Source organism: Mustela erminea, chromosome 1 (genome assembly GCF_009829155.1).
Source record: "Mustela erminea isolate mMusErm1 chromosome 1, mMusErm1.Pri, whole genome shotgun sequence".
NCBI classification, from domain to species: domain Eukaryota; kingdom Metazoa; phylum Chordata; class Mammalia; order Carnivora; family Mustelidae; genus Mustela; species Mustela erminea.
The window spans coordinates 219,263,485-219,733,734 of record NC_045614.1 but is presented as its reverse complement, the minus strand read 5'-3'; the positions used below and the strand labels follow the sequence as shown (position 1 = coordinate 219,733,734).

Genomic DNA, 470,250 nt, shown 5'->3' with positions numbered 1-470,250 from the left:
TGGCCCTTGCAGAGGAGCTGCGCCCCGCGCCCCCGCGGCCACAGAGAAGAATCACGAAGGGAGCGGTGGGCAGAGCCAAGAGTGGACACGACACACGTCTGCCCCGAGGGGCCTGGCGGTGCCGGGTTGTGGGGCTGCTGCGTCTCCAGCGCAGCTCCGGGAGCCCTCGGGAGGCAGCGAGCACCTGCTGGGGGAGGGGACGCTTTCTGCCCCAGACGAAGTCGGGACGGGCTGCTCTGCGACACGCATGCAAACCCCAGTGTCCCCAGACCCCACAGGCCGGCCCAGCCAGAACCTGCCACATCCTGGCCTCGGCAGCCCCGTCTCCACCATGCTTTGCCCTCGGTTCCCTGCACCAGCGGAGGCTCTGCCAACCCTGGAAGAAGTAAGAGAACAGGCGGCAGGAGCGGGCCCCCGGTCCCTCTGGGATGCCCCCATCCGGGTTCTGCTCGTCCTCCAACCAGCCTGCAGCACCCCTGAGCCCCAGAGCCCTTTGCTCCGGATCTGCATGGGCCGCCCCTGCCCCCCAGACATCCTGGAGCCTCAGCAGGGTGCTGTCACCCACGGGGGACACATGGGCTCGGAGCCTGTGAGCAGCAGTGGCTTCCAGCTCGGCGACGTTCTTTTCTGTTGGGAGGACATTGTCCGTGAGGTCATTCCCTACGGTCGCTGTGACCGGTTACACAGCCTGGAGACCTTAAAACAACAGCAGTTCATTCTCCCACCGTCCGGAGGCCAGAAGTCTGAGGTCCAGGTGTGGCTCCGGGGGAGGGTCCCTGGTCCCCTCCAGCCCCGAGGGCAGCGGCTACAGCCCCCCGACCTCAGCCACTGCCCTCACCTGGCTGTCTCACTGCACAGCTTCTCATTTCCCCACAGTCCAGGGTGCCTCGTTTTACCTTGATCACAGCTGCAAGACCCTGTTTCCAAATAAGGTCACAGTCCCAGGCTCCAGGGGCCCAACCTCTTCATATGTTCGGGGAGCACGACTGAGACCGCCACACCTGTACCTGATTTTCATCCTTTACTATTTTACCTTTCGGTGTCGTATTTTTAGTATTTCACTAGGAATTTTTCACACCTAGCTGGGCTGTTTAGCCAATGTGAGCGTTTCTATTGCTTCGAGAATGACTGAATTCGTCCATTCCGTAAGTGTAGTGAGTGAACAACGCTGTGCGTTTAACCCGCTTCCTGCGCGAGTCATCACTAACACAGCTTCCTCTTTCTGTCTCATTGGACAATTTGAAACATCACGTTTTCTTCCTCGTCTGCTGTTAGATTGGCCCAGTTTCCTTCAGTTCCGTCTTCTCATCCGACCATTCAGAACATTCGCACCGATTTCCTTCTCGTGCTTAGTCTTAAGACGTGTGACAGGAACACCTTCTACTCCCTGACACCCTAAGCTCCTTTGGCGTGTCTGTGCCTCTTCGCAACAAAAGACGAATCCGGGCTGTTCCGACTTCCATTAGAGCCACATAATCCTTACCGATTTTGTCAAGAGTTTTCGCTCCAAAAGGAATTCTTACATTTTAATTTTATTTATTTATTTTGTATTTTCGAGTGAGAGAGCACGAGCGTGTACACTGGACGGGCAGAGGGAGAGAATCCCCAGCAGGCTCCACACCCAGCACAGAGCCCCCTTGGGGGTCGACCCCATGACCCTGAGGTCATGATCAGGAGTCGGAAGCTTAGCCGATGGAGCCCCCAGGCACCCCCAAGAGGAACGTGAGAGGGCTTTACAGTTTACAGATGAGGTTGCTCGCATGGCTTTGCTTTGATTTGCGCCATGTTTCCCTCTCCTGCTTGTTCCATAGTCTCCCGGTCTCACCCCAGGGATATTGCTCTCCGTATTTTCCTCAGGACTTAAATACGCGTTTTGTGGTCGTTTTCTCTGCATCCTTGGGATTGTTCCTCTGTTTGCTCGGTGCTGAAGGCAGAAGATGCAGTTCCAGAATATACGACCTTGCACGTGGTTATTTAGAGCTGAAGGCATTTGAAAACAGCAGATACCAAGACTCCAGGCGATTCTAACCAAAATCCCGTCATGGTTCTTTGGAACCCCGGGAGCCTGATTGCAAGGCTCAGCCTCTGGGTGAGAGACCCCCAACCTGGGATAGGCAGCCCCACCTCTTCGGAAGCCAGACAGCTTGAGGAGAGGTGACCTAGGGCACAGGTGGTATGTTAGGGTGATGGAACAGAGAGGGTAGGCTCTCGTGACGGAATAAAACAATTACTGGGAAAAAAAATGTTTAGCCAATGTGAGAGTTTGTGAGTCTGTAGTTCTCAGTACAGTCTGGTCCCGGCGAGCCGCAAAGAGCCTGGAAGCAGATGTGAGTGCGTGTGGACACAGATGTCTCACAAAGGAGTCCCCAAACACCATGAGCTGGACCAGTCCCCGATGGGATAGGCCTGATGTGTCAGGTCCCAGATGGAAAATGGAGGAGAAAATATCAGAGGACTCAGATAAGACCCCTTGGTAAGAAAGGAGTTTCTCAAACAAGACTCAAAAATTCACAAGCCATGAAGAGATGGAGAAATTGGACTCGTTGGTATAATCATCAGAAGATGCTGGAAATTTCCCAGAGCAAGTTGGGAACTGGGGACCAGAGGGGCAGCTCACTCAGCTAACAAACAGTCAGTCTCCGACATACCTAAGGAGCTCCAGAAAGTCACGTGAAAGACGATCTGACAGAAAACGGCAGCCGCCATGAACACGTGCTTCACTCGAGGAAACAAGGTGGGTATTCTAACGTAACGAGAGAGAACGTATTCGGAGTCAGGAAGGTGCGGAATAAACCACGGTAGGCATTTTACACCCGCCAGAGAAGGGATATTAAAAACTTACCTAATCCCCGGGACCATGACCCACAGGTGATGGGAGTCGAGTTCTGCGCAGCCACGGTGGAGACGACCAGGCACGATGCCGTTGACGCCGCAGGCTCCCTCCCTCGGCGGACGTCCTCCAGCGTGTCCCCGCGGCCCCTCGGCCGGCTGCAGGTGCACCACGGCTTCCCTCGGGCAGCCAGGCAGGGCCTGCGGCCACCGGGTCTTCATTCCTAGTGTGCGGGGCCGGTCCAAACGTTCGTGTTTTCTGTGGAAGACAAACGCTGTGCCGTGCGCCAGGAGCCTCCCGAGGAACGTTTGTGTCTTTACAATAGCGAGAACCTACAGAAAAAGGAAAAAACCCTGACTCTGTCTGCCCGGGTGCAGATGCGGGGGCCGCTCCCTGGGACGCATCTGGCTGTGAAAGCCGGTGGCTGCCGTGTCAGCCCACACACGACGCCGCACGGAGACGCTGGTCACAGAGAACGCAGTACAACTCTACCTGTCAACAGGTAAAGCACGAAGAACTAAGCATGGGTGCCTGCGCGCGGGGTAAACCGTGAAGGGCGAGCAGTAAAACGATGGCCACCGAGGCGCAGGGCGGGTCCTCGGTGCCTCACCCTGGGGGAGTACATGGGGGGGCTCTCCCTGAACACCCGAGACCGTGCAGACGTTTGTTTTGTGTTCGAACAGCTTTGTGGAGATGGAGTTCACATGTCATGACGTTGACCCATTTAAAATGCACAGTTCCGCTGTTCTGTCTATTCACAGCTGTGCAGCAATCTGATTCTGGAAGGGTCCATCCTTCCCCAAAAGAAACCCGCTATTCACTGGCAGTCGTCCCCACGGCATGTCCCACTCTGACAGCCACTACTGCCTGTTAGACTCCAGGAGCCGCCCGCTCAAACACTCAGACAGTCGCGTGCCCCCAGTATGTGTGGCCGTTTGTGGCCGGCTTCCTTCACTACCCCTCTCTAGGGTCAGATAACACCCCATCGTGTGACAGGACATGTCTCGCTTAGGGCTTAGCCCTTGGTGGGCATTTGGGTTGTCTTTGCTCTTCGGCCGTCACGAGCACGTGTGTGGGAGGCTTTACACGGACATGTTTTCACTTCACTTGGACAGGCGCGAGTGGAATTACGAGGTCTTCTGGAAACCTCGGTTAAGCTTTTGAGACGCTCTAGAACCTTCTTCCCCCCGGGCTGCACCACTTTACATTCCCACCAACCAATAAAGGCCCATTTCTCTCCACACTCTCCAACTCCTGCTACCGTCTGTCGTTTGACCAGAGCTGTCTGGTGGCTGTCAAGGGTGTTCCGCTGTGGTCTTGATTTGTGTTTCCCCAGGGACTGATGATGGTCACTGTCTCTTCTTGTGCTTATTGGCCACTTATTTATCTTCCTTGGAGAAATGTGTATTCAAATTATTTGCCATTTTTAAAACTGTGTTGTCTTTTTATTACTGAGTTGTAACCATTCATTACGCGTTCCGGATACAAATCCCTGATCTTATATTCGATCAGCAAATATTTTCTCCTAGCCGACGGGGACTTTTGACACTTTCTCAGTGGTGTTCTTTGAAGCACAAAGGCTTAATTTTGTTTAAATCCAAGTTATTGATTTTTTTCTTTTATAACATGTTTTTGTGTCATATCTAAGAAATCATTGCCTGATCCAACGTCACATGAATTTCCTCTTGTGTTTTCTGTTACGGGTTTTCATCTTCGTTCTCACATTCAGCTCCACTATTTACTTTGAGTTGATTTTTGTGTTTGGTGGGAACAGGGATCCAAGTCGTTCTGTAGCCGGGAGTGTCTGGTCAAGCAGCGCGGTCGGCGGAGAGCCTCTCCTCCCGCCCATTTAGTTGTCTTGGCAGCTTTGCTGAAGGTCACCTGACGGTGAGTGCAAGGGGTTATTTTTGGGCTGTCAGACTTGCTGCACTGATCAGTGTGTCTGTCCTCACCCCAGCGTCCCGTCACTGCAGCTTCACAGACTTCGGGAATCAAGACGTGATCTAGCGGCTTCTGCTTGGGTTTAGTTTGCTCCTGTCTTTATAAATTGTTAGAGTGTCAGGGGGTCAGGGTATCAGTTTGAGATCTTCCTTCTTTTTGGAAAATATAAGTATTAGAGCTATACATTTCCTTGTAAGTTCTGCTTTTATTTTGCATATTGTGTTTTCATTTTCATCCATCTCGAAGTACTTTTTACTTTTTCCTGGTGGTTTCTTCTCTGACCTGTTGATTGTTTAGGAGTGTGTTGCTTATTAGTTTCTACATATTTCTGAATTTCCCCCCAATTTTTTCTGTTGCTGACTTCTAATTTGATTCCATTGTGATCAGAAAACATGCTTTATATGACTTCAATCCCTTTAAATTTATTGAGGTTGGTTTTATGGCCAAGCATGTGATCTATCCTGGAGAAGGTTCCACACACACCTGAGAAGAATGCATTCATCCTACTCCTTGGTGAGGCTCTATGACGTCTGTTAGGTACAGCTGGTCTGTATTGTTGTTCAAGTTTTCGTTTATACCCTAGTTGATTTCCTACCTAGGGTTTCTATCTTTATTGAAAGTGTGAAACTGAAGTCTCCCGCCATTATTGTTGAATTGTCTGTTTCTCTCTTAATTCTTTCAGTTTACGTTGATGTATTTTGGGGCCCTGTTATTGTTGCATATATGTTCATGACTGTTAGATCGTCCTGATACATTGGCCTTTTTATCAACATACAGTGTCCCTCTTTATTTCTAGTAACTTCCTGGTTTAAACCTTTATACTGTACTATATTAGCATAGCCATTCCAGCTCCCTTATATTTGCTATTTGCATGATAAACTTTTTTCAGACTTTCATGTTTTAATTTCAACTATTTGTATCTTGGAAGATAACGTGTATCTCCCATCGTGAGCGTCTGTTTGGATCTTGTGTTTTATCCAGTTTGGTCATCTCTGCCTTTGTATTACATTGTTTAATCCATCCACATTTAATGTTATTACTGATATGGTTGAATTTTTGCCTGCCAGTTTGCTTTCAGTTTTTCATGTCTCATGTATTTTTTGGTTTTCTTTTCCTACTTACTGTATTTTTTTATTGTTGCCTGGCTATCTTCCATTGCACCATTTACATTTATTTAATGATTTCTACTATATGAATGGTTTTCTTAGTGGTTGTTCTGGGGCTTACAATATTCATCTTAATTTATATTCTATTCCAGTTTTATATTAATTTCAGTAAGATACAGAAACTTTATTCCTAGAAAACTATTTCTTCTTCCTTAACATTAAAAACCCATTACATTGTTTCAATTATCGATGTATATAATGTATCATTTAGAGAAACAAAGAGAAGAAAGGAAGCAAATATATTTTTTAATTAAAGCAATTGTTTATTATTGTTCATCTCTTCATTTGCCCTGTGTGCCTGAGGTATCATCTGGTGTCATTTCTGTCCCAAGAGCTTCGTCCCCAGTCCGCTCCTTTGTGCCCCCCGTTGTCAGACAAAACACGTACAATATGTCACAGGCCCAACAGTACAAGTTTATAGATATTTTATACAATTGATTTTTAAGCCAGTTAGGAGGAGAAAGGGGGAAGGTGTGCGTAACTGTACTGTTTTTATAATTATGTAAACACTTACTTTTACTGGTACTCTTTGTTTTTTGTCTGCATGAATTTGAATCACATGCTTTTAGTTCAAAGAAATTCATTTAGCATTTCTTATACAGCAGGTCAATGAGCAACAACCTTTCTCAGTTTTTTTTACTTGCAAATGTTATTATGTGTTCATTTCTGAATGATAGTTTCACTGGATACAAGATTCTTGATCGACAGTTTTTTACTTTGGGTACCTTGAACATGCCATTCGGCTGCCCTCTGACCGCCATGGCTTCGGATGAAGTCAGCCCTTGATACTATTGGGATTTCCTCGTGCAGCACAAGTCGTTTTTCTCTTCCAGTTTTCATGATTTTCTCTTTATTTTCGGACCTCAGTATTTTACTATAATGTGTAACTCTTGGTTCATCCTATTAGGAGTTTGTTGAGTTTCTTATTACGCAGATTATTCTTTTCCATCAAGTTTAGGATGTTTCAGGCATTATTTCTTTGAATCTTTTTTCTGCTCCTTCTCTCGTCTTCTCTGCTCATTAGCACACACTCGTGCATTGGACGGTGTTTCACGTTTCCCTGAGGCTCTCCTCATTCTCTCCTTTAATTTTTCTTTCATTTCCTCAAGTGAAATCATCTCTGTTAGATTCTCTTTAAGTTCAAAAATTATTTTCTTCTGCCAGCTCAAATCTACTGTTGAGTCCCTCTAGTGAATTTCCCATTTCAGTTATTATAGTTTTCAACTCCAGAATGTTCATTTGTTTTTTAAATAATTTCTATTTCTTTATATTCCCTAGTTGATGAGTCAGGGCTATTATATCTTCCTATACTTCTATAAACATAGGTTCCTTTAGTTCTTTGAACGTAGTTACAATATTTGCTTCCAGACCTTCATCTGCTAAATTCAACATCCGGCTCCTCCGAGATAGTTTCTGCTATCTAGTTCTCTCCCTGTGGATAGGTCACATTTTTCTGTTTCTGAAAATGTCTTCAAATTTTTTATTGAAATTGGGACATGTCAGTCAATATACTGTAGTCACTCTGGGTACTGGTCCCACCCCCTCATGCAGCTGGTCTGTTAGTGACATGGTTAACTCAGGGTGCAGTCTCCACTTCAATACTCAGAACTCTCCGCTTGTTTTCTCATTGAGCCTGGCTTCCCAGAAGTTACTGTGTGTCAGCGTGGCTTCACGGTCAGCCAGGATTCCTCAGAAGTTGCGGAAGCCCCTGAGCCAGCTAGGTTTAACCCCTTATTATTGGATCTGTGTTGGCCTGAAGGCTGCTCTCACAGGTTTTGCCCCATGTTCAGCCAGAGACCAATAGCTCAGCAGGTCTCTTTGGCTGCTCCTAGGAGTACACAGGCTGAAGCATACTCACAGTGCTACGGACGACCAGGAGTGACCACACTTTACTCAGGGCCTCCTGATTGTCTCTTTCCTTGATTTTCCTGTGAAACCTCTGGCTGGTCTGTCTCTCAGTATTATGCTCAGCCATTATCTTCCATGAATTTCTAGCAATTGTTCTGTTTTTGTTTTGTTTTGTTTTTTTGGAATGACCTCGGACATAAATTTCTCCCCAGGTTGACTAAATCAAGTCAAGCTCCTCGGGCAGGGCCAGAGTGTTACCAATGTCTGCAGCTTGCTCTGACCCCTGGCCCCAGAAGAACTTCTGTGCTTTGCAGTGGAAACTGGGGGGAAGAGACTCAGTCTTTACCCTAGGATTCTCCCTATAGAGCAGGGGCTATTAGTGTGGGGGGGACTGGTACCCCCACCCACACATTACAGTTCCTCCCATAACATTTGGTGGGGAAGCAGGACCACCCAGTGTTCTCTGACTGCCATGCTGGCTTTTCCACCATGGGATCTGGGGTGATGGGCATTGCTGTTGACCATCTGAGCCACAGAATCTATCCTGCACAACCCGGAGCTGGCTGGTTTTATCCCTAGCTCAAATGGCCTCGATTGCTTGTATTGAACTTCCACAGATTTTGTGAAATAAATGCTTTTAAATTTGTCTTCTCGGCCCTTTGATGAATCTCCAAAGACTTGACGTGATTGCCTTTGCTAGTTCTGATGATGATGCACTTCTTGCGGACAGTTTTGCTGAGCTCTGCACACTCCCATTTCAGGAGTCCCCTCCACCAGTTTACATTTTTTTTTACATTATTATTTTTTTAATAATTTTTAAATTTTTATTAATGTATAATGTATTATTTAGTCCCAGGGTTACAGGCCTGTGAATCGCCAGGTTTAAACACTTCACAGCAATCACCATAGTTATTATTTTTTTTTATGGAGGCATGATGCTCCGTGTTATATATGGACCACACCTTCTTTATCCATTCATCTGCTGAAGGGCATCTTGATTCTTTCCACAGTTTGGCGACTGTGGCCATTGCTGCTATGAATATTGGGGTACAGATGGCCCTTCTTTTCAGTATGTGTGTATCTTTTTAAAAATTATTTATTTATTTTTTAAATTTCTTTTCAGTGTTCCAGAGTTTATTCTGTATGCACCACACCCAGTGCTCCATGCAGTACATGATCTCCCTAATACCCACCACCAGGCTCACCCGACCTCCCACTCCCCACCCCTCCAAAACCCTCAGTTCCTCAGAGTCCACAGTCTCTCATGGTTCATCTTCCCTCTGATTTCCCCCAACTCCCTTCTCCTCTCCATCTCCCCATGTCCTCCATGTTATTCCTTATGCTTCACAAATAAGCGAAACCATAAGATAATTGACTCTCTGATTGACGAATTTCACTCAGCATAATCTCTTCCAGTCCCGTCCATGTTGCTACAAAAGTTGGGTATTCGTCCTTTCTGATGGAGGCATCATACTCCATAGTGTATATGGACCACACCTTCCTTATCCATTCGTTCGTTGAAGGGCATCTCGGTTCTTTCCACAGTTTGGCAACTGTGGCCATTGCTGCTAGAAACATTGGGGGTACAGATGGCCCTTCTTTTCACTCCATCTGTATCTTTGGGGGTAAATACCCAGGAGTGCAATTGCAGAGTCATAGGGAAGCTCTATTTTTAATTTCTTGAGAAATTTCCACACTGTTCTCCAAAGAGGCTGCACCAACTTGCATTCCCACCAACAGTGTAAGAGGGTCCCCCTTTCTCCACATCCCCTCCAACACATGTTGTTTCCTGTCTTGTTAATTTTGGCCATTCTAACTGGTGCAAGGTGGTATCTCAATGTGGTTTTGATTTGAATCTCCCTGATGGCTAGTGATGATGAACACCTTTTCATGTGTCTGATAGCCATTTGTATGTCTTCATTGGAGAAGTGTCTGTTCATGTCTTCTGCCCATTTTTTGACATGATTATCTGTTTTGTGTGTGTTGAGTTTCAGGAGTTCTTTATAGATCCTGGATATCAGCCTTTTGTCTGTACTGTCATTTGCAAATATCTTCTCCCATTCCGTGGGTTGCCTCTTTGTTTTGTTGACTATTTCCTTTGCTGTGTGGAAGCTTTTAATCTTGATGAATTCCCAAAAATTCATTTTCCCTTTTGTTTCCTTTCCCTCTGGAGACATGTCTTGAAAGAAGTTGCTGTAGCCGATGTGAAGAGGTTACTGCCTATGTTCTCCTCTAGGATTCTGATGGATTCCTGCCTCACGTTGAGGTCTTTTAACCATTTCGAGTTTATCTTTGTGTAGGGTGTAAGAGAATGGTCGAGTTTCATTCTTCTACATATAGCTGTCCAGTTTTCCCAGCACCATTTATTGAAGAGAGTGTCTTTTTTCCACTGGATATTTTTTCCTGCTTTGTCGAAGATTAGTTGACCATAGAGTTGAGGGTCCATATCTGGGCTCTCTACTCTGTTCCACTGGTCTATGTGTCTGTTTCTGTACCACTACCATGGTGTCTTGGTGATCCTAGCTTTGTAGTAAAGGTTGAAATCAGGCAACGTGATGCCCCCAGTTTTGTTTTTCTTTTCAATATTTCCTTAGCAATTCAGGATCTCTTCTGATTCAGATGACATGACACTTTATATGGAAAACCCAAAAGACTCCACCCCCAAACTACTAGAATTCATATAGCAATTCAGTAATGTGACAGGATACAAAATCAATGTACAGAAATCAGTTGCTTTTTTATACACTAACAATGAAAATACAGAAAGGGAAATTAAAGAACCGATTCCATTTACTATAGCACCGAGAACCATAAGATACCTGGGAATAAACCTAACCAAAGGTGTAAAGGATCTGTACTCGAGGAACTAGAGAACACTCATGAAAGAAATCGAAGAAGACACAAAAAGATGGAAGACCAGTCCATGCTCATGTATCAGAAGAATAAACATCGTTAAAATGTCTGTACTGTCTAGAGCAATCTATACTTTCAGTGCTATCTCGATCAAAATCCACCAGCATTTTTCAAAGAGCTGGAGCAAACAATCTTAAATTTTTATGGAATCAGAAGTTTACATATTTTTAAAGGGAAAAAAACTTTGGAATTTATTTTTTTTTAAAAACTATTTGAATTTTAAAATGAATGTATACTGCTTAGACAGTAAAGAAGAAGCAGTCTTCTCTCAGTGTTAGGACGTGTGGTGCTAAAGGACTCGATGCCATGTGGCTGGTTCCCACAGCCGACACTACTTCCCACTCCGGCCCCATCTATTTTGAGACTAGCAACATTTCCCCCATAAGTTTTGGCCTCCAACTTGCTGTATTTTCTTGGGGTTTCTTTGTGCCAGAAGTTGGGTCTTTCTAACACCCTCCTCCCTGGGCGGACTTGAGGTCAGGCTGACATGTCTCTACACTGTGAGATGGTGGTGGTAGGTGTGTTTTCTGCCGTGTGGTTGGTGACGGGACACGAGGCCCCCTCCAGGAGGCACCCCTGCCTTTCTGGGGTTCTATGGAGGCACACAATGTGTCCTCGGCCTCCAGGGCAGGGAGGGCTGGGGCTCCTGGGCCTGGAGCAGTCTGTCTCTCTGGCTGCATGTGCAGATGTGCCTGACGGTCTCCAGATGTTCCCCTTCCCTCCCTCTAGTAGGACAAAGGCAACTCCAGGCTGCCAGTGCACAGGGCCTGCCTGGCTAGAGCTGCCTGGAAATAGGCATCAGCCCATCTGGGCGAAGCCGCGGGCAGGGTTGGGAAGAAGACAGTGCTGCGGAGGAAGGTCAGACTCAGGCTGTGCGGAACCCAGTCCAGCAGCCCCTTGGCCTGCGGGAACCTGCCGGCCCGAGGCTCCCATCAGGGAACAGTCCGCCCCCCCGCCGCCCGCTCTGTCTGCTCTGATCTGTCCCCAGTGCACGCTTGCATTTCAGCTCCCCGTCCTCACCGTGGCATTTCAGACCTTAAGTTTGTCTGCAGATCTGAAACACAACCCGGGAGCCTGCGGGTCCGGGCACCGCCCGTCTGGGTCAGCTCACAGATTCCCATTGTGAGCTTGTGCAGCTGAAAGCGGGGCGGCTGGGGTCTTACCAAGTTCTCAAAGTCAGAACCAAATTTACACTGGGGCCGGGTCTCATTTTGAATAGTCCTCAGGGCACAAACGGAAGCAAAGCCCAGGAACGCTTGTGATAAAGGAGTCCACGTGATCCGGGGATTAGAGAACTTGCGAGAGCCTGGGTCCACGAGCGCGGCAGGTTGGCCCGAGACTCCCAGCAGCGTTTCCACAGAAGTGATGCGGCGCGCGCAGCCAGGACCGGGCGGAAACCAGCCGGCGGAACCCCGTGGCCCCGCGCTGTCCCCAGGGTCGCTGAGGCTCTCTTCCTCTCCTGGTGTGATGTCCTGCGGGGGGGTGGGCTGCACGGGCGGGACCCTGAAGCGGAGAACACTTCCAGGGACGGAGGGAACCTGTGTCTACCTACCCATTCTCCTTCATGCCTCCCCTGGTCACCAGCGTTGGGGGGTCGGGTCCCCATCCTCCTCCTGGCTTTCCTGTCTTGTTGGGGGCCTTTCTGCCCCCTGGTGCTGGTCACAAGTCTTTGGGGGGAATTCTGGTCGTTTTCTGGGGTCTAGAAACTTTGGGCAGCCCCATAGGGCTATTGCTTGTCCTTGTAGACCAAGCCCCCCAATGGTCCCCAAGGTGGCCGTTGGAGGAACTGAGTGGAGTGACCGGGCCTGTGGGTTTTGGCTGTTGACCCCAGCACTCTCGTCCAGGTGAGGCAGCTCTCCGGCCAGCCCGGACCACCCCTCCCTATCTGCTGTCTCTGATGTGGTAGACACGTACGACTGGGGACTGGGCAAGACAAGGTCCTGGCACGTGGGAGCTTCTCCAGGCTTCCGGGGCAGCCCCAGAGGACACTTCCAGGCAGGAGGTGGCCTGGGAAATGTGGCCAGAGATGCTCTGCCGAGGGAGTTCGTGGGCAGAAGGGGCTGGAACACCACACAGAAGCTGGGCCTGGGCATCGGGCTTGGTGAGGGGCCGCCAGCATAACCCTGGCGGCGGCCCCCTGATCGGGCTGAGCCGGAGCCCACACCCAGGGCACTGGCTGAGGACACTGCTCCCAAGGCGCCAGGTCACTGTCTGAGGCCCCCAGTGCTCTTGATATCAAAGGCCATCTGTCCGGGGTCCAAGCGTCCCCGGTGGGAGCTGGCCCTGCAGAAGGTCTGCAAAACAGGCCGGGTTCCTCAGGGTTCCGCAGCGCGCATGTGTGTGTCTCGAGAGGGGTTCACACGCACTGCGCCTGCAGGGGTGCAGTGCTCTGAAGCCTTGTGGCACCTGTGTCCCCACCGGTCCCCATGGGACTGATGCCACTCAGGGTCTGTCCTCCGTGTGAGGGGAAAGCAGGGCTCCTGCCTGTAATCTACATCAGGCTCTCCGGGCCGTAGGAAATCGGGCAGGAGCCGCCAGTCCAGAGGCCTCAAGGGCCCTCGTGTGTGTCAGACTGGGCACCCCCTCATGTGTGGGGGGATCAGAGCCAAGAGGCGGGGGCACCGTGGGCGGTGTGGCAGAGCGTGGCGGCCATTCCCGGAGGCAGCAGGACCGCAGCCTTGGCCTGACTCATGGGGATTGTGGCCAGAATCCTGCCCCAGAACCTCACCCCCCCCGCCCACCCCAGATTTCCCACCAGAACCCCCACGCTGGGCCTTGTCACAAGCCGTCGGGCAGCTCGGCCAGGCCTGGGCACCCTGCCCACCCACCCTGGGCTGAGCACCCCCAAACCTTGGCGCCAGCCCCACCCGCCCATTGCTGTTTGGGAAGAGAAGAAACAGATTTTCCTCTGACATTCTGGTCTCCTTCCCTGGCGCTCAGGCAGCGCTTGCTGGGCGGGGCGTTTCCGGAGTCGGACTTGGGCCAGAGCCCAGCTGCGCCCCCGAGCTCTCTGCTGGGCGGGGTGCTGGCTGAGGTTCACGGTTTCCTCCAGGAACCTTCTCCCGGATGATGGGAAAACCCCGTCTGGACAGTCCCAGGGGCCACTGTGGCCTGTGAGGACTCCTGGCCTCTGACCACTGAGCTGGGCGCCAGCCCCTTCGCGCCAACATGTCTCACTCCGTCCACGGCGAGACCCAGGTGGTGTGGGGCCAGACCTTGTTGCCCCGGATGGGCACTTTCGGGGGGAGCTCCTTGTGGGGCCCAGCACATCTCAGGCCCCATGTCTGAGGAGCACATGGAGCTCCGTGGGTGGCCCGGGCTGGCAGTAAGAACACTCAGATACCCACGTCTGTCTTCACATAACAATTCCAGTTTCCACGAACAGGCCCTGCCACGCCTGTGGCCCGTGGACGAGGGCGTTCCGAAGCTGTCCCGGGTGCCGCCTGCTGAGTGCACACCCGAGCACGCTGGCTCCCTGTGGCCTCCGACCCTCCCCCCAGCTGGTCAGACCCTCGAGGGCCACAGAGGCGACAGCGTCAGCTCCTCCTCTGCGGGGGGAGCGCTGGGACCCGCCGGCCAGGCCTCTGCTTCTGTCAGTGAGCTTGTCCCAGGCCGGCCACCTCGCGACACAGCAGGCCGTCCAGAGGGACGGGACCTTGAGGGTCTGAGGGGCCTACCTGTGGAGGGGCTCTTGCTCCCTGGGAGTGGACAAGTGTTTCCAGGTCGTGTGTGGCCGCTGGGCCAGGCAGAGTTTGGGAGGGTTGAGGAAAGTCAGAGCAATCCTCGTCCCCTGAGGGACGGGGCTGTGGGAAGGCCTCTGGCTGCAGCCGGACTTGGTAAATCTGTACCCTGGGGAGGGCGTGGCTGGCCCAGGGACACCCGGCAGAGCGGCTGCTTCCCAGTCCACAGAGGGAGCACGGACTGTGGGTGGGGCCTGCAGACCTCCTGTGCCACTGGGGAAACTTCCTGCTGGGGCTATGCCCCCCACAGCAGTGGGCTTGGAACTCTCTGCCTTAAAATCCAGCACTTCAGTCATTTAAATTGTGACCAGCTTGAAAATCGCAGCATCTTTGGACCTCAAGAAGCATGTGCCCTAACGATGGTCACCAGGACTTTCGTAAACCGTGGAGGGCACCGGTCTGTCCTGAGCCCCAGCACTTGTGATCCCCAGAGCTGTGTGGCTAACTGTGCTCAGGTTCTTGCTAAAGATACTCAAGGACACACGGACAGCCGCCTCCAGGATCACGTAGTGCTGTGGGGGAAGGGCTAATCCCCGGAGCACTGAGCTTGTGCTTCTCACTGGGGTGTTTCCAGAAGGGGAGCCTGGCTTGAGACCTGCTCCGGCAGCTGCCCTGTCCTCCCTTCCGGCGACCTGGGGCGGAGTCGCCGTCAACCCCGCCCCACACAACCGAGGGTGTGGAGAAGGAGCGGGCATGGTTGGGAAGGGGCTGCGGGCCTGAAGACGGAGCGTGGAGGGTGAGGAGGTGTCCATGGCAGCCAGACCCTCCTGCCCCGGCCCGCGTCCTGAGCCGGGGTCCTGCTCCTCGGCCCCTCCCAGCCCCCAGTTTACTCAGCGAGGGGTCCTCTGGGCAAAGGGAACTGTACCTGCCCGATGCCCGGCGCCCAGGAGGTATGAGAATAGACACAATAAAGGGACCGTTCGTCCTAAAGACTTGGGGCCGGAGTCTGGCCTCCCTCCAGCCACGTAAGCCGTGACAGCCGTGGCCCCGTGTCCTCAGCTGCCGGCCACAGAAGGACATGCCGACAAAGTGGGAGGAAAAGTGGCCATTCCGTCGTGCGTGGGGGATTGTCCGGGCTGGGCTGCCACTTATGGTTCCTCAGCGAAGACTCACAGAATCCACGCCCGAAGCTGGGGGTGGCAGGTGGGGGCCAGCTACGGCCAGGGGAGACAGCGGGCCCAAGCTCAGACACGAAGGGGAAGTCCTCGTTCCCAGGCAGGGAGCTAATCCAGCATCCTTCCTGGTGGCTTCTCTCGCTCGGCCCCGCCAGCCAAGGGACGTACTTGTCACGTGGGGCCGGGGATCCCACCACCAAAAGGAGACAGTGAAGAGCAGTAAGCTGGTGGAGTAGGGGGACCCCAGGCTTGCTTGCTCCCTGGGACATAGCTGTCATCCTAAACACCCAAGGAAGCCATCTGGGGACTGAGAGAACCGACTGCACAACTAGGGGCAGAGAAGTGGCCGCCTGTGGCAGGTAGGACCTGCAGAGTTGATGTAGGAGCTGTGGGTGCTGCAGAAGGAGGCGAGCCTGATCCCGGAGAGCGCGAGAGAATGACCGAGAGCGCTCGAGTGAGAGGCAGAGTGAAGCGACAGAGAGGACGGCCCGAGAAAGCCTCTCCCCCAGCGAAGGGAGGGAAAAACGGAACAAGACGAAACCAGAGAGGGACACAAACCCTAAGAGACTCTTCATCTCGGGAAACAGACTGCGGGCTGCTGGGGCGGGGGCAGGTGGCTGGGGGTGGACTCTGGGGAGGCACGTGCCACGGTGAGCGCTGTGACCTGTGTGAGACTGCGGACCACAGACCTGTAGCCCCGACACAAATAATACCTCACACGTTAATTTAAAAAAAGAGAGAAGAGGGCGCCTGGGTGGCTCAGTGGGTTAAGCCGCTGCCTTCGGCTCAGGTCATGATCTCAGGGTCCTGGGATCGAGTCCCGCATCGGGTTCTCTGCTCAGCAGGGAGCCTGCTTCCTCCTCTCTCTCTCTCTGCCTGCCTCTCTGCCTACTTGTGATCTCTCTCTGTCAAATAAAATAATAAAAAAGAGAGGAGGACAAAAACCACTGACTGGGAAAAGGAGAGGGTCGGCCACCGCGAGTGTTTCTAAGCACTGGACTGCCGAGTCTGAGGTTTTGGAGGTCCGTACCACCACTGGGGGTGTGTCTGGGAGGCCTAGGGGTGCTCCTGTGGGGAAGGCGGGTAGAGACCGGAAGTGGGCAGTGTGGTCCGAGGAACACCTGGGTCGCATGGTGGAGAAACTGTGGAGTGCATTTGGGAGAGGTGGCACGGCCTCTCCGGGGACAAAACAGGTGGCAGGCAACAACATGCTGCCCTGTCCATTAGCACAGGAACAAACACCTGCTGAAGACAGTAAACCTTGGTGCTGGCTTTTTGCTGTGCTTTACCGTAAACTCTGTGCCCTGTGCAGTCATGTGAAGGCTTTTCTGGGACAAACTAGCCCTGGCCACAGTGCAGTAAGACCCTGCCCCGGAGGATCCGTGCAGGTCTGTGCTGTGCTAAAACTTCAAAATTCGGAGTTCTGAAACCCAGCTGTGCGCCTGAGATAAAGCACGTGATTGCTGTGCCATCCGGCAGGCGACAGCCCGGACGCAGACAGGGTGAGGGCAGGGAGCTGACAGAAGCTGGGGACACAAGATGGAGACTGTTTGCTCTTCTGTGAGGGCTTCCTGAAGAGCGGAAGGTGCAAACTCCCCACTCTGGGGGTGTGACTGGGGCAACGCCATCTCCACACCCCACCCCACCCCAATTAGCACAGGCTGACTTCAGGGAACAACACAGTGCCCCCCACCCCCGTGGAGGCCAGAGCAGCTTCCACCAAGCCCCGACCCCCTGCAGTCTGCGGGTGCATCCCCACTAGGGCCAGCCCCCTGAGAATCAGCACAGCAGGCCCCGCCCCCAGAAGACCAGCACAAACCCCTTACAGGCACCACATCTACTGAACATAGACGGCTGCAAAGCTTCGGCTCTCGGGGAGATAGGATCTAGCTTCTTTTAACAAATGGACCAAAACATACCCAGGTAAAACTTGCCACCCACTGACACACTGGACAAGGTCCAAACAATCCCCACTGCAGGCAAGAAGAAACTCCAGGGAGGAATGGCTTGAGGGAAGGAGTAGCCAAAACAAAATATCCGGGTGCACACACTGAAACATCTCCTGAGGCACCAGGCCCTAATCTGGGGATAGGACTTCTTCTTGATAGAGCCATTACTCTCAGGAGCAGGAATATAACAGGGTTTCCTAACAATCTCACACACACACACACACACCCCAGTAACCCAGACAAAAGGACAAAATGGAGGAATTCACCCCAAAAGAAAGAACAGGAAGAAGTAACGCCAGGGGTTTAGTCATCCTGTATCTTACCACACAGATGTAAGTAAGATGTCTGAACCAGAATTTAAAACAATGATGATAAGGATACTAACTGGGCCCGAGAAAAGCAGAGAAGACACTAGAGAATCCCTCACTGCAGAGATAAAGGAACTAAAAACGAGTCACACACAAAAAATGCTATAACGGAGATGCAAAACTGACTGGATGCCATGATAATGAGGATAGGCAAAGCAGAGAAATGACTTAGTGATATGAGAGATAAAATTATGGAAACTAATGAAGATGGAAAGAAGAGAGAAATGTATTGGATCACAAAAGGAGACTTAGGGAACTCAGGGACTCCATAAAGTGTAATAACATTCATATCATAGGAGTCCTAGAAAAAGAAGAACGGGACAGAAGGTTTATTTGAGCACATTTTAGCTGAAAACTTTCCTAATCTGGGGATGGAACCAGACATCAAAATCCAAGAGGTGCAGAGAACTCCCACCAAAATCAACAAAAGTTCGCCAACACCAAGACATATCAGAGTCAAATTCTCAAAATACACCGACAAGGACAGAATCCTGAAAATAGCAAAGTAAAAACCCTTCCTCCAAGGGGACATGATCAGGTTGACAGCAGACCTGTCCGCAGAAACTTCCCAAGCCGGAAGCATGTGGCAGGAAGTACTGAACACGCGGAATGGGAAATATATGCAGCCAAGAACACTTTACGCAGCAAGGCTGTCATTCAGGATAGAAGGAGAGAGAAGGAGTGTCCCAGACAAACAAAAGCTAAAGGAGTTCATGACAACTAAACCAGCCCTGCAGGAAATATTAAAGGGGATCCTTTACGTGGGAAAGAAAGACCAAAAACAACAAAGACTAGAAAGAACAGAGAACGTCACCAGAAGCACCAACTGTACAGGTAACCCAGTGGCACTAAATTCATATCCATCAATGGTCACTCTGAATGTAAACGGACTAACTCCTCCAATCAAAAGACAGAGGGTGTCAGAATAGATTACAAAAAATAAACCCAAATCGCATCTCTATGCTGCCTACGAGAGGCTCATTTTAGACCTAAAGACACCTGCAGGTTGACGTGAGGGGACGGAAAACCATCTATCATGCTAACGGATGCCGAAAGAAAGCTGGAGCAGCCATCCTTCCATCAGACAAAGTAGATTTTAACCAAAAAATGTAACAGGAGATGAAGGAGATGTAACAGGAAATGTAACAGGAGATATATATATTTTTTATTAAAAAAAAATTTTTTTTCTCTCTTCTTTATAATTTTTTATTTTTTATAAACATATATTTTTATCCCCAGGGGTACCGGTCTGTGAATCACCAAGTGCAGCCACTCTGGAAAATAGCATGGAGGTTCCTCAAAATGTTGAAAATAGAACTGCCCTATGACCCAGCAATTGCACTACTGGGTATTTACCCTAAAGATACAAACGTAGTGATCCAAAGGGGCACGTGCACCCGAATGTTTATAGCAGCAATGTCCACAATAGCCAAACTATGGAAGGAACCTAGATGTCCATCCACAGATGAATGGATCAAGAAGATGTGGTATATATACACAATAAACAAAATTTTTTAATAAACATATAATGTATTTTTATTCCCAGGGGTACAGGTCTGTGAATCACCAGGTTTACACACTTCACAGCACTCACCATAGCACACACCCTCCTCAATGTCCATAATCCCACCCCCTTCTCCCAACCCCCCTCCCCCCAGCAACCCTCAGTTTGTTTTGTGAGATTAAGAGTCTCTTATGGTTTGTCTCCCTCCCAATCCCGTCTTGTTTCATTGATTCTTCTCCTACCCACTTAAGCCCCCATGTTGCATCACCACTTCCTCATATCAGGGAGATCATATGATAGTTGTCTTTCTCCAGCTGACTTATTTCACTAAGCATGATAAGAAGGGTACTATGTTTTAATTGAGCAGTTTATCCATCAATAAGATCTAACAATTGTGAATATTTACGGCCCCAACTTGGGAGCACCCAAATATATAAATCAATTAATAATAAACAAAAAAGAATTCATTGACAATAACACAACAATGGTAGGAGACTTTAACACCCAACTTAGAGCATGGACAGATGATCTAAGCAGAAGATCAGCAAGGAAACAAGGGCTTTGAATGATACGCCAGACCAGATGGACTTAACAGAATACTCCGAACATTCCATCCTAAAGCAGCAGAGACACATTCTTTTGAAGTGCACACGGAATGTTCTCCAGAACAGGTCACACACTGGGTCACAAATCAGCTCTCAACAAGTACAAAAAAAGCTGAGATCATACCATGCGTATCCGCATACCACCATGCTATGAAACTTGAAGTCAACCACAAGAAAAAATTTGGAAAAACCACAAAAATGGAGGCTAAAGAACATCTTGGTGAATGGGTCAACCAGGAAATTAAAGAGGAAATTTTAAAAATACAAGGAAACAAATGAAAATGAAAACACAATAGTCCAAAACCTTCGGGATGCAGCCAAGGTGGTCCGGAGGGGGACGTATATTGCAATACGAATCTACCTCAAGAAACAAGAAAAGCCTCAAATACACAACCTAACTTCACACCTAAAGGACAGGAAAAGAAAGAGCAAATAAAGCCTAAAGCCGGCAGAAGAAGGGAAATAATAAAGATTAGAGTGGAAATAAACAATATAGAAACAAACCAAAAGCCTCAGTAAAACATACCAACAAAACCAAGAGTTGATTCTTTGAAAGAATTAATAAAATGGATAAAATCCTAGTCAGACTTAATAAAAAAGTAAAGAAAAGGGACCCAAATAAATAAAATCATGAATGAAAGAGGAGAGATTATAACCAACACCACAGAAATAAAATTATCAGTGAATATTATGAAAAATTATATACCAACAAACTGAGCATTCTGGAAGAAATGGTTAAATTCCTAGAAACTTACAAACTACTAAGCTGAAACAGGAAGAAACAGAAAATTTGAAGAGACCTGTAACCAGCAAAGAAATTCAAACAGTAATCAAAACTCTCCCAACAAATAAAAGTCCAGGGCCAGATGGCTTCCCGGGGGAATTCTATCAGACATTTAAAGAAGAGTTTATACTTATACTTCTTAAACTGTTCCAAAAATTAGAAAAGAAAGGAAAACCTCCCAACTCGTTCTACAAGGCAGCCAGCGTCACCTTGATCCCCAACCAGACAAAGACTCCACTAAAATAGAGAATTACAGGTTAGGATCCCTGATGAATATGGATGCAGAATTTTTCAACAAGATACTAGCAAATTGAATCCAATAGTACATTAACAGAATTACTCACCACAATCAAGCGGAACTGATTCCTGAGCTGCAGCGTGGTTCAATATTTGCAAATCAATCAATGTGATACACGACTTAATTAAAAAAAGGACAAGAATCATGATCCTCTCAGTAGATGAAGAAAACACAGTTGACAAAATACAGAACCTTTTCTTGATAAAAATCCTCAATGAAGTAGGGATAGAAGGAACAGATCTCAGCATCATAAAGACTGTATCGAAAGGCCCACAACTACTATCATCCTCAATAAGAAACAACCGAGGGCTTTTCCTCTATGGTCAGGAACAAGAGAGAGATGTCCACGCTCACCATTACTGTTTAACATAGAACGGGAAGGTTTAGCCTCAGAATCAAACAACAACAACAACAAATAAGAAGTATTCAAACTGGCAAGGAAGAAGTCAAACTTCCACTATTTGCAGACAACGTGATACTCCATGTAGAAAACCCAAAAGAATTCCACCAAGAAATTTCTAGAACTGACACATGAATTCAGAAGTCATAGGATATAAAATCAACATACAGGAATTCATTGCATTTCTATACACCAATAAAGAGGCAGGAATCGATCGCATTTACAATTACATCAAAAAACAGCAAGATAGCTAGGAATAAACCTAACCAAAGAGGCAAAAGACCTAGTATTCTGACACTACAGAATATTTATGAAAGAAATTGAGGAAGACACAAAGAAATGGGAAAACATTCCATGCTCATGGATTGGAAGAACAAATACTGTTAAAATATCGATACTACCCAAAACAATCTATATATACGTTTAAGGCAATCACTACCAAAATAAACCCAGCATTTTCACAGAGCTGGAACAAACAACCCTGACATTTGTGTGGAACCACAAAAGACCCTGAATAGCCAAAGCAACCCTGAAAAAAAACAAAGCAAAGCTGGAGGCATGACAACTCTGGACGTCAAGCTCTATTTCAAAGCTGCAGTCATCAGGACAATGTGGTACCGGCACAAGAACAGACACAGAGATCAACAGAACAGAAGAGCAAACACAAATGAACTCACGACTATACGCTCAACTCATCTTTGACAAAGCAGCAAAGAGTGTCCAATGGAAGAAGCACAGTCTCTCCAACAAATGGTGTTGAGACCACGGGACAGCCACATGCAGGAGAATGAAACGGGACCATTTCCTCACACCACACACAGAAATAAACTCAAAATGGATGAAAGACCTAAATGTGGTAAGATTAGGCTCCAGAACAGCAAAGTACCAGGTAACAGCAGCAACGCCCACGACACAGGGGCGGCAAGTAAGAAGGAGCGCAGAGAGGTGAAGTGACGGACTCTGACGCCCTCTCGGTCCAAGACAGACGACGCAGAGACACAACTTCTAGTCAGCCCTGACGAGCCACTTCAAGCAACAGAACCTTTGTGTACTTAGGGTAATGGAGTCTTCAGATCTTTAGTATAAACTGTTTGGTCTGAGAATTCCTTACCCCGAGAAAAGGGCCCGACAGACCAGGGCAGCTTGAGTCGGCAGGACAGACAGCTGGAGAGGACAGAGCTGAAGGGAGGGGCCTTGGGCCGCACGGGTCCCGCTCCCGGGTCTGACAGCGCGAGCGTAAGGACGGTACTCACGGGAAAGGGAAGGACCGTCTGCAAGGACTAGAGGGGTGGGGAGCCCAGTGGCCCCGCAGAAAAGACGAACTTGAAGGCGCCTCTGAAAACTGTCAAAATGAAACACTCCGAGAAAAAAGAGTTAACAGTAGAAAGGCCAGCAGGGAGCTGGGGACATCTCCGGTCGTCCCACAGACGTGTGGAGGAGACCCCGAGAGAGAGGAGGGCGTGGGGTGGGAGCAGAAAATGTATCTCAAGAAATAATGGCTGAACACCCCCCAATTTATTTATTTATTTATTTATTTATTTATTTATTTATTTATTTTTAAGATTTTATTTATTTGAGGGAGAGAGAGAGCACATGTGTGCACAAAGCAGTGAGGGGGCACAGAGCGAGAAGCCAACTCCCCGCTGGGCGCGGAGCCCGTCCCAGGACCCCGGGATCATGACCTGAGCTGAAAGCACATGCTTCACGGACTGAGCCCCCCAGGTGCCCTGAAACGCCCCCAGTATCGTGGAACTGAGAACCCCTGCAGGGCCCCAAGCACAAGCCACATAAGAAAACCACACCAGGGCACGCTGTCCCAAGATGCTCCGACCCAGCCGTACAGATACTGCCCTGACGCAGCCCGTAAAGGAAAGGGCGCGTCACACTCAGACCAAGACAAGGCCGGCTGCGGGTTTCCTGCTGGAAACGAGGCGCGCGACCGGGCCGTGGAGGGACATCACGCGTCGAACAGGCTAAACCCAGACGAACCTGTCAAACCACCGCGAACCCAGCAGGAATCCTCTCAGAACCGGACCGTGTGCAGGCCCGTTCAACATCGGGTGTCTGAAGGAACCTCCGGAGCGGCCTGTGCAACGAGCAGTGCTCGAGGCGGCCAAGGACGTCCTGTGAGCAGGACAATGGTGCCGGGCAGGAGTCGGAGTCTGGACACAGAAACGAAATGCACCATGAATGCTAGCGATGTGAGTGGGGAAATAAGATTTTTTCTTATGTCATCTCTTTTAAAAACATAAGAATGAGCTTTCACACAAAAACGATGACACTGTACCGTGGAGTCTATGACCTGTGCCTATGTGAGATGTGTGACACAGCATTAAGGCCAGGATCGGGGAGAAGACAGCGCGTGCCCAAGGCTCTCGAAATCCCTGCGGAGGGTCACTCGAAGGTGGGCTGTGGGAAGTTTATAAACCTGAGTTCAAAAGTAACAAAATAAAGGGTGATGGCTAAGAAGCCAACACAGGAGATACAGGGGAATCATAAAAATCTTAAGTGAGTCCAGAAAAAGTCAGAAAATGAAGGAAAAAGGAAGAAAGAATATGGGGGACTGATAGAAACAGCTATGTGACAGATTTAAATCTAAATACATTAATAATCACATCGAATGTAAATTGCCCCAGTATCCCAAGGAAAGACTATCAGGTTGTATTAAGAAATCCAGACCTGGGGCGCCTGGGTGGCTCAGAGGTTAAGCCTCTGCCCTCAGCTCAGGTCATGATTGCAGGGTCCTGGGATTGAGTCCCGCATCGGGTTCTCTGCTGGGCAGGGCTCCTGCTTCCCGCTCTCTCTCTGCTGCCTCTCTGCCTACTTGTGATCTCTCTCTCTCTGTCAAATAAATGAATAAAGTCTCTTAAGAATTAAAAAAAAAGAAATCCAGACCTACAAGAAATTAATTTTAAATATAAAATAAAAACAGCTTAAGAGTAAAAGGATGAGAAAGATACACTTGGACTAGCTAATAGGATGAAGAAGATACGTTAGATTAGCTAATGCTGATCTAAAGAAACCGGGGGTGGCTGTGTTAGCATCGGGCAAAGCAGAAAATGCAGACAGAAGGGCCTCTAGAGATAAAGAAGGCCACTTCATAATAACAAGGCGCCCAACGGATCTGGACAGCATAACAATACTAAACACTTATGCACCCAACAACAGAGTTTCAAAACAAACAGAGCTAAAGCGAATAGAACTTCAAGGGAGACCGACAAGTCCGCACCACACTGAATTGCACCGACTGTAAGAGACAAGATTAACACACACAAGTCCATTTTTCCTATACACTGGGAATAAGCTGCACCGCAAGCTAATGTTAAAGCCTGTAAAGCAGTACAGAAAGCTTGGCACACTTCCGGATGAGTCTGACGGGAGAGCTGTAAGCTGTGCCTTGAGAACAGGCACCACGACACACTAAATGGACACAGCTGGGGAGAGGCCCTGGCTCTCGGGTCCAACGGCTCCATTCTGTTAAGCTGTCATTGACCTTCAAATTAATCAACAAGTTCCACACCAACGCAACCAAAACCCCAGCAGACTTCTTGTGTGGAAAATCAGCAACTGATTCTACAATTCGTATGGAAGTGCAAAAGAACCTAGAATAGTCAAAACAACGTTGAAAAGAAAAACAGGGTTGAGGACTAGCACTGCCTGATGTCAGGGCCGGAGCGATCGGGACTGCATGGAACCAGCACAGAGATAAACGCACGGATCCGTGGAACACAACAGAGCCCAGAAATAGACACGCACAGACTCGGAGGACTGGGTTTTGAAAAAGGGGGAAGGCAGATCACTGGGGAATTAACAAAACTTCTAGAAGAAAATACACAAAAGATCATGTGATCTCGGGTTAGTCAGCGATTCCTGAGCTGTGACACCACTGAGTGTGGCCGTGAAGAACAAACTGCATCAAGACGAAACACGTGCTCTGTGCAAGGGACGTCCCCGCAAGACTGAAAAGACGAGCCGCAGCCTAGAAGGACTTACTCGTGGAGCACACGTCTGATCGAGGACTCACGCAGAACATGTCTGAGTGTCCTCAAAACTTCATAATCTAAAAAACCACATTGAAAAATTGGCAAAAGTTTTGAGTACACACTTCAGAAAGAAGGTAGAGATGCCCCTTGAGCCCCAGGAAGGATGCACGGCGAGCTGCGCCCCGGGACGGCTGAAGTGAGCAAGACTGAGCAGTGCCGCATGCTGCTGAGCACGGGGCGTACCTGGCCGTCGGCGCCGTGCAGGCACTGGAGAATGCAGCAGCCCCGGGTCGCCTGCGGGGCCCAGAGGGTTAAAGCCTCTGCCTTCGGCTCAGGTCATGATCCCAGAGTCCTGGGATCGAGTCTCTGCTCCGCGGGGAGCCTGCTTCCCTCTCTCTCCCTGCCTGCCTCTGCCTGCTTGTGATCTCTGTCAAATAAATTAAAAAAAAAGAAAAGAAGGAAAAGAATGCAGCAGCCACTTTGGGAAGCAGTGTAGACACGTCTTAAAAAGTTCAACAGACGCCTGTCACTCCACTCCCAGCTGTTTTACCCGAGACACACGAGAGCAGGAGCCCTCACGGAGACCAGTGCGGGATGCTCAGGTGCCCGCCCCACCAACACCTCCTCGCTGGGGGTTGGGGCCGCTCCCTGGGCTCAGCTCCTCACAGTGCTGGGGGCAACCCCTGGGGTTGTGACACGCCCGGCACCCAGGCGGCCTCTTCCTGACTCCTGGCGGGGGTCCTGCATGGAGTCTCTGCGGGGCTCCCCTCGTCCCCCCTGGGCACTGCCTCTCTGGCCCAGACTATGCTCCCGTCACGGACCTCAGGGCCCCTGTCTCCTGTCACCCCAGGGAGTCCCGGCTGAGCCCTCATCCCCGGCCACTGCCGCAGACCTGCCGCTCACGACGGCGAGTCGCCTCCCCAGAGCTCAGACCGGGAGCCGTCCGGCCTGCCGGGCCCCTCTCTTCCACAGCCCACTCTGACCTGCCGGCCATCCTTCAATCTTCAAGATGCTTCTGGAACACGGTGTTCCCTGGCCCGAGCCCTACCTTCCGCTGGTCCCTGCAGCCTCCTGTCCCCAGCGGGCCTCACGGGCTCCACTCCCGGCTCCCCGCGCTTCTGTCTCTCCCTGCACAAGCTGCAGCTGCCCCTCGGCCAGCTCTTCTCCGCCAGAACGCGCCCCTCGGGGCCACGCCTTGTCTGAGAGCCACGGCACTTCTGACGCCCTCCACGCTGCGGCCTTCTCCTGCTTCCGTGGCTCCTTTTGTTTCTAAGATACTTATTCAACCCGTCCACTGGCCGTCCACAGCTCCTGTGCCCGGAGGAAGGCCTGGGTCCACTGCGGCCCCACCAGCTCCGGCCCTGAGCACAGCCCCTCGGCCACGCGGCCTGGGCACACACAGCAGACAGGAAGGGCCTCGGTCCTTGTTTGCCGTGAGCGAGTGTGGGGGCCATCCACGGGGGGGCCTGTGTCCCGCCCCCGCCAAGAGCTTCAGGGTCCAGAAGAGGCACACGAGGCTTTCCAGTCAAGCACAGGTGGGCAGAGCTGCCCGTTGCGAGCGAGCGGGGCAGGCAGCCGTGCAGGGACCGGGCCGTGCCCACACTCCCGCCGGTCAGCGGCTCGGCCAGCGTGCGGGGCCGGCCTCCAGCACATAGCGGCGGTGGGGGGAGAGGTGCGTTCTACGAATCAGAAGCAGGATCTCCCTTATTGTCATTTTAGGAAGTTCTGCAAGAGCAACACTAGAGTGACCTTGCAAGTCAGACATTTAATCAGGGTGGGGAGGGGACGAGACGGTGACCCGTGATCAGCCGGTGCGTGTGTGCGTGTGTGTGCGTGTGCGCGTGTGTGCGTGCAGCGGAGCCAGCGGCGCTGGGGGGCACAGACAGGAGCAGGGCCAGTGAGGGCAGCACACAACGTTTATTGAACTCCAACATGGTGCAGAGGTGCTACCTGGCCAGCCCCCCGGGAGATGCCTGGGGGTCCCCGTGTGCGTCTCCGCACGTGACAGACAATTCAGCGCAGTCCGGACTCCAGCACCCCCGCCTCGCCTGCACCCAGCCCAGGACCCTGTCTTCCACTCTCCCTCCCCTGCCCGATGCAGGCCTGCGTGGCTGGGGCCGAGGGGGCACAGGCCTGCGGGGGCGGGCGGAGTCGGAGGGGTGCTGAGTGGGACGGAACCGCTCAAAGCAGCCACGTTCTAGACGGTCTAGGACAGACGGCTTGTGGGCGGTGCTGTCAAAACGCCAAACTAATTCTTCAACAGGTACACGGACACTAAGGGGCAGTATTTCTAAAACGTCACAGATGGGAGCGCCCCAGAGCGTTTAAAAGAACTAACACGGCATGCCGATGCACGAACACACGAGCATAAAGTAAGCGCGAGAGAGGGACCGGGGACCGAGCCTGAGCGGACGGGTCTCAGACAGATCTGCTCTGTCGCTGTGTGTATGTCTGTGGCACAGGTAACCTCCGTTAATAAAGAAAACCTCTATTTGTATCTGCGACGGACGGCGGGCGGGCGGTCTGTACAGCGTGTGCAGCGGTGCAGGTCAGGGTCCCCGGAGCAGAGCGTCGGGCGGGATTAGAGCGCGCCCATCCCAGTGACCTCAGATGTCAGCCTGGAGAGAACAAGGCAGAGGGGAGACAGGTGACGATGAGCTCGTAAAACAGGACGGGAAGCGAACGGCTCGCTGTGTGCGTCCTCACGGCCCCCGCCCCCGCCCCCGTCTTGCGGGTCAGAAGTGGTGGCCGGGAGCTGGAGACCGAGGCGGGACGGAGGGAGGGGCTCACTGGGACCACGCTGGAGCATCTGTCTTCCCTGTCACCACGCCAGGGTGTGTCACTAACCGCCTGGACAAGCTTCGGCCACCATGATCCTCCCCGAGCTGAGTGTGTGCCGAGTCCTGGGGAGGCCCCCAAGGGAGGACAGCGGCTCTGGGAGGGGCGCCGGCATCACGCTGCCCATGGTACGCAGTGGGGGCCGCAGTGGGGGCCGCCTCTCCTGTCCACCCGGCCTCCCCAGACCCCGGCCTGATGTTCTGAGTTAAAAAGCAGGGTCTGGCCCCGGGCGTGGTCACTCTGTTCTCTGGCATGCCGCTGGGCTGGGAAGCTGACCTCCCCGCCCCTGGTGTCCCCTCTGACCCTCCCACATGCCCAGATTCGCGGCTCGGCGGGGGCTGGGAGCTGGCCGTGTCTTTACAGCCACGGGGCGTGTGCGAGAACAGAGCAGTGATGTGCTCTCCGAGACTCTGTAACCCAATTACCCCAAGCGTGTGGCTGACCTCAGGCCGTGTAGCCCCCCTCTCGCCCCCAACCGAGACTGCAGGGTGAATGGTCAGGTGTGCGCGTGCAGAACGGGGGTAGGGCCCCAAGTCTGTGTGGAGACTGTCTCCGCCACATCCCACCCCCAAGCCCAGGTGGGAGAGAGAAGCCACCAGAGAGGACCGGGCACAGTCTGGGCTCCCGTGATGGCGAGCCCGTCCCTCTGAGCGTCGTGTCCAGCCAGCGACACGTTGGACGCGACACGCTGGACGCGACACGCTGGACAGGGCCCTGTGCACGCTCACCTGGCATTGATGAGGTACTGGGCAAGGCTGATGTTGGCTGGGGTCCCCGTGATGGTGATCTGGCGCTCGGATGACCCTTCTGTGGCATTGGCAATTTTGATCTGAGCTCCAGACATCTGTCGGATTTCATTGATTTTGGTCCCTTGGCGTCCAATTATGCAGCCTATTAGCTGGAAAAAAGGACGGAGGACTTCCTCAGAGAAGAGCCCCCACCCCGAGCTGAGTGTGCAGAGTCCTGGGAGGCCCCCGAGGGAGGGCAGCCCAGGCGTGGTGCCCACCACACTCCCCCCTCCCCCTCCCAGCAGGATGAGGACCGGCCCCCACCCCCCAGGAGGCAGGGCACCAGGTAGCTTTCCCGCTGGGGCTGAGGCTGCGGATGCCCGGGCTCTGCCTGCCGTAGCGAGTCCAGACAGGTCCCAAAGGGGAGAGGCACCTGCCGCGTCACCTCCCCTGCTGTGCTTTGGGGACCCGGGAGCCAGGGAGCATGCAGGCGTCGGCACTGGGGCCCTCTTGGCGGTGTCCTTGGGGTGGAGGAATGTTTGTCTGAAGCCAGAGTTTAAAGGTTTTTGCTGCCTGAAACCCATCTTCTGATGAACTTGGTGCAATTCTGAGGACACACGCTCCCTGTGCTTCCCACGGTGTGAACTCTGGCCACCCTAGGCCATCTGAAGGAACAGGCGGGTCACCAAGAGTCAAGCAGCCAGAAGGGTAAGAGCCAGGGCTCCCTGGGACAAGAAGCAGCCACACACGGGGCTGGACTGCAGCCCGAGTTCTAGACCGGCTCTCTGGGGCAGCCCACCTTGCTGTGTGGGGGCAGCTAGGGCCTGAGAGAAGCCTCCACAGAGGCGGCAGCTGGCACCTCTCCATGTTCCCTGGGGGCAGAACCGAGTCCCTGCCTGAGCTGGGGCCGCTGAGGTCAGCTCCGAGAGCAGTCATGGAGCAGGGGTGGGGCCAGTGCAGCAGCGTCCAAGTCTGCCTCCGGGACCTGGGGGGGAAGCCGCCTGGCCGGGAGCGTCAGCTGTGCTAGAAGCCCGCTTCTGTCCACGCGTCCGAGGGTTAGAGGGAGCCTGGAGCCAGGCGCAGGGTAGCCAGCAGGAAGGAAGCCCATTTACAAACACAGATGCCCCTGGACCTATGCAGTGACAACAGCTCTTGTCCCTGAGGTGACCTCCAGCTTCTCAGCTCTGCCCTCCTTCCCTGGGTGAGGTCAGCGGCCTCACTAGACCGTCAGAGTCTCTGCAGATGTTCAGAAAGCCTCCACCCGAGGACCGCACGGCTCCCCCCACCTCCTGCCTCGCCCCGAGGTCTGTGAGGGAGCAGCCACTCTCCCCGGCCTGGAGCCTCGACTCGTCCTTCTCTGGCAGCAGAGACGCCGCGAGGGCTGCCTTCCGACCCCGCCAGGAGAGGCAGGGGCCTGCTGGGCTCGTGGGCCGCGTGGGGGCGGCAGCACTGGCCCCTGACGGAGGGTCCCCAGAAGATGCTGGCACTCAAGAGGATCCGCACACTTCCTTGACCTCCAGCAGCCTAACCTCCCTTCCAGAAGCTTCCCCCTCCAGTGCAAGTGCTGTTTGCCGAGCCTCCTGCAGAACGGGCTTGCTTCCTCCTCTAGGAAGCCACCTGAGGAAGCCGTCTCCCCTGGCACGGGGGCCCCGCATCCTCAGATATCTTGCCCTTTCCATTTCCTGGCTGAAAACGTAGTCGTGTCCAGCCTTCTCTTCCTCCCTGGGGCCTCATCCCCGAGGGGCCCTGCGCTGCCCCCCAGCCGGCCTGGGGCTCCTGATGCCGCTCAAACTCCTTACTCATGTGTGGAACGCGACCCTCTTCCAGAAAGAGCTGAGGCGGAGTGGGCGCTAGTGACACCAACCCCGGCCGAGCCCCCGCTCTCCTGCTCGCCCCTCGACCCACACCCAGCTCTCTCCTCTTACCCAGCGGGCTGCCACAGGGAGCCCCGAGGGAAGCCACGGAGACACTTTCAAGCACCGTGGTTCCTCTTTGCGGCACCCCAGGCTCTGTGGGGACACACCTGTCCTCTCTCTCATCCTAGAGTCACCTGTATGAGACCTTAGATCTCTGGGTGAATCTGGGGTTGGGACCAGAGACAGGGCCCAAGTGTGGGGTGACCACAGGCACAGGGCCTGCGAGGACCCCACTGTGACATCAGCCACAGAACCCAAGGCCAGATGCCGCCAGCAGCAGGTCCCACACGGTTGGCGGCTGTGCCCCGGCCTGGGTCCCCATGCTACGGAGCCTACATATGGTGGCGCTTACCACGCGCCTCTGCCCGCTGGAAGGTCCTGCTGTGGTGGTGGGGAGACCCCCCCGGCCTCCCTGGGGGGCCGGGGGGAGCGCAGGAAAGCCCCCCAGCAGTGGTGTCACCAAATCCTCCTCCCAAGAAGGGGGCCTCTTTCTGAGGGACTCCCCGGGAGGGCACGCTGCCCGCTCTCTGAGCCTCAGCCCCTTCCTCTTGCTTTCTGGGCGCCGGTCCCTTCGGGCAGGGAGCCTGGGACAGAAGCCCGCCCGTCGTGAGCGGAGCGGCCTCCGTCAGGGCCCGGCATGAGCGGAGCGGCCTCCGTCAGGGCCCGGCGTGAGCGGAGCGGCCTCCGTCAGGGCCCGGCGTGAGCGGAGCAGCCTCCGTCAGGGCCCGGCGTGAGCGGAGCGGCCTCCGTCAGGGCCCGGCGTGAGCGGAGCGGCCTCCGTCAGGGCCCGGCGTGAGCAGAGTGGCTTCCGTCAAGGCGCAGAGGAGAAGCCCCGTGCGCGCAGCGAGTTCCCTGCCTCTACCCCGTGGGTGACGCCTCGGGGGGCTGCTGCGACCAAGCTGGTCAAGGACCATCTCGCGGGACGGCAGGGTCGGGGCTCCCTTGAGCGGACCCCCACTCCCGGAGACACAGGAGCGCGTCACCTGCAGCCGGACGTCAGGGTCCCGAGGAGGGCGGTGGGGGAGGTGCCTCCCTCGGTCCTACGCCTCGCTCCTCTCCCGGCCTGCTGCCCGTCCCTGTCCACACGCAGGATAGGCCAACCCCTGACGCCACAGCTCTGCATTTCTCGTAGGGCTTCCTGCCTGGCTGGTGCCAGGGGCAAAGCAGAGAAGGACCTGGAAGGCCTCGGCTCCATGGCAGAAAAGGCAACTGACACGTGAGCCGAGAAGGCCAGTCCCCCAAGCAGCCGCCTTCCTGTGCGAGCCCTACCTGAGCCGCTGCCCCTCAAGGACACGTGGCCCACACCCCCCCGGTGTCTGGGTTTCAGATCAGAGTCCGCGTCCTCAGGATCATCAGGGTCAGAGGACAGCAGGTAGGGCTGAGCGTGTGTCGGGGGGTGGTTCATGAGGCCACTTTGTCAGCGGAGCCCTGCGCAGGGACAGGCCGAGGCACCGGCTACGGGTGTCCTGCTGCAGCAGACCCTCAGAGCGCTCCTGGCCCACGTGCTCCTCAGGCCCAGCCCCGAAGTCCCCTCGGCTCCTTTCCTGTCTGGTCTCTGGGGAGCGTGACGTCGTGTGCCTTTCTGTGGCCGCTGGACCCAGCCGGGGGAAGGGAGGGAGTGGTCCGGGTGGTCGGGGCTGGCCGGGGTGCGGGGATACTCACATCGTTGGGAATGGTGAGCTCGTGAGTGCTGGCCGGGGGGCTGGCGTCCAGACCTGGGCACACCAAGGGGACAAGGTCAGGCCGACAGCAGGCTGCTCCCGACGTGCCCACCCCCACGGCCTCCCACAGTCCCCATGGGCGGGGCACACACGTCCTGGCGGCCCAGGCCCTGTGAGCTCTCAGTCCCAAATGCAACCTACGTCTGGAGGCCCAGCTTCTCTCAGAACAAGGACAAAGAGCCTTAGCAACGGTGACTTTCACGTTTTCATCTTGGACACATGCTGGTTTCACTCCTGCACCACAGTGTGATGTCGGGATGCCCTTCACAGACCTCTGGGGGCCCCCATGTTGGCCAAGTGTGTGCCCTATGGCCCCCTATGTACCCCTAGTACAGATGCCCCTCCACTCCGTCTGTGCCGGCAGAGCCACGGGTCCCGCACGGCAACCCCACGGCCCTGCCCCGCAGCCCCGCAGTCCTGCACTGCCAGTCCTGCCCCGCAGCCCCACAGCCCCGCACCTTAGCATGGCAGCCCTGCAAGCCCCGCAGCACAGCCTGTACCACAGCCTCGCTGCCCTGCCCTGAAGCCTCGCAGCCCTGCTCTGCAGCCCGGCAGTCCTGTACCACAGCCCCACACCGCAGCCCTGATGCCCTGTCCTGCAGCCCTGCCCCACAGCCCTGCAGTCCTGCCCCGCGACCCTGCAGCCCCACAGCCCCACGCTGCCAGCCCCGCAGCCCCACGCCTGCTCTCCTGCCCCGACAGCCCCACGGATTCAACAGTCAACCAGTAAGCCACCAGGCCCAGTAGAGACGGTGCGCTTCTGTGCAGAAAGGGCAGACATGGACCTAATGGATCCCCAGGCCCCCAGTTTTTATCGTGACACTCTCAGCTTGGGGCCTAGTAAATCAGAGACAGCTTCTCACAGGACGAGGTCTACTCCGGCTCCCGAAACAGGACAGCAGAGTGTGCAGGGGCTGCGAGAGGACCAGCGGGCTCCCCTGCCCTCAGCACTCCCGTCTCCTCATCCAGAGGCATCTCGAGCACCAGGTCCGGGCACAGCCGACACCCCGTGGCCCCGGCAGGCCCCGCAGAACCGCCATCGCAGCCCGGCTCACACCGTCGGAGTACCCCGGAGCCAGCGCCCTCTCTTTGCCTCCCTCCGGTGCCTGCCTCTGCCCCTGCCCCTCGGTCCACGCTCCACAGGCCCCAAGAAGCCTAAGGAAACGCAAGTCGGATGCCTTCGAGGCTGCGGCTGCTGCTTCCGCCGGCGCCCACCCTGCCTCCTTCTGCTCCCGCCATGGGCCCCCCTGCCCACCCCACCCCTCCCGTCTTCCTGCTTCCTCCTCCACGGCACTTGTGTCCCCAACACCAGGCGCACTGCGGTCATCAGGCTCTGCCCCGAAAGACCGCAGGGGCCCTCCGCGCTGGGGGGGCCGCTGGCAAGTGCTGAATGAACCAACTCACCGGGAACCCTCATTCCCTTCTGCGCAGCTAAATCTAGTTTCTGTTCTTTATCTTCTTCTCAATACAGTTATCTGACTGTCCAACCGTCCAGCCACATCCCATAAACAGTGACCTGCGAAATGTCCTCTAGGAGATCTGCCCAGTCCGGGGGGAGCCCGACAGGAACGCCCGCCCGGCCTGCTCGGGGAAGGACAGAGAGCCCAGAGTCCTGTCCGCTCACCTTGGCGGACTCTGGCCCAGGGGAGGAAAGGGTCAGACTTCCTGTCAGGAGGGCACGGGAATAAACCGCTGGTTCGCAGACTCGCCCGCGCACAGCCGGCCTTCCTGTCTGGGGGCCTCGTGCCCAGTGAGCCTCCCTCGTGAGATGCGGACGCCGCCCGCGCTGGGACAGGGGTCAAGCCTCGCCCCCCAGCCCGACCTGCTTTGCGAATGTTGGTGACATCGCCCCTGGTCACCACACCTCCTACTCCCCCAGCGGCTGTGTGGGGACATGCGTGTGTGTGCTCTCCCTGTGGGTCCCATGGGGCCTCGGGGCGGGAGGTCATCCCAGGGACGCCTTAAAGCGGCCACATGCACACACGTCCCACAATCCTTGAGGCCTGCAGGCGGTGCTGGGGGAGCTGGGTCAGGGCCGGTGGGCGGCTGGGGGAGTGGGGGTTCCGTGTCCTGGGCAAGCCAGGCCCCTAGGTCCCCAGCTGTCCCTGGGAGACGGTCGCTGGGTGGGAAGTCACGGATGAACTCTGGCGGGCTCACAGGCATGTGTAAGGGTTGATACCCGTTTCCATCATCAAGTCTGTCCTACATGTTTTTCTCTGATTTTCATTCATTAAATTCTGCATTCACTGCATTGAGGGCTGCACTGAGACGGAACCCACTGGGGTGCGGGCAGCATCAGGGCCGGCATCTCGGCACAGGGCCCACCGCTAGGATCTGGGGCCAACACCTGGAGGGGTGACAGCCAGCGCCTGCTTGGGAGCTCTGACCCCAAGGGGTATGGGAGAGCAGGCGGCGCCCCCCCCGAGGGAACCGACTCTGCCCTGTCACAAGGCTCCAGCAGGGTCACTGCCCCCCCCGCCCCCCTGCCCCCACCGGGCCACGGGGTCAGCCTACCGGAGCCTGCCCTGCGACAGCCCAGGGGATGTTAGCGCAACCAGATGGGAGTGGACAAATCCGGCCGAGGGTGCTCTGCTCCCTGACCGTGTGCATCTCCCACGAAATACACTTCCACAAAGCAGGGTCAGGTCCGTTCTGCACCGCGGCCGCCCGCCCACACACACGCTGCACCGCCACCCTGGGGCCCTCCTGACGGGCAGCTGCGCTCTGAGCGCCTTCTGAGCCGGGGACCTGTCACTGCCTCCCGGAAGCAGCAGCCGGGGCGGACCCACGGGCCATGTGCCCTGATGGTGCTGAGGCGCTCGCTGTCCCCACGGCAGCCGCGACCAGGCCTCCTGGCCCCTCCCCCCGCGAGGTCAGCGACCCCGAGCCCGGGTGGGTCAGGTGCCCGCCTTCTGGGCCTGCCCTCTCTCCGTCTAGGGTGCTTGTGTTTTACCTGACGACTGGCCCATCAGATTTTGAGCTTCTTCGGAGGAGTGTAAAGGCAGCTTTTCTCCTGGAGAGCAAAGAAGAAACAGATTTAATGTTTTGCCCTCAAGGAGATAAGCAAGCTCACTTCAACTAGGGAAGCTCAAGATCTGACTGGCGCACGCGCAGCAGACCAGCGCGCCCGGGGTGCGGTCACCTGCACGGCGGCCGAGGCCACACCCTGCCCTCACCAGGGAGGAAGGGACATCTGGCTGGCCAGACGTGGCTGAGTGAAGGCCCACCCCCACCCTTGTGCCAAGTGGGTGCCGACAGGGACGGTGCCCTGGGCTGGGGGCTGGCTCATCTCGGCTCTCCCTGGGGCGGGGCTGGGTGCCGGCCTGGGCAGGTGTCGCTCCAGGGCTGTGCACTGGCCTCCCACAGGAGGGCACCCCCGGCTGCCTGTCTGGGCTCTTGCTCCTGGACAGAGCAGGCTTCAGGGCTGGCCAAAGGGATGTGTTCTGCACAAGGGCTCCCAGAATGCCTGGGTGCAGCGGACAGCAGGCAAGGACCCTCGAGGGCACAGATGTCCCTTCACCAGGCCCTCGCGAGGTGACGAGCCTACCGCAGGACACACACAGACAGACCTCCCGCCCGGCCCCTGCGACGTGCCCCCTGCTGCGCATCTACACTGCAGCCTTGGCACCCGCAGCTACAACTGTACCTGCTCCGCTCGCCGCCCTGAGAAACGACCGTTCAGAAAGAGTCCCCGGGTGGGAAGAGAGGAGTCAGAGAGGGCAGCTGGGTACGTACCGGGGAAAGCGGGGTTGGTCTGTCCGAGGGGAGGAAAGGGGGTTTGCTGCATGGCCAGCTGGTGGAGCTTGGTCAACTGCTGGGGTAGGAGGGACACGAGAGCTAAGAAGATTATTGTCATCGGGCACCAGTCACACCAAATTAAAAAGGCAGTAACAGGACGTTGCACAAATAGAGGGGCCATGCGGACACATGGCAGACGCACAGCGCAAGGACTTGGCCTGGGAAACCAATGGGCCACGGGGTGGGAGCACCCAGTTCCTTTCCTCTCCTCGGCTCCCCGGCAGCTCACCCAGGCCTGGCGGCAGCAATCCCCAGACCACATGTAGGCGAGGGAGGCCTGCGGAGGCCACTGGGCCCCTTGGCTCTGTGGGGAGGGTCTGAGAGCCACAGAACAGGACCTGCCGGGCCCCGAGGGGCTTCGAGGTCATGCTGTCCTTACAGAATGCACGTGCCTTGTGCCAACGGCCTCTTCTGCACATCTGGCCCCACCCCAGCCCTGGCTAGGCCTGGACCTCGCCCTGAGCCGGCCCTGCCTCCCCTGCAAGGCCTCCCCAAGCTGACCTTCCAGGATCACAGAATGCAGTGCCAGAAGGTTCTGTGGGGGGCAGGTGAGCACCTCTAGGAGGCTGTAAGGGTCTCTAAATGGGCCGCTCTGTCCCTTTGCCCCCCACCTACTGGGCTTTCTTCAGCTGTTTTTATCTGGGCCCCCCCCCTTCTCTCTCTCTCTGTCTGTCTCTTTTTTAAATCAGGCTCCACACCCAGCCCAAGCCTGACGCGGGCCTTGAACTCACGACCCTGAGATCATGACCTGAGCTGAGATCACAAGTCAGACGCTCAACTGACTAAGCCGCCCAGGGTGTCCCATCTGGGCCTCAGTTCTTAGGTCAAAAACCCCAAAGAAGGTAAAGGTAAATGTGGTGAGTCCTGGCCGTATTTTGGGAACCGAAGGCTGAGTGCTGGACACTCGGCGGGATGCCCTCAGGCCTCGCTCACCCGCAGGGTCCGCACCGCAGTCTGGGAAATGTGTCCGCTCCTAACCTCCTCCTGACAGCAGGCCCGGCCCAAACCTGTCCCAGCGCTGCTCCTCCGGGGCCGGCCCCAGAGCCCCGCCGGGGTCAGTGGGCGGGGCACTCAGGGAGGAGCTGGTGTCCCCAGAGAGGGAGGCGGCGCTCCTGCCTGAGGACACACACCGCGACACTCAGAAGCCTTCACAGATGCCCCTCAGAGCGAGAGAGGAGTGGGTCGCTGAGGGCCGTCAGCAACGTAGCGCCACGCAAACACCAGACCCCCTTCTAGCGTGAGGAGGACGCGGCCGCCGTGTCGGTCATGCCGCATGGGTGCGGCCGTGGGCACAGGGGCCACAGTGGGTCGCGCCGCTCGGTCCAGCTCCTGTTGTTCCCGCAGAGTGAGGTGCGTGGACCCCGGCTGCCGCTGGGAGCCAAGCCGCGACCACCTGTGGCCTCCTGGTCAGGCCCTCGAGGTGAAGCTTTCGCCGTGTGAGCCCCTGGGACGTGAGAAAGGCCGCTGCTGCAGAACTGACCACCCTGGTCTTTCCTGGCCGGCTCCTGTGACACAGCTGTCACAGTGTCTGCTTTTGTACCTCCCTTGCCGGACAGAGCGACTGCCTCCAAGTGCAGACTTCTCCCTGTCTTCTGGGGTGCCCCTGACCTGCGGCACTCAGGGTGGGCCTGCTGGGAGCACCGGCCACCCTGACTCGGGGAGGCCCCTCTGGGTGCATCCGAGCGGAGGTCAGATTCAGCTGAGAGTCACTGGTGCGGTGCTGCGGGTCAGGTTTGCACCCAAGGCTGGGGGCTGACCCGGCCCGTGTCAGGTCTGCCCGGGACCTAACATCACTGAGCACAGTGTGACCTGAGCGGCCACTCGTCGAGGAACCCTGAGGAGGCTGTCAGAAGAGCATACCCAGCAAACACCGTCATGGGGACACGACACCCGCTGAAGTCACAGGGAGGAAAGGTAACACATGGTCTGCGCCTGCTGTGCCCCAGCAAGATGACCCTGCAGGGAAGGGACCTGGAGGGCCAGAGACCCCGCTGCGTGGCCTAGCGAAGGCTCCTCTTTAGGCGACAAGTAGGAAAGATGGCAAGTACCCAACAGCATCCTGGGGCTCAAGGAACGAGCAGAGGGGGCACTGCTGGGGGGCCGGACGCACACACTGGCCCCAGGAAGCTACATCTAGCAGGCACAGGTCGCACAGGTCACCTGGCAGGGGCGTGCTCTGAACCCACCTTCGGGCGGAGTTAGAACGGGGCTAAGATGACAAGGCGGTAACGACGAGTTCCTGGGACCGGGCGGAGACCCCGCTTCTGGAGAAGCATGCGGGAGCCTGAAGCAGAGGCCAGGCGAGTCGGGCCCAGGGCTGCCCGGCTGTGGGGGGCGGGGCACGCCGGGTGCTCTGACAGTCGCCCGGATTTCCACGAGAGGCAGCGCTCACACTGGGATGTGGTCTGGAGCATGACTAGCCCCGAAGGGTCCCGGCCCTCGGGCCCGGGGACAGGCCGGTGGGGAGCCTTCGGGTGTCCCTAGGGCTGCGAGGTCGGCTGGCCTGGCCGCTCGGTGCTCCTGTCCCGCCACCTCTCTGGGCAGGTGCTTGGACTCCTCCCTCGGGCAGGCTCTGCTCCCGTCCGTCTCAGGTCCCCACGAGTGCCCAGCTGTGTGTTGGTCAGGACCGCGGGGGACCGCAGGGGAGGGTGGGGCCCTGGCGGCGGAACCGGCCTGGGTTAGCTCCGGCACTGAGCCGCTTGGCGGAGCGGGGCTCGTCTGGTCTCCGCTGCCCCCGTGCTGATCTGCAGGGTGGGGGCATCAGGCGAGCCAGCGGCCGGCCACGCAGTGCTGTCCACCTCCTCTGGGGAGCACCACCACCGTGAACCACGGGGGCTTCCCCCCACCCACCTGTCCGGTGCTCCCGGGCAGGTAAGCAGGGGGTGTGTCCGGTGGGCCTCACGCGCACACGGAGGAAGCCACTGGAGGCTGGAGCACTTGGTGGGGAGCCTCCGCCCGCTGGCAGCTCGGCAGTCCCGGCCCTAAGCTCCGGCTGCGTCTCCCGAAGAAACGGCCCCCAGCGGCGACTCTCCCTCCCTCCGTGTCAAGGGACGTCTGGGGGACTGGCTGGGCGCACGTGCGGCCCGGATAAACGCCGGTCCAGGGAGCGGGAGGGCGGAGAGGCGGGTGCATGGCGGAGGTCACGGGCCTCCCTCTCGTCGTGGTTCTGTCCCGAAGCAGTCAGCACGCCACCTCCTTGGGCTGCCATTTCTGTATTTTTTAAGGAAGGAGCAGAAAAAGTGCCAAGGGGACTCCTACTTTTTGAGATGTGTTTGCCATTAAAAATGCGGACTCCCAGTACTCCCACGTGTCTCCACGTCGCTGGGAGGGAGGGAGGGACGGGCGGCGAGGGACAGGGCCTGAGGCGGACAGCTCTCCGCCCCTCGCCGCCTCCGCCGGATGCTGGATTGGAGCAGGAAACAGATCCGCGATGCGGGCGGAGGCTGAGGCTCACTGGGCTGTCACGAGACGGGCGCGCCGTGCCCCCGCCGCTCGCTGTCCGGAGCGGACCCCCGGCGTGTTTGGGCCGCGTTCATGTCTCTCCTGTGACATGCTCGTGTCCGTGCCGGTCTTCCGCCGGGTGACCCTGGCTTACTCTCAGACCCCTTCCGTAGACCAGGTCTCAGTCCCGCTTCGTTTGCCGGGAGGATCTTCCTCCTACTCTCCTCTGCTGTCCTTTTAGAAGGATGATTTTTAAATTTTAATGTAGACAAATTCACTTGTATTTTCTTCAGTTTGTGCTCACGTTTTGGTTACGGAACCCTTCCCTGACTTGAGAACAGAAAGATCTGTTTTCTTCAACGTCCTGTTTTCCTCTCTTGTGTTGAAATTCTTGGCACGTAAGAAGCGTTCAGGTCAATGTCCCCACGTGGATGACCACGGCCGCCTGTCCTCGCCCCCGCCATCCACACCGGCGGCCGCCTGGCCAGCAGACCCCTGGCTCCCTGAGCAGCACACTGGCCCAGGGTCGCTCCCGGCGCCCACCCCCTCTATCTCCAGCGGTGTGGCCCTACAGCTCGTCCCCGCGTCCGCCAGGACGGCTCTCCCAACTGTCTATCCTTTTCATTGATATCTTTATTATTATTTTTTTATTTTTATTTTTAAAAAGATTTTATTTATTTATTTGACACAGAGAGAGAGAGAGAGATCACAAGCAGGCAGAGAGGCAGGCAGAGAGAGGGAGAAGCAGGCTCCCCGCTGAACAGGGAGCCCGATGCGGGGCTTGATCCCAGGACCCTGAGATCCTGACCCGAGCTGAAGGCAGAGGCTTTAGCCCACTGAGCCCCCCAGGCGCCCGTATTCTTTTCATTGATACCTTGATGATCCTTGGGCTTTGCTCTTCCACATAAATTTTAAACAGCATGTTAACCCCCTGGTAGGATTTTGACTGGAATTGTATTACATTTGTACCTTGATTTAGGAAGAACTGGCATTTTAAAGACATGTCATGTTCCTACCCATGAAACTGGTATTCCTCCCCACCCTTTTTTTGCTTTTTGGTCTTCTCTAACTTTCAATAAAGACAATTTCTTTAAAAAGTCATTTTTAAATTATTGATTTCAACTTAATTGCTTTTGGTGAGAGAGTACAGCCCACAGGATTCCAATTTTTGACGGACGGTGAGTTCTCTTGACGGTGTAACGAGGGACCCTGCTGTGTAGATGTCTCTGGGCCTGACTTCCATGTGGGGTGGAACGGTGTCCAAGCTCCGTCACAGCAGTCGGGGCAGGCTCTCTACTTGTCGTCAGATTTTAACCTTTTTGATTTGTTGATTTTTTTCTTTATATGTATCTGAAGGTATGTTTTAGGTGCAGACAAGTTTTGAACTTGCATCTTCTGGTGAACTGAGCCTTTATTGATACGTAAATGACTAAATGTAGAATTTGCCTTAAAGTCTTGCTTTCCGGCCCAGCCGGTGCGCGTGTTGGTGTGGAGGGTCTCCCGCATGAGTCTCTTCCCAGGAGAGACTCTCCTTCAGTGCCGCTGGGTCTCTGTTCTTTAGAAGCGTCTCTGGGGGAAACAATGCTAGATTTTTTCCATTTTGTTCGTTATTTGTTTATTTTTCATCGTTTTTCTTTTTTAAAGTCTGATAGTCTTATTTTTTAACTGGAAGGTTACTTTTACTTTGATCGTAATTACAAACATAGGGACTAATTTCTGCCATTTTATTTTATCTTGTACGTCTAAGTGTGCTGACTTTCTAAGGTTTCTTTCGTGGTTTTCACACTTTTTCTTCTTTTGTACAGACCCTCCCCCCCTCTCCCTTCAGCACCGGGGTGGAAGTCACGTGAGTAAATTTTTCTGGGTGGAAGTCACAGAAGTCAAATCTTCCCTGTCCGCGGTCACTTTGACATTTTAACGCGTTCATCTTAAGTCTAACCTCCGTACCTCTGCCTCTTCCGGGGTGACACGGTGACCGGCAGAAAGTCCCAATGCCCTTGGTCCGCCCGAAGCACACGTCCGCTGTCTCGGTCCGTCTGTTCTGTTCTGTTAACGCCACGAGTTAGGCGGCCTTGATGCAGGCGCGCAGACAACGGCTGCTTTTGTTCACCTGAATGTTTACGTCCTAACGCGGTCACAACCACCACTATTTCTTGGCCCGTTCTTATGTGAATGAAACAAGTCCCTCTTTCCCGCATCTCTAGTCTTCCCTCCGCGGTCACCGTCCTCCCGAAGGGCCAGGCCTGTGGGTCATGGCTGTGAGTCTGAAAATGCTTGCATTTCGGTCCTTGGAAGATGCTCGTCAGACAGAAGCCGGGCTGACAACTACTCCGCCGCGCCACGACCTCTGGCTTCCGGGGGGGCTGCTGAGATGCCCCACGCTCGCGCTTGCTCCTTGGGAGCATTCCCTTTCTGACTACTTCGGAGTTTTGCTTTAGGTCTTGAAGTCATGCGGTTTTAGATACGTATAAAGTGCATTTCTTTTTGCCTATCTTGTTTGGGAATTCTTGGGATTCCTGAACGTGGGGCTTGGTTTCTTTTATTAATTCAGAGAAATTCTCAGTGCTTATCTCCGACAATCTTCCCTCCCTCCGTGTGGTGACCTCTTCTTGGGGCTTCGATGGGAAGAATGCAGACTCTGCCTCGAGGAGGCAGGCTGCGGGGAGGTCAGCAGGCGGCTAATGGCTCCGCAGGACAGGGGGCTGACAGAGTGCCCCTGGGGTGGGGATGATCTAAGGCGAGCTGGCCTCCTGCCTTTCCCACTGGGGACTTCGGGGGTCCGGTGTGTGGGTCCCTCTCCACGTATCCGAGCTACAGGGTCCTGAGGAAGGAGCAGGGCCGAGGTGAGGCCCAGCAGCAGGCGGCCTGGGGGCGCAGGCTATGCTCCCCACCGTTTCCACTGTGAGGTGCCAGGAGCAGCCTCTGCGCCATCCCCACGGGGCTCCAGAGGTGACTGGCGGTCATCAGTGCAGTTCCTGCACCCCCAGGGACATGTGAGTGGACAACTAGGACCTGAGGTGCCTCTTCCCACTGATGTCTTCTACTTCTGTCGTGACTCCCGTGGCACTGTCTCCCGCTACGGACTCTGAAGAGCACGCTTCCTGGAGCTCCGGGTCACTGGGCGTCGCCGCCAGAAGCCAGTGGCTCTTCGGCTCGGGTGGTGCGCTTCTCAAGTGGCCCCATCCTTGTGTGTAACTGACCACTACCCCGCAGTCAGCACCAGGCGCAGGTGAACGGGCCACCTCTAACAGCGGCTTAGCTTCTGTTTGCTTTTGCTGCCCCTTAGATGTCCCTTCAATGAGGGCGCGCTATGGAGGAGTGATCTGGACCCTCTGAAGACCAGCAAAGAAGAATCGCACATGGGAGCGGTCTGAGACCGACGCGTCCCTGCCGTGTGGTCACGTGAAGTAAGTGAAGAGACACAGCCACTGGGTGGGCAGGAGGACGGGGAGGTTCCCACATCCGAGTCCCTCTTGCGTCCGAAGCCACGCAGACCTGGGCAGGCTGTGTGGAGGTCAGCGGCAGCAGCCCCTGGCTCTGGAGTCCGGCCAGGCCTGGGCCCACCCTCCGCACACCTGGTGTCCTGGTGCCTCTCCTGGTAGGTCCAGGAGGATTCGGGCTAAATAGGTGAGCGGCAGGCAGGACCCTGCAGGGAGCCGGCAAGTCTCCGGGTAGGGTGACCGGAACGCGCTCGTCAACACCAGGCCCAGAGAAACACGTACAGTCTAGCTCTGTATAAAGTCACACTCAGCGCTAACGAACGTGTTTTCTCACAGTCTGCAACTCGGGTCACAGGCCGCTGGAGAGTCCTGTGCTGTGCGTCAGCCACCGTGGCTCAAGCACTTAAACAGCATTCAGTGTATTACAGATAAAGCAGGGCTTCCTACCATTATCCTATCTGCGTTCTGCGAACAAAGCCTTTAAAATCCCTACTGAGTAACACTGAACTCAAGTAAAAGCTGCCTTCCCAGCCGCCTTCACCGACGTCACCAGACAGCGGCTTTATTTTTGTTTGGGACATCAGTAAGATTGTCCAGTCTTCAACGTCTCGAGCCTGCAAGCCACACGCTTCTCAGGGCTCTTGCTACTGAGTCCCAGCAGCTGCCTGGCCCTGGGGGCCAGTCCACACAGCAGAGGGTCCCGCACAGAGAGCCGTTTCCTGACAGTCGACTATCTCGAGTCTCTACCACGTGTAATGAGGCAATTACGCAACAGGGATTATTAATCAGTTTAACCAACCTGAGAAAAAACCCTGCAAAACAATCCGCTTTTAAGAGATTCTGAGAAAATCACAAGAATGACACAACAGCCAAGTAATACAGAAACCAGTCAGCCAGACCGAACGCCTCAGCCTCCGGCAGGTGCACATGCCCACGACCCTGGGAACTGCAGGCCAGAGACGCCTCTCTGTCAGCTCAGAGGCCGCATGAAACCCCAGGCCATCGTCGTTGGGTCTGTGGCTCCCGCCTCAATCTCAGAGCTGTTCTCTGGGGTCAACTGCCCTTTCCCAAGGGCCACACCCCTGTTTTCTGAGTTCCTGAGCTTTCAAAAAGCCAACGAGCCGGGTTTTCCAGTCCGTTCTTGTGCACGTGCCTGCACGTCCAGCGGCACAAGACCATCGGGCCCCGTGTCAGACGAGGCCTGTGCCACCCCAGGGATTAGGCCTGTGACCCACTTGGTTTCTGCTCTGATTTCCCAGCACCCCCACTCAGGGCCGTCTGTGAGGAGCCGTGGAGCCCATCAGAGCACCCGACCCACCCCCACGGGCGCTTCCACTCTGCACGGCATTCCTGTGCTAGGGACGGGCCACCCCTTCTCCCAGGCTCTAACATCTGCACCCCCTCATGGGTGCAGTGGGTGGTCGCCCAGATGACGAGGGACGGGGCATCACCCACCTGGAGCTCCGGGGCCTGCCCCTGCCTGCTGTGGGGGGTCTTAGGACCAACCCCCACTGCTCCCTCCTTCTCTCGGGCAATGCTGTCAGCCTTCCTACGCTACGAGACTTCAAACAGGTTTTAAAGCTGCTGAGGGTTCTTTTGAGAAGGCTGAGTGGGTTCACACCTTCCCCACCTCCCCCACTCCCGGGGTCTCTAAGAAACACAGAGGGCAGAGCACCCCTGGTAACACGGAATGGGACGTGGGGGTCACTAGCAGAGGCCAGGCTTTGACACGTGTTCTCAGGGGGGATGTCGAGGTGGCTGTGGGCTCGGCTGGGCGGGCAGGGGACGCGCGTGAGCAGGCGGGCAGAACGCGTGTCACCGCACCAACCGGCTGAACTCAGACAGCTGTGCCCCTGCCCGGCTTCTACCCAGCAAGGAGTTAGGGCCCTCGCAGCGTGTTCTGGGCAGGAGGAGGACAGCTTCAGGAGTGGGGGTGGCCACGGGCAGACATGGGGACTAGAGATTTAGCATTAAGGTAGTCCCCCCTGGGACCACTGAACGTGGACTCGGGGTTGTTCCGGGGCAGGGAGAGCCTCCCGCTTAGCCGACTCTGCCCCTGCGGGTTTCTTCCAGAGGAGCAGCCTTGGCCATACCCCTGCTCTCTCTGAGGGGCTCCCCGCGACGGCAGCAAGCTCTTACTCAGACTCGCTTCGCTCTGGAAAGCCTCTGCCTGCTCGCCTGTACGTCTCACTGCCCACGTCTGCGCCCACCTAGTCAGCACGCAGGGGTTCCCAGAAGATTCGAGCACCGGTCAGCCTGGCGGCCGTCCCAGATGCGCGTCTCGGGTCACGGAGAACGCAGACGGGAAACGCTTTCTCGGGGGAGGCCGTGAAGCTCGGCAAGTCTCCGGGTAGAGAAAACAGGCTTCTCCCGGCGGACGCCAGGTGCGCCGCGGCCGCTAGAAGCAGCACGGGGTGACCGCTGGCTCGGCCCCCTGCCCTGACCTGGTCCCTCCCCTCCTCTCTCCCTCCCTTCGAGACCAGCTCCTGCAGGCCTCCGGCCCCTGGCGCACGTCGAGATCCCTGTGGAGGGCCGGCCCTGGATCGCGCCTGCTGCCCTGTAGTTGCCACACACTGTCCCCTCAGTTCCTGGGCCCCTGCACGGTGCATTTTCGGGTGTCCCCATCCTCAACTCTGACACGGTACTCAAACGGTGACGCGCTCGGGGATGGCTGAGTAGCCCGATGGCGGAGCGCGCGGCTTCCACACCGCAGGGAAAACCAAGGTCCCTCCCGTTGGCTTCTGACCTCGGGTGGGAAGGCCTGGGGGCGCCACGAGTGTTGCGCGGCTCTGCAAAGTGCAGCCTTACCGGACGTTCAAACATGCTCTCCGGCATCTCTTAGAGCACCTGTCTGAGAGCATGTCGCCTGACTTGCCAGGCGGGCGGAGGGCACCCCGCGGTCCCTGCCCGCTGGGGCGAGTGCCCGGCAAAGCAGCCCTGCGGCCGCCGCCTGAGGCCCTGTGCGCGGAGGGAAGCCCCAGAGCGCAGCGGCAGTGAGAGCAATTTGACGTCAGGCCAAGTCCTCCACACGCGCAGAATTAGTGCTCAGAGGTTAAAGGTTACTCAAGGTCATATGGATACGACACAGGTCAGGAACATCGAGAGAACGGTATTAATATTATTGTGTAATATTAATATTAGTAGCGAGTAACAGCAGCATGCAGGGGAGGGGCAACGAGAAGAGAAGGTGGGGAGGCAGAGTGGAGACTCACATCTGGGTGGGGGATGGCGTACTGTCCCTGGATCGTGTAGGCCTAGAAACAGAGAGACACCGTCAGCTCGGGAAGCGGCCAGCCATGCTGTGCCCACCGGTGGCCCTCCCCCGGGGACGAGGGCTTTCTCGGGACTGTGACTTCCTAGGAACAGGCCCAAGGCCCCATGGTCAGAGCGCATCCCCGCCTTCCCCAGCAGCCTAGGGCACTGGGAGGTGCAGAGAGGGGGGTCTTGGCGCCGAGCCTCACTGGCGCCCACAGGGGTGGCCGGGGCCACCACCAGACGCAGGAGCCTGGGGAGCCACAGCCCAGGCACGGACAGCCACAGGCTGGGCGGTCAGCGGGGAGGGCGAGAAGGCTCCCCGCTCCCCGGGGTTCTTAAAAGAAAACCCCAGTAAAGGATGGAATCCTGTTAGAGAAGAATTGTTAAGCTTTTGAAACTTCCATCGGCTTTCAGAGTAAACACTTTTACAAAGTATTTATCCTAAGAAAAGCGAACCAAACAACCTTTCTGAAGGCAGATTAAGAAATGCACCAAATCAGTCACAAGCGGGACTAACCTGTCTTGTGACCTCAGAGGGCCACACAGCCATTCTCACAGGGGGCTGCACGCGCTCGGCCCCACTCCCTGGGGGCCAGCGTGGGTCCCTGAGGCTTCAGCTTCAAGAGAGATTCTGACCAGCCACGGCACGAGTGTGGACCCGTGCCCCCACCCCGCTCCTGCTTCAACAGTCCACCGGCTAGGGTGTTCCCAGAAACGTCATGGCCAAAGACAAACGAACCACAAAGTGTCAAGGGAGAGCAAAGACCGAGGACTTGTCAGGCCTCACGTGCTACGACGTGGAACTTGCCACGCCCGCCCTGGGCTGCGGCATTGGAGGCCCCCGGCGGGAAGGCCCAGGTGCGGAGGGACGTGGCTTCCTGCCCCTGGCCATGTGGGTCCTCGTGCACATGCTGAGTGGACCCGTGATGCCCACCTGTGTCCGCACGTGTGCACCCACAGAGGGAGACCCCAGGTCAGTCCGAGTGCCACTCCCACGGACTCCACACTGAGGGGCGGCCTCCGAGTTTCCGTCCAACCACGGCTTTTGAATCTGCCCAGAGTTTTGGTCATAAACAACCCAACCTGGGAGTTGAAGGTCAGCCAAGCCCTGGAGAGCGACCACGGGAGGCAAAGCCCCAGTCTGGGTCGGGGTCTGCCAACGGCGTTCCAGGAGAAGTAAAGGGATCTTATCAGATGCAGCAGGTGGCTAAGGGGACCGTCCCTCCCCCTGGACTTCTGTCCACGGAGCAGCCAGGCCTCGCCGTCAAGGTCTGTAGAGATGCCACGGGGCAGGTGCCCAGTGGGTCACCATGTGTACCAGGCCCCGGGACACAGGCTGCGCCCACCGGGCCAGGCAGGTCTATGGAGGTCGGGGCCGGCTCCCCGCGTGGCCCCACACGCCCGAGTGAACCCCACACGCTACCCAGCGGTGCGGCTCCTCCTCCCAGGCATTTTGGACTTCTCTCTTCCTCCGAGGGAATTCTTAATTCTCCCTGAAGCGCATGGGCAGTTTGCCAGGCCCTCCGGACAGCGGGAACAGCCGGACGGACAGAGTTCCGTCTGGAGGAGACCGTCACCCTCTGTGAGTGGCCTGAGGTGCACGGCTGGTGCTTCCTGGCGGGCCCACAGCGAGGGGCGTCTCCGGAGGTCAGTTGGGGAGGGGGCGCTGGCCATGACCCTTAGGCCTGGGCTCTGCGGCAGGTGGGGGTCTGGGCTCCGAGGGCCCCATGGCTGCACTACATCTGTCACAGCCCATTGCTGAGCATGTGGGGTGGCTCCTCTGTCCCACATAAGCAGGAAGAGCCAGGGGGGAGGCCAGAACATCCCCGGGACACGCGTGCAGGGCCTACAGCGAGGATGACATGGGAGGGCCGGGGCTCTGCTGGGCTTGACCTGTGGAGCGTCCCGGGCTCCCGTGTGTCCCTGTGCCTCCCTTTGGAATAAAGACCTGCGCTCCACCACACGGTGTCACTGCGGGTTTGTGCACATGTCAGGGGAAAGGACACAGGGCTCTGAACAAGGGCCCCTGACTGCCTCTGGCCTGGCCTTCCGACCTGTGAAATGGGGGTGCGCACACATCTTGGGGCTGCCGTAGGAGGGCACAGGGACATGAAGGGTCCAGACAAAGGGCAGGGCTGCTGGGAGACTGCAGGGCTGAGGAGGGCGGGGAGGGGCCCGCAGCGGATGCTGGCAGAAGCCGGGCACCGTGGACACCGGCCTGCCCAGAACCACGCAGGCCCCGTGGGGCTCTCCTGGGGGAAGCCGCCCACACCCCGGTCTTGGAAACGCAGGCCCCAGCCCCTCATCTAACGTGTGCAGCCAGTCTGGAGGATCTGATAAGATTCCTTTAACTTGGGGATACATTTTTACTTGCTGCCTTGTTAATGATAAAATCATGAGCACTCTGGCCTGACCTGGGTCACCTCTGGGAATTCTCCCGTCTTCACTCTCCCTCGAACAAAGACACACGTCACCGCCAACTGGACACAGAGCTCCTCCAGGCACCGCTGGCCGGCCGTCTTCCCGGGCCCTCTGGCCATGCTGTTGTGACCCCAGGGGGTGTGGCAGGGGGCGGGTCCTTGGGGAAAGTGGGTCCAGCTCCTCTCTTGGTCCTCTCTAGGCCCGACTAATGAACTGCTGGCCTCAGACACAAATGTCTCGGCAACCCCTGGGCTCCCAGACCCCTTGCGGGCAGGGGACAAAGATCAGTGGCTCCGGCCACAACAGGTGTGCAAAGCAGGTGCTCCTGGGCCAGCCGGTGCGCGAGGGCCGCTGCTGTGGCCGGGAAGGCTCCGGCTGGCTGGCCGCTTTCCCTTCCCTTGCTGCCAGAAACTTCCCTCGGGAAGGTCAGGGACCCTGTTCGTGCGGCTCCAGTTGCTTCAACGTGGAGGCCCGGGTCACCCGTAACACTCCCGGCCCCTCTGCTCGGCTTCTTAAGGACACTCAGGAGCTCAACTGGGGCGAGCGCCGCCTGGGCAGAACCGGGGTCCTTCGTGCCAGGCCGGGGAGAAGACGCTTCCCGGGCCCAGCGTCTGTGGGACGCCTGCCGTGGCCGTCTGTGTGCCCAACCCTGCCTCTGCCCCGCAGCGGCAGCGGGCTGGGAGAGCTCTGTGTCCCGCGTGGGTGGGTGGGAGACGTGCACGGGACGGGGGAGAAAACCTGAGTGCACTAACGGGCAGCGGCGGGGGCTGCAGTAAGAGGCTGAGGTTGGCAGTGGAGGCCGCGAGCGGGTCGGCTCTTACCTGACCACCTGCAAAAATGACAGGGGTGGAGGCGGGCTTTGGGCGGTAGGGGATGGTGGCACCTTTCGGTGGGGACTAGGAAAAGGGACAGGAGAGGGAGAGAGAGCATTAGAGCAGCTTTGCAGCGCCAGGACCTGACGATGGGGGCGCCTCCTTCCCGAGCCCGCCCCCTGCGCCCCCCCGCCCCGCCCGGTCCCCCAGGCTGCAGCAGCCCCGAGGGGGAGGACACCCCACAGCAGGAGGGCCGCCGCTCTGCTCCGTGTAGCCACCGTCCTAAATACGTCCCCACGTGGCGCCACCGTCTCCCGACAAGCGAGAATGGAGGACAAGACCCCACCCGGGCGCAGACGGCGGACCTGTCGTTCTGCACTCGGCTCAGCCTGGCTGTTGTCCCTGAGGACACCTCCCTCCCTCTCCCCCAAGCTCAGGGTAAAGCCGGGCTCTATGGGTAGCTTGGCCTTGGGGGCCTCACGCCCAGTGCCCCACAGGCTTCGCAGGGCCAGGCCTTGATGCTCAGTGGGCATCGTCCCAGGACAGTTAGAAACACGTGATCTCACTAGTAACAAAAGGAAACAACTTTTTTAAAAAAGCTTAGAGTCCAAATTCAATATTTTATAGTCGGATGAGCTTTGCTATAATTTCCTTTGCTTATTCTGTGTCCCCAAGCATAGGAATTTTATCTCGGGATGAATGATATTCTCATGTCCCAGAAGTCTGCCAGATTCTGACAGAGTTGACCGAACTCCTAGGTCAGAGGCAATCAGGGTCCTCCGGTGTCCGGCCAGGTGGCAGTCTTTCCTGGGAGCAAAGGCCAGGGGCTGAGTCTGGGTCAGCAACACCACCGGCCAGAAGCAGAGGATGGGACCAGGGCAGCCTGTCCCTGCTGGGAGTTCTCAAGACCACGGCCCACCCAGGCCTAGCCCACACCCTGGGCTATTGGGTAAGATGTCACAGTGTCCCCACCTGAAAGACACAGAGCAACATGGGGCTCAGCACTCGGGTGGTAGGTTCAACTCTGCAGTCCAAGCTATGCTGCGTGATCCTGGGCACCCTGTGTGACCTTGACTACACTGTATGACCCCGAACACAAGGTTTGACCTTGACATGCTGCCTTTGAGTGTGCTATGCGACCTTGGTCACTCTGTTCGGTTTTGGCCATGCTGTATGACCTCAGGGGTGCCGTGTGACCTTGGGCAGTCTGAAGAGTGACGGCCATGCTGCAGGACCATGGGTGCGCTGTGTGATGACCCTGGGCAGGCTCTATGACCTTGGGAACACTGTGCGACCTTGTTATAAAGCAGGAAGGGCTGCTGAGGGGCCTGTGAGTTGACCCCGGTCTGGGTCCCAGGGTAGGCCGGTCTTCAGTGTTTCTGCTACTTACGACCAAATGCCTCCAGAACCGTCTCTGTGTGGCCAGGGGTCACTGCGGCCTCAGACGAGACTCAGGTTGTGGTGGCAGAACCCTGACTAAACTGAGCCACTGCAGCAGAGAACTCAGTCCAGGTGTGCCCCGTCCGGGCCAGGCCCCTCACTAGGTGCTGCCCTCGGCCCCGCGGCCCATGGCGCCCGCCAGCCCAGTGCCATGAGCGTGTGATTCTGGCGCTCGCTGACGTCCTCTGACAGGAGAGGCCCGTGAGCACTGTGACCTGCTGCCCCTGGCGCACAGTGCACTCTGCTGGGCGGGCTCTGCGGTGACAGCTGTGCTCTCCACAGCCCCATGGACGTGCCCCTACCCGAGGGCAGCCTCTCAGAGGCCATTTCGAGGCTGTGGGGCCACCCTAGAGCAGAAGCCCCTCATCTTTGCTGCACTTGTCCCGCTGGTCCTCACTTAAAAACGGGCCCGACTCTTTCGAGGTGCAGTGACACCACCTTCTGCACCGAGGCAGCTGCTCCCCGACCTCTGAGAGCTCCGCGGCCCCAGCTCGAGGGAGGCGCCGCCTCGGCCTTGTGTCTGCCATTCGTAGCCGCCACGAGTCCTTGCTGCCCAGTCAAGTCTCACGTGGGCCCCAGCCAGCGCACGCCCTGGGGCACAGGCACCGCAGCCCATGCACGGCCTCTGGCCTGTCTCTGTGGGTGCGTTGGGCCACGGATGTGGTGCTGGCACCACCCCTGGGTAGGAGTCCCGAGGAGACTGAGTCTGGTTCTAACCCTTGCTCGTGGACACGGGAGGCTGCCTCCCTCCCGGAACCGTTGCGTGACCCTGCGCTGACGTGGTCGCTGCCGCTCAAGATGCGGGTGTTTTCTCACCACCTCGGGCACCTGCCGGTGCAAGCGAGCGCACGGCCCACTCACCGATGCGTGCCCGATGGCGCCTCCGAGGTCCCAGCCGCAGGGGCCGGAAGGGAACCCCAACCGGCACAACGGTCACGTGGCCAGTGGCTGGGGACCACTGGGATACCAGCATTTAGAAAAACACTTCGATTTCACAGAATGATATACTTGGGAAAATTAAACTATACGAGCATTTTTTAAAGAGCTGGATGTGGGTTTGAAGAACAAACAAAGGACAAAAGCGGGGGGAGCCCACAGACACTCCCCGGGGCAGAGCCTCCCCCGCGGCAGCCGCAGGACGGCCCTAGGTCCCCTTGCCACTAGCCATAGTTGGGATTTAACTCTCGGGTTTTTCCCCCGAAGCGACTTCGAGAGAGGCTTCTGTCTTGCTCAGCTGTATCCTCTCCGCTTCTCCTTGGCTTCCACCCCTTATTTGTTCTTCTGTCTTTACAACTTGGGCATTTTCCTGCTCTTTCCTCTTTCGTGCTGCGAGCGCGGGCGAGCGTGGGCCTCCTGCTACCCTCCTCCGTGGGTCCTGCCCACAGCGTGTCCGGCGCAGACTTGAGCCGAGGGTAAGGCGACCCTTTACTGAATGCAGACTAAGGAGTCCCTCCGACTGTGTCCTGACACACCCCTTTCCCCGGCCCCCAGGCTGAGATGATGGACATGCCCAAGACGGCAGGCATGTCGGGTCGCTCGGGTTGCTCCGAGCCTGGCTGCGGTCTCGGGTCACACTCCTGACCCCCGGCCCCCACACGGCCCTGACTGTGTGAATTCTCAGGGCCCCAGCCACGTGCCACAGCCAACACGAAGAAGCCTTGGCCGAAGCAGCCACGGCCGGTGCGGCACGAGGGGCAGGCTGGTGGCGAGCCCCGGATGCCCAGACTGTACCTCCAGCATGACCACACAGATCTGCCTGACGCACTGGATGATGGCGTCGGGGGTCCCCGAGATGGTCACTGCCCGCTCTGTGGAGTTGGGCAGCATGTCCCCGGCCACCTGGACCTGGGCACCTGTGGACTGCAGAAACAAGACATTGGAAGGGGAACGGCAGGGTGGGGGGCTGGTGGTGGCGGCCGGTGCTGCAGCAGTGCCCCGGGTGCTCAGGAGGACGTCATGTTGAGGGCACAGTGCACAGATGCCCACACCAGGGGCACGACGCCCGCCTGCAACCTCGGCCCTCTGTTCCTTCCCTGGGGGCTCAGGGCAGAGCTAGTGTGCCTTAGCCCGTGGCCTGGCACGGCCTGGCACAGGGACAGGACACTGGACAAGAGGTGTCTGAACCTGCAAGTGGCTTCTGCAGAGACGGAGACAGAAATGGAGTCACTTTTTTCCAACATGTGGAACTTCATCTCCCTGTGGAGCTGAGGGCACAGACAGAGACAGATTCTAGAGGGGCCTAAGCTCTGCGGCTGTCTTCCCTTGACGGAATCATGACAGGGTGGCTATCCTCCTTCTGGAAGGGGCAAGGACTCAGCCTTTCTTTGAACAAAGGAGCATGAACATAAAGTCTGCACCTCACCCAGCCCTGCTGGTCCGCTCGGCCCGGCGGTCCTTGGAGACACCTGCCGGGGGGCGGGGACCACCGCCTCCATGGCCTAGAGCCACATGACTGGGTGGCAAGGTGCTGCCTACCCCGCCCCGCTGCCTGAGGCTGTGAGTGGTCTGTGCACGTTCCAGGGGCTCCCACAGCCCACCCTTTGCTTTTAGATGGCTCCGCTGCCGGAAGCTCCACACTAGCAGGGCCTGCAGTGCTGGCCTCCCCAGGGCAGGCTGAGCGTCCCGGGGTGGGCCTTACCCACCCAGTGGTGGGGCGCCAGCAGCCAGAGAAGGTTACCTCCCTGATCTCCTTGATCTTGGAGCCGCCTTTGCCGATCAGGGACCCACACTGGCTGGCGGGGACCACCAGCCTCAGCGTCACCGGGGGCTTGCTGGTGGCAGGGCTGTTGCTCATAGAGTTAATGATGTCCTGGGGAGGGAGAGAGACATATGGGTGGGCCTGCCAGGCACACACCAGTGAGTGCAAAGGCCAGGCGCAGTGAGAAAGCATCTATCTGGATGGGCCCCAAAGACTGGTGGGCTAGGCTCCCGCCCCCAGCAGCCCACGGGCAGTGGGGGTTGGGGGAGGACACGAACGGGAACTCGGCCGTTCTGAATGCATCTCTAAGTAACTTCTGGCGACTTGAACAACATTGGAAACATGTGGGAACTTTGATGTAAGTCGCTGGCAGAGCACAGAGACGTGCCGCAGACCCGGGAGCGCATGTGTGTTTCCACGCGCTGGCAGCAGAGTCCCCAGGCCCAGCCTGCAGCTGAGCTCGTGTGCCAGGGCAGGAGCCGTGGGGGTGGCTGGGGCTCAAGCTCGGCCCTGGGCCTTGGACTCGCGAGCACAGTGGCTGGCCTGTCGCCAGGTGGCCGGCGGCCCAGGGAGCCCCCGGCAGTGGAGAAGAGAAATCTTTGCAGCCAAGCAGGGCATCCCTGGTGGGCCGGGCTGTGCCCATGTCCTGACACAGGGGACAAGGGGCTGGAGCACCAGGAGGCCGTGTCCTCCCCTCCCCCAGCACACAGGGTCTGGGGCGCATCTTACCTCCTCAAACTTGTAGGCGATCATGGCAAAGGCCTTGAAGATGGCGTCCGTGGGGCCTGTGATGGTCACGATTCTTTCCGGGCAGTTTCCCTCAGAGATGTTGATCCTGGCGCCGCTCTGGAAGGAGGCATCCCCGGGCCAGGGTCAGCGTCACCGCAGTACCGGGCTGGGTTCTCCACGGTACATGGTGAGGCCTCTGCCCTGTGCCTTCCTTCAGGGTGTGGAGAGCCACACACTGTGCCCCCGGCAATGCCCCGAAACAGAGGCCCAGATGCGGGGGGTGCAGGTCAGAGGGGAGGGGCCGCCGCCGCCGGGAGGTGATCAGGGCAGGGCATGACTCCTGGCCTCCCGCCTCCCGCCTGCCCACAAACGGACGCCACTGGGCCCGGCCGCCTCACCTCTTCACGCATCTTTTTCACAGTTTCTCCTTTCTGGAATAAAGAGTCAGACACAGGGTGAGGCGTCACTCCGGACTTCGCCAGAGGCAGGCAGGGGCAATGGCGTGGCACACAGGGGCTGGGGGCACTGCCTCGCGCTCGGTGCCTGAGGCCAGCGAGCAGCAGCTCAAAGTGGGGGGGGGGGTGGCAGGGAGCAGAGCCCGGCGCGCTGCGGCTCCCTGGGCCCCCAGCGCCGGCGGGTGAGGGTCCTTCAGAGGAGGCAGAGGAGGCAGCTGGGTGCCGGCCCGCACGGCTCCTGTCTACGCTGGTTCACGTATCCCTCATCTTCATCACCCGAAAGCAGGGCCAGGCCGGGGGCAGGGAGGGGGACGCCCCGAGGTTCTCGTGGGAAGACCTGGACATGGAGTGTGGCGGGGCCCCCTGGACGCCAGGGGCCTGGAGACGGTGGGCTGCCAGCCCTGGTAGGTGGTGCCGCGCCCCAGCCTCTGCCATAGGCTCTCGACTCCCTGAGACTCCCAGTTCCGTGCTCACTTCCCCATGGAGCGCTCCTTTATTTTGGAAGGGAGCTCGGGGAGACTCACCACCAGCCACTGGCCAGAGGGGACACTGCTCTGGAGAAGGCCAGGGAATCACACTCGCTGGGCCCTCACCGGGGAAGGAGGACAGGCCGTAGGGCCGCGGGGCAGTGGGGGGTGGGGCGGCCCTGGTGACCGGCAGGGGCCTTGCTGGGGCGGGGCTGCGGGGTTCCACTGGAATCCTTGGTGCACCCCACTGTGTGGCCTGCAACTCTGCACAGGCCTGGTGGCCCCGTCACCTCCTCGGAGGCCCGAGCAAAGGCAGAGTTCACTCAGTAGTTACCTTCCCGATGATGCTTCCAACTTCCTGTGGGAACAGAATCACAGAAAGATGACGTCATGGCGCAGAAGGAGAGATGGCCTGCGACAGACACCATGAGACCCATCTGTGCCGGCTCCAAGGAACGGGGTCAGGACCGTCAGGAGGGAGCGTGGTCAGGCCACCTGTGCCAGGGTCCTGAGTCTGGGGGCTCCTGGGTGCCTGTCTGACCCCGCTTCCCAGGCCCTGCCTCTGACGGAGCATCGGATGAGCACGAACGGGATGAGAGTCATCGGAACAAACAGCAGCGGGGTCCACAGAGATGTGCGGGCGCGGGCAGGTGACTGAGCGCGGAGGTCTGGTGACAAGGGCTTCCCCGCAGCGTCCGCAGGCCCCAGCAGTGCGAACAGCAGGGGAAGAGCACGGACGCCCTGAAACCTGGGCCCCTGATGGGGAGCGCCTACGACCTTCCCACCGACAGGGAGGAAACACCAGGGAAGCTGCTCGAGGCAGGGCAGGGACTTTCAGGGTGAAACGCAAGGGGAGAGCAGGGTCCCTCCAGGCTGAAGACCAGCAGAGGCGCGTCTGGCACGTGGAGGGCTGGCCGCCGCCCCCGGCACGCGGGACCTGTGGTGAAGGGCAGGCTGAGACGGGGCCTGAGGCGAGGGGCTGGGGCGCGCTGGTGTCGGTATTCTGACATGGAAGGGGCACGGCGCCCCTGTTGGTAGGACATACACGTGCGGGGGCTCGGTGGCGGGGTGGCAGGCGGCAGCCAGTCTCGAAGGGCTCCCGGGGAAGTGTAACTCGGAGCGGGCTGCTCTGCCGGCTGGAGACCGTGCGGGTTTACAGAGCAGGCGCCGGCGACGGGCACATCCTCCCTGGCTTCCCGGCCGGCCTCACACAGAGGCCTTGGGCTCCGTACCTTTCCATGCATCAGCAGACGGATGGTCAGGGTCACGTTCAGGCCGCCTTCGGAGACCTTCGACTCCATCCTTCTCCCAATATGCAGCTGGGGGTAGTGGCTTAAGGTGCCGAGGGCGCCGTGAGGAAGGACAGACGGAGCCCAGATAGCGTCACCTGGAAAGGGAAGGCATAGCTGCTGCCGGCTGAGGACACGGTCAACGCCAACACAGGTCAGGGGCGTCTTGGCCTGCAAGGACCTTCGGCCACTGGGGTGTGGGTAGGCGTGCGGGAGTCCGGAAGAGCGTGCTGCCTTCACTCTTGCTGCTGGTGAGACACCAAGGCTCTGGGAGGCAAAGGCTCCTGGGAAGGCAGCCCAGTCAGCAAGAAGGCGTAGCCCTGGGACATGCCCTGGTGTCACCTACTGGGCCTTGGGGCATGTGGCAGCGGGACGCGTGGGTTTGGGGAAAACCCGGCAGGAACTAACTAATCGTGTGAGCCCAAGCACGTCATTCAAACACTCTGGTCTCAGCTTCCACCTCTGTGTGGGGAGAAACCGGAGAGGGAAAGGGCTCAAGCGAGTTGTGGGCTCCTGGCATGTGGCTAGAGCGTCTGCTCCGCTTTCATGTTAGTTCGTGTTAGTTCTGTGCATTTCCACCCTCTGGCTACGGCTCCCTTCGCCCTTAGAAACCCAGGACGCTATAGCTATTGGTGCTGTCTGCGTGTTTAGAGTTAAGGTCCCCTGGTGACCCCATTTCTAGAGTGGATCTAGTACCTACTAACTGAACTGCCGAATCACTGGGCACCCCCTTTATGAAGTCTTTCCGGAAGATGCCTTGCACACCCGTACTGCTGGTCTACATTTACTGTACAGTTCCTGTGGACAGTGGGTCCAGCACTCAGCCCACCAAGCAAAATTAAGGCTTCCCTTTATGATTTACAGGCCAAGCACAACGACAGAGAGTTAGACCCACCAGACCCATGGGAAGAGGGACTGGACTGTCCTGACTGGAGTCCCTTCTGGGGAGGGTCCAGGTTCTCCTCCCGGCTGGGTCCCGAGGGACAGGTCCCCCACCACAGTGTACAGGGCGGCCCCCAAGACAGGCCCCCGTGAGGATCAGAAGTGGAGGTCAGGTGGGACCAGGGCTCAGGGTGCGGCAAGGGGAGACGGAGGACCAGGCGAGGCTCAGAACACATGGGGGGCCCGGATGGAGAGGTCTGCAGAACCGGAGTCTCCGGGAGGCCCCGATGGGGGAGGCTCCGTGGGGGCACCAGACCTGACTCCAGGCCTGGGAAGGCATGTTTCACTCTGCAGGCAACACGGGTCAGGGGTGGGCTGTTTGGGTGGCCATCCTGGGAGTGCCAGCGGTCAGGGCAGCAAATGGGAGCTGGAGAACCACCTGCCGGGCGCGTGGGAATGTCTCAGGGCGCAGGGAAGCTCCTGGGTGCCGGGGTCCACAAGGGTCAGAGAGGAGGGGGAATGGGGGGGTGGGACACGGGGCATGAGTGACCCCCATGGGAGCAGGGAGTGGCCAGTCCTGGAGGGGGTGGGTAGGCCATGGGGCAGTGGTCACAGGGTCTGACAGGAGGGTGCTGCCGGGGGGACAGGGAGGGAAGGAGGTCTGGCTGGGGGCGATTCCACATGACCTGGGGCCCTGGGGTTCCCAAGGGGGGAAACCCGGTGGATCCCACGGAGCAAAGAGCGCCACAGGCCTCCCGTACCTGCACACACCCGCCCACGGGCACACCTGAAAGGTAGTGGGCGGCCTGGCCACGAAAGAAGGAGAGCTCCCCGGCCACTCGGCTAGCGCGCCCCACATACGGCCCCACAGCAGTGAAACCTGTGTGTGCCCCTGCCTGGGGCTCAGGACACCAGCCCTTCGATGGGACCTGTAAAGATGGAGGCTCCATCCACACACACGAGAGAGCACAAGTTAAAAACGCAAGATTCTGCTTTAACCTTCTAGGTTTTGGGGGGCAAAACTCCATCTTCTTCCTCATCAAAATATTCCTGCTGAGAAATATGCTTCAGGGAGAATCCGCACACGAAGCCCAGAGACCGCCCATTCTCACTCTCTGTTGGTGGTGGAGGGCGCGCACAGACGGCAGCTGCGGACGCGTTTCTGCACCAACAGACACGCGCACGTGACAACGTTCCCCACGGACCGTCAGCGGCTCAGACTAGTGGTCCTTGTTATGGATCAGACGATGCATCCGAAGAGCCAGGATTCTGACAGGAAGCTCTGAGACCTGGCAAAGGCAAGTTTTGAAAACCACCCTTGCATATTACCGTGGTCTCTCTCCACCGGCCAGCATGGGAGCCACCGGCCACCCGTGGCTATTCATACTGGAAAGAAGACACTTGCCAGCCGCGCCGAGACTTGAACAAGTGTCCCCATGTGGCTGGTGGCTGAGCAGGGATGAGCACAGCAGAGAGCCCTGGTCCCGGGCGCCGTCCTGCGCGACAGTGCGGGCCGTGTGACCACGCCAGCAGGTTTGGCCGGAAGAGGGCACTCTGGACTGGAAGCCTGGGCAGGAGAGGAGACATTGGAGCCCAAGGGATTGGTGTGGCACGGAGTTCACCGCGTTCCCTCCTGCACAGACACCCGGCGGCAAGTGGAGGTCCCAGCACCAGCGGAGCGGACTGGGCGCTGGGCACGCTGGGATGCCAGGCCTCCTGTTTAATTAGAAACATCTCCTCCTGTGGGGGCAGCAGGGCCCCGCGGCTGCGGTTACGTCAGTGTTTCCAGCCACAGCGGAGAAAGTGGGTCAGCGAGTGCAAGGGAGCTTCAGGGTCCAGGCTGTCGGCCGCCATCAGTCACACAGGCCAGCGAACTGCCACAGAGGCCGGCCTTCATCACGCGGCCGAGGGTGAGTAGCACAGTGCCCTCTGTAGACTGCTGGGGACAAGGAGTGGCCCTGCGTGGTGGTGAAGGTCACCTGCGACTCAGTGCCCTTGACCTTGAAGAACCTACCCTGTGGCAGCCACCGAGGGGCACCGGGCTATGGGCTCCCCCGGGAGCACAATCTCAGGAGCATGTGGTCCGTCCTCTGGGCTCTGGGACAGGTGTTCCTCGGGGGCGACCCCCAAGAGTATCGGGGCTTACTCCCACCTTGGACCCACCCCTGCAGCAGAGCCCAGAAGCAGCACTTGGGGTCACATGCACCCAGAGCCAAGCTGATGGGACGTGGTCAGAAAAAAATCTCTGTGACTCACTCCTCCCCACACTTGGTGCTCCAGAAGGCAGATCTCCCGCGCCAGCAAGGACCCCACCTCCCGTTCTCCGAAGTGCTGGGAACTGAACATATTTGTAACTTGCCCTGTGGGAGGGAGAGGAGACACAGGCACGGTCCCCTGCAGGGCCTGAGGCAGCCCGCCGCATGGCCCTGTGCCGACACCGTCCACAAATGTGCCTCGGCTGGAACGCAGCCTGCGCCCAACCGCCACAGCCGCCGCGAGCAACCGCAGCACTTCCGACCCCGACAGCCCTCCCGGCCGCCTGTCCGTCCGTCCATCTCTGCAATCCGGACTTCCAGCTTCAGGCCCAAACCCGGGGGTGCAGAGGCTCCCCTCTGTGGCCCCCAGCACCTTCGTCAGCAAACCCCAATTCACGGATGCAGAGTTAATTAGTTCTTCTCTAGTTTCTTACTTCTTTTGTTCTATAAAACCCTCAACATATGGCTTTATTGCTTCTCACTAATTCTGATTATCTGTCCTCTTTCTGACTCATTTCAAAACACCAACAAATTTTTATTTCTCTTTTGGTTCATGGGATACTATGTAGTGTGTAGCGTGTTACTGAATTTTCGGACACTTGGAGGTTTTCTGGATCTCTTTCTCCTGCTGGTTCTCTGATGGTTAGAGAACGTAGCTGGCGACATCTCAGGGGCGTCCCATGTCCGGAGGTGCGCCTGCGACCACACTGTGGTCGGTCCCGGTAAGCGCGTGCTCCGTGCTGGGGTGGAGGCTCTCACGGCCCGGATGGTACCAGTGTTGGTCCTCTGCGGTCCCGTCGGGTCCCCAGGGCGCCAGGAGGGCCTGTGGCCTGCGCTGCAAGGTCTGTCATCAGCACGCGACCACCGCGCTGTTGCCTCCGGCCGAGGGACAACGGACTCCCTCGTCACCGCGAGACCGGCCTCACGGCTGGCTGCGGCCTCAGCGCGTGACCCGGCTTTCTTCGGACGGTGCTGGTGTGGCGTATCTCCTTCCGGCTTCTACCTTGAACCTGTCTTTAGATTTCGAGTGAGTTTCCTGTCGGCAGCACAGGCTGAACCTCGCCTGTTTATCTCGTTCACGATCTCTGCCCTTCCACTGGGGGGTTCCGACCTTTGACGGCGACGGCGGACGCGGTGGAGCTGGGATCTGTCGTGCTCCTGCTTGTTTCTTACTTACCGTCTGGTCTTCAGTCCCCGTTCCTGTCGGTTTCTCCTCTGCCACCCTTCGCGTGAACCGCACACCTTTCAGGATTTCACTCTACCTCCTTCGTCCGTTTACCAGTTATGACCTCGTTTGTTACCTTGGGGCTCCGCACACACCCTGAACCCGTCACCGTACGGTGTGAGTGGTCTGTCACTCAGCGCCGTGGGGGAGCACCTGACATGGCGCTAACCGTGCCTCTGTTTCCCCTCTTGGCCTCTGCACCGTGGCGCCCTTTTGTTCTCCTGAGTTATGAACCAACAGTCTTATTTCTGACGTAGACAATCATCCTCTAGAGGGATGTCGCGGACCAGAAAACACGTCTCTTCGTACCCACGGGACGCTCACCCCGCCGTGTGCAGGCAGCGTCCTGATCGCTCTCCGATTTCTTCTACCTGAAGAGCTTCCCGGAATAATGTCTGCACGACAAGTCTGCTGGTGATGGAGGCTGTTCCCGTGGGTCTGACAGGTCTGCTCACCTCAGCGATGGACGAGTCTCACCTGGCACAGAACTCCAGGTCAGCAGGGCTCTCTTTGGGTCCCCGAGAGACGTGTTCCCGGACCCCTCGCCCCTGCTGCTGCCCTCTGACCCCTCGCCAGTGTTGCTGCCCCCTGACCTCCTGCCTCTGCTGTTGCCCTCTGACCTCTTGCTGCTGCTGCTGCCCTCTGACCTCTTGCTGCTGCCCTCTGGCCTCCTGCCTCTGCGGCTGCCCCCTGCCCCCTCACCCACGCTACGGGCAGGGAGAAGCCTGCTGCGTTCTCCTGTTCTGAACCGTGTCCTTTCCCACAGCACGTGTAAAGGATTTTCTCTTAATCCATGGCTTTGAACCACTTACTCAGCCTGTGCTTTGTTGCAGTTTCCTCAGGACACTTTGTGCTCATTGAGCTTCTTAGATTTGTGGCCTTGGAAAATCGAGGCCGTTGTTTCTCAAACGCACTTTTTACCCTGCACCTCCCCCACTCCCAGGGCCCCCAAACCCCGTCTGTTCGCTGCCGGAAGTTAGCCGAGCGCCCCGAGGCTCGTTCACGTTCTCCTGCCTCTTGTCTTCTCATTTCATAGCTTCTGTTTCCATCCTGAAGTTTAAAACCTTCCGCTCTGCGACTCCCAAGCTCTGCTAATCCCACCCAATGGACTTTTCCCCTGAGACTCGCGTTTTCACTCTAGAAACTCCGTCTCGGTCTTGGTCATGTCTTCCATGTCCCCATTGAAGAAACCAGATCCTTCACTTCCTGAACACGCGGTTTACGGTTCTGAGACTGATTTCAAGGTCCACACCCTGCAGGTGCACCGTCGTCACTTCTGAGTCTAGGCCCAGGAGGTGCCAGCGAGCAGGGCGAGCACGGGCCCCTGCTGACCCCGGCAAGTCTTTCTCTCTGCGGCTCCTACGGCGGATGCTCCTCGGCCTCAGTCAGACCTGGTTGCCCGGGACGTGGATGTGTGGCCTCCTAGGAGCCCGTGGACAGAGCCCGTGGACAGAGCCCCTCTTGCGGCCCAGCTGCCCCATCTGTCCTGTGGGGGGCACAGGGCTGGGGTACGAGGCCCTGCGCGGGTCAGCTGGGTCCGTAAGGCGACAGTGCAGGTCTGAACCGCCCCCCGCCACACAGCGTCCCAGTGCGTGGGAGACGGCTGCATCTCCGGCGGCTCCGCGCGGCCCGGCTGCTGGGCGGTCACAGGTCGTCCGGCAGTGCGGCGGGAAGCCGGAGACCAGCAGTAAGGGAAGGCGCAGGGTGAGGCCGGGCTGTGGGAACAAGAACGGGAGGGAGAGGCCTTGATGCGCAGAGGACGCCTGAGAACGAGGCCACTGCAAAGGTCCCTGACATATGTCTTGGGGACAGAGAGTTGCCGCCCACAACGTCCTGAGGAAGGGCTCTGGCTATCCTGGCGTGGGTCACCGGTTGAGGCCTGACGGGCCAGGTCCCGTGGCCAGACTGCGCGGAAACTGCCGCTCTGCATGGAGCGTTTCCAGGGCAAGTGGGCGCTGTGGTTGGAGCCGGGCTCCCTCCTGGGCAGGGCGTCAGCAGCCTTCCCACGTGCATTTGCTTGTAAGAGCGCCCCACTTCACAGGTCTCTGCCCCCGTGCCAGGCCGGAGGGGACCTGGGGCACGAAGGGGAGCACCGGGAGGTGTAACCCTCCTCGTCTGGGCCGCGTCTCCGGGGCTCACCTGCTCTCCCTCCCAAGGCCGAGCGGCAGGTGCGGCCGTATATCTGCAGCTGTGCTCAGAGCACCGCCCCATGCGCTCTGGGGGAGCCTGGCACCCGGACTGCTCTTGGTTGTGAGGCCAGTGGCAGAGTGCCAGGCCTCTCGGTACCAACACAGGGTCTGGGCTGGGGATGGAGAAGGCGGCGGCCAGGGGCACTGGGAGGTCAGAGGGAGGGGCTGCCATGACACTGGGTGAGCAGACGGGGTCCCTGCTGGGGCTACTGGGCAGGTCCGTGCTAACAATCAGGTTTTCTGCTGCTCAGATCCCGCGAAGCCAGTCTGAAGCTGGAGGGGCCCTCTGAGTTGAGCTTGCGGGAAGCCAGACGCTCAGATCCCCACATTCATATCTGGGCCACATCTTTGCAAGGGAGGCATCAGGAGGGAGGTGGAGGGGAAAGTCCTAACAATGCCAAGTGCACCCCAGCTCTGTGTCACTTGCTGACTTCTCGCTAGTCAAAGGAAACACATGCAGAAGGTGCTGGTGTCTGTCCGGCAGCCCCAGGCAGCCCAGGGGGGCTTGCCCTGGACAAGCAGCCCCTCTCTGCCCTCAGCCACCTTCAGGGCCTCTGAGCTTCCCTGCCAGCTCTCTCTCCATCTCCAAAGATGCAGCAGACCCAGGAAGGAACATTCAGGAAGCCAGAGTCCGTTGTTATGCACACGTGATAGCCATCACGGGCAGATTCTGTGCACACAGAAGATGCAATCTTTTGAGTTTCACTTTAAATTCAGGACGGCTTCGAGAAGTCAGCTTCCATGGGGGACCTGTACAGACAGCAGAGACGGCACTCAGGAGGGCTGGCAGACAGGTGACATGACACAGGACGCCAGAGGCCCAGTCAGCACAGGGGGATGCTGCTGCGGAGCAAGTATCTGTGGTGAGAGCTGCCCAAGAATGCTCGCCGCGGGCCCCTGGAGACCAGCTCTGTGCAGCCGCATAGCCTGCCTGCTGCTGTCCGCGTGGACTATGCTGGAAGCCAGCAGCTGCGTGGGCACTGCTGATGAGCAAGGATGGCCTCCCCATGTGGGGAGCTCTAGCCTGATGGCCCCCAGAGCCCTCCTCTGGTTGGACCTACCCTCGGTGGTTGGCATCTCTTGATGCCTTGACTTCCCCTTTCAACTGGGAGGTGTGGGTACCACATGGCCCCACTTTATAGATGGAAGGACTGACGCTTTACACAGTAAAAGAGGTGCCCAAGGGCCTGCGGGAAGCAGGGCCCAGCCAGCCCACCCCAGCGTCTGTGTTCCGAACTGTGGCGTCTAACGGTGCAGCAGGACTTCCGTGCCAGCAGGACGGAGCAGAGGCGCCTTCCCCGGGAGACGGGGAGACCTCCAGGTGTCGCATTCAAAGGAAACACAGGAAGATGCTGAATGTTGAGAGGAACAGGCAGACTAGCACACCAGTGGTCCGCGGGGTGATGTGGTGGAGAAACGTCACTGCACTTAAAAGAGGAAAACAATTTGATGACAGTGGACTTCCTTAGAAGCCTCAGTTCAGACGGAAGTGGAACAATAGCTTTAAGTGGTTCAAAGGAAAGAAATGTCAACCTGGAACAACATGCCTGTGAAAATGTCCCTCAGGAATGAAGGAGAAATTGAGATATCGTAAGAGGAAGGAAAACGAAGCGTTAGTTGTCTAGAGTGACTCCACAAGAGTGGTTCTAAGTTGTCCACAGGATGACTCCACAAGAGCGGTTCTAAAGGAGGTTCTCCACGTGGAAATGAAATGGTACAGAAGGAACTTCGAAATACCAAGAAGGAAGGAAGAACACAGCAACAAAGACATTAATACATTCAACAGGCTTTCATTCTCCTCCTGGGTTTTCTAGATCATGTTTAATGGTTGAAGCAAAGATTCTAGTACTGCCTGACGTGATTCTAACAGTATGCTGAGGGAATATTTACAAAAATTACATTATGCATGGGGGAGGGCAAGGAATCATAAAGGGAGTTAAAGTCTCTACTTTCTAAAGTCTCTACTTTGTCTCACACTGGTAAAATGTCAACACTAGTTGAATTCCTAAATTGTACATATAATATCTATAGTAATATGTAACAGGCTACACAAGAGGTATACTCAAAAACACTATCAATAAACCAAAATAGAAATTTTTTTAAACATTTTATTTATTTATTTGACAGAGATCACAAGTAGGCAGAAAAGCAGGCAGAGGGAGAGGAGGAAGCAGGCTCCTCGCTGAGCAGAGAGCCCGATGCGAGGCTCAATCCCAGGAACCCAGGATCATGACCTGAGCCAAAGGCAGAGGCTTTAACCCACTGAGCCACCCAGGCATCCCCCAAAATAGAATTCTAAAAAAATATTCATTAACCCACTGGATGGCAGGAAGAACACAAAAAACGGAACAAACAGGAAAAAAATAAAATGGCAAATTTAAGCCTTAACATCCCAATAATTATACTAAATGTAAATAGTCTAAATTCACCAATTAAAAAACAGACAATGGCAGAGCAGATTAAGAAACGTGACTCAACCGTATGCTGTCTACAAGAAACTCACTTCCAATAGAACAATATAAGTATATTGAAAAAAAATCATAGAAAAAAATGTATCATGCAACTATTAACCAAAAGAAATCAGGAGTGGTTATATTAATATCAGATAATAAGAAGTACTGGTGAGGATGTGGAGAAAAAGGAACCCTTGTGCACTGCTGGTGGGAATGCAAACTGGGGCAGCCACTGTGGAAAACAGTATGGAGGTTCCTCAAAAATTAAAAATAGAAATATCATATGATCCAATAATTCTTCTAGGTATTTATCCAAAGAAAATGAAAACACCAATCCAAAGACATATATGCACCTCCCACCATTCACGGCAGCACTGTTTACAATAACCAAGAGGTAGAAGCAGCGCAAGCATCCCCCAATGGATAAATGGACAAAAAAATGCAGTTTACATACACCATGGGCTATTACTCAGCAATAAGAAAGAATGAAAGCTTGTCATCTGTGACAATATACATGGACCTTCAGAGTATTATGCTAAGTGAAATAAATCGGAGGAAAACAAATGTTGTATGATTTCTCATATATGTGGAATCTAAAAAACAAAACGAATAAAACAATACAGAAATAAATTCATACATACAGGAAACAAACTGTTGGTTACCAGAGAGGGGAGAGGTTGGTGGGGGGACCCAAGCAGGTAAAGGGGATTAAGAGGTACCTTCTTCCAGTTATAAAATGAGTAAGTCATGGGGATGCAAAGTATAGCACAGGGACTGTGCTCAGCAGTATGTAATAACAGCACGGTGACAGACAGCAATTAGACGTATCATGGGGATAATCTTGTAATATACAAAAATATGAAGTCTAAAAAAATTAAACCTATTAATCTAATTAAATATTAAAGCTATTACATATACCTGAATCTAATAAGATATTGTATATAAATTATACTCCAATTAAAAAATAGACTTCAAAGCATTGAAAATTATCAGATACAGATAGGGACATTGTATAATGGTAAGAGGATCAACCGATGAGGAAGCAATAGCAATCCTAAATGTGTATGAATCAAACAAGAGGTCTGTGAAATCTGTGAAGCAAAAACTGATAAAAGTGAAAGGAAAAATACACATATCCACAATGATGCTGAAGATTTCAATACTGTATCTCAACAACTGAAAGAATCAGGCATAAAACCAGCAGGGATATGGAAGAACTCACACCAGCATCAATCAATAGGACCTAGCAGCCAACAGTTATCGAATGTTACATCTGGCAACAGAAGAATACACGTTCTTTTCAAGCACCCAGAGAATATATGCTAACAACCGTCTCCTTCACCATCAAACAAACCTCAGTGTTTAAAATGATCAAAATCATACAGCATGTTTTCTGATCACAACTGAATCAAACTAGAAATTAGTAACAGAAAGATAACAGGAAAATCTCCAAGCACTTGGAAACTAAAACAACACACATCCAAACAATCCTTGGGAGAAAGAGGAAATCTCCAGGCTTATTTAAAAAAAACACACTGACCTGAATGAAAATGAAAAGAAAAATACAACATACCAAAAACTGAAGCAGTGCCTACAGGAAAGTATAGTACAAAATACATACACCAGAAAAAAGAAAGTCTCAAATCAGTAATCTAAGTTCTAATTTTAAGACTTTAGAAAAGAAGAACAAAATAAATACAAGCAAACAGAAGGAGGGACATAAGAACAATCACTGAAATTAGCAACGGGGGCGCCTAGGTGGCTCCGTCAGTTATGGAGCCCGATACAGGCCTCCACTCTGGGCGTGGAGCCTGCTGAAGAGTCTCTCCTCTCCTTCTGCCCCTACTCCCCATCTCTAAAAATACATAAATGAATGAATGAATAAATAAATAAATAAAATGGAGTTAGAAACAGAAAAACTAGAGAAAATCAAATAAGATCAAGATCTGATTCCTTGAAAAGATCCATAAGATTGACAAGGTAATACAAAGACTGACAAAGAAAACAGGTCAGACACAATTTAATGTGGGGAATGACACGGCGCTATCACAAAGAGCCTTGCAGGGATGCTAAGAACAACTCTACACAAATGAACTGACATAGACAACCCGACTATTTCCGCAAAAAACAAACTACCCCAACTCATCCAATATGAAATAGATAATTTGAATAGCCTTCTATTAGTATTACGGAAACTCAAAATTTTAAAAAATCAAAAAAGAAAAAAATCTCCAGACCCAGATGGTTTCAATGGAGAATTCTACCAACAGTTTTAAGAAGAATTAACACCAATTCCACATACTCTCCTTCAGAAAATAGAAGAAAAAAAGAAACACTTTGTAATTCATTTTATGAAGCTAGTATAACTTAAAACAAAAATCAAAGTGTTCGAAAGAAAAAAAAAAAACAACTGTGCCCTTAAGAATATAGGTGTAAAAATCCTTTTAAAATGTTAGTAAATAGAATTTAGCAAAATACAAGAATTATAAACTATGACTATTCTTCTAGCGATGCAAGGCTGGTTTACTCTTTGAAAATCAATTAATGTAAGCAATTACATTAACAGACTAAGGAAGAATGTTGCACGATCATGTCAATGCATGCAGAACAGCATCTGACGAAAGTCAACACCCATTCATGACAAAAACTCTCAAGGAAAAAGCAGGAGTGGAAGGGAACTTCCTCAACTTGATAAAGAGCTTTACAACAGCCCCCCACCCCCAATCTAACATCACACTCAGGGCTGAACCCTGTTCCCGCTGAAGATAAGGAACAAGACAAGGACATCTCCTCTCCCCACCGTGATTCAATGTGACGTTGGAGCTCTAGCCAGTACGACACGGCAGGAAACGAGATAATAGGTACCCTGATGAAAGAAACAAAACTGTCCCTCCTTGCAGATGACATGAAATACTTAGGTATAAACCTAACAAAACATGTATAGCACTTACATGATAAAGCCACAAAGTGTTTATGAAAGAAATAAAAAATCTAAATAAATGGGGAGATATACCATGTTCATGAACTGTGATTTATCACAGTAAAAAAAATGTCAACTCTCCAAGTTGATACACAGTTTTAACATAATTCCTATCAAAATCTAGCAATAAATTTACTGATATAGATAAGATTATTGCAAAATTTATATGAAAAAGCAAAGGAACTAGAATAGCTAAAACAAATTTGAAAAAGAAAGAAAAAGTCAAAGGAATCAGCCTCCCCAATTTTAAGACTCACTACACAGCTACTGTAATCAAGACTGTGTGGTACTGGCAGAGGGAGAGACACACAGATCAATGGAACAGAACCCAGAGAACCCAGAAATAGACCCACATAAATATGCCCAAATGATTTTTGCCAAAGACGTGAATGCTGTTCAATGCAGGAAAGATGACATTTTCAACAAATGGTGCCGGGCAATCGGACATCCATGGGCAAAGATATAACTTTGACTTAAATCTCCTATCTTATATAAAAATTAACTCAAAATGGATTATCAACTTACATAAAATGTAAAACTATAAAATTTCTGGGGGGAAAAAAGGAAATAAATTCTAAAGATCCAGAACAAGGCAGAATTCTTGGATTGATACTAAAAGCACATTGTTCAAAAGGAAAAACTGGTAAATCAAATGTTTTAGGAGTAAAAAACCTTGCTTTGCAAAACATCATGTTTAGAGGATGAAAAGATAAGCCACAGACTGGAAGAAAGTATTTACAAACCACATTTCTGACAAAGAGCTAATTTCTAGAACATATAAAGAATGATCAGACTCAACAGTAAAAAACTGAACAATCCAATTAGCAAACGGGCAACAAATATGGTTATTACACCAAAGAGATATATATATATATATATATAGATGGCAAATGAGCCCCTGAGACAGTGCCGGACGCCGTCACCCCTCAGGGAGACGCGCCTCAGGCCACATGCGGCTCCAGCACACACCCGTGAGGACGGCTATGAGGGAAAACCGCGGCCACCCCACACACTGGCAAGGATGCGCAGAAGCGGGTCCCACACTAGGCTGGCGGGAACCTAGCAGGTGCAGCCGCCCCGGAGAACAGTCTCGCGGTGTCTTAAAAACGAAACATGCGCATTCATTCAGAGAAACGAAAATCTCCGCCCTCAGAAAAACCTGTATGTGATTTTCCCAGCAGCTTTCTTTGTTTTAACTGCCCCAAACTAGAAGCACCTTCAACCAGCGACTGCTTAACCAGTCACAGGGACAGGGGACGTGTACAGCTGTGACCGGGAAAGAAGTCCTCGGCCAGAAAGCAGAAGAGGGGACGATGCACTCGGCAGCCCGGATGAACCCCCAGAGAATCGGGCTGAGGGGAGTCAGCCAATCCCCCAAGGTCACACACTGTGTGATTCCCTTACGCAACAGTCTGGACACGACGGTTGCAGGAGCAGAGAACAGACTGTCCGTCTCCAGGGTGGAGGACGGGGTAGGAACAGGAGGGCGACACCTGTGGCTCTGGGGGGGCAGCCTGGGGATACGTGGGGGGGGCTGCGAGGTTCTGCATCAGCACCGACATCCTGGCCCTGGGGAAACTGAGGAAAGGGGGCACGGAATCCCTCTGTGTGAGTCCTTACAACGGCGCGTGAATCAAGTTACCGCAAATACAGAATTTAATTAAAAGAAAAAAAAGCAGCTGCTTTGACCTGAGACCGTACCAGGCAACGCTCAATTCACAGAAGAGAAAGCGAGCCGATATTCCCTCCGATAATTCCAACAGAAGACCTATGCGGACACTGGGAGGAGATCGGACTCATGAAAGGCGTCCAACAGCAACAACTCAGCGGCTCCCTTTGGCGGAAAGTCCTTGGACCGAGTCCCTGGCTTCGATGCTGAGTGAGAGCAGCCCCTCATTCCTTCACCGCGTCCCCGCTCACGCCCTCACCTACACACTCGCACACCCACCCACACACCTACTCACTCTCACAACACATCCGTCCACACACTCACACCCACACACCCACCACTCACGGACACACACGTACCCGTTTACTTGTGTACACCTGCCCTCACACGCGCACACATGCGGCCCGTCCCCCGGTGCCCGCCTCACCAGCTGGGTGGTCCTGGGCAAGCAGGCGATACGGCAGACACACCTCTTGAGAACCTCTAAGGTCAACTCGGCCTTGGCTGTGCTGGGAGACGGGGCCTGGCCAGCGGGTGTCGTGTGCCGTCCCCTTCCACAGAGCTTAGGGACCCTGGGTGTGGATGGCGTGTTTGGGGGCCCAGGGAATGTACCCATGACTCTGAGAACGCCACATGGTGTCTATCTCTTTGCCCCGGTCTGTGGTGGTGATGCAACTGTCCCCCCAGATATCACAGAAAGGAAGAGGGACCCCCAGCCCTCCCCATAACGGTGGAGCCCAAGGCCTCCCGAGCAGGGCCCGTCCCACGTGCCATGGGAGGCAGAGACTCTGCACTGGTTCCCCCAGGGCAGGGAGAGGACACTGGTCCTGGACACAGTGAGCAGAGGACACGGCCTCCTGACGGTCACGTTGTGGTCACCGGCTGGCCGCTTCACTGGGCTATGTGGAGGGTATGGCTCCCCACACATCACCAGTGACCTTCCAGAACCTCAAATCAGGCCGCCATCTCTTTCCTGAAACTCGCGGGCATCTTCCCGTCACCCGTGTCATTCCGCCCGGGCTCCTTCCCTCCCACAGCGCTGCCGCAAGGGCTCTGCTGCCAGACCCTCGGCCCCGCTGCCTGCTTTCCCGGGACAGGCCGAGTGTGCCCGCTGCCGGGGCCTTCCGCCGAGGGTGCTCCCAGCCAGTCCTCTGCGTGCACCCGGTCTCTCCTGGGCTCTGTCTTCCCCGACCGGCTGGAGGCTGTCACCCTGTGGCCAGGGGATGCTTTACCCTCTTCACTCAACACGGAGCCCCCAGTTCCTAGCAGCATCCCAGGCCTCCGAGAGGGCAGCGTGAATTCAGCAGCTACTCAAAGTTCGGGTGAACACGAACACTGCGCCCTGAGCCCTGAGCGCAGGTCCGTCTCCGTGGTCCCACAGGACATTCTGAAACCAGAATTCCATGATTTCCAAGCGTGGACACTCACGAAACATCCAACGTCCTCGCAGGCCCTCCCTCTTCACTCGTTCACGTGGTCACCGAGGGCCTGCTGTGGGCCAGGCGGTGAAGGGCGTGGGGGTGTCGGGGGACCCGTCCCCTGTCTGTCCCCTCAGCCCAGGCTCCCCCCGATCTGTAAGCCTGCAGCTCCCGCTGGAGGGTGGAGGCGACACTCGGAAAGGAACAGGTCTCGTTAAGGCTAACGGAAGCATGCAGAGACGCCCCGGAGGAGCCCACCCTGGGAGACAGAACGAACAAGCGCCTCCCCGCTTCCGAGTTCCTGGAGCTCGGGGCCGCCCTGCCCTTCTCCGGGGTCAGCCCGCCTGCAAGCTCTTCCCTCCTGCTCGCTTTTTCTCATTCGTGCTCTTTTCTTCTCGTTTCTGAAGGCGGGACCTTACTGTCTGGAGATCTTCCTCGCGTGGGCAGTTCAGGCTACAGATCTCTCTGGAGGTCCTCACCTACTTGTGTCCGACGAGTTCTGATAAATACAAATATTTCTTTCAGATCAAGATATTTTGCAACTTCCCTGGGCACTCCCTTACCGACCAGCACATTACTGAGAGGTTGTATGTTTTGATTTTTAAGTATTTGGAAGAATTCTAGTTACCTTTGGTTACTGAATACTAGTTTTTTTCTGCTCTGCTCAGAAAATACAGGACTTCAGTTGTTTTAAACTTGTTAGTCCTTTATGTTTTCCACAGAATATGGTCCCCCTTGCGAACGTCTGCGTGCACATGGAGATGTGTGGCCTCCGGCTGCTGGGGGGGCGGTATCCTGTCCGGGCCACCGAGACCCAGCTGACTGGGCCAGCTCGTTGTCTCTGCCCGCGCTGACGTTCCGTCCGTCCGCCTGTCCCGCCGTGCCCGACAGGGTGGACTCGGAGTCTCCAAGTCTCACTACAGCTCTGTCTCTGCGCCTTTCCATTCTGTCAGTCTTGGTTTTGAGTCCTGGGGGCCCTGTTACTCAGCACACACACACACTGGGCTGGTAGGCCGCTGGGGAGTGGGTCATTGTACGCTGACACGATGTCTTCCTTACCCCTGGTGACGCTCCTTGTCCTGAGCCCACCTGGCCTGGCACTACTGTCGCCTCTCCAGCGGCCTTCTGATTAGCGCTCACGTGACACGACTTCTGTCCTTGCCGGTGCAGTCCGTGTGTCTGTCGACTGCACGAAGGTTCCACTGCCCTTTTAGGACATTCTGATCATCTCTCACTTTCATTTGATCTGTTTACACAGTCCTTTTGCAGACCGAGTAACTGTCAATCTGATGTAGAGACGCGTGTGTGCGATCCCGAAGTGATCTTGGATCCATGGTGGCCGCAAGAACGGCACGAGGTTTCTGTGCGTCCCTCCAACACTTCCACGTGCTGCCACTGCACTGCGCTGCCACAACAGCCGCCCCGGGAAGGTGCTGTGAGCCGTACGCAGCTGTCGGGGGGGGGGGGGGGCACGCACACGCACACGCCCAGGCCTGTGAGACCTTCCCTCACGCGGGTTTCTCGGACCACTCCCAAAGCAGGAGCCCCGGAGCCCCGGTGCTCTCCGCAACCCCAGGCAGCCACTACCGTCTGTCATTCCAAGAGCTCTGTACGAATCAGCCCAGCCAGGCCCTTCGCCGAGGACGTCTGCACTGCTTCTGGGTTTGGTCGATCACAGATCAGGCAGCTGGAACCACAGTGCTCACGCGTCCGTGTGGCCGTCCAGAAGTGTGACTGCTGGATGGCGCGTGCGGTGTCCGACGACCCCGATAGGAAACGGACACGCCGTTGGCCCCTGCCCGCCGGCAGACAGCCCCGCCGCCCTGTGTTCTCGCCTGAACCTGGGCCGGGGGCGTTTTCACTCGAGCCGCTTTCACTGGCAGTCGTGGTACCTCGCTGGGGTTTCGCCTGCTGCCCCTCGAAGCTTCATGGGCTCACTTCCCATCCACTCACCCTGTTTGGAAACGTGCCCGCGTCCCCTGGCATTTTGCGTCCGGACAGCTCGCTTTGCTGCCGTGAGTCTGAAGTGCTCCCCGTACCGTGGCGACTCACACGCTTTGCTGGAACGTGTTTTACACAGATTTCCTCTGAGCTCCTGATTTGTCTGCTCGCATCTCGACAGTCATTCACAAAGCAAACGGCTTTAACTGTGACAAAGGTCAATTGCTGAATTTTATCTTTTACGGATGTGACTCTTTCTCCTATATTTTCTCCTAAAGAGTAGTTTCACGTTTTGCATTCAGATCTTTGCCATTTTGAGCTAACTGTTGCATAAGCTATGATATTTAAGTCGAGGGGTTTTTGTTTTTTTTTGTTTGTTTTGGGTTCGTTTTAGTGTTTACATAGACATATCCAATAGCTTCAATGCCATTTCTTGAGAAGACTACCCTTTGTGTACGAAAGTGCTTTATTATCATTGCTCACACCCATGAGGGCGCACCCTGGTCCTTGGTGAGTTCCATCTACGGATGCGCCTATCTGCCCATCACCTCCACATCTTTTTTGTTTTTTGAAGATTTTTTTTTTAATTTGACAGAGAGAGACACAGCGAGAGAGGGGACACGAGCAGGGGGAGTGGGAGAGGGAGAAGCAGGCTCTCCGCGGAGCAGGGAGCCTTGTGGGGCTCGATCCCAGGACCCTGGGATCATGACCTGAGCCGAAGGCAGAGGCTTAGCAATGGAGCCCCCAGGTGCCCACCACCTGCACATCTTGATTACTATACGGTTACCGCGTCCTAAAGTCACTCCAACTTGACTGTTCTTCAAAGTAGTCTTGGGTTAACTAGTTCCTTTTTGTTTTCACAGAACATCATCTTGTTTCTATCTATAAACACTCCCACTGGGACTTTGACAGGAACAGCATAAACCTACAGACCTGTCTGGGAGACATCAACGTCTTCGTCATGGCAGTGCCCCGACGTGGGAACACGACGTCTCTGACTTGCTCCTCCTTGATTCTCTCACCGACACTCGGTAGTTTTCAGCATACAGAGTCCCGTGCATACCTTGTCAGACCCGGAGCAAGCATCGAACTTTTTGGAGCTCCCGTAAACGGTACTGGGTCTGGCGTCTGCAGAACAGTACTGACTTTGCTATGCCGACCTTTCATTCCTAAACAGGTGAACCTGCTTAGTGGTTCCAGGAGCTTCTTGTGGACCTAATGGAATTTTCGACGCAGGCAATCATGTCATCTGCAAACAGAAGACAGGTTTATTTCTTCCTTCCCAGTCCGTCTGCCTGTCATTTCTGTTTCCCGCCTGAGCTGGCTAAAGCTGGCAGCACATGCCGGACAGAGCCGCGAGAGCAGACACCCTTGTTTTGCTAACGATGTGGGGAAGCATTAGTCTCTCACCATTGAGCGTAATAATGTTAGTTGGAAGGCATACTTTATTCCATTTTTTAAAAAAAGATTTTACTCATTTATCTGGAAGACAGACTGTGCAGGAGCGGGGCGACGGGCAGGGCGGGAAGGAGCGGGACAAGCAGACCGCGCTGGCAGGGAGCGTGGGACCCCTCGTGGGGCTCAGTCACGCGACCCCAAGACCATCACCTGAGCTGGAACCAAGAGTCGGACACTTAACTGACTCAGCCACCCAAGCACTCGTAGCGGAACTGGCAAAATCTGTTCATAATCAGTGCTGCCGAGAGAAATTCTGGTAAACTTTTAATCATTTTTTTCTGGAAAGAATATTCAAATCAATAGAATTCTAGTAAAATAAATACTGTCAGGGGCGCCTGGGGGGCTCAGTGGGTTAAGCCTCTGCCTTCGGCTCAGGTCACGGTCCCAGGGTCCTGGGATTAAGCCCCACATCGGGCTCCCTGCTCGGCAGGGAGCCTGCTTCCCCCCCCACCCCTACCCCCACTCGTGCACACTCACACACTCTCCGATTCAAACAAATACATAAAGTCTGAAATACGGTGCTAACGAAACGCACAGCTGTGACAGCAGCAGGGTAGGGACGAGACCCGTGTCCTGCGCTTTTACTCCGCAGACCCACCCTGGGCCCACGCTGGGGGGGGCCGTTCCCACCTCTTTTACGAGAAAAGCAGGTACACGACAGTGAAGGACAAGCTGGTCCCGGAGCCCACGTGCCCGACCACTAGACAGTTTTCATGCTGGGCAAACAGAGAAGCCCCGCCGGGTGCTTGAGGCGCCAAGGGAGGAGTGCGGCAGTCGGCAGCGGCACGCGCCGGCCCGAGCGAGGCTGGTCCCTTCAGGGAGAGGAAGCGGCTGCGGGCATACAGTAGCAGGAGTTGTGCCTCTGTCCGTGGGGCTCACGACAGCAGCCAGGCTCGCTCGGCGCACTCCCCCCGCGCCCTCCCAACCCGTGGCCTCTTACCCAGGAAGGGAGCAGCACCGGGCCGGGCCGGCACACCTCCAGCTGAGCCCACGGGGCCGCAGGGACGCCAGGCCAGCCGCCAGCCCTGCTGTGGCCCCGTTAGCGGTGCTCTGTCTGGGGCTCCACCCAGGGCCTCAGCTGTCTGGGGGCAGGACACCATGGAAGGGACCTCGAGGCACGAGCGCAGGCTTGATTTATCGTGTTTAACAGCTCAGTGCCCTGTTAGGCTGCGGGAGGCCAGGACAGCAGAAACCGACAGAGCCTATTAGCCACTTCGTGCTCCTCGAGAGGCTCACCATGCAGTGGACGGCCTCGAGGCCAGAGGGGCGGGGGCACCCCAGGAATGTCATGCTCTTGCCAGTCACAGTCAGCGTTCTGCATCCGAAGACGGTCAGCGCTTACGCAACCCCGAATCGGTGAGCATTCCACGCGGCCCGCAGGCTCATCACTCAGGTGTCCAGGTGGACACACGGGATGGAGCTGAGGAGTCTGCGCACCCGCCCCCTTGCTCTGGAGGCCACCGCGTGTTGGCCTCACGTCTAGGACGCTGCAAAGCTTCTCTCGCGCGCATGCTGTGTGGGTTTCATCCAGGGCTGTCGAGGTCTCTCAGGCTTCCCTTTGGGCCCAGAGTACAGCCGACCTTGGGGTGCAGCTCTTACAAACGCTCCAGTCATTTCAAGGGCGCCCCTCAAGATTTAGAACCTCTTTGCTGTGGGGACAGGGCAGGACTCCTGAGACCCGTGTCTGGTGCTGTCTCTGGCACCCCCACCCATCCTGCAGTGACAAGACCCGTGCGACCTTGACCCTCCCCGAGGCCAACGGTGACAGAGCCCTGGCTTCTGTGTGTCCAGTGCCCGTGCTCAGTCTGCACGCTTTACCTTCCCATAGACCCTGGGGCCACAGCGGGAGGGCCACCCCAGCAGCGACACGCAACCGGACACTGCATTCTCCCCAGGTGCTGGGCAGGTGCAGGAGGGCGGCACAGTCCTCGAGGAGCTCTCGGCTCGGAGAAGAAGCCGGCCTGCGGACGGGGACAGCCGCCAACCCAAAAGATTGAAAATCAACACTCGATCCGCACCTCACCCTCTAGATAAATGCTGCGGATTGCTTAGAGATCCCAAAGTTCCTCTTCTGGAGGGAAGGGAGGGACAGCTTCTTACGGCCTCAGGGTCCAGGAGATGTGAGCGGGGCAGAGGCTGGGGAACGGCCCTGGGCTCCTGCTGCAGTAGGCCAGCAGGGGACGTCCCCCCTTCCTGCCCTGGCCTGGTCAGGGACACCACCCAGCCGGTCTCTGGCAGACGTCTGAGACCACAGGGAGAAGCAGGCCTGGACACATCAGGCCCAGAGAGCCCAGGAGAAAGACAGAGACACACACGGACCACCCACCTGAGAGGCCTGTGGACACGCATTCTGTAGGTGCCAGTCAAGGAACAGCACCCCCTTCCTGATGTCCTGGGACTCGGCCACCGGACAGCAGCGAGGACAGAGCTGTGCTTCCCGACACCACCCACTCCCCGTCCACTCTCAGGATGGCGACGTGATGCCGGCACCTGGCCCGACTGCTGAGGTACGGTAGTGATGTGGCGACGCGATGCCGGCACCTGGCCCGACTGCTGAGGTACGGTAGTGATGTGGCGACGCGATGCCGGCACCTGGCCCGACTGCTGAGGTACGGTAGTGATGTGGCGACGCGATGCCGGCACCTGACCCGACTGCTGAGGTACGGTAGTGATGTGGCGTCCCACCCGGCTCATCGCAAGGAGCCGGCGGGAGCACAGCGCAGCGGTGGAGACGGCCCGGGCCGGTTGGGGGGCTTTGGGGGCAGAGGATGCTGCAGCGCGATGATCCAGGCACCGGGGTTAGTAACTGGCCTTGTGACCTGCGCGCACACGGCACAGCTGCCTGCGTTACCCCATGGTGGGTCTGCATGTCCCGAACTTCAGAGCCCCTGGAGGTAGGCAGGCCTCCTCCAGCATGTGCCCAGTGACACCGCAAGAGGCCGGCAAGGTGGAGCCGCCACACCCTGAAGGGCACACGAGGCCCAGAATAACCTACGAATAACTAAGAAGGCGTGGGTGAGTGTAACATGGTGGTACCAGCAAAAGCTAGAAAATGAATTTTAAAAAGATACCATTTACAGGAACATAAAAGTACCAGGATACATCCAAACAAAGGCGTGTGAAAACTCTATGGAGAAGTCTGTAAAATGTTATCATCAGAAATTAAAGACGACCCAACAGACTCAACATGGAATAAGTAAGATGTTCACTCTCCCCAGGTTGATTCGCAGACTCAGTTCTACAGACAAGCTGGTGTCACAATGAAGGTGAAAAATTCATCAGGCCAAGAGCAGCCAAGACTTTCCCTAAGAAAGAGAACGAAGTGACGAGTCCTACTCCGAGGAAGTCTGCCCGTGAGGTGGGGGCACAGGAGGTGACAGGCAGGCCGTCAGGACACGACAGAGTCTGGGCACACAGACACTCGGGGAGCAGAGCGTGGGCCCCAACACGCACACCCGCTCCACTGCCCTCGCGAGGGGATACGAGACCGGAGCCGCACCCCGCAATAAACTCGGGGCTGTGGTCGTCTCCGAGACGAGCGCACAAGACACCGCCCACACGAGCGGGGAGGAGGACCGGGCTGCGGACACGGACAGCTCCGCCAGGGCTGACAGGATGTTGGAGTCATGGTTTGCTGACCGACCAGAGAGGGCAGCGGCCCCCGTGGGGCAGAAGATCTGTGCAGCTCGTGTGCTCACGCGGGGCTCCGTTCGGAAGTCACATCCGTGCTACTCACGGAAATGTGGGCACAGCGCAGGTGGCTAGCAAGCGCGCCCGACGGCCGCCGGTGTCCTCCGTGGTGCGCAAAGTGCGACCGCAGTCACCGTGGGACGGGGGCCCGGCAGACCCTCCCACACAACCCAGACCCCGCTTCCCAGAGCCGGTGAGCACGAGGCCGCTGGAGGCTGAGCCCCTGTCCCCACAACTCCGCTGGCCCACCCGGGAGGGGCTCCGCGTGCCTCTGACGAGCTAGAAATTCTCGTATTCTGACCAAGTATTAACAAGCAGGGCAGCGACACAAGACGACCAACACGATACCCGAGCGAGGGCTACTCTTGGAGAGTGCGTACTTAGCAGAAGGAATTCCGTTCCCGACGTACAATCCGAGGAGGCGGCGCACAACCGCGCAAACAGGAACGAGCGATGCCTAACGCTGACCCAGGCTCTCCCGGGGGCAGGCCCGTCCCCCCAGCCCCGCAGGGAAGACTCTGCAGCTCACGGCTGGGGTGGGCGAGACAGAGCCTGGGGCGCCCAGCCCTCGAAAGACCACCGACAAAGCCCCCAGCCGGTGTGACAAGGAGAAGCAGAGCCGAAACACCTCCGGGAAAGATCATGTATCCCCCCAAACCCACGTCTGTGTCCTCGTGACCATTTTTGACTGGGGAGAAGGCAGGACATGGAGCTCCTAATTCCAGCTTTTATTATAATAAAGTGGTAAGTCAGACCGAGGAAACCGTGAGAACCTGGGAAGAACATTAGGTAAATACAACAGAGGCCGGGGGAGCCAGGGACCCCCTCCTCTGCCAGGTCTGAGGCTCTGTGGACGGAAGCCAGTAGTGCACCTCGCCGTCCCCCACAGCATCCCGGGGGGAGGGGAGGTCACCGTGTGGCCTTGGAGGGCCCCTCGGGGTTGTCCCTCTTCCTTCTGAGCCAGTTAGGGTCAGCCCTCGCTCGGTCCAAAGCCCTGCTCCGGGGCGCAGGGGTGAGGCAGAATGGCTGGCAGGGAGGGCGCGGGAAGCATCCACAGAGGGCACAGGAACAAACCCCAGAGGAGGTGTTCGGAGCCCCCTCTGCAGCCTGGGCTCTCACGCCCCACGGAGAGAAGGATCTTTGTCGCTGAGGGGGGCAAGCCCACCGCCCAGCCCAGGGTGGGGCACCCGCTCTGCCAAGAGCCATCCAGAGCCCCTTTCCTCAGTAGGTGTCTTCGTGGGGTGCACCGGTGAAGGGTTCCCTTATCGTGAGGGCCGGCTGCTCATTCCGAAGAGGACTAGGGAGCTCGCAGGCTCGGAGACGGGAGAGCCCCGCAAACAGAATCACCAACCCTATGGCGCACAGACGGGACCCGGAGGCCAGCGGCCGCGAGCGGCTTGCCCTCGCTCACAGGTGTGCAGCAGAAGGGCCCGGGGCCCGGAGGAGCAGCCTCGTCACCTCAGGGCCCAGAACTGTGCAGCCAGATGACAGCCGTCCCCGGACCAGCCGGTCCTCGTGCAGCTGCCCGTGCAACAGGCAGCGAGTCTGTGGGGCCCGAGTGGGCCCACACTCCCCCGCGCTAGCCCTGAGGCCCCTGAGGCCCCGCCGGCCGGCCTCCCGGACACACGGACCGACGCTGTTAGAGAATTCACCCAACAGCACAGGCAAAATCACACATCACTCTTGACTATGTGGAAAAGTAAGCTGTTGTTAGTGGAGTACGTCATTTCGTTCAATGTCTGAGTATTTTTTTAAAGATTTAAAAAAAGCTTATTAATGAGAGAGAGAGAGAGAGAGAAAGAGAGAGGAAGACGAGCACAAGCAGGGGGAGCGGCAGAGGGAGAGGGAGAAGTGGGCTCCCCGCGGAGCAGGGAGGCCGAGCGGACTGGATCCCAGGACCCTGAGACCATGACCTGAGCTTAAGCGACTGAACCACCCGGGTGCCCCGTCAATGTCTTATATTTTAATAATAACACAGTTATAACACGACAAGTGACATCTGCTAAAAACAGAATAATTCTGAAAAAAGAAGTGACGCCACTAAAGGCACAAAGACCCTTCCCACATGAAGGGCAGAAACACCGGTGGGGGAGGGGAGACAACACCGTCCACAGGGACAGCACGGGTCAGCGCAGGGGCACAGGAAGGGACAGCGCCGGAAGGACGGCGGCGGCGCAGGGACCCCGGGCGCCGGGAGCAGACGAGCCCCGTGGGATGAAGGGACCACAGCACGGCACTAAACGTTAAACAAGAGTAGCTTTGGGGAAAAAGCAAGGCAACTTAGAGAAAAAACGAAAAAGACAAAAAATTCAAGTTTAAAGTATGACTAAAACCTACAGGAAGCCAGACTGAAATCCTGTGCACAGCGTGACTCGGACCCTGAACCTGGCACCGCTGACCTGGGGGCATCTTCGATGATGCGGGGGGCACATGCGGCGGGCAGCCTAGGACGTAGGGGGCAGGCTGGGCGGGGCACACGTGCTCCCACCGTGGTCTGGCCACCGGAGCCCCCAGCCTGTGTCCCCCGCCAGGTGAGCTGCCTGCCCAGGAGGGCCCCTGAGTGTCCCGGGGAGCCTGGAGGGCAGGCAGGGGATGGGTCAGAAGACAGCGGGGGGCAGGGGTGGACCTGCCCACACGGGCTCTCTGCGGAGCCGAGGAGTATTACCTGGAAACGTGTCCCACACGGCGGGAGCCAACCAAGGGTCACGCCAGAGGGAGCCTGAGCAGGGCCCGACCACTGGGGTGGTCCCTCCCTCTGCCAGACTCACCCCCGGGGACCGAGGGGGGAGTTGAAATGCCCCTTGGGCACCTGAATGGTTGTGGCCTGGTGCGGGAGCCGGGTGCAGCCTCAGCAGGGGCCGGGAGGCCACAACCTCCCCGAGCCCGTGACCTCACCGACCTCCCCGAGCCCGTGACCTCACCGACCTCCCCGAGCCCGTGACCTCACTGACCATGGGTGCCCCTCCCCCGAGCTGACGCTGCTGATGAGCGTTGATCCCCGGGCTTCAATCCCTAATGGCCCCTTAATCCTGCAAACCTGCAGCCGGCCGCGGCTTTGACTTCGTGCCCCAGGCTTGGTTTGCTTTGATCTCAGGGTGTGCCGGGGAACGACGCGGACACCGACACCTCCGACCTACTTGCCAACGCGCAAAGGCAGGTGTGTGAATCCGTGCACAGCTGCGCCTCTGGAGCAGCCAGAGCGGGCTGTCCAGTCGCGGGCTTGTGTCACAGGCCTTTGTTCAGCGGGGACTCTGCTGCCGAGAGCCTGACATTTGGTGGCGGGGAGGGCCTGAGCCGGCCCACACGGCCGACCCGGCCCACACGGGCCCCTCGCAGGACATGCGGCCCCGGGCTTCCCTCCCGCTCTGCCGCGGTCTCTGCACACCTGGGGGTCACAGGACGGGGAGGGGCGGGAGGAGAGGGCGCTGGCGTTGCCCAGGGACCAGGCGGCTGCTCCCGAGGCAGTGCCGTGGACACAGCAGGGGCAGGTCGGCAGGAACGCCTCCCGGCCCTGCGCCCTCCGTCCTCCACCCCAGCCCGAGGGAGAGCTCAGAAAGTCAAAGACACACGACTCCCGGTCACTAGGGCCAGCGGCTTTTTAACGATTTGATTCTAACAGCAGCGGACTCCCTTTCAAAACCAGTAAAAAGAACAAAACACGAAGGCAAGGAAATGCCAGCAGAGCTGGGCCAGCCGAGGTGTGAGGGGCGCGACAGAGCAGGCCCCAGGGGCTCTGCGGCCAGAGGAACAGAGCCCGCCTGCACGCCCCGGCCCCCGAGGGGGAGCGGCTCCCGTGCGACCCTTTCCTGAGCATCTGCGGACACACACTGCCTCTTCGGTTTGCATAAATATCACACTGCGTGTGCTCTGGGACTGGATTCTAGCACGCGGGCGTAATTCCCGGGCATCTGAAAATGCACTCACCCATCTGATGGCCAGTCACGACATGGAACATTCCAGACCTGGGGAGAGGCGCCTCCGCCCTGTCCTACAGCCCCAGTGGCCCACCCCGCACGGCTGGCCGCTGTCCCCACGGTGCCTTCCACTGTTCTTCAACCTGATACAATCCCCACACTCTCGTGTCCAGCTTCCTGCACTCAGAGCCGTGCTCCCGAGAGCCGCCTGTGCTGCTGGGAGCGACAGTCGGGTTCTCTCCGGGACTCCCGCCGCGAACGTGGGCGCCCACACTGGCCCCTCTCCAGTTTGGGGCTGAGGAACAAAGTCAGTGTGTCACGCGCACATCTGTGTGGAGACGTGGGACCTGCCGGGAGCCTGGCCATCATCACCCGATGGGTCTCCGTGCGGGACGACCCACTCGCTTCCCATCCACACAGAGCCCACCGTCCTGACAGCTGGCACCGTGGGGACACCGCGCACACGTCTGTGGGGAGACGGACTCCAGGAGGGAAAGCCGCGGGGTCTGTCCGCACAGACGCCTGCTGGGCCTGGCCAGCCCAGACCTCACTGCCCTCCAGGTGGGCCTCCCCCAGACGCAGCGGTCCCGGGCACTCGGTGGGCCCGGTCTGCCTTTCCTAAGACCCGCAGGGTCATTTCTCCGCGCCTGTGGCTCCCATCCTGGGCGGTCACCTTTCCCGAGCCGCCACTGTCCCCTGGCCGCCGGGAGGAGCAGGCATGGGAGCACGGTCCCTCCGCGGGCGCCAATCGGGGTGTGCACTGTGCTGAGGGTGCCCTTGCCTGGAAAGGACTGTTCTGGAAAACCCGACATACATGTTCTACGGATCTTCTATAGTTACCGTTAGCTTGTTACTCGGGTTGGGTGGGTGAAGCCTGAACTCGGCCTCTCTTGCACAGACAGCTAACGAACCCAGCAGCGCGCACCAACAGCCTCTCCATTCCTATGGACTCAAATGCCACTGTCATTAAGGCAAACCGAGCCCACCTCCCCACGGCTCTGGCCCCACCTCGAACCCCTCATTTCCTGCACCCCGCAGTGCTCCACACACACAGACACACAGCGTTTTCTTTTCCCCTCCTGGGTTCTTCTGGGGGTTTCCCTGCCCCTCCACAAGTTAGTGTGGGGGCTGCCTGCTCGGGGAGGGGCCCCCGGCAGGGAGAGGGTGTGCACAGCCGGCTGAGCCGCTGGCGGTCCTCTGTCTCTCTGGGGCTCATCCCCGCCCCCAGCCAGCCCCCCTGGAGATGCTGGACACGACAGGCAGGACAGGCTGTAAGACGCCAGCACGGTCAGGACTGACCTGCACACCGTATAAAACACGAAACCACACCAAGGGGCTCCCCACAGGTGGGTCTGGTGCCCATCAGACCTCTGTGCTCTGGAGCCCGACACGTGCTCAGAGAGGATGTGCCCCCGACCACACACTCACGGCACTGGTCATGCATGACCACCGTCCACACTCACTCCGGTGAGATCGGCACCAAGGGCTCCCACACCGTTGTGGACGTCAGCATCACCGGAGGGTTTGGCAAATCACGACCGGGCTCGCCCAGGGTTCTGACAGAGGGCCGGGGGCAGCGGAGAACCTGCCTCTCCTGGAGAATTCTCAGCTGATGGCGATGGCGGTCTAGGACCCTCTCCGAGAAGCGCGATTCAGTAAAATCATGCCGCCGGTGCTCGGGGAGAAGGCAAGCCGGTGCTCCCCACCAGGCTCCCCACACACACCAGTTCTGCCCAAGGACGGCCCTGCTGGCCTGCTGGCCCCCCAGTGCCCCAACCTCTGAAGCCCCCACCTCAGCCAGAACGAAGACGTGCTTTCAGAGGTTCCAGCTATGGGATGTGCGGGACCCCAAATCTTCCTGAGGCTTCCTTGCTTTTTGGTGGTGGGTGTCCGCCTTCCTAGGCAGAGCGGGAGCCGCAAAGAGACGGCCCGTGGCCTGGGCGAACCAAGCATGGCAGGCCGGCCAGGCCCAATGCCAGAGCAGCCCTTTTGGTTTCCAGGTGAGTGAAGGCCAAAGCACGGACCCCCCCACCCGCCGTGTGTTCTCTTCCCGGGTCGGCAGGAAAGAGAAGGCACGTACAGTGCGGGACCGTGCGGGCGAGTTCGGAGCACCGCACCTCGGACTCTGTTAGGACACTCTTCCGAGCAGTACAAAGGGACACAGCCATTGCCTCTGCATTGCTCTGTCTATGTTATTTCTGGGGGAAAAGAACTACCTGCTCCTCCAGTACGTAAGGGAAAATAACACCCATAACACTTGCTAGAAGGTCGGTTTGATTTCCAGAGACAACAGCGCTCATTCCCCCCAATGGCAATAAGCTGTGGGGGGGGGGGCCAGCTCTGACTCTATAATTTCACACGAACACACATGCCCGTCGCACTCACACGTCTCCGTCTTGCTCGCACCCACCCGAGATGACTGTGTGCACACGTTACCCTCGTCTGGGGGCTGCGCGCCAGGCAAGGCAGGAAAATCGAGCTGTTCAGCACAGCCCTGGAGTGCGTGCGGCTTTCTGCAGGCAAAAGAGAAGGTTTGTAACCACAAACAGTAACAACTTTGGAATTTTCTGCCCCATCTTAATGAAAACACAGAAAAAACATGAGGCTCCTCTTCTGCCCGCCACAGGGAAAACACTGTAAAATGGGCAAGAGGCTTTTAGAAACACCGCTCCGAGGCTGCGGGGCAGGGAGGTGTGGGTCACCGTCCCGCGAAGGGAAGTCATGTGGCTACTCCGGTACAGCTGCTGTCCTACACCGAAAACACCGAGCCCGGGCGATCCACATGTGTTCACACTGACTGCTGTGAATGTAGCCACGGGCCCAGGTTTCCTAGAAAGCGACCTAAAACACAAATTTTAAATATTTTCATCTCAGGAAGGCAAACGCTTTTCTTCTGTAGAACATCCTCAAATCAAATACCGCTGTGACTTCGCTCCCGGAGGACTACTGCGGAGCATCTCCCTGGCACACGAGACAGGAGAGCCTCTTTGTCTGACACGGCACGCGCGGCACCCATCGCACAGACATGGCAGACACTGCACGGCCCACGCGTGACCTGCCGAAACAGGTCCGTCAGAAGGATCCTGAGCACACGGTATCTTACTTCATTTACAGGACAGCCAAGTACACACAGAAATACACAAATAACTAAATGAATGTTTGTTGTTTATAAGCCACAGAACTCATGTTCGTTTTACAAACACAATTAAATACACCTTCCGTGTCTCCCAGGTCATGAAGGAGTCACACTTGCCGGCCGTCCCATACATAAGAGAACCACAGTGTTTCCCAGTAGAAGGGGCAGGCGGCAACAGTGCGCGTTCTCTGTGCACAGTGTGCGTGTGTGAACCTGGCTCTGACCGGGGGCTCCGCGGTGCTTTTGTACGAACGGATGCCAGGAGCTCACCTGTCCGGCACAGAGGCTGGTGCTCGCACACAAAGGCACTGGCCACACAGAGAGCACAGGGCCCAGACCTTGGGGTGGCCGGCACGTCGTAGGGGAGCCTCATCCCCACCCCTCCCCATGTCAGCAACGGACGCTCACTTTTCTACACACAAGCGCTTTAACATGAGCACAGTAATGGTTAACCCAATCCCCAAAAAGGAGCCACAGTATTAAGACGGAACCGAACATGAGGCTCTTCCTCTGCCTGTCACAGCGAAAGCACCGGGGCTGCCTCGGCAGGCACCGCCGGCTGCTCCCGAGGACCCGCGCACGCCCCGCTCCTCGACACCCGGCCTGTCTCCTGGCCGGAGCGGCCGCCCCCGGCCCCCCTTACCTCAGAACAAAGCAGCTCTGGGAGGTCGGGAAGGGCCGGCTGGATGCGGCTATCAGACAGATGGTCACCCTCCTTGTCTAGAGAAGATGAAATGCTAGAGGAGAGAAATCAGAGTGGGTTTTGTCCTAACCAAAGGAGGCTACAAATCCCATTGGCCTCAGGTTGGAAACCTCGTGACATGGGACCGGGCACATGTGACCTACTTTTCGCCCAGCTCCCCTCATTCCGTTGGAGGGGTGCACCCGGCGCGGATGTGCTGTCATTTCAATGACTCCTTCCCCGAACAGGGGCCAGCGCACACATCGGCATGCCTGCGGGCCACGGCCGCCGCGCTGGGCCCACGGAAGGGAAGGCGTGGGTGGGCCCCACCGACGGAAAGGCGGCTCCTAGGGCCGGAGCAGTTGCCGCTGCTGTCAGCCGTCTGCCAGGGTCGGGCCTCGCACAAAGCGGGTCCTGCTGACGCACTCGGTCCCAGAACTGCAGGATGGGGTGCCTGAAGCAGCACCAATCGCAAATTCTGTCCTTTCCCCATTTTGTCTTTGTGAGTGTGCGTATGCGTGTGTGTGTGTGTGTGATCCAGCGCGGCTCGGTCCAGGCCTAGAAGCAAGCTGCATGCTTAAGCCTAGAAACGCGCGAGCGCCGTGTGTCCTTGAGAGCCGCCCTGACGCAGGGCTCTGGTGCGGGCATCGCCGACAGGAGGCCAGACGTGGGCCCGCGAGACGTGCTGGGGAGGCACCTCTGTCACTGGGCAGGAGACAGTCGCCCTCGGTCCGCCTTCTACTGAGCACCGGAGCTCACCAGCTCACATGAAGTCGGACGCAGACAAACGGTAAGACCCGTGACAGCAGAGGGAAAAACCTGGACGGAGGGGGGGTTGCCGGCTGTGAGGACAGGCTCCAAACCAACGAGGGACACAGGAAGTGGAGGCCCGCGGGCCCGCCCGCCCGAAGTCAGCCTGCTTGTTTGCCGCAGGACGGCAACTGAAACAGCACAAGCACCGGATGCTCATTGCAGAAAAAACAGAAAATGCACGTAATAAATGCACAAAATAACCCGTAATGTCACTGCTCAGAAAAGATCGCCAGCGAGAGTGCGCTGTCTGGAGCCCATCTGGTCAGGCTTTTGTCTAGGAGGTGTGAGTCATTATATTTTCTTAATAAAAATAGGACCAAACCTTCCACATTTGTCCTGTTTTTCTCATTAAACATTATGGATGAAATATTTTTCTACATACTTAAATCTACACGACAATGATCACATTCCTCATGGTATTTTTTATTATTCTTATTATACGTAAAATTTTATGCATTTTTATGTAGAAAAATGTAACCAATCTGGAATGCTGGTATTTCCAGGTTTTTGAGCTGTTATATATTTTTTAAAGATTTTATTTATTTGAGAGAGAGAGAGCAGGAGCTGAGGAGGGGGAGCAGCAGACGGGGGGGAAGCAGGCTCCCCGCTGAGCAGGGAGCCCGATGCAGGACTCGATCCCAGGACCCTGAGACCCGACCTGAGCCGAAGGCAGACGCTTGACTGACTAAGCCAGCCAGGCACCTTGAACAACCGGTTCTATCAAAGAACGTTTCCGCAGCCCACCTTGGTGGACCTCTCCCTGCCCCTCTCTGGCTCTGCCGGAACACGTTATTTACAGATGTTCTTCCTGGGTGGAAGGAAGCTCGGCCAGTGACACTGCGTGCTCGAAGCTCGGCCAGTGACGCTGCGGTGACGGAGGCCGTTCCCTGCACTCCACATGGCGGGGCAGCTCTGTCCTCAGTGCCCGACTGCGCCGAGTCCCGGGGACATCAGCTGCTCGGGGCCAAGCAAGGAGCTGCTGCAAGCCGGCCTGAAGCCAGCCCTGCCATGTGTCCGGCCCCGCCGGCTACTCCCCACCTCGCAGCGGGTCTCTGTGGAGGACCCATCCTCACTCCGGGGCAGTCGAGGGAAGGAGCGGCCGAGTCACACACCGCTTGCTCCCAGTCCTAAAGCTCAGGCCACGGAAACCTGGCTCTCACCCACCAGGCGGCCAACAGTGCCAAGTGCCACTGAGGGCCGTGTCTGGCCAGCGCAGGCCTCGGCCCTCGACAGGCAGGTCTGGTGCAAGGTAAGCAAGTGGTGAGAGCCAGGCCAGAGTCCGGGGGTTTCCACAAGCAGATGTACTGCCTCGGGGCACGCCGGCCTGTTGGGTGCAGGGGGGAAGCAGAGAGAGCCCGGACGGACGGGAAGAGGAACAAAGGAGGGACCGGAAGGACCAGAGTCACCAGCCAAACAGAAGTGGCCGAGGCTGTGGGGGCCCCAGGAGAGAAGGAGGGTGCAGCCCGGAGGTCCAGAGAAACCAACGGATGGGGGCACCTTGGGTGCTGGGGGCAGCAGGGGAGATCTGAGGGTGTGACCTTGGGCCGTTTCGGGGTAGAGGGAGCACAGCAAATAGGGTGGGGGACCCTCACTGGGAGCACCACACCACCCAGGGGTTGGCCAGCTGGGGGCATTCGGGCTGCAGGGTCATTGGGACATGTTGGGCTCAGTGGCCGGTCACTTCCTGGATGGCTGTGGGCTTCCTGCTCTTATGTCCACCCACTGCTCCGCAGCCCGGTCCCGTGGCTGAGACTGGGTCAGATGCCCAGACCACTGAGCGCGTGGGCACCTGGCGAATGGAGTCAGGCAGAGGGCAGGCTGAGGAGTAATGCAGGGCCCCCAGCATGCGTCCACCTGGGCTGGAAAAGGGGCAGAAAGCCCTGTGTGGGGTCCCCTCGGCTCCCAGGTCCGGTGAGCCGCAGCCGGCCTGAGCTCCGGAGGTACCTGAAGAACCCGGTCAGCCTGGGCTCTGGTTTGCATAGCTGGGCGCACTCCGGACCACAGCCTGGGACAGGTCAGTCACGACAGAGGACCCTTCCCGTTCGGCTCCCATCCAGATCCAGCAGAGTTCAAGGCCACCGTGACCAGTGACTGACATTCAGCCCAAACAGACCCACCTGGGGCTGACGCGGATTTGGTCCTCCGTGGGAAGAACGAGAAAGGGCAAACAGGCCGCAGGCTCGGGGAACTGGGTCGGGCGCCGCAGGGCTAGAGCGCCGGGCTGCGGCTCACAAAGGAACAAGCCCAGACAGAGACCCCCGGGGGGCAGAAGAGCAGCTGCTCCTGAGAAAAAGGGGAACCTCTGGGAAGGCAGTCCTGCGATGCTCAGTGTTTCTCTGCCGGCCACGCGCGGGCACGCTACCTCCGAAGCGGTGCTTGTGCGGCGAGTCTGGATTAGTAAATATGCGGCTTAAACGTCCTCAACGGCCAGCGCCGTGTCTCCACGTGAGCAAAACACCCTCAAACGTGTCCTCGAGGCCTGAGCAAAGCCTATGTGACGTGAAGACACAGGAGAATAAGGTACAGCCGGGCTGGGGACGACCAAGGCATGTGCACCGTGGAAGGTGCTCGAGCCCCAACGTGCGGCCAGGGAAAGTGGGTTCTGCTGGCCCAGAACCTGTAAGGCCCCGCAGAGAGTCTGGACCTCGGGGTCCTGGAGTGCACAGAGGCACGGAACACACACACTCTGTGCAAACCACCCCCACTCCGGCACACGTGCTGCTGTACGCATGCACAAACACACGCCGGTCACACGTGAGCCGAAACCACGTGCACACACGCTCCCACATCCGTATGTGGCGCTCCTTCCCGGCACAGCCACACACGGCACCACAGCCCTGCGCACGCGTAAGGACCGTCGGTGGGGCTGGGCCAGCAGGAGCTCAGCACAGGCCTGCGTGAGGCTGGTGCCTATTCACGGGGCACCCAGTCAACAAGGGGACAACAGACGTAGCTCTTCAGTGCCCCCCGCCCCGGCCCCAGCATCCCATAGAAAATGGTGGGAGGCAGGAGGGGTAAAAGCACGGAGTACTTAGGGGACACAGTTCTAAGGGTTCCCGTCCTCCTCCAGCATTCAAGGGAAAGGCCATGGAAACCATTCTGTCGCCACCCCAGAGCCAGCCAGGAGCTGTTAGTTCAGAGTAACAGTCGTGAAATTCCATATTAACCCAAATGCATTGCGGGTTTTCCACTCTCGCGGGACGCGTAACCATGCTGTCCCTACGTGGTCACACGCGGGGTCTGCCGCCTTTCTTTGTTCAACTTCCCGGCACTGCTCCCCAGGGACACCAAGTCACAGACAGAAGAGGGTCAAATGCATATCGCGTCGGCTCCCCGTCCTCAGGCTGACTTTGACTTTGTTACCTGCGTTCCTGGCAAACAGACAAGCAAACAGAGGGTCCTTCATGGTCACTCACCTTCCCCCATAAGCAGGCTCGAGGGATCAGAGCAGATCCATAGACAGCAACTGGTCGGACTCACTGAGACCTAGAGCATCTCAGCTGGGACCGGTGACTGACAGTCGACTCCGTCCGGAGCTCACCTACCTGAAACAGAACACAGGGTGCGTGAGTGAGCACGTCCACGCCTCGTCCCTCGGGACGGAGCTCCCACACAACTGTCCCCGGCATTCAACAGGAGCAGACAGGCCTTCAGCATTCACGTAAGGCACGGGCGGGAGATGGAGACGACGTGCCAGTGGGAACGCGCCCTGGGCATCCGGCTTCGATGTCCCGAGTGAGGCGGCTCACGGCACGAGGAAGCTTCCGCTTCACAAGCGCGGACCCGAGAGAAGAGCTTCGGCAGAACCGATCAACTTTTGAGAAGGAGAACGAACAGCCGACCTTGTGCGGCCGTATCCGGTCCCGCTCTCTTCCTCTCCTTCCCCGCACTGATTTCAGAAGAGCCGCCACGGGTTCCACACGAACCCAGACGCGGTCGTGCACTCGCGCAGGACGCGTGCCGTGCTGTGTAACCCACCCCGCCTGGTCCCGGCGCACGCGCGTCCGGGCAGACCTGCCTCCCGTGCTGCCGGCTGTTTTTCTAGCGACTGTCGGTTTCCCCTGGGTCTAAGTGTCCTGACTCTTTACTTTCCAAATTCACTTTGGGTGCCCAAACTGGAAATTTAATCCCCAGTCGCAAGTACCTTCACTATCCTTGATGCTGTGTTACAGTTCCATTCCGGAAGTGTACCTTTATGACCTTCCGGTAAATTATCGTGACAGACACCTTCAAAGGCTTATTTACGACAGCACCCAACACTTGCTTGGGTCATAGCACCAAAAATCATTAGAGACCTATGTCCAATGTCTTTGCTTTTCTCCGAGTCAGTCAGGTAACCACGTTTGTCCATAAACCACAGCACTGACTGACTTTGCTCCAAGCTGCAATGTCTTATCCAGGTACCACGCTGCGGTTCAAAGTGAAACTAACTGGAGAAAACCAAATTCGAGGAAATCCCATGAAAGGTGCTGTGAAGTAAGACCCGTCTTTCGCACGGACGCCCAGTGCGGGACGAGTCGTACACGAACACAGTAAGAGGTTCAATGTGTTACTGACTAGAGGACAAGAGAGGCCAGATCTGTTGAGTTAGGTCTTAAGGTCGGTCAGTGGGAATTCATCAGAAAGCACTGGAAGTATTTCAAAGAGGGACGCCATGAAGATTCAATGGGAAGGAATCGTCTTTGGTGCTGGGAGAAATGGACATCCAGACGCAAACAACGAGCCTTACAATACGTATGAGCATTAAGTCAAAATGGACCAAAGACTAGACTTACGAGCTTACAGAAAACATGAGGAAAAATCTTTTTGACGCTGGATTTGGCAATGAGGGTCTTGTGGCTACACCACCAAAAAAGCATAGGCCACAACAGCAAAACACACGCAAAGTAGACTTCATCAAAGTTAAGACCTTCTGTACTTCGAAGGACACTACCAGGAGAGAGAATTCAACCTGCAGAATAGGAGAAAACACTTGCAAATCATGTATCTGAGATGGCCACAGAGAGAACTCCTGCAACTCAACAGTCATTTTTTTTAAATGTGCCAAGGATCTGAATATGTGTTTCTCTAAGGAAGATGGACAAATGGCCCAAGCACATGAAAAAGATGCTCAACACCATTAGTCATTAGAAAAATGCACACGGAAACCACAATGAGATGACACTGGGCACCCGGTCGACGGCGATAGTAACAATAACAGCAGCAACAGGACGACAGTGAGGAGGAGGAGGAGGAAGAAAAACAGAAAATCGCAAGTGTCAGCCACGATCTGGAGGAACCGGAGCCTTCGTACACGCTGGCGTGGCCTCTCCGAACGGTCTCGCAGTGTGTCACGAAGCTGAACGTGGAGTCACCGACGACCTCGTGACCCACGCCTACGGGTCCACACGTGACGCTGAAACGTACGTTCACAGGAAGATTCGCGCATGAACGCTCACGGCAGCCGTCGCCACAGCAGCCGCAGAGTGGAAACAGCCCACATGCTGTCCCTTATGACGGGACAGACACGACGTGGTCTGTGCACGCAGCGGAGTGTCACTCAGCCGCGCGAGAAGGCAGCGGCCTTCAAATGCCACACGGACGAAGCTGGCAAACACGGATGCCGAGCGAGAGCGGCCACACGCAGGAAGCCACACGCAGCACGACCCCACGTAGAAGAGACGCCCGGCGAGGCGAATCACAGACAGGAAGTCGACGGCTGCTCCCGGCGCTGGGGAAAGGGGACCGGGGCAGGCGATGGGACTAGCACTGGGCATGGGGCTTCCTTTCGGACGATGAAACGCTCTAGTCTGAAGTTAGTGGTGACGGCTGCACACCTTTGTGACTCCACTAGAAACTGCTAAAACGTATGCTCTGAGAGTGTGGAGTTTGTGGTATATGAATTCACTCAATTTAAAAAAAACAAAGGCAGGAGCGCCTGGGTGGCTCAGTCGGTAAAGCACCTGCCTTCAGCTCAGGTCATGGTCCTGGGGTCCGGAGATCGAGCCCCGGTCGGGCTCCTTCCTCGGCAGGGAACCCGCTTCCCCTTTCCCTCTCCTTCTGCCCCTCCCCCAGCTCGTGCAGTCTCTCGCTTCCTCTCAAATAAAGAAATAAATAAGATTAAACAAACAAGCAAAGGTAATCAATACTCAGAAGTTAAAAGAACAAAGTAATGAAAGACCCCTCCCACGAAACACGCGGAACGCACGTGTGGTCACCGCCCCCTTACAGAAGGGGCGCCTACATCACACGCAACAGAAAGGCACAAACTCACAAGGACTCGACGGTCAGGAGAAGAGAGACCAACCAACACGGCGGTCAGCACAGTACCGGAGTCTGGAAAGTGGATGAAAACGCGGTTACTAATTTGGCAAAGCCAGGAAAGCTGAACCCAAGCCTCTGAGGGGAGAGGCCCCCCGCACAGCAGCCGATTCTTGCAAGTCTTCCAGAATGGCTGCACAGGGAGGGGCCGGAGGCAGGTGAGGAAAAACGGGGTAGTAACTAGAGTTTTCTGTAAGGCGTTCGGCCCCAGAAATCCTCTGGCTCTTTTCTTCCACGGATAACAGGAGGCTTCGCCTCTGCAAAGGGTGACTCATTCCGGATACAGACTCAGTGGCGGGCGGTTCTGAAGACAGCGAAATGCCAAAATGAACACGGAGCGCAACACCGGAGAAAACTAACGGAGCTAAGACCTGCCCCTCCCCCGAGAGGCTCTCCGGGTCCTAGCGGGCAGGGTTATGAGCTCAGTAAGCTACCTAACACGGCAACAGTGGAGGCCGCGGTCTCGGTCTCCGACAACAACCTGATAAAACCGGAGATCAACGAACTTCAACCAAAGGATATTCCGTTTGCAGTTCAGATCGTCTTAGAAGCACCTAAAGGAAACTAGTTTACTTGATAATCACAGGCAGCCCTGCTGTGTCACTAAACCGGCAGGAAACACAGTGAGACTGAAATCTTCCAAGCGGCGGGACAAAAGCAGCCGTCCACGCAGTGACCCGCTTCTTCCGGCACCCGCAGCTTTCGGAGCCGGGGACGCCAAGCACCGCGTGGTTAGACGTGAGACCTGAGGACAGTCCCAGGGAGGCCACACGCTGCTGTTCCCTCTGCAAACACAGCCGGTGTCAGGAGGGAGACGGAGATGAGGTGAGGACGCGACTCCTTTCCTCACCCCCACGGCCCCCCTCGCTGCGCGACCCACTTAGCAACAACAGGAGCAAAGGTTCCAACGTCTTGCTGAGCCGCCCGCCACAACGAATCAGCTTCACCGGATGAGTCCCCGGGGACATCACTGCCCCTTCTGGCACAGGCCAGACAAAAGCCCATTCAGCTGCGAACTACACCCCCACGCACTCACACTCACACACGTGTGCATGGGGCAAACGCAGCTCGTGCCGCTCGCCGAGCTCAGCAAAGGGCTGGGGCTCCACCAGATGGTTTGAAACGTCAGACACGGGGAGGCACAGCGCCCCCCCACCGGCCTTCGCCGGGCTTCCTCCACGCTCTCCTCTGGCCAGAAGCCCGGGTGCGGAGAGGCTGATGAGGAAGCCGGAGGCTGTGGGCCCAGAGGTGGGTGTGGAGGACAGAGCAGGAGCCGCCTCGGGAGGCTGCTCAGGCTCTGCAAGAACGGGGCAGGTGGGTCTGTGGACGGCAGGGCTGGGCGGGCTCTGAGACAAAGAGGCACACCAGACACCGGGGACAAATCCTGATAGTTTCACACAAGCCGTCTGGCTCTGGCGCGGCAGCAGACTGAAGGTGAAGAGGTACAGCAGAAAAGCCGGCGGGAACCGAGGAGGCTAACCCGTAAGCCAGCCCAGAGCTAACGGGACTGTCCAAGGGCGGTGAAGAAGAACCCGGAGCCTAGGAGGGCCCATCCCTGGGGATTCAGTCTTACGAGGGAACCCAGGCCAGACCAGCAAACTGTCCCTCTAGTGGGAGACGCCCACACACGCGCAGGAACAGCCCATGCAGTGCAGCGCGAGCGCAGTAAAGACGCGGAACACACGACCGGCACCGCAGACGCGGCAGCGTGTGTCTGTGAAACTCTGCGGCGGACGCCTGGAGGTACACGCTGCCCTAAAGCCCTCGGAGGACAAACGAAAGACGGCAGAGCCCTAACTCACAGAGCAAGTGCCAACCGCTGCTGAACACATGAAACCAACACACTGCGCTCCCCGCCCACCGGGCAATTAAACTAGAAATCATTAGCAAAGGGTAACTTTCTAATCCCCCTGAACAAAACATTTTAAAAAAGCTTCTGGGGGCGTCTGGGTGGCACAGTTGGTGAAATGTCCAACTCTGGATTTAGGCTCAGGTCATGATCTCAGGTAGTGAGCCCCGCATGGGGCTGTGTGCTCGGTGTGGACCTGCTTAAGATTCTCCCTCTCCCTCTGCCCCTCTCCACCCTGCCAGTGTGCTCACACACACGTTCTCTCTCAACAACAACAATAATAATAATAATCAGAAGCTTCTAAGTAAGAAATGGACGGAATGACAATGCAATTAGAAAATAACCAGACCAATAAACTTGCAACCCGCCAAACTTTGTGGCAAGCAGCTACAGCACAATTTACAGAAGAATTTAGTCTTAGGAGCCTGTATTAGGAATAAAGGAAGGCCAAAAATTAGTGAGTAAAAGATGCAACTTAAGGATTGAGAAAATAGCCGAAAGTGCCTACAGAAAGTAGAGAGAAGGTAATAATAAAGAGCAGATCAAAAGGAAAGCCATGAGCCAACCGAGAAAACGCACCCATATAAAATTTAGTTCCTCAGAAAGGTCTAGAAATACACAAGCCTCTGATGACACTCACAGAGGAAGATAACCAAGAAGGTACAGGCGTGGTGGGGGCTACAAGGAAGACCGGAGCCTCTGGTTGTGGACACGGCAAGCAGACAGTCCCCCCACTGGACAGCGCGCTGGGCGTCAAACCCGAAACAAACAAGGGGGAACGGGGAAGCCACGAGGAGAAGGCCGACCGGCGAGGCGCCCGGGATTCGAACCGCACAGCAGGGAGACCCCACTTTGCTCCGCTTCACCTCGTTTCCGTCCTATACATTCCCGAGTGGTCCCTGGGACTGGTCACACTAAAAGTGCTGCAGGACACAGGAAAGCAAGCGTCAGCAAAAGTCTGCTCTCTCTCTAGGCCAAGGGCTGGGAGCAGGACACCGAGGCAGCCAGACGGCTTCTCACAGCGCCTGCGCTCCCGCAGCCCGCGCCACCGGAGACGCACACACACCCCTACCGGCCCCCATCGCAGCCTAGGCTCCCACCCCTACCTGGCAGCACCAAGGCACCCCCCAGCCCGGGTATCAGGGAGACGGAGGGAGGGACCTGGACTCCGACCCCAGCTGGCTGTGAACAAGGTGCCCCGGCCTGGGACCGGCGGACGCCCACTGAGGTAGGAGATGGACAGCAGGCACAGAATACCACACCACCGTGACCAACCTTGCCAGGATACAAACGAAAACCACTTATCGGGCCAAAAACTAGGAAAATCTCAACACGAACAAGGGAAGAAAATCAACAAATGCCGAATGCTGAGATGTGAGCCCTCGGACAAGCCTCTTAAAGCAGCTGTCGAAAGAAGGCTTCACCGAGTATTTAGGAATAAGCTAAAAGCATGTCTCTGAAAACTCACAGAGAAAAGGAAGCTATGAAGAACCATCAACAGCCAAAGAGCAATGAAATCATCAGCCTCAATACCCCATAGCCATTACAGAAAGTGAATTTGTAATAAAAAGCTCTAAAAAAGAGATCTCCAGGCCCAGATGGTTTCACCAGAGAATTTCAATACCCAAAGATGAACAGCAGCCCTGACCATCTTTCAGAGGAACGAGATGGAGAATCCCTCAACTCATGTTGTAAGGCCAACACCAGAGCAATTTGCCTTAGGAACACAGGCACAAATAACCCAAAACAGTTTTTTAGCTGGCAAACTAATCCCGCAATGTATAGAAGATGTACACACCAGGACCAAGCAGGATGTATCCGGGTACGTAAAGCGGGCTCCATACTGAAAAAATCCATCTAGATAATCTACCGTATCTATAAACCAAAGCATAAAAACCAAGCAATCATATAAAATAATGCATAAAAAGCATTTAATAAAATTCAACACTTACTCATGATAAAAAAAAAAAATACCAGTGAATTCAGGACACAGGAAAGCTACCCCAACGTGATAAACAGCGTCTATGAAGCGTACAGCTAACGTCATAGCTAACGGTGACAACATCACACCTAACCGTGCCAGCTGAAGGCTTTATCCCACAGCTGGGAACAAGGCAAGTCCATCCACAGTCACCATTCTTAGGACACCAGAAGTTCCAGCCACTGTCATAGGCAAGAAAAATAAACCAGAGACATACAGACTAAAAATGAAGAAATAAAACTATCTCTATGTGAAGATGACGATTTTCTACCTAGAAAATCCCCCAAAATCTACAAAACAAAACTCCTAACCCTGATAAGTGAGTTCAGAAAGCAGAATGTAAGAATAATACACAAAAATTAACTGCATTTCTAGATGCTAACAGGGAACACACATAAACCAAAATTTAAAACATAATAGCATTTAAAATCACTCAAAATAAAACGGAATACTTATATACTTAACATATGCAAGATTGTATGCTGAAAACTGTGAAATGTTGATAAAATAAATTTTAAAAACTAAATAAATGGAAAGACCTATCCATGGATTGGAAAACTCAACATAGTAAAAATATCAATTCTCTTCAAACTGATCTAAAGGTTCAGTGCAATTCCTATAAAAATCGTAGCAATGTAGGGATGCCTTGGTGCTCAGTCTGTTAAGCATCTGACTCTCGATCTCAGCTCAGGTCTGGATCTCAGGGTCGTGAGTTCAAGCCCTGCACTGGGCTCCACACTGCACACGGAGCCCACTTAGGAAATAAAAATTAAAAAAAAAAAAAATCCCAGGAACCCTTTTTGTAGACATAAATAAACTTATTCTCAAATCTACATGGAAACAGGCCCTAGAGTAGCTCTGAAAATCTCGGGGGGAGAAAAAAAGTATAAGTCTTACTTTGTAACTCCAGTTTTCAAGACAGTATGAACCAACAGAATAGAACAGAGAACCTAGAAAGAAACCGACCCAAATATGCCCAACTGATTTTTGACAAGGTGGGAAAAAAATTCAATGGAGGAAATGTAGTCTTTTCAACAAATAGTTTTGGGACAATAGGTTAGGCAATAAAACTTGATCTAGGTCTCACACCTTACACAAACATTGACTCAAAATGGGACACAGACTTTAGATATAAAAACAAGAAACTAAAACTTTTAGAAAAAAAGCACAGGAGAAATATCTTCAGAATCCAGGGTAAGCAGAGTTCTTAGACTTAATGCAGAAGGTATAATCGGTGAATGGAAAAATCAGTAGATTGGACTTAATAAAAATTAAAAAGCTTTCACTATGCAAAAATCCCCTGAGAATGAAAAGACAAGCTATAAACAGGGAGAAAATATTTGCAAACCACACCTCTAACAGAAGGCTAGCATACAAAATATATAAAGCATACTCAAAGCTGAACAATAAAATTTTTTAAAAAATCAATTAGCAAACAGCAATCCTGGGGCACCTGGGTGCCTCAGTCAGTTAAGCGTCTAACCCCTGACTTCAGCTCAGGTCAGGTCCTGGGATTGTCTCGTGTCGGGCTCTGCACTCAGCGGAGGGTCTACCTGAGCCTTCTTGCTCCCTCGCCTTCTGCCCCTCCCCCGCTCTCTCTCTCAAACAAATAAATCAATCTTTATGGAACGCCTGGGTGGCTCAGTCTGCCTTAAGCATCTGCCTTCAGCTCAGGTCATGATCCCAAGATCCTGGGATCGAGTCTCACGCTGGGCTCCCTGCTGCGCGGGGAAGCCTGCTTCTCCTCCTGCCTGCCACTCCCCCTGCTTGTGCTCGCGCTCTCTCTCTCTCACCAGTACTCTCTCTGACAAATAAATAAGTAAAAGCTTTAAAAAAATCAAATAATCTTAAAAAAAAGAAAGAAAATGGCAATAGAAGTCTACCAAAGAAGTATGAAAAGTCTCAAACAATGTAGTCTTGCACATAAAGGAGTTATAAAAAGAACAACAAATAAAACAAAACCAGCAGAAGGAAGGAAATAGTTAAGATTAGAGCAGAAGTAAATGATATAGAAGCTAAAAATATAGAAAAACAGATCAATGAAACCAAGAGCTAGTTCTCTGGAAAAAAACAAGAAAGTTGATAAACCTCGGGTCAGACATACCAAGAAAAAGAGAATAGGCTCAAATAAATAAACTCACAAATGAGAGAGGAGAAGTAACAACAGACAGCACAGAAATACCAACAACCACAGCAGAATATCATGAAAGACTATGTGCCAACAAAGTGACAACTTGGAAGAAAAAGATAAATTCCTAGAAACATACCATCTACCAAAACTGAAAGAGGAAGGAATAGAAAATTTGAACAGATCAATAACCGGCAAAGAAACTGAATCAATAATCAAAAATCTCCAGGCAAACAGAAGTCCAGGACCAGACGGTCTCCCAGGGGAACTCTACCGGACATTTAAGGAGTTAATACCTATTCTTCTCAAACTATTCCAAAAAGCAGAAAAGGAAGGAAAACTTCCAAATTCATTCTATGAGGCCAGAATTACGCTGATTCCAAAACCAGACAAAGACTCCACTGAAAAAGAAAACCACAAGCCAATATCCCTGATGAACATGGATGCAAAGTTCCCAACAAGATGGGAACAAATCGAATCCAACAGTTCACTGAAAAAGTCATTCACTGCAATCAAGCAGGATTTTTAAAAAGATGCTATTATTTTCGAGAGAGAGGGAGAGAGCATGCGAACATGAGTGGGGGTAGGGGTGAGGGACAAGCCGACTCCTCACTGAGCAGGGAGCCCGAGGTGGGGCTCGATCCCAGGACGCTGAGATCATGACCTGAGCCAGAGGCAGACACTTCACAACTGAGCCACCCAGGTGCCCCTCAAGTGGGATTTATTCCTGTGTTGCAAGCGTGGCTCCATATTCACAAATCAATCAGTGTGACACACCGCATCAACCCGAGAAAGGGTAAGGACCATATGGTCATCTCAAATGACACAGAAAAAGCATTTGACAAAGTACAACATCCATTCAGGATAAAAGCCCTCCACAAAGCAGGGATAGAGGGACCATACCTCAACATAATAAAGGCCATATATGAAAAGCCCACAGCAAATGTCATGCTCAATGGTAAAAAAAAAAACTGAGACCCTTTCCCCTAAGGTCAGGAATACGACAGGGATGTCCACTCTCACCGCTGTTACTCAACACAGTGCTGGAAGTCCTAGCAACAGCAATCAGACAACAAAAAGAAACAAAAGGCATCCAAATCAGTAAGGAAGGAGTAAAAAACTTCCACTATTTGCAGATGACATGATACTCTATACAGAAAACCCAAAAGACTCCACCGAAACACTGCTAGAACTGACAAACAGATTCAGTAAAGCTGCAGGATACAAAATCAACATAAGGAAACCTACTGCGTTTCTATGTATCAGTAATGAAGCGGCAGAGAGAAATGAAGCAACCGGTCCCATTTACAATTGCATCAAAAACAAGACACCTAGGAATAACCCTAACCAAAGAGGTGAGAGCCCTATACTCTGAAAACTAAAATGCTGATGAAAGAAACTGAAGACGACACAAAGAAAGGCAAAGACATTCCATGTTCATGGATTGGAAGGACAAACAACATTAACATGTCTGTACTGTCCAGAGCAATCTCCATATTGAAAGCAATCCCTATCAAAATACAAAGAGCAGTTTTCACAGAACGAGAACAAACATCCCTGAAATTTGTATGAAACCACAAAAGACCCTGAAAAACCAAAGTAATCTTAAAAAAGAAAAGCAACAGATATCACAATTCTGGATTTCAAGTTATATTACGAAGCTGTAATAATCAAAACAGTATGGTATTGGCACAAAAACAGACACACTGATCAACAGAACAGAAGAGAAAACCCGCAATAATCTTTGACCAAGCAGGAAGGAATATTCAGCGGGAAAAGGACGGTCTCTTCAACAATGGTATTGAGAAAACAGGACAGCCACATGCAGAAGAACGGAAGTGGACGACTCTCTTGTGCCGCACACAACAAGTAAAATCAAATGGATTAAAGACCTAAATGTGAGATCTGAAACCATAAAAATCCTAGAAAAGAACATAGGCAGTAGCTTCTCTGGTATCAGCTGTAACATTCTTCTAGTTCTGTCTCCTGAAACAAGAGAAATAAAAGCAAAAATGAACTACTGGGGCTTCATCAAGATTAAAGGCTTCTGCACAGCAAAGGGAACAGTCAACAAAACTAAAAGGCAACCTACAGAACAGGAGGAGATATTCGCAAATGACATATTCAATAAAAGGTTAGTATCCAAAATCTATAAAGAACTGATACAACTCAACCCCCCAAAACAAGTAAGTTAATTAAAACATGGCGTAAGACATGAACACTTTACCAAAGAAGACATACAAACGGCCGACAGACTTATGAAAAGATGCTCCATGTCACTCGGCATCAGGGAAACGCAAATCAAACCACAGTGAGATCCCACCCCACACCGGTCAGAACGGCTCCAATCAACAACACGAGAAACAACAGATGCTGGCGAGGATGCGGAGAAAGGGGAACTCTAGTATTGGTGGGAACGCAAGCTGAGGCACCCACTCTGGAAAACAGCGTGCAGGTCCTCAGAAAGTTGAGAATAGAGCTGTCCTACGACCCAGCAACCGCACTACTGGGTATTTACCCTAAAGATATAAAAATTCTGATCTGAAGGGGACATGCATCCGGATGTTTACTGCAGCATTATTCACAACAGCCAAGATACGGAAACAGCCCAAATGCCCATCAGCTGAAGAACGGATAGAGACGATGCGGTACCTCCACACCACTATGGGGTACCACTCAGCCATAAACAGAATGACATCTCGCTGTTTACAATGACACGGACGGAGCGGGAGAGGATTATGCTGCGTGAAGTAAGTCAGTCTGAAAACGACAAACACCATATGATCTCACTGGTATCTGGAATTTAAGGAACAAAATAAACAAGCAAAGGGGAACAAATAGAGAGACAAAGCAAGAAACAGACTCTTCACTACACAGAACAAACTGATGGTCACCAGAGGTGAGGTAAGTGGGGGGATGGGGGAAACAGGTGATGAGATCTAAAAAAAAACCAATTAAAATTGAGAAAAAAGGGGCACCTAAGTGGGTTGGTCGGCTAAGCGTGTGCCTTTGGCTCAGGTCATGATCTCAGGGTCCTGGGATCAAGCCCCGCGTCAGGCTCCTTGTTCAGTGGGGAGCCTGCTTCTCCCTCTGCCTGCCTCTCCCCCAGCTTGTGCGCGCTCCCTCTCTCTGACAAATACTTATTAAAAAAGAAAAGAAAAGAAAATGAGAAAAAGTCATGAACAGACATTTCCCCAAAGAAAACCTAGGAAAGGGAAGGAAGCCCGTGAAGACACTGTTCAATATGATTAGCCATCGCGGATGCAAACCCAGACGGCGGGGACGGACCAGCGAACAGCTCTGGAGACTGGCGGTGACACCGAGTCCCAGCAAGGACGGGCAGACCGCACAGCTCCCGCACGTCGCGGTGCGAACGTAAACGGCACGGCCACTCTGGGAAAACCGCTTAATGTAAAATTAAACGTTTCCTTGCTCGAGAACCCAGCAATTGTACTTTTGATCATTTACGCCAGAGAAATAAAAGCCTGTGGACACGGAAGCCTGGCCCGGGAGAGCTCCGGTACAAGAGGCAAAGAGGAAGCGCAGGGCCGCTGGGCGGGCAGGGGCGGGACCGGCTCAGCCCACGAGGCGCCCAGCGCGGCACAGACGGCAGCGGCAGCGAGCTGCGGGTGGTGGCGACGACCCGGACGGAGTGCGGGAGGAAGGCCGCCGACTGTGTGACTCCATTCCCAGTGCACTTCTGAGATGACGTAGCTCTGAAGACTGAGGGGGAGTTACTGGCTCGCGGAGGGGAGGCGGGAGTGCGTGGCCGGAGGACTCCAGGCCTCGCAAGGCAGTTCCCTGCAGTGACGAGGGCGGCGGTCCCAAAACTTAGACGGTGGCGGTGGTGGTGCACATCCAGGTGGGGCAGCGAACCACGTAGACTCCGACTGCTCTGACCACTGTCACTGCCGCTGCCGCGCTTCCCTGTGCGGCTGTCACTGCCACCACCACAGCGCCACGGCCGCGGGGCTACGGCCTCTGCTCTTGCTGCTGCCATTACCACTGCTGCTGTCGCCGCCGCCACCACTGCTACGGCTGCTCCTACCACCACTGCCTCTGTCGCCGCTAGCACCACCACCGCCACCACCACTGCTGCTGTCGCCGCTAGCACCACCACTGCCACGACCAGGGCTTCCACTCTTGCTACCATACGACCGGTTCCACTGGTCCTGCTCCGGCTCCGGCTCCTGTCCCGGTGGCTACTCTCACTACCCTGCTACCAGCAGTGTTAGAACTCACTGCTGCCGCCCCTGCTATCACTCCTCGTCCTACCACACACACACACACACACACACACACATACACGCACACAATTACAGGTAAAAATTGGTAAAACTGGAATGAAGTTTGAAGTCTGATTGGCAGCGCTGCACCATAGTATTTTCTGGGTTTTCGTGCTGTACTAAAGTCACATAAGATGTTTCCACTGCAAGAAGCTGCGTAAATGTTACAGGAGACGCTGTACTGTTCTCACTACCTCCTATGAATCTGTGGCTCTTTTGGAATAAAAGTTAAAAATAACGTTACAGCAGAGCTGAAAGAAGGCACAGAGAAATTCTGGTAAGCACAAAGCTACAAAAGCCAGTCTCACATTAACAGGGCTGTGCAGGACTGGAGAGATATATGCGCCGAGGGCTGAGCCGCAGGAGATGGGCCGCGACGTCCCGCACAACGAACCAGATGGGAAGGCGAGATGAGACACACACACCCGCGTGCGGGCCGCTGACCTACATCCGCTCGGGCTCCGAGGAGAAGGGAGGGGCTGGCGCAGAGGCTCCTGTGCGGGACAGAGCTGGAGAAAGACCTGGAATCCGCTGACTCAGGCCCCCGACCCACCGCAGCAAGACTGGCGGAGGAGCCCACGCTAGATGCGTCATAACAGAATCTCCAGAAAACCAAGACAAAGACGAGATCTTAGAAGCAGACAGAAGTAAACGAGACTGTTTTCAAAGGGGCGGGGGCGAGACGGAAGGCTTCGTCCTCAGCAGACCGCGGGCGCCGGAACAGGAGTCGAGCTGCGGGCGCTGGGAGCCGCTGGCTCCTGCGTGTGGCCGCGCCCGGCGGACGAGGGTGGATGGAGGTATTTCCGACGGTCAGAACCTGGGGACCCTCTTCCCCAGCGCGCCCACTCCAGTGAGGTTACGGTGGGTGATGCTCGGGCAGAAGAAAATGGCCGCAGAAAGAACCCTGGATTTGCAGGAGGAAACACAGGACAATAAAATGTAAAACTACGAGTAAAAGGAAACAAATACCAACCATATAGGACAATAGTGGTGACTTGTTACTTCTTCCGTAATTAGAAATCTCTTGGGACTTAAATATATAAAAAAATTCACTGTGCTGGTCAAGGAAAGGGTAGCTTTTTCTTTCCTTTTAATTTTCAAAATTCCTTAAAAGTCCCCAGATACAGCGACAGGATTAACGAAGAAAAGCCCCTGCGACCTCTTCAGTGCAGAGCTCAAGGGATCCCTCAAACCCGAAGAACAGGGGCAGGTGGGGGCGACACGCGGCGGCCGGTCCCAGTGAGTTGCCGAATGCACGCGCTTGGGGGAAACGGCAAGTGGGGAACAGCCCTTTGCGCCACCAAAGTCAGAACCCCCCCAAGTACTGACATCCCCACCGAGAAACAGGGCCTCACACTAAGTGGGAAACTGGTGAATATTCTGACGGCAGACGGAGAAGCCCCGGGAAGTTTGTGCTGAACCCAAGTCCCCCTGTTCTGGGAAAGTGAGAAAAAAAATAAAAAGAAAAGAGAAACGGAGGCAGAAAGGAGGCAGGGAGGGAATGCAGGAAGCAGGAGGACAAGGAGCCCTTGGGGAGCTCGTAGGGACTTAGACCATGCTGAAGGAAGCTTGAAAACATACCACAGTGTTCGCTTCGGGAGAGACTGGAGAGAGAAGCATCGGAGAGAAAACAAACCACGGAAGCTACTGGAACACAGGAGGCTTCAGAGAAGGGAGCGGGGCGGGGAGGAGGGCGGCCTCCGGGCGTACTGCTGAGCCCCGCAGGGACCACGGCGGAGGGTACGGCACGGCCGTGGTGGGGGGGCGTGGGGAGCACCGTCCCTCTCCGACGGCAGACGGAAGTCCTCCTGGAGCGGCAGTGACGCTCCCCAACAGGAAGGCCTGCGCGGGGGCCACGTAAACACTACCTCATGGCAACAGTAAAGGAGAAAGCCTTTGGCCCCTCAGGCTAGGGAAGGGATTCTGGCCCATTCCCAATTCCTTTTCAGGAACCTCTGCCCTAAGGGTCCAGAAAAACCCCTATTTAAAAACAAGAGGCAAGGAATCATGATCAAATCCCATAAAATGTTACCAAAAAGAGGTGAAAATAAAATAAATAACACTGTAAGGGAGAATAAAAATGTGCCAGAAAACTACGAACCCAAGGCAAATTATAGCCTAATTAATATGTGACACTGAACTAAAATTTGAGAAAATAATCAACATTTTAGAAGAACATAATTTAGAATAGAATTAGAACATCTCAAAGTGACACGGCAAGAAAACAGGAGGAGATAAAAAGGTGGCCGCTGACGCTCAGGAATAAACGAGAATGTTCTTCCAAAGCGGGGAGCGGAAGGAGCACAGGAGCCAGAGACAGCACCGAAGGCCAGGAAGGAGCGTCGAGGACAGAAACACGGCAAGAAGATAACGAGACAGACGCACAGAAAGACTGGGGAGGACCCGACAGACAGCGCGCGGGCGAGAGAGCACCACGGCTCCCGTGCGTCCAGCTGCGACCCGCCGCCCCCTCACGCACACGCGCACACTCTGGAGACACCTCCTGAAACACAGCAGGGCCTGACTCCGCACGGTGACCGGGCGCCCTGCGGTCCCGAGAAGTCGAGCCTGAGCAGTGAGCAGACAGACTTCAGGAAAACGATGAGACGTTAGAGATGAAGTCTTCGGGGCGTCCAGAGCGAAAGGCCCCATGCGCTCATAATGAAAAGAACAGCAGAGAGAGGCCAGACTTCTCAACAGCCACGCAGGAGCTACGGAACCTTCTAGGACACCAAAGTGAGACGCCACGTAGCTCAAGTCCACGGGCGCTGCAAGGCTACGGATAAGAAGACAGGACACAGGGAGCGTGTGGCCGGCCCACCGCGGAGACCCTGACGGAGAGTCGGCCTCGGCCAACCGCGAAGGCGGCGGAGAAACTGTCACAAGCTACGGGGACAAGCGTCGGATATATTCGCTCTAGAATCATGACTGACTGACGCGCTTCCCGGGGACACCAGTGTACGACGCACCGAGATAAAGAAGGAACCACCAGGAAAGTGGACGAGGAGGAGGTAAAGCCCAGGCGGGAGTAACCAGGCGGCGGGCGAAGCAGACGATGGGGGTGGGGGGACAGAGCGGCTTCCAGCCCCCTGGGATGCTCCTGTGATACCCCCCGAGAGCCCATCAGCAGACACAACAGAAGAGAAAAGAGGGGTTTCTGCACATGACACAGACAGGTACTAGTATAAAGCCAAAAAACATAAATCTTCCCAAGAATCAAAGGAAATAGGAACAAAAAGGAAGTGTTTACTAAGTCAAGGAATTCATTTATACACACACATATATATATTTATATTTTCAAAAAAATAATGGAAAGTTATAAAGAATCAAAAGCTACTTACGCGGGAAGGGAGGGAGCGGGTTTGAAAGAGGGTGATCCGAGACTTTCTGAACAGACGGTGATAGATCCCTACTTTAGAATCATGGAAATGTCTACATAATCAAAATAAGAATTTTTTTAAATCCCTGAAATTAAAAAAAAATCTAAGTATACACAAAGTTGGTGATATAACTGCACAGGATTGTGGCAACTACCCTGAAAACACGGGAACGTGGCTGGGTATTCTCAGGGACGCAGACATGCAGGGAAATGTCCTAACCTTGAGTAGTTATTCGTTGGCACCAATAATGTTCCAAACCCATTATATGTACCTTTAGGGTAAAACATGTAAGTAATAATGCTAACAAGACAAAAGAGAAACAAGTCCAAAACTTTTAAATTTTAAGTTAAAACCCTGTAATCCTGCATTTGGTTTAGAACGACTTCTGTGAACTCACAATTTCCCCTTCTTTCCCCCTTAACTCTCTCCGCTGAACTATGAAAAAGAGAGGACACTCCACTGCAATCAGCACGCGTAGTGCCTAGACTGGGGCCTCCGAACACTTCGGTGGATCCCAGGAAGCCGGGAAAGCGAGCCCGAGAGGTGAGGTGGGAACGTGTCACACACCAGAGTCGAGGAAACCGTCAGGACTAGCGTGGCTACGTCCACACAGAAGCCAGCCACATACAGAGCGATGTGAGTAGAGTGTCATAGTCGCAAGAGAACAACTGTACTATAGATAGAAAACCCATAAATCCGTAACAACGCTTTAAAAAGAAAGAAAGAATAGCAGGGAGAGAGACAAAGCTCACTGGATGATGAAAAAAATACAAAGAAATAAATGTTTATCCCGCCTTTCTGGCAGGAACTGTATTTTAGGTAACCGCATAGCCCAGTGAGGAGGAAGTTACTCCATACGGAATAATCCCAATGCACACGCGAGAAAAGGCTTACACAACTGTCAGGTCACTGTTCTTCAGCCCCTGCGGAAGAGCGGACCTAGGCGGCGGTGGTAAGCGGACACTAAAAACCCCGGGTGCACGGAGGGTGGTAAGCCCGGGACAGCCAGGATCTGACGGACAGCCGACGTGCCCACAGCCCGGGCGCCCATCTCCGGGGCCCGCACGCAGCCCTGCCACACACAGCTCCAATGTCCGCTTGTCCGGAAAACACGACTCAGGTGAACAGGCCAGGTTCCAGGAAATGGGGGGGGGGGGGAATATGCTGAATGACCTTGCAAGGAAGCAACCAGGACGTGGGACAACCACACAGCCACCAGCAGGGAGAAGGCCAGGGGAAGGTGCTCGTGTGACACGGTCACAGCACAGCACTGACGGCCGGGCCCGCCACGCGCGCCCGGGATTTCAACACGACGTCACAGGGCAGCCCAGATCCAAGGGAAGGGAACACCGACCCCAGGGGGAGGGCAGTGAGAGTCATGGCACAGGAGAAGCACAGGGGCTTGTGCACGAAGGCCACACCACTGGGACAGTCCCCGTTGGGAGGGAGGGTGGGCAGAGCTGGAAGATGCCAGACAACCAGGCAGGACCGTGAAGGTCGCCCTCGGCTGGGAACGGACGGATGCAGAGTGGTGACCTGGGCACAGCGACGCTTTTCAAGGTCACTCTGGTTCCTGGGAGGCTGTGGTTGTTCCCATGACCGAGGCAGGCAGGATGGAGGCCGACTCAGAGGGTCGGTGTTGGGTCAGAGGACAAGGGGGGAGGAGGTATCAGGAGCGACTCCGCGGCTGCATGTGACGGCATCTCCCCGGAGGGTGGCCAGCGCGAGCCCGCCGGGTGGAAGGACGCCGCTCCTGGGGCAGTGGTGGCCACGGCAGGACAGAGGAAGAGGCCGCTGCGGGCAGCACGGCAGCACTGCCCTGCCCTGCCCTGCCTTGCTCCTCTCAGGAACTCCTGCCAGCATCTGAACGAGCAGACAGCTTTTTGTCTAATGAGGTCACTGTGCCTGCGGCCGAGGCTCTGTCTGTCACCCTGCTGTCCCTTTCCCATTGGACTGAAGTGCAAGGCCATCAGCTGGGGCCCATCCTCCCAGGGCTGCCCAGGACACTGGCTCCCCACGCACAGTCCCCCGCTGGGCAGCTGGGCCCAGGCCTACCGTCTAGGAGATAGTCACACACAGAGCCCGGAGCCCAAGTCCACTTCTCTGGCCTTGTTGGCAGCTGACACCATCCAGCCCAGCCAGAGCGGCCACAGGGGAACGTTGTTGCCCTGTCCGGTCCGGTCTGCCCGAGCTGGAGTTCAGGACCCGCTAGAGAGGCTGCTCACAGCCCCTGGTCTTTGTGGCTCCTGCGTCTGTCACCCACGAAGCCTGGCACAGTGCAGTGTGGCCAGACAGAGGGCCACCACATCCATAAGGTGCTCAGTGTCCTGTCTTTTTGGACTTGAGCCCAGTGACAGCGTCCTCCCCTCTGGTTTCTCAGATGCACATGGAATGAAAGAGCTTCTCCAAGGTTCTCCTGGTCAGCAAGGGCCTGGCACCAGGACATGGAGGACACAGCCGGACACACCAGGACCCCCAGCCCAGAGTAAGAGGTCCACGGCTGGGCCTTCAAGGCTTCCCTGTCTCGGGGCCCATGGCTTCCGGCCTCCTCAATCAGAGCCTCTGTGGGGGGACCAGGGGCAAGGGGGCTGTAATGGTCACCAACCACAAGAGCCAAGGACATGGGTCTGCCTCTGCACAGAGCGTGCTGACGGTCCTGCCTCCCTCTGCTTGTCTGATCACGTCCTGCTCGGCTGGGCCTTCTCTGTACGTGGGCTTTCCCCCGGTGACCAGACAACGTCTGTCTGACGCGTGCTCACTGGTCCACATCGTCTGAATTTGTTTTCAACATTTAAAAATCAGATTTCATATTCAAATCTCATTTTATGACTTGAAACGGGAGCAAGGACTCGAGCCCCAGGAGCGGCGACCCTGCATCTACTGGCCAGGGAAGCTGCAAGGGCTCCCATCCCACCGAGGCGATTTTCCGCTCATGGACAGTGGCCAGCCTCTCCTAGGTCACTGAGCCATGCTCTGTACAGCCCTCTGTCTCTACGTGTCACATCCACACTGAAGGCCACACACGCCGGGCTGTGGTTGTAAATCCTTGTGAATCCTGGAGAGACAGACTCTGCTCCTGTAAGGGGGGGCACCTCCCTCTCCCCTGGCTTATCTAGCAACTCAGGGCACTGGAGACCTGATGGTCTGCTTGAAAAAGCTGCCAGAGGCCAAAGTGAAAAGTAAAAACAAACAAAGTACTAATCTTGGTACCATTTTTGTTAAACTCAGTCTGCCCACTAGATTCTCATCCTGTCCCTAAAGCACTCGATGGCACCAAGGAAGCCACAGAGAGCTGGAGCGCCACGGCTCTCCTTGGGCTGTGACACGTGCCAGGGGTGCAGGCAGGGGTCTCCGTAAGGCTGAGGTGGTTAACCCCCTGGAACCCCAGTGTGTCCAGCTGGTATAAGAAGTTGTCACTCACGGTGAAAAACGGACTCTCTTGAGAAAATTCTGCTTTGACTTCCACGTTACCAAGAAGCAGACCTTCAGTGGCTGACCCACAGTCCGTCTCCATAGAAAATTCTCTTACTTGCCTTAAATTAATTTTGTAAGCTGGAAAAACCAGGTAAGTTAAATTTCCTAGTCAGTTCTGCCGAACACTGAAATGAAACATGACAGCAGAATGTTTCCAGCCTTCCCTTCTCCAAAAACATCTAAACGCACACCCCTCTCTCCCCTGAAGAGCAGGGCAGGTGGCACCCGGAGAGCTCGCCAGCCTCACGGGCCATGAGCCACACAACAGTTTAACAAGAGCCAAGAGCCCCAGAGGGCTGTGTGCACTCCGGAAAGGCAGCGCTGGGGCCTTCCCCAGGCTCTTCTAGCGGTGATGGGGATGTCTGGGGTTTGCTTTGCAGGGACGAGAACGAGCGTCACGTGCTAGTGCACCGGGACTGTGGCACACGCTCCAAGACCCTGCGGGACCCGCCCAAACACGAGGGTGCCGTGCTGGGGGACGGACCCTGCAGGAGGGCGGGCTCTGACAGTAGGGCCCATGGGACGAGAGATTTGTCAGAGCAGCAAGCCTCAGCATCACCTGGACAGACTTCGTGGGTGGGGGGTCCCTCTGTTCAGGGCTGGAGAGCAGTGCTCAGGGGCAGGAAGGCCTTTCTGTGAAGCTTCGAGGCTGGGACGGGGGTTGGGGCGGGAGGACCTCACTCCCAGAAGGTCGCCGGGAGGGGGACAAATCAGACCGGGGATACTAGCTGAGAAAACCAGCCACTCGTTAGTGGGCTTCTGGACGGCAGCAGGGAGGGGTGGCTTCGCAGCCGAGAAGGCACGGAGCCACTCATTTCCCTACAACAGTGCCGGAGCAGATGGTGACCACGCTGTCATTCCCTTCCCTTCCAGAAAAGGCCGGTCACGGAACACCGCAGCGTCTTAATGTCAGCTGATAAGTTACCGTGACGCCACACTCCCATGTCGTTAATTATCTTGTTTTATCATAAATACGATTTACGTAACTGTCAAAAGACAAGGACTTAATTACACAGGCAGGGGAGGAGCACATGGGCACCATGGTGCAGCTCCTGCCCCGTCCTCCCCACGCTGGCCCCGACTGACGGGCCCGGGCCTGCACCCACTTCCTCACAAACCCTTCCCCTGGCTGTGCTGTCTCCAAGGGCACCTGCTGCAGACGCCGTCCTCTCACCCCACACTTGGCGCGACCTTGGTGCTGTGAGCGACCTCGAAGCAGAGGGAGGAGGCTGCCTGGTGCTGCTGCGGAGGCCGTGGTAAAGCTGAGTGTTCCAGAACGTTCGAGGAGAGGAGGTACCCGGACTCTGCGTAAGCGCGGGGCTCTGCTGGGGCAGCCCGATGAGCGGGCCTTGCTCTGGGCATGGCTGGTGGGCCCAGGCCCGCAACGTCCCCGCAGCCCGCTTTACACAGATGCTAGGAGGCTGTGGGTAGCGGGGATGGGCTGTCTGTCCCCACCGGAGAGATGATCTGAATTGGGGAGACGTGGATCACAGCTGGGCTCCGTGCACGTGCACGCCCGGAAACAGCCTGGGGATACGGAAGTCCCAGAGCTCTGGATGGTGCCTGGGGGCTGGAGCCACCCCTCCCCCAACCTGCCGAGAGGAGCCTGCCTCTGGGAGCACAGGGGACCCGGCGCTGCCGGCAGACAGCACAGACAAGCACCCAGAGGCAAGGCTGCAAAGCTCCTGCAAGACCCACCTGAAGCCACAGCTGCGGAGCCTTGACTCAACCCCCGACCTAACCGTGCTTCCCACGCCACGGACCGGTCTTCTCCGCTGGCGCTCGGGCCCAAAACATGGTTTCCTGCCACATCCCAAGACACGGCTCGGCTACCACGTCCCCACGTCCCAACAGCTCTCCTCTGGGCCCCCAGCAGCCTTGCAGCCCAGCCCCACGGCAGGCAGCACGAGGAGGCCTCTTCTCCGCTCACTCGTCCCGCACCTCCAAATGCCCCCACTGCCCACGGTCACTCCCAGCCCGGGGAAAGGCATGAAGCGTGCGTTCTGGATGGATGAGAATGCAAGGAGATGCGGAATCACAGCACGAGCCCTGGGGCACCCCGATGGCACGGTGAGGCCCACACCACGCCCCGGCAGGCCACGGCAGCCATGCGGCCGAGGAGCAGCAAACCTCCAGACCCTCTCCTCAGGGCCCACCTGACAGGCCCTGGGACCCTGGGACCCAGGCAGGGGAGGAGCACCCAAGGGGTGTCCTGACCCAGGTCTTGGGCAGGGGGTGGAAGCTGTAGAAAGGTTGAGCCACTTCTTCCGACACCCGGAGGAAAGGCCAGAGTCAAGCAGGGCTCCCGATGGTCAGCAGCCTCCCCAGAGTAACACCCGAAACGCCCCGCCCTGTCCCAGTGTCGGCAAGAGACGCGTGCAGATGTCTTCCAGCCGACAGCCCCAGGCAGCCGCAGGATCCGCTCGGAGTCGGCGGGCCGGCCGCAAACCCAGTTCAGGGGCAGGGGAGGAAGGACGGAGGACGGACCACGAGCAGCTCAAGGACAGGGTCTGCTCTGCACTACGCTGACAGCAGGCCTGCCGGTCAGAAGGCCCGCGTGGGCTCCGCGAAGCCTCCGTCCCCGCCGCAGAGTACTTCCTACCCCACCGTGGCGTGCTTGGCCATGCGCCCGCTCTACCCAGCCAAAGGTGAGCAAAGGTGGCACGTGGCACTTCTCTGTTCCAGTGACACACATCCTAATGGTGCTTCTTTTGCACCGGGAAAGGAAGGGAGTAAACTGTCGTTGCGAGCAGAGTGGCAAACCGGCGGCTGCATTATCTGTCACTCCCACCCCCGAGAGAGGACTGCGCGGGCCAAGCCCAGAGGTCAGGCCTGGCCGTGTAGCGTGTCCTGCGGGAAGCAGTCTGGCGGGCCCGCGCACAGCTCTCCTGCTCTCCTGCTCTCCGCTGGCGAGTCGGCAAAGGGTTAAGGTAGAGGCGGGGAGGGGCAGGGGCTCCTGACTAGGCTCTGAAACCATTCCTGGCTGCTGAGAACGAGAGATAAGCGAAGACCAGAGCACCCGGCCCCATGCCAGGGAGTGTACTTCTCCGGCGGCTACGCTGTAATCACCGAAAACGAGCAGACCTCAAAGCAGTCAAGCACTCGGGTTATCGACGGTCCCTGCTCAAACCAAGGCGGCGCCGGGATCTCGAGGCCACAAGCTTCCTGCCCCCGTTTTCAGTAAGAAACGCGGGGTGGCCTCCGTTGGGGCCCCTCTCACTCCCTTCCTGCCCGCCCGCACCTTCACTTAATGCGCTGTCACGTCACCTCACCCTCTCGTGTCCATGAGACAAGAACCCTGCGATCCCACAACACGCTTATGTGACAACATTCCCAAGAGGCCGCACCACTAGCCTGGGAAGGGGTGACGTCAACACAGAAAGGGTCACATTGACCTAAATGCCTGAAAATAAACTGCATTTCCAAGCCTCCGGGATCTGCGAATCCACTGCTGCTGCAGCTCAGCCACGGCCCCGAAGGGTCCCCACTGCGCTTCTCTGCGCCTCCCAGACCAGCAGTGGGGCCAACGCAAGCCTGGGCCCAGCCTCCCTACCCGCCTGCTCAAATCGCTTCCTCTTCTGTGTTGGTATGAATCTGGTCATTTCCTTCATACCTTTCATTTTAAACTTTCTGGGCTGTTTATTTAAAGTGTCCCATAAAGAGCATGCATTAGACTTCAACACGTTGAGATATAATTGATGCACATGAAATCGTACATATTTATATAATTTGAGGATTTTTTTTTTAAAGATTTTATTTATTTATTTGACAGACAGATCACAGGCAGGCAGAGAGAGAGGAGGAAGCAGGCTCCCTGCTGAGCAGAGAGCCCGATTCGGGGCTCGATCCCAGGACCCTGGGATCATGATCCGAGCTGAAGGCAGAGACTTTATTTAACCCACTGAGCCACCCAGGAGCCCCTATACGATTTGAGTTTTTAAATTGTGTTTATTGTATTTTTCAGTTCTAAAATTTCAATTTCGCACCTCACCAGAGAAGACACACAGATGGCCAATCAGTAAAGCTGCCCCACGTCCCAGGTCGCCTGGGAGATGACGCTCAAACAGCGGCGACACGCTGCACCCCTCCGAGAGCGGCCACGGTCTGGCGAGGAAGGGAGCCCCCGGAGCGCCCGTCACGGCTGCGGGGAAAGCAGGTGGTGCCGCCACCTCGGAAGGAGGTTTGGTGGTTTCTCCCAAGACGAAACCTGCTCTTCCCACCGACCCGGCGATCGCACTCCCTGAGGTCCCCCCACGGCGACGGGAACACACGCCCCCACGGAAACCCGCACATGAGGGCGGCGGCAGCTCCGTGCGTAACTGCCAACCCCTGGAAGCCACCCAGGGGCCCTCCAGCGGGTGGACGGACACGGGAACTGTCCCTCCAGCCGTGGGAGGGTGTTCAGCACGAAGAGGACATGAGCCATCCCACCATGAGGGGACGCGGGGGGCCGTGAGTGTGTGTCAGAGTGACAGGAGCCGGTCTGAGACGGCTGCGGCCCGTGTGATCCCAGCGACAGGACTCTGTGGCGAAGGCACCGTTGTGGGGCCGGTGACAGGCCGTGTTGCGGGGGCAGAGGGAGGAGGGACGAATGGGCGGAGCACGGCAGACGGGGAGGGCAGAGGACTCTGTGAGACCCCGCAGCGGTGGATGCCCGTCCCTACGCAGCCGTCCCTACGCACAGAACGCCCGCCCCGAGAGGGACCCTCCCGTGAACGACGGACTCTGGGGGATGACGACGTGTCCGTGTGGGCTCACTCATGGGACCAGACGCACGACTCGGGTGCGGGATGCGGACAGTGGGGGAGGCTGTGCCCGTGTGGGGACAGCGGCTGTATGGGAAATCTCTGTATTTTCCTGTGAATTTTACTGTGAATCTAAAAGTGCTCTGAAAAAACTGACTCTTAATAAAAATAACCCTCAATTTTGGATCTTTCTTACACTTCTATTTCTTTGCTGAAAATTTCTAGTTTTTCATTTGTTTCAATTTTTGTAAGTGCCCATAAAGCATTTTTGCAAAGCTTCTTTAAAAGCCTTGTCAGGTCATTTTGCCATCGGTGTCACTCGGTGTTGGTGTCTGTTGCCCGTACGCATTCCGTTAGAGACCTGCCCGGTCTGTAGTGTGTGGGGTGGTTTTCAGATGAAATCCGGACGCTCTGATACTCTGTTGTGAAACTCTGGATTTCACCTAAATCTTGTGTTTGCTCTGAACTCCCTCAGACGCCATTCCATCAAGGAAAGGGTGGGGTGCTGCCTTGCTGGTTCCCCACTTGGCCTCCACTGATACCCAGGTGGCCCCACTACTTCTGGGCAGGTAGGGGAGTGTGGGGCCCACACTGACATGGCACCGGGGTTCTCAAAGAGCCCAGATCCATGTAAGTCCGGGATCTGCCCCCAGCCTCTCTGACAGCAGCACGGTGAGGGCTAGGGTGCGCTCTTACAGTCTGGCAAGGGTAGAGGCCCTGTTTTGGGGGCGTATCTGGCCCGAGTAGAATGCTTCTTATCTAAAGACCTTTATCTGGCCAAGCTGGTTTGCTCAGAGAGCGCGGGGGTTTATTTGGATTTTGTGTTTGTTTTGATCTTGGTCTGCACAGGACCACGGGGGTTTTAGGTTTCAGACGTGTCCCAGACCAGTCAAGACCGTACGAGGTGACAGGAAACCCCAGGGGCGCACCACCACTGCGTCCCGCGCTTCTGCTGTCGTCCGGCTGCTCTGCCTTTGCCTCTCCACCTTTTGGAGTGTTTGATGCCTGTTTTATACAGTAAGGCCCAGGGCTCTGGCTGCGCTCAGCAACTCGGTCCTCCAGGAGGAAGTCTGCTGATCGGCCTTCTGTCCCTACAGGTCAGTTCGCACTTGCAGGACGTCACAGAAACGAGACCTCAGCGTGTGGACCTGCGCACGTGAGACGTGTCCCTCTGCGGCGGTGTGGACCTGCGCACGCAGAGTGTCCCTCTGCCGGCGGACTTGCCTCATTTTCATTCTCCCTCTTTCATTAGATACTTTGTTTCAAGGCGATTTGAGAACAAGTGTATCTTTTTTTTTTTTTAAGATTATTTATTTATTTGACAGAGATCACAAGTAGGCAGAGAGGCGGGCAGAGAGAGGAGGAAGCAGGCTCCCCGCGGAGCAAAGCCCCCGACGTGGGGCTCGATCCCAGGATCCCTGACCTGAGCTGAAGGCAGAGGCTTTAACCCACTGAGCCACCCAGGCACCCCGGAACAAGTGTATCTCAATGCTAGTCGCTACAAGAAGGAAAAAACACACTCGAATCTACTTCCCTGCCAAGGTTAGACCGCAGCCTCCTCCGTGTGACGTGACAGATTCCACACACGACCCCATGTCCCACACCGACGCCCCTTCTGCTAGAACGGCCCCACTGCAGTGCCTGATGGAGGCTGGGGGCTGCCCCGACACCCCTACCCCGGCTGCTTCAGCGGAGGCGCCTCAGGTGAAGGTGGCTGGCGGTCCAAGCGCCCCTTCTCCCGGCCCCTACCCTCTCGGACTCCGTCTGGAACCCTACCAGAAAGAAAGGCAGACGTAAGGAATGGTCTGCACAAGCCCCGGGAAGTCAGAGCGGGCAGCCCTCCTCCCTCATGGACCCCCAATCCTAGGGTCACCGGACTGCAGTCTCGTGGGGGCAGACCAGTCACCCTCCTTGCCCCTTCCAGAAGCCCCCGGCCCAGGACTGGCTGAGTGCTCAGGGCCTCAGGCCCTCCACAAGCACACCAGCAGGGGAGTGAGGGTCAGTTCTCCTCCACTGCCTCCCCCATGACAGACCTGGGCCTGTCATCCACCGGGTCCACAAGAGCCTCTGAAACAGAGGAGCAGCCGTGCTCCAAAACAGCCGGCGTTCCACTGAACACGGCCACAACACATCCGAGTCCAGACTCCGCAGCGACCTGTCCTGCTTCCACTAGGGAGTCACTGGGCTATGCAGACTTCAGGGAGACCCACCAAAACCACATTGGTGAGAGCCCTGAGCATGGCCCTGGCGTTGGATCTATAAAAGCTGCCGGTGATGTACTGTGCAGCCCAAAAGGGGGGACGGTGGCTGCTCTCAGGGCCACAGGACTGAGGACGGCTGCCTGGTCTCAGGGACACTTTCAGGCCCCAGAGATGCCTTCTCTTCAGCTGCCCACCTGTGAAATGCGGGGCTTGGAGGTTGGCAAGCACTTCCCCAGGAGAAGCATATTCTGTTCCAATAAGATTTTGCTAAGGCCCCAAACACTCAGAGCTTTACCACTGGGGACAGTCTGCTCCCTTTCGATGGCCCCTAAGTCCCGCACCATCTTCTTGAGGCACCCCCTACATGCCCAGGGTCATCTGTGTCCTTGCAAAAGCACCAGTTTGGACAGAAGAGAAGGCCTTGGCACACGTGAACTGTCGAAGCAGCAGCCCCACCTGGGTGGGCAGCCCCCGACGCCCCAGAAAACCCCGCCACCCACGCCGGCTGCGGAGACGAAGCCTAGGCTGGCAGGCGAGGGCTCCCTGCTCGCCCGTGGAAGCCGGGTCCCGCCGCACAACCCCCAGCCCCCGGCGATGCCTCGCTGCACATAAGCAAACCTGATTCGAAGAATCTGATCACGGGGCATGTGGAACAGGACATGACGTGCCCCTCCGCTTCCATGACTGAGCTGAAGAACTCTGGATGTGGCTTAGTGCCCTCAGATGCTCTCAGAGAACTCGAAGACTGTGGAGGAAAAAAAAGGAAACGAGAGATCCAAAAAGCACAGCAAGAACCTGAGAGTTTTGAAACTCCAGATGCTCTGTAAACAGATTCGCAGCTAGATCCGTGCTCCCTGGAAATGTCTGAAGTATGTGAGAGAAACAATGAGGGACGTGGGACTGGGGAAAGCTGGAGTGAGGCTTGGCAAATCATCTCCCCCCGAACAGTGACAAAACTAGACAAAAATGTCAAAAAATAACCACTGTAGGGTGCTAGAAACTAACCAAAGGCATATAAACAACGGAGACGCATTTCTTCCAGAAAACCTACAGCTCCTTGGACCCAGTGGCCCAGGGACCCTTTCTGCCATGCATGCCGAGTGCAACCACTGGCCTGGCCTGGGTGGGGACAAGCTTGTCCACGCCAGCCCAGTCCCCAGGAATTCAGTCTTAAAAAGAAAAACAAGAACACTGAGCAGAGAGCTCACACTGTCGAGGAGACAGATGTCACAATTTTTCAAGTCAGCAGAAAACTTAAAAGTGTGCAATTGAGTCCCCTCTACCAGACACTCCGACACAGCTCCCCGGCACAGGCAGACAGCACCAGTGACCCTGGGCCTCAAGCAGCCGTGTTGACCTCTTCTCGTGCATGTGCGTAAACGTGCGTGTGTGCGTGGGTGTGCGCACATGACGGAGACGTAACTCAGTACACGAAACCCGTGGAGAGGCCAGATGCGGAGAGTGCTCCCTGCTGAGCCGTGGCTGTTCACAGACGAGACCCCTAGGAGCGGGGACTAATCCCATCACCTCTTGTCACAGAGCATGTAGGTGGTGGGTCGCCAGAAAGGTGGTTCTTTTTGGTGAAAACGCTATTTCGGTGTGTCAGCAGTAATCCAACAGAAGAAAAATACAAAATAAAACAGGGTTTTCAAGGAGTACGTGCCCATGCATTTGGCTTTTACTCCATCCACTCCTAAGCCCACGGACCACACTTGGGGCCTCTGCGGCCTGGCCCCAGCTGGGGGCTCGAGGGCTCACTTCGTCATGTCAGTTCTGAGCAGGGCTTTGCCTTACAGCGACAGGAGCTAGAATGGGCGTCTGGCTTTGCCTCGAGCCTAACACCATCCTGTCAGCCCCCCTCATGCACCGGATATGTGGGGGCAGAGGTCAGTCAGTGGGGAGTAAATTCAAACTTGAAATGCCAAAAAGTATATAGCTCTGACCTTCAAAGAACGAACAGAGAAAACCACGTACACATTCGGGCCGGCCAGGAACAAGAGCCTGGTGGACTCTCGTGAGAAAAACCCGCGCTGGGACACGGAAGCACAGGGTGAGGAAGAGCCCGAGCCCGCGGGGCTGGGGGTCTAGAGGCGCCGCCGCCGCCACTCCTGGGAGGCGGTCATCACACTCCCCCTTGCCCAGGGGCGGCTGCGGGGCTGCCCGCTGCTTTGCGCAAGTCTGGCAGATCACAGGGCAGAGGCGTCAGGCACTGCGGGTGCGGCAGGTGAAGAGCAGGGAGCGCCCTCTACAAGGGGCTGCCAGAGGGGCCTGCGCTGCAGGAGGACGGCCGCCCCCCCGCCAGGGCCTCTGTGAAGACACCCGCCGCGGTCCCAGCCCCGAGCCCAGCCGGACTGCCGCGGGGCCTCACGAAGCGGTGCGGTGGTCGCTTCCTAAGGAGGCAACATTTGAGAGACTGCGGCTCCGTGCTCCGGGCACAGTGGCGCAGTGAGACCAGTGGAAGCAGTCAAAGCCGTGCACACGCGGCGCAAGAGAGGGACACGGCAGCTGAGACGCCGAGACCCTTTAACAACGGTGCCGGCACAGTGACTTTAAGACCAACGGGTAAACCATTAGAGACCGACTCTAATCTCACACGCAAAAGCAATACAGATTCTAGCAGAAATTCAGAGTTTTTATGTCCATCCCTAAGTGTGGCCGCACACAGTGACACCCTCCCAAGAGGACAGTGTGGGAGGGAGCAGGGAAGCCTGACACACACCACCTTGGCCAGTGGCTCAAGGTCAGCGTGGCCAGAGTGTGCGAGCTGATGTGCCGGCCAGGGCGCTTCACATCTGCGGTCGTCCTGGAAGCAACTCGCCCCCCAGTCTCGCTCATCCTGAGACAGACACCGGGAAATCCCGACAGAGGCGCAGTCTACAAACCCGACCCTGTCCCTGAGACAGACACCGGGAAATCCCGACAGAGGCGCAGTCTACAAACCCGACCCTGTCCCTGAGACAGACACCGGGAAATCCCGACAGAGGCGCAGTCTACAAACCCGACCCTGTCCCTGAGACAGACACCGGGAAATCCCGACAGAGGCGCAGTCTACAAACCCGACCCTGTCCCTGAGACAGACACCGGGAAATCCCGACAGAGGCGCAGTCTACAAACCCGACCCTGTCCCTGAGACAGACACCGGGAAATCCCGACAGAGGCGCAGTCTACAAACCCGACCCTGTCCCTGAGACAGACACCGGGAAATCCCGACAGAGGCGCAGTCTACAAACCCGACCCTGTCCCTGAGACAGACACCGGGAAATCCCGACAGAGGCGCAGTCTACAAAACCGACCCTGTCCCTGAGACAGACACCGGGAAATCCCGACAGAGGCGCAGTCTACAAACCCGACCCTGTCCCTGAGACAGACACCGGGAAATCCCGACAGAGGCGCAGTCTACAAAACCTGACCCTGTCCCTGAGACAGACACCGGGAAATCCCGACAGAGGCGCAGTCTACAAACCCGACCCTGTCCCTGAGACAGACACCGGGAAATCCCGACAGAGGCGCAGTCTACAAACCCGACCCTGTCCCTGAGACAGACACCGGGAAATCCCGACAGAGGCGCAGTCTACAAAACCTGACCCTGTCCCTGAGACAGACACCGGGAAATCCCGACAGAGGCGCAGTCTGCAAACCCGACCCTGTCCCTGAGACAGACACCGGGAAATCCCGACAGAGGCGCAGTCTACAAAACCTGACCCTGTCCTCCTTCAAACTGCCAGGTCAAAGCCAAGGACAGTCTAAGAAACTGCCCGTGAAGACCCTACAGAGACTGGGACTAAATGCAGTACGGGGTCTGGACGGAGGAAGGACGTTCGGCAAAAACGGAAGGTCTGCAAGCAGACTTCAGTTGATGAGAACATCGCTTGGTTCATTAATTGTAGCCAACGGACCACGCCAACAGCTGTTAGTAACAGGGTGGGAGATCTCTGTGCTGGCATTTAAATTTTTCTGTAAACCTAAAAAGGTTTGGAAGCCTATTTTTAAAATATATTTTCAACAAAATGTAAGGGCCAATAACCTGAGGAAACATTTGCAACGCAGACTCCAGGAAAGAAATGGAAAGGCCTTTCGCTTGCGGAAACACCGCCTGTGGCAGGAACGCGCCAACCTGCAGCGGGGCCGGGCAGGGCCGCCTGGCGCACAGGACTCGGGCGCGGAGCGGCTGCGTGCCAGCAGGACCTGAGAGGCCATCTCCTCGGAGCACCAGAGTCCCGCAGGCTGCAATGCCTCCCTGGGGCGTCAGTGTCCGTCCTGAAGCCCACGTCCCTACGCTCGGGCTTCTCACCAGCTTTCGCACTTCCTCCCGGTGTGGCTGTTCGGGTGGATTATGCATTTTACCTCTTACTCTTCTGAGAAACAGCATCCCTCACTATTGTGCCTTGTTAGGTGGGGACGTGGGGACTTCGTGAGTGCAAACCTCTCCCACAGCCCTCCGGTCCGCACACAGCCTCTCCTTGGCCCATGTGGGGGACACCGCACTCCGGCAGCAAGGCCTGGGCGTATGGAGGGCAGGGGCCTGGGGCTGCCCCCTCTTGCTGCAGGTGCACCGCACGCTCAGCAGACAGAGGATGGCAGCGGTGAGGAAGGGCTTCTTTGGTGCCCTTCCTGGGCCTTCCTGATGCCCTTCCAGGGAGGGAGGGGCCCAAGTGCCGCCAGTCTTGCCACAGCAGGGACATGGGGGGCGAGCTCCTGGACGTGACACCGAAGGCAGGCTCATTGGCAGGTTGGGCACTCGGCATGGCCACAGCCCGATCAGCCTGGCGAGAGGAACCTGTGCCTGTCTGCAGGTCACGCGGTCCTCAAGCCCGCTGGGCATGGAGTGGGGAGCAGCGAAGGCTGACCGCCATCCATAGCAGAGGTCAACGGCCTGCCTCAGGACGGAAAGGCCCTCTGACCAGCATTCACGTGGACCATCCCCAGGGGATGTCACACGTACCTCATCAATCTCCTGGTCACTAATTTTCTGACTGTTGTTTCCACGACCTGATCTCCTAGCCCATGAGTCGGCCTATCTCCTGGGTCACTGTCAATTCGGGCCACTCTTTCTGAATACGTATTGACTGCACATCAATGACTCGGGTGAGGACCTGTTCAGGGCACGACTTCTCAGGGAGAATGTCCAGCCCATGCCGACAAACAGACGGGGATGTCATGTGATACACCGTGACCATCCTACTCTTGTGTCGTGGGTTCACATCCCGGGGCCTGGCACTGAGGGGGCTGCCCTTTGAGTGGCAGCTTCATGAGACCTCCCAGGCCCCCACTTCCAGTAGCCCTGAGCCCCACCTCTTGTTTCGGTCAGCCCGAATGCACGGCGATGGAAGCTCAAGGTCCCAGAGTGGGCCAGACACGAGGAGGGCCCACGCCGGCTGTGGCTCGCTCCTCCCCAAGCTCCTACGCACACTGTGCCTGCGCCTGTACGGGCCCCTGTGCCCATGCCAGCTCACCAGTACATTCGAAAGATAATCACGGCTGCCCGGCTTCTGGCTGGACGAGAAGAGGGTCTGGACGAGAGCTCTTTTTTCGGGACTGGTTCCATGGATGCTTTGCCCACGAAGTCAGGAAGTACCTGGTTAGTAAGGGACTGCCTTCAAGGTTTTTCTCATACGGGACAAAACTCCAGCCGTCCGGACCCCCATGAGACTGACGCCAAAGGCGCTGAAGCGGTCCGCTTGCCCCCAATCACAGTCCTCTGATTGAGCCTCTAGACTGGGGGTCATAAAGGACCTTTAAGGCTCGTGACATGCATCACTCTATGGAAAGGACTGTCCACACTACAGAAGAGAACCCCACGAAAGAGAGCCGTCACGGAAGTCTGGGAGGACTACACTAGTGAAGATGCCAGTGTCGTTCCAGAAAATCCGTGAAAAGCACGGAGCCTGAAACTCAAATTCCTACTGGAGGACACTGTGTCCAGACGTGCATGACTTGGGATCTCTGACAGAGACGATCAGGGAAGAAACCCAAGTGAGGTGTGGACACAGCAAAAAAAGGTGAGGGGTGAAGGGTTTCAAGATCTGGGTCTGGAGCTAAGAGACACCAGCCCAGAGGGATGACAGAAGGCGACCTGATGCTGAGGAGAGTTCCCGGACCAGCGCCGACGACACGAAGACGTGCGCAGAAGCCACCAGGCCAGGAAACATACTGGCTGGCGACAATGACAATCTGCCAGGCAGGTTCCATTACTCAACACTGCTTTGGACTTCTCTTACGACATGACACTCCTAGGACACGGGCACTGGGACTAGTGCGAACAGCAGAAGAGAGACTGGTGCCATATAGAGACATTCTTAGAGGAACGAAACAGCAGAAAAGTCGGAAACGACACCGTATTTGCATAAAGTTACACTGAGTGTGCGGCGTGTACCACCTCCCTTCCAGGTCCCCCTGCCCCAAGACAGCAGGACCCTCTGTCCCTCTCCTCCTCAGCCTGTCACCACGAGCACAACCAGGGTGAGGCCTTGCACGAGGCCCCACTTCTGCCTACTGGCTGGTGACTGACCTCATGCTGTACAGGTCGCAACCTACCTGCTGCATGTCTGTGAGCGTCCTCGTGCGCAAACCTGTCCCTGGGACGCCAGGGAATGTCTGTGATGCTTCCATCACCGTCACCAATCCCCTGAACACCCACCCAGCAGGACGTCGTGGGCAAGACTCATGGAAGGGGACGGCCTATGCCCTACACAGGCAGGACGCGAGTCCTATCTAGCATAAAATTAACAATGCGTTGGTTTTCTTACTGTTAGATAACTTCTTTTATAACTTGCTTTCAAAGAATTCCATGAAGGTGCAGTGCGCCGCTCTCTCCAATTGGAGAAATGCCTATCAGTCGATCATTACAGGTAAGCAGTTGTTTAAAAAATATAACAGTATTTCCAGTACTGCCTTACGGATATGGCTGTAACACTGTACGCCGTGGACATTTTACAGTGCTCTCTCATCGTCTAGGCTAGGCTTCTGCGCTGCAAACTACTGATCACAGGAGGCTAATATAAAGCAATCACAATGCTGATTACACCTGCAAACACACCAGCAAACACCCATGAATATATTTGTACATGACCTTTCAGATTTGGTGTCTAGTGTTCGTGCTGCACAAAACATCTAGAGTTTTGTATCATGTAAAACAATCCTGACGTAGGTATTGACAGCCAACTCATCTTGTAAACAGTCGGCATAAACTTACGGTATTGATAAATACAGTACAGTACTCTAAGTGTATGTTTTCTTCCTGATGATTTCTTAATACCGTTTCCGTTTCCCTGCATTACCTCACCATAAGAACACAGTAGACAACACACAATTAGTGTGAATCGACATCGGTAAGGCTTCCAGTCAAAAGAAGGCTGTTAGTAGGTAAACCTACATGTGTATTTTTGACTCTGTGTGTGTGTGTTTGGGGGGGTGCTAACCCCGAGTGTTCAAGGGTCAGCTGTACTTTCCATCCGGGGATTTTTTTAAAAATTTTTTTGTTATTATATTCAATGAGCCGACACACATCATTAGTTTTTGGTGTAGGGTTCAACGACTCATTAGTTGCACATAACGCCCAGTGCTCATCACCACCCACGCCCACCTCCATACCCATCTCCGGCTACCTCATCTTCCCATCCCCCTCGTTTCTGTCAGTCTCCGTTCGGTGCCTGGAGTGCAGAGGCTCTCATGGTTTTTCTTCCTCTCTGACTTCTTCCCATTCAGTTTCCCCCCCTTTCCCCCATGATCCTACACGCTATTCCTTATGTTCCATATATGAATGAAGCCGTATGATAATTGTCTGTCTCTGCCTGATCTATATCCCTTAGCATAATCCCTTCTAGTTCATCCATGTCGATGCAGACGGTGGGTATTCATCCTTTCTGATGGCTGAGCAATATTCCATTGTATATATGGACCACATCTTCCTTATCCATTCATCCGCTGAAGGGCATCTTGGCTCTTTCCAGTTTGGCTATTGTGGCCATTGCTGCTATGAACATTGGGGTACAGATGCCCCATCTTTTCACTGCATCTGTATCTTTGGGGTAAAAACCCAGTAGTGCAATTGCAGGGTCATAGGGAAGTTCTATTTTTAATTTCTTAAGGAATCTCCACACTGTTTTCCAGAGTGGCTGCACCAACTTACATTCCGACCAACAGTGCAGGAGGGTTCCCCTTTCTCCGCATCCTCTCCGACAGACGTTGTTTCCTGTCTTGGTAATTCTGGCCATTCTAACTGGGGTGAGGTGGTTTCTCAATGTGGTTTTGATTTGAATTTCCCTGATGGCCAGTGATGTTGAACATTTTTTCATGTGTCTGATAGCCATTTGTATGTCTTCATTGGAGAAGTGTCTGTTCATGTCTTCTGCCCATTTATTGACTGGGTTGTTTGTTTTTTGGGTGTTGAGATTTAGAAGTTCTTTATGGATCTTGGATCCAGTCCTTTATCCATAATGTCATTTGCAAAGATCTTCTCCCATCCCATGGGTTGTCTCTTTGTTTTGTTGCCTGTTTCCTTTATTGTGCTGAAGCTTTTTATCTTGATGAAATCTGAAAAGTTCATTTCTGCTTTTGTTTCCCTTGCCTTTGGAGATGTGTCTTAAAAGAAGTCACTGTGGTCAATGCCAATGTTCTCCTCTAGGATTTTGATGAATTCCTGCCTCACATTGAGGTCTCTCATCCATTTTGAGTTTATCTTTGTGTGCGGTGTCAATTGTAAATATCTGTGCCCCCAACATGGGAGCAGCCAACTACATAAACCAACTATGAACCAAAATAAGGAATCATATTGATAATTAGTGGGAGACTTCAACACTCCACTCACAGCAATAAATAGACAGGGCATCTAAGCAGAAGATCAACAAAGAAACAAGAGCTTTCAATGACACACTGGACCAGATGGACTTTGTAGATACACACAGAACATTCCATCCTAAAACAACAGAAAACATTCTTTTTTTTTTTTTTTTAAGAAAACATTCTTCTTGAGTGCACATGGAACTTTCTCCAGAACAGACCATACAGTGGGTCACATATCAGGTCTCAACTGATACCAAAAGACTGAGAATACTTCCTGCATATTTTTAGACCACAGTGCACTGAAACTGGAGCTTAACCACAAGGAAAATCCGGAAGGGAATTTGCTAAAGCATGAATGGGTCCACCAGGAGATTAAAGAGGAACTTAAATAGTTCATGCAAACCCATGAATATGAACACATGTAGGTTCAGAACCTATGCAATACTGCAAAGGCGGTCCTTAGATGGACGGACACAGCCATCCGTGCCTCTCTCAAAAAATTAGAAAGATCCGAAACGCACAAGCTGACCTAAAGGATCTGGTGAAAGAACAGCAAATAAAGCCTAAACCAAGCAGAAGAAAGAAATAAGAAGGATGAGAGTAGAAACCCATCTGGTATGTTGAGAGCAGTTCAGTGGAAGGAGCGGGCCTCGCGGAGCCACATCCTCACCACGGGGTGGCAGCAGAGCTTCATGGTCCCAGCGCAGAGCCTCGGAGAACCGGCTCCAGACCCTCAAAGACTGTGCAGCTGGGACCCACCCAGCCCCAGCCCATTAGTGTGGTTCAAGGTTAACCGGCACGGAGCCAGGCCCTCCCACTTGCCGCTGGTTTTCACGTGTGTTCAGGCTGCAGGGGCGGAGTGCAGTGGGAGCCGGGAAGACTGCACCACCCACAGAACTGAACAGCTGCCACCAGTGCAGAGCACAGACTGGCCAGGCTCTGATTCATGCCTGCAAGGTCACCAAGAGTCCTGGAAGGACATGGTGTCTCTCCGTCCTGATGACCAGCCACGCATGGCCAAGTGGTGTCCTGTCTGCAATACGAGGGTCCTCAGAGCCCCCACGGCTCTCCCGGAGAAGCCGTGGAGGGAGGCACAGGCCGTGTGTGCCCGAGTCTTAGGGCTGGGGCTCACCCCCCGCCCCTCGGCAGGCAGCTCGCTCAGTGCGGCTCTTCACCTGCAGACCGCAGCTCACTCGGACGGGGAGCACTCCTGCCCAGAGGAATCCACAGCTTCTCGACTCCTGTCAGAAAACAAAGTCCCCCGTGTCCCAAGTCTCACCTGAGTTGCCAGGAGCCTCCTGGGCCTGGAGACAGAAGTCCAGGCCAGCCTGAAGGGCACCCCTGAGCCAGGGCAGCAGAGGACAGTGTGGGGAACATGGTGTGGCTGCTGGCTTGTGTCCTGGGGAAAGGGCACGGCTCGGCCTCTGAGCACTGTTGGGGACGGCCTAGAGCAGCGGCCACAAAGAGGACAGGCCGCCTTCCAAGGAAGCACAGGGGCCTTTGTTGGCAGGAAGCAGCACCTGGGACCAGCGCAGCAAGAGCAGTTCCAGCGCTGTGAGCAGGGCCTGGATGCTCCAAGAGCCAAACGTCAATGGGTCGGGCATGCAGAACGGCGCGGTTGGTGGTGGGTGTCCTGCCAGCGTTTCCCGAGGGCCCTTCGTGGAGGCAATGAGGAATGAACTGGAAGCAGCAGAGCTCAGTGCGGTGTTTTCGTCAGCCTGGCTGTTGGGGGAGATGCAACTGTGGGACAGCAAAGGCCAATGGCCACATGTGGCCAGTGAGGCTGGATGGAGGCAGAACTACGCAATGTGTAGCAATGCCAGGGCTCAGGGAGGCGCGCTGACCCCCAGTGCTCTAAGGCCACCATAAGTGGATTAGGGTGTCCCCAGGATGGAGGTGGCCTGGCCTTGGGCACGCTAAAGATAACCTGTGAGCTGGAAGGACATCGACATCACCCAGTTTCAAGGACGATCAGGATGGCTGGCCCAGGCTCTAGGTCCAAGCCACTTGCACGGCAGAGCCCACGATGATGGCAGAACCTGTCACAGCCTGTGGCACGGGACAGGCATTCGCCCGAGCCCAATGGACACAGTCACAGGGTGGTGGTGAGAGAGAGCCCCCAGGCCTTCCTGGGGCTGCTGGAAACCAGCCCTGAGCTCTCCCCAATTCCAGGCAATGCAAACACTACCACAGACCCTTAGCTCACCTGGCCCTCGTGTGTTTCAGGGGTCCCTGTGCCTGCACATGTAACTAGGGGACGTCAACGTCATCCCTGAAAGCGTAACTGGGTGAGATACTTAGCAGCTGCCAGAACGCCGCCTGTGGTGCCCCGATCTTGGACACTGAAGTAGAAACGGCCAAGTATAACTCCTGGGAACCTCACCACCAGGCTGGGGCAGCGTGCAGGAAAAGCCACAGTCAGAGCCATCATGACACTTTGGGCTATGGGGTCGCAGGGACCTAGACCCCAGAGCCCCACTTTCCACTCTCCACCATGAAACGAGGCAGACTGGCCGATGACAGTGCACTGCTGTGGTCCCAGCCAAGTGGCGGCTCCAGTGGCCCTGCTGTGGGGTCTTTGCACTTGTCTCAGCAACTCGCCTGGGACACACCTACCTCGGTCCCGTCAGGACAGAGGTAGACGTCAGTCAGCCTTCTGGGGAGGACAGGAGAAGCAATCTCTGGGGGCTGCTGTTAAGTCCGCTCAGGGGACCATATTCCCTCGTCGGGATCCCTGGCCACGTGCTAGCGCAGCACAGACATCGTGCTGGACCACTTCGTGGCTGGCGTTTCCTAAGTGGACATGGCGAACAGACAACAGCAAGCTGGCCGGGTGCTCTGGGAGCCCCATGGGGGCAGACAAGGTAGAAGGTCACTACACGAGGTGTCAGCACCGTGTGTAAAAGGGGCAGCTGGCATGCCAGGACAGCTCCTCTAGCTGAAGGATGCACACTGTTGTGCCCCACGAGCGCGCAGAGAAGGGCAGGCCTCATGGGGCGCCTGTATGGTTTTGGCCGGTCACTTCGGCGGCCCTTGGGAGAACAGCTCCAACCATCACGGGCGTCCCGGAGGCTACATGTGGGGCACTCTGCAGCCTGACCTATGGCCACATGCCCCGAAGGAGGCCCGGCCGCTGGAGGAACCTGGGGCAGATGAGCTGGCTGTGCGGAAGCCCCGGCAGCACAGCGACACGGAGGGGACGGCTCGGGTGCCGGAGCAAGGCCGTGCCTCCTGCGACGGAAGCTGCCGCTCTCCGAAGAGACTCCTGCTCTTCTCCTGGGACTGAAGTGGGCAGGTGACCGCGAACAGCTCCCTGCAGGCATCCCCGCCCCCGTGACCGGAGGCCCATCCCACTTGGCCCCGGTTGGGGGTAGGGGCAAGGGCTCGAACAAGCTGCATGGACAGGTGGCCCAGAACCCACGTCACCCTGAACTGGACTAATGTCTCTGCTTCAAATCCCACGCCAGGACGCTACGACAGCTCCGAACGGCCTGGCATCCAGAGGGGAAGCCAGCGGCGGAGCCAGCTTGTGGGGGGAGGGGAAGACCCCGCAGGAAGACAGGATTCTGACACCAGTTGCGGAGCAGGGCTTCCCACACCAAGCAGCCCTCCAACCCCGGCGGGGCTCCCGCATTCTACTCATTTCTGACACTGTCTACCTGGGCTCAGGGTCTCATCCCACAGGCCAGGGGCTCAATACCACTGTCCCCTGTGCTTCTGACCAACCAGCTCTCAGCTGCCGTTCCCACGGCCCCAGCCTCCAGTTCAGTATGAGCTAGAGCAGCTCTCAGGCCTCAGAGAAACATCTCACTCACTAGATCCCAGCTTCTTAGAGGACGGACGGACTCAGGAACAGCTGGATGCGGACGTGCAGCCCCAGGTGTGGGGGAGGGGGAGGAGCCTCCGTGTCCAGAGGCCACTCCCCCCACACCTCCACGTCTTCCCCAACCCAGTCCTTGGGGTTTTTAGGGAGGCGCCATGATGGATGGATGAACTCACTGGCCATGGGCGATTCATTCAACTTCCAACTCCTCTCCCTTCCCGGGAGCTCAGGGAAGCTCCAGGGAAAGTTCCAGTTTCCGCTCATGCGGTTGGTCCCCCTGGCCACCAGCTCCCAAGCTTAGGTGCTTTCCAAAAGTCATCTCTCTAACGTAACCAAAGACACCTTTATGCTCTTCTCACTCAGGACCTTCCAAAGTTAAAACCCTTGGTATTCTGGGCTAGGAATAGGGACGAGACCGATTATACATTTCTTACCATAAATCACAATGTTCCGGAAGCCCCTGTGTGGGGAGAAGGGCCCTGATGTACAGGCAGATAGCGCGGGCGGTAGCAAAGGGCTGAGCTTGCTGGCCGGGTACCCACATGGTGAGCCTGGAGAGGGCCCGGAGGGACGAGGAGCACTGCGGACCTCCAGGAGCAGATGCTGGTCCTGCGGGCTCTGGGGCCCCTCCAGGCAGGCTCCCGGGTCAGGGCCTGGCCAGCTGGGACTCTCACTAGGGCAGGTCTTCCCCTCGGCTTCAATCGCAGCCCCCTCTTCATGCAGCAGGGTGCCCTAAGAAATGGATTTTAACTTCCTTTTACCAGGGGTGTGGATGAGGCTTCCATGTCACAACTGCGGAGGGAGCCACCTGCACATGCTTGACTCCGCGTAGCACGCCAACCCCCTATCCGGCTACTGCGTCTGTTCTGTCTCAGCCGTCAGCGGTGTGGAGGCCCCATGGCCGCATCACACGGCAGCTTCCCCGCGAGGCACAGTCCACCTCTGCAGAGCCTCCCTTGGGTGTCCGCCTCACCACACAGCCACACAGTCCCCAGGTCCCTGGGGAGGTCCCCAGCCACCCTGAAGGGTCCCCAGTGCTCCCCACCATGGCACACCTCTACACCTAAATGCTCCCAGGACACCTGGTTGGGGACAATTTCTTCTAAATAGCATGTGCTTTTCCAGCTTCTCCGAGCTGCAGAGCCCTTTCTCCGGACGTAGCCTTGGCAAACGCTCCGTACGGGAAGCAGTGTGGGTGCGCTGCCCTGGCAGACGCCGGACCACCTCGGGGGCCTGCCACACGTTCTGGAAAGCACCCGGCGAGAGGTCAGAGGCCCCGCCCCGGCTCGGCCAACTGCGCCCCCCCGGAGCAGCCCTGTCTCATGTGGAAAACGGGTGGGACCCCACTCCGCCACCGGCGGTCTTCAGGGAGGGCCCGTGAGGAACGGGAGGAACAGGGGCTCTGAAACGAGCAAGGGAGCACGTGCTTCCCTCGTCCCCAGCTCATCCACAGACACTCCCCATCGGTTCAGTGAGGGAACGAAACACGATTATCGTGAACTGCTTGTTGTCTGTCTTCTTCCCACTAACAACATTCAAATAAACTCTACTTACTAAAACCCTTTTGTGAAAATGGTTTCCCTGAAGATGTCAGCAAAACAGGCCGTCCAGCCGGAGCCCAGCGGCACTGGCAGGGAGGGTGTGCCCCAACACCCCTCGGCCTTAGGGCCTGGGGAGCCACACAAAGGGGACACGTGGCCGGAGGCCCTGTTCACCCATCCACGGGCTGAGTGCCTTTCCTTCGGTGAGCTGGGGGTCCGGCGCCAGAGCTCGAGGCAGGGCGCTGTGACAGGACCGCAGTCTAGACAAGCAGGAGAGCGGGCTGCAGGGCCCCTCCCAAGGACCGCCGGTCCCCCCACACCCACAGGCCGCGGAAAGGCCCCTTTGGCATCATCCCCTCTCCCGACTTGGCTCTTCGAGGCTCATCAGGCTCGGGAAGCCTGGGAGGTTCGGCTCTCGCCCCTGGACAACAGCCAGCAGGCACAAGGGTCCTGTGCGGGCCCCCGCCCAGGGTGCTGTGACTTCGCTGGGGCACGCCTCTGCTCCCTCCCCAGCCACGACACCCTCCCTGCTCCCAACTCCTCAGATCCAGTCACACTCGGAAGACCTCTTGTCTGTCTCTATCTTCACTTTAAAAATAGTTTTTCTCACTGCAGTCCCTGAAGGCACACAGCCCTTCGAAGCCCGGTGTGACGGCCGGTGTGTACCTGTTCCTCGTGCACAGGGGGACGGGGCACGCCGGTGGTGTGAATCCCAACAGACCTGCTCTCTCTTAGGTCCTGTCAGAAGAAAATGACTTCAGTACACGTGACATGCTTCATGAGGGAGAAGCAGTCACATTCGACTGCCCTGGGACATCACACAGGCCAGGAAAGCCCTGGGACTGTCACCCAGACCTTCCACGATGGTGTTGGTCCTTGACTCCCGGCCCAGGCTGAAGACACACCCACGCGCTGACACGGCGTGCCTCATCCGGACTGGAGAACGCACAGAGGTGGGAACAGAAGCCCTGTCCCCCGGCTCACAGGACAGAAACTCTTCCAGACATGACCTCCTAGCAGAGGCGTTCCCATCCTCCACCCCCAGCACATGCAGGGGCACGTGAGGTCTTGACCTTTAACCCAGCAGGGCTGGCGGAGACCACTGCCCCGCAGGCCTCACTCCCCTAGGCTCCATGTGGTCTGTCGCACCCCTGCCCTGCTGCCATGTGCTCAGAATGGACCGGCTGTGTCCTGCAGCCGCGCTGAGCTGGGAGGCAGACACGTCCCTGTCACCCAGGCTGCAGGAGGCAAGCATCTATCAAGCAGACCCCGAATGAATGAGCATCCAACGACACGAGATTTGAAGGTGGTCAGAGGGCACGGCTGAGCCGCCGCCTGGACGTGCGGGGGCGCAGAGCGCCACACAGACCTCCGCCCCAATCCAACCCCAGCTTGCCTGAGCAAGTCCTACGAGACTTGAGGCCAGCCCTAACTCATGGGGATGCACACTCTCCAGCCCTCTGGGAGGTCAGGTGCCGAGGGCCCATGGGGCCAAACGCAGCACAACCTGCTTTCCCTCCAAAGACAGATGCTATTCCCCCAGCACAGGCGCCGTGTGCACCCAGCCGCTCGGTGCAGGGCCCCGGAGCCCCTTCCAGCCAGCAGCACGTGCCCTCCGCCCACCTGCCCTCCCACGGATGGCAGGCCAACGATTCTGCACAGAACACGAAGAACAACTTCCCAAAGTCATGCGAGTATCCAACAGCAGGCAAGCCCCTTGAAGAAGGGACCTACCCTCAGCAAAGTCCCCAGGTTTTGTGGCTTTCAGCCTAAGGGCAGCTTACACTCCAGGAGGAAGTCCTCAACCTCACTGGCTTGAGGGACCAAGGACAACAGCAGCTGGCAAGTGAGAGGAAATCCTGGAAAGGAGAGACCCAAGGGAGAAAGCCCCAAGTTCTGTATATGCTCTGCCCAAATATGGGGGGCAGGGGCGACTGCACGTGTGCAAGGCTACGGGGGTCCTGGACTGCACGTGTGCAAGGTTAAATGGGTTCCAGCTGCGGCCACCACAGGAGGCAGGGTTCACAATGTGATGCCCACAAGGGAACTGCCTGGGTAAAAAGAAACCCCCTCCCACTGTTAGGCGAAAGGCGACTGCTGTGGACTGAACAGAACCCCCACCCCCCACGGTTCAAATGCTGGAGCCCTAACACCCACGGTGACGGCGTTTAGAGATGGGGCCTCGAAGGAGATGAAGGTTAAATGAGGTCATAAGGTGGGGTGCGGATCTGACGGGATCAGCGTTCCTGGAGGAGGAAACACTAGAGAGCCCACTGTCCCTGCGCCGGCCCTCCTGGCCCTCTGTCTCACTGCCTCCGTGTCTCTCCCCACAGGAACGCACCGAGGAAAAGCCGTGTGAGGACCCAGGGAGAACACAGACGTCTGTGAGTCAGGAGGGGCGGCCTCACCGAAAGCCAACTGTGCTGACGCCTTCATCCCGGACGTCCGGCCTCCAGAGCAGCGCGGGGGACGCCGGCTGCCGGTTCAGCCGCCCGGGCCGCAGGGCTTTGTTAGGAGGCCCAGTGGCCAGAAACAGTGATGGAACCCAGAGGCCTTACACAGAACGTCCAAACGTTCAGGAAACTAACCAAGATTTTTCAGCAAACAAAGAAACGGGGAAGAAAGAGAACTGACAGATATTGACTCCAAAGTGGCCGCGTGTTGGAATAAACAGGTTTCGGAAAAGCTGTTATACCTAAGTTAAGGAGGGTGAAGAAAACGTTCATAGGAGGAATAAAAATAGAACAAAACTCAATAAAGAAACAGAATTTTTACAAGAACCCTATTAGCTTTCCATGGCGACTGTAAGGACTCGCCAGAGGCTGAGGACGAGCCTCCAAGCCGCAGAAGCAGAGCTCATCTCTCGCAGCCCCAAGTCCAGTGACGGCTCCCGGGCCACAGCAAGGTGGCGGCAGGCACACTCTTGGGAGGGCACAGGGAGCACCTGTCCCTTTCCTCTTCAGCCTCGGGCGGCTGCGCCACACCGTTTGCACACGGCCTGCTCTGCGTGTGAGCCAACCTGCCTCTGCCTCCCTCTACAAGGACGACTGCGTGTGCGGCCCGCAGGGAGCACGACTGCCACCCTCCCGCGGGGTGGGGATGGCTCCGCACAGCACCTGCCTGCCCCGCAGTCACAGTCAGCGTCGGTGGAACAGAGCGGGGACCTGATCAGCCGCGACCCAGCAGCGATCCCAGCAGCGACAGGGCAGGTTTCTGGGGTTTCTGGGGGTGGAGCAGGAGCCAAACAGCAAGGAGCGGGGGGTGGGGGGAAGAGGGGCGGGGGTGGCAGAGGCAAGTGAAGCGGGGCTGTCCTGTGCTTGGCCTCGTCCAGGCCAGAGGTGCTCCGAGCGGAGCTGCACGCCAGCCCCACCTCGACCATGGGGCCAGGCTCTCATGCCGTGATGTCCCAGGTGCAGGAGACACGCCACCAAAAGCTCATCAGACCCAAACCAGGAAAGTCTCCATTCGAACAAGGAAAGATAATCTACAATGAATCGTGGAACACGACATCAAAAACTCAGCGTGTACTGTATGTCGGCTAACTGAACATAGTAAAAAGACCCGATAATCCGCAGAGGCTAGCACTGAAACAACACAGACGCTGGGGTGGCCGGCAGGGATTTTAAAGCAGCCACAGTGAAAACGCTTCATGAGCAATGTGCAGTGCTCAACACAAATGGGGAGGGAAAAAAAAAAGATCTCAGCAAAGAAACAGAAGGTAAAAAGAAGAACCAGATGGGAAATGTAGACTCTACAAAGGAGAGGGTAAAGTGATCTGAATGGAGAGACGGTCTCTCCTATTTACTTAAACTACTAAATACTGACAGCACATGACGGTAAGACCATGTTAACGTGTACAGCATAATACCTAAAGAAGCCACTTAAAAATCTGTACAAAGACACTGAAAAACAGTATAAATAAATCAAATGGAATTCTAACGAAATGGTTGAGTAACCCAAAAGGAGGGAAGAGGAGTAAACAGAAAGCAAAACCAGAGAACAAACATACTACAAAAAATAAAATGACAGCTTTAAGTACTAACAAAGCAAACATACCACATTATGATATAAATGGTCTAAATGCACCAATTAATAGAGATTGGCAGAATGGAGTAAAGAAAAAATATGTCCCAACTACATGCCATCTAAGGTAAACATTAATAATAATAAAAAAAATTAGGAATGGCTACATTAATACCAGATGCAGCAGACTTCTGAGCACAGAAAATAATAAGCAAAGAGAAAGATGGGAAATAAATATAAAAAATAAAATAATGATTTTTAAAAAGTCTCTCCATCAAAAAGCAATCTTAAATTTATGTGGGCCAAACAAAGACACAAAATTCATGAAGCAAAAACTGATATAGTTAGTGGGGAAACAGACAAATCCAAAGTTATATTTGGAGACTTTTTAACAGTCCTCTCTCAACAATGGTAGAGCAGGTAAACAGAAAATCACCAGCAACCTAGAAGAATTTACCACCATCCATCCAAGTGCAGGGTCTGACATTCGCAGCACTCCAGTGGACAAGAGTGGAGCACACCTTCTTTATAAGCAGGGAATATTCTCCCAGGTAGACTATGTCCTGGGTCATGAAATTAATCTCAATAAATTTATAAAAATTAAAATCACATAGAATGCATTCTCTGATTACAATTAAGCTAGAAATCAATAAAAATAAAAATAGGAATGTCTTTAAACAATAGAAATTTTAACAACACACTTGTGAGTAATTCATGAGCCAAAGAGGAAACTTCAAGTGAAGTTTGAAATATACACCAAAATGAATGAAAATGAAAGTAACAGTGTATCTAAATGTGCGGCATGCAGCGAAAGGAGCAGGGACAAGGAAATTCTCGGACTAAATGCTTAAATTAGAAAGGACAAATGGCCTCAAATCTGTACACTAAGATCCCACCTTCAGAAACTAGAGAAAGAGAATCCCCCAAATCAGAGAAGGGTTGAAAGAATAACTGTAAGAGCAGAAATCAGTGGAATCAGAAACAGAAAAATAATAGAGAAAATAAATGAAACAAAAAGCTCATTCTTTAAAAAGCTCAATGAAACTGACAAAAAGGAGAAAAGACACAAATCACCAATATTAAAAACGCCACCAGGGCTGTCCCTGCCGATCCCACAGTATTAAAGGGATGGTAAGGGAACACTGCAAACCACTCTGCACTATAAACTAGACAAGTCAGGTGAAACACAGCAGTTCCTTGAAAACTACAAACTACCCTAAGTCACTCACTATGAAATAGATTATTTGGGTTACCCTATATTATTAAAGAAATTGAACGTGGCTTAAAAACCTCCTGAGAAAGGAATCTTCAGATCTAGCAAATCTACTGGAGAATCCCAATTTTGTTAATGTTTAACAAAATTAATGCTAATTCTACACAATCTGTTCCAGACAAAAGAAGACAAGGGAACTCCATCTAGCTCAATTCAAGAGGCTAATATTACCCTAACAACAAACTCAGAGACAGAACACAAAAAGAGAACTATAGGCCAATATGCTTCGTGAACATGGATGTAAAAATTTGCAAAATACAAGTGAATGTAATCCTGTGATACTTAAATATAAATACACACTGTGACCAGGCAGGATTTATAGCAGGGATGCAAAACTGTTTCAATATTCAAAAATCAATCAATGTAATCTATTACATTGACAGATTAAGAAAAACAATCACGATTATAACAATTCATGTATAAGAAACATTTGACAAAATTCAACACCCATTCATGATTTAAAAAAAAAAACAACAAAAAAAAAACCTCTCAGCAAACTGGAAATAGAGAACTTCAACTTAATGAAGAGCATCTACAAAACACTTACAAATAACCTCATACTTGACGGCGGACGACTCAATGGCTTCCCCTTGCCCCATGATGAGGGGCAAGGCAAGATGTCCAATACAGCAATGTAACCCCAGCCAACGCAATAAGGCAAGAAAAGGAAATAAAAGGCATAAGATTGGAAAAGAAAAATCAAACCACCCCTATTTAAAGATGACAGAATAGTCTATAGAGAAAATCCCAAGGCATCTACACAAAGTCTCCTAGAACCACTAAGTGTTTTATAAATGTCACAGGATACAAGATCCACATATAAAAGTCAGTTGTATTTCTATGGACAAGAAATGAACACATGGAAACAAAGTAAAAATACAACACCAGTTACAATCACTTAAAAAACGAAATACTTTGATGTAAACCTAACAAACATATACAGTACTTATCTGCTGAAATCTACAAACACTGATGAAACAAGTCAAATACCTAAACAATGTAGGGACACATCATGATCAAGGAATGGAAGAGTCAACACAGTAAAGATGTCCCTCTTCCCCCAATAGATAGTAAGTTGAATGCATTTTGTACTAAAATCCCAAAAATATTTTTTAGATATAGATAAGACAATTCCTACACATATATGGAAACTCAAGGAAACTAGAATAGGCAAAACAATTTTAAAAAAACAAAGTAGAAGAAATCACATTGATTTTAAGATTTACTATATAGCTGTTGTCGTTTGGACAGTATGAAACTCTAGAGGGATAAGCACACAGATCAATGGGACAGAAGAACAGAGAACCCAGAGATAGACCCAATAACAGTCAACAGATTTTTGACAAAGGTGCAAAAACAGCAGCACCGGGGTGGCTCAGTCAGTTAAGTGTCTGCCTTTGACTCAGGTCATGATCTCAGGGTCCTGGGATCGAGCCCCGAGAGGGGCTCCCTGCTGAGAAGACAGTCTGCTTCTCCCTCTGCCCCTCCCCACCGCTCATGCATGCTCTTCTCTGGCTCACGCTCTCTCTCTCAAATAATAAATACAATCTTTTTTTTTAAAAAAAAGGTGCAAACCAATGAGATGTTGTCTTTTCAACAAGTGATGGTAAAGGAACTGGACATTCATCAGCAAATAAGCAAATAAACCTAGAACTATACCTTGCTGGTGAGCCGCAATGGACTCGGGAAAACAAAGGAGAAACGCTTCAGGACCCAGGGCCTGGTGAAGAATTACTAGACGCGATACTGAGCTCCAGCCAACAGCCAGCATCAGCCACAGCCATGGAAAGGGTGGTGTTGACTGTCTCCCACTCGAGGCTTCAGAGAGCAACCATGTGAGTGGAGAACTGGCCAAGCAATGAGACACATTACTTGGTGCTTTAAATCGCTGACTTTGGGGTGATTTTTTACATAGCAGTAGGTAACTGGCACGGTTCCTTTTCTCCTTCAGTGGCTCTCTCTGACGCATGGGGTCACATCAGACCCCCAGCCAGGCTCTGTGCCACCTGCTCCTGCCTATCTTCTCCGTCACCTGTTTTCCGGAATCCTACTCATCTACCTCTCTGAACCCCAGCCCGCTCCCCACGCCTAGTCGGAATCTCTGCTTCTGACATTTGATACGAGAGATCGCGGACCTGCTCCCATACACACACACATCACAGTTTCCAGCTCCCGCCTCTTCCGCACCCCTGCCCTTTTCCCCTCGCTGCTTCCCCAGGCCCCGCTGACAATGGGCTTGATGGCACTGGGCCGCTGGAATGCTGGCGGGCAGGAGGAGAGCAGAGGCTTGAGCGCACTCCTGGGTGTGAGATCTCCCTCGTGCTTCAGCTGGCACCCCAAGGAGAACACGCCTCAGGCAGACGCTGGTATAGGAGAACGGGGCTTAGAGCGTGGCCGAGCCAGCCTGCACAGGCATGACTTCCTGCTGGCCGCCACGGCCACCGCGAGGGTGTCTGACCGATACACTCTCCGTAAGTTACTGCCTCAGCTTCAAGATCTTTCAAACACAGCTGGAATCCCACCACCTCCGTAGAGCCATCCGTATTTTTCAAGCCATAAAAGCGTTTTTCCTCCTCTGAATTATCATGGCCGAGCTGAATTATCATTAAATGAGCTGCTCCTTTGGCACGTCTCCTTGGGAACACTTGAAGGGGGCGGTGCAGATAAGTGAGTTTCCAGCTTGAAAGGACGAGCCGTGAAACACTTGTGATCACGGCAAACAGTCCTGCTCTGTGCCAGGCACTGTGCTAAGGGCTCCACGCAGGCTCCTTCTTCGAATGAGGAGCTGCTGTCAGCATCTGAAACTGAACCGAGAGATGAGGCAACTTGTCTTAAGGTCAAGTGGCCGCCCCACGCCAGCCGGAGCCGCAGAGCCGGCAAGCACGTGGGGAGGTGCGTGCAGACTGCCTGGCTTTCACTCGCTGCTTCCTCCACGCATCCTGGAGCTTGGCCGCCGCCCACCCCTCCCACCTCCCCCCACCCCCCCCACCCCCCCACCCCTCTCCCAGCCGAGCACCTGTGGCTCCGCCTTCCCCACCTGCGTTTCAGAAGAGGACAGAAAGCCCCCACGTCCGTCCCCCAGACACCCCCGGCCCGTGATCAATCCTCCGTCAGGTGTCGTGTTTGTCTTCCGTCCAGGCATCTGGATGAAGTGACCAACCAGAACTTGGAAGGAGAGGAGAGGCTGCGGTTAACAATGGAGGAAAAACCCCAAATTCCGTGATTCAATCTGCCTTAACAGAAATTCCTCAGAGGAAGCAAGTATGAATCAGAAGCGGTAATGACAGAAAGTCAAACAAGGATGGCTCTTTCAGGCTGATGGATGCGAGGCCGGATGTATTCGAGACAAAGGAAAATTAACATAACACTGCTAACACAACAAGTCACTCCGTTCCTAGTAATGTGACAGGATCTTCCAAGTGTGCCGGGGCACTGTCTTGAGTTCAGCTTGGTGTCACCTCATGCTTCCTTTTCTCTTCCGGGATCTGTGAGTCTGGACTACTCGCCACTTCACCCTCCAGCTGTCTACAGAATAACACGGGGCAGGGCAGGACCCCAGGTAGTAGGGCGCCCTCCTGAACCTCCCACCTGGGAGGTGTGACTTGTTGGGGACAGTGGGGCCTTACTGGGCAGAGCACATGGACCCCAAGCGTTCCTGCCCAGGCAGCACGCCCTGAGTTCCATCCCCTGCAGGACAGAGGCATGCGGCACCCCCTCAGCCCGGCCCACACGGAAGGCAAAGACCAGACCCGAACCAAGGGGCCAGTCTGCGTGCCATGAAATTTAGATATCATGCTCTTTGATCAATGAGTTCTTCAGTACACATTTATGAGACTGACGTGCTGCCCACTGCGCTAAGAGGGCCGTTTCAGTATACATTTAATCTAGAGACAGTTTTCGTAACCACCATGCAATTCTCCTGTAACTAAATCAAGAAAAGTCCTTCAATGTCATCTAACACCCGGACGCCATTCAAGCTTCCAATCGCCTCAAAGGCATCTTCTTACAATTGCTCTGTTTAACCATAATCCAAATAAACGTGACAGAGTGCCTTTTGTCTAAGATTGTTCTGTAACTGCCCTCTCTTTCTACATGCACTTTATCTGTTGAACCCACAAGTCATCTGTCCTAGAATCTTCCAAATTCTGCATCTGGCCGACATGTCCTCTAGCCTTGAGCGCTGTAAAAGGGCAGCCAGTTCCAGACGCTTGCTTGGGCCACGGGCTCCAGCCCCCCCGCCGGCTGACGCTGTGGCCTTCCCGCAGTGTCCGACCACCGGCAGAGCCGACCGCAGACTGTCCTCCCTCCCGCGCGTGATGCCTCCGTCGCGAACTTCCCTGTGAAGCTTTTCAGCTCACAGGGCAGCAGGCACTGATTCACTATAGATTCTGTATGTCATCAGGGATCCCAAAACGGTGATCTTCTACTTCTGTACTTCTCTCTGTGACAATGAGCTTCTACAGGTAAGACCTTCAGCTCATCCATGGTTGGACACACGGTCTGCCATGCAGTCTCCGAAGCAAAGGACAGGCGCAGGCTGGGTTTCTCACGGCTGAGTACCGATGGTCGATACACAAAGTCGGTTCATCCCACTGACTCCAGACAAGAAGACTTCCCGCTGCTCTTGATCCTCAGATGCGTTCGGACTCGGGGATTGTTAGGGATCTGCCGTCTCTCACGCAGGGACATACGTAGGTAGTACCTGCTCCTTTTCCCGTTCAAAATGTCACATCTCCGGCGCCCAGAGCCTGTCGAGGTGGACCGTGTCTGACTTTGGAACTATCTCCTTAGTCCTGACAGCTTCCTCACTTGTAGTCAAAACCAGAGGTTACAGCTCATCTTGCACACTTCCTTGAGTGTATAAGAAACCGTTTCTCCAAGAAACCTACCCTTTCGGTATTATAAAATAGTACAGAGCAACCACAATCAGGGTGTTTACAACTACTGTTTTGTGGCTGCTCCTAGAACTTTTCCCATGAGCCGTGCTAGAGTATGGGTTACAAAGTAAATCCTATGGTCCGCCCAGAGAAAGGGGAGAATATTCAGCGCTAGAAAGAAATGAGCGTCACGCCGTGAGAAGACACGGAGGGCCTTGAACGCAGTGAGTGACAGAAGCCAAGCGGAAAAGGCTGCATACGACAGTATGGTAGCCCGTAAGCAGCTCTAATAATGTGGGAAGACAGAAATCACACTGAGTGTATCTGTGGCCACAACAGAACTAAACTAAAAATCAGTAACAAAAACGTATCCCGAGCTCTCCAAATATCTGAAAATGAACAAATTCTACAAAACTTAGAGGTCAAAGGAAATATTTGGTAATTAAATTTGGTAATCAAATATTTTGATAATTAACCAATGAGGAAACCACCTGTCAGAATCTGTGAGGGGCAGCCACAGCCGGAGCTTAGAGAGAAATACGTCATAGTAAGAAAAAAGAAAAGTCTACAGAATCAGTGATATAAGCTCCTACCTTAAGAATCTAGAAAAAGTAGCGTAAATTAAGTCCAAATTAAGTAGAAGGCAGGTGCGGCAGGCAGAGTACCCCAACCCTGGTCCCTGGCACCTGTGGACATGTGGCCTGGCAGGGCAAAGGGCTCTGCGGACACGATAAAGGTCAGCCAGGAGATGGGGGAGGCCACCAGGGTCCTCCGGGTGGGGGCACGCTGACCACGTGCGCTCTGCCAGATAGAGAGCCTTCTCAGCGTGAAGCAGAGAGAAAGTGATGGGGAAAGGCTTGGAGAAGGACAGTGCTGAGGCGGGCAACAGAGGAAAGGACCATGAGTGGGGATGAGAAGCCTCTGGAGACTGGAAGAGCAAGGAAATGGGCCTTCCCAGATCCTCCAGAAAGGCATGCAGGCGCTTGACCACCTAACTGCAGCCCAGGGACACGCTGCTGGGATTCTGCCCCACAGAACCGCGAGACGGTAACTCCGTGTTCTTTGCAGCCACCAAGTTGCCAGTAACAGTTCAGGGCAGCGACAGGAAGCCAGTACAGCTGGAAATAATAAACACACGGGAGTCGAGGAAAACAGAGACAAACAATAAGGAAAAGTGAAATAAAGTTAGTGACCTGTAAATATATAAACAAATGGAAAAGCCACAGACGAAGAGAAAAAGACAGCAAACACCTGAATGAACGAACACGACAGATCCTCCAGGTGTCGAAATGGCGGTGGGACTGTTATGGGGAACGAGCTCGGGCCGACACATACACCAGCTGAGACGAACCGGGCCCATTTGGAGCCACAACGCTAGGAAGGGGACAAACCCTGTGGGTGCTGAAAAGATGGAGTCCGTTGTCAAACGCCTTCCCATCAAGGAGGCGCCAGGCCCTGGGAAATGCCAGCATACGTATTCCTAGCAATCGCACACACGTGCCTCCAAAAAGCAGAGCATGAGGAGGTCATTCCAAAGTCACTGTACAAGGCAAGCTCAACTCCGATTTTTAAGTCTGACAAAGATAAAAACAAAAATTAGAGCCCCCTCTTGTGACTATAGGTATAAAATGTCTCATAAAAATATTAGCAAAAAAAAAAAATTTTAAATTAAAATTTAAAAAAATTGAAGCATCAAGGCCAAGGAGGGCTTACACCAGGAATAGTTTAACGTTCCCAAAATATATCAAGTAATTTACCAAGTTAACAGGGTAAAGGCAGAAAATGATCATTTCAATTAATGCAGGAAAAATCATTTGAGAACTTTCCATACCATGCTTGATAAAAATCTTCAACAAACACGTCTTTTTCTATTAGGCTGAAAACCTTGTTTTCTGACGACATCAGTCTGATCACCGACTCGCCTGATCCTTCAGTGTGCACACGGGTCAGGACCCTCAGGGTTGGGTCACAAACAGGGAAACCACAGAGAGAGCTGGGTGACGAACGTAGGCCGGTCACCGTCAGGAAGGCGGACACTGGAGGTGAGCCCCGCATTCGCCCTGCTCGCGCCTGATTCCAGAATCAGGGTGTCCTCCAGGCTGGCGTGCAGAGACTGTATTTAGGGGCTGCTGAGTCAGCTCTGGAGAAGGAACCCTAAAAATCTGTGTGAAATATTCCCCCTGTCTTTGGCGGATCCTTCACTGAGTCTGCATGAAGTGAGACGCTGGGACTCGGGAAACGCACCAGGAGGCACGGGGCACGTGGCCGGTGCAGGGGGAGCCAGTGTGGGCAGCCGGAGCAGAGACCCCAGCCAATAAGCAGCCCGTGCTTTCTGCTGAAGCCACACGAGGTGACGGGGAGGGAGGGCGACGGCCTGGGACTCAGGTGGACGGAAACAGATCTGTCCTAGCAGAACGTGAGCCGTGGACGGAAACAGGTCTGTCCTAGCAGAACGTGAGCCGTGGACGGAAACAGGTCTGTCCTAGCAGAACGTGAGCCCTGAGAGGGCCCAGGTGACCCACTTGCCCTTTCTGTCCCCACCAGAGCACAGGGGACCCATGGAGAGCCCTGCAGTGCTTCCCAGCCCCTCCTCAGGACGCCCAGGGCCGCTGAGAACTCCCCGCCGGGCCGAAGAGCAGCAGTGGGAGGCCGGGCTCCGGAGACAAAGCAGCAGTGGGGGCACGTGTGGAGGGGGGTCAGTCAGATCAGCAGAGATCTCAAAGTGGCTGTGACAATGACAATGATGTGACAGAAAGCGGAGAAATGGGAGACAAAATGAACATGAGCTATCTCAGTGAAGAATGAAAATTTAAAGAAAAAACACATCTAAAACTGAAAATTTCCAAAATATGAAAGAAGAAACTCAATGGACACAGCAGAAGCCCGGGTTAGTGACCTCGAAGGGCGGTCAACAGAGAAGGTCCGAATGGAGCACAGACAGCGAAAACGGCTAGGAACGCAGGAAACCCCAGACGGGGCAGACCGGAAGGACTTGCCCAAACAGAAAGGCCAGCGTGAGAGCAAGGGTGGCCATATTATTACCAGTTGTCTGTGGAGCCGTATGACAGAGCGGCATGGCCGTGGGGATAGCCACTTGCCATGATTGATTTGTCCCATTTGCTTGCAATACCAACTTGACATTTATATATTTAAACTAATTGATTTCCATATATTTTCAACAGTTAGGACTTGCTTTCTCATTGTTTTCTTGATTTAAGTGTTTATTACCCCAAATCTTTACATGACTCTGTCAAATTATATAAAATTTATATAAAATTTTTCCCATTTCTGGGGCTCCTGGTGGCTCTGTTGATTAGGTGAAGGACTCTTGATTTCAGCTTAGGTCATGATCTCAGGGTCTTGGGATCGAGCCCAGCATGGGGCTCCAAGCTCAGCGTGGAGTCTGCTTCTCCCTCTCCCTCTGCTCCTTTGCCTGCTCGCTCGCTCGCTCTCATAAAAATAAAATCTTTAAAAAAAAAAAAAAAAGAGTTCTTGGGGCACCTGGGTGGCTCAGTGAGTTAAAGCCTCTGCCTTCGGCTCAGGTCATGATCTCAGGGTCCTGGGATCGAGCCCCACATCGGGCTCTCTGCTCAGCGAGGAGCCTGCTTCCCTCTCTCTCTACCTGCCTCTGCCTACTTGTGATCTCTGTCAAATAAATAAATAAAATCTTAAAAAAAAAAAAAAAAAGAATTCTTCCCATTTTGGTCCCCCTTTGGTTCCTTCCTTCTAATATAAATAACACGAGTAATAGACAACTAGTTTCTGGTGTATTCTTCCATTGTTTCTTTTAGAAAATACAGGTGAGTCTGCTAGGCACATACGCATTTGTCTATGTAGAAGTCCACCTTTTTATACCGTAAGCCGCCGGCCCCGTGCTCGTCTCTTTTTTACTTACTGTTCTAGAGATCACGCTAAATCAGAACACAGAAATACCCGTCTCTTTTCTACAGCCGCACATCCTCCCCGGTACGAATTCACCGCAACTGCTTCAGCCACGGTGGACAGATGGGTCACTTCCCATCGCTCTTGCTGACAGAACACCACCATGAACGCCCCTGTGCGCACCTCCTTTCTGATTTTTTGCCACTGATGCTCTGAGACCGAGTCCTAGAAACAGGACTGCTGGGTCAAATGACGTTTTTCGAGACGGTGACAAACCCCTCCGTAAATACGGTCTCCGCTTGGGCTGCTGCAGTGCAACGGCACAGCCTGCGGGGCCTAAACGACAGACAGTTCCTCCTGGTCCTGGCGGCCGGCCGAGGTCCAGGCGTGGGCAAGGCTGGCTCCTCCCGAGGCCTCGCTCCTGCGGGCTGGCGGAGTCTTCTGCTGTGTCGTCACACGGCCCTCCCTCTGCGCATCCACGGCTGGTGTGTGTCTAAATCCCCTCCTCTTGAAGGACGCAAGTCACATTGGATTAGGGGCCCCACTGGCCTCATCTTAACCTAAGCACCTCATTAATGACGATCTCGCAACAAGGCCACACTCGGAGGTGGGTGGGGATGCTTGGGCTTCAACATGAGGCTGGGAGGCAGCGCTCAGCCTAGAACTGCACGCGTCTCTGCAGCCGCAGCGATGCTCCGGACCGCCGGGCCCCTCGCACCATCCGAGTAGCCCAACCTTCATTTATGTGTGTCATCCTGAAGTGTCAGAGTTGTTTCAGTTTCTAGATCAATCTCAGAACCTCTGCTCTGAAACTGGAGAGTTTGAGGATTCCCGTTTATCATCAGTACTTATATAATTAATCTCACTTGCTACATTTTCTTAAGTCATTTCAGTTTTCTTAGTTACTGTTTTGGTTCACGGGAAACATATTTTCACGCATATCCGGAGTGCCCCGCTGAGACAGGTCCTGAACATTTTGTTTTTCTTCTTCCGTAAGTTGGAAGATACTCTCTCTTTCTAACTTTTACTTCTAATAGGACCTAAATTTGACACAGGATCTTTTTGCCCTTATCATCAAGAATCAGAAAAAAAAAAAAAAAAAAAGATAATTTTATCATGTGTGTCCATTGGTCAGCTAGCACTCACTGCTTTAACTAAGCCTGTGAGTCTGGACAATTTAATTGCCATAGTGACGACTTTGTGACTAACAGTAGCCGTAGGACCTGCTCGTCTGAGAGCCAGAAAGACCTAGCGGGGCCCCAAACCACCCCCAGAAGCTGGTATCTCAGGAGAGGGTGCCACGTCAGTCCCAAGCCTCCCCCAAGCCTCACTCGGCCACACAGGCCAGCCCAGGCCACAAGCCAGCCTCCCCGCGCAGCCCACACTCCTCAGCGTGGCAGTGGCCGCTGCTGGGCTGGGATGTGGGATGATGGAGGGGACTACAGGAGCACGGCAGGACCTTGACCTTAAGTAGCTCACGGTAAGGCCTGGCTGTAGCATGGACGAGCCCTGAGCACAGGTCTTGGTGGCACGGGGCTCGGCGGGGCAATGGCAGAGAGTGAGTCTGGTGAACACAGTTCTTAGGACCCTACAGACAGCCACCAGATGGGCCTGACTCTACAGGGGACAGCAAGGGTGGCAGAGAGAGGATGAGCCATGTCCCTCAGGGCTACCTGGGGCCAGGCTGAGCTGGGAGCTCTCACTGCCGCAGCTACACCCAGTTTCTGGCCCCCAGAAGCCCCATTTCTGGAGGGTGCCACAAGCGTGAGGAGGTCCCCAGATGGCACCCTGGCGGCAGGTTCCCCACAAAAACTGGCCACACGTCCTCTCAGGCTCAGCGCCCGGCTGGCTGGCTGTGCCCAGGGGACAATGCCTATGGACTGTCCTCCCAGGGGAAGGAGACCACACAGCTTGGGGAGCCGCCCCCTGGAGCTCGAAGTCCTGAGACGGCCGAACGTTCTCCCTGGAGTCCTCACTTGACATCTTCTGGCTGCCACGTGACGAGGCCTGCGGCTGTCACCCCACTCCCTGGAAGCGGACTGTCCACTTGCGAGCCCGCCACGTGCCCCATGCACACCTGACGGTGAAGGCCGTGCGGTCTGGGAGCAGAGCTCGCTCGGAGCCACGGCCGCCGTGGAAGGCAGGCAGGACAGCGAGTGGCCGGCCACGTTCTCATCTTTTAGCCTGTCCTCAGATGAAATCGAGAAGAGCTCCGTAAGCAGATGTGTGAAGCTGGCAGCAAGGGCACGTTATGCGCTGGTCCCACGGCTGCTCCTGCTCCCGCTCGTGCCGTCGGGATTCACCACGTAGACAGAGGCATCTCTGAATCTCTACAGGGGCACCCGTTTGTGTGCGTCTCCTGCGCTCACACGCCTGCTTTTTCTCTTGTGTGTTCTGAGCAGCGGGGCCGCGGGTCGCCGGGATGTGGCACCGTCAGGCTCCCTGGTCACTGCCAGGCTGCCATCCCAGGTGGAGGCCGGGTCTGTCCCCCACGCTGTGTCCGGGGCCCAGCACTGCCAGTGAAGCCCCGCCCTCCCGATTCCCCCTGGCTCGGGGGCTAAGGAAGGCCGGCCCCTCTCAAGCGCCGACGGGCCAGGCACAGTTCCACTTGGCAGCTCGGCGGCCTTCCCGATCGGTGGCCTTGCCTGTGCCATCTGCGGCAGGCCGAGCCTCTGGGGATGGGGCAGTGCTCGTGGGACGCGGAAGACCATGCACCAGTGGTGGATGCGGTGAGGGGAGGCGGGGCAGGTGGGAAAGGGCGAGAGGCTAGTGACTCTCAGGGTCGGGAGGACGAGCGTAGGCCCCGGGATCAGGCTCCTGTGGGGTGTCCAAGGAGACACCGAGGGAGGCCAGATGGCCAGATCTGGATTGGATCTGGGAAGAGAGTCTCCCGTGGAACCATGGAGCCCACGTGAAGAGCCGGGAGAGCAAGCAGGACGACCACACTTCGAGGCACTGCAGTACCTAACGCAGGCAACAAAAGGAACCTACGTCAAGTCAGGAAGGAAGGTTCCCGGAGGCTGGGAGAGCCAGGGCAGGCAGGACAACAGCACGGGACGAGGTCTTCCAAAAGGGACACGAGAGCAGCCAAAACGGACTGACTTTAAAGATGAGCCAGTTGTGCGTGAGCGGCGGCCCACGGCTCCGGGCTGGGAGAGGCGGCCGTGCGGCCTTGGGGGGCTGACGCCCTAACACAAGCCGGGCACAACACAAGGCTATCGTTCGACGCCATTCTAAAAATTCGGGCCATGCAGTTGGCGAATTAGAGGTACCTGGAAACAGCAGATACTTGAAAAGAAAGGGTATTTAAGTTATTATTGGTGATCACGTAATTCTGTACCGAATGCGCCCCAAGCTACGAGGGCCACCAGGACACAGTTTACTATGATGGCAGGACACAAGCTAAAGAGGCACAAGTGAGACCTACGAGATGTCCGTGACGCGGACATCAGAGACCTACAGCAGGACGTCCGCAACGACCAAGGGTGGCCTGAAGAGGGGCTGTGGAAGATCTGCACCAGGCAGACGCCCAAGTCCGACCGGATGCCCAGGATGGAATACGAGCAGGGACCCGCCAGCCACCTCCCTGCACGGGAGCCCCCGCCCCCCGCCCAGCGCAAGTGTGCAACTTCAAGGGAGGCCGGCCACGTGCGGATGCGGATGCTCATCCGGGAGTGCAGACACGCGAAGCAAACCAGAGTTTTCGAGAAAGACAGTTGGACGAGTCATAACACGGCTTTTTTGTAGGAAAAGACAAACGCCACTGAGGAGTACGTCAGAGCCCTCGGGACGGGCGCGAGGACATGCGTAAGCTGCCAGCAGAGGGGCACGTCTCATCCGTACAGAAATCCCGAGTACCTGCAGAACGGCCCTTGGACGAGTGGCTAGTCCCTTAAAAACAAAGCGCGACACGACAAAGCAGCTGCTGCTCTCGGCGTCCCGGCAACCCGTCGTGGCCAGCCCCACAGAGGCTCGTGGGGCGCCGGGCCACGTCTGCACCCCACTTCCCAACTTCACCGGGCACCGCTTCTCTTCGCTGAAGAAGTCACCGTGGCTCAGGGCTGAGAGCAGCGGCCCTGAGTGCGCAGGCAGAGCTGTCAACACAGAGAAACCGGTTCTCGAGAGAGAAAGGCTCCCAGGGGCAGGAGGCCGCCTGCTCCATCGCCCAGAGCCGGGGCCCTCCTCCAGGCTCACTCGGGCTGCGGCTCGGTGTGGTCCGTGTGGCTGTACGAGGGACAGGTCCCTCTCCGGCTGTCGGGTGGGGGCCGCTCTCGACTCCCGGACGCCACTGCACTTCCTGGTGCAGGACCACAACAGAAAACCTCCCCCATCTCGAACCTTCTCATGCTTCCAATCTGTCTTCCTCTAGCTCCGACTTCCAGATCCAGACTGAAAGGGCTCATGTCATTAGGTCAGGCCCACCTAAACCGGCTTCCTTCTGATTCACTCAAAGTCAACTGATGAGAAGCCTTAGTTAGATCTACAAAATCCCTTTGCCAGGCAACGTAACAACCAGGGGGCAATGTCCCATGTCCCACCCCCTTTAAAGGAAGAAGTTAAGCAAGGTTTGCATACCAGTGAAAATTTGGGGAGCCATCCTGGAATTCTGCCCACCAGTCACTGCCTGACTTTTGTTAGGTTCTCCGGTAAGAGGTCTGGAGATAGATCCGCAGGCAGATGGGTGGGCAGGCCTGCCTCCTCCGGCTCCTCAGTGGGGCAGTAGGAGGTGGGAGCTGGGGCGGGGGCAGCTCCTTTTCTACGAGGCAAGTGGAGCGAAGCAGACTTTCCAGGAGGACGCGGACCTGGGTATGGTGGCGTCTGCACCAGCACTGAGGCTTCCAGAGGTGGGGGGGCTCTCAGACCCCAAGAGGACATTCCCCTGGGGTGTGGACACTCCCCAGCCTGTGATCCTGGTCCCTGGCGGGGGGCGGGGGTTGCTGCTCCGCAGAGAACCCTCAACTCCATGGCCTGGGCTAATCCCAATGACTCAGCTGCTCTCAGATTCAGCTCCTCATTCTAAATAGGGACAGAAAATACCCACCTTTCAGCGTTACAGAAAGTACCCTGTAATTTGCAAAGTGCTATATACAAATGAAGAATTTTCAGCCTTATTTTCCCGGGATAATTCTAGAGCAAGAAGAAGAGATAAGAGAACAGAACGGAGCACAGTGTGGAAGGCACTGGCTGTATTATTTCTCCCAGCAGGAGTCCTGGGAGATAGTGCCCAGGTCCAAGCAAGGCCAGGGTTTGCTGACTGCTGCTGGGCTGGGAAGAAAGGCCGCCTTGTGTTACGCGCTCTGGGGGACAGTTTCTCTGACCGCTCCCCAGCGCACAGGGCCAGGAGCACGCTGGAAGGGGCTGGTCCTTCCAGCCATGCCCCACCACGGAGATGCCACCAGACCAGCTTTCGTCACCTCTGCACCGTTTTCTGCTCTGATGCCCCCAGGGTGCCCTTACTAGAGGGCCCCACCTCGCTGCGGGGCACCTGAAGCAGCAGGAGGACAAGGAGCCAGCTCCGCACCTCAGTGGGCCGGGGAGCCTGACCACGGCGTCCTCTCAAGGCCCCGCTCTAGGGGAATGACCCGTACTCTTGGCTGCTCCTGCCCCTCCCCTTTCTCCCAAGAACTCTTCTCCGATCCCCCAGCGACCGCTTCAGTCCTACGCAAGGAAGCCTTCGGGGCTCCTAGAGCCTCTCCTGCGTCGCACAGTTCCCTCCGCTCTCTCCTCCGTCCCGGCCAGGCCCCCCGTTGCTGGCTCCGAACCAGGCACACGGAGCAGGGCTGTGTGGCTGCTGTGCGGCTCCCAGCTCCACAGCTTCCTGTCCTCAGCTCGCGTGTGCGTCCGAACTTCTTGGGCAAGGGTGACGTGAGAGCACCTCACTGCCTGCACCCCCAGGCACCTCCCTGACCTCCCCGCGGGGCCTCCCCTCACACCTCTCCTCGGGCCTCCCCTCGGGCCTCCCCTCAGGACCTCCCTTCACGGCCTCCCCTCAGGGCCTCCCCTCATGGTCTCACTTTGGGCCTCACCGCAGGGTCTCCCCTTAAGACCCCGCTGGCCGGCACCCCACAGGTCACGGGAGATCGCTTCACGTGGGTGCTCGCACACCGTCCTGCTGTCCCCGCGGCATCCTCTGACCTTGCGCGGCTGGCACAGGCCGAGCGCCCGCCATGCCAGCGGCGGGCACAGGCAGGGATGGGCCCTCCGTGGCACACAGCGCCCAGAATCCTTCCAGAGAAAGCTACGTCAAAAGCAGGCAACGCGCACGAAGCCTCCGAGCAGAGCGGGGCAAGGGCAGTCTGCCGCAGGGAGTCGTGGTTCTGGAGCGACGGGGTCAACCGAGTGACCAGACCAGCGACAAGCCAGCTGCGACCGTCTCCGCGGTGACCCGAGGGGAGAAAAGCACACGCAGTGAGGGCGCAGAAAGTGGAATCTGTCTGTACCCTGACTGGCCTCACCCCTTCCCATGGCCCCCTGGCCCCTTCCCAGGGACAGGCCCCCGCAGCCCGTGCTGTGGGCATGCAGGAGCCGGGTGAGGCCAGGCCAGCGGCCCTGGGCAGCACTGAGGGACCACCCGAGGCTGGACGTCAACAGACGCATGTGTCCACCAGAGGCCTCCGGCAGCCGTTAGATCCGGGTGGAGAGTCCTGCAGGGCGGGCGTGACAAAGAGACAAGGGGTAAGGAAGGCAGTGCTGTGGCGGGGCTGGGAGAACCTCCAGGGCCAGGCTCAGGCCAGTGGGCGCGGCGACAAGAATGCGCTGGTCACTAGTCGGCGGCTTCTGCGTTCAGCTGCCTCATCTCCCAGGAGGACACCGGGGTGGGGCCGGAGGGAAAGTTAGTTGTCAGGCCCAAGGGCCCGGAGAGGGAGACGGAGAGGGAGACGGTGGGGAGGGCAGATGGCAGATGGCCAGCGTGGCCTTAAAGAAGGGACTCCTTCCAGGGCAGTGGCCTGGAGGCACGCCCACATGGGGGGCGCGGGGCCGCCAGGGAGGTCGGCAGGCAGCGTAGGTAGGCGCTGGCTGTGTGGGTGCGGTAGAGGCCTGGCGCCGAGGGGACCCAAGGTCACCGCCAAGCACACATCTCCAGAAGCACCCGTGTCGCTGAGCCAGGCCAGACTCAGAGTACCTCGTGAGCACAAACCGTGCACATAACCCTGCTCCGTGGCCAGCTGCGGCGACCGTCCCTGAGGTGTTGCAGGCCGCACGTTTCCTCTGTCGCCAGGGCCTCTATCTGCAAAAGGAGACGGCATCCCCACTCCCCAGGGACCTGGTCCAAGGTCGCTGCCAGGATGTGGTCCACTGGGTTCGGGGTCCCCAGGCTAGCTCCTGTGTCCCGCTCTTAGTGGCCGTGAGCGGTGGCCCATGCAGGGACGGGCTCTGCTCGGACACAGAGAGCTCCGGACGGGAAGCAGCTGTGTGCCCAGTGCCCACGCTGGCCCGGGCTTAGCCGGAGCCCAGTTCTCTGTGCCCTTTGCCCTCGGCCTCCCAGCCACGCAGCCGCTTCCACCAGCTGGCTCCGGGTGTGTGCGCCGGACGTCCGCGACAACCGCACAGAATCATTCGGTTTTACACGTGACGGTGGAGAAGGGTGACCTCGGCCACTGTGAGGAGCTGCACACGCAGCCAGACCTTCCGCCAGACACCGACCCGGGGCCTCGCGGCTCAGAAACCCGGACGCGACTGCAGGAGGCTGCCCGTCCTCTTCTGGTTCCGTGTGTGTCACTCTGTCCTGAGGCGCTCGTTTGTTCTCACTGACAGTCCACCTGGAAGGAAGTACTGGGAAACCAAGACAAGAGAAAGTCTGGCTCCAGCATCCGGACGCCGCACGGGGCCGCAGCTCCCTGGCAGACCCCTGCCCGGCACAGCCCGGCCTGTCCTGCTGCCAGAGTCTGGGAGCGCTGGCCGGAGAAGGGCCGTCCCGGTCTCCAGTGAAGAACTGACTGCACTTCTCTGACAACCTTTTATCAATCTGAAACTTCAAGAAGTCTCAGAAACTACCCCAGGAACTTCCATGCATCGCTTGTCGCTGCCGCTGCTCCCACTGTGGCCCGCGTGTCCTCCTCCTCCTCCTCCAGCCAGGCCGTCGGGAGCGGCGGGCCGCCACCTTCCTGGGCTGGGAGCACTCGAGTGTGTATTTCCTACGAACAGGGACAGCCAGAGAACCACGGCACGAAGCCGGCAACCCGAGCATCTGACACCGATGCCATGCTCCCAGCCACTCCCCGACCACCCGCTCCCCGGGCCCGGCCACCAGACACACTCTCGCTTCATTTATTAAGCCCATGTTTTTTAACACTTCATAAAAATAACAGAAGAGGGCATTCTAGAGCTGTGAAGTTAGAAATGCTATTATAAACCATGCCTCCCTTCTCAGAAGGTCAGGAAAATGAACTTCATGTGCAGTCAAATCCCACAACGCGTGTTTTTAAAGATAAAAGAAAATAAGGAACAAAATCACTTCCTTGCTAACAATAAACATACGTCACAGACACACTAAGAAAAAAAAATCTGATATCTTTAAAGTGATTAAAAGATGAAAAATTGGTCAGAATTAGAAAAACTCAGAAATTAGGTCATAGAATTCACGGAAAGATTCAGGAATAAAAATCACTTCAAGAAACTAAGATGAAATTAGACGGCCCACAAGACTAAATAAGCAACACAGAAAAATAGAAGAAAACTTGTTAAAACAAAAAGGAAAACCAAGTGCAGCCAGGGGAAGGCAGCAGGGGCAGCCGGCGGGGCGGTCGCTGCGCAGCGCGCTCCTCGGCAAGCAAGCGGCGCTCGGATCACCGGGCGCACAGCCCATTTCCTCCGCTGACATTTTATTCACGGTACGCGCAGCTGTCCCCAGAAGGCAGAGCTACCGGCGGGATTTTAAGATCACCTGCACAATCTGCTGATCTCATAAAGTGGCTAGGGGAACTCTGATGTTTTCTGTGCCGTAAAACAATTTACAGACCTTAAAAATAAATTTCCGGGCACCTGGGTGGCTCAGTTGGTTAAGCAACTGCCTTCGGCTCAGGTCATGATCCTGGAGTCCCAGGATCAAGTCCCACATCAGGCCCTCTGCTCAGCAGGGGGACGGCTTCTCCCTCTGCCTCACCCCTTTCATGCTCTCTCTCTCTCTCTCTCTCAAATAAATAAAATCTTTTAAAAAAAATAATAAATAAAATAAATTTCCTTTAGGATGCATTAGGGTGTGTAGGACCGCTCTAGTGGCACGGGAGTGGGATCCCCGAGCCCCACTTTGGTCACTTCCATAGTGACAGGATATGCTGACTTATCACATCATACTGAGGCCCTTTCATTAATTAACAGTTTCTCTAGAAGATCATTCCTACTATCTAGATTTTCTAGTTTCTCTGCACGGAGTTTCTTCAAACAGCAGTCTCTGAGAGTTCTACCACCTTCCGCAAAGGCACTGACATCTACTTTCTGGTTGAAGTTTTGCCTTTTTCCCCCTTGAGAAGTGCTAACAGTTAGTTCCACTGTTCCATGGTCTTCTTCCAGAATTTACTGCACCAAGGAGCAAGTTTCCTTGTTCGGCCGTTGTCATCTCTACCTTCACTTGCACTTATTTCTCCGCTTTGGTCACAGCTATTTGCTAATTCCGTCTCCAGGCTGCCTGCTTTCTTTGAAACGGTTTGGCTTCCTGACGCCTTCTCCAGAGACCGGCCGGCGGCACCCTTCACGTTTTGACACGTGTTGTCGTCTCCTCTTCCGTGCTTTGAAAACAGTTTATGCCTTACTTAAAAGCGTCCCAACTCTCCAGGCACATAATGAAGTCTGGGTTATTTCTGGTTCTCATCTTGTGGGGTATTCCCCAGTTTTATTGTACTTCGTGATTTCTCCTGCTGAAAAATAAGACTTTCTTCAAAACCCAATTCACGCTAAGTCTACTTGTGAATGGCCCGGTGTGTCGACAGCCAGGAAGGGAAGGAATCGGGGAGGCAGGGCATCCTGCGCGGTGAGAGCCGAGTCTGTGAAGGGCGCGGCGCCAATCCTTCGGAACTCTGGGCATTTCTCTGTCTTCTCGACTTCTCGGTTCAAGTTTCCGAGCTCTGGGAAGTCTTTCCTTCATAAATTTTATTCTTGGAAGTTTTTCCTTCATAAATTCTACAGCTATGCACTTATATACATAAAAGTTCACCAGTGTATCTTCTCAGAGGATTGAGCTTACTAAATGAAGTCTCTTTGTCCCATCTAGTGTGTTTTGTCTTTTTCTTGAACACAGGCTGCAGCTTTGCGCAGCGGCAGTACCGTAGCCAATGAGGTTCATCCGCGGTGCGATTATTGCTAATTGAAAACAAGGTTGCCAGGCCTGCTTTCCGGTGATTAGCATTTGCTTAGTACCCTTCCCATTAATAGCTTTTCTGTTCCTGTGTCACTGTCATTGTCTTCTATAAGACAATCTGAGTTTTGCCCTTTAATAGAGAAATTTAACATATATTTGAACTAATCCCTACATAATGTCTTACCTTACATACCTTCTATGACTTCTGTTTCTAATTTTTTCCCTTCTATTCTACTCTTGGTGACTTAATCAGGTTTTCTTTGTTCCAGAGTTCTTTCTTGACAAGATTTGCAGGTGTCCAATCTGTGCCTTGACAGGTGGCCGCCAGCACATCGTGCGCTGGCCTCAATGTCCATTTATGTCACCACGGGTTCAGGAAGAGCCTGCACACTCCCTGAAAGACTTAGGATTTAGGAAATGTGTGCTTTTCTCCTACTTATCACCATAAAACTACATACACACGAGATTATTTTCAACTATTTAATTTGCATAGCAATATGCATCAAAAATTATTTAGAGGTAGCTACACGACACACTGGATTAACATCGTTCTAGACGGTTGTCTCTTTCTCACTTTGTCAGTCTTAGGGGTAAGTCTGGTAACCTCTGAGTCCTTGACTACTTGAAAGTACCCTTCCTCTGTCTTTCTATTTGAATCTAGTCTGGTTATCACTAGAATTCCAGGTTGAGGATCATTGTTCCTAAGTACGTTGAAGATATCGATCGAATTAATTCTAGGCTACAAACTGATCGCTGAGACTCTCAATGCCAGTTGAAAACCAGACCTTGGCTCCTCCTGCTCACAACTTTTGGGAGTTCTCTATTTGGCGGGATTTGGGAATTTGACCCGAATGTCTCCTGGTGGCGTGGTTTCTCACTTCTCCTGCTCAACATTTACCATCTGATGCATTCTGGGCTCGGAGAAGTGTTCTTTTCCCATTACCCTTCCTCAGCTTTCTGTCTCTCCTTCTCAGACTTCTAGGAGACAGAAAATGGAGCTTCTCCAACTCACTTCGGTCTCACCACACACTCACCCACCCCGCTGCTCGGTCCTTGAAGTATTCACTCCTCAGCAGCTCAGGCTCCTCCAGATCTTTGTTCCAGAATAGCTCTCAGGCCTCTAGATCTGCAGTTCAGAATAGCTCTCGGTACCCAAGGATCTGTGTTCTAGGATAGCTCTGGCTCCTTCAGGTCTGCATTCTGGAATAATCCTTGGCTTATCTGTCCAATCACCCATTCTTGCTTTGTTTCGGTCTGTTCTGTGATTCGAGCCATCCCAATGATTCTACTTTGACTTTCCCAAATCTTTGGTGGCTGCTTTCCAAAGAGCAATGTCTTCCTTCAGGAGTCGTCTTCTCTTCGTGCCATGGACTCTTCCCTTGTGCATCGTGTTTTGCTGTGTTTGCTGCCTTTACTGCTGGTTCTCAGATGCATGACAGCTCTGGGCGATGCCCACAGTTCCGCTTTTAACAGGCTTGGTTTGCCCGTCATGGACACTAGCTCTGTTCAGTCTGGTGGGCCTCTGCTGCCGAAGGGCTGGGACCTGGAGCCGCACATGCTCGCGTCTTGTTCTCTGCAGTAGCTCCCCGCCGCTCTCTGGAGTTGGTGGCCGGCTGGGACGCGTCACCGGACTGCCCTGGCCCAGAGCAGACACTTGCAGTGGGGGTCGGACGCTCCCCTCCCTGACCTTGCTGCACACTCTGCAGGGCGGGAGGGGCTGCCTGGCCCTGCTTCTCTGAGACTCCTGGGCTCCACGGGCCCTGAGACAAGCGTCTGCATTCTCACTCTTCTCTGCATCAGGCCTTTCCACGTGTCTTCGGGGACGTCTGAGTGCGTAAGCATTGCCTGTTTCTACCTCTGAATAACCAAGCAGAACCCCGGACCCTTGGACTGCAGTTAACCTGGTTTCATCTCATGTCATGAATTTCTGTGCTTCTGTTATCTTAAAATCTCTGCCTCTTCGGGGATTCGGACAGGGTGACAGCAGCCATATATTCTCAGGTAACCATCCTGTTCCAATCTGCATAAGAACGATCTGGGCGCTGATTTACACGGTCATCCCCCCCCCCCCCCCCCCGCCGCCGCCGCCAAGAGAAACCCCTACTTAGGTTTTCTTCTCATAGCCAGCCGACCAGCTACCCAAAGTCTAGAAAGACCTTTGTAACGATCTGGTGGGAAAATGACTCTCAGCAGCTCTGACCTGGAGCCCTCTGCGTGGCCCCCTCTGCTTCCCAGCCTGGCCGCAGGGGCAGTGGTCCTCCGAGGTGCAGGTTGAATGGGCCTGGGGACAGGGAGGTGATGACGAGCAGGACCCACCCCTCAATGCTGGGAGCCAGGCCGGGCTGTGACTGACGGGCGGCCCTACCCGGGCCGCTGGGGTCCGAGGCAGAGCTCACGAGCAGATGAGGCCGGAGATGAAGCACGTTCTCACTTTCAGGAGCGGAGCCTAACCGCGCAGTTGCTTTGTGTTTACTTAAAAGTTACCCTGCAATTTCCCTGTTGTCTGTAATTACCCCGTGTCACTACACAACACTTGCCGTGTAGTTAAAGGGTTGGCAGTTACCATAGAAACAAGTACTGTTCGCTAACTGGAAAAAGTAGTTGTATTTTTAAACAATTTCTTGGTTGTGTTCTACTTTGGTGGAGATTAATTCACAACTGCCACCAGCTTCGAAGAAAGTCAGCCATGCCACCTGCTGTTTCCGCCACCCCGGCTCCTCCCTCTGGACTCTGGCCTCCCCTTTCCTGCGTCCCACCCGCGTGGTCACCAGCACCGGCTCCTCGCACTCAGCGGCTCCTCTGTCCTCCTGGCTTTCTTGCCCTGCCCTGGCAAAAGCCACAACGCTGTGAAGCGTAACTTTGGCAGAGCAGCCGCAACTCTCCCAGAGCAGCCGCAAGTCCCTGGAGGACAACACAGACAGCTCCAGCTCGCACCCCAGACCACACGCAGGGCGCACAGCGTCCTCGCCGCCCCCTTCCCTGGTCTGGCCGTGCTGCCCGATCTCCCAACTCTCCCGCGCGGAGCTGAAGTTGAACCGCGCGCAGTACCTTCTCTTGTATGTCAGACGCGAGTAACCCCGGCGGTTCACGGGACGGGGCTTTTCTCCCGGAGCCCTTCGTCTTCCAACCTCCCGAGGCTGCCTGCCCTCCCTCTGCCCCAGAGGCCCACCGCCCTGCCCTCCACAGCTCTGAGGGGGCTCGGCTGCACAGAAAGCCCCCGCTTCTCCCGCTGCCGGCCACAGCTCTTCCGGGCCCCTCTCCCAAAGTGCTCTCCAAACGACCCTTGCCGCTCCTCGTCGCCCCTGCCCATCGGCACCCACTGTGACACATGTCCCCCTGCCCATCAACCACGTGCAAGCCGCCCGGGACCTGCGTGAGTCCCAGGCCTCCCGCCCGATGGCGGCCGAAGGCAGGGGTGGCACGCGGCTGTCCCCTCGGTCCCTCGGCTCCCCCGCAGTCCAGCTCAGCCAGTCGTGAGCAGGGTGCCCGGACCCTGTCCTTGACCCTGTTCCCTCCTGGCCCTCCCTCGTGGAGTGCAGCCTGCATGGCCTCTACCCAGGTCCACACCTCCAGCCACCCTCCCCCAGCTCAAGGCTAGCCTGGCCCCTCCGTGCTCACTGGTCACCCAAATGTGGACGGAGCTTCCGGAACCTGCCGCAGAGCCAGCACTCAGGACCGCTCCTTTCCGGCTTTCACTATCCTTCCGGGCTGGCCTCACACCTCGCGGTCACCCCTGCCCACCCCCATCACCTGTCACTTCCCTCCACACCAGAAGGTCCCCTGGCCCTACCTGCCACACATCCCCCACTGCCTCCGCGCACCACCTCCCTGGGCTCGGGCAGTAGCCCCTCCGAACACGCCCCTGCTTTCCACCCTGGGTCCCCTGAGCCTCTCTCCTCCACCCAGAAGCCAGAATGACCCTGCAGGACCCTAACTGCACTCAGGTCTGTCCCCGCCCACTCAGAGCAAAGGCTCTTATGGTGGCTCAGACCAGCCATCTTAACACCTGCCCCTGCTCGGCACCGCCACGCGGCCCCCGGCTGTTTCCTCGCTCCTTCACTCACCCTCACAGCTTGGCCGAAGGGTCACCTTCTCAATGAGGCCAACTCCGGTGCCCCTTCTGGTCACCAATAACCCCAACTGTGCACAGCTGTGCTCGCATATACAATAGCGTCCGACTGGGTGCACGCATGTCCACGTGAAAACCCTCGATCACACACGTGCACGTGCACACACTAACCCCAACCTCTCACACCTGTGTGTGCAAACACGACCCCCCACTGTGCACACCTGCATACGCACATGCACACTGCTGTCCGTCCTGGCACACGCGTGCCCACACAGGGGAACTCTCAACCGCACCCACGTGTAGGCACCAGCACACTCACGACGCACCCGCTCACGCCCGCTCTCTCTCCCCCTTCATCCGCAGAGCTCGTCACCTTCGGACTTGTCCGCCGTGTGGTCCACCTGTGATGGCTCCCCGGGGAGTGTCCGCTGCGGATCTGACCCCGTACGGACCGGGGCCCGGCACACGGGCGCACGTGTCCTACTGCTGAGTGACTGCTGACTCGGACAGCAATTCAGCTCCCCCGCCTCATCCAGTCAGTCCCAACCCCTTCGACCTCTCGCTGCCATCACTCTGTGTCCGACCTGAAGACAACGGAGTGTGGCCGGTGACAGCGTACGTGCTCTCTGCAGACAAGGAGCGATAGTCACCACGCGTGTGGACGGCATGACCGGAGGGACAAGCGGTCTCCCTACAAGGCAGCCTGTTCGGGGAAGGGGACAGACGGAGAAGCCCGGCGGCGGCTGAGAGGCCAGAACACGAGCAGGGGGAGCTCGTCCCCGTCAGGAGGCCCTCTCCGTCCGCCCGCGGCCAAGTGCGGTTAAGGGGAATCAGGGTGCAATTCAAGGTTAGGAACCTCAGAAGAAACGGTCAAGCAAAGGGAGCAACCAGACGTGAGGACGAGGCCCGCGTCCGAGTGAGAGGAGGGAGGGTCAAGATCTGGGCTGAGGCGGGTCAACCAACAGGCACTGAGGTCGGGCGCAGGCAGGGCACAGGTGGGCAAAGCAGGCCGGGAGAGGCAGGGGTCACAGGTGAGTCATCGTCTGGAACAGGACGGGGCCGGGCAGGCAGGTCACCAGCAGGGGCAGAGGAGAGAGTACCTGGGAATGTCTCCTTCTCCCGGCCTGCGGACGCCTGTCCTGCCGGCCCACCTGCTTCCCCGAGGGCGAGGACACTGTCCAGCATCTACCAAAGAGCAAGGGAAAAGCGTCACGTTACCAGACAACTCAGGAAGGCCAACATTACGGCATGCCCCCACATCCTGCTCGACCCCAAATCCGCATCCTTCTCACATGTGGGGTTCGCAGGCACCTTGTCCACTTGGAATTCGGTTTGTGTCCATCAGTAATTCAGTAGAGCTGCTCCCTGAGGAGACATCACATGCCCCTAACTGTGCCCCCCAGCAAGGGAACCCCCACCCCTTCCCAACTCAGCTCCAGTCGACATAGGGACCTTCACCCTTTACTTGCAGTGAACGCACCTGAGCTACATGTCAAAGCTTCGAGTTTTGTGTGGCTTTTGACTGCGAGTACACCGTCGGATGGTGCACAAAGCCCCGCACGTAAACCTGGGGACACCGAGGTGCTCTGTGTGCTGCGAGCCCAGCCCAGCGTCACTGTCCGCTGCAACAGAGTGGAGCGGCGGAGAAGGCCCGCTCGTGCACCGCATTACCAGCATAGCAGGTCTTCCCCGTGGCTCCGGCTCTGTGGCCGGTGGCGCCAGCCCCCCACCTGCTGGGGGGTGGCCTGGGTCTCAGAGGCTCCTCAGTGGGATCCAGGCAGCAGGAAACCACTTCCAGAAAAGTCAGATAAAATTTCAAGAGCCAGTCATTTTCCTAACTATACCTAACGAACAATGTTCCAGAAATAACATGCCGAGCCTGGTGCCCAAAACCAAATGACTGGATGACCAAAGCAGGCAGTCTTTAAAAGGACAGGAAACCAACACCTGCTCAAGCACTTCCGCGTTTGCTCCGCTACACCTGCTGTCTAGCCTGGGAGGCAGGGAGTGACGTCACCATTTTTACAGAGGGCGGGTCAGGCTCAGAGAGGGAAAGTGGTCGCCAGGGGCGCGCGCCTAACGATTCTCACTGGGAAAATCCAGAGCCGAGCTCCGGGAATCCACCCGGGAGACTGCTGGCCTCTCTGGGTCCTGTGTGCTGTCGCGGGGGAAGCGGGAGGTGTAATTCCTTTAGAGGTACGGGTAAATTTAGGATGCGCTGCTATTTGCAGCATTTTAATGACTGTGATTCTGTGTCCCTCCCGTGGAGGGGCAGCAATGTTGCCAGAACTCTCCCTACTCAGCTGTGCTCTCCAAAGTGGGGGGCGGGTCACCTCGACTCACAGTTCCGGCTCTTAAACTTCTAAGCCTTTTGCGGATACCACGAGTTTGGAACAGGCCTGGCAGTACAGGTACGTTTTTCCATTAACAATAATAACTATCAAAACTCTTTTTGGTCTTGGGTGGTCTTCCTAACTCTTCAAAGCTATAGGTATTTAAATATAAAGAGTAAAAAGCAAACAAATAATGAAAAATAAGCCTCCTGCTATTTTTGAGCTCACAGTCCCTGTTAACATTTCTTGGTGGGCTCACCCAGAAACTCTCTGTGCGTGAGGAAAACGCACACACTTTCTTCTACACCTGGTTATTCTTGACATCAATACGTCTCGGAATTTTTTTTGAATCACCATGTTCAGGGGTCTCTCGGCATGAGAACAGAACGTAACCAAAATCAGGTCCGTACAGGACTCTGCAAACTGCACCCCGTGAAATTCATGGGTGCTCTGTCTCTACACAGTGTTTCTGTGAGTCAAACATTTGATCTTCGACAAATTGAGAAGTAAAAATAGTCCCTTGTCAGTTTAACTGTGTAAGACTGTAACTGGGAGCATTTCAGTGAGGCTGAGCTCTTTTTTATGTTTACTGAACTCTGTGTGTGCCCAAGACTCCCTCAGGGCCTTTGTCCATCAAGCAGAACTGGTGAGTCACCAAAGACGCCGCAGAGCCACCAGATTTACGCCTTGCTCTGCCGCCCGGAGAGAGCTGTTATCTAGCTATTTTTAGTTTCTTACTCACAGTGCCTGGCAATGTTCCTAAGTCCCTAGGGACTGGTTATCTGGTCTCAGAGGGCACGGTGTGCACGGACGGTGCCCTGCCCCCCCCACGGCGCTCCCGGTCAAGGTTCGCGCCCCTCCAGCGCCGCTCTCCTCACTTGCTGGCCCCCTGCGCATCTGGGGGTCGCTACCAGTCTCCGTCGGTCCTTTTACCCTCTGATCCGCGGCACACTCTGGAGTCTGGCTCTGCCACCACGAGCATCTTTCAGCAAGGGCTTGTGAGAATCGCTTTCCCGAAGTCCTCACGTGTGTGAAAATGTGTTATTGAGAAATTTCGTTCTTTCCTCGAGATTTTGTCTACTTTGCTACACTTTTATCTAGCATGAAAATTTCTGTGGAAACATCTGAGGTCAGCCCTTATATCTTCTTTATAAATGAGGTAGATATAAATAGAAAAATGGGTAAAAACTGAGAAAAGCACTTCACAAAGAAGAGATCCAAACGACCAATAAGCACATGAAAAGCTGCTCGGTCTCATCAGTCATCAAAGATCTGCAAACGAAAACCGAAAGCACACGTAAGTCTGCACTCAGCAGACTGTCTGAGATACGAGTCTGGCAATACCTCGCCAAGAGGCAAGGCCGAGAGCCACGGGTGCTGGGCGCAGGCTAGCGCTTTGTTCCCAAGCCCTTCGGCCTTACAGGAAAAGATTATCTGCTAAGTGTCATGGAAAATTCTGATGTATTCAGTCCCAACAAAAGATACCCAAACAACTTTCACAGGTAGGAGAATCCATCAAGCAAACAGTGCAAACAAACCCAAAAGTAACAACCCGAAGAGGGTAAGCGCCGCGGGCATCTGCACAACACACGACGAGGGGCCGGCCGGGTGCCGGCTGCAGGAGATCCGCCAGGAGGTCACTCTTTGGAGGGCATGTTCTTGTTCCTGCACCATTTCTTCACCAATTTATGGGCCTTTGAGAGGCTCGGGGCTGTGCGCGGAGTGCATTTACGAACAGTAACAGCTCAGCAAACACCATTAGGACAAAATGACAGCTCAGCGGGAGCATCTTTTAGGACACATGGCGGCAGCCGCACAGCGGAACCAAGTGCAATGGGCAACGCCAGCTCCGCGGCCTCTCATGAGATGTGCGCGCAACCCGTAGGGCGTTCGTCCAGACACTCTGCGCAGTGACAGGACTTCCGCGATTTCTGTGGAATGTGGTGGGAAACATGACCGAGAAATTGCTAATAAATCACATCGACATTCACGATGAAAATACAAATTAAATCCACGGTGAGACCCCTCTTGGTAATGACTCATCATACCACCCACATATTTTCTTTGGTAAAGTGGATATTCAAATCTTTAGGTCATTTGTAATTATGTCGTCTGTCTCCTTAGTAGTACATTTTAGGAGTTCCTCATACATTTTGAATACTTTAGATCTGCAAATGTTTTCTCTTGCTCTATACCTTTTCTTTCCTTTCTCTTAACAACGTCTTTTGGAGAGCAGAAAATTTTGAACATTTTAAAATTTAATTTAAAGAAGTGCAATTTATAAATTTCCTCATCTTAAGGGTAATGCTTCTTATGTCATAATTAAGAAAACTTTGCCTAATACAAGGTTACCATAGAATATTTCATGCTTTCCTCTTGATGTCTGGTAATTTTGAGGATGTCTGGTAATTTTGAGTTTTCGAAGTAGATTTCTGATTTACTTTAATTTTATATATAATGGGGAATATGAATCAAAGGTGGTCTTTTTTTTTTCTTTTTTGCATCTGAATGTACAATTATTCCGGTATCATTTTTTTTTCTTTAAAGATTATTTATTTATTTATTTGACAGACAGTCAAATCACAAGATCACAAGTAAGCAGAGAGGCAGGCAGAGAGAGAGGGGGGAAGCGGGCTCTCCGCCGAGCAGAGAGCCCGACGTGGGGCTCGAGCCCAGGACCTGAGATCACGACCTGAACCAAGGGCAGGGGCCCAACCCACTGAGCCACTCAGGTGCCCCTCCAGCACCATTTTTGACAAAACGATCCCTTTCCCACTAAATTGCCTGGCGCTGTTGTTGAAAATTAACTGACCACATGTGGCACGTCTACTTCTGGACTGTCCACGCTGACCCACTCACCTACTGGCCTGTCTGAACACCTACACCGCACCACACTTACTACGGCTCACAGTAACTCATGAAATCAAACAGCGCCAGTTGTCAAGTTTCTACCAAAACCCCTGCTGGAATTCTGACTGGGAGTCCCTTGAACCCATGGGTAAATCTGAGGAGAATTAACCTCTTGAACATACTGAGTCTCTGAACCATGAGCACGGTTTACTCTCCATTCGTTTATGTCTTCCATAATGCCTCTCAGTTTTGCTACCGAAAATAATGTTTTTTCAATTTCTAACTATTCGTGGCTAGTACAGGGAAATGCAATAGAGTTTTTAGCTGGTATCCGGTAACCTTACTAAACTCACCTACTCGAGCTTCCTTTTTCGGATCCCACAGGACACTCCACACACACAAACGTGTGGACTGAGAACACAGTTTCGCTTCTCCCTTTGCAGTTCCAGTGCCTTTAATTCCTATGAGGCTGACAGAACTTCCCAGAAAAGACTGAACAGAAGAGGTGAGAGCATGTCTCCCCGGCTTCTTCCAGGTTGTAGGGGGATACGTTCAGTTCTTTACCATCACTGTGATGTCAGCCGTGCGTTTCTCCTGGAGGAGAAGCCCAGCTCCAGGGAGGAGCTCCCTTCTAGGCTTCGCATCCTGAAAGGTTTTACCTGGAGCAAGTGTTAGACTTTGTCAGCTGCTTTTACTGCCCACATGGAGAGGACACTGTGTGTTGTGGTCAGTCTGCTTACATGGTAAATTACACTGAGTAATTTTAGAATGTACAAGATACTTTGCATTCCTGGGATAAATCCCAATTATTTTTTCTATATTTTGTATTCGATTTTCTAAAACCTTGCTAAGTTTCCATTTATGTTCATAAGGGATATTTGTCTACTGTTTTCTTTCCTTCTGATGTTGTTGTCTGGTTTTTTTATTTGGGTCATGTTGACCTTATAAGCTGAGTTAGGAAGTATTGCCTCCTTTTACATTTCCTGGGAGAGTTTATAGAGAATTGGCATTATTTCTTCTTTAAATAGTTGGTAAAATTCAGTAGTAAAGCCCTTTGGGCCTGGAGGTTTTTCCTAGATAAGAAAAGAAGGTTCCCAATATAAATTCAATTTCTGAACATCTATAGGTGTGTATACATTTCATCTAAGCTATTGATCGGCATCAGGCTGAACAAAGATCCATCTTTTTTTCCTATATCTGGCTAAAGGTTTATCAATTTTATTAATTTTCTTAAAGAACCACTGTTTGCTTTTACCCACGTCCTCCATTGCTCTTTCGAGTCTGTACGTCACTGATTCCCACTATTTCCCCTACTCTGTTTGCTTCAACTTATTTTCTTTTTCTGGTTCCTTAAGGTAAAAACTGAAAGTCAGTGGTTTGAGACATTTCTTCTTGCAAATAAATGTTCGATGCTGTGAGTTTTCCTTGAGGTGATTCTTTGGCTGCACTGCAACTATTCTGGTACTGTGCTTTCATTTTCGTTCACTCAAAATAGTCCTATTTCTGTTTCACTTCTTCTTGAGCCATGGGTTATTTGAAAGTGCATCATTAAGTCTGCAGGTCTTTGAGGATTTTCCAGATACGTTTCTCTGAGTGATTTCTAATCTAGGTCCACTGTGGTCAGAGAGCGGCCGCGCTGTGATCTGAACTCTGCCGTGGTAAACGCTCCGTGCTCTTGCGTGTGACCAAACCCTGTTGACCAGCCCTCCGCCCCATGCTCCACCCCTCGCACAGCTGCTCCCGGACGAGAGGTCCGGAGGGAGGGGGCACCGGATACTCAGCGAGGCACACCTCTGCGACAGACCACAGCAGGTCCACGAGGCATCTCGGGGGTGAGTGACTGCCACTGGTGTTCTCTCCTGGGTCAGAAGCAGAAACTCACTGGGGTGTCCTAAAGGGATGTGAGGGAAAATAGGATCTCCTCCATAAAAGTTACACTTCCAGAGAAAATATAAAGAACCAGGTCATTTTTGCACAGGTAGAAGGCCTGACTGCTCCAGTCCCTGGGGTCTGCACCTGCCTTGATTAGCTAATATTTGGAAGCTAAGGGTAATGTTAAGAGGAAAGTCTCCTCCCTAGCCTAAGGAGTTCAAGCCAAGCAGGAAGCTAAATGAATGGGAGGGAAGGAAATTCTGGGGCAGAGCAGCCCAGTCTCTATTGGGTCGTTATGCCCATTCGATGTATTAAACATAATGACCTCTCTCTCACATTGAATGACTGTTCTATTTTTTCCTCAAATATGAAACCAAACCCAAAAATATTTCATCAGAGGAAATCAATATAGTGAACTTAACTGAACTGTCATCTAAAATATTTCATATAATCACATGACCCAAGAATTGAAGGGGGACCTAGGTTCACCCCACGCTGCACTACCCCATATCACTTGTGACACTGGGCCATCCACAAAGCCCCTCAACCTCAGCCAGCAGCATGCCACCTCACGCCTCTCCTGACTGACCTTTGAAATCTTTCCAGTATCTTCTAGCCTGAGCCCACTCTGGATCCCTTTGTTCCTACCCCAGTCCCAGTCCTGCGGCACGTTGCCCCTCCCACTCCCCACCCACACTCTGCGGGGCTTGAGCCTCACGGACCGATGACACACGTTCACGTAACTCGTCTGAGGGTCTCTCCCTCTCCTCGCTGCTCGCTCCGAGACGCTGCATTCACGACTGGGGCGGGGCTGATGGCCACACTCTTCCCTCCGCATGCCCCCTTCCTTCCGGACAACATGCTGCTCTCCAAGGGCTCAAACTGCCACCGGCTTCCAGCCACCGTCTACACCACACTGCTAATGAAGCTTAACGTTAACCGAAATCTCCATGTCCTTACTGGACGCCCACCGTGTGCTTCAAAGAGAAGTTGAGTAAATACACCAACCACATCGTCTGTGGAACCCTGTGTGGGGTATCAGCCCATTGCCTCTGCTTCAAGATACACCATCTATTGGACAAGAACATGGGAAGAACTTCATGGTACAGAACCCGAAGCCTGGCCCAAGGCAACGAGAGGGGCCGCGCTCTGGGGAAGGTGCACTTCTGTCCGTGACAGTGGACAGGCTTCCCGGGCTGAGTCAGAAGGAAGAACAAACACTTCAAGCCAACGGGAGGGCTCAGAAAGGCCGGCTGCTGGCCCGAGCGCACCTGTTTCTCTTTCCTTCTCCCAAATTTCCAACAAGTAGAGCAAAGAAATCGTGAGAACAAACCACGCATGGCCGCAAACACAGAGGCCCCTCTGCGGCTCCCACAGGACAGTGTGGACGGCGGGAGTCCTGAGGCCCCCCTGAAGCCCCTGCAGAGAGGAAGTGGGGCGGGAGCGCGGACGTGGCACACGGCTGGCTGGCAGAGAAGGCTGGCCCCAGCCAGGCAGGGTGCCACGTAGGAACCAGAGGCCACAGAGCTTCCTCTCAATACACAAAGGGATGCTGGTTCCCACAGAGACGTGAGGCCCAGCCCGACTAAAGCGTAACTGGCTCGAAGTCCGAGGACCCCAGAAAGGATCCAGCTGAGGGACGTGGGGGCGTCGCAGAAGATGTGCGCGCACGCCGGAGCACAGGCAGGACAGAAGTGACTTCTTCAAGGGGTAGCAAACAGAGAGAAAGAAACACAGAAGCAGGAAACTGTCCTGCCACATAAAGAAAACACAAAAACACGGCAGGCAAGGAGGCCTTGCTCAGAAATATGTACGAGAGAAACGTGAGCGAGTTTCATCAGTCGCTTTCAGAGACAGGGAGGAAGATCAAAACTCACAGAACGAGATATTAAGGAATGACAGGACAACAGTCTCCAAGAAAAGGAGTCACAATAGAATTTGGAACAGCTTCAGAGGAATAAAGTCCAGACGAACTATAGAACACTGCAGGGCTCTGGGAGCCAAGGGAGAGCCTGGGACGGGGAAGGGGGCCAGGCAGCCTGCCCTCCACTGGGCGCCAGCGTCCCTGGTCTTTCAAGAAGTCACTAAACCATCACATGATGAGAATGCACCAGCTGCCTGAGTAGGTGGCAAGTCCACGCAGAGGCTCCCACGGCAAGACCTGCCACCAGCCCTTCTCACAGGGACTGGGGGCCCTGGGCAGGCCGGTCAGAGCCCACACATACCCACACCCTCTGACCGCGGCCTGCGCAGGCACCAGAACTTCGGTTCCGGCTCTGAGAGGGCGCCTCCCAGACTGAGGAGTAGATTCTACAACCCACTGAGCAGTTTAAACACTCTTCCACTAGGTTCAAATCCCAGAATGACCGTGGGAGCACAAGGGGAAAAGGTGGCAGTGGCACCTGTGGTCCCCACACCTGGTGGGCCCGGCAGCTCCGCAGGCTGTAGCTGGTGCCCAGAGAGTGTGGGGGACAATGAGGAGGCAGAGGCGGAGGCTGGGCCCACAGCTCACATCTCCCAAGCCAGGAATGCTGCTACTGCTAACGCCCACTCTGAATTTCTGGAACAGAGCTGTCGTCACACGGGTGCTCTGGCCAGTCAGAGGAGCTGCTGGGACCCCACAGAGGGGAGGCAACAAGGGCACGGGCAGGACATGACGGGTGCACGGGTGCACGGGTGCGTACCTGGTTCTCCCCAGGCCTCTGCTGGCTCTTGGTTCCTCTGCTGGATAGTGGAAGGACAGTCTCCAGGAGGCAGAACCATCAACTTCTCATGCAATGTACACATCAAACAGTGTTCTGAGGAGTCTTCAATGTTTCTTTTGCTAAACAAATTTAAATCTCCACAACTTACCAAAAAAAGTCATAGAGATACACTAAATCTAGTTGAATTGCCAGAAAACGATCACACAGGAGTGTGATAATAATATACTGGGAATTTGAATAAATCTCCCTTCAAATGCATCTGCTTTGCAGCCCCTAAGAAACCACGATCACATCCCACAGTCTGATGCTAAGTAACAAGAATTCTGCTAATGATTCTCACCGTGTAATTGGAGTGCCTTCGGCAATTTACTGTAAGTAAAAGCAAAGTCAATAACAATATTCTAAAAGTGAGCCCCTCCAATGGCGGAAATCTTCACCCTGAGAGGTTTGTGCCGAGGAGCCCGAGGGCGGCGCTGAAGGGGGAGACAGCGAAGGCTGCTGGAACCCTGGCCAGGGCCAGGGCAGGCCACACACAGAAGGTCCCCACGGCCCAGGGGTCTCCCCCTAAGAAAGTGAGAAGACAGTCCTGCCAGGGCGCGTGTCAGAGAGCAGCCCGGAGAACAGAAGTGGGCGCAGCCCGGCGGGTGCGGAGGCTGGCGTGGCTCTGGCCGCTGGGGGCGCGGCACAGGCTGAAAGCTCCAGGCCGGCTCTCAAACCCTCCAACAAAACCGCGACTGCCAGAGGCCCCCCAGCCTCCCAAGCGCCAGTGCTGTGCCGCTGTCCGGCCCGCAGCTCCTGAAAAGCCCGGCGCGCGCCCGTCCTCTCCGAGCCCGTTGCTGCCCCTTGGCACTGCTCCAGCCGCGGGAGGCCCGGCCCGGGTGGCGAGTCGGCCCGGCGATGGCCTCCCGCTAGGCGAGCCCAGACCCGCCTCCGTCACCGGAGCGCACCCCTCGGGCCCCCCCCCCCGCGTCAGGCCCTTCATTTATTCAGATGGGGACAAAGGAGAAGCCCCGCGGGAGGCAGGGAGGTGCAGCTGCGGGGCCGGGTCCTCAGTGAGGAACCACCGTGCGACCCAGCAACGCCTCTCCTAGGGACGGACCCCAAAGAAGCGGGGGCTAGCGTTCAAACAAGAGGTTGTGTGTGCATGTCCACAGCAGCGCTGTTCCCGTGGCCAGAAGGTCGAGGAGCCCTCACGGCCGTCAGCAGAGGAACGGACAATCAAAATGTGGTCCACCCAGACGGCTGAGCAGCCTCTGATCAGAGAAAGGAACGGAACCTGCTCCACGCCACACTGTGGAAACAACCCAAACACAAGCTGAGCGAGAGAAGCCGGACACGAGGCCACACACCGCACGACTCCATTAGGTATGCAATGTCCAGAGCAGGCCAAGTCTGGAGACAGCAGACCGAGACTGGTGGTCCGGGGCTGGCGGCGGGGCCAGGCAGGGGACAGCCTCCCAGGGACGGGTCTCCTGGAGCGCCGATGGCGCTTCGAGACCAGACGGCGAGGTGGCCGTGCAGCACTGTGAATGCGCTCCATGCCCCCCAACGCCACCGAGCTGTGCACTTGTAAACGGCTGCTTTTGGGTTATGTGAATTTGACCTCAGTAAAAAGAGGGGAAGTGGCCACCTTGGGGCTGCTGTCAGGATCCAAAGGGAGTGTTATGTTGCTGTGTGCGTGTGCGCGTGTCTGGACGGGTGGACAGACATGATGGGTACAGAGGGAGGGAGGTAGACCGTGTCGGACACGCGGCTTTTGTTTTGTTGTTCTTATTAATTACGCGTTGGCCTTCCCGTTGGGTTTAAAACAAAACAACGAACAAGCTGTTAAGAATCTGCAGGTTAGCGAGGATGCGGCCCAGACAGCAAGAAGCCTCTCCGGCCGCGCGGAGCCCTGGCAACACACCCTGCCCAGGCTGACGAGAAGTCAGCCTCCCCTCCCGCCTGCTCAATGGCCAACAAGTGACCGGGACATCCGTCTGCATCTGCTGGGCCTGGACTGCGACAGGTCAGACCTCAGGCTGCTCGGGCTGCCACAGCGAAACAGCACGGGTGAGCAGCTTAAAGGACAGCCGCGGACTTCCCGCCACTCCGGAGGCCAAGGGCTTGCGGCCAGAGTGCCCGTGGCGTCAGCGGCAGGTCTGCAGACCGCCAGCTTCTCACTGTGCCCTCACGCGGGGGGACGAGAGGGCACTGGGGTCTCCCGCTCCTCCTGCAAGGCCGAACCCTCAGGACCTCACGTAAGCGTGATTTTCTCTTTAACGGCCCCTCCTCCAGATACAGTCACAGGGCAGGGGAGGGCTTTGACATGAACTTGAGGTGTGGGCTGGGGTGTGTGCGTGTGTAGAATTTGGTCCATAGCACCGGGTCTCTGTGAAGAAGGTGAAAAGAGCTTCCGTCGTGGTGCGCCACATGAACCACGCAGGCGTGTCTATCAACAACTCCGGGTCTGGCCTCGGGATGCTTGCAGGGACAGCTAGTGGCTCTCCCGGTGTGCTCACCCCCAGCACGGCCGTGAGGCCCAGCCACGTCGGTGTTAGATGAGAACAAGGGGCAGATCCTCATCCCGGTACCACGGCAGCTCCGAGCTTGAAAGGCGGAAGCCCCGCACCCAGCACCGCCCGGCACCAGCGCCCACTCCTCCGCGGCCGCGTCTCCGGGAGGCACTAAGCATCCTTCAGCAGGCGCGCTGGACTGAGCGGAACCTGAGCTCCCCATTCTCAGTGACAGGAAGGAACAGAATTGCCGGCCCTTGTTCGGTGGGAATTATTCACTTCTTACATTTCCTCTGACTCTGTGGGGGTCCTACCTGGTCACTGTGGAGAAGGTCAGTGGTCCCCATGGAAACCCCACAATGCAAGGCTGAAGCTGTGCCTGGGTGGGAAGCAAGGAGCACCCCTGCCCCCCGGGACCAGCCTGGAGGTAGATGCCCCAACAGCTCTGGGGCAGCAGGCAACTGAGGAGTTGCACCAAGACACCGTCCGTGAACCAGGGCCTCGTCAGCGGCCCCAGGTCTGACCGGCCCGTTCTGCTCCAGCCGGCGCAGTGTGGCTATGGTTCTTCAGTGCATTTGCTGGCTTGGCTTAACCTGAGCTCCTTCCTACTTCTCTGTGTTGTCCTCCTATTTTTCAGTTGCTGTTGTCACCAACTTCTTCATGGCAGAAACATAATTTTTCTACAACAAAAAATTCTGATCACGTCATTACCTGCTTTCAACCAGCCCAGAGCTTGCCTTAGCCTGAGGCAGCGCTGGTGCTGCTGGAAAGGCCTTCTGGGCCCCAGCCTGGCTCCCAGTGCCCCTAGAGTAGTCTCCACGACAGGTAAATAGCCGGCCCACACGGGCACCAGCTCACACTGCTCTACCTGGAACAGGCACCCCGCCCTCCACCACCCTAACAGCTGCCACTTCCACATGGACGGCTCTGCTCCAAGCAGGACCCGGCACCGAGTGCCGTCTGGAGCCCAGCAAAGTAAGCTGGCATCAGACTTAGGCTGAAAAATGGCACAATCACTGAGACAGGCACAGGCTGCCCCAAGGGCACCAGAGATCTCCAGGGCCAGGGCTGTGCTGGGTCAGGGCTGGGGTCGGGGGGAGCATGAGAGAAGTGTGTGCGTGCATGCGTGTGTGCAGGTACACGCACGACTGAGCTGTCCCGGGGACAGACAGGCATCTCCACACTGGCTCCTGTCTTACTTCTCCTACAGACACCAAGCACACACACTTCCAGTTGGCATCTGGAAACCTGTCTGTGTCTCCACTGCTTATCAACTTGCTAAGTCACAAGAAGTTGCACATTAAGTATTTCTCTGATCTCCCAGCAGATGACAAGAGACTGTTCCCTGAATCCTCCCGCCAGCCCCCATGCCGAAAAGACTCCCTCTGTGAGAAGCGTTCTCCTGGCACTGGGAGGAGGCCCACAGGGCAAGGTCACCCAGGATATCTGTGGAGAAGCTGGGATCCAAACTGAGGAACTGGCCCAAGGTTAATCAGTAACCAGAAGGGGACTAACAGCAGCTGCACTGACCTGATCAGCACTGCCCTGCAGATTCTCAACATTCACCTTGACCAACAATCTGGGCACAGCCCCCAGCGCTCGGCTGGTCTTGTGCTGCAGGGCACACAGGCAGGCTGACGGAGCCCCAGGATGCTTCCAGGGAAACAGTGCTGGCAGAGCTGGGGCAGAGAAGGCACCGGGGGGACCTGACCCCATAAGCCCCCATGATCCATACCTGAGGTTGCACCCTTTGAACCAAGCCAGGCCCAAGGAGGCTCAGGAGAGACGCACATGTTCCTTCGGGAGGTGTTCCTGTGAGGACAGTGGCCTGGTGCGGGAGGGCAGGAGCTGCACCAGAGGTGCCCTGTGGACCGGGTTCTGTGTGAGGCATCTTCCGAGCCGCCTGGTTACTCCAGCAGGCCGACAGCGCTCAGCACAAGCCCGTGTGGGAGCCACGCGCAGAGAGGGCCCACGCGCCTCCAGCTCCTCCCCACACTGCCGGCACACGAGGCTGCCACCCTCCAGAGCAGGTCACCCCCAGGAGGGACTCAAGGCCACTCTCAAACAGCCAGGCAGGCCACGACGCGGGAGAAGACCCTAGCCTAGCCCAAGTCCTTGGCCTCGCTGGGAAGCTGCCACAGCAGGTCAGCACTGGGCTTGCTGGGTCTACCCTGGACCGGGCTCTCCTGGCAGCTCCCTGTGTCTGAGTGCATGTTCCCTATGGGCACGAGGTCCTCCAGGCAGGGGAGGCTGCACCGCCCCGTGCCTCCACCACCAGCCCATCGGTGCAGCTCCAAGCCTCTGAGGCCCTGTTTCCGGCAACGGGGCCAAACTCCCATACCTCCTCCCTTCCTGGAGCGCAGCAGCTCTGGCGCGGCCCCATCCAGCTCCCAGGAAGCTCACATCTGCCTCCGCACTTGGGATTATCACTTAGCAAACACAGAACGATGACACCACTCTCCCTCGCCAGAGCGTGGCAAACAGAAACTAGCATGTTAAACTCACTTTTGCGTTCTGTGATTTCGTTTAAATTAAAAGCACGAAAACACCTTTAAGGCGTCTGGCTCCAAGGCCTCCCTCCCCCACCCTGTGCCTGTGCTCTCCCAGAAAACTCTCAGGGCTTGTCCTCGGCCAGAGCACGTCCACAACTGTTAGAAGATGTTCCGCGAGTCCCCTGCCCCCCTCCCCCAGAGCTGGGCTTCTGAGAGGGGCTTCATGACAGCAGCAAAATGGGCTAAAATACCCACCACCTGGTACCCCAGGTGGTGGGTATTATAGAGGGCACGGATTGCATGGAGCACTGGGTGTGGTGAAAAAATAATGAATACTGTTATGCTGAAAATAAATAAATTTAATTAAAAAACAAACAAACAAACAAACAAACAAAAACAGTGGTAACAGGTGGCAGATGGTAACTGGACCTATCATGGTGAATATTTTCTAATGCGGGACAAAATGTCCAATCACTATGTTGTATGCCTGAAACTAATATAATACTATATGCCACTTTACCTCAATAAATTAAAAAAAGACTGTAAAAAAGGTACAACTTTAAATACCATATTTAGAAAACTGTATCAAATATTTATTTCTACATAATGGTTAGAATATTAACAGGTTCTGATACATATACATATATATATATAAAATATTTATTAGCCATTAATATGTTTTATTATTTTCATCATTTCTCACCAGTGAACAAAAATGGAAACTAAAGTAATGAGGCATTAAGGATATGTAAGCATATAATGAGTTTTATTTCAATATATTATAAAATTTTACTAGTTATATTGCCATAGACAAATTATATAACCCCTGTGTGCCACAATTTCATCTTCAAGGGATAATGTAAGAATCAACTACACTGATTTGTGATAATTAAATAATAAAATATTTGTAAACTTTTCAAAAAAAAAAAAAAGGGCTAAAAAAGTCACAACAAGGTCAGAACAGCCGACACCCCACCCACGGGCGGGACCTGGTGGACAGCCAGCCGCCCTCCGGCCTGCCACACAACCGGATTCGCTCACGCTCACGGCTGTCTCTAGAACAGAGACACTTATCTCAATAAGAAAAAGGGGGGAGGAAGCTTATCAGCTCGAGTTTCACACGCCCAATAATAAAGCTATTTTTTCACAGTTACCGCAATAACGAAAGCCATTACATAATCCGAAGCTAAACTAGCTGGTTGTTTAATGCAGACCACAGCAAGTCTACCCACTCGCTAGCAAATCCGGAGTACCGTAGGACCAGACCAAAATGCACCAGCGACCGGACTGAGACTGCCAGGAGCACAAGAAACGGGTGGAAAGAATGACCGTCCTGGAAGGAGGCACGGGGAATGAGAAGGTAGTTGTGTCAGATAGATGTGTCCTGGGTACGCAGAGCTAGTTCCCCACAGCAGACCGCGTAAGCAAATCCCACGCCCACGGTCAAGCAGTGAGATAGGGGGTTTTAAGGTCCTTGGGTTGCTTCGGTGGGTGTGAGCATGTCAGACTTCGGTAAGTTAGGAACTCACATATGTGATTATTTCTAGGGTAAAAAACCCCCTATCTCCACTCCCTCCCCACTGGCGTGACATGTGTTTTAGTTGCACTCTGTTGTTAACCTTGGGAGACACTTGCTACACAGCTTTAAACATTTAATGTGTGTTTGGATTATCTCACATGCATACAACTTTCCCTGTTTTTAATTTCTTAAATCTCAGACCTTCCATATGAGACAACTTTCTTTCCTTCTAAAATAGATTCTTTAGAAATGCTTTTAAGAAACACCTATAGGTATCCAGTTATCCCAGCCTTTGTTTATATGAAAATGTGTTTATTTTACCCTTGTTTCTAAAACATTCATTAAGTGTAGAATACTGGATGATTTCTTTCCTCCCCCCACATGAAGATCTAACCACCCTCCTGTCTCTGTCGGTACAGTTAAAGTCGTCTAATGGCCTTCATGTTTTTCCTCTGAACAGTGTCTTTTTCTCTCCGACGGATCTTCTGTCTTTAGGGTCCCGGAGGCTCATCATGCTGTGTTTAGACGTGAGATCTCCCCGTTTCCCCGACCGGTAGCTGTTAGGGCTCCTGAAACTGTAGAGTGGCGGCTCTCACCAATTCCAGAAAACGGCTAGTCACTACCTCTTCAAATATTAACTCAACCCTATTCCTATTGCCTTTTTTTCTGGAATACCGGTGAATTCTGCTATGTCTTATCAGTCTCTGTCCAGGGCTCCTTTCCTCTCTTTCACTGTTTAGATCTCCTTCTGTCGTCGAGCTGCACTCTGGATAACTGCTAGAGATTACAGTGAAAGCCACGGAGTATGGTGAATATGAGAAAGAAGTAACAAGAAGTGTAGGGTAAGAAAGTCTGATATGATGTAACTGGGGTTTTTGAAGAAGAGTAAAATGTGGCAGAGGTAATATCTGATGAGATGAATAACATAAATTGTTGAAGAGAGTTGTTCCAGTCGAAGGACTGAGATATCAAACAGTAACTTGGATCCACACAAAGAAATGAAGAGTCTTACAATTACAGAAATTGAATTCATGGTTTAAAACTCCCCAAGAAACTCCATGCTCAAATGGCTTTAATGGAAAATTCTAATAAATAATTAAGAAAGAATGTCAATCCCACACACACACCCTGAAAAGAAAAAAAAGGAGCAAACACTTCCTCACTCACTTTACGAGATCAAAATTACCTTAAGAGCAAAACCACATAAAACATTCAAGGAAAAAACAAACAAAAAATACAGACAGAATTCCTCACGAATACACAAGCAGAAGTCCTGGACAAATCCCCTTTCTATAATGCATTATTATGTGTAACTAAGCAGAACTTAGCCCAGCAATGTTAGTTCAACATTCAAAATTCAACCAATGTAATTTAACCATTTTTATAGATTAAAAATTTAAAAAAACATTTTTTCAATAGATGTAGAAAAGCATTTGACAAAGTTCAAATGCATTCATGATTAAAAAAAAAAAAAAAACCCTCAGCAAATTCCTTAACCTGATAAAGGCATCAGAAAAATCTACAGCTCTCATTACACTTACTGGTGAGAAACTGAATGCTTTCCTCCCAGGATCAGAAACAAGGCAAGGGTATCCAATCTTCCCACCTCTACCCAACATCATACTGGAAACACTAAATGCAATAACAGAAGTAAAAGAAATGAAGAGCATATCGGCTGGAATTTAAAAAAAGAAAAAGAGCTAATAAATTCAGTGAAGTTACAAGATACAAGATCAATATAGAAGTATCAGTTTTATCTATATACACTACCAAAAAATTCAAAATGAAATTAAGAAAATAATTACATTTACACTAGTATGGGAAATAATAATAAAAATGCTTCAGAGGAAGTTTAACAAAAATTCTATATGTACTGTGAAAATTACAAAACACTGAAAGAAATTACGGAAGACCCAAATAAATATAAAGACAGCCCCTGTTCCTGGACTGAAAGACTTCATATTGTCAACATATTTTTAACAAGGCAATCATTGCCAAATTTCTATCTGCCCTCTTTTTTAGAAATGGGCAAGCTGAACCTAAAATTCATACAGAATTGCAAAAAAAAAATTGTCAAACAATCTTGAAAAAGAAGAACAAAGTTGAATGACTCACACTTGCCAATTTCAAAAAACCCTACTACAAATCTATAGGATTCAAGACCGTGTGGTACCAGCAAAAGGATATACATATAGATGATAGATTAGAATTGAGAGTTCAGAAATAAACCCATACATCAATGGCCAAATGAGTCTTGACTGGGATGCTAAGACCATGCAATGAAGAAAAAACAGAATTTTTTTTCAACAAATGGTGCAGAGACCGGTGGCTATCCATACGCAAGTGAAGGAATTTGGAGCCTGGATTCACACTCTGTACAAGAACTAACTCAAAAAGGATCAGAGATCTAAATGTATGAGCTAAAATTATAAAAACTCTTAGAAGAAAACAGAGGGGAAAGCTTCATGACATTGGATTTCACAACAGCTCTTAAAGACAAATAACTGAAGAAAAAACAGATCAACTGGAGTTCATATAAACTGAAAACTTCAGTTTGTCAAATCACAATACCAAGAAATCTGCAAAGACAATACAAATAATGGGAGGAAATTTGTCTCGGTTAGATACCTAAGGGCTTAGTGTTCAGCATACAGGAAGATTCCTCACAACTCAACAATAAAAATAAACCCAATTAAAAAGCAGACAAAGAATTTGAATGGACATTCCTCCAAGAAGATATGCAAGTGGCCAATACAAAAGAGCTGCTTCACATCATTAGTCATTAGAGAATGTGATCAACACAATGAGATGCCGCTTCCCACCCACCAGAACAGCTCTAAAAAAAAAAATCAGAAAAGAGCAAGTGATAAAATTTTTTTTTAATTTTTATTTATTTTTTAAAAATCTCTTTTCAGTGTTCCAGAATTCATTGTTTATGCACCACACCCAGTGCTCCATACAGTATGTGCCCTCCACAATACCCACCACCAGGCTCACCCAACCTCCCTCTCCCCTCCCCTCCAAAACCCTCAGTGATAGCAATTTAAGCACCCAGGGATGCCTGGTGGCTCAGTCAGTTAACCTGAGCCTTCAGCTCAGGTCATGATCCCAGGTTCCTGGGATCGAGTCCTGCATCGAGCTCCTTGCTCAGCAGGGAGCCTGCTTCTCTCTCTGCCTCTGTCTGCCTCTCTGCCTGCTTGTGTTCTCTCTCTTTCTCCCTCTCTCTGGGAGATAATAAGCAAAATCTAAAAAAAAAAAAAAAAAAAAATTTAAGTACCCAAACATTGCTGATAGGAATGTAAAATGGTGTATCCACTCTGGAAAACAGTTTGGCCATTTCCTCAAAAAAGTTAAACAGAGAGTCACCATAGGATCCCCACAATTCCACTCCTAGGTATAAACCCAATGTAAATCAAAACACATATCCATACCAAAAAATTATACATGAATATTCATAACAGCCAAGAAGTGGAAATATCCTAAATGTCCATCATTGATAAACAACACGTGGCATACCCACAATGGAATATTATTTAGCCACAAAAAAGGAGTCCAATACTGACACATGCTACAATGTAGATGGACCTTTAGAATATTATGCTAAGTGGAAGAAGTCAGACATTAAAAACAATATATTCTATGATTCTGTTAATAGGAAATATCCAGAACAGGCAAGTCCAAAGAGAAGAAAATAGATTACTGACTGCCAGGGGTGGGCAGAGGGAGGAATAGGGAGCCATGGGCTCATGGGTATGGGATTTTCTATAAGTGTGATAAAAGTCTTCTGGAATTAGATAGTGGCAATAATTACACAAGTAGTGAACATCGGGTCATGATCTCAGGGTCCTGGGATCGAGTCTCGCATCGGGCTCTCTGCTCTGCGGGGAGCCTGCTTCCCTCTCTCTCTCTCTGCCTGCCTCTCTGTCTACTTGTGATCTCTCTCTGTCAAATAAATAAATAAAATCTTTAAAAAAAAAAAAACCACTGAATTTTACAACTTAAAATGGTGTACATTATATGAATTTTATCTCAATAAAAACAAAATGTGCCAATTCCCCCCAAATTGGTGTACATAGATTCAACACAATTGCAGTCAAAATCCCAGAAGTCCTTTTCACAGAAATTGACAAGCTGATTCTAAAATATATAGAAAGACAAAGGACTCAGAATAGGAAAACAATTTTCAAAAAGAAGACCAACACTGAAGAAACCATCCTAGGGCTCCTCCAAACTATCTAGGGTTTCTCCAAAGCTTCAAGTAGCCAAAATACTGCAGTTCTGGCAAAAGGGGAGGCAGACAGAGCAATGGCACAGAATAGAGTCCAGAAATAGATGCACCATATGTGGCCAACTTATGAAGTAGCAGAGATAATCAATGGAGAAAATAATAGCCTTTTAACAAACAAGGCTGGAAGAACGTACATACCCAGGGGGAAGAAACTGCACCCAAATCCTGCACCACATTGAAAAAAAGGAAAGCTCCAAATGGATCTGAGGGGAGAAAAATGGAGTAGAAGACAAGATGTAAAACCTAAGGACTCCACAATTTTCAGGAAATTTTTACAGCTTTGGGGAAGGTGTAAAATTCTTAGCCAGGACACAGAGCACAAACCACAGAAGAAGAAAAATGACAAATTTTACTTTATCCGTATTAAATATTTCTGCTTTTGAAAAACACGGTTAAGAAAATAAACACTGAAGCCACATGCTGGATTTGGAAAACAAGTATCTAATAAATAACTGGTATCCAGATGATGTAACAAACCCTTACAACTCAATGGTTCAAAAATTTTAATGGACAAAATATTTGAACAGACACTTCACCAGAGAAGACATACAGATGGCAAATGAACATGAGAAAAATATTTGATATCATTACTCATCAGGAAAATCCAAATAAAGACTATAAGATGCCACTAGACACCGACTAGGAGGATAAAACTGTAGGAACTGACATCAAGTGGGGCCACTATTACAAGAGCAACAGGTGCTCTTACCTGTCGCTTAAAGCAACACAAAGCGCAGCAGTAACTTGGGGAAACGGCTGGGTAGGTTTTTAGAAAGTCAAACGTACACATCCCGTGACTTAGAACAGCCCACTCATGGGTACTTACCGATGAAAAGTGAGGACGAACATCCATCCAAAGACCTGCATGGGAAAGCTTACAGCAAGTTTATTCATAATGTCTGGAACTGTTAGTCTCCAAATTTCCACCAGTCAGTGGATGGCCAAACACACTGCGGTACATTCACTACTTATGACCCGACAACAGAATGGATCCAGCTAAGTGAAAAAACCCAGACTCCAAAAGCTCCATACTGTGCTTCTGGCTCTATGACTGTCTGAAGAAGGAAACTGCAGTTGCAACGAACAGGTCAGTGGTCAGTGTCTGGGGCTTGAGGTAAAGGAAGAAGAAGAGGGAAGGAGGAATTGGGGACGCTGACTGTCCTCTAGCATGATGACGCTGACAGTTAGTATCTGAATGTATTCGTCAAAACTCACAAAACTGTGTCTCCAAAAAGTGTGAATCCCTAAAACTGTATCTAAAAAGAGTGAATTCCATACTATACAAATTAAATCTCAAATAAACTTGATGAGGAAAAAAGAAAGCATGCAAGCAGGATAAACAGAGAGAAATCTACACTTGGATATATAACGGTGAAACTGGAAAACATCGAAGACAGACACCTTAAAAATAACCAGAGTTTAAAATATTCCTTAAAATGATAATCGTTTAGATCGAGAGATGGTCTCTCAACAGCATGGAAACCAAAGACGGCCATGCAGAGTCCTCACATGGCCTCGCCAGAGTCTTCCATCAAGACTTTTAAGAAGCATCTTTCTTAAAGACTTCAAAGGACAAAGTGAAAGATAATTCTAAAGTTACTTTGAAACACTTCTCCTTTGCCTTCCGCTAAGTGGGGAGTATTACTGACTGCCGTGTCACAGAGTTTTCAGCCACTCCACTAAATTCTACAGTAGGACACATTGGCAATTCCATGTACAACTTTACAGGACAGCAAAAGACACAAGGTGCCACGCCAAATTCATGAAGATTTTCAAGCTGTATCAAGAAAAAAGGTGGAAACTTTAAAAAACATGCTGCTGAAAACTTGAGATAATTTCTAGGGGTCATAAATAGAAACACTGGCAGATTTTGGTAGATTAAGCAAACCTATGCGAAACAATCACAGAGAAAAAAATTAGTCAGTGAAAAATTAATCCCCAAAACCAGAAATCAAAACAAAACAAAACAAAAAAACCCAAAATGCCACTGGCAAAGACGCAACAAGTCAGTCAACATGCTAGATTTCCAAAATACAACTTAAACATTTTCTTGATTTTCGCACATTAACTTTTTACTAAACACTTCACGTACGGCTCTGAGACCCTTCTCACTGTTACAGCACTGTGCATGTGTCTAACAAGGCAAAGACATGTCGCTCTTCCTGAGCTCACAAACGTAGCTCCTTCTAAAAGAAGTAGATGCCACATGCCCATTTTTCACATTAAAGTGGATTTTCATTTTTGAAAGCAATCTTGGGTAAAACAACTTTAGAATTACTTAATACTTTCCAAACATTCAAAATAAAGCATAGAATTGGGGCGCCTGGGTGGCTCAGTGGGTTAAAGCCTCTGCCTTTAGTTAAGGTCATGAGCCCGGAGTCCTGGGATCAGGCCCTTGCATCGGGCTCTCTGCTCAGCGGGAAGCCTGCTTCCTCCTCTCTCTGTCTGCCTCTCTGCCTAGTTGTGTTCTCTTTCAAATAAATAAATAAAATCTTTAAAAAATAATAAAATAAAGCATAGAGTAAAAGGAAAATAAAGATGTTTTCAGTTAAAATTTGTTCTCTGTGAACACTCTCACCGTGATGCATTTTAGAGGCAGCAATCTCTCAGGTACAAGAAGACATGAAGAATGAAGTGGTAGGATGGGAGTAAATCGGAAAGGGCAACGAAGAGTATAAATTAGTAAGTAAGGCTGCATGGCTTAAAATACATTTGAGTCAGGAGAGGATAATCTATGAGATAAAGTATCGTAAGAGTCTTATATTGGTAGAAATGTGACTAAGGACACTAACTTTAGTCATAGATAATCAAGTATACATACAAGACAAATAAGAAAATAAGAGGAAGTAAAATTATGTAGTGAAGAAGAAAATTTAATGAAGAAAAAAAATTTAAAAATGTTGAAGAGAAAAAACAGATGTAAGAATGTTGAGCCAAACAGAAAGCCCAAAATAAGATTATAGTTAGAAGTCCAAATACATAAGTAATTAAAGTAAATGAAAGTAAACAAAATGTTCCCATCTTTAAAAGACAAAGACTGTCTGAGAGGAAAAAAAAATCCATTAGATGCCATTTTGGAGGATGCATCTAAAACATACAGATATAGCAAGCCTGAAAGACATACACACTGGGCAAATAAGTACCTCAGACTTAAAATTTACTTTAAGGCAAAAAAAAAAAAAAAAAAAAAAAGCATTATCAGAGTTTTTATAGACCACATTACATAAAGATAAGAAGATTTAATGTATTAGTAAGGTATTCCAGACTTACATGCACCCAAAAACAAAGTCTCAACATTGATACAAAGCAGAAATGAACAGAAACACATGAAAATAGGTAAATCCACAACTGCATTGGCAGATGCAAACACGTCTATATCAGTGGTTGATACATCAGTTAAAAATATCTATAAGCACAGGAAAGAGTCAAAAAGCATTCCCACTCTTCATCTAAGGCACAGACAGAAAGCTTATACTCCAAGCCAGCAGAACGCGTTTTACTGAAACACAGAACATTCATGTCGCTGGACCACAGAGGAGCCACCCTCCAAACACGTCAAAGACCATGAACATTGAGGCCACCTTGCTGACAATGCACCGAATAAAGAAATTAAAATATTTTAAAATACCGTCCACACATATTAAGTGTATATTTTTAGCATAATACATATACGTCTAAACTGTGCTTGAGACTGAGAAACACTTCGAAGTAGCTTACATGGCAAAAAAAGAAATTGGGGCACTTGGTGGCTCGGTCCGTTCGGCATTCAGCTCTGGATTTTGAGTCCGATTGCGGTCTCGGTGCTGTCTGCAGCCCCACATCATGCTCAGTGCTCAGCGAGGAGTCTGCTTGAGGATTCTGTCTCTCCCTCTCCCTCTGTCCCTACTTCCGCCCTCTCTCTCTAAAATAAATATTTAAATCTTTTTTAAAAATCATAGTGGAAACAGATAACACTTATAAGGATAATAAAAGTACTATATATCTAAATTTGAGCACTGCGATAAGCTGTACTTAAAAGGAAATTTTTTTTTAATTTTATTTAATTACACAATCTCTGTGCCCAACATGGGGCTCAAGCTCTTGACCTTGATCAACAGTCGGATGGATGTTCTACCGACTGAGCCAGCCAGGTGCCCCTAAAACAAAATGTTTAACTTTAAATACTTATTTATATGAAAAGAAAGGTGAGTGAGCAAACATCTAATAGAAGTTAGAAGAAAATAAAACAAAACAGCAAATGAATCCCAGAAAGCAAAAGGAAGGAAGGAAGAACAGGAATCAGTGACACAGAAAACTAAATATCCTGGAGACGCCTGGGTGGCTCAGTCAGGTCGGCTTCAGCTCGGGTCATGATCCCAGGGTCCTGGGATTGAGCCCCACATCAAGGTCCTTGCTCAGCAGGGAGCCTGCTTCTCCCTCCGTCGCTCCCCCTGCTTGTGTAGACGCTCTCTCTCTGTCTCTGACAAATAAATAAATACAATCTTTTAAAAAAAAATCAACATATTGAAATTTTAATTTAAAATTTAATAGAAATTAACTACAGAAGTACGAGGATAAAACGTGAATGACTCTCGTGTTCACCTGACTGCAGGAGAGGCTCTTCCACTATGACTAAAGAATCTCATGTAGAAAAACAAAAGATGGACAAATGTGACGATAAAAAATAAAAATCTTTGACATGACAGGGGCGCCTGGGTGGCTCAGTGGGTTAAGCCGCTGCCTTCGGCTCAGGTCATGATCTCGGGGTCCTGGGATCGAGCCCCGCATCCTGCTCTCTGCTCAGCGGGGAGCCTGCTTCCCCTCTCTCTGCCTGCCTCTCTGCCTGCTTGTGATCTCTGTCTCTCTCTGTCAAATAAATAAATAAATCTTTAAAAATTAAAAAAAAAAAATCTTTGACATGACAATACCTTGAGAAAATATTTATGACAAATAATAAATGGAAGAAAATACATTCAGCATGTATCACAGAAAAATGAAAGAATATCCCCAATGTACAAAAAAAATTTTTAAACTGAGAGGAAAAAAGGCCCCCCAAATCTTAAAGAAAAACAAGAAAACACATGAAATGTCTTTAAACCTATGAAAAGATGTTCCACTTCCCTCAAAGGAAGAGAAATGCCGATTAAAACCGCATGGACTGCTGTGGCTCTCCTACCACTCTGGCAGAAATTCACTCACTCAACAGCCCACTCTGTGTCGTGAGGAGCCCGGGCGATGCGCGGATGTGAGGAATCGCGACATTCGCCCCCAGAACTAAGGAAACACGGTCTGTAAAGAAAGGAGAGAAGGAAGGAAGGAAAGAAGGGAAGGTTAGGGTTAGGGATGGAGGGAAGGGGAGGCGACGGGGAAGGGAATGTCAGGTCGTGACAGGAGGACCCTCGGAATGGGGCTCACGCTCGCACCAGCCCAGAGAGCGCCCCTGCCCTTCCGGCCCTGTGCCGAGAGAAGGAGCCACTGACGACCCCGAAGGCCCTCAGGAGAGCTGCAGCACCTGCACTCTGAGCGCAGACTCCCAGCCTCAAGGAGGGAGAGAAATTTCTTTGATTTCTGAACCAGCAGTCAGTGGTTCTCCTTATGGCAGCCCGAGCAGACCAGGACGGGACTGGGACGGAGGGGAAGGATGGGGCACCCCTTGGGGACCAGCAGTCTGCCTGGCGGGTTCCTGCTAGCCAGGGACCATGTGAGCCCCCAAATCACTGATGACTGTGAAGAACTATGGACTAGATCCGTGATTGAATAAAAAACCAGAACTCCATAAAACCAAACGGCTAGTCCGTAGGTACGCAAGCCGAGAGGAGCAGACGGCCCGGAGCTAAGAGGCGCGCACGGAGGTGCCGGACGCGCGTCGATTTGCAGCCATCACGGGGAGGCCCGGTCTCGGCAGAAATCATCGGCACACACACATCCAGGAGAAATCGTTCCGAAGGGCACTGTGCGGCCTGTTCTTAAAGCAAACTGCCTGCCCTCCCCGCCCCCCGCCGACGGCTTATCAGTTGCAAGGGGGTAAAGACGTAACAATACCGGCTGGGACAGACGGGCAAGTCCGCGACCGAGCGAAGAGCTTTACATCCCCAAAGAGGAGACGGACACTCTGCGTCTGTCCAGACACGAAGCCTGAGAGGCTTGGCCGACCTCAACATGGAGGCTCACGACGGAATCTCACGGAGAAGGACGGACGATCAGACAAGCCCATAAGGAAGAAACCACTTTTTGAAATGGGTCTTGCTCTTCATGAAGTCAATGTCATAAAAGTGACAGGGATGTTGCAAAAATGTTCCAGGTTAGAGACCAGGGACTCCCAGCAACAAGCACACATCTGCCCCAGACTGGGCCGTGGCCTTGCACAGGGAAACAGTCTGGAAGATGTGGTCGCTGCGCCACGGGAGGGCCGAGAGCGAGCGTGGGGAGACGGTCCCGCGCTCAGGGCGCGGTGCCTCTCCCCTGGGCACACAGACCCTCCCGCTCCGGCTCCCCGGCCTAGGCAGGCTTCAGTCTTCAAACCTTGCCTCTTTCCCAGCTCCTTCTCAAGGGCTAAACACATGCAAACTGTTCCTGTGAAAAAACAAACAGCTCTGCCCTGGACGCTCGTTTTCAGTCACACAGGAAGCGGCCGCCCCGCCCTCCGGCACCTCAGGCCGCCCGTGCGGAGCGGAGTCTCCCTTTCAGCGCCCCACGGACACGTCACCGTCGGAAGTCATCTCACTGCACTGCCCTCCCTCCTCCACCTGCGGAAAGGAAACCGCATTTGGTGGCGATGCGGTGTCCCCTGGGCTCCATGCAAACGGGCACTCTCCAGAGCCGCTCGTGGAAATGGAAACAGCCCGGTCTCCTGAAAGGTGGGGCCGCCGCGACTACTCGGAACCTGAACTTCTTATAACCGACTGGTAAGCAGTGAGGGATGAAGAGAAGGTTCAGGAACAGGGGCTGCGAGACGGGGCCCTGCGGTCTGGAGCGGACTCCCGGTTCCTCACTCATAAAACAGGCTAATCAAAGGCCTCGGAGCATTACAGGGATTGAGTGAGGGGCTTCCCACCCCCACCGGCAACAAAGCGATTCTTAGAGGAACCGTCTTCTCATAGGCTCAAGCACACAGTACAGGAAAGACACCAATGCCCTCGCCCTCTTGCAGAACCTCCCATTCCTGCCGCCGCTCTGCTCCTGCTCTGAGACCAAGTGCGAACAGGTAAGGAGACAGAGAAGCAGCGCAGACAAGGACAGTGACCTAGCCAAGGTCACCGGGTGATTTGGGAGAGGAGCTGGAAGCAGAAGGCAGTCGCTGGATGCCCAGGCAGGCCGACGCCCCCAGCCCCGGTGGGCTTTTACCAGACAGTTCTCCTCCCGTGACTTCCGCCCCTGTTCTGCCAAACTGATACAAGGGGTGATGAGGACGGCTCACTGCCATGCTCGGGTAGCAGCTGTTCCCCAGCTGCCGCCAGCCCCAGGGGATCTGGCCCGAGGCCCAGGCTCTGCAAAGACAGTGCACGTGGATGCAGCCCTGATAAGAGGCTCCTAAGCGGCCTGGGGGGAGGCAGATGAGTGGGTAGAACCAAGCACGTGTACTCAGTTACAGGGTGAACCAAGCCGGGGGTTACAGACTTATGCCCTGAAAGAGCACGAGAGTCAGAGCGCTTAGCAGGGGTAAGGCCCACCCTGAAAGCCTCTTGCCAGCTCCGGGTCACGGGAATGTATCACTGGTCACCCGTCACATCCAAAGACAAGTGGCCTCCAGGACACAAATAGGAAGAGTGCCCTGCGTCGAATGGTGTAACTTGTGCATACCACTGGCATTCCAGAGGAAGAACCGAGGCTTGAAATAAGCAGAAAGTAGAAGCACCCTTGGCCCCTGTGACCACACTGACACTCCCCAGGGTAGGAAACGTCAGGCCACCCTTACCAGAGCAGGAGGTAGTGCATTGCTCGCCACGCGGCCTGGTACAGAACAGCAGTAAAGGTCCCAGGTCTGTACGGAACGGAAGTAATCTTTATAAAGGAAGCGTCCGGAAAGGCTAGCTCCCATTTGTCTAAATGCACACCTAGAGGTGACTTGTCCTCCAACCCCGACACGCCATCCGCGGTCACCACGGAGCAGTGGTAACACGCTCCAGATCCATCACTGTCCCTGCATGCGGGGCCGCCAGACAGCCTGGCAACGTGGCAAAGAGGGAGGAATGAATGAGTCATCTTGTGACAAACGATCGGCCCCTTCCTGCCAGGCTGCAATGCATCTGAACCTCAGGAGGACAGCACTCTCCAACATCCCCACGAGAAGAAAAAGGCAAAGAATAAAAACCACTCAAGTGAATCAGAAAGGAAAGCCAAGCGGGGAATATAAGCAGATAAACAGATGCCTTAAGGTCTTTGGGGGCCCAGCGGGGCAGCGAGTGCATCATCGTGGCACAGGGCTCCCCGAGAGCCCTTCAGCAAGGTGTCCCATGCCCACCTTAAATAAAGAGCAGAAAGAGAAGCTGGCTGGAGGCCTCCACAGCCACAGGCACTGGCCCATCACTCATCTGTCTCCGGAAGGCTGGGAAGCAGCCTTTCCCAAGGAGCCGCCCACTTCACGGCACTGTCCCTCTCCTCTGCTCCTGAAGCACACGTTTCCATGAGAAATGGGGCCCCTCCCTGTCCCCACCCTGCATGCACTGGGACCCTAGCACGGGCGGTGGGCCTATGGGCAGCGCCCTCTCTGTGGGTGTGGGAAACACCACCAAATCTAGCCCCCTCCTAGACCTAACAGCACACGGTCTACACATGCACCTTTTAAACATGTAGACCCTCTGCTAGGAACCCCTAGCTCTAGTACGGGTGACCCCAGGCTGCCACTCAGTCTCATCCTTGCCAGTGGCTGACGGCTGGCTGGCTGCTCCCCCAAACCCCTTCTCCTTCCTGTATAATCACAGCTGTGGCAGAACACAGGGCTGCCTGAGAGGGGGACCTGCTCCCTAGGAGTAGGTCCCGCCACACTGTACTGCTAGCAGACAGGGATCCTGCGCACCGTGATGCAGCTCAGCCCAATCTGGCCTTCAGACCCTGAAAGGGTGGTTGTTGCCCTTCACTGTGCCCTTTTCCTTCCCTCGAGAACACACCAGACACATGTGCGTTCATTTCAGCTGGAGGTCCTGACGACACAAGGAGGTGCGACGCCCGCAGAATGGCAGGCTGCCTGGAGCCCGGGGCCAGGATGACCTCTGGGACAGAAGGGTTCCTGGAGCCCAACCCAACCAATGACCACCACACAGAGAGATAAATCTGACCACACCCGTTTCATCTTCCCTGATGCAGCCCCGAGGACACAACTGTTGCTCTGGGCACATGCACCAGCACATGGGTCTCTCAGCCCCACAACCGCCCCCCCAGCTCTGACCGAGGATCCCCAAAGCCCCTGGGGTATTTCTCTGTATGGTCCAACATAGAAATTAAAGTCCTCCCAAATTCTAGGCCCTCTTCTCACGACACGCTGTTTCCACCTCCCTAACCCCTCAGTGTCACTCTCCCACCTTTTCTGTGTGCTCCAACCACACCCCTGTAACTTGCCACGTGTCCCTCTGTGTACGGCCCCGGCCCCACGACCGCCGGCCCTGGTCAAGCACTGGTCATCACTCCTACACGACAACCATGGCCCCACAGGCTTCTCTGTCCCCTGTGTCCACCCTCACTGACTCAGGCCACACTCTAAGTACAAAGCTTTAAAAGTAGAAACTTTTATGCAGCAAAGGAAACAGTCCACAAAACAAAGAGGCAACCCTTTGGGAGAAGATACTCACAAATGACAATACAGACAAAGGGCTGATATCCAAGATCTATAAAGAACTCCTCAAAAAACAGATAATCGTGTCAAAAAATGGGCAGAAGACATGAACAGACACTTCTCCAATGAAGACATACAAATGGCTATCAGACACATGAAAAAATGCTCATCATCACTAGCCATCAGGGAGATTCAAATCAAAACCACAGAGATATATCTTATACTAGTTAGAATGGCCAAAATTAGCAAGACAGGAAACAACATGTGCTGGAGAGGATGCGGAGAAAGGGGGACCCTCTTACACTGTTGGTGGGAATGCAAGTTGGTGCAGCCACTCTGGAAAACAGTGTGGAGATTCCTTAAGAAATTAAAAACAGAGCCTCCCTATGACCCTGCAATTGCACTACTGGATATTTGCCCCAAAGATACAGATGCAGTGAAAAGAAAGGCCATATGCACCCCAATGTTCATAGTGGCAATGGCCACGGTCGCCAAACTGTGGAAGGAGCTAAGATGCCCTTCAATGGAAGAATAGATAAGGAAGATGTGGTCCATATACACTATGGAGTATGATGCCTCCATCAGAAAGGATGAATCCCCAACTTTTGTAGCAACATGGACGGGACTGGAGGAGATGATACGGAGTGAAATAAGTCAAGCAGAGAGAGTCAATCATATGGTTTCACTTACTTGTGGAGCATAAGGAATAACACGGAGGACATGGGGAGATGGAGAGGAGAAGTGAGCTGGGGGAAATCATAGGGGGAGACGAGCCACGAAAGACTGTGGACTCTGAGAAAAAAAACTGAGGGTTTTGGAGGGGAGGGGGATGGGGTTGAGTGCGTGGGTACCAAGGAGGGCATAGATTGCACGCAGCACTGGGTGTGGTGCATCAACAGTGAATCTTGGAACACTGAAAAAATAAAATAAAATTTAAAAAAAAAAACAGTAAAAAAATTAATTAATTAAATAGAAGTAGAAAGTTAACAACAGAAGTACAGTGGGAGAAATCATGTACAAAATGTTAGAACCAAGCACGGAAATGACAAGCATCTGAATGATTCCAGGTCACATCAAAACCAGTGGGGCGGAGTTCAAAGTGTCTTGAAAGAAATCTGAGTGCCGAGATGCAGTCATTAGAAAACAAGGTAAACATACGGAAACAGCATTTGAGAAACTAGAAAGATAAGAGCATAACCCTAAAGAAAAAGGAAACATGCATTAAATTTAGAAATTAAATTGCAAACAAAATTATAAATGATCAGTATAACTGAAAGCTATTAAAAATTAAACATAGCTAAATAAGAAATGAAGACAAGTTTGACAAATCTGACTGAAACACTGAACCTAGGCTTGGAAACAAAGAGAAGGCAGCAAGAGACCCAGAGAAGACCAAGACCACAGGGACCTGGCACGAACACGCACAGCCCTGGGGCCTGAGAGCGCCGCGGCGGCTGCTTCTCCAGGAAGAAACCCGCACACACGAGAGCAAGGGGATCGCCTCCAAAACGGGCTCTGGGCTTAGAGGCCTTGATAGAGCCGTGTATCGACTATCAGACCAAAAATATTGGCTTTTTTAAGTAGAAAATAGAAAATTTCGTTATTTAAATTAAGGATAGAGAAATAGGGGATGTTTCTCAAGTCATGTTATGGGGGCAGGCCATCATTTACATGGGACCCCCAAAAACTGAAAATTAGAAAAAAGGAAACTTCTAGAGCAGTGTCATCCTAGTGTGAGCCCTACTCCTAACCTTTATGGTAACTCAGGTCCATGCTAACCCCAATCCCAGGACCAACCTAAACTCCAGACCTAACCCTACCACTAACCCTTATCGTAGCCCAAATAAAATTCTGTGAGGGTATTACAAATAAAAAAGTATTAGCAAGTATCAGTATGATCTACCAGGATTTATCCCAAGAATCAATACTTTTAAGTTTTGTCAATGGAATTCTCTACAGTAAGAGATGAAAGGAGAAAATCATGGGATTATCTTAACAGCAGCAATGAACACATTCAGTAAAAGGCAACTTTCACTTTTGACTGTGAGAAACTACTTGATAGAAGAGCCAGAGGAGGGAACTCCTGTAACCTGAAGAACAGGGCTCAGACAGCCACATGACCATGCTTCCTAGGGAAAGCACTCGGATCAAGTCAGGATGAAATAAAAAAAATTCAGCAGAATTTACAGTTAAATTTACACCTATTATAGCTGAAAGTGCTTTAACACATGGCCATGTCCAAATAATGAATACTGATAGTAGCCTGCACACTATTAAATATTAGAGAAGTGGAATGAGAAATATCTCAATTACCATAACCAGATAACAAAAATAAGTTGGAAAAGGGCTCAAAAGAGAAAATCCACAGTAAGAAAGTTACACACAGCAACTGAAGGCTACGAACAAATGGGAAAATAGATTATCTTCCTACGTTAGAAAGTGAATAGCGGTAAAAAAGCAACTATTTTCAATTCAAATTATAGCTTTGATCTATCTAAAAATAAATCCCAATATGACACATTTTTTAACTTAAAAATCATTCTAAAGTTCATCTAGAAAGTGAGTAGCCAAGAATAGCCAAAATATTTTTTAATAATGGGACTACTAGATAAATATACCATGAAACTAGAATTAAAACAGTTGTACCACCACAAGAACAGATTAGAGAACGCAAAAATAAACACTAATGCATACGATATTTTCATATGAGATCAATTTGTGGGACAAAAGTAGCAGCACAAATCATTGGGAAAATGAAGTATTTCTCAATAAGTAGTATTTTCAATACTCATAAGAAAAGAATAACTTCTATGTTCACCTAGTAACATACAGCAAATTAAATCCCAAGCGGATTACACAAGTCAGTGCAAATAAATAAAAGCAGAGAAGAAAACTGAAGTCACTACCCACGTTTAAGAACGGGAAGGGGTTTTCCAAATTTAAGACTGCCCCCACTCGCCACGGCCAAGGGAACGGCGAATGTCCCGGTGGGGGAAGCCCCGCAGGACGCCCCCACGAGGGCAAGGATACTTTGGAAGGAGGCCGGCCGCGCAGAGATGGGAGCAGCCTCGCGCCTTGAGCTTCCATGGCTCCCACGGACACGGTGCTGGTGCGATCCGGCCATTAGGCCGCAGCCAGCCCTCCCACGGACGCCTCTCGGACTGTGCATCTCCTGTGACCCGAGGTCCAGCGTGGATGAACACTGCCATCCTCAAGAAGAGGGAAAGCGGATCGTGCCCAGGGCTGCTCACCCAACTACGGCTGACATCAGTGAGAGACGCAAATCAGACCCACACACGTTAAACAAAAAGGGGCTGACATAAGAAAATTATACCCAGAGTTGACTCATTCCCTAAACCACACAGGCCCACTGAGACGTGAATTTTTCCCGATACGTACCATACAGTGCTGTGAATGTATTTTTTATGATCTCTTAGGGTTTTCTTCGTAATATTTTCTTCTCTCTAGCTTACTTTACCATAAGAAAACAGTATACAACATACAAGTATGCGTGAACCAACTGTATACGTAGAACTAACTGTTTACGTAGGAGCAGGGCTTCTGGTCAGCAGAGGGTTGGGTTTAGGACGAGTCAAAAGTCACACGTGGATTTCCGACTGTGTGGGAAGGAGGTCAGCAACCTGAACCCCATGTGTTCAAGGGCCAACCGCACCCACATAGTGCAAACCGTACAAACTTATTTTAAAAACATGTTTTCAAAGCAGGTAACGTGGACATGTTGCGTGCCGGTCAGCTGAAAGCAGGGCCCAGATGTACCCTCATCCCTGAGGTAGAACCAGAGGGAAGAGACCAAACGTGTGCCGCAGTATGCGGGCCCCAAGGCCTGCAGCACCCCCCCACCCCCGCAGGGCCCTCGGAGCGCTGGAGGAGGGTTAGGAGGGAAGGCTCACACACTGGGGGAGCGGCGGGGGGAGGGGACACACATGGACATGCGCGCGCAGGATGGCACAGGGTCTGGGAGCCTGGGAAAGAACACACCACAAGCAGGGGTCGCTCTGCGGAAGCTGCAGAGCTCAAGGTCCCCGACGAGAAAGGTTTTTTCCTGGATTCAGGGAAGCAGAGGCCTCACAAGCTGGCGAGTGGTGAGGATGAAGCCCCCTGGGAGGACCAGATGGCCACTTGATGGAGCTGGGCCCAGGCGGGAGCAGAGATCGGGGGCGGGGAGGCAGGTCTCCTAATTTTTTTGGTAAAACCGTATTTGCTATATAACCTTCTAATTTTTACTTTTAACGAAATTATAAACATACATAGTTTTAAGAGTCAAAGAACTCCACAAAGCTTGCCGTGAACGGTGCCCCTGCCCTCCCTGCGCCTCCGTCCTGGGTCCTATACCACGCCCCACCCGCCATCTTCCTCTCTGGGCTCCTCCCCGCTTTGGTATTTCTCTCCTCTGGACCATCACTAACTTCCTACTAGGACAGGGAGGACCCCCCACCCATGTGCTCTCCTCCTCCGGAGGCTCTGGAGCCCTTGCGCACCCCTCTTGCTGGCCCCTTCTAGTACACGGCGGGCGCTTCCCGGGGTGAGCGAGGGCCTCGTCTGCCTCTGAGTTTTCTGTGTACTCATGGCTAATTTGCCTCCCAACTCCCAGCTCCTGGCCAACTGCAGGCCAAGGATGAATCACCTCCTGATGACTCCAGCACAGCAGGAAACAGCCCAGGAGCCCTTGCTTCTTGCTCTGGCCTCAGAATGGCCGCTCCCCTCACAGGCATCCGAAAGCCATCCCCAGTTCCCAGGGTGTTCAGGGGGCCAACAGGGTAGAGGCCGCGTTCACACTGCTCTGTAACCCACGGGAGTGCAGCCCCATCTTCCCTGCAGAACAGCAGTCCCACCCCCACGCCCTCCCCCGCTGCCCGGGTGCCTAGTTCACCCTCCGGAGAGGAAGCTCGTCAGGCTAGGTGGGGGGGGAGGGCTGAGAACCCGGTGGCTTTCTAAACGGGCTTTCCACGAAGTACCTATTTCGGCCCCACCTCTACTGCCCCCTCATCCTCAGAGGTTCCCGGCAATGGCATTCCTGAGACTTGGGGGTCTGTCTGCAGTGCGGTCCATCTGCGTTCCCGACCCCCCAGCAAAAGCGTGTGCACGCCTCCCCATTTTCCGTGCTCAGATCTGCTATGTCCCTCTGTTTGTCCATCTGCTTTCTGAACTCCCAAACTCTGTCACCTCCTCTCCAGCTCTTGGAGGCCTCTTCCTTGTAAAAATATCTCACCTGTCATTTTAGTGGGATCATAAGAAGCAGCAGAGGTCGCTGTGAATTCAATCTGCCATTTTGGCTGAAAATCAAGGGAGGCGTTTTTTTCATTTTCAGAGGGGAGTTATCGAGTCATCTTGGATGCTAACAGAAGTGGCCTGCCAGGGAGAAGGAACTGCGGCGCAGAGGAGAGGTCCTCAATGGGGCAGGAGCAAGGTCCTGAGCAGCCCCAGGGCCAGGGAGACCCAGGGGGGTAAGGGGGCGGAAGGGCGGAGGGGCAGAGGGACAGGAGAGCCAGATGGCAGCACTCGGGATGGGAAAGTGAGGCGCCTCTTTTCTCCTTGAGCAAGGAGGCCCGGCCAATAGCTAAGACTGAGATCTAATTAGATTAGGGCTGGGAAGAAGGACGTCCAGACGTACAAGAACTGCCTCGGATCCAAGCAAACCTACTAGGGAACCGGCTGGATGGGCTCAGAGGCCCTGTACGGGGGGGCTCCCAGGCAACACACCCGAGACAGGAAGGAACCAGAGTCACCACCGAGAAGGCCCAGCAGGGAACGAGGGCCCTGACAGAGGAGTCCCAGTCCTCCCGGCTGTACTCATTACCAGTGAGACTCAAAGTTCTTTTTCATATTTGCCAAATCTTCCAATTCTGCAGTGAGAATTATTATCTGGAGGCAATGCAGAAAAACACCCTATAAAAATCAAATAACCAAGTCAGTAAGTATTACAGAAAAACAAAAGACCTCAAAGTAAACGAAAATTTCAATAGTTTTGTTAGCACCGTCTCTTAACGTCCTGCTCTTAGTGGTTGGAGTGGTCGCAGGCCAGGGGCTGAGATGCACAGGGCGGGGGCTCTGCAGCTAAGCAGCCGTGGAGCCGTGGCCCTGCGGCGAGTCTGTGGGATTGCAGGGCTCCCGGCTACGTCCAAACAGAGCCATCACGCAGAAGCAGCTTCACTCCGGACTGATGCCCTTCCCCTCACTCTAAGGAAGTGTGGGAGGCTCTCAGAGATGTGCAAATGGAAAACCAAGTCCTCCCAAAGCTGCCACGTCCCCTGGGGAACAGCGTCTACCACTCCGCTCCAGCCCAGCTCGTCAGGAAGCCCACAGGACGGCGCTGCAGGACTCAGCTAAGATTAGAATTAGCCTTTTCTGCTCCAACCAGCTCGGTACTCCCGGCAGCTCCCGCCTCACCTGCAGGAGAGGCCACGGGTGCCCTCTAAAAAGCTCACTGCCTTGACTCACTGCCTTAGCCTCCGGTAATTCCCAGGACCTGCGCTGCAGCCCTCCGGAATCACAGTCCCGACAGACGGCCTGCCGTGCTCGTCCCGGCCTCTCAGCCCGGCTGCCCGGAGCCTCCTCTCCTCGCGGGGACCCTGAGGTCCTGTGCACACGAGATGGGGCGTCACTTGGGGCCAGCCCACCCTGCCCAAGCATGTTTGCTTATTTCCAGAACCGTCGGCCAGGATTCCCCATCTGCCAGGAGGAGAAACTTGGACAACACCAGATCTAGGGGGGAAGGAGGCCCAGTACATACAAGGTGTTGTTTGTATGCCTGAATTCCAGAGGCCCTCCCCTCGGGACGTCTGTGAGAATTAGATCCAGACTTGCACAATTACAGAGTTGGTCCCAAGCCAGTGGGGATTTGGATGTCCTCTAAGAAGCACGTAGTATAACAGCTTTAGTTTAACAGCCCAGCACTGGGAGAAAAAAGACAACTGAGCTCCCTGCTCCCACACTTGGGCCCTGCAGAGTGAGAACCGGCCTCTGCAGGATCCTCCAGGCCCCTGATGGGCGCCCTGCTGCTCTCTGACCTCATCTCCCCCGCCCCCATACTCCGGGAGCACTCCGGGCACATGGGTCCCCTTGGCCTGGAGCCCTCCCCCATACTCCGGGAGCACTCCGGGCACATGGGTCCCCTTGGCCTGGAGCCCTCTGGGCTCCAGCGCCCCGCGGCCTGCTCCCGCACCTCCTTCAAGGCTCTGCTCAAAAGGCCCTTGTCCGGGTGGGCACAGCCGCACCGCAGCCGGCGCTCCCGCAGCCCGGATCCTCCTTTCCCTCCTCCACAGCACGCTCGCCCAGCTGACAACTGACAACTGTGATGGTTTACTTAGTGCATTTATCTTTTGTAAGCCCCACATGGGCCTGAGCCAAAGGACAGGCACTTGGTAAATATTTGTAAATGAATGAAAGAACAAACAAGGCCTTTGTTCAAGCAATTTGTTCTTAAGAACTTTCCTCTTCTAAGATCAGTCAGAACTCCGGTTACCCTCCAACCCTAGATACCTAGTGTTCCCGGACTGTTCCCCGACTCCTCACCACCGCCGCAGTCTCTCCTGAGGGGGCTTCTCATTAAGTCGTGGCCCCTGCTGCAGGCTACAGGCGCCGGAAGCTGCGTGGGCCACGGCCGGAGCGCTCTCTGACCAGCGCCAGCTGAGCTCGGGACTCCGGGCTGGCTCCTCGGGGCTGCCATCAAGACCACCGGGGAGGGCAGACACTGAATTCAGAGCCCCCATCTCATCAACGCGGCAGCTCCTGCTTATCCTACCATCGTGAAGGGACTCGGGCTTGTGGAGTCAGAGGCCTGGGCTCGGGCTCGTGGGGTCAGAGGCCCGGGCTCAATCCCTGGTCTCACCATGGATGACAAAGCGGTATCCTGTCGCTGAGCCTTGGAAAGTGGACATAACAGCAACAGCCACCTCCCAGGGCGCCGTGAGGCTGGAGTGAGGGATTAGACAGCTCGAATCCGGAGCGGCCCTGCCGGCACTGAGCGAGCACCTCACGAACACTAGCTGCGATCATGACCTCATAGTATTCCATGCAAGGCTGCTGAAAATCAAGTTTCCCGCTGAAAACTTTTAGAAAACAACATTTACAAACTTTAGAAAAAGACATCTTAAAGACTTAAAAGGAATCATTTCAAGGTAGTTTTGCAAAGCTGGAGTCAAGGCCACAAAGAGGTGTCCACACAGCCGGGACTCACCACCACGGCCACAGCATAGAGCTGTCACCGCTGGCTGTGCCGCACTGGCGAGGCGTGGGTGGGACGAACGCGCGTGTCCGGCAGCGCACCCTGACACCGGCCCTCAGGCCCCCTCTGGACACTCTGGTCATGTTAAGTGGGAGAAAAATGTTTAACAGAAAAGGAGAAAATGGCTTCTTTTTAAATCTTGGTTCTGTAAAATTCAGAAAGAAATCATGCAAATCACTGACACTGTTGGTGCTCTCAGGCCTGTGACAGGTCCCTCATGTGATGTGAAACCAGGCCACAAGGAGAGGAAGCAAGAAACATGGCTTCAAATGCAAGCAAGATTTTAAAAATCAACTGACGTAGAAAGAACCACTCGATTTAAAGACATAACCTCTATAAAGGCATTATAAGAAGCACTACTTACATGGAACCATGTGAAGATATCTCTCTCTGTAGATAACCCTGTAAATGGATTAAAAAAATAATTATAATTGGAAATCATAGATAGAAAATAACCCAAAGAATAATATTATCACCTTAGATGATAAATTTTATCAAACCAAAGGAATTTATTAAAACAATGTACTCAAAAATCAGTTATATAGGACATCAAAGGCAGTTTCCCAGAGGGGGGAAAATCCATAGAAGAGGTTAGATTCTAGACTGAGTTCAGAACTTAAGATATAGATACATGTTTAGGGCCCCAGACTCCCCTAAAACCTGACCCAGAGTCGTAAAGCTGATGGAAAGTGTTGGGAAAGTACAGATTCTTAATTCCCTGGGCCTGTGGGGAGCAGTAAGGAGGGTGGGTGGGACCCCTAAGTACTATGTGGTCTCAGGTCCAAGTCTGAACAGTGCTTCACGTAGACAGGACGAGGCACCCTGCCTTTGCAAAGGCTTAATGTGCAAGTAAATGGCACTGCCAGAGGCTCCTACAGGCAGCCCAAGGCCTGTATACAGTGATGCCTAAAGACCAGAGGAAGATTAGAAACCCCTAACAGGACGTCCATCTACTTCCAGCCAAGACAGAAAACAGACCAGACTGACAGTGAAAACCAAGACAAAGACACAAGACAGGGTTCAGAGACACAGAACAACGGTCCCCGAGGGAAGGAGACAAATGTGATGCATCCTGACCGCCGGCTTACGGCTGAGGGGGAGTTTTCTGGCTATAGTGCAGGAAGGAGGAACCTAGCAAACCCGGGGGGAGTCCCAAGATGGGGAAGCAGCTGAAATTCAGGGATGCGAGCAGCTAGAATTAGCAGGGTAGAGCACCCAAGAGGAGGGAGCTGCAGAGAGAAACGTTCCAGAGACCTCAGGGTGAACCAACCTGAGGCTTTAGCTAGACACCGATCAGCACGTGCGGGTGAGCGGTCTACTGAGGACAAGGAAGGAGCCCGCAGAAAGAGTGGGCAAACAGCAGCTATGGCTCCCACAGCTCCAGGAGTAGTTCAGACTTCCACCAACCAGATGAGGAAACCCCGCCACACAGGCCACTGGCCAAGGACTTGGAAGAGCTCCACCCAGCAGGAGGGCCATCTTACCACTAGATCAAGCCGGTGTACTAAACCAGGTACTGCCTAACAACATTCAACAACACAGCACCCAGGGATCTAAACTTTCCAAGTAACGTAAATGCATTCCTCCAAAAAAGTTTAAAATATTTGAAAGAATACAGACCCCAACAATGCAAAATATACAATGTCTTTCATCCATTCAAAAATTGCCAGGCATTCAAAGAAGCGTGAAAGTATATCTCCTAATGAGAATAGTTGATCAATAAGAAATACAAGGAAATAATTAGTACACAAGGTCCTTAAAACAGCTATTATAAAGATAGAGGGAAAACACAAAAAGATACTCAAAAAGATAGAGGGAAAACACAACATGCTAAGGAGGGACATGAAAAACATTTTAAAAAGCCCAAGTCAAACACCCAAAATGGAAAATATACTTGAGGGGATTAACATCACATTAGACACTACACAAGGAAAGATTAATCAATGTGCAGACAAAACACCTGAGCAACAGAAACAATCTCAAATGAAAGGTAAAAGAAGACACTCCCCACAAAAAATGCAGAAATATAATTGGAAATCTCTCTCTCTCTCTCTCTCAGACACAGACACACACACACACACACACACACACACACACAGATCATGTAAGTATAATGTAATTGAAGACCCAGAGAGGGAGGACAGGATGGGACAAAATATATATTTCAAAAAATAATGACAAAAAAATTTTGAAATTTGATGAAAATTATGAACTTCAAAATTCAAGAAGGTAAACAATCCCCAAAGAGAAGAAAACCTGAAGGAAATTAAACCGAGGCACACCATAATCAGTTTACCTAAAGAGATAATCTTAAAAACAGCCAGACAAAAAAGAAACATTATGTACAGAAGGATGAAGACATGATGGACAGAGGAGTTCTCAGGAACAATGCAAGCTAGAAAGCAGCAGACTGAGATCTCTAAAGAAATGAAGGATAAAACTGTCAACCTGAAAAACCATACATAATGAAAATAACTTTCAAATACAAAGGCAAAATGAAGACCTTTTCCCAACAAACAAAAGCTAAAATAATTCATCACCAACACACTTGAACAACAAATAATATTAAACTAAGTCTATCACACAAAAGGAAATCCTGATCTACAAAAAGAAATGAAAAGTACTGGAAACAAAATTCATGTATAAATACAAATGCCTTTTTCTTAATTTTAAGATTGTTTTAAAAGATAGCAGACTATTTAAAGCAAAAATAATAACAATGTAGGATGGGGTTAATAAATACAGAAGTAAATGGCTTGGCAATAACAACATAAAGGCCAAGAGAAGTGAGATGGAAGTATACTGCTGTTAGGTTTTATACTCTTAAGTGGATGAGTCTAATATTACTTGAAGACAGATGGTGATAAGCATATATGCAATGGATTGCAAGCAAACTCTTAAAGAGATTTCACTAATAAGTTAGTAAAGGTGCTAGAATTGGTCATAAAAAGTACTCAGTCTGGGATGCCTGGGTGGCTCAGTTGGTTGAGTATATGCCTTCAGCTCAGGTCATGATGCTAGGGCCCTGGGACTGAGTCCTTCATCAGGCTCCTTGCTCTGCAGGGAGCCTGCTTCCCCTCTGCCTGCCACTCCCCCAGCTTGTGTACTCTCTCTCTGTGTGTGTCTCTGTGACAAGTAAACAAATAAAATCTTTTAAAACTATAAGAAGTACTCAGTCCATTATAAAGCAGAAAAAAAAGGACTAGTAACAAATGGAATAAATAAAAAACAATAGCAAAATGATAGGTTTAAACATAATCGTATCAATAATAACATTAAATATAAATGTTAACACCCTAATTAAAATGAAGAGATCTGGGGCTCCTGGGTGGCTCAGTGAGTTAAAGCCTCTGCCTTCAGCTCAGGTCGGTGACTGAGCCCCGCATTGGGCTCTGCTCAGCAGGGAGCCTGCTTCCTCCTCTCTCTCTCTGCCTGCTTCTCTGCCTACTAATAAAATGAAGAGATCTTAAGAGTGGATAAAAAAAAAAAAAAACCAGAAGCCCACTATATGCTATTTATAAGAAACCCATTTTAAATACAAATACAAAAATAGGTTGAAAGGAAAAGATTGGAAAAGATGTACCCTACTAGCCCTAACCAAAAGAAAGATTAAATGGCTATATTAACATCAGAAAAAGTAGGTCTCAGAACAAAGCAAAGAATACTATCAGAAGTAAGAAGGGCATTACATAATTAAAGAGTCAAACAACTAAAGATAAAATCAATAAAGGATATATGAGACTCTAACAACACTATCAACCAACGTGACCTAATTGACATTTACAGAACACTCAACACAATAACACAATACACATTATTTTAAGTGATCATGGAATATTTTCAAAGACCATATTCTGAGCCATTTTTAGAAGTCTTAATAACCTTAAGAGATTGACATTAGATGCAGTATGTTCCCTGACCACCACGGAATTCAATTAGAAATCAGTAACAGAAAAATAGTACACTTGTAAGTAACACATGAGTCAAAGAAGAAATCAGAGTGTAAACTAGAAAGCATTTTTACCGGAATAAAAATGAAAACACAACATACCAAAATGTGTGGAATGCAGCAAAAGCAGTACTATGAGGAAAATTTATAGCACTAAAATGCCTAGATTAGGAAAAAAGAAAGTTCTTAAATCAACAGCCTAAGCTTCTACTATACAAAATTAGAAGAAAAAGAGAGCATATTAAGTCCAAAGTAGGTAGAAGAAGAAAAAAAAATTAAGAATAGAAAAATACATGAGCTGAAAGGCAATTAATAAAAAAATACAGAATCATTAAATCATCATGTTGTATATTTGAAACGAACATAACACTGTGTGTCAACTATATTTCAATTAAAAATAATGACATACAAAATTAATGAAATCAAAAATTGGTTCTTTGAAATCAATAATATTGATAAACATCTGGCCATTCTCACCAGGAAAAAAAGGGAAAAGACACAGATTAATAGTCTCAATAATGATAAGCAGAATTCTACTACTGATCCAAAGGCCACTAAAAAGATAATTAAGTCGAAACCACCTTGTGGAACCATTTCACGCCTACTAGGATAACACGCATTGGTGAGGACATGGAGAAACAGGCATCTTGACATGTCACGGGTGTGGGTATAAAGCTGTGCAGCCTCTATGGAAGAGGGTGCGAATTCCTCAGAAAGGTAAACAGAATCACCGTGACTCAGCAATTTCACTTCGAGTTACACATCCAAAAGAACTGAAACCAGGGCATCGAACAGATACTTATTCATGGCCTCATTATTGTACAATAGCCAAACTATGGAAACAACTCAAGAGTCCATGAATGGATGAACTGGTAAACAAACTGTAATGGAATATTCTGCAGCCATTAAAAAAAGGAAGTACTGATCCAAACCACAACTCAGAAGAACCTTGAGAACATGACATTAAATGAAAGAAGCTGGACACAAACAGTCATATACTATGTGATTCCACTTGTATCGAACACCCAGAATAGGTCGATCCAAAGAGAAAGCAGATTCAATCAACAAGACAGAATGTAATAAGGGAATGGTAGGATCTATTGCACGGAAGTAAATGTAATAACATATAGATGGAACAAATGCTTAGAGAACCACGCTATCCAAACTCACTCAAGAAAGTTATAAATAACCCTGTATGTATTCAAGAAATTAAATTCAAGTTAAAAACCTTCTCACCAAAAAATGATGGTTTCAGTAGTGAATTCTACCAAATATTCAAGGAAAAAATAAGACAAGTTCCTTACGAACTCATCCTGAAAACTTAATATAAGAGAACACTTCCCAACTCATTCAATGAAGCAAGTATATTAACTTGATATCAAAACCAGAAAATTACACTAAAACCAAAAAACTACCAATCTTCCTCATTAATATAGTTGCAAAATTTCTTAAATTTCAGTATATCGAACCATGTAATATTAAAAAAATACATTATGACAAAGGGTATTTCAACCCAGAAATGCAATTGGCTTAATATTTTTTAAAAAATCAATGTAAGTGAGTTATATGGATGGGCTGTATAAACAGACTCATAAAGGAAAACTATACGATTGTCTCCATAGACGCAGAAAAAGCATTTGCCAAAATTCAGTATCACTCATGAAAACTTTGTAAACCCAGACTGTAACAGCATTTTTTGCGCCTGACAAAGGGGCACCAGCAGAACACACAGCTAAGATCATACACAAGGGTGAGAGGCTGACACATACCCTCAAGACCACGGACAAAGCCAAGGATGTCCCCTCTGTGCCCTTCTATTCAACAAGATGTCAACTGCACCACGGTAATCTATCAATTCAGTCAAATCTCAGTCAAAATTAGCATAGGCTATGTGGATTCTAAAATGTGTATGGAAATACGAAGGAGATAAAACAGCCTGACCACCTTTGAGATAGGGAACAAAGTGGGAGAACTTATACTCCTTATTTCAAGATTTATTATAAAGCTACAGTGATAAAGACACATTGATCAAAGGTACAGGATGGTCCAGAAATAGTCTACACTATGTGAACCACATTTTTAATTTTCTGTGTTCTTATGCTTTGACACGTGGGCCTTGCTGACCCCGGAGGGACAGTCCTCCTACAGTTAGCCAGTTCCAGATAGGATAAACAACACACCCCGGGAGCAAACCAACGCACCCCTACCACCTCCTCAATGGGTCTCTCTCTTTGGGCCACCATGTCCTGCCCTAAGCAGGGCAGGGTGACAGAGGCGGCAGCCCCTATGCCCTAGGGCCTGCAGTCGTTGTTCTAACTAGCCACACATAAGCCTGCAGACCCTGCCTGCCTTCCCCGCTCCTTCCACAGAAACCATGGTGACGCTCTTGCCACATTTCCCCCTCACGGACTCTGCCTCCTCATGGACCCTGGGGCTTCCTCGTGGGGCCCTGGGAGGCCTGCGTCCTGTTTCTGGGGACCTGTGAGCATAAACGTCCTCCTCCAGGACAGTCGTCATTTCCGTGCTGGACTTTCTTACCACTCCTGATTCACATAAATCCCAGGTACCCTTGAAAACACACACACATAGGTGGCCAAATGATTCCAAGGTCATTGAATGGGGAGAGGATACAGTATTTAACAACAGATGTTGAAACAATTAGACACCATATTAAAAAAGGAACTTGTTATTTTCTTCCCATTCCCTGTAAAATTATTCAAGATAGAGCACAGACTAAAATCCAATAGCTAAAACTGCAAGACTTCTGAAAAAAAGAACAAGAGGAAATCTTACAGACCTCTGGTTTCACAAGGAATTCTTAAGTGATACAAAAGACATGATGTATAAAAGGAAAAAAATGGGTAAGTTGGATCAAAATGTATAACTTCTAATCCAATGACACTGCCATAAAAATGAGTGAAGCGGCAGAGCAGGAGAGCAGTGCCCCATAAAGGACTGTCCAGAACACACGGAACTCTCAAAATTTAATAAGAAAACAAAAAATGTAATTTTTTAAATGGGCTAAATATTTAATCAGATGCTTCGCGCAAGTCAGCGTACGGCGGCACAGGCGCACAGGGAAAGACGGTCGGGCAGGCAGAGGGAAGCAGGCCATGCAGACCAGCCAGCACCGTGCACGGTGTGCGGGTCACGTGGGGACGCTCTCCAAATCCTGAACACCATGGGAGAAGAAATTTTAAAGAGACAAACCTCCAAGGTGGAGACCTAAACGTCAAAAATGGCTGCAGTGTCTGTGGGACAGGGACAGGCAGCCCTGGCCGGATCAAGTGCTCTGGGCAGCTTGCAGAGCCCTGGCCGGAGAAAGCGCAGGCCCCGGGGCTGGGGGAAGGGGTAGGCACCTCCAATGCCCCCAAACATGCAGTGAGGGCCTGGGGCCAGAGTACCACCTCCCTCAGGCCTCCAGGCTCCAGTTCCTGGGGCCGGACTGGGGGAAGTCTGCTCCTCTCTCCAGACTACCCTCCCGTCTCCAGATGAACCCCTCCAGGCCACAGCCATAAATACCGTCTGCACCGGACTCCCTACATCCAGCTCCCTGCCCTGCCCTGTCCCAGAGCTTCTGCATCAATGCGCCACCTGACCGGCGACTGGCATGTCTAGAGCTAAAGTCCAAGACCAACCCCTGCCGATCCCAAGTTCACGGCACCTCAGGTGCTCAGCCCCCACGGAGTCACTCCAGTCCTCTCTGGCCAGCCTCCCTGAGCTGTCCTCCAGCAAGGCCATCAGCTCTGCCTTAGCACAGCAGCCCCCATGCCCACCACCTACCCTCCCGCAGGCTGCAGCCTCCCAACCAAGCCCGCCTCAGCGCAGCCGGAGTGAGCTTCAGAGACCCCGTGGTGCGGAGGAGGAACTGTGGGACCACGTGCTGGGAAGGCCGACAGGCGCCCTACTCTCCAAAGCACACCTTCTCCCACCCTGTGCCCGCTGCCCCGCCCCCAATGCTGCTCTCCCGCCACCCAGCCGTGTGTAAGCTGTCATGCCGCCAGCCTGACCACCACCTCCTCTGAAAGGCTTCCTGGGCCACCTGGCAGGTGCTCCCCGACTCCATGCCAGTCCTCCTGCTCTGACCCACCTGCCAGGCCCCACTGCCTTTTTAACTTACTTCTCTTACTTAACTCTTGTCTCCACCCCCACCAGCAGTGAGCCCCATGGTGGCAGGGACCGAGCTCTGGGAAGAGAATTTGGTGGGAGGCAGGCCCCCTGTGCACATCGGGCAGACGGGTGCACGTGTGAAGAGACATGAGGACAGACAGCCAGCGCACCAAGCGGGGGCCTGCACGCAGGTTGCGGCTCCCCGCCCTGAGCAAGGGGCGAGGCTCGGCAGGATGACAGGCAGAACTGCACGTGCGCCGGGAGGCTCAGCACACGCACCCCTCTACGTCTGTCGGTATCTTCTTTTTTGGAAGAACAGAATAAAATGACACTTACTGGTTGGGGGAGGGGGGGTCAAGAGATCTTGACCCTCCCATGAGAGCCCTCCAAGTCCAAACCCAACCAGCGCGGGTCCAACAGACGCTGTCGCTTGCTCAGACTCCAGGGCTCTGCAGCGCTCGCACGGCCCAGGCGAACACCGCTGCCAACCATGCCTGGGCCACAGGAGCCGCAGCCCAGAGCACAGGCTTCCCCTTCCGCCCTGGCTGGAACATGACGCCACAGCATCGCAAATGTAAGCACACACAACCACAGCAGAATTTTAGCATTCGAAACACATTTCTAAATCACTGGCTAGAAATGAGGCAAAGTAAACAAGCAAAATCCGGTACCTTTTGTGAATTTAGCATAGATGCCAATAATAATAATGTTCTAATCTGAGCTATTTCTAATTTTTCTTTATTTTTTATTTATTTGACAGAGAACACAAGCAGGCAGAGAGGCAGGCGGAGAGAGAGGGAAGCAGGCTCCCCGCTGAGCAGAGAGCCCGAGGCGGGACTCGATCCCAGGACCCTGAGATCATAACCCGAGCCGAAGGCAGAGGCTTAACCCACTGAGCCCCCCCACCCCCGCTGCCCCTCCCATTTGTAGTTTTCCTACTGCTAGGTGCAGAGGAATTTTATAGAATCTTAGTATTCCAACCAGAGTATCTACCAAAAATAGAAGTCCTCCCTTCCTGAAGGTGGCTCTCCCCCATGGCCTCCTCAGCCCAGAGCAGCCTCCATGTTCCAACAGCCTGAACTCACGGCCGACAACTCAGGGAAGGTGTTCTTCTGGAACCCACTGAGGCACCAGCCCAACCCAAGGGCCCCCTGCCATTTGCCTTTTCTCTCACCCACAGCCACCCCCACAAACCCACGTACCTGTTACCCGTGTCACCCTCACACTCACACGGACACTGCTGATACTTTACATCAGAGGCTTAATACTCATGTTACAGAATGGCCCAGCCCATGGCTACGAAGACGGGCAAGTCCTTGCTGTCCCCCTCACTGGGATGCCACACGCTCCCCTCTCCTTCCAACATGGAGTTGGCTTCTGGGGCTCCCCCGTCAGAGGAGGATGAGTGAACAGAGACTAGCAGAACAGGGGCGGTGGCCATGGACCACCACGTAGAATGTTTTTAGGCCACCACTTCCAAAGGACACTTCATGGTGACCTGGGGTAGTGCTGGTGGGTCTGCAGCAGGACGCTCTTGAAAATGCAGCTCCCAGAAGGCGGCTCAGAGGTTCTGTCTCCGCTCGATGGAGCTCACACTGACAGATCTCAACAGAGGAGGATGGGCAAATACCACTTGTTTAGCCACAGACCACGGCAAAGATCTGACTTCGGGAGGAAGATACACTTGACTCCAAATGTCTCCAGACTGGGCGACAGAGTACCTCATCAACCCTCTGCCTGCCGCAGAGTGAGCTTCAAGTTCTGCAGTGCCAACAAGAGCCGGGGCAACTAGGTTTACGAGAGCTTCGGCAGGGCGGGGAGGGGGAGAGCACGGGCAAGGATGGTTCGGCTTCCTTCCCATCACAGAATCCACCAAGGCAATTACCCTTTCTAAGTAATTATACTCTTAGTGATGGTCTCAGGAGAAGAGAGAAGGAGGGAGCCGGGGGGCTGGGCTCCTTTACTCCTCCACCTCAAAAAATAGCATCTGGGGGTCAACGGTGGTGACATGGTCAACAAGGCCGAGGAGCACAGACCCTGAGAGCCCCAAGGGCCTGCCTCGCTCCCTGGCCCAGGACAGTAGGGCCTCTCATCCGGCCACGCACCAGTGACTATGCGCTTCCACCGCTTAGTAGCTCCAGCGTGTGCCCACCTCGGGGGGGGGGGGCACATTCTTCGTTTCATGTTCCCATTTAGTAGATCAGACGCCAAGTGTATGAAGACAGATATGTACATCCATGTTTCAACACCATATTATGCTGATGAACTTCATTCACTATGAACTTGAAATCACATATAAAAGGATTTTTGTTCCAATCTCAGTTAGTACCTGGGCTTAATAAATTAAAATTTTAAGCTCTATTATTTTTACCTCCTAGGCTTTCTGAGTGGGTCACTCTCGTTACCAGAATCAGACACAGGAGATCTGTGTGGGCTCTCATCAGGTACTGAAGTTGCCTCAAATACATCACTAGACTTTCTGGACAACTCCCCCAATACAAGGATTTCAATCAGTGACAGAGGGTTTGCTCTGCACACCGGGCCCCAGAATGCCTGACGAGAGAGCCTGCCACACATGGGTGTCCCACCACAGGCACAGATTCTATCTTTATAACAAGTGTGCATCCTGTGACAACAAAACACATGCCTGCTTTTTATACAGAAACTTTGGAAAGTGCAGAAAAGTGCAAGAAATATATTTAAAAGCACCTGCAACTCCCAGATGAAAACATCGACAGCAGTAAACTTCTATTTTCTTCTAGAAGTTTTTCATAACATTTACCTATGTATTTTTTTTATTTTTTTAAGGATTTATTTATTTATTTGAGGGAGAGAGAGAGCTTGCACATGCACAAGTGGGAGGGGCAGAGGAAGAGGGAGGAAGAATCTCAAGCAGGTTCCATGCTAAGCACAGAGCCCAATACAAAGCTCGATCCCATGACTCTGAGACCCTCAGGACCTAAGCTGAAATGAAGAGTGGGACATTTAACCGAATGCCCCAGGTGCTCCCTATATATCTTTTAAACAAAATGAAATAATTATATGTGCTTTCAGAACAATGTAATATATCTGTGTCTGTAATATCTGTAGAAAACGTCCGTAACAGCTTATTTCTAGGCTTTTAATAATACTTATTAATACCCGAAGAAATCTGTCCATAGAAACAAAACGTATCTACTATTTGAAATCACACTGCTCTTATGCTTAGGAAATGCTTCTGAAAAAAAAAAAAAAAAAAGGAAGAAAGAAAGAAAATGTTTCTGCTTATCAGAGTACAGACTAATTTTCATATAATTCTTCTCTAATTACAAAAACAAATATTATTTCTCCTATAATTATAATAAAAGTGGTATTTGTTCATTTAGGAAAATTTAGAAAATTCAAAAATGTGTGAACATAGATACCAGCAGTGGTTCCAGATCTCAAAAACAAACACCATAAGCCTTTGGCTGTAGCTCCTTGAGGCTTTCAAAATATACACATACACACACCTATAGACACACACACACAAACGCCACTATTTCATGTCATATATACTGTTTTTATGTGTATTTTGAGTTCATATGCTGGGCGCAATTTTTCATGCCATGAGTCATTCCTATAAACACGAATCGCTGCCTAATACTCCCTGCATTGTAGAGAAGCAGTCACTGATTCACTAAATCCTTTATTATTGGGCCCTCAGGCTACTTCCACTTGTTAATTATTTAAATTAATGCTACAATGAATATTCCCTATGATTGTTTCCTAAAGATGAATTCTTGAGAGCAGAATTTTCAGCCAAAGTGCCTAAGAATTTCAGAGCCCTTGACACGCAAGGATGAAGAGCCCCCAGGCCCCCTCTGTCCACCACTCTCTGAGACACCAAGTGACATGTGACAGCCTGGTCTCTGTGATTCTGTGCCAAAACTCTGTATCATAAGCTTCCCCCAAATATATGCTAATAAGGCGGTCGAATAATAATCGTGTGCATTTATCTGTTAGCACTGCATGGCAGCATCTTTCCATGCTTGTTGGTATCTCTGCTCCTTCCATAAACCGCCTACTCAAAATCCAGCAACAAAGTCACCGGACGCGAATCAATCAAACACAGGAGGATAAAAAAGGAGGGATGCACGTCAATTTCTGGTCAAAGGCTCAGCAAACTTAAGTACGTAGGTTGTAGAAAAGAAGAAATTCAGGTGTTTTCTATATCAGATTGTAAAAACTTAATGGACCTAATAATAGCCGAATTGAATTGGGAGACAATCATTGTGAACTCAGAGCCCAGACAGGTCTGTCTTCAGCTCGCTCATGAAAAGTGGAACCCTGGAGCCAAGATTTTAGCCTCTAACACGACTTTCCAACAAAAACAGACTAACAAACAAACAAAAACAAAGCTCTTGGCCAAGCAGCCGTTTCCATGACTGGGGGCAGAAGGCAGAGGGCCTACAATACAGAGGTGAGCCCAGAAAGCAAGTCCCCCCCACATCAGGGGCGGCCCTGGGCAGCAACAGGGGCTCCAGCCAGGCTGGAGCGTCCCTGCAAGAGAGAATTATTATTAGATTCTAATCTGAGACAGGAGCTCAGGGTGAACTCAAGGTCTAAATCATCTTAGACAAGTGACCAAGTCACCTAGTCTTCCGACGACTGGTCCCACCCACGGTCTGCAACTCTAGGGCCGTGCTGCGGGAGGCTCCCTGCCCTCTCAGAGCGGCGCGGGTAAGCTTCTGGGGAACCGCCGTCACCCTGGAGGGGCACGATGATGCAGAAATTGATTAAAACTACAGCACATGCATATTCTGAGGTTTACATATAGTAATAAATTTTGTAATCTTTTTATCTCTGCATGTTTTTTTTAACTGCTAATATATTTAAAAGAATTTCTAACCCTGCTTAAATTATTCTTCACATTATATGTTATATATTTAACATATTAAGTCTTAAAGAACAAATCACATCAAGTGTCTCTCTTCAAGCACAAAGCCTCCTATGTGTGAAAGCCCCTCACTATTTTCGCTCCAGCTTATCTCTTCGGTCAGGAGGCCCTCTCCACCAGCCCTTAGCTACCACGTGCCCCACCTTCACTTACCGGCCTCTGAATCTGGTATGTGGGGATTGTGTTCCACAGAAGTTTTGAAATCTGGAATTCTTAGAGTTTCCAGGTTCGGCATCCTGCCGCGAGAAGTCACACCCGACCTTTCTGCGGGGGTTCCTCGGCGGTCTGCCTTTCACGTTCCCAGTGATGACCCCTGGAGCCACCCTGAAAATGGTAGGGGGGTCCTCCCCTTTGCTGTGAACACCCGCAGCTGTGGGCGACTAACCCGACACCCACTGCAAAGCACCCCCATCTCCCGTGGCCTCCGCTCACGTGGCTGACAACATGTCCTCTGAGCTAAGTCGCCCGAGCTCAGGGTGAGAAGCCGTGAACAGCTACTTGGACACAAGTGAGCACGGCCCCCAGACGGGACTTGCTCCGGGAGTTCAGGCGGCGGGTTTAATACCAGCCTGGAATTCGCTCCCACACGAATCCCCCGAATCCCCCTCTTCACGAGTGAGGCGCTACTTCTCCACTTCGTTCTGCGCGGCTGTTTGTCTCTTTCAGCAGCAATACCAACTGCTTTGATTTCTTCAGCTTTACAGGAAGTTGATTTCAAACAGGATAGCAGGAATGCACTATTTTCTCTTCCAAAACTTGCCGTCTAGTCTTATACATTTTCTTTCCTTGTGACATTTAGAAGTGGTTAGCCAATTTCTATAAAATACCCTGTTGCAATCACATTCATTTTTTGATCATAAAACATGGTAGGTAGACGGCATGACTGCCAGCAGACTAACGACCGCCGGCAACTCGCTTCTCCCTAAACATAATGAGGACAATGACCACATTTTCACAATTAACTCTTTAAGGACTCTGGAAATTCACCAAAGCCCTGCAGCAATCCAAGGTTTATTTAATTATGCAAGAAAGTCCACTAGATTTGGGTGAGAGCAGGAGCTTTTCAGGGCTTCCCCCAGGCCTCCTCCTTACTCCTCCGGAAGCCCAGCCCAGAAGCCGAATCCCCGCGAAGGGCAGGGCTGGCCAGGCAGGAGCTCCTTCAAAGCTGTCAACACTTAAACCTTCAAAAATGAAGAAAGATCCCAACTCAGTAACCTCAACTTCCACCAAGAAACTGGAAAAGCAAGAAAACTAAACCAAAGGTAAGCAGAAGGAAATAACAAGCCCTAGAGCAAAACTGAGTGAGATCCAGAACGGAAAAACAAACCAAAAACCAGTTCTTTGTTTTTGTTGTTGTTTTAAAGGTTTCCTATTTATTTATTTTCGAGAGAGGGGGTGAGAGAGAGCGCTAGAGGGGGAAGGGGAAGAGGGAGAGGGAGAAGCAGGCTCCCCGCTGAGCAGGGAGCCCGATGCAGGACTCCATCCCAGGACCCTGAGATCATGACCTGAGCCGAAGGCAGATGCTTAACCAACGGAGCCACCCAGGTGCTCCAAATGTGGGTTCTTTGAAAAGATCAACGAAATCGACATGTCTTCATCCAGACTGACTCAGAAACACAGAAAATGACTTAATTACTACAATTAGGAATGAAAGAAATGTTACTGCCCAATTTATGAAATAAAGAGGATTACGAGGAAACACTAGGAACAATTATATCAACAAATTAGATTAAGTAGATGAAGTAAACAATTTCCGGGACGTAAACACAAACTACTGAAACTGACTCAAGAATAAACAGAAAATCTGAGTGTAGATGCTGATTCAGATGATATAGGATAGATGCTCTACATGTTTCCATGGAAGAGAATTAAGAATCCACAAATAAACCCCTGCATTTCGTCAATGGTCTTCACTAAGAATGCCAAGACAACCAGCAAAGAAAGGCTGTGTGTCAACAAATGCTGCTGGGACAGGCCGACCCCCATGTGCAAAAGCACAAATTCAGATCCCTGCCTCACACCACACACAAAACTTAATTCAAAGTAGATCAAAGACCTAAATGCAAGAGCTAAATCTATAAAGCTCTTCGAATAAAGGGGAAATCATGACCCTTGGTTAGGCAATAGTTTCTCACACGTCACATGAAAAGTACAAGTGACAAAACAAAAAAATAAATAAATGGGACTTTATTAAAATTACAAAATTTTGCGCACCAACACTTTCAAAAAAGTAAAAAAACAACCAATAGAATGGGAGAAAATTTCTGCAAATCTGATAAGGGAACAGTATCCAGGATATATGAAGAATCCTTACAACTCACCAATAAAAAGACAAGTCAATCTATTAAACCAATGACCAAAGGATTTGAATACAACTTTTTCCCCAGGGAATGTATATAAACAGCCAATAAGCACGTGGACAAATTCTAAACATCATTAGTCATCAGGGAAGTGAAAATCAGAATCACGGTGAGACAGCATCTCACACACACTAGAACGGCTATAATCAAAAAGCCTGACAAGTGTTAGTGAGGATGGGCAAATTCTGGGGCTCTCACACATGCTGGGGGGAATATAACATTAGACAGCCACTTTGGAAAACACTGGTGGTTTCTTAAGAAAGTGAAACATATTATTACCATGTGACCCAGCAATTCAATTCCTCTATACCCATGAGAATGGAAAAGACACATCTACACAAAAACTAGCATACGAATGTTCCTAACAGCATTACTCATAGCAGCTAGAAAATGGAAAAACCCAAGTGGTCTTCAGTGGATAAAGGGATAAAAACATGTTGTATTTCCATACAATGGAATAGTATTCAGCCATAAAGAGGAATAGAGTGAATAGAGTACTAATACACGCTAAAACATCGATGAAACTTGAAAACGTTAAGCAAAGTGGAAGAAGCCAGATGCAAAATGCCACATACTGTATGATTCCATGTACCTGAAATATCCACAGTGGGTAAATTGACAGAAACCAAAGATAAATTAATGGTATTCAGGGACTGGGGGAAGGGGAGAACGGGGAGTAATGCAAATGGGTACACGGTAACTTTTTAGGTCGCAGAAAAATGTTCTGAAATTAGGTAGTGGTGATAATTGCAAAGCTCTGTCACTACACCAAAAATATACCAAACCATTCAATTATAAACTCTAAGGGGGTGTTAATTATATCTCAAATCAAAAATAAATAAATAGAATAGGAATCTATGTATCTACCATGAAAAATAAAGAGTAGTCAATATTGTTTTATTTGCTTCAGAACTCTATCAAAAATGCACAGAGATAGGGCGCCTGGGTGGCTCAGTGGGTTAAGCCTCTGCCTTCAGCTCAGGTCATGATCTCAGGGTCCTGGGATCGAGTCCCGCATCGGGCTCTCTGCTCAGCAGGGAGCCTGCTTCCTCCGCCCCTCTGCCTACCTGTCTGCCTACTTGTGATCTCTCTCTGTCAAATAAATAAATAAAATCTTTCCAAAAAAAAATCAGAAACTCAATATTAAAAAAAAAAAAATGCACACAGATAGCACTAAAGCCCTAGACACAACTGACAACCCCTCCTTCCCTATAGGTTGGTAATGACAAAATCTAAACCATCTTTACTTAATTCAGGAGTTTGTTCGTTTACTGGTTATGTAAATGCCCAAAAACAGATTCCATAATGTACCCCTACTGGCTAACTTGGCTTTTTACAGTCAACACTGTTACTGAGATTTATGCATCTTGATACACATAGGATCTAATTCATTCATTTTAATGCTGAGTAATTTGTGACTGTGTGAATAAAACAGATGCCTGGATCTCCTCACTGAGGCCAATGAGGTGGTTTCTACTATTTAACTATTACAAACACAGAAGGCCCATTTCCTTGGCACCCGCCAGCAGCTCCTAGAGCAAATACCTGCAAATGGCATTGGTGGGTCATACTATGTGCACATTTTCCACTTACTTATATAAAAAAATTCGTCTCCAACGAGTTCCCCATCAGTACTTCCAAGAGCAAGTGTAAGAGTTTCCCCACAACCTCCCGACATGTATTAACTGACTTCATGATTGCCAATTTGATGAATATGAAAGGATCTCTCATTGTCTTAATCCATAGATGATGGATTAATAGCAAAATCAGTTTCCACACAGGTTCATAAAATCCTTCCTGGTGTCTTCATTTTGAATCGTGTTTTTTACAGCCTTTATCCATTGTAGGCTTATTCCTTCTAGATCTCTAATCCTTTTCATGTTACGTGACTTTCAAATGCCTGTAGTCTCTCTTTTAATTCTATAAAAAAATCTACCACACAGATGATTTTTCTTTATAATATCGTCAAACAAACCAGTCTTTTTCCTTACAGTTAGTACTTTTTGTGCCTGGTTTAAGAAATTCATCCGCACCCGGATGTCACAGAAAGGCTTCCATCTTCTCATCTACAAGTGTTAGTTTTGCTTTTCACACTCAGGATTTCATTCCATCTAGAATTCTGTCTCATATAGGAAGCATTTGGTAGGGATCTAATTTTATCTTTACCATAGGGTAGAAGATTACCCCAGCAATATTGACTAAGAGGTCTATCCCCTCCCCCATTGACTTACAATATAACCTCTAGTATTATACATTCCCATGTGTGAGTATGTGGGGGGGGGGGTGTGGCGGTGTGTAGGGTGTGTGGGATGTGAGGGACATGGGGGGACATGGGGGTGTAGCTAGGTGGTGGTTGGCTGTGGGGGTGTGATATGGGGAGTGGGGTGTGGAGGGTGTGAGTGTGGTGGATATAGGTGGGTGGGCATGGGTGTGGAGGAGTGGGAGCTGTTTGTGGGGTATGGGTGTGGGAGATACGGGATGTGTGGTGTAAGTAGCGGGTATTAGGGCATGTGAGAGAGTGTGGGTATAGAGGGGGCGCTGTGAGTGCAGGAGGCACGGGGGTATAGATAGGTGTGGGGGGTGTGGGGGGTGTGGGGGGTGTGGGGGGTGTGGGGGGGTGTGGGGGTGGGAGGATGCAGAGGTATGTGTGGGAGGGTGTGCATTCCCTAACTCTGCTGCGCGGACATATCTGTCTGTTCCTGGGCCAACAACACAAATCCTAAATACTACTTCTTTATAATAAGCTTTGGCTCTGAAAAGGCAAGTCTCCCAGTGGTTTTTGTTTGTTTGTTTGTTTGTTTTTTGGTTCCATACTCTTTCACCTATATTTTAGGATCAGCTCTTCAGAACCAATGAGAGGCCATCTTTAATGCTAAGAGCTTACATCATTAACAAGATATAACTAACAGTGCTAACTCATGTCCTCTCTTTTTAGTTTTTGGTCAATCTTACCACAAGTTTAGAAAATGTTGTTTTTTATTTACAAAGAAATAGCTTTTTATTTTATTACTTCTATTTTTCTTTGTTTCCCACTTCACAAATTTCTGTTCTTACCTTTACCATTTCCTTCCTTATACTTTCTTTTGCTCTCTTCACTTCATAACTTGGACACTTATTTGACCAATTTTGAGCCTTTGTTTCAAACAGGTAACTCCAAGGACGTCACTTCCCCCCAAGCATGGCCACGCTCTATAAACCTTAATTTTACATAGTTATAATCAGTTAATTCTAGAAAATCCCACTGTGACCTCCTCTTTAATTGGAATGATTTTTGGAGTTTTTTTAAATGTCAGATACATGCTTTCCTTCTCCATGCTTCTGTGATTGATTTCTGGCTTAACTCCACTGGGTCAGAGGATAGGGTCTGAAAGAACTTGAGATCTACTTTATGACCAAATGCAAGGTCAGATTTAAATGTTTCATGTGCCTAAAGAGAATATGTATTCCCCAATTGGTTACTTCTTTTTTACATGACCAAGAACCACAGCCTGTTCAAATCTTCTATACTTTTATGTATGTGTTTGTATCTGACCTATCAATTCCTGAGAAAGGGACATTAAAATAGCCCACACGATGGCAGAATTATCAATTCCTCCTTGTAAATCAGCCAAATTTTCTATACATTCTGAGGTTCAGTTCTTGCGTACATACATATGCATATTGCAAATACATATATACATTCAGAATTATCTCATCTTTACGATTGTTTTCTTTTATCACCATACAGAAACAGTTTACCTTACGAAGCTTTCATGGCCTCACGCGTCCCTCTGATCCTGACAGAGCTGCGCCAGTTCCGCGGGTGGTAACTGCCCCGTATATTTACTTCACAGACACGGTCAAACTCTCTCCCAGATAATGTCATCAGAAGCATTTGAGTGGATTTTGTCTTGTATTGTTTAAATCCAATCTTAAGACCTGATGTTCTCACCAGCTCACTGGGTGCCCGGAATCACACCACTTCCTGGAGGACCGAATGTAGGGTCTGAGATAAGCAGAAATGAGGGAGGCTGCGAGACTTCTGGCTGAGAGCCACAGTGGAAAGCTCAGGAGCTCAGTGTCGGATGGGGAAGTCTGAAATGCTTTTTTGCCTTGCGAGTGGGGATGTCAAACAGGTGACAAGACACCTGAGTCCGGAGGTGACAGGGACAGGTCCAGGGAGGGAGCCGCGAGAACAGAGAAAGGGCGCGACCCCTGAAGCCGTGAGGGGCGTGGAGATGCAAGTGGCCACGCTGCAGTGAGCAGAGACACACAGGCAGAGACAGCCAGTCCGCTCGGCAAGAAAGCAAAGGAGCAGAAACATAAACCAGTGACATCCCCCAGCCCCTACACCGAGGCAAAATGTAAATGCGACCAGAGTGTGAGCAAGGGGCGCTGTGCGCGTCTCACGCGCCGCTGCCCTGGCAAGAGCCCCCTCCTGAGCCAAGCCAACAAGGAGAATACCCACCACAGGCAGACAGGGAAAAAAAACCCCAAACAGAAATCAGGGGCAGGGCCATGCGAGCCGGGCAGGCACACCCTTTCGGAAGGTTTTGGGAGAAGACATGGAGCAGATAAAGAGCCCGATGCCGAGGAAAGCAACGTGCACGTGACAAAATGGGCACACGCGCGTTTGTGTGCACAGGAGAACAGCTGGGTTGAGCTGGCGACAAGTTTTTCTGTTGACCAGGTCAAGCAGGAGTCATGCGGCTGCAGGCTTTTCCTGTCCTTGTGGGCATCATCGTCTCCAAGGGCCACCTCTGAGAGCCCCCAAGCTAGGACAATGCAGACCCTCACCCCCAGAGGACCTCCTTGGAGATGGCCAGGTGGGTGGCATGCTGAGAAGGGCCCCGCCAGTATGGGGCTCCCGGCACTCATCGGGCAGCTGGGCCCTCCAGAGAAGGCACAGTACAGGGAGGGAACAAGGTGCAGCACAGACTCGAGGGGCCCCTGCTGTTAGGAACAGGAGATGTGGGCCCTAATAGTCACAACGCCAGGTAGACCAGCAGTCTCCCTCCACCTGGCAAAGGTAACAGCGAGCTATACTGTTCAGGAAGACACGTGCATCCTCCTGGGTAGATAAGGGACGTGCATGGAGAGACAGCATGTGGCAGGACTGGCTAGGCAGGGTCTGCAGAGGGACAGACCTGAACGGATGGAAAACCAGAACGAGGTCAGGGTCTCAGCCCAGCTGGGCTGGAACAGAAGCTAAAGCGAAGGGAGGAGCGGGAAGTCGCTAGAGAGGCAGGTTGAGGGCCAATGCCGGAAAACCAGAGCACGCGCTCTAAGGGGCTTGCTTGCTCGGGTTTTACCAGGAAAATAACAGAATGCCAAGGAAAACTTGAGAGCCATGCTGGCATATGGAAATCTGGAACTGTATTACTTTTGGAGTAATCTCCTGAAGTCTAGATAATACATTAATCCCCAAGCTTCCATGTGCCGCTGGGCGCCGATGCGCGGCTCTCCTGGAGAAAGCAGCAACACCGCAGGGTCAAGGGCACGCAGGCAACCTTGGCTAACAACGGATCCTCAGAGTCTGCACACAAACGTGGGTCTGGAAAACAGCTCAGGTTAATAAGAGGCTACACAAACGAGACCAATGCGTGCACTGTAGATGGAAGACTTGCACACAGATCACTTGGAAAAGAGAAAGTTTCCTTCAAGTGTACAGAGGAGTCAGTCTTCAAAACTGACTCACCAAATGAAAACACAGCAAAATTGCAAATTTGGGGATTTAAGGAACCGCAAATTAAAACCAGATACCAGAGAACCTGCCGGTTCTATCGGTGGAGCATCTGACTCTTGATTTTGGCTCAGGTCATGATCTCCGGGTCATGGGATCAAGTCCCCCGTCGGGCTCTCTGCTCAGCAGGGAGTCTGCTTTCCTCTCTCTCTGCCTACTTGTGACCGCTCTCTCTCTCTCTCTCTGTCAAATAAATAAATAAATAAAATCTTAAAAAAAAAAAAACAAAAAACTATACACATGACCCAGCAATTGTGCTTCCCAGTATTTGCCCAAATGAACCGAAACTTTATGTCCAAACAAAAACCTGCACATGAATCTTTAGGGCAGCTTTATTCATAACTGCCCAAAACTGGGAGAAACGAAGACACCTTTCAAGAGGGGAATGGTCAACAAACCGTGGCACATTCTTACAATGGAATGTTATTCAGCAATAAAAAGAAATGCCCTATCAAGCCACACTAACACACACGCATGCACACACACACGCGTGCGCGCGCACACACACGGAGAAACAAATCTTAAACACAAATTGCTAAGTGACAGAAGCCAGTCTGAAAAAGCTACAAAGAATGTGACTCTAACTATATGACATTCTGGATAATGCAAAACTGCAGAGACGTAAAACTGATCGGTGGTTATCTGGGCCTTGGGCAAGTGGCTGAATAGGCAGAGCCCAGGGGATCTTCAGGGCGGTGAAACCGTTCTGTAGGACACAGTGATGGGGACTGTAAGACAGTAAGGATCTGTCAAAAGCCATGAAACTTTATAGCACATAAAGTAAACCACAATGTACGCAATTTTTTAAAAAGCCATTTAGGATGTCGGGGGAATCCCAGGATGGAATGCAGAATGCAATGGAGGAATCTAACTGTATTACAGATGTAGGAAACTAGCACCTGAAGGGAGTGGGGAGTAAGGTGCCGACCGTGCCACTCTGCCGCAGAGCGCAGTCCGTGGACGCCACAGGGACGGATGCCAAGGACTGCACTCCAACTCCCGGGGGAGCCAGTTAAGTCCGCTGCTGCTGTCCCCGGACACGGGAGCCGAGCTCCTGCGCAGACAGCAGACGGGGGAGCACATCTCTCCTCCGCTGTGATGGCTACTTGTACCATTCTCCAAGAAAAGGGACCAGGTCCTGGTTCTAGGGCTGGGGCAGAATATCCACATGGTGAGCCTGGAGTGTCTCAAGTGCCAGAGAGAAAAGAGGTGCTTACAAAACAAAACAAAGCAAAACAAATGTGACACAATGATGGGGCCTCCTGGAGGGACCCAAGAGCCAACGGAAAAGCCTCCCAACGGCCTAAGCGGAGACATCTGAGCAACAGAGGAAATAAAGCAGCACAAGACTATAAACCAAAGTCTAAGATGAACATCCACGATCCGTACTGATATGAGCGGATGACTGCAAACAAGCAAATGGGAGAGAGACGAGTCTCCTGAGCAAGTAGTTCTAAATCATTTCTGGAGCTCCTCCACACTCAGGGAGGGGAGCACACGTCCCCACTGCTCAAGCGAGCCCCACGCACAGCACTCTCTCCCGGAGAAGATCGTGTGGGCCAGGGGAAAGGGCAGGTGTGGACTGGACAGCTGACACACACGCCACAGCCAGGTGGTCAGCACCATGTCATCAGCGACCAGTCAGGCAATAGCCTGACTGTTTTTTTTATATATTTTTAAACACACACACACACACACTATGTATGTAACATAGGTATACATACATACATGCATACATACATACACTAAACACACACACACACTATGTATGTAACATAGGTATACATACATACACGCATACATACATACACTAAACACACACACACACTATGCATGTAACATAGGTATACATACATACACGCATACACACACACACACATATACTGATATGTGATGGAAATGCCCTCACCTCTGTGGTCTTCCTCCCAAACACTTACACTCCCAGGAAAATCCTCAGGACAACATCAGATACATTTCAACAGAGGAACACTGGAACATTCTACAGAATCCCTCAAGTAGCCCTCAAAACTGTCAAGGTCATCAAAAACAAGGGAAGTTTGATAGACTGTCATAGCCAAAAAGAGCCTAAAGAGAAATGACAACTGCATGTTACATGTTCTGGATGGGACTCTAGGGCAGAACAACGACATCGGAGAAAAAGTCAAGAAATCTAAAGTATGGGGTGCCTGGGTGGCTCAGTGGGTTAAAGCCTCTGCCTTCGGCTAAGGTCACGATCCCAGAGTCCTGGGATCGAGTCCCTGCATCGGGCTCTCTGCTCAGCAGGGAGCCTGCTTCCTCCTCTCTCTCTGCCTATTTCTCTGCCTGCTTGTGATCTCTGTCTGTCAAATAAATAAATTAATTTAAAAAAAAAAGAAACCTAAAGTATGAACTTCCATTAATAGTAATATATCAGTATTGGTCCATTAATTATGATGAACATACTGTACAATATTAAGCTGGCTGCAGGCTATACAGAGACTCTTTGTATTATCTTTATAATAATTCTGCAAATCTAAAACTCTTCTAAAATATGAAGCTTATTTCTTAAGAAAACCAGTAATTGAAGACAAAAGACCAAGGTCACCAAGTTTCTGTTAGTGTGCTCGTAGCAGCAAATCAGCAACTTTCTCACAGCACTGTCAGACTCTGAGATTGTCCAGTCGCTTCCAACACTGGTATTGCAGGGTCACAGAGAAGGTGTTTCTGCTCAGAGGTCCAACTTTATAGGAAATGCTTGAGATCTTATCATTTGGGGAGGACATAACTTGTAGTGTATCTAAGACAGCAAGCGACTTCTCTGATCTGCTTAGTTGTCACAGGCGCAGAACAGGGCCAGTTCTGCCTCTATAGTAGTTCTAAATCTCCCCCTGCGTATTCAGCATTGGACACTGAATATTCTAGAAGACAAAGCTTTCCACTCTGGACACGCTGAAACTCAGCAGCAGGTGTATATTCTTCGGCGGCGCCCTTTCCTGAGCACGGCCCCCGGGCTCGGCGTCGTGTGTACACTGCTGCTCTCCCGCACCAACTCACAAGACAAGGACTGTCACCTCCACTCTCCAGATGTGGACACTGAGGCCCAGCAGCTTCACAGCCAGAAAGCAGCAGAGGCCATCTTTGAACCCCCACCCCCCAGGCACCAAAGCGGGGGGCTGGCTTCCCCTTCCACGCCGCGCTCTGCTGCAGGCCCCGTGGCCTCTGCACACAGCCAGGTTTACAGCCAAAGGGGCCTGCCAGCAAGGGCCTCGCCCGGCTGCGAGCAGAGCTCTCTCGTCGAGCAGACGTTTCTGTGAACAGTGCAAATGCTCCTGAGGGAACAGAGGGTTCTTCCTACGTGGAGAAGGATCAGGAGTCATGCTGAATCTGTGCCCTTGAAACAGAGCCAGGGTCTAAAAGCTTTTACAGAACCACATGCATCACAATCATCAATATGCCATTAGATCCTGGACATTAATTCCCTAAAAGTATTTCTGAACCTTTGAAAAGATTAACCCTTTCCTATATTAAATTCCCCCCCACACACAGAAGCTAGAGTTGCTGGCTTTTCTTTTTTGACTCAAATGAGACACTGATTTTATTTTTCTATTTTCATTAAGATCACTTAGATAAAACTACATTCTGCAAGTGATCATTTTCCCTTTACTTACCAAATATTAGGAAAATCCCCATTCAGTTTCCAAAAGTTCTACAGTTCTCAAACCTGAAGCAGGAAAACAGCTTCTCGATCAACACGGGGTTTGTTGTGCAGGGTTCCAAAAGTCTCCCAGGAGCAACCGGAGGGGACTTTCAGAAGTCACCTGACCTAACTGCCTCAGGCATTCTCTCACTGCCACCTCCTCCCACAAAGTGGCCCTAGCCTCTGCGGAAACCCCCTCTGGTGTGGAGCTCCATCCCAGCCCTCACAGGAACAGAGCTGGGATCCTAAGTACACTCCTTCCACACACAACCACCATGACTGTTCCTCACCAGTGAAGCAGGGCCAGGCTCAGCCCTCAGAGAAGCCAGGCTGAACCCTGACACATTCACCGGGGTGAGCCTCCAGACCTCTGTCTCTCTGTCTTCCTCACCTAGGGGCAGCCGGCTTCCCAGGGCTGCCTGAGCAGTCACAGGCAGCAGGTGGGAGTGTGCAGCACTGCGGCCTGGCAGACGGTTCAGTGTGTCATTCCTCTGACACGGCACCTGTCTGCACAAGCCAGTGACAACCCACTCTCTGATCCCCGTCTAGGAGCCCAACAGGCAGGCAGCCCAGGGTGAAGCAGGATGATCGCCTCCATCATTTGGATTCCCATGCTCCTACTAATACAGCTACAATTGCCAACTGCCCTCTGGAATCTATCTAATTATGCCTCACAGGAGGATCATATGCAATGGCCCAGAGCCTCTAAAAATGAGGCCAGAAGAGCTCACTGGGAATGCAGAGTCACCGGCCTCAAACCTACTGGATCAAAATCTGCATTTTTTTAAAAAGATTGTATTTATTTACTTGAGAGAGAGAGAGAAGAGCAAGGATGAGTGGCAGAGGCACAGGGAGAAGCAGGCTCTCCGGTGAGCAGGGAGCCTGATGCGCGGCTTGATGCTGGGACTCCGGAATCATGACCTGAGCCAAAGGCAGATGCTTCACCAACTGAGCCACCCAGGCACCCCACAATCTGCATTTTAGAATCCCATGTGCCTCACGTGCACATGGAAGTTTGAGAAACACTGGCCTAGATACCTAGAGATGAAAAAGTATTTCAATTTCAAGGTTTCTATGAGGGAATATTTCGGAGCAAAGAGCGCGCTTTCTTTCCCACTCCTGCTATTAATAACACGCATGCACATTCAGTCAGCAGGAAGGTAAACAGACTGGTTTCAGGGGCCTAGAAATAAAAGTTGTAAAAAAAGAAAAAAAGCAAGTGTGCTGACAAGTCTCATGACCGTGAGCTTTTCTGTCATCTTTTACCAACCTCCCTCTAAGGACTTTTTCCTCTATTAGATCAAAGTTTGCAGAAGTAAATATTGTGGGTTTTTTTTTTTTTTTAAATAAACACCCAATTCCTAGTTGTAAGTCCCGCTGGGAACTGGAACAGTATGAAATTGAAGAAGAAAGAGAGGAGGAATTTAGGGGTGTTTTCTGACATCTTCCAAAAGCCGGTGAGCTCACCCCTGTGTTCAGGGTGACCAGCCCTGCCTCCCTCCTCTGGGCTACAACTTCACCTAAGCAGCTAAAAGGCCAGCCCATGCCATTTGGGGTTTGTGCTGATTGAACCAGTACTTGCTGATTAAACCAAAACTTCCTCATTCTAGAGCACTGACTGTGTAGGGGAGGGGGCTGGGGGAATAGAGCAGGAACCAGCTGGAGGGGTAAGGGGATTGGGGGCAGAAGGGAAAAGCCCACAGCAGGGGCAAGAGCGAGCTCTATTCTCATGCCGGCGTGCTGGACTCTGGCTACTACGAAACCGGCCCATCGGGCGCCCAGGCAGCACACAGCAGAAGGCACGAGCGGTCTCCTAGCTAAGCCAAGGCCCGACTTTGTCACACCACAAAGGCCCCCCAGGTGACCGTCCTGCGCGGTCAGGGTGGAGAAGCAGGGACTGTCCCCCAGGTGACCGTCCTGCGCGGTCAGGGTGGAGAAGCAGGGACTGTCCCCCAAGTGACCGTCCTGCGCGGTCAGGGTGGAGAAGCGCGGAGCAACGGTCCCGCAGTAGCGAGGTGAACTCTGTGAAACGCAGTGCTGCCAACAGGACAGCGCAAGCGGCTGTCTGCACAGCGTCCGGGAATGGTGGGTGAGTCTTCAAGGCGGCAGACGGTATGCACGCAGACAAAAGCAGTGGCGGGTCCCAACACCAGAACATTCTCTGTGCCTCCGCCACTCCTAAGTGGACCAAATTAGTGAAGCTAAGGCCAAGGCGACATTTCTCTGCCCGCTTGGCTCACCCAGGGGTCAGTGAGCCACAGCCTGCCCCCGGCTTGCGTCCCACCTATGAGAGAAGAACGGTTTTATGGTTTTCAAAGGGTGACTGGGGAGAAGAAGAACATAGCCCACACAGCTACACTATTTACTCCGCAGGCCTTTACAGAAAACACTTCCAGACTCCTGGCTCGTGGCAACCAGGGTGCCCAGGTGTCCCCAGCGCAGGTCCACACCGGCAGGCACTTCCTCTGCCAACCACACAGCTGGGAAAGCTCTGACATGCCCTGAACGCGTGAAACCAGGTGGAAACTTGTGCTCAGTCATCCTGAGAATCTAATAAAAAACACGGCCACTGCCTGCCACGCTCCCGAAGGAGCGCTGAGACATCTCTGTCCATGCACACAGGGGGACCGTGCAGCAGAGTGAGCTCAGGACGGGCCACATGAGCGTCCCACGCACCTTGCCTGCTATGGCCCGGGCTGGTCTCTCAGCCACCGGGCCCCCCAGTCTGACTCCTGCAGTGCCCGGTCTAACTGCACCACTCAAGCAAAGCACCACAGTGCCCACAGCCCTTGCACAGGTAAGACTCCAGTCGAAGACAGTCCGGGAACTTAGTGCCAGCAGCGGCGTCCCTGCTCGTCCCCACGGCTAACCATGGCCCCTGGCTGACAGCAGAAAGGACAGCAGGAAGCAAAGGCCAGAGCCACGCCTCACAGACGGCAACAGCCGGTGCTACCGACACGTGCAGGCAGAGGCCTCCCCCTGGGGCCAGAGCACCCCTCACACCCGTCCCAGGCGCCCCGCTGCCAGACTACACCGTCAGCTCCCCGAAGCCCGCAAAGGAGGCACGCTCCCCCAGGACGGCTTCGGGGAGGCCGAGGAAAGAGTGTCACCAGACTCCCGGGAACCGCGGGCCGGTGGTATCTGGTTATCCCCGCCATCAACGGTCGTGATATATTCAGCAGATGGAGCTCTGTGTCGTCTACCTGCACTGTATCACATCCCTCTGTAGGTCATTTGGCTCACAAAATTGATTTAGGAGAGATTATTCAATTCCATTTTACATTTCCATGTTTGGGAACCCTGCCAGCAGCAACTTCTGTTCTTCCAGAGGTCAGGAAGCTATGGACAAGGCAATCTCCCGCTGCTGTAAATGGAACTCCATATCCCCTTTATGAATTTCCTGTCAATCTTCAAATTACTTCAAATACGATTGCCCTTCATTCAGACAGTGTTTTATGTCTCCATGTCTACCTTCTTCCCATATCTGATGACGGCCTCGGCTGCAGACCGCGCTCCCTGGGAGCCGCTCCGGGCGCCTCTGTCAGAAGAGCTGTGGGCGGACGGGGACAGGAGGGGCCCTGCAGCCGCCAGCTGGGAGCGCGCTGGCCGAGCACGGCCACCGGGAGCGAGCTCGCACCAAGCACCGCCACACGCCCTTATTCTTGCAGTGGGAACACAGGACCGCCACCCTCGCTGTCTCTGCTTGCTCCGGTCCGCTTTGCCTGCCCTTCTCCCAGCCACCAGCCACTCCACTGTGCCCCAGTCCTGCCGCCAGTGTCCTCTCAAGTGTTCCCCACATCTGACACGTGTCACTTCACCAGCCACCTGATGAGCTGCTCTTCTCATTTACTCTTGGGTCTTCCCCTTGACCTCTTGGCACCAGACCTCCCCACCTCAGTCCCAGGTCCCTGTCCCTCCTGCTAACCCTATCCACCCGTCTAATGCTGTTCCAAGCCCCAGCCCACGGGAAATGGCCTGCTCGGACCTCCAGTATGACACGCCCAAACAGGATCTTCTAGACTCCCACCCTTCCCAACCCGAGGCCCTCAATGGTTTCTTCATTCCTGACCACCCAATGCCACCTTGCCAGCATCCTTCTCGGGTCACACATCAGCATTTGTGAGCAAGCCCTGGGAGCTCCACCCTCGGCTGTACGGCTGTATCCGGCGTCCGACCCTTCACAGCCCACCGCTCTGCTGCGCACCACCGTCACCCTTTCCCACGCCAACGGGCTGAGCTCCTGGTGCGCTGCTTCTGCCCTCACACCCTGAAAGAGCAGTGGAGTCGTCCTGTTAGAACCCAAATCCATTCACGTCACCATTCTGCCCAAAACCCTACAAAGGCTGCCTGCCTTTTTTCCACAGAGTGGAAGCCAGGTTCTCCCCCGGCCTCCAAAGCCCACCAAGATCTGCTCACCCCCCTGCCCCACTGCCCTCAGCTCCCAGCCACCATCTCCCCACCCCTCTCTGCTCCGCCACCCGCGCTCTCCTGCCATCCCTGGCATCTGCAGCTACCTTCCTGCCTCTTGGGCATTCTTCCCCAGATACCCACCCCTGAACTCCCTTGCCTGCCCCAAGTCTGTCCTCAGATGTCCCCAGCTCAAGAAGAGCAGCCTGGCCCTCTCAAGTCCAGCTCTCCCAATCTCCCCCATCCTGCCCTGTCCTCTGTCCCAGCACACTCCTTTACTATGCATCCCCTGTACACGTCTCCCCGACAGGGCGTTAGGCTCCTGGGGGCAGTGGTTTCGATCCGATCTGCGCACTGACAGTGTCCAAGCACCTAGAACAGGGCCCGGCACGTGAAAGGTACTCCATAGACTTGAATTTAAAAAATGTAAGTTTCCTAGAAACCAAAGTAAAAGGGGGAGTAAAAGGAGTTTCCGTTTTGACTATGCATTTGGTGTGTGAGGAAGAGCAGGGACGCCGGTGTGGTTAAAGGAAGTCAGCTGGGGCAAGCGGCAGGAAGCCAGCCCTGGAGCCTGCGGAGATCAGATCAGGAGAAGCTCGGTACCACTTTGCCTTGTGCTATGAGAGGCACAGGAAGAAAGACTCTGGAGAGTTTGGGACAGAGGGAAGGCAGGATCTAACCTATATTTTTTTAATTAAACTTTTGATTTTGAGTTAACTGTAGATTTGCATGCAGTTGTAGAAATAATCCAGAGATAATCCGTATACCCTTACCCCAGATCCCCCAATGGTGACATCTTACAAAGTTATAGAACATAATCACAACCAAGATACTGACATTGATGCAGTGAAGACGTACAGCACCTCCATCCCCACAAGGATCCCTCGTGGTTCTCGTTTATAGGAACAACCTCCCACCCCCATCTCGTGCTGAAGCCCTGGCAACCACTACTCTGTCCTCCATTTCTATAATTTTCCTATTTCAAGAATATTAAATAAATGGAATCACACAGTATGCAACCTTTTAGGGTTGGCTTTTTTCAGTCACCCCAGTTCTCTGGAGATTCACCCAGGTTGTCCCATGGGTACAGTTCAGTCCTTTTTACTGCTGAGGAGCATTTCATGGAATGGATGTGCCACAGTTTGTTTAACTGTTCACCCACTGAAGAACATATGGGTTGTTTCCAGATTTTGGCTTTCAAATAAACCTACTGTGAACATTTGTGAATAGCTTTTGTGTGAACATAGTTTTCATTTCTCTGGGATAAATGCCCAGGAGCTTTTATTGCTGGATTGTGTGGTAGTTACAAGTTTAATTTTATAAGAAACTGCCAAACTGTTTCCAGTTTGTTTCCCAGAGTGCCTGTACCATTTTACATCCTCACCAGCCATGTGCGAGATCCAGTTCCTCCATATCCCATAATCTGCTATCGGCACTACTTGTTTCACCATAGCCACTCTGATGTGTGTGTCATAACATCTCATTGTGCTTTTAATTCGTACTTCTTGAATGGTTCACGATATTGGGCATCTTTTCACATGCTTATCTGCCATCTGTATCTCCTCTTTGGTGAAATTTCATCTTCATGTCTTTTGTGCAGCTTCTAGTTGAATTGTTTGTTTTTACTGTTGAGTTTTGATACTTCTTTATATATTCCATTATCAGTCTTCTCTCGGATATGTGATTGGCAAGTATTTCTCCTAGTTTGTAGCTTGTCTTCTCATCCTCCTTTTTCTATTGCAGAGAAAAAGTTTTTAATTTTCATGAAATCCAATTTATTACTTCTCTTAAAGATGATGTTTGGTGCCAAGTCTAAGTACTCTTTGCCCAACTTTGCCCTAAAATAAAAACATTTGTTCTATTTTCTCTAAGTTTTATGTTTTTATATTTGAGTTTGTGATACATTTTAAGTTAATTTTTATAGAAGGTGTGAGACTTAGATTAAATTTCCTTCTTTTGTCTATGGATGTTTGATTGCTCCAGCACTATTTGTTGGAAAAGCTATTCTTTCTCCCTTGAATTGTTTTTGCAATTCTCAAAATCATTTGAGAAGATAACTTCGCAAAAGTCATATTGGGCTTTCGTCAATATGGGCATATTGATGTGATTCTCTATACTATTTTCTACACTAGGTTCCCCGTACTGCTTCAGTGCTCATGGGGTCTATCTTTCTGTCAAGACCACAAAATTTGATTATGGTGGCTATAAAATCTGGAAATTAGGCAGACTGATCTCTCCCCCTTTATTCTTCCTTTTCAAAACTGTTTTAGCTACTCTAATTCCTTTATTTTCCATATGTATTTTATAATCAACTTGTGTATATCTATAAAAACTTTTGCTGTGATTTTAATAGAGCTTACATTAAACCTGTATAACAATTTGGAAGAATTGTCATCTTTACTATGTTGAATTTCCCGATCCATGAACATGGTATGTCTCTCCACTTATTTAAATACATCTATTTTTATTTCTTTCATTAGGGTTTTGTATTTTACAGTATAAAAGTTCCATAAATGTTTTGTTACAGTTCTACCTAGGTGTTTATTTTCAGGAACTATAATTTTGGTGTCCACATATTCATTAATAATAACATGCAAAAATAAAGCGGATTTTTGTGTGTTTATTTTGTATTAGTCTTCTCTAGTGAGCTAAACTCACTTATTAATTCTAGTTTGTTTTGTTTTTGCTTTGTAAATTCCTTGGGATTTCCTACATAATCATGCCATCTGCAAACAGGAACAGTTTTGTTTCATCCTTTCTAATCTGTAAGCCTTTAGTTTTTTTGTGTTTTCTTAACTGCACAGTCTAGAACTCCCAGCACCATATGAAACAAGAGCAGGCATTCTTGTCCTGTTACTCATCTTAGGCAGAGATCATTCAGTCTTTCATTTTAAGAATGATGTTAGCTGTAGATTTTTGTAGATGTTATTTATCAAGTTGAGTAACTCTTCTATTCCTGGTTTTCTGAGTCTTTATACGATGTTGGATTTTGTCAAATACTTCATTAAATTGAGTGATACAATCATCTACTTTTTCTTCTTTAGCCTGTTAATATAGTATATTACACTGACTTTCAAATATTAAGGCTAACTTGCATCCTTGACATTATATAATTCTTCGTATATATTGCTGAATTCTGTTTGCAAACATTTTGCTAAGGACTTTTGCATCTATATTCATAAAAGATATTGGTCTTTTTTTTAATTTCTTTTTTCTGGTTTTAATATCCAGGCAATAATAATTTTATAAGATGAATTGATAAGTGTTCTCTTCTATCTTGTGAAAAATAAAATAATCGTGTCATCAAACTCCCAGAAGAAGATGAAAGAACTGGAGTAAAGCAGTTATTGTCTAAAAGTTTTCTGTTTTGCTAGGGTTGTCTCTTTCCTGGTCCTTTGGCTAAAGGAAGCACACTTCTACTGCATTTTTTGTTTTTGTTTTTGTTTTCTGCACCCATTGGTATTTATGGGTTACCACCTTCTCAAATTTGAGGATAAGATGTTTAAGATAAAAAGAACACTCAGAGAATTCACTGTTATGTCATTCCTTATGTCCTGAGGCCCCTAGCTGGTCTTTCTTCTCATCATCAGAGTCTGCATTTGTTTTATATATAATGTCCAAGATCTTTAGTTTTACTTAGTGGTAGAAATAGGGGAAAGCACATCAACTCCATTCTCCCAGAAAGGGAAGTAATCTACATTTCTAGAAAGAGCACTCTGGCCACTATGGGGATAATCACCTGTAACTAGGCAAAAACTGAAGCAAAAAGAGACCTGTTAAAAGGCTAATGAAATTATCTAGGTGAAAGATAAAAGTGACTTGGGTTCAGACTGTTAGCAGTTGAAGTGGTAGGAAGTAATTAAATCCTGAATATATTGTGAAGAAAGTGCAGAGTACATTTGCAGATATATTAGACATGGGGCATGAGAGAAAGCAAGGAGTTAAAGATAATGCCCAGGGTTTTAGCCTGACAAGTGGAAGAATGGAGTTGCTACCAAGAGGTATAGAGAAAGCTGAGGAAGGAGTAAGGTAGGGGGAAAAAACGATGATTGGGTTGTTTTCCAAATATGAAGAAAGAATTGTCCATGATACGGCCAAATAGCAGTGTTAGGTAGGTAGATGAATAGGAGTCTGGAGTTTAGAGGCTGGGGTTCAGGCTGGAAAGATATACTTAAAGTCTAGAGGTGGTATTTAAAGCCATGAAACTAGGTGGGATCACTAAGGGAATGAGTTAGAAAGAGGAGAGTAAACTCTGGGCTCTCCCATGAGGACTGAGATATGGGAAGGAGCCAGCAAAAACATATTGAGAAGAAGCAGAGAGCTAAAAGAAAAGTTAGGATAGAAGGTGTCCTAGAAGCCAAATAAAGAAGTGTTTTTAAGGAGAAAGGAGTGAAAACCTGGATTCATATGCTGCTGAAAAGTCCGGTAAGAAGAAGAATGAGACTTGACCATTAGATTTGGCAAAGTCAAAGTTGTCTTTGGTGATTCTAACAAAGCTGTTTTTGTGAAGTAACAGCAAAAAATCCAGGTGCAGTGGGTTCAGGAAAGAACAGGGAGGAATTAGAGACAATAAATGTAGACCTGAGACTTAGGTGAGTCACTAACTTCAACTATAATTGAGGATAATGATGCCTTTTCTTCCCTAAATGTATCTCTACTTAGGATTAGATACAGCAAAATAAGGAGATCTAGAAAACAGGACTTGTAGGGAGAGACATAAACATCGTAAGTACACAGGATTTTAACAGGAGATCATAGACAAATATTTAGAATACCACAGTGGAATGGCAATTCTATAATGGATGGGAATCAGGACAGAATTCTCAAGGAGGTGATACTAAATCTTAAAGAGGGATACCATGAGAGTCAACAGAGTTCTTTACATGAAAGCTTTTTGAAAATAAGTTCCTGCAGAAGTATGTGTAATTAAGAGATAAGAATTAATGAAACTTAGGCAGTTTGGATGGTGTCATTTGCAGGGAAAGACTTAAGTTTAACTTAAAAGAGAAACAGAGAATCGCTGAGTTCAGTGAACATACAATGCCCTTTAAACCAAAAGAATATGGGTGGGCAGTACTGTAGTTTAATTTTTTCATCCTTAACATTTATAAACAATCTTACATGAGGTTAAGTGCATGTCAAGCTATAAAATAAAAACAAAAGTCAATCCCCAACTGAAAAAATAAAAAAATTAAAAAACCCACACCAACATATCTTCCTCCCACTCTGACATGATTAGTTCTTGGCTTAAACATTTTGAGTACTGCAAACCATTATCTTAACATTACAATCAAAGACCAAATGATATACTTTTCCTTAAAAATAAAAGGAAGTGACATAAACCAGTCACAAAAAGAAAAATCCTATATAATTCCATTTATATGAAGTACCTAGAGTAGATGCATTCATAGAGACAGAAAGTAGGATGGTCATTTCCTTGTGTTGGGAGTGAGGGAAAAATGGGCAGTTATTATTTAATGGGTACAGAGTTTCAGTTTTGCAAGAGGAAATTCTAGAGATGGGTGGTGGTCATGGTTGCACAGCTCTGTGAATACACTTTATGTCACTGAACTTTACACTTGAAAACAGTTAAGATAGTAAATTCTGTTGTGTGTATTTTACAATTTCAAGAATTTTTTTTTTTTTAAATTTTTTTAAAGGAAAGAGACCTTTGCTTCTGCCCATAATGAAGTAACCAGGGTAGGACTTACCCTCTGGCTGTGAAAAACCAAACTGGGGGGAAAATAAAATACATATGAAACAACTGATTTCAGACAACAGTCTGCAAAAAAAAAAAAAAAAAAAAAAAAAAAACCTGTCAAAAGCCTTATAACTGCCTTGAATTTCTCAGTTAAAGCACTTTCCAGACTGCATGGCAAGGGCGGGGGTGGGGGGAGGGAGCCCAAGCAGAACATCACAGCATACTGAGTTGATGAAACATATCAGAGTTCAGAGAGGCTGAGGCAGTTGGAGATTATGAAGAGGAGATATGCATAAGGCTCTGAAGAGAAGAGCAACTCAAAAAAAGAGCTCCAAAAATCTGCTTGGGGTCCCCTTCATCTGTTGTCAAATTCTAAGCGACACATGGAAGTCAATGCAGTGAGGGAAAATTGACCAGAGAATTATAAGCTAAACAATCGTCATTGCTCAACAAAGCATTGGGAGACATAGTTTTGACCTGTCTGAGCTGGGAGCCCCAGCTGAACCACCACAGTAATAAACAGAGACAGCAGAAGGGCTGCACCTCAACAGTGGGGCTAAATTAGCTTTAGAGTAAAAGATACGGTCAGCCCAAAAAACTTAAAATTATTATTTTTTTAAGATTTTATTTATTTATTTGACAGAGAGAAATCAAGTAGATGGAGAGGCAGGCAGAGAGAGAGGGAAGCAGGCTCTCTGCTGAGCAGAGAGCCTGATGCGGGACTCGATCCCAGGACTCTGAGATCACGACCTGAGCCGAAGGCAGCGGCTTAACCCACTGAGCCACCCAGGCGCCCCAAAAAACTTAAAATTAAACCGTAAAAAATATCAGGCTGATCTACAAGTAACCTATCTGCCTGAAAGAACAAAGTCCAACACTCTTGTAAAAAATGTCAAAATCCAGACACTTACTGTAATATTTATGATGTGTACCATCCAATTAAAGTTACTGAATCTACAAGAAAACAAAAAAGCATATAAACAAAAATGGCAACCAAAAACAAGGAAAGAACAGTCAAGAGGAACAGATTGTGAAAGGCAGATATAATGTGAACTATCTAAACAAGGATTTTAAGACAACTATTTTACCTATGTACAAATATTGAAAAGGCAACATGAACATAGTAGGAGATAAACAGAAGATTTAAAAAAGAACCAGATGGAACTTATATATAATATATATATATTATATATATGTCAGAAGTGAAAATTTTAATAAATGAGATCAACAGCTGACAAAATATGCAGAAGAAAAGATACTGGACAACACAGAAATAGAAAATACCCAGTGACAACCAAAAAGAAAAAAGGGCTAGGAAAAAAAATCCCCAGTTATCTGTGGGACAGTATCAAGTAGTGTAACATAACCAGAGGTTCCAGAAGTGAAGAGGAAGGGACACAGAAAAAATATTTGCAATGTCATGAAATACCAGATAATATTCCAATTTTGAAAAAAAACCACCAGACCTGCAGATTGATAAAGCTTAACGAAATTTAAGAAAGAAAAACACGATGAAAACCATACTGAGATATCAAAGAGTAGGAGAAATTTAAGTAAAGAGGAGGAAATATAAGAATTAGCACAGATGTCTTATCAGAAATTATACAGTCACACCAAAATTTTTTTAGTGCTGAAAAAAAAAGACTGTTAATCTAAAATTTCACTTCCAAAAAACATATTCTTCCAAATTAAGGAGAAATAAAGTCATTGCCTGATAAACAAAAGCTAAAGGAATGTGACACCAACAAACTTAAGCAACAAGAGATGTTCAAAGAATTTCTTCAGAAGGAATTAAAATGATACCAGATAATTAACGATCAAAAAAATAATAAAAAAACAAAAACAAAAATTAAAACAGATAGGAACTGTCAGTGATGGAGATAAGAGGGAATATGAAAAAATACAGAACTAATAGAAAAGAAAGAGGAACAAAGAACAGAATTTTTTAATAGCAAGAAAGTAGATTTAAACCCAACCATACCAATAATTACAATAAATGTAAATGGTCAAAACATTCCTGTTAAAAGGCAAAGACAGGGTAAAAAACATGACCTAACAATATGTCTTCTATAATAAAAAGCACTTTAAAGATAAAGACATAAATTGGGGTGCCTGGGTGGTTAAGCTGGTTGAGCACCTCACTTTTGATTTCAAATCAGGTCATGATCTCAGGGTCATGGGATTGAGCGCCACATTGGGCTGTGCACAGTGTAGAGACTGCTTTTCCCTCTCATTCTGCTCTCTCTCTAAAATAAATAATTATTTAAATATTTTTAAAAAACTAAGGACATAAATATGGTAAAAGAAAAAGAATAGAAAAAGATATACCATACAAACACCAACCAGAGATGAAGGACATCTTTTATAGATAAAAATGTCACTCTATTAAGACACACCAATTCTACATATGGATGCACACAATAATTAACAAATTAAAAGTATAAATAAAACAACACATCTCTCTGTATTATATAAAGCAAGTTGATATGAAATTAATAAGCAAATATAAGACTTACTACCACCAATCAATTGTCCTAGCTGAAACTCTTAGAACACCACAGCCAGTAACTAAAGAATACAAACTAATCTTAAGTGAACAAGAAAACATTTAAAATAATAGAAAGTATATTTCTTGACTACAAAAAAATTAAATTAGAAATCAGCAAGAAGAGTACACAGAAAAACCCTAAAATATTTGTAAATAAAATGCCACATTTTTAAAAGACCATGGAAACAAAGAAATTAAAAGGAATTTTAGAAAATATTTTAAACTGACTGAAAATAAACATACAAGAAAGTAAAAATGTAGCATCTTCATAAATTTCCAGTGGAAATGTAAAATGATACAGTCAGTCTAGAAAACTGTTTGGCACTTCTAATTAGACTTGCAACCATTACAGGCAACCATCACATGACCCAGAAGTTGTACTCAGGGGCATTTGTCCCGCAAAATGAAATTTTATATACACACACACATGCACGTGTGTGCACACACACACACCTGCACAGGAGTGTTCATAGCAGCTTTACTCTTACTAGCAATACCGTAAACAATCCAAATGCCCTTCAATGAGTAAGTGGTCAAACAAACTCTGGTACATGCATACAATGTAATACTACTTAGTAGTATAAGGGAAAAAAACTACTGATGCCTGCAACAATCTGGAAATACTTCAAGAACATTATATTTGGGTGGGGGAGGGGGCTAATCCCCAAAGGCTGCATATTATGTGATTCCACTTATATAACATTCTCAAAATGACAAAACGATACAAATGGAGAACAGATTAGTATTTTCCAAGGGTTGGGTTCAGGGGGCAGGATGGAGAATGAACGTGAATACAAAGAGGAAGTACAGGGAGTTCTTTTTAGTGAGGAAACAATTTTGTGTCTTAACTGTGGCGGTACCTACCCAAATCAGGGTATAAGACTTCATAAAACTGTACACACACATGCACACACACACAGACACACACAGAAATACACAGGTTAAAAATACAATGAAAGTTGAATAATGCCTGTGGTCTAGTTAACAGTATATATCAATGTCAATATATCAATATATCAATGCCAATTCCCTGAATTTGATATTGTACTACAGTTATATAAGATATTGCTTCTGGGGGGAAGTGTATAAAGGATACACAGGATTCTTCATATTATTTTTGCAACTTCCTATGACTCTATAATTATTTTGAAATAAAAGTTTTAAAAATATGCAAGATATAGTTAAAGCAGTGCTTAGAGGAAACTTTATAGGTCTAAATACTAATATCAGATGAGAAAAAAATCCACAATCAATTTACCTTCTGCCTAAATAAGCTAGAAAAATAACAGCAAAGTATATCGAAAGTAAGTATAAGGAAGAAAATAATAAAGTTAAGAAAAAAAATCAATAAAAGGAAAACAGACAAAAAAATAAAATCAATAAAAGCAAAATCTATATATTTGAAAAAGTCAATATAATTAACTGCTAGCTAGATGTATCAAGAGGAAAAATACATATAACAAATTTCAGTAGTGAAAGAGGAGACATCATTACAGATCTTACAATAATGAAAAGAATAATAATACAATATAAAAAGGAACTTTGTCACTGAACTTGATAACCTAGAAAAAAATCAATACCTTACAAAACATGAAATGCTAAAACTGACTCAGGACACAAAAATCTGAAAAGGTTCAAAAAGCTAAATTCTTTTTTTTTTTTTTAATATTTCAAGTTTTCATTCAAACTCTAGTTAGTTATTCTTTTTTTTTTTAAGATTTTTTTTTAATTCATTTGTCAGAGAGAGAGAGAGAACACAGGCAGACAGAGTGGCAGGCAGAGGCAGAGGGAGAAGCAGGCTCCCAGCCAAGCAAGGAGCCTGATGCAGGACTCCATCCCAGGATGCTGGTATCATGACCTAAACCAAAGGCAGATGCTTAACTGACTAAGCCACCCAGGAGTCCCTCTAGTTAGTTATTCTTAATTAAAAATCTTCTCACAAAGAAAACTTAAAGTCTGGATAAATTCTATCAAAAATTTAAGAAACAAATAACACAATCCAACATAAACTCTTTCAGAAAATAGAGGTAGAAATACTGTCCAATACATTTAACAAGATCAGCTTTATCCTATCACAAAACCAGGCAAAGATAACACAAGTAAAGAAAACTGAACAATTTCCTTCTTGATCACAGATGTAAAAGTCCTTTTAAAAGTACTAGCAAATCAAATTCAGAAAGACAGATGGATAAATACATACACACAAACATATAATTTTAAAAATCCATCAGGACCAAGTGGGGTCCAACCTAGGAATGAAAGTTTGTTTTAACATCCAAAATTCACCAAATGCAATTTAAAATATTAACAGAACAAAGGAAAAATAACCTATGATTATTTCAATAAATATAGAAAAAGCATTTGACAAAATTCAACACTCATATAAAAACATTAAAAATTTAGGAAAGAAGAGGGAAGTGAATTTCCTCAAGCTGTCCAAGTGATCTATAAAAAACCTACAGTTAACATTATAATTAATGGTGAATGACTAAACACTTCACCCCAAAGTTAAAGAACAAGACAAGAAGATTCATTCTCACCACTGCTATTCAATTTTGTACTGGAGGTCCTAGATAATAAGGTGGGAAAAAAATAAATAAAAGGTATACATAGTGGAAATCAGTAAGTAAAACTATCTTTACTTGCAGATGACAAGATCATAGGGGAAAAGGTTTTAAAACTAATAAGTGACTTTACCTAAAGTAAGGATAAAAGTTTGATATATAAGCAAGAAACAACAACAACAAAAAAAAAAAAACAATAACTATGCATTAGCTAACAATTAGAAATGAAAATCTCTTGGGGTGCCAGGGTTGCTCACTTGGCTATGTGACTGACTCTTGATTTCAGCTCAGGTCATGACCTCAGGGTCATGAGATCTATCCCAGCACTAGCTCCACACACAGTGGGGAGCCTGCTTGAGATTCTCTCTCCCTCTCTCCTTGCCCCTCCCCCTGCTAAAGTGCGCACACTCTCTCTCCCTCGAATAAATTACAAATAAATATTTAAAACAAAATAAAATGAAAATCTTCTATAACTACCATTTATAATAGCATCCAAAACCACTAAACATTTGAGAAGATAAATTTAAGAAAATACGTGCAAGATTTGTATACTGGAAGAAAACTTCAAGATACTGCCCCAAAAAATTAAAAACATATTAATGAAAGGAGAGATTATGGGGCACCTGGGTGGCACAGTTGGTTAAGCTTCCAACTCTTGGTTTCAGCTGAGGCCATGGTCTCAGGGTCATGAGATCAGCCCCGCCTCCCGCTCCACACTCAGCACAGAGTCTGCTTGAGTTTCTCTCTTCCTCTCCCTCTGCCCCTCCCCCATCCTCTCTCCCTTTCTCTCTAAAATAAATAAATAAATATTTAAAAAATAAAAGGAGAGATTATAATTTGAATTGGTCGGCACATTGACTGTTGTTTAGGTGCAATTCTCTTTGAATTGATAAAAAGGTAAAAAGCAATCTCAATTAAAATCCTAGCAAATTTTTAGAAGTTGAGAGCCTGATTCTTAAAAAAAAAAAAAAAAAAAAAAAATTGAATGCAAAACTAGGATAGTCACAACTATGTGGAAAAAGAACAAAGTTGGAGGACTTAATTTACCTGATTTTAAATAACCAGTAATCAGTACAATGTGATATTATTAACATAAGAATGGGCTTATAGGTGGAACAGAATAGGGTCTAAAAATAGACTCAAGCACGTATGATCAACTGATTTTGATAAAGTTGCCAAGGCATTTCAACAGGGAAAGGAAAGAATTTCCAATAAACTACATCAGAAGAACTAGGTAGTCACATGAAAAAAAGAAAAATGAACCTGGATTCTTAATGAACACCATACACTACAATTAACTGAAATATAAAAGCAAATCCATAGAAGTTCTAGAATAAAACAAAGGAGAAAATCTTTCTGACCTTGGGGTAAACTAGGATTTCTTTGATACATTAGGAAAAAAAAAAAAAAAAAGCAACATACCAATCAAAGGAGGAAAATGGTCATTTATGTTCCACCAAAACTTTAAAATTCTCCTATTTGAAAGATACCTGTTACAAAATGAAAAGACAAGTAATAGAACAACAAAAAAAATACTTCTCAAACACATGTCTGAAAAAAAGTCTAGTGTTCAGAATATACAAAGAACATTTGTACTCAATAATAAGGAAACAACAGCCCAGTTTAAAAAAATAGCAAAATATTTCAACGGACACATCCCAGAAGACATACAAACCAGCTAAAGGAGCATATGAAAAAGAGGCCTGACATCATCAGTCCTCAGGAAAATAAAAACTAAAATCCACAATGAAATACAATATACATCTAACAGAATGGCTAAAATAAAATGAAAATGACAACTGTAGATACAAACAGCAGTAAACTGAAACTGTCATATATGGCTAGAGGGAGTGTAAAAATCACTCGAGAACTTCAGAAAACAGTTTGGCAGATCCTTATAAAACCACTTGCTATAGTACAGACCATAAGACTACCTAGCTTAGCTATTTACCTAAGAGAAATGAAAACATATTACCACAGAGGAGACATGTACACAAGTGTTCATAGCAGTTTTACTGATAACGGGCAAAGCTAGAAACAATCCAAATGTCCATCAACAGGCAAGTAAGCCAACATACCATACAGCAGAATACCAGTCAACAATAAAACAAACAAAACACACTCACACAACACGGATTCAGCACAAAAGCAGAGATGTTGAAAGAAAGAAGCCAAACAAAAAAAGAAGCCAGTGCACACAATACAACTCCGTGAGCCTTTGGAGTGATGTTCTATACTATACCTTGACTGTGGTGGAAGTTACACTGCAGTATACATACATAAAAATTAATTAATCTGTACACTTAAAATAGATGCACTTGACTGTAACAAAGAGGGGAGGGGATTCTGCCTTCAAGTAGAATCCTGTGAGTCAGAGCAGGGCAGCACTATCAATGGAACAAACATTATTTTTTAAAGGATAAACTGCAAAAACTATTATTTCTAAAACCATCAGAACAATGAAGACTATATGAATTAAAATTCTACACAAGGAAGAGTCCTTCTAGGTAAGCAAAAAATAAGCAACTAATTTTGAACATTGGCTAAGAATCAGGTTTGGTCTAAGCTAAGGGATTCTATAGGAGAAAAGAAAAACCAGCAGAACTTCTTTGCAGTCACAGGGGCTTCAATAGGCGGAAATTAAGGGTCCCAAAAGACAAGGCCTGTTCCCCTAACCAAACAACGCTGAGTTCTGGGACTGTGCAAAAGATGAAGAGACTGGGCAGCAAGATGGACTGACATCTCTTCCCATGTCTCCAGGTGTTAGAAGACAGAGTCACATGAAAGGAAAAGGACCTTCAACAGTCCCTAACCCATCCATCCCTCAAGTTTTGCCAGATTTGACACCACTCAGCGTATGGCAGAGCTCAAAATCTTAAGCTGGTTGAAACTTCAGGACTGAAGAGAATAGGGACTTGTATCTAAATCAAGAATCCAGGGGGGCGCCTGGGTGGCTCAGTGGGTTGGGCTGCTGCCTTCGGCTCAGGTCATGATCTCAGGGTCCTGGGATCGAGTCCCGCATCAGGCTCTCTGCTCGGCAGGGAGCCTGCTTCCTCCTCTCTCTCTCTCTGCCTGCCTCTCTGCCTACTTGTGATCTCTGTCAAATAAATACATAAAAAATCTTTAAAAGAAAAAAAGAATCCAGGAAGGCCACTCTCGAGATCAGGGACAGACTACATGCTTCTAAACAAAGACCTTTGATTCTACCTCAAAGGAGCTTAAAACAAAAAAAGAGCAAAGTAAACCCAAAGTAAGTTGAAGGAAATAAATAATAAAGAGCACAAATCAATAAAATTTAAAATAGACTTGGAAAAAAATCAACCAAGCTGAAAATCGGTTCTTTGAAAAGATCAACAAAATGTTTAAATGTATAATAAACTCAAGGCTAGAACGATCAAGATAAAAAAAAAAAATAAAGAGAACATAAATCATCAATGTCAAGAATGAAAAACTTATCTCTAGAGGTCCTATAAACAATAAAAGAATATCCTGAACAACTTTAGCCAACAAATGTAACAACCTGGAAAAACTGGTAAAATTCCTTGAAAGACAACAACAGAAGTTCATTCAAGAAGCAACAGATAGCTTACATAGGCTCAGACCTATTATATAAATTAAAATTTCTAGTTAAAAACACTAAGCTCCAACACAGGTGAATTCTACCAAACATTTAAGGGAAAAAAAAAATACTGATTCTACACAAACTCTTCTATAAAACAGAAGAGAGAACACTGCACACATTTTATGAGATAATATTATCTTGATACCAATACCAGATGAAGATGTTATAAGGAAACAAATCTACAGACCAATATCCCTCATGTAACTAGACACCAAAATCCTTAAAATATTCTCAAATCAAACCCAGAAATATTTCAAAAGGATAAAACATCACAACTAAGTGAGGTTTAGTCCAAGAATGCAAGGTTAGTTCAACATTCTTGATGTTACTGAATGTTAGCTGAATGTTGCATAAACATAGTAGTTCACAAACAATCTCCTGTATATGGATACCCAGAAGAGGAGGCAAAAGGTGAGGCCGACCACTCCAAACTGCTAGGTGGTAGGGAGCTGATTTAGGAGGCCTGTCTTGGGCAGCCATAAGACGGGTATATCTCCACACCCACCTACCAGTTAAAGGTTTAGATTGAGGCCTTAACTGGATTCAGTCACGTACTCAATCCAGATGGACTCTGGATTGGACTCGGAGTACAGCTGTCCTTGGAATAGCTCCCACAGTGGGAACAAAGAGGGAGAGCACACATTCCAAGGACGGGGTGGGAGTGAGGAGTCTTGGGTTGATTGCCCAGGGCAAGCTCAAGGCTCAACACATGGTTGTGTCCTCTTGATTACCTCCTGCAAAATAAAAGAATAAAGAATAAAAACCAAATGATTCTCTCAATAGATGGAGAAAAACATTTAACAAAATTTAGCAACCACTGATGGTACGAATTCTCAGATAGGAACACACAAATTTTCTCACCTGATGAAAGCACTGACAAAAAACAAACAGCCAGCTTCAGACTTAAAGGTGAAATAGGGAATACTTGCCTCCTAAGACTAGCAGATAGGCAAGGCTGTCCACTCTTACCATGGCTATTCAACACTGTGTAAAAACCCACAACATGGAAGAATCTCAAAACTATCACATTAATGAAAGGGGCCAGAAAGAAAAAGAGTACACAGTACGTGGTTACATAATGCACAATACAAACTATCTAAAATGACAAAAAGTATGTCTGTGTTTTCCTGGGACCTACAGGCAGAGCAAGGGACGGACTGTAAAGGATCACAAGGATCTCTTGGGGGTGATGAAAATGCTCTCTCATGTTTGTTATACACCACCGTCAAAACTCTCCAATTATACACTTTAAAGGGATGGAGTTTATTTTATGTAACTCATTCTTCAATAAACTTGGTAAGAAAAAAGATCAATATGTTTAAAAACAGGAAGTGGTGAACAAATGGATGAAAAGATGAAGAATTTCAACAATCTTGGAATCTACAGAAAAATAATAAAATGGACATTCTATAATTGGAGACCACAATATCTGCAAGTAAGACTTTATTTTATGTCTTAAAAGTAAAGCAGCAAGAACTGAAGACCCAGTTAGAGAAACTCGGACAAATCCAATAGAAAATATCCAAACTTTCAGAAATACGGATCTGAAACTGAGGTTCAGGCAGAAAAAATATAAAAAAGAATGAAAACGACTGTACAGAGTATAAAAAATATGTAGGACAGGATCAGAAAGTATCACAAACGTGTAATAAGAAAGACAAGGCAAAAAACATGGCAATAGCAGCATTTGAATGAATAATGTTGGAGAATTTTCTAAACCTGATTAAAGACTCTACACAATTCAAAAAGTTCCACGAACCCCAAACAGGATAAAGACAAAACCCAAGCACATGCACATATATGCATGCACATGCACAGGCACAAAGACAGAAAATCTTAAAATCGCGCAAAGAGAAAAGCACATTACTTTTTAGGAACAACAATGAAACAAAAGGCTACTTTCTCAGCAAGCACTATAAAAGCCAGAAGACATAAAGAACATAGTGAAAATGCTGATATATTTAGAATGTTGAAAAAAAAAAAAAAACAACTGTCAACCTAGAATCTATACCCAGTGAAGATATTTTTCAAAAATAAAGGCACAAAAATAATGTGTTCTCAGACAAAGGTCAAGAGAATTTGCTGCACTATAAGAATACTTCCATGAAGTTCTCCAGGCTGAAAGAAAATTTCCCAAATACAAGCAGAGAACTACTGGAAAGAATAAAGAAGACCATAAAGGATAAATATATGGACAAATACTTCACAATACTGACTGCTTAAAACAGAAATGATACCATGTTGATCTATAACACACATAGAAAAAGTATATATATGACCAGCTCAGAGTAGTCTATAATAAGTCATGATGTAATTGAAATCTCTTGAGTAACTACTACTAAAAAGATAACACAAGAATGAATAAAAAGAATTTGAGATTAAAACAATAGAATAGGGGCGCCTGGATGGCTCAGTGGGTTAGGCCTCTGCCTTCGGCTCAGGTCATGATCCCAGGGTCCTGGGATCGAGCCCCGCATCAGACAGTCTGCTCAGCAGGAAGCCTGCTTTTTCCCTCTCTCTCTGCTTGCCTCTCTGCCTACTTGTGATGTCTCTCTCTCTCTCTCTCCCTCTCTGTCAAATAAATAAATAAAATCTTTAAAAAAAAAATAATAGAATAAAAAATACTTGATTAGGTCAAATAAAGGCAAGGAATGGGAAATAAAGGAACAAAGAATATGTAGGACAAAAAGATAACAAACAGCAAGATGACAGAATTAAACCCAACATTTCAAAACTACTATAAATTGTTTTGTTTTTTTTAAAGACAGCTAATCACAAACGGGCCAGAGACCTGAGCAGGCACTTCAGGGAAGACCTCCAAATGGACAACAGCATTATTTATATAACGCTGTCATAATGATAATGATGGCACTCAACTCTGTCAACCGTGATGCTGTGATTTATAATAAGATGCATCTATATTGATAGATATCCTAGGTCTCCATGGTATTCCTGGTGCCGAGACTAAAATCCTAAATTTTCTGAAATGCAGGCATTGAGGGTACCTTCTGTTCTATTGATGAGAGTACTTCTGAAAAACACCTGCATCACCTAAGGAAAGGGCTGACCACCAGGGGACCAATTATGTGATTAGAAAATAGGATGTTTCAACCCCACCCCCAGATCTCCTAGGAGGAAAGAGGAGCTAGAGGTTGAATTCAATCACCAATGGCCAATGATTTAGCCAACTGTGCCGTGTAGTAAAGCCTACATCAAACCCCAAAGGACAGACGTTAGAGAGCTTCCAGGTTGGTGAATGTCCGATGCACAGATGAGTACGTCCAGTAAGCACGGCAGTCCTGAGCTCCTCCCGCATTGGACGCTCCTCCTCCTACCTTGTCCTATGCGTCTCTTCTACCTGGCTACTCGTCTAGACCCTTTCTAATATCCTTTATAATAAACGCGAGTACATGTAAGTAAATGTTTCTGAGTCCTCTGACCCATTCTAGCAAACTAATGGTGGGGGTGGGGGATCCTCCAATTTCTAGCCAGTCAGTCAGAAGCACAATTAACAACCTGGACCTTTGACTGGCACCAAAAGTGATGGGGGGCACTGGGCAGTCTTGTGGGACTGAGCCCTAAGCTCAGTATCCCCAGCTAGATGGTGTAAGAATTGGATTGTATTGAATTGTAAGACACCCAGCTGCCGTCAGAGAATTGCTTGGTGGTATGGGAAAAACCCATGTTATCCGTGATCAGGAAAATGCAGATAAAAACCACAATGAGGGGGCGCCTGGGTGGCTCAGAGGGTTAAAGCCTCTGCCTTCGGCTCAAGTCATGATCCCAGGGTCCTGGGATCGAGCCCCACATCAGGCTCTCTGCTCAGCAGGGAGCCTGCTTCCTCCTCTCTCTCTCTCTGCCTGCCGCTCTGCCTACTTGTGATCTCTCTCTGTTGAATAAATAAATAAAATCTTAAAACACACACACACACACACACACACAATGAGATGTCATCACACAACCTGCATTAAAAAATGTGAGAAAGACAGAAACCAGCAAGAGCTGACAAGGATGTGGAGAAACTGAATTCTCACTCATCATGGTTAGATGCAAACTTTGAAAAACTATCTGGCTTTTATCTACTAAACACAAATGTACCTGTGATGCAGCGGGTCGAGTCCACTTCTGGGTAAATACGCAACAGAAATGTGTGACATGTCAGCCAAAAGACTATGAGGACAGTCAGAGAAGCTTTAGCCTTTTCTTGAGTTTTTATTTTCATTCCAGTTCCTTAGCGTACAGTGTTCCAGTAGTTTCCGGTGTACAGAGAAGCTGTATTCTTTTATTTTTTTTTTTAAAGATTTTATTTATTTATTTGACAGAGAGAAATCTCAAGTAGTTGGAGAGGCAGGCAGAGAGAGAGAGAGGAGGAAGCAGGCTCCCTGCCAAGCAGGGAGCCCCATGTGGGACTCGATCCCAGGACCCTGAGATCATGACCTGAGCCGAAGGCAGCGGCTTAACCCACTGAGCCACCCAGGCGCCCTGAGAAGCTGTATTCTTAATAGCCCCAAATGCCCACAGAGCTGGTGTGGCTGGACATACAGGCACTTGTGGTACACGCGGGCACTGGAAGACCACACGGCCATTAGAGAAAAAGTCCTCTACACATCTTTATAAACTTCTGCTCTGGCACAAACTTATTGAGAATACTCCCAATTGTTTGTTGTTGTTTTTCTGGTTTTGGTTTTTTGGGTTTTTTTGTTTTGTTTTTTTTTTACTTTTAAACACTTTTAAACAGCCCTTTTTAAAAGGGCTTGTTTCCCTACTTACAGGGTCTTGTTAGTGAGGCAGAGACGGAATATGTAGCCACAGCTCATTTTTCCATCAGATGTGTACTAGCAACTTCTGCAAACTACATACAGAGGGCCCTTCCTCCATCCGTGGCAGCAGAGGAGGCAGAGGCCGGACACCACCCAGGCTCAGATGTCCTACGCACCAGGCACCAGGCACCGGCCTTCCCCACACGCTGTTCTCCAGGTGTCTTAGTGTCTCATCTCACCTGGGCCTCAGAAGGTAAGCCCTAGAAATGTGGAAGACAGCTTTTTCCTTTGTACTCACCAGAAAACAGAAGTCCCTAAGTGGACTATAAGAAACAGCGCAGAGGACCCCAGGGGAAGGGAGGGAAAACTGAACGGGAAGTCATCAGACAGGGAGACAAACATGAGACACCCTTAACTCTAGGAGACAAACAGGTTGCTGGTGGGGAAGGGGGTGCGGAGATGGGGAAACAGGGGGACGGGCATTAAGAAGGGGCCCGGGATGTGACGAGCACCGGGTGTTGTATGCCACCGATGAATTACTGAACACTATGTCTGAAACTCATGTACTTTATGTTGGCTAACTGAATTTAAATAAAAACAAGAAACGAAAATAGAAGTCTACTGTATAAGACTGATGATTCACAGATCTGTACCCCTGAAGCGAATAATACATTATATGTTAATTAATTTTAAAAATTGAAAAAAAGAACAGAAGTCTAGGCAACAAAAGGACAGTCGCTGTCTACTTCACACCTGCTGTGCATTGGCTGGAGAGGGTGCTTTAGGGCAACAGGCTTGAACACTGGACCATGAGTAACAAGAAAAGCCCACAGTGACTCCAACCCCCAGAAAATACAAACAGGCCCATCAGGTGACCCACGTCCGAATACCACAGGCCCTAACTAACCAATCAGCCACTTAACAACCAAGCACAGTTACCAAAAAAGGGACGATTCCCTCCATTCCCATATGGCCTCACCTTCACCCCGTAAGCACAGCCCCACCCACCACCTCCAGGCAATTTGCTGTGGCATCCTGGCCACTGCGGCATGGTGGTGTATTCAGTAAACCTCTATCTACTTCGTTCTGCCTCAGGTCGATTATTTCACTGCCCCCAGAGCTGGCTTCCACCCGACTGAGTCACCGCACATGTGGGGGAACTCCGTGAGATCAGCAGAAACACCACACCCGCCCCATCGTAGGGCCTCCAAGCTCAGGCTGAAACTGCCATCCTCTGGACGGCCTTCTTCCATCCCTCTCTCCCCACCACTCCGAAGCTCCACATCCTTCCTTCGCTCTCCTCTGAGGACCTGTAATTGACACTTCATGGCACGGAGGAGATGCGTGTCTGTTTACTGTCCACTCCCACAGCGGATTATATGCTCCTTGGGGGTGGGGGCCATTTCTCACCCATATTTATGTCCTCAGCAGCCACCCAGATCCAGCTTTTCAATAAACCATTTGCTGAATTCCTAGCATCACATCTCGGAACCTCACCTGGGAAAGTTTTCTGAAGGACAAAGGGTTCAGGGCTCACTTGATGAAAGCAAGGGTCAGCATGGGACACAGGACACGAAAGCACAATCTTTGTAAGGGCTCCGGTCTGTGGCAGTGACAGTATTAATTCCAGTGGAGCTCTTGGCCTGGAGAGTGGGAGCCAAAAGGCTGATTAGCTCACTGCTGAAATGCTGGCAGGCATGCTGGTTCTTGGCCCGGCCCCAAAAGAAAGTGATGTGAACATTACACGCCATTAAGCTGACTCAGAGAACAAATGACTAAGTTTCCGATAATCAAGGAGAAGATTTTAGCTGGGCCATTCTTCATTCTGATGCAACCTGAGTTTAATGCATCGTGAGGAATGATTCCGGCCCAGCCCAAAGGAAGTATCTTTGATGTGGCGTGTGTTCTCAGCCAGTCTTGCTCATGGCAGGGGCGGGGTGAGGAGCATTTTACTGCCTTTCTAATGTTCTACCAGCCATTCAGAATCCTCAGTGAGCAATCCTCTTCAATACCAGGCTATAAAGTAGGTGATTCTGTTTATAGGAGCTGTGCTATTTAAAGACCAGCTAGCTCATTAACGTCACCTGCCAGAGCCCTAAGCTTTAGGTAGCAACTCAAACAAGGCCCACAAATGGAGGAATATCTTCACACACCAAGGCAATGAAAGACCTTAGAGGGTAGAGATCCCCTAACCACACTCCTGAGGGCATCAGAAAATAAGTTGCCAGACAGGAGAGACCAGGGCTCTCCCAAATGACCCAAAGGCTAACAGCAATCCCATGTCACTGTCCGCAACTGCACTATCCCTTCATTCTGGAGACCGTGCGCGGTGGAACCGGATGGCAGTTGATGACAGCACTGAGACCGCCAGCCAAAATTCAATATGCCCTTCCTCCACCCACCCCAGCAGAGACCTAGCCGCACAGCCCTCCTCGTGTTGGTCTCTGACAACAGCCTCACCAACACCCAGTTTCCAGTAAGAAGCACAGGCATTCAAAGAGTCCAAAGGCACGCACAGCTTGCCATGGTGGGGACAAGAAGCCAGGTCCCTGACTTCATTTCTACCCCCAAAGAACGGGGTTGAGAGTGGGGGCGGGGGGGAGGACACAGGATCCACTCACAACAATGACAGTGCTGCCCTGCAGGCACTTCTGCTCTGAGACAAGATACCTAAAGCAGGTGACCTGGAAGGAGCAGTAATCACTACCAGTGTGGCCAATAACGCCCAGAGGCCCTGCAAATTCCTGTCTTTAGAAAGAGTCAATCATGTTTAACAGATTCTAAGTAATAAATCAGAAACTTAATCTTATGGTTTAAATTTTTTCTACTGATGGTCTAGAAACTGAAAGGATATGTAGTTAATCAGAATTCCCTACTCCCCACTTCCCATTAGAAGCAGCTTTACTGTTCTTCCCATAAAGAGCCCGAGTTCCCCCGCAGGGAGAGGCACTGAGACAGAGCAGGGAAGAGCGCACGGCACCCCCAACCCCAGGCACATGGGCCCTGTGTCCCTACACTTCCACAGGGGCAATCCCTTGTACACCTAGCTCTCCCAGCCAGTGACCTTCCCGGCACCTAGAAATAAGCTTCACAACGTTTGTTTCTCCACTGGCACCCAGTAAATTGAGTGTGCAGGCCGACAAAGCTCTGCTTACTGACACCAGGCCAAGAAGGTACATTTCTTTCCAGAAGCTCAGGTTAACCTGCCCTCCTTCTTAGCCAGCCCCCCTTCTGGCACAGGGCCCTTCTGCACAGCTGCCCTGTCCCCTCTGCCTTCTATCTTCGTAGGCAGATCTCAGTTAAGATCTTGCCCTACCAACCTTTTCTCCCTCATCAATTCCTGAAAACACAAACAAACAAACAAACAAACAAACACCTTAGGAACTGAAAAACTATTGACACTACCTCTGACCTGAGGCTTCTTAGCACCTAGCAGAGGTCCAGACCCCCTAACAACAGCAGGACTTAATAAATGTTGCTGACTCACAGAACCGTCCAGGTTAAAATCTCCCATTACAGAGCAGAACCTCCTATAGGGCTTATGTCTTGAAAATCCAATTCCAATGCCAATTTCTAAAATTATTTACAACATTAAATTTGAAATGAATCCTTCAGACAATTTGCTTCCAAAGTCAGCTTTTCTATTGAGCCTACTGTCCTATTAACTTTTACCTAAAAACAAATAAACAACTCACAAACAAAAAAACCAAAAAACCAAAAACAACTCAGTCTCTCCCTTACTCAGCATTCGGGGACAGCTAAATATCTCGTGAAAATTCTGAGTTCTCACCAAACCTCCTGTGTCAGTACTCAAGCACCACAATATCCTATGACACTAACCAGTCATTCTCAAACTTTGTGGACTCAGAACCCCTCTCCTTTCCTCAAATTATTTTTTAAGTGGGTTCTATCTGTTTTGATATTTACAGTACATGAAACGAACACAGAGAGATTTCAAAATTACTTATTCAGTAATTCATTTACAATGAATAATAAACCCATTACATAATGACAAAAATAACATTTTTTTTATAAAAATAACTGTATTTTCCAAAACAAAAATAAATTAGTGAGAAGAATTTCTGGAACTCTTTAATGTCAAGATTAATAGAAGACAGCTGGATTTTCCTATCTGTTTCTGCATTCAATCTGTTATGATACATTGTTTCGGTTAAAGTATGTAAAGAATACCTATCCTCACACAGACGTGTGGCTGGAAACAGGAGGAGCATTTTATAAGTTTATCAGATTACTGTGGACATTTTTCTTTGATAGAACATCAAAACCTGACAAGTGGTCATTTCTTAAAGGTTAGCTGCAATGTGAAATCTGAAACCCTATCAATAAACTTTTAGGACTATATTATATTAAAACCCATTATCTATCAACCCTGTGCCTTGAACAGATAGTTTGCCCATATATAATTGTTTTAACACCATGTTTTCATCATTTGGAAAATACCGGTCCACTGGGTTATGCAGATCTCCCAAATATTAACACATTTAAAAATATAAAGTCAAAAAAATCACATTAGTTAATACCAACCACTGAGTTCATCCAGAAACATCTTCAAGTATCAGGAAGCTATCAAGGCCACCATGGCAGACACAAATTTTCCAAAATTCCAATTTTTGATGGAAAACTCAAATTTTATCAGTTGCAACAAATACAAGTATCTCCTTGGAAGGAACAGGCTCACTTGGTTCAATTTTCAGACACTGTCTGCCAAAAGCATAATTCGGAATAACCACAGTTTGTCAGTTATTCCTTAATGTAAAAACAGTGCTCCGTGAGAAGAGCTAGTTCGTCTGGGATCCGGAATGTGCACTAGTGCTCCTCCTCAGAACAATCATCTTAATTCCATCTGTAGACGTACCTCATGCACTTCCAATTCTGTCTCGCAGAATGTTAAAAAGACGTGCTCAAGATTTAATAAAATAATTCTTCCTGCTTCATCAAGGACAATGTTAAATGACGCTGGCTTTTTAGATGGCGAGTGGCGACGGTAAAGGACACCAGGACAATTAGTGGAGTTTGCAGCCCTGCCCTGATGGGGCTCGGATGCTGGCGATGGTACCCGCTATTGCTCTGTGTCATCAGCTCAAATGTCAACGCAAGGAGAAAGGAAATGATGGCTCAGGACCCCGAGTCAAACAGTTTTGACTCCACCAACCCCCGCCTCAAAGAGCTTCAGAGTGTCCTAAGGCCCACAGAACGCAGATCTCAGGGGCATCCTGGAGTGCTCCAGAGCTGAGAACAGAGCTGGAGTCCCAGGTCTGTCTTCAGGGGCAAAGCAATGTGCCTGCCACAGCTGAGCTTGACCATTATGGGGCACCCAGAGTGCCATGACTACTCATTGGAGAGTCCTGCCCTCTCAGGGTGAAATCTAAGCCTCTGTTCAGCAGGGACTGTGACTCCCTCACAGCTCGTATACTGCCTAGTGGGCGCCGCGGCCGAGCCGGGGCCTGTCAGCGGGGGAACGCCCACCTGAATCAGACAGGCCCAAGGGAGCCCCTCAGCCCCAGCATCAGAGAGGAGAGAGGTGGGGGGAATTCTGAGGCACCACAGTGCCTGCCCACTGAACTGACCGCACATCCTACTCCTCCCAGGCACTTACTTCTGAGCCTAAAGGAGGGGGGCCTGAGAGCCAGGCCAGCCTCAGCAAATCCAGTAAAGCCTGAAAGCATAGAGCCTGAAAGTAAAGCATAGAGCCCAACTTCAACCGTGGTCTGCTGTTAACAGGGGAGAATCTCTTGCGACCTTGCCACAGAGTACCGGGCAGCAGGGACACTCTCCCAAGTCCAGGGCATCACTGTTGGCCTAGGAGAAACTGTGCCCAGAAACACAATGCTGCCAAGAGGAGGAGAAATAAATGATGGGTACCGTGTGGGGCATGTCCAAGAGCAAGAGGCCCCTGGGGATCCACCTGTGTCAGGGGAAGGGGGGAATGCCGTATGGGGGCTGGAGCCCAGGTTTGGGAGCTTCAGGAAGTAGCGTGGGGAGGTGGGCAAAACAAGGTCACAGATGGTCACATGGACCCTCATTCCTGGGCCCCAAGAAGAAAAGAGCCTATTACACACCTTCTCTCAATATCAGCCTCCATGCTAACCCATATGGATAACACACACATTTGAAAAGACCATTAAACTGAAACTTTCAGATTCCTAAGTGGACCTAGAGAAATGTGGCTACCTCAAGATTAATAATAAGTAAAACGATCTGCTTCATTATTATCTGTGTAATTAACGAGGCAATAAAGTCTAGAAAATGCAGCAACAGTTTAATCAAAGGAGTTATGAAAGACATTGGTAAGAAACATGGTTCTGTTATAAAATCTCCTATTTTTTTTAATATTCTATGTTTAAAATTCCATGAAAACTCGAACAAGTCTGGGACACTATATACAATTTACCCTTTCTGTGAACAACATAGGTTTGAATTGCGCAGGTCCACTTATAAACAATTTTTCTCTACAAATACAGTACAGTGCGGTAAATGTATTTTCTCTTCCTTATGATTTTTTTCCTTACTACTTTCTTAATCTTATAATTTTCTTTCCTCTACCTTACTGTAAGAATGCAATATATAATACATATAACACACAAAGTATGTGTTAGTCAACTGCTCTTTTGGGATGCCTAGGTGTCTCAGTCAGTTAAGCCTCTGCCTTTTGCTCAAGTCATAATACCAGGGTGCTGGGATCGAGTCCCATATTGGGCTCTTTGTCGGTAGGGAGCCTGCTTCTCTCTCTGCCTCTGCCCCTCTCCCTGCTTGTGTATTCTCTCCCACTCTGATAAATAAATAAATAAAATCTTTAAAAAAAAAAAAAAAGGAAACATTGACTGCTATGTCATTGGTCAGGCTGAGCTATTAACAGTTAAGTTTTGGGGGAGTCAAGAGATATACACAGATTGTCGATGCTAAGGAGGTCAGTCAGCACCCCTAACTGAATTGTATTATAGATGATTCTTAGCCATGTCACACTACAGATAACTATAAACTGCACTCTCGATGAAGTACTGCCCCTTTGGACTGTTTCTTAATCACTTAAGGATAATTATGAAGTGTCCTGAACTCTCTGAAAAAACACCCAACTCAGTAAAAATTGCACAGCAACATGCTCACTGACCCTCTTCTCCTGCAATGCTGTAAGTTTTCAAGGTTGGCTCGGGTACGTTGTATTAGGAGCACTTGGCCTCAAAGGATGAACTTAGTGTGCTACATAAATTATTAACCCCACCAAAGTACTTCAGGATGAAATAATAATGCCTCATTCACCCAGAGAGTTTTACGACTAAATGTGTCTGCGTGTCAATCACCTCACTTCACTTCCACAATGGCCCCGAGAGAAATACATAGGCCAGGTCCTCACATCTCCCCTCTTTCAAAGCAAACACAGACTCAGAGCAAGGGAAGGACCCCAGAGCCCCGCTACCCCAGGGCAAAGAACAGTGCCCTTGTGAGTCTTCCACATCATTGCAACTTGGACTCAAAATCATTTCTTCATCGACTTTATTCACTTTACTTATAGCCCACCTATCCCAAAAAACATTGAAGTGTCTTATTTCTCCTTCTTGGAAGAAATCAGAAAAATTGATTTTCCAACATGAATACAGTGAAATGCAGCAAAGCTGGACTACCACACTATGCCCTTGTGATGATGTCGGCCTAGAAATCTGCCAAAAGTGAATGGCTTCATTTCCAAGTGGTCGAGAAACAGAGAAAGAGAAAGGGCTCAAATAATTCCCAAATGAAGCGTTTAGATCACAAATATTCCTCTTTTAATAATCTATCATTAAATATAGATTTCAACATAAATGAATTAAGACCGCAATGGGTTCTCCTAAGAGGGGTGATGCCGTAATAGGAACCACTGTCAGGCAGCTGGTAATGAGGACGCTGTGTCTCCTGTATCACAAAGTGTTTCCTATGATCACCTGAAAGCAGATCACAGCTCAGGGAGAAGAAAAAAGAGGGTGCCAGGAGTTGGAGTGACTGTTACCCATTTTGCGGGTAACATAATGTCATAATGTCACACTGGAGAAAGAGATGACCTTAGGCAAAAACTGGCCAACCTCAGAGAGACAGGAAAGCATCTAGAGACAGTCCAGAAACATGGGGTCACCTAGTGAGAAAAGCCACCCTTTCTGTACCCCAAGTGTAAGATAAAAGGTAAAAAATGTTCTGAAAAGCAAAGGCCCACAAAGACTCCTCAGGTAAGAGAGGGCTCCGCTGGATACACAGATCAGATTACAGGGCTTCTTTCTCACCCACAGCCATGCCTTCAAGATAAACCTAAGTAGAGAGACACGGGTACAAGAAAGCAGACCTATGAAGTGGGCTGGGGGATCAAGACCAGGACGGAATTCTGGATGTAGTTATTAACACACGGGACTTCAGAAAAACAGAATAGAATTTGGGGAGAATTGTACTGCCAAAGAGAAATGAGCCTAAATATAGTCAATGACTTGTCAAACCTCGGATCTCCAAACTTCCACAAGCAGAAAGCAAGCTATGATATCTGTGCAGCCCCCCAACTCCGAAGTTAGACAGTCTCTCCAAGGCCTGAGGCAGATGTGTCCAAGGAGGACAAAGGACAAAGACAAGCCTCCCAGGGGCAGGGCAAGGAGTCCTGAAGGACAACAGCCAGAAGTTCTTCCTGCCACACTCCCAGAGCAGAGGTGAGTGCATCAGACACAGGCAGTAGTGTGACCACGATGAATCATGACAAGACCCTGCTGTCACCACATCAGAACACAGAGCAGGAATCTTGTCCAAGCCAAATACACCAGGCATGGCCCTCTCCTGGCTAATGAGTGACAGCTGCTTCCTTACCAATCACAGCATTATCCTCATCCAAGCCCAACCTCCCTAGATAAGATTCACTGAGATACTCATAAAATGGTCCCACTTACTGACCTTTCTTGGACCTTCCCCCAAATCACTCAGCCAAAGCTCAAATTCTATAACAGGTTCTTTCTAGCACTCTCTTACCTCAAAGCCCCATGGTTCCCAGCGGTGTGTAGTCCCAACCTGCTCCATCACAGGTGCAAGGTGAGTTCTTGGTGGCCATGGGTCACCAGTCATTGACAAACATTTTCTTTTTCTTTTTCTTTTTTTTTAAGATTTTATTTGTTTATTTATTTAAGATAGAGAGCAAGAAAGAGAGGTACAAGTTGCAGGGAGGAGCAGAGAGGGAGAAGTGGGCTCCCTGCTCAGCAGGAAGCCCAATGCAGGACTTGATCCTAGGACCCTGAGATCACAGCCTGAGCCAAAAGCAGATACTTAACTAACTGACCCGTCCTGTGACAGACACTTTCACAATACTGCCCCACAGGATGTCATTCTCGCTCTGGACTCAGGACGAATGTTTATCTGCAGTTCCCCACCCCTTCCAGAATGGAAGGTTGTTTTAATTGCGCTTGTCCCAGCTCAGCTCCACACCGTACAGTGTAAGCACCAGATACGCTGTGTGTTAGTTCAGTCACCAAACCTCACGAGTCACATCTGGACTTGACTGTCTCCCTGGGAGAGTGCGTAATGATTACAAAAGTAGGATGTGCCTGGGTATGTTTGTGGCCAAGGAGAAGATGGAGCCAGAATGACTGTCCACCAAACAGCTTCCAACCAGGGACTAATCTTGCCAATCTCCCATGTGCATTTAGGTGGGGCCACGAGACCAGATCTTACCAGTGGGATATACACAGCTGTGATACATGCCATGTCCAGGCCAACATGAGTAAGACGTATGTGTGTCTCCTCATGTAGTACGCCCCACCTGCCAACTGGACAAAAGGAAGTTCAGGCCATAGAGGACGCTACCAGCCTAGCAGATGGCAGAACCAGAACTACATGGGGCCAGACCCAAATCATCATGCAGAGGAAGTGGTCACTGATAACGAACATCCACAGTGGGCTGTTACTTTAAAGGGAAGTAAATTTTCTGTGCAAATTCCCAACATTTGGGAGATGCTGAAATTACCTGAAGTAATCCAGAAATTGGAGGCTAGAGGCACAGAGTGAAAGCTTGAATTGAACTCCCAGACACCAGCCCTCAACATTTTAGAACCACAAAGATCTAAACCCTAAGGGTAAGATGTCCTGAAAAGCAAACAGCCATCCCAAGAACCGCAGTCTGCTCCAAGGTTGGCCTTAGAATTAAGATGGCTCCTTTAAGACTGAAGAAGCCTAGAGGTAACAAGTCAAAAGCTCTCCAAAAATGATACAGTCATCCTAGGTCTAAAATTATCCCTCAAAATAACTCTGCAAATACAATGTCTAGCACACACAAAGAAATAAGACACCACAAGTAAGAAACAGAAGAAATCACAAAGGGGAAAAAAAAACCAAAAAATAAAAAACAAGTTCACAAAGACATGAGAAGTTAGAATTACCCAATATAGACTATTAAAAAAACTGCACCCGCAATAACACAAAACAAACAACCCCTTTAAGAATGGACAAAAGACGTGAAAAGACATTTCTCTAAAATTAATATATGAAATGGACAATAAGTACATACAGAGAGATGCTCAACATTACTAATCCTAAGGGAAATGTTAATCCAAACGATAATGAGTGTCACTTCATACCCACTAGGACGGCTAGTATCAAAGAAACAGAAATTAGCAAGTGCTGACAAGGATATAGAGAAACTTGGTTCCTTGTGCACTGCTGAGGGAAAGTAAAATGGTGCTGCTACCGTCGACACCACCATGGTGGTTCCTCGAAAAATTAAACATAGAATTACCATATCATCCAGCAATTTCACTTCTGGGTATTTCTCTAAAGACTTAAAAATAGAGTCTCGAAGAGATATTTGTATACCCATATTTATAGCAGCATTATTTCAAAATGGCTAAAGCATGGAAGGAACCCAACTGTCTACTGACAGCTAAATAAATAAGAAAATTGTGGTATACACATAAATACACTTGAAAAAGGAAGAAATTCTAACATATGCTGGCATGTATGAACCTTGATGACATTATACTAAGTGAAATAAGCCAGTCACAAAGAAGACAAATATTACATGATTTCACTTATATGAGGTACTCAGTTAAAACCACTGGGACAGAAAGTAGAATGGCGGGTGCTAAGGACTAAGACTAGGGGAGGAGAGAATGGGGAGTTAGTGTTTAACAGGAATAGAATCCCAGTTTTACAAGAAGAAAAGAGTTACAGAGATAGATGGTGGTGAAGGTTGCACAACATTATGAATGTATAAAATACCACTGCCACTAAACAGTACACTAAATCCTTAAAAATGGTTAAGATGTTAAATATATTTTACTACAATTAAAAAATCGGAAAAAACAAACAAGTAAAAAACCTGACACTTACTATGGCCAAAAATGGAAATGAGAGCTAAGAAGCTATAAAAAGTAATATAGTTTCAAATTTGTTAAAGAAAATCTAGAACTAAAAAGTAAAAAAATCCTGAATGGGTATTTAAGCAGAGTAGGTGCTACTGAAGGGAGAACCAATGAACTGGAAACTGGGTCAGAAGAAAATACTCAAACTAAAGCACGGAGAGATCAAAATCTGGGAAACACAAGAGAGGGCCTGAGAATGTATCGTAAAAAGTCTAATACACATTTAATTAGAGTCCTAGCAGGAAAGAAGTGAGAAGATGAGGCAGAAACAATGATCTGAAGATAATGACAGTGAATTTTCCAGACTTATGAAAGAACTCATACCACAGATACAAGAAGCCAACATGCCATAGGCAGGGAGACATGGAACTCAGGGAAGCTACAGACACTTAAGATCTGTAAGAAAATCCTCAAAAAGCAATGGGAAATACAGAGATTACCTGCAGAGGCACAGCAGTTATAATGACTACTGACACCTGAACAGAAAAAGCAAAAGCCAGACACTGGGAAGATAACTCCACCATGTTGGAAGAAAATAACGCCGGCATGAAATTCAACATACAGTGATGAGTCTTTTAAGAAGAAAGGTGGGAGGGTGACGTCAGTGGAAGTAGTAAAGTAAGGAACTCCAAAAATCCCCTCTTCCATAAAAGCAATGAAAAAATAGCAAAATCGTCAGATTCAAATTTGTCAGAAATCTGAGAATTTAACCAAAGGCGTACAGCAATCTGGGGAGCATTTGTTTAAGGAAAACAGTTGAACCTCCGTAAGAACAGCACATTTATAGTGGTTTAACTTTCCCTCTTCTCATTTTCCCCCAATGCTACCTCAGTGCTACAGATTGCAATGATAGTGAAAACCAGCAGTCTGGCAGTCACAGAAAGGGACAGAACAGGATTAGAACTCTTTGAAAGCCTTCTTCCCAGAGAACTGTCATTATTTGACATGGCTAATAAGTTCCACTTGCAAGGATGTCTTTATTTGACCCGAATCAAAGTAAGTCCAGTGCGAAAAGCATTCTCCTCAGAGGTGTATGTTAAAACAATTAGAATCAATTGTTCCATTTTGTAACTACCTGAGACAGTAGACAATAGGTGGGACAAATAATACATTAACCCAAAGCCTGGAAAATGAGAAGCCTATGGAGAATTTAAGAACTCCCAACATATTACTGGAAGTCCAGAAGGTCACATGTACATTTAGAAGTGTGCACATACTCAAGACTGCGTGAATGCCCAGGAAATAGTTGAGACAGCTGAACGCACACACTGGGCTGACTTTGAGGCTCTGTACTAGCGGGAATAAAAGACCCAGGAAGAGCTGTAAACCGCCCGACTAAATGTTGAAGCATACCCCAAAATACACCCACACAGCTCCTGGGGAAAGTCTAGACTTACTGATTCCTGGCATTTAAGGCAATCTGTGTCCAGTCCTTAGCTGAGCACAAATGAGTGGAGATTACGTGTCACAGAATACAGACTTCGCAGAGTTAGTTCAAGAAAGTCACTAAACAAAACACAAAAAACTACTACGACAAGCAAAAGCACCAAAAATTCCAGGGAGAAAGGAGAATCAAATTTTCAGAGTTGCTACATATATTATTTAAAATGTTTAGTTTTTGACAAATTATTATGAGACACACAAGACAGAGAGAGAGAAACAGACATACATACAGAGAGAGAGAGAGAGGCAATATGGCCCATACTCAGGGAAAAAGCAATCAGCAGAAACTACCCCTAAGGATGCCCTAACATTGGCCCTACAAGAGAAAGAATGTTCAAAAAAACTAAAGGAAACCACATCTAAAAGATTAAGTGTGACAACGGTGTCTCATCAAGCACAGACTACTGATAGAGAATACAAAAAGGAGCTGAATAAAAATTCTAGAACTAAAAAGTACAGTTACGGAAATGACAAATTCACTGGGAATATTACACAGCATATTTGAGCAGTCAAAAACAAACCGGAGAACTTGAAGATAGGTCAAATGAAATTTTCCAGCCTAAGGAACAGAAAGTAAAAACTGGGAAGAAAAATGAACAGAGCACATATTGAGCCCAATCTCTCTCCCCTATTATACAAGCCATTGTATAAAGTGAGTAAGTCTTCCTTACCAAAAGGAGAAAAGAACAGAGCCTCAGAGGCCTGTGGACACCATCAAGCACGCCAACGTATGCAGGATGAACATCTCAAAAGGAGATAAAAAGAGAAAAAGGAGTACAAGTTTCGGAAGGAGGAAAGAGAGAGAAGGGGATGTATTTGAAGAGATAATAGCTAAAAACTTCCCAGATTTGGGGGGGGGGGGGGCCCAACATTACACATCCAAGAAACTCAATGAACCCTTAAGGATAAACTCCAAGATAACCATACTAGACACATCATAATCAAGCTATTGGAACACAGAGACAAAAAGAGAACCTTGAGAGCAGCAAGAAAAGCAACTCATCATTTGAGACTCCTCAATAAGTAATAGCCGATTTCTCATCAGAAACCTGGGCAACTAGAAGGTTATGGGATTACATATTCAAAATTATAAAAGACAAAGACTGCCGAACAAGAATTCTACATCCAGCAAAATTACCCTTCAAAAGCAAAGGAGAAATTAAGACATCTTCAGACAACAAAAACTGACAGAGTAAGTTTCTAGAAAACCTGCCCTACAAGAAATACTAAATGGGCTCCAGGCTAATAAATATGACAGGAAGCTAGATAGTACCTCAAATCCAGGTGAAGAAATAAAGAGCACAAGTAAAGCTAAATACAGAAGTAAATAGAAAAGACAGCATAAATATAGTATTTCTAAGTTTTTTCTCCTATTTCAAACAGAAGATAATTACACAAGGCAATAATTATAAATCAGTGTTGATATGTACAGAATGTATGAAGATGTACTTTGTATGACAGCATAAAGTGAGAAGGAATGAAGATATACAGAAGCAAAGTTTTGATGTACCATTGATAGTAAATCAGTATGAATCTAAATTATTACAAGTTGTTAATAGCAAGAAGTCCCATGTAACCTCAAAGAAAATAACTAAGAAAAAAGTAGCAAAATAAATAAAAAATTGAAAGTGCACACTAAAAAATATCTATTTAATAGAAAAGAAAGCAGTAATGAAGGACAGAAAACAAGAGACATGACATATAGGAAAAAAATAGCGAAAAGGCAGGAGTAAGTCCTACCTTATCAGAACTGCGTTAAGTGTCAAAGGATTAAACATTCCAATTTAGGAGCACCAGGGTGGCTCAGGTGGCTTTTGAAGTCATTAAGCGTCTGCCCTCAGCTCAGCTCATGATCCCAGGGTCCTGGGATCAAGCCCCACATCAGGCTCTTACTCAGCAGAAAGCCTGCTTCTCCCTCTCCCACTCCCCCTGCTTGTGTTCCCTCTCTCATTGTCTCTCTCTCTGTCAAATAAATAAAATCTTTTTTAAAAAAATTCCAATTTAAAGGCAGAAATCGTGTTGATGGGCTTTTTTAAGTTTTTATTTGAATTCCAGTTAGTTAACGTATAGTGTAATACTAGCTTCAGGTGTACAATGTAGTGATTCAACACCTCCATGCAACACCTGGAGTTCATCACAAAAAATGCCTTCCTTGAGCCCTATCACCTATTTCTCCCATTCCTCCACCCCTCTCCCCTCTGTTCACCATCAGTTTATTCTCTATAGTTAACAGTCTATTTCTTGGTTTGCCTCTCTTTTTTTTTTGTCCCTTTGTTCATTTGTTTTGTTTATTAAATTTCACATATGAGTGAAATCATATAGTATTTGTCCTTTTTTTTTTTAAGATTTTATTTATTTATTTGACAGACAGAGATCACAAGTAGGCAGAGAGGCAGGCAGGTGGGGGGGGAGGAAGCAGGCTCCCTGCTGAGCAGAGAGCCCGACGCGGAGCTCGATCCCAGGACCCCAGGACCATGACTGGAGCCGAAGGCAGAGGCTTTAACCCACTGAACCACCCAGGTGCCCCAGTATTTGTCCTTCTTGACTGAATTATTTCACTTAGCATAATACTCTCTAGCTCCAACCATATTGCTACAAATGCAAGACGTCTTTTTTTCTTGTTGTTATTTATGTTTTTTTTTAAGATTTTATTTATTTGACAAAGAGAGCGAGCACAAGTAGGGGGAGTGGGAGAGGAAGAAGTAGGCTCCCCACTAAGCAGGAAGCCTGAAGTGGGACTTGATCCTAGGACCCTGAGACCATGACCTGAGTCAAGGGCAGAAGTTTAACCGTCTGAGCCACCCAGGCACCCCAATGTCATTTTTTATGGCTGAGTAATATTCCATTATACATATATATCATGTCTTCTTTATCCATTCATCAGTCAGTGAACAGTTGGGATGTTTCCATACATTGTTTATTATGCTACTTAAAACAAACAAAAACGTGATCCAGTTATACATAAGCAATATATAAGCGACACTCTTAAATTCAAAGACAAAAAAAAATTAAAAGTGAAAGTACAAAAACAAATATACTATCTAAACAGTAAACAAAAAAGAGCTGGAGTGACTATACCAACATCAGACAAAATCATCTTTAAGACAAAAATGGTTACCAGAGACAGAGGACATTTTTTAATGACAAAAGGGTCGATTCGTCAAGAAGCATAACAATTATGGGCGCCTGGGTGGCTCAGTGGGTTAAGCCGCTGCCTTCGGCTCAGGTCATGATCTCAGAGTCCTGGGATCGAGTCCCGCATCGGGCTCTCTGCTCAGCAGGGAGCCTGCTTCCTCCTATCTCTCTCTGCCTGCCTCTCTGCCTACTTGTGATCTGTCTGTCAAATAAATAAATAAAATCTTTAAAAAAAAAAAGAAGTATAACAATTATATACACGTTTCTAAAAACTGAGTCTCATGGGCGCCTGGGTGGCTCACTCGGTAAAACATCTGCCTCTGGCTCAGGTCGTGATTCCAGGGTCCTGGGATCAAGGCCCACATCAGACTCCCTGCTCAGTGAGGAGCCTGCTTCTCCCTTTCCCTCTACTGCTCCCCCTGCGTGTACTCTCTCGCTCTCAATCAAATAAACAAATAAAATCTTTAAATAAATAAATAAATACTGAGCCCCAGAATGTATGCAACAAAAAATTAACAGAAACCAAAGGAGAATTAGACAATTCACAATAATAGTTGGAGACTTCAATATCCCATTTTCAATACAGGATGGAACAACAGGACAACAAAGGAAAGAGATTTTAATAGCACTATAAAACACTTAGATCTAAGAGATATTTATAGGGTACTCCAGTCCAAAACCAGAAAATACATTATTTTAAAATACACATGGAGTTTTAATCAAGGACAGATCAGATGTTTAATCACATCAAAATTTAAAAGAATTGAAATCTGTCTAAGTATGTTGTCTGACAGCAAGGAAAAGAAATCAGAAGCCAACAGTAGAAACTTAAAAAATTCATAAATTTGTGGAAATTAAATAACATACTTCTAAATAAGGAATCAAAGAAGAAATCACAAGGGAAATGGGAAATACATTGAGTTGACTGAAAATTAAAACACAACATATCAAAACTTTTAAGAGGCAGTAAAAGCAGTGATTAGAGGACTGTATAGCCACGAACACCTATGTTAAAAAGGAACAACTATCTCAAACCCATAACCTAACCTTCTGCCTTAAGGAATCAGAAAGAGTAAACTAGGGGTGCCTGGGTGGCTCAGTGGGTTAAAGCCTCTGCCTTCGGCTCAGGTCATGATCCCAGGGTCCTGGGATCAAGCCCTGCATTGGGCTATCTGCTCTGCAGACAGCCTGCTTCCTCCTCTCTCTCTGCCTGCCTCTCTGCCTACTTGTGATCTCTGTCAAATAAGTAAATAAAATCTTTAAAAAAAAAAAAAAAGAAAGAAAGAAAGAAAGTAAACTAAACCCAAAGCAAACAGAAGAAAGGAAAAAACAGATTAGAACAAAAAGAAATGAAATAGAAAATACAAAGCAATGGAGAAAAAACAATGAAACCAAAAGACAATTCTTCGAAAAGATCAATGAAACTGACAAATCTTTATCTGAACTAAGAAAGAGAAGACTTCATAAAAATCAGAAATGAAACTACCAACCTTACAGAAATAAAGATGGATTATAAAGAAATATAAATAATTATTTACTATCAAATTAGATAACTTAGGTGAAATGGATAAATTCCTAAAAGACACAAACTATCAAACTGTTTCAACAAGAAACAGAAAATCTGAATAAACCTAAACAAGCAGACATTGAGTTAGTTATTGGAAACTTCCCATAAGGAAAAGTGTAGAATCAGATGGTTTCACCAGTGAACATTTAAGGAGATTAACCCCAATCCCTCAAGGACTCTTCCAAAAAATAGAAAAGAACACTTCTCAATTCACTCTATAAGGCTAGTATTACCCTGATATCAAAACCAAAGATATCACAAGAGAAAAAAAAAAAAACAGACCAAAATGCCCTAAGAATACAAATGCCCTCTTTGGAAAAATGTCTATTCATGTCTTCTGCTCATTTTTTAATTAGATTATTCAACTTTGGGTGTTAAGTTTTTTAAGTTCTTCCTATATCTTGGATAGTTGCCCTTTATCAGATATGTCATTTGCAAGTATCTTCTTCCATGCCATGGATTGCATTTTAGTTTTGGTGACTGTTTCCATCACTGCGCGGAAGCTCTTTATTTTGCAGAGTCCCCATAGCTTATTTTTGCTTCTATTTCCCTTGCCTTAGACACATTCCTAGAAAGAAGTTGTCACAGCCGATTTAAGAGACATTACTGCTTGTGCTCTTTTCCAGGACTTTTATGGTTTCAGGTCTCACATTTAGATCTTTAACCCATCTTGAATTTATTTTTGTGTTTCGTGTAAGGAAGTGGTCCAGTTTCATTCTTTTGCCTATTGCTGTCCAGTTCTCCCAACACCATTTGCTGAAGAAACTCTTTCCCATTGTATATTCTTTCCTGCCTTGTCAAAGATTAATTTGACCATATAATCGTGGGTTCATTTCTGGGGTTTCTATTCTGTTCCACTGATCTATGTACGTGTCTATTTTTGTGTCAATACCATACTGCTTTAATTAGGACAGTCTTGTAATATAACTGAGTACAGAACTGGGATGCCTCCAGCTTTGCTCTTATTCAAGACTGCTTTGGCTATTCAGAGTCTTCGGAGGTTCTATACAAATTTTAGCATTGTTTGTTCTATCTCTGTAAAAATGCTGTTGGTATTCCAATAGGGACTGCATTAAGGCGTAAACTGCTTTGGGTAAAGAAAACATACAGACAGCCAACAAACACATGAAAAAATGATCAACATCACTCCTCATCCAAACTATATTGAAATGTCACCTCACACCTGCCAGAATAGGTAAGATCAACCACACAAGAAACTACAGCTGTTGGCAAGATGTGGAGAAAGGGGAATCCCTTGTACTGTTGACGATAAGGCAAACATGCAGCCACTGTGGAAAGCAGTATGATGGAGGCTCCTCAAAGAAATTCAAATAGAACTACCCTATGATCCAGCAACAGCACTACTAGTATTTACCCAAAGAATAAAAAAATACTAATTCAAAGGGATACATGCACCCAATGTTTATAGCAGCATTATATACATAGACAAATTATTGAAACAGCTCAAGTGGCCATTGACTAATGATGCATAAAGAAGATGTGGTAGATTTACAATGGAATATCGAGTATGTACATTGAGTACAATGGAATACGAGCCATAAAAAGAATGAAATTTTGCCATTTGCAATGACACGGATAGAGCTAAAGAGTATAATACAAAGCAAAATAAGTCAGAGAAAAATACAATATAACTTCACTCACGTGGAATTTAAAAAACAAAGCAAATGACCAAAGGGACACAAAAAGAGAGAGAGAGGCAAACCAAGAAAAGACTCTTTGCTATAGAGAACAGACTGATGGTGACCAGAGGGAGGTGGGTGGGTGATGGAGGTTAGGAGTGCACTTGCAGTGATGACTACCAGGTGAGGCACTGAAGTAATCAACCACCACACAGTACACCTAAAACTATTATTATACTGTTGTTAAGTAACTGGAATGTAACTAAAAATTTTTTAAAAGAATACAAATGCAAAAATCCTCAACAAAATAATGACAAACTGAATCCAGCAGTATATAAAACGGATGACCCACCTTGACCAACTGGAATTTATCCAAGAAATGCAAGGTTGGTTCAACATACAAACATCAATTGGTATAATGCATAACAGTAAGAAAATGAAGCACAAAAAAGACATTATCATCTCAACAGAAGCAGAAAAAGCATCTGACAAAACCACATTTTTATGATAAAAGCACTCATTAGAATAAAAATAGAAGGGACCCTCCCCAAACTGACAAAGGACATCTCAAAAACCCACAGCTGACAACATACTTAATGGTGAAATACTGAAAACTTTTCCCCCCATGATCAGGACCAAGATTAGGATGATCACCCTTCCCAGAACAATGCAACACTGTAACACAGGTTCTAATCAAGACAATTACAAAAGAAACAGAAATGAAAGGCAACCATATTAGAAATATGAAGAAGGAAAATTATCTATTTATGCAGTTTATATGATCTCATGCATAGAAACTCCTCAGGAATCCACTAAAAACCTATTATAGCTAATAAATTCCATACTCCTGGACTGGAAGACTTGTATCATTAAGATGGCAACACTCTCGGGGCACCTGGGTGGCTCAGTGGGTTAAATAAAGCCTCTGCTTTCAGCTCAGGTCATGATCCCAGAGTCCTGGGATCAAGCCCCGCGTCGGGCTCTCTGCTCGCCAGGGAGCCTGCTTCCCCCCTTGCCTCACTGCCTGCCTCTCTGCCTGCTTGTGATCTCTGTCTGTCAAATAAATAAAATCTTAAAAAAAAAAAAAAAGATGGCAACACTCTCAAATTGATCTACATAGTCAATGCAATCCCTATCAAAATTCTAGCTGTCTTTCAGGGATGATAATCCTAAAAATCATAAGCTGGAGGACTCACACTTCCCAATTTCAAGATTCACAATTCAGCAGGAAGACAAACAATCCAATAAAAAAAAACGGTCAAAAGATCTGAATAGACATTTCTCCAAAGACGACATGCAAATAGCCAGTAAGCACATAAAGAGGGGAGCAACAGCAGCTGCTATTAAGGAAATGCTAATACCACAATGAGATACCACTTCACATCCACTAGAATGGTTATAATAAAAAAACTGGAAAATGACAAGTGTGGGTGAAGGTACGAAGAAATTGGGACCCTCATACATTGTTGGTGAGAATGTAAAAAGGTGCAACATCTTTGGAAAACAGTTTGGCAGTTACTCAAAATGTTAAACATACAGTTATTATATGACCCCGAAATTCCACTCCTAAGTATATACACAAAAGAACTGAAAATATGTATGTACATAAACTTATATATGACTTTTCATAGCACATTATTCATAATAGCCAAAAAAGTAGAAACAATCCAAATGTCCACCTACTGATGAATGGAGAACTAAAATGTGATATCTACACAATGTGATACCATTCAGCCATGAAAATGAAGTGCTGATACACAACAGAAGAGGGATGAACCCTGATAATATTGCACTAAGTAAAAGAATCCAGACATTTAAGGCCACATTTTTATGATTCCATTTATATGAAATGTCCCTAATAGGCAAATCCTTAGAGACAGAAAGAAGATTAATGGTTGCCAGGGACTGGGACTGGGACAGGGAGGAATGGGGAGTTACTGTTAATAGGTATGAGGTTTCTTTTTAAGGTAATGAAAATATTCTGGAATTAGAGAGCAATAATTGTTACACGATCTTGTAAATAAACCAAATCCAATGAATCAGAAACTTTAAAAGGGTGAATTTTATGGCATGCAAATTATATCTCCCCCCCAAAAATTAAGTAAATTTAAAGAATTTTTAAAATAAAAGTGAAAACAAAATAGTTCTAGAAAAAAAAAATAGGGAGTATCTACTACCAGCTGATCTGCAATAAATAAATTTCGAAAGAAGGCTCGTTCTTCAGGCAGAAGGGAAAGGTCAGAAATGTCAGAGAGCAATGAGAAGCAAAAAATGGACAAAGTTGTGAATAAATGTAAATGAACACTAATGGTACATTAAATAACAACACTGTTAATATTAATATTTCATTTAGTTTTAAAAAAGCTTATAGAATTGAAGTACACAATAATAAACACAATAAAGCTGGACAGGGGAATGGAGTTCAAGTATTCTATGACACTAGGCTCTCTGCATGCTCCAGAAGGCAGGCATAACTGCATTATCTGGGTAAGTTAATAACACATTATCTAATTTACATGGTAACCATGAAAGTAAAGAAAAATAAACTGTAACCTCCAACACAGTGAAGAGAGAAGAAAAGTAGAATGATTTTTAAAAATCATAATACTGTTTTAAAATAAGAGAGAAAAATAAACACAGAACACGTGGGATAAGAAAAATAAATAAGAGTATAGAATTAAATAGATTACTAATTATACTCAACATAAATGAGTTCAATGTTAGAAGACAAAAATTATCAGACTAAATGAAAAACAATCTAATTGATTATTTTGCAAGATACATACCTAAAGTTTAAGAAAACAGTAAGGTTCAAAGTAAAATGATAAAAAACAAAGATATCATGCAACTATGAGCCTAAAGCAATCTGTAATGGCTATCTTTGCACTGGTATATGACACCATAGGCAAAGATTCATTACTAGAGATAAAGAAAACCACTGTTAATAACTAAAGTCTCAGTTCTTCAAGAAGACATAACAATTTTATATTCTCATGACCTAATAGCATGGACTCAAAATATATACATAAAAATTGGCAGAACTTCAAAGAGAAATAAGACAAATCTATAATCATAATGAAATTGGGTAATTATCTCAGTAACTGATGTAACAACCAGACCCAAAAATACTAAGAAAACAGAGAGGTGACAAGTATGTTTTAAGTTAGCTGAATGGAATGTATACAACACTGAACCTAATTCTTTTCAAGCACACAGGAATGTGTGAGAAAACTTGTAGTCCATATTCTGGGCCATAAAGCACATCAGCAAATTTCAAAGAATTATGAAGAGCAAGATTTGGGGGCAACACAACTGTGCTGGAAAAGAGTAAGAAAATACGCATATGTTTGAAAAATTTTAATGTTCTTCTAAATTTAAATTTACATTTAAACATTTAAATTTAAAAAAATTTAAATGTTCTTCTAAATGACCTATAAATTTTAAAAATCTTACTGGAAATTAGAAAATATAACTGCCTTAGTCTCCTTGGGCTACTATACCAAAATACCATAGACTGAGGGGCTTAACCAACGGACATTTATTTCTCACAGCTCCAGGGGCTGGGAAGTCTGAGATCAGAATGCCAGCATGGCAGAGCTCTGGTCAGGGCCTCTTCCTGGCTTGCGAACAGCTGTCTTCCCGCTGCATCCCCACGTGGCAAGGAGAAAGAGAAAAAGAGCAAGTTCTCTGGTCTTGTCTAATAAGGTACTAATCCTATCACACTCATGACCTCATCTAAACCTAATTATCTCCCAAAAGCTCCATCTCCAATACCATCATCCTGGGGGCTAGGGCTTCAACATACGAATTTGAGAGGGGCACAATTCAGTGTACAGTATATACTAAACAACAAGGAAAATACCTCAAATCAAATTCTGTATAATGCAGCAAAAGCATTATTTTATAAGGAAATGTATCACCTTAAATACACATATTAGTAGGAGGAAAAAGCTGCAAATTAATAAACCAAGTACTCATCTCAAATTGAAGACAAAACAGCTACGGAATAGGAAAATTATGTGGCAGTCTCATTCAGTGACCTGGATGCAAAAATCTCAAGCAAAATTAGTCACTGAAATCTAATTGATATATTCTAAGAATAAGCTAATATGTTATGTTTATACAGTGGTCATCTTTGGGTGACAGAATTATATATTTTTATTTTGGAAATTATTTCACAAATTTTCTAGATACTCTATTCTTTATTTCACAAATTTTCTAGATACTCTATGAATCAGGAAAAATATTTTTAAATTAGTAATTTTTTGATCTCTCATACTTATGAAGTCAACTAGTTCATAAATGGCAAGAAGTAGCTCAGAAAAGCCATTTCATCTGAGTAATCACAAGACTACAAGACCTTGTGTGTCTCAGTGTCTCTATTCAGCTGAGAACAAAGAAGAAGGGTGGACAGGAGTAGAAGTGGATTCACAAAGACAGGGATGTGGTAAGAGCGATTCGTAGGCTTTTTGCCCAGGCACTAAGGGAGCGATCTCATACACAAATGTGTCTATAAATAGAATCCATACTGCACTTCAATGAATAATTTAAAAGCACTTTGCAAACAGGGTTAAAAAAATAGGAACCTAAATGCTCAAAAATCAATAGTTCTGTCCTATCCCAACCTGGTGAGTTACACAAACAGATGTTTGAGCTTTATATCATTTTTTAAGAACAGTGGAAGCTGGGGGACGCCTGGGTGGCTCAGTCAGTTAAACATCCTACTGCTCTTGGTTTTGGCTCAGATTGTGATCTCAGGGCTGTGAGACTGAGCCCTGCACTGGGCTCTGCGATCACCATTGAGTCGGCTTGAGCTTCTCTCCCTCTCCCTCTTCCCCTCCCCACACTTGCACAATCTCTCTGAAATAGACTAAATAAAGACAATCTTTAAAAAAAAAAAAAAAGAAAGAAAGAAAAGAAACATTGGAACCTGGATGGTTAAGTATCAAAAGGTTTAACAACATCTACAAGCTCTGACCTATTAATTCTGCCTTTAGAAACTTACTCTTCATAAGTTATCAGTGACACACACAATGATTTTAGTATAGGTTATTGATTATTGATCAAAGCATTATTTATGATGATAAATATTTTAAAGCAGCATAAGTGTCTAGCTGTCAGGGAAGTGGTTCAGTCAACTGGGACACCCACTATAAAGTACGCAAACATTTAAAATAGTATTTTCAGGAGCACCTGGGTGGCTCAGTTGTTAAGCGTCTGCCTTTGGCTCAGGTCATGATCCCAGCGTCCTGACATCAAGCCCCACATGGGGCTCCCCGCTCGGCAGGGAGCCTGCTTCTCTCGTTCCCTCTGCCTGTTGCTCCCCCTATTTGTACTCTGTGTCAAATAAAGAATCTTTAAATAAAATAAAATCATATTTTAAAAGAATATGATATGACACAAGAAGTTCTCACTATGTAGTACAAAGAAAGCTGTTCACAAAACATTACGGAATGAATCCCAACTTAGGATATGCATATTACACCACATACAAAGGTAGAAAACCACAATGGCTATTCTTTTTTTTTTTTTAAGATTTTATTTATTTATCAGAGAGAGAGGGGGAGAGAGCGAGCACAGGCAGACAGAATGGCAGGCAGAGGCAGAGGGAGAAGCAGGCTTCCCGCCGAGCAAGGAGCCCGATGTGGGACTCGATCCCAGGACGCTGGGATCATGACCTGAGCCGAAGGCAGCTGCCCAACCAATTGAGCCACCCAGGCGTCCCCACAATGGCTATTCCTGTATGTATTGTTGTATGTATGTACTGTTGAATGTATTCTTGTATATAAGATTATGAATGTTTATTTTGTCTTTATACTCCTTGCTTGCTTCAATTTTTCTACACAAAACATTTGTGTCACTTTTAAAAATAGGAAAAACACTTTAAAAACTGATTATGTCAACTAGATTAAAATATCCTTCATCAGTGCAAATCTACTTCTACTGAGGGTAAATTGGAGGTCAGTAAAGAACTGATACATTCGTTTTCTATAACTATGTAATAAACTATCAGAAACTGAGCAACTTAAAATTTACATTTATTATCTCACGGATTCTGTGAATTAAAAGTCTGAGCAGGCTTACCTAGGTTCCCTGCCTAGGGTCTCACAAGGCTGCAGTCATGGTGCTGGCCAGGCTATGTTCTCATCAGAAGACTCAGCTGGGGAAGAATTCACTCCTAAGCTCCACTGGGTTATTGGCAGAGGTTGTTTCCTTGCCGTATAACCGAGGGCCCCTGCTTCTTACTGGCTATCCCTGAAGGTCACCCTCGGCTTCTAGAAATCACCTGAGGTTCTTGCCATGTGGGCTTCCCCCACATAGCTGCTTACGCAAGCCAGCAAAGAGAGCCTCTAAATGAGTTTCTAACAAAACGAAATTTCATATTAATGTAACATAATCAAGGAAGTGACACCCTATTACTTTTGCCCTATTCTATTGGTTAGAACAAGTCCTACTTCAATAGGAAAAGATTATACAAAGGTGTGAATCACGGGGATCATGGTGAGGCCATCTTCATACCGTCTGTCCACTATATCCGTCTCCCAAGGCAGAGCCCAGGCAAAGGAGGGAAACATGTGCTTGGATCTGAAGGTTCTTCTGATCCACTGACTACCCATAAACAAAACTGAACCCTGCTCTCTCTGCACCCTGGGCAGAACAGGACTGTAAGATGTGAAGGGAGAGTCCGCCACGAGCCAGAGCTAACACAGAGGATTTAAGCAGGGAGGTGGGAACTGTGCCCGCCTTGAAGGACAGTTAAGACTTAGATCCCCAGAAAGGAATAAGAAAAGGAGGCTTTTTCTTTATAATAAGGAAAGGTAGAGAGACAGGAGGTGGGTTCTGAGGAGAGTAAGGAGGATGGTTGGTTCGGAACAAGTATAAACCAACACACTGTTAGTTTCACGTTGTAGTCAGTCCCCTGAGGACCAACATACCTGCAGACCTTGCACACCTGTAAGTCTACAAACAAGACCTACAGAGGAACACGGGCTGAGTTTTGGCTAACTAGGCAGAACTGACATCAACCTCCATAGTTTGGTAAATATTACTACTATTTGTCCGAGCTTCTGGGACATGAAGGCTCCACCTCCCTGCTCCGTTTGAAACTGAGTATGGCTGGGATGACTCCTCCTGGCCAACAAAATGTGAGAAGAACGGAACTGCAACCCTTCAAAAGTGTAACTGCAGTGCTCGCTTCAGCAGCACATATACTAAGTGTAACTGCAGGTGTAAGAAACTCCATGTTCCAAAAGGGTCCAGATCCAGAGCATTTAAGAATCAATTTTGCCAAACTTCCAAGAACAAAAATCCCTCCCTTTCAGAAGCCAATACAGGGAAGACGAAGCATCACCATGATGCCACATTGGAATAAGGGCAATACAAGAAAAGATTATTAGTCAATACTTCTCATGAAAATATATGCCAAAACCGTAAATGAAATATTACCATATTGGATCCAATAATAATTTTTAAAATAGTCTGTCATGACAAAGTACAGTTTATCCCAAGAAATCAATGATGGTTTAAAATTAAAAATTAAAATATTTCATTTCAGTCACAATTTATTTTATTCAAAGATTTTATTTATTTATTTGACAGAGAGAGAGAGAGAGAGGGAGAACACAAGCAGGGGTAGCAGCAGCAGAGGGAGAGAGAGAAGTAGGCTCCCAGCTGAGCAGGGAATCCAATGCAGGGGCCAATCCCAGGACCCCGGAATCATAACCTGAGCCGAAGGCAGACGCTTAATTGTCGAGCCACCCAGGCGCCCCCTCAGTCATAATTTAGAGAAAAAAACATAAAATCATCTAAATAGGTAAAGAAAATCACTTGTTAACATTCAAACTCTATTAATGTTTTTTTTTAAATCTTTTACCGAACTATTAGCAGAGGAGACAGACCATCTTTAACCTAATGAAAGGAATCTACCAAAAAACAATAGCAAACTTCGTATTTAAGGCTCTAAAAGTATTACCTTCAAAGTGTAAAACAGTATTAGCATAGCCTTATCAAAATTTCTATGCAACTTTGTCTAGTGTCCAAACAGAAATAAGACAAATAATAAATAGGCTTAAAGGCTAGGAAGGAAGAAATGAAATTATCATTATTTACATGGAGAAATCAGAAACAGATCCACATATCTGTAAAGTTTTGTGTTTCAAAGGAAGCACTGCAGATCACTGGGGTAAGGATGGTATTCAATAAATAGTGATAAAGCCGGTACAATGGGTTATGCATTTGGAAAAGTTCTAAAATTGTATCTCTACCTCACACCTCACACAAAAATAAGTCCCAAGTAGAATATAAAAAACAAATATCCAATTTTTTAAAGATGAGGATATCCTATAACCTTGGGGTAACAAAGAATTTCTTAAATAAAACTCAATAACCACAAACCATAAAGAAAAGATTGATAAATCCAACTGCATTAAATGAAATATCGGGGGCACCTGGGTGGCTCAGTGGGTTAAAGCCTCTGCCTTCGGCTCGGGTCATGATCCCAGGATCCTGGGATCAAGCCCCGCATCTGGCTCTCTGCTCAGCGGGGAGCCTGCTTCTTCCTCTCTCTCTGCCTGCCTCTCTGCCTACTTGTGATCTCTCTCTGTCAAATAAATAAATAAAATCTTTAAAATGAAACATCGGTTCGTCAAAACAGCATTTTTAAACGGCTAAAAAAAAAGAGGGCACAAATAGAATCCAGAATATATAAATGACTTCTAAAAAGCTATAAAAAGGACAACCCAGGTAACAAATGGACAAACAATACATGAAAACAATTTACAGAAGAGGAAACCCATGTGGCCACTAAATGGATAAAAAAATCTTCACACTTACTAGTAAGTAACCTAAGTTGACTAATAACAATTAAAACATCTGAAGATACAAGAGACTAGAGAGGCTGTGAAGAAACAAACCCTTGGAAAACACTTTGACAACAGCTCTGAGGCTGGAATTGGCCCATTCTACGAGCCCCGCAATCGCACTGGTGCATGCAGACCTGAGAGTGCCCAGCACAGAAGAAAGGTGAGCCAGTGGGAAGCGGCAGTAAGCAACGGCAGAGACTAAACAGGCTGCGAGGTTAAAGACTTCAGGTGAGAGTTAGGCCGGTAAGAGTATCAAAGGCCAGTCTTGCCAGGAGATGAAACTATGAGAACCATGATCACCTGAGGCCACCTCCCCCGCAACAGCAGCTAAATCATTTTGTGTTCTACTGCCTATCTGATCAGGTTATTTCCTCTTCAAACTTTGCAAGCTAAAACTTTTGAGAGCAGCCCCAATTTGTATCAGGTTCCCATGGCTGCTCTAACAGACATCCACAAATTTACTGGCTTAACACAATAGAAATTAATTATCTTTCAGTCCTGGAGATCAGAATTCAGACACAAGGTCTTACTGGGCTAAAATCAAGGTGTAGACAAGGCTGTGTTCCCTTCCAGAGGCTCTGGTGAGTATCCATTTTCTCACCTTTTCCTGCTTCTAGAGGCTGCCCACATTCCTTGGCTTGTAACCCCTCCCATCTTCTAAGCCAACAGTGACAGGTGCTCTTCCTCATTTCCCATCACTCTGACACTAGCTCTTCAGCCTCCCTCTTCCATATTTAAGGACCATCATGATGACTTTGGGCCCACCCAGGAAAATCCAGAATCTTGTTTTAAAATCAGCTGATTAGCAACTTTCATCCCAACTACTACCTTAAACTCTCTTTGCCCATTGAACATAACATATTCACAGGTTCTGGGGATTTAGGATGTGGACAGCTTTGGGAGGCCATTTTTCTGCCTGCCACACCATCTCCAGTTGACTCTCCCCCACACCTCCTGCGTTCTAACACTTTCACAATGCCCTCCACACCCTCACCAACACAAACTCTGTTCTCCAGTCACATCAACCCTCTGGTCTTTCTGTAACTAATTTTACACCCATCCATGCCCAAGTACAATTACAATTCACCCTTCAGGTCTCAACCCAAGGCCACCTCCTCTCTGGAGCCTTTCCTGAGTCCCAGCCTAAATGAATTACCTCGCTTCAACAAACCAACGCAACTTTCTGTGTATCCCAATTGCAGCACTTAGTGTGGCCCCCTGTAACCATCACTTCACAAGTCCTTTTGTCAGTCCAAAGTGGAGTCCTCCCATGAAAAATACTGTGTCTCCTTCCCCCGTGAGTTTTCAAATCATAGCACAGGGCCAGGCAAAGAGTGGGCACTCAGAGAGTATTTCTGAAGCTTGGAGGAGGCAGAAAGAAGCTGCCCGGGGTTTCCCTCAACAAAACAGGTTAGTCTTTCACAGAATAATAGGAGATAAGTGTACAGCTGGTGGGGCCAAAGAATTAGCTCAGATGCCCAAAGCCAAACACCTTACAAATCACTGCTCAGTTTGATGCACAATTTACAATTACATGGAAGAGTCGCGGTACCCATTATTTCTTATTACTAACCTGTGGGCCAATTCTAAAAGAACAAATAAAATTAACCTCAAGAGAATAAGGAATTTGTCTAAAGTGACTTACTAAGATGTCCTCAAAATTAAAGAAAAGAGAATAGATGGTGCTGCAACATGGCCAGAATGCCTGGCGACTGACAGCGGCCCAACAGCCCCGCCACGCACACAGAGGGTTCCAGGCCTCTCTGGGAAAGCTGGAAAGCACCCCATGCGTGAGGGGCACTACAACTGACCTTGTTGATGGAAAAACAAACCGCCTCTATGAACAAATATGTGTATATATGACAACAGAGGGTACATTTTTAAGAGGGCGGTGGTTAAGAAACAGGACCGCACTTGATTTCAGTGGTTTGGGGCTTGATGTCCGCACTCCAGCACGAAGATTCCCACACGCTGCGAAGACTAAGTAGCCGGAAAGGGAATGTGGAGTCGACACCGTTGGCCACGTGACAAAAGGAGACAGCACGCGGCTTGAGATTTTAAAAGATATGCTTCCGTTCAGACTCTCAGAACCTCCCGGTTCGACTGTTCGACTTTTGTTTTAATGTGTAAATTTTGAAAATGATTTTATTTTTTTATTTGAAATTCCATTAGTCAACGCACATTTGTTACCTGGGTTGTCCTTTTCATAGCTTTTTAGGAGTCACTTCTATATTCCCTCGGATGCGTTCAGCAACTCGCCAGCCCCGCATAACACGCAGAGCTCACCCCGCACGCGGACGTGGGCCCACACCGCGTCCCGCCGGCCAGGGAACTTGAGGAACGGCCGGAGGACGCGTTCAGCACCACGGACAGGGCGGACGCGGCCGGCCGGAGTCGCGGCCACTAGGACCCTGAGCTCCGGGGAGCCCGGCTGCCTCCCGGTGCCCCGTTTTCGTGCCAGTGCCTCGGATGGGACTGACTCCAACACACAGAAGGTATTTTTCCGTGTTTTGGCCCAAAGGACCAGCCTTCGCTAAAGGGATGTACGATTCCCGTTTACCAAGATCTGCTTCGGTGATCGCGGCCACAGTGGAGCCCCGAGGTCTCCGGGAACAGGAATGCCTTCGCCAGGGACGCGTGGCCGCCAGCCCGGGAACGGGCCCCACGGCCGGGAATGAAACCTTCCAACCGAAGCACAGCACCCAGCCTTGAACGCGAAGCTGTTTCGCGGACCTCCCAAGACCGCGGGCCCGCCGCCGCCCCCACAACAGGAAAAAGACAACTTTAACCGTCTGGCAAAATGAGCGCACGCGTCGACACTTTCACATAATCACCTACAACCTGTGACCCCAACGGTGTCTATTTCCCCAGCCCTGAGTATCGGTAAAGGCGTGCGGGAAAGCGGCACCCTGAGGTCCCGCAGCACCAGGGAGCAGCACTGGCCACAGCGGCACCGGCCACAAGCCCGAGCCCCACACGGCGCCGGCGCGTCCCGCTCCAAGGCCCGCTCCTCCGCCTCCCGCCAGGCTTCGCCGGAACCGGGCGGCACCGAGCACCGGCTGAGGAAGCGGCGAAGCCCCGCGCGTCCTGGAGCGCCTGCGGGGCCCGTGCGGCGTCCCCGCACAAGCGACAGCCCACAGCGCGGGCCACAGCGGCGCCGGAGGACGTCCGCGGCAGGGGGCTCCGGCGGGTGTCCGAGTGCGGGGCGCGGCCCGCCGCCAGCGGCTCGGCTCCGGCGCGCCGCCCCGCCCCCCGCCCCCCGCGCCACGGTCGCGCGAACAGACTCTTTGGCCCAAAACGCGCGTCTCTGAGACGAGGGAAGGAGACGCGCTGTTCGGGGCAAGAAGGCCGGGGGTCCCCTCCGCCGGGACGACCGCACGCGCTTCCCCGGCCCGACCCGAGGAGCAGCACTCCGCCCCGAAGGCCCGGGGCCCCGACGGACGGCGACGGCCCGCGCCACGGGGCAGCCCGCACTGCGGGGTCCGCCTCCGTCCCGCCTGCGGGGCTCCGGCCCAGCCGCCCTCCGCCCCCGGCAGGGTCGCGCGCGGTCCCCACGCACGCAGCGCGCCGCGACCCGATGTCCACGCCGCCTCGAGGACAGGCGGGAAGGGGAGGCCGACCCGAGCCGCGGAGGACGGGGCTCCGCTGACGCCCGGCTCGAGACGCGACGGACACACTTCAGAGCGCGACGACGGCGCGAGAGGGGACCCCACGGCCGTCGCGGGGCGGGGGCGGGGGCGGGGCGGGGCCGGACCCTCGCGGGGGCGGGGCGGGACCCTCGCGGGGGCGGCGGGCGAGAGCTCGGCCCGCACACGTGCACGCAGGGCCCGGAGGTCGCCGCCCCGCCCGCCCCGCCCGCCCCGCCCGCCCCGCCCCTGCGCCGCGGAGGCTCCCCCACCCCCCCCGCCGGCGCGACCCCGACCCCCACCCGGCAGGTGTCCGCCGACCAGCGCGACCCGCGCCCCCTCCGCTCCCCGCAGCGCCGCCCGCGCCGCCAACTTCGGAGCTGCGGGTCGGGGACGGCGCCCGCCGGCTGACCGCGAGCCCGCGCGGCCCGGGGGCGGAGGGCGGCCGGGACCCGGGCTCGCCCCCCGCCGGCCCCGCGACCCCGCCCCGCGGCCGCCGCCAACTTGCCGCGGCCCCAGCGGGTCTCCCGGGCCCTCGCGCTCGGCCGGCGCCACACGGGCGCCCCCCGCTCCGGAGCCCCGCGGGCAAAGTTAGCGGCCGCCGCCCGCCCCGGCCCGCGCCCTCGCTCGGGCGCCCGCTGCGACCCCCGGCCCTGCCCCCGACCCCGACCCCGGGCCCCGACCCCGGCGCGACCCCCCGGACCCGGGCCAGGACCCCCGCCCCCGGCCCCGCGGGCGACCGCTCACCTGTCCGCGGATGAGGGCGTACCCGCCGGCGGGCCGGGCCGCGGCCCGGGGTGGGGCCGGGCTGGGGGGAGGGAGAGCGGGTGGCGACGGGGCGGTCGCGGCGGCGGCGGGGCCCGAGGCGACCGAGTCTGAGGCGACTGAGGCGGCGGTAGCTGCTCCTCGCGCTCCAGCCAGGGCGCTGCGCGCGGCGCGGGCCCGCCCCCGCTGCGCTGCTGACCAATCCCACGCCGCCCGCCGCCGCTGGCCCCGCCTCCCGCCCAAGGACTGGGCCTCGCGAAAGCGGGCGCGGCGGGCCAATCGAACGGAGGAACGGCGACGGATGAGGCCAATCGGAGCCCGAGAAGCTCTCTGGAAAGAAACCAATTAGCGTCGCGGGGAGGTGGGGGGCGGTGCTGAGGCGGGGCCAATGGTGATGGGGGCGTGGCGGAGGTTAGGGCGGGGTCTTGGGTGTGAGAGTCACTGGTCGTGGGCGGGGCCACGAGCTTGTCACAGGGCAGGGGCGGTGCCAGGCTTGAGGGGAGCCCAAGGTGGGGCGGAGCCATAAGTGAAAGGGGCGGGGTCTCCGGTGAAAGGCTCATGGGGGCGGGGCCAGCGGGCGGGCCCCAGAACTGGGGCGAGACCACAAATGGGGTACGGCAAGAGGCGGGCAAGAGGCTGGCGAGTAGCCGGAGGCGTGGCCTGGGGCGCTCCGTGATTCGTGGAGGCGAGGCGGGACCACTATGGGGCGGGGAGGGGACGGGTCTCTGGCTAAGGGCGTGGCCTGGGGCGGTTTCTGGGCGTGGCAGAGGCGAGCCCAGGGGTGGGACGGGGATGTGGAGGGGAGAAGGGTAGGTCCCTGGAGCGTGGGGGGTGTGGTCTGGGCGGGGACTGTGAGGCTGGGGGCGGGGACAAAGGTGGGAGTGGGAAGGGCGGGTCCCTAGAGGGAAAGGGGTGGGGCGTTGGCCTGGGCGCGTCCGGGGGCTGAGGAAAGGGGGGCGGGGAGGGGAGGCGGGGAGGGGAGAGGGAAGGTGGGCGCGGTAACTTGCTGTGGGCGTGGCCTGTGGCGCGCACGGGTCACTAGCCCCGGGAACGGCCTGGTTGGTCTCGGGCGTGGGACCCGCCCAGTAGACCCGGACCGGGGCCTGCACCCTCCGCGGCCGGCGCCCTCCCCTTCCTCGCCCCGCAGGTCATAGCAGTTCGCGTAGCGGGCAGTCTCCGCGCCAGCGAGCCCCCTCCGGAGACCCCGCCCCTCTCGGGCGGCCGGCCCAGCCCAGGTCACCCCGCGGGGGGCGCGCCCGCCCAGCATCCGTCCCGGCTCCTCAGCAGGTGCCCCGGCTTTCCTGCCCGCCGCGGAAGCCGCGTGCTAGTCTGTGGGTCCGGACGCCCGGGAGCCGCTGACCTGTGCGCCAACGTTCGCAGGTGCTTGGGTCAACACACCTGCCCGCAGGTGACCCAGGAAGGTGACCAAGACCGCCTGAAGAGCTCCTGGGCTGTCCTCAGGGGACACAAGGCCTTGCCTATTTCCGTTTTATTATCCTTTCTTCCATACCTCCTGGCCTTCCTTGGGCTTTGTTTGTATTTAGGGTCACTTTGGAGCGACTGAACCCTGTGTCTCTTCTGTACATTTGGGGCCTATTCTTAGCAAAATCGTTTCTTCCAGTGCGGCATCACACGGCACCAGACGGGTCACAGACAGCACGGTGACCTCCGACGGCCAGGAGTGACCCATGAGGCAGCCAGGCCTTCAGGGGTCCCGGGACTCCATACCCCGCACACCCTCTGGAAGCCACGGGAGGGAACTCGGCCTCGCTCAGCCTTCATCGGCCTCCTTAGCACCAGGAGGAGTCAGCTGGCTGCCAGGGCAGACACTGGGATGGGCCTGGGAATGCAGCTGGGACACTGGGCGCCCCTATTGGTACTGTTTGCCCCTAGGCCAGGGCAAGAGGCATTCCTCCGGCTTCTCCTCTGTGAACCCTACTCCTTCATGGGCCACTGGAAGCCTACCCAGATATGACCGCTTCTTTTTGTAGGATCTTCACTCCAGTACACAATGGACCCCTCAGGCATTCAGAGACAGGCAAGGCTCGGTGACACTCAGACACAGGGCAACAGTCCATGCAGGCATGGGGGGGGGGCGGTCAGGAAGATCTGTGCCTCATTTGTCTTCCCATGTCACTTGTGTATTCTAAGTCAGCCTTTTAAAAAGAAAGGGCCCCGACTTCAAGTTGAGGGACTGTGGGTGGGGTCCACCTAGAAGCGCAGTAGCACTGGGGACAGCAAGAATACAACCAGCATCTGGGTCATGAGCCCTTCCAAAGAAGGGGGTCAGAGAGGCAAGGGCCACCCCAGCAGTGTGGACAGCTGCTGTCACTTGGAGCGGAGAGACATGCTTAACCATGTGCTCCAGGAGGACAGCTCTGTGGGTAGGAAAGTGGATGCAGAGGGGCAGAGGGGAGGTCCTGGCTGGGTCTCACGTTGGTGGAGTTGGGGGGGGGGGGTGGAGCACGGTGCTGGGAAGTGAGCAAGAGCATCCCGCAGGACGTGCACCCAGAGACCAGGGCTGCAAGGACTTATCACATCCTGACTACGCAGCCCTAGCTGGTCCCCTCACCTTGACTCTGTGGGCAGAGACCCAGGGTCCCCGCTCCCAAGGCCAGAGTGTGCAGTGGTGGGGGGAGCACAGGCAGAGCGCCCCAGTCCGCCCCCGAGATTACAGGCTGCCAGCCTCCCACTTCCCCAGCCTCTCCAGGGGCTCTCGTCCCCTCAGCTGCCTGCCTTGCCTCCTGAAAGACACAGTTAGTCATTAGGGAATTAATGATAGTGTTTTCGGGACAGCATGTTGGACCCTAACAACTTTCAATCATTTCCAGTTCCTGCCGGCCCTAGGAGGAAGAAAGCAGCCCCTCTCGAGCCCCGCCCTTGACGCGCGAGACAATCCACGGCTGCCGGCGAGTTGTCATGTGTCGGCAGGTCTCTGAGAGCCAAACAGCAGAGCCCCGCAGCTGGGCCGGCCGGAGCCGACCTGCGCCCCCGCCGGCTCCGAAACAGGACCTGCCGGCCCACGCTGTGTGCCCTGCACTCCCCCCTCTGTGCATGCGCCGCTCACCACCCTCCCAGCCGCTGTCACCGCGGCCCTTCCCGGGAGAAGTGCACCCAGGGGCCCGCATTTATAAATAACCCCATGGTGTCTTGTTGGGAGATGCAGGGAGCAGGGAGACAAGGAGCCTTGTAATTACCATCTGCTGCAATGATGTCAGATCAAGCCCTGGGAAGCCTCCGAGGGCCCGGCCCTCCTGACTGTCACACGCATCCCCACCAGCAGAGAGTCGGGGCTGGCCTCGCTATCGCCGGCCGGAGCATGGCGGGTGGGGGCTAACAGGGCTGGGAACCCGAGCTGCGCAGAAAGCAGCGGCCCAGTGGCCGACTGTGTCCGGGTCTTGCGGGTGTGACCACACGTGGCACCCGGCAGCCGCAGCTACAGAGGCCCCTCCCCTGCTCGGGGGAGAGAGGTCTGTAGCCCTGGACCTGGGTCTGGTGTGGAGGGTGGGGCGTCTGCGGGCCTTCAGGGAGACTAGGCCTCCACCCCGAGCCTGCGTTCTGCAAAGAGAACTCACATTGTCATCTCAGCCACCCCTTGCGCTCAGCCTAAAACACAAGGTCGCAGTTTACCTGGTGACAGGTCGGCAGCCTAGAGAACCAGCGGTGTTGCTAAAACCCCCTTCACGAAACGCTGAGGCAGGCCCACCCCCCTGGGGGCACCCCAGGGCTGCCCCTGCCTTGTCAGAAAGCACGGTCCCAGGGACGCGGGGTTGGGTCAGCTGAGCTCGGAGATTCTGTGACAGCCACAGCGATGGAATGAAAACTGGAAAGCAAGTAAACCAGTCCAGGCAGCAGCTGCCCCGGCCAGGGAAGTAGGCCCACAGCTGCAGATGTAGGTTCCTCCCCTGTGACGCGGGGTCACCTGGCTCTGCACCTGGCCTTTCCCACCTGGTCGCTGAAGCACCTGATGGCTATTTCACGAGGCGAGGCAATCACAGGGCTCCTCTTGTGTCCGCTTGCTGAAGGAGCCGCTCCTGACGGGTCACTGGCCACGTCCTTGGCCCGTGACTGGGGGTGAGGGTGGGAGGAGGTGGGGTTGCACCGGCGTGGAGGCAAAGCTTTAGCCAGCCAGGCTTCGGAGGGGCCCCGCCTGGATGAGGGTGACGCTGGGAACGTGTTCCAGGAGAGGCGAGCCTGCATGGAGCGTCCCAGACAGACGGGTGGGAAGGAGAGAGAGAGAGACAAGCACGTTAACAGGGCCGCAGCCCGCTGGGACTCACCGACGCTCTCTCCTTTGGGGCTGGCAACCTGACCCGCACTCCACAGCTGCCCTGGGTCGGAGCCTCTCCGGGAACCCCAAGCTGCCCCGCTGCAGCGTTCCCCTGAGGCTGGGTCACCTTCCAGCCGGGCACACCCTGACAACAGCCAGCAGACTGCCCTGTGGGGATGAGGGGCTGGGGCAGAGCAAACCCTGTTCTTATGGTGGACACAGAACGTCATCCCCGTGCTGGGAAGTTGGGCTCAGCCCGCGTGGCAGCCATGGCTCTGTGCCCGAAGGTTAAACAGGCTGGGGGTGAGCAGGAGCCCTGCTTCCACCTGCCAGAACACCAGCTTTCCTGGGGGGCTCCCTGCTTTTAGCCTGTAACAAGCATGGTTGTACCCCATGGCCTGCTGGTGGATGGGGGCCCGGGATTCGTGCAGAGTGTGTTATCACCCCGGGGGACTGGAGTCGGTGGCCTATGTCCTCTCGGCCCTTCTCATGAAACAGCAAGTGAGTCACCCGCCCTTGATCGCCTCTCCCAGTTCAGACCGCAGGCTCCGGGGCCGATGCACCACTGCCAGCAGCAGGGAGAGAGAGCCGGGGCCCGAGCCAGAGCGGGGGACAGGGCCCGAGCCAGAGATCCAGAGCCAGAGAGACAGAGAGAGGCCGACAGAGAGAGATGGGAAGGGAGGGCCAGAGGGGCGGATGGCGGTGAGACAGAGGAGAGACAAGGACTGGAGGGAGACAGAGAGAGAGACAGGCTGCTCCTTGCATGGGCTCCTGGCTGGGTCTCTGGACCCAGGCCCCCCACCACAGCCAGCAGAGCACTGCACACGTACACCTTTTCATCTGCAAGGTCTCTAGTGCTTTCTGTGAGGAAGAGAGGTATGGCCTTCCTTCTCTCACGGGAGCGCGTGAGCCCTTCTACTTCAGGAAGACTTCTCCCAGTGAGAGTGGCAGCAGAAATCCCACATCTTCCCACGGTGCCTCCGCAGAAGGCTCTAGAGTGAGAACTGTCTGTGTTCCACGGACGCCCCACCTTCCCGCCCTGCACACCCACTCGGCCAGCAGGAAGAGGCTGGAAGGGTGAAGCAGAGCTTCCGAAGCCCTGAGCTGAAGGGGGAGCCCCTGGGCCGCGTGGCTGGCTGCCGGGGTGCTGTGGGCACCTGGCTTTGCCATGTGGGCCGAACTCTCCTCAGTGGACTTCAGCAGAGGCTGTGTTTCAGTGAGGGTCATGGGCAAGTTTCCTGTTGACATAAATAACCTTGGATTAACGGTAGTGGAGACGGATTTGCACACGTAGGACGTTCATGCAGTGGCACGTGTGGGAGGGCAGGCGCGGCCCAGCCCTTCTCAGACCTCATCTCCTTAGGACCCAGGTTCTCTTGGGGCTTCCTCCGTGGCACCCTTGGGCAACCGCAGGGTCTTTCTGCTTCAGTGGTCGAGTCCGCTGCTGGCAAAGACCTCTGTTGAGAACCTTAAGGGGAAATTCAAGAATGTACGCGTTGAGAATCCATTAAAATGTAAATTGTGGGGCTCTCTGAGGGCTGTCTGTGGCCCCTCTCCAATGACCCCTTCCACCTCGGGGCAGCCTCCCCCCACCACATGCTACCGTGGGCAGCCGGGGAGCTGAGGAGTTTGCAGACCCAGGAGCAAAGGCAGCAAAGCACATGGTCAAGCTCTGGGCGCAGCACCTGCCACGCACACACCCCGTGCCAAGATGGGGAGCCGGGGGCCTTACACTAGCAGGAGCACCTCAGGGTGTTATACATGCAGCTTCCTTCCTTCCCAGACCCGACGTCCAGACCGGCCCGAGGTCAGTCCCTCTTGTGTGACACGCTTGGCGACCCAGCTCCCTCAGAGACAGATGGTCCCTCCCCCGCATCTCTGTTGCCAGTTCCTGCTCAGCCACCGAGGGTGGAGGGGGAGGCGTCTCTGCTCAGACCTTCCCATGTCCAGTGCCAGCCGCTGCCCAGGACAGGGGCAAGTCCAAGAGGATGGCTGCAGCGCTGCCTCGCCCCCCAGCACCAGCGGTGCCAATGGCACCTTCCCTCACCCACAGAGCCACAGAGCCAGCCCCGTCCGTCTTTGTCCGGAAGGCCCTAGAAGGAGCCGGTTACACTTGCCGCGCTGCTGGGAACCTTGTATCAAGGGCTTGCGAACTGCTCAGAGCCGGGCTGGAGAGACGGTGGGTCTCGGTGGCAGAGACTGTGCAGGGACGGGGGCCAGGCGTGCGAAGTGTTGTCAGCGTCATTCTCTGTCCCTCGGCCCTGGAATGCGGAGCCGCCAGGATGCCGCGCTGAGCTTGAGAGGGGGCCGCGCCACGGCACAGAACCGCGTGGAGAAGCTGCAGGCCCACCCCGTTGTCCGCCCTGGGCTGTCGGACCGGCCGAGTCCCACAGCGGCCGAACCTCCCCACACGCGAACTAAAAGGGCTCGGTTGCACGCAGAATACGACAAACTCAAGTGCGAGACAAACCGCCACCGTGGGTAACGCCAGCGGGCCCCCTGCTTCACGCCGTGACTTTTTGTAGGGAGGACGTGGAGGCGGCCGTCTGCGTGGACGGGAGGGTTGGCAGTGTGTTCGCAAAGCGCCTTACGCTGCTGCCCGGGGCCGCTGAGCTGAGGGAAGACGTGCGCAGCCCCCACAAACCAGACACACAGGCACACACACGCGCATGCACACACGTGTGCACGTATACAGACATGCATGATATATACAAAACCACACGTGCACACATCCACACATCTACATGCCGTGCACACACAGAGACATACGCATACACATGAGTGTACATGTGCACACAGACATGCACAATACACACCACATGTGACCACACGTGCACACGTATGCACACGTGTGTGCACGATTACACAGCGATGCATGGCATGCACAAAACACATGTGCACACAACCACACACAGAGAGACATACACACATATGTGTGCACATATGCACATGGACGTGCACAATGCATACAAACACGTGATCACATGTGCACATGCATATACACATGTGTGCACGTATACACAGACATGCACAATGCATACAAAACCACACGTGCACACACAACCACGCACACACATGGTGCAGACACGTATACACACACAGCACATGCGCTCACATGACTGCACATGCACATGTAGGCACACGCAGCACACACGTTTGCACATATATGCACACGCACACACACACTCACACACACACACACACTCTGAAGACAGTGGCCCAAACTAAAAGCAGATGGCTGTCCTCACAGCCCCTGTCCACATGGGGAAAGCATCAGGGTGGGTAGAAGCCGTAGGAGGCTCTGCCTCTTCAGGAGGACAGTGTTGGGAGCAAGAGGTCCCCCCCCACCCTCCACCGAGCAGGGCAGAGCTCCATGACAATCAGTCCCTGGGGCCAGGACGGGGCAAGAGGGACCCTGACACTTCATTAACCGCCAGCCTCCACCGGAATCGTCCCTACGTGGGACACAGTAAGAGACCTCAGGCGAGTGGGGCGCTCATCCCCACCACGTGACCTGGGCCAGTGCTGCCGCCTCCGCTCCAGACCCCTGAAGGCAGGAGGCGGGCAGGAGCAGGCACGCCCGCAGGACCGGACTGCCCGGGGTGCCACATGCCCGGGGGACCTGAGTATCTTCCCAGCAGGCTGAGGACGAGCGTGGATGGAAGGCGTCGGTCAAGAGCTGTGGGGCAGACCAGGGACCTCCAAGCCCTTCCACCTTGGAAGAAGAGAAAGCTATTTGTCCCCACAGAAACTGGTAGATCCTTCAGCACGGGCTTGCCTCCCCTGTCCTCCAGCACCCCGGGCCCAGAGAGCCCCTGATCCGTGCGCATGCTGTCTGGGGAAGGTAAAGACGGCTGTGAGTTCTTTGAAAAGGTGACATCCATGCTTCTTGTCCTCAAAACTAGGCGGTCGCTTTGACCACCGGAACAGACAGAGGGGATGCTGTGTTTGTCTCTGGGGCCAGACCTCCAGCGGCTGCCAGGTCTTCTCTCGTGGAATGCTGGCTCTCGGGGAGGCCAGCCAACACGTAGGAAGTCCGGCCACCGCGGACGGCCCTGTGGCGAGGAGCCCCAAGCTAGCCCTGTGTGGGGGCCGAGCAGAGAAGGCCGCGTCCGCAGCCCCAGCTCACAGCCGTTCCGGCCCAGGCACAGGGCTCAGCTGGTGCCAGCCTCAGCCGCCACATGCTGGCAACCCCAGGAAGGCTGCACTGGACTCGCTACCCCCTACCCGCAACGGTGAGACCATTACCAATCATGGTTTGGAGCCGCTACTTTTTTTTTTTTTTTTAAAGATTTTATTTATTTATTTGACAGACAGAGATCACAAGCAGGCAGAGAGAGGAGGAATCAGGTTCCGCATGGAGCAGAGCCAAATGCGGGGCTCCATCCCAGGACCCTGGGATCATGACCTGAGCCAAAGGCAGAGGCATTTAACTCACTGAGCCACCCAGGTGCCCCGGAGCCGCTACATTTTGAAGTGGTGTGTTGTGCTGTACGAGATGATGCAGACAGGACTCCACACCACGTTGTTTTATACCAAGAGACCTGCTTCTTATGAAGAAGATGTTAACACCAGCGTGTGCTCCCGGGCTCTCGGCTGTTACCCTGACCCCGTCACCCAGAGGCGGCGACCTGTAAGAGTGGTGGGAATGCGTGTTAATGTCTGAGCTGAGGTGCCCACCTTGGGCCAGACCCTGCAGGACTCGATCTCTGTCCCTGGGACGCAGGGTCTGTGCTGATGTGAGGGTCTGTGAGCGGCCCTGGGCCCCCAGTACCTTGAATACAAGCTCCAGGAACCACAGAACAGAGCAGGTGTGCCCGGTCGCCGGTGTCCCCGAGAGCCCGCGTGTGATCAGTGCTTCCTGTCGCTGCGGACGCCGGCTCTGTGGGGTGGGGCATCCCGGTTCCCTGGCTGGGGGAATGTTTCTGCCACACTGGAAGCCACCACTGCATTCGGCCCCTTGAGGCTGCCCAGGCCTGTGGCAGAGCACGTAGGGAGCCGATGTACTGTACTGCTGGGTAATCAGCCCCAAATCCACGAAGGGCTAGGCTTGCTGAGTCTCGCTGGGAATAGGAGGGAGACGTCTGGCACTGGCATGTTCACTGGGACACTTTGGTGTCCATGCCAATTGACAAACTCTAAGGGGACAGTTGCAGCAACCGTGGCCCATCGGAGGCAAGGCAGCCATGGGACAAACCAACCAGAAGAGCCAAGCTTTGGGTGGATGGCAGCTAGACAGCACCGTGAAGGATGCTGGCACTGCCCTCTCGGGAATGAAGTCGGGGCATCCGTCCTCGGGCGGAACGTGCCCAGGTGCCTCGGGACGGACACCCCCGTGGGTCTTATCAGGTTGCCCGGCTGGCAACACCTGCCCCACCCCACAGCCACCACAGATGCTGCGAGTCCGCTGGGGTGGCCGTTTCCAGGGCTGCATGCCGTGAGCAGATACCCGCAGAGCCTTTCCTCAAGGTCACGAGAAAGGCCTCTTGCTGGCTTCCTTGGGGCTCTGTCTTGGCCTCTGAAGGATGAGATGCCCGAGTTATGTCATCTTTTCTGCACACGCAAACCTGCAAGTGTGAGCTTAAGGACCTGCATGGGTGATCGGACCCGTGAGCCCAGGACCGGGCAGGTCGGTGCTGTCCTGCTCTTTGCCCGCACGGACGGGACTGAGTTCTGGGAGCGGCAGGGAGTCTCCCCGAAGATGGAGGGTCGGCCGGATGTGTGCAGTGCCCTGCCTGATCTCTGCTGTCCTGCCTTCCAGTCCGGGGCCCCTCTCCCCTGAGACTGCAATCCCCAGGAAAAACGTTAACGCGTAAGCCTTTGCCTCAGGCCCTACTTTCTAGGGCAACTGGGCTAAGAATAGACAACAATAATCATACAATTTTAACTATGCAGCCTTGTTCAAAAAAGGAAGGAGAACTTCCCGGTGTCCAAAATAAATGAGAAGTGAAAGCCAGGGCAGTCACGGGAGCTGAGGCTGGGTCAGCCCTCAGGGAAGAAGGGGCAGAAGACAGGGGTGGCGACAGGTCCATGCGTAGCTTGGACAAGAGATGGGGCCGCGGGCCTGCGTTCACTGGGGCTACGGACTCCCACTTCGGGGGGAGCCTGAAGGGCCACGCCTCCATGAGACAGACAGAAGCTCTACCTGCTGCCCCCAGAAATGAGAAAGGACGTTTTCTGTCTTCCCAGAGATCAAAAGGAAAAGGCTCACAGAAGAAACAGAAACGCTGGGCGCATGACGTGGGACTGTGTGAGGTATGAGCATCTACTCGCTATTGGGGTGTGGGTTTCGGGCTAAAAATTACAACAAAAGTCGTGTCGTGTGACTGGACTCCTTGGTGCCCAGGAAGGAGAAAAAAAAATGCGTGCTTTCCTGTGAGGACACGTCCCGAAACTAGAAGATGAGCTGACACTGAGAGCAGTTCCCGCAAGAAACAACAGGACTTGTGTCCCCGAGAATGAGAGGTAAGTGAGAATATGATCAAAGGCCACACAAAGAAAGAATAAGCAAAAATTTACGGGAATAATTCAGAAACAGCAGAAATGAAGACTGCCACAGGAATTAGGAACTCGGGGGAGGGCTAGGAGCAGATGAGAGAGAGTGCGGACAGCAGGCAGTGGGCCGGCTCGGGAGCGCTACCCGGACAGAGTGGGAGAATTAAAGATGGTTTAAATCGTGGCCATCAACAGCGATGACAAGTAGATAGCTGATCCGACCGAGGCCTCGAGGGGAGAAGAAGAGACAATGCTCAAGACAACGAGGAGGAACTTTCCAGAACTTTCCAGAACATGAGTTTGCTTGGGCTAGCAGCACAAGGTGCCAGGGGTTGTGGGGCTGACCTGGCAGGGCGGGCTGCTCCCGAGGCCTCTCTCTGGGCGTGCGGACACCATCTCTCCCCGTGTGCTCTCGGGGGTACGTCTTCTCCTCCTCTCGGGACAACACCTGTCCTGCTGGGTCAGGCCACGCGATGGCCTTGTTTTACCTCGATCCCCTCGTATTAAAGACGCCACCTCCTGATGTACCGGGGGTCAGAGCCTCAGCGTTTGGATTTGGGGACCTGAGCCAGCCCATGACAAAAACAACTGCAGATACTGAGGCTCGAGCAAAACCCAAACACGGGATCTTCACAAAGGAGAAGGGCCTGGAAGCAGACAGGACAGACAGGACAGAGGACATGCCTGAGTCCGGGCAGTGCCAGCCGCCGCCGACGCCCGTGAGCAGAGAATGACGCCGTCACTGTCCGGGGGGAGACCTCGGCTGAGCGAGAACCGATGCCCGCAGAGCTATCTGTCGGGAGCATGAGTGTCCCTAGACCAAGGGACGGGGAGCGTCGCTGACGACTCTGGGCGCGGCAGCCCCGAGGGAGGACATAGGACCAGCAGGGACTGAAATGTGGCATGAGCCAGGTTGAAGCCACCGGGCGTCAAACAGCAGTCTAGTGGCTCACTGGGGACAGTGATAGATAGGACAAAGAGAGGAAACGCAGGCCTCCATGTGACGTGTGGGCACTAGGGGACACCCCCAAATGATCCCTGGGGTGTGGGAGAAACTCTGGATTTCTCTCCACAGATGCCGCGTGACCGAGCCTCAGGAGGGCCGGCCAGCCAGCCTCGGGGTCGCACTAGGCACGACGGCCCTGGGGATGGAGACAGGTGGGACTTCTGTGCTGTGAGAGTGGACAGCACGGCCCTCGCCCTGCAGCCGCACACCGGGGGCTGTCCCTGACACTCCCAGGCAAGGACGCCAGCAAGCAGTACCCTACAGGCTTGGCCCAAGAGAGGGAAGCCCCTTCTATTTTGCACAACCGAGCCCTGCTCCCTGCATCTGTCTGGGCACATTGGCATTTATGGCGGCAGGCCCATGACGGCCTCGAGCCTCCCAACTCCCTTCTTGTCCCCTCCCCTGCTCTGTCCCCACCTGGGGTGGGTGACCCAGACCTCCTTGTTCACCACCTTTTGAAAGAGAGCCACCCCTTTGCCTGCCTTATACTGAGACCCACGCTGGTCACTGGGTCTGCTCTGGGGAGGCCCACCAGGCCTTAGCAGCTTTCCTAGGAAGACTGGCAGAACATCCCAGAGCCCGGAGACGCGGGGTGTGGGCTACAAGGGTGGTGTGTGGGATCTGGGTGGAAACAACAGTCTGGCCATGAGGCTTCTTGTTCTGCACGGCGGAGTAGGGCCCGAGAGGTTGGAGGGGACTCCTTGATCTGGGGGGCACAACCCAGGCCCCCTGTGCCCAACAGTGTGGTTACAGATGATGGTTCATTTTAACAAACCAACCCTCACAAGGTGGACACCTGCTGTGAAAGTTGTGCACCTGAGCACACCCAAGTGCACAGATGCGTCGTCATGAATGCATACACAACACCAAGGCACACGTGTCCACGTATTCCGTGCACACCAGCACACACGCAGCACCGACGCATGCATAAACACGTGCGTGCACCCCTGCACACGTGTACACCCGTGCATACCCGCGCACGCACGTATACCTCCATAGGTGCACGAACACACACACACACGACCTCACAACCAGAAGGTAGCTCAGTGACAGGAACCCAAGGCGGGGACGGGAAGGTGTTGGCGCTGAGCCCGGCCTGCTCCCGCAAGCTGCTCCGGGGCCGCGTCAGGAGGGAAGGTAGCTAACGATCACGCTCTTCTGCTCGGGCCTGGTGGTGGAGAGCTGGCCGGCGTTCTTAATAAGAAGCAAAAGGCTTATGTAACCCGTGCCGTCCGGGAGGAAGTGATGCTTTCAGGGATCAGTGAGAAAACACCTGTCCTTTGAAAGAAGCGGTGATGTGCCCTGAAAACCCCTACTTGATTTACTGTCCTGTGACTTTGTCACCAGAGCCTGTCCAGTCTGTCGCCTAGGGCAGCTCTCCTACCTGCCCGTGTCCAACACGCGGAAACCCCTTCTCCCTACTCTGTTAGAAAGAGGACTTCCCGGTAAAAAGTCTCGGTGAGCGTTGAGCCCATCTGTTGAAGACGCGCAAAGGCGGCTCTTCCCACCGGTCTGCGGGAGCAGGACGGGTTCGGGGAGGACAGGGTCTGCGCAAGCTTGTGTGTGGCTGGGGCCGTCGCGGACGAGGTCATGACTGGGGAGCGTGGCGGAGGGTGCCCTCCTTGCCTGCCGTTCACAGAGCCTTTCGGGGTGGTCTCTTCTGTGGCGGCCACGCCTGGACCGGAGCCGTGGGTCGCGGGGCTCTGGGCTCCAGACCGAGGGGCTGGAAGCGACAGAGCGTGGTCACTCCCACGGCCGCCCTCGAAACCATTACAGCGGCTGGTTCTGAATTACTCGTCCCGTTCTGTTGAGGGCTAGATGATCTTTAAGGACAAGTGAACGTGCTGAAGTCTTGTTTATTTCATTTTATCCCCTTTCTCGTTTCCACGTATGTTTGTGGTATATTTAATATTTTAGTGCAGTGGATCATGCGTACGTATTTTTAATTAAATAGATGACATATATTTGGGGGAATTTGCTCAGATCCTTTTTACTGGTGTGTGGGTCATCAAAAATGTTTTGAGACTGCTCATCAAATTACGTTTTTGTTTTAATTTTAAAGGGTTAAAAGCATACATAAAATACTGAGAGGAAAACTGAAAACAGCAGAGAGCAAAGTGTGATCGGCCCAGTTGCCGGCCGCGTCCGTGGGTTCTCATGCGGCAGCTTGGGAGGCGGCCGGCGGAGGGAGATGGGGCGAGCTGGGGGGCGGGTAGACAGGAAGGCCACTGTCTCGGGGGCCAGTGGGGGCCGCCATTAGTGCCTGGCGCACGTGATAAAGGCTGCCGTCTGGCGAGCTTGAGCCGCGGGGACCTGCCAGCGTTCAACGGTGTCCTGCGAACCCGCGCTCACCATCGCCTGATCGTCGAGAACACTGAGCTCGTAGTGACTGAGCTCGTAGCGGCCGACGGTGTTCTGCCCAACCCCCCACGGTGCCTCCTGCCCATGCGTTCTTCTAGAACCTGCTGCGTGCCCATGATGGGGGAGACCCGTGCCCGTTCTGCTTGGACCGGGCCCGTTCTGCCTTGGGGGAGGTCGTGGGAGCAATCGTGCACCCAGCTGGCACCCCATAGCCCCCCTGTAGCGGGCATGCAGGGGAGTGCTGGGGTCCCACCCATGATGGGCTCACGGTCTCCAGAAGCTCAGAGGGGACATCAGAGGTTCACATCCGTGAAGTTGGGCTGGTGTCCCCAGATACGCTGTTGCCTCAGTCCCCAGTCCTGCTGCCAGGACCTCTCCTCACACTTCTGTCTGCTGTGCCCTGGGCATGCCAGGCTGTGGCTGGCGCTCTGCTGCGTTTGACTTAGAACCTGAGGACGGCGATCCAGGCCCCACACCGTCTGCTGCGCCCCACAGCCCCAGGAGGCAGAACCCCAATCAGCCCAAAGGGAGGATGGGTCCCCATGAGCCCCGGGATTAGGAGCTGTGTGACGTTCTGTGACACCCTCCAGGGCGGGGGCTCCCCTCCCCCGCAGCCCGCTGTTCTGCCAGACTGTGCTGCTTGTGATAACAAACGAGACTCACTTTGGGGCAAAACTCGGCATTAAAATGTTCAAGGAGGAAGAAATCTCCGGTGGTTTTGACGGGGATGGAGGGGCTGATCCTCTCCAGGAGTTTATGTGCGCACGTGGGGAGGGCTTTGGATTAAAACCTTCTGTCCTGGAAACTTAAGGCGTCCTGCTTCCTGCTGCTGTCACTGGAAACCAAAGGATCCGGCTTAAGCTTCTTTTTCCTCTTTAAGCCGCCCGGCACCCCCTCTGCCCTGAGCGGTTTTACAAAGCAAATGTATTTATTTCCCGAGTTGTGGAGAAGCTGTCCCCTCCGCGTGACCTGCTTCTGGGAGAAGTTAAGTAACAGAGCTCACGTGCGGGGCCCACCGACGGTTCCCGCCTCCGGGCATGACCTCGTGATTCGTGCGGGTGTGTGGACGGTCTGTGTGGGTCCGTTCCGAGAGGGGACCAGGTGTCAGGAAGCACCCCACCCCCCATCCCCACCCAGGGCAGGGGTCGGCAGTGGCAGGGGCACTAGGGACCCATAGCCTCCTCTGGTTCTGTCACCCGGGCCCAGGCTGGCCGGGAGCCCCAGTCTCCCGCTCCCCACAGGGATGGGGAAAGCCACGCCCACTCCTGTGCGGGGGGGGGGGGGGGGTGCAGCATGAACCCACAGCGACGTCCCAGGTTCTGCGGGAGGGCCTGTGGAGCAGGGCCCTGTGCTGCCCCCCTCAGGAGCATGCTGGTCATCCAGGCTACAGCAGGTGGGCCCTGCTTGTCTGGGTGTGGAGTGCGTCCCCAGGGCGGCCTTCGGCCATCCTGGAAGTGCCCAGAAGGTCCTGCGGAAGTGCCTGTGGACAGAGGCAAACAATGATGCAGGGGGTGGGGAGGGAGGGGGGCCAGGAGGGCTGCTGCTTCCTCCACACCCGATGTAGAAACCCTCCCCCCAGGCCTGGCCAGAGACACTGCTGTCCTGGGGCGGCCCGTCTCTGTCACTGCCCACGGGGGCTGTGGGCTCTCCATTGTTCTTGTCGCCATCTGCAGATTCCTCATCTCCTTGCAGAGTGGAAACTCTGGGGTCTCTACCCATCCCTGCTGCGTGTCCAGCCTCTGGAACGTGCCGGAACATGCCAGAACACGGGGGTCTCTACTCCCGACTGTGTGTCTAGCGTCTGGAACTGCCAGAACTTGCCGGAACACCTGAGAGTCCTTCTCGGTTTCTGTTGACTCAGTGAGATAGGAGTCCGCTCTGCGAAGGCTGACACAGGGTCACCAGCCCCCCAGGACTCAGTGCCCTGGTCTATAAAACAGTCTGTGGAAGAGGTGATATTTAGGGACCCTCTGGGGTCCACATTCTGAGTCCAGTATTTAAAAAGAGTGAGCTGAAAGTAAAGGGAGAAGCTGGTTAGGGTTAAAGACGTTTCCATGGAAATGGACCACCCGGCTGGAGTCAGGCCGCTCAGCAGCCCTGGAGTTACAAGGAAGTCTCCGGAATTACGGCACCTGCCTGCCTACGGAGGGAGAAGTTTGCTGCCGGCCGTGTACCGAATATGGGCCCCTGAAGCCACCTGTGCCCTGATCCCCGGAACCCCGGGATTGTGGCACAGTGGGGAAGGGGTTTCACAGGTGGAATTAAGTTAGAGATTTGGAGGAGAGATCATCCTGGATTATCAGGACGGGCTGTAAATGCAATCCCATGTGTCCTTGTCCAAGAGGCCAGGGGAGATGTGACACAGGTGGCGGGTCAGGCCGCATGACCCCAGGGGCAGAGACCGGAGGTACTGGCCACAGGCCGCGGAGATGGGCAGCACTGAGGTTGGAAGGGCCTCGGGCACGCGCCGTCCTGCTGACGTCTGGACTTGGGCCCAGCGAACGGACTCCCAGCTTCCAGACGTGAGAGAGAGAGAGCTGAACGTCTGTGGGACTTCGTCATGGTGGCCCCGGGGGGCTGGTGGCCAGCCACAGAGTGGCCACATGGGCAGGTGCATGGTGGGCTCTGGGGCGACCGCAGCCCCGCGCAGCTCCCGGCGAGGAGGCCAGAGAGCGTGTGGATGCAGACTCACCGGGCCCTGGGATGGTCCTGAAACGCTGACACGCTCTGTTCCCTTTAGTCCCTGGTTCTGCTTCCCCCAGCAGTTCGCACCGCTCCCTGCTGACCTCCCCGCGTGACGACAGCAATGACTGGCCTGCACCGAGGGCGCACAGGTCCGCAGGAAGTGCTTATGGAGGCGAAGCTGGGTTTCCTTCCGAGTGGCGGCTTCCCGAGGCCTCCTCCCACCTGGAGCCCTGGCCAGGCCTTCGGGGAGCAGGCGTGCACCCCCAGCCCGCCGGAAGGTCCTGCCGCATCACTGCCTCCCTCCCAAGCCACACATCCCCCGGGACCTTCACCCTGAAACCCCGGCCCTCACACACACATGCGAGGGTCCCTGGAGTGCCCAGCCTGGGGTCTGGCCCCTTTGGGAGCTGGGGGATCAGTAGGCGTGCGGAAGGAGGTGACCAGCCATGCAGGGACTCGGGGTCCCCTCACCTCTGCATGAAGGGTTCTGCAGTGCACAGAAGTGCAGTTTCCAGAAGCTGAAGCTCGTAGGAGCCAAAGCTTGAGCCATGCTATAACAGACTGTTAATTCCAAACGTTCGTTTATGTATAATTTAAGCTTCTTATTTTTTTGAAATGTGTTTTAGGATGTTCTGTGTCCTCAAGTACAATCCGACACGCAAACCAAGCTGCACTGCGGGACTGGGGTCGGGGAGGGGTGGGGGGTCGGGACACGGCTCTCTGGCGGGAGAAGTCCCAGGCCGGCCGTCTCCATGAAGGAGCCCCTCCTCTCCCTCTGGCAGCCTGTTGGGGGGGGGGCGGCAGGCGGGCGCAGTGACCAGCTGGTGTTGGTTCTGCAGGGGCACCGAAGTGGGGAGTGGGCAGCCGTGCCCGGAGGGAGGGTTTGGCCAGCCTCTCTGGGCTGGGCTGGGCACGGCAGCGGGGAACCCAGGGTGCAGGGTCAGCAGGCTGGGGTGCTGGGGGGCCCGGCTTCGTGGATGGATCTGTGGTCGCAGGAGGTACTAGAAGCATGTGTCCCACGGTGGAGACTCTCGTTCACACTCTGTAGCCCTTGGGGCACGCGTGCCGTCCCTCGTCTGGGGATGCAGTCAGCAGCGGTGTCTCAGGAGAGGCTACGTTCCAAGACACCTTCTTGCCGGGAGAACTTCTTGGGACTGTGCGGCACTGAAGGCCTACGGTGGTGCTGCACTCGTCTGCGTGTTTTCACTTTGTAACTTTCCCGGCTGCGTCACAGGCCCGCCGAACAGCGCACGTGCACCAATGCGGGGCTCCGGGTCTCGTCCCAGACGCCACGGAGGCCCCGTGCCACTCGAGGAACCGAGGGGTCAACACCCAGACGCTGTCCTCCCGTCGCCTCCTGACCCCCAGCCCGGAAGCCCCTGACCTGCCCATCACGGCTCATCGCCCACGTGCGTGGACGTCCCAATGGCTTCCGTGCTCCACAGCGGGGACGGTCCTGGGCGCAGCATGCAGCTGCCCCTGGGGCTCTCTGGGGCGACTTGCTGTTCCAGCGCGTGGAACACAGGCCCCTACAGCCCACTTCCCTGCCGTGCACAGAGGGTCCAAGTTGCTTCCTGCTTTGGGACACTTCAAAGAAAGTTGACCTGAATGTTCTCAGCCAGGACCCTCTCTGGGGAGCGCACTCTGAGGGCCCGAACGGCCCGGTCACGGGGCCGGTGGGCAAGTTCACCACTAACGAGGCTGCCGGGAGATTTCTCACCGGGGCTGGGCCAGCCTACGCCCTGCCAGCCGTATGGCCGGGTCCTTCCTGCTCCTCGCCGCCCCGACCCCGGCATCACAGTCCTGGCTGGGGTGCGTGCGGGAGTCTCATTGAGGGTTGACTTGCTCTCCTGATGGAACAGGAGGCTTTGCACTTTTTCGTTTGTTGATGGCCATTGGGATACGCTCCTCGGCGACGGGCGCCCTGTGTGTCGCCATGTTTCTGTGGCCTTGTCTGGGCCTCAGAAGGGCGGGCTGTCCACCCTGTGGGGGTGTGGAGGGGTGGGGTGCCGCAGAAACTTCCCTCCACGCCGGAACTTCTCTTTTCACTTCCTTAATGATGTCTCTTAAGTAACGAAAGGCTTTAATTCTTAGACAACACTACGGATCCGTCTTCATGGGTAGAGTCAACGGTGCTGCGTCCTGACACTGTAAATGTGTGCCTGATGTCGTACTATCCCGAGACCCCAAACCCCGTTTCCCGGATTAGCTGGTAGAAAACCTTTTTTGTCTCTTGTTTTTGGCTCCACAGTCTCCCTGGACCTGGTTTCTGTGGGTGCGTGAAGCAAGGGTTTTCTCGGGCATCTGTTGCTGGATAACAAGCCCCCACAATCTGGAAGCTTCGGCATCAGCTGTGCACCTGGCCCACGAGTGTGGGCCGGCCTGGCTGCTGGGCTGGCGTGACTTCTCCGTCCCCATGCCTGGGGCAGGTCACTGGCTTGGGGAGCTGAGATGCCGCCCTCGTGTTCTGGGGCAGGCTGACCGGCAGGGGACACGGAGGCCTGGGCCACACGCCCCTCGTCACCCAGGGGCCATGCGGTGGCTGTGATGGGGTTCCCGAGGACAGCGACACGGCAAGCCCAGGGTGCAAATGGTTTCGGGTCCTGCAAGCTCCACTCCTACAGACCCAGGCGAACCCCGGGCCAAGGCCAGGGCCTGAGGGGACACCCAAGACACAGCGGCGGGATGCAGAGATGGCGAGGGGCCTCCGTGGCCACATTTCCAATCCAGCATAGTCCATCTGCCGGCCCCACCTGGTCCTCGTTCCCCGACGTGTAAAATACACTCGACCGCCCCAGGACCTGGGTCTCTTTTGACAGTAGCCTCAGGCCCACATCCTGAATCCGTGCAAAGAGCCAAGGGGCAAAGAGACAGAATCTGTCCCGAACCCCACAATCACCGTGTCCGGCTGCTGCCTCTGCGTTATGGGGTCAGAGCTCTGCAGGGCCTTACGACGCCCCACGTCCTTTTGCCTGGCTGAAGGTCTGCTTGCCATTGCCCTCAATCCTTCAAAGGGGTCGTGCCCTTTGGTTTGACCACCCCTGAAGCCAGTCACCATTTTGAGAGTTTTGGGAACCTTCAAGCCGTGAGACCCGGCAGCCCCGGCCTTTCTGTATTTCCTCACGATCTCCCTCGAAAACTAGTTCAGTAGGCGGTTTCCTCTTCCGCCTTACCAGCTGTAGCTGAAAGGAGCCGGTGGAGATTTCTCCTTCTGTCTTGCAGCCCCTCCCCGAGGCCAGCAAGCTCATTACCTGCATTTTCCACCTCGGAGCCATCGCAGGCGATGGTTCTGCCTGCTGCGTGGCACAAACATCACAGAAGCTGCCCGCGCCGGCCTCTGTGATAAACACCTCCACGTTTGCACAGCCCCTGCCAGCCAAAGGATTGGGGTATTTGTGACAGTGGCGTCCCCCCGTCTGGGAGGCTGTTCCCGTATGCGTCAGCACCCACCTCAGAAGCTGGAAACTGAGGTCACCAAGCGCTCATCTGCTCCGGCACCTGCCGTCCTGCACTTACTGCTAATACATACTCAGCTCCGCACGGGCTTACGAGTATCGCTTTATGCCGGCCACGGTCCCCTGGCCGCACCACAGTCCCCCGGCCGCACCACGAGTCCCCTACCTTGTTTTCCTACCCTTCCGGCACAGCCCGGCCCGTCTTCGACGGCAGCCCTTCCATGTGACTGACGCCAGGCTGCGTAGCAGGAACACTACCCACTGTTTATTTGTGAGGTTGTGGAAATGTCTTTTTTACTTTCCTCTTTTTCTCTTTGTCCTTGGTGTTTATGTCTTCGTTTTTATTTTCATAAGTGACATTTTCTTTCAGTTTTCCTGCTTGGTGTGTTTGGCTCTTCTTGAATCTGGAGTTCAGTATCTTTCATCAGTTTTAGGAAATTATCAGTCATTATATCTTTAAATACTTCTTTGACTCTCACTCTCTCTCCTCCCTCTCTGGGGTATCAGGATGCCTCCAGGAGCCCCGCTGATGCCTTGTCCCCTGCCTTTTGTAGTTTCCGGCATTTTCTGTCCACGCTTCCCTCTGCTGTCCTCCAAGCAGCCATCTACTCTGGGAATTAAATTTAGGAAGAGCTACACCACACGATCCACAAAGCCGCTGACCAGACCCTGGAAAGCTGCGTGCACTGCCTTGCATTGAAGGAGAGGGCCCAGCGGAGGCGCCCATCACCTGTGTTCACTCAGTGGGTGTGGGGACCTCATGGGATACGAGGTCCCCTGGGACACTGAGCTGCCAGTCTGCGCACTGAGTGTTAGGGAAGGTCGGGTTCTTTCTCATGATTGCAGATTAAATACAGAATAGAAAACTCTGCTATGTTCGCTCATTACAGCTCCCTAGCCGGCGTGCTCACATCCTGGAGAGGGAGTCTTCTACTCCCCCCACGTCCAGTGGGAAACAGTCTCAGCCAGATCCCAAGAGGGGCCAGGGGTGTCTGTCCAGACAAACGAGGAACAAAGGAGCCTCTCTCTGCGGCTCTGACGGCAGCTTGGGGAGCATGAGCAGAGCCACGACCCCTCCCTGGAAACCACACAGTCCACCCGAACCCCAGGCTTTCATGCAGTTTCTGGCATACGTCTTATCTTCGCCCTAGGATGTTTTAGGAGACAGCCTCTGTCAGACTGAATTTGAGTCACTTCTGGGCTTATTTAAAATTTGATGTTCTTAGTGCGATGTTCTCAGCTAATCGCTGTCTGGTCTGGGAAGAGCTGAGGCATGTCTCTCATCTGAGTAAGCTTCGGACGTGTCCCCAGCTGCCTGGAGGAGCGGCCTGCAGCCAGCCCCCTCGCGCTCAGAGACGCAGCTCCGTGTCTAGGCTGCTGCTCACAAACACCTCTGGGGCCGGCTGCCAGCGCTGTGCTCTCCCTCATGCCGCAGGCTTGTGCTGTCAGTTGAGCTTCAGGGTGCTCTCCGCGTCCGGTCTGCTCCTCCCCAGGGTCTAATCGAGAGCCTGCCTGTACCCCTCACCCCAACACAGTCGCATCCTCAAGCCACTGCGGAGACAAGAGGCCAGCGGGTGGACAGGAGTGCTGAGAAGCAGGGGGACGGTCCCCAGAGGCTAAGAAAGAGAGCAGATTACACGAAGCAGAGTAGAAAGAAAGAGGTTATCGAGGGCAGAAGACACGCGAGAGGTTAGACGAGTAACAAAGAAAACAGCAACAAGCTGAAACTTGGTTCTGGTAAGGGATCGATAAAACTGACGAAGGAAAAGAGGGTCACACATCAGCGACTGTCCTCAGGAGCAGAAGCGTGGGCTCCCCAGCAGACCCCACACACTGACCTCACACACCCCAGCTAGCTGTTAGCAAAGTCAGGCCATGCAAAATGGACGAAGTCCTTGAAAAACAGGACCTCCAGAAACTGACACAAGCAGATACAAAAACCCTGAAATATCCTGTATCTCTTGCAGAAATGGAGCCTGTAATCAACACTTTCCCACAAAGAAAACTGCAGGCCCTGAGGCGTCACTGGCAAACTTTCCTTTAAGGAAAGATGAATACATTCGTGCCCTTGCTTCTGTCAAACACAAGCAAGGAGACACACCCAACTCACTTTACCAAAACCCATGGGCCCTTGCTCCCCGTGAACATCATATGAAATCCTAGTTCTAGCACGTTGAACTCAGTGCCCGAGAGGACCTATGCCGGGAATAGTTTTCATATCGAAATCATATCAAAATTGTTTTCATATCGAAATCAATCGACGTGTTTGACAGAACAGAGGACGAAAACCATAGGACCAACCCAATAGGTGCAGAAAAAATGATGAAGTTCAGCCTGTTTGTGATATTTTTTTAAAGAACTACCTGCAAACTGGAAACAGTTGGTCCCCGTCTGATAAAGTCATCTCCAGAAACCCCGCAGGTGAGGTCATACCTGATGGAGAAGGACCATCTAGCTTCGCACAGGCACTGGAGCAGGGAGATAGAAACACGTGGCCTTGGGCATCCGTGTGGACCTCAGGAATAGTGGTCTTTGTGTCACGGCACACGTGGACTGACTTGAAATGGATCCCAGACCAAGAAAGATGGGGGGAGGGCGGCACACGTAATAGAGCTTCTGGAGGAAACCACAGAAGGGTGTCTTCTGGCTTCGGCGTTAGTGGGGACTTCTGGGGCAGAATGATAAAGTACAAACTCTAAAATAAAAATATCGATAAATGAGACTTCATCGAAATTAAGTACGTCTCATCAAAAGACGCCATTCCGGAAATGAAAAAGCAACCTGAAATCTGGCGAAAGTATCTGGGATATGTGAGAATCCCTAGACACTTAGAGAATAAGGAGATAAAAAAGACGGATACCCCAGCCCAGCCTGGGCAGAGCCGCGAGCAGACGGCACAGCAGAGGGCCTCCGCACGGCCAGTAAGCATCTGAAACAGCTCACAGCATCAAGAGCGCAGAGCCTCAGGGACGCTCGTCCATAGCTGGGGGAATGGTCAGCGGCACGACCGCTGGGAAACGTGACGGTTTCTTGTACAGCTGAGCACACGTCTACCCCGGGGCCCAGCGACTCTCCCTCTGGGGATGTACCCAGAAGAGACGGCCGCCTCTGTCCACAGGAGACAGGGATACGGATGAGCACAGCCGCCTCATTCACGGCACCCTGACCTGGACATGGTCAGCAGTCAGGGGATGGACACAACTTGCGGGGCATCCAGGGTGGGAGCAGCCAGCTGTGGAGTTAGGAGCGCCGGGCTGTGTGGGATCCCACGCACGTTTCCCCAAGATGGGGTCGAGGCGGAGAAGTCAGACCCGCAGGGGGCAACCGTAGGACTGCGTTCAGCTGCAAGTTCCGGAAAGGCCAGGGGGATGGATGTGCCTTGCTCAGAACCAGATAGACTACGTGTGCGGGGTTGGGGGTGGGGAGGAGCCACCGCATCCTGCCCTGGGGGGTGGTCACCCGAGCGGGTACAGGCGTAAAACTGATCGTGCCAAGATTTGTGCATCTTTCTCTGTGTAAATTAATTTTTTAAATTAGTTAAAAAAAAAAAAAACAACCTAGAGCCTTTCAAAGCACAGCCTGACGTTTGTCGTCACTCCGTGGGGCATGAGAGAGGCGGCAGGGTCAAGGCTGGGCAGCAGCGGCCGTGAGTGAGTCCCAGGGACGCCCGCCGCCTCCACCCTGGGAACGACACTCAGTCCCCAAGTCGAGCCGGAGACGACAATGTTCCGACACCAGGACGTTGTACAGAGATGGTCTTCACACCGACATGTCTGTACTTTGACCTGCTTCAGTTCGACGGAGACATCGTTGCCGCGTAATACACTGCGTGTCCTCAAGGACACGGCTTGTTGAGTTCTGACGCGCGAGTGCAATGGCGTCCACAGCCTGGACAGTGAGCCACGCCACCGCCCGCCAAGCCCCTGCCGCTGGGCTGTCCCTCTGCCTCCCCGCGCGCACAGGCCAGCACCGGTTCCCGTGTGGCCAGGCTGGTGGCGTTTCCTGGGACTTTCTTTGCGTGGACTCACATGGCACACACCCGCTTGGTCTGGCCCTCACTCGGTTGTTGAGGGCTCGCCCTGCCTGCTGCCGGGCGGCATTTCAGCCGTGGACACGTGGCGAGTCATGTGTCCACGGCCTCCCTGATGGATGTCTGGTGGCTTTCGGTGGGGGGCTACTGTGATTCACGGGGCTGACAATATTCTCATGAACCAGGATGGGGTGGGGTCCCATAGCCGGTCCCAGGCCGGGTGCGTCCTTAACTTCCCAAGAAAACCCCAAAGTGTTTTCCAAAGCGGCGGCGGCTTTGTTTCCATCCCAACTGGCATCACGCGCGTCTCCCGCTTCTCCACCCTCGCTGGACTGGACCAGCTGGTCTCTAACGTCACCCTTCTAGTGTGAGTGTCACGGACCACATCCCGCTCTCCGCCAACCACGAATGAAGTTGAGAACGGCCGCCGCCGATCTCATTTCCAGCCTCTGCTGGGTGGGGGGTGGCTTTGGGGAGGCAGGACTCGAGAAAGTGTCTCGGGGAGGAGCCAAGCCTTGCGGGTGGGCGGGCCGATGCACTGTTCTGAGCCGTCTCAGACTTCCAGGCACCCAAGCTGGGGCTCCAGCTCGAGTCCAGGCAGCCGATGCCCAGTGGCAAAGGGAGGACGGAGGAAAGCATTTCTGGGTGGGCGTTTTGTGGGCTTTTCACCATCTCACGGGCATCCTATCCAGGCCAGCCTGGAAGGGCCGCGGGGAGGAGCTGTGCACGTGCAAGGCACTGGCGGTGGGCTGGGATGGCCGCAAGGACCCTTGTACCCTCAGGTCCCTGGGGACGGGGCGGAGAGGTTCCCCATCAGGGGCACCGAGAGCCCAGCCAGGCGGGGAGGGAGGCTGGCCGCTCAGCAGTGCGTCTTCAGCATGTCTGGTGGAGGCCGCGAAGTGGGTCTGGGGGACGGGACAGCATAAACGCCAGCCCTACCGCCACGGTGGACCGCAGATGGGAAACTGACGCTCTCAGTGATACCCCCGCCCTGCGGTGCTACGTGTGCTGCCGAGGACCCGCCCCGGGTCCCTTCCTCCTCCCCCGTGCTCCCCGCTGTTGCGTTTAGGGTGCGTCGTGATGGCTCAGTGTAGGGTGCCCCCGGGACAGCAGACACTGAGGTCGATCTTGGTGGAGCCAGCAGGAAAGGCAGCCCACCCAGACCCCGGAGTGAAGGGGTCCCGGCTGGGAAGGGGGCGCCTTTTCAGGTGTATGAAGAGGACGGGGTTGGGTGGGGGGTCATGGGGTGGGCAGGCGTGGCTTTAGCCTCTTCCTGCGTGAGGGGCTCCTGAGTTCCGGAGGCTGAGCGAGAGCATTCGCAGGGCCCCCCGCCCCTCTCTGCCCACACAGGCCTCGGTCGCATCGTCCCAGCAAAGCCCGGCGGCCGGGAACATGGGGCTCCTCGGAGGGGCTGCCGAGCCGCTACCACAGGGCAGGGCGTGTGAGTCCCACGTGAAGCGATCTCGTGTCTGGGAGCAGCACAGACGCTCACACTCGTCCTGCGGGTCTGGGTGCCCCTGGCACATTGTCAGAAATGGCACAGTCGACTATTTTTGTCTCCTATAATTGTTCTCTTTCCCCTAGTTGGGACTTTTTTCGCCATATAGAGACACAAACTATGATGTAGCTCTCAAGTCAAATCGTTGCTGTCCCCCTGGGAGACAGAACATGACATTAGAGCTTCCAGACATGCCCTGTTCCGCGGACTCTAAGCCGGATGTTCTCGCCCGGAGCCCCCCCACCCCACCCCTGCCGTGAGCTGGGTGGACTCCCCGTGTCGGACAGCAGAGGGCGGCGTGGAGGCAGTCGTGTGAGGCGCTTGGGGACGGCTGGGCGGGACGCGGCAGGCCACAGTGTCCCCCATAGAGATATCATGAAGCCACCAGAAGCCACTTGTGGGGCGCTCGCAGCCAGATTCCTCCACGGACGCCCAGAAAACGCCCCTGTGGCCCAGGTCCTGAGGCCCACAGCGTTCCGCAGGCCTGACAGGAATGAGAGCCCTCCCGGGCTCTGTAGCCCCTCGATGTTTTATTCACTCGCGTCTTACATATTTCATGGGCTCTCCTTCCCGGGCGGCTCAGAGAAATGCACAGCATGTCCTTGTCAGCTGCCTGGCCGTCCTTCAGGCTGGACATGGCCGCCTCCACTCAGACCAGAACGGTCTGTCTGTCAGGCAGAACCTCATCGTAAGAGTTTTCCATTTTTAAAGAATTGTCTGAAAATGGGGTTCAAGGAGCCCAGTGTGGCAGGAAAGCCCAGAGGGATGGGTCATCCGGGCGCGTGTGGGGTGCTGACCCCTCTGCGCGGGCTCCCGGGATGTCCAGGGCGAGGAGGGCAGGCCTCCCCCAGGCCTGCAGCAGGACCCCTGCCCCTGCACCTGCCCAGCAGGCCTGGCCACCAGAAGGGGGATGTCCCCGAGTCAGGGCTTACTGGCCTGCGTGCTGCACATGTGGCTCCAAGGATTCTGCCAGAGGCTTTAGGTCCCCATGGGCCTGGAGGGCGTCTGCCCAGGTGGGCCAAAGAGCCTCAGGACCGTGGCTCACACGGACCTCGTCCTTGTCCTTGGGAGGGGACCGCTTGCCCTGTCCACTTGTGCTCAGATGTCCCTGGGCCAGATTGCCAACAGCTGATAGGGCACTGATGCTGCTGCGGATCTCAGGGCGGAGAACAGCAGAACGTCAGAAAGACACAGCAGACGGGGCACACGGGCACACAGACACACACACCATGCACACACACATGCACACCCTGCCCATGTACACGCACGCACACACATGCATGTGCAGACACACACGTAGACACGGTGCACGTGCGCCCACACGCACACGCAGACACACGTGCGCACGCCCACACGCACACAGACGCGCTCGCACCCCCGCGGATGAAGGGCCGCCCTTCAGGAGGAAGGAAAATGACCGCAGAGCCAGGCTGGGGGTCAAGGAAGCAGCGGAGCAGGAGAGAAACGGTAAACACACAAACAGAAGCAAAGACTTCTGTAAAAATAGTGATAACGATGACTCCCAGGGTCTAAAACGTATGTCGAACTTTAAAGTAAAAGAACAGTAAAGCAAAGGGTGAGGTAGAAGAGAATCAGGGCTTTCTGGCCCTCATGTGTCTGCTGAGAGGCGGCAGAACGAATTTAAGCCAGACTCTAACGAGCCAAAGACACGCTGTAACCCTGAGGTGGGGCTGGAGGCGGCAAAGTCATTCACAACCGGCAGGCGAGGCGGCGACGATCGCGGAGCAGACAGAGCCGTCGGATCGGAGCCGCAGAAGAGAAGCAGCAGGAGCCGGGGGAGGAACAAGCCGTCAAGGGTCCACCTAAGCCCAGAAATTAGACCAAACGCAAAAGAATCGAATATTTCAACTAATAGGTGAAGCTTGTCAGACTGGGTGCGGCGGGACCCTAAGCACAAGGACACAAGAAGATAAACATAAGAGGAAGGGACCAGGTGCACACGCGGGGTGGGGGGCAGGGGCACACGGGGGGGGCAGCAGCAGGTGCACCGACGGGGGGGGGAGGGAGCAGGTGCACCCATGGGGAGAGGGGCAGGCACACCCACGGGTGGGGGAGACCCAGGTGCACCCTCGGGGACGAGCGGAGGCAGGCGCCCATGCCCAGAGGAAGTCGGCCTGGTGGCGTGGGCGTGCGTGCTCGCTGTGAGACCGGAGCTTGCTGTGAGGCAGGAGGCTCAAGACACTAGGGTATCCAGGCGGTAAGATGTCCTGGCGGTAAGGTGTCCACAGGTAGGTGTGGTTCTCATCTGCGCGCCGCTAACTCTCCCAGATCAAGAAAGCAGAGTCAGGGCAGAGACAGACCCACAGTCACCGCAGTTCGCTGGAACCGTCCCTTGTCCTACCCGAGCCCATCGGGCAGAGTGAACCGTGAGGACGGGGCTGGCATGAAACCAGCACCTCGAGGACACGGGAAGCGCTGCCCGCCGGCCCTCACAGTGTGGACACAGCCTGACCCCAAACACGACGCAGCACGCTCTCCGCGCACGACTGTCTCCGGGGTCTCTGGTGTTTCTGCACTTGTGGGACACCTGACCGCAGGGGTCGCTGTGAAACCATCGTCGGAGTCGTGTGGCCACTTTTAATTCCAGACTCTTGCACCCTTGTTGATGGGTAACCGTGGCCGGCGGATTTCCTTTGCTTGTTGATCGTGTCCCCACGGGATGAAACGTCTTTCCCAAAGCAGCTTCATCTGTTCTTCCTTTGAGGGTGGCCATGGACGTGCCAGATGCTGAGAACAGAAGCACCGCTGGGGAAGGGTCGTGCGTGTGCAGGGGTGTCAGCTCAAACATCTGTAGGTCAGAGCCGGGGCAGGCTACCTGCTGGGTGGAGAGGGGCCCTGGGTCAGGCGGCACTGGGAGATGGGGGAGACGAGGGCCTCAGGAGAACCACACACCCGGAAGGAAGGCCCAGCTCCCCCCGGGGGGCAGAACCAGAAGCACAAGGACAGGGGGACCCCACTGGTGTGCAGGGCCTCAGGAGAACCACACACCCGGAAGGAAGGCCCAGCTCCCCCCGGGGGGCAGAACCAGAAGCACAAGGACAGGGGGACCCCACTGGTGTGCAGGGCTGACACCTATACCCCAGCACCCAGCACGCGTGGCCGGAGAGCTGATGGTAGGAGGACCTGGAGCCGGCCCCTGGTGGTGCCTGGGTCCCTGTGAGGCCAGCAAGCAGAGACCTGGGCAGGAAGACCCCAAGAGAAGACAAAGTGGGGGTGGCTTTGTCCAAATGTGCCGTTCGTGTGAAGACAGTGGATTCTGGGTCTCCCTCCGGTCTGAGCAGCTGACCCCTCCACTCTCCTGGGGCATCTTCATCCTGGTGCTCTGGACCCCTCCCGCCTGCCGCCTCCCGCCTGGCCTGGGACGCCTCCCCTCTCCTGGCCACCTGTGCTCTCTGGTGCAAACAGCCCACACTCAGCGTGGAGACCTTGACCTTCGGTCCACGGTGAGGCCCCCTCCCCCACGCCCGCTCTCTCACGCCCAAACCGACGCCGTCGAACACCTGCTTGCCTCCACCCCCACAGCTTCCCCATGTCCTGTCCTCCCCAGCGCCTTCCCTGCACCCCGTCGGAGCCCCCATCACGGTTTCCCGATTACTCCCAGAGCCTCCTAAGTGGCTGTCCTGGTCCTCTGGCCACCACGCCTCCCTACGGTTCGCCTCTACACGGTCCCCAGACTCCTCTGAGGATCTAAGTCAGACGATGCCCTTCCGCACAAGCCCCCCGCCCGTTCCAGCCACACTGACCTGATGGGCTGCTTCCTGCTTGCACCATGTCAGCCCCACACAGGGAGACCCAGTCCATCTCGGCCTGTCCCGCTCGTCCTGCACACGGACCCTCTGGCCAGCCAAGGTCTACTCTCCCGCAGAACCCTGGCTTGCTCGCTCTCCGCTTCCGAGCATGGGCAGCCCCACCCCGGAGCAGCTGGTGCTCCAGCAGACTGTAGTGAAGGACTGAGCGAGACCACCAGCTGCCACCCTTGTGGGCCTCTGGGACCCTGGCCTGGCCCTGACCCTGAATGCTGACCCTGGACCCTGACCCTGAACCCTCCCAGTACAGGGCACAACTTCCCGTCCCCAACCTCTCTTCACCCTGCCAGGCTGGACCTGGGCTGCTGGAGGTGCACTCACCTTTTGGTGGCTTCTGTGAGTGGGGGTGGACTCTGGCCAGGGCATTGGCGTGAGATTGGGGCCAGTGTCAGCAAGATGGCTCTGTGCCAGGGTGGCCTCCCCAGCCTCCCCGCAGAAGGCAGGGGTGATGCCTTGGGCTATGGGCTGTGGGATGAGGAAGCCCTGACCAAGCAGGACCCTGGGCTGGAAGGGCAGCTGTCCCACCCCAGCAGGTAGGCCAGAGCTGAGGAGGCCGAAGCCACCCCTTGGAGTAGGGGACTTGGGCTGCACCCCAAGGGCTAGAGCCCCCTCCACCAGCCCCCAGTGGTCCTCATGGGCCTTTTCGTGCTCAAGGCTTCCTGAAGGCCACCTTGGGCATGGCCTCCCCACCCCAAAGCCTTCTTCCCAGAGCCCTGGGTGCATGCACAGGGTGCCGTCACAGTGCAAGGGGGGTGGAGACCCTCCTGTACCCCTGTCCCACCCCGGCTGTGCTGGGCTGTGAACATTTGATTGAGTCATGCATTTGCAGCCAGGAGGAGGACCGGCGGAAGGAGAGAATGAACACTCATCTCGGCGCAAATCCCCACTGTCTTCCGTTGGCAGAGCAGGTGGGGGCGCCTGGGGGCTTCAGTGGAAGTGGGAGAGTGGCCTCCCTTCTGAAACCCAGACAGAACGTGACATCCCAGAAAGGGATGCAGCCTCTGGAGGTCAGGAGGGCCCCAGGGCAAGTGGGCAGGTGTCCCCACTGCAGCCGGTCCCAGGGCAGCCTTGATCCCTGCAGCCCAAGCAGGGGCATCGGCTATGCTGTTAGATGCTGAACCAAAGTGCACAGATCTGGAGGTCTGTAGCGAGCAGGGTTAGGCTTTCTGCTGCTCCTACTGAAGAGCCCCTGCCCTGTACGGAATGCCTGGACATCACAGCCGTATCTTCAGAGCCCAGCTGTGCTGGCCACGAATAAGGGAGGTGGTGGAGAGAGCTCACCAGGGTCAGTGAGCCCTTGTGACCTGGAACCCCGCCAGGGCCAGGTGTGGCTGAGGAGGGGAGTCCAGAGTCTGGGAGACCAGACAGAGGCCCCACATAACAGAACCACACACTCAGAGGGAAAACCCAGGCCCATGGGAAGATTAATTGGAACAAGAAAAGAAAAAATAAAAGAATAAAAGGGAAAAAGAGGTCTGCCTCAGAAACTCCAGCACACAACTGCCAGCCAGCAGCCATGCTCCCTCGTGGAGAACCAGGAAACCCAAGACAAAAATGTGGTTCAACACAGCCCTGGTCGGTGGGAACTTGAGTGATATGCTTGAGGGAATCAGAGAAGGTATTGAACACAGATAGACAACAGATGATCAAAACCGAGGCGGCAGATACGAAAAAAATATGGAGAAATAAGAGAAGATAAATGAAGGAGCTAAGTCATGAGGAGATTAGGCAGCAAATTAGATGCTGTTGTACATAAAATTAGTGAGCTGGAGGACACCCTGGAAGAGGTCGCCTGGGTGCAGCACTGAACATGGCCTGGGACGCAGTCTTTCAGCGACCAGCACTGTCCTGCAGCCTCAGTGGAGCTCCGGACGGAAGAAGGAGATAACGTGTGGCAGACGTGGCAGCTAGGGGCAGTGACTGAAAAAGAACCTGTTTGCCAGATCCTAATGAGTCGATGGGTCTCGGCAGGGTAAGCATGAAGGTGCACCAGAGAGAGCACGCCCGTGCTGGACCACTTCCGAGACAAAGAAGACTCTAAACGCAGCTAGAGAAGCAGGATTAACTCAACTAAACGGGGGTCTTCACAGCAACAGTGGAGGCCAGGAGGCGGCACTGTTCTCAAACCTGAGAGAAAAGAACTCAGCCAAGAACTGTTCACCCCATGCAATGATCTTTGGAGAATGAGGGTAAAACAGAAACATTTGTAGTTAAAACTGGAGGCTTCCACCTCTGGTCACAGTGGAATAACAGGGTTCAGACTTACTCTCCCACCTTAAATAACAGAAAGCTGGACAAAGTGTGAACGTCCGTTCCTCAGACATGGGTCAGGAGGCAGGACGGGGTGGTCTCTGGGACGTAGGAAACCACTGAGCCCCCCTCCTGCCTTGTGAGTTGGGGGCTGAGCCGGGAGCTTGGGGAGACCAAGGTGAATGGAATTGGTAGAGCTGAACACCAGAGAGAGGGCACCGTGGGGATGGGGCCGTCAGGTGCCCCGGGGGCCAGGACTGAGTGCCGGCCTCTACGTGTCTGTGCTGAAGCCACCTGTACCAGGAAAGAGCCACCAGGAAGGAGCAGGCAGACACCCGGGAGCTCACGTGGGGCTGGGACGGTTCACGTTCCACAGGCCGGAGTGGAAGGACCTCCCCGTTCACGGGCGTCAGCGGGATCTCCAGATGCTTCCCTCAGGAACGGGGCCAAATTTGCTGCACACGAGAGGACTCACGATGGCTGGTGTCCCACCGAAAATTACCACCCACGGAAAGAAGCAGGAACGTAGGATCTCTACCAGGATCAAAGTAAACCCGTGAAAAGAGAAGGGGAGAGGACCGAGGCGACAGAGCCAGCGTGTGAGGTCAGGGGACCGCTTGTCACGACCAGAGTCCGGCCGCCAGGAAGGCGGAGGGCGCCTGAGCACGGAGCTCTGTGCACGGGTCGAAGACGGGATCACACTGGCCACCTCAGAAGACCCATTCATCGCCCGCAAGAGTCGTTTGAATTAAGGTGAGGGCTGGCCGCGCTCCTCCCTTCCTCGGCAGCACCCAGAGCAGTGGCTCTCACCGGAGCAGCGTGGAGGCGCGGTCACAGCCGCCACAGCCCACCGCGCGCTTGCCGGTCCCCTTCAGGATGCGACGGCGCTTCAGTTACACAAAGTCGGAGAAAAGAGGGGCACCAATCTCACTCACATACTCGTATCCGCTTTTCAGATGGGAAACCCCGAGCCCCGTGGCCCGGAGGGTGCCGCGGAGAGCAATGAGGTGACCCAAACGGGAACTCCGCCCAAGACGCTGTCGGGGAGGCCAGAGCTTGGAGGCAGGAGGGCAAGGAGGCTCCACGGAGGAAGCAGAGCGCTCCAGTGGGGGTGCACATGTGTGTGCGTGCGTGGAGTGTGCGTGCAGGTGCGTTCGTGCTCTGGAAGACCACCGGCTTACAGCCGTGGAGACGGGGCCACCTTCCTTACAGACCTCCACACCCCTGCGAGGCCTCTGCTCCCCAGGTCAGCTCGCCCGTTACCATGCAGGGGCTCCGGCCCGGTTGTGGGGAGGGTGCCGCGGGTCACAGGAGGCTCCGTGGAGCTGAAGCGGGACGGGCCGAGTCCCGGCAGCGGCCGCCCGCCGTCGGAGCTGTGTGGGCTGCACGGACACAGACCGTGCCCCGTCTCGGGTTTAGAGGAGGAGGTCGTCCTTGTCACAGGACACCTCTCAGAGGGTCACCCCACCCCCAGGCCAAAGGACACGCAGACCCTGGGAAGCCCCTCACTCGGCTTGCTCTGCCCCCGTTGGAGTCCCCATCCAGGACCCCCTCTGTATAACGCGTGACCCCGTAACTTAGGGGCTTCCTTGGGGAATTGGTTTCACGCACCACCTTGAGGCTTGGCAAGGCAAAAAGGGCCACTTTTTTTACTTTAAAGATTTTGTTTATTTATTTGATAGAGAGAGAGCATGAGCAGGGGGAGGGCTGGGGGAGAAGCAGGCTTCCCGCTGAGCAGGGACCCCGATGCGGGACTTGATCCCAGCACCCCGGGATCGTGACTTGAGCTGAAGGCCAACACTTCACCTGGAGCTCCCAGGCGCCCTCAAGAAGGTCCACGTCTAAGATGACTTCCGTCTTGTCTGCCCGGCATCCCTCCCGGGCACCCTCCCCACACGGAGACCTTTTGGGACACCTCCGTGTGCTGGCGGCATGGGCCACGTCAGTTTCCAGAACGTCCCCGCACAGGACCTTCCCCGTAACACCCAGGTTCTCCACTTTTGGGAGAGCCAAAAGGCATGTGTGAAGCAGAAGCTCTTCAATTTTTGTCGCACTGATTTCAGGAGGAGCTTTCTGAGTCCAATCAGTCCCCTGAGGGACAAGGCCACAGCTGCCCCTTCTTGCCTGTAGAAAGGTGCGAATCCATCCCTGCTCCGGGGGGAGGGAGGCGGGCGCAGCTGGGTGGTCCGGAGCCAGGAGCCTTGGCGCAGAGCCGGAAGGCAGTGCCCAGGCTCCCTCAGGCTTCTGTGCACAGGGCGTGCTGCAGGAGGTGGGACCAGCGCATGAGCAGGGGCGCCTGCACCCAGCTGGCCCTAGAAGGAGCCTCCCCAGGAAAGGTGGCCCCAGGGCAGGCCCGGGTCAGGCCAGCTCGCGGTTTTGCTGGGAGGGGAGTTCTCTGACACTGGCCAGTGCTAACAGGCCGCCAGCCAGCCCCTACAGCCCCAATTCTCCGGCAGCCCGGACAGCAGGAGCACAGGGCTCTCACCCCTGCCTCCGTTCCCCTAGGGTGGGTGCCGGGCCGGGGGCAGGACGCTGTGAGCACAACAGACGTTCCTGCACTCACATACCAAATGCTTTACTCCTGACACTTCCGACCCCAAATATCGGGATGTTCTCTGGCCCAGCTGGGTGTCCTGCGATTTGTCTATGACGCCGTCGATCCGGAGGCCTCGTCAGAGCCCCCAGACCTCCGCAAGGCCGTCCTGCCCACCTCAGATGCCTTCACAGTCCTGTTGTCGCCCGTGCTTCCGACCACCGGCGACCAGTCAGGGCTCCACGACCCCGCCTCGGTCGGAGGAATCTGCCAGAGCAACTCACAGATCTCAAGGAAACACGTTTGCGGGTTCGTTGTATAATAAAGGTGTGATAAAGGTTTCAGGTGAACAGCCAGATGGAGAGACATCGGGGGAGGGTCCAGGAGGGTCCCGGACACAGGAGCTTCCGTCCCGTGGAGTTGGGGTGCGTCACCCTCTCCGTGTGGACGTGTGCCCCCAGCCGGAAGCTCTCGGGACCCCGTCCTGTGGGGATTTATGGGACTTCCTCATGCAGGCCAGGAACAGCTCATGGACCCCCTTCCCTGCCCCTCCCCGTCCCTGGATACCTGGTGGGGGGAAGGGCGGACCTAAAAGTTCCAGCGTCCAGTCACCACTGCTCTTTCTGGAGACCAGCCCCCACCCAGGAGCCGTCCAGGAGCCCCGAGAGTCACCTCATTAGGACAGAAGATGCTCCCAGAGCGCTTGTCACGTGGGGAATGAGGAGGGCTCCAGGAGCCCGGTGCAGCCCCCGGGGGCAGGAGGGTGGCCCAGAGACCAGGGCAGAGATTCCCTGTGATCTCACACCCAGCCAGTACTAGGCCTGATTCCCAAGAAGTCAGCTCTCATGTGAGGCCCTGGCCTGACCCCCGGGGGACACAGGGGTTGTCTCACAGCCCCGGGGAGGCTGACCAGCCCCATCAGGGGCACAGGGGCCTGTCCCTCAGCCCCACGGCCCGGGTCCCAGTAAAACGACTCTGCCGTCCACGACCCATGAAAATCAGGGGGCTTCCTCCTTGTCTCCGTTCCGAGATGCTAGCCGAGCCGCCCCTCCGTCTGCGCACATCCGCGGCCCCAGCAGCCCCCCGGACTCCTCTGGCCCCAGGGACCCCTGCCTCTGTCGCCGGGCGTAACAGTGAGCTCCCCTCCACCTTGGCAGGCTCAGTGGGGAGCTGTCCCCTGGGTGGGGACGAGCTGGGGTCCCCGGGGGTGGGGGTGCTTTCCTGGAGTCAACAAGAGGACAGAAACCGAGGACAGAAGATGTAAAGCCATGGTTCTCGTGCGGGCTTCCACTCCCCAGGAACCCAAGGACAATCCCCGAGGCGATCCGCTCACAGGCTGACGGCGCTCCCAGGGCACGGACGCCAGGGCACCAGGGAAGCTCTGTGTTTGAGATGGCAGTCAGCCACAAAGGACGCACGCCGAGGGCAGGGAAACCAGCAGTGGCCCCAGAGCCCCACTCACGGTGCCCGGCCACGCGGCCGTTTGCACAGCTGGGTGCACAGCCGGGCTCGCTCAGAACGCACCGAGGTGGGGGTCGTGGGAGGTCCCAGTCTGTGTCTCTGCAGCAGGCCTGGGAGTGACAGACAACCCCCTCCCTGCCATCCCCCAGGGCCCTTCTTGGGACACCCCCCACCCCTACCTCCGCCCCGATCCCAGCTGCGGAGGCCGGAGACACAGGTCGACCAGGAGGGTCAGCACCACCGTGCAAACGCCGGGGCCCGGCCAGGGGCCCTGCCTTCCATGCCCTGGGGCTGGGACTACCAGAAGGATTTGCTGCCGTCCCCAACGGATGTGGGCAAACGTCAAGGTCCGGGCTTAGCCGTGTGTCACACTGATGCCCCCTGGGAGCCCCTGAAAGGTCGGCTGTTGGCTCCAGACCCAAAGTGGGGGCACATGGGGGCTTCTGTCAGGGGTGGAGCAGGTGGAGAGACCCACAGGCGAGGGACCCCTAGCAACTCAACTACAGTGGCTGCTGGGCCCTGTCCCCACAGGGGTTCGCTGGGGTGTTCTCATGCTGAGGGGGACGTGGGGGAGTCTGCCAGCCTTGGGGGCACATGGAGGTCAGAAGACGGGGCTCTGGTCCTGGCAGTTCTGTCTGAGTGACCTTCAGTGACCCAGAGTCCATGTGCGCACAGAGCACGAGAGCCGGAACCAGACGCCCGGACGCACCCCCAGCGAGCCTGACACCGAGGATGGCAGGGCGAACATGCCCTGGGTCAAGGGGACAGGGCCTGGGCCTGGAACCTGCCTGGTTCGCAAGCCCCTGGGGGCGCACCCACTTTCTACGTAGACAGCGGAGTGGACAGGGGTGTGAGGCCCTGCTGCCGGGTCTCAGGGGGCCTTCAGGAGACACAGGTCCTCCAGGGGCCACAAGGACAGAGCTTTTCCTGCACACGCACGCTCACAAGGTGCCTTGTTCTCCCCAGCTCAGGGCCAGAGGCCGTCTAAACACTGGAAGGTAGACGGGTCCGCGTGGCATCCGTCCCTGGGAGGCGGCACCGGGCTCCAACGTCAGGGACAGGCTGCGGCCGCCCACAGGGCAGGAAACGGGTCCTGTGGGGGGACACAGGAGGGGCGTGGGGGCAGATTGGCAACGGCCCTGCGCCTTGCCTTGGGTGGTGGGTACAGGTCCGAGCAGCTTCAACTCGGAAGTGACACCTAAGATCCGAGCATTTTAGCGTCGACTTACTAATTTCAATTACATACATTTGCAGAAACTTCTGTAACCGCCCGCCTCTTGTAAGAAAGCCGCCCTATCTTTGCCACCAGGTGTCTCCTGGAAGCGGATCCCCACCTGCGTGCACAGGGATGTGTGTGTGCGCGCGCGCGCACGTGTGTGTGTGTGTGTGCACCTGACGGGGGAGGGGCACGTCGCTTCTCTGCGGGGCCCTGTGGGCACCGTGTGGGTGCGCGATGACCACCGGCACCGAGGGAACGTGCCGGGCATTTCCACAGACGCCCAGTGTCTTCCCGGAGTAGTTCCCAAGTCGTGGCCTCCACGAGCTCCCCGGAGCCCTTCTCTGGCCGCCCAGGCCAGGGAAGGTTCCAGTGGCATAAACACGGCGATCAGGATGACAGTATAAAGTCTACCACTGCGTTCTGCACAGCCCAGGAGGTCTGCACCTTCCCTAGGATCCCCAGGCCCTGCTCCACCCTGCAAGGGCCTCTGTCACGGCCACGTCCTGCCTGGGACGCCTCCTCTGGGGACAGGGCTTTGCCTGCGTGGCACCCAGCAGCTGTCCCGGGAGGCCCCGGATGCCTACACACAGCCCCAATCCCAGGCTCCCTCCCTGCCTGTGACCTGCCTTCAGGGGTGGCCACTGTATGCAGCGGGACTGACCAACTGGCCTGACCTCAGAGCCCAGCCCAGCCAGAGCCGCCGTCCCTGGACACCAGCTTCCCAGCCAGACACCCTGGGAGGGCAGGGACCCCTGCAAGCCCCTGCTCTGGCATCAGGGAGACCCTGGTGCTGAACGCCCCACATGTGTGACCTCCCTACCACGGCGTCCTTTCCTAGAAGTGTCTGGATGGTGGAAGTGAGCAGTGCCCCCATCCTGAGTGGACAGAGAAAGCTGGTCCCAGCTCAGCTTCGGGTGGACAGAGTGTTTGCGGGGCACAAGGGTCCAAGTCGGAAGCCCGAGGCCTGCCGGTCGGTTCAGAGTGGAGGTGTTGGTGTTCCAATGTAGGAATGGAGGGTTGAGGGGTCAGGACACTGTGGGCTGCTCGGGCTCTGGGAGACAGGTGCCCACCTGGGAGGTCGGGAGGCAGGAGGTGTAGACGCCTACACTGCACTGTGTGGAGGGTGCTGGGGCTGCAGAGGTCAACCCCAAAGGTGGGAACATGGGGGCTCCGTTTTCTCCTACTTGGCTGTGAACTCGATGAGAACAGAGCAGGTCCCCGCTGAGCACCCCTGTCCTTCGCCAGGTGGGTGCCTGGTCACTTAGTAGAAGGAGCGAGTAAGTGAGTTACGAGATCAGGACAAGGGTCTCTGGTGTCCCTCACTGTGGGTCCTAACTGCTGGGCGTACACAGAGCTTTGAAACCCCAGATCCGAGGTTCCTCAACAGAACTTCATCCTAAATCCCGAGGTCACAGCCAGAGGCCAGGCAGGACGTCCCGCCAGCTCTGCATCCAAGGGAAAGCCAGGAGCGACGCTTGTCCCCGTCAGCAAACATGGACCCGATGGGGAGGACGCCCCGGCAAGCCGCGGCCGCACACCCGTCCGTCCACGTGCACGTGGGGTGGTCCTCCTGCCGTCTTCCCGCAGCACAGGCTGGTCCCCCCACTTGTGCCCCTGGGGCGTGTTCAGTGTGTGTTTTCTGGGTGAGCGGGGGGGCGCGTCTCTCTCGGGTTTCCTGCAGGTTGTGTGGCGTCAGTGCTCTGTGCCACGGAGGGTCAGGAAAGCTCTGCGTCACCACAGACCAGGCTCAGACCCGTGGCCAACCCCCACCTCGGGCCAGAGCCCAGAGCACGAGCCAGGCATCTGGTGGCTCTGTCTCTCCCGGAAAGGCTGGAGGGGAGCACCGTTCGGGGAGACAGCAGGACTCCGCACGCCTTCCGGCAAAGACCGCCGCAAACGCGCTGAGCACACGCAGCAGGGCGCGCAGAGCCTGCGGGAGACGTGCGCTGAGCTGCCTGCGGTGCTGGGGAGACGCGGCGGCCGCACCCCGCACCCCCGGGCCCCCAGCGCCCCCCACCAGCCCTCCACACCCTTGTGCCCACCTTACTCCCTGGTCAGAACCTTCCCGCCGGCTCTGGGCTCCAGAGCTGAGGCCGCCCGTCGGAAGGCCCCATCACGGGCACAGAGGCCGGGGTGCCGGCTGTCTAGGGCCTGCGAGACCACTGTGGGACAGGACTGGTGGCCGGGGACTCCCCCTCCCTTTCTTCACGCTGTGCTGGGAGGACCTGCTGGGCGGGGCGCTCCCCCCGAGGGGCCTGTAGCAGCAAACGGAGCAAAGAGGCAGAAAGGACGTCCCTGCAGAGCGTGCGGAGGTCTCCCCGCCAGGGCAGGCACCGCTGGCCCCACCCCGAAAGTGCTGGGCTGCGGGAAATGGGAACGGGGTCCCCAGCAGGGAAGGGCAAGGTGCAGCCCTGGAGGGCAGCAGGAAACCTTCGAGGAAAGGGATGGACAGGAGGAAGGAAGGGGTGCGTGAGGGGTGCGTGAGGGCTGCGGCCCCACACCAGTAAGGGCTGTAGATATTTCTAAGGAATAAACAAAAACTATTTAAATGGCAGAAACACTGGTAAAAGGCAGACCTGGAAATGCTTCGCCGGCTGAGGAACAGTCTGGGAGCACAAGGACCATGTCCTGTGCTGCTTCTGAGACCAAGAAAGCAGCCCGGATGCCTCCTGGGGGCGCGTCTGGATCCCAGAACCTCTGAAAACATCCATGTGCTTCCAGGGAAGACTGAAAGGCGGGAGAAGGACACAGAGCTTATCCAGGGGGCCGACGTCAGCCTGGAGGGCCCTGTCCCCGTCCCCCACGCAGCCGGCTGTGCGGGGTCCGCGGCACATGGCCCTCCCCTCCTGGCTGGGCCCCCACAAGTGTCCCAGCGGCTTCTCCAGGCCTGTGCCCCCTCCTTGGACGGAGGTCATCAGAGTTCCCGCGGTGTGATGGCCCTGGGGAGACGGAGGGAGTCAGGGCGGGTGCAGGCCTGTCCCTCCGCGCTGTCCCCCCCACCCCGTGGGGCGGTCACGGCTTCCTGCACCACTCTTCACCGCTGTTCGCGTGCGACTGAGCCCCTACAGAACCACACCAGCGACCAGGAGGGCACTGACTCTCCAGCTCCAGAAAATGTACTTCCCAGGGCTCTCACCAGGAGGACCCCTGAGGGCCAAGACACAGCCCAACTCAAACCAGCTCAAACGTGCAGTTGTTAATAAATGTTGACTCTTGGGAGGAGACAGTCAGAGCCCGGGCAGGCTCCCGGCGAGACGTGGTCAGGCTCCAGTCCCGTCTCCACACGCACCTGCTGACACGGCCCACCACCACCCATCAGTCCTATCCCCAGGGTGGCTTCCCTCCTGCTGTCAAAGCAGCGGTGGGCCCCTGCCTTCACGACCACGCACCACCAGACAGACAGAGGGCGAGGGACGGAGCACGGGCTACACAGGGCACGTCCTGATGGAGGCCATGCAAGTGCCTGTGGTTGAGGCCAGCCCCCCCGCCTACATCTAGGGTACCTCTGAGTCAGCTAATCAGAGTACCACCCTCACTGGGGGGGGGCGGGGGGTGAGTGTCCCCTTCACAGGCTGCGTGGGGCAGCCGGGCCGAAACCAGGGCAGTGACTAAATGAGGGGGGAGGGTGTTCAGGCCGGCAAACCCAGGTCCCATGCAGTGCAGCCCCCTCCCCAGGGAAGAAGTGGGGAGCCTGGACCCTCCCGGGGTGAGATGGGGTAGCCTGGCCTCTCCCCGGGTAAGATAGGGGGAGCCCAGCCACTCCCTGGGTAAGACGGGGGAGCCCAGCAGAGTCCTAGATCCAGGCCTGGGGCCTTGCCTCTTCCAGTTCTGCACCCTCCCCTTGTCCAGGACCAGGACTGTTTGTGCAACCCCATCCCTGATGCCCCAAGTTCAGGTGAAAACTCCGGGTCTGCTGGAAACAACCCGGATGCCTGTGCTGCCCTGTGCTGCCACGGGCCAAGTGACCGACTGGACCTTCGACAGGGTCGCATGAGTCATGTTGGAAAAGGTTTTACTTGTTCTCCCTGGAAGCAAAGCTGAGGACCTCGTCGGGAACGTGAGCCACCCTTACTGCTTCCACGCCGTCCTCCTGCACCAAATCCAGACGCACAGAGCCCTAGAAGGCTGGACGAGATGGTTCCCTCGCCTTCAGGGAGGGGACGCTTGAGCCACCATGGATCCGGGTCCTTCTCAAGGTCACGGTCAGGGGGGCAGAGGCAAGTCTCACCCCAAACACATCCCGTAAGTCGGGCCTCGAGCACACAGCCATGCATGGGGCAGGGCGCTCCTCTGTGCACACCACGGTGTCTTCAGACCCAAACAGGGAAGAAACCTTGTGCTTTTAAGGAGGGGTGCAGCTGGGAAAAAAGAGGGTGCCTGGGGAGCTCCGTTGGTCCAGCGTCTGATTCCAGGGCTCAGGGTCTCAGGCGGGAGCCCCGCATCAGTCTCTGTGTCCTCTGTAACCCCCATCTCTCTCTTTCCCTCTCCCTCCAATAAATAAATCTTAAAAAAAAAAAAAAGAAAAAGGAGGGGCACATCGGGGCCGTCGCATGCTGGCTCAGCACTGACGAGGCAGGCGCAACCCCCCGCCCTGCGTCAGGGCACCCCGGCAGCCCACAGCCCTCAGACTCTCGCTGGTCCTGGTTTCGGGCCCGAGGTGCCTGGAGACAGCCACACGGAGGCAACACGGGGTCTGGTCTTCCCAGAGCTTGAAATGCCTCCCCGAGGACGTGCGCCAGCTCTTGCCTTGGCAGCTGCGTGGACCTGGCAACCAGAGCGAGAGGCCCATTTGACAAATTAAAGATGTGAGAAAGGACAAAAGTCTCTGGAAATTTCCATCTCAGTGCCGGGGATCGCATCTGGTCACCCCCCATCGGGGCAGCAGCGCAGGTGGCTCTCTTCCCGCCCAGAGGCTCAGCAAGGCTTGTTTCCATGCGGCCGAGAAGGAGAAGTCGGCTCCTAGCACCTGCTGTTTTGTAAACACGAGCCGCCCTCCAAGGCAGAATCCAGAAGACATGTTTGTCTTGGACGCATGATGTCCTCGGTCCGGACCACTTGCCGTGTGGGGAGATGGCGCGGGACCGGATCAGGCCCAGTGACACTGCGTTTGAGGCACCAGTTTAAGTTATTATTTGTGTCTGCAGATTTGGGCATTTTCAAAGTACATTCACCATGTAAAAATCCAGCAGGAACTTGAACACAGCCTTGAGGTCCATGAAGCGGCAGGGCGGTGGTCCGTGTCTTCCCCAGCCCCAGCCCCAGCCTGGCACACCCGCGACGCGCAGACGTTTCCAGAAACCCACAAGTCCAGGGTCTCGGGCGGCGTGCTGGTTCCCTGCAGCTTCCGTGGGAGCACAAAGAAACTGCACGTGTTTGAGAGGAGCGACACAAAATGCACGCACCTGGGAACCGGTCTCTGAAATCGGGGTCCTGAAGGAGTCACCCCGAATCTCTTCCTGCCCCTCGGGAATCGCCCATCCCCAGGCAGCTGCCGACCTGCTCTGTCACCTGCGATTCATTTCATTTCCCTGAACTTTGCAGGGAGGCCGCGTGCCAGCTCCCAGCCTGGCCCTGAGTCTGCAGAGCCCCGACTCCCGGGCTGGGGTTGTCCCGGGCTCACAGCTTCTGTCCTCACTGCGCCTGGATCCACCTGGCGCCAGACCAGCGAGTTCCCGCCTGGGGCATTACTCATAGAGCCGCTGTGAACACCGAATTCTGTTTCTCCCGGTGAGCTCCGAGCGGGGGAGAGCTGGGCCGTAGGAACCGTGTGTCTCTAACTTTTTTTTTTTTTTTTTTTTTTTAAAGATTTTATTTATTTATCAGAGAGAGAGAGAGAGCGAGCACAGGCAGACAGAACGGCAGGCAGAGGCAGAGGGAGAAGCAGGCTCCCCGCTGAGCAAGGAGCCTGATGTGGGACTCGATCCCAGGACACTGGGATCATGACCTGAGCTGAAGGCAGCTGCTTAACCAACTGAGCCACCCAGGCATCCCTGTCTCTAACTTTTTAAGAAGAGGCCGACCTGTCTGTGGGGTCGCCTCCCGACGGCAGCAGCATCCAGATGGGAGGCACCCCCCCCGCACCCCCCGCACCCCCCCAGCACCTGGTGGTCAGCCCCCTGCTGGGAGCCGTCCCAGCCCGCAAGGTGCTACCTCCCTGATTTCCCCAAGGTAAATCTTTGCTTCTGTTCCCCTCCATAGTGTTTTCTTTAAAAAAAAAAAAAATTATAAACTTTACTTATATAACAGTTTTAGATTTATAGAGAAATTGTAAATCTATTACAAAGATTTCCTGGGCCCCTTTATAAACATCTCCCATCGGTGCGTTACATTTGTTACAATTAACAAACCAGTATTAACACGTTATTGTTAACTAAGCATCAGATTTCCTCAGTCCCCCCAAGGCCCCGTTCTGTCCCAGGATCCCTTCAGGACACCACGCGACATCAGTCACGTCCCTTTCCGTCTCCTCTTGGCTGTGACCGTCCCTCCGAGGACCCTGACCGTTGGGCGGAGGCCCAGTCAGGCAACTGGGGAGACGCCCCTCGCTGGGGTCCGCATGGCGGTTCCTCGTGGGTGGACCGGGGCCAGGGGCTGTGGCGGGGAGGACCGCAGAGGGCAAGTGTCCGTCTCCTCCCATCCGCACTGCGCGGAGGGGGACCGGGCGCTGGGGCACCTGTCCCTGCTCACGTGGGCCGTGGTCACCTGGTGGGGGTGGGTCTGCCGGGTGTCCCCCCCCACGTGGCTCCTTCCCTTCCCTGCACCGTCCCCTGGGGCCCAGCCCACCCCTGAGGAGGGGGAGGCACACTCCACTCCCGAGGACAGAGCGGCTGTGCGGACACTGGGGGGGTCTCCTTCGGAGGAGGAAATGCCGTTTCGGTAGCAGCGCGCGTGAGCCGCAGACGATGTCAGTGCGGACTCGTGGGTAGTTACGCACCGTGCAGGCTGCGATCCAGCACGACTTCACTCTGTGGCTGGCACGGGTCCGGCTCTGGCCACCGGAGCGCCTTCAGGTGGCTCCTCTGTCCCTCTGACATGCCCCTCAGGGTGGGGGCTCCTTCCCTTCTGGCTCTGCCTGGTGCTCTAGGGCCCCCCCGGGGCAGGTCCTGCCTGATCCTGGAATCAGCGTTTCTGTGGGCGCCCGGATCTCTCTTCCCAGGGAACGGTGTTACAAGCCAACACCTGGGACTTGACATCCCCCGGTTGCCAGGCCCTCCCAGCCGATGGAGAAGGAGATCCACGAGGGAACATCAGCCTCTGTGTTGACACACGTCCCGAGTGTGTCCTCACGGAGCCACCTGTGTCTACACTAAGCTGAACATGAGTTCCGACTGCGTCCATCACCGCACGGGTCGCTGCAGCCTCCTCCTCCCACAGGGAGACCCCTGGCTCCCCGTCCACCATCGCTCAGGAGCTCAGCTCCTGTCTCCAGGGACAGCAGCAGTGGAATTAACTGGCTCCTCGGGAAGCCCCCTTCTCAGCTGGAGTGCGGTCCTCGGGTTCCGTCCCGTGGCGCCCACGGACTGCGCTCCGCAGCAGAGTGGGCCGTTCCCTCGCGGGTGGGCAGCTCCCTGTCCGATGCTGCACACGTTTGTAACACGGCTGCATGTCTGTGACCTCCCGGAGTCTGTCCCAATGCCCCCAACGTTCTAAAGTGGTTCTTAGTGGATGTACGGTGACATTTCTGACCGCGCGTGCCTACTGGTGGGGAGCCTTCCATTTTTGAATGTCTGGAAAAGTCTACTTCACCTCCCGTTCTACAAGACCGTTTCCTGGGTGTGGACGTGTAAGTCGACTTTCTCTGAACACCTTAATGGCATCGCCCCGCAGGTCCTCACGTGCGTCCTCTCAAGGACAAGCCTGTGGCCACTCTCACCACTGCCCTTCTGCGGAGTGTTTTCCTCTCTTTGCTGGCTTTACAATGTTTCTCTTTGTCTCTTGTACTGAGCGGCTGATGGTAACTGGCCTTAGCTTGGGGGCTGTTGGGAGTCTTGGCTCTGTGGGTTGATGTTCAAATATTTATCTTTCCACCTCTGTGCACCTGTCCCCAGCGCCCTCTTCTCTGTTCAGTTGAAGTATGTGTTCCCTGCACGCAGTTTCTGTGCAGCCATATCTTCAAGTTCACTAATCATTTCTTCAGCAGTGTCTTATCTGTCATTAATCCCATCCAGTGTGTTTTCCCCTCGGACATTGCAATTTTTGTCTCTACAAGTCTGATTTGGGTCTTTCCGTATGTTCCACGTCTCTTTATCAAGCTCATGCTCTCTCTACACTGTTGGATGTAAAAAAGTACTTAAAATAATTGCTTTAAAATCCTTGTGTACTAAATCTGTCCTCTTTGTCACTTTTGGATCTATTGATTGGTTTGTGTCCTCATTTTTAGTCATTGTTTTCTGCCCTTTTGCAGGTCTGATGATTTTCACTTGGAGGCCAGAATTATGATTCCATGATGTAGCATAATGGATATTTTTACATTCCTATAAATATTCTTGAGCTTTGATCTGGAATGCACTTCAGTTACTTGGAAACAGTTTGTTTATCTCAAGGCTTGCCTTCAACTCTTAGGATCAGGTCCGCTTGTAGCCCGGGGAGCCTTTCCCCCTCCTGCTGGGGCAAAACCTGTGAGTTCTCTGCTCACGGTCCCGTGAATTCCGAGGTTCCCCCAGCTTGGAGCGAGCAGGCATTATTCCCACCTTGCAAGCACTCTGGGGGTGGGGTTTCACCCTCTTCCCCTTTTGGGGTTCCTTCCCCAGCCTTGAGGCTTTGCTCTCACACACACCGTGATCAGCACTCACCAGACCACTGAATGGAAGCCGCTGTGGATTCCTTCAATTCCCTCGGGGCAGCTCTTCTCTCTGTGGGACTCTGTCCTGTGACCCCATGGCCTTCACTCTCAGATCCTCGACGTGGGAACCCAGCAGGCTCTGCCTGGGTTCCCGTCCCCGGCACTGAGGGGGAACTCAGTTCTCACGCCCCAGGGAACACTGTCCCATCCTTCCTGGAGTCTGCTGCAGGAACTGTCACCTCACAGACTTGTCTAGTTTTAGTTGCTCCATGTGGGAGACCGACTGTGGGCTCTGTGACTCAGCCTCAGCTGGGGTTGGAAGCCCTAAGAGCGGCCTCAGCCTCCTGAGGGACTCCCCAGAGGCCACCCCCATCTTAAATTGTACTGGGGCTTCACTCTAAGATGCGTGTGTGGTCTACGTGTGGTCGGCGTGTGAGGGGTGGTACGTGCATCTGAACGCTGAGGGCTGACTGCGCGTCACTTGCCACCAGAGTAGTGACGGTTCGAGCCTGAGCTCCAGCCCTATCGTTTGTTTTAGATCAGGAAGCAAATTGTGCTGATTTAGTGCCCGTTTCTAGAAATTCCATCTTCCTCTGCTGCACAGCCCCTGCCCCACCCCGGTTTAGCACAGTGTCCAGACCCTCAGCTATGGCCACTGGGCCACATGTGGGGACAAGCGAGATCTCCATGTTCCAAACCAGCAGCTACAATCCTGACTACAAGGACCCTGCACAGTCAAAGTTGTAGTGTCATAAGGAAGGACACAGGTCACGCAGGTCTAACCCGACAGAAATCTGCTCTACTGCGAGTGAATGGCAAGCTAGTAAAACACAGCACCTGCATTTTTATTTTCTACCTTGTTATTTTCAGCACAAATGCAAAGTTTTTGTTTGTTCTTTATTTTTGCCTCAGTTCTGATTATCAGAAGAGTGATACATCCAAAGCCGTGTATCATTCAGACCTTGTGCTCCCTGGTCTTGCCAACAAGACACTGGGTGAAGGGTGCCCGGGGGGCTCATTCAGTGAAGGCTCTGCCTTCAGCTCAGGTCAGGATCTCGGGGTCCTGGGCTCGAGCTCCGTGTCGGGCTCTCTGCTCAGTGGGGAGCCTGCTTCTCCCTCTCCCACTGCTGCTCCCTCTGCTTATGCTCTCTCTCTGTCAAAAGAATGAGTAAAATCCTTAATTAAAAAGAAAAAAAAGGACCCTGGGGCGAGTTCACCGTCTCCAAGGACATGCTGGGTTGGTAGACGCCACGTGGATCGTGTGGCCAGCGAGGGGCCTGGGCTCCATGATGCAACCTTTCCTGTTTGTGTGATCTCACACTTGGGTGCATGAGAAATGGCCGCATTTGAAAGCACAGGAAACAAGCCCCCAGTGGCGGGGGCTCCGGTGGGGCCGCTGCCTGCTGAGCCTTTCCTCGTCACCACAACCAGGGCCCGGCAGGCTGTGTGGGCCATTCGCCGAGAGAGCAGAGTCTCAGACGAGTCACACACGTGCCCCAAAGTGACAGCGGCACCCGCGATGACACGTGAGGCTACGGTCCCCCCTCCCTCTCTTGTCTGGCCCCCAGAACGGAGGTCGGGAGGTCCCTCCCCGCCCTCCAGGAACCTGACCCCGGCCTCCTTGGAGCCCCTCCTGCCTCGGTCTAGTCCTTCCCTCGTCCACACCTCCGACTCCTCCCCGCCGTGGCCGCCGTCCCAACCAGCGGGTCTTGTCAAGAACGTGTATCATTTTGTGCACCTCCTGCCTTAAGTGTTGTGGGTGCTGTGGGGTCGGCACGCGTCCTGTCGCTTAGGCTGGGGGTCGAGGGTCCGTCCATGCTGTGAGCTGGTTGACCACCACTGGGGCGGTGCCTGGACTACCCGGCATGTCGGCCACCGACTTCCCCACGTGCGGTCTCTCCTGGGGCGTGGCCCGTGTGGCTCCAGGACAGGAGGCCTCGGGGTCAGGGACCTGGAGCCGCAGTGTCCCTGGGCTTCGTTTGACGGGTGCGGGATGGCTGCCCAGCTCACAGCCGGCGGTGCCGAGGGGACCGCCCATACCGCGGCCAGTTCTGGCTGGCTTGGTGTCCCACATTGGCCAGCCAGCCAGGCGGAAAGCGCTGCTTTAGTGCGACGACCCCCGCATTGTCCCTTCCCTGCGCACACACATGCGCCTGTCCGCTGGGCGGGGCCCTTGCCCTGGAGGGCAGGTGTGCCCACAGCAGCCGCCGGAGGGCGTTGTGGCCAAAACAATCTCCATGTGACCCCTACCCCCAGCCCATTCGCTGCACAACCCTCAGTATTTCGTGGCATCTGAATCATGCCAATACACGACCTACTAGAGAAAAGAAAGATGAAAAGCAGTTTTTGAGAACTTAAAAAATATTTCTGGGAATGGGTTGGTCAAAGCGCAGCGTTCTCGCCGTGTCCATGGCCGCGAGCGGTTCTCACTCGCTGTGGCTGCCGCGCGGTGCCGTTCTCCGTGTGCGGCACCTCTCGTCCTTGTCGGCACCACTGTGCGCCAAGCGCAATGCGCAAATCCATGCAAATGTGCTTGGCATGCGGGGACCCGGCTTGGACATGGTCTGGGGTGCCGACCCCTCACACTTGGCTATTCGACTGGACGGGGTTTTCGGGGGAGGGTGGGCGTGCTGCCAATCTTTTCCTTTAGGATTTCTGCCGTTGGCATCCTCGAATCGATCTGGTTATTGACTTTTACCTTAAAACTCAGCTCTCGGCTGCCTAAGCCTTCAGAGCACGGAAACCTCTGGTCCCGCTCCGTCCTGCGCGGCGGGCGCCCCATCCTTCCGTGCTGAGCCCCTCAAGAGACGCATAAGAAGGCGATGGCCTGGAAAGAAACTTGGACTTTTCCTCCGGAAGTTCCTGACTCTGAGAGAGCTGGGGATCCAGCTCTGAGACTCGGCTGTGAGCGGGGACGGAGCCGCGGAGTCCGGAGTTAGGTGCCGGCTGGGAGCGTGTCGGAGGCACCTGCCGCGAAAGTCATCGAAATCAGAAGAAGCATCGACGATACGTCAAACTTCGATGAGTTCCCAGAATCGGATCTTCGTAAAGCCAGCAGTGGCTGCAAGCGGTCGCCCTGGGAGCGACTACGAGAGCGAGACTGGGTCTTCATCATGTGCGCATGCGAGCGCCCTCACAGCCCAACGGCGCGGGGCCGTACCTTCCTTCACGAAAGTGGCCAACGAGTGTCCTCGGAACAGAATTCTCGGCGGAGCAGGGTTCTTTCCTCTCACACTCCTTTGAAAAAGCTTCCCAGAAGTTTGGGGGACCCGCTGGCATGTCACGGCAAAGCGTCCTGCGGCGGGACAGCGTGTGGGTTCTCTCCCAGAACGCGCTGGAGCCCTGCGGAACAAAGACAACCACTGCCTCCACGACCACCCTCGCGGCTGACTGCATCTTTAGAAACCTGCTGAGCCAGTCTGACAGGTTTGAAAACACTTTTTCCCTCTAAGTTCATCCGAATGAAGGAGAGAAAACAGCCGTCACCAGACATTATTGAGATGGTAGCCTGGACTTACTGAATATCAGCCGGTGTCTGTGATTTTGTGGCAGACGTGCTTTCTGCCAAGCCCACCAGGTAGTTCTCCTTTACGGCTGGAAGTTCTGCAGCTCCGAGGAAATACAGCGATAATGAGAGCCTCAGCAGCCAGCGTTCCGACGGAAGCGAACCCTCCACGGTCCTCCGAGCCACAGTGACCACGGGTTCCCCCGCACCTTCGCCTCGGGCAAGTGGTTCCTGATAGCCTCCATTCGTGGTGCCCTTTGCTTCAGGTACCAGGTTAAAGACCCTCAGTCCCGCGATCTCGCCCCTCCAGCCCGTCTGAAACACTCGCGCTGCTCTGCTGGGGGTTGACGGGGGACCCAAGCGCCACCCTGTTGCTCTCAGAAGAAAGCATCGTCTGCCTGGGTGCTGATTTTGCCTGTTGCTCAAGGTCACGGCCACGCCAGAGCTGGGAGTCCGCTTTCTGCCCGTCCGAGGTTCTGGTCCACTTAAAAGCAGGTCCTGGCTTAGTCGTTCCTAAGTTACAGTTACTGACGAAAGTGCTGTCTTGAATGTCTTAGAGGAAGAAAAAAGATTAGGGAAGTAACTGCTTTGGGTGAAGGTCATGTCTGGCCCTGAATCTTTGTTCACCGTCTGCTACTGAAAAGGAGTAAACGCGACTCTTTTGTGTAGTTTCCTTGTGTTACCAGATAGCAGAGGTTTTGACCCCAGGGGTTTGCGAGGACGGGTGTCGAGTGCGCAGACGACCTTGGTCAACGCAGGCAGAGGTTTGAGAGAGAAAGAGAAATGCCCCGTCAGGGAGCAGCTGGACCAGCGCTGCCTGCCACGGGGAGCCGGCAGCGCTCGCCGGCTGTGGGACCCCTGGCGGCCTTGCCCCACGCTCAGAAACCCCACACGTCTCCCCAGCACTGTCCCCGGCTGGACGGACCCCAGAAGCAGAAGTAACGGGCCTCCCTCCCCTGCCCCCCAGGAGGCCCGTCTCGGCCCCTTTTCAGCCCTGAGTGGGGCCAGCAGAACGTGACCCCAGCCGGTGGAGGCTCCCCACCAAGGCACTGCCCCCACCCCGTCTGGGTCTGGGCAGAACGGAGTGATGCCACGTTTCCGCCTGGACAAGCCCCGGACCTGTGGCTGGGCTCCTAGCCTCCACTTTTCACAGGCGGCCGAGGAGTGCTCTGCCAGACAGCTCAGACCAGCACCCCAGCAGGACACTTATGCCCAAGCTGCCCCATCTCAGGGGACAGCGTCCTGGGTCAGGACCTGGTGAGCTCAAGACAGACGGATGCAGGGACTTGCCCACACCCAGATAAGCGGCTGTCGCCCTCCCTGCCCGGTGCCGGTGAGAAGTGTCCAGGCTGGTGGAAAACACGGGGTGGGGGGGCGGGCCGCGAGTGAGGCCAGAAGCACCTGCCTTGGTCCCGTTCTGCCCGAACCCGCCCAGGGCCACCCGCGCCCCATTACAACGTGTGGGCCACTCGCGGAGAGATGACATCCTCTGTCGTCGGCGTGCTGCGTGGCCTCCACGCTGTCCCCTTGAGGTCGTCAGGGCCCCGCACCCTAGAGGAGCAGCAGGGCAAGCCCTCCCCCACCCCGCCAGCCTCGCTGGACGACCAGTCCCAAGGAGGGCAGGTGCGGCCCAGCCTGTCGCATCCTGGGATGCCATTGGCTGCACCGGCCAGTGGAGCAGAGAATCACTAGGCCAACCTCTGGGCGGGGTGGACCCGAGGGCCCTGCAGCCGCCTTTGGGAAAGCAGAGCCCCAGGATATCCATGAAGCCTCGCGGGGCAGCCCCAAGGAGGCAGGGAGCCCTTCATTCCACAGGGGAGGCGAGCGAGGCCACGGCCTGGCTCCTGCGGGACCGAAGCCCGGGCTGCGGGGGGCTGGCGCTGCCGTGCCGTCCTCCCCTCGCTCCGGGCCCGTGTTGCTGACGGGCCGTGGTGGCTCATCGGAGCCGTGAGGAGCCGTTCCCTCTTGTTGGCGAGCATCCCTGGGATCTCTAAGGGCGGCGAGGACAGCCTTCTGCCGGACCCTGGCACCGCCCAGCCTGTACCCACCTGCAGCCTGACTCCATCCTGTAGCCGCGGCCTCCGGGGGCCACACCGGGGTGGTCAGCCCTGACATCCAGCCTCAGAGTGGCTTCTCAGGTGGGGGCACATGACTCCGGCTCTCCCCTCCAGTGTCTGGATTTGCCCCGCGGTTACCCAGTGGGAAAGGGGAACACAGGAGAGCCGTGGGTGCAGGGGGGGGGAGGGGGGGAGGGGGGTGCACATAGGAGAGGGGTGTAGGGGCGTGGAGGGAGCAGCCCATACCTGGCTCCACTGACTGGACATGCCCACCCTAGGGCTTGGCCACTCTGAGCTCTGGTGCCTGGTATGGGGGCTCGACCCCAAACCTTTGCCCCCTGACAGGACGTGGGCTGCTTGGGTCCAGGTCAGGCCCTCCCTGGGACGTCCCACAGTGAGAGCGTGGGGCGCGGAGGGCAGGTGTGTAGGCTGTGACCCTGGACCCTGGCCTGTGGGCGGCTGGTCTGCAGGGGCCTGGATGGGAGAACGCCGCCCCCAGGGCAGGACCCCTCCACTGCACACCGGCCCCCGACTCCCACTCGGATCAAGGCCGAAAGGACCCTGGGACCCGGAGCCAGGCTGGCGGCCTCGGCGGGTGGCCCTCGGCGCGGCCAGGAGTCTAGTCGGTGACAGCTGCGCCCCAAGGTGCTCCGGGCCCCCAGGTGCTCAGGCAGCAGGACCAGCACTGGGTGCGATGTCTGCACAGCTTCAGAAAGAACTCAATTAGCTTTAATTAGTATAAATGTAAGCAATTTTAATTAGTTTTAGCTAATTTTAAACCTTTAATTAGTTAGAAACCAGGGTGTTCACACAAAAAATGTCAGATTCCAGCCTTCTTTTGAGAAGTCGGCATCACTAGCAACACCAGCCCATCCCCCAATGGGGCGAGCAGGGGTCACTGAGCAGAACAGAGGCCGGGGGGCCTGAGGGAGATGGGGGTTGATGGGGGATGGGGAGCCCTGGGAGTGGGGGGCCCTTGAGGGAAGGGGGACCCCGGGGAGATGGAGGACCCCGGGGAGCTGGATAGCTCTGGAGATCGAGGTCCCTAAGGGAGATGGGGAGCCCAGTGCAGAAATGGGGGGCCCGAGGGAACGATGGAGGCCCTGGGGAGTGGCGTACTGTGGGGGTCCCTGGGAGGATCGGAGGCCCTGGTCCCCAGGCTCCATCCAGACCCCTGCCTCCCTGTTTCCTGCCGTCCCTGCGTCTGGGGAGCCTGCGGTCTTGGGCAGGGTCCGTCGTTTCCGTCTGGGACCGTGCGCTCTATTTAGGCAGTAACCCTACAGATCAGGGGCCATGACGTTCCCTCCCCAGGTGACCATCCAGGGGCAGCAGCCGCCCTCCTCTGGGGATGTCCGTCGTGCTCCCTCTCTTCAGGGGAGCACGGTTGAGGCCTGAAGGGACCCTGCCAGAGGCCAGCAGCTCCTCAGGCCGCTCTTCCCCCGTCTGTGTCCCCCCTGCTCAGTGGTACCTCGAGCTTCGTGGCTCTGACCCACGACCTGTGCCACTGCCCGTGGACACGGGGCCTCCTGCCCACACGGGGCCTTCTGCACCACAGCTCACTGAGTCTCGCTGAAACATAGCCCCTTCCCATCAGCCCCCAAACAGTGGCGTGGAAGGGTCGGCAGTCTCCTGCACCACCCCGGGGCTGGCCAGGCTCTGCGAGGCTCCCCTGGAGGCAGGCAGAGCCTGGGGCATGGAACCGCACTCCTGCCTGGCTTTCTGCCCTTCCCCTGACCTGGCCTTGCCAAGGTCAGGGGGCGCAGTGACCCTCGGAGTCAGCAGGAGGAGCTGTCGAACCCACTGTCTCGGGAATCAGTGTGCAGCCCGGGCACCCCCACCCTCCGGGCCGCCACACGGCCTGGCCCGTCCATCCCCTGTCAGCTTGGGCCCAAAGGGCAGGAGGCTAGTCAGCGTCAGTCCCAGAGCTGGAGGGCAGGGGAGGGGAGGGGAGGGCCATGTGGGACTCTGGGGCCAGACCTTTCCAACCTCACTGCTCCCTGCAAAACCTGCTGCCCGCTGACGCCTCAGCTAACAGACCCCAGCCAGAGGCCACTGCCATCTAGCTCTAGCCTCAAGGTCTGTGACCCCCCCCACTGCCGGGCACCTGCTCAGGGGGCACCAACATGGCCAGAGGCCACGGAGGTGCCAACCGTGCATGTGGTTAGCAGCAAGAACCTGTCCACTGTCGTCCCTGCATTCAGGGAGGGACAGGACGCCAACCCCTCGGCTTGTGGAGCGTTCCCCGCTGGTCACTCCATGCCACCGCCCTGCCCCGACCGAGCCCACACTAACAAGCAAGGGTGTGGTCACGTGCCCCTCAGGGCCCTGCGAGCTCACCTCTGCCCACCACCATGTCCAGTGCCCACCTGCCCACCCACCGGCCAGATCACGATGGTCAGGGTGGGCCTCGGGGCCCCGAATGCAGTCCCGGCTCTCGGGAGCCCAAAGGCAGCACCGCGTCGTCGCCTGAGGAGGCAGGACGTGATGCCAGGAGCTGCCTGCTCCCTGGTGGCCGCGCACCCGAGCTGGACACGTCTCCACAGCGTCGCGTCCAGGAAGAGGAGGGAAAGGACAGAGTTTCCAGAAGAGGACGGACGCCGGGACGGGTCACACGGCAGGACACAGGACGGTGCTGTGACGGCGCTAGACGGGTCACACGGCAGGACGCAGGACGACGCCGTGACGACGCGGGACGGGTCACACGGCAGGACACAGGACGATGCCGTGACGACGCGGGACGGGTCACACGGCAGGACGCAATGTTCTGGGAACATAAAATCACGGACCAGCCCTAGAAACCCAGAATTCTCGATGAGGGTCCTTCTCCTGGGTCAGGGTGCTGACTCCCTTGGTTTTCTGTTTAGAAGGGGAAGCAAGGCGTAATGTTGGGACTTGATCGGTCTGGACCGTAGCCAACAGTAAAACTAAAGGGAGAAGAAAAACCGCCGCGAACACCAAGATGGAGCTCACCGGCAGGTTGTCGCCGCCAGCGCAGCAGTAAGAGCAGTCGCCAGCGCAGTGACGGCAGCCCCAGCCGGAGAAGCCACGTGTGCGCTGGCCGGTGCGCGGGTCCACGGGGCGCGGTCCGCGGTGCGTGGGGGCTGCTCGGCCTGCGCGGGCAGGAAATCCTGGCGCCCGCTCCAGCCGGGCTGCGTCCAGAGGCCATCATGCTCGGTGACCGGACACAGAAGGACCAACCCCACGTGATTCCACTCCCGTGAGGCCCCTGGAGTCCTCAGCTGCAGAGGTGGCTGGGGAGATGGGGGTGCACCATGGGGGCGGGGGGGGGGGGCTGTGCTCTGGGGAGAGGGAAAACCCGGAGGGTTCAACGGCGTGACCTGGTGTCACTGAGCCGCACCCTGAGAAGCGGCCAACTCTGTACATTTCACGTTCTTTTTTTTTTTTTTTTTAAAGATTTTATTTATTTACTTGACAGACAGAGATCACAAGTAGGCAGAGAGGCAGAGAGAGAGGAGGAAGCAGGCTCCCCGCTGAGCAGAGAGCCTGATGCGGGGCTCGATCCCAGGACCCTGGGACCATGACCTGAGCCGAAAGCAGAGGCTTCAACCCACTGAGCCACCCAGGCGCCCCACGTTCTATGCATTTTGCCATAATTTATAAAACAACAGTAGTGAGGCCCAGGCCACGGATGTGATGGGGGCCCCCGCCCGCCGCTGGGGGTGAGGGGTGGGGACAGGGGGTGCGCAGCCCGGGAGCAGTCCGGTTGGGGCTCGTCTGGGACTCTGTCCTGGGGACGTCCTCGTGGGGGAACATTCGTTATAATCCAACACAGTCCTGCATCATGCGGACATATCTGAAATGGGTCGTGTCCCTTGCCCTCGTATGCAGCAGGATGGACGGGGGACACCCTCCAATGGAACGGACCCACAGGCCTCACCGGTCACCACCGGGGGGACTGCCTGTACCCCCCTTGGGGAAGCAGCCCCCACTTCTGGGAGCCCCCCAAACTGGGGGACATCCAGCTCCTGCCTCTCAGTCGGGCATCCTCCTGGGTCCAGAACATTGCGAATTTGGGAGAATCTGTCTGCTTGGTGTTTCTGGAAGGAAAGAGCTTTTGTTGCTCAGGATCTTGAGTATTTGGTGTACTTTTGGAGCACCCTCCCGCTAGCCGGACCCAGGAGAAGGGCAGGCGGAGGGGCAGAGCCACGCGGCCGGGGATGGGCTGGGCCCAGGCGACCTCCCAGGACAGAGCACAGGAGCCGCTCATGGCTCAGCCAGAGGGCTGGGGAATGGGGCCTGCACTGTGGTTCTGCCGGTTCTGGACCAGGCTCACCCCGCTCCGTCCCCACCCAGGACCCTCAGGAGGGCCCACCTGCAGGGCCGGGTCTCCACACACCAGGGGGGCTGAGATCCAAGCAGGGGGCCTGTCGTCCCCAGCTGGGCTTCCTGGGGGGCCTCCCTCCAAGGGAGGACCGACAGCAACTTGGAACGGTGATGCTGAAACGTGCAAGCAGAGTCTGTACAACTCCCGCCACTGCGATCCTTGTGGTCGCCGTGAGCGACACACGGTGTTTCAACTCGAATTAGGAAAGTTAAGAATGCAGTTTCGAGCTGCCTCTAGGTCTCCGGGGGCCGTGGGGGCCGCAGCAGCGCCTCCGCCATCATTCATCCCACGCGGCTCACGCAGGACTCGCGCCAGAACTCATGATGGGCCTTACAGCTCAGACAGGACCCGTCCCCCAGTGCTTAAACCACGCCAGAGAGCTGAGTCCACTCGGAGCAAAGATGCACCGTCACTGGGGAGCACAGGAGGGCGGCCCAACGTCCGGACGGCTTGTCGTGGGGGCAGAGGCACCGCGTCGCTCCCGCTCCGAAGGTTGGCGTTTCAAGAGCTGACGACGCTAAGTGTGGACGAGGACACGGACCGTCCGATGGTCCGGTCTAGGAGGACAGTCGGGCAGTTTCCAGCAAAGCTCAACGCGCAGCTCCTGCTGGACGCCGCCGTGCGCGCCCGGGCAGCCAGTCGTAAGAATGGTAACTTCTGTTCTCACAGAACTCAGGCACACACGCTCTTGGCATGTTTACTTAGAATCGCTGAGCTTGGCGACAACCCAAACATCAAGGAAGGAAGGATAAAGGCGCGGTGGGGCCACACCTGGAAACCGCTGGAAGAGCGGGAAGAAGCGGGCGGAGAGGGCAGAGAGGCGAGTCCCCGTCCCGGAAACCGTCCCGAGTCCCCGTCCAGGAAACCGTCCCGAGTCCCCGTCCCGGAAACCGTCCCGAGTCCCCGTCCCAGGAAACCGTCCCGAGTCCCCGTCCCGGAAACCGTCCCGAGTCCCCGTCCAGGAAACCGTCCCGAGTCCCCGTCCCAGGAAACCGTCCCGAGTTCCCGTCCCGGAAACCGTCCCGAGTCCCCGTCCAGGAAACCGTCCCGAGTCCCCGTCCCGGAAACCGTCCCGAGTCCCCGTCCCAGGAAACCGTCCCGAGTCCCCGTCCAGGAAACCGTCCCGAGTCCCCGTCCAGGAAACCGTCCTGAGTCCCCGTCCCAGGAAACCGTCCCGAGTCCCCGTCCAGGAAACCGTCCCGAGTCCCCGTCCAGGAAACCGTCCCGGCAGGAAGCCGCGGGGCTCTGCCACCTGGCCGGAGCCGCGCGGGAGGACGGGCTGGGGAGGCCCGGGCTCTCTGGACGGCCTGCTGTGTCTAGACAGCGCGGCGAAGGCTGTGATGTCGGGACACACTGAACTGCTGACGGCCACGGGTCTGATTAATTGCATGTGAATTGCACCCCAATAAAGTGGGTGTTGGGAAAGCCTGCAGGGCCGCGGGCAGGAACCGTCAGGTTGCGAGCGCCGTCCCCCATGTCCCTCCCTCCTGTCCTGCTCTGGTGGTGCAGATCAGGGGGAAGATCAGGGGGAAGGGGCCCAGAGAACAAGAGGCTGGGGCAGAGGCCACAGTGTCAGGGAGGGGCTGCCCAGGCCTTCCCCACTGGGAGGCAGGTGAAGTGGCCAGAGTGCTGGACTCTGGCTCTCGGTCACAGGTGAGACACAGTGCCCTGGAGCAGCGTGGTGGGGACACAGGTCAGGTGTGCCCTGGGCTGGGGCACACCCATGGCCATACAGGCCTCCATGTGACTTGCTCCCACAGAGACCCCCACCCTGGAGGAAGACCCCCTCACGTCTCCTGTACAGCGGGGTCTGTCTCTGCCCAGGCCCCAGGCTGAAGATGCCCTCAGACCAGGAATGGCCAGCGTGACCAGCACCCACCCACCCGAGTCCTGTCCCCACCTGGCCGCCCTCCTGACTCCAGACCCGCGCGCCCTCTCCCAGTCCATCTCCACCCGCCCCCCCGCCGGCCCGCTCAGCACCAGGCAGCTCCTCCCCATGGTCTGAGACCCTCCCTGGTTGGAGGCTGCCTTTGTCATGCCCCACAGAGACCTGGATCCCGGACCCCCCCAAGTGGCAGCCAGGGGTCCCTGTCCACCCTCCCATGTGCCGGACCCCACTGTTGGTGTTATGCCCCAAAGAAGTGACGTTTCTGGACATGAAGGGTGGTTTCTTGTTGGAGCTCCTTTCGTTACTTTGTTTTACTGAGTCTCAGAAATGAACCCGAAAATTTATTTGCAGAGTTTCAAAAACCAAAGCCCCCCCCCCCGCCCCGAGACCTGGGACAGAACTGCAGTAAATGGGGGGCGGGGGTGCAGGTCTGGGCAGCACTGCCTTCTTAGCCATCTGAGGGGTCCGGACCAGGGCCATGGGGTGGTGGTCCCCAGACCCCCCGATGGTAAGCTCCTCTCAGTGCTTGCCAGGAACCCCATTTTCGTTGTATTTTGTGGTCAAATTGCCAAGAGTATTCTCTATGCCACATTTTTTTTTCATTTTTATTTTTTGAGGAACCATACTTGGAATTTTAAAAAGTTAAGTTTTATTTGCTTCCCACTGAATGCATTTTCTCCCCTCTCCTACCGCTTCATTCTGTTTTGCTTTCTCTTGTCCACCCTGTTGTTCCTCTCTGGTTTCTGAGTTAACTGCTACGTTGCTTTAATTGTAATAATAGAACCAAGAAAAAATAAAACAAAAGCATCCAACAGTGAATTTTCCTCTGAGGCCCTCAGGCTAGGTCCCGTGGGAGTTGGTGACGTGTCCCCACGGCCACTGGTCTATAAATAGAAGCAGTGTTAGCTCCGACTTCCTCTCTGAGTCACTGGGAAGAATGGCTGCTGACTTCTGACTGGTGGGTCCTCGTGCACCTTGAAGGCGTGACAATACAGCCCAAGTGATTTTCATTTTTGAAAATATTTCCAGCTTCAATTTGCAACTTGGTTTTTTTCATGGGGTTTTGGGGGGAAAATGTGTATTCTCTCTATGCACACTACATTTTATTAAAAAAAAGTTAAAAACAAAATTCAACCGAGTAAATTTGAAGATCTAATTGGCTTTATTCAACAATTCATGACTTGGGCAACATTCCACCTGGCAGATGGAACAGAGCTCCAAGAAGCTGTACAAGGAAGGTTTTTATAGGCAAATGGGGGGGGGATGTGAGGGGGGACACAAGGCTGTCAAGTGCGTTTTATTTTGGTCAAGGTCACCTTCCCTTAGGGAAGCCAGGGTCTTATCAAGCAGATTACTTTTTACCTTACCAAGGAAGATTAGTGCTGACCAGGAAATTCTGAACAGATTGGTTTAAAATTCCACTCGTGGGAGAGGCTTAAAGTACAATTAGGTCAGGTGTCAAGGGCGGGTGGCGGCTGGCACGAATGATTCCATCCCGTGGCGTGTTTCGTTTCAACAAAAAATCCAAATCACCAAAGTGGAGCTGAAGTCTCCAGGATCGCCATCAGGCATTCTCTGTGGTCTGCCCAGTTTTGCCAGGAAAGGACCGACACCCCATCCGTGGTACGTCCTCCTTGCTTACCCCCAGACTCAGTTTCTGTGTCCAGTGCCAGGCTGTGACTCTCAGAATGGCTCTGTGGATGTGGGTTTTATGGGTGTAACATGGTCTCCTTGCCCACTTCACCTTTTTTCACCCTGAATTCCACTTTCTCAGGTGTCAGTACTAGGATGCAGCCGCTTGAGCTGCGCCTGCGCCCTTCCTGCGTGCTCTCCCATCACTTTGCCGCAGGGGGTCCGTGGTGGAGTCCACGCTTCTATGGGATGGCAGTCCACCCACTCCGCGGACACTGTCCCGGCCAGCTGTGCCCAGGACACTCTGTGAGGCAGCTGTCACGGGCACTCGTGGCTTCCCTGGGCGAGCCAGGGCCCAGGGCGACAGTCTGCTGTCTCAGCCCTGGACAGCTCCTGCTGACCGTGGACCGGAACCAGAGTTCGGCGGCGTGGACTCCAGGCTTTGCATGTGGGGGTCCCAGCACAAGGGGCATGTCAGTGGTGGGACATCCAAGGCTCTCTGTGGGAGAAAGTGGCCCAACCCGCCAACCCGAGTGGGTTCTCCCACCCCCCCACCCGCTGCAGGGACGGGCCCAGCCAGTGTCCGAAGCCTGTGGGCTGCAGCACCCCCTTTCCTCACGTTCAGAGCGCGCGACGGCGCTTCGCCTTCTTAGCAGTTTTCCCCCTTCGAGGTCCAAGGCCGGTACTGTCCAGCCCGGGACGGCGCTGGGTGACTTTGCAGGGTCCTCCTGCGGCAGCCAGGCGCAGGGCACGACGGCAGCGCCTACCGGGAGCTCGAAAACACCTAATCACAACAAAGAAGGCTGACGGAATATAAAATTAGAGAAACAGCTCCCGGGGTGAACAAGCTGGAGTAGGCGCTGGAGGACCCTGGATCTGCGGGCTGCAGGGAAGCCGTCTAGACGCAGCCATTAGTCCTGGGAAACCTGCCTTAGAGAAGCCCCGGAGCCCGCGCCCTCCTGCGCTTGCCGCAGCCGCGGCGAGATCTTCCCCTGCCCCAGCAACAGCCCGGCCAATCAGAAGCCGCCACAGCCCGGCCAATCAGAAGCCGCCACAGCCCGGCCAATCAGAAGCCGCCACAGCCCGGCCAATCAGAAGCCGTCACCAGGGGGCCCTCCCGCGCCTCGTGGGGATTTTCCCTCCGAGCACCCCCCCCCCCCCCCCCCCCGCCGCAGAGCCCCGTCCGGTGCGCTGTGCACCTGCCCGCGGTTTTGTCCTGACGCGCGCCCCGAATGTCCATTTCCGGCTCTTCTCCATAAAACCCTTCGGCGGGGGAAGAAGCCGGCCCGCGGCTGTCACTTTGCTCCGGGGCTTTGGTAACCGCCTCCCCGAGCTCAGCGGTCAGCCGGAACGCACCCTGCACCCCGTGCACCCGTCTCAGCGGCCTGGGGCTCCGCCGGGCCGGGCAGGATGGACTCTGGGCTCTAGATCTCTAGATCTAGACTCTAAAGGCTCTAGATCTCCTTGGGCCGGCGGCCATCGTGCCCCCTTCTCCGAGTGCGAGGCGATGAGCCTGCCCTGGGGTGGGGGTGGGGGGGCACTGCTGTCACTGCCCGACATGGGCCCCTGCTGTTCCCTTCCTGGGAGTGGATCCCACGGGGTGGCCGCCAGCTCCCTGGGCATGTCCCCCTCCTGCTCTCTCCAGGCAGACCTGGTCATTCCTTTGTCTTCGCGTCCCCCTAGATGGCGGAGGCCCAGGTCCTGCCCCACCCCCCACCCCGGGGCCTCTCTGGGGCGTGGTGGGCAGCCAGTCTCCCCACCCTGCCCTCCCCCCACGAAAGTCCAAGGCGAGCCTCCCCCAAGCGGAGTCTGGAGGCTGGCAGGGGGCCCTGGCGCTCACCCCAATTCCAGGAAGCAGGGCCGACCTCGGACCCCACAGAGCCACCCCCGCAGGACGGGCCCCAGCCGCGAAGATCACGGACTGTCCTGCAGGAAACCAGCCAGCCCCGCCGCCCGGGCGAGGAGAAGCTGAGCAACCGCGGTCAGCCGGAGCCCTCGCGTTCTGCAGCGGACGCCGGGTCAGAACCACCCCCCGACTGCCTCCTTCTTCCGCACAAAACGCGCCCCTCTTCTTCGCTGGGCCGGCCTGCGGTCTTGCAGAGCTCGCGTGTCCCAAACGGGCATTCTCCGCCGTTCCTAGAGCAACTGGGAATGATCCAGATCGGTCCTGGATCAGCTCCTTAGCGCTGACCAAGCACCGCGCTGTTTCCCGTTCAAGGTTCGCACCTCCTTCCCGCCGCTTCCTGTGCGCTGTGCCGGTGCAGCTTCTCCCCTGCTTTCTCCTCCCCGGAAGCCCGGACCGGACCTGACCTCCGCTCCCCCCACCCCCTCCACCAGAGCCTGGCTTGAGAGTGGACTGGGGGGCCGGGGGAGCACCCGGGGGCTCGGGGACTGGGTGCCTCTGGGTAGGGGCTTGCCACGACCCCCAAGAGCAGTGCCTGTGCCTTGTTGGTGCGGCAGGCAGCCGCCAGACCGAGTGGGGGTCAGGGGGAATCCTAGGCTGGCGCTGCGTCGGGGGAGGGGAAGTTCGTCAAACCCCAACAGTTCTGTCCTGGCTGGCACAGTGACCAACGTCCCTGGCTTAAGCTTGCGGGTTAGCCAGAAAAGGAACGTTTAAAATGAGCCAAAAAAAAAAAAAAGAAAAAAAAGAAAAAAAAGAAAAAAAAAAGGCACATTCACTTCCAGCTTGGGATGGCAGGCGGGGTAAGCCCCAGCGGGGGTCAAGGGGCCGGCCCTCCTCCAAGAGGCGGTCACAGCTGGTTAGGGGGCAGGAGTGCCTCCCTCCAGGGCTTCTGCAGAGCTGCAGCCAGGGCCAGTAGGTGTGGGTAGGTTCCAGTGGGTGCTGGAAGGGGCCTCCTGCTGGGGGCTGCCTGAGGAGGTGGCCCCACGGGGGTTTTGGGAGGAGTGATTCAGCTGAGCCTTCCAGGAGGTGTGGGGGGAAGGGGACAGGGAAACAGAGCAGAGGGACGGGGTGTGTGCAGTGGGGGATGCGGGGGGGGGAGGGGGGCGGTCTGGTAGGGGTCGCATAGGGAGGGGGGCCAGGGGACGTTCCGTCGGGTGGGAGCTGCGGGGCGGTGGCAATCCAGTACAGGCTGCGGTGAGGTGGGAGGCCAGACAGACGGCCAGAAAGGGCAGCTGCGAGAGAGGGGATGGTCCAGTGGGGGCTGCATGGGGGCGGGGCAGGGGTTAGCCCAGGCTGTGGGCGAACTGGGATAAGGGGATGGCCCCTAACGGGCTGCGGAGCGGAGAGCGGGTGCCGGGGGTACGGTCCAGTCGGGGCTGCAGCCCTGGGGGTGGGGGAGGCGGTCCAGTCCCCTGGGGGCTGCACGGGCGGCAGGGGAGCGAGGGACAGTCAGTGGTGGCTGGGGCCCGAGTGGGGCGGCAGGTGGGCGACCCAGCAGGGGATTGGGGGCCTGGCGGAGGTGGGGAGACCTCCGGACCCCGCTGCACAGGGGCGGTGTCGGGAGGGGCGGTCCCGTGGGGGCTGCGGCCGTGCGGGCAGACCCGCCGCGGGTACGCCAGGCCCCTCACTGCGGGCCCCCGCCCGCGCCACGAGGCGGCCGCGTGACCGAGGTGGGGGGCGGCGAGGGGGCGGGCCGGGGCGGGCGGAGCGCGGGCCCGGAGGTCCGTGCTCGGGCGGGGGCGTGGTCGGGGGCGTGTCCGGGGCGGGGTTTCGCCGCTTTTCCCGGCAGCGCCCGCGGCCACGGGTCACCGTGTGCGCCGGGACGGCGCGTGCGCCGGGTCCCGGTGGGTCCCCGGCCCCGCCGCCCGCGCGCCCCGAGGAGCGGACGCCTGCCGCCCAGGTACTCCGCGAGGCGCGCGCGGGGGGCTGCGGGGTGCGTGCGAGGTCCCGGGCCGGGCGCAGGCGCGGTCCGCGCGTGCGGGACGCGCCCTGGGCGCACGGTGACCCGTTCTCCCGGCGCTGGCCGTGGGTCCCGCGGGCGGCGCCCCACCCTCGCCTCCGCCCGTGCAGGGAGGGACTCCGGCTTCGCCCGCCCGCCGCCTGATGCCCCCGGACGCATTTCTCCCCGGGGCTCGCGGTGCGCGCCGCTCAGAACCCCACCTGTCACTTCCGCAAGGTCCGGCTAGTTGGGGTCTGAGGGCCGCCCGGACCCTCGCCCGTCACCGTCGGACTCCGTGTCCCTTAGGCGGGATGGGCAGGACCGCGTGGACTCGGTGCTGGCGCCCCGGCCCCGTGTCGCGGCACAACCATCCCGGCGCACGCGTTCCTCGGGCCGGAAGGCGGGGGATCCCCGGCCCACCCACCCGACCCGGGGAACCCTTGGCGCGCCTCCCAGTCCCGTGCCGGGCCCATTCGTCTCCCAGCCCAGAGCTGGAGGCGCGCTGGCGCGGAGAGTGCCGGAGATTGCCTGGAATCCGGCGCCGTGCTGCAGCCCTCTCCTGAGTGGACCCACACCTCGCAGGAGGAAAGTATCCCCAAAGGTCCTGTCTGCTTTCCACGCTTGCCCCGGAGAGTCCGCGGCCTTGGCGCAGGCGCGCGCGGTGTGCTCATGAGGTTCTTTACAATCTCTGGGTGCCCAGCCCCAGCCGGCCTGGTGTCAGAGCAGAAGTTGGAATCTGAGCCAGCTCAGAAATCCGGAATGCGTCTAGAAAAAGCTGTTTTCCATTCTGCTCAGAGCGCAGGTGGGGTTGTGGATCTGCCTCCCGCTTCCTGGGCAAGTGGCTAGTGTTTTCCTCTCTGCAAGTGACCGGGAAGGGCCCCCCTGCCCCCCTCCAGATTGGATCAGCAGAGCCGGGACTTTGTGTCCTGGGGGAACTGCTTCCCTCTGCGGGCCTGGATGCCCAGAGCTCATGGTTGGGGTTCCCGGATGGTGTCCCACCGCCCCCCTGCCTTGCTCACTCCTGACTTGGTGCTACTAGTTCCTTTCTTTGGGAGGGGGCTTTGCAGGATGTTATTAACTCCAGACACTCCAGTTCCTGCTGCTGGGCAAAGCTGCTCACCTCCCACGTGTTTTAAACTTGAGGGTTGAGTGTCTACAGCAGCGATGGCCGGGGGTTTAACTTTACTCTCTGGAACATGGAACTGTGTCAGGTTCTGCGTTTTCACTCAGAAGTTAACAAAACAGCCTTGTTAGCCTGGGAGAGTGGTAGCTGGTTTAAAACCCAGGACACGTGGTGTCTGGTTTTGGGTCTCCCGGCTAACTAGGTCCTGAAGGGACCAGCAGCTGGTGCTCCACACTACCCCCCCACCCCCCGCCCCAGGACAGGTGCTGGAGGGCTGTGAGGAAGGGTCCATGTGGAACTGTCAGAACCTTCTCTGGGAGGCACGTGATGGGGTCCTTTGCTTGCCCTGAGGAGGCCTGAGGTTGCCTGGTGTTGGCTGGGGTCAGCACACTTGTGGTCCAAGCCAGTCCTCTTGTCTGTCACCTGCCCTAAGCGTGGGCACCTCATTTGCCGTCTGGGCTGCCCATGAGCGTGTGAGGGGATCTTTCCACCTTCCCCACCTGGAGTGCGAGCCTGGGAAGGGCCTCTGTGTTGAGAAGAGCAGTCTGTGTTTTCCAGAGAGGACTTTGAGTTACAGCGGCAGTGGCCGGCCTCCTGTCAGGGCTGGTGACTACCCCCAGCTCCGGTGAGTGGAATAAAGACACCCCGGGCAGCCGAAGTCCACTCGGGACGCAGGCGGGGCCCCTGCCGGCTGCCCAGACGGCTGGCTCCTGGGTGGGCCAGCCCTTTTCTTTGAACCTAAGTCCCTGCACGGCGGCCTCTCTCTGGAGAAGCCGGGAGCCAGGGCTCGAGGCCGTGGGCTGTGCCCGGGGCCCTCAGACACCCTGGTACTGGGGTGCCCCGCATTTCTTCTGCAGTGGCCGCTCTTAAAAAAGGAGTTTGAATCAGACTCTGGAGTTTTAGCCCGTTGCTGTGTAGGTGCTGCTGCTCCAGGGGTGGGGCCTTGCTCCTCCCCGTGGCCTCGTCTGGCCTGGCTCCGTTCAGAGGGACCTGTTGTCCAGCCTGTTTCAGAAGTCTCGGTGTTGACAGAGTGTGCAATATGAGCCTCAAAGATGCACATTCCAGAGTGGCCTTGGGCCTCATGACCCCAGGGTGTCGTTCAGATAAGCTTTATCACTCACCTCCTCACCTTGCTCTTGCCGTGGCCTGTCATGCTCGCCCTCGAGGCCTGCCTGTCCTTCCTTCTGTGACACCAGCTGGGGGCACTCGAGCTGCCAGGGCTGACCAGAGGTCCGCTGTGTCGCATGTGCGCTGCCGTGGGACCTCTTCTCTCAGGAATCTGGGGGCTGCCTGTGCGGGGGGCGGGCAGGATGGTGACCACCCTCACCCCAAGTTGGAGGAGGGGCAGGTTTTCTTTTTTCTTTCTTTTTTTTTTTTTTAAAGATTTTATTTATTTATTTGACGAACAGATTACAAGTGGGCAGAGAGGCAGGCAGTGACAAAGGAGGAAGCAGGCTCCCGGCGGAGCAGAGAGCCCAATGCGGGACTCAATCCCAGGACCCTGAGATCATGACCTGAGCCGAAGGCAGAGGCTTAACCCACTGAGCCACCCAGGCGCCCCAAGGGGCAGGTTTTCTAAATAGCGCTCAGGAAGAATGTCTGAAGCAGAAACGCAAGTGCCCAGTTTTGAAGGGATGCGCTCAAGGGTCTGGTACCTTTTGTGCTTCTTGCGTTTTCTCTGCCATTTCTGGTGTGGACCAGGGTGAGGCTGGGCTGGCCGTGGGGCTGCAAATGCGCTCTTTGTCCAGGGTGAGCATTTCCGTTCATAACCTTGGAGAGTGGGTCTGGGCGCCTGGGCAGAGGAGAGCTTAAGTCCCCCTTTCCAGTGGGTGTGCAATGGGTGGGAGACGACTCCTGGGCACCGGAGACCTGGGGTGCACTGGCCCTGTGGGGGGCGGGGGGTGGGGGGCCAAGCCAGCTAAGGGGCTGCAAGTGTGAGTGAACACAGTGTGGTCCCCAAGGTGCGATGCGTGTGAACCCGGGGCTCCATGAGCTGTGGGGACACGGGGCCCTCAGCTTCAGGTGCTTGAAAAACAGGTAGCCACAGAGGCTTGGGCATCTCCCTCACAGCTGGGGGTGGGGGGGCTCTCCACTCCTACCATTATAAATGGGGGGGGGCTAGGTTGTCCAGCTTGCACCCCGCACTGGGCAGTGTTCGCAGATTTCAGGCATGGAGCTAGGGGATGGGCTGGGAGCGAAGGGGCTCCCTGAGACCCTGTCTCTGCAGACGCTCTCCCCAGCCTGTGAGCTCCCTGGCCAGCCCCTGGGGCGGCTCCTTGCGTGCCTGTCCTTCTGGGGTTTGGGGCTGTTGTTACCCTGGAGGACTCCTGGGGGCCCTTCCGAGCAGTGGTCAGGCGCCAGCTTGCCACGCCCCCCGGGGGCACTGGATGTGGAGCTCTGCACGTCCAGCCAGGAGTCCTGAGGCGGCGTCCCCTGCGGGTGCCGCGCTGTTCCACCTGCTCAGACATGCCTGTTGGATGTGTTAAGGTGTAGAGTCCTGGGCCATGACCCAGACCTTCAGAGAGCTGCAGCGAGCAGAGCCCAGAGTGGGAGTTTCTGGCAGTTCTCAGCGTAGTGTACGAAGCACTGCCCCTCGGTTTCGGAAGCGGTAGGAGTCCAGGATCCAGAGCAGAAAACATTAACGCGTTTGGTGTGGTGTTTGAAATTTCCACTACTGCCCAGGACTCGGGGACACCAGGTGAGGGAAGTTCCTGTTGCTTCTGGAGGTGACACCTTTTGAACAGGAGGGCCAAGTCCTCAGGGCTCCTGATCCCTTGGGGGCAGGGGCAGGGGCAGGTGGGGACCCACTCCCAGGGACCCTGGGCTCAGGTGGCTTCTCAGCTGCTCACCCCGAGCCGGAGAGCTTACCTGGCCGGCGGCCAGGGAGTGTACCTGGGAGTAGGAGAGTGAGCTGGAGGGGAGTCTGAGGGCTGGGATGGGTCCCCGGGGTGCACCCCGACATGAGAGTGGTTCTGCCGGTGGCAGGCCCTGGGGCCCTCCCATCTGGTTTTGTTTTAAAGATTTTATTTATTTGACAGAGATCACAAGTAGGCAGAGAGGCAGGCAGAGAGAGAGAAGGAAGCAGGCTCGACGCCGAGCAGAGAGCCCGATGTGGGGCCCGATCCCAGGACCCTGGGATCACGACCTGAGCCGAAAGCAGAGGCTTTAACCCACTGAGCCACCCAGGTGCCCCCCTCTCCCATCCGTTTATGCAAGCTCCCAGTGGGTTCGGGAAAGCACGTACCAGAACCTGCCCTCAGGAACCCTTGGCCTGGTCCCCAATGCAACAGTTTCCCGCAGGGGCAGTGGGGTGGGTGGGGGCAGTGGAAGCTGCAGCTCCCCAGCCTGGCCAATGGTTTCATTTGGCCTCTTGGGAGCACTGAAGGGGGTTAGCCCAGGACATTGTAACTCTTGGGATCACCCTCTCCTGCATCACTCGCTCCCTTGGAAACCCTGGCATTCCCGCAGCTACGCCTCACCTCTGCCCTGCCGTTCCTTGTCGCACCCACAAAGAGACCCACAGCCTGTCTTCTTCAGGGCTTCACTGCTGTCCCTTTGTTGTCCCTGTGTCCCAGAAATAAGCACAGATGCTTAGATGGTGGGAACGGTTCTGCTCATTGGGCCACATAGTTCACTTCCCTGAGGCCCCAGCCCTGGGGTGGGGACTCTGTCTGTTGTCCATGGTCCTGGGTGGGGAGGGCGTCCTCGGCAGTCCCCTGGCCTTCCTGGGCCTCATCCTGGGAGGAGTGGCAGGGGGTGCGGGGGGGACTTCCTGCTTGGACAGTCCTGAGCTACCTGTGTTGGGATCCCTGGACCGCGCATCTCCACCAGGCTGGCCCCACATCTTGGGAACTTTTTGTGCCCACTGCTGGGAATTGGAGAGGGTTTCTCCATGGACCCAGACCCTCTACAGTCACCCTCTGTGAACAGGCCGTGCAGGAATGAGCACAGAGCTGGCCCAGCACCTTTCAAGCAGCCACCCTTCTGCCCTCAGGGCACCCCTGCCTCACCTGAGCCACAAATCCCCGTAGCACTGGCCCCCTTCTTCACCTGACACATGTGACGGCTGCTAGCTTCTGACTCATTTAAAAAAGAACTTTGTATCAGTGCCCTAAACACAAAAGCCATATCCCTTGACACACAGAAACATAGTAGCAAAGATAAACAGTGGAACCCCGTAGGTAGCTCTGACTCCCTGCTCCTCTCTGTTAGGTGTAGGGGGATTGGGAAGGGTGGGAGCCCTCTGGACGGGGCGTCGTCCCCGTGTGACCCAGCGTTGTCCCCGTGTGACCCAGCGGTCTAACTAGTGCAGCTTCTAGCTCTACCCAGAGTGCCCCTGGGTGAGGCTGCCCTTGGGTAGAACACGTGCCTCTGGCTGCTTCTCTTTAGGGCGGCCTCAGCGGCTGCCAGGATCAGGGGCCTTAAGGTCTGGGCCTCTGTCCCATATACTGCCCTTTTGCCGCCCCCACCCCCCCGCGGCTCCTGCGGCTCCCTTGGGCCTCCTCAGCAGCAGTCAGCTTTGCCAGCAGACCCCGTCTGCCACGTCCCCCAGTCTTGTGCTTGGAGTCCCCCCACCAGAGACTGACAGGACGGCACTCCCAGAGTGCGCTTGGGGCCACCAGCCACCCTCACTCTGTGTCTGATGTCCGGCAGGACCCTTCCAGCCTTCACGCTCTGAGCCGTCTTGGGGCCGGGTGACACTGTGGTAGCTCTGGCTGGGTGCCGTGATGCCAGCTGCTCCCCTGGGGCCTCTCCTGGGGAAGGACGTGGGCCCACGGCCACAGCCACCCACTGTGAGCTCGTGGGAGGAGTTTGGGTGCCTGAAAGATGACACTTTAAGTTGTGTTTGGTTTGAGTTGACGGATACTTAAGGTGCAGCAATCTTGCTGGTCTCCTGGTGGTGGTGACCGCCTGGGCTGGCTGGACCAGATGTCTGGGCTGTGACACGCTCCAGGCCTTTCTCGGGGCTGGGGCCCCCGCCCTGTGTGGACATTGTGTCCCGACCACATTGAGAGAGCCCTGGGGTTTGTGGGGAGGAGGCATGGGGTCCGAGGGCTGTTGGTGGAGCCGCCCTGAGCCTGTGCTCATCTTTCAGGAGCGCCATCGTCTCGTCCGGGGCCGCCGGGGGGCTGGGCAGCATGGTGCCCTCCGGCCAGGTGGTGGAGAAAGAGGAGCCCGCGGAGCCGGGGCCGGACCCGGAGCCGGACCCGGAGCTCAAGTCCTGGAGGTGCCTGGTGTTCTACCTGTGTTTCTACGGCTTCATGGCGCAGTTGCGGCCGGGGGAGAGCTTCATCACACCCTACCTCCTGAGCCCCGATAAGAACTTCACTCGGGAACAGGTGCGTGGCCTCCCTGGCCCAGAGGGGCTGAGCCTGCAAGGTTAGGTGGGTGGCCGCGTGGTGGGAGGCGTCCTGCCCTCTGCCCCCCGCAGGGCACCTTCAAGCAGGGGTGGGGGGCGGACTTGGACTCCTAAGCAGGCTAGTTGAGGAGTGACGACGGCAGGCTGCAGATGGGTCCGCGTCTGCTGAGGGTCGGAGGGAAGAGTGCGGGGAGGGGGCACCCTGCACCCCCCCGCCCCACCAGGGGCTCACGTGGCAGGAGACCTCTAACAGCCCTTTGCCCGAAGGGGCCCGGAGGGATTGACTCAGCAGAAGGATGAAGATCTCCAGGTTGCAACTTGGGTAACAGTTTCTACCCCAGGGCGGTAGAGGCGGGAAAGCAGTTTTCTCCCCAAAGCTCTCCTTATCAGGAGAACAAAAGAGCCGAAGGGCTGTTGGTAGATAAAATGTGCCGTCAGGCCTTCTGTCCGGGTGAGGCCTTCTGTCTGAGCCCAGATCCTGCCCTGCTCCTCCTGCCCCCAGTCCCAGGCTGGCGCTGCCCTGTGCTCCTTGGTCCTGCCCAACCCTGGCCTCAGGCACTTCCCCCCCAGCACGTCACTGTGGCTAGACGGCTGGGTCCCACTGAGCCGCGGGCTTTCTCTGGGAGCCTGGCCTTTCTCCCTGACTGAGAGCCTGACCCCTTCCCCTTGTGGACCTTCGAATTCTTAAAAGTCACATGGAGTCGCTGTGCGCATGAGGCCTGACCTGACCTGCCTCAGGTGGGGGCTGGGCCCGCAGTGGCTGGTGTTGTGGCCTCCCTGGCTTATGTCTGCCCCGGGCTTGCGAGTGGGGTTTAGGACGGCCTCTGCGGCGTGTCCCCGCTGGGCTGACTGGGACACTTGTCCACACATGTCCAGGCTGCCCTGACCTCAGTGCACTCTAATGCTTGAACTGGTGCTTCCATAGTGTCTGTTAGCCCCGAGGGAAATCTGCTGCAGGTGTCCTGGGTACTGCCATGTGTGGCCTGGTGTTGCCGGCACAGACTCCTGCCTCTGCCGCCCATGTGGCTGGCTGCCCATTTCCCTCTGTCCCCGGCAGCGGACTGGCACGGCTGAATCTCTGCCCATCTGATAGCCACTGAGAGCCGGCTTGCTCGGCATGTCCTCCTTTGGTCTGCCCAGTGGGCCCTGGGCCTGGCTGGCACCTGCGGTCCTGGGGCTCACTGCGCCGCCTCCACATTTCCTGCAGGGCTGTCCCCCTCCTGGTTGCCCTGGGGGATCGGACTGTCATCTGTTTCTCCCTGTCTGGGCCAGTCACTCACTTTGCTCGTGGTGTCCTGTTATGCTGGGGTTCTAAGTTCTGGTCCCGCCAGATTGTCCCTCATGCTTCTTGCTGGGGGACACCCCCATCCTCTCTGGCTTAGTGACCGGCTGGCTCTCTGTCTTCACATCTGTGACGCCCTTCCGTCAGGCTGCCTAGGCTGAGTCCCCGGCGCCACGCCCACGGGGAGCCCCATCTGGGACTGCTAACAACACTCCTCCTCGCGGGCCTGGCCCCACCTGTCCTCTGTCAGCCTGGGGTCATCAGGGCCCAGCAGGGAAGGCCACTGTCCTGCTCCCCTGCCCTCCCCTCGCACGGGCTTCAGCGCCCCTCCAGGTGCTGCCAGATCGGGCTCGCGCTTCCTGCTGGATTTTGGGGTCCCTCGTCCTGCTCCCGAGAACCCACTGTTTTGCGTCCTTCTTGCCCTGCCGTGGCTCTGCCGCCACCCCCCTCCCACCTCCCCCCTTGTCTTGGCTGCTTTGGGGCCCAGCCGATCCTGCCCATTCAGAGAAGCAGCTGCCTGGGAGCCACCTGGATCCAGATCCGGGCACGGTTCCTATGCTTTGCGGTCAGCCTGGTCCTGGCCTGTCCGCACACTAGGCTCCTGGGAAGGCGTCCAGGCAACACTAGGCTAAGCCAATAGGAAGCTGTCCTTGTGCCAAGTGCTGGGCCACTTGACAGATGCCACCGAACCCCAGGGACTTTGTGGGTGCTCACTCCCCTGGTATCTTCCAAGTGGATGTGGGTCAGCCGCCTCTGCCGGCCCGTTGGCCTGCCAAGCCCGAGGAGAGCCCATGGAGGATGCAGGGCAGGGCGAGAAGGGGAAAGGGAAGGAGGGGTGGTCGGTCCTCCTGAGTCTCTACCCTCTGGGCTCTGCGGCCGGCCGTCATAACTGAGGGGCGGGTGGATGCCCTGGGCATGTCTGGACTCGAGCCAGGGCTCCGTGGCTCCTGGTGGCCCACTGTAGCGTCTTCTTTACCCTGGGATTGACCTGCACTCAGTCTCGGCATTCCGGGAGGCCTTTGGTGCACGGTGCTGTGGGGACCACAACCTTTGGGGTCATCCTTGGCTTTCCTGTGGGGGTGGGGGTTGACGAGGCCACTAGGCACAGGAGCCTCAGCCAGGAGGGATCCAAAACCTTCCTGAGAGTCGCTGAGGCTTGGCCACCTGGGGCTGAGTCTGGGCACAGCCCTAGAAATGCTGTTCTACCCTCATCTGGGACCGCCTGAGGCTCCCCCTGGGTGGGCAGGGCTGCAGACAGCCATGGGTGAAGGCTGAGGCACTGGGTCCACAAGGCCACCTGGAGGCTGGCAGGTGGCGGGCATGGCACAGCCCCATGTGCTGACCTGAGGCTCCATATGGTCTCTCGGTTTCCTTATGTGGGGCCTTGGGGCCTGCTGGCTCTTGGGCCTGGCTCGGGTGGTTCCAGTGCCCGAGACAGGCTTCGTGCCCCAAGCCTGTGGATCACCAGGGAGGCCGTGATCTCTGAGGGCCCAGCTGGGTCTGCCCTAGTGGATGGGAGCCACGGCCAGAGCCCCCTGCTGGAGTCCAGTGGGGCTGGGCACAGGGCTTCCATCACAGCGTCCCTGTGCCCTGGGACCCCCTGAGGTGGGCCGCGGGTGCTGTCCCTCTGCAGAGAGGCGAGGTCCTATCATGGCGGCCCCTCTTCTGTTCCCTTTTCCTTCTGGCTTCCTCCCTCCCTGTGCTCCGTGGAACCCGCTGCCTGAGGCCTCTCCTCCCAGGCGGAGGCATACATGCGTCCCACTGTCAAGGACAAACCAGGTCACATTTTCATCTCCTAAAAGCCTGCGAACCTAGGTTGCCACACGTTCTGGTGTCATTCGGGACCATCAGTGGGTCTCGCCAGCTTTCCACAGGCCGTGCTGGCTGGGCCCCAGGGAGCCGTGGGAGGCCCGCAGGGTGGGTGCCCTCTGATGCGGAGGGCTCGCCCAGGACCCCCGCCCCCCTCCCCAGCGCCCCCATCCCCCCGCCCAGCCTCACGAGCCCGCTGTCCCCCAGGTCACCAACGAGATCACGCCGGTGCTGTCCTACTCGTACCTGGCAGTGCTGGTGCCCATGTTCCTGCTGACCGACTACCTGCGCTACACGCCGGTGCTGGTGCTGCAGAGCGCGAGCTTCGTGGCGGCCTGGCTGCTGCTGCTGCTCGGCCGCTCGGTGCTGCACATGCAGCTCATGGAGCTGTGCTACAGCGTCACCATGGCCGCGCGCATCGCCTACTCCTCCTACATCTTCTCGCTCGTGCGGCCCGCGCGCTACCAGCGCATGGCCGGCTACTCCCGCTCCGCCGCGCTGCTCGGCGTCTTCACCAGCTCGGTGCTGGGCCAGCTGCTGGTCTCCGCCGCCGGCGTGCCCTTCTCCACGCTCAACCTCGTGTCGCTCGGCCTGCTGTGCTGCAGCCTGCTGCTCGCGCTCTTCCTGCGGCGGCCCCGGCGCAGCCTCTTCTTCAACCGCGACGCCGCCGCGCGCCGCGGGGCCGCCGCCTCCGAGCTGGCCCGCATGAACCCGGCCGCGGCGCGGGGGGCCTGGCGGGACTGGACGCCGGCGCGTATGCTCCGCGAGCTGGGGGCCACTGCGCACTCGCCGCAGCTGCGCCTCTGGTCCCTCTGGTGGGTCTTCAACTCGGCCGCCTACTACCTGATCGTCTACTACGTGCACATCCTGTGGAACGTGGTCCACCCCACCGCGGACAGCGCCTCGGTCTACAACGGCGGTGCGGACGCCGCGTCCACGCTGCTCGGTAGGCCCGCGGCCCCGCCCCCCGCGCTCCCGCACAACCCCGCGCCCGCCTCCCCCCCCCCCCCGGCGGTGACCTGTCCTGTCCCCCTAGGTGCCATCACCTCCTTCTCCGCGGGCTTTGTGAAGATCCGCTGGGCGCTGTGGGCCAAGCTGGTCATCGCGGGCGTGACGGCGGCGCAGGCGGCGCTGGTGTTCCTCATGTACAGCACCAGCAACATCTGGCTGTGCTACCTGGCCTTCGTGCTCTTCCGCGGCGCCTACCAGTTCCTGGTGCCCATCGCCACGTGAGTTGACCCGAGTGTGGGGCTGTCAGGACGCAGTCTGGGTGGCCACTGACGTGACAGAGCTCAGAGCAGGCAGTGGCGGGCAGCTGGGAGTGGACAAACCGTCTGCGTCTATTAAGAGGCGTCTTTTCTGGAATGTTCCGCGGGGAGCAGAAGGGGCGTGTGCAGGCAGTGCTGAGCTCGCTCAGTGGTGTGCAGTCGTTCATGTCGGGGGCAGCAGTGAACTGGGCTTTCTCAGTCGGGCCAGTCGTCCCGTTGTCCGCAGCACAGCCTGTCTTGGCTTCTGTGACCCCGAGTGTGATGCAGAGTCTGGTCCCCGTGCTGTCCAGAGGCTGTTGCTCCCACAGAGGCTACTTGCTGGCCTCGGTCACCAGCCATTGTGAAGCCATTCTTCCCAGCGCCCTTCCCTGTTTTCGAGGCCCCAAGTCCTACGTGGGCCTGTCTGTGGTGCACAAGGCCTTTCCTGTCCCCACCCACCACAGGGCAGTGACACACAGCCAGGGAGTGACCAAGTAGTCCTGCTCCCCCTCTGCCGAGGGCTCTCCTGGTGCCCTAGCATTTCTCACACCCCTGGGGACTCCCCTCTGTCTGCCCAGGGATGTCCCCAGAGCTGCCCATCTGCCCACTTCTGCCTTCCAAACCCTTCTCCATCCTGTGTCCTGCTTGCTGCCGAGACCCTGGCATGCTTGAACTGACCCTTTCACGGAGCCGATGCCGCACACCCACATCACATGTGTGGCTCGTACCCAGCGGGTGGGCCTGGCTCTGTTACCAGCTGCCCTTCTCTTGGCCCTGGTTCCCTGCTGGGCCTCACTCCTCAGGGCAGGGTGGGGAACCCTCCTGGTCACCCCGAGTTAGAACATCTGTCCCCACTGGTTCTTGCGCTCAGGCGGCATCCCTAGCTCCTGGTGCAGTGGGGCCACCGACTCTGCGCTCCCCGTGGCCAGGCCCGGGTCTTCCTGCTTCCCAGCACCACTCCCCTCGCTCAGTGGGCAGATGTCCCAGAAGCATCTCCTTGGCACACTCCCACTTGGAAAGGGCTCTATGTCATCTCGCACTGCCATCCACTTCTTTATCTCTGCTGCTGGAATGTCTTTGCTGGTTGTAGAAACCGCAGGAGAGGTCAGGTCCGGCATAGGTAGGCGTGGGGGAGTGAGTGGGTGCCGCTGCCTCCTCCCACCCGAGGCCTGGCTGCTGGCGCTCGGGCCTCTGGCCTGACGTGGCTCGGAGCTCGGCCCTCGGCCTCCGGCCCTGCCCGCCTGGCTGCCCACGTCCGCCGACATCCTCGGCTCTTGCTGGTGCTGAGCAGCTGGGCCCCAGTTGGCGGGGTGACACGCACGGTATTTTCCCTGTGACAGGCCTGAGGTCGGCACCTTCTTGCCTACTTGTGGGCCAAGCTGGTCATCACAGGTGTGACACGTTTCTCTCTGCATTGGGATGGTGGCCACGGAGGGGTCCCAGGAGGGGGCTGGCCGGGCAGAGTGCAGGCTTTGGAAAGGAGGTGTTGGCAGACAGCGGGCAAGCGTGTGGTGGCCCTGTGGGCGTGTGGACCTGATGGCCTTCCTGTAGGGACAGCGTGGCTGGCTCCTCCCTGGTGTCAGTGGCCTGTTCATTTCTGGCCTCTTCTGCTGGGTTCTCTGCTGCGCTTGCGTCAACCGAGTATGGTAGGAGCCTCCCGACGGGTGCCGCTGGCACGGCTCCGTTTGCTCCCACTTGGGTTCATGGAGGCCGTGGGGGACACGCAGGGTGGTGGCGTGGTGTTCTGCCATGGCAGGCACGTGGCCCAGCGTGGGCTCCTCCAGCCCTCCGCCTGATGCGCTCTTTCTCTGACTCCACGCGCTGTCACGCTGCTGCTCGTCTGGGCCCGGCGGGTCTGTCGTGTGCCGCCCTTGACCCAGCACGGTGGCGTCACTCACCCTCTGTCATCCTCTCGAAAGGCTTCTCGGGTGTGTCTGTCGTCGCTTTTCAGAGCTCTAGAGCATCTCCTGTCCAGTCACTCGTTTCTGGAGGTGTTTGTGCAGCGGATCGGGAAGGGAGGGCACATTTGTTCTGCTTTCCTTGTTTGCGCTACTGCCGTGTCCCTGACTCACCACGTCTTCAACAGCGAACGGCCGCGCTTCCCCGAGATGCTCTGCCTGTTCTCAGAGGATGACTGACTGTGCCCCGGAATTACCGGGAGACGTTTCGAACATCCTCCTGGGGGCACACTTGTCCTCGGTCTTGGATTCACGGAGCCGGATCTCGTGCCCGGGCGCGGGGGATGGACGGCTGCTGGCTGGACGTGCCGAGTCCCTTTGAACTGTGGGCGCCTCTCATTCCCCCAGAGTCTGACTTCGGCCGCTTTCCCGTTCAGTTTTCAGATCGCGTCTTCTCTCTCTAAAGAGCTCTGTGCGCTGGTTTTCGGAGTGAATACATTCCTTGCCACCGTCCTCAAGACCATCATCACCCTCATTGTCTCTGACAAGCGGGGTCTGGGCCTCCCGGTCCACTCACAGGTGAGCCCACTTCGGCCTCGCTGCCCGGGGGACGCGGGTGTCTGGGCAGCGGCTTCTCCCACCCCACGGGCCTGGGGCTGTCGGTCTACTGTTGGGGGCAGAGGGGTTGTATGCAGGGCGGGCCGGGCATTTCCGGCCAGACACAGAGACTGGAGCGGAGCAGGGAGGGGAGGGGCGGCCAGATGCCCTCTGACCTCTGACCTCTGCGGCAGCCCAGGTGCTGTCTGTCCTTTCTGGAGGAGCTCTGACCGGCCGGCATCGTCTCCCATGGCGGCTGGTGTCCCAGGAAGGATGGAGGCCTGGCCGTGAGCCCTTCCCTTGGTGGTCCCCGCTCACTGCCCTCATTTGAGAGCTCTGCCCTTGTCAGTGCCTGTCAGACCCGGGCACGGGCTCATGGGCCAGCTCTGTGTCTGCCATACGTGTGACGTGTGGGGATGTGATGTTGGTGCCCCTTCCCTCACCTAACCCTGAGCGGGTTCTTGGTGCTTCTGAGAGGAGCTGGAGAGCTCTTGCTCCTGGAAGGTTGGGCGACACGCACATGTGTGACTCCAGGTGGTCTCAGCCAAGGTAGGACCTGTCTGGGCCAGCTGGAATGAGCCACAAGATGGTAGCCGGGCCCCTGGACCAGTGCCGTCCGCCAGCGGGGCTTGTGGCCTCCATCTGTCTGGAGCCCGGACACCCCGAGCTTGGGGGGCTCCACAGAGAAGTCCTGACTTCTGTCTGAGGGGGCTGAGTGGGCACAGCCTCGGTGACAGCAGAGCTGACTGGGAGAAGGTGCTGGGAAGGACAGACTTTCTCATTTAGAGACGGGCCCGTGGGGTTTGGATGTGCCCTTGGGGAGTAGGAGATCTGAACCATCTGCCCCTGTTTGCAGGCTTCTGGGGGCCTCTAGGCTGAGCACTGGGACTGTCCTGCCCACTGGGGACAAGTGCAGCTGCACCTGCGGGGTCAGCAGGGGGCAAGGGGGCTGTGCCCTGTGCCCGGGGATGGGCAGGTGGGGGGCCTCGCCCGGAAGCAGCAGCCTTTGCCGGGGAGCACCCTTGGCCCTCGACTTTCCACGGAGCCTGGCCTGGCAGCAGCACCTGGGAGGAGCCCCCAGCGGGTCGCCTCTGGGCAGCGGGGTTGTTAGTGTGGCTGGACGGAGGCCTGTCTCGGTTCCGGGAGGGCTCAGTGGACCCAGCCACACGGCAGCCCCAACCTCAGGTTGCTACCCCTGTCGATGGCCCTGTTCAGCCTGGGAGGCCCAGGGGCAGTGTGCCTGGAGGCCGGGCCATGCTCCGGGGCCCACTTTGGAAGAGGGGCTGGGGGCTCTTCCCCAGGGGCTGGGCCTTCCCATGTAGTAGCTCCTGGTTATGTCGGGTCAAGTGCAGAGAAAAATACATTGGGTTTTCTCTGGCTGGTCTCATTTCCCAGTTAAAAAATAAATGTAGACGTGGGGCGGTTAGTTCGTGATCAGAAACGCTGACGGGAGCCGCAGGGAAATTCCCGCTCACGTTCCCTGTTCACGGCCAGGGCGCCCACGCCATCTCACGTGCTCTTCGCCGTAAAAGAAAACAGCAAAAACGGGCATGTTTGGGAGCAACAAAGAATGACAATTCAGGACAAGCCACAGCAAAACCATGGGCGGGCCGGACCCATCCAGAAGAGGGGCGCGTTTTGTGCGGAAGAAGGAGGCAGTCGGGGGGTGGTTCTGACCCGGCGTCCGCTGCAGAACGCGAGGGCTCCGGCTGACCGCGGTTGCTCAGCTTCTCCTCGCCCGGGCGGCGGGGCTGGCTGGTTTCCTGCAGGACAGTCCGTGATCTTCGCGGCTGGGGCCCGTCCTGCGGGGGTGGCTCTGTGGGGTCCGAGGTCGGCCCTGCTTCCTGGAATTGGGGTGAGCGCCAGGGCCCCCTGCCAGCCTCCAGACTCCGCTTGGGGGAGGCTCGCCTTCATCGACTGTCGGTGTTGAGAGGGAGTCGGCGTTCGGGCTGGATGGAGACTCGTGGGACCCGGGGCACAGCAGGTGGGGGCTGACCTGGGTGTGCTTGTTTTTTAAGTTAGACTTCATGTTCGGACAACCGTACGTTCCGATGCTGCGTGAGAGGTAACGTAGACCTACGTGCCTGTTCCCACTGTCCCCGCCGGACACGCCCCGCGTGGGGGGACTGACCTTACACAGGTGACAGCGAGAACGCCCCTGCCCTTCAGGGCCCTGCAGTGGCCGTTCCTGGCCACAGCCCTGACCCCAACCCTACAGTCCCTCCACCATTTATGTATCTTCTTTCAAGAGTGTCACTTAGGTGGAATCGTGGTCTGTCACCTGTGGGTTGGGCTTTCTCGCTCAGCCCACCCCGCCCCCCCGGGATCCACATGGGTCACCATGTGCTCGTGTGTGTGTGTGTGTGTGTGTGTGTGTGTCCGTCCGCCTGTCGCCTTCCACTGGGTGGTGGACACGGCGTGTGTGCTTGGTCCCCGTAAAGGACTCTGGGCTGTTCTGGTCGTTGGCTGTTGAGGACACAGGAGCCTTGAGCACTGAGCACGGGCCGTGGCTTGTCCGGGTGCGGGCGTGGCAGAGCCATGGCCAACTGCCAGGGCTGCTCTGCTTTGCCTTCCTGCCGGCAGGTACGGGGCGGCAGGGAGAACCAGTGCCCCCAGATCCTTTCGGGGTCATCCCTCTTTTTTATTGAGCATCTGACTGGCTGGGGTGGTGCCTGTTTGTGGTCCCGATTGTGTGTCCCTGATGTCACAAGCCGGGCTCTGCCCTCGTGCACCCCCCGCACGTCGTCTGGCAAGACCGCCCTCCGCTCTGCTGCTGCTTCCTACGGGTTGGGGGGGGGCTTGTTTTCAGTCTTGGGGTCTGAGTGTTGTCTGTCTGTGGGAGGAACTAGTCCTTTGCGGGATTTACACCAGACCCTTGAGCAACACACTGTGGGCTACGTGGGTCCATGTAGACGTGGACTTTTTCAGCAGACGTGGTGCTCGCGACAGGTGTGTTTTCTTGGAGATTTTCCGTAGCGCTGTGTGCAGCTGACCGTACTGCAGGAGCGTGATCCGGGGCGCACACGTCCGGGCACACGGGGTCTGCCGCGTCACTGGTAGAGCTGCCGGTCAGTGGCAGGTGACCAGCGATCCGTCGGACGTTCCACGCGGCACCTCTAAGCCCTGCGTTCTCGGGGTCGGCCATGTCTGGTTCGCATGCGCCCTCGGCGGCTGTGGCTCATCTTTCTATCCTGACAGGGTTTTGCAGAGCAGGACGTCTTCATCTTGGCGAGGTCTGATTTGTCTGTTTCTCCCATTACGGATCTGAGTTTTGGTGCCAAGTGTAAGAACTTTTGGCATAACCCGGGCTCTGGAAGTTTCCCCCGGTATCTTCTTTTCTAAAGTTTTAAAGACTGGCCGGGTCGGAAGAGCATGCGATCTCTTGACCCGGGGCTGTGAAGGGGAGTCCCACGTTGGCTGTAGAGTAGTAAAATGCACACGTCAGTAGAGTTGGCTGTAAAACGCATACGTCAGCCTGAAGAAGAAAGACGTAAATGCGGCACCTGGGCGGCTCAGTCAGTCAAGCGTCCAACTCTTGGTTTCGCTCTGGTCACGTTCTCAGCGTCGTGAGCTCGAGTCCCACCTTGGGCTCTGCGCTGGGTGTGGGGGCTGCTTAAGATTCTCTCTCCCTTTCCCCTTCCCCTCCCGCCTTCTAAACAACAAAATACAAAAAGCAAAGGGAACAACTTCTGTAGTTGCGCACGCAAGCCTGTGAGCCGTCTGAGTTACGTTCGTGTGGGGTGTGCGGTGTCCGTCAAGGCGGCTCGTCTGCGCTCGTCCCGCCACGCCGGGGCTCTCCTGCGCCTGGGTCAGGATCCGGTGGCGCGTGTCTGCGCGAGTCTGCCTGTGGCTTCTCGTGTGGCCCTGTGCTCTGCTCCCGCCCCTCCCCTGCAGCCTCCCGCTCTCCAGCCGCGCGGGACGTTCGGAAACGGGGCAGACCGATTCCTCCAGCTTTGACATGTTTCCTCAGAATTGTTTGAGCTGTTACAGCATCTTTGCCTTTCCGTGTAAATTTTGGAGTCGTTCCTCAACTTACCGAAGTCCTGGCTGGTCTCGAGAATGTCGCGCTGTCATTTCTGGGAGACGGAAAACCTCTGCTCCTCGAGTCTCCCATCTGTGGACAGGCGCACTCTCCGTTTAGTTAGAACTTTCTGGGTTTCTTTCAGCACTGGTGGTTCTCAGCATAGATTGTACCTGCTGTGTTAGATTTGTACCTGAGTCTTCCGTCGTTTTTTCCAGCAGTCGTGAGTGATGCTGTGTTTTTAATTTTCGCATCTGCACGTGCTGCCAGGGCTGCCGAACAGAACACCAGAGGCCGGTGGCTCACACAGGCTTTTTTTTCTCGCAGTCCTGGAATCTAGAAGTCCGAGACCAAGGTGTGAGCCCGGCCGGCTCCTCCAGAGCAGCCCACTGGCGCGCAGACGTCGCCTTCTGTGTCCTCATGTGGCCTTTTCTCTGTGTGTTTGCACGTCTGTGCCTCTCTCCTCAGGACACCAGCCCTGTTGGAATAGGGCCCATAGTTAGGACCTTCTTTGACCTTAATCACCTCCTTGAAGGCCTTGTCCCAGATACGGTTGCACTGGGAGTGAGGCTCTCACAGGTGAACTTTGGGCAGGACATGGTTCAGTTCGTAGCAGTATCTGCTACGTGTGCCCTGAATGCCCAGAAATAAAGCCGGTGCTTGAATGTTGGTCTTTCACAGTCTCACTGAAGTCATTTATTGGTTCTGGGGAGTTTGTTGTCCCTGTGCTTTTAATTTCCTAGTCTTGCCTTCCTGAAGTTGGCTCGAACTTTCTCTTTCTCTCTCTTTTTTAAAATTTATTTGACAGACAGAGATCCCAAGTAGGCAGAAGAGGCTGGCAGAGAGAGAGGGGGAAGCAGGCTCCCCGCTGAGCAGAGAGCCCGATGCGGGGCTCGATCCCAGAATCCTGGGACCACGATCCGAGCCGAAGTGAGAGGCTTAACCCACTGAGCCCCGCAGGTGCCCCTTGGACTTTCTCTTTATCATTTCCTTCTACTTGCTTTATATTTATGTTGTTCGTGTTTTTCTAGGTTCATGAGGTGAGAGCTGCCATTTGTGGTGTTTGTGTTTTCAGGGCTATGCCTTTCCCTCCCGGTGCTGCTGTAGCTGCACCCGCACATTGGTGTGTTGCATTTTTGTCCATTCCAGTGTATTTTCTGATCGCTCTTGAGACTTTCTCTGACCTATAATTATTTCAAAGAGTTTTGTTTAGTTTCCAGGTGTTTGGAGATTTTCCCATATCTCTTTGTTGCTGATTTCTGTTTTTATTCTGTTTTGTGATCAGAGAATACTGTCTGTCTGTCTTTTAAGTTGACTGAGGTTTGTTTAATGGCCCAGGATGTGGTCTGTCTTGTTAGGTGTTCTGTGGACCCTCGGAAGGGTGTGACTTCTGCTCTTGTTGGATAGAGCGTTTTATAGATTCCTGTCAGGCAGGTCCTCTTGTTGGTGGTGATGTCGACTTGCTCTCCATCCTTGTGACTTTTATCTCATCCTGATGTTGAGAGAGGGGTGTTCGCATCTCTGTCCTCAGCCGTGGGCTTGGCTGTCTGTCCTTCTGGTTCTGTCACGTTTTTGCAGCACGGCCGTAGCTCTTCTTTCTGTTGCATGTGCCTTGGGAATGGCCGTGTTCTTGGTGGATTGAGCTTTGACCATGATGGAATGGAATGTCGTTCTCTGCCTCTGGTCATTTCTTTTCTCTGAAGTCTACTCTGCCTGCCAGCAACATCACCCATTTTCCTGTAACTCATGTTTGCACGATACATTCTTTCCTGCCCCTTTACCTGTTAACCACCTGTATCGTTGCATTTGAAACGAGTGTCCTGCAGATCGCAGACGGTTGAGTCCTGTTCTTTCATCTATTCTGCCTTAGTAAGTGGCCAGTTTAGGCCATTTACAGTTCGTGTAACGTTGAAGTGCTGGAGTTGATGCTGCCTTACCATTATTCTTTTCTTCTCCCTGCTTTTTATTTTCTGTGCCTTCCTGTGGATTATTTGCACATTCTTTAGAATTTCATTTTGGTTTATCTCTGGTGTTTTTTCAGTATATCTCTTAGTATGGCTTTTTTGATGGTGGCTTTTTGGGTTAAAAGAGCAGTTTGAGTAAAGTATAGAAATCTTGCCTCCTACTGTGTCATTCTGTCTCCCACTGTTAATAGCACCGTGTCTTGACTGTTTCCTCCGTGTACCATGACAGCCACATGAGACTGGGTTCTGACTTCTGCTTTAACTGTCCAACATTTAGAAGATTCTAGAGGAGAAGGAAAATCTTCCGTTTACCCGTGATTTGGCTCTCCGTGTTCTTTCTCTTTCCAGTTGGTCCAGGGTTTCTTTATGATTCCTGTTTAGAGCACCTCCTTTAAGCCATTCTTTTTGGGTGGGTTGACAGACTTCTCTCTTAGTTTTTCCTTCTTCCAAGAGCGTCTTGATTTCATTTCTAAAGATTATTACTGGATGTAGGGCTCTACATTGATAGCTTTTTCTTTTAACTTTGAAAATGTGTTCCCTTCTTGTGGTTTTCATGGTTTCTGATGAAAAATCCGCTGTTTTCCCCTTAAAGTGTCCCTTTTTTTCTGGCTGCTTTCATGAGTTTTTACTTTTTCTTTGCCTTTCATTTTCAGGAGTTTAAATACGGTATGCTGGTCTGGTTTTCTTTTTTTTTTTTTTTAAGATTTTATTTATTTATCAGAGAGAGAGAGCGAGCACAGGCAGACAGAGGCAGAGGGAGAAGCAGGCTCCCTGCCGAGCAAGGAGCCTGATGCGGGACTCGATCCCAGGATGCTGGGATCATGACCTGAGCTGAAGGCAGCTGCTTAACCAACTGAGCCACCCAGGTGTCCCTGGTCTGGTTTTCTTTGGGTCTGCCCTGTTCATGGTTCCCTCAGTGTCTTGGATCTGTAGGTTTATGTCTCTTACCAGCTCGGGGAATCGTCAGCCATAATTTCGTTGAGTACTTCGCCAGCCCCGTCCTCTTTCCTTCTGTGGGATTCTCATGACACGGTGTCGTGTCTTTTGTTGTAAAGGGAATGAGATCAGCCTGGGACTCTTTGGTCTGTTTTCTCGCTGCTCAGAGTTGGTGACTTGTCGTCCCATCTTCCTGCTCACGGAGTGTTTTCTCTGTCCCATCGGCTCTTCTGCAGAGGCCATTCTTTGAGTTTTTAGTTTGGTTATGGCATTTTAGTTCTGTTTTTTCTTGAATGTTTCTCTCTGTTCCTGCTGTGTTACTGCTTGTTGAAGCATTTTCATCTTGGCTGCTTTAAAGTCTTTCTCCGATGGCATTGCTGTCCGTGTCATCTCAGCCTCATCTGTTGACTGTATTTATTCAGTCAGAGGCCTTTGTGGTTCTAGGTCTGCTGGGTGAGTGACTGAAAACTGGGCATTTTGGAAATTACGTTATGAGATCTGGATCTTACTGAAACCCTCCAGTGTAACTGGCTTCTCCCGACACTGCTCTCACAGACAAAGTTGGGAACGTGGGCTTGTCACAGCCAGGTAACAGGCTCCCCAACAGCTCTCCTGACCTAGGGGTTGATGGGGGCCTCCTCCTCACTGCTGGGTGGGGATGGGAGTTCTGGCTCCCCACCTGGCCTCCAGCCTCCCGCACTTAGGAGGTGCATGGGGGCCTTGTATGGCTTCCCACATGGCCTCAGGGGACACAGCAGGGCTGGGGTGTTCTTGCTGCTGCTGAGTGATGGTGAGAGTTCTCACTCTGCGCGCAGGAATTTGGGGGCTGTTACAACGTGGGCAGAGTGAAAGTCTGGGCTTTCCCTGTGGTCTCTGCTGGGGTGAGCGTTCCAGCTCCCTGCCCTGCCTTGACCACCACCACCTGGTTAGAGTCTGGGCGGTGAGGCTGGGTCTTGCTGTAGCCAGGGGCTCCCCTCTGTCAGGTCCCTGTCCTGGGTGCCCCTCTCCTCGTCCTTTGGCTACAAAGAACAGCTTTTGTTGGGGTATTTTTCCTTTATCAACTGGCTTTTCTGGATTACTGGTTTTTTCAGATCTAAAAATAAACCCAGTGCAAAGTTAAAAAAGCTCAGGGGACACATGTCTGCGTCCTCTGCTGCAGCGGCCCGACTGGTGAACTGCCCTCCACTGCCCAGAGTCCCCTGCTCGTGTGTGTTCTGCGTGTGGTGTCCAGGCTTCCAGCCGTAGTCAGGGGAGGGGCAGGGAGACAATGACCATCACCCCCCAGAAGCAGCGTCCTTCAGGGCTAGTTCCCAGGGTCGGTGTGAGGATGAGCTTTCCCGAAGGCATCGGAGAGGGGCGTGCCAGGAGCAGAGCGCCGCGGCCTCGGGTGGGACTCATGCCTGGTCTGGCGCGGGGATGCGGAGACCGTCCAGCACTGTCCGGCCTGGAGGTCGCTAGAGCAGCTGGGGCGTGTGCAGCTGCACCTGTCTGGGCGGGCACCGGCCTTGTGCTTGGGAATGCCTGGGTCTTGGGGCTGTGCAGCTGGGCCTCTGGTGCCTCGGGCTGCAGGTTCTCGACCGTGCTCTGCACACAAAGATGTCCTCGAGCCCTTGGCCGCTGTGGAAACTTGACCCACAGAGGGAAGCACATGTTGTCCCAAAGTGAGCAGAGAGCCTTGGGTGATCACAGAGGCCTCACCGTAAAGGACGTGTGCAGGGTTCTGTGGGAAAGTGGCGGGAGCTCCCAGGGCTGTGCTGGACTGTGGCCTGGAGGGGAGCAGAGAGCGGGCTTGCCCTCCGTGGGACTGACCCCGGGCCATCCCCTGACCCCTGAGCACCCGTCCCTGCCCCCTGCAGTGCTCCCGTGGCCTCCGCAGGAGGGAGAGCCAGGGAGGCCTGCAGGGTCCCCGCCCGGCTGTGCCTACTCCCTCTGCGGGGCTGGGCTCACCCGTCCCACCCCACCCCTGCCCCTCTCTCTGCTGCAGTTTTTCATCTACTTCGTGTACTTCCTGGTGCTGTTTGGCGTCTACCTCTTGGGGGCCTTGGTGGTGGTCCTGCGGCATTTCCGGGACGGCCGCCGCGCGCCCCAGCCCCCAGCGCTGAGCCCCGCGGAGGAGAAGGCCATGCAGCCGCTGGCCACCCTGGAGCAGAGCCTGCAGCGTGAGGCCAAGGCCTGACCTCCGACCCCAGAGACCACCCCCAGGATCCTCCACGCCCGGCGGCCTTGGCGTTTCAGGACAGACGCCCCGTCCACGTCCCCGCCTCTCGGTGTCAGCGATCCAGGTGTCCGGCCTCAGCTACATTCCAGGGTTCAGACTGTGGAACCAGTGACCAGCGGGGACCCTCCACGGCACCTCCCTGTGCCCTGCGCCCAGGGGCTACCTGCCTCAGGAGGGGCCATGGCTTGTTTTACTGTGGCCTGAGGGTGGTGCCCCTCCGCCCTGCGTGGCACTCTGGTCCTGTCCCCTCACCCGCGGGGACACTCGGGCAGCTGCTGGGACACTGGGGGCTGCGCTGTCCCCGCCCACATGTGGTGGGCAGTGGGGTTCAGGTGCCTCCTCATCGTCACCCCCCACCCTGGGAGGCAGGCCCTGCTTGTCCCTGGGGACCCTTGACTGGGATGGGGACTCGGCCCCGTAGCACGAGGCTGGGAGCCGGACGTCTGGGGCCCGTTTTCCAGGTACCTGCCTTAGTGCTCTTGCTTTTTTAAAAAAAATTAACCTGAACGAGAAACCTCAGTAGGCTCTTGTGTCCTGTGAGGGAAGCTAGACATTGGCCAGCAGGCCCGTGTCAGGGGGATGTGGGGTCCCTGCTCCAGACCCCGCTTCTCCCCAGGCCTCCAGTGGCCTGCCCGTCCCCAAAGGGGGTTAAAACTGACCTACCTCAGCAGCGGCTGCGGGCAGTGTGGGGCTGCTGGCCTGCCAGCCGAGACGGGCCCCTCCCGGAGGGCGCCCCCAGGGTCTCTCAGCCTGTTGTGTCCCTTCCGAGATGCAAGACTGTCTGCTCTCCCTGAAGGGGATGAGACCACAAGCCCCAAGTGTGGGGGTGCTCCTGATTAGTGTGGGGGTGCTCCTGATTCTCTCCTAGCCTAGCAGGGGCGGGGGTGGAAGGTGGTCAGGAGGCCAAGGAGGGGCCCGGCCCGTCCCCTACCCCAGGCCGATAGGGTCCCCAGCTGAGCGCAGCCCTTCCCACGGCTCACGGGGTCTGGCCCCATGCATGGGGTCGGGCATCCATGCACACTTGCACCATGAACCCTGTGGGGCGGAGGCAGAGGCCTCGGGGGAAGGGGCTGTGTCTCACCTCTGGTCACTGAGCACGTGACGCAGGGCTTTGGCCCGGGAACTTCCGGCCCAGAGAACCCTCCTGTCAGTGGCCCCCCAGTAGCCACTCAGCTGGTCCCATGTGCTACAGCGGCCATGGGGTGAACGCGGGAGCGGGGCGCATACCAGCTCCACGGCCTTGGAGGCAGAGCCCGTGACCACACGACCAAGGTGACTGGACCCACTGGTGTGGCCCACAGGCCGCAGAGCTGAGCAGCTGGGTCCTCACCCACTGCACGGCTGCCAATGGAGGAGGGTCCCGTGTCGTCCCCCGCGATGCTCAGGTGCACCTCCCAGTGTCCCCTTCGCTGCGGCCCCTCTTGCATGGGGCGCAGCGAGGCAGGTCCCGTGGAGCCGTGTCCTGGCTGGGCGCAGGCGTGGCTGTCCTATTTGCCTCCGGAATTTTTCTTTTAAGATTGTATTTATTTTGAGAGAGAGAGAGCACAAGCAGGGTTGGTGCTGGGGTGGGGGGTGGCGTGAACAGAGGGGCAGAAGCAGACGCCTTGCGGAGCAGAGAGCCGGACGTGATGCAGGGCTCGGTCCCAGGACCCCGAGATCATGACCTGAGCTGAAGGCAGATGATTATTGAACTCCGCGTCCTGCAGAGACGAACCTGGGACTCTGGCCCTGAGCCAGCAGGCTGGGGTTCCGGCCGCGGACGAGGGGACGGGGAGTGGGTGTGGGCCTGGTTGGGCTCCAGGAGGTGAAGCCAGGCCAACTTCTGCTTTAGGAAGCCTTGTCCCAGGAAAGGAGCACTGGGCATGGGTGGCCCCCGGACGGGACACTACTGTCCCTGGGTTGTGGCCCTCTCAAAACTCAGCATGGGGGCGTCTGGCTGGCTCAGTCATTAGAGCTCCTGATCCCAGCGTCATGAGCTTCGGCCCCACCTTGGGGATGGAGATGGCTTAAAAGAAACTTCCTGAAGGCGCTGGCTGGGCCGAGCTCCATGCTGGGTGTGATCTCATGGGTCTTATGGGCAACCCGGGTGGCACGGAGAACTGAGTGGGGTTGGGATAACGGCCGGAGCCTGGGGGCCCTAGGGAGACTGGAATCAGCAGGGGGGGGGGGATTTGCTGATTTTGGGAAACTGCCCTGGCCTGGGGGTGGCTGGGGTGAGGTGGCCCCACCCTGTGCCCGTGGCCTTAGCCGTTGGGGCAGCTCACAGCGGGGGAGGGCGGGCCTGTTACAGCTGCAGCCCCCGGGGCGGCCCAGAGAGGGAGGAGGCCACCCGGAGCCGAGTCAGCACCTGCGGGGGCCACGGAGGGCCCCAGGGCGTGCACCCCCATAGTGAGTTCCCTTGCCGGGGACAGGGTCTACCCTCAGTCTGACTGGGCCGAGAAGGTGGGGCCCTGCGTGAGGAGGCGGGGTGGGGTGCGAGAGAGTCCTGGCACCAGGCTTCGTTTTAAACTTTTTAAAAAATACACTCTTTGGCTTCCTTTTATTTCTTGAGGGTTACATTACACGGGAGCCACACAAGAAAGTGTCCCAGCTGGGTCCCCACCCTGGGGGGAGGGGTGCTCCTGTGCCTGGCGCTTCTCCCGCCTCCTGGCCTCCCAGCGGGCAGTCCGTCCGTCCGTCCGTCCGTCCGAGCTGGCGGAGTCCCTACTTGGAGGAGGAGGTCATGAAGCTGTTCTCGATGCAGAGCACGATGAAGGCGTGGTGGCAGCTCGCGGCCTCCTGCTCCAGCAGCCGGCCGGCCAGCAGTGAAGACGCCTGGCCCGTGACGCCCGCAGCCTCTGTCCGCCACGTCTCGCAGTAGCTGTCGGTCAGCCGGCGCCCGCTGGGGTCTGAGCCGTGCCACACGCTCTTCTGGGGCCTGCGAGACGCCGCAGCCGTCAGCCCCAGACCAGGGCCCCAGACCAGGGCCTGGCTACTCAGGGCAAAGCGGGTGCTTCCCAAAGGTGCCTCATGTTGGCTGGATGAGGGGCCCGTGGGGGGGCGCAGAGCTGGCCGTCCTTGGTCCCTGGGGGTCCACCTCCCAGACCACACCCCTGCTGCCTCTGCTGGGGGGTGCAGCCCGGGGAGCCTACCAGGCCGGATGCTGCAGGACGTCTCTGCCGTCGAAAGAGAAGATGCGGGCCCCAGGCTTCAGCTGGCCCTCGGAGCCCGAGAACAAGGCCTCCCAGCTGGGGAACAGCTCCTCGTCCTGGGAGGGAAGCGCACTGGGCCTTATTCCCTCCCTGGAGATGTCCTGCCAGAGGCGGCAGCCCCCTCCCCTGCAAGGCACCCTCCCCCGCCCGGACCCCATCTGGCCCTGAGGAGCACACAGTGGTGGGCAGAGGCCGAGGTGTGGGGGCCATCGAGCCCCCCAGGAGCATTTCCAAGCCTGAGCTCCGAGGAGGCTGCACACGCAGGCCTGGCTCTGCAGCTCAGGGGGTCCGGCCCTGTGGGAGGCTCTGGGGGGCCCCCAGGGCAGCCGCACTCACCCTGAGGTTGACGATGGGCACGCCGGTGCGGTCGGCTCGGCGCACCACGCTGTAGAGGTCCTGCAGCCGTGAGGACAGGAAGGCGCGGAAGGTGCCGGGCAGCCCGGCGGCGCGCGCCTGCTGGAAGCACTGGAAGTCGGCCCCGCGGATGCCGCGCAGGCCGCCCGGCTGGGGGCTGTTCAGGGCCACCAGGTGCAGCTGCAGGGGGCAGAGCCACGGGGTCAGCAGCCAGCCGTTTCGCAGGGCCTGATTGTGCCCTGTGCTGGGGGTCCCGGGGTCCAGAGCGGCCACTGCCAGCCGCCACCCCCGCCCAGCGCTCTGGCAAGTCCCTGTCCTTTCCTCCACCAGAGACAGCCAGAGGGCAGGTCCCAGGCCTAGAGAACCCCCCCCCCCCCCCGGCCCGGCAGCCCCGGGAGTCCCTGTGGGCCGAGGGCTGGCGTCCACACGGGGTCGCTCACCACCGGCTGGTAGTCCTGGTGGGTGTGGCTGTGGGTGGGCCCGCTGGTGGGGCGAGCCGGCTGGAAGTGCCGGTAGGAGCCGTGGTGTGGGGCCCCAGGGTAGGGCTGCGGGTCCGGCAGACGCGGGGGGCTGGCCAGGATGTCATCTGCCCGCCAGGGCCGCACCGTGGAGTGGGTGAGCTCCCGTCGGGGGTATGGGTTGCCCGCAGGGGGCTGCAAGGCGGCCACCTCGTTGTCCTGCAGACAGAGAGGCGGTGGCAAGGGCCCGGTGCTCCTGCCTGGACGGCCTGAGCGGCAGCTGCCTGTCTGGGACCCGCTTCGTCTGCACCCTGGCACGTGGGGAGCTGCACGGTGGACCCGCTGGCCCTGGGCTGCCCTGGAGAGTTAGGGCAGGAGTCCGGCCAGCCTGATGCCGGCAGTGGTACCCGGGCCTGTGCTCAAGGTCAGGACCACATCCCTGGCCTTCCAGCCCGTCCTCACCCCTGCACAGAGACCCCAGCTCTCCGCCTCCAACCCTGTTCCACCCACCTCAGAGAGGTGACCTGCACCCCATCCAATCCCCAGCAGCACCGGAGGCCTCCTGATGCACCACAGTCTGCCTCGGCCTGTATCCCAGTGCCCTATTACCGGGTACCCGCGCTAACGTTCTAGAATCACGTAAATCGCCCGTTCCCCGCCATCTTCACCTCCTGTCCCCCTGCCCGTGAGCTCCACGGGGCCCGGGCCTGCGCGTCCCTGTGCCTGGCATATGGGAGGGCCCAGGACCAGGCTGAATGAATGAATGGATTCGGGAGTGGACCCGCTGGGCTCTGAGCGGACAGACCGGTGGAACCTGGGACACACACCCCCTAAGGCAGCCTCGGCCCCAGGCCGTTGGAGAAGAGCCACAGCGGCAGGAAGGGACCCCCTGAGGGATCCATCTCTGAGCCTGGCACCCTTGGAGGGTGGTGAGCGTGGCCTGAAGGTAGGCAGCCGCGTGGTCTGTGCACCCCTCTCACACCCCGCACCCCAGGGCCCCGGAGCCGCCGCCATTGGCTGTGGAGAGGAGACGGCTCCTTACCGTCCCGCGTGGGAGTGGCGTCCGTGCCTCCAGCTGGAAGAAAATGCAGGGGTTACCCCACCGACCCCCAATGTCTGGCACCCCACCCTCCCCGGCAGCGCCTGGCACACACCACCTTCCATGCGTTTACTTTCACAAGTGGGAGAGGGGGCGCCCAGGGAGCTCTATCAGTGAAGCATCTGCCTTGGCTGGGGTCATGATCCCGGGGTCTGGGATCGAGCCCCGCGCCGGGCTCCCTGCTCAGCACAGAGCCTGCTTCTTCCTTCCCCCCTGCCCCCACGCATGCTCATTCTCTCAAATAAATAAAAATCTTAAAAAAAAAAAAATAAACGGGAGGATCACTTCTCCGTGAACCCTAAACTCCAAAAAACAGTCTACTCGTTAAAAGAGTAAAGAAACGTCCAGAAGAACGCCGTCTGTCACCCGCCCCGTGAGGCATCCGCGGCTCAGACCTGCCCCTCGCGCATGGTCCCCCGAACCCTACCGCACCGCAGGCCGGCCAGGGACGCGCTCTGCATCGCGCCCCCCCCGGGCCGTGCATGCGGGGAACTCACCAGGACCTTCCGCAGCCCGCCGCGGACCCGGACGTACAGCTCCTCCCTCTCGGCCACGAAGATGAGCCAGCCCTCCGGCACCTCAGGCACCTTGTCCAGCATGGTCTGGTACGTGGCCCAGATCCTCACCTGCCGGGAGCCCGACCTGGTGGGTCCCCATCCCACGCAGGCAGCATCTGCGCTCATGGGGGTGGGGGCCATCCCGCAGGCTCACGTGCGTCCCTTTCTCCACAAGGCTGGTCCCTGAGAAGGCTCTGTGGGCCGGGGAGGCCCCCCGCGGGGAGGGCTGGACACTGAGTCCTCACGTTCCCCATGAGCTCTCCAGGGGCTTCCGGGGGCTTCTTCCCGGCTGGTCCCCCGAGTGCCCTGCTGCCCCTAAGCTCCCACTTCTGCTTCGGAAACCACGTCTAGAGGCTTTGGTGCCTTTGCCATGGGGGCAAAGCTGGGCCCAGCACTGGGGGTCTCTGAAAGCCCACCCACAGTCGTCAAAGGGTAGGGTGGCCGGACAGGCTGGGGCGGGGAGCATCTGACCAGACACTGAGAGGACCCTTACCCCGGAGGACGTGCCCATGGTTCCAGGGGGCCCAGGGGGCCCAGGTGGGCCTGGGGGGCCGGGAACGCTGATGGCTGTAGAGAGAAACCAGAGATGGAGCTCGTGGCCCCGGCTGGACCGGTGGGAGCCCAGGCCCCCATCCCCTGCCAGACTTACTTTGCCGGTAAGGGCCAGGAAAGGAAGGGGGCCCTGGGGGACCCGGGGGTCCAGGGGGCCCAGGGGGTCCCTGACGCCCCTCGTGGCCGATGCCAGGGGGTCCCTGAGGTCCAGGTGGGCCAGGCTGGCCCCGAATGCTCTCTCCCTTGGGACCCTAGAGACAGGAAAGCCTGAGGGGCGGGGCTGCATTTTCCCAGAGGTCCTGCAGGGAGCAGCTCGGAGCACCCCTGCCTCCCTCCCCGCCTCCTCCCTTCCCGTGCCACAGGGCCTGGGAAACCTGGCTTCCCAACCGCGTCCTTCACAGGGACGAGATCTCAGGGGGAGGCAGCCCCCCGACAGCCCTCCTGCCCCATCCGTGCCCCGGGCAGAAGCTGTGGTCTGGGCTCCCTGGAGTCTTTTAGGGCGGATGGTCCCACAGGAAAGATCAGTGCCAGCGGAGAGCCGGCGTGAAGGCCTGGGTGGGGGTCCCTCGTGCCCCTGCCCCCCGGCTGGCTGGAGGTGCGCCCAGGCCACGCGCCCCCCACCCCGAGAGTGGGGATGAGAACTGGGGGGGAGAGCTGGCGGGCACAGCCTGTGGGCCTCACGGGCGTTCGTGGCCGAGCGGCACCTGCTGCAGCTCCGGCCCAGGACCCCGGGGCCCTGAACCCTGGCACGGGCCCGGGGAGCCCAGACTTACCGGAATCCCAGGGTAGCCTGGCGGGCCGGGGGGGCCGGGCACACTTGAGCCGAAGAATCCACCACCCCCGGGCTCACCCCGTTCGCCCTTCGGCCCAGGGTCCCCTCGGTCTCCCTTCTCCCCCTGTGGATGGAAACGCTGGTCTGAGACGGCCCGGCTGCTACCACCGGCGTGGGGGCAGGGCTGACCCCAGGAGGCTGGCGTGAGCGAGGTGAGGCGGCAGAAGCTTCCGGAGCCCGGGTCTGGGTTCTGACGTCAGACCCAGGTCTGATGGACGGGTCTCGGCTCCCCACTTCCCTGCACTGCCCGAACCCTGCGGAACGTGAGGCGGGGGGGGGGGGGCGGTGTCACCCACCTTCATTTCAGCCTCCAGCGGGAGGAGGTCCAACGGGAACTGCCCTGCAGGAGAGAAGTGGGGAGGGGGCCTCCGTGAGCCCCTCGGCAGCGCGCCGCCCCCACCTATGTCTTCCTTCCTCGCCTTTAGAATTTCTGTTTCTGGGGGGATTCCTGGCGGCTTGGCCTGGTGCCCGGAACCCCTGCCCAGAACCCCCCTTGTGGGAGCCACCGTCCTGACCCCGTTCTCCAAATGACACGTTTTTAGAATTTCTTTTTGTTTACAAGAGGTCGTTGATTTTTGTAAAGGCTCCTCCTGACGGCAGTAAATCGACCAATTTAAGGCTTTATCTGCACGTCTTTTCAGATGGTCGATGTTCAAACCGGGTTTTCTGTAAAAATGGCAGTTTTATTCCTTCTTTTCTAAAAACACACAGCAGGGATTCCGCTCCCCTGCTTCCCGCCGTGCTGGGGCCCACTTGGTGGCCAGGGCCAGAGGTCAGAGGGTCAGAGGCCCGGGCACCCCCCAGGAGGGCGGCCCTGCAGGCTCCCCCCGCCCGCGGCCCTTCTGCGCTCCGTCTGGCAGGGGGCACGCCAGCACCGGGGTCTTCTCCTCGGCCTGATCTGCATCTTCTGGTCTCAGCTCTTCCCCAAGGTCACTTTGCTCCTGTCCTCAGACTTCTAGAGCCGGGGCTGAGACACGGGTGCCGTGTGGGGCTGTGACGTCCCCAGCCATTGAGACACAGCGGCTGGGTGAACCCTGGGGGCTGGGGCCGGGGTGGGGCCCCGCCTGGTGGGAGGCCCTCTGGGGTCCTGCTGCCCCGGGGCCCACGGTGGCCACAGACGAGGGCAGGGAGCCCCTCACCGCCTTCCATTCCAGTGTGTCTGCGCCCGTGTGCTTTCTGCGCATCTGGAACGTGCGGCCCCAATGGGGGCTTCTGGCTCGCTCGTGCCCCACGTGGGCACGTGGGGTGCAGACTGGGCCACAGAGGACCCTGTGGTCGCCGGGCGGGGACCTGCCCAGCGGTAACCTGCCATCAGCCGCTCCATCTCCCGCCCAAGCTGCTCTTCCGTGCACAGCCGGAGCCCCACACCCGCCGTGATGACTGCTGTCCCGCCCAGACCTGCTCTTGACTTTGCGAAGGCGTGTTGCCGGGCACAGAAATCCGGGATTGCTGTGTTTTCCTGGGGGGCGTCCCCCTTTATCAACGTGAACAGTTTCTCAGAATTTCTGGCAACGTTTCCTGCCTCAAGATAGACCTGCACGACCTCTTTCTCTCTCTCTCTCACACACACACACACAATGCGATTGTACGTGCGGGCACTAGTGCACACACACACACATCGATGCGCACACACAGGCAGACACACACGCACAGGCACTCGCAGGTGCACACGCACACACAAGCACCCACAGGCACTTGGCACGCGCACACACAGGCCGACACGCGCACACACAGGCAGACACGCGCACACAGGCAGACACGCGCACACACAGGCAGACACGCGCACACACAGGCACTCGCAGGTGCACACGCACACACAAGCACCCACAGGCACTTGGCACGCGCACACACAGGCAGACGCACACACACAGGCAGACGCGCACACACAGGCAGACACGCGCACACACAGGCACTCGCAGGTGCACACGCACACACAAGCACCCACAGGCACTTGGCACGCGCACACACAGGCAGACGCACACACACAGGCAGACGCGCACACACAGGCAGACACGCGCACACACAGGCACTCGCAGGTGCACACGCACACACAAGCACCCACAGGCACTTGGCACGCACACACACAGGCAGACTCGCGCACACACAGGCACTCGCAGGTGCACACGCACACACAAGCACCCACAGGCACTTGGCACGCGCACACACAGGCAGACACACACACACAGGCACTTGGCACGTGCACACACAGGCACTCGCAGGTGCACACACACACACAAGCACCCACAGGCACTTGGCACGCGCACACACAGGCAGACGCACACACACAGGCAGACGCGCACACACAGGCAGACACGCGCACACACAGGCACTCGCAGGTGCACACGCACACACGAGCACACAGAGGTGCACACGGCCTCCCCGTCCTCCCGCGGTCCGCAGGCGTGTCCTCGCTGCTGAGCGTCTCGGCCGAGCGGCGTGCGGTCTGGTTCGCACCGGCCGCCGGTTTGTCCTGTGACTGCCGTAGCCGCCGTCCTCACGGTCGGAGCAGCGACTGCTTTCACCTTCCGTCCGCTCCTCCCGCCTCCTACGAGCCCGTCGCTCTGTTCCTTCTCCCTCCTCTCCGGCCTTCTCCCGGGTGCAGGTGTCCCCGGGGCGGGCCTCCCGCGTGTCCGCTTCGGCGACGCGCTCCTGCTGCGCTCTCCGCTCGTCCCTGAGCCGGGAAGGCGCGGCCCGGCTTGAGTCTGGCGTGGCCGAGGGCCCCCTGCTCCCGGCGGCGTCTCTTCCCTCAGCGGCGTTTACCGCCGGCGTCACCTCCGTCTCCCAGAAGGCCCCACGGTCCTGCCAGGGCTGGTCGTGGCACAGCCTCGTGGCTGCTGCTTCTTGACCCCGAGGGGCGTCTCACGGTTTCGCGGCCTTTCCACCTCCTGGAGCCTCTTTGGCGTCTCTCTGCTCGCCAGGAGTCTGGTCGTGACAGTCGTCTGAAGGACTCCTGGAGTCTCTCCGCAGTCTGGGAAAACCCCTGGCGCCTTCACATGCTCTCCTGCGGGTGCCCGCGCCCCCGCAGCCCTGCCCCCTGGCTCGGCGCGGACCTCCCCTCCCCTCGCTCCCTCGCCCGTCCCACGCAGAGTCCTCGGGTCCGGCTCTCCCTTCCAGAATGGAGGCCCCTCGCCTCCCCCTGCTGGAACACCGTGGCCTGGGTCTGGGCACAGCTGGGCTCCCGGGGCCTGCCTCGCCCGCCATGTGCCCTGCGTCTTGCGTTCTGGTCTGCTGTTCTCCTGCTCAGCCTCATTAAGCCCTAGTCTCTGCAAGCTCCAGCAGCCCTTGGAGGAAACCTGGGGTTTCCCCTCCGACCTGCCCTCACTCTGGGCTGCAGCCCCCTCCATGGAGGTCCTGGCGGGCCACCCTGTAGTCGGCACCGCCTGGGGCTGGGGACCCGGGCTCTGGCTTCCGGTCTGCCGGCTCCCGCCGTTCACGCTGCTGTTCTGGGTTTCATTCAGCAGGAGAAGAATCTGGCAGAGGGTTCTCGCGCCCCCAACCGTGCCCCCAACCCCGGAACAGTCCGGCCGATGAGGGCTCCCACACACCATCCCGGGACCCAACACGTTGGGCCCAGCCCTGCCCCTCAGCCCTGCTGCCAGGCCACCCCGGTGCCCCGCACCCAGACCCAGCACCACAGGTCCTGTCCGGCCCCGCGAGCCCGGGAGGGGCTTCTTCCAGCAGGCGGGCAGCCGGGTCAGCACAGGCACAGCGGTGTCGGGGGACCTCCCTGGCCCAGAGCACCCTCACCTGGTGGTCCTGGAGGGCCCACGTCTCCTTTGTCACCCTTGGGTCCAGAAGGCCCCTGGAGCCCTGGAGGAACAGAGGTGCCCGCACCCGTCATGGTGTGTGTGACGAAGCCGTCCGGCCCAGCACACCGGGCCCCGCACCACCAGCAGCTGCGTCACTCGGATCTGGGACACCTCAGGGCAAGAGCTCCCCCCGAGGCTGCCCCGGGGGACCCCACCCTCCTGCGGGTGTGTGCCCACGGACCGCAGGCAGGGCCGGGAGCCAGTGCGGGCCGTGCTGTGTCTGCTCCTGACGTGCCTGGAAGGCCAGCCTGGGAGGACCCAGGAGGCCCCGCCGGGCGGCTGTGACTGATCTGGATTAGATGCCCGGACTTCCTGCTGCCCCGGGAGCAGAGTGTCCCTGGGCGCTCCGCGTCCTGCAAGGGGCTACCGCCCACCCTCCCCGAAACCCCGGGAGTCCTCACCTGGCAATCCTGGGGCTCCAGGACGGCCGGAGTCCGTAAAGGCCTGCGGAGAGGCTGCCAGTGAGGGAGGGAGTCTACGAGCGGAGCCGGCCCCCACGCAGGCCCCCCGAACCCAGAGGCCCCACCCCTCCGCGAGGACCCACGGACGCTCCCAGCAGGCAGGGAGGAGCAGGGAGAAGAAACCAGGCTTTGGGGTCGGAAGCTCTGCTCGTGGTGGGATCTGGCCCTGCTCGTGGTGGGACCTGGCCCTGCTCGTGGTGGGACCTGGCCCTGCTCGTGGTGGGATCTGGCCCTGCTCGTGGTGGGATCTGGCCCTGCGGGCCACTTCATGTGGCTGAACCTCATAAAACAGCGTGTGTGTCCCTCCAGGACCCCGGGGCTGGAGCCCCAGGCTCCCAGATCCAGGAGCCCCCCCTGCCCTTCCCCAGCCCTCCTGCCCCAGGGAGGGGCCTGCCAGGCAGGTGGGCCTGGGTCCCAACCAGCCAACCCCTCTGCCGGAAATTGTTAGCCCCCTCCCTGGGGGTCAGCCCCTCCCGGGGTCGAACCACACCATCCTGGGTGTGGGCCTCGGTTGGGCCTGTGAGGAGGAGGGAGAGGCGAGAACCCGGTAAGCGGGGGAACTCACGTTGCTGTCATAGATGGGGACCCCAGGAGGCCCTGGGGGCCCCGGAGGCCCTGGGGGACCAGGTGGACCCTGCGCGGGAAGAAGAGCTCTGTCAGTCACGTTCCTGCCAGGCCCGGGAGGGGTCAGAGGGGCAGATGTGGGCAGGAGCATTTCTAGAAGGCTCAGTGGAATCAGAAAACTGAACGTGGAAAGCACAGAATCAGGAAGTGTCCCGTCTGCTCTGCCGCTGGGGGGGTCCCTGGGCACAGAGCGGCCTCTCTCAGAACATCCCTTGGGACACGTGGAGAGGGCAACAGGACTGGACGGGGGCGTGCACCCCAAGGCGGAGTCCGTGTGTTTCCAGGCTCAAGGGGCAGCCCCAGAGGCCGAGCTTGGGTGGGAACTTTCGCTACTCGTGCATGTAGGAGCCGGCGTCGCCCGGCAGCCCGAGACAAGGGCTTCTTCAGAAAGTGGCCGGTGTCCTGGACCATGTGTGTCAGGAGAGACCAGGGATGGGTGAGGTGGTGCGCTGTCCCCGCCTGCCTGTGGTCACCCCCGTGACCCCGCCCGTACCCCTGCCTTGGGGCCGGACTTCCAGGAACAAAGTCACCCAGGGCTCCAGGCAGCTGGCTGGGCGCCTGGCCGTGGGGTCGTGAGTGGGTCCTGCATCTGCAGGCAGAGACGATCACAAACGCCTGAACTACTGAAGAAAACCCCGCTCGGAAGCCAACGGAGGTGCTGAGGGTCACGCCGCGTGTGGGGCGAAGGGAAGCCACCACGGGCGGGGGCGCGTTTGGAAGCAGCCGTGCCCTCTGAGAGCTACGCGGGGTCTCTGCCTGGCAGCGTGGGCGGGTATGTGCGTGCATGTGGGGACCCTGTGTCCGCGGTGGGGACCTGGTGCCAGCGGGGTCACAGTGCAGGGAACCCCCTGCGGCCCTCAGTGTTCCAGACACGCCGTTCCTCGGGGGACACTCACCCTCACACCGAAGCCGACGCTGGTGTGTCCTGGCTCCCCCTTCTCCCCCTTCAATCCGTTCATCCCGGGGCGACCCTGCGGCAGAGCACGGGGTTGGGGGCCGCAGGCGCTGCCTCCCACCTGGCCTCGCCCGCTCTCGGTTCCCACCCAGGATCTCCCCGGCCAGACCCTCGGTCCCAGCCACCCATAAGCTGGGCATCGCCATCTTCGTCCTGGAGACAGATGTCCTCATGCAGGGACGGTCCCCGGGGCAGGGCACTGGGAGGGCCCGGGGTCCTCTCCCCTCCCCCACGCTGCCCACATGCCGCGCGGAATCCCCAGGTCCTTACCGGCCGCCCGGGGAAGCCAATCTCTCCCTTGTGACCCGGCCGTCCGTAGGGACCCTGCAGAAAGGAGCAGCCGCCCTCCAGGTGAGCAGAGACCAGACCCGGCTGTGGCCTCCCGCCCGCCCCCTGCCCCGACGTTTGACAGGTATAGCTGGTCTGCTCGGGCTGCTCCGCAGCCGGGCCGTGACCGGCGCCTTCGGGGCCTGCATGTTCTCGGACATGCGTGTTCGCTGGGGGTGGGGGGGCTACTCACCGGGGGTCCTCGGAAGCCAGGCTCTCCCTGAACGGAAAACCAGAGGCACCGTCATACGGCAGCAGGTCGCCCCCCAACCCGGCAGCGCCCTCGGGGCTGTGACAACACCAGGGAGGCAGGATGCGGCAGAGGCAGCCGCTCTGGGCGTGGACGAGCCCACCTGGGGACCGCAGAGTTCTCTGGGCCCGGAGGTCCAAGGTCCCACAGCCAGAGGGCCTTTGGGGCCCCTGTAGGACTGCCCTCCACGGCCACCAAATCCAGACCCAGCTACCCCCCCGAGACCCTCAGAGCCTGTCTGGAGGTGGGGGACCCGGCGCACAGCCCCCTCCACCCACTCGGAGCCTCTTGAGGAGGAGGGCTGGAAGCCCACGGCAGCGGCAGCCGCTGAGGGACAGCCACAGCTTCAGGGCAGGGCGTCTCCCTCAGGCGAGGCCTGGACTGGACGCTCCCCACCCTCCCGAGAGTGCCCAGCCCCTCTGCAGGGTAGGCTCAGCCGACAGGCAGGAGAGAATCAGGGCCGGTGGTGGCCAGGCTGGGCATGCCAGGCTCTGCAGGACCTCGAGGTCCTTCCCAGTGCGGCTGTGACCGAGGGACAGACAGGAGAGGGCCAGGGGCCCAGGCTATGGAAGTCCCTGGAACCCTGCTCAGGAGCGGCTCTCAGGGGAAGGCAGGAACTGGCCCCTCTGGGGCCCTTCCACAGCCCCTGGCAACGCCCCTCCCCGGCCTGGTTGAAGGTGGGTGGTCTCAGGGACCCAACTCACCTTGGCCCCTTTCTGGCCGGGCGCCAGCATGCTGCCATCGTGGCTGAAGACCGGGCCGGGCTCGCCCTTCTCACCCTGGAACAGCGCAGGGGACAGGCATGAGGCTGGGTCTGGGGAAGGGGGGGGGGGGTCCTTGACCCCCAGGCCCCAGAGTGTGGTGAGTGGGGGCCTCCCCCCCCGGGGCTCTGGGGTGGGGGAGCCCCCGTGCTCCTGGCCACAGGTCATGTGTCCACCCCTCCAGGGGCATGGTGGGGGCGGTCCCTGGCACCGGGGCCTCTCACCTTGGGTCCCGGGAGGCCCTGCTGGCCTTTTGAGCCCAGATCTCCCTTCGGCCCAGCTGGTCCCTGTGGGGACACAGACAGGAATGAGGGCCACATGCGGAGCCTGTCCCACCACGGCTGCCTCCTGGTCGGACCTGAGTCAGGCGGAGGATGGCCCGCGACACCTTGCCGAGAACCCCACCCCAAGCCTCCACTCTGGTCCTGGGGGGGCTTCTGCTCAGGACCCAGAAGGTTCCTCAGCTTTGCGGGCACCCTCCACCACTGGGCTTGCCAGGGGTCCCCGGCTGGTGCAGGACAGAGAGAGAGTCCACTTACGGGAAAGCCCGCGAACCCTGGCCGGCCCTGCGGAAGAGGGGGACAGGTCAGCGCAGGGGGCGGAGTGCGAGGCGGGTCAGCACGGGTCGGGGGACGGGTCAGCGCGGCGGGGGTGGGGGTGGGGGTGGGGGGTGCGGAGGGGTGAGGGCGGCACACGGACGGGGGCCGCGGTTCCCACCAGGACAGCACACGCACCTCGGGTCCAGGCACGCCGGCCAGCACTCTCTGTCCGCACGCCGGAGAAACACGGAACCCGGGAAGGAAGGAAGAGACGTGTGTGTGACAAAAGTCCACTCCTCTTACGGGAGCCACAGAACCGCACAGAGACGCCGTGCGAGAAAAACTGCCTTCGGTCTCCTCCAGGCCTTGGCCTCGAGGTCCCGCGGATCAGGGGGAAGCCACGTGCTGGGAGCCGGCCCCGCACCGGAGAACCTTCCGGAGACCCTGGGGCCCGGGGCCAGTCCCCCACCTCCATGCTGGGCCTGGGGCTGGAGCAGAGCCGCCAGCGTCGGCAGGCTCGGGGCCAGGGACCCCGACGGGGAGGCCCTGCACGGCGTGGCGGGAGAGGCCTTGTCCCGTCTCGATTTTCTGCTACAGAACCTCCGTTTCTCTCGGGACAGCCCCGTATTTTTCTCCTCTTAGATAACGTAGAAGCATCACCGGAATGAGACACAGTCACGGGCTCTGAATAGAACCGACAGACCGAAAACCCTGGCGTCTTTGGGGGTTGCCCTGGGTGGGGAGAGCCGACAGGTCCCCCCACAGGGTCCGGGTTGGGGCTGCACCGGCTGTAGCCAGTGCTGGGTGTGGGGGCAGAGCGGCGGCCCCCGCCAGGCCTTGGAAAGGGCTCTCGGAAAGCGGCTTCAGCGTCCTTACATCCTGCTCCGACAGGTAGACGACAGGCCCCGGGGGTCCGGGGGGTCCGGGGAGGCCGGGCTGTCCCACTCCGTCCCTCCCTGGTTCGCCCTGGAAGAGAAAGCTTGTGTCCAGCACTTAGATTGCTTGCGGGGGTCTCTGGACGGGACCCGCATGCCCACCGGGTGTGAGGAGGTGCCTGGGGCCGGGGCCCTGAGAGCCCCCCATCCCAGCAGGGCAGGTTCCAAGCCAGGACCCCAGACGTGAGGGGTTTGCCCCAAGTCTCTGAGGCCACGCAGGTGGCAGGGGGCGGGGACAGCCCCAAGGCCTGGACATGCACCTGCTTTGCCCGGGGACCCTGAGCCCCAACTCACTTTCTCTCCCTGGGTCCCTTTTTCTCCTTTGGGTCCCTGCAGAGATGAAAAGGAAACGGGTCAGAACCTGACCTCCCTCCCTGGAGACCCCAGAGCCCCAGCACGGGCTCTGAGTGAAGGGGTAGGGAGTTCTTCCTTCCTGGGGAAGGGGGTGAGCCAGGCCAGCCCACGGCCCATGGAACCAGGGTCCGCGCCCCTCGGGGTACAGAGAAGTGGTCAGGAACCCCCAGAGATCATACCGAGGCTCTGGCTTTATCAGAGTAGCTCCTGCAGGACGGTACCCCAATCGCTGTCCTAGGAAGCCACTCACCCGGGGGACAGTCCCCCCATCGCTGTCCTGAGGAGCCACTCACCTGGGCTCCAGCTGTGCCCTCTCTGCCAGGGAGGCCGGGGAACCCAGGAGGGCCGTCAGCCCCAACCTCTCCCTGTATCCGACACAGGGAGAGACAAATGTCAGCCCACGCCCCCAGCAAACCCTGGGGTCGGGCTGAGCAAGCCGGGGCTTCTGCAGGTCACCAGCTCACACCCCCGAGGGCGATTCAGCCCAATGGGCCTCCGGTGTCCTCCTTAGGAGCCCCAAGGGGCAGAGAAGAGGAGGGACCGGGGTTGGAAAGACTCGTGTGGTTCCCAGGAGTCACACCTGAGAGCGGGGAGGAAGCCTGTCCTGCCTGGGGTGGGGTTGTGTCCTGGCATGTCAGGGCGCAGGTGTCCTGGGGCAGGGATGTCCTGGGGTGTCAGGGGGCAGGTGTCCTGGACAGGGGTGACCTGGGGGGGTCATAATCCTGGGGTGCTCTGAGAGTTGCCCGGGGGGTGGGTGCCCTTGGGACAATCCTGGACTCTAAGGAAGGAAGGCTGAGGCCAGACAACACAAGGAAGGACCAGAGGAAGAATGACCCTGGGTCTGGCCTTGAAGGTCACTGCATGCAAACCTCATCCTTAGTCCCTTGGCTCCAAGGGGACAGGGTGGTGGGGCGATGGGGCCCCTCCCCACTCCAACTGGGGCTGGTAAAGATCCCTGACTTCCTGAACCCGAGAAAAGGCTCTTCCTTACCTTGGCGCCCGGCGGTCCGGTTACTCCGGGATCCCCCTAGAGTGGGAGAAGGGGCCCGTGAGTGCGAGCACGGCAGCCCGGCCCCATGGCGGCGCCGACTGTCTCCTTCCTCCAGGCGGGAGGGAGGGCCCATGACGCGGGGGGCCTCTCACGGACCCCTCAGGCCTGCCCCATCCAGAGCGGAGGGGCCCGGGGGCTGCGGGGAGCCGTGCGGGCACTGTGAGCTAACGCACACGGCCCTAGACTATTCCGGAAGCTGGGCCGTCTGTTTGCTCTAAGGAGCGGCTCCATTTTTAAGAAAGCGAGAAACTGTCTTTCCAAAACGCAACCTTCTGAGACATCCCAAAGTTTGGCAAATCAAAGCAAAACCTTCTAAAATAACATCCATCAGAGGAACATTACAGAACATCCTAGACTGGACCCCCGTAGGCCCTCAAACCCGTATGTTTGGGGGGGCATGGCATACCCGTGGGGGGCCCTCCTAGGGATCCCTCCCCCCCCGGCCCCCCGTGGGGAGGGGTGGGGGCTGGTGGGGAGCCGAGAGTAGAGCAGGGAGGTGGGAAGGGTCCCAGGGCTTTCACCCCACTGCCCCAGAGTCTGGGAGGTGTGGGGGGCAGGTTCCTTCACCTCCCCAGGTCGGCAAGCACCCTCAGATGTGCAAAGGCAGGGACGCGCAGCTTTGGAAGGGTGCCTCCCACCCCCGACAGGGACGCTCGGGGTGGGTGCTGAGGACCGTCCCGTCCCGTCAGGGCTTCCCGTAGTTCACCGATCGCCCAGGGTGAACTCTTGCTACTGCCTTAGTGCGGAGGGAGGGGTGTGCTTACTGACCTTGACCCCGGGCGGGCCGGTGGGACCCTGTGGGACAGAGAAGGAAAGTAGCCTGAGGTCCTGCAGGGAGGGCCTTCCTCCCACAGGTGCGGGCAGCCCTGGGCAGTCCCAGGAGCGATGGTCTGTTCTGGGCACCAGCTGGACCCCTCAGGCAGCACATGGGAGACAGGGGCGGGTGAGCCTGGTGCCCTCCACGGGTGATGGCCACCGTTTGATGGGAGTGATGGGTCAGCGCCTTCGAGCAGATGGGCCGCCACCCTTGGTCCTACCCCAGGCACGGGCTGCACAGCTTTGCTGTGACCCCCAGGGTCTCCGTGCCCTCCACGGTCATAAAACAGCCCTGCTGACCCCTCCAGGGTCGAGGGCACTGAATCTGTGTACTCTGGTCGAGGACCCATGCCCCTGAGACCTCGCGGCCACCTCTCGGCGGGTCCCTCTGCCCTCAGGTCACAGCAAGAATGACCTGTCACCACTTGGATCACATCCACGGGAGGCCCAGGCAGCTAACTGAGCCCAAGACCAGGAGCTTCTATTACGTAAAAGACACCAAATTAAAGGGCAAACAGCTCACCAGGGGATTCCTTTCCGCCAAGAGGAGATTCTCCTTAATGTTCCCAGCGGCTCACCCTCGCCAGGTGGGGTCCATGGTGGACGCTGGCTGAAGGGCATCGGGCACTCCGTGGCCATGACCGAGGCACTGCCCACCCCCAGGACACAGGTGCCCCTCGCCTGTGCTAAGTCCTGGGCCTTCCAGGGCACCAGAAGCTCCAGCAAAACCCAGGCCCGACCCGCACATATGTTAACAGCAGAACGAGGTGGGATTTCACGGGAACGTGCCCACGTTCACTGAAAAAATTCTAGTCCGGTCAAAAGTTGATGACGTCCCCAAGTCGGAGCCATACAGAGGCTGGAGGACCCGGAAAGAGCCGTCTTTCAGGGCGGACTGTGCCCCCGTCCACTCACTGCACCACCGGGGCCCCTTCCCACGCGCAGAGTCCGCTCCTGTCCTAAGGGCCCGATGTGGATGGTGCCAGGAGCCAGCGGCCTTGCTGGGTGCCACTCGGGGGCTGGGCCCAGGGACGTCCCCTCCCCAAGAGCCGAGCGAGCCCCGCGAGGACAGTACCTGAGGCCCGCTGGCTCCTTGAGCCGTCGACCAGAAGGGTGCCCCGGAGCCTTCCATGTCATCCTGCGGAGAGCACAGAAGGGACGCCTGGGCTGGGGTCTCTTACAGGAACAGCCCCTCCTCGAGCCAGACACTGGCACAGACTCGGCCGTAGCTGAGTGGGGTGGGCTCAGGGCCGATGAGAAGCAGCAGGGACCCCGCTGGGCCCGGGCAGCCCTCCTGCGCACGTGCCGGGGGCCGGGCTGTCTGACGGGGTCTGGTTTCCGCTCTCGTCCTGCAGAGCAGCCTTCCCGCAGCGCGTACCAGACACGGTCCCTGAGCAGGGACCACACGAGGAAACGGGCAGCGGCTCCTTCCCACGGCCCACGGGTCCACCGGGCGGCACCGTCTAGGCGCTGCCACGGTCGGGAGTCAGGCAGGGCTATAAATAGCCTGCGCCTGGGGCTCTGACGGGGCTGGAGACACCGCTCGTCGGGGTGTGGTGCCCGGGGGTGTCTGGGGGCGGCAGCCAGTGGTACTCACAAACCCTGCGGCGAGTCCTGGTCCTGGTGGCCCGGGGGGACCGGGGGGCCCTGGTGGTCCGGCTGGTCCGGGGGCTCCTGCCAAGCCATTCTCCCCAGGAGCGCCGGCGGGGCCGGGGTCACCCTTGTCTCCCTGCACAGGTGGGGAGACAGGATGTTCCCAGATGTTCCCACCTCCGGCTGAGCCCTGAGAAGCCGAGGCCTCCCCGGGGCCCCCACTTTCCTCACGTGCTCTCTAACCCCCCCGAGGAGCCCACCCGAGAGCGGACGTCGGACGAGCACACCTGGCAGCCCCCGTTCCTGCTCTGACTCTGGGAGCCGACCGAAACCACGCGGGCGACCGGGAGGGCGGCCTGGAGGCCTCGGGCAGAAGCCGGTACCCCGCTGGCGCCCAGCCAGACTCTCCCGCGTCCCCGCCAGTCTGGGCGTGGCCACACCGCCACGGTCTCTCCGGTGTCACGGGAGCGGAAGCGATGTGCACCCCTGGGACCCACGGGACGTACAGACGGAAGGAGCCGGGGGCCCCGGACGAATGAAAGGGAGCCAGGCCCGTGACCGGACGCCTGACCCTGACCGTGAGCGCAGCACGACCCCAGCTACCGGCTGCGCAGACAAGTGGACACAGCGAGGCGAGGCCGGGACACCCGCAGGCGCACACGCGGAGACCCTCCCTCCAGGTCGGGGCGCGGGGAGCGCGGGGCGGAGGGGCGCAGAGGGCCGTGGCGGGCCGGTGAGGGACGGCGCCCCGAAGCAGCGACGCAGTGGGGGCCTTCGGGGCCCAGAACACGCAGTGGGGGGTGGGCGTGCAGGAGCCGCTGGGATGCCTCTGAGGGTGCCTGGGTCCCAAGGGCCCGGTGCCTCCCAGCGTGCGAGCAGGGAAGGGGAGTGGGGAGCCGAGGCAGGGGCTCCCCTGCAGAGAGCTGGGCTCAGGGCAGGGGCCGTCCTGAGGTCAGTTTAACAAAGAGTCAGAGTTCTGACGTATAGCACCCCCTGACCTGAGGGCCGACCTCAGCAGAATCATGAACTCTGCTTCCCTGGTTTTACTCTTCCTGCTTTCCGGTCCCATCAGACCAGCTCGTCTGGTACCTTCCACCTTCGGGAAGCTTCTGTGTTAACGTCTGTGCTCGGGCGTCCCCGCCCGCGCTGACCTCTCCCGTTTATTCTCCCAGCCCCCCACCCAGCGGACAGCGGCCGGCTCACCCGTACCTTAGGTCCCGGGGCGCCCGCGTCGCCCTGCAGGAGAGAGACGACGATCACTCGAAGCAGAAGATGACAGCCGACGCAGGGGAAGCAAACGGATTCGCTCATTCCATCCCGACCCACACACCGTCACTGAGCCGACTTGTCCTGCGCGGCGCCCGGGAGACGGGCTCGCGCGCTCTGGGGGAGCCCCCGGCCCAGCACACCTGCGGGGCTGCCGTCCCCACCCCCTTCCAGGCGGGACGAGGCTTGACGGGGGGGGGGGGGGGTGATGGCGGCCGCCCCAGGGGGAGAGCCCCTCTAGCCCAGCCGTCCCCACGGTGCGGGCCCCGAGCACAGCGGGTCACAGACCGCGCCCCTGCTCAGCCCCATGCTGCCGGGCGCTCACAGTAGGGTCGCACCGAAGACGGCCGGCATCCCCACCCTGGAAACCCCAACCAAAATTAAAACCTGAGACAGAACTTCCTTATCAAGTGTCAGTCTCACTCAAAACCCCAACCCCCTTAGCCTGCTCGTTTCCGTAGGAAACACTAGGCCCGGCGTCCTGAATTTTTGCGTTGTTCTCGGCCAACTCCGGAGGCCGCCGGCCCCCACTGGCAGACCCCCGGCAGCTTTGACAGATGGCGGACGGTGGCCGCACGCTGGAGTAAGGCCACCTGCCCTGTGTGGCCGCCTTTGTGGTGTTTCCCGTGCGCGCAGGTCAACGCCCCCCAGACTTACAGGGCTGCCTTTCTGGCCCGTCTTCCCCGGTCCCCCGTCTCTTCCTGGAGGGCCTGGCGGTCCCTGGGGGACAAAAGCAGAGTGTGGGGCCAGACGGAACTCAGTCGCGGAGAAAGATTCATGGGTTCGTGGACGAGTCTCTGGGCGTGGGCTCTCCTCGGAATCCAGGCCTCGGACTCTCCCCCGAAGGGCCAGATCGCAGCGCGCCAGAGCCGTGCCCGTGGCTCGCGGGCCGCACGCAGCAGGCACAGTTTTTACATTTCTTTCCTCTCCTCTGCTTTTGTTGGAGTTGCTCGAATACGGGAGGGGGAGGGGGCGGTCACCGCACGGGGCGGCGTGCCAGGGTCGGGGGCTGCCCGGCAGATGCCCCAGGACGCACACCTGGTTCCCGGGGCCCAACCAACCACAGTGGTCCCACGTGTGGCATCGCTGGCTGCCTCGGCCCCTCCTTCCGCGGACTCAGGGTAGGGCTAGGCCAAGCCCGGGTGGGGACAAGGACAGGAGGCAGGCCTTACCGGGGTGCCAGGAAGCCCAGGGGGCCCGTTCCGCCCGGGCACACCAGGGAGGCCGGCGGGTCCTGGCACATCTGAACTGTTCATTCCGAAGCGGCCTGGCTCTCCGGGCAGGCCTGGGACGCCTGGGGGCCCCGGGGGGCCGGGGTAGCCTCTGGGGCCCTGCACATGGAGAACCACGGGGTGGGCATGGCTCACGGCCCCTGCCAAGGGACGGCCCCCACCCGCACGGGATCCACGTGCCCACGGAGCCGGCAGAACCTGGGGACACTCACCCGGAGGCTCTCCAGGTCTCCGCCAAACCCGGAGCCCTCCATGTCGATGAAGGTCTGAGGGAGAGAGCCCAGAGACATGTCGTCGGGAGCCCAGGCCCTCCCAGCCGGCCGTCCCCTTGCCTGAGGTCAGTGGGTAGGGGCTCGCCCTGGCCTGATACTCGCCGCGAGCCCTGCCCACGCGGCCCACAGTCGGGAGGATGCAGCCCCTGCTAAAGGGACCACAGCTGCAACTCACCAGCTTGTCATGCCTGAAGGAGGGTCCTGGTGGCCCTGGAGGCCCTTGGGGTCCTGGAGGTCCTCTCGGCCCGACCCCAGGGTCCCCCTGGGTAAAAGATAGCAGTTACGTCAGGGTGCATGGCCCTCGCTGCCATCAGGGCTGGGGAGCCGGGGGCCCTGACCCTCACCTTCTCGCCCTTGGGGCCCACGTCTCCCGGGGTCCCGGGGAAGCCCTGTGGCCCAGGGTCGCCCTGGAAAACAAAGACCAGCCGCTCGGTCAGGGAGCGGGCCCTTTGCTGTCGCAGACAGGCGGCCGGGCAGACAGCTGAGCCGGGCAGAGCCGCCGGAGGAGGAACACGTAACTGTGTATTTTTCGATCAAGTTAGACTTGTATTTTCTTGACAAAAATTAAGCTGAATTTTCAAAACGGCTTCATTTTTGAAACCTCTGTGCTGAGCGGAGTTGAGAGAGCACCACAGGCACAAAGCCTGCCGGTCTCACACCCACGTGACAGATGCAGCCCGCTCTGGAGGAAGGGCCAACTCACCGGTGTCCCGTCTTCACCGGGATCCCCCTGGAACGAGCAAGAGAACCGTGAGCCCCAGACAGCGACCCCTCGTGTCCCCACACCGATCTGAACACGGACCTGGAGCCCCGCACCCCAAGCCCCATGGAAGGGCCAGGGGTGGACCCGGAGAGCCTCCCGCCCCACACGCTGTGGGCTGGCCCTGCTGGCGGTCGCCCCCGGCCTCCTGGCACAGGGAGGATGTGGCCTCGAGGTCAGGGCTAGCCCAAGGTCGCCCTCCCAGGACCTACTGGTTGGCCACACCCCTCCTACCTGTTCCCTCCTGCCCCAGCCCATCACCCCGGCCCAGCACAGGTCGACTCACTGGCTCGCCGTCCCTTCCAGGGATGCCATCCTTCCCTGGTGGCCCTGGGGGGCCAGGAGGGCACTGCGGCCCGGGAACAGGCTCAGGGCTCCGCGCGGCAGGACCCTGGGAATGAAGAAGCGAGGGCATAGGCTGAGGGGCCCACGGCCGCACCCTGCACAGTCCCGGAGACATGCACAGGACACACAGTGGGTGCTGGCGCCAGCCGGGCCGGCCACGCGCTCCTAGCACTGCGAGGGCCACAGGGGCCCCTGGGTGCAGCCCCAGGACAAGGACGGAAGACGCAGTGTGGCCCCAGCAGCTGTGCCGGAAACCCCGTGCATGCCAGAAGCACCGCCCACCGCAGTCAGGGAAGGGGCCTCACCTCTTCCAGGCCGCCCCCGAGGCTCCAAACGCTCCCTGCGGTGACCAGATCCAAGCTGGGGAGGGTCCGAGCTGGGGGAGCAGAGGTGGCCGTCACACCCGGAGCACGGCCTGGCGGCACGTGGGGCTCACGGCCCGACCCAGGCTGCCTGCGGTCCTGGGACGCGGCCTGCCTGGAGCCCAGCTGTGTCCCCGACACATCGACGCGTGTGTACACGCACACACTCACCCCGCACACACAGTTCCTGTGCACACGCGCACACTTCCGCGCACACTTGCACACGCACGCACACACACGTGCACTGTCCTGCACACATGTGCACACACGTTATTCCTTCCCTTGCCGAACGCTAACGCTGGCTGCGTGCATCGCAGCCTTTCCTCTAGATGCCACACTCCCCCCAAGCTCGGGGACACTGTCCTGCGCCAGGCGGTCACGTCAGGACGTCTCGTGCTGTTAAACACGGTGACTGAACAGCTCGGACCAAAGCGCCTCCACCGGCCCCACGCCATCCTCTGCAGCTTCTTCCTGGGCACGGTGGACGGGGGACGTGCCGGGACCCCAGGAAATGAGCTGCCCGTGGGCCAAGTCCGGCCAGATGGGCCGCTGGCCTGCCTCAGGAGGGCCTGGAGCTGTGGACGTTTCCACAGAGCTCCGGGGCAACAACACCAGGCAGACCAGAGACCCCAGAGCACCGGCCCCCGAGACACCAGCCGCCGGCTCGCCCTGCTGATGCCAAGACAGGCTCAGGATGGGCACCTTCCCCTTTGTGGCTGACAAGGAATTTGGGGGATGCACTAAGGCTGCTCCCCCAAACCTTCATCCACTGGGGTCCGCACTGCCAGGCAGTTGGAAGGCCGGGGGCTCACGCGGCCCATTTGCCGAGGGAGGTTGGGAGGAACATTCTTCCCCTGTGGGGGAGGGGATGGGTGCTCTGGCGGGTTCGCAGGCAGCGTGTGGGGACCACAGGGGATCTGAGGCCCTTCAGCTAACCAGGGACAGGTGCCCACTCCTCCACCCCCCCAGCACAGCTCTGCAGGACCCTGTCCTGCGTCCAGAAGGAATCTGAGCCGTGTCCACACTCCACGGTGTGGGGTGCCAGCTGGAGCCCTTGACCACAGCCCCTGACCACCCTGCCAGTGCTCCTGGATGGCCCTGAGCCCCGCAGACTGGCCGTCACACATAGCCCACTGCAGACCCCCATGGGGCGCCGGTCGGCGCAGGAGGGCGGCCTCTTCCCGTGGCAGACGGCACGGCGTGCGAACCTCTGCGGCCTGTATGCCCAACACTGGCACGATCAAAGGCAAATGTAAGATCTCCGCCTCAGCGAGCGTTGAAACAGCAGCGTCTCATTGAAGGAAAACGAAGGAGAGAAACCGTGTTTGGGAGGCGCGGAGCCGCCAGGCTGGCCGTACCCCTCCAGGACCGGCCACAGGGCCAGAGACGTTCCGGCCAACGGTCCCGCTGGCCGTCCTTGCAGAAAAGACAAACGGAGTCTAAAACGCACCAGGAAACGCTACGGACGTAAAAACCAGAGCAGCTTCCCAAAGAGACAGCGAATCTGGACGTCACGCGACATCGTCTCAAGACAGTACAAAGCTCTGGGAATCAGGACGGTGTGGCCAGACGGACTCACGGAACAGCACGGGAGTCTAGGGACAGATACATACACGGGGACCGGATTTCCAACAAGGGCAACATCGCAGCTCAGCAGGAGACAGGAGACAGGGCAGGGGAGGGCACGGAGTTCCCGGGAAGGGAGCTGAGAACCGTGCTTTATGCCAAATACCAAACTGAACTCAAAGCAGGTCGCAGAGGAAAATGCAAAGCCTGGGACCATGACCCTGACCAGAACACGTCGGAAACTTTGTGGTCTTGGGCTGGGCCGACTTCCCGGACACAGCAACAGAGCTGAGATCCATGAATGAACGGGTTGATAAATGGAGTTTCGTCTAAACTCATAACGGACCCATTCTGCTCTTCTAGCGACACTATTAACAAAAGGAAGAATAAACCCCAGACTGGAAAATTATTCACAGAACGGACGCCTGGCGGGGGCAAGCCAGCCCGAGTGCGAAAACCCCCGACACTCGGGGACGGGAAAGCAGCAGCCCGCGAAGATCAGGACGGATTCCTTCCCGAAGACAACGCGTGAATGGCACAGGAGCCCGTGGAAAGCGGCTCACCAGCGCCAGTCACGGGGACCGGCTGGGCACGAGCGGCCCGGTGCACCTGCCACAATGGGCGTGACGGAGGGTGGCCATGCCCAGCGCCGCCCACGAGTGGCAGGGGCGGCGTCTGCAGCCGCTGCCTTGGGAAACGGTCGGCAGCTTCTCGGCTGGTGAAGGGCACATGCACGCCCAGGCCCCGCCGTCCCCCCGAGGTGCTGACTGGGAGGCACGGGAGCCGGTGTCCCCGCAGACGCTCGCCTGGAACCCCACAGCATCTCCCGCCCTAACAGCCCCAACCTGGACGCAACGCGGTGCCCCCCAGCAGCTGAGTGGACGGACGGCTCCGGGTCCGTCCACATGTGGAGACCCCCCCGACCAACGGTGCCGAGTCACAACCCCATGATTCCAACCAAAAGGCATGGGGCGTACGATCCCACATACGTCCTGTTCCAGGGAACGGCTGCGTCCGTAGTGACTGGGAGACCAGGTGTCGCTGGGGCAGGGCAGGGCCAGGACAGAGGGACTGCAAAGCGGGTGACAGCCTTCTGGGGCCGGGGCCCGCGGCCCCACAGCCGTACCCGACCCCGCCCAGCAGACGCCCCATCATGGTCCCCAGGGAACGTCCCCGACCCTACATGTGGACCCGTGGCAGGCCTCGTTCACGGAGGTCCCGGGCAGAGGCTGATCTGTCCTGCAATGTGTCCCCCCAAGCCAACTCCCATGTCCTCCCAGCGAGGCCGCAGTGCCGGTGGGACAGGCCCGCAAACCCCCACCAGCCACAGCAGCGTGAGAAACGGACCACAAAGAGCAGGCCCAGAGCTCTGTGGCGATGTGCCCGGGGCCACCAGGGGGCCAGGTGGGCACTGCCCACTCCCCCGGCTGGGCGAGCATCCGCGAAGGACAGAGCCCCTTGCTGCCCGGGCACACCACGGACACGGACGCCACACCAGCCCACAGTTTCACCTGCCAACGCAGGCACCGTGGTTTCTTCCTCCATTTCTTCCGTTCTGGAATCTTCCTCATTCCTGCCCGCAGCCAACGGTGGAGAAGTGACCGGGGGAGCCTCAGGGAGGCTGGGGTTGGACGACGGACCCTGGCAAGCGAGAGCGGGAGAAACAGCTGTTATTTGGTGACCGCGGGTGTCCTGGGCACGGGAGCGGGGCCGGCCTGTCAGGTGACGATGTGGTTTGTCGGGGTCAGACGCTCACAGATTCTGACAAAAGACGGCGACAAAGACCAGGGGCTCCATCTTGGACAGGAGACGTGCCCGGCCCCCCTTGGCCGTCTTCTCCCAAACGGCCCGTGGGGCCCAGATCCCCCGACGCCCCGAGCTGGAGCTCTTCCTGCGCCCGCTCCGCTCGCTCGGGCCCCGGGCAGCCCCGTGCTGACACCCAGGGCCCTGACTCCTTCCCAAGGTCAGGGACCTGCCAGGTGGGGGGGATCATAGACACCTGTCGGGGGGCGGAAGCCTCCGGCATTCCACGGCCCAGGCGGCTCCGGGTGTGACTCGTGCTGGGTGGGGGCCATGACTGGGCACGTCACAGCTGGGCCGGGAGGCTGACGCGCACCCTGAGGGCAGGCCGGCTCCGCTCAGAAACCCCATCTTCCTGCTCCCCCCCCCACTCCCCTGCTAAAGCTCCGGACGTGTCGGCCCAGCACGCAGACGTCCACACACACCGTCCAGAGGCTTTTTGCAAGCGCCTGACCCACAGGGGCCTGAGCTCCCTGGTGACTCCATGCGGATCTGGGCCCCTGGTGACCGTCATTCCTGGGAGCCTGTCCAAGGCCGCACACCAGGCCTCCCCCTGCACCACAGCCCCGGGGATCTGGGGGAAGGTGCCCTGGGACCCCCAAGCCCCAGCAGCCCCCCGACATCCCAGAGCCTCTGAGCATGAGAGACAGAGGCGCAGGCCCGGCCGTGGAGAGTGGGCGGGGGGCCCTAGAGGCCACGTGTGTCCCCAGCTGCACCTGCCCACCCCACACCGGCTATGGCCCTGTCCTCTGTGCTCAGGGAAGCCACCGCGGGCTGGCCAGCCAGATTTCCCAAACCGGAGCCTGGCCGGGTGTGGGTTCCCAGCTCGAGGGCCGCAGGTTATGGGGCCGAGGGTGAATGCACGTGAGCAGCTCCGGGTCCTCAACCCCTCTAGTCCCGACAGGGGCCACAGAGTCCCACGCTTCATGCCACGGCCATGGCAGAGCCCAGAGCCCCACTTCCATGAGGCTCAGCCTGCCTGATGCACTGGTTTGCACCAGGGAACCCTGGGGTGACAGGAACCCAAATCCAGCTGCGTCTGCAAGGAGTCCACAGGCCCTCCGACACGGGCGGGGGCTGCCACGGGCACCACGTGTGGACGCTATGTCCAGGGGGCCCGCCAGGGGCCCTCCAAGAGCTGCTTCAACCAGTGCAAGGCTGGGGCTCCCCAGCACCCCCTGTGGCTGGAGCTCAGACCCTGCCTGTCCTGGCCCCCCGGTGCGTGAACTCTGGGACAAGGCAGCGGGGGACGAAGCTGGGGAGGGGCAGGGCCACCCATTTGTGCAAATCGGAAAAAAGGCTGCCTTTTCCTCCCGTGCATTATTTCAGAGGGTGGGAGCTGGGGGAGTTCTGACTCGGCCTCCGGAACCTTCCTCACCGAAATGCTGGACTTACGAGCTAACGTGGAGGCGTAAACAGAACATCGAGGTCGACCCCCCAGGCCCGAAGAGGGTTCAGAATCATAAACCGAATTTTAAATCTCCTTAGGGCCACCCAAGTCCCAGCGTTCCCGTGTCCAGCTGAGGATGTGTCCGCAGGTCCCAGAGAGCCCGTGCAGGCCTCCTGCGCGTGCTCACAGGCCCTCGCTCCCGGGAGGGCAGCCTCGCTTCATGGCACTCACCGACGGCTCCCTGAGGGGCTCCCGGGTCTCCTCCAGCCCGCTCCCGAAGTCTCCGGACGCCTGCGGGCATGCAGGGAAGGAGGAAGCCAGTGACCAAAGGGCATCCGTGCGGGGTCAGCCTGGCCGCCGGCCGGCACACCAGTCAGACCTACGCCGAACCGCCAAGAGACACACTCCCTTCCTTGGACTTGTCGTCCCGTTCCGGGGCCACGGCGCTGGGAAAGAGCCAGAGGACAAGACAGGGCAAGGAGCTCCGGGCACAGCTGTCAACACGAAGGCCACGGGGGGACGGCCTGATGGCGCTGCACAGAGCGGCCGCCGCCGCGGGGCAGGTGACTGTTCCTCTCGCCCCTGCGCTGCTCACCCACACGGCTGAGGACCTCACTCTGCTCGGGGCCGTGGGGTCCCTGGGGGCATCCCGAGCTCTGGATTCTCCCTGGGAGACCGGCTCTCCCCGCTCTGTCCCTCACGCCGAGAGATGGATTTTCTTCTTTCGATCCCATGCACGCACACACACACACGCTTGCACGCACGCTTGCACACGCACACTCTCACATGCACGCACGCGCATCTGGCCGTGGGGGCCACTGGCGACCGTGCCAGCTGACGGCGTCTCGGGATCCCGTTCACCTCCACATTCTCTGTTGAGTTTTTAAGCAGCGAGTTCGAGGCAGGGAAGGCTCTGGCGTGGGTAAAGGAAGATGTGGTCCCAGGTTCCTGGTGCCCAAACAGCATCTTTCAAAGGAGACCCTTCCAGTCCCACCACGCTGCGGTTCCTGGCACCCACGTGCCCCGGGCCCTCCGCCCTCGGGTAGGGGAGGGTGGGGCGGGGAGGGAACCCCGACACTCACCCCGCCACTGTCCTCGTCGTCCTCCTCCAGACAGTGCAGGGAGCTCACGTGGGGGTCCCCGCGCACCCTCAGCTCTGCGATCGCCCCCTGAAGGCAGAGGGAGAGAGGGGTCACTGCCGGTCCCGAGGCAGGTGGTGCGGACAGGCCGGCACCCAGTGCGGAGCCCGGTGACCTCGGCGGGGACACAGAGCAGAGCGAGGTCCAGACGAAGCCAAATCAGAGAGGAGCTCGTGCTTGGGTCGCCCCCTGGGGCTCCAAAGCATCCGTGTGCGGGACGTGGAATGGAGGCTGCGCTCCCAGAGGGCACGGCATAAGACGGGCACCACCGGCCCTGAGGAGCACCAGCATGTGTGTCCTCCCCAAACCCCAGGGCTTGGGGCCTGGGGAGCTGGCAATGGGGGAGGGGGAGCTGCATATGACCCCAGCTATTTTGGGGGCCGCTGGAGTCCGTGACTGGAAACCAGTGGGCGTGCCGCAGGGCGTGGACAGCTCAGACCATCCCCCGGAGTCAGGGGGCGCTCCCCTGGGATGTGACGGCCAGGCTGAGCCCTTGCCGTCAGGCACACGAGGCCACGGGGCCTCTCGCGACACCTGCTATGAGGTTTCCCTGCCTGGACAGTGAGTGTCCACACGTGTGTTTTCTAGCGTTTTGTTTTTTCTCAACACCTCAACCCCGGGGACGTCCGCCGGCGCACTGCTCCCCGCTAGAAGCCGTACTCGGCCAGTCTGAGAGGTCCCGGCACAGAATGGCCGGGCGGCTGCCAAGCGCGCAGGTGTCCGTCCTGACCGCAGGGCGTCGTGCTGGGGTCAACCCAGCTCAGGACTGAGCGTGGCCCTGCCCGGCGCTACGCACACCGAGATGTCGTTCACGTGACCTCCGTGAGTCCCCAGAGCCTCCTGATCTCCCCAACCACGTGCACACGCGGGGGCCCTTCTCACCGCGTCTGCACACATCCACGGGCCGCGAGCCGGTGCCACCTACGCCGCTGTTTGTCCCTCCAGACGACTCTCTTCCCCCTTCCCCAGCTGACCCTCGACCCCATGACCTTCCTGCTCCACACCAACGAGAAGCATGTGACAACCAACCAGCAACACGCCACCGTGTCCTCAGCTGAGCCGTGCCTGAAGGCTGCACGTGCCTCCCGAGGCTGCCTCCTCCAGGAAGCACTCGTGGATCCCTACCCAGGACAGTTACCACCTCGGGGCCAGTTCCGCTGACTCTACTGGCCCCCTCCACCTCCCGCTGCAGACAGTGAGGCCTGTGGGGCCCATCCCATCTCCCTGTGTGTGTTCCCGAAGATCAGATCCCGAAGATCAGAGCTACTGCCGTAGCTCTGTGGTCCACACCGTGGACCGTGGCCCCAGGAGGAAGCTGACTGGTTCTCCACCAGACTCGGGGTGGTCGTCTGTTCCAGAAAGTTCACTGGGGCGGCTGGCTGATGTCCGGGACTCACGGCACTCCAAGGGAAGCGGACAGCCAGCGGCCTGACCGGGGAGTCAGGAGCAGGGGCCTGGTGGCTGTCCGTCGGCCTGTCCCCAGGCTAGTGGGTAGCTGCTTTGCAGGTGGAGGCAGTGGCCAGAGACTAGCCCCTGAGACTAGCCCAACCAAAGCAGCAGGTGCCTGTGTCTAACACTGTCTAACCCTGAGCCCAGCAGGGCCCCCCATTAGACCTAGGGCCATGGTCACCTCTCCCTGCCTCCTCCTCCTGCCTCCATCCCCCACCAAGGGCAGTGCGGCCCCGCAGCGTCTCCACAAAGCACAGGGTCAGAGTGAGGCCCAGCCCTTCTCTCAGTGGTTGCTGGGGAATCCACCGCAGAGCCGTCAGCGGGATTCGGGGAGGCCCGGACTGACCGCTTGGGACTCCTGCCGAGAGCTCCTCTCTGGGGCTGGCCCGAGCCCCCATGACGCACTGAAGGGTGAAGAGGCAGCCCAGGGACTGGCTGCAGACAGGCCCCTGCCAGGGCTGGGGCTCCAGGACGAGGGTAAGAGAGTCTGCGCCATGGTGGGGAGTCGGCCGTGGACCGTGCTTTGGAGTTTGAGAAACGGGAGACCTTCCTTCAAGCTCTGGGATGCTCCGGCCGCCACAGAGGGCAGCCACGCTGCATGGGGGCGGTGCATGATCGTGTGCGTGGGAGCGTTGTGTGGCCGGGTCATGTGTGCGCACGTGTTCACGTATGAGTGAGCGAGCATGCGAGCGTGTGTGAGTGCGGCAAGAGCACACCCGTGTGAACGAGCCCGTGCACAGCCCAGGAGCAGGGGAGGCACACGCAGGTGCCCGCCACCATCCAGGCTCCCGGAGGCACCGCTGGACGCAGGAAACACGGGCCATCCCGGGCCACCAATGCCGGGGTTGGCAGCAGCGTCCTGCTCGCTGCAGAAGGACAGAGTGGCCCAGGTGACTTGGGTCACCAAGTTTGAAGACACAAGGACAACACAGGGCAGACGTTAAATCCTAGAAGGTCGTGCTTTCCAGGAAGCAGCGCGTTGGCCCCTTGGGGTGGCAGTGATGAGAGGAGGGCACAGCGGCGCTCCCGGCAGGTGGGGTCCGGGGCCAGACATCCCACCAGAACTGTCCCCCCGACCCTGCCCCTCGAGGCTCCAGGCTTCCCACGGAGCAGGTGCAGCACCAGCACAGGCCCCGAGGGTCTCCCCAGGAGGCCGGCGCCAAAGGCGAGAGGGGCGTGCGGGCCCAGGGTGCCGCAGCTCCCCAGGGACACACTTAGCGGGGAAGACGGGAGTTGTGCAAACATCACAAGACCCGCGGCAAACACGGGACAGAGGCGACTGTTGTGAAATCTGGAGGCGCCGCACTTCGTCAACAAAGGCCGTTTGAACCATGTCCTGTGCGGCCACGCCGGGGCCACGCAGCGTGGCTGTGGGCATGACAAGAGCTCTGGGCTGGGCAAGCGGGTCTGAGGTCACCAGTGCGGGGCGCCTCCCAGGGACCCCAATTCCCGGGGCCGCAGAGTTCTCCGGGCGGCGCCTGACCCAGGAAGGGCTGTGTCCGGGCCGAGCACGGGGCGGGATGCGCTGCGTGGGGGACACGGCCTGTGGCACTCCTGGGCCGACTCACCCCTGCCCGCACTCGGCTGTGCGGACCTCCGCTGGCCCAGCCCCGGGTCGGCCTCGTCCCTTGTCCCCTACGGCAGCCACAGCGGGGGCGGCCCCAACCCCGTCTCCCCGCACTCCTTGCGCCACAGGCTTCTGCCACGGCTCACGTCAAGCCTTGACTGTTGGCACGAGAGCGTCTGACTTCCTCGCGGCTCCTTCTCGCCGGGTCACGTCCGGGCAAGTTGTCCCATCACAGACAACCTCCACCCGTCTCTCCCCCGGCGAAGGCAGGGACCGGCAGGAATACCGCGGCCTTGAACCTCGTGGTCACTTCGGTTGCATAAAAGGGGGCAAAAGGGCTTGTCGGCCCAGGTGTCAGCGCCCGCTCTCCCTCGGTCTGGAGCGGCGGGCTGAGGGACCCCCAACCCTGACGACGTGGCCCCGCCTGCTCCGTGCCATCTCCGGCCTCCAGCCTGTCCGTGGCTGGTGGGTGACCCTAGCTCCAGGGGACTGGGAGCGGCTTTCCTCTCTCACAGCCCACACGGCCGAGGAATGTCCCCATGCCCACGGGGTCGCCATTGAACATTAAGGGACCATGGGGCACGAGGTGCCACTGCCCGGGCGGGCTGTCTGTGGGACCGGGGTCCGACAGCCGCCAGGAAGCGTCTGCAGGGAGACACGAACCCACGGCGAGCGGGAGAGTCCGCCAGGGACACGCGGCCCCAGAGCTCGTGAAATAGTCGAAAGTATCACAAAGTCCCCCGGCCCCCGAGCACGGGCTGGAAACGGCCCCCGAGCACGGGCTGGAAAGTGCCGCCCTAACGGCGTTGGGGCACGACATCCCAGTAGACGCTGTGTCCCGCTCTTGACCCAGGAACCAACCGAGTCTGTGACCTGAGAGGAACAATGAAGGCTCTGTGGGGCCGGCCGCGGGAGGGCGGGAGGGCGGGAGGGGACGCCCAGCTTCCTCCCAGAGCCCCACGCTCGCTTCTGCCAAATCTTTAAGTCACATGACGGGAGGGACTTTTCCCCGGGAACCTCGATTCAGAAAGTCTGGAAAGCGCTAACCCATCCGCCCTCCAAGCTCCTCCCCGCAGCCGGCTGGAACCGAATCGAACACCCACACGGGAAATTCCTGAGGCCTCCCCCTGCGGGGCTGCGAGCCCCTAGACCGCGCCGGGCTGCGGCCGACCCAGCCCAAGTGAAGTCAGCTGGAAGCCAAGCGGCCGCCCAGCACCGGCAGGGAGCCCACACCTCGCTGCGATCCTGTCTTCCCTACCTCAGAGGCTTGGGGCCATGTCACCGCCATGGACGTGTTCCACATAAACACATTCAATATCTCCATGGTTTAAGCAAAAAGGTGACATCACAAAAAGGCAAAAGGCAATTTGGGAGATAAAATTTATAGTGGACAAATTGAAGGACCAGTTTCTTTCATATATAAAGAGCTTGTATAAATCAATAAGAAACGGACGAACCCATCAAAACAAAAATGCAAAGAACATAAAAAGGCCAGCCACAAAAGAAGAAATTCAGACAGCCAAAAATCACGTGAAAAAATCAGTCTGTCTATACAAACAACCAAGACGTGCACGTTAAAACACCCAGACTCCGTCTGCCTGTTTGGACGGGCGGCTGTGTTCTGTGTGCGTGACACAGAGCCCTGATACGGCCCAGGGAGGAGGTGCCGGGCATCCTTGTCCACGACAGGGGTGGCCTGTGGCACGCCATGACATGGTGACACTGTCCCCACCAGCACAGGCAGCCTTCCTGCTGAACTGTTACAGACTTGGGGACGGGGCGGTCGTGACCCCAGGGAGGTCCTGGGATCGAGCTCTGCACTGGGCTCCCTGCACCCCTCCCCGACTTGTGCTCTTTCTCTCAAATAAACAAATCTTAAAAAAAAAAAAATAGAAAGAAAGAAAGTAGGACAGAAAGACAGGCGCAGGGACCCTCTGGGGTGCGCTCCCATCTGCGTCCGCGGGACACCCCCCATGAACACAGCCCCTCCCTCGCCGGGATGGCCCGTCTGCCCTTCTTCCCGTTAATCATGTTTAAGGATCAAAACGAAAACACAAAGAGGCCCAGTTTGGTATCAAAGTCCTGCTGCCAGACCCCAGGGGTTAAGCGTTCCCGTCAGAGGTGAAAGGTCAGCTTTCAGCCCCCGAGTCACCAGGACTCAGAACGTCCGTCAGGCAGCCTTTGTCTGGGCAATAATTAGCCTTCTGTCCTGGGGACCCCGCCCTCCTAGGCACACACAGGGACCGTGTCTGGCCGGGGCGCAGGGGCGTCCCAGCGCGGGGGGCACTAGGGGCAGGGTTGGGGCTCGTGAATCAGCGCCTGCGGAGGGTAGGAGACTGAGTGCCGGGAGAAAGACCCCCACCCGGGCCCTGGGAAGGCCCAGGCCAGGCAGAGGGGACAGGGGCCTCCCTGAGGACAGGTGGGGACAGCGGCCAGCCAGGGTCCCTGGGGCACTTCTGCCCTTGCTGCCCTGAAGCGGAGTCGCGGACGCCCGGGCTGGTGAAAACAAGGACGGTCAGCAGGGTTGACGGGGTGACGGGAACCGCCGGCCCGGCCCAGGCTCAGTGCTACGCTCTGCTGTTACCGTCTTGAAACTCCCGTTTTCAGCGTGCGCGAGTCCCGTGGGCCTGGACGCGGACCCCCTCAGCCAGTGGGGCCCCAGGGTCACTGCAGCCACCACACACAGGAGGGTGCTCCTGTCGCGGCGGGATGGGTGTCCAGGGAGGAAGGTGGTCCCAAGGGGCCTCCTTCGCGGTGGGATCAAAGGGGTGAGAGCACCAGGAGGGGGACATGCCGGAGCCCAACGGAGCTCGGACCCCCAGGGCTGCGGACTCCTGCAGGGCAGACGGCTCTGCCCCGGGGTGGCCCGCTCTGGGGAACGGTGGCACAAGGCAGGCGGCCGCTATCGTCCTGGTCCCCGTGTCTGCACAGACGCCCGCCCCCAGGGCAGGTCCCCCCCAAGGATGGTGGCCATAGCGTTACCTGGAACTTATCAGGGTCCGCTCCTCCGGCCTGGGCCACGAAGAGGCCTGCGCCGGGCTCCAGCTCCAGGCCCCGCGGGGAGCGCGCCAGCGGCACCCGCTGGAACAACTCGCAGTCCACGAACAGCGCCGCGGTCGCGCCGTCCACACTGAGGGCAAAGCGCGTCCACTGGCCGGTGAAGGCCGGCAGGCGGAAGCTGGCGGCCGTGTGGGTCCGCGTGGCCCCCGGCTCCGTGTACAGCAGCTGGATCTGCTGGTGCCCGTCATGCACGCCCGACAGCTTCACGCCCACGGAGACCACCGCCTGCGCCGCGTCCGTGATGGCGAACAGCACGCCGGCGTCCTCGGTGGCGGGCCGGACGTGGAAGTGCAGCGAGAAGTCGCGGAAGAACCGGCCGGGGAAGTGGTAGCGGGCGGCCTGGCCGCTGTTGGCGTCCGGGCCGAAGACGAAAGCCGGCCCCACGTCGGGGTCGTCCACCTGGGTCACCTGCTGGGGCGGGGGCTCTCCGAGCAGCTGCAGGAGCCCCACCTCCGCGCCCAGAGTTTCTGCAAAGAAGACAGAGACCCCCGGTGAGGGTGTGCCTGGGGGTAACCGGGCAGGCAGCGTGCCAGGGGACTCTGAGCCGCGAGGGCCCCCCACCCGCCTGGCACCTGCCCTGCTTCTCCAGGCACCACACGGTCCACACATCACGGCTCCTTCCCTCCGTGGGCTCGCGGGCCCGGAGGACGCGACACGAACGTCCCACCGGGGGCTGGAGGGGGCAAGGTTGTGCGGGGCGCGGCGGCCCTGTCCGAGCCCCAGCCTGCCGCGGGGGCCGGGGCCTGCACTCCCCCCACCCCACGACCCACGCCCCCACCCTCGGCCAGCGGGAACCGGGCTCCAGCCCCAGTGAGGGCCCCTGCCCGGGGCGCCCGCCTTGCCAACGTCAGTCCACATGAAGGACAGAAACCCGACGGCCCCGCAGTTCCCGGCACTCTGATCCCCGTCACCGACCCGCCTGTACACTCGACCCCCAAGGCAGGGAACTAGACCAGGGGCTGCTTCTGGGAGGCTCTGTCCTGCCATGAGCCAGTCCTGGGGGGCCGGGCCTGTGCCCCCCTGGAATACAGGGAAGCCGCCCGCTGCCCAGCGTCAGGGGCTTCCCTGGTGCCCCCTCCCATGTCCACGCGGGGCTGCCACAGCCCTGACCTGCAGGGGGCCAAGCGGCTGACGAGCTGACGAGCCCCGAGGGAGACCTGGAGTTCCTTCACCAACAGACGCTCATACCTTCCTCTCAATGCCCCTGGGAGTCCCAGCCCCCACTGGTTCGCTCCCTCGGGAGCCCGCGGCCTGCCCTCGGCCTCCGCGCCCTCCCACCACATGGAAGCAGCTTGAGTCTAGGCTGGGGACGCGGCCATGGGCCCAGTGTTCCCCGCATCTCTTGTCCTTCTGGGTGAGACCAAAGGCTGCTGTGGTGGGGACATGGGCCATGATCTCCAGGACGCTGGTCCTGGGCCCCAGCAGGGCCTGACTTGACCGCGCACCAGGACCTGCCCGAGCCTTTCAGGTGAAGCCCGGAGAACGCTCCCTGGGTAGGCAGGGGCCACCAGCAGCCTGACGGTCTCGGGCCCGGAGGGTCGGGTGCCGGGGCCAGAGGGCAGGGCCCACCTCTCTGTCCAGGGAGCGCAGTCACTGCAGCACACAGGGAGGGGGAGAGCCGTGGGGGCCAACAGCGGTTCAAGGACAGACCCACGCTTCAGGGATTCCCCACGTGCACGCTTTACCGGCTGCAGCCGGGGCGTTGGGGCCACAGTCCAGGCAAAGGGTTAGAAAAGACTCACTGTCACGCTCAGTCACGTTCACCCACAGGCCTTTCTCTCAAGACCCCACTGCAGCCTGGGTGTGGTCATTCTCCAAGGTGAGGATTACACGCGGTTGGGCGGGGGATGCTCTTCCGGGAAGGGGCTGCTGGCCAGTGGGCGTCCTGAGCAAGGTGGTGAGCGCGCCCGCGACCCTGTGCGTGAGCGTGACTGAACGTGACAGTGAGTGTGAATGCGCGCGTGTGTGTGTCGGGGGGTGTGCTGGGCATCTGACGTCTGGCCTGAGCAGCGGCCAGGTCAGAGCCGAGGGAGGCAAGGCCAAACCCCAACTTCTTAAGGCAAGTCCTGTCTTGCAAAGAGCTCTTTGAGAACCACAGACAAAGACAGAAGACACCCACATGAGGACAAGCCCTTGGGTACCCCCAGGGGCGGTCCACGTGGGACCGTGCTGGGCATCTTGGCCCGGCATGGCCCTGACCTCCCGCCACGGGCAACACCACCGGCCGGCCGGGGCTCCCCATCCCTGGCCGGTAAGACCCTCCTGCAGACAGGAAGTGGGGTGCGGCCGAGCGATGTGCAGACCGCAGTCTCTTCGAACGGCAGCTTAGCCTCGGTGCTAGGGAGCAGGGGGCCTCCCAGGAAGACCGCAGGCTCCGGGGTGAGAGTGGCTACTTGATGCTCGAGGACAGACACTGCTGTCCGCCCTGATGGCAGCTGCTGGGACCGTCCCCTCCTCTGCCATTCACGGGGCCTCAGCGTGCAGTTGGGGAGATGCTCTAAGGTCAGGAAGCCAGACGCTCACCAGCCTCCAGGTCAGTGGCCCTGTTATCCTGACTCAGCTGTCTCCGGAGTTAAACACAGATACACCCACCACTGCCCTTCCCCCCAGGCAGCTAGAAGTCTCCCAGATTAATTCAGAACGCAAGAGCCACTGGTGTCCTGGGCTGACAGACAACAGCGTGGGCCAAGGCAGGCCCAGGGACCCCAGCGATGCCCAGCCAGCTCCTTTCTCTCCATGAAATTCCTCATGGTTCCCACTGGCAGTCAGCCTCTAAATGCCACGGCCCTGAAGTCATGGGTCCCTTCTCCAGTTACTGGCTCTGTGAGTGGAGGATGGGGTCACCTCCCCGCAGACCTTCTGGAAGCTGCTGCTCAAAAGGCCCTGGCCCAGCTGTGGTGGGCAGGAAACCAAGATGTCTCCAAAAAGCAAACGCCCATGCCGTGCTCGGAGAGTTTAGAAGAACACCTTTGTGGGAACACAGTGAGTGACATGTCTGGCAAGTGGGAGCCCCTCTGGTTGGTCCACACTTACCTAGATTAAGGAATCAGGGGACCTGGGGCGCCTGAGTGGCTCAGTGGGTTAAAGCCTCTGCCTTTGGCTCAAGTCATGATCTCAGGGTCCTGGGATCGAGCCCCACATCAGGCTCTCTGCTCAGCAGGGAACCTGCTTCCCTCTCTCTCTCTGCCTGCCTCTCTGCCTACTTGTGATCTCTGTCAAATAAATAAATAAAATCTTAAAAAAAAAAAAAAGGAATCAGGGCACTTGCCTAGTTGAAGACAGTTTCCCTTTCGGCAAACAGCCAGCCATGCCCAAGGGGAATTGCCCTAAGTAAATGAGGCTGGTTTAACACTCAAGATCAATGACTTTGGTCCACCTCATCAATACCAGCTGATAAGAATCACAGAATCGTACCAGTAGATAAAGAAAAAGCATTTGATAAAATCCAACGCTCATGCACGGTAAAAACTCTCAGTAAACGAAGAATAAAACAGAATCTCCTCTGTTGCATGAAGAGTATCTGCAAAGCAGCCCCACAGCTCATATCACACTTTGTGGTGAGAAACCTGAAGCCTTCACGCGAAGATCAGGTGTCTCTCACCAGCCCTTTGCAACATCGTGCTACAGGTTCTCACTAATGCAACGAGGCAAGAATAGGAAATAAAATGCACAGACTGGGAAGGAAAAGATAAAAAATGTCTGTTTGTAGATGACTTGACTATCTATGCAACAAATCCAAAAGAACTGACGAAAAGGAAACAAAACAAAAAATAACCCTCCTGGAACTAATAAACAATTATAGCAAGGTAGTAGGATATGAGATTAATACACAAAATTCAATCACTTTCCTATATACCAGTAATGAACAAGTGGAATTTGAAATTAAAAATGTAATACCATTTATATTAACATTCCCACAAATGAAGTACAAAGGCATAACAAATACACGTACAACACCTATATGAAGAAAACTACAGAACTCTGCTGAAATAAATCAAAGAACTAAACAATGCAGGGATGGCCCATGTTCATGGATAGAAAGACTCAATGTTGTCAAAATGTCAGTCATTCCCACTGTGGTCTGTAGGTCCAGGGCAGTTCCAGTTAAAATCCCACCAAGCTCTTCTGTGGATACTGACGAACTGATCCTGAAGCTTATGTGACAGGCAAAGACCCAGAAGAGCCAACACAAAGTTGGAGAAGAACAAAGTTGAGGAGCGACACCCCGACTTCAGGAGTCACCATGGAGCGACTATGGTACTGGAGAAGGAACGGACAAATAGAGCAATGGGACAGCACAGAGTGCCCAGAAACACAGCCACACACACGCTGCCCAAGGCACAAGGCCACCCGCGTCTTCAACAAGTGGGCGGGAACAACGGCACGTCCACACGCAAAAAGTGACTCTAGACACAGACCTCACGCTCTTGACGATGCTCTCACCGTGGATCACAGACTCCATGCAGAATGCGAAACGATCAAACTTGGAGAAGACAACACAGGAGAAATCCTGGGGGACCCTGCAGAGGGGGTGACTTTTCACACTCAGCAGCAAAGGCACAATCCGAGAAAGAGAGGACGGATGAACCGGACTTTGTTAACGCGTCAACCTGTGTTCTGTGAAAGACCGTGTCAGGAGAGTGAGAAGACAAGCCACAGCCTGGGAGCAAGCATTTGCCAACGACACCTCCGATACAGGACAGCGATCTGTAATATATAAAGAGCTCTGGAAACTCAACAATGAAACAAACGACCTTTTAGAAACGGACAAAGGACCTGAACAGAGAAGACACACAGACGGCCAATCAGTAAAGCTGCCCCACGTCCCAGGTCGCCGGGGAGATGAAGCTCAAACAGCGGCGACACGCTGCACCCCTCCGAGAGCGGCCACGGTCTGGCGAGGACGGGATCGCCCGGAGCGCCCGTCACGGCTGCGGGGAAAGCAGGTGGTGCCACCACCTCGGAAGGAGGTTTGGTGGTTTCTCCCAAGACGAAACCTGCTCTTCCCACCGACCTGGCGATCACACTCCCTGAGGTCCCCCCACGGCGACGGGAACACACGCCCCCACGGAAACCCGCACACGAGGGCGGCGGCAGCTCCGTGCGTAACTGCCAACCCCTGGAAGCCACCCAGGGGCCCTCCAGCGGGTGGACGGACACGGGAACTGTCCCTCCAGCCGTGGGAGGGTGTTCAGCACGAAGAGGACATGAGCCATCCCGCCATGAGGGGACGCGGGGGGCCGTGAGTGTGTGTCAGAGTGACAGGAGCCGGTCTGAGACGGCTGCGGCCCGTGTGATCCCAGCGACAGGACTCTGTGGCGAAGGCACCGTTGTGGGGCCGGTGACGGGTCGTGTTGCGGGGGCGGGGGGAGGAGGGACGAATGGGCGGAGCACGGCAGACGGGGAGGGCAGAGGACTCTGTGAGACCCCGCAGCGGTGGATGCCCGTCCCTACGCAGCCGTCCCTACGCACAGAACGCCCGCCCCGAGAGGGACCCTCCCGTGAACGACGGACTCTGGGGGATGACGACGTGTCCGTGTGGGCTCACTCATGGGACCAGACGCACGACTCGGGTGCGGGATGCGGACAGTGGGGGAGGCTGTGCCCGTGTGGGGAGGGGTAAGTGGGACAAGGAGGTGACAGTTTTTGACAATCCACTGAGATGTGACAAGCCACGTATCAGCAACGCGCACTCTTATGCACACACACGTCATAAAGTGCAGAAGGACCTCAATCGTCCTGGAGACCACGAGACACTGTCTCCTCCTACGTTCCTGCTGGACTGGAGTGTAGCACCCTCGTGAGACAGACACGCAGGCGCGAAAGCTCAGCACCTGTCGCCTTATTACGCAGAGTCACAACCACAAAATAAAAGGTGTCTGGAGTGAATGGAAAACCTAAAGTTGGTATCAGAGAAGAAAATATATTGAAAACATTTTACGAAACATCTAGGGGCACCTGGGGGGCTCAGCTGGTTGAGTGTGCCCTTCTTGGTTTCGGCTCAGGTCATGATCTCAGGGTCCTGGGACGGAGCTCTGCATCGGGCTCTCTGCTCCGCACGGAGTCAGCTGGAGGACTCTCCCCCTCCCTCTACCGCTCTACCCACACACATGCACAGGCTCTTTCTCTCTAAGATAAGTCCCCTGGGGGGGAGTTTAACTGTCTATATCTGATGCATTAGAGCATCCACACTCATCTGCTGTTCAGTTCGACCCATCAAAGCCGGAGTGAAATGTTTCTGATGATTTGGAGAGAAAGTGCTAAAGGACATCAGTGATCTTTGCAGAAGGTTGTGAAACCCCTGAGCTCAGGGACAGGTCCGGTCACCCGGAGCCCAAATCAGGGCCAGCAGGGACGGGGCACACAGGTCGAGAGGACAAGTGGAACCGCGAATGGCGCAGGAAGCTGGAAATTCCTGAAAGTCTGTGTTCGCGGAGGACAAACCAGAGCACAAGGCAACGAGAGCATTTCCCACAGTGACGTGGGGCATTTCTGAGACCTGTCGACATAGAAAAGAGGGACTCTGGGGTACACAGTGAGCCCATGAATGCAAAAAAGGCTCGAGAGTATGCGTACTTGAGCGCGCGCACCACGGTACGCCCGGGAGCGGCCCAACACGTCTGTTCCGCGGTGTCCGGGACGTGCAAACGGTACTGTGCAGACGCAGCTAACGTTCTAGCCCCAGACGGGGAGGTTAACCAAATCTAACGGCATACACCCTTAAAAATGTGGCCCATGGCAGCCCCCAGGAGCTGGAAGTGGCAGGGTCACTTCCAGAAGGAACACAGCCTTGCGGAGAGGCACCTTAATTTTAGCCCAGTGAGACGGACTTCAGACTTCTGACCTCTAGAATTGTCAGGTTACACGTCTGCATTATTTTAAGCTACGAAGTCTGTGCCCATTTGTCACAGCAACCACAGGAAACCCACACACAGACATTTACAAAAAAGGCAAGAGTGCACAGGACGGATAGATGCCCCGTTCCGGCAGCGAGAGGGGCTTGCAAGTTGTGCTCAGCCCCCTCTCGCGTGGCTCTGATCTCAACATCTATGTGTTCATGAGCTATTTCTGGGATAAAATATAACCCAGGAGAGAAGCAACGGAGCACAAGATGATGCGGCAGAGCGGTCCTAAGGGGTGGGGGTGGCGGGCAAAGGTGGTCCCCCCAGGGCTGGAACTTGTGGTTCGGGAAAGGAAGGCTCACTCTGAGCACTGACTACTCTGCGCACTCTCTCCTCCCCGGGACTGGGGCCACATGTGTGCAGTCCCTGCTCCTTCCAAGTAGGGCTGCCCACAGACAGCTGGCAGGGCAACCGTGCGTGGAGGCTGGGGTCCCTGAGCAGTTTCACACACCTCAGTGGCACGTTGGGGCCCCCAACGGCGAGGTCCCTTGGAGGGGACGAGGCAGGACCCACAGCACAGTCCTTCCAGTCACAAGGCCAGCCTCTCGGAGTGCATGACCCCGGGAGAAGGAGTGGCTGCTGAGTCTTCCAAGAATCAGAAGATCAGAAAAAGAGCTGAGAGGGAAGCCAGCATGGCGGTGGGGGAGAGGCCGGGCCAGATACCAGGAAGGGAACTGATCACAAACACGATCCGACACTGGAATCACACACACGACTCCTCGAGAGCGCAAAGCTGAGCATCTGCCCCGCCACCTGGTCTGCGGTTCTCCCCGGACACGTTTCAAGACAAAAACAAACTGCGTGTTACGTGTGACAATCACATTCTAACATGGTAAACCTGATCCAATATCCAGACGGGTGGACGGACGGACGGACGGACGGACGGACGGACGGATCTGTGGGCGGCTGGTGCACCTGTGGTTGGTGGAGGACTAACGGACGGAGGGGGGTCGGTGAGTGGACGGAAGTGGGCGGACGGGCGAGCTCCTCGTGAGCTTCTCACGCGCTATATGACAGTAAATGGTCGTTTGAGACTTGATTTCTCGAGGGAAACGGAAAGCATCAAAAATGACTTCCGCGTGGCAGGATGGGCAGCTCCCTCACCAAGGGGAAGGACGCAGTCAGGGAGATGACCCCACGGAGAGCAACCGCCATCTTATCTTGCTCCTCCTCAGGGAGGCCGCAGGTGAGCTCCCGTCTGCACGATGTCCCCCGTCAGCCTTCCTCAGCAGGAAGGAGTAACTGCCACAGACAATGGTGACCCCGACGGCCACGGGGCGAACAGGCAGGGAAGCGCCACCCCGAGTGCCGCCTGTCGGCTTACCTGCAGACGAGCCCATCCACTGCTCTGCACCTGACATCCCAGCAGGAAAGCCGAAGCCACGACTGGGACCTGTGGGACAGCTCAGCCAAGGTCCTCAAACCACAACTTGCAGGTTGCCAAGAGGCGGGCGGCAAGCCTAAGGATCTCTCCGTGAAGGTGATCCTACGTTCTCACGTCCGAGTCAGCTGGAAGCCTCACGTTACTGCCGCAGTTACGTCTGCGGTTGCTGAGTTCACGGGTCATTAGAGGTGGGGGTGTTAGCCCAGCAGCCTGCACACCCGGTGGGTCCGTGACAGACGGGCTGGGCACCCTCCCCAGAAGACAGTGCCGGCCTTAGAATCGTGGCAGTGAGGAGACCCCGCTGGCTGGGGCCCTGCGGCCCGGGGCTCTGCCTGCCAGGCGTCCGTGGGGTGCTTACGCCCAGTCCTGGGGCTAGACTGCCCGCGTCCACCTTGCGGCTCACTCTTGCTAGCCATGAGGCACTCACACGTCTTTATTCCCACCAGACCTCAGTTTCTCCCCTGCAGACAGGAACAACAGCTGCTCCCAGGCTCAGAACAGGACCTGTCTTCACGGTCATTCCCAGGAACATCAGGAAATGTGCACAGAGAGCAAAGCCCAGGCTGCCCGTCACGGTCCTGCGGCGATGCCCCACTCGGTGCCCCCTTCCCCAAGGGCAGTCGCCCTGCTGGCTGACCCTCCCCTGTGTAGAGGCCCTACTCACTTTTCCCTGAGGCCCGAGGGACACAGACAGACAGGGCACCAGGTCCCCCACAGCGCGCGGACACACGGCCGGCTGCCGCCACGGCACAGGGGCTCCCCTAGCAGCTCTCTCCTCTGAGCCACCGCCCGGGCCTCAACCAGTGGCTGCACGGTCCCCCTGCCCAGGGCGGGCGTCAGCCCCTCCCCACCCGCTCTCTCCGTGGGGACAGGAGGGAGGCAGGTAAGGGCGGACACGTCCAGCAGGATGGCCAGAGCTGTGGCCTTACCAGGGGACCCGTCCACACACCCCTGCCCCAGGGTGAAGGGGGCAGGGGCCGTCTCTGCCCTGGAGCCTGGGGCCCCCACGCCGGACACACGTGATGGACAGGACAGAAACAGCGCGGCCTCGGGGAAGGCGCGGTGGCTCTGGTTGGGTCCTAGAAATGACGCGGCACCCCCTTCGGTCTCCTTCCCCTCCAGAGCACCTCACCCGCTCCACACTCCCCCCACCCCAGAGCCTCCCGATTCCCACGTAGCCCGGGGCCCCTCATCACGGGAGACCAGCCACCCACAGGGAGGAGGGGCTGGGGATCCCTCCCGATCAGGGCCCGCCCTCTGCCCTGCCTGTCCCCACCAGCTGGGGGCGGAAAGGCCCAGGGGCCTGGCCGTGGCGGCCTCCCTGCTGGGAGACCAGAGGAGGGATGCTGTTCCCAGCCCAAGCCCTGGCTCCCTGGGGACCCTCCCCAGCCAGGCCACACCCACGAGGGACCCTCACGGTGATAAGTTCCTGACCCCCACCTGTGGCCTGAGGGGACGTGGGCAGTAGCACCGCCTGAGGAGTCCCCCAAGGCTCTGCCGGGAACATGGCCTCCCTGACGGCCGGGGCCCCTGCCAACGTGTGCAGATGTCCAGTAAGAAGTCCCTGTCAGGCCACTCGGCTAAGCAAGGCAGCTGCGCTCAGAAACGGTCCCCACCCCACGCCTCCCTGCCCGGGCCACGTGAGCACCGCCTCACCCTAGCTCCCAGCCCGCACCCAGTGTGGCCCCCAGACCGAGGAGACCGGCCGGACCGGCAGCAGGACCCACGTGTGCGCAGGCCCGGCGCCCGGGGCAGAGGAGGCGGACTGTGCTTCAGCGGCCCCGGAGGCCTCACTACGGCGCTGGGTGCCCACACACGGCTCATGGCCACGACCCAGACCCTCGAGGAGGCCTCACCAGCCGGGCATCAGGTGTCCGGGCGCCGAGCATCTGTGGGAGCAAGCAGCTCACCGGGGCCTCACTGCACGCGGGGACGTCGAGCCCCCAGCACCAGCAGCCCCGGGTGCGCCCCCACCTCCCCCGGGCCTCGGCTCTCAGGCAGCCACGGGCCTCTCCGCTCGGCACCCACCGGGTCTCCCAGAGCCGCCCGGTGTGGCTCCCCTGCCGCGTTACCTCCTGGTAACTCCTGTTCTTACGTGGGGCTCAGCGCCCCCCCACCCCGGCTTACCAGTCTGTGGCCGCTGGAGCCCCTTCCTCCGCCCCTCCCGCCCCCTTCCTCGGTGGGGCTGGGCACAGGAGCCAGGAACTCACCCATGCACGTCCCCAGGGCCCCGGCGGGGTGACGGCCCCACCTTGGGGTCCGCCCTCACCAGCCCAGCTCCAAAGCCCAGCGAGTCCCAGGACTAAAGCAGGTCAAGGCTGCTCCCAAGGGCAGGGGAGCAGGACACCCAGACCCCTTGAGTGGGGCCGAGGCCTTGAGGGCGAACAGGAGCATCCACACCGCTCAGAGGCCCTCCCGGGGCCAGCAGAGGCAGCTGTCAGGGCCTCTCTTGGGCTACGGCCTTGCCCTGTCCCCTGTCCACCACATGGCGACGGGGGCACAGTTCAGGCTGGGGGAGAGGCCCAGGAGTGGCCCCAGCACTCACAGATGCCGGCTGGGACAGCTCTGTGACCTTGGCAGACTCACTGCCTACAGTGACCCCTTGACCTTCTGAACAAGTTCTCTCCCTCCCGCATCGGGCCCCACAACCCCAGCCATGCAGGCTGGGCCACAGCGGCCCAGAGGAGGGACCAGAATTTGGCTGGAATCCTGGCTCCCCCAGGCAGATGACTGCTCCGTGCCTCAGTGTCCCCTCCGGACACTGAGCTGTATCACAGGCTCTCCCGGAGCCGTGGGGAGGACTGGACGAGCCACGGTGCTCAGACAGGGCTGCTGCTGAGAGCTGGCGCCTGCGGTGCACAGAGCCAGGGTCACGAGCCCCCTCTGCCCTCCAGAGCTCAGCCTTTCCCCTGCTAAGGCAGCATCTCAGCCCATCTGCCCCCCGCTCGCATCGTGCATGGGGCGGGGGCCTCTGTGCCGGGTTCCCTGCAGCCCGGCCGAGCTCACCTGGCAGGCCAGAGAGACAGGGTGGGGAGGAGAGCCGGCCAGTTACCTGCACCCGGCCCGATGAACACGCAGTAGCCGTCCTCCCGGGCCGGGAGCGAGGCGCAGGGGACCGGCAGCCCGCCCCCGTCCAGGTGGCTCCAGCACGCGTCCTCCAGGGCCTCGCAGAACTGGCGGCAGGGCGGGGGCGCGGGCGGCGGGCCGGCGGCACAGGGCGGGGCCAGCAGCAGGCAGAAGAACCAGGCGAGGAAACGGTGGCAGCGCGTCTGGAGGAGGCCCCCCCAGGCCCGGGCGGCGGCCTGCACCTCCTCGCTGCTCCCGTGGTGCAGGTGGTTGGGCAGCCACGAGCGTCCGATGCCCAGGCGACCGCAGACCGGCAGGGAGGGAGGCAGCGGCAGGCAGCGGCCAGCGGCCCCGGGCACGGGCTGCCCGGTGGGGGTCCGCGGGGCCGCCCCCAGCAGCGCGGAGACACCAGCAAGACCCGGCCCCACAGAGCCAGCCCCGTGAGGAGCCCAAGCACCCCTGTCCACGGTTACAGCCGAGAGTGGGATCCAAGCCGCCAGCGTGGGGGGGTCAGAGGAGAGAGCCGCGGGAGCAGTGAGGGCACCCGGGGGACCCGCCACCAGGGCAAGCAGACGTGGCGAGCGCTTGCGAACGTCGGGGGGTCGGTGCCGCTGGCTGGGACGGGCTGCCACGGGCAGGAGTCCTCCACTGTCCGGATCCCGGGGCCGCCCCGGGGACGGCGGGCTCCCCCGGGGAGGGGCCCCACCCAGCGCGGAGGACAGAGAAGCTCTACCTGGAGAAGGTGGCGGCAGCGAGGGCCCGCCCGGGGAGGGAGGCAGCTGGGTGGGCCCCGGCGGGGTGCCGGCCTCCATCCTTGGGGTGTCCGGGGAGCTCGGGGCCATACTGCCCAGCCAAAGAGCCGTGCCGTTCTCTTGGGGGGCGCTGGAGGGCCCGGCCAGCGTGAGGGGGGCTGTGGGGGTCACAGGGGCTGGCGTCTCTGTCGCGGGGGAGCCCGCGGGGGTCGTGGTGTCATCCCACAGCTGGACAAAGCTCCGGATGCCCTGAGCCACGCGCAGGATCTTGGCCCCCACGCCGGCGAGGTTCTCCTCCTTCGTGTCCGGGCCCGCGGTGGAGGCAGCGGGTGTGGTGGAGGCCCTGCCCTGGCCGGTCTCCAGCCTCTCCACGGGGAGTGCGGGGCTGGCAGGGGCTCTCCCCTGCTCCGAGGGGCCATGCTGCGGGGCCGAGTGCGTGGTGGTGTCCTCCCCGGGCTGCACATGGGGGCTCCGCGGGGGCGCGGAGACCAGTTCGGCCGGGGGCCCCTCTGTCCTGGTGGACCACAGCCAGTTCAGGCTCAGTAGGTTAGCCTGGGCGGCGGCGGGGCGGGAGGTGAGCAGCAGCGGCGGCAGCAGCAGCAGCAGCAGCGGGCCCAGGCGGCCGCAGGGGTGAGGAGCCATCAGTGCTGTGCGCCCCTGAGGAGCCGCGGGGGGCGGTCAGCGCGCCGGGGGCGGGGCCAGATGGCTCCGCCCTCCCCGCCCACAGGCCGCGCCCCTCCCGGGCTCCTGCGGCGGAGGCTCTCTCCGCACCCTCCCCTGTCGCCAAAGGGGAAAGGCTCTAGATCAAGGGGACAGGCTCTGGGGCGACTTCTCCTGGGTCTTTGCAGCAGCCACAGAGGGAGAGGGTCCCTGCTCCCGCGCGCGGCTCCCCTCCCTCCGCAGACCCTGCGCCCCCTCCAGGACCTGACCCTGGGAAGGGCAGGGCTGGGGCCAGGGCAGGGCTGGGAACCCCTGGACAGCCCCAGCCCACGTGTGCTCGGAGACCCTGCAACGGTCGGGGAGAGCCTGGCCCGGGGCCACCAGTCTGTAGCCAAGCCGGAACTTTAAAAAATGCTCAGTTTTCCAGTTCTTGCGGAACAAGTGTTGCCTCTGAGACTTCACCAGCCGGAGACGCAGAGGGCGGGTCGTCCATGCACGCCCGGGGACAGGCTCTCATCTGCTCAGACCCCAGTGCCCTCGGGACACCCCATCTCCATCTGGTCAGAGCCACTGGCTGGGCACCAGCCGCGCCCTGCTCTGCACGGTCCTGTCCTGAGGGTTTCCAAGCGAACCCCAGGGCTGCTCCAGGGACAAGAAGGCCACAGCGGCTGGTGTCCGGCAGGCAGAAGAGGGTCACGGGGCTGGTGGACACTGGAACGTCCCAGACAGACATGGGTCTCCCCGTAACCTTGCTTGGACCCTGTGTAGAGCAGGGGCTCTGCCTCTCCTGGGTGCCCAGCACGGGGCTGGGTGCTGGGCCTCTTCCAGAGACAGTCCCAGGGGTGCAGGGGCGGTGGGCTTCCCCGTCCACATGAGGACCCCCGGGGCCTCTGACCCAGCACGGGCCCAGTGCTCTGCCTTGACCCTGTGAATCGCGCGGGGCACAGCCGCCAGCTGGCTTAGGAGGCTTCCTGGCTCATGGCAGAGACCCCAGAGGAGGAAGAGCCAGAAGGCGTTGGCACAGTCACACAGACCCTGGCCCGCCCACGCACACTCACACGCACTCACACCATCACACACTGCTTTCGCCTGACGTTCTACTTCAGCTCCCACGTCCCCTCAACACCCCGTCTTCCCTAGGCTCTGGCGGGGGTCTCAGCCCACCCTCCCCCCGGGACTGGGTTCAGCCACGAAGCCGCTGTGACGCGTCCCCAGCTGTCCCCAGCTCAGGGCACCAAGCATGTCGTCAGTTAGCTATCGTCCAAAGGGCAGGGCCTGGCTGTTCGGGTCAGAACTTGGATTTCAGGGAAGAGGAACACTGTGTCCCTCTGCAAAGTGGGGCCTTCCATATGCAAACATGTGTCTCGGTGAGGCCGTGTTCCCAGCAAAAATCCCACAGTGCTCAGAATTCTGAGAAACGTGCGGAGTCGTCTCTGCTTGAAAATCCACTAATGCGATGTTATGCCAAGAGCGTCTCCAGAAAATCTCGGGACAAACATTCCAAAGGCTCTCCCTTCTCCCGCACACCAGGGCACGTCCATCGGAAGGGGGCTCCCTTGTCCCTCCGGGTGGCCCTGGGCCCACTCGCGGTGGGGCTGGCCCTGCAGACACTGGCTCAGCTGGCCTCCGGGCAGAACAGGGACCCAGGCTGCACCCGAGGGACGGCAGCTTCTTCCATACGGCTACCCACACCGCAACCCCGCGGGGCCCCCGGCACCCTGCTCCCCCCACGCACGCCCTCCCTGCTGCCTTCCAGAGGACACCTGCCGTCACCCGGAAGCACTGCTGCAGCCTCCCGCGGTCAAGTTCACAGCGTGGCCCTGCCCCCAGGCCTCCGCTCCCTCCAGCGAGCAACTCCCCAGGCCTCCTCCACACGCACTCACACTCACATGTGCACACGCACGCACGCTCACTCCCATGCTCACACCATTTACACCCACACGACGCACACTCAGGCCATGTTCACAGGCAAACTCGCGTGTCGTACGTCCCCACACGTGCACCTGCCCATTCTACCTGGACAACGGCTCTCGGAAAGCACCGCGGTGAAGTCCGGCTTCCCCTTGCCGGCTCCTCCAGCCGGGGCTGCCACAGGCCCCTTCCCAGCCCAGTTCCTGGGGGACACACACCACAGAGTCTGGATCCCGAGGCTCCGACCTGAGCTCCGTGTATAGGGTCCCGTCTGGCTCGTGCCGTGGGAGTCAGGGTTTGGATAATCACCCCAGGTCGCCCATGGGGACAGGGAAGGAGGGGACATCCATTTAAAAGTCACTGGGTCAGGGGCGCCTGGGTGGCTCAGTGGGCTAAAGCCTCTGCCTTCGGCTCAGGTCATGATCTCAGGGTCCTGGGATCGAGCCCCACATCGGTCTCTCTGCTCAGCGGGGAGCCTGCTTCCTCCTCTCTCTCTGCCTGCCTCTCTGCCTGCTTGTGATCTCTGTCAAATAAATAAATAAAATCTTAAAAAAAAAAAAAAAACAAACCTCACGGGTCAGGTGCTAAATTTCTGAAAGCACTTGGTTCTCCAAGGCCCCCAGCCCAGAAGTCACTCCTTGTGGTCCACGAAAACCGCCCCGCTGATCAGTGCCGGGTCCAGGCCACGGACCCAGACTCTGCGGCCACGGCAGGGCCCCCAACTGAACGCCGCATCAGAGCTGCACCTGGAAGTCCCTTGACTACTCGGACAGCTCCAGCCCGAGCCTCGGGGAACAGGGCTTGGCCCCCAGGTGGTGATGCTGAGTCAGGACTCGGGGTCTGTGAGCACCGAGCTCCCTGCCCGCAGCCGCCAGCCCCCAGCACCCACTCTCACGGAGGCGCCGGTCCTGAGGCAGGCGGCCGACACACGGGTCTCCTGCTGGTGCCACAACCCAAGTCGCTCCCCAGAAAGTGTCCCAACCTAGGTTTCCCTGGGACTGCGAACGGAGCGTCTACAGGGAAACGCAACCCTCTCTGAGCACCCCCGTGCCCCCAAGAGACAAAGGAGAGGAACCCCCCAGGGATGGCTCAGCGCTCAGGTCGCTGTGGCTGGAAGAAGCCCCCCAGGGCAGCAGCGCCCTTTGCGCAGAGCAGCCCCGGGGTTGAAGCGCCAGCAGCTGGCGGGAGGCATCTGCACAGACCCAGAGGTGCGGGTGCGCAGGGGCACACCGACCTAACCCCCACCCAGCACGCCCACGGCCGTCACAGGGGCGCTTCCTGCACGCCTGCTGCCCCCAGAAGCCCAGAGCATGCTGCCCGCCCTGCCCTGCCCTCCGCCAGCAGCCCGGGTGGCCCGACGCACCCCTGCCGCCCGCCGGGGGCTTGTCCCGTCTTGCTGGGCCGCCTGTTTTGGATTCCTGACTGATGTGGTCTTTTATTTTCGTTTTTGAAGGAGCACAAACACCCACACGTGAGCCGCGAGAATCGGCCCCGGGAGGCACCGGAAGGTGACGCCACCTGTCCGAGTGACTTTCTGGGCGCTCACCTGTCAGAAACCCGCCGCGTGCCTCCGACCCCCACGGCCCACAGCAGGGCCGCCCCTCAGACGGTCCCCGAGCCCCTGCTGGCTCAGAAGCCCTGGGGACCACAGAACTGCGCAGGGCTGGCCTGGCACGTGTACCCCAGCCCCCGAGGAGCCCCCAAGCTCCCAGTGCCCAGGGACATGCTCCCGGGGGCCACACACACATCCAGGAAAGGTCTCTGCACTGTGGATGCATTTCCAGCTCTTTCGAAATAAAAACATGACTTTTCATCTCTCTGTGGTGCAGCCGGTTTGTAGCCGCCCCTCAGTGCGCTGCCCCGACTCCGCGGCCCGGTGACGCTTCGGAGCAGGATTACGGAGACACAGCTCCTGACAGGCCCCCTGAAGGCTCTGCCGCTGGCGAGGGGCTGACGGCGAGCTCCAGGTGGGACCCCCCAGGCCGGGCCACCGACGTCTCCCAGCCATAGCCCTGCCCCGGGGCTGCCGTCCACACGAAGCGACGGGAGGCGGCCGGGCAGCCCTGGCCCAGGTCAGGGCCCACAGGCGCCTGCCCTCCCTGGTTTGCAGACAGCAGAGGCCCCCAGGTTAACAGCCCCATGTGACGCGGCGGACACAGCCCAGCATTTCCATAGCCCATGGGGAGGGAAGAACCACCCCCTGATGGCAAACCCAATCCCTCTGAGGTGCCGCGAAGCCCTGGAGAACCGTGTCGGCGCCTAAAGGAGTGCCCGGTCAGCACACCGCTGGCCCGAGGGTGGCAGAAACCAACAGGAGAGCCTGGGCCTCCCAGCGGGGTCCCTACAGCCCCAGCCCCCCATGTCCACCCTCGGAAGCGACCCTGACCAGTGCGGGCCAACCGCTGGGAAGAATGGCCTTGGACGCGAGATGCGGTCAGAGAGCAAGTTCACCGGGCGTCAGGGTCACGGGGAGAACGTGCCGGGTCAGCTCAGCCCGGCTGCAGTAGCCACTCCACCCACCGCCTCCCCCTCTGGAGGAAGGCCCCCGAGAGGGCACTCGCCGAAGCCTGACTCCAAACCTGGGGAAGCGGCTGGAGACGTCCGAGCGGGGGGCCTGTCACGGGACAGCTGGGCGGACTCCCCACAGACCTCCACGCCGGAGCACAGAAGGCGGGGGGGGGGTCCAGAGCGAGGAGGTGGAGGGGCCGGGCCCCAGGTGCAGCGCGTAGGCCTTGACCTTCCAAGGCCCCCGGCTCCGCAGAGGACAGCACGGGACCCCGGGGCACGTCTGAGGATGGACCGACGCCGCCAGGAGGCCCTCACTTTGGGACATGAAGTGCCCGGCAGTGGTGAGGAGGCCGCCGCTCCCCTTAACCAAGGAGCATGCGTGTGCGTGTGCGTAGGGTGAGCTCACACGGCTGTGATGTGTGTGCGTGCACACGGACGTTCCTGCGTGCACACGCGTGTCCATGCACGTGGACGCGGACGGGGGAGGTCTGGGAGCAAGGTGAAGTAGAGGCCAGAGCTCGAGCAGGGGTGTGTGACTGAGCCCAGAGGGCCTCCCCTCCTTTCTGTGCGTTTGAAATGCAAATAGAGATCTCTCTCCCGCCTTTGTCCCCTGTGCCTTCTGGGGAAGGGAAATGACCCAGGTGTGTCCTCACAGCCCCTCTCCCACTCCACGCGGTGATTCAAAGCTCGTTCCTCCTGCAGAACTCCCCACAGGATGCCCCGAAGCAGAGGGCGAGCACGGCTGCTCACAGACTCCAGACTCTCCTCTGAGACCCGAGGGTGCCTCCCACTTTGCTCCTTTCCGAGGTCGTCTGGGTCCTGCTGGTGCCTGGAAGTTCCGTCTGAGCGTCAGGCTCCACTTGCTGGTTCCGGGCCGTGTGGGGGCCCCCAGTCGGGGGGCTCGGCGTGCTGCTCGGGGTGCCGCCGTCCAACCCCCGGGAAGTCTTCTGGTTCGCAAACACCGTGCGTTTCTCCACACGGATCTTCACGCCCCTCGACGCTGCTTCCAACTTCCAGAGTACAAGCTCTGCACTCCTGCTAAGTTTACTCCTAAGTACTTGACTCTTTTGTACTTTTGTAAATGGATTTTTTTACTTGATTTCATTTTTGGATCATCTGTTGCCAGTGCACAGAAGTTCTATTGATTTTCACGTTGATTGTGTATCCTGGAGCTTGCTGAACTCACCTGTTAGCTGCCGCCCTGTTTCGTGCATCTCTACAACCGTGTGGTGTGCACAGAGCACAACGTCGAGTGGAAGTGGTGGGGGGCACCCGTCTCGTGCACGGTCGTGGGGACACGTGTGGCCTCCCCCCGGCAGGCAGGACATCAGCGCCCGTTCTAGCAGATGCCTTTTACAGGGCTCAGGAAGCTCCCTGCTACTCTTACTTTCTCCAGTTTTTATCTCAAGAGCATGCTGAATTTCATCGAATGCCTCTTCGGGGTCCATTGAGATGACCCCATCACTTCACTCTTTATTCCGCAGGAATCGCGGTATCACAGACGTCAAACCAACCTTGCGTGTCTGGGGCAGAGCCCGCGGGTGGTGCTGAACGGCGGCCTTCTTCACCGCTGGGCTCCGTCTGCTGCTCCTTGGGTGTCTGCGTCCACACTTAGCACAGATGCTGGACTGGACAGTGGCTTGCTTTCTCGCGACGTCTGCTTTGGGGTTCGGGTAGCGCTGGCCTCATAAAGTCAGCTGGGAACTGTTTCCCCCTTTTTATTTCTGAACATCTGGTCTTAATTCTTCAACTGTTTGACGGAATCTGGCTGCAAAGGGGGGCTTTTCTTCATATGGGTACTTTTTGGATTATTAAATCAATCTCCTTTAATGGCTACAGACCTATTTGAATCGTCTACTTCTCATTAAGTCTCACGAGTTTGTGTCTTTCTACGAATCTGCCCGTTCCCTCTAAGCTATCCAAGTTGTTGATGTAACCGTTCACCATCGGGTCAGAACAGTGCACCGGAGCAAACAGACCCGGAGGACCCAAATCTCGCCACAGTAAGCGAGGCCGTGCGGAGCTGGCCCAAGGCTGGCCGTGTGGGCGGTGGAGCGACGCCTACACCGCTGGTCAGGAAGGCCAAGACCACCCAGGGGGAGAGCAGCATTTCAACAAGCAGAGCCGGACCACGCGGGTGTCCGCAGGCGAGAGCGGACAGGACCCCTACCTCACACCACCTACGAGATTTAACTTCGAATGGATCAGAAGCCTAAACGTAAGAGCCGATGAAACTCGTGGAGGAAAACGGGAGTGAGTCTCCGTGACCTTGGACTTCCCCAGGAGTCTCAGATATGAGATCGGGGAGTTAAACTCCCTCTTTAACTTTAAAGTTAAATCAAACTTTAAAACTGTTGTGCCTCAAAGGACACCATCAAGAAAGGGAAAAACCCACAGAATGGAAGGAAATACCGAGAATCACGTAACGACCGAGGGACTGGTGTCCGGATGCTGGAAACACTGGCCACAACCCTTCGGCAGACGCGTCATCCAATGAAAACGTGGGCCAAGACCTGAGCGGGCATTTCTCGGAGGAAGACGTCCTCACGGCCGCGGGCACGTGCAGGGAGGCTCCGTAGCACCTGCCGTCGGGGAGGTGCGGCGCCTGGCCACGTGGGCTGCACATCACACACGCCAGGACCTTGGGGTCAAAGGCAGAGCAGAAGCAGCAGGGGCTGGGGGCCGAGTCCGAGCTCGCCGGCCGCTGGCAGGAAGGTGAACAGGGCAGACCTCGAGGAAGAGGCTGGAAGGTCCTGAAATCATGAAACACGGAGCTACCGTGTCTAAAGAGCCACTCGGGAAACGGACCGAGAGAAATGCCGCCCCGGATCGTGCACACCAGCGCTTGCGGCCGCACGGTCCCTGACGGTCAAAGGTGGAAACTGCCCCACCCCAGCCACGAGGGTCGCCCGGCCCTGAGAAGGAGCAGAGCGGGGACACCTGCTACCAGACGGGCCTCGGGACAGCCCGAGCGAGGGGGGCATGTTCCGCTGACCACCCGCCCGGAACACAGACGCCCGCCGACACAGGGGCGCGGCTGCTTGCGGCCAGGGTGACGGGCTTCCTCCCACAGTGACAGTCGCTCTGGGCAACCCTGATGACGTGGGGACTGGCACAGTAGTCGTCCGTGGGCTGCGCGGTGTCAAGTACACCGGAACGAAGGTGTTCAGAGGGGGGACGGAGCTCGCGGCACGTCCAGAAACCAGTGTCTCCGTCAGATGCCGCGTGACCGCTGGGTCGGCCGGGGAGGCTGGTCTGCCCATACGTTTGACGACAGCCTTTCCATCCTCCGTGAGCCGCCGCGACTCCACTTGGGGCCCCGGGCGTATTTCCCACTTTTTAAAACCAGGGACGTGGATGGAGCCGGGTCCCCTTTGCCGCTAGATGGTTTCCCGGTTTGCTCCTGGCCTCTTTCGAGACCCGCGGGGGCTTTGCTTCCAGCGAAGGGAGCCTCTCGCCGGCCGTCTGTGCGCCCGGTGCCCGGCTCGTCCTCGACGCCTCGCACCCCCAGAGCCGCGCTCCTGTCCGCTCTGTGTGCCCGTGGCCGCCAGGCAAGGCCGCTCGCACTGACGGGCGGACAGGAGTCATGGTCCACGTCCCGGTGAAGGCAAGACTCCCAGGCCGTCCCCAGCACATGCACTTGACGGTCGGAAACCCCGGCAGGCGGCAGGTCGGGACCGTCCCGGCGGGGGCCCCATGCGCAACCACCGCCCTGTGCATGAAGGGCACACAGGAGACCGCCGTGGGCCAGGATATGTGGGACAGAGGGAAGACCACGCAAGCCTGTTCCCCACAAAGGGACACCAAACTCTCGCGGGCTGATGCTAGCCCAGCGGCCAGGGTGGGGACGGGCAGCCTCCGCCAGCCTGCGGACCGGCAGCCCCTGCTCCGGGAGTCTGGGGGCCGACCGGCACCAACGCCAGCACGAGGCCTGTCTCTCAGGTTATTCACGGAGACCAGAGTCCCCGCACGCCGGCTGCTGAAGTGTTTTTCTGGGAATGGGGCCACACAGCCGGCGTTTCACAGAAAGGCTCCTGACCCAGGAAATTAATCTTTGACTAGTGTTTTCACCAGAGCCTCCCGGGGCCTGGTGTCCTCAGCAGCATGGAGACAAGTGACTCACCCCCACAGCCCCAAATACGGACCAGCACAGCGCCCGGTCCCGGACCTCCCAGGACGCCAGGGGACACCTGGGGAGGACCTGGTGCCCTGGCCGGGGAGGGGCGGCGGGGTGGGGGTGTCTCGGCACCTCAGGGCAGGGGCTGTGGGGGCAAAACGAGCCACGAACAGTCCGACTAGATTTTAAGGGTCTGGCGGGTTTCTCATTAACTGGAGGCTTCATGGAAAGCCGGAGGCAGGCTCACGAGGCCAGGTTCCCATGGGGAGGGGCCGGGACGCGGCTGACCTGCTCGGCCCCCGATCCGTGATGACCACGCCCCCGTCTGACTGGGGTGAGGGTCGAACACGTCCATGTGCCAGCACCCCAACTCCACCCACACCCCCCAGGTTCCACCCCGAGGTCCTGGGCCCTGTGCCTGGCCGGGGCGGCGCAGCCGACTCGGGCAGGCTGGATGGGGACACGGTTGGGGGTCCTCAGACCCACTCCTGACCACGGGCCACCACGAGGACAGGACCCGGGGCTGCTCTCCGCCCTCATCTCCAGAAGCACAGCAAAGGTCCAGAAAGAGCCGTGCCACAGAGAGGAACGCACGGGGGGTGGCGGTGTCAAGCAGCACCTGACGGGAGTTTCTGCCCCGGACACAGGGGGGTTCGCAGCCAGCCGGTCAGCACGTCGCCCCCGAGCCCCAGCACGCTCCAGGCTCGCTCCAGGCTCGCGCCGCGGCAGCCCAGCAGGAAGCCCCTGGCCACAGCTCTGTCTTCTCAGTTCCACGTCCTCCCCGAGGCCCGAGGAGCGCGACCGCACGGGCGGGACTCGCTCCGGCCACGGGGCCTCGCCCTCGGGAAGCCAAGGACCTGCAGGGTCGGGGCTCGGCCTGTGCCGCCTCCCAGCTTCCCATCGTGCGCGTGCGCGCCGGCAGAAGGCGGACCGCCGCGCCGCTGACGCCGGACGACGGGCTGCAGGCCTCGGACGGTGTGGCCGGGAGAGCCCACCCGCAGGAGGACACGGGAGTACGTGCCCGGGAGCAGGGGCGTCCCTGAGGCTGTGGGACCACACTCGCCGAGGGCAGAACACAGGGCTGCTCTCCTTCTTGTCATATGAGAATTTTCTAGTTTGGGCTTTGGGTTTGGGTTTGGGGGGGCGGCTTGGGTAGATACGAGAACAGAACTCATGCGTAAGAATAAAGCAGACGGAGAGCCGGGTGCAGGAACAGAGGAGTCCGGTGGTTTTGTCTCCGGCGTGTGCACGCCATGCTGGGTGGACAATGTGCAGTCACAGACCCAAGGCGGCCTGGTGGGGCCGGGAAGGGTCCGGCCCCGGGAGCGTGCCTGAGCCCACGGGATGTCAAGGACGAGCGCGGGCATCGCTCTAGGATGGTTCAGGCCTCACCAGAACCAGCCCTGGGCTGGGCCTTCTGTGGGCCTGGACAGTCCCCCAGGTCAGCACTGGCCCAGCCGCCCCCATCTGGACCCCCACGTCCTCCTCAGGGGCTGCTTCCAGCTAGGGTCGAGCGCCTGCCCCTCAGGGCACCGCAGGGCGGCGGGCAGGCCGGGGCGCTGCGATACCCCAGCTCTCCCGGCAGGACCCGCCAGGGTGTCCTTCCTGCACGGCTGGGGCACAGCTGGCGTCCACACCACATCGCAGGGCGGCCCATGGGCGGTGGGAGAGGGAAGGGTCAGGGATTCTGCAGAGGGGGGGATGGTGGCCTCAAAAATACGCCTAAAGCCTCACGGATGGAGCCTGTGACCGGCACTGTCGGGGCAAAGTGTCTTGCAGGTGCAATGACTTAGGGACCTCAAGGAGCCCAGCCTGGACTAGGAGGGGCTAAACCCAAGGACAGGGTCCTTATGAAGAACCAAACAGGAGAGACACAGACGCAGAGCGGAAGCCACAGGAAGAGGGAGGCAGAGACGGGCGGGATGTGGCCACCAGCCAGGGACACCTGAGGCCTGAATGTGCACGAGGCAGGAGGGACCCTCTCCTGGAGCCGGCGGGGAGTGCGGTCCTGGGTCACCTTGACCTCAGACCTCTGGCCCCTGCCCTGGGAGAGAAGAGACTTCTGTTGCTGCAGGGGTGTGGTGACCCGTGACGGCGGCCCTGGGACTCACACCCCTTCCTAAGGATCCATGGGGAGCAGTCCAGGGGCTGGGGTCGGCTGGGGGGTGGGAGCACCAACTCCCCCAGGGCTACCCTGAGCAGTGGGGGGACTGGTGTCCTCCGTGCTGTAGGAACGGCTACTGGGGGGGTGGGTGTGCTGGGGGGGCACGGCAGAAACCGGTGGGGGACGCCCACGGAGCCCCCGCCCAGCCCCACGGAGCCCCTGCCCAGGCCCACGGAGCACACAGCGCTGTGCTGGCCTCCAGCTGGCCTCCATGACAGTGTGGCACAGGAGAACCGGACACCTTGCCCAGGCCCCTGGACAAAGTGGGAAGGAGGCTCCCGTCACCACTGCCACAGGACCCTGACTGTCCTACGTGGACCTTGGCCAGGAGCGGCCTGTGATCGTAGCCCGGCCGCAGCCGCCCACTGGGAGTCAGCACAACGTACCCTATCCCTGCTCTGGCCTCGGCTGCCGGGTCCTGGCCCTGCTCCAGGGCCTCGGGAGAGCAAGGAGGACGCAGGCCCCGGGACCCACAAACTCGGGCCTAGTGAGTCCCGTCTGCTCCTTCGGAAAACTTCTCCGGAGAATGCTGGTCGATCCGAGGGTCACAGATGCCCCCGCGACCTCGGTGGGACCCCAGCACCGGCTTCTCCGGTCCCAGGGCTGATTCTAGAGGGGGAACAGGGCAGCAGAGCGGCAGGTGTGCCCCCCACTCCGGGCAGATGTGGGAACGTGCAGACCCAGACCGTGTGTTTGGTTTTAACCCACAAATGCCCCCGCGGCCTCTCGCATCCTGACCCCAGGCCGGCGTTGCCCTCCGCACGCCCCCATGCTGAGTTCGCCTCCCGGGTCTGCGGCCGCCTCCGGCCCTGACGTGTCTCTGTTTCCCGTCCTTACTCGGGGGACTGGGAAGGCAAAAGGAACAGAACCCCACGTGGGCCACGCGGAGGAACCCTGCCTGCAGCGGGCACGGGACTACAATGTGACGGTGCGTGCCCCGACGCTAGCCTCCTGCTGTCCAGCGCCGGCTGCAGCGTGCGGCCGGGTCCCAGCTCCCGGCCCCGGGCTCTCCCCCTGTCCCGCCGGCGCCTGCCTCCGGACCCTGTCTGCCGACGACCGTGTCCCCAGAGGTGGAGGGACCTGCAGGAAACATGGCTCCGTCCACGAAGGAGGACTGGTCCCCGCACCCCAACCCTGGGAGGGGGCCTTGTCTCACAGCGACCCCCGTGGGGCGCACATGGGGCCGCTCTCGCTGCCGCTCCCACCACACACACTGGACACACCAGGCTCTGCCGGGCCCCCCTTCTGCCGGCCCCTCCCACCCGGAAAGAGAAAACCGCTTTTGTCCCGCTGATAAACCAGGTGGGGTGACGGAGGGGAAACGCATCCAAGGGCATAGCGGGTGGAGGGGCATTCGATGGCACGGGGCGGGGGGGGCCGGCCGTGGTCCCCAGCCTGGGGTGTCTACCGGCCTGGGCCCACCATGCAGGCTCACGCCACGGGCCACGGAGCCACAGGGCACCACCACCCATCACGGCCCCTCGCTAACGCCCCGGGCACAGCTGCAACCACGTGACCGATCGTGCCCGGAGCGCGGGGAACAGAACCGGGACGGAAAATGGGACGACAACAATCACAGAACAGACAGCCGTGCCGGGAGCCTCACCTTCGGGTCCCCGCCGCGCGGGACGTCCAGGAGACCCGGAGTGGCCGTCTGCCCGCACCACCCCACGGCCGCAGCCTGCCAGCGACCAGAGTGCCTTGGGGAAGGGGCAGGGCCAGAGGGCCACCAGCTGGCCCACAAGTTCTGAGTGGGCACAGACACCCCTGTGGACCTGCCTGGATTTTCACTCTGGCTGAGCACGACAGGGCCGCAGCCCCCCACAGGCCCGCACCCGGAGCCGGGGACCCTTCCAGCAGACCCCCAGGCACTGCTGCCGCCTCATCCCAAGCCCCACAGGCTCGAAGCACCCAAAACCGTCGAGTGCCAGCCCCTGGAGGAAACCAGGCCCTGTTCCTGCACCGGCTGGAAACTGCCCCAGCGTCCACGCTGGGATCCGTCTAACTGGGATCCGCCCCGGGCCTGAGGACCCGGGCCCCGCCCACGGCGGGCTGTCCAACCGCACTGTCCGGCAGGGGGAGCCACAGACCACACAGACCTCGGCTCCTCCGTCTCGGGGAGCCTGCACTGGGCACGGGGCACAGGATTCCTTACGTTTGCTGTAGCGTCCGGACAGGCCTGGGGGTGAAAGTTAACCCAGCTCACCGCTGGCCTTCCTCTGCCCACGGCACAGAGGAGCTGCCCTTACACGGAGGTCCAGTGCTGCTCCCCATCTGCCCGGGGCCCGCCTGCCCGGGGCTCTCCGGCAGGGCCGGTGCGTGTGCGGTGGCGGAGAAGAACACACCTGCCTGGCGCTCCGCACTCGCTCACAGGGCCTGCTGCCCGGTGGGTTCCATCTGGTTCGGCTGCTCGGAACAACAATGGACTGACGTCCTGCGGGGGAAACCTTGGTTGGCGGAGCACAGATTTCTAAAAGTGGGAGCACCAGCTCAAAGAAACGAAGATCCTAGAATTTAAGTACCTAGAATTTAGGAATTTCAGTCCTTCCGAGAACGCAGGCAGGGTCCCCCTGCCCCAGCCGCGCAGAGGCCGCCCCCTCCCACTGCCACCCTGACGGCGGGGAGCAGGAAGGCTCTCCTGTTTCCTGGGCACGTCCCGGGTGTCCCGAGGGGCCTCCTCCTCCTGGCCCCACCCTCCCGGGGCCCGGTAGCAGAGGCAGGTGCGCCGTCACCCGCGCGCCGTGGCCCGCGCTGCAACACCTTGTCTCTGTCTGTCCGGTCCCTGCACTCCCACGTCCGGACTTGGCTGGTGCCGCTGTCTTCGGAGGGTCGGTCGCTGGCATCCCCAGCACGAGGCCCCTGGATAGTTCCCCTAAACGCCAGCCGGACGTGACCAGTTTCCTTTTTAACGTCTGGACCTTTACACGCCTTCACACACGTCCTTCTCAAGCTGCGACAAAGACTCGCTCTTCGCCAGTCCGCACTGGCAAGGACTTTCATAAAACACGATAAGGACGTCTCAGGGACACCAAATTGTTATAAACGTTCCTAAACAGGTACTGTCCCTTTCTTGTTTTTTTCCTGTCCCAATACCGCCCTGGTCCCCCGTAGGCCTGTGTCCTCTCGGGGGGCTCCAGGGAGGGGCCACCAAGCACCGGCTCCCGGAACGGGAGGAGAAAGCCTTGGCCTCGCCCTCCAGGGTCACAGATACGTGGTTTGAAGGGGGCACGTCTGGCCTTTCCTGGGTCAGCATGAGGCGTCCAGGTAGGGGCACAGCGGGGCCAAGTCCCCAAGCTTCCTCCCCGTTGACCAGCCCTGTCTGTCCGTCTGTCTTGAGAAGTACTCCCAGCTGCCGCGTGCGGTGGGCTCAGCTGTGACGCCGCCTGGCCTCCCGCCAACGGGACAGACTCCCCCAGGCCCATCTATGTCCTGGAGGCCGGATCGGCCACGAGCTTCGTCCACGGGGCCCACGGTAGATCTTGACAGGTCACGAGGGCGCCCTCGCCGTCGATGAGGAAGAGCCCTGCAGGCCGTGCCCTGGTCTTCCCTCAACACTCGGGATGAGCTCTGGTGGCATCGGCCCCAGGGGCATGTCGGGGACCCACGCCGCCTTCCTTCCTGGTGAGCGCAGAGTCCACAGAGACCCCCCAGTGCGCCCGGCTCGGCTCGCGGAGAGCCATGGTCTCGTGGAGCAGGCGAAGGGGACGCGGGCGGGGGGAGAAAGAGGACCCAGGGTCTCCCTCCAGCGGTGGCGGCGGCCCGGCAGTTCGCGGCGGCTTCCCGACGTGCGCGCACAAGGCTGGGGCCGCGAGCTGCACAGGCAAGGGCGGGACACACAGACAGACAGACGCAGGAGTGCGCGTCTCAGCGCCCTACGGTCGCTTTGTGGCCCCCTCCGCACGCGTGGACGCGGAGGCCGGCCGGCTCTCAGGAGCGCCGGGTCAGCGGTCCGGGGCATGCGCGGGGGCGTCTGCTGTCGGCCAGCTGCTCAGACACCTGCTGGGGCCATCAGGAAGCAAACGCCCTTCCACGAGAATAACAACGCCACTGCAGCCATGTCACCGCGGACCTAGGCTGGGCCGGGTGCCCCACCGTCCCCAGCAGGCGGAGACCACCACCGGCGGGCCAGCGGGAGGCCCAGGGCCGACGGAGAGGGCGGGCATGTGGCGACAGGATCCCCACGTCCGGAAGTCAGCATCGGGACAAGCCCGAAGCCCAGAGTGGACGGCGCCTCCCGCCGACCAGGAGCTCCGGGGCAGTGGCACCTCCAGTTCTAACCCCGCGTCCAGTCTGCAGCCCGGACAGCGGCCTCCGTCCTTGGCTTCGGCCCAGCCAGCGTCCAACCACGGCCACCTTGTTGGCTGGTTTAAGGCCTCCTCCTTATGGATGAAGCTGGAAGTGGATATTCCATTAAACTTTCAGTCACAAGAGATGTGATCCGCAGGAAGTTACAAAACTGAGCACAGATTCATCCGAAGACAGGGCGCTGGGCTTACACCCCCTTCACACCCCAGACCCCGTACCCTGCACCCCTGCTGGTCTCCCCTGGGCCCATCCCCACAGCCTGGCTCTGGGGAGGGCGAGGGCCAGAATCAGCAGCCAAGCTGACCCTTCACTGAGCAGAATTTTAGGTGAATTCCCTTTGAAAATCTTTCTCAGCAAAGGTCCCAGTTGTCCCGGAGTCAGAGAGTGTCCCCTCGGAGAAGAACAGGGGCCCCAGTGTGCCTCTCACTGGGGACCCAAAAGGACCCACGGAGCCCCCACGGTGCTCAGCGCTGGGCCGGAACTGACCCCTTCACCCCCGGGAGCCTCCGCAGTAGTGTCACACTTCCTGCTCCCTGCTCCCAGCCTCCAGGCCCTGCCCACCCCTCGGACTCGCCGGCACCCCGAAGACCCACCAGATGTCCCTCCCAAACCCAGCCAGCCCGGTCCCGCCTGCAGCTCCCCTGCGATGCGGCACGGTCGGGGCGCGGCTGTGGGCCTCACCCCCGCACCCTGCCTGGCACTCAGATCCACGCCGACCCTCCCTCTGCCGGGACGGGGAGCGCCCCAGCCTCCTGCACTCACCAGGGAGGGCCCGGCCTTCCCACGTGGCCCACGAACTGAACTCTGGATGCGGGTCCAACAGTGGGGCCTCTGCGCCCAGCCCGGCCACACGGCCACCGACCCGGCCACAGACCAAGTCGCCCGGTCTAGGGATGCCGGGGAGGGGCTGCTGCCAAACCTGCAGGGGGGCTCCCTGGCGGCAAGTGGTCCCCAACCCTTGAACACAGGGCCACCGAGGAGCCGTGTCGGCCACTTTCCTGCTGCTCCGCCAGACTTCTGAGATGCACACCTGCCAGCCGGCCTGCGCGTGGCCCTCCGCCTTGGGTGTGCATGAGCTCCTGCCCCAGCTTGTGCCCAACAGGAGGGGTAGGGGGCACTCCAGAGACACACCCATTGCCCCTGTCCCTCCGGAACACCTCACGGGCCGGACACCCCTCCTTGATGACGTCCCCTCCCCTGATGAGGGTCTCCAAGCTCTTCTCAAACTGTGGCTTGTCTGTAACGTGAACCACGGCAACAGCAAAGCTTCAGACTCCAGAATGGGCTGTTCAAAGGCCCTGGGGTCGACCCAGTCCAGAGCAGCTCTGGCACCACCTGAGGGAGAGGACTGGAGATGAACTGAGCGTGCACCGGAGCCAGGGCTGACCCCCAGGCCCAGGCAGGGATGTCGCACAGCCCCCCTCTCTTCCCCCACAGCCAGCCTGTCCCTGGGACACACCTGAAACCACCTGCATTTAGACAACACATTGGTAAGAATGAGCTGAGGGTCTGTCCCTCGTTCTCTTGACGTTTCCTCTCCGCGCTGACTTTAAATGTTGTCCTGATGGGCCTTCCCGTCAATGCCACCCGTGTGTGGTCCACCTGGACCGTGAGGCCCGGAGGCCAGAACTGCCGCAGTCACCCCGGGAGACCATGAGGGAGCTGGCGTGGCCACGGGGTGGGCCGAGCAGAGGAGCCGACCCCGGACACTTGAGCCGGGGCTTGGCGATGGGAGCAGCCCTGCCTTCGTGCTGGGGGCAGCAGTCAGGAGCCGCAGCCCCATCCCCGTGTGGGCTCAGGCTGCCGTCCTACCCTCCGAAGCAGCGGCCTCTGGGTTTCTGTGATGCTTGCACGTGGGACTGGGCCCTGGAGCGGCATCCGTCCGTCCCCCGCTCAGTGCTTCTCAGTGCCATCTGGACCCCCACACGGCCCTCCTGGGGCCTGCACTTCCATGAGCCCGTCTGCCACGTGGGAGACGCCGAGTCCCTGGGTCCCACAGCCGGAGAGGGCCGTCACCGCGCGGAGCAGAGAACACACGGGCTGAGGACCGGAGCGGGTCCTGCGGGTCCTAGACGCTGCCTGCCACCTTGACCCCTGGAGCCTGTTTCTGCAGACAGAGCCTCTCGTGAGGACAGACAGACGGGAGATGGTGAAGTCTGCGGGCCTGGGACGGGGCGGGGTCGGTCTAATGAGCTGGCGAAGGCTCCAGGGCTTCCTGGCCTCCCAGCAGGCGGCCAGCAGGGAACGCGGACAGCAAAGCCACACTCAGAGGCAGCAGGGACTGGTGGTTTGAAGTCCGCCGAGACACGGAAGTAAAGGATCGTTTTTACTTCAGGAAACCTACTGAAGTGCTCTACCGTCCAAACGTCCCAGGGCACCTGAACACACGGGCTGTGCTTCGCCGCTCCTTCCTCCAGGACCTTGAGGGCGGACGGGACGCACACTCCGGGCCTCTGACCCCTTCAGAACGGAACCACCGCAGTTTCCTTTGGCTCAACTCCAAGTCCAGTTTCAAAGAGGATTAACATCGGTGCAAAGCTGCTGGTTTTCTCCAGACGCCCCCTGGGGTTTCCCACAGGGTCATCCTGGCGAGGGGGACTGTGCCCTCCAGGGGGTGCGTTCGGGCAGCTCCGGGGCACATTTCGCAGATCTTGGGAAGTCGTTGTTAGCCCCGGGGTGTCCCTGGCGTCGGCCCCCCGGGGCCCCTGAAGGAGTGCCAGGTCATCAGGCGGCGCAGAGTCAGGCGGCTCACCCCGGTGAGTCAGGCGGCTCACCCCGGCGCCCGTGCGAGGCAGGATGCCGACGGGTCCACAGAGCCCTGGGGGCCATCGGGGGAGCCCGCCCGGGAGCCCACTGCTCAGCCCCAGGCACAGTCTGGTCCTTGAGCTCACAGGGCTCCCTCCCCCCGCCCTGGTGACTCTCCGCGGGCAGACCTGCCCCCTGGCCCGGGCTCCCCGCCCTGGAGGTGTCCTTCCACCTGGAGGCCATGACCCACCAGGCAGGGCCCAGGTTTGGAAAGCCCCTGGCACCTGCCCCATTTACAGCGGACAGCAAGCTGACTGGAGCGTCCCCTGAGGGCACGAAGTGTGGGCCCCCAGGCCTAGGATGAAGGGTTAGAGGCCGCAGGCAGTGCCCGTGCGGAGGAGCTTGCCACCCTCCTCCTCCTCCAGCTTTGCTCATCCCCAGGGCAGCCCGCCCCCACCCACCCCCTCCTCAGGGGCTCCCCCTTAAAGCCTCGCAGAGCCAGCGAGGGGGCTGCCGAGGCCGGGGGGCTCGGGGAGAATTCTGCAGGATCTGGAGAAGCATCTGCACAACTCCTGGGGGCCACACCACCCTCCTCTGGGGGCGTCAGGAGCCCCCATGGGAATGAGCCCCTCCCCCATACCCTCAGAGCCTGGCCTCCGCCCCCAGGCGACCGACCACCACCCAGTGGGTCCCGCCTGTGAGTCCGCACACAGCAGGCGCTTCCTGGAGGTCTCTGCAAATGCCTCCAGCTGCCTCGGACCAGCAAGCAGGACCTTGGGCGACAGGAGCTCTGCGGAGTCTCAGACCCCCTCCCAGGCCGGCCTGACAGCCCAGATAAGCTGCTATGAATGGAATGTGACCTCCTCCTGGGATGTCAGCCCCCAGCCAAGCAAATAAATCACCTGGAAGAAAACCGGCCAGGCGCCTGCTGGACAGAGCCGTCACGTGGGTTACAGCCGGTGCATGGTGGGGGTGCGGCTGCCCCCCCACCGCGGTCCTGTGTCCGCCTCGGTCCCCCACCGCCCCACAGACCCGCCGTGATCAAGGCTTCTGGCCGGCCTGTGCCCCTGATGGGCTGCCGATGAGCAGGCACAGGGCACAGGGCATCTGCCAGGCCATAAAAGGTCTCTCGGTGTGGTCCCTGCCTAGAAATCAAAGCAAATCCTCCCGGCGAGTCACCAGACCCGAGCAAAGACGAGCCCTCTCCACACTCCTGGGCTTCCAGCGGCTTAGGCAGCCACCCACGTCTCCATCTGCCTTTGTAACCAGACCCGGGGTCACCCACAGTGACCCCGAGCCCACCCCGGCAGCCCAGCCCCCTCGTCCGCAGCCCCGTCCGCAGCCCACGCTGGCCTAGGGAGGGCAGAAGCCCCGGGCACCCCACTGGGCCCTGTGGGGACAACCAGGCAGGCGGCTGAGGGCCCCTCCTCCCGCCACGTTAGAAGACTCGGGACGTGGGGGCCGCAGGAGGGCAAACCGACAGGAGCTGGAGGACCCCCACCTGCTCCAAACCTTAGCTCAGAGCCCTGGGGCACACAGGGTCACAACCAAGGCCCCCGGTCCACACCTCGCTTCACGCAAGGCGGCCAGCGGCCCCTCCAGAGGAACAGGGGCCAGGCCTGGGAGCCGACGGGCCCGGGGGTGGGGTGGGCCACCAGCGACTGAGGGTCACATGGATCCCAAAGGACCTGCTGCCAGGGAACGGAGAGTGGGAAGACACGCCCCCCAGGCTCTCCGGCCCCACGGAGAAACCACCAGTATGGACAGATGGCCGTGGCCAGGAAGCACGTGCGTCTCCTCACGCTGTCCCACCACAGCCCTGGGTCCCGGTGCCCATGGCCCGTGCGTCGGTCAGAAATGGAAACTGGAAGAAGATGCCTCCAGCCCCCTCCACAGGACCACAGGGAGCGGAAAGAAGGGGAGAGGGGACCCAGGAATCGGCCTTCCTGGGACACAGCCCTCAGCAGGGCAGCCTGCCTGTCCACGGATGAAAGAGCGCGCCCCACGATCGCCCAGCCCGGCAAGCAGGGTGCACCTTTGTCCCTTCCGCCCCGGCAACCCCCTCCTTCGAGCCGCACCACCCCTGCCCTCTCTGCCCAGCTCCGCGGCGGCGAGCCGGAGAAGCACAGCCCTGCGCCCTCACCCCTCGGCGGGCCCGAGTCCTGGGAGGAGCTCCCGGCCGGGACGCCGCTGACACGCTTCTCCACGGGGCACACGGGACTCGTAGACGTGCCCCAGGGCCACGGGCGGGAACGACAGCCCTCAGTCCGGAGACGCTGCGGCAGCGTGGAAAGTGCCCACATGGTCCAGTGTCCACGGCGCGCACCTCCGTCGACAGAAAGGGGTGCGGGGCTGGCGCACGCTCCCACGTGGACGGGCCCAGGAGGACCTGGAGCACGTCCCGCTCAGTGGGAGAAGCCAAACGCCACAGGACGTGGGACAGGGGTGCACAGCCCTGCAGCCTGCCTGGAGCAGGGAGCGACCAGGGGTGTGGGGTTCCCTCCTGAGAACGTTCCAGAACCAGACATGTGAGAGCTGTGTCCCCGAATCGTTGACTTTAAAATGGCTAACCTCACGTTGCATGAATTTTACCTCCCAAACAATAAGAACACGATGGTTTCCGACCCACGTAAGTCAGACCTCCTGACATGCACGGCAGCGGCTCACCTCGTGTCCCAGGGTCTCCTGACCTCCGTCCCCGTCCCCACCGGTGCCAGGGGCCAAGGCCAGCCTGCCTCCCTCGCAGGCTGCCAGCCCTTCCCGGGGAGGCCGCCCCATCGCGCAGCCACGCAAGCACATGGCCTCACCCCTACCGGCTCCCCAAGCTTCACAGGCCGGTGCCCACACCGTGTGCCATGGGGCAAGATGTACCCTCAGTGGTGCTCATGGAGGGTCGGGCGGGGGACAGCCAGGAGGGCTGCACGAGGGAGGTGGTATGAACTGTGTCCTGGGCTCCCAAAACGATGCTGGGAAGCAGACTGGGCCACGGAGGCCCCAGGGCCCTGAGTCACCCTGTTCATGACTCAGACCTGAGCTCCTGGCCCAGGTGCGAGCCCAAATCCCCGTGGTCGCGGGTTCCTGTGGCCTCACCCCTCCACGCCCAGTGCTCCCCAGGCCTGAGTGAACTGTCTGCGGGGCGACGGGAATCGGATCCGGAACCTGGCGGGACGCCAGGCAGCGAGCGGCGCAGGATGCTCAGGGCCCGCGGCAGCAGCCCCACATCAAGAGGGCAAATCCAAACGCTGCCGACTCAGGGCAGCTCACCCCGCGTCGGCCCCAAACCCCAGCAGGCTTCCCGGAGCCTCCCGCCAAGCGCGGACGGGCTGCCCTGACACGCAGGCAGTGGGTGAGGTCACGGCCGGGATGGGCGAGGGGCAAGAGAGGGCCTGCCTGGGAGAGGCGGTGTGCAGCCCACGGGCTCCGTGCGAGCAGGTCCCGGCTGGCGCCCGGTGGGGGTCAGGGGTCTTGGGCCATCAGGCCGGGGGAAGAAAAGCTTCTCTGGTCAGGACCTGCCTCCTGGGGTCCACGTCTGGAAGTGAGTGGGGGCCACGAGCAGGCAGGGAGTCTCTGGGAAGGTTGTGTCCCCGTGGGAGAAAGAGGGGCCGCTAGGCGGGGGCGTGGTGCTTCGATGTGAGCGCTCTGGGGTTCACAGCAGCCCCCACGGGGTCTGGGTGTGTCGGTGCCCCCGGGCGCTTGCACGTGCTCCAGAGAAACCCTCATCTCAAGCACACACGCACACACATACGCACGCGCACACGCCCCCCTCGCCCACCCGCCCGGCACACATGGGGTCTCTGGAAAGAGCTGCCTAATCCAGGAATGTCCGTCCGGCCAGCCCCGTGGGCGGCAGCGCTCAGTGCCCTGTATGCCGAGAACAGCACCCTCTCAGCTCTGCGATGGCAGCTCCCTGCCCCCTGCATTCCCAGTCCCAGCGGGACCCACCGGCCGGTCCTCCTGCTCCCCAGCCACAAGCCCTGCGAGTGACGGGGGTGGGGGGGCTGGAGGGGGGCCGGGGAGGGCTCCGCACCGGGGAAGAAGGCCCCTTCCGTCCAGGGTGACGGAGTCCTCATCAGCGGGTACCCTGGCCACAGACAGCAGGCAAAGCACAGCAACAGATGAGAGGCGTGCCCGCGCCGCAGAGACCGGGAGCTGGGCCTTGCTCGACGCCCCGCGGCTCCAGACGCCCGGCCTCCAGCCGGCAAAGCTGCAGTCTGCTTGGAGGCCGCGGGCGGGGAAGCACCTGGGAGGAAGCAGACCACAGTGGCCACCCTGCTGCTCCCGGGGCGCGCTGGTGGGAACAGGAGCCGCTGCCCTTTTGGCATGGTCCCTGTGCCTGGCCCATGCGGGGCCCTAGAGGCCTGGCCCTCAGCCATGTCCTCAGCGGACAAGGCACCAGGGCCCTGCAGCTCCCCTGCCCCCTAATCCTCACACACCGTCCACGGATGGGGCAGCCGGGCTCAGGGTAGAGGACGTGACATGGTCCTTCCAGCCCCCGGGAGTCACAGACGCCCCTCACCGGAAAAAAGCCCAGGGGCCAGCTCCCCAGCCAGGGTACCGGCACTCGTGGGGGAGCTGAGCCAGTCGGGGGTCCCAGCCCATCGGCAGTCGCTGGCCGCACCAGGAGCTCCACTGTGCCCCGGGCCCGGATTGCACCTGGGCAAGGCACCAGCACCCTCATGGTCCTCCCCGGGTTCCCATTACCCAGGACAGCAGGGTCTGCCACCCCGCGAGGACACGCACACAAGTCTAGGTGGACCGATGGGTCCGGACTCATCCGCCTCCTCCCCTGCTCCTCCTGCTGCAAGGCTCGGTGCCATTAGGGCCCAAATCAAGCTGAACCCAGTTCATGCTGAGGTCTGGCCGCGTCTTCCAGGGCCCGGGAAGGCCCTGCAGCCCCCTCCACCTGCCTGTAAAACCCTCTGGTCTCTGGGAAGCCCCCGCCAACAGTCGCCCCACGCTGAGCCTTCAGGGGCCCATTTCCTTCCTCCTCTGGGAGGGCCCGAGACCCTCCGGGGAGCCTGGCATCGTGGGCGGTCACGAGGCGGGAAGGCGGACGGACAGCCGGGTAGGGCACCGTGAGAGGCACGCGGTGTCCGTGAGCACGAGCCCCGGGGACCCTTCCCACGGGGAGCAGCCCTCCCGGAGCTGGGCGGGGTGGCTCCCCTTCTTCCAAACTGCAGGCCGGAAACCACGAGACTCTGGCCCCCGCTGCCCATGCTCGGTATCCGGGGGCCTGGTCCACACCACGGGCCCGTTTCGAGGTCAGCCTTGGAGCCAGGACCCGCCTCCGCCCCCATCACACCCCGGGACCCACAGGAGATGCAGGGGCTGTGCCCCTCACAGGAGGTGCCACTCTGCAGAGGACCCTGGGCCATCCCCTCCGGGGTGCCGTCCCCCCTCCCTCCTCGCCCCCCGGGGCATCTCCTACACACCTGCCCGGGGTCCGGCGGCCAGCACAGGTGGGGCGGAGGTGTGGTCAGGTGTGGTCACCGGCAGCCGCGCCCAACCCACCTGCTCACGGCCTCTGTCTGCCCGCCGGGTCTGAGCCCCAGCCTTCGGGGCAGCGCAGCCTGCCGTGGCCTGGACCCTCCTCCACGGAAGGGCCCGGGGAGTGTGGATTTGCTCCGACTTGCTCCTCGGACACCCTGCGGAGGGCCGCAAGTGGCCTGTGGTGCTTGTCCCTCATCAGACCAGGCGCCGGGGTCGGGCGGTCCCTCCCCACGGGCACCTCCTGTCCACGGCCTCGGAGCCTTTGCCGGCTGGGCTCCCCGGCCCGCGGACGCTGGCGGGAGGCTCCCCTCGTCCTCTCCAGCCCTGCTCACGTCACTCCCCCTAGATTCCAACTCGGAGTCTGAGAGAGCCGGCGCACCCAGCCACTGCCTGCGGGGACGCCGCAGACCCTGGTGCCGAGGGGGCCCCGAGGCTGTGGCTCCACCTCCGGACCCCGCAGCTGGTGGGACGGCGCCTTCCCCTGCGTGTCCACAACACATCTGGGCCAAGATGAAGCTGTTCTTCCAAAGGGGGGTGCCTGTCGGGCCTGACGTGTTAATGTTTGACCGTGCCCGCGGTAACTAACTCACTCGGCGCTAACCAGGGTGACTCCAGGGCCGCAGGGCGGGGGAGGGGTCCGTGCTGCGCAGCAGCCGGTGCCGACCTGGGCCGACCCTACAGAGACGGGGACGCAGAGGTCCCCCGTCCTGAAGGACGTCAGAAGACCACACTGCCCGCCCCAGTGGAGACAGGGGACCCCCGGGGTCCTGCCCCGCCTGGGAAACGCGCGCCGGGGGAGGCTCTCACAGCCTTCTCTCTTCACGTAATCGGAGCACGTCGCTGGGGCAGTGGGGGCGACCGGAGCCCTACCCACACCCAGCAAGGGGACAGCAAGGGGACTCGGGGTCTTGGCGGCCCCCCCCAGGCGAAAGCAGCCATCCTCGGCCCCCCCCCATTCAGGGACCAATTTCCAAATGGGGTCCGCCGGGGGTCAGGGAACAGCAGCAGGGACGGGGGGCCCGGGACGGGCTGGGGCCACTGGAGCCACGCAGTGGGCCTCTGCCTGTGGCCGATCCCTGTGCCCTGAGACACAACCCTGTGTGAGCGTGGGGGGGCACACCTGTGACTGCGAGGGGGCGTGTGTGAGCGAATCCGGTGGGAGGGAGTGGGGCCCCCCATGGCTGCCGTGCTCGGCAGACTCTGCGGCACACACACCAGTGAACGGCTCAGAAGCTGCACCGGCCGCAGCTCCCTGCGCCCCTGGGAGACGCTGATCCGCATCCGTCTGTGTGTCCTGCTCCCGGCCGGGGCGGGGCGGGTGCAGAGAGGACTGGCAGTCAGCTTCCCCCGCTGCCGGGAGCGAGGGAGCAAGAGGGCGCCTGCCGCGCAGAGTAAAACGGTGGGGGCCCCGCTCACCTGGACACAGCCTCGGGGTTTGGCCCGGTGACCCCTGTGGGCTCATGGGAGCGTTGCCTCATCCAACAGACGGACGTCTGGTGCGAATCCCCCTAACGCCTCGGCCCGCACCCAAGAGCCTCGCTTCCAGGAGGGAGGGGGTGCGCCGGCAAACATCCCCCCATCACGCCTCCGGGCTGGGCTGACGTGCGGGGAACATGGGGGCGCAGCAGCCAGGGGAGGCCCCGAGCCGACCGCCGTCAGGTGCAGGGATGGCTTGTCACTGCCGCTTTGCGCCCCTCGTGCACCCTGTGCTGTTGGGACAAACCCTGGCCAGGCCGCCGTCCTGCTAAGCGGACCCGTACTCACGTCTCCTGGGCCAGAGGCACCTTGTCCTGGGGCCGACACACAGACCTTGCCCACCGTGCGCCACCCGCACGGGCAGTACAGGGTTTACAATTCTGGCGAGGGTGCCTGAGGGTCAGCCGGGGAGGCGGCTGCCTTCAGCTCAGGTCATGATCTTGGGGATGGAGGCCCACGTCAGGCTCCCTGCTCAGCGGGGAGTCTGCTTCTCCCTCTGCTGCTCCCCCTGCTTGTGCCCTGTCCATCTGTCGCTAGGGGAGGACTGGGAAGGGGCTGAGCACCCCACACGCAGGTACCAGCTGACCCGGGATGGAGCAGGAACTCGCATGGATCACCCTGAGGGCCCGTCTCGCGGAGTGGGCGCCGTGTGGGAGAAGCAGGGATAAGCCATCACCCAGGAGAAAGGCCGGACCATGCACGGGGCAGGGCAGGAACCAGACCATGAGAGCCAGCCGGGCACACGCCCACACCCAGCTTCCAGCTGAAACTGTGGCTCCCTGGTTCCCGGGAGCCGTGGTCCCTTCTCCCCCCAAGTCCTGCACCACTGTCTCCTGGTGGCCAGAGTGAGGGCAGCTGGCCTTCTCCACACGGCCCCCATGCCGTTCCCCGGCGCTGGGCCCAGAAGGTTCCAGAGGGCGCGGGAGTGGGCCCTGGGGAATGCCACGGCCGCCAGCCCTAACCCTGTTGCTGGGATACTCGCGGGGGAAGGAACGCGGGCGTGCGGTACCGACTCTCCCCTCCTTCCCAGAGGCGCTCGCGCCCCAGATCGCCCGGCGTCCCAGCTGGCCAGGAAGCGAGGAGGGAGCCGTCCCGGCGCCTTGTGGGGACGTTCCTACAGCACGAGGGCCCTCCGCGGCCTGTTCCCGGACCGGGGGGAGCTGCATGGCTGTGGACAGGGACGGAGCTGTCGAGCTGTCGGGACACATGCGGTCGGCGAAAGAGGCCGTGGCTCAGCCACCATCTGTTCTCCTGCCGAGAATTCTCCTGTCCTGGTCCCCGGGAGCGACGCGGCCCGTGGGGGGCACAGCCTCACCTGCCCTGTGGGACAGAGATGACACGCCGCAGCTCCGATAAGAGTCGGTCAGTGAAGCCCGCAGGTGCACGGCGGCAGACCTGCTAGAAGCCATGGGGGACAGTAGGAGCATCCTGCAGACACTTGGATGCCTCTGGAGGGTCCCGGAGCCTTGCTGTCCCCAAGGGGACGCGAGGACAGGCAGGCACACAGAGCAGGGAGCTGCGGGGGGAAACCCTGGGACCCGAGGCCCCGGCTCACAGAGGGGAGCTCACAGCACAGCACAGACACGGCTCGGGCGGCGACGGGCCATGGAGGCGGGAGGAAGTCACGGATGTCGGATGATCTAGTTTATGGAAAGGGAGCCGCTTGCAGCTGTTGGGGTGGGAGGGTCTCCCAAGGACCCCATCTCGGGGCGGGTGCAGCCAGCGGAGTCTCAGCACCGCCACTGAGTGACCCCGCACACACGGCCCCGACCGCCCGTGGGGCTCCCCCGGAAGGCGCCTCGGGGAACCAGAACATGGGTCACCAAGACAAGGGCAAACGTCAGATGAGACGCTTCCAGACACTCGAAACTCACAAACTGAGTAAATCTACCTCTCGGACGTGTGAGCAGAGGCCCGCGCCGTCGACTGGGGCGGAGTCCGAGGGGGAGACGAGGCAGCCGACTTCCCGTCAGTCTGTGGTCACTGTTTGCTAACAAGTTAGGGCTCAAAAACCAATTTCACTAGGACTTAGACCGTGGGGCACAGGGCCTAGGCTGGGACCAGACCACAGAGGAGGGTCTGCCTGGCCTGGGGGCCCTGGCTTCCCACCGTATGAGGCAACGCCATCCCCCACACCTCGACCCGGGGAGGTCTGCACAGAGACCCGAGGAGGCCCCTCCCCGGCAGGGGGCAGCCCAGGGCACTGCCCGCAGGACACAGAGCCAGGCCGGGAGAGCCCCTCGCCCTACCTGGGCTGCTCCACATGTGAGGTCCCAGAAAGGGCCACTGCGCGGAAGCGCGGTCTGCAGCCCCCCAGCACACGGAAGCAAGCAAAAGCATCGTGCAGGGGTGTGGCCGCCGTGACCCCGGCGGCGAGCAAACCGGTCTCCACTCACACCCCCACCAGGTCCCGGCACTGCCACGACAGCGTCCAGACGGCTGCGGACGCAGACCGCTCAGCACACGTCGCGTCAGCCTTCTTTCCACGGGAGGCTGGGGTGGAGAGAGACGGGGCCCCCCCATCAAGCTTCCCACCCCTCCACGCCCCTGCGTCCCCGAAGGCCCCTGCTCAGTCGTTTCTGGGTGTGTCCGAGCCCCTGGCTGCTGTCCAGGGCACCTGGGGGTGGTTCTGCTGGGACGGGAACGTCCGCTGAGCTCTGAAAGCCGCTAGGACAGACCTTTTGCGGGCGTCTCTGTGGGGAGCCGGCACCCAGGGTGTCCGTGTGAGGATAGGGGAGCTGGCCGCCAGGGGCCTGAGGGGCAGGAAGCGCGTCCCGGGGGCCCTGCACAAGGGGGACCGGCTCTCACCCCGACTAGCACTCTGCGCCTGAGAAGAGCAGGCCCCACGGTCCTACCCCTTCCCGTGGCGGAGCCATGGTCTGGGCAGTGTCCTGCGGCAGTTGTGACCAATGACCACGAGGCCATGACTTAGAACAGCCCACGTTTATTTTCCTACAGTTCTAGGCTCAGAAGTCCCAAACCCCCATGTCCGCGAGACGGGTCCTGTCCGGAGGCTCCAGAGGAGAATCGACTTCCTGCCGCGTCCAGCCTCACGACGCACCTGTACCCCCGCCCCCCGCCCCCGCGGGGCCAGCGGCCTCACTCCCCCCGACGGCGTCTCCCTGGTCCCTGACCCTGCCCTCCCGCCTCCCCCACCCTAGTTCGGATGCCAGGGTCGCACGCGGAGCCCAGACGCAGCCCCTGGCTCCAGGACCCCCACCATGTCAGGCAGCACCCACAGGGCCTGTGGACGGGGACGGGATGTCTCTGGTGCTGTCCCTCAGCGGATCACAGAGGTTACGAGGGATTGGTGTCCAGGGTGGGGACGTCAGGTATCCGGAATGCCGGCGGGCATCGGCCCTCTCACAGGCGGCCGCAGCTGGCTTCGGGACGGTGACACGGGCCTCCGCACCCAGAGCGAGGGGCTGTCCACAGGGGCCAGGCCTGCAGCCGGGGTGCAGGGAGCGCACTCTGGTCTGTTTAAAATGCCGGATTTACCCCTAATGACAAGAAAGGTGGTGTCGGGATGGGTGTGTTTTCCTTTCTGGGTCCAAACGCCCCGGGCCATTCTCCATTCTTCTCACAATAAAAGGCTAGGAACGAGGAGCAAGGCAGATTCGGAGCCAGCCCTGCGGGTGCAGGGCCTTTAGCCAGAAAACGCCCCGAGGTGGGTGCCCCTCCCTGCCCAAGACAAGCAGCGGGCACACAGTGACCCCACAGTGTGACGGGGTCAGCCTCGAGGTCGGAGAAGGGAGCCCAGCAACGGCCAGGACCTGCCCGCGGGGAAGGGAGGCCGGGGGCCCCGGAGGGCGTCTGATGACAGAAGGGCCCCCTCCTCCCAGGGGCGAGAGGCTGCAAGCGGTTCAGCCCCAGGGGCAGACTTGCTCAGGGTGGGGGGAACCGCTCAGCTGAAATCACCGGTCCTCCAGGGCTCCAAGGGCGCCTGCCGGCCTGCGGTCCTGCCCTGGAGGGCTTCCCAGGAGACTGCAGGGGAGGGGCAGGTGTGTGACTGGCCTGCAGGGCAGCGTCAGGGGCCCCTGGGGCTGGAGGGGACTTCCCCTTCTCAGGACCCAGGGCAGGGGTGAGGGCCCGGGAGGTGAACACAGGCTGAGATGACAGATGACAGGCAGGGCCCCAGTTCTCCGAGGCCTCCCAGACGGCCTGACACCGGCGCGGGCCAGGTTTACAAGCACGGACGGGCCTGCGTCCAGGAAGCTCCTGGCTGGCTCGCGGCTCGCACAGAACAAGAGACTGTCTGAGCGGGAGCATTTTTTTAAAACACGGCAGCCTAGTAACAAGATCCAGCAAGCGGAGGCAGGTCCATGGCCCTGATCCCTCCAAAGGGACATGTGGGTGGGCGTGGCCGGGCGGGAGGGGGTGAGAACCGCCCCCCAGGACTCTGGGGTGCGGGCGGTGAGGGGGCGGCTTCGTCTGATAGAAACCATCACTCGAGCAGGCACAGCCCAGCGCCAAGGAAGAAACGCAAACGCAGACCCCATTTCCTGCTCCTAGTGTTCCCCCCGCCCCCTCCCTGGCCCTGCCCAGCCCAAGACGGTCCCCAGAGCTCAGCGAGGCGTGATCAGGACCCATCCCAGAAAGCCCACGTGTGCTGTGCACTCCCTGAAGGGCGTCCTGTTAAACCCCAGAGCCCCCCTGTCCGCCCCATCCCACAGCTCACACACACAGGCTCAGACAGGGCGAGGCCCCCACCCGACGTCACACAGCGCTTGGTGGCAGCTCTGGAATCACACTTGGGGCCTGGGCCCTCAGCCATCCACCTGGGCAGAGTGGACAGCCTGGCCTCCGGTCAGCAGCAGCAGTCCCCCACCAGGTGGCCGCAACGCTTCTGTCCAAGGACCGTCCACTGCCCACAGCCACGAAGGCGGAGTGAAGGTCAGCAGCCACCACGAAGCCGTGTCCCCCCTGAGCCCTGCTCAGCCACGCAAGCCTCACGAGCTCCTGTTCTGCAGCGCGGGCCCGGCGCTTGGGTCCAGCTCAGGGAACCGGCCACAGACCGGAGGAGAAACAGCTCCGCCGGGAGCAACAGCAGCGCCCGCGGGACGGCTACCCGCACAGGAGCGCAACGCACGGCCCAGCACAGATCCTGGAAGCAGGGGAAGCGATCGGCCTGTCCGGGCTCTGGCATTGCCGGCGACTGAAAACTCACTAAGTAGAAAGAACACTGAAAGGACTTTTTCTCCCGTTTGTCACATTAGCAGACTTTGAAAGTGATGGCACGTGGCCCAGGCAGCTTGGGCTAGACCGTGCACAGATCCTGAGGCCGCCCGTCGTCCCCTGACCCCAGGCCCCCGGAGGGACCCAGCAGAGTGACCAGCGGGGTCTCGGCACCCTCAGCCTCCCAGCACTGCACCAGCCAGGATCGAACGTACGCTTTCTGAGGTCCGGACCAACACCAGCCCGCTGTCTGCTCTCAGCACCCCCGTCCCCAGCCGGTAAACGGCCCAAACACCGGCGCCAGGCGCAGGACAAGGGGCCCACCTCGGCCTCTTTCCTCCCGCAAGCCCACCGGGTGGGTTAGGTCTCTGCCACACAGCCCGCCCAGGGAGGGTGGGGGCGCTACCCCCCTCCCCGCATGCCCCCGCCCAACCCCGCCAGCCTCCCGACAGCACAGGCTGGGGACCACACTCTCCATCAGGCACTGAATCTGTGATTCCTTCCAAGATGAGGCTGCCGACTGTCTAACGGGAAATGTGGAGGAAAGGTCTCCGCTCATCCTGGAGGATTAGGATGTCTGGCCTCCGGCCCGTGCACAGGGGCGCCCAGCCTTCAGCTCTGAGCGGACGGCTCCACCAGCCCGTCACGTTGCCGGGACCGGGACATCCGCGTTGCACAGGTGGGCGCCAAGAGCCGGCGAACCCGCTGCAGAGCCGCGCCCTCCCGGCACGGCCTTCACGCCAGCCCACGACCCCCCAGAACAGAGCGGCGCCGCCCGCATGGCCCGCGAACAGCCGTGGGAGCTCCTGCGGACGGAGGACACGCAGCGGTCGAAGGCCGGCAGAACAGACGACGGCGGATTGTGACTCATTTCGACTCTCCTCGAAGGAGCAGTGAAATGTAAAACCAGGTTCTTCAGACTAGAATCCAGCGAAGGCCTGAATAATTACAAACAGCGCGAGGTGGCGGCAGCTCCAGTCCCGCCCGCCCCGGAGGCCACCAAGCTCCAGGGCGCTCGCTCGCTCCCTCCCATCCTCGGGCCAGCACTCCTGAGCCTTGGGCTCTGGCCTGACGTCCTCGCCCAGGAAACGCCCTGCAAAGCCCCGCAGGGCCCGCAGGCTGTGTGGCCCTCCAGAAACCAGGCGTGGCCCAGGGCCCGGCCACCACGCAGCTCAGCACTGGGAGCCACTGCCGGCTTCATGCGGGGATCAGCCTCGGGGGACACCATCCGCCGGCGTGAAACCCTAAAGAGGGACGTGTGTGCAAACAGGCCCTCTCGGGCTCGAGCTACAGACAGCCGGAAAGGCCGTGCTCGGGCTTGTCTGCGCCCCAGGAGCCGGGGAGGCGGGGGGCGCTCCTGCAGGCACGGCGGGCGCGGCACACCCCGGCCGGGCAGCCTCTGAGTTCCACCTGGCTCTGCGCACTGCGACAGAAGCACCTTCTGACAGCCCGCCTGCCGTGGCTCCGACCACCAACCCAAAACACGATTAGCTGGTCGTCCAGCCGGCCATGAAGCCGCAGGCCTGGCAGACACGGGGCAGGACCACGACGGGTGTCACATGTGGCGTGTGGCCGAGACGTTTGCAATACCTACGACACCTACTGCTCACAGCGCCCCAGGAGGACGGTGCCGCCTGCCAGCAGGGAGGGAGGGGCCACGGCGGCGAGGTGAGGCTCAGAGCAGGGGGAGGGCACCCGACACCTGGCGGGGGCCTGGTTCAAGACCCTGAACCCCCAGGAGGGGAGGCCGTGCATCCGAGAAGCCAGGCCACTGCGCTGCGGGGCCCAGAGCACACGGTTCTCATCGTTCTGCCCTCTTACTGTCAACCTGTACCAAACGTGAGACTCTTACAGGCACAGCAAACACTCGTTTTAATTCTCCCAGTACTGGACCCTCCTCCTCCAAAACAGCGTCAGGGGTCTGGGAGTTACACACGTCGGGTCCCGGGACGACCACCTGTCCGGCTGAGGCTGAAGCGTGGATGGCGGGCACTAGGCTGGCCGGCTGTGCTCTCTGGAGTGGGGCGCCCCCCCACCCCAGGCACAGGCAGATCACCCCCCAGGGAACAGCCTCCCAGAGCCTCAGGAGAGGGACAGCAGAGTGCAACACCTGTGACAGGCCCCCAATGGCACGGGGGAACCACACCTGGGCCAGATCGGCAGAAGGACACGTGCATGAGCAACGGCCAGCCCCGCAGCTGGAGCCCCGCAGCCAGAGCTGGGCCCGCCAGCTGCTCATCAGCGAGACCTGCTCGCCCCCCCCACACCCTCCTCTGACCCCTGAGCTGGCCGGCAGGAAGTCAGCACCCCCCCCAACCCTGGAGACCACCCCTTGGCGGCCCGGCCCTTCCCAGCAGGCCTTGGGCCATGAGACGGGACGAGGCTGACTGGACGTCGTATCAGAAGACGGGCTTTGCCCTGTTTGGCACATTCTCAGCGAGGAGGTTTTAGGGAGCCTCGGCCTCCCCTGGAAGGAGCCTGAGGGGTAGGGGACAAGGGTCTCCAATGCATGTCCATGGCCATGTGCCCTGACGCGCACGATCGGCAGCATGCGGCATCTAATGGACCCCCTTCTGGGGGGCGGGTGGACTGCCGCTCGTGGAACAGAAGCAGGTAGGCCTCCCCAGCCCTGGGCGAGGCTGGAGGAGACCCTCCCTCTGCAGCTTCCCTCCCAGCCTGGACGCCCCGAGGGGTCCGGGGCCTGTTCTAAGGTGGCCTCACCGCCCACACGGGGCAGGGGGTGGGCCCTACCTTCCCCACCCGGAGCCCCGCCCCCTCTCCTAAAGGCCCAGAGAGCCAAGCCTTTGCAACAATTTGGATGAATGGAACTAAGTCCTGCTGGTGGAGAGCGCGTGGACGTGTGCGCACGCCTGTGAGTGTGCTGGCCTGTGTGTGCGTGTGTGCACAGACCCGTGCGTGTGCTGAGTGTGTGCATGTGCGTGCGTTTGTGTGTGCGTGCACAGACGTGTAAGCATTGCACGCGCGTGTCGGGGAGATGCAGTGAGGGTGGGGGCAGGGCCCTCTGGATGGGGTCAGTGTCGCTCTTTCTAGGTTTCGCCCCGTAGCACTTTCCCTCTCCTCCCGCTTCTGAAGGAAAACAGGAGTACCCTGAAAAACGAGTTTTGCTGAAATTCAAAACTATCTTATGAAGTCCTGTACCCGAACCCTGACGGCGGCCCTGAAGCCGGGCCACAGCTTCACCGAGAACCAGGCCCTAGAACCAGGCCGCCTCGGAGGAGTGCTTGCCATCTGCTTTGGTCCCATGCGACCAGGGAGCCATGCCCCGGATGACAGACCCCCACAGACATGGGGGCCCCAGGATCTGTGCTTTGTTTGTTCAAACCAGGCCCCCGGAGGCCCACCCAGGGACCCCGAGCTTCCTGCGGGAGTCCTAGCAATGAGAAGGGTGGGAGCCCTGGGCCGAGGGCAGGGGTCTGCCAAGGCCAGATACAAGATGGCTTGGATGGGCACCAGGGTCTGGGGCTCCCTGCAAATGCCCTCCAGACTCTATCCTTGTGCCCCAGCCCCGATCTGACCCACTGCTCGCAGATGCCGCGGGCGTGCGCAGCCACATCAGACCCTGGTGATACACCTACTAGACCCGGGGGATACACCTACTAGAACCCACACACGTCTACCAAGACAGCGGGTCTGCTGGCAGCACTGAGTCTCCGAGGTCACAGACAGCCTCGGCCCGTAGACCCCCCAGGCACCTAGTTACGGGGGGTGGGGGGGGTGAAGGCACCAGCTCATTTATGACCATCAGACCCACATGAGCAATCCTTAGACGAAACAGCAAAAGACATTCTTCTTTTTTGCAGGGGAGGGGTCAGGTGCAACACAGACAGAGATATGGAAAAATGCATCATTTTTGTTCCCAAAAATGTGCAAATCAACAAACTGGGCCTCAAACCTTTAATTCCCAAGGATGATGTCTAAGGGTTTCTAGAAAAAATTGAGCCTCTACTAAGTTAGGATTTCACACACACTAAGTCTTCTCTGGTAACACCTAGACGGGGCAAGTGTTATCCCATTTCAAGAGGACTTAGTCCCATGCTCCCCGCTGAGCCCGCTTCCTGCATTAACCTCCAGGATGCAAAGAAACCGGCATTCCACCGGGCGGTTTCCTTCCCAGAGGACCCTAGACCTGGGCCACCCCAGCACAGCCCCAGGAGTGCTGGGGACACTGAGCACACACGGTTTTTCCCACCAGCACTGCCGGCCCCCCCAGAAGTCCACCTTAAGTCCAACACCCTCCCCTCAGATCTCAAGATTACATCTCACCAAAGCTTACGGACATAACATCATATTGTTTCCACTCTGTGGCTAAAAGCCATCAACCCTGATTTCCTCCCCTTTGATTACAAAGTTTCATAAAGGGCAGGGGGGCGGCTGGGCGCTCCAGGGTCAGAGGAGGGAGGAGGCGCCGGGCTTACAAACTCCAACACGTGCAGCCCTGGCCTGGTCCCTGCGGGCCTCGCCGCGCCCCCCACCCCCGCAGCTGCAGGGACAGCCCCTCAAGCCAGGACCCACGGCCCCAAGTGGCCTGGGAGGTGGGTAAGAGCCCAGGGAACACGACAAGGTGTAGAGACAAACGTGTTCCCCAAGCGCCCCTGGACTTGACTCACACGGAGGGGAAACAAACAGGTGCTTCCCGCGGATGTAGTGATGAGGGAGTCCCTTTCCAGAAAAGTCTACGGGGCTGTCTCTGCCTGAGGATGCTCCTACTAGAAACAGTGAAACAAGCGGTTCTTTCTTTCTCTCCAGTCCTGTCCCTCCTTCCTGGCCAGCCGTGGCCGGCCGGTGTGGTGACGCTGCGGTGACCACAGTCCGCATTCTCCCACAGCAGGCCAACCTGGAGAAGAGGGCTGTTGGGGACAGATGTCCGCACAGCACTGCCGCTCTACCCGGGACTAAACCAGAGACTCCCCTGGGGTGGGGGCTCCCTTCCGTGACTGGCAGGCCCCAGGGCCTCCTCCTCCTCCGGGGCCTTTGTGGGGCCAGTTAGGAAGACAAGCCGGCCCACCGCGTGTTTGGGGCCGGGGTCCCAGGAGCGGGCACAGGAAGTTGCGGCGGCTGGGACGGTGGCCCTGCGCATGGTTGGCAACCCACGCGGGGAAAGCCCGGGTGCCGGCTGAACAGCGGGCTTCGGGGCATTGTTCCCGGCCGGCCTGGCGCTCGGCCGCATCAAAGGGGACCGCGCGCAACCCGACACCCTGGCGGGCGCGGGGACACAGGCCTGGCGGCCCGGCGGCGCACAAAGGCTGGCCCTGGGAAGCCCGGGGAGTTTCGCCTCAACAGGTTGGAAACGCAACAAGGTTGCTCCGCGCTGCACGGACCTGCCAGGGCCCGCGCGGTCACTCCCAGGCCCGGAGGCGCGACCCACTCGGCCATTCAGGCGCCGGGAGGGACGAGCCCGGTGACGCGGACACAGGCCCTGCGGGCCGGCAGCTGACGACCCGCGTCTCCGGAGCCCCTGCGCGTGGAACGGCCGCCGCCGCCGCCCCAGCCCCGGCCCCTCGTCCGCCCTCCGCCCGCAGCGCGGTCCGCCCAGCGCGCCAGCTTCCCAGCTGAGTCGCCCAAGTTTGGTCACGAAGCGAAGGGCTCAGGAAGTGGACGGTCCCCGCTGCCCCTCGCCCCAGTCCGGTCTCCGACCCCGCCGGGGTGGCGCGAACCCCCGCATCCTCAGAATGAATGGCCGGCGCGGGACACGCGGGACACACGGCCTCAGCGCGACCCCGTCCCCCTCCGCTCGGCCCCCGCAGCCACCTGCGCGCGTGGGCAGAGCCGGGCAGCCTCCCGGGACCGAAGCCGAGATGCGCCGGGCGTAAGGCCGCCGCCGCCTGGACGGGCCGGACACCCGCACCCAGCGCCGCTGGCAGGGGGCCGGCGCGGCGAGCCAAGCGTCGCGTCCCCGCCGGGTCTTACCTGGCTCCGCGGAGGCCGCGCGCACTCCGAGCAGCAGGACCAGCGCGGCGAGCACGTCCAGGAGGCTCCGCGACCGCGGCCGCAGCCAAGGCCACCTGCGGGCGACAGGCCCCAGACCCCAGGTTAGAGCGCCGCGCGTGTCCACCGCCCGCCCGAGCGACCCGCTGCCCCTGCTCGCCCCGCACCTCGGCGCCATGCTCTGCGGGCCCGACCGTCAGCGCCGCGGATGCTGCGCGCTCGGCCGCCGGGTCGGGCAGAGGCGGGGCGGGGCGGGGAGGTGGGCCGGGGGCGCGGGGACGGGCCGCGGCGGGGCGGGGCGCGGGGGCGGGGAGTGGGGGCGGGGCGCAGGGAACGGGCCGGGACCAGGCGGGGACCGAGCGGGGCGGAGCCAGGGGCGTCCGGGGGCCTCGGGACGCGCGGAGGAGGAGCGGAGACCCGGCGGGGCGGGGCTGGGGCCGGCCGGGGCCGGTCGGGGGCGGCCGGGGGCGGCCGGGGGCGGCCGGGCCCGCAGCGGAGGAGCCGCGACCCCGCGGGGTGCAGGGCCTCGGGCGCCGGGCTGGACCCGGTGGTGGACGGCGGGGAGTACGAGGGGGCAAACGGGGCGCGGAACGGGACGCAAGCCCGGGGCCGGATGACCCGCCGCTCCCCCGGGTCCTGGCGCTTTCTCCCCGCTCCCGCCCTCTGTCCCCTGCGCTCGTGGCCGGCGCGCGCCCGCGCCCCCGCCCCCGAGGGAGCTGCGTCCGCCTCCGCCCGAGGCCGCACGTGGGGTCCCGGCCTCCAGACCCCGCAGGGTCCGAGGGTACTCAGTGCGTCCGGCTGGCGGGCGGTTGGAACAAAGACCTTCCTTGCTGGAGGACAGCGGATGAGGAGGAGGACGCGGAGCTCCTCCTGCCCAGCGTCGTGGGCACAGTGGCCGCGTCGTGGCGGACCCCCAGCCTCACTGCCTCCACAGGCGCGGGCTCAGGACAGTAGCGTTCCCCCAAGCCCCGCTGCCGGCCTCCTGCGGCAGCTCCGGGTGGATGGACCCTACTCCCCACGGAGCCCCAGTGCGCCTTCCACCCCGGTGGGGCCCTGCCCCCACTTTACAGAGGACCCTGAGCGGTCTGGGGGGGGGGGCAGTGAGAAGGACACTTAGCTCGCCTGGGTGTACTCCTGCCCCCAGGAATTGGCCACGAGCGCCCCATTCCTCTCTGGGGTGCAGCTGCCCCTCACCAGAGCCTACCCCGGCCCCTCCTGGGGTTATGTCTGCTCTTCCGGGCACTTCCTCAGGCCAGAACTCCAGAACCCCGCCTGACTGCAAGCCTCCGGCTCCTGGCAGGCTGGCAGTTGTGCCCTTGGGGTCCCGCCCTCACAGTCCCCCAAGTTGCCTGCACTCAACCAGAGCTTGTCACATCCAGCCTCCCAAAGTAAACTGCCTTTTCCCTGTACCTGGCCTTCTCCGCGTTTGCAGAGAGCAGAGGCCCCAGCACCATTGCCTTTGGCTGAGTTTTGAGCTAAGGGTTCTGACGCACCCTCCTCTGTCCCCACCGGGTCCTCTCCAGGTTGGGTGGAAAAGGGCACTGGTGGTCCATGGCAAGGACAGAAATCCCATAGAGGATTGTGACCCACTTCTTTAAACATGAGAGAACAACGCGGATGAGAAATGATTAGCACAGAGTTTTGGCAATGTTTTGGTCCATGTGAGGACAGAGGGGGGACTGGGGTCCCCCCCCCCCCGCGGCGTGTGTCTGTGTCTGTTGGGCGCTGGTGCGGTGCCGGGGGAGGGGTCTGCACAGGTGCCTGTGTGTGCGTGTGTGTGTGCGTGTGTGTGCGTGCTGTGTTCATGTGTGTTCAGTGTGGTGGGCAGGAGCATGTCTGGGTCCCAGTGGCACCCCCTCCTGTGTCTCGCGCTCCATCTGTCCGTCTGCCTGTCCACCCTTCCTTCTGTCTGTGGGCCAGAAGCCCTGCTGTAGGGCGGGCTCTGAAGGGCAGCACCTCCCCCTCCCAGGTCACCTGGCCTACAGGCTGGTCCTGCTTCCACCCAGCCCAGCTCACTCTTTTCTAAAAAAATTTATTTAAATTCAACTAGCTAAGATGTAAGGTATTGTTAGTCTCAGGGGCAGAGGTCAGGGAGTCCCGCTGCACACAACACCCAGGGATGGTCCCATCACGTGCCCTCCTGAATGCCCGCCCCCCGCCCCGTTTCCCCATCTCCCACCCCATTCCTTGCAGCAACCCTCAGTTTGTTTCCTGGAGTTAAGTGTCTCTCACGGTTTGTCTCTCCCTCTCTAACCAGAGAGGTTCCCTTCCCTGTGTCCATCTGCTTTGTTTCTTAAACCCCACATACGAGTGAGATCGTAGAATTGTCTTTCTCTGACGGACTGACTTCGCTGAGCACAGTCCCCTCCGGTTCCATCCACGCCGATGCCAAGGGCAGGACGTCTCCCTTTCTGATGGCCGAGTCACATTCCGTCGTGTAGACGAACCCCGTCTTCTCTGTCCGTGCATCTGCCGACGGACGTCCGGGCTCTTCCCGCAGTCCGGCTGTTGTGGGCGTCACTGCTGTGAACTCTGGGGGCAGGGACCCCTTCAGATCACTCTGTCTTCATCTTTGGGGTAAATACCCAGTAGTGCGATGGCTGGGTCGTAGGACAGCTCTAGTCTCAACTTCCCGAGGACCCTCCGTGCTGTTTTCCAGAGCGGCGGCACCAGCTTGCGTTCCCGCCAGCCGTGCAGGAGGCGCCCCTTTCTCCGCATCCTCGCCAGCACCTGTCGTTTCCGACGGGCTGGTCGTAGCCGTTGTGACTTGTGACAGCCATGAGGTGGGGTCTCACTGCGGTGTTGCTCTGAATGTCCCCGATGCTGAGCGATCAGCCCTGCCCATTCCCACATCTTCAGATCAGAAGACCTGCCGCCACAGGTGTGACCGCTGCTGGTCCTCAGGCCCATCTGGGGCTCTAGGGAGGGCGGCTGGACCAGCGGCGCTGCTGACGCCTCCGCCCTGCTCCTGTGGCGGGGGTCCCCCTCCCTCCCCTTCCCCCTCGTCCCCAACCCTGCCCCCTCTCACCTCTCCTCCCGTCTCCTCTCCTGGGTTGGAGGCCCCGAGGCAGGGATGAGCCCACCTTCGCAGGCTTGGGGCAGAATGCCCGCGTCAGAGGACCACCTGTGGAATGAAAAGTGCTACCAACAGCAAGAAGCACAAAACGAAGTCTTTCTGCTCTGAAACACTTAGGATGGCTCAGCTCCTTGCTGTAAACGCGTCTGCTCCGCATTCTTTTCCCCTCCCTGTGTTACCGTAGGTCATTGCTCTGCCGCTCCCGTGGCAGCACATCTTCTCCTTCGGTCACCAGCAGAGGTGATCACTGTAGGAAAGACGGAGAATAGCGAGAGGCTCACAGAAAAGCCCCTGTGTCGTCCCACTAACGCTGTGCTGCGGGTTTCCAGCCTCGTCCACGCAGACCCCTATTCCGTGGGAACCGCGCTCAGCCCCCAGGAGGGCCAACGCGTATCAACTCACCCCACAGACGTGCCCGGGGCAGGGGAGACCTGGGGGGCGGGCAGCGGAGGGGCAGAGGGTGGGGGTGTCCGGAGCAAAGGCCCGGGAGAGAGGACCGTCCCCATGTGTGCGCCGGGGGGCCCTCGGGCCCTCGGCTGGTCTGTGGGGTGAGCGGGAGGGCCGTGCTGGAGCTTAGAGCGTGTGGGACGGGCTGAGCGCCGGGCGCCGCCGGCTCCCTCTCTGTTCCCTGCGGGTCGTTGGCATCCTGTTCCTCCTTCCCCAGGGAGCGATGACAGAAATGACAGGGCGGTGCTGGTCCCCCGCTCGTCCCAGGAAAGGTGAGGAGGGTCAGCAGTGCCCAGCGGAGCCCCTGCCCCGTGTGTGGCCGACAGTCCCCGCCGCGGCTGGAAACGGGCTCCAGGTCCGCTCACGCAGTGCTGGGTTTGGCTCTGTCCGTCTGCTGGGTTTTGTCTCGCACTGACGCGGGGTTTTCGAAGCCTGCGGTGGGCTCTCTCAGGCCCAGTGCTTGTGCCGCGGGGTCCTTTCCTGCTCCACGGGCGGCAGGCGGTCCTGGGGCGCGGACCGCGGGTGTGTGCAGACAGGGAGGAGGCTCTGGGGCCTGGGGAGCGGAGCAGGCCAGGGACAGGAAAGAGCAGGACGTCGGGCCTCTCCGCAGCCAGTCCCCTCTCCCTGCCTCCAGAGGCAGCCTGCACTTGCTGCGTGCAGAGAAACTAACTTTTGCTCAGGAAGGGAAGAAGCTGTGTGTTGGCAGCGCAGGCGGGGAAAGCAGAAAACATGTCTAGTTCAGGGCCAGGCCGCACTCCGAAGCTCCCCGGCCCGAGTCACAGGGTCCGCCCCGGATCTGAGACCCGGCCGGGCCGCTCACAGTCACGCAGGCCAAGGGCAGGGGCCCATCCGAGACCCTACAGGCCGGTCTCCGCCGCACCCATGGCTCCCCTGCCTGGCACTTGGCGCCACAGCCCTTGTCAGACGGCCGTGCCGGTTTGTGTTTGTGGGTCTGTGCCCGCTGCCGACACGGGCAGCTCCCTACCCGGCACTCGCACCAGGGGGGCTGCTCCTGGGGGGAGGCCCGACCGAGGGAAGCACCTGCTGAGGGGAGGGACCAGGGGACCCGACTGCCTTTCGCACCTGCCGGTCTGCAGCCTTCCCCGGGCAGCCGGGCGGGCAGCGGTGGAGCCGGTGTCCGTGGGGATCTGTCCCAGCAGAGCCTGGGAATGACGAGGGAATGACGGATCTCCAGCAAATACAGCCTTATGGCCCCTGACGAAACGCACGGGAATCAGGGCTCCCGCACACACGCTTGTCCACACCCCACGGGGTGTGCTGCTCTGACCTCTGAGGCGACCTGAGGAAGGGAGCGGCCCGGCGGCGGCGATGGGCTCCGCGCCAGGATCACAGGAGACCCTTGGCTGTTCTCTGTTCCTCTCCACATAGCCAAAGGCTCAAACAATAAACGTTTATATTAATTGTAGAGGGGCCACTTCCTCATTTCACTGGTGCGAGGAAATGTCTCAGCTCACGTTGAGTCATCAGAGGGGAAGGGAGGGTCCCTGAACTCTCCAGTGCATCGTCTGTCAACCTGGAACATTCTAGCTCTGGACCGCCTCCTCCCCGTAGAGACGGCACCGGGTGCCCCAGGACGAAGGGGAACACCCCACGCTTCGTATCCTGCAGGTGCCAGAAGGAAGGAGTCCAGGTGATTCCCGCTTCCTGCCGGCCTGGCTGCCTCCCACGACAAACAACACGGCCTCTCCTTCCTCGGTGACCGGACACAGACGGCCATGCAAAGCCCCCTCAGGCCACTTCTGCCGTCCCCTGCGATGAGCCAGGATGACCACTTGGGGCGAAACCCCCAAGCTGTGTTTTCGGCCTCGGGTCACCCGCACAGGCCCCAAGAGCAGGGCTGACGCCCTTCTGGCCCCGCGTCCAGAGCACCCGACGACGGGCTCTGCCCTTGGCCTTCCGCGCCTCCCCTCCCATCTGCGCTGCATCGTGCTCAGGTCCACCCAGACCAGCAGCCTGGGAACCCCGGCACGCCGCCCGGCCCCACCTTTCCGTGGAGCCGCCATCCCCGCCGAAGCTGCTTCTCCTTCCCTGGCCGTTGTTTCGGGTGTTTGCTTGTGCCCTTCCCCCTTCGCTCCGGAGAGTTCGGGCCCGGAGGACAGCCCCTTCGCTTTGCCCCACCTGAGCAGAAGGAAGCCGGGGAGGAGCGGAGGCAGACACGTGAGAGCTGGGGCAGGCGTTTCGAGGTGTTCCTCGCCAGGAACCCCGGTGAAAACCCTCAGGGCGCGGCCGGTCTACACCCCTGACGGCCTCCACCTTCCTTTTCCCGCCCCCACGTTTGAGTCGCCGGTGCGCACCGCCCCGCTCCCCTCACCCCAAAATGCGAGCCATTTGAACATAAAAAACAAACATGTGCTGTAACTCGGGTTAAAAATCCCCAACACTATGGACAAGGCTCAAGTCCTGCTTGACCTGCCTCTTCACCTCCGTCTCCTGACAACACGTCCTTGTTATTACGCTTCTGGCTATTTTAGGAGGCCAGTGCCTTATCCATTAGGCCACTGGGGCCTGCTGCTGGCTATTTTAAATGCATTTTCCAGACGCATGTTTCTCTAGAAATGTAGACATGTAAAAAGTTGTTTTATGAAATCTTCAAACACACAGGAGATGACACTCACGGTCCGAACGCTTGCTTTGTTAACGCCACGCGTGTTGCAGCTTTTCTCGTGTCTGTATACGTGCGTGCATTTTAGTGATGGCTCCATTATTCCATGGTAGGGACACAGCGTACTCGGTGGTCCCACCGTTTGTGAGACGTAGGTTGTTTTGATTCTTTGCTTAAAATAATACACGGCCTTGAAAAGAGGCATCGCAAAGAATGGAACAGGAGAGCCAAACGCGGGAAGGCCAGCGGAAGGCGAAGAGCGGGTAGATAGGCTCGTCGGTGAGCTCAGCTCAGCTGCGGAGAGGGCCGGGACTCTGAAAGCAGCGCTGCAGAAGCCTCTGCATGGAGACACAAGGAGAGGACCGGGCACAGAAGACAGAGCTGTGCCTTCAGGAGCAGAACTCTTTGAAGGAAGATAGCTGAAATTTTTCCAAGATTAGTGACAGGCACTAAACCATAGATCAAAGCTCAGAAAACATGCATCAAGATAAGTGCTCAAAAAAGAAAGTAAGGGGCGCCTGGTCGCCTCAGTGGATTGTCTCTGCCTTCAGTTCGGGTCATCATCTCAGGGTCCTGGGATTGAGACCCGCATCGGACTCGCTGCTCAGTGGGGAGCCTGCTTCCACCCCCCCGCCCGCCTACTTGTGATCTCTCTCTGTCAAATATATAAATAAAATCTTTAAAAAAGTGAAACAAACAAGCAAACAAAACAAAACAAAAATTCCATATGCATGACATATTCAAGCTGCTGGGGGAAAAGACATGGAAAGAGTCTCTAAGGCAACCAGAGTACAAACAGGGAAACATTACATGCAGAGAAGCAGAGATAAGGATTGTGGTTCAATTCTCCTCAGAAACTGTGTAAACTGGATGACCAGAGCCCTGAAATAAACAAAAAGTGTTGAAAATATATGTTAAAATTTAAGGATAATAAAAGACTATCTCAGACAAACAAGAACTGTGGAAATTTATTGCTGGCAAACATTGTATAAGAAATGATAGCCGACATTTCTCAACCAGAAGGAACGGTATCAGTCCCCCAACTGGGTCTTCAGGACGAAAGGAAGCGCACCAGAAATGGAAGAAACAGAGATAAGATAAATCTCTTTCTCTCTTTGTTTTTAATTGGTATAAAAGATACCTGCTATCTACAGGAAATACGGTGGCCACGTACTGTGCTCATGGCATACATGGAAATGACAAGTACGATAAAGTCATGAAGGATGGTAGGCAAGGACTGGAAGCACATTGCTGTGAGCTCCCGACACTACATATGAGGTAGTCTAATGCTACCTGAAGGGAATTAAATTACTCGGAGTAATTTAAGTAACTTAAAATTTATATTGTAAACTCTAGGGCAAACACTAAAATAATTTCAAGTGGCATAAGCAATAAATCAAGAAAACATAAAACAAAATGATTTTAAAAAGTGCTCACCTGGAGCACCTGGGTGGCTAAGTTGGTTAAGTGTCTGACTTTGGCTCAGGTCATGATCCCAGGGTCCTGGGATTGAGCCCCTGCATCGGGCTCTCTGCTCAGCAGGGAGCCTGCTTCTCATTCTCCCTCTACCACAACTCCTGCTTGTGTTCCCACTTTCTGTCAAATAAATAAATAAAATATTTTTTAAAAAGTGCTCAATTAAGCAAGAGAAAGTAGAAAAAGAGTAAAAAGAAAAACAGATGGAACAAATAGAAGACACCTAGCAAAATTATAATTTTAATCCAATATTATCAACAATCACATTAAATGTGAATGGTCTAAACACACCAGTTAAAAGGTAGAGATGGCCAGATTCAATTAAAAAAAAAAAAAGGCAAGACTCTATTATGTCTACAAGAAATCCACATTAAATATAAAACATATATAGATTTAATGCATAAGGATGAAAAGAGTTAGAACGCTCAATCACTAGCCAGAAGAAAACCAGAGTAACTAACTTGACAGCAGACAGACTTTTGGGGAAGAAGTATTATCCCACATAAAGAAGGACATTATATAACGATGATGTTAATTCTCCAAGAGGACACAGCATTCATAAATCAGGATGTACCTAACCACAGACTCCAAAATATATGAAGCAGAAACTGACTAGACTGAAAAGGGAAATAGATCCTAAGTTACAGTTGAACACATCAGTGCTGTACTCTGAGTGATCTGTGAAAACAAGCGGACCATGAAATAAGTAAAAGCATAGAAGACATGAGTGTCATCAACTACCTAGACCATTTATAGAACTGTCCACCCATAAGTGCTTCTTAAAAGTAAAAATATAGGGACACCTGGATGGCTCAGTGGGTGAAGCATCTGCCTTCGGCTCAGGTCATGATCTCGGGGTTCTGGGATCGAGCCCCACATCGGGCTCCCTGCTCAGCAGGGGGCCTGCTTCTCCCTCTCCCTCTGCCTGCTGTTCCTCCTGCGTCTGTTCCCTCTGTCTGTCAGATAAATAAGTAAAATCTTAAAAAAAATCCAATGTAATTCATGGTATTAATAGAAAAATGGAGAAAAATCATAGAATCATCTCCCCAAATGCAGAAAACAAATAAGACATATTAAATTCTAGAAATAGAAAGGAACTCCTGAGCCTGATAAGGGGCATCCACAAAACGTTTCTAGATAACATTGTACTTCGTGTTGAAAAACTGAATGCTTTTTCCCTACAACAAAGAACACAACAGAGCAGAGAAAGCATCGCTATTCAGTATTATTCTGGAGATCCTAGACAAGAAAGGTCTTCAGCTGAGAAAGAGATGAAGAATGTACATATTGGAAAGGGGGAAATAAAAATGCCTATTGGCATACGAGATGATCATTTATAGAAAGTCCTAAGGAATGTTGGGTGGCTCAGTGGGCTAAAGCCTCTGCCTTCGGCTCAGGTCATGACCCCAGGGTCCTGGGATCGAGCCCCGCATCGGGCTCTCTGCTCAGCGGGGATCCTGCTTCCTCCTCTCTCTCTGCCTGCCTCTCTGCCTACTTGTGATCTCTGTCTGTGTTTAAAAAAAAAAATCTTAAAAAAAGAAAAAAGAAAGTCCTAAGGAATGCATCTAAAAGCTATCAGAATTAAGGGAGTGTAGCCAGGTTGTAAGATATAAGGACAACACAAAAGAATTGGTTTATTTCTATATACTAGCAATGAACAGTTGAAAATCAAAATTTGGAATAGTATTTAAACCAAGGGTGAATGTAATAAAATATATGCAAGATTTGTGGGCTAAACAGTATAAAACACCGCTGAGAGGTGGTGAAGAAATACAATGAGTTATTGCCTCACACCAGTCAGAGCAGCTAAAACCAACAGCACGAGAAACACCAGATGATGGCGAGGACGTGGGGCTCTAGGAGCATTGATTTGCACCCTGCTGCTGTGAGTGCAAACTGGTGCAGCCATTCTGAAAATCGTGTGGAAATTCCTCAAAAACTTAAAAATAGAATGACCTTTTTGTCCAACAATCATATTGGGTATTTACCCAAAGAATACAAAAACACTGATTCCAAGGGATGCACACATTATTTACAGAAGCCAAGATATGGAAGCATTCCAAGTGCCCATGGACGGATGAACGGATGGGGGGGCACACACTGACAATCACTCACACACTCACACTCACTCTTGCACACTCACTGTTGCACACTCACACCCTCACACTCACACACTGGAATATTACTTGGCTATAAAAAAGAATGAAATCTCGCCATTTGCAACAACATGGATGGAGTATCATGTTAAGTGAAATAAGCCAGAGAAAGACAAATACTATATGATCTCACTCACATGTGAAATTTAAGATACAAAACAAACAAGCAAAGGAGAAGAGAAAAGAGACAAATCAAGAAACAGCCTCAGTGACAGAGAAAAGACCAACAGTTGTTGGGGGAATTGGGTGACATAGGTAGTGGGGAGTCAGGGGGCCTTTGTCCAGATGAGCTTTGGGGGATACATGAAATTACTGAATTACTGTATTGTGCACCAGAAACGAATATAACCTTCTTTGTTAACTAGCTGGAATTAAAATAATATCTTAAAAAAATAAAGTTTGCATGACATTGGGCAAATTTTAAAAAATAAATAAATTCTGAATATAAAGGTAGTTATACCATGTGTTTGGACCAGAAGATTCAATACTGTTAAGATATCCGTTCTCCCTAAATGGACCTACAGATATACCATGATACCAAGATAAAACCCACCAGTGTTTTGGCACTGCTAGCAAGCTGGTTATAAAATGTATATAAAAATACAAAGAACCAAGAATAGTCAAAAGAATTTTGAAAGGAAAAACTGGTTGGAAAATGTACCCTACCTGATTCTGATAATTTATTGTCAAGTTATAGGGATTAAAATGGTGCAGTATTAACAAAAGGATATGTAAATCGATCAACAGAACTGAACAGAGAATCAAGAAATAGACCCACGTATGTGGCCAACGAACTTCAGCAGAAGGTCCCGATCTCCTCTGTTCCCCTTTCCCATCAAGTGACAGCTCAGACCTGGAAGAACAAGACCCATGTGGGTGGGTAAAGCCACGCAGGCTTGAAAACTCTGTTTCCCAAACACAGCTCAGGAGCGACTGGCCCCACGTCAACAGGAAGTGTGCCCAGTTACAGGTCTTGCTTTGAGAGGAGTTCAGATCAGTGGTGCACCAGGTATTTCCAGAGCATGTGCAGAACAGCAGAACTGGTGTCAGCAAGGGGCCATTTTTATCCTTAGCGTTATTCCTGTGTCATGTCCCGCCTTTACCAGATTTCCAGAGGAACAGGCGTAGAAAGCTAAGCCAATATCAACCCCATCGATAGAGATGATAAAAAATTGTGCCCGTCCTTTATTCACCCACCAGAATTGGCCAAATAGAACAAGCCAGACAGTACCATGTTCAAGGGTGGTACGGAGCCTCTGGAGTGCTCCTAACACGGCTGGTGGGGGCACAAATCAGTCAATCACTTTGAAAAACTAGCGGTATCAGTAAAGTGAAAATGCCCGTATCTGGACCCAGCAGCTCCTCTGTTGAAAACATCCCCAATAGATACAGTTGCACACGTTCCCTAGAAAGCGTGCAAGCATGTCATAACAGCAAGATCTGGGGACAACTCGCATGTCGATCCGCCACTGTGTCAAAGCAACACAGTGAGACTCTACTCAGTGATGAGGACGACGAGGAAGACTGTGCTCTGTGTGACAGCATGGGGGGACTTCACGGCTATTACCGGTGAATGGAAGGAGCCAGACCTACTCCAGGATTCCCTGTACACTAAGTTCTTACCGTTCAGTAGTCAAAAATATTGAAAGTCATTATTATGGATCATTAAAAAATTGGGACATTTTCCAATTCATTATGCATGATCAGCATGACCTCCACAATTACATCAGACAAAGACAAGGCATGTGTGAGCACTCACATGCTAAAGATTCACCTCCCTTGTGAACACAGAGGCAGAGAACTATCCAATGGAACCCACCTGTGTGCTTACGGAACACTGACTTACCTCAGGAACATAAGGATGGGTCAGTGTCGGAACATCTGTTACTACAAGGGTCCACTTCAGTAGGTCAAAAGACAAAAGCCATGTGGTTATGCAAACAAATGCCAAGATGGGTGCCTGGGTGGCTCAGTCGGTTAAGCGTCTGCCTTCGGCTCAGGTCATGATCCCGGTGTCCTGGGATCGAGCCCCGAATCAGGGTCCCTGCTCGGCAGGAAGCCTGCTTCTCCCTCTCCTATTCCCCCTGCTTGTGTTCCTTCTCTCGCTGTGTCTCTCTCTGTTAAACAAATAAATAAAATCTTTAAAAAAAAAAACTCATAAAAACAAATGCCAAGATGCTTAATTCAGTATTTGATGATACAAACTCTCATGCTTTAGGGCAAAACATGCCGCCTTCTTAACTTGTTGAAAGTTATCTATTGTGAAGTATTATATATTCTATTTAAAAATCAATAAGAAGAAAATGATAAAAATTTGGTAAGAATAAACATTTAATTATACTTGAGATCCTAGACAATGTGATAGGGCAAGGAAAGAAATTAAGGCTAAATATTGGAACTGAGTATTTGCAGGTGATAGCATTGCTCATTTAGGGATTCCAAGAAGATCAGTCTGAACACTGCAAAAACATTAGAATGAAGAAAAGTTGAGAGTGGTGGTCAGGGACAAGGTAAACAATAGTTTTCTTACACATGAATGATGATAAATATTAATATCATGGGAAAATATCTTACAATAGTGACAAACACATGAAATGCCTAGCAGTGAACTTTAGTAAGACGTGCATACGACTTGCTGAAAATGACAAGCTTCTATCAGGGGACTGAACAGGAGACCCCGTAAATGTCAGGCCCCTCCCCGTTCTGGGATTAGTGAAGCCTGATGGTTAAGAGGGGACCTTCCAATGTCCGAGAGAGGACTAAGCACCATATGGGGGCCCAGGGTGGCCAGCTCAGGAACACGTCCTGTGATCACCACCACCTCCGCCCACAGACACTCACACACTTTTCTCCTGATCCTGGATTATAGTGTAAAGGGTTCGTACTTCATCTTTTGTTTCAGGCCCTGTGTTTGGGGCAACCGGCCGGGATGGCTGAGGGTCCACATCAAGGCCCAGGAGAATGGACAGGCAAGAGTGCATCCTTTCAGCCAGCTGGCCCACACCTGGTCTCCGGTGAGCACCTTGGCAAGCCTCATCCGTGAGATGGTGGCAGCAGCACGGTTGGCCTCCGCAGCCAGGTGAGGACGCAGCAAGACCATCGCCAAGTTCAGCATCGCAGGAGGCAGAAGCTGAGGCAGGAGACGGAGTCTAGGGGGTACTTTTTTCCACTTTGGAGATGGGGCTCAGGGAGGGGAGGCATTTCCCACAGGTCCCATGGCTGGTGGGGCAGGGAGGGAACTCAGCTAGATGGTCTAAGAATCCAACCCTCACTCCCCCGACCCCATGTCCCGACCTAAAGTCAGCTGTTTTCCAGAATGCCATCCTCTTGGCGCTCCTGGTCCTGGGGAATGATGCTGCATCCCCCCAGCTGTGTGGGACCCTCCGTGCCCCTCCTCTCTGCCCTGCATCCCTCACAGCCCCGTCTGTCCTGTCTCCTGAGTGCGTCTGCACCTCCGTGTCTACCACGACCACGCTGGTCTAAACCAGGGTGGTCAGGCTCTTACGTACTCCAGTCTGTCCTCCACCCTGAGGACGAAGGGACAATTCACTGCCACGGGAGAGCCAGTGGTGACTCCATCGCCCTCGTGGTTTGGAGCAATGGCTGCAGACAGACCCAGGCTGCTGCCCCGCCTCTTTCCCCAGCCCCACTGGGACCCTCCCTCCATTGATCCGCTTGCTTTCTGCTCAGCCCGGCCATGCTCCCTCGCGCTCGGGGCTTTTGTTCCTGCCGTCGCTGTGCGGGGCTGCTTCTCTCTTCCCTCATGAGGTCACTGTGCTGGGTCTCAGGCCCGTCTGTGGAGCCCCTCTTGCTCCCTCCTGGCGCCCAGTCCCACCCCGACTTGGCTGTGGACCACCCCTGTGTGCCCAGTGCCTGGTACACGTCAGCCTGTCTTGGCTTCTCCGTGGCAGGGAGTTCCTTCTTGTCACCTCTCTGTGGCCCCTTTATGCACTTGGATTTTACCCAGTGTTGCAGATTCCAGAAGCGCTCAAAGACAGCGGCTTACTCGAAGTTCTTTCGCGTTTGGCGATGTGCGTGGCTGGCCTTGGGATCCGAGTGGCGACGTGGCTGGGGGTGGGTGTGTTCCGAGCACAGTTGGGGCCCGGCTTCCCGGGCGCGCCTCCCTCGGTGGGGTGTGCGTTTCAGCGTGCCCGTCTCCAGAAGCTCCCACAGACTTCCCAGAGCGCGGCCCCTCGCTGGAGGCTTTACTGCGGAAACGGGTGTCACCACGTCCCTGCACGTCTGACGGCGTCTGTGGACACGCACGGGCCTCGGCACAGCCCTCCCTGGGACTGTTTCGTCCCTGCGCAGAGAGCCGGCTCCTGGCAGCAGCCGCGTTCAGAATGCGTCAGGCCCGTGCTCAGCAACGTGCCGTCTGGCCCCGGGCCGTGGGTGGGGAGAATGACACCACCCAGGTCACGAGGACTGGGGCTGACTCACCTGGTACCTGAGGGCCCGGCTGTCTGGCTGATGCTTTAGGCAGCACACAACAACAAGGAGTGTGCAAGAGGTGTGCAAGCAGTGTGCAAGGAGCAGGGCCCGTGGGTCTCCACTCCTCTGGCTTCATCCCTGTCTGAGCTCCACGCCCACCGGGCTGCGCGGGCTTCACGCTTCTCGAATTTAACCTGCGCGGGATCCGGTCCTCTTCCCCTTCGGGGGGCTCAGGGGGCGGGTGAGCAGCGGGTGCCCGTGCGGCTCAGGCCGGGCCGCATCTCCCCTCCTCCTCTCAGAGCCCCCCAACCCAGGTGGCCCCAACCTTCCTTGCTGCTGAGGTCCCTGTCTGGGCTCAGGGGCCCTGGCTCCGCAGGGACAGCTCAGTCACGTCTGTCCAGTCGCATCCGGGGAGCCCGTGGAGGTCCTTGAGCAGTGACCGCCGAGGACAAGAATGCTTCGTGGCCAAGGGCAGTGCCATCTGCAGCTCATGGGGTCAGCCGTTCCTGAAGAATCCCTGGGACTCAGCAGGTGTGGGACGTAGGGAGGTTTCTTAGCCTGTCCATGCCGGAGTCCTCCCTGGGGACACGGGACGCAAGGAGGTCAGCTGGGGCCCTGCAGAAGACCCGGCGGTTCCGTGGCAGACAGAGGCGGCCAGTGAGCCTTCAGCAGGACGAGACTCTCGGCACCACTAGTCAGCAGGGCGATGCGAGCGCCACCCCAGGGCCGTGCCTCACACGCCTGTAAGAATGGCTGATGGACGGAAGGCCGAGCGCACCAAGTGCTAGCGAAGCTCGTGCTGGGCTAGAGATCTGCCGGATCATGGTGGAGTGACGACCGATACACCCTGAAAATACTGTAAGTGGAAGTGCATTTACTACACTCAGCTCACAGCACACCACAGTTTGCCTGGCCTGCCTTCAGCTGCTGGGAACGCTTCTGTTCACCTGCCGCTGGGCAGAATCACCTCACACGGCCTGTCTTAGGAAAGTGTCGAGTAGCTCGTGTACTGACTGAACACCACACCCAGAGTGACCCACAGTTGTCTCTGTGTCTGTTGGCCGCTGAGCCTCGGGACCGCCAGCTGCCCAGCATCGCGGGAGTGGACTGTACGCAGGATCCCCTGCCCAGGGAAAGACCCACATTCAAAATCTGAAGTTTGGCCTCTACAGAATGCATGCTGCTTTCACACGGTTGCAAAGCTCAGAAAACGGGAATTCAAACCAGCGCAAGTTGGGGACCGTCTGTATAAAACGAAACAACCACTTCTGAGGATAGTTTGGTATTTTCTTAAAAAGTGGACCGTGCCCTTGCTGTGGGGTCCAGATGTTCCCACCCTGGGTGCTGACCCAGGAGAAAGGCCAGTCGGCGCCCACCCGGAGACCCGCGTCCAGACGCGCAAGCGGCTTCACGAGACACGCGTCATCGGGAGGCGGACGGTAGAGCAAGCTGGGATTTTGAGTCGCGGATGCCCCTCGGCGAGAGAAGGGGGTTGATGATCCGTCACTGACCCACGCTCGGGCACCGGAGCTCTCCACCGCCGCACTGGGGGAGGGAGCCGGGCTGCAGACCACCCGCAGCCCCGTCCCCGGGGTATGAGATTCCAGGGCCGCAGACGGACCGGTGCAGACGAGCGGCTGCGTGGTCGGCCAGGAGCGGCCGGGGGCAGGGGCCACCCAGGAAACGCAGGCCGCACGGGGATGTGTCCACCACGGCGCTGTGCCGACGGGTTCCCGCATGCGCAGGTGTCAGACCACACCGAACCGCGCACTTCAAGGTCAGTTTATGGAGTGGCAACTACGTATCAATAAAGCTGTTAACGACGGTATCAGACAGCCGGGTATTGTAACCTGCACCGTTGAGCGGTGAGCCGCCCGGCTGGGAGCACGGGGTACAACCCGGCGTTGCTGGTGGGGATGGGGTTTACACTGCAAACGTCAAAAGTCAAGTAACGAGCCAAGGGCAACTTGAGCTTTGCTCTTTCTGCGATGTCAGGCCCCAGAGCAGGAACGGCCTTCGGAAGCTCAAATGCCCCCAGTCAAGCTGCTGGCACTGGCGGGGGCGGGGGTGGGGGGTCCTAACCCTGGGGCCTTCGGGGGGGGGGCAGGAAGCAGAATGCAGCGGCAGACAAGACAGAGGGAGCCTTCGGGAGCCGCAGACCGAGCATCAGTGGGGGATTTGTCACAAGAGCTTCCCGGGGGATGGCTGTTTTCTGCCCTGGGCCCTGCAGAGCCTCAAAAGCCCAGCGTTCCCTGGGACGGGGCCCCTTCCGTAGTCACCACAGGTCCCTCTAACCACGACTCTATGCTGCAATGGCGGCTCCTGCAGGGCAGACGGGGCTGGTCACTGGGGACCCAGGGGTTTAGGTCCCCCAGAGCTGAGGGGCTGGAGGTCTGGCTCGCCGCCGACGGCTGTGATCTAACCGGTCCTGCTCCTGTGATCAACCCCACAAAACCCTCAGCTAAAGGGTTCAGAAGGTTGCTGGCTTGGTGAGCGCATCCCCGTGGGGCCGGGGCACACCCCAGCTCCGGGGGTCCCCAGCCTCGCCCTGTTCCCCTCTTCCTCGGACCGTCCGTCCGTCCGCTTCCTACCGTCCGTTGTGACAAACCAGCAACAGGAAGAGCCGTGCTTGCTTGAGTTCAGTGACCTCTCCCAGCAGGTCCCCGAGCCCGAAGGACTTGGGGAGACTCCTGTCCGCGGCCCTTCGGACAGAAGCGGGGGTGACCGGGCCCCTCTGCTGGCAGCTGGCGTCTGAAGCCGGGCGGGCTGAGCTTTAACCGGGGTAGGGGGTGCGCGGACGCCGGGTAGTTAGTGTCTGAGTTGCCTAGAGTGGAGCCCACACGAGGGGTGTCAGAAGCGTCCTGAGTGCAGAGGTCAGCTGTCCTCACCCCTGCGTGGGAGGCCGGAGGGCCACAGACGCGGCCGGCGCCCCAGCGCAGGACCCACTCCCCGCCGTGTCCTCGTTACCAGCCTCCCGCAGGTGGGCGAGGGGACAGGGCAGCCGGGGGCTGGCGGTAAGGCTGTGGGGAGGCTGGGGAATGGCAGGAGAGTTGGGCGTGTTTTAAGGTGGGGGACGGCAGCGGGGGCTGCTCTGTGTGTAGTCGGGACCCGGCGAGCGGCCGGCAGGTGTGTGGGTTCGTGGGGTGGGTGGAGAGTGGGAAGACGAGGCCAGGGAGCGGGGGCGGGGTAGTGTTGGGGTGACAGGGGCTCTGGGCAGGACACCTTGCTGCGCAGCTGGGAGACACGGCAGCACCTGGAGGGGAGATCTGGGCTTGGGGGCCCAGGAGCGTTGGCGGGGGGAGCCTAGGAGATCAGGCCGAGAGTGAGCTAGGCTGAAGGCGCTGGCATCGGAGCGGCACTGGGAGAGAAGGCCACCGGGTCATCCTGGGTCATTCTGCTCCTGGCACCGGCCCCCAGACCCACAGGCAGGGACACATCCAGGGTCAGGCCAGAAGCTGGTCCCCCGAGGAGCCCGGATGCTGACCAAAGCACATGCTGGTGCATCTGCAGCCCCCGAGCCAGGCGTGGTGGTGGGATGTCCACGCCGTCCGTGACTCCCTTGCTTCCTGCAAGAGCCAGCTGGCCCAGCACGTGCTCCCAGACAGCCCTTCGAGGACCGCGGTCCCTGTGCACAGCCACTTCCGGGAGCACATCTGCTATTTCTCCGAGGGACGTTCCGTGAACAGGCCATTAGCCTGGAGAGTGGTGCCATGTTGGGCCAAGGCCATCCAGTGGCTGCAACGGGTCTTGGCATCATGGGAGAGCCTGGCGCCAGCCACGGACGCAGGAGGCATCGAGGGGATGGCGAGCCCCGCCCTCGCGCCAGAGCCTGCTGTTGGCTCCAGGGGGAAACCAAAAGGCCAGCCTCTGCCCGCCCTTGCTCCTCAAACCCCAGTCAGCAGAGCCCAGCCCACCCCCCAAAACTGCCAGCCTTCCAGAACAATCCTGAACAACGCTGGGATGCCAATGACAGGGCCGTGGCCAGGAGGGGCCCCCTGGGCCGCACCCATGAGAGTCCCCAGGGTCACAGCAGGCTCCAGTTCCTCATGCCTGTTTTCTCTACAACAAGGAGGCAGCCCACCCACGTGTGAGGGCAGCAGGCCCCAGCGGACCCCATCCTGCCTCAGGCTCGGGCTCGCCCTACCTCCGCCCCACACAGGGTGAATCCGCTGAGACGAATCCGCTCAGTGAGGAACGGCCTTCCCAGGCATGTGAAAGTCCCGTGGCTGCCGTGACGAAGGGCCACCGATGGGTGACTTAGCAGAAATCTATCGTCCCATGGTCTGGAGGCCGGACATCCGAGGTTCCGGTATAGGCAAGGTCCGGCTCCTCCAAAGGCTAGGACGGGACCCTTTCCAGGCTTTGTGCTGCTTCTGGTGGTTCCCCGTGGTCCTCGGTGTTCACAGGCTTGTAGACACAGTACACTGGTCCCTGCCTCTGTCTTTACGCGGCTGTCCTCTCCCCGTGTCTGGGTCTCTTCCCTTCTCCTTATGAGGACACCAGTCATCGGATTTGGGGTTCACCCCGCTGCAGTCTGCCCTCATCTTGACTCGTTACATCTGCAAGGACCCTGCTCCCCAGGGAGACCACACTAAGATTCTGGGGAGGACCTGGATTTTGTAGACACGCCACACAGCCAGGGCACTGCCCCTGGAGGTCAGAGTGATGGCGGACAAATACGAGAACCACCGTTTCCTATAAGGCCACCTTGAAAATGTGATGAATGATATGTTTCATTTGTGTCCACATGTGAAAAATGAAAAGTTTGTTGCAGAAAATGAGTGGGCTTAGAACAAGTGGGTTTTCTTGTGGTTCCAGGAACGACTTTTAAACAACCTGTTCCTCACAGGTAGCCAGCACTGTGGTGTCCTCGTGTCTCCAGACACTCAGCCCAGGCCACTCCAGTTCAACATCAGCTTCTATGTCCTCTGGCCAAGCCATGCTAGAGGACAGAGGAACCACCACCGCATGGGCTGCCCAGACGCTGTGAAATAACATAGCCCATGCCTTTCCCCTGCAGAGAGACACCACACTCATGAACAAGAAGACCGGAACTTGTTTTTGTTTTTGTTTTTGTTTAAGATTTTGTTTATTTATTTGACAGAGGGAGAGAGTGATCACAAGTAGGCAGAGGGGGAGGAGGAAGCAGGCTCTGTGCTGAGCAGAGAGCCTGATGTAAGATTCGATCCCAGGACCCCGAGATCATGACCTGAGCCGAAGGCAGAGACTTTAACCCACTGAGCCACCCAGGCGCCCCAAAGACCAGATCTTTGTAAAGATGTCCACTGTCTCCAAATTGACATTCAGCTTCAATGTAATTGAAATAAAATGCAAAACTGTTTTACGGGACCTCACCAATTAAATCTAAGAGTCATATGAGAGAACACATGTCCAAGAATTGTTAAGATATTCCTGAAGAACCAGGTGGGGAGTTTGCCCCACTACCTCAAGTTGTGTTAAAGCTACAAGAGTTGGGGCCCCCGGGCGGCTCAGTCCGTTAAGCTTCTGACTCTCGATGTCCACTCAGGTCCTGATCTCAGCGTCCTGGGTACAAGCCCTGCACTGGGCTCCACACTAGCCATGAAGACTACATTAAAAATAAATAAATAAAAGCTACAATAATTAAGACAGTGTAGTGTGGGCAGAGAAATAGACAAAGAGATTAACCAAACAGAGTAGAAAGTCCCCAGTCAAACCAGGCACTTACAGCTCCTCCAAAAGGATGGGCCTTCCAAATGGTGCAGGAGGATTCGTATCCATGGGGTGAGAAGGAAATTGAAGCTCTACCTCAGATTTTGATTCAGAAATAGCAATAAATTCCCAACAGATTAAAGAAATGCAAATGTAAAAGGGAAAATGCTTTAAACTGAATATAGAGAAGATTCTTATGATCACAAGAGAAAGAAGGAGTTCTTAAAACACAAAACTTTCATCCATAAATGACAAGATTGATACATACAACCACATTGAAGTGAGTGTTCATAAAAAGACACAAAAAGGAAAGTGAATATCGGGCTGCCAACTGAGAAAAGACATTTGCCACAAAGGATTAGTACCCTGAATATATAGAGAACATCTACAAATTACTAAAGGAAAACATCAGGGATGCCTGGGTGGCTCAGTCAGTTGAGCATCTGACTCTTGATCTCAGCTCAGGTCTTGATCTCAGTGTCGTGAGTTCAAGCACTGTATTGGGCTCCATGCCCAGCCCACTTAAAAACAACAAACAACAAACAACAACAACAACAAAATGGGAAAAATCAAATGACATGGAAGATGATGTGCTTAAGAAAAAATGTCACAGAAACAATGTAGGAAT

The 470,250-nt window shown here is 55.7% G+C and overlaps 3 protein-coding genes, 3 long non-coding RNA genes and 2 pseudogenes across 32 annotated transcripts; 4 read left to right on the top strand and 4 right to left on the bottom strand.

Annotated features, from left to right (window-relative positions):
* Positions 1-27,342: 27,342 nt before the first annotated feature.
* PCBP3 (poly(rC) binding protein 3) lies at positions 27,343-279,982 on the bottom strand. Of its 12 annotated transcripts, XM_032357545.1 has the most exons (17): positions 279,783-279,981; positions 199,416-199,453; positions 91,014-91,142; positions 86,746-86,839; positions 56,836-56,990; positions 55,938-55,961; positions 55,080-55,112; positions 54,682-54,798; positions 53,932-54,063; positions 52,986-53,114; positions 49,755-49,898; positions 46,539-46,580; positions 36,383-36,461; positions 35,601-35,660; positions 32,589-32,641; positions 29,011-29,180; positions 27,343-28,062 (listed from the first exon to the last, which is right to left on the bottom strand). In XM_032357545.1, the coding sequence occupies exons 5-17, from the start codon at positions 56,902-56,904 to the stop codon at positions 28,026-28,028; spliced, it is 1,089 nt and encodes a 362-aa protein (XP_032213436.1). In that variant the 5' UTR covers positions 56,905-56,990; positions 86,746-86,839; positions 91,014-91,142; positions 199,416-199,453; positions 279,783-279,981; the 3' UTR covers positions 27,343-28,025. The 12 variants fall into 12 exon arrangements, with proteins under 12 accessions (XP_032213436.1, XP_032213372.1, XP_032213391.1 ...); XM_032357481.1 differs by lacking the exon at positions 86,746-86,839; XM_032357500.1 differs by lacking the exon at positions 86,746-86,839 and having other exon boundaries at positions 36,383-36,458.
* LOC116598571 lies at positions 31,180-34,818 on the top strand. Of its 4 annotated transcripts, none has more exons than XR_004289106.1 (3): positions 31,180-31,791; positions 32,059-32,298; positions 34,119-34,818. It is a non-coding gene; the product is annotated as an uncharacterized LOC116598571 (long non-coding RNA). The 4 variants fall into 4 exon arrangements; XR_004289109.1 differs by having other exon boundaries at positions 31,180-31,795; XR_004289101.1 differs by having other exon boundaries at positions 31,180-31,856.
* LOC116581211 lies at positions 156,381-156,601 on the top strand (annotated as a pseudogene).
* A 3,724-nt stretch (positions 279,983-283,706) lies between the features above and the next one.
* LOC116567750 lies at positions 283,707-286,074 on the bottom strand. The gene is made up of 3 exons (XR_004276323.1): positions 285,803-286,074; positions 284,901-285,538; positions 283,707-283,994 (listed from the first exon to the last, which is right to left on the bottom strand). It is a non-coding gene; the product is annotated as an uncharacterized LOC116567750 (long non-coding RNA).
* A 3,996-nt stretch (positions 286,075-290,070) lies between these two features.
* On the top strand, positions 290,071-293,657 carry LOC116567746. The gene is made up of 3 exons (XR_004276322.1): positions 290,071-290,325; positions 290,417-290,535; positions 291,641-293,657. It is a non-coding gene; the product is annotated as an uncharacterized LOC116567746 (long non-coding RNA).
* Positions 293,658-338,606: 44,949 nt separating this feature from the next.
* On the bottom strand, positions 338,607-340,400 carry LOC116598527 (annotated as a pseudogene).
* Positions 340,401-341,689: 1,289 nt separating this feature from the next.
* Positions 341,690-365,909, top strand: SLC19A1 (solute carrier family 19 member 1). 10 transcript variants are annotated; one of them, XM_032357427.1, is made up of 9 exons: positions 341,906-341,924; positions 344,623-344,689; positions 349,160-349,403; positions 351,193-351,332; positions 352,445-352,484; positions 352,722-353,460; positions 353,551-353,743; positions 356,097-356,238; positions 365,162-365,909. In XM_032357427.1, exons 3-9 carry the CDS (start codon positions 349,203-349,205, stop codon positions 365,351-365,353), a joined length of 1,647 nt encoding a protein of 548 aa, XP_032213318.1. In that variant the 5' UTR covers positions 341,906-341,924; positions 344,623-344,689; positions 349,160-349,202; the 3' UTR covers positions 365,354-365,909. The 10 variants fall into 10 exon arrangements, with proteins under 10 accessions (XP_032213282.1, XP_032213273.1, XP_032213318.1 ...); XM_032357434.1 differs by lacking the exon at positions 341,906-341,924 and adding an exon at positions 342,775-342,902; XM_032357374.1 differs by lacking the exon at positions 341,906-341,924 and adding an exon at positions 342,928-343,743.
* Positions 365,910-367,915: 2,006 nt separating this feature from the next.
* COL18A1 (collagen type XVIII alpha 1 chain) lies at positions 367,916-449,998 on the bottom strand. Of its 4 annotated transcripts, XM_032357363.1 has the most exons (42): positions 449,890-449,998; positions 449,705-449,799; positions 401,044-401,588; positions 394,989-395,075; positions 394,138-394,197; positions 392,228-392,357; positions 389,094-389,164; positions 388,730-388,834; positions 388,387-388,413; positions 388,028-388,090; positions 387,859-387,945; positions 387,624-387,677; positions 387,352-387,510; positions 386,837-386,899; positions 386,123-386,149; positions 384,918-385,049; positions 384,396-384,458; positions 383,273-383,299; positions 382,445-382,480; positions 381,747-381,818; positions 381,394-381,429; positions 381,041-381,130; positions 380,360-380,389; positions 380,165-380,191; positions 379,850-379,912; positions 379,569-379,643; positions 378,808-378,834; positions 378,558-378,611; positions 378,229-378,303; positions 377,274-377,342; positions 376,649-376,691; positions 376,186-376,248; positions 372,735-372,778; positions 372,380-372,502; positions 371,704-371,857; positions 371,548-371,621; positions 370,995-371,123; positions 370,441-370,473; positions 369,381-369,617; positions 368,923-369,120; positions 368,527-368,642; positions 367,916-368,312 (listed from the first exon to the last, which is right to left on the bottom strand). In XM_032357363.1, exons 1-42 carry the CDS (start codon positions 449,898-449,900, stop codon positions 368,099-368,101), a joined length of 3,888 nt encoding a protein of 1,295 aa, XP_032213254.1. In that variant the 5' UTR covers positions 449,901-449,998; the 3' UTR covers positions 367,916-368,098. The 4 variants fall into 4 exon arrangements, with proteins under 4 accessions (XP_032213254.1, XP_032213224.1, XP_032213244.1 ...); XM_032357333.1 differs by lacking the exons at positions 449,705-449,799; positions 449,890-449,998 and adding an exon at positions 412,460-413,908; XM_032357353.1 differs by lacking the exons at positions 449,705-449,799; positions 449,890-449,998 and adding an exon at positions 413,207-413,906.
* Positions 449,999-470,250: the final 20,252 nt, after the last annotated feature.

Excerpts from the sequence above, each read along its gene's own strand:
- COL18A1 (XM_032357333.1), bottom strand. The coding sequence starts at position 413,867 with ATGGCTCCTCACCCCTGCGGCCGCCTGGGCCCGCTGCTGCTGCTGCTG. Across the intron at positions 387,946-388,027 it reads TGGGCCCCAAGGGCGAGAAG|GGGGACCCTGGGGTCGGGCC; the intron begins GTGAGGGTCAGG and ends TCTTTTACCCAG. Across the intron at positions 386,150-386,836 it reads CGGGCCAGAAAGGCAGCCCT|GGCGACGCGGGCGCCCCGGG; the intron begins GTAAGTCTGGGG and ends TCTCTCCTGCAG.
- PCBP3 (XM_032357481.1), bottom strand. Across the intron at positions 54,799-55,079 it reads TGAAAAAGATGCGTGAAGAG|AGCGGCGCCAGGATCAACAT; the intron begins GTGAGGCGGCCG and ends GCCTCCTTCCAG. Across the intron at positions 32,642-35,600 it reads TCTGATGGGCCAGTCGTCAG|GTCTGGACGCCAGCCCCCCG; the intron begins GTAAAACACAAG and ends TGGTGTGCCCAG.
- SLC19A1 (XM_032357374.1), top strand. The coding sequence starts at position 343,611 with ATGAGGTTCTTTACAATCTCTGGGTGCCCAGCCCCAGCCGGCCTGGTG. Across the intron at positions 351,333-352,444 it reads AGGCGTCCAGGCAACACTAG|GCGGAGGCATACATGCGTCC; the intron begins GCTAAGCCAATA and ends CTCTCCTCCCAG. Across the intron at positions 356,239-365,161 it reads GCCTCCCGGTCCACTCACAG|TTTTTCATCTACTTCGTGTA; the intron begins GTGAGCCCACTT and ends TCTCTGCTGCAG.